The sequence below is a fragment of the Camelus ferus genome, chromosome 13, assembly GCF_009834535.1.
Source record: "Camelus ferus isolate YT-003-E chromosome 13, BCGSAC_Cfer_1.0, whole genome shotgun sequence".
NCBI lineage: Eukaryota > Metazoa > Chordata > Mammalia > Artiodactyla > Camelidae > Camelus > Camelus ferus.
Genome location: NC_045708.1, coordinates 3,510,877 through 3,957,775, shown reverse-complemented (window position 1 = coordinate 3,957,775; position 446,899 = coordinate 3,510,877). Strand labels below are relative to the sequence as shown.

The window sequence follows — 446,899 nt, the reverse complement described above, 5'->3', positions numbered from 1 at the left end:
TGCTCCCTCATGAGACGTGTAGCTGCACTTGGGCTGGCTCTTGGGGTCTGCTGGAGGGGCCCTCCCCTAACCCACCCAGCAGCATGTGTACCCTGAGGCTTGTGAGGCAAGACCCGATGGTGTTGAAATTCCCACTTGTAGGGTCACCCTTAGAGAAACCTTCCTGACATCACCAGAGGAGTTCTATAGAGTTCTTACCACCCAAGATCTTGTGCAGGACTTTACCCAGGCTCCTGCAATGTCAGAAGCAGACAAAGGTGGCAGGTTTCACTTGGTAGATGGCAACGTCTCTTGGTAATTCACTGATCTGGTCCCTGAGAAACGTATTATGATGAGATGGAGGTTTAAATCCTGGAAAGAAGGGCATTTTGCCACCATCACCTTGACCTTCATTGACAAGAATGGAGAGACCGAGCTGTGCATGAAAGTCTGAGGCATCCCTGCTCCTGAGGAAGAGAGGACGTGGAGGGGCTGGAGCGGTGCTGCTTTGAAAGCATCAAACAGACCTTTGGCTATGGTGCACGTTTATTTTAGGGCCAGCAGCGGGGGCTACAGCCTGCCCAACACTTCAGGCCAGCCCTCTCCTGACTGGGGTTTGTGACTTTCAGGATCGCACCATCCTAACCACTAACTTGGGGCTGGGGCCCCTTCCCTTCATGTATACCTTGGGTTTGTGCATGTTTTCTGCTGGGTGGGAACAGAGGGTGCTTTCTCTTTTATGAGGACAGAAAGCTAAAATGGCTTATCTTGAAGGCCCCTCGCCTGTGCCTCCTCCATGAAAAAAATCCCTGCAAGTCATGTCCTCCACTCCTGAGGCGGCTCTACCTGGTCCTGGACACCGTCCTCTGTCACATGGTTTTGTCATTTTGGGGGCCCAGTCAGGGTGATGAACTGCTGCTATGGCCTTGGGCAAGGCAGAAGAGGCATCCCTGAGCCCCACCCACTGCCAGTCTGGACATCTCCCTAATAGTCACATGTGAGTACCCAACTTTGCTGACTATCTTTTCGGACTCCTTTCAGGCTGCCACTCAAACTCAGGCTGAGATCCAGGCCTTCCCTGTCCTTTCTGGGCTGGGCTGGGTCCACCGAGTCCTGCCCAGCAGCTGGAGAGAACCCACGCCAGCAGAAGGTTGGAAGCCCTATTGCTTACCAGGCACTATGCCAAGCTCCACCTGCATATTCAATCCCACAGGGATGCTATGAGAGAGGTACAACACTATTCCCATTTTACAGCTGGGGAAACTGAGATACAGGGAAGTGTTCTTTTGTTGTTGTTTGTTGTTTGGTTTTGTTTTTTAATGTATCTTGCCTGAGGTAACACAAATAAAAAGGGGCAAAGCCCAGGGGCTGATGCTCACAGGGGCTGACACTGTTCTTCTTCCCTCTGCACCTGAAGTTCCCTCTGCCCAGGGCACCCCAATATCTCCCACTCTCCAGATGTCAGCTTAGGGACTCCCTCCCCCTAAGGCTTCCTCTCATCCCTCTGCTGGAATCAGGCCATCTGCCCATTTCAGTTGTGTCGAAAGCACCTGTTCAGACCTCTCCCCCCACTCAAGGGCAGGGACCCAGGTGGGGTGTGTTCCCACTGTACCCTGAGTAGCCCCAGCTTCTCTAAAGCCTACACCCCCACACCCTGTCCACTCAGTTGCCTTAGCTAATTTCCCTTGGTTATAAATGACTCCTTCCTCCAGGTTACCAGCAAAACCCCCAGAATCCTTTGGTTGAAGGGAACAACAATGGGAGAATGGAGGAGATATTTAAAATCTGGGGTAACTGGCGCTGAAAATGGAATTTGCTCCCTTGCCCTCCAGTCTTCAAACGGTGGTCCACAGGCATGGGTGGGGGAGGATGTTCTAGGAAGAAGCTTCCTCCCCAGATGCTTCCCCCAGGAGCTAATGTCAGGGTCTCTCAGCAAGCATGCAGACATTGGTACAGGTGGGCTGTGGGCACAGAGCTGGAGGAGCCAGTGTGTGTGGCGAGGGGTAGCATTGGGGGGACATGTGGAGTATCAGTGAGTGATCCACGAAGTCCTTTTTTGCAGCCCCTAAAGAATAATTAATTACCTTGTAGAGGGCTGTCCATAGGTACTCTGAGCTCAATGATTTGAGGAAACAGTGGCTCAGGCATCCCCAGGCCCTGCTCCACCAAATGTGTTTAATGACTTATTCTCATGATTAGGATTGTTGTAGGGGTTAATGAAGGTGAGGACCAAACTATGCTTGGTATCTAGCGCGTTCTCCATAAATGGTGGCCAGACAGATATCGGTGGTGAGTGCCCCCCTTGCCGGGCTGCTCCGAGCCCCTTCCTGACAGGCACGCTGGTCTTCTCAGGCCCAGCTCAGGGAGCACGCGGCCGGGGAACTTAAGGCGAGCGGCGAGGGTGGGGAGCGGAGATGGGGTTTGTGCGACATGGGGCGGGGCCCCGTCCAGCACCCAGGACAGCGCCGATTGGCTCCGCCCAGTGGTTCCTCCTCCAGGCCGGGCTAGGTGGGTGCAGCCTGTCATCGGTCCGTGGGTCCGCCCGGCAGTCCGCCCTGCGAGCCATCAGGCTGGCCGTTGCTTGGCCAGCCGGTTGAGGGAGGGCAGCCCCGAGCAGATGGACGGGGGACGCCCAGCCAGTTTGCTGCAGCAACGGCCACGCGGCGTGGAGGCGGGCGCGGAGGCGGGCCCGAAGGGCCGCTGGGGCCTGAGGAGGGCAGCGAAGAACCGGCACCCAGGACCGCCCCTCCCCGCCTGTCACGTGGGCTCCGACTGCCTGGCGAGTGGGAACCGGAGCTGGAGCCAGTGAAATGCAAATGGGCTCCGAGGGCTCCTGGGTTGCCTCCTCTTCCCTGGACCTCAGTTTCCCCATTCAAAACCGAGGACCGAGGAACCTAACTCGGCGAGGTCCGGAGCATTCTATGGAGCGATCGGGGGGCCCTAGTCTTGCCTGGACAGTTTCCAGCGGTTAGGCCGGAGCAAGTTGAGACCTCTTTCTGGGCCTCTGTTTCCCCTTCAGCCCCGCAGAACAACTGGTGGGGCGAGTCCCTACTAGAAAACGGAATGGCACTTCCCTGAGGCCTGGACCTTGGGGGTCCTGCCGCTGCTGGGTCCCTCTCACAGTCCTAGGTCGGGGCATAGAGGAGGTACTGATCCCGAATAAGGGAAGAAGGGCGGCATTGGACCAGGAGGGACCGCTGCCTGAGCGAGGCAAGACGTGGCCCCACCCGCGCCCCTCCTGCATGCGGGGTCAGGGCAGCAATGGTTTTGATGGCGCCTACACACACCCTTGCAAGTGCTCAGGTAGGGGGGACCCTGGGTCCGCGACCCTGCTGCAGATGGGACGCGACGGCCTAGACCGGGATCCCAGGGGCTCCGTCATTCCCCCTCCCACCTCCATCCCGCACAGGGACAAAGGCGGGAGGTGGGACCCATAGGCGGCTTGACTCCACGGGGCGGGGCGGGGCGGGGCGGTCGCCGCTGCTTCCTTAAAGCCTGGCCTCGGGCGTGGCACGCACACCACTGGTGACCGCTAGGGCCCCGCAACAGACCACCCTCCCGGCCTGGGTCTCTGCTCGGTGTCCGGCGGGGCACAGATCTCCCACGGGCGGGCCCTGCAGCGCTGCCACTTTCCCGCCGAGCATGGGGCTGCCTCGGAGGGCAAGGGACCCGGCAAAGCTGCGCAAGGTAGGAGCCGAGGACTGGTAATGGGGGGCAAAGAGGTCGGGGCAGGGGCCTGGACTTCGACCCGAGTAACCTGGACCCTCGCTCCCTCCTGCAGAGACTGAAGCCGCTTCTGGAGAAGCGCCCCCGCGCGCACATCAACGCGAGCCTGAGCCAGCTCAAGGGGCTCATCCTGCCGCTCCTGGGCAGGGAGGTGAGTGCCGGGCGCACTGGGCGGGGGTGGGGGTATCCAGGGGCTCCGAGCAAAAAGGCATGACGGGCCGAGATGTCCGTGAGCGAGGAGCCAACGAGGGTACTCTGAGCGGCGCCCAAGTCTGAGCCCGGGTGGGACAGGCTCGGAGGAGCCGACCTCTCCCGGGCCACCACGCGCCCAGCACTCAGCTCCTGGCAAGAGCGCGGTGCTCACGGCGGCCTGCCAGAGGTCTGTCTTGTCTGTCCGTCTCTCTGTCCCTCTCCTGCCTGGCCGGGCGCAGAGCTCTCACTCAAAGCTGGAGAAGGCGGACATCCTGGAAATGACCGTGCGCTTCCTGCAGGAGCTGCCTGCGTCCTCCTGCCCGATGGCAGCGCCAAGTGAGTGCCCCGGCCCCACCCTACCGCCGCCTGGCTCCGCGCCCTGCACGTCACCCCGCACCTCATGCCACTCTCCGTCCCGCAGCGCCCTGCGATAGCTACCGAGAGGGCTACCAAGCCTGCCTGGCGCGCCTGGCACGCGTGCTACTCGCCTGCCGCGTCCTGGAGCCCGCCGTGAGCACTCGCCTGCTGGAGCACCTGCGCCAGAGGGCGGCAGCAGCCACCCCCGACGGCGTTTCCGCGGGGGACTCCTGCGGCCCGCCCGCGCGCTCTTCGCCTCCCGCGCCCGCGCCTGCACCCTTACCGCCTGCGCCTCCCTGCGGCTCTGGCCTCTGGCGGCCCTGGTAGCCCCCTGGCCGATCCACGGACCCTGCTGACTGCGAGGGACCTGGAGTGCTGGAGAGACTGAGGAAGCTCTGGGTGGCGACTGCGGTTCCCATCACGAAGGAGCAGCCTGGTACCTACAATCAGGCCAGAGCCCGATTTTGGTGATCCATGTGGCAGACTGAAATCCATGGGGGCTCAGGAAAGAAGGGGAGAGACCCAGCCTCAGCTCCACCTTGGGGACGTCTGGACTGGAGGTAAAGGGGCAGGTGGCTGCAGGGGGAGTAAGACACCCCCATCCCAAGTTGGTGGAAGAACTCCAGAGACAGCTGCCCAGGCAGCCGACACACCTGCCCCGGCGCTGGCAGCAGCCAAAGGGCTGGGCCAGGAGCTTGCCTGAGCCAGGTGCAGCCATCTGGCCACTGCTCTCCCAGCCCTGCTTGGGCCTGCCTCCTCACCAGCTCAGCCTGGGAACCTCTGGACATACAGCAGCAGTGGCCTGAGGGACCCTGTGGGCTGGGGAGCCTTGACCTCCACTCCTGGGCTCTCCCGCCTACAGCTTCTAATTGAAAGGACAGGATGCAGCCAGGGCTCTGTGTCCCTGGGGGCAGGGGCTTCCTTAGGTAGTCTTGGGAAGGATTTATTTCCCCAAACAGTAAGTTAACACCTGTGTACCACACACCAGGCCAGGTGGTGTTGGGATGTGAGGAAGGGGTTGGACAAGAATGAGGGTGCCCTGTGGCCTCAAGGAGGCTTGAAGCCTTGAAGGGCCGGGGCCAGCCCAGAGCTGGTGCCAATGTGAGGTGAGCAGGGCCTGTGTCCTGGAGCAGCAGAAAGTCATGGGATGACAGCAGGTTAGAGAGGAATCACCTTTCCTTGTTTCCACTTTCAAACTGCTCTCTGTTACTGTCAGGACAGGTTCCTGGAAGCAACTTGTTCTGAAGTTGTTTCTTTCTTACCCACGGAAGCCAGAAAGCCTTTGAGGACTCAGGGAGGGGCCTGCAGAACCCAGCAGTGGGGGCCCAAGAGAAGGCGGAGTGCCTGGGCTCCCCCCCACAGTTGTGTTCCCACCATCTCTTGGGGATACTCTGAGCACTTGTGGGAGGTTGTGGGGGTCCTCTCCCCAGTCCCCAGTCCAATAGCCTGTGCGAGGGACCAGGCCACTGGGGCCGCAACGACAGAGCTGATAGGGGTGGAGAGGGGGTGTCACTAAATTGAACTATGCTACATAAACCCATGATGACCTAGGAGCTGATTCACATGGCAGGAGGTGGGGAAGCTGTGCGCCTGACTGAAGAAGTCAATGTTAGGACAACAGGGTGAGCCCCCAGTGAGGTGTGCTGTCCTACTGCCTGTCTGGGTCCAGTTGGCTGGACTGTAAGCTCCTGGAGGGCAGGGCTCGGGCTGAGTGTACCTCTTTGTCTCCCGAGGAATTTGGCACGTGGGGGTGCTCAATAAAGATCGTGAGCTAATGAGCGGGTGACGTGCTTGTCCACACTCTACTCAACCCTGACAGCTTCGCTTTTGCCTCAACTCCTTCCCCCAGATCCCCATTATCACTGGGGATAGCGTCCCCCCAGCACCTGTGCTCCCCAGAACAAGTGTGGAGGAGGGTGTGGAGAGCAGGGAGGGCAGTTCCTGGGAGTGCAAACCTGCTCTCCTGAGCTGCGAGGAGCGGGTGAAGGATGCGCAGGTAACCCATAAGCCCATGCCCAGCAAGTGAGTTCAAGTTTCCTCCTTGGGTCAAGGACTCCCATCGGGCACCCACTGGGCAGGCTCCTTCTCTCCATAAATAAGAATTTTCCATATGAGTTTAAACTCTGTAAGAACTGGCCAATCAGAGGCCCCTCTCCTCCTTCCAGCCACATCAGCCACTTCTTGCTTTCTGAGCCCCAGCTGGGTCCCCAGCCATGTGATTCTCATTGACCTGAACCCAATCAAGCCAGAATACAAACAGTCAGGGAGCTGGGCGTGGAGGTAGGCCAGTGACTCACAGGGTCAGGCATTCTGGGGAGCCGGGCCCTGCCAAGGAATTGAGACATGCCTTCGTGGGTGAGGTTCTGGGCCCAAGGTGAAAAGCCAGTTTCCCAGCAGGGATGTGTGAGAGCTGCCTAGAAGGCATTGCCTAGCTGGTACTCCGAGTGGGGCTTGTGAAACAGAGATGCCAGCAACCTTCCTCCACAGGGCAGAATGGGCTTTTTCTCTGTGGGAGGGAGGCTACCTCACTTTGGGGCATTTAATGATCCTTAACAAGGCTCACACAGTGCCCAGTGGACAGCCCTTGCAAAGGTCCCGTGATGAGTCTAACTCTGTCTGGTTATCATGCTTGGCTGGAGGTAAGGCTCCTGTGTCTCATAAACCAGTCTGTGAAATGGTCCAGTGACCCAAGGACAACCAGAGCACTGAGATGCCTGGGAGACTCAGGCTGGGGCCAAGCCCCCCTCTGTCCCCCGGCACTAGTTAATTTGGAGAACTTGTTTCCACGAGTGAGAATAAAGAGTTTGCCAAGGAGGACTCCTCTAATAAATATTTACAAGTTGCTCTGCCTGAGAAGCCCACTCTCAGGATGAGTCTTCCACTGGTTTACTTGGAACAAGATCAGAATTAACGTAGCCTGCGGGGACGCCTGGAAAAATCTGCAGCTCTGCAGAACTCTCCCCACCATGCTTTGAGGTGACCACTCTGGGGACAGTGGTGGCATAAAGGGGGCCTTCCCCATCGTGTGCAGGGAGCCCCCTCCTTCTCAAAACATCAACAGACAGCCATACTTACTTTTTTAAAACACCCCAGTTTGCTATAGCCAGTCCAGAGAACTAAGGCCCCCAGTATTGTTATTTCCCTTGGTTTTACTTCTTGCCTGGCACCCTTCCCAGTGTGGCTGAATCTCTAGGGTGCTGAGCGTGTGCCTGTGTGCGTGCGTGTGTCTCTGTGCAGCCAGAGTGGCCGCCCTGCAGAGAGCTGCCCGGGCATGTGACGATGGGGAGAAGGCAGCCACCCACCGAGGATTCCCAGTGAGCAACTAGTTTCACTCTGAGTTTTGAGAGGCCCTGGCAAAGCCTCAGGCATTTAAAGCAGCTATAATAAAAACTCTGTATGGTTTCAGGAGCGTGAGAAATGCACTAGAGGGCATGCCCTCTGTGCACTCGTGGTCTCTTGTCACCCAATGTCCACTGGGGGGCAGTAGGGAGCAAGGATCAGAGGCTTGTCCTTGGATGCCACTTTATGAGGGACAGGTTCCCTGGTCTAGGGGTGGAGGAAGGAGATTTCTAGCTGAATATGTGCCCACTGCTGTTCTGTTGTGGAGGAAGGGCTGGAGAGCCACCTGTCTTGGTGCTCAGTGTATTTAAAAACCTTGGGAAGCACAAAATTCTTAAAGAACAAAGAATCATCCTGGACCTCAGAAATCAGAGGCAGGTTTTATGGGGAGTACATTTTGAGGTCTTCTGCAAGAAAACTAAAATAAAATGATGAATACCGACTTAGGGTAAAGGAGAATATATATTCAGAATGAAAAACAAGTCACTTTGAACTAGTGGTGCCTGCAGAGTGATGTCCCATCCCTTTTGGTTTCTCCTTAAGCAATTTACCAACACACTTCCACAGAAGTGCTTCCTGGTGAGAACCCTGGCCTCCCCTCTGCTCCTCGAACCTTCCACTACTCTGTCCTTGCTTGTGGGCAGATTTAAGCATAAGCCTCATCAGCCTCAAGGTGAATCCATCTCTGCCCAGAGTGGACTTGGTCCCCTGCAGTGATAGTAACAAGACAAATGCCTTCCGTTAGCTCCCTCCATTTGTTTCAGGCTCTGTATTACAAGGTGTAGATTTACACAAGCATTTACAGCATACACAGCATTTTTTTCTCCCTTCACACCTCACTGGGAAGCTAGTGAAATGCAGATTTCCAGGTCCCACCTCCAGGGGTTCTGTTTCCCTTTGTCTGAGTCAATAGCCTCATACTGTATACCTGAGGCCAGGTTAATCTGCTCAAGTAGAGAGGTCATATCTGAGTATGGGACTGCCAGGGGCTGTGCTGGGGGAATGGGGAGTTAGCTTGCAGTGGGTACAGAGTTCCCATTTTGCAAAATAAGAAGAGTTCTCGAGATGGATGGTGGTCATGGTTGCACAACAATGTGAATGTTCTAAATGCCACTGAACTGCACGCTTAAAAATCGTTGAGATGGTAAAGTTTTATGTATTTTACCACCAAACAATAAAGAGATACCGTGCCTGGAACTGGGGCTACCACTTGGCTGAGTCTGTGGTAGGCTGTCCTCCGAGATCCATCTGGTTTTCACAGGAACCAGACTGATAAGTTAAATGAAGCTGTAATGCATCCTTCACCCACTCTTTTTTTGGGGGGGTAGGTAATTAGGTTTATTTACTTATTTTTTGATGGAGGTACTGGGGATTGAGCTCACGACCTGTGTATGCGAAGCACGTGCTCTACCACTTGAGCTATATTCTACCTCGCCGAGTGCCTCTATTTAAAAAAAAGAAATAAAGAATGACATGGGAAGTATTCAATTAAGAGACACAGATTTTCCCACTATGCTTTCACTCATTTTTTTCGTATCTGTTTTATCTACCTTTGTCTTCTCTTTAATTCCAGCTTAAAAACATATTGTACTGAGTTTTTCATTTTCCCAACCTCATTAATACGACCTTGTCGTGTTAGGCTCAGCTACAGAAAGCTGTAGGGTCCTATAATGTGGATGGAGCAGTGCAAATAAAACTCAAATGTGGTGGGGGAGAGGGTATAGCTCAGTGGCAGAGTGCATGCCCAGCATGCACGAGGTCCCGAGTTCAGTACATCCACCAAAAGTAATATATAGATAAACCTAATTACCTCCTCGGAAAAACATTTCTTTAAATTAAAACTCAAGTGGAAAACCCTCACAGATTCTCACCATTCTATATTCTTATAATTCACATGTGGCAATACTGTTTTCCTGTAGGTCAGGTGCAATTATCTAAACTTTAGGAAATTGCCGATTTCAAGTTTTACACTTGACCTACCCCATGACGGTGAGTCTCAGAATTAACGTGGGGGCTGTGCCAAACATGAAGTCTCTGGATTCCAATTACGCACTGGGGGACTAGAGAAATGACCACGGTGTCCACACACTCAGTGGACCCATTGTGAGCCAGAAAGGGCCAAGAATCCACTTGTAACCTGGCCTCCACCATGTCCCCACTCTAAGAGGGACACGTGATGACACTTGGGAGCTCCGAGGATCAATGTGAACTCAGATCCTACATCCAATGGCCCTGGAAGTGTCCGCACACTCACCTCCCCTGGGGTACAGTTATACAAGCAAGTGCCATACGTTTCTTATGGGGACGACTCGGGGGAAGCTTCACTACAGACCTTTGCTCCCAGTTGCAGGGTCCGGAACCAGCCTTCCTTCAGTAGGTTCTGGATCCAAAAACTGTCTCAGGTCTGGAAGGCCGGCAAGGGATCGTTACTTTCTATCAGGGCCAGTGCCGCAGTCTCTGATGATCCATCCTTTCACTGTTTATTTGTTTCCTTTAATCATACAGACTGAGCAGTGCCCTTGTTGGCTGGCCGTCTATTTTGCCCCTCGGGAGACCAGGTTCTCTTCATTGTCTCCATAACTCTCTGTGGGTCAGGTCTCCCTGGCTGCCACCCTGTCTTGGCCACTTATTACAATAATTCTGATCTCTTGGCTTCTGACAGTTAAGTGCTGTCACCAGGCCTCTGCTGTTTGGAATCCGTCATCCAGGGACGACGGGGATCCCGGCCCTGTGATGGCGTCTCGGACTGCTGACCGCCGCTTTGCTTCTTAGTGATGCTGGTGCACCTGCACCCTTTCCATCCTATTAGTTTGCTGAATGGTTTATCCTTAGAGAAGCCTGCGCATCGGGCTTTCCCCCAGCTTTATGTAGTACGTCCAGTGTAGCAGGGCCCCTTCTCTGAGCCTTTCAAGCACAGTTGGTCTCACTCGTTCAGGCCATTGTCTCCTGCAGGCTACTGGGAACCATCTTAGCAGCATGATCACACCATCTCAACACCAGGGCGATAAATCCCGTATCCTGGGATGGGGCTTCCAGAGCAATACATCTCCCTTACTCAACCCTTTTCCACTCGCTTTGACTCAGCACCCTCGAATCCAGTCCCAAGTGTTCTCTCTAGAACCTGCAGCTCCTTTAGGGTCTGGTCCCTGTCCTCTGTTATCAGGCCCAACATTCCCCAGCTGGGTTATGTCATAACTTAACTCTAATTACTAGCCTAGTGTCTGGGAGCAGAGGGACACAGAGCCTGAGAGGTTCATGTTGGCCTGCAGTGGTGCGGCCAGTTTACTTTCTATCCAGTTTCTACCTCACTCACATTTCTTTACCTCCTGATATATCTCACTGTTTAGGGCATCTCTTTCCACTAATACACCAGGGGTGGTGGGTTGGGTAGTATCCTCCTAAACATTCAAACCGACCTAGAGCCTCAAAATGTGGCCTTATTTGGGAACAGGGTCTTTGCAGATGTAATTAAGTGAAGATGAGGTCACACTGGATTAGGGTGGGCCCTAAATCTGATGACTGGTGTCCTCATAAGAAGAGGAGAGGACACAAAGGGACGCGGAGAGAAGATGGTCACAGGGAGATGGAGGCAGAGATTGGAGTGATGCAGCCACAAGCCAGAGACCACGGGGGGCCACCAGAAACTGGAAGAAGCAAGGAAGGATCCTTCCCTAGAGCCTCCAGAGGGAGGACGGCCCTGCTGACACCTTGACTTAGGGCTTTTAGCCTCAGAGCTGTGAGAGGGTAAGTTTTCATTGTTTGAAGCCACCCAGTTAGCAGCACTTTGTTCTGGCAGCCCTAGGAGACGAATATTCTTGGTATACCAGTTAACTGTTGCCAAAAGACATTTAAAAATCAACTTTATGGAGGAGAGGGTATAACTCAGTGGCAGAGTGTGTGCTTAGCATGCAGGAAGTCCTGGGTTCAATCCCCAGTAACTCTTCCAAGTATAAGTAAGAGTAAGAATGAAAAAGGTAAATGACATTTTGATATAATTATCAAATAATTTTTATCCATGGACTCCCCTGAAAAGGTCTCAGGGACTTCCAGGGGTCCACAGAGCACATGCTAGAAACTGTTGATGTAGTACAGTTATCGTTAAGAAAACAAAATGTGAAGACGGTATGGAATCATGAAAAAATGCAACTGAAAAGAGGGCAGGAACAGAAGAAAAAAAGAGCAAAGGACAAGGGGAAGAAATAGAAAAACAAGCTGCAAATGAAAGCTTTAAACCCAAGCATGTAAATGGTCTAAGTGCTCCAAGTCAAAGGCAGATTGTCAGACTACATAAAAATGCAAGCCCCTGCTACAATATGCAGCTTTCTGAGAAATGCATTTTAAACATAGACAGAAGATTGTGATAGTTAATTTTATGTGTCATCTGGACTGGCTGCATGGTGCCCAAATTAAACATTGATTCTGGGTGTGTCTGTGAGGGTGTTTCCCAGGGAGATGAGCGTTCGCATCTGTGGACTCAGTGAAGTAGACCGCCCTCCCCAGGGCGTGTGGGCACTGTCATCCAGTCCATTGAAGCCTGGATAGAATAAAGGAGGAGGAAGGAGAAAATTGCCCTTTATTCTGCCTCACTGCTGGCGCCAAGACATCCCGTCTCATCATCTCTGACCCTTGGACTGGGATTTACACAACTGGCTCCCCCAGTTCTCAGGCTTTTGGACTTTGACTAAATCATGCTACTGGCCATGCTGGTTGGTATTTCAGATTGCAGACGGCAGATTGTGGGACTCCTCAGCCTTCATAATCATCATGTAAGCCAATTCCTCATAGTCTCATCATAAATCTCTTTCTGTCTCCTTCCCTACCTACCTACCTATCTATCTATACCTCCTACTGGTTCTATTTGTTTGAAGAACACTGACTAATATAAAGATATACCATATTAACATTAATCAAAAGACAGCTGAGAAGCCACATTAATATCAGGCAAGATAGATTCCAGAACATGAAATATTAGCGGTAAAGTGAGCCATCTCACAATGATAAAAGAGTTACTTCATTGAGAAGACATAAAAATTCTAACTACATATGGGCTTAGTAACAAAGCTTCAAAATACACAAGCAAAAACTGAGAACTGAAAGAAATAGGCAATGCCACTATGACAGTTAGGGATTTCAACACTCTTGTCAGAGTAATTGATAAAACAAGTAGAAAGAAAATCAATAAGATTATAGAAGACTTGAACAATACTGTCAACAACCTTGACCTAAGTGACTCTTATAGAGCCACCCAATCACCCCTCTCACCCAATACCTGCAGCCACTAAGACAGAACATAGCTAGGCTTTCAAATAAGTCTCAATATATTTAAAGGGCAGGAAATTATACACAGTATTGTCTTTGATTACAGCAAAATTAAATTAAAAATCAATGACAAATGGGGGAAGGGTGTAGCTCAAGTGGTAGCGTGCATGCTTAGCATGCATGAGGTCTTGGGTTCAATCCCCAGTACCTCCACTGAAAAACAAAATAAATAAGTAAACCTAATTACCTCCCCCCTGAAAAAAAATCAGTGACAAAGGTATCCAGAAAATCCCCAGATACTTGGAAATTAAACAACAGATTGATAATATCAGAACATGGCAAGGATACCTTCTTTCACAGGGATTAAACATTGTACTAGAGGTTTTAGCTGGGGCAATAAGGCAAGAAAAAGATATGACTATAAAGAACACTTGCAACTTGATAATCAGACAAATAGCCCCATTTTAAGAATACAAAATTTTGAACAGGCACTTCATAAAGGAATATATACACAAGGCCAGCAAGTGTAACCAAGCAGGACCCTATTGTCCCCATTGGGGACCATCTGATATCTGTAATGGTGTTTGTAACTGCTTAACTATATAATAGTTTAAAGGGGTTTTTTCATGCTCTTGCTGATTAGGGTTGGGCTGGAGAGGAGGAAGGTTTGGGTGGTCTGTCTAGCCCCCTCATGATGCTCTGTGCAGGGATCATACTCAGTGCCTTGCTTCTGCCCCCAGTGCCCTGCTCCTGACCCCAGTACCATCCTCTTGAAGCTAGTGCCCTCCTCTTGACCCCTTGTGGTTCCCTTGTATCCTGTTGTTGGAGTGTAGGTCTCAGCCTGCAGCAGGAGGTCCCAGACCTCAGCCTGCTTAAAAGGCTAAAAGCATTTATCAACCTGACCTTAAACTGCACAAGTTTTTTCTAGAGCTCTTTTCCACAGAGCCCCTTCCTATGCATCCTTTGTTCTAGGCATGAGAATATTAAGAGAATCCCAAAGCTGGAGGTGAATTTCATACCCAGCAGAGGGAAGGGGACCACTTCTTCTGCAAAAAGAAGAGCAACTTTGCAAAAATTTGTTACCCTGTATGTAATCTCTATGGAAACTAACCCCACCCCCTGAACTCTGGAACTTTTACCATAAAACCCCCTGCCTTTTCTTCCCCAGAGGCTCACAGTCTTAAGGGCTTTAGCCCACTGTGACTGCCTTTACTTGGCAAAGAAATAAAGCTACCTCTTCTACTTTATCTAAAACTCTGTCCTGGAGCCTCAATTTGGCAAACAGGGTACAGAGGCTGTGTTTTGGCAACATAAGTACATGAAAAGATACTCAACACTATTAGTTATCACAGAAATGCAAATTAAGGCCACAATGAAACATTACTGCACATCCACTAGAATGCCAGAAATTAAAAAGTCAATTAAGCACTTAGAATTTTAAAACAACAAATTAGACTAGACTAAAATCCTAGAACTTCTGTCCATCATATGATACCATCAAGGGAGCAAAAATGCAACACACATTAGGGAGAAGGTATGTGCAATACAAACACCTGACAAAAGACTAATATCTAGAATATATGAAGAACTCTATTTCTTGTTGATCGTAACTCAATTAGAAAAAGGCAGAAAACATGACAGAAAAACGGGCAAAAGATCTGAACAGGCACTTCACCAAAAATGATAATCAAATGGCAATGAGGGTCAATTTTACTAGTTGTCAGAAAAATGAAATTTAAAACCACAATGAGATATCACCAAACATTCATTAGAATGGCTCCAGTAGAAAAGACATATAATACCAGATATTGCTGATAATATGGAACAACTGGAACTCTCATATCTGGTGACTGGAGTGTCCATTGGCACATCCACTTAGGAAAACTCTTCACCGTATTTACTAGAGCTCAGCATAAACAAGTTTTCTGACCCAGCTGTTCTACTCAAAGGTGTGGACCCATCAGAAATGCATATATACAGTCACCAAAGCCTGTGCACAGGTGTTCATAATGACACTCGTCACATGAGACCACAGGAAACACCATAAACGCCCAGCAAGGATGAAACACTTAACACAAAGGTGGTACATGGAATACTAGCCACACATGTAAAAGTACGTACCATAGGGATTCCCTTTACATAAAGTTAATAAGCAAGTAACACTAATCTCTGGTGCTAGAGGTTGGATGGTGGACTTTTAGTGTGGAGCTCTTCTGGCAACAGTTATGTTTCTTACTTCGGGAGTGTGAAAACCAATAAAAGGAAACCTCACTAAAATGGAGTCAGAAGGCCAGACGGGGACTTCTCAGGCAGTACCACTCAACATCAATTACAGGAAGAATTGTCAATTATGGACCCCGACAGAAGAACCATCAGCAGGAAAGAATCATCAATTACAGGCTCCTACAAGACATCAGCTACCCCAGCAACTCAGCCAATGAGACACCAGCATCACCCCACGCTGTTAAGTGTTATTCAATGGACTTTCATTCAAAGCACCCCCTCCCAACCTCCTCCTATTTTCTCCATAAAATAAGATTTTGCTTTTTTGTTTGTTGGACTTCCCTACAGCTTTTGTTCTGGCTGGCTTGTCCTGAATTGCAAGTCTCTGCTATTCCTGAATAAACCCATTTTTACTGGTAAAAATAACTGTTTTATTTTTAAGGTCAGCAGGAGCTAGTTATATAGGTTTGTTCAGTTTATGAAAATTTGTCAAAAGTACACCTAAAATATGTGCATACTTTGGTACGCCATTTTTGCTTTGAGAAAAAGTTTTAACATACAAGACTAATATGTGTCGTTTTTCTGTTTTTCTCCAGCTACGTTCAGCTGCACAGTTGCAGGCATGGAATAGGGGATAAATTGGAATTAACCAGGGCTGTGAACTCGTCAAGCAAGAAGTACAAGGAAGCCAGAGAGGGATCAGGGGGTTGAGGGTTTGTGCACAGGAAGGTTAGAATAACTGGCCCAGGTGAAGAAGGGAGGCAAGCACGCACTGGTTGGGGTTGAGGCCATGGAGGAGATGGCTGGGCTGGTGGAGTGAAGGTGTGGCGGAGCTGAAGGATGGGTGGAGCTGCGTAGTGGAGGGATGAGGAGGAAGATGGTGGTGGTAGTCAGAGAGACGGAGTCTGAGACTGAGATTTTGGAGAAGCTGTCCTTGCTGGCGATGTTAAGGTCAAGGTGAGATCTTGGGAACACACAGCTGAGACAGAGTGGAGGGAAGTCGAGACTGTTGCAAGAGAAGCCGGGCAGTGGGAAGATTGAAATCACTGTGCTACATGGGGAGCAGGCTCAGAGAAAGGGACCGCATTCTGGGAGAAATTCGAGGCTACAACCTCTTTGGGACTGGAAGGCTGCAACAAGGAAAGATAACGGATGGTGTATTCTGAGCACATGAGAGTCCAAGGAAAATGGTCTAGTAACAATGAGGAGCGAGGACACCACTTTTGAGAAACTCTGGGTTAAAAATGTAAAGACCCCTCATATTAGTACAAGGGAATACGCCACAGCGGCAAACATACACTGACTGCTGCCGCACGTAGCAATTACTGCTCCCCTGATGTTGTAGCCAGTTACTGATTGCCTTTACGCAGGAGGAGTGCCAGCACCTGTGAGCAGGGGGCAGGAGGGAGACTTCTGGAGGGCTGGAGACATTGTCCGTCTTGATCTAGGGGGTGGTCTTCACGGGTGTGTTTATTTTACCATAATGAATTGAGCTGTACCATTATAATTTGTGCACCTTTCTGCATGTATGCTTTACTTATAACTACGTAGTTGGTTCCTGTACTGTGTGGTATCAAGGTATGACGGTGGTGCCCAGTACACAGCCTGGTACATACGAGATGCTCCATGAATATTTGTTGGGTGCATGAGAATAATAATCATTAATTAGTTATAATGTCAACTACCATTTATTAACCCCTCCCAAGTGCCAGGCACTTTCCTCAATGATTTATATGTAACTCATTTAATCCTCATGAAAACTGTGATATAGATATATATTTTCATAAGTTTTCTATATAAAAACTCTATGACATATATATTTTTTTTCCACCAAGGTAATAAATGCCGTTTATAAATTCTTTGAATTTACATAGTGATTCAATATATTAATATCTTGTGAACTTCAAAAAACCAAACACATGTACAGTAGTATTATAAATGAAGGGGAGGGGAGGATATAGCTCAGTGGCAGAGTGTGCGCTTAGCAGGCATGAGGTCCTGGGTTCAGTCTCCAGTCCCTCTTGTAAATAAATGAGTAAATAAACCTAATTACCTCCCACCTCAAAAATTTAAAAAAATAATAAAGGAGAAGGAAACCTTACAACTGTGAGAACACACAAGTGTTCCCATTAGGTAGTATTGAGCTAGACAAACTTTTGTTATCTGTCACCTGAAATGGCTCACAACTATGGAATGCCCATTGTGACAAACGTGTCAGCACAGAGTGTTCCCTACATTCCTTATATACACTATTATTACCCTCATTTTGTAGATGAGGAAACTAAAATACATAGAGGTCAGGACACTTATCCAAGGACACACAGCCAGCAAGGGGGGGGTACCTGGAGGTGGGTTCACATTGAGGGGCTCCAGATCCCTCCATCTTTTTTTTTTTTAATTTATTTTTTATTTTTTGTGGGGGGAGGTGATTAGGTTTACTTACTTTTTTAGAGCAGGTGCTGGGGATTGAACCCAGGACGTTGTACATGCTAAGCACGTGCTCTGCCACTTGAGCTATACCCTCCCCACCAGATCCCTCCATCTTAACCTCTTCACCAAACTTCACCTCCCTGTTATTGGTTATGAACCCCCTTCAGGACATTCCCACTGATATCAAATCCAACTTGTGTTACTTTAACTGCTGGGAAAATAAGAGTTCTGCTTCCTGGACATTTAGATGAGCATTTAGTCACCTGGACATTTAGATTTGGGGCTTTCACCCAAATCTCTGTCCAGGCATCAGCTTGGTGGCAAAGCCGTCTTTCTCTGGGGAGCCTGCAGAGAACGGGATCACTTTTAGGCTTCAGCCTCTGCCGGGGTGGGGCTGGCTGCCTGGCAGGAGTGCCCCTCTGAGGGTTCCTCAGAACTCACACATCCGTGTGGAGCTCAATTTAAGCATCTCTAGCAAATAAGAGCCCTTTGGCTCTTTAAACAGCAGTTACTTGATGCATGAAATCAATGTCATTTTTCTCCGGGCTCTTCAGAAACATATAAGTATACCCCAGTTTTTTATTATCATGTGTCAGAAAAAACAGAACTACCTTGATTCTGCGTGGCTCTTGTTGTAATCAAGAGGTTCCTGATATAAATTTTGAGCAAGGGAAAGTTTATTCTGGTTTTAGCAAGATCTCAGCGCTGGTGGAGCCCAGGCTAGGGCCTGGCTAGCCAAGAGTGGAGGTTTAGAAATTCACTCAGCCCCTAGGTGGGGCCACCGAGCTTCCGACTCGGAGCTCAAGCGCCTGGCCAGCCTCCTGCAAGGGACGCGGACCTCTCATGAGCCAAACTCATTCTGGAGATCTCCTCTCAAAGACCCATTAATGTGCAGGCGCTGGGCATGGCTATAATTCTAGATTTAAAACCTGACCTACTTAAAGTCGAAGAGATGATTTCTAAACGCTTCATTTGGTAAATGAACCTACGCCTGTCCTAAACTTGTGGGTGTTTTTCTTCTCTGTATAATGACCCATTTGTTCTAGGCTTGCCCTCTTGATTATGTGTCCTGCTTTCATATGGTTTGTTGATTAGTTTTAGGTTTCCTCCAAGAGTTCATTCTGGGATCAGAGCCCCAGGGCTTGATTTTAAAAGCTGTGAGGAGCAGGGTTCAAATGAGCTCACGGGGTCTGTTCTCTAAGCAGCCTCTGCGCTTCCCTCGAGCTTGTCCTGCCGTGTGAACCCAGGGCTGCACTTCCGTGTCTAGGTGTATCCTGCCGACAACATGAAGGTCTTGTCCACTCAGCTCCAGTGGACCAGAGGCACAGTCATGAAGTGTCCAGCATCTTTTAAGAGGAAAAACACAAGTCTTTAGTAAAACAGCTAAATATCATCAACAGTAAATAGATGAGCTGTGTGAGCAGCGGGCCCAGGTCCCTCTCTCCTGTCTGATGCCCAGGAGGACGGAGGTCGGGGGGCCTGGAGAATCCCGCAGTGTCCCGCTCCAGCACGAATGAACCCCAGCTTGAACTAGTGGGAGTCTCCTTCCTGGACCCCAGTGAGAGTGTTCCGGCCACTAGCCTTTTCTCCGTAGCTTTACCACTTACTCATGGTTTTCTAACAGAGTTATTTATTTATTTATTCTTAGCAAATTTATTTTGTTTAGGTTTTTTTGGGAGGTGGGAATTAGGTTTATTTCATTTTTTAAAAATGGAGATGATAGGAATCGAACCTAGGACCTTGTTCATGTGAGGCTTGAGCTATACTCTCCCCCCTGTTCTTAACTGATTCAACTGATACAGCATCACCAACTACAGCCACCATGTTATACAATAGGTCCTCAGACCTTATTCCTCTTATAGCTGAAAATTTTTACCCTTTTACCAGCCTCTCCCTATTTCCCCCAATTCCCAGCCCTGGCAGCCACTTTCCTACTCTGTTTTGATGAGTCTGACTTTTTTTTAGCATTGCACATATAAGTAATACCATGCAGTATTTGTCTTTCTCTGTCTGGATTATCTCATTTAGCATAGTGCCCTCAAGGTCCATCCACGCTGACCCAAACGGCAGGATTTCCTTCTTTTTCGTGGCTGAACAATACGCATATACCCATCTCATGTTTTCCTGATCATTCGGGAAATGGACCTGGGTTGTTGGACACTTGGGTTGTTTCCACATCTCGGCTATTGTAAATAATGCTGCAATGAACATGAACGTGCAGATATCTCTTTTGAGTGAATGGTTTCGTTTTCTTTGGATATATACCCAGAAGTGGGACTGCGGGATCAAATGGTAATTTATTTTTTTAAGACATATATTTGAACTTTTCTTTTTTAAATGTTGTTGTTGTTGTTGGGGGAAGGTAATTAGGTTTATCTCTTTATTTTTAGAGGAGGCACTGGGGATTTAACCCAGGACCTCATGCATGCTAAGCATGTGCTCTACCACTTGAACTATACCCTCCCCCCAGTTCTATTTTTAATTTACTGGTATTACTGTTTTCCTTAGTGACTGTACCCACTTACATTCCCACCAACAGTGTGAAGGGTTCCCTTTCTCTACGTCCTGGCCAACACTTGTTACCTCTTATCTTTTTGATAAGCGCCTAACTAGAGTGTTAGACCTGTGCATGCATGGGTTAATACGGCATATATCCTTTTTGATCTTCCTGCTGTTCCTCCCCATTGTGAATCTCCCTTCTGTGTGTAAGTGAAGGTTACTGTTTTCATGGCCATTTGTTATTCCACTGATGAGTACTACAGCTTACTGAGCCAGTCGACTGTGGATGGGCATTTTCGACTAGTTTGGGGTTATCACAAACAGCGTTGCTATGAATCCTCTTTGAAATGTATGTGAGTGGATTCCTGCTCAGTATATAGGGTATAAACCTAGTAGTGGATTTGCTGGGTCAAAGGTACAACTATTTTCAACCTACGTAATTATTTTCTGTTATTTTCCAAAGAGGTTGTACCAATTTATATTCCACCATCAGTGTATAAGAATTCCTGTTGCTTTGTATCTATTACTCCATATTGACATAAAAAATAATAAAATAGATGAGTGGATAGATGCTAACAGTACGAAAATATATAAATGAAAAGTGAAGGCCTTAACCCTTAGTCTTTTTCCTCAAAGGTTACCAGTGTCAACAGTTTCTTAAATATCTTCCCATAAAATTTTGAATAGATTATTTAAATAATGTATTGAACTTCTTATGACAAATTTGTGGGCAATACGTCTAGTCCAAAGAAAGGCTGTGCAAATTGAATATCTGCTGCTGTTGGTAAACCTCTCTTGACCCAATCATTTGTATAATATTTATTGAGCACTTACTGTGTGCTAGGCACTCTTCTGGGAGCTTGGGATATAGCAATGAACAAAACAGTAAAAAAATTCCTGCCCTCGTGGAAAATACATATTAGTTGGGGGATACATACTAAATCCATGAGTAAAATATATGTTAAGTGGTGGGTGCAAAGGAGAAAAAGAAGGCAGTGAGGAGGACAGGGAGTGTGGAGGAATTGTAATTTTAGGTAGGGTGGCCAGGGAAGGCCTTATTTAGGAGATACTAAAGACTTGAGAACTTGAGGGGTGAGCCCCGTGATGCCTGAGGGAAGAGAGGTCTGGGTGAATCCAAGGGCTATGAAAGAGGTTAGATGGTGGCCACTAAGTGAGCAAGGGGTAGAGATGAGGCCAGATGTCCAGAGGTAAGCGTGGGCAGATTCTTGAATGCCACAGGGAGGAGTGATCACACTCTAGACTTATTCGGAATGTGAAGCCGGCAAGATTTGCTGATGGGTTGGATGTAGGGTGTAAGAGAAATAGGGGAGTCTAGAGTGACTCCTAGATCGTTAGTATGAGCAATTGGAAGGAAGGGACTGTAATTTATCAAGATGGGGACGACTGCAAGAGGAGCAAGTTCTGGGGGAGTGTGAGATGCCTACTGTGCAGCGGGAGTGAGGCGTGGCCTGGGCAAGGGGACAGGTGAGGCTGAAAATTTAGGAGAGAAGTCTGGGCTGGAGATATGTGGTAGTTGTTTTCTTTTTAATTTAATTAATCAATTAATTATTTTGTGGGGGAAGGAAATTAGGTTTATTTATTATTTTTAGCAGAGGTACCCAGGATTGAACTCTGGAGCTAGGCACATACTCCACCATTTATACCCTTCTCCCCTGTGGTGGTTGTTGAATAGATGAGTTTTAAAGCAACGAAACAGGATGAGACCTCAAGTCCAAGCACTGCTTGCTGGAGGGTTCTCTGAAGTCCTGGGAGAAAGTAGGTGAGGGGGACAGGCAGAGCAGGCTAAGCAGAGTGGCCAAAAAGTAGGCACATGCGGCAATGAGTAAGCGTTTCAAGAAGAGAGAGATCACATCTGCTCAATGTTGTTGAGAAGTCAAGTAAGATGACTTCTGACAACAAATTATTGGATTTTGTAACTTGGAAGGAATTAGTGACCTTGAAAAATTGAGCAGCAGAGACAAAAGCCAGAAGGGAATGGGTTCCAAAGAGAATGGGAGGTGGGAAGAGGGGAGAGGCTGTTTGCATAAACAGCTCTGTTGAGATGTTTTGCTGAAATAGAGGGATAGAAATGGCCCAGTAGCTTGAGAAGAAAGTAGAAAAAGAAACTAAAGTGGGAGGGTAAGAGATCATGAGAGATAAGTGTAAATCCACTGGCACTATTGCAAAAATAACTCATGATGTAAGAAACTGGGCTCTTCCATCACTCTCCTTGGAAACAGGGCAACATCATAAACAACTGGCAATCATATACAACTGGTTAGTTCTGGAGCACCATTTTCAAGTTCTCAAGTCTTTAGTATCTCCTTCTAAATAAGGCCTTCCTTGGCCATCCTATCTAAAATTACAGTTCCTCCACAGTAACACCTGGCTGAGCTGTTATCTCTCCTGGCTTCTTCTTCCACTGGAGATGTCACACGGATGTTGACTGATTGCTGTCTTGGGCCAATGGGTAGCCACACCCTTTCCCAAAGGTACAAATGTTGCTCCAGGTCACTTTTTCTCCCCGCCCTCTGACAAAGGACCTGGCTATTTAATTCTGAACCACTCAGCCCATTCCCCAGGCTAGGAATTTAGTCCAGTATGTGGTCAGAGCCAGAGTTTTTGTGTCTTGGATTTGTCTCTCAGTCAGATTTTGAGCTTCTTTAACAGAATGCCTCCAACTCTCACAGTGATGCACCCACCTCTGCAAGTAGGGCAGGGCCAAGATAAACCCTCTTCCTATTGCACCCATGGTCTAGGAAGGGCTATCGAGAGAGACAGAATGTTTGAGCAGGGAAGGTGAGCACACAGAGGAAGAAAGGCCCTAACTTATTAACTTGCTACAGCCCTTACATTCATTACTTCATTTAATCTTCCCAAAGTTCAGGAAGGTGACTATTATTACACCCATTTAACAGAAAAGGAAACTGCCTTGCTTAAGGCTCCCAAACTGGTTATTACTCCTGGGTCCCAAGATATCAAATCCATCCATTTCAGGGCCCATACTGGGAAGAGGTGGTGGTTAAAGAGGCTTGCTGATCCTAGGTACTCGTCTCAATTTAATTCATTAATTCACACTAGAAAACGAAATTTTTAGTGTAATAATGTTGAACTCATACAGAGACATGATCTGATTTATTCCCTCTATTCCTGGGACTTACAGGCAGGTGGTGGGCTGCCTCCCTGGTCTAGTGTGGCAGGAGTGCCCAGGATGAGGCACATTTCCTTTAGAGCTGTTTCAAGTGAGTGGGTTTTCTAGTTGTACCGGAGAGCTTGTGTTCTGTGGGTTTTATTTTTAAAAACTTGACTACTTTTCAAACTGAAAAAAAAAAAAATCTGCCCACAGAAGCAATAAAGTGTTCATTGTAAAAAAAAAATCGGGAAAAAGTCAAATCTCACATGGAGTAAAAAGCTCTCTGAAATTCCAGCACATAAATGTGAGCACCTTTTCCTTCTTTTTTTGGGTGGATTTTGTGACCCTGATTGGGCCTGGACTCTACTACAGGGCACACGGTGTGACAGAACAGATCAGAATCTTTAGGGCTCCTTACTGTGGGATGCGCACCCCCAGGCAAACGCTCAAGCTCTCGGGAAGAATTTCTGGAATAACCCCGAGGAGGTTTGCCGCTGGCGGTGTATACGGATCCCAGTTCCTTGCTTCTCTCCAGCAGCTGCGTGCTGCTGTAGAGGCACTCGCTGTGGCCTAACGGTTCCTGGCTCCTGGCTCCGGGTTTTGTGCACCCACGTGCCTCCCAGCTCGGCCATGAATGCTCCTTCACAGGAAGCTGACTCCAATTTCCTCTCAGGGCCGAAGAGAGTAAGGGGAGAGCCGGACGCGGCTTCCCGCGAGCCTTTACGCCCGCACAGGCCGCAGGGCCTCCGCGCTCGCCCTTGCCGCCTCGTGGGCGCGCCCCTGGATCCCCGAGCTGCCGGGCTGGGGCACGCCCTACACAAACACGAGCCGCACGGGGCGAGACTGACCCTCGCGGCCCCCTAGCCCCGCGCCGGCACCGCCCAACCGCCGCCGAACCTTCTGGAAGCGGCGCCGCGGCACGGCCCTGCAGCCACCAGAACCGGACGCCGGAGGAAACGGCGGCGGGCGGGGGGCGGGGCGACGGCAGGCGCGAGGGGCGGGGCATCTCAGGAGGCCGCGTTCAATTCGCCGCCGGCGCGCAGGCCCCGCCTCTCAGGCTCCATGGCTCCACCTCCCCCCTCCCCCTCCATGGCGCCGCCCGGGCTCATTCATTCCGCGCCGGGCCTGATAGACACCTGCGCTCTCCCTCTGCCGCCCGCAGCCGTCACCGCTGCCGCCGCCACGGCCAGCATGTCGAGCCCCGCCGCTGAGACCCCGTCCGCCATCCAGATCTGCCGGTAAGAGGGGCGCGCGGCAGGCGGGGAGCCAGAACTCCGGGTCGCCGCCCTGGCCTGGCCGACCCCCACCGGCCCCGCACCCTCCCCTCCCCAGTCCCCGCCCCCGCCGGGTCGGTCACCCACGGGCCCCGCCCGCCACGGCCGGGATGCGCCTCGGTGCCGCAGAGCCAGCATCTTCCCCGCGCACCGCCCCGCCGGCCTCCGGCGCATCTTCCGGGCGGCGCCGCGGTCACGCAGGCCGTTTGCCGGAGAAAGCGGCGAGGCGCCCTTCCCCGGGCGGGGGGTCCCCCCGCGCCCCGCCCAGCTCCGCCCGCCCAGTGCCCGAGCGCGCCGGAGCCCCACCCAGGTCCAATGAGCCCCCTAATTCGGAGTCGTTATCCGGTGGTGCGAGCCCAACCGGATCCCCCGACCTGTGCAGCGCAAGTAACCCGCTCGCTTGGCGGCGTCCGGAGCCCGTTGAGCCCATCCGTGGGTGCCCGAGTGGGCAGGGGCTGCGGATATACAGTCCCTTCAGTGCATTGCCTCGGTTTGGGGTGGGGGGCGACTGTTAACAGGAAGAATAGGAAGTACCCTTGCCCTGTAACAGTTCACTGCTAAGAAGAGAGAACGGTCCATTAAGCCTGGAAGCACCTTACACAATGGGGGCAAAGGGTCATTGTCAGGGGACCACTCCTGCCTTCACTCCACCTGCACCGGTAGATAGAGGGCCCCGAGAACGCGGGAGATCGCGAACTGGCTCATTTCCGAATGGAGCGGGAGGGCAGCCTCAAGGTTACCCTCCCTTCCCTCAGACAGAACGGAAGCAGGCACGGAGGTATTTGAGCCTGAGCTAAGGAAGGGCGCACAGACGCTGGGGCCTGCAACAGGGCCTGTGCTGCTCCGAGCACCGCCAAGAGTGAGAGCTGCTTCCTGTTCCTCAAAGTTGGAGGTTGGGCATTACACTGACCTTGTAACCAGGTCGGTTTCCTGTGGGTGTTGCCATCTCCTTGGAAGAGGCAAAGACTGGGCATACAGTAAGCGCTGCATCAAAGGGGTGCCCTGAGCCCACCCCACTTCTGACCAAGTCAAAGCCCTTCCCTGCTCTCAAGGTCAGTGTTGACTTCCCCAGGGAGAGGAAATCTTTGGAGGAGCCTTGCGCCATTGGTTTGTTACTGGATTTACAGTGGGCCGCACCCACTGTAAGTTCCCCTGGGAAAAATAATAGAAGTAACTGATTTGGGGAGACAGACGGGTCTGGAATCAGGCCCTTGGATCAGGCTCTTCCTCATGTTGGCCAAGTGACCTTGGGGGTCATCTTTTGTCGAGGGCTTGTAACATCTCTCATCTCACTTGGTTTGCCCAGCATCTCTGGGAGGGAGGATGGCAAAGATTGCACCACTTTTGCTGTGGAAGAGGAAATCGAGGTCCTGGGAGATCCAGCCACAAGAGCCAGAGGGCCAGCTCCTGACAGGTCTTCTGTCTCCAGATCCACGTTCTTTCCACTGTGCTTCTCCCAAAAGAAGATACTGATTTCATTCGACTTGTGGAAGGCTGGGATTTTATTTTACTTCATCAGGATGATGAATAGCCAGTCTATACATGTTATCTTTTTAAAAACCAGCTTCTGACAGTTGATAGATCATTGGATAACCTTAAACACTTCCACAAATGTGCATGTGTGCTTTTTCTTATCTGTGATGCTTGCTTACTGGGCTGCCTCTAGCATACTCACAACTGCATATTGTCTCTGAAGGGCCTGAGGACACGTGGGCAGGATACTTGGCTTAGGTGAGCCTCAAGTTCCCAACGCAGCTGCCAAAGGGAGTGGGGGAGGCTGTGATGAGGCCCGTGGTCACAAAAGGCTCAGCCCAGAGAAACCCAGGACACTGGAGAATGGACATACCAGAGTGGGGAGCCCTTTAAGGACATCTGAGCTGACACCTCATGTTGAAAGAGGAGCCCTCTGGCCTAGGGCAGCCAGGCCCATGAATTTAACAAGTTTCACCAGAGCCTCCAAGGAGTGAAATGCCTTGAGGGAGGGACACTGACCTGGAAAATTCAGTTCCTACCTGGGGTTCACAGTCTAGCAGGGAGAAGATGCCAAAACTCCACCATCCTGGATAACTAAGAGTGGTCATGTGCTCTCGGTTTGGAAGGAGATGTTGAAGGGATGAGGGCTCCGAAGGCTGGGGAGGGCAGTGGTTAGATTCAGCTCTGCAGCCTCAGGCGTGGGTGTGAGTTTGGCCTCTGAATTGGAGATGATAACAGTGCCACTTCAGGATGGCTGTGAGGATTAAAACCTTGGGCACAGTGCTGGGCAGTTGTAAACATGAGCTCACAGAGGATTGGGTTATCTCTGAGAGCCCGAACTTTGGAATCCAGGCCACCTTGCTGTGCTGTCTCCACCTCCTTTTGATCCAGTCCTATAGATGCAGGCTCTGGGACAGCTTTAAAAGTCTCAGAAGAGCATTTTCCTTTGGTTTATTTTGAATAATATTAATTAACATTTCGTTAATGAATTACTTTTTTGCCTGTTGGACTCAAGAGTTCTAGAATGTCAGACCCAGAATGACCCCTAGAAGCCCTTGGCCCAGCTCCATCATTTTACAAGCAGGGGAAAAAGAGCCAGAGATTAAAGACTTGGCCATGGCCTTGGACCTTGCAGGCCGAGGTAGCGAATGCAGCTGCTGGATGTTCCCTGTTGGTTGTTCCAATGGCTGTGGTTTTCCCACAGCTCAAGCTCAGGTTTACATCCGGTTGTGAGGTTCCATAATGGCATCGGTGGGGGGTCCTGAGAGTTGCTCGAAATGAAGTCGAAGGACATGCCACGTACCAGGTTGTTGGAGAGTACGCCGTCCACTAGAACTTTCCGCAGTGATGGAGTTGCCCCGTGCCTGCACTGCCCAGCATGCTAGGCACTAGCCACATGTGGCTACTGCATGCCTGAGCTGTGGCCAGATGCAGAGGAACTGAATTTTTAATTGCATTCATTTTAATTTATTTAATTGTGAATGTGATGGTCTCCTGTGGCTGGTGGCAACCTTATGGGATAGTGCAGTACGCAGAGGAATGTAAAAAACAGAAATCCTGATGGGCCCTGAGGGGCAGGGTTTCCTACAGGGAGCTCTCTGGGGACTGTAGGCAGCTCTCAAACAGCAGAGCTAATGGAGGGACCTTGGTGTGGACTTGATCCGGGAGATAATCTGAAATCCTTTATTTGTAGGTAGGCATGTGAGGTCTCCAAGGTTTTCTTTCCTGGGCCTTGCTTTTAGATGTAAATCTGCTAGGAAGCGTCTTGAGGTCCGGGATTGCTTTGTTCACTGCTGTACCATGAATGCCTAGCAAAGTGCCTGGTAGATACCTCAATAAAGATTAGTGGAGTGGACCTGGACTTTAGTACATGCCCGCCTCGTCTTAATTGCTTTCTACTCTGTTACACTTTGAAGATAGTGCATTTTTGTTTTTACAAATTGAATGTTTGTGGCAACTTTACTTTGTCAGGTGATGGTTAGCATCTTTTAGCAATAGAGTTTTGTTAAAGTTTTTTTAAAAATTGAAGTATAGATATATATTGGCTATACTTCCCATGATGTAGTTGTAAAGTGTTTTTTAAATTAAGGTATGTGCATTTTTTTCAGACATAATGCTGTTGCACATTTAATAGTGTAAACATGACTTTGCACTGGGAAGTCAAAATATTCATGTGACTTGCTTTATTGCAATATTTGCTTTATTAGAACAAAACCCGCAATATCTTTGAGCTATGCCTATATGGAATTCTTTCTCTTTGGTGCTTTGTCTTTGAGTTTACAGTGGAATTAATAAAAACATAGAATCTGAGTTACTGCGGGGTGGGTATAGCTCAGTGGTAGAGTGCATGCCTAGCATGCATGACATCCTGGGTTCAATCCCCAGTACCTCCATTAAATCAGCCAATCAATTAATCAATCAAATTACCCCCCCACTCCCCCTCAAAACCCCCCAAAACAAAAGAATTAAAAAAAAAAGAAGAAGAAGAATCAGAGTTACAGAAACCCTCAATCAGCTGTACTTCAATTGAAAAGCAAACAACCAATCAGCCAACCCATTTAAAATATGGGCGGAAGAACTGAGCAGACATTTTTCCAAAAGAGGAAATGCAGTTGGCCAACAGGAACAGGGAAAGTTGCTCAGCATCACTCATACCAGGGAAATGCAGATCAAAATCACAATGAGACACCACCTCACCTGTCAGAGTGGCCATCCTCAAAAAGAACACAAATAACAAATGTTGCCAAGGCTGTGGCAAAAAGGGAGCCCTTGTGCACTATTGGTGGGAATGTAAATTGGTGCAGCCACTGCGGAAAACATGGAGGTTTCTCAAAAACCTAAAAATAGAATCACCACATGGCCCAGCAATTCCACTCCTGAGCATACATCAGAGAAAAACAAAAAACATTAATTCAAAAAGACACATACATCCCCGCTATTAACAGCAACGTTTTTTATAATTGCCAAGATATGGAAGCATCCTAAGTGCACATCAATGGATGAATGGATAAAAAAGATGTAGCATATATATGCAGTGGAACGCAACTCACCCATAAAAAAGAAGGATATTTTGCTATTTGCGGCCCTTCATTCACTTTTTTCAGGTCAAAAACCAGAATTTTATAACTGGCACAAGCATTTCCATTGCGTCAAAAACAACCAAATGCCTAGAAATAAACTTAATCAAGGATGTTACCTATACTCTGAAAACGGAAAAACACTGATGAAGGAAATCGGAGATGATACAAGATACCTTGTGCTCTTGGACTGGAAGAATCAGCATTATCAAAATGGCCACACTACCCGAAGCAATCCGCACATCCAGTGCAACCCCTGTCAAAATACCCACAGCATCCTTCACAGAACTAGAACAAACCATTCCAAAATTTACATGGAACCATAAAACACCCCGAACTGCCAAAGCAATCTTTTGTAGGTCGTTTTTTTTTTCTTCTTTCATCTTTTTGTTCTCTTTTCTTATGGTTTGACGACTAGAGAAGTTGCTTTAGCATTTGTTGTAAAGCTGGTTTGGTGTTGCTGAATTCTTTTAGCTTTTGTTTATCTGTGAAGTTTCTGTTTTCTCCATCGAATCTGAATGAGAGCCTTGCTGGATGTCTAGTTTTTTTTTTTTTTAAGGCAAGCTAATTATATTGTAGTTATACTTTTTAAAAAACAACCTTATTGAAAAAACAATAAAAATAAAAACAACCTTATTGAGGTATAATGTACATATCATAAAATGCACCTGTTTTTAATGTATAGTTCACTGATTTGACAAATGTGAACATTTGTGTAATGACCACGATAATTGTGACATAGAACATTTCATCACCCCAAGACGTTCGTTCCTGCACCTGTGCGGTCAGTTTCCTTCCAGCTCCAGCCCCTGGCAAACAGATCTGCTTTATATCATTATAGTTTCACCTTTCCTTGAATTTCTCATAGATGGAGCCATATACTCAGCACAGCGATCCTGAGTTTCACTCATGTTTGTGTGTGTGTGTGTGTGTGTGTGTGTGTGTGTGTGTGTGAGAGAGATTCTTTCCTTGCAGTTAACCAGTGGTTTTTGTTACATGCATGGTTGGTTTATCTCCTCATCAGAGTGGACATCTGAATTCTTAACAGCTTTGGGCAATTATGAAAACAGTTCACAAATGCAGATTTCAAAACATTTAAGACATTGTGGAGGAAACCCGAACACTCGCTTGATATTTAATGATTTAAGGGAAGCTCCCTCCTACTTGCTTGGTGGGATGCTGCCTGATTCGTGGATTGTTGAATAAAGACAATTAGAAAAAAATATATTAAGGAATTTATCTTATATTTATATTTTAGATATCTTTGTATTTTATTAATATTTAGGTGAATTGTTTTGTGGTTCTGTTTTTAAACGGAGTCTTTCTTTTCGAGGGAACATTTACGGATGCCAGGATGTGCCCTCAAATTTGTTTCCAACTCACCTGGAGTCGGTGAGTGGGTAGAGCAGAAGGGAGCCAGAGCCTGTTTGGTGGGGACTTGGAGACTCATTTCCTTCTCCTCCCTGCTCTGGTAGGCGTTTCCCAGATAAAGAATAAAAAGGAAAACAGTCTCCTGAGTCCTGCCTCTGCATCTTGGCAGGGGGCGGGGGCAGGTCGGGGCCCAGAAATCTGCGTCTTCCTCAGCGTTCCGCTGGGAACCTGAGAGCTACGGTCTGACGTGGGGCTGGCAACCCTCCAGCAGCCTTCCGCTGTGTGCTTGCGTCTCATTTCCTCAGCTGCCCTGCTGTCCCAGGACCCTTGTGCTAGTTGGCAGTCTCCCAGCCCTCCTGACACCTGCAGTGCAGAGGCCCCTCCAGCCCTGGTGGGGCTGATTCTGGTCCGGCCTGATTGGTGGTCTGGGTGGGTGTTGCTCCAGTCCCACCCCGCCCCTGGCTGCACCAGTTCCTGCCTCCATCCCTCATTTGCTTATGAAAGAGCCAGGGTGGGTGACTTCAGGCTGAGTGGTGAATTCCTGGCACGATGGGGCCAGCGGGAGACTGCTGGCTGATGAGAGGAGGGGCGGTCCCTGAGGGAGGCCCCCAGGAGTTGGAGATTCGCTGCGTTCCTGGGCAGACGGGAGGGCCCAGAGGAGACGGACGGAGAGGAGGCTGCTAAGCCCCGTGCCAGTAACCGGCCTGGCCAGCTTGCTGCAGGATGAGGCTGCTCGCATGGGCTCTCCGCCTCTGTGAGCTCAGTGGGCAGGGTGCTCCCGGAAGGCCAGTCAGTGCCCGGGTGTGTCTGGGGCTCAGGATCTCCAAGGGGCCAAGGGAGAGATGCTGGGCTTCCATCCGGGCTGTTGGCACCAGGTCTGATCTGCCATCTCATCCCTGTGTCGCTACAAGGTAGGAGGAGGACGAGACGCCTCGGGGCTCCGTGCCCTTGGCGTCCAGCCTGGGAGGCCTTGTGACGCAAGACTTCTTGGAAATGAATTGGAGTGGGCAGTGGGTACCGGGTGTTTGTGAGCCTCGTATTTTGTTGGATTGAGCGTGCCCACCTCTGTGTTCGTCCTTGGTAGAGAGCTGGCATGTTCTTCCCCCAGGGACCCCCACTCAGCTTTGTGAAGGTGGTGGGCTTTGGGAGCTTGAGGCAAGCATGGAGATCAGTTCACCCTGCATGCCAGCTGCCTGGCTGGCAGGTCACCCCCGGCAGGTCGTGGGTGTCTGCGCTCCCCTGGGCGGGGGAGGGTGAGCTGTGATTTTTGGACTTGCAGGCTTGTGCTGGTGTGATTGGCTAATCCTCAGCCACACAGTGAGCTTTACAGAACCCTTGTTCAGTGGGCGGGTGCCCAGGCTTTTGTACCAGCTTTGTTGAGCTGTACTTCACATCCCATTCATTCACCCACTAAAGTGTACATTTTAGGGGGTTTATATGTTCAGAGTTGTGTGGCATCACCACTGTCAGTTTAGAACATTTCCACGACCTCAAAAAGAAACCCCTGTGCTCTTCAGCCATTTCTACCCCTTCCTCCTAATCCGTTTTCTTTCTCTATAAAGCTGCTGATTCTGGATGTGACAGCCATGCAATGCGGTCTTTGTGTCTGGCTTCTTTCCCTCAGCATCGTGTTTTCAAGGTTCTTCCTTGCTGTCACGCATGTTGGTGCCTCTGTCACGACAGTCTGCCGTGTGGATGCGTACCACTGGTTTATCTGGCCATCAGTTCACGTTTCAGTGTGTCTACCTTTTTGGCTATTAAGCTCAATGTTACTATGAACATCCCTGCACAAGTGTTTGTGTGTTCGTATAAAAAAAATTTTTTTTATTGAAGTGTAGTTGATTTACAATGTTAGTTTCAGGTGTACAGCAAATCGATTCAGTTATACACATACATACGTATATATTTATTTCCAGATTCTTTTCTGTCATATGTTATTCCATATGAAATAATTGAATACAGCCCCCTGTGCTATACAGTAGGTCCTTTGCTGTTTGTCTATTTTATGTACAGTAGCATGAGCTCCAAACCTCTCAAATTTCCTGAGTGGTAGAGAGTGTCTTCTGTTCTCCTGACAGCTGCTAAAACCTTTGGAAAAACCTGGGCTAGAGTGTTTTTTATATGCTAAAGGAGATGAAGGTGCCTGGGGAATCTGAGATAGCTTCAGGGTGGGGAATGACCCAGGCATGATTAGAGGGTTGTAACTTTCAGCCCTACCCCAGACCTGAGGTGTGGTTTATCTCCTAAACTCAGCATAGGGCCGAGAGCTTCTCAGAACCTCAGGTGCCTAGGGGAAGGTGAGTCCCCTGATGCTGGGAAGGCCAGGCCAGTGTTCTCACTGGGCATGTGCCCTAAGGCCCACCATGGGGTCTGGGAGGAGCAGCTTACAATTCCCGCCCCCATGGAATTTGTCCCGTGGGTCCCCGAAGGGCTCCCACTGTGTGTGCTTTGCTGTCACCCAAGGAACGGGGGCTGAAAAATGTGGGAGTGGGTATCTGGTCCCCCCACCCCAGTCCTGGCCTGTCCTGGCACACCCTGGCCACTGGCAGGGGGCATGCTGGAGGTGGTCGCTGCCCCTCTATCCCTGTACCAAGTCCAGGCTTTGAATTCCAGCCTCTTCCTGAGCCAGCTAAGTATTTCATGACCTTTTGGACTTGGCAGGTGGCAACCTTAGCCTTGTAACTGATCAGGACGAGCAGGGGCGAGTGGCCATCATTTTCAGTTTCTTTGCTGTTCTGGTGCTGCATTCATTCAGGTATAACTGTGGTACTGTGATTCACAATAAGAAATATGTATTTGATCTTCATCCCTGTTTCTGGCACAGTCTAATTAAAACTCTTGGAATTTCCTAAGTGATGAGAGTGATAAAGGTGTCTTAATATTCATAATGCACCCTTTTCAACCAAGTTTATGTTAATGAGGTGACTTTTAGAAAGTACTCAAGGATCGGGGCTCGTGGCCAGGGGAACCAAGCATGTGACTGTTGGTTTAGAAGTTTCCATCCCAGCCCCCTGACCTCCGGGGAGGGGGTGGTGGAGATTGAATCAATGATTTAATCAACAACTAGTAATTTGATCTATTGTGTTTATGTCATGGAGCCTCCATAAAAACCCAAAAGGATGAGGTTCAGAGGGGTTGTGGGTTGGGAAGCCCATGGAGGTTCAGGGCATGGAAACTTCCTGCCCCTCCCACATGCCTCCACCCTGCCTGTCTCTTCATCTGGCTGTTGATTCATAACCTTTAATATCCTTTGTGAGTAAATGGGTTTCCTGAGTTCTGTGAGCCACCAAATTAGCTAATCAAACCCCCTGTAGCTGGTGGGTCAGAAGCACTGGTCAGAAGCACCTGGACTTGTGCCTGGCGTCTGAAGCTGGGGGCGGGGGTCAGTCTTGGGGACGGAGCCCTGGACCTGCGGAGTCTCATGCAGTCTCCATGTGGAGAGTCAGAATTGAGTTGATTTGTAGGGTGCCCAGCTGATACCAGAGAACCGCTTGGTGGTGGGGACAGCGCCCCACAACCTCCCACATTGTAATCTGTGACCAGAACTTTAGGCTTCTGTTTGGAACTCAGATCTTTTTTTTTTTTTTTAAAAACTGGGAAAATAACTTAATTTCATTTGGGTGGGTGGGCAGAGATCAAGTCTCAGAACTTCTGGAGCTGCTTTTTGCTCCCCGTGACAGTGTTGCCGATCTGGACACTGAGCCCTGAAGCAGGGGGACAGGTGCACGGGTGTTGCAACTCAGAGCTTTAGCAGCTAAGTTGGTTTTGCTGCTCTTTGGTGTCTCAAGAAACTGGACCTGAGTTGACTGCTGTTCTGTGCTTCCTTTAATGGCAGGCTGGTCCCACCTTGTTGTATAAGCAAGGCTCTTACCAGCCCCAAGCTTGCCTAAGTGGCCCGTGTCATCAGAAACATAGCAGTGGTTTTGTTTCAGCCACACCAATGATGGTGTTTTTGACTTGATTTTGTTTTTAGTTGCTTCCATGAACCTAAGTTTTTACACTTATTTTTATATAGTTAATAGAGTATAGAAGAGAATTAATTTAAGGACACCTTTAGGTAGTTTTATAGGAAGTTGCCAGGCCGCCTTCCAAAGTGGCTGCCGCTGCGCTCCCACGGCAGGGGGTGAGAGTCCCCGCCGCCCCGCGTCCTCGGCAGTGCTGGTGTCTTCGTGGTCGGGGTCTCGGCCGGCCGTTTGGGTGGGGGCGCGGGGGCTCTCACTGTTTGGGCGTGCAGCCCCCTAGCGACGTGGCGCTGAGCGTCTTCCATCTGTGCGCCTCCTTCCACGAGGTGTGTGCTCAGATCTTCTGCTCATTTTCACACTGGGCTATTGGTTACTGGACACAAGTCCTTTATCAGGTGTGAGTTCTGTAAATGTTTGCTCCTAGTCTATGGTTGTCTCCCTTCTCTCAGCAGTGTCTCACTAGGTCCTTCAGTGGGCCCGATCCAGGAGCTCGGTCTACCCGCCTTCTCCTAGGCCACGGGAGCCTAGGAGACAGCGTAGGGCGTCACAGCTTTGGGCAACTCACAGCTCTGCATCGACCCTCCAGGTTACAGGGGAAGGAACAGACCCACTGGGGCAGAGGCCGACCTGGGGGCACATGGTAGTGTGGCAGAGCCACCGCTCGAGCCCAGATCACAGCCCCGGGCCAGCTCACCCTTGGCATTTCCGTGCTGCCTCTCGGGGGGGGCATGTCCCAGCAGGGTCTGCAGGGGATGCCTGGCAGGATGGGCTGTTTGGTGCCCAGGATGTTGGGTGGGGCCAGGGTGCTCAAGGCTGAGAGAGTCACTCTTGCTTTCTTCTTGGCTCCTTCGGGGTCAAGTCCAGATTCTCTCCACCGGCTGCCAGGGCCAGTGTCTTCAGGGGCATCCTCCTCAGCACTCAAGGAAGTCTGAGAGCCCCTTCACGCTGAGATACAGTGTGGCCATGTGGCCCACTGGCCAGTATCCTCAGTTACTCCGGAGAAGTCCTCGGAGCCTGCTCTTCTGCCCTCAGGGCTTCAGTGCCAGTCCTGTGGGCTGAGAGGGGCCTGGATCAGTACCTTGGTGGGGCCTGATGTACTGAGCCAGGCTTTTAGTGAGGCCATACCTGGAGCTCCTGGGGCAGTCTGGCCACCTTCCTCCCGCCTTCTCAGGGCTATGGCCATGGAGCTGCCAGCTGAGACGCTCTTGGAGAAATGGGTAGAGTTCCACTAAACCCTCCTAGAGTCGGTGACTAAGTAGAATCCCAAGGCATTTGCCACTAACATGTGATTCTCTACTCGGCAACTGTGGGGTGGGTGTGAGGGGTATTTATTTATATTATTGAGGTATAATTTCTATAACTGCACATATTCAAAGTGAGTAATTCAATAACATTTGACACATGGATGCACCTTTCCCCAGATCTGAAAGATGCCACTGTAATCAAGGTAATGAGCACATCCATAGTCTTAAGAGTTCCTTCTGGTCTTGGTGACCCCTCCCTCCTCCTCCCCTCCCCAGGCAGCTGCTGATCCACTGTTGCCATAGATGAGTTTGCATCTTCTAGAATTGTACAGAAATGGATGCACACAGTAGGAGCCCTCTCCTCTTTCACTCAATATGATCATTTTGAGATTCATCCATGCTGTTGTGAGTATCGGCGTTCCACTCCTTTTATTGCCAAGTAGCGTTCCGTTGCACGGCCATACACGGTTTGTCCGTCTGTTCATCTGTGGATGGGCATTTGGGTTGTTTCCAGTGTTTGGCTGTTCCAGGGAGCACTGCTGCGAGCATTCGTCTGCAAGTCTCTGTGGGGACATATGCTTTCGTTGGTATATATGGGTTAGTACTCGGAGGACGTCAGGTGGTATGTTAGGTGTAGGTTCAACTGTTTAACAAGATCACAGCGAAAAAAATGTGACAATGAATATATGTATGTTCATATATAACTGAAAAATGGTGCTCTGCACTGGAATTTAACACAACATCGTAAATGTTTACAACATTGTAAAATGACTATAACTCAATCAAAAATATTAAAAAAGAGTTTAGGAAACTGCCTGACTGCCTTCCTAGGTGCTTGTGCCAGCGCGCCTCTCTGGCGGCTGCGCTGGGGAGCTCCTTTCCCTCCACGCCCAAGGCAGCTCTCAGTACAGTCAGTCTTCTCAGTTCTAGCCGTCTCAGGTGTGCAGAGGATCTCATTCTGGATTTACTTTGCAGTTTCCTAATGTCTAACAACATTGAGCATCTTTTCATACATATATATGCCACTGACATAACTTGTTTGGTGACATGTCTGTTCAAGTCTGTTGCCCATTTAAAAAAATTGGGTCTTAGGTTTTCTTATCATTGAGAGTTCTTGAGTCATCCAGGTATAAGTCTCTGCCCCTCCCAGCTTCCTTGGGCTGGGGGAGGTGGGCTTCTGTGGGAGGAAGGTGGCCTCCACTTCTAAGGAAAGTGATTGAGAGCCCCCCTTGCTCTCTCTCTCCTGGGTGCCCTCCCGTCAGTTGGGCGGATCGATCCTTTGAGCTCTGGTGCCCGCCTCTCTCACTTCTTGCCTCTCCCCTTGCTGCTGGTCCTTGCTGACTCAGGTGTAGCCCTGGCTTCCTGGGCAGGTGTGGGGCACATGGAGGGAAGAGGTCCTGCCTTCTCTTGATCTTTTTCAGTTTCCAGATGACTTTGGAATCTGAAAAACATAGTAGCTATTTCCCCGCAAAGTATACCAAACACAGCCTCCTGCACGTTCGGAGGATGTTCCCAGCCTCCTGGCTAGTTCTGCTTTGTTCACTGAGTAGAGAAGCCTTGCAGCTGTAGGCCCCTGTGTCTAGCTGTGTGTGATTTTCTTTGGGCTTAATTATGGGAGCCCTTTCCTGGATGAGAGTGAGCGATCTGAGGGCTCGCGGCCACACTGTGAGCTCAGGAGCTGGGAGGGGTGGGCCTGTTTCCCACAGCTTTGGACATCTAGTTGTTTCGTTTTTTTGAACAGCTTTGTTGTGATATGATTCACTTACTATAAAGTTCACTTGCTCTTTTGGAGTGTGCATGGTTGTGCAGCCACCCCAACTGTCTAGTTCCGGGGCATTTTCATCACCAAGAAATAAAGCCCGTGCCCATGAGCAGTCGCTCCCCGCCCCCTCCCCTGCCCCAGCAATCACCAGTCTACCTTCTCTATGGGTTTGCCTCTTCTGAATAGTCTATACAAATGGAATCATACACTGTGTGGTCTTTTGTGTGTCTGGCTTCTTTCAGCATCATGTTTTCAGGATTCATCCACGTTTCCATGTTTCAGTACTTCATTCCTTTTCATGGTTAAATGGCCCGTTGCATGGATGGACCACATTTTATTTATCCATCCATGCACGGTGGACGGCTGGGTTGTTCCTACCTTTTGGCTCTTATGAATCATGTTGTGAACCCTTCCAGACATTTGGTTTTATAATTTTAAAAATTCTATTCATTTGTTTGTTTGGGGGGAAGGATTAGGTTTGTTTGTTTGTTTGTTTATTCATTTATAATGGAGGTACTGGGGATTGAACCCAGGACCTTGTGCATGCTAGGAACACACTCTACCACTGAGCTATTCCCTGCCCCCTTGGTTTTATCATTTAAAACGGTTCTTAGTTAATTTACTAGATGGAAAATAGCCCCCCATGGTTGTTTAGCTCCCAAATTGTTTACTCATAAGGCTGAACTATCTGACAACAAGTGATTCCTCTTTGGGGAAAGGCCTGTTACTGGCTGGAGCCGGCGTTGGAGGAGGCCTGGCACAGTCCTGACTGGTTTGATTGAGCTGCAGGCAGAGTTTCAGGTAGTCAGCTTTGTGTCATCTCTTGCAGATTCTGCACTCCCCGCATTCTGTTTTTCTCTAATTTTTATTTTTCACTCTTAAGTTCCATCGGTTTAGGTTGTGACTCTGTATCCAGGTTTTGGGTAATTGATCCTGCTTGTCATTTAGTGGATCCTTCCCCAGAGCTGAAAGATGTCTTCCCTCTAAGCATGCTTCATTTCGGTCTTCACTTCTGTGGCTAGTTTGTTTAAAAGCATTTCTCAGCCATGGACTTTTGGTTCATTTTTCTGCGTCTTCTGACCTGCTTTCAGCATCGTATGGTGTGTAAATCCTCGCCCCTCCGTTGGTTGACTTATTGTATAGAAAATTTTATCCGGGTGCAGGTTGATTTCAGTGTTCTCCATTTGCTTCACTGACGACTGTTTCATCTTTAAGCCCATCTTGTAGTGTTGTAATGCGATCTCTGTAACTCAGAAAGAACCTGGTGGGGCACACTGGTTCTCTTGTGTGTATGACAGTGATTCTGGTCAGGTTCACTGTGGCACCCGGTTGGGCTCGGGATGGAAAGGACAGTCAGCTGGTCTTCACAGTGTGCCTCTCCCTCTGGCCTGCCCGCCTTCCTGGGGCAGCAGCGCTGGTGCCCTCTGGTTCTGACTGACGTGGGCCTGGGGCAAGCTTCCTCACCCCACTTCCTGCTTTCCTCACAGGCAGAAGCTGGGGCTTGAACCGGGTAATTTCCAACATCTCTGTCTACTCCAATTTCTTGTGATTTTAAGGGATTTGGAAAGGTCACAGAAAATGCAGCTCTGGGAGTGATGGGGTGCTTCTTGGGGAGCTGCCCCCTATCTGGGGAGAGTGCTGTGCCCAGCATGCCAAGCAGAGAGAGAAGCCTGGGTTGCTTAGAGAGGCAGCGATGCCTGTATGTGGGGACTGGGCCAAGTCCAAAGGGCGCAGCTTCAGGGCCGAGGACCCCTCTCTGAGTCCCATTTGTGGCTTCGGGAGGGACCGGTGGAGATTCCAGAGAACATGCTTTTGCTCCGGCGAGGTGTGCCCCTGAAGGTCTTCAGGAAGGGCGCTGATGAGGCCTGTCTTAGGGAAAAGGCCAAGCTGTGAGTTGGGAGCTGTGAGAAAACTGTGGGATGCTGGGGTAAGGGTGTCTGGGGGAGACCCTGGTCTGTGTGCCTGGGTGAGAGGACCTGAGACTTCCAGACACGTGGCTCTTGGATGCTTGGTGGCTGGAGTGGGTGTCCCGTGGCCTTGGAGCCTCTTCTCTGACCTGAAGGTGAGCGATGGACTTGGGTCAGGCCCAGCATGGGCCTTCTTGGGGGCACCCAGAACCCACTATGGTGGTCTGCGTCCTAGGTGGTCTGTGGAAGCAGCACGTTGGCCTCTTGGTCTGGGAGAGGGGAGCGAGCCCAGGTTTCTCTGGGCAGGGAGGGCAGGAGGAGGGGCTGGCTGCTGGCCGGTGTATCCAGGTCCTAAGCATCCCGCTGACCTGAGGGGACCCAGGGCCCTGGGGCAGGTAGGGGAGCCTCTGTCCGCTCTGCCTCTCCCAGGCTCCTCACTGTCCTGTTTGACAATCCCCAGCTCTCTGCCCTGTGCCTGGCACGGGGCACAGCAGTGAGCAGACGGCCCGGCCTGCCCTGCAGGAATAGTCTGTGGGGCCACTGGCAGAAATGCTGTGGGAGCAGCCAAAGGGCTGAGGGAGAGCTGCCGCCCTGGCCAGGACCCCGGCAGGCTGTGTGGATGGGGGAGGCTTAGGGAAGGTTCTCGGCCCAGGCTCAGCCCTGACTTCCCCTGCAGGTGGACGTTCTGGGTGTGCCCGCTGGGCCCCTCCCTCCGCTGCCCGGCTCTAGGCCCTGAGCAGAGCCGAGCGCCGCCTTGCTTGAGCTGCCAGTAGAAGGGGCCTGGTGGATGGGGCGGCAGGATCCTGGGACCGCGGCCCTGCATTGGGGTGGCGCTGGGGCTCGGCCATATCACGGCACGTCCAGCCTCCGTTCCCGGGGCCAGGGCCATCTCACCTGCACCAGGGCCACCCAGATGGTTGGCCTTCCTCCCCCAGACCTAGTGGTGGGGAGAAGGTAGACCTGTGGGTCCTCCCTGGGGAAGGGGAGGCCTGAGGGCACCCGGCGGCTGTCCTGGCCACCTTCACACCTGAGAGGTGGGGAGGAAGGTCTGGCGGTGGTGGGGGCAGGGGTGCCGGCTGGAGGAGAGCTGAGGCTGGTGGAGCCGGCTGCACCCGCTACCTGTTCCCTTCCAATGGTTCTCCAGCCCCTGCCTCTCGGGGGTGGGGGCGGGGGCTGGTCTGGGAGACAGGTTTCAGATGCCAGCTCCTCGGAGCTGGGTGCAGGGCTCTGCTTCTGGCAGGGACTCTCACTGTGAGGCTCACTCGCTGTGGCTCATGACCTCTCTGGCGCCTGGTTTTCAGGAAGCTCTGGGTCAAGGGCTGGGCTGGCTTTTGTCGAGAGCCCGGAGCCGCCTGGGATGGGCTGTTGCCCCCCTACCCCGCTGGTCTCCTGGGGGCTGCTCAGAGATGGCACCTGTGCCTTCTTGGTCTCATGGCACTGTAGTAGAAGGTCTCAAAGATCTTCTCCACTGTTGTTATATACAAAACGAAGTTTCTATGACAACTGGCTTTTGGTAGACTTGTCAGATTGGTGAAGTGGCCCCTTCCTGGTTAGACTGGGTAGCTGAGGAAGCCAGTGTGCGCCTCACCAGCCCAGGCGTTGGGACGGTCTTTGTGGTGGGGGAGGACTGGTGACTCGGCTGCAGCTACGCCCTGGCCCTCTGGCTCTCTCTGGACCTGGGACATCCCAGCCAACATGGCTTCTCAGCTGAGCAGGTAGCACCCATCCTGGGACCCCCATGTGGGGGCCACTGCGGCGGATGGTCTGTCTGGTGACACTCTGAAGGGGTCAGATGGTAGAGGGGTCTCAGCCTGTGTGTCCAGCAGGCTGGCTGGCCTCACGTGGCCAGGGACACCCATGCCTGGCCCAGTTCTTGCTGACCTTGGACGTTAGGTGATTAACTGAAGCTGGGGCAGAAGTGACTACCTGGGCTCCCAGCAGGGACAGATCATGGGTGCCTGGAAGAGCCAGGCAGCTGGGCTTTGCGCTCTCCTGCCTGTGGGTTTTCTGCAGTTGGGTCGAGCTCTGCTCAGCTTCCTGTCTGCTCAGCTCAGGGTGCTCTGGGTTCCTGGGATCAGCGCAGCTGGTCGGCGGTCTTCTGCGCCGGCTCCTTCCCCTGCCCTGATTTGGGGCCTGGGAGGGGCCCAGGGACTTTTTCCTGGCCTAGCTTCTCTACTCTGCCTCATCTGAGGGATGTGGTAGGGTCTTTGGGGGTTAAAGGAATTTTGCTAGAATCTTCTTAAGCAGCAAGTTGGAGAGAATGAGCAGTGCATCTTGGGCTTCTGTTGGGCAGAGTCCCCCATAGACAGGTGGGGTATGTGCCTGACCCTGGCCTTCAAGGCCCCACGGGCGAGGCTGCCCAGTGTGAACTGGTCCCCCAGCCCACATAGTCCTCCCGGCCTGTGCCTGCCCCAGGCCAGCCCGCAGCTCCTTTCTCACCAGGGGTGGCAGCCCCTGCTCCTCCTCTTCCCTCCCTGACCTGCCTTCAGGCTCCTGCCTCTGCGATGCTCCTGCCAGGGCACCGCCTTGATTGCCACCTGCAGCTCCTAGGGAAGTGGTGGCGTCTGTTGGAAATCCACTTCCTGACCTGACGTTGCCTATCTGGTTTGAGCCCAGTTCAGAAGGAACAGATCCAAGGAGCTTCTGGCACAATCTATGAAGCGTCCTTAGAGCTGTCTGTCCTGCAGGGCCCACCTGGTCCCTGGCTGGTTCTGCCTTAAGTCCCCAAAGGGACTTAATCAGTGCTGGAAACCTGGCTGTGCTTGGCGCTGCCACTTTCTACTTGAGATATTTCTGCTTTCACTGTTGGGTGAAAGAAACAGCCCCCCCAGTTACCATGGAACTCACGCAGCAGTGTTTTAAATTTAGCACTGACATTTTCGTGTCCAAGTCAGAGATGCTGGCCTCATGCAGGGGGCGGGGGAGGGGGAGGGGAGCAGGCACAGGTCAGCCCCCTCTGGAGCTTCCACCAAGGCTGTGGGGGTGGAGGTGCTGGCCTGGGCTGGCAGGGTGCAGGAAGCAGGGACTGAGCTGGGTGCAGGCCGTGGGGCTCACCCTTGCCACCTAACTGCTGCTTTCTGGGGGTGGAGCTGGGGCCCCCTGGGCAAGGGCTGCAGGGGCACAGCCTGTCTGAGTCTCCTGGGGTCACTGTAACAAATGGCCACAAACTAGATATCTTAAAACAACGGAAGGGCATGTTTTCACAGTCTAGAGGCCGGAAGCCCCAAACCTAGGAGCCTCAGGGCTACGCTGCCTCTGAAGGCTCCAGGGGAGGGTCCTTCCTTGTCCCTTCCAGTCTGGGGACTGCTGGCAGTTCCTGTGTTTCTTGGTTTGTAGAAAATCACTCCCATCTCTGCCTCCATTGTCATGTGGCCTCTCCCCTGTGTGTGTACAAATTTCCCTCTTCCTCTAAGGACATGGGTCATTGGAATAAGGCCCTATTACCCTATTAACCTCAACGTAACTTGATTACATTTCCAAAGACCCTGTTTCCAAATAAGGACACATTCATAGGTCCTGGGGGTCAGGGGTTGAACTGATCTTTTTGGGGGACAGTTCAACCCAGTACAAAGGCTCTGTTTGGCACCTGCACTGGCTCGGCTTTGGGGGTACCCTGAAGAGCGGAGGGACAGGCCCGGTCCTCAGGGCACCCAGAACACAGTGGGGAACAGGGATGGCTCCTCCAGCCTCCCAGGTGGTCCTTTGCCCGTCCTCTCTGTTCCTGGCATGGCATCTCCCTCTCTGTTCCCCTGCCTCTCTTCTGCCCCGGTCAGGGCACAGTGTTGCCCAGCAGAGAGGGTGGGCTGGGGACCAGGTGCCAGCCAGGCTGGAGGATGGTGGCCCTGACGTGGTGAGTTCAGGGAAGGCCGTGCTGAGGACCCATGTTCAAGCTGTGCTTAGAAGAAATTTTAAAGACTATTGATTTATTTGTGCAGGTTGACATGGCCTTCAATTCAAAAGGCACGGAGGCATCTCAGTGAAGTTTCCCTCCCACTCCAGCCACCAGCTCCCTTCTCCTGGGCAGTGGAAGCCTCCGGGTTCCCGTATCTCCCCCTAGCTGGTCTGCCTTGGGCCTGCAGGGGTAGCCACCTGGTGCCCATCATCCTGCGCTTTGCTGTTTTTCATCTAACAGGGCATCTTGGAGAACATTGACCCTCTTGCTCAGGCTGTGCACCCTTGGGTTGTGTGGGTGTAATTTGCCCAGGACCCTGGGGCGGTGCGATGTTGATGGTGCGGGGTCCCTGGGGACCCCCAATGTTGCAGGGTCACTCCAGACCTGCCTCAGGCCCCAGGCGCTGTGCCCTGTTCTCCCGTCTCAAAGGCTGCCTCCTTATCGGTCCCTTCTTCAGTGCCCCGCCGGATGTAAGCACTTCCTCCCTGTCCTGGGGCCCTCTGTCTGCCCTTCTCTCCCCAGCCCTGGCCCTGCATCACTCTCGGCCACTCTGGCATGTACAGCCCCGCTTTACAGTCAGAGAAAGCGAAGCCCACAGAAGTAAATCAGGCTTCCCCGGAGGCAGGCTCTGGTACTCCTAGGAAAGGCTGCGTGGTGTTTCGGTCCTCACTTGTCTGCATCCACCCTCAGCCCCTGCCCCATCAGAGCATCCCCTACCTGTGCCCATGGGAGCACCAGCCTGCATGCAGAAATACAAAGGAAAGAGTTTGATACAGTAGTTTTGTTATTTGAATTGGCTACCTCTTAACTCAAACTTCAAAAAAATAGTACAAGCTCGAATTTTTAAAACTCAAAACATTCTTTTTAATTTTATTTTTTCAGTTTTTTTGATGTGTGATTGACATACGACATTGTATTGGCTTCAGGTGTGCAGCATGTTGATTTGATATATGTGTGTATTGTGAAATGATGTGAAACAGTAAGTTTCATGAACATCCATTACCTTACATAGTTACAATTTTTTTTCTTGTGATGAGAACTTTGGTTTTTATCTGATGAGAACTTTTAAGGTCTACTCTTTTTGCAACTTTCAAATATATAATATACCATTGTTAACTTTAGTAACCACGCTGTACATTACATTGCATCCCCATGATTTATTTATTTTGTAACTGGAAGTTTGTACCTTTTGTCCCCTTCACCCATTTCAAACCCCACCCCCCACCCTCTGCACTTCGGGAACCACCAGTCTGTTTTCTGTATCTAAGAGTTTGGGCTTTTTAGATTCCACATATAAGTGAGATGATCTAGTGTTTGCCTTTCTCTGTCTGACTTATTTAGCATAATGCCTTCAGAGTCGATCCATGTTGTTGCAAATGGCAGTACTTCCTTCTCTTTTCTGGCTGAATTATATATATATATAGTACGTATATATGTGTGTGTTTGTATGTAGACCACATCTTCTTTATCCACTCATCCGTCAGTGGTTGTTTCTGCCTTGGCTGCTGTAAATAGTGCTGCAGTGAACATGGGGGTACAGATATCTCTTCAGCGTAGTGATTTCGTTTCCTTCGAATAAATACCTAGAAGTGAGATTGCTGGATCGTGTGGTAGTTCCAGTCTTAATTTTTTGAGGACTCTTCATGCTGGTTTCCACATCGGCTGTACCAATCTACGTTCTCACCGACCGTGCCTGAGGGCTCCCTTTCCCTCACTTCCTCGCCCACACTTGTTGTTTCTTGTCTCTTCGATAATAACCATCCTGGCAGGTGTGAGGCCGTATATCCTCGCGGTTTAGGTTTGCGTTTCCCTGATGGCTGGTAATGTTGAGCATTTTCCCGTGTACCTGTTAGCCATCGGTATGTCTTGTTTGTAAGAATGTCTGTTCAGATCCTCTGCCCATTTTAAAATTGGATTGTTTGGGGTTTTTTGCTATTGAGTTGGATGAGTTTTTTATGCACGTTGGATATTAACCCTTTATCAGTTATGTGACTTACAAATGTTTTCTCCCATTCAGTGGGTTATCTTTTCGTTCTCCTGATGGTTTCCTTAGGTGTGTAAAAGCTTTTTAGTTTGATGAGGTCCCACTTGTTTATTTTTGCCTCTGCCACCTTTCTTTTTGATGTCAAATCCAAAAAATCATCACTAAGGCCAATGTCAGGGAGCTTACGCCATGTTTTCTCCTAGGAATTTTATGGCTTTGGGTCTTATGTTTGAGTTGATTAAAAATATTTTAAATGAACTTTTGAGAAGCCAAGTGAAACTTCTTTGCTATGCTCTAGGGGTTCCTCTGGCCACTGCTGGGGGGACTGTGGCCCCCTGAGCCAGTGATGTGTGTGAGAAGCAGGGGGCCTGAATGCCCCCCAGGATGGAGGGGTGACGTTTGGGGATGGGCAGCAGGTACAGACAGCTGTCAGTCACCCCAGAATGTCAGTGCTCATTTGCTCCAGAAAATGGCATCTTAAGGCTCTTTCTTGGAGCTTCCAACCTTGCTGCCGTCAGTTGGCTGACTGCTTACAGCAGAGGGAGGACCTGCTGGTGACCATTCACTTCCCCGTGTGTGCCAGGCATGGCGGCCGGCTTGTCAGCTGCATCACCTTGTGGGGCTCAGTCTTCCCACAGTCAGATGCCGTGGAGCTGTTGTGCCTGTTCTGCAGACAAGGAAGTGGGGCAATGCGTGTTTGGGCAGCTGGCTCAGGTCGCCCAGCTAGTGGACTGGGAGCCAGGAAACACCTGAGACTGACCGGCTTAGCCCTCGAGCCTGAAAGGAGCCAGGCCTGGAGGGAGTGGAGCTCTGTGGCCCAGAGCTGGCCACGGGCTGAACAGGCCAGATGGGCCCAGGTGATGCTCGGCTCCCAGGACCTGCTCACGAGCTCACGCCTGGCCGCAGTCTCCAGGCCTGAGGCTGGGGCAGGCAGATTTTGTCAGCCAGACGGGTGTCTGGGAAAGTGCCAGACTCGGCTGGGGTTGCCCGGGGTAGGAATACAAAGCCGGTTTGTTGGGATTCCAGGGATTTCATAGAGCTTCCCCGGTGCCACGGCAAGGGTGTGGTTTTTCCTCTTGGGGAGCTGGGGTGGCATTTCAGCCCTTCCTGACCTTGGAGAGCTCCCAGGGAGTCAGCCCTGCCGGGTGCCCTCTCGGAATACAGGGGCAGGCGGCAAGCGGGCATTCACCTGCTGACCGAGGTCTCAAAGCAGTAACTCGTTTCCAGTTCTCAGAACATCCATGGCCTCATGAGGCCAGCTCCTCTAGGACTCCTGATGGAGGTGGTGATCCTGGGAATTCGTCCATTTTCCAAGGGGTGACAGCCTGGCTCCTTGTGCCGGTTCATCTGTTCTGGCTGTGGGTGGTCCTGGGAGCCAGGGGCGGGGTGGGGGGCAAGCGCATTGGGCATCTCACAACCAGGCTGCCTTGTTGCCACTCTCACGACCTTGCGGAAGGTCCCTGTCATCACCCCTTCCCGGCCAGGTTGGGGGGTGGTTCTCCCACTGGCGGGCTGGGTGCCTGCAGCCCCAGGGCGGGGAGGTCTGCCTCTCTGCCCTCCTTCTTTCTGTGGCCCTGTGGCCCCTTGTCTGGCCTGTGGGATCAGCACCCCACCCTGAGCAGACAGGCGGGAAGCTCTTTGTCCTTTGTGAGCCACCGAGCCCTTTGGAGGAGCTTCTCCCCCCGGCTGCCACTGTTATGAGCGCTGTCCTTGCTGAGACTTTAGCCTGCGGCTTCTCTCTCCTCACCTAGGATCATGCGACCAGACGACGCCAACGTGGCCGGCAACGTCCACGGAGGAACCATCCTGAAGATGATCGAGGAGGCGGGGGCCATCATCAGCACCCGGCACTGTAACAGCCAGAACGGGGTGAGCATCCTGAGACCCTTCCCCTAGCCTGGCCGGGGCCACGTGGAAGATTCCGGGCTCCAGCAGCGCACACCACTGATGGGTCAGGAAAGGAGTTTGGATGGAGCCCAGGCCTAGAGCCTTTCCCTCCCTTGTCCTTGGGCCCTGGGGGCTTCTGGAGGCTCCAACCCAATCAGCCCTGGACAAGGGACCCCCTTGGATTGACACTTGGTTTGGGGGTCAGCGAGGAGGGGTGAGGACCTCCAGAAAATGAGCTGAGAGCCAGCTGACAGCTGCCTTTTCAGCCCTCCCCCTTTGTTCCGGAAGAGTCTTGGCTGCCCCACTCCCGCGAGGGCCCCACCCTAACGAAGCCTGTGTGGCTGGCTGGTGGCAGACCGCCTGGGCCCAGTGTCCGTGGGCAAGTCTGGTGGCTTCCTGGTGGTGGGGCCCAGCAGGTGCCCCTATGATGGTGCATGCTCTCTGCCCACTGCCAAGACAGGGCCAGGCTTGTGGTTTTAGGACTTCAGGGCAGCCTGGGGCCCCAGCCCCGTGGGATCCGACATTCTCTGAGAAGCCCCCCCCCCAGGTGCTGTTGGAAGGGGTCTGTCTCATGCTGTGGCTGCCAGCTTGGTTCAGGCACAGAAGGAAAGCCTGCGGCCTCTGGGTGCCTGTGGGCCTCTGCTAGCCACCTGCTGGGTCACTATCGTCTGGGCTGAGAGAAGGGAGATTCCACATCAGCGTAGACTCTGTGTGCACGTGTGTATGCGTAAGAATGAGCCAAACCGGTGTGTGTGTGTTGGGGGGGGGGTGGACCTGGGCCTGCGGGGCCCAGGAGGAATGGGAATGGGTTGGGCTCTAGAAGTGTGAATTTATTTGGTGCCCTTGAAGTTCCGGGGCAAGTTTGGCCACATTCAGAGAGCGCCCTCTGGTGGCCATGATGAAGATGGCCCTGAGCCCAAGGGGCTGGGGCTGGGGCTGGGGTGGGGGCCCAGCCCCTGATAGACCCTCCCAGAGAGAGGCAAGTGAGGGTCTAAGGCAGGCCTAGCAAAAGAGGCTGGACATTGGGAAGAAAAAGCCCTCTGACTGGGGAGTGAGGGGGAGAGGCTTGGGAAGCCACGTGGGTGCTGGTGCCCTAGGTAACCCCGGGGTTTAGTACCCACCTAGCTAGGGATTTGCAAAGCTTTGACGTATTTGGCCTGTGTACTCCTCATGACACCCCTTAGAGCTAGAGGTGCTTTTTATTACCCCCACAGCACGCAGGAGGAAACTGAGGCACAGAGAGGTAGAATACTTGCCCGAGGCCATGTGGGGAGACAGGTGGGTGGTCAGGGCGTCGGACCTGTTCTTTGAGCCCCAGCTCCTCCTCATTCTTTCCCCAGAGTGAGCCTGGGATGCAGGTTTGACATGTTGGCTGGAAGATGTCTCTGGGCTGGTGGTCCCAGGATAGGGATCTGGAATCCCAGTCTCAGGAGGGTGGGTGTGAGCCCCAGACAGCTCCAGGGGGCTGATGCTGGCCTCTGCGTGGCTTTTCTGGGGCTCTGGGCGGGGCAGAGGGCACCCCCATCCACACACCCTTGATGGTCTCATCCAGTCTGTGGCTTTAGTACCACAGCATAGCCCCGAGTTTCCATCTCCAGCTGAGGCCTCTTGGCTGACTCCACCTGGACACTCAATCAGCCCCTCAACCTGGATGGGCCCAAAAGACACTCGGGACTTGCTCCCAGGCTGCTTCTCCCACGGTCTCCCTCTGCTCAGCAAATGACCCCTGCAGCCTCCAGTTACTCAGGCTCAAAACCTGGAGCCTCCGTTCACCCCTCCTCTTCCTCTCACACCTGTGGATATTGGCTTCCAGTCCTGTTGGCTTCACCTCCTGGATAGTTCCAGATCTGAGCACTGCACACCAGCTTCACTGCTGAGCTGCTGTCAATTCCTGCCTGAATTGCCTAAACAGCTTTCTAGCAGGCCTCCCTGCCCGTCCCATCCCCCTGGTCTGCTCTCCAGCAGCAGCCAGAGACCCATTCAGTATGAAGTCAGGGCACACTACTCTGCGCCAGTGGCTCCTACTCCCTGCCCGCAACACGCTCTCTGGCCACACAGACATTCCTGCCACAGGACCTTTGCACTGGCCCTTCCCCCTGCCTGGGCTGCTCTTCCCCCAGAGATGTACTTGGCTCTCCCCTCCTTCCAGTCTCTGTGCCAGTACCATCCCTGGCCTTCCCTGAGGACCAGCTCCCTCACCGCTCCCAGCTCTTGTCCATAGCACTGTTGCTCCTGGCACGCTGCCATTTTGCTCACTTATTTTTGGGCTGCTTCCCCCACTAGAGTGTAAGCCCTGCTGGGGCAGGTACTTTTGCATGTTGCTTCCCCACTGGATGCTCAGGATTTGGACCAAGGCCTGGACGCACTGGCCTCCCATTAACCATCTGCTGGTTGTTGGAAGTACATGTCTGGAGTGGTCGTCTATGGAGATCCCCTGTTGAATGCGCACTTACGATGTGCCAGTGGCCACATTGTGTACTTGACCTTCCTTATCTGGGGAATCTTCTTAACCCCACTTCGCAGGTGAGGAAACAGAGGCCTGCAATAGTCATGTGGGCTTCCCAAAGTTTACAGAGCTGCATTCTCTGAGCTGGCATCAGCTGAGGAGCCCTGGGTCGGTGCAGGGGCAGGCGCAACTCAAATAATAAGAGTTGCAAGAGTTAACCCTTTCTGGACCCTGATCCCTATGTTTCTGTGAGAGAGGGATGGCCCCCTGCTCCTCTCCACATACCATCCCCTGAATCCTGGTGGCAGTCGCAGGCAGGCAGTCTGTGTTTTGTAAAGAGACAAGGTCAAGGGCTAGTAAGTGGCAGAGCTGAGATCTGAGCCCAGAGCTCAAACCTGTTCTCCCTGGCTCTGCTTCTGAAGCTGCTGTCCTGGCTTCAAGCCCTGGGGCTCCTCAGGAGCCCAGGCCCTGGTTTTCCAGTCACCTGCACCCAGTGTGATGCGGGCCACCCTTGGGAACGTGGCAGCGGATGCTTCTTGGGGTTGATGCTAATCAGAACCCTCATGGCTGCTTCCTGAGTAGGGCTCCTACTTTAAGCCCCGAGGCAGGGAGTTATGGGCACATCTGAGGCCCTGGGAGCCAGAGATGCCCACAGCTCAGAGATCCTCATGCTGAGTGCAAAACATTTGTTATTCTGTGTTTGGAATTTCTGGGTCACACGAGTCTTTATGGAATGCCTGGGGTGGGCTAGGTCTCAGGAAACAGCAGCTAATAGTCAACTTGGAGCCGCCTGAGTCCTGGCCTGTGCTGTGTGCTCCCCAGCTGGGTGTATCGAATCTCCAGCTTCTCTTGGGGTTGCCCTCCCCTCCCCTCTGCCTGGGGTGCCCACACCCCCCACACCTCCTGCCTGACACCTCATCATTCAGGTGTCAGCCCCCTCATCTGAAGTTGACCCACACCCCACACTGCCCTCCTCAGAGCACCTACCACCCTGTGTACTTACTGATCATCTGTTTCCCCCAGCCAGAACCCAGGCCAGGGGCAGGCACCAGGCGCAGTGCCTGGCTCCACAAATACTGCAAATGAAGAGATGCCTTTGTAGCCATAAAAAGGTTAGGGTCCATCTAAGGCTCAGATGGGTAAAGACACGAGAAACAAGCAGCATTTCCATTTTAAAATATTAATGTATAGGAGTATCACCTGTGTGCAGCCATATCCATGCCATAATTTAACCACTCTTCCACAAAAACAGCTGGTTTAATTCTGCTTTGGGTCTTGCAAGCAGAGCTTGGAGAATTCCAGAAGCCGCCCAGAGGCTGGCCCCTCTTTCTTGCCAGGCTTATTTAGCACTTGCCTTTCCGGCTTTTGGCCAGTGGGTGGCACTGTAGCCACGCAGATTTACTTAGCTTCAATGGGTGACATGTCTGTGTGGGGCTGGGGGACAAGCCCCTACAAATCAGGGTGGGGAAGCCACATGCTACGCTTGCCTACTTGGCCCTAGAACCTCTCCGTCACCCTGATCTGCCTTGCTAAGACCTGACCCTGGGACATTTATAGGACCGGAAACCATAAGAGGACCCCCATGTGTCTGAGAATTGCTGGGGAAGGGGTGGAGATGGAGGCCCCCTGGTATCCCTCCAGAGAGGCAGGTGCTGTGGGTTTGGGGTGGGCCAGGGAGTTTGCATGTTTGCCAGGTATTAGGTGAGCCCTTGCTCAGGCGGGAGGGCCACGTTGGTGCCACAGGTGGCAGCAGGTATGCCAGGGCTCAGACTGACAGTCACCTGTAAGCTGAGTATCTCCAACCCTTGCAGAAAGGTGCTGTGAGAGTCAGCTGGGAGGGCAAAGACAGGCGCTGGTACAGGGCCCCACCTCCTCCTCCCCACTCCCCACCCAGCCCAGGGGCAGCCCCATGCTGCCCAGTGTCCTAGAAAGGCCGACAGGTTTCCGGCAGAAAGTCATAAAAGTGCTGGCTGCTCTGTGGGGCAATGAAGACTTGCAGTCCCATGGCTCAAACAGAGGCTCTTTGGTGTCATTCAGTTCACATAGATGACAAGGAAGCCAAGTTCAAAATATATGAAGAACTCATACAACTCAACAACAACAAAATAAACAACCCGATTAAAAAATGGGCAGAGGCCCCAAATAGACATTTTCCCCAGGAAGGCCTACAGCTGGCCGACAGGCACGAGAAAAGATGCCAGCTCCCCTACCTGTTAGGGAGATGCAAGTGAAAGCACAGCGAGGTACCACCTCGCGCCTGCCAGGGTGGCTGCTGCGGGAGAGACAGCAAATAATAGTGCAGGGAGGCTGTGGAGAAAGGGGCCCCTCCTACGCTGCTGGTGGGAATGGAAACTGGTGCAGCCACCATGGAAAACAGCTGGGAGGTTCCTCAAAACATTAAAAGTAGAACTACCATATAGTCCAACGGCTCCACTGCTGAGTATTTATCCAAAGAAAATGGAAGCACTAATTCAGGGTGGTAGCTGCACTCCCATGTTCACGGCAGCATTATTTACAATGAAACAACCTCAGTGTCTATTGATGGATGAATGGATAAACTGTGGTACACACACACACACACACACCCCCCAGAATATTACTCAGACATAAAAATAAGGTGAAATCCTGCCATTCGTGACAACATGGGTGGACCCTGAGGGTGTGATGCTAACTGAAACAAGTCAGGTGGAGAAAGACAAACACTTCACGCTTTCACTCATAGATGGAGTATAAAACACACACACACAAACAACACAATCCAAAAATGGGCAAAAGACCTAAACGAGCAGTTCTCCCATGAAGACATACAAATGACCAATAGGCACGTGAAAAAATGCTTAATATCACTAATTATCAGAGAAATGCAGATCAAACTACAGTGAGGTATCACCTCACACCAGTCATAATGGCCATCTTTCAAAAGTCCACGAATGATAAGTGCTGGAGAGGCTGTGGAGAAAAGGGAGCCCTCCTACACTGCTGGTGGGAATGTAGTTTGGTGCAGCCATAATGGAAAACAGTAATGGAGATTCCTCAAAAAACTAAAAACAGACTTACCATGTGACCCAGCAATCCCACTCCTGGGCATATATCTGGAGGGAACTCTAATTTGAAAAGATATATGCACCCCAATGTTCATAGCAGTACTATTTACAATAGCCAAGATGTGGGAGCAACCTAAATGTCCATCAACAGATGACTGGATAAAGAAGTTGTGGTATATTTATACAATGGGATACTAAGCCAGAAAAAAGAATAAAACAATGTCATTTGCAGCAACATGCATGGACCTGGAGATTGTCATTCTAAGTGAAGTCAGAAAGAAAGAAAAATACCATATGATATCACTCATATGTGGAATCTTTTAAAAAAAAGGCACAAATGAACTTATTTACAAAACAGAAACAGACTCACAGACATAGTAAACATACTTACGGTTACCATGAGGGAAAGGGGGTGGGAAGGGATAAATTGGGAGTTCAAGATTTGCAGATACTAACTACTGTATATAAGATAAACAACAAGTTTATCCTGTATATCCTTGTAGTAACCTATAATGAAAAAGAACATGAAAACAAGTATGTATGTACACATATGACTGAAACATGATGCTGTACACCAGAAATTGACACATAGTAAGGTGACTATATTTCAATCAAAAAAAAAAAAAAAAAAAGAACAAACCAAAGACAAACACATAGATACAGAGAACAGAGAGGTTACCAGAGGGGAAGGGGAGGAGGAGGATGGGGGCAAAATGGGTAAAGGGATTCACTGGTGACAGTTGGAAACTAGGTTTTTAGTGGTGAGCATGCTGTAGGACAACTAAAAATGTAACATTGTACATGTGAAACTTCCATGATGTTATAAATCAGTGTTACCTCAATACAAACTGAAAAAAAAAAAAAGCTGGCTTTCAGTGTGGGGGCAGGGAGGCAGGGAGGCCACACCACACACTCTGCCCTGTTGAGAAGCGCTTTGGGAACACACTCCCGTCCACCCGGGAGACAGTCCCCAGCACTGAAAACGATTTAAGTAAAAGGATACTCATTACAGGGTTATTTGTAATAAGAAACAGTCAGGGTTGTTGCAGATCTAACAACAGAAGAATGTTCTCTCTGACCATTGAACAATATTTTTGCAATGGAGTACCCTGAAACAATCGTAGACAGTGTCGAGAAAAAGAATGAGGATCCGCTCACAGTCACAGAGAGCGAGTCCCCAAGGGGGCCCGGCTGGACCCCACGTGCGTCTGTGCCAACTGGCTGCGTCCATCACATTACCAAGGGGTTCCGGTGGCCCCAGGACACGGGATGAGCGGCTGTCCTGGGGCCGACTACTCTTGTTTGGTTTGAATTTTGAATCATGAGAATGAGTTGCCTATTTGAAGGGTAAATCAAATTAAAATGAAAGAACTGTGGTTGCTAAGAGCTTGTCATAAACTGGCAGGTTATTTTTCCTCTTTAGTGAAAAGGTTGTGAAAGTGTACATTTAGCTTTTGCACAACTACGTGAGACTGTATATGACAACTCTATATGTCTGACTGACAACTATAAACGACTAAAACTGCAAAGCAAGGAGCCAGGCAGACAAGTGAACCAGTAAAACCCCCATCCTTACGGGAAAAAGCCTGGAAAGAAAGATCCCAAAATAGGAACCGTGGTTATCTTTGGATGGGGGAGTGATTTTCCCTCCTCTGTCTATTTCTCTGTGCTTCCCAAATTTTCCATAATGAGTATGTATGCTTTTTTTCACTTTTCATTATGCAAGTAGTATCTTTCAGAAAAGAGAACAAGGTCGCTTGGAGCCCCACCACACAGAGACTCGCCTGTGTGGGGTGCTTTGTGGCATTGCCATCGGGCAGCCCTCTGTCTCCTGGTTTTGCATTTAGGGATGTGTGGTGGCCATAGCTTGTGTTACTTGAACAGTGGGAGAGAAGCAAGGGCCGCTTTGGGGGCGCGTGTTCAGGGTGGGCCCCGTGGGCCGGCTGACCCGTCTCCGGTCTCTGCAGGAGCGCTGCGTGGCCGCCCTGGCCCGGGTGGAGCGCACCGACTTCCTGTCACCCATGTGCATCGGCGAGGTGGCGCACGTCAGCGCCGAGATCACCTACACCTCCAAGCACTCTGTGGAGGTCCAGGTCAACGTGATGTCCGAAAACATCCTCACAGGTAACTTCCCCTCGCAGCTCACATCTGCTGAGAGCTGACTGCTCCTGGGCAGTCCTGACGCTGCCTGTGGGTGACCTCCCTCGGTTCCCACCTCTGCCTGTGAGCAGGGACTTCTGGCTTCCCCGTTTTGCTGATGGGGAAATGGGGGCACAGGTGTGTTAGCCAACAAGCCCAAGATCACACGCCCAGTGTGCAACCACTGCCCTCCCTGCCTTCCGGGGGCCCGGAGGCCAGCAGGTCTGGGCAGAGCGGTAGGAGCTGGCTGCGAGGGCACGTGCCACACTCTGGCCCCCCTGCTGTCCCCTGTCCCCCGCCTTGCCCTCCCCTGCCCAGTGGAGCTGCTGGCCCTTGGTGCACCTCTGCTCCCTGGGCCCCACAAACCAGGCCTAGGCTGGCGCTCACTGGGCGAACCTTTGACTCTGGTTTGATCTGAATATTCCCTTCCTCCAAGTGGTAACCATGGAAACCCCTCTTCTTCCTCCCACTGGGCGCTGCAGGGGAGTGTCGCTCCTGTTCACACTGGCTGCTTTTTATAACCGGGCTGCTGATGGGGGAGGCAGGCCCCTTGGTCCCCTCGCTGCCCACCTCCTCGTCCCAGGCCGCCCGTTGAACCCCCTCCCCCAGAGGAGAGTCCATGCTGGTTCTAGAGGAGGAGCTGCCTGGGTCCTTGCACCTCCTCCCGATGCCCCCTCCTCGGCGGTGGCTGCCACAGAAGGCTGTGCTCAGAGATCTTTAAGGGGCTCCGTCCGGGCTTCTCCCCACCACAGGCCGGAAGCACAGTTATTCATCTGGAATATTTGGCAACTGCAGCAGGCCCGACCACGCACAGTGGATGACTCAGCTGAGCCACGGCCAGGTGCGGGGGGGGGCAGTCAGTGGGCTTGTGCCCCGTGTCCTGCGTCCGTGGCCCGCACCCTGTATCCGGCAGGCAGCTCTGGCATCAAAGGGGCATTGGAAGCTGCTCTCAGGCTGGGGCACAGAAAGAGGTGCCCAGGGCCCTGACTTCCCACCCTGGTGCTGGCAGCCCGCCGGGAGAAGGCCCAGTGCAGGGTGGGCCCTGCCATCCCCCCTCCACCTGTGGTGTGCCCCACCTGGGTGCCCAGCCCTCCTGTCCTGGGCTGTGCTGCGGGGTGAGGCTCTCTGCTTCACTTGAGCTTCACGCTTAGCTGCTGAGCGCGCCTGCAGCAGCCATGTTTTCTCATCATGATTTTTCCAGTATCCGGGAGCCCGGGACCTCAAAAATGGAGCTGGGGTCTGCTTTGTAGATTCCTGGCGTCCAAGCCCCCTTTCTGGCGTGTCTGAGGCCACAGCCCGGGAGGAACCCCCATGGACAGCGGCATCGCACTATGTGCGAGTGCGGACAAGAGGCCGGGGGGACGGGGACCTCCCGGGCATCAAAGTGGAGCTCACTTCCTCTGTGTTGCAGGGATCCCTGGGGTCCTGCTCCTCCCTCGAGAGGTGGTTCTCAAGGGGACGTTTTTGGCTGTCTCAGTCGGGCTGAGCTGCTGCCGTCCTGGCGGAAGCTATGGTGCTCAGGCGGGCCCCTCAGATTGACGGGCCCAGGTGTGTGCAGGGCGGGGCTGAGGAGCCCCGCCCTGGACCTCCGACTTCTCCCTTCCCCGCAGCTCCCGCTGGCTCATAACAGACATGGCGTCCATAATTGATGAGTGAATGAATCAGGGAGATTTGGGCCTCTGCGCTGAGAGCAGGTGCCAGCAGAGGGCTGGGTCTAGAATGACATGCCCCAGCCCCGTTCTGCAGGGTCCCTCCCATGGCAGAGCAGGGGTGGGCAGGAGGCAGGTGAGAGGGCCTCGTGGGCAGGACCCCTGCTGTCAGGGTGCTTCCCCCGCCCCCCTGAGTGTCCACCCTGGCCCTGAAGGATGGGCATCAGAGCCTAAACTGCCCCGAGCAGCGAGGAGCACTGCCCCGCCGTTCCCCCTCCTGGGACAGCGGGGGCGGGCCTTGCGCACGTGCGAGGACAGAGGCTCAGAGAAGGCAAGGGATGTCCCACACTGCCCAGCCTTTTGAGATGGAGGAGGCCTGAGGTCGAGGGAGAAGACAGGCTTTACCACGAGATGGGAGCAGCAAGACTTGGAGCCCTGAGGGCTGGGGCTTTTCTGCCCGTCTTGGTCACCTTGCCCTGGAGCCCCTGCTGGATGGCCGGGTGCCCCATCTTTCTTACTCATCTGGGTCTTCCTCTCGGGGTCCCAGCGTCATGTCTGCATCTCCCTTGTCCTCTCTGTCTTTCTGTGTTGGGATCTGTGTGAGCTTCTCCTATTCTGGGACCCTGGGTCTTGAGGCCCTCCTGTCTTGATGTGTCTCTGCCCACCTGTCCACTAGGATGTGAGCCCCTAGAAGGCAGGGTGTGTGGCCTCCTGGTCTATTCAGTCTCCAGGAGCAGGCCTGGCCAGCAGGCCCTCGGTGAACACTGGCTGGGCCGGCAGGTGGACTGTGACAGGTGGGGAGTCTGGGCTGGGCAGACAAACAGGTGACAGGGTGGAGCCCCGGGCTGCTCCTGAGGTGTCTGCATGTCTCTCGACCCCAGGAAGCAGGGCCCCTGTTCTGTGCGTCCACCTCTATCAGGGCCGCGCCACCTTTGTGATGCAGCCAGGCAAGCACACGCCCAGGCGGAATGAATGAGCAAACCTTTGAAAAGGTTTGCTCATTCATTCCGGCAACTGTCAAAATATTAAGCTAACTAGGATGTGATTGCCGCGAATCACTCCAGAAAATAGCTGGGAGCTCTTAAAATTTCAGAATAGATGTTTTTAGTCCTGCAGTGCCTTTTGATGGTTTTATTAAATGATAAAGAAAGTACAGTTAATGTGTTTTGCCTCATTGGCTCCACGGTGTTCATTTAGGTCTGGAGGAGGGCCACTCAGGGTTCCCATGGAAACCAGCCTGTCAGGCCAGCTCTAGCTGAGTCAAACAGGAAATCTTTATTCCCAAAAGCAGGTTGTCAGAGTCACTCTCAGTCAAAGTGCAGTGAAGAGATTTTTCCGTATTATCTGCCTGTGGTCCTGATGGTGCCGTCGTGGCCGGGCCGGGCGGAGGACGTTCCGGCCTGAGGAGCTGCCTGGGCACCAAGGGCCTCGCCCTCTTTCTAAGTGACCAGCTGGGGCTTGGCTTGGTCCTTGAGGCTGCGTTTAGGGCAGGAAACGGAAGCCCAGGTATGCTTCGGGAAGGCAGGTCAGGAAGAACCAGTAGGAAATGAGTTCTGGGGGCACTTCAGGGAGAGCTGCTCCCCGCTGCTCCACTTCCTCTCTCTGTCCCCCAATTCTGCCACTCTCCTCTGCATTGGGGATCTTCCATGTTGAAGAGGCAGCTTTTAAAAGGCACTCTTGCAAATGCTTCCCTGAAATCACTGGGACCTGGGAGACCCAGGTCTGTACTTAAAATGGCACCGAGTCACTCTGTGAGCCTAGGCTCCTCCTGTGCAAATGAGGGGTGTGGACCACGTGATCTCTGCGCTCTTGTGGCCCGTGATTTTCAGCCCAGACAGGCCCCCCACCCTGGCAGCCCCACTCTGCCCTGAGGCTGGGCTCAGTGCCCCAAAGCAGGTTCTGTTTTCTGTCATTATCCCAGAGTAGAAGTCAGCAATCCACAGCTCTTTCTCAGCCCTCCGCTCAGAAGCTTCTGGATGGGAGCCCTGAGCCACCAGCAGCAAATGTGTCTGGTGTGGCGCCTCACACCTGGAAGAGGGGGCGCTCGGGAAGTGCCAGGAGGCAGGAGCAGCGCTGAGCTGCCCCTTCCCTGGCTGCCTGGGTGGGCTCTGCCTCCAAACCCTCAGCTTCACCTCCATGAACTGCTCCCTGTCCAGCTGGAGCTTTTGGCGGCGTTTAGACAGGTGGACAGATCTGCCAGAGGACGCTCCCTTTCTGAGCGTCAGGACGTCAAGTTCCTCAGCAGAGCCTTCTCAAATTTGGGTGAAATTCGTCGCAGGGATCTCTTGGTGGAGACTGCGCCCAGCCTGGCTTTGTCCCACTCTTCCCAGGGAGGGGGCCGAGGCCTGCCTGCCCCTCCCCACAGTCTTCCCTCTCTCCCTCTGGAGATTCCTTGGAGGCCTGCCTGGAGTCGGTGCCCTCAAGATGTAGGCTTTCCATATTAGAAAGTGCTAGAAAGCCAACAGGCCCAGGAACCCCAGGCTTAAACCACATGACCTGAACCCTTTCCAGCAGCCTCTGGTGGGGGTGCAGCATGCTGGGGTGGGGACTCCCCACGCTGGGGGGCCCACTCCTCTCCCCACTCTGCTCACACTTGCACCTCGCGGCTGAAGAAGGCCTTGGAGGTGGGGGCCAGAGGTGGTGTTTCAGCTCCCCCTGCCCTGTGCCTGACATGCCCTGCTGGCTCTCAGGCCATCACTCATGGGTTCTTCTTCTCTGAAGGTACCAAAAAGCTGACCAATAAGGCCACCCTATGGTACGTGCCCCTGTCGCTGAAGAATGTGGACAAGGTCCTGGAGGTGCCTCCGGTCGTGGTAAGGAGACCTCTCCCCCTTCTCGCCACGTCGGGCTGGGGAGGGGGCAGGGGGCCGGCAGTGGTGGTGGGGCATCCGAGGAGAGCAGCATCACACTGGGCCACCAGCAGGAAGCGCTGGTTGGAGGGGGGCGCATCCCTTCTAGGATCACTCAGTGCAGGTGTAATTCATGCTGGGAATGTGAGCGCAGGCTGGCCTGGGCCCGTGGACACCCCTCCCGGAAGACTCTGGCCAGAGGAAAGGCGGGTGACAGGACTGTGCCGGGTGACCAGTCCTGGGAGAGCCAGGACCTCCAGGCTGCCCGCCCACCTTGGCCCCTGAGGACATTTGTTTCAGCCCCTTCTCTCTCCCCCTGCTGGCACCCCCTCCATCCTTGGTTTCTCTCATTCCAGTTTTGCTGTGGACAGACACATCTCTGCGTGGGAAGATTTCATTGTGTTCACGCCCAGCAGCCCCGCTGTGGGCCGGCTCGGGGGTGGGGGCAGGCTTTTGGAGAGCGAACATTAGGCTGAGAGAGGGATTTAGTTCCTTCCCTGATAGCTCCTCCTCCTGTAACTGCCCGTCCCTGGATGTTCAAGGACACACGGGATCGTCTGTCCTTGGAGGCCTGCTGCGCTGCTCCCACCTTCGAGGGACAGCAGTTCTCGGAGGGACCTGTGCCACGGCTGCGGCAGTGTCTGCCCTGCGGGGAGCATCTTCCTTCGGCCAGACGCACATAGAATACGTTGCTAAGAATAGTAAGACTGGGGACCGGACAGTTAGGAACTGGTACCCGCTCTGTTTGCTTACAAAGCACATGGAGTATCGCCTCCCGTCCTCCTCCTCAGCTCACAGGGACTCCCAGGGACAGGCCCTTCCCTCCTGTGGGAGTCTGGCTCCGTCTCCCACCTGGGCGCCTTCCTGTGGCCCTGGGCCACCTGGGGCAGTGGGGACTTCCTGCGACTGGCTTCCTGCCCTCTCCCTGTGCCAGCTCAGCGTCTGACCGGGCACCCTGCCTGTGCCCCTGCGGAGACAGGAGTCAAGGCCCAGGTGGGGCTTTTCCCAGTGGGGTGGCTGGCTGCTGGGCCATTTAGTCTGTAGACTTTTAACAAAATATCTTGGTGATGGGAGCTCTATCCACATTGAATGGGAAGGGTGCTTAGACCTTGCATCAGGTGGGTGGTCCATCATTTGGTACCGTGGGAGCAGGGTGGTAGTGCCGACAGCCAGTGTCGGGGCCACCTGTCCCTCCACAGGTGAGGAGAGCAGCGGGCTCTCAGGGCCAGGGTGTGGAGCCTATGGGTCCCACGTTTCCCACCTATTTGAGTTCCCTGGGGCTGCCATGACAGTCTGGGGTGCTTAAAACGACAGAGTTTGTTCTCTCCCAAATCTAGAGGCCAGAAGTCTGAAGTCAAGTTGTCGGCAGGGCTGTGCTCCTTCTGGAGGCTATGGGAGGGTCCTTCCTGCCTTGTCCAGCTCCTGGTGGCTGCAGGGGTTCCTTGGCTGTGGCTGCATCTCCAGCCTCCCCCTCTGTTGTCACCTGGCTTTCCTTCAGTGTATGCGTGCGTGTGTGTGCGTGCCTGTGTGTGCATGCGGTGTGTGTGCGCGCGTGTCTGCGCGTGCGTGTCTGTGCGTGCGTGCATGTGTGTCTTAACTCATTTCACCTGCACAGGCCCTAGTTCTTAAAAAGGCCACGTTCCGGTTCCAGGTGGACAGGAATTTTGACAGGACACTGTTCAACCCAGAACACTGCCCTTTAGTCCAGCCCACCCACCACCTCTCTCTCTCCCCTCGACCCCCTCCATCTCTCCCTTCCTCTTTGTCTCTCTCTGTCTCTCCCCTGCCACCCCCTCTTCTCTGCTGGAGAGATGGAAGTTGCATCATTTTCAACAGCACTAACTCAGGGGTTTTAAGACGCAAGAAGCAGGAGTCTGGAGCATGGTGATTGTTCTCTTTAGAAATTACAAGTGTACTCACTCCCAGTTTCATCCTTCCCACTAAGCACTCGGTGTTAAATTAGCCACATCATATGTAAATACTCAGACACGATTATTGAGCTGATTAACTTTTCAGATGCTACAAAATTTAGAACTCTCCAGCAAGCCATGTCTCCAGTTCCAGCACCACATGATACATCTTGAGTGGTTGATGCTGGAGGAAGATTCCTGGGCCAAACACATTAGCTTGTGCTTCCTCCTGGCCCCCTGGGGCCCATGTGCTGAGAGCTGGTGGGGTTTTAGCCAGTGGGGGAGGGGCAGGCGGCCGCAGGCTCCGTGGTCCCTGTTTCCCTGTCCCCACCTCCCCGCAGGGACGGGGAAGCTCTCCCCATCACCCCTCTGTCCCCTGCTCTCCCTCCTCCATCCCGGAGGGGCTCCCAGTAGCTTTCCCATTCCTTTCATGTAGCTGGGTTTGATAAGACATAAATATCAACTTTGCCCCCATTAGGGGGAAGTGTTGGAGGCGTTCCGCCCGGCGGAAGGAGAGCTCTGGATGGAAGCAGCCACACGGCTCCCAGCTGCAGCCGTTGCTCACGTTTATTTGCGCCTCCTTCTCCCCACACATGCTAAGCCTTCAGCCGATTTGACGTGTAGGTCTGCTGTCAGGCCCCAGGGGCATTCTTACTCATGTGCTCGGCCGCCGGCATCCAGCCTGCCCTTCACAGATGGCTGTCATTTATTTAAGAACATGTATGTCTCTATGTGTGTGTCTTACATGTCTCTCACATGTGACACACGTGTTTATCACACGCATCGCTCGTACACATACGTAGGTATCACACACAGAACACACATCTCCCCACCCTGCTGCCACACGAACGAATGTGCATGGGTTGAGCATGTGTGTGCATCTCCCTGGAGGAAGCCCAGCTGCCCCCCCTCAGTGTCACGCAGTGAGGACTTTGCCACTTTGCTCCACCTTTTCCCCCAAGGAACTGGGACCTCAGTGGCCCCGTGGTGGAAAAAGAGACCCTGCGGTGGCTGGAGGGCAGCTGCAGCCTCCGAGAGGCGAGGTGGCCTTTGGAGAGTGGATGCTGGTTTTGTTCAGTGTCTGAACATGAGTTTGCATCAAGAGGCTCGCGCAGACTGCTGCTGAGCTGCCTCTGCTTCAGATCAGCGGGTTTTGATGAGGCCTCCGGGTGAGAGCTGGGTGCCAGCCCATCATTAGAATGCTCTAGTAATGCTGTCCCCAGACTTAAAGCCAGCAGGAAGCGTTTGTGAGGAGGCTGCATTTTTCTTCCTCCTCGTGGCCCGTGTTGGGACCAGGGCCTCCATCAGTCCCCGCGTGACTGCAGAGGCCTCATGGGTGTGCTGGACGTGAGGGTTTATTAGACCGGGGAGGTTGGCCCCTTTTTAGAAAATGTCTTTAAAAGGCATTTCTTGAGGACACGTAGGTCATCCTTCAGTTATACTAGAAAGGCCCAGCACAAGCTCTGCTCTCAGAGTCCTGGCTCTGCACAGCAAGCATAAGGAAGTTTATTTATGGAGGAAGAGGCTCAGTTGTCCACTGCGACTTAAACACTCAGCACACTTTGTTTCTTTTGAGCAAACCACCCAGCTGCCTTTAGAGATGAGTTCTCAAGCCCCAGATAATGGTAATTAAGCCACGGAATGTATCCAGACCTGTACAGTTTTGGAGCAGAGCCATGAATAGGACAAACAAGACATTTAAAACCATCTTTTGCGAGAAGGTCTGAAATTGCAGGGGCAAGCGGAACACGCGGGGCCCTGGGCCCAGTGGCTTCTCTGTGGGCTCAGCCAGAGCTGCTGGGGGAGTGAGTGAAAGGGCAGAGGGCAGAGCTCATCCAGAGAGTGGCCAGCAGTGGTCAGCACGGAGGGCCAAGGCACCGGGGAAGTGGACCCTGCCCAGGGCCTCTCTGACGGCTCCCGGGGTGGGGTGTTGCCCCTACTGGGTCCTTGTCCCCTCGGAAAGTCCCCGTTTTGTGCCAAGTTTTCGTGTTCATTTTTAACTTCTTGGGTCAGAACCCCTGTGATCCATTAGGAGAGCTTTAGGGGGGCTGTCGTAGGTTTGGTGAACATTCCTTACAAATGTGCAGCCTGTTTGACTGGCCGGGAGTCAGCAGAGCGAGGCTGCCCAGTGTTGGGGACACTCAGGGCCTGCTTGCGCCTCACCCCGTCTGCAGGAGACTGGGCCCCTCTGGGGCTCCCTGAGCCTGCAGATCTGTGTCTGGGGAGGGACTGGGAAAGAATGGGGTAGCTGTAAAATGCTAAGTGGCTGAGATTGTTGGATGATATTACTTTAATAGCGGAGAACTGGTAGGATCCACCGCATGGATTGTGGTAGGTGGCACCGTGAGAGGAGGAAACTCTGTTACGTGTAAACTTTGAGTACAGCCTGGCAGAACTTTGATGTACATGTGGGCGTAAAAATGATTCTAGGGAGGTTGTAAACCTAACACGTGATCCAGCTTCTCTTGAGTGGGGAGGACTGCGTGGTATTTATTTATATGAAATGTAATTATCAGAGAAAGAAGAGCAGCCCCGTGCAGAGGGGCAGGGCCGCGGGACCGGCGCCTGACCTCTGCCTGTGCCCCCGCAGTACTCCCGGCAGGAGCAGGAGGAGGAGGGCCGCAAGCGCTACGAGGCCCAGAAGCTGGAGCGCATGGAGACCAAGTGGAGGAATGGGGACATCGTCCAGCCCGCCCTGAACCCAGGTAGGGCTGGGGCGGGGGCCGGGGCCGGCTCTGTCGGCAGATGTGCGGCCACTTCGCGAGTGTCCTCTCCTGGGGGCCGGTGTGCCCCGGGCGCCGTGCCCTGTGCCCTGCCCCGCACCGTGCAGCCCAGTAGCTCGGCCACCAGGAGGCCCGGGGCGTCTGCTCCATGGAGTGCCGGCCGGAGACCCCGTGCGGGGAGGGACTCCGCACGCCTGGGCATGGAGAATTTGCTCTCTCTTGTCTGTCCCAAGTTCGCCCAGAAGTGCGCATATGATGGGATTTCCAGCTCATAAAAAGACACAAACGGCTGCAGCTGTTCCCACAGCATTCTCCCCCTGCCCGCCGCCCAGACGTGGCCTCGGTAAATAGACCCTGAGCCCCGGCTGCGGGTGCCTGGCTCCCTGGGGGGCTGCTTCCTTCCAGCCTTCACCCTTGGGGCTGCAGGTCCAGGCTGGTAAGGCTTTAACAGGAGCCCTGGGCCCTGGATGTGGGTGTCGTCCACGTCTAAATAGGACAGGGAGGTATTCCCGCCGGAGTCCCTAACAGAACTCTCCCTGCGGGGGCTCGGCGGCCTCTGTTCCCGCCGGGCTTCCTGGCAACGTGCCTCGCCCTCCTCTGCACACAGTGACCACATCTAATCGTGTGGAGAGCGAGCTGTGTGCCCTTTGCCTCTCCTGTGGGGCGTCCGTGTTCCATGCGGGTCACACAGCGACAGCTCGGAGGCCCTGCACGCTGGTGCTGCCCGCCTGCCTTCCTGGCTGCAGCCCACATTTGGCATTGGCGTGGGGGACTGGTGAAGCCCTGCAGGTGTGCAGATTAGGGCAGGACTTTCTGTCCTGGGTCTATCGTTCGGCCGGTGCACTAGATTTCTCAGGCAGCATCTGTCCGTGTGTGTAGGAGTCTGCAGATCTTGTGGTCATAACTTCCCCCTCAACACCTTCCCCCTCCCCTCCGTTCCCCCTTCATGGCCCACAGTGAAGGCCAGTGAGCTGCTAGGTTGGTGTCTTCACTGTTCTTGTCATGTCTGCTTTCCAACAGACACCAAAACAAACAACGAGAAAACTACTTGTGGGTATAAATGGAATATTGCTGCTTTAATGAGACCTGAGGTAGTGGCATCTTTTAAAAATGAAAGGTGTGGGTAACCCACAGGGCAGGCTGGGGGTCCTGTGATGACCAAGTTTATCCAGGCCCTGGGGCACATCCCACTCCCCTTGGTGGGACAGGGGGCAGACAGCGACCTCAGGCCCAGGCTCTGCTCTTGGGAGGGCAGGCGAGCAGGCAGGTCAGGCAGAGGCATGGAGGCCTGCAGGGGGACGCAGGGGAGCGGAGACAGCTCGAGAAAGGCATGGACTCGGGGCTGGGGGCGTTCCCTGGAGAGAGAGGCTGAATTGGGTTGACAGAGGACCCCGCAAGAGGACAGGTCCGTGCCACAATCCCTGGACCCTGTGACTGTGACCTTATTCACAGAAAGGGCCTTTGCAGATGTAATGAAGTTAAGGATCTCATCCTGCGTGACCCAGGCGGGCCCCAAATCCAATGACCAGTATCCTTGTAAGAGACAGAAGGGGAGAGACGGTGTCAGCCTGGAAGCGGCAAGGAGGGCTGGGAAGAGGCTCTGGCCAGCATCAGGGGTTGGACCCACCCGCCCCTCCTTGAAGGGTGGCTGGCGAGGGCTTGGGGTGGAAGCTGGGGCCCAAGACTGAGTCTCAGACTTTGAGAACCGTGAGGCTAATCCCAGTTTATTCCTTTGACTGACTGTCTGAGAAACTGAAATTACCCAGGGTTTTCGATCAGTTTAAATTCCTTCACTCATGCGATTATTTTGTTTGCCATCCTCTATTTGCTTGTAAATCTGATACAGATATTTTTCAGAATCTGTTATTGTCCAACGATGCTAATGAAAGATGGCATTCTGAATCTCAAGATTTCGTGATAGGTTTTTACAAGCTTTTACTTTCTGCTTTTCCAGCCCTAACAGAAGTGCGTCTTTCTCGGATAGTTAGATCAGGGCCTGACTTTTAGCCACTTCTTTAGGAAGTCGTATATCCATTCTGCGGTCCTTTTGAACACTGGGGTGTGTGCTTGTCACTGTGGCCTTCTAACAGTCGTGCCCTTTCCTGTGGGAAGACCCCCCCCCCCGTCCTGGGGTGAGGCTGCCCTGGCCCAAACTTGCCACCCCCACCCACGAGTCCCCCTGGACCTGCCTCTCTCCGTCACTTTTAAAACCAGAACCAGATTTCAGCCTCTGCAGCTGTTGCCTAGCAACCCCACCAGGGGCTGACCTCATCTTTCAGGTGTCTTTTCAGAGAGTCTGGCAGCTCTTTAAAGCCCAGTTTTTCTTATTGTTGTCTCCATCTGACAAGACAAAATACAGTTACCTCGAACTCTTCAATCCATGGCCAGTAGTTGTCCAGCCTTAACTGCATAGGGACTATTTGGCATAGGGCTGAACCATCTGTTTTGGGGGCTATCAGGTTTATGACAAAATCAGCCCAGCCTCATTCCTGGCCTTTGGGTTTGAAACAGCGTTCACCTTGAAGTCTGGTCCCTACTGCCAGGACAACCAGAGTCTTGGCAATTCAGACCCACCCCTAGTTCCTGGGCTGGGCCTGGGCTCTGCCTCCCAGAGGTCAGCTAGCGCCCAGCCACCTCCACAGGCCGATCAGCTCCGAGCCGTCCACAGGGTGCTGCCTGTCCAGGGGCTCGCCCTGGGTAGGAGAGCCTTATCCCCAGGCTCTGGCCAGCAGATCCTGTTCTGGGGAGGGAGCAGGAGGAGGAATGTATGTTCTGGAGGCCACTGCTGGGCTAGCACCTGGGCTCCGGCCCATGGGGACTTAGCCCTTCTGTGCTGCAGTTTCCTTGGCTGGAAACACAGGAGAGTTCTGTATCTGTCTAGGACAGTGTTGAGTGTCTCGTCTGTTGCTGCCCCGGGGACCTAACTCAACATCTCTACATCATTTTGAAGCTGCAGGTTCAAAGCTTAGGCACTCTTAACAGTCAAGGTCACGGTAACTGCTTAAACCCTATAATCCTGGTGCCTAACTCAGTAGAGGTTAATTTCCTGTAAAGTCCTAATGGGGGACCTCCTCCAGAAGGCAGGGGCTCAGGGATTCAGGCTCTTTGGTCTTGTCGCACTGCATCTTTCGTAGGTAGCTCTTGGGGTCACCCTGGGAGGGAAGGGCCGGGAAGCTCGCCCATCAGCATGAGACGCTTCTCCTCATGCCCCTGTGGCTGGAAAGCAGCCTCGCCGTGGAGGCTGGGAAGTGTGGTCCAGTCATGCGCGGAGGAGGGTCGGGAGACTGGCTGCCCGGTCCTGCCTTCCAGTCACACCTCACCCTCAAGGACAATGACCTGAGAACCTATCCAGTCCCCGTGTGTGATCATGGATCACGGGTAACCCCCAGATCTCTGAGCCTTGACCTTGTACTTCAAAGCTCCCTTTCACATTTCCCGTTGGTTCCTCTAAGAAACAGGACGTGGAGAACAGGGGAGAGGCCCTTGAGGATGACCAAGGACAGGAGGTGCCTGGTCAGGGACAGTGAAGCCAACAGACAGTCTACCCCACAGAGGCCTGTGAGCTGCAGTTCTCGGCCAGGGGTGTTGGGTTTGCGGCTGTATTTTTTTCCATCAGAATTTTGGTGTTTTCACTTGTTCAGAGCTCATCAGTGCAAGTTCTAAGAACACTAAATCGTCAGTCGTGGCTTAATTGAAATTTTAAACGTAACTGCCCGACAGTGGCGGCCTCTCTCTGGCTGGGTTGTTATAGTTATTTCAGGCGGCTTGTCATTTGAATAAGTAGCTGTTTGACATGACAGAGATTTTGCTGTGCTGTTTCCATTGTTAGAAATGAAAAAAAAAATTCTTTTATCATTGTCCAGACGCGAGCCTCTTAGCTGGTCAGAGCAGTTCCTGAGAGTGGGCCAAATTTGAGGCTTTTCATTTCCATTCATGCTGTAAAATGGTTACTTTGATGTCTTTTATGAGCGGAAGACAAAGCAGAGAAAGCAACGTGGCTCTCGGGGCCTTTTTGTTCTCGGCCCGTAGGCTTTGCAGAGAGAGGCCTGAGGGGGCAGTCCTTTGAGATGAGGGGGGTCGTGGGCTGGGCAGCACTGCCCTGGGTTTCTGTGATGGTTGTGACGGCAGAGGGACATTGCTGGCGTCCTCTGTGTCTCCGTGGGCTGTGCCCCCCACCCAGTCTCCCCAGGGAACCGCTGAGGCTGCAGTGGGTGTGGCCCTTGGTGCACCCTGACCTGCAGGGACTGTTAACTGCACCTCCCTGGGTTCCAGGGGTGTCTTTTCCACTTGGAGTGAAATTAGGAACCAGACAGGGCAGAGTCCTGGAGGCCTTCTTGGGGCCCCCTTCTCATCCTGTGCAGCGTATCTGGTGACATTCCCCTGAGGCCCATTGTGGTCTCAGTGATTCAGGCCGTTGTGGATGCCCCTGGACCCAGGAGGCAGCTGGGAGAGGAAGCATCTCCTCCCTCAGTCACCTGCGCTGACCGCAGTCCCAGGGGACACCAGGAGACCCTGGAGCTCCTCTCCCGGAGCCTTTGGTGTCACCTGAGTGCCCCCACCCAGAGTCATCTGTGTCATCTGTTGATTGGTTTTGGGTAGCGCCCTTGTGCACCAGCTCCAAGGGGCCCATACCAGGCCTGCTAGGCCCACATCTGGATGGCAGAGTCCCCAGAATGTGGCCTCTCGGGGGGGAATTCTCCACTCCGCTGCTGCCCACCAGCCCCTGATGCCATGAGGGGCTGCTGGCACGAGGGTGCTTGTGTCAGAGCCCGAGGCAGAAGTGGGGACCTCCCAGGGCAGCCGGTGCGTGCCCCTGCTGGTCACACGCGGGGAGTCTGGGAAGCAGGTGGAGGGAGCAAGCCAGTCACCAGAATCCCCAGAGATGGGAACTGACTGTGGGTGAAAATGGGAGCGCCCCCCTCTCCCCTGAGTGGGAGCCACTTCTTCACTCCCGACACAGCCAAGGGCCCTTACAGCCGGGAGCATCTCAAGATGCCCGAAGAGTGGTTCTCCGCTCCCCCTCCTTCCTGCGGGGCCTCTCAGAGCAAATGTCCCTTCACATACGAGCTCGAAAGTTGAGTCTGCTTCTCCCTGAGCTGTGAGGCTCGAGAACAAACAGATGTCTGGAGTGTGGAAGTAAATCCTTAAGGCCCCAGCTCTCCTGAACTCCAGTTTTCCAGCATTTTGACCCCGTCAGGCAACCACCCCGTTTGAGAACTCACGTGGAAGAGTGCCAACAACATCTTGGAGGCAACAGCTGATGCCCAGGAGACCCAGGCCCCGCCTGGGGGGGAGCCCCCACACGCCGCCAGCTCTTGGCTGCTGAGCAATGTCACTTCTTGCAGATTTTCTGTCTACAGACAAACATAGGAAGGACCTTTCTTCACCTGCAGTGTGTCCTGGTCATTCAGGGGCCCCCCGGGCTGGCCAGCTCTGCAGCTTAATCTTGATGGAGCAGGAGGGGTCACCCTTTCTGAGCACCAGTTGTCCGGGCAGGAAGCACAGGGACGTCATCCCTGCCTGGAAGGCTTTGCACAGCAGTGGGGTCCGCTTAGGAGACCCTACGCTGGCATTACTCGCACCTGTTAGAGGAGTCAGTGTCGAGGGATCGCGTCAGCTTTCTGGAGACAGGGCTTAATTTCATCTTTTTTAAAATAAGTGCAGCCTCATACAGATATTTCAGCAGACGAGTGGGTGAGGGAGGTCCCCAGGGACCTGGCACTCTGGGAAGATGAATGGGGCACACGAGAGGGCTGGCCTGGAGGGAGGGGAAATGCCAGCAGACCTTTCGGTGCTGTGTCTCCTGGGCCGAGACAGGACTGAGGGCTGGCAGGAGTCCCAGAATGGGGTCCGGGGTAGGGCCTGGGTGCCACATCTGCGATGTCTCTGTCAGGTTCTGAGTCTCCACCTACCATGGTGTGTAATGAAGTAGAAATATAAGCTTTTGAGTGATTGCATAATAAATTGCTAAAATATTGTCAGCACCTGTTTACAAAATTGGGAATGAAAGTCAGATGGGTGAGTGTATCCTATGACCCCAGGGAGTTACATGCAAGCCTGGGGGCTTATGGCCAGGAGGTGTGCAGTGGCTGCTTGTGGGGCAGGGTGTCGCTGGGGACACGGGTGTCCCCAGGGAGAAATGTCATGACCTACTAACAGAGTGACTGATTAATCCTCGAAAGCCTTCCCCCTCGTAGACTGGAGCATTTTGAGACCACTGTTTTCCTTAGAGAAATCCCATCCGAGGTGATGGCAGTCGGATGCCTTTGGTGACCGCGCAGAACATCATCGGGACAGCACTGTCGGACCCTGCAATCCCAAGGTCTAATCTCTCTCCTTTGCAATTCCAGAGCCGAACACGGTCAGCTACAGCCAGTCCAGCCTGATCCACCTGGTGGGGCCTTCCGACTGCACCCTGCACGGCTTTGTGCACGGAGGTAAGAATAAGTGACTCGCTTTCCTCATCCTGTTCGCTGGTTCCTTGTGAATCCCCCAGGAAGCCGGGCTGCCGTCTGACCCAGTTGAGGCTCTTGTGTTTAATGAAATAGAAATTTAAACTTTTAAGAGGCTGCATAATAAATTAGCAAAACCCTGTCGGCGCCTGTTTTTAAAATTGGAAATGAAAGTCAGATGGATGACTGTCCTCACGGAGGGTCACACGCGACCCTGGGAGCCCGTGGCTACGAGGTGTTTAGCGGCTGCCCGTGGGTCGGGGCAGAGCCTTTTGGGGACAGTGAAGTCACCAGGGAGTAATAGTGTGACCCACTACAAAAGTGGTTAATTAAACATGTTTTCGCCCCTGGTGTTTGCATGTATTCCTTCCTTCCTTGCACCTCAGACAGCACAGGCCTCTGAGTTCCCAGCTTGGGAACCACGGCTGGGACACAAGGGGACTTAGCTCCAGGTTCACAGAGGGACACTTTCTACTTTAATGGTGTGTAGTTACTTTTCTGTGATTTAGGAAGAGTATAGGTAGCACATCAAACCCATAATTTAATGGATATTATCATCTCAGTTGAGGTTAAAGTTAACTTTAAAAAACAAGTCGATTTAAAGGAAAACATAAGGGGGAAAGTCGTTAAGTGGTATAGGTGATGGCAGAGTTGTGATGGTGGTGTGTGGGTGGTGGGAGTTTGGGCACCACTCCTCTGGGTGTCCCGAGCAGTTCATCATTCCCCAGGCATGACAAGACACTTGCACAATGCTATTCATTTGCATTCTTCATTTATTTCCAATTGCCTGGAATGCCAAGCTCTCATTTCTTCTCCATTCAGTAAACTCCTATTCATCCTTCAAAACCCAGCTCAATTGGTACCACTCTGTGCGAGATTACATTCATACTTCTATCGGGGGGATGCTTCAGGAGCAGGGCTCAATCTTATTCTTTGTGTGGGCTCCGGGGTTTCACATAGTCAATGAGGTGCTTTGTAGAAGTTTGTCCTGTGAACAAGAGGTGCAGGTCAGGCTCAGATTCCAAAGCTTGGGATAATGGGCCCTGGGCTTGTCAGAATCAGAGAATGGGCCTCGATTTGAGATATACTTTTGAAGTTTGTTTCTTTTTTTAGCTAATCCTCTTTAGTGTATTTCTTTTCTCAATTTCATGATTGCTTCCCTCTTTCGACTAAATGCTGGCCCTTAGATCTGATTAACTTAGTCCCACCTGGAGGAAGCTTTCTTTATAATAGACAGCACTTTCCAGGCCCCTGAATGCTGTGACAGTCAGAGCATCTTTCTACTCTGAGAGCAGCCTTGGCCTCACACGCTGGCTTGTTCTTCACCAGCCCTTGGCTCCCTCAGGGAAGTGGAGGGCAGCTCCTTCTTGGGGGCCTACCCATCCGAAGGCTGGGTTTCTGTAACTGCTGAGAAGTGTCTTTGAGCCTCACCGAGCTTCATTCTACCTGAAATTTGCAGAACTCTGTGCTAGAATTTTTGCTTGCTTAGTCTAAATGTTGGAAGTTCACTAACTGACATTTTCATCATCGCTGTCTTCTTGGTAAAAAGTCTACACTTCTAAGTTCGGTCTTGTTTCCTCACATGCTAAGGGGCGTCAGTGAAACACAGGGAGTGGGAGAATTATTGGAACCCCTGAAAACCTACAGCGTGTCGTGTTCATTTACGGAGCCTGCGTGGCTGCATTCGAAACAGGCATGTTTTTTAATGCGTGTTAAAGAAGTGTTCACGATGGCTTTACGATATTTAGTGCCTGTTTTCATCAGGGCTTTGTGCCCATGATTTAAAAAATCATGCCTAATAACTTTACCAAACCTAATCATCTCTTGTAGTGCTAGTAACTCGCCAGGTGCGAAGGAACAAAATAAACACCGTGCTGAAGACACTGAGAACTGTGGTTTTATCATATTTTCCTGTAGAGAGAATATGTCGGCAAGAGTGGTAGCTAAGTCATTTGCACGAAAGTCTTCTCTGAACTGTAATTCAGCAGGTGCCGGTCTCGGGAGAAAGTGGTGAACTGAGGTGGATGCTAGTTTGGCTTTCACTCAGTAATTCTACACCGTGTATGTGTCTTTGAAAAACTGTTCCCCCGTCTTATTTTCTGTGATTTTCTCACCTTGGGTAATCTTCATCTTGAGGACTAGCTCCTGTCTGCCACTTAAAACACACACACCCACCACAGATCTTGGCAACGCTGAGCTGGTGACAGGTGCACTGGGACGGGTTGGAAATCACAGGTGGAATCCAGGACTCCCTCTCCCGGCCGCATGGACAGAGCCTGCGGTAATTCACTGAGGGAACAGAAAAGATGCAGGCAGTGAAGAGGAACCAGAGGACGCCGTTCGATGCGTAGGCAGAGGAGCCGGCCGCCTCTCCGCGGTTCTGAGTTTAAGGGCTGCCGAGCAGGAACGCTGGCCTGGCTTTTGGCTTCGCCTTCCCTGAGCCTGAGTGCATCCGTGTGCAGCCGTCTCTTTCTCCCCCCGGGCAGTCCTGGGATCTCAGCCCAAAAAAGATCAAGTCCCACCTGCTCACCCCTCCCCCACCTCCCCCATTGCAGGTGGCGCCGCTGAAAGGGGTGAACCCCTCCGGTTATCTGTGGGGGTGTTGAGGCTCTTCTTGCAGTCTCGTCTGGACACCTATCCCTGATAAAAACACTCGGTCAGAGTAGGAATTGACTGCACTTCTCGAATGTGATAAAAGCCCTAAAGTCAGCATCTTACTCCAAGGGGCGCTGAGAGCATCTTCCCCTGAGGGCAGGGATGAGGCAGGGGCACCCACGTCTCCCTGCTAATTAACATTGGTTTGGAGATTTTAGCCACTGCAGTAAAACAGGAGGGAAAAAATAAAGACACAGGAAGGAGGGAGGACATAGCTCAGTAGTAGAGCGCATGCTTAGCATGCTATGAGGTCCTGGGTTCAATCCCCAGTGCCTCCATTAAAATAAATAAATTTACCCAGTTACCTCCCCCCACTAAATAAATAAATAAAAATTTTGAAACACTAAAATGTAAAATAAAGGCACAGAAATTGGCAGAAAAGAAGTAAAGCTACCTGTCTTTGCAGATGGCTCAGTGAACCCCAGAGATTGCATGATAAAAATAACTCAGATAATTAAAAATTCAGTAAGGTAGCAGCATATAAAATGAACAATAATTTTACAAAAGCTTGCCTGAAATAGAAAAGTCGCTTTTCATTGTTTGTGTTTTCAGGTATGTTTGTTTCCTAATGTGTGTTTTGAGTCGAATTTTAACTTGATCACGAAGCATGACTTTTGTGGTTCAGTAAAAAGGTGGGGTTGGTTCTGTGTCTGTGCCTTTGATTCATCTTCGTCAAGGTCTTGCTCCCTCCTTCCTTGTTAGCCCCTGAGATGCTCTTTGCTCTGATTCCTTTCCTCTGGGGCTCTCCTTGCCTGGCCCTCTGCTTTTTCTGTGTGGGTTTCCCAGCCTGAGAGGGGGCGTTGCTGCTCCCGGAGTCGAGGACCGCTGTGGCCAGCCCTTGGGTGAGGGTGGACCCCAGGGAGTCTCCAGTGTGAATTTCTCACTTCTGAACTTTCAGCTGCCGTGGATTTTTCTTTGGCACATTTAAATTTTTTTAATTAATTATTTTAAGCCAAAGTATTCTGTGGAAATGGTCCAAAATGGCTTTTGAGAAACCCAGCTACCTCTTGTCCTTCCTCACTCCCCCATCCCCCTCCCAGCAGCTCTGGCTGCTGCTTCTGGTGCGTGACTCAGTGCCCTGGATAGATCCGTCCCCCCACGTGCACGGCATTCAGTGCTGGGCTGAGTAGGGCACCACGACTCATCGCTGGTGTCACTCGCTGTTGCCCTGTGCTCCACTCCCTTTGAATATTCTTTGAAGTCCCTGCCCCTCTCCAGCAGCTCTAGGAAGTTTTGCCTGGCAGACAGTTGTGGGCCAGTGTTTCCCCGGAGACATCCACTCTCCACCCCACCCCTCCGGATTGGAGCGCTTTTCTGCGCCTGTTCTCACGTGCTCTCCTGGGACATCCTTTGCTTCTCACCTCAGTTGGTTGTCTTGATCCACGGGTCTTCGACTTTCCTCTTTGCTAATTTTGGTGGAAAGCATCCTTCAGTGGCTTCCGGCAAGAGGTCATGTGTGAACCAGATGAAGGTTCAGCTGCTGTGATGAAGGCCCCAGACAGTGGCTTCAATAAGAGACTAGTATTGTGTCCTGGGTAATGACGCAGTTGTGGAGATCAGGGCTGATCTGGCTGCTCCGTGGTGCGGGGGACCCAGGCTCCATCTGCCCTGCCATCCCTGCCACTTTGTGTGGCACACGCGGCCTCATCACTTGCCTCAGTGTCCCAGCCCAGAGGACGGCAGAGGGCACACCCAGGAAACCGCCTCCCCTTGTGCTCTCATCCTGTGGCCAGTCTGCTGGCGGGGCAAGTCCAGCTGGGCAGATGTGTCTGTTACACTAGAGTGACCACAAAAGAAGAGAACTAATGTTTTGGGGGCGCAATAGTCATTTTTCTGAACTTCACACATGAAAACGTTTCCTGTCTGAGAATGGCACTGCTGAGGATCTTCCAGCGTCTGGAAGAAATCAGGGAGTGGAGATTCTCTCCCCCCGCCCTCTGGCCGCGCCTCTGGCTGTGGTCACTGCTCATTCGAGCCTCTGGCCCCAGGGGCCGATCTTCCCTGATCTTCCATTACTGAACATGCTTTTCTGAATAACAGGTTGTTTGGTCTGCAGTTTCTGGGACTTTCTCACATGTTCTGTCACCGCCCCCCCTTCCACTGCTTAATGCTCCGGCGAACCAGCTCTCTCTCCAGAGCCTCTGCTCCAGATTGCTGGGCCCCACCCCCAGTGCTCTGAGCACGCCAAGTGTCTGTAGGTCTGGGAGGGGCCTGAGAACCTGCATTTCTGCCAGGTGTCTGTGTCTCTCTGTCACAGGGTTCCTTCCTCTGCTGCTGTCTCTTTGTTCCTCCTTTTGTGCTGGCCCTTCATTTGGGCTTTGGCCTCTTCTCATGCACATTGGGCACCACTGCCCCTGCCGTCCCTGGAGGCCCCCACACTCGCCGAATCCACGGTCCTCTGCACTGTGGCGGCATCCGAGCGGCCTGGCGGAGACACCAGCGCCTGGTGTCTGCGTGTTGACATGCTCCCCACAGGTCCTCCCCACACGAGGGGAGCATGCCTGGGGGGTCTCCTGACTCTCGATGGCTCCTCCCACCGCACCCCTTCTCCCCCCTCCCCTCCCCCCTCTCTCCTTCTCTTCTCCCCGTGACTCCCCCGGCCCCGCGGCCCTTGTGACCTCCTCCTCCTGGCAACAGGCTTTTTATACCCCATTCCAGTGCCTCCCCAGTGGCCCGAGGGCATCTTCATTGGGCTACTGGCCCCGGGACCTGCCTTCTCTTGGTTTCCCCACTTGCCCGTTCTCCTGACTCCTGAAGCCGTTGTGTGAACGGCGCCCCCGGCACTGTGTACTACAGCCGCCCTCACAGAACCTTCCTGGGCCGAACACCTTCCTCTCCTTTAAGGGGTCCTGGGAGGAGAATTAACTGACATAACACAGGGAGAGCAGCCAGCATGTGGGAAGTACTTAATAAGTTAGCTGTTGTTGTAGTTTCAATTGCATTTAGTTTATTAGTTTTATTTACAGATGCAGAGAGAGAAAATGTTCTGCTCCACGGAGAACACATGCTTTTGTCTCATATCCAGTGGGGACTTTGTGAAATATGATTGTGCATGTGACCACAAAGAGCATTTTAATTGTTAATTCCCCGTCGTGGGACCCATTAACCCGAAGTGTCCGTAAGGAGAACTTAACCACCTAGAAGTTAGGAACCACTCCTCCAGATAACTCCTGGTCAAAGGAGGAGCGAAGGCTGGTCTTAGAGATTAGCTAGAAAATAATGAAAGGGGAAGTGCTTCTTATCAAAGCCAGGGGTGCGGCTGAAGGCGTTCTCAGAGAAAAAGCAGGGAGCTTGGAGCTTGTGACACTTAGGAAAGTTCACAACACCCAAGCGCTGGAACTGGGAGAAGAGTAACAAACTCCCCACAGGAAGGAGGAGGAAGGAGGAAGGAGGAGGACTTGGGCGGCAGCAGGCCTGAGCACCCCTGTCCTCAGGCCCCAGGCCCCTGCTCTCCGTACTGTCCCCACCCTGGTCCCCCGCTCTGACCACGGAGCCTGTCCACCCACCCCCGCCTTGGTTGCCAAGTCCTGGGGCCCCCACCTCTAGGGTCTCCCCTCCCTGATCCGCCCCTCACAGCCGGCTCGGTCTCGGCCAAGCACAGCTCTGCCCGTGGCTCTCACGGTTCTCAAACCACGGGCCCCTGCTCCCTCCGGGGCTCACAGCCCCCTGCGCTCGCCCTGCGACGCTCCCTCAGCATGCCTCTTGCTTGCCCGCCTTGGACTCTCTCTTCTTCATCCACGTCCTCCCACCTCCGCCCGTTCCTGCCTGCCCACCGCGAATCTCCTCCTGCTGCTTCCTGAGCCCCTGCCTCCCAGGGGAAGCCACGACACATGTCTCGACTGCTCCTCTCTCTGCCTCTTGTGCTGGTTGTGGTCTCTGGCGCTGGTTTCCGGGAGACCCCCGTCTTTCTTATCCTTCCTCGCCTCTCTCCCATGGTGCTCTGCAGAGCACCTTGTGCCGAGAAGGAACTTGGTGAATGTCCATCAAGTGAACGAAAGAAGTCTTTTGGAAAGGTGGTCTGAGTTGACACCACCAGGTGGCTGTGTCCTGAGCCCTTGGCAGCTTTTTCTCTGTTAGAATCATGGGCACATGGCTCCGGTGTTCTCAGATCAAGCTGCCAGGTTGGGCCCAGGTTGGTGGGCAGGGCACTTTCCCACTCTGCCCCGCACCTCACAGGGCCCCGTGGTGGCCACGCTCCTGCAGGGGAGCCCACATCTCTCTGCCTGACCCGCCCTGGCACTGACCGGCACTCTCTGCTCGGTGCCTCAGGGAGTGTCTGCACGCCGTCCATCCCATCCCTCCGTCTGGTCCCTCTCGTCGTCCTCTCTGGACCCTGCCCTAGACACCTGCCTCCAGGCAAGGTCATCTCTGACCCGCCTTTGCCAAAGCCAGTGGGCAGGTCTGGCGTCACAGTTCATCAGCCCCCTCACCCCCACCCCACGCCTCACTCCCTGCTCCCCAAGGCCCATGGCCCCCCCCCAATCCCTGTGCTATCCTGCCTTCCTTCCTTTCCCTCCCTGCAGTAGGTGTCTGGGGCCCCGTCCTTGTCCCCTGCACTCCCTCCCCCCCGTGACTCATCTGTCTCACGCCAGCCTAGGCTGGTGGTTCGGTGTTTATAGCCCCAGCTGCACCCCTGCCTCGGACGCCAGCTGCTTCTCCAGGACGGGTCCTGGGACGGCTGATGGGGCTCTCCGATCAATGTCAGACACGGAGCTCCCTTGTTCTTCCCAGCCTCCCTGCTCCCCAGCCCCATGGTGGCGGCCAGGCCATCATTCTGGTTGTCCAGCTGGAATTCCTGCGGTCATCGGTGGCTTGGCCCTCTGTTAAAGGCTCTCCATCTCATCTGTCAGCCAGTCCTTTGGGCTCTTCCTTCAAAACATCAGGATCTGAGTTCTCACCGCCTCTGGGTCTATGAGTTACCACAGAAATGGCCTCTTATTTGGTCTCTGAGGTCGCTGAAGGCAGATCAGGCCTGGCCTGCTCAGACCCCACGGTGGCTCCTGTCTGAGCCCAAACAGAAGCCCAGGCTTTTTGTTTGTGCCATTTCTTCCCTCCAAGGCCTCCAGATTCCCAGGACACGGGGTGGGTTGGGGTTGGGGGACATGGCAGGGCCCACTTCCACCTGCTCTTCCCTCTGCCTGGATTGTGGTCCCCAAACAACAGCATAGCTGCCCCTCTGTCCTCAGGTCTCTGGAGAAAAGGAAAAGGGCCTTTTCTGACCACTTCTGTAAAATAGCCCCCATCCCGACCTGCTCACTGCCACTCCTGGATGGATGCTTCTGTGTCTCCCAGCACCCCAGGACAGAGGCTCACGGGCTGGGGCACTGTTCCGAAGGCTCCCAGCCGCATGCCTGCCCTGAGAGCAGGGCCTCTCACAGAGCAGACCCGCCACATGCTGGGGGAAGGGACTGGAGAGTGAAGATGGTCCCTGTGTGGGAAAAGGGCCACAGAGCCGATGGGGGCCACAGTGGGCCAGCCCCACCCAGAAGAGGTGGCTGTGCATGCACCTGGTGTGGGAACCCGTGGTGACGGCTCCCTGACTCAGTGAGCACCTGGTGAGCCCCTCCTGTGTGCCGGCCCTTTGTGGGGCCCTAGGACATGGTCACTGCCCCGCCCGAGACATCCGGAGGCGACCCTTCTCCTACAGCACGTCCTCCACACGGATGTGCAGCAGCTGGCCTGGGATCCCGAGGCCAGGGGACCACACAGGACCTGAAGGAAGAGGCAGGGGCAGACAGGGCAGGCCCGGGGGGGGGGGGGGACAGGGACAGGTGACACACGGGCGGGACGAGGTGCGGGGTGCTGCCTCCCACCCAGACGCCCTTGTCGGCTCGGTTTCCGTGGGGCGGTGGCACCTGTAGGAGGGGTTGATTTCACTGAAACCTGCAGAATAAGTCACAGGTGCTCCTCTCCAGTTTTGAGATCTCATTTACGTGGAGCCCCTGCTGCGTGGTGGGTGGGGTGTCAAGCCCTCGGCTGAGGGGAAGCAGGGAGACGAGGGAGGCGTGTTCCCCCCTTTGGAGGATCTTCGGTCTCGGGGTCAAAGGCGAGTGGGTGAAGGCGGTTTGGGACCAGTTCATCGTGAGGCTGAGAGGTGCGTCAGGAGATGACCCCATTCCTTCCAGTTCTCACTTTCTAAGAATCTCTGTTTCTGAAAACACACTCTCTGCAGCTAAGGCTCCAAAGAGTGGCTTCCTGTCCATCCGGACGGCAGGGCAGGAGCTGCGGTCTGGTTACAATCCTGGAACCCCAGGCACTGTGAACTGTCCAGAACCTCAGCCCCTCCTGCCCGTCCTCGGCTGGCTGTGCAGTCCTGCCTCCCTGGTCCAGACCCTGCTGACACCTGTCCCAGGACTGGTTTCCTCCTGCCAACATGGTCCTCTCAGCAGCTCCTCCAGCTGGGGGCAGGTGTGGATCTGGGTCCCTCTTCTTCCTGAAATGCAAAGCATTTTGCTTGAGAAAGCCGGCCAGCCACACAGCAGGAGAGCATCCTTTTCCATCCTTTTCCGTGTTGCTGCTTTGCTTTCGGTGCCACAGTAATCAGCTGTCGCTTCTTCTTTGGCCGGATCATTAGGGGCACACGTGGCAGATGTCCCCTAGCAGTGTCCTTCCTGTTCAGCATCAGAACTTAGAATTCGGTGGGGAGGGTGTAGCTCGGTGGTAGAGTGTGTGCCTAGCAAGCGCAAGGTCCTGGGTTCTAATCCCCAGCACCTCCATTAAAAATAAGTAAATAAATAAAAATCCAATTACCTCCCCCAAAATAAAAAAAGATAATAAATTAAAAAAACTTTTTTTTAAAGAACATAGAATTCTTCAATATTAGCCTTCATCCCTGACCGCTGCCTGCTGTGTCTACGGTCACTGAGTCTATGGCGAAGAAACCGCGTGGTTCCTAGGGTGGCTCTGGACCTTGCCTTGCGTGAGCTTGTTGAGGCCGCAGCCTCCCGCTAGGAGTGGGCAGTGGGGACGGGGCTTGTGCGTGACCGCTGTCACCCTTTGCCTGCTCTCCGCGGCATTTGGGACAGGAGTCACCTGCCCTAGTTTCTCTGTTGCCTGTTCAAAACAAGGGAGGCACTGATTCTCAAACAGCAGGAAGCAAATATAACTGTGACCTTCTCGAGTTCCCTGGTAGAGGCTGTGAGGAATGGAGCAGGGCCTGGCAGCCCCTTGAAGCTAGAAACCCAGCATCTCTATACGCTGTGCATTAATTGCCAAAAATAATCTTTATTAGCTACCTTAATTAATATCCCTCTGTCCCTGGTCCTGGCCCACAGAGACGCCCACAGGTGTGTTTGGAACCTGGAGGAAGAAGCCAGGCTGTCTAGGGAGGCTGTCGCTCAACTGGCTCCTAGAATAACTTCCTTTGTAATTTCCAAAGGGTGGGCTAGTTAAAATAAGATGAACTTACTATCATTTTCTTAATATAGGAGGCTGGCACCCACACTCCGTCAGTTGGGATTAAATATAGAAATGGGGGCATCTCAAATCGCCACCCACAGTGCAGTCAGAGGCACCAGGCTCTGAGCCGCTAGCGGCTGCTTTGGCTTTGCAGCAAGTGTGACCCAGTCAGCCAAGCGGGCCTGGGAAATAAAATTAAGCCTCTATTTTTAAGCCAGTCAACATGTTGTCAATACTTAAAAAAAAAAAAAAAACCTGTAAGCAGTTAAATGTTAGGTTCAGAAATATCTTTGGTCCCCGATGTTTATGTGTTCGTGGCCAAGCAAGCCTTTTCTTTTTCTTTCCCATAATTCCTGGAATGAGTGCAGTATCCAAGGACAGCAGATCCTACAATTTTGCTGTCATCTTTTAAATGGCGAATCTTGGGTAGAAAGGACAGCTCACGACAGACTGTAATTTGCCAAAGTTATCTGCCCATCGTGGTGGCACCCACTGTATCTAAATGGGGAGGAATTGCTGAGGTTTTCCAGTAGGAACCAAGAAAGAGGCATTTTTGAGGAGACTTGGATACTTGATGTTTTTAATGGGAGTGTGAAAACGTAAAGGGGGGCCGTTGGCCCCCAGTGGCAGCGCTGCGGCAAGCGCGGGGGCCGCTGGACGAGGCGAGGGGGAGGGCCAGTTACCAGCCAGGCAGCTGGGTTTCTGGTTGGTTTTGTGCGTGAGCAAAATTTAGTTTTCTCAGTGGACACGCTGATTGTAGTGTATTGGCGTCTACAGTCATACATACAAGGGTATATTATGGTAACAGTCTTTGTAAACGTGTGTAATGGGATGAGAGCATGTGGGTTTTTGTTGTCTTGTTTCTGCAAGGGACCATTTTCTCTGAGCAACAGAGCAGGGGGACCTCAGATGGGACCCACGCGGCCGTGGGGCCAGGGCTGCCCCTCGCCGGGACGAGGAAGGAGAGGGCTCCGTAGTCAGCGCCTCCTTAAACAGGCAGCCCTCCTGCTGAGCCTCACCTCACTGTGCTTTGCAGATACTGCATTTTTTTTTTCACTAACTGAAGGTTTGTGTTAACCCTGCATCAAACAGGTCTGTCGGCGCCATTTTTCCAACAGCATTTGCTCCCTTTGTGTCTCTGTGTCACATTTTGGTAATTCTCACAATATTTCAAACTTTTTCGTTATTTCTGTTTTTGTTAGGATGGTGGGCTTTGATGTTACTGTTGCAAAAAGATTACGACTCACTGAAGGCTCAGATGATGGTTAGCATATTTTAGCTATAAATTATTTTTGATTAAGGTATTGTTGACAGAAATAATCAAAAAACAATCAATACTAAGAACAGGAAAGGGTTTTTTATTTGAGACACACTGAGGACTAGCCCGGAAGCCCGCTTCCCAGCTGACTCCGAGGTGTGGCTCTAGAGAAGCATGGCTTCCAGCCCAGTTTTCTGTCTGGTCAGAACAAAGAAACGTCAAAGTTTCCCCCAAAAAAGAACAGACCAGCAGGTACACAGAGAGTCAGTACGGCCTTGGCACTGGGAAGGGAGTCCCATCACCCAGGGAGGACCGGCATGGGCGTCCCAGGAAGCGGGGAGTTTAATCTTTGTTTTTAACACGGGTGTTCTTTACTCCTGGTCAGTGTGCCCTTTCTTTAATAATTAAAGCAGATGTATAATGTATGTTCGATAGGCCACAAACAGGCTATTTTAGTTAACGTAAAACTCACGTTAACTCATGTGTAAGCCAGAATGACTTCTCTCTATCTCGATGTGGGAAAGCTTCTTTTATCAGTGTGTGCATTGCTTTTTTATTCATGATGCTATTGCACACTTAGTAGTCAGCACTGCAGTGTAAACGTAGCTTTAGTACACACTGGGAAACCAAAACGTCCGTTTGCCCCACTTCATTTGTTTTACCATTTTTTATTGATTTGTAATCATTTTACAATGTTGTGTCAAATTCCAGTGTAGAGCACAATTTTTTAGTTATACATGAACATACATATATTCATTGTCAACAGTTTTTTCGCTGTGAGCTACCGCAAGGTCTTGTATGTCTTTCCCTGTGCTACACAGTATAATCTTGTTTATCTATTCTACGTTTTGAAATCCCAGTCTGTCCCTTCCCGCCTCCCACCCCCTTGGCAACCACAAGTTTGTATTCTATGTCTATGAGTCTGTTTCTGGTTTGTATTTATGTTTTGTTTGTTTGTTTGCCCCACTTCATTTCTGTATTCACTTTATTGCAATGGTTTGGAACCGAACTCACGGTATCTCCAAGGCGCCTGTAATCTTGGTTTTACGAGATCAGTTCCCTTTCCTCTAAGTAGCCGCCAGAGTGCACTTTGCACGCAGGGCCCCAGAGGACCCGGTTATGCGTCACGCTTCTCCGCAGTGACACTGGAGGGTGCGTTTGTGAGAACAGGCTGCCGGGAGCTGCAGGCGGGGGTCTCTGCCTCCAGCTCTGACCCCGCGGCTTCCCTCGCACCCAGCCCTGAGGGGCCCAGAGCCCTGCCTGTGCAAGGCCAAACCCTTGAATTTCGCACAAGTCTAAGTTCTTTGCCCCAGAACATTTTTCTGTGTAATGAGCCCTAAAATCTACCTTGCTGTCACTGTCCACTGACCCCACCGTGGACCCCCTGGGAGGTAGAGATCACAAAAGTGGGCAGAGATGGTCCAGGTGAGAGCCTTCTGGAGCTCAGGCCCTGCCCTTTCCCCCAGATCCTCCCCTGCGAGCAGACCTGTCCCGCCATGCTGGGGTTCCTCTTCATCCTGGTCACCGGCTGCCCGTGTCCCAGCACCTGGGACCAATTTGGGCTATAATCTTTTTTCCCAAGTCTATATAATTTATTTAATGCACCTTCACAATAATACACTTTTTCTTTCCCATTTTAGAAGATGGTTATCAATTACTTAAGGAAATTATTTGAATACGTATTTTTTCCTCTCTCTCTCTCATATTTTTCCTTTTACTCCCCTCTGTGCTGTGGATTAGCATGGTCTGAAGTCAGGGAGCGAGGTTCCACCAGCTCCGTCTTCTTTCCCAGGAGCGCCTTGGCTCTTTGGTGCATAATGTGGTGGTAGACTTGCACGGCGGGGTCATGCCTGCCCCGCTGGCCTGGGCACTAGGAGCTCATGGACTCAGCCCGCGGGTTGTCAGTGTAACACCCGTGTTTCCTATAGGATCTGTGGCTAATCATGGTTCTCCCCCGGGAGGGGACTGTCTCTTCAAGTGTGAGAGAGCAAGATGATCTTGAACATTGACTGTGTTACCAGACAAGTCACCCACAGCACACCTGGCTCTGGGTTCCTGTGGACTCGATAACGTGCTTCTCCTGACCCCGCCTGGGACTGCCTGTGATTCTTAACCCGAACAGGGGCCCAGGGACTCGCTGTTAGAGCTGCTTCCTTGGGTTGGTTCAATGTTCGTTTGTTCATTGATTGACTTGGCAATCCTTCCGCAGTGCTGTTGGTCAGGTTTAGAATGGTCAGGGCCGCAGGGACAGTAAGGCACTTCCCCACCCTGTGCCAGCTTCCATGGCCCGTGATGTGCTGGTCTGGGGTGCCGCAGCGCAGCTGGCGGGGCAGCTGGCATCAGGAGCTCAGCCAGCTGCTCACGTGTCCCCCATCCCATCTACCCTGGGCTCGGAGCCCATCCCGGCCGGCACACGCTTTGGATCCTGCAGTATTTTTAGTAACAGCAAAGTCCCTTGTGGAACCTCTACCAGCATTTTGGATAAATGGGCCAAAACTCCGGTTTGAAGGAGCTGATTGTGACTTCTGTTTATTCTTCCATTCTTAACAGTGTCTGCTTTTCTGGACAAGGGGTTAATTGTAGGTACTTTCTGTATTCTAAGCAGCAGTTCCAGTAGAAACTTTCCCTTCCTTTCCAACCTCCAGATCCTCCCCCTCCCCCTCCCCCCGGTGGCCTGGGAGCTCTGGGTCTGTGACCTTCCACCCCTGCACACACTAATTTTACTGCCACCCCCACCTCTCATCGTGATCTCAAGCTCTCTCCCACTATCCAGAGTCTCAGTATCTTGGGATCTGGATCTGGTGCCCTGTGGTTGTGGGCTGGTCCCCACTCTACCCCGAGTGAGTGAGCCTTGGACACGTGCCTGTCTGTGCCTCCACTTCCTGCTTTGTAAAACGGAGACAATAACGCCCACCCCCAACCCTTGCCCCAGGCTGCTGTCCAGGGAGAGTCAGCACTCGTCTATCCATCCATTCATTCATTCATTTATTCGTTCTGCACTCAATATTTGCTAAGAGCCCCAGTGCCACGGAGCAGGCCCTGGGGGCCATCGCTGAACAGCAGATGGTGGCCTTCCGGCCCGAGGGGCTCTGAGCCGCATGCTGGCACTGTGCCTGCGCCCGGACCTAGCAGACACCGCTGTGCTCTGCTCCCACCCTCATCGGTGCTCTGTTCCCGTCTCCTGCGCCAGGCTGCATTTTTCTCTCAAAACATCCTGCCTATCTGTCTCATTTGTTCTCAGAAGGACCCTGATGTGGCTGGGTTTGTCGTGTCTCCACGTAAAACAGGACAGCCTCAGATAACAACATTCTGCCGTTAACTTCTAATATCCTCTGTTAAAATGCCCTCAACCGCCCGCTCCCCCCGCCCCACGATTTCCACTAGAATCCTGTCTGTTCGTCACCCTCGCTTCGACTGTTTCTAGACTCTGGACTGGCCTTTCCTTAACGTGAATGACCGTCACTGCAGCAGTGTTTCACGACAGACGTGCCCGTCTCCACCTGGCATCAGAGACGGAACGGGCTGTGTGGATCACTTACGTGCCGGGACGAAGTCCCTGGGAAATGCCTGCTGGACTCCAAGCACCAGCTCGCTCTGACTCCACTTGCAAGTGGGGCCCCGCGTCCAGCTGCTCTAACAGCTCGATTTTTTCTGAGGCAGCTCAACCTAGGAAAACTCGTTCTGTGGGCTCTCTCACTCCCTCTACGAAACTTAAACACACGCATGTGCGCACACGTACAGCCAGATGCAGACACGCACGTGCACACGCATGCACACCCCGCAGCCATGACCTCACTGGCGGGTGGTCTGTGGGCCTTGGACTCCACCTTTGTCACCTGAGGAGGTGTGTGTGGGTCTCTCCGTGTTTCCTGCTGTTCTGAGACCTCTCCTGTCTCTTTCTTTTTCTGTGTATCCTCTAAATGACAGATCTCTACTCAGAGCCCTGAATTAAGTCAGGGTTGGGTTTATCAGACCCGTATGAGACGTCCCTGGTCTCAGAGCTGTAGCTGCCGTCGCTCAGAGGACCCGGGGCTCCTCCTGCTTGTTGCTCACCGTCACCTGCATGTCGCTGCTGTTGCCCCTCCTACTTTGCAGATGCAGAACTCCGGGCTCAGAGAGATCTGCCCAGTCAGGGTCTCCAGCCAGGCGGGGGTGGGGGCACTCATGCCCAGGCATCCCACTCCGGAGTCTAAGCTCTGAACCACTGTTGGGGGTCGGGGGTTGGGGGTTGGGGTGTGATTAATTCAGAGGCCAGGACGTCCCTCCACCTGGATGACCCGGATGCTGCTTTGTGTTCTGACCTCCTTGGTGGGGCCAGGGCGAGGGACTTGGCTGCCAACCTGCACCTGTCCCACCTTCATTGAGGGTCCTCGCTTCGGACAGAAAGGCCAGGAGGGACTTATGCTGGGCTTAGGCAGGGCTGCCCGCGTCCAGCTCCAGTACGACTTAAATGACCCAACAGAGACTCCTCGCAAAGTCAGGTGTGACTCCTTGTCTCAGACCTTGGGCGCCCAGCCACTTGAAGCCAGAGGCTCCCTAACTGGCCGGGCTCCCGGAGCCCCAGCACCCAGGGACATCACCTGGCACCCGTGGTTCTGTTTTCTGCCAAAGAGCTGTTCCCCAGCACCTCATTTGCACTCTCTCTTTGGAACTGGACCTTGTGTGACTTTGAGCGTCATTGTTAATTTGAAAAATGGGGATGCTGATACCTTCCTGCGTGGACTGAGCAGAATGACGCAGTGTCTTTCAAGGTGGCAGGTACCAGCTAACTCACACGCCTCTGCCCCCTCGTCACCGGCTTTATTGCCATCATTCAGCAGATTCCTGGGTAAGAAAAGTCATGGTAATAAAAGCATAATTTTAAAGTCAAGAACCCTAATTTTAAAAAATCATCCTTTTTATTATGGAAATGCTCAAATATACACAGAAGTAGAGAGAAGAGTGTACCAAACCCCGAGGTGCCCCCATCCAGACAGGGGCCTGCCCGTCTCCCACACTCCTCTTAGTGCCTGAAGTTCTCTGGGCTGGTACAGAAGGGGCTTCTGTTCTGTATTTTTAGTTATAGTGTGTTTTGTCTCCCCTACACAGTAAAGAAAGTTTGAATTAATCACTGATGTTTAAAAATTGGCAGATTCCTCATAAACATGTAGGTTCCAGGCTTCTCTTGAACTGTCATTGGTCTGGTGGTGCTGGGCCCTAGTTCCTGGGTGGGTGGGTGGGGCAAGTAGGAGGGGCCGAGCAGCTTCCGTCCTGTGGATGGGCCCCCCGCCAGCCCTCCTCACTGTCTGACACCACTGCCTGGCCCTGCCGGCTTTTGAGTCTACAAGCCCTAACTTCAGCATGACTCCCTGGAGCCTGCTTTTATGAGTGGGTGGAGTCGACTTTCTGCCTCTCTCTGGATTTTTAGAAATCGTTCTGTGTCCTGGGGTGAACATATATAACTTTCTAAGATTTCTGATGGTAACTAGGTGGATCAATATCACTATAGGTCCAAAATGGTTGAATATTGGCAGTTTCATGTAGTTGGACCTAATAAAAGATATGGTTTAAGTTTTAAAAATGAAATAAGAAGTGTAGTACCGTGTTGTGCTGGCGGGGCAGGAATTGGGGGGAGGCGGGGTGGCAGCGGGTGTGCTGTCCTGGTCTCATTGAGTCAGGGAGCTCGAGCTGAAGAAGAGGGCTGCAGCCGGAGGTTTGGACACCCTGGCCCTGCAGTGCCCTTCCAGTGAGGCCACTTTTCTAGTTTTGTTTGTTTCCTTATATAACAGCGTTGTTGAGATGTAATTCACATACCATACAACTCACCCCTTCCAAGTCAGTGACTTCCAGTGTCTTCACAGAGTTACACAACCATTGCCACAGTCAATTTCAGAACATTTTCATCACCCCAAAGGGAAACCTCTTATCCCCATTAGCAGTCATTCCCCATTTCTCCCAGATCACCTACCCCTGGGCGGTCACTCGCCTGCTCCCTGGCCCTGTGGGCTTGCCTGTTCTGGATAGTTCATGTATCCAGGATCCTGCAGTACGTGGTCCTTTGTGTCTGACTCTCACTCAGCAGTGTTTTCAGGGCTCGTCCATGGTGTAGCTGTGTCAGAACTTCGTTCCTACGAATAACGTTCCGATGTATTGATGGATGTTCCCCCTTTCCTTTGTCCTTTCGGCAGTGGGTGTGCAGGGTTGTTTCCACTTTGGGGCTGTCGTGAGATGTGTGTGCACATTTTTGTGTGAATGTGGGTTTTTCTTTCTCTTGGGTGTATACCTGCGAGTGGAATTGCTGGGTCATGCAGCTACTCTGTTTAGCCTCTTGAGAAACTGCAAACTGTTTCCAAAGCAGCTGCACCATTTCCCTCCCACCAGCTGTGTAGAGGGTTCTGATTTCTCCACATTCTCACCAGCACTTGTCATCCAGCTTTCTTTTCGGCCCTCCCAGCGGATGGGGTAGCAAAATGTTCCTGGCAGGATAGAATACCTGCAGAAGTTGGGGAAAGGGTTGTCGCTTTGTTGGTGGCCTAGAGCCTCAGCATGGTTATTGTCCCCCGAGGAAGCCAGGTGTTCAGCCTGAGCTTCGACCTGCCCCCATCCTGCACCTGCCCCAGCGCCAGCCACAGCCCTGCTGCTGGGGACTGGGGACGTTGTTTCTGATGACTTATTTCCAGGCCACACAGTTGGCCCCACTTCCCAGTGTCTAACCTGCCATGTGCCTTCCTCTGTGCAGGTGTCACCATGAAGCTCATGGACGAGGTGGCCGGGATCGTGGCTGCCCGTCACTGCAAGACCAACATAGTCACAGCTTCTGTGGACGCCATTAACTTTCACGACAAGATCAGAAAAGGTAACGGACCCCCGCCAGCCGAGAGGGGCTGCTTGGCTGCTTGGGCCCTTTGCAGTCTGCTTTTGGCTCACCCTGCATAGTCTCTGCCCATTTGCCAGACAAACATTGAACTCTGCTTTAGGTGATGCACCTGTGGAGTTACAGTTTGCTGATTTCTCAGTCTGGTAGAATCTATGACTTAGATGTGATTGGGGCCTTTATCCCACCAAAGAGCAGTGTAAACTCATCCTCTTAACTCGCCCCACGCTCGGAACCCTGCATATCACCTCCCTGGGGGAGTAGGTCCCCCGTGATGTATGCAGCAGTGGGGTCAGAGCAGACACCCCGGGCTCTCTCTGCGGCCAGCCTGCCTGCGCTCCCAGGGCAGCAGTGGTGCTGGGGGCTTTCCGGACACAGAAATCCAGTCCCAGCCTCACCCAGAAATGGTTCCCCTGCTCGGTCACATGAATGCTCATCTGAAGATGCTGTGGCTGTCCCTTCCCACACGTGATTCCTGTCTGTGTTGTGTCTCCTGAGATGAGGCCGTGCGCCCCTGGGAAGTAGTGCTTCACTGTGGGGTCAGGGGGTCCCGGCCGAGAGGGCCTGTGCTGGTTCTGAAGAAGCCTCACCCGGAAGGCAGTCGTTGGAAAAAGCTATCCGTCAGGTCAGCCCCCAGGCATGGGAAGGGACACGGGAGGAGGAAGGCAGGCTGACACTTTGCTGTGGGTCTCTAGAGCACCACAGAGCCATCAGACCCTCTGAGGCCCAGGCCTGGTCCAGCTGAGGCCCGGCCCGGCCGCGTGCTCTCTCCCGAGAACTGAGAAGGACATCCTGAAATTGGGGGGCGGAGGGGTGCCTCCCCTTGATAGCATATTGAGAGCAAGTCAGTCTCACCCACATTGGATTGGGGGTGCTTTCAGCGGAAGGGAAGGGTGGTCTGCAGCACTGTTCTTGTCTGCTTTGCAGAATCCCTTCTCACCCAGTAGGCGTTTGCCATGGACACAGACCACAGTGCTGTTTTAGAATTTGCCCACAAGTATGTCTTGTCTGTCTTGGCCCATCCTCCGTGGGCCTTGGGCTGTGAGTGGCGGCGGGGCAAGCGTCTGGGAAGGGAAGGGCCCTGCTGTGCCAGGTTCTCTCTTTCTGGAACCGCTCCCTGGGCAAATTACTGTGATCACAGCTTCATTGTCAAACACGACTTCAAAACCCACAGTGGCAAATGCACTTACATTCCATGCAACTTGCTCTGTCCAGTGTCTCCCAAGTGCCCCTCAAGAATTGCCAACTAAGAAAAGACGCAGACTTCCCTAGACAAGCAGCCAGCCCCCCGCAGCGCCAGCCTCGCCAGCAAAGGTGCTCTGCGGCCAAGGGGGGCCCAGGGGATGAGGGTTGGCCTTGGTTAGGAAGGAGGAGCCGCTGAAGGGGCCCCGGCTCTTCATCCTCAGTCCCTCGTGTGTCCTCCCAAGGGAGAAGGTGAGGAGGTGCGTGGTCAGTTCCTGATCAGTAGGAACTGCTGTTTTGACGGAAGACCGCGAGCCCTGGTCAGAGCAGAGTGCTTTCTCCAGGGCAGGCTGAGCGGCATGGAAGCTGGGGGGGCATCGTGGACACAGAGGATAATTTTCTTTTCTAAGAGGGTCCTCTTATTCCAAAACACAGAGAAAGGGAGCTTCGTTTTCACAAGCTGTAATTTCTGGTAGGACGGTCCACTGTGGATGGAGTGAGAGGGAGAGGTGGGCGGCAGGCTGGCCCCTCGGTGGCGTCTCAGCCTCGGCCTTGGCCCTGTGCTGCCCAGGGCCCCAGAGCTGGGCTCCCGGCCTGGGGAGCTCTGGTGGGCAGAGAGCTCAGGTCACGTCTTGTTTTGTGTATGAAGAACGGGCCACACCAAAGTAACAGTTACGGAGTCTGGCCTATTTCTGTGCCATGTCCTCGGGGCCGTTAGACACTGTCACACCTTATTTGTTGTTTTCCCGAGGAATGTCCCCGTGTGAAGTAGCTGGCTCCTGCTCCCCTCTCCCCGCCCCGGTCACTGCCACCCTGGCTGTGCTACCTCAGAAACGGGGTTGTCCCGTGTCGTCCTCGATGCCAGGGGACCGGGGGGGGGGGCCCTGCAGGCACTACCGCTTCCCACGGCCCCTGTTCTGGGGACATGCAGGGTGCGGCCGGCGGAGCCTGGGTGACCCCGCCGGCTCTCGATTCTTGGCAGCGAGCAAGGGGAGTGTGTCAGGCTCTTGGTGACGGAGTGGGATTGACATTCCCGGTTCTTCCGCTTTGATTTCCTGATGCGGATGTGCTGAGATGGCTGCGAGCCCGCGGGGCTGTCCGGGGCGTGGCCTGGTTGTTGCCGCGGTCCCCAGCCCGGCGCCGCCTCCTCTGGCCTCGCGGTTCCACTCCCACGTGAGGGGGCCGAGAGGACCCAACCCACAGCCACCCCTTGGGTGAGGCGGCCTGGCTGCACCTGGGACTCCCGATGGGAGCAAAGCCCCACCTGCTCAGGGGCTTAACGCAGCAGTGCGTATCCTCCCGCGTTCTGGAGGCCGGGCGTCCAAGATCGCTCCCTCCAGGGACTCCGGGGAAGGGTCCTTCCTCACCCCCGTTTCTGGTGGCCCTGGGCGTTCCTTGGTTTGAGGCTGCCTCCCTCCAGTACCTCCTTCATCTCCCTTCACAGGGCCTCCGCCCCTCTCTCTTCTCCCTCTGTGATTCATAGGATGGTTGTGGGAGGATTTAGGCCCACTAGGATAATGGACTTACCTTTGCAGGAAGGTGGGGGGTGGGGGCTGGCAACTCACTGCAGATAATTTCTCTCCTCATTTCCTCTCCTGCAAAACCTTGGGTGGATACAGTCTCTTCTGTGCCCCAAACTGCCCTTTTCCCTTCCTACTGCCCACATGGATGTGGGTCCTTCCCTGGTGAGAGCCAGCGGTCGGCTCAGCGCCAGCCCAGCGGAGTGGCTCTGAGGGGTCCAGAAAGGAGGGGCCCCTATTCTGAGTAGGGCAGTTGCACAGCCAGATGGGGAGCAGCCCTGGGACCCAACCTGAGAGCAGCTCCACTGAGCAAAATCGAGGGGCCCCGTGCTCCCCGGCACTGGGCACCTAAGAGGGACCAATGGCTTTTCCTCCAGATGGCAGAACGAGGAGCAGGGACGTGGATGTTTAGTGATGGCAGGAAAGCTCAGGACGTGGACCAAGGGGTTGCCCTTCTCTTGTTGGGCATAGAGTTAACTTCCTCCTAAGTTGAGTGTAAAACTTAATCAGCATAAGGACTGTTTTTAAAGTAATCTTATTTTTATGGAAAAGGTGCCAGCAGGTGGTCCTGGGCACACGAAGGTGACTGAGCAGGTGGGCTCCCTGGGTCCGTGGCCACCACGCAGCAGCTGTCCACGGCCAGCACCCGGCCTTAGCGGGCAGTGCCCACACCTTCTTGTTGGGGAAATGCCTGAACGTCACCCTGGCCGTATCCCATCTCTCAGACACACAGCCCGGGGTGTTCCCTCCCTCCCACCACCCATGAGCAGCATCCTCCTGGGAGGGGTGCCCCCAGCCCTAAGTCTGATGTGACAGTGGGGAAAAGCCCAGACGTTACATTGTGTCGCCAGGGACACATGCTGTCTGTATGAGTTTCTGATCGATGCTGTAACGAATTATCACAAACTAGTGGCTTAAAATAACAAAACTCATTCCCTTACCGTTCTGGAGGCCAGCGTCTGAAAGAGGTCCGCAGGCTGTGCTTCCTGGAAGCTCTAGGGAGAATCTGTTTCCTTGCCTTTTCCAGCTTCTAGAAGCTGCGTGTGTTTCTTGATTTGTGGCCCCTTCCTGCAACCTCTGCTTCTGTCACCCCTTCTCCTTCTTACTCTGACCTCTTGCCTCCTTTTTTTAAATTTTTGTTTCTAGGCATTTATTTTTTTTAAATTTATTTTACAATATCATTTTTTTTAATACAAGTATAGTTGGTGTACAATATTATATGTTACAGGTATACAATATAGTGATTCACAAATTTTTACAGGTTATTCTCCATTTATAGTTATTATAAAATATTGGCTGTATTCCCCACGTTGTACAGTACATCCTTGTGGCTTATTTTATACCTTATAGTTTGTAGCTCTTAATCCTCCCCCCCCCCCATCTTGCCCCTTCCCCGTCCCTCTCCCTACTGGTAATCACTCATTCCGTCTCTATATCTGAGTCTGTTTCTTTTCTGTTATATTCTCTAGTTTGTTGTATTTTTTTCTTAGATTCCACATGTAAGTGATATCTTACAGTATTTGTCTTTCTCTAACTTATTACACTCAGCATAATGCCCTCCAAGTCCGTCCATGCTGTGCGCCAGAAACTAACACAACATTTTAAATCAACTGTACTTAAGTTAAAAAGCAAACAACCAATCAGCCAACCCATTTAAAATATGAGCAGAAGAACTGAGCAGACATTTTTCCAAAACAGGAAATGCAGTTGGCCAACAGGAACAGGGAAAGTTGCTCAGCATCACTCATACCAGGGAAATGCAGATCAAAATCACAATGAGACACCACCTCACCTGTCAGAGTGGCCATCCTCAAAAAGCCTCCGGCCTCCTTATAAGGACACTTGAGATGGCACGGAGCCGTCCGGATAACCTGGGGCCATCTGCCCATCTCTAGGTCTTTAACTTAATCCCATGTGCAGAGTCCCTTTTCCATGTGAAGTGAGATACTCGCAGGTTCCCTGGATTAGGGTGTGGGCATCTTGGGGGCCATTAGGATACCCACCTTTGGTGTCTTAGCAGATAGAGTGACTCTCGGACTTCCTCAGTTGAGCATATTTCATTAGAAGAGCAGCTGGAGTGGAGAGGAAGCCAGGCCTTTGGGTTGACCAGCTTCTGCAGACGTCAGGCAGGAAATTCGGCCCCTGGGGTACCTCCTTACTCAGGAGAGCACTCCTGTGTACGCTACCAACCAAATGCCAGGCCCAGCTGTGACCTCACCTGTCACTCGGGAGGGTGTCCGTCAGGAAGCCATGCCTGCAGCTTTGTAGCATGAAAACTTAGCCCAGGAGGTCAGAAAACAACTTTGAATTTCAGCCATGAAGGGTGTGTGCTGAGAGGCGGGGCTCGCTGCACCCTCACATGTAACACAGGGGGCTTCCTGGGCGGGCTGGCCACAGGTGCAGTCACGTCTCAGTGTCAGCTCCTGCACCACTGCTAACATCCCAGGTCCCAGGGAGGAAGGGCAGGTTTGTTACCGTGTTCTTCGCCAGCTGAAGAGATGGGACACCCTTGCCGACAGTCGCCCGCGTTATTCCTTTAGTCAGCATCAGAAGCGGCTTCCTGCCCTGTGTAAACGTGCCTGCTGCAGAGAAAGGAAAACGAGGGGAGTGATTTGTTTCAAATGTCACTTCTTATTACCTTTTCACCCCCTCAAGACACTGCAGAGGGTCTGCGGACACACTGCCCCCTCGGGTTTGAGATGCCCTTCCCCAGAACGCTGTTACAGAAGGGCGCTCAGACCCCACCAGAAATGACCGTCCTGGGCTTCTGTCCACATGACATGGTCAGTGTGTGGAAGTGACCTCCCCAAGGGATGGTCACTCCTGCACCCATTTGCAGATGAAGAAACCAAGGCACAGCAGGTTCCTGGCTTACTCCTTTCCTGGTGGCTGAGCCACGTTCAAACCCAGGCCTGTGGGACCCCAAAGCCCATGGAACCCAGAGCTCCTCATCAGGGCACGGTAACCTGAGGGAACTGCAGTCTCCTGGGGGTTGCTTCAGGCCCTGAGAGCCTGCCTCCCATGGAGACACTTGAGGGGGCTGTCTGTGTCAGGGTTTTTCACCTGTGCCTGCTTCAGAGGCTCGGAGGAGAACTGAGCGGTCCCCTCCTGGCCTCCTTTCCTGGGCCCAGAGTGGCCCCAACACCCCGCCCCTGTCCGAGGCAGCACATGGTGCCCAGCGGGACATGGGCAGATCACACCACTTTTAAATAAACTAGCCATGCTCCGGGTGGATTCGGACGTGTGACCTAGTAGAAAAGGCCCCAGGCAGTGTCTCAGTGCTCTGGCTGCTCAGCCAGGCTGAGCGCATCTCCACTGCCCCCCAACGGAGCGGCCCTGCGCGCATGGCAGGTCATGCTTGCTCTGGCAGTTTCTGAGACAAAGTGAACTGCAACCAAGTTAGACCCGAGTCGGGGTTGTCCCCCTACTCAGACGGGCCCCCACAGTGTCCCAGGCCGAGGTTGAGGCTGGCCCAGCACGCAGGAGGTGAGCCGCCCTTCCCGTGACCCTGCCCCCGTGCCCAGGGGAGAGTGGAAGGAGCGTGGTTTCGGGGCCTCGCGGGGCCGCTCGGGCCGAGGGTGACCACGGTGCGAGTTGAGGCCAAGCGTCTGCTGGAGGGCCCCCATCCGGCTGGGGTTGGCCGTGGCCTGCTGTCCACACTTGGGCCACATCCCCACTGGTTCAGGGGTGGTAGGACTGCCAGACTGGGAGGGGGACGAGCATCATCAAACAGACAAGCTAACAAGCCCACAGGTACCTGGAGCTGGACGCCCTGAAGGAGAGGAGGGAGCCCTGTTCTAGAAAGAGCCACGGGGGCGCCTGAGCTGCCGTGCAGAGGGCGGACCAGGCACGGCACTGGGAGCAAGAGGCAGCGTGGCGGTCTGTGGAGCGGATGTGTTTGCACCCATGAAGCTGAGACCCATCACTGGTAACCCCCCACCACTGTGGACCGGCCGCTCCGGGCCCTCGGGTCCAGTGGCTGGAGGGAAGGGAGGAGGGAATAGGGGCGAGCCTTCCTGACATCCTGGAGCTGACAGACAGTGGACATGGCTGGGGCTGCCCTGAGGCGCCCCTGACCACCCCTCCCTCGGCAACTGACCACAGACCCCAGGGTCGCGAGGGGTGGACTTCCCGAGCCAAGGGCCGGGGGAGGGGAGGTCCTGAGCCCGGGAGGGGCCTCCGCAGCACTGGGGTCTCTCCTTGTCAGTTTCAAATTAGGTCCCAGCCCCTCCGTTACCGAGTCCGGTTTCCAGCTTTCAAGCACCTCCCTGTGGCTGGCCAGCCAGTGGTAGCTAAAGCCCGTGGCTTGTGAGGATAACGATGTTGCCGTCCCTGAAGGGTGACGAGACTGGCGCTTTGACTGTAATAGAAGTTTTCCCGACTTTTAGGAAGCAATCGTTGTGCCTTGTACTGTGAGTGCCACTTGGGGCAGCGTTTTCTTCTGTGTCTAATGCTCGCTGTTAACATACTTCGTTGTTTGAAGTCGTTTTTTGCTTTTGTTTGGTGTGGCAGGTAACTAGGTTTCTATTTACTTATTTTGACTGGAAGTACTGAGGGCTGAACCCAAGACCTTGTGCATGCTAGGCACACAGTCTACCGCTCCCCCTGAAATCATTTTTAATTGGAATTTTCTTTGGATTTCTACCCAAAATGAGACGTGATCACCATGCGTTTGCCGTGGTGGTTGGTAGGGGACTTATGTGGGGGACAAGGCAAGGATGTGTTTCTGTTTGTTCTTCAAAACAAACGGTGGGCAATGAAAGGCCCCAAATTCACTGCTCCCGCATCCCTGCCCCTGGCTGGGGAGTTCTTGGGGTTTCCTCCCTCTTGAGGGAGGGGCTTGTCCTGCTTCTCAGCCTGTGACCCCAGTATCTCTGTCTGGTTGTAGGTGAGGGGACACTGGCTGGCACTGGGGGCGGCCTGATCGGGACAGGCAGGGGCGCCGGAGACCCTCAGGGACGACCACCTTCCCTTCCCACTCTCTCACTGGAAACGGCCCATAGGGGCCACGTGAGGGCCCTTCCCAGGGTGGGACCCGGCACTTTGCATGTTGCTGACCCCGTGGCCTTTCTTCCCCCCAGCAGTGGCTGCGTCTGACCTGGAGAGCCCCCTGTAAGTACGGAGTGAACGCGGCACGGAGTGTGCTGGTGCTTTATAACACGAGTAACCGCCGCCGCTTCCAGCCTGCCCACACGCTCACCCCTAACAGTCCCGTGCTGCCTCGATGTGTCTGTCTAACTGGGTCTCCACACGTGCTTTGTGGGGCCTGTCTCCACTGGGGTTCCTGGGTGTTAAAAGCTCCCTGCAGCCAGCCCTGGTTCTGGGGAGCATTTCCCAGTGTCCTGCGTAGGACTTGGGCAGGAAATCTCCTTGAGCCCGAGTGCTGGTGGTGGTGGGGCTGTTCTGAGCCCCCGAGGGAAGCCCCAAAGGATTAGTGCTGCCTCAGGGTCCAAAATCACACCGTGGGTGATGGTAATGATGGTACCCGGTGCCCCCCGCCCCCAGGCTGGAGCCAGCGGCAACTGGCTCATTTCATGTTAGCCCCGTAGTTACCCTGTGAGGCAACCCTGTCTGTTTACAGGAGAGAAACCGAGCTCCACGAGATTAAGTCCAGGGAAGAGGGTGCCGAGGACGGTGTGGGGGGCATGACTGGGAAGGTGGGGAGCACCTAGCAACTGTGACCTCCTCCTCCTCCTCCAGAGGAGACACTCCCAAGGTGCAGCCACCGGGATATATACTTGGGACCCCAGGGGTGTGCAGAGAGGTCGGGCTGGGGTCCTAAGTATAGGAGTGTTGTGGGAACGCCTGTCAACCTACAGGGAAGAAAGTGCTGGTGTGGGAAGGTGGGGAGCACCTGGCGGCTCTGACCAAGGACAGGGCATGTCGTGGGAAGGCAGGTGTCCGAAGCTCAGAGGAGAGGCTGGTCTGGTGGGCAAGACTGACAGGGAGGAGGGGACCCTGACGGGACAGACGCGGTCCTACCTGGACGGAAGGGCAGGGGGACGAGGGCTGAAGTGCAGACTCCAGGGGGGACTTCCGACCGCGGTAAGCGCGGCAGTTGGGCCTGACCCTGTGTGTGATGCCGTCAGCCCAGCATCGGGAACACCGGAGCCAGGGGGTTGGGGTGGGGCGGGGGCCGGTGAAGGAGGGTTCTTCAGTGGTGCTCAGAGTACAGAGAACGTGGCGGGGCAGCCTCGTGGCTCCAGGGGCACCAGTAAGGCCGCCGCGTGCACAGTGCAGTGGCAGATTTGTCCTGAGCCTGCAGAGGGGGCTGGCCCCCAGGGCAGGAGTGACTGGAGGCACCCGTCCACAGACGCTGCCACTCCTGGGGGTAGAGACCCATGCTTAGAGGGGATGGGTGGGTCTTGATGGCGGCTGCCAAGATCCCTTCAGCTCCAAATGTTTATGTAAACGACGAAAGGAAACCCTGCTCACTGGAAAGGTAATCCGTCAGGGGCTACTAGTTAGGCAGTGCGATGTTTTGTTGTTTTAATGTCCTAGCAGTTAGCAGAAAGGTCTGTGCTGTCTAACCAGGTGTCTTTTAGTGTCCCCAGTACCGCTGATGTCTGCGCCCCTCCCCGCCAGCCTGGCCACCCTGGGCCGGAGGCTCCCTGACCCGCTGTCTGTGCTCTGCAGGCTATGTCATCACCATCTCTGGGCGCATGACCTTCACGAGCAATAAGTCCATGGAGATCGAGGTCTTAGTGGATGCCGACCCCGTGGTGGACAACTCCCAGAAGCGCTACCGGGCCGCCAGTGCCTTCTTCACCTACGTGTCCCTGAGCCAGGAGGGCAAGTCTCTGCCTGTGCCCCAGCTCGTGGTGAGTGGCCCGTGTGTCCCTGGGAGCAGCCGCCCTCCCCTGCTGGGCTGGCCCCTTGGTGCTCGCTGGGCTCCCAGGAGAAACCAAGTTACATGAGTCCATTCTGGACACCGGGTACAAATGCTAAAGTAGGGGTGGGGCCCTCCCAGGGGCGAGCTCTCTAGGAGCCCTTGGCCCAAGTGTCCTGCATGATGGGAACCAAACCAGACCCCGGTACCTCGGGGCTGGGAGTCTGGGCCTCATGGCCTTTCGCTGCCCCAACCCCCTGGGGCTGGGCTCTGCCCTGGGTGTGCAGGCGGGCAGCTGCCGTCGTGAGCAGAGCTGGGGGTCTCTGGCCCAGGCACGGGTCCAGGAGGGTCACAGCCACCAGCAAGCTTTGCTCAGCCGTGGTCCCAGGCCCCACAACTCCAGAGGCTGCTGCTGGGGCTGTCGGCGGGCAGGCTCACTAGCGTTTTCTTAGCTGGGTGAGCAGAAGGTTGGCTTCACTGACCTGTGACGCTTTCCCTCCCTCTTGCCCCCGCCCCCCACCCCAGCCCACATCTCAGCTCTCGACACCCGCAGGCCCCCCATGCTCAAGGCCACAATCCCAGAAACTTTCTGGGCTCCTGCCCCCTCATGCCCACCCCTGCCCAGTCCTGGCAGCACCACCTCTCTCCCAGCCCAGGTCGCTGATGGCACCTAGGGCCACCACAGCCTCCTCCCTGGTCCCTCCCTCCCTCTCACACTCACACACACTCCATTCTTCACAGCACCTGGCTGATCTCGTTCTCAGCTCTTAAGATCTTGTCACTTCCTTGCTGAAACTTTGGGTCCTGGTGCATTTAGAATAAAATCCGTACCTAAGACTCATGACTTGAGGCTGCGTGTGCCCCACCCCAGCCCACCTCTGCCCACCGCAGCCTGCTCCCTGCCCTGCCTGGAGCCACCTGCTGCCCCCGCACAGGCTCCTGGCTACCTGTGGGGCTAAGTCCCCTCACCCCCGTGTGAGCCCAGTGTCATCTCCTTGGAGGAGTCTCCTTGACCTCCCATCCAGAGTGTCCTGGTCACAGTCTGGCCTCACCCCTCCCTTCTGTAAAACACCATTCCCCCGACTGAGGGGCGCTGGTCAGTTGCCGCCTGCCCCTCCCCCACTGGACTGAGCTTCACAGAGTGTGGAACATGTGCTCCTAATGGGTCACTGGGGCCTGGGACAGTCCTGGCACTTAGTGGGTGCGCTCTGGAAGATGTGTGAATCCTACTGTGCGCCAGGCCTGCCCTTGAGCATGAAGCCAAGTTGGGGAGGAGAGACAGGCGGTGTGGGCGCTCGGAGGAGCAGGGGGAGCGCGCTGCGCCCGAGGCCTTCCACCTGGGGCAGGGCGTGAAGTGGTGCCAGGGCGGGGGCAGGAGCCCCCAGGAAGGCCAGTGGGGCCGGGAGCCGCGCTGGGAGGTTCCAGGAGCTGGAATCCCAACAACTTGGCAAGTGCCAGCCATGCAGGAGCCTGAGGGCAGCAGGGGTCAAGGCCGGGCGTGGAAGGGGGGCGGGGTGGGGGCTGGGGTGAGGCACTCGTAATTGTGTATTGAATGAACGCATGAATGATGGGTCCAGATTCCCCTCGAGGCTGGTGAGCCTCACAAACTCCCCAGCAGTGCCAGTCAGGGTCACTGTCCCACCTGGCATGTGTCCTCATGCCCAGCGTCTCTGAGTCCTCTGCCTGCTTCTCTCAGCCAACCTCATCCCAGCCCTGAGGGCCGGGCTCCCCTGCTCGCTACTCTGTTACACAGGTGAGGACCCCCTCGGACCAGCCAGGCTGAGGCATTTGGGGAAGGTCACGCAGCTGGTCCAGGGGAGCCCGGGTTTGCACACTTTCTGTTGCCGGGTGTGGAGAGAGCCTCCGTTCAGGCTGCTCCTGGTTTCCTCTTGAGCCAGACCCTGCATCTGTTACTGGGGGCAGCTCTTCTGGGACCAGGAAGAAACCAGAACCCTGGGCTATAGTCAGGGTGAGGGCGTGAGGGGCAGAGAAGCCTGGGCGGTGAGGGTCCCGAGCGCCTGGCACTTTTGTGTAAGCGGCTGGCAAGTGACTCGGGCTCCTGCCAGTCTGAACCCTGCTTCCAGAAGTGCCTCGCGGGGCCCCAGCTGCCCCCACAGCGTCTGCTCCCCGCGCAGATCTGCGCCTCCCGGAGAAGCGTGTGTACGGAAAACCTCTGTACCAAGTAAACAGGTTGCATGTAAGGTCTCACTTCCTCACACAGCCCAGGCACAGGGCTCCCGCTTGCTTCTTCCTGTGCCCGAGGATGGCCGCCTGCCTGGCCAACCCTGGCCTGCCCGTCACCAGTCCCTTCTTGGTAGCTGCAGAGGCGCCTCCTTTCTGGGGCCTCAGTCCCGTGGGGGCGGCACCTGGCTCTGGTGCGGAAGCCATCCCACCTCGCCAAGGCTGCCGTGGCGGCAAGGCCCAGGGGAGCCTCAGCTGCCCTGAGGGTCCTCCCTGTCCCTCCCCCACTCTCCACACACCTTCCCACTCGCTCTTTGCTGCATTGGGTCCTACCCCGGGGCTCCAGTGAGTCAGGTGGCAGGTCATGATCCTCCTCTGGACATTGGCAGGGGCTGCACAGAGGAGGGTTGGGGAACCTGGCCTTGGAGGATCAGGGTGCCACCATGTGAAGGAAGGAAGGAAGAGCCAGGGTGGGCGCCATCCTCAGGCAGGCACCGCACTTCCGACGTGCCTGTCACCGCCGCCCCCCGCTGCCATACGAACCCTGGCCCTGCCACCTGGTGACCAGGCCTGTTGGTGTGGGGGTCCCATCAGCCTCGGCCTCTCCCTCCCGATGTCTCCAGCCCCACAGCCCCCAGCCTCGGGTCTGTCGTGAGAGTTCCTGGGCCCAGTGCCGCCTCCCTGGGGCCCACCTCCCCCTTGCTCCTGCCCCCATCTCTCACTCCAGTCCCAGGCAGGGGCCCCTCCCCTCCGACAACACTCCTGACGGAGCCCCCCTGGGCCTGCCACACCTGAGCGTGAGGACCGGGACGCTCGTCCTGCCGCACCCCCCCCCCCCACCGCTGCCAGGCACCTCGGCAGGATGGCTTCCGCCCCCTCAGTGATGCACGTCCGTGCCCCTGATCTCTGCAGACGGACCTCACCTTCTCTGACCTTGACCTTCACAACCATGTGTCTCTGGGTCTTGGACTGCTTATTCTCAGAACCCTTCCTGCCCATCTTGGCCCCAGTTGCAGGCTTGCCCTCGTTTTCTCCCAGACCCTTGTCCCATCTCTCTCCATATGGCCAGTGTCCCTCGGGGACACCAGTCAGCGTGACTGCTCCCAGCATCTCCATCCTGGATACTGAGTTCCCACCACACACACACGAATCCTTGACCTCTCTCCTCCCCACCTCCCGCCCTCCCTGGCCTCCAGCCTCTAGCAGGGTGGCCAGATCCAAGGACCATCTCCCTCTTTATCTCACTGGCCTCTCCCTGGCTTTGGTACAACTTGCTGAGCCTCGGTGAAGCCTGTGTTCCCTCTGCAAGGGACTCCAGTGTCCAGACAGCCACGCTGGGGTCCTCTGAGCATAAGGCTCTGATGGACCCTGACCTGTATCCTTCCCTTCCTGGGAGGCTGGGCCCAGGCCCGGTGCCTCATCTGTTTACTCCCACATCAACTGCCCCCTCTGCTTCTCTCCACAGGGTCTTAGCAGGCATTTCAAACACATATTATTCTGAATTAAACTTGTAGTCTCCAGCCACCCCCCAACCCCCGCAAAAATCCCACTCCTCCTGGTGTATTTCCTCTCCTGGTGAGTCTGGGAACCCAGCTGGCTCCTCTCTCCTGCTCAGCCCCGCGCTGCACGCCCGCCTCCCTTCCTGCTGCCCTCGCTCTGATGCTACGCTGTGTCCGGGCAGGTTTGTTAGAACAGGATTCTCCCTCTCCTGCCTAAACTGCTTAGCGGCTCCTTGATGGCACAGGGTCCAGCCAAGCAGGCCGCCTCTGTTCCTCAAATCCCAAACTCAGTGCTGCCATAGGGCCTTTGCACTTGCCATTCCTCTGCCTGGACACCTTCCCTCAGATTGTCGAGCCATCTCCTTCCACTGTTTCCCAGATGTTTCCTCTTTGATGGCCTTCTCTCACCTCTCTAGACAAAGCCTTACCACCCAGTGGCTCTTTCCTATTGCCATGCTGGCTTTTGGCACTCGGCACCATCTGAGATTGCCCAGCGAGCATGCACGTCTGTTTAGTGTTTGTCCCTGGACCCAGGGTGTGACCCCAGGATGCCTGGTGCAGAAAATGTCGTGAGTGATTTACACGCTTGCCCGCTGCTCCAGCCACATCTCTCTACCCTGCTGGACAGCTGGAGGGATAAAGGCATGAAGACCCCATGCCGCCCTCCCCTTGCCTGGGACAGGCTCACACCAGGGAACAGGCGTCACTGCCTGGTTCTAGTCGATGCCCTGACTGTACTAGTTGTGTGACCTCGGGCACATATTTCCTGTGCGCCTCAGTTTCCTCATCTGTACAATGGTGCCGGTTCTAGTATGTGACCCAGAGGGTGGGTGAAGATTCCACAAGCTCGTTTATATCAATGGCTCCATAATGGCCTGCTGCTGCTCACTGTTCTTGCCCAGAGTCCTCCTCGCTAGAGCCCCCGCCCTGCTAGAAGGAGAGAGACTGAGAACCAATAGGGACAACAGAGGATGTTAGATGGTGGCAAATGCTGTGAAGGAAAAAGCAGGAGGCGGGAGGTCAGCACGTGCTGAGAGCAGTTGCAGCTGAAATAGATTCCTTCCAGAGAGGGCCACAGTCAAGTCGGGCCAAGTTGGTGGGAGAGAGAGGAGAGGAACCGGGAACTCAGAGGGCTAGGGGCCGAGTTGGCCACTTGTTCCAGGAGAGGAGGGGCAGTGACACCCCCGAGGCCACCCAGCAGCTAGAGGGCAGGCCTGGCCCCGAGACCCAGGACTGTCCGGGTGGCTGAGGGAGGTTGGGGCCTGCAGGACTTCCCAGATGCTCATAAGGCCCAGGATGGCCGAGGAGTTGGGACCATCTTTACTTTGGAAAGGCTCCTACAGAGTAAATGCAAGTGGACAGGGTGTTCCGGCAAGGTGTGCGGTACAGCCTTGGCTTGATCGAAGGCCCCCTCCGCCCTGCATACACCCCAGGACTCAGCCCTCTGGGGAGCCCCGTGCTGCAGCCCTGCTGGAGGCTCCGCAGTCTGTGGGCACGGGGAGGAGGGCCTGGCGCTCCAGGGTCCAGGCTCCCGTAGAGAGCAGCCTGTGGTCGAGGAGCCCTTTGTGGGGGAGCCCGAGACTGTCTGAGAGCTGGGAGGCAGTCTGGGGGCCGGGCCGGTCTGTGTACCCGGGAGGCTGCTGGTGCCCTTTCCAGAAACCTCGGCCCTGGGGCTGGGGGTATCGGTACAGAAGGAGCTGGCAGGGGTGGTGGAGAGTCACCTGCTGGAATGAAGGGGATGGTGACTGAATTCCCAGATTTGAAGGGCCAGTGGTTGGTGACTGGCCACATCTTCTGCCGGCTGGCTTCACGTCAATCCAGGCTATTTCTTGCTAATTTAAGATGGTCTTTACACTTCACTGAGGTGCCCTGGGGGCCACCGACGTGAATGAAAACAGCCTCGGCGGGGAGAGGGGTTGACTCCCCAGAGAGGGTTTTCAGCTCAGCCTGGCCCCCGCGACACACACAGGAAACACCAAAGGGCAGTGTCGTCCGCCTCTCTGCCCGCGTGTGCTCCGAGAGGCCTGGGTGCGTGGCCCGCCGTGGGGGCTCAGCCCTGCCCAACCCCACTGTCAGCACTTCATCCTCTAGTCTATTTTTAGCTCCCATCCTCAGGGCCTGGCTGACACCGAAGGCAGCGTGGCTGTTTGGAGTTTTTCTTGATGAATATTTTATGCTGGGGAAGGCCTGCTGCACCGCGTCCGGCAGCTGCCGGCACTTTCCAGGCTAATTATTAGAGGAGGCAAGGGCAGGGCATGGAATCTGCAGGCCCAGGCCCGGCCGGCCGGCCTGCCCCCCTCTAAAGGCCTCCCTGAGACTGTGCGCTCTGGCCTCGGGGCTGGGGGACAGGCCCGCACCGCTGACCAGAGCTGGAGAGGTCCCCGTGCCGAGGGACATGGAGACCGTCAAGCTGGCTCCCTGGGACCCGGCTCCAGTTTGGCCCCAGCACCTCCTGGGGCGGCTTCTGCAGCCCGGGTGTGGGAGGCCCATTCAGCCTCCAGACTCTTGAGAGCCAGACGGGCTCTGCGTTGAAGTGGGAGCAAGCCAGTCCTAGGCGCAAGGTCGGCCTCCTTTCCTGGTTCAGACACGGGTGCTGCAGTCGCCGAGGGCCTGGAAGACCCACGTGAGGCCAGAGTGGCCGGCGTTTGGTGAGAGGAAGGTGGGGGGAGGTCGTGTTGCCCTCAACAAGGGAAAAGCCTGGAACCATCCCAGGCACTTGGTCGATGTGGGTTTGGAGAGAGCACTTCCACTCAGCTGCTCCCGGGGGTCATTTGGGAAAATAACGTTTTTCCCAGGAAGCTAAGTGGAACAGTCTTTGCGAAGCGGGTTTCCATGGCTCCCAGAAAGCCCACATCCTGGAGCGAGCCTGTGACACGGGGGTCTTGGCCGCTGCTTGTAGCCCCTCACCTCCTGGTTCACCAGGGACAGCTGGCACTCAGGGGACAGGGGCCTCTATCCCAGGGCCTCCATCGTCAGACCCTGAAATGATAAGCTGGGACTAACGCAGGAGGCAGTGAGGAAATTGGGGAGGCAGCCATCCTTCCCTCTCCTTTAGATCGAGGCTCCCTCATGGCCCGTGGGGTTCCACCAAGTGAAATGTGTGCTTCTGCACTTCATTGGCTATAAAGTGCTTCCACTGGGAACATCACCACATCTGGAATTCAGGGCACCCTCGGGGGCCAGTCTCCTGAGCACGCACTCCTGAGGCCCGGGTGCCCGCTGAGGCCACTCCCTGTCTCCTGGGAGGGGCCAGTGGAGTGAGTGTCCTGGGTGCCCACAGGGACAACAGTCTGGCCCCTGGGGAGCTGAGTGTTCTCTGGGTGTCAGGACGGATTGTCCACACCCACAGACAGGCCACTGTGACGGAGATGGGAAGTGGCTCATCCAAAGTCAGATGCCGACTCTGGTCTGAGGATCTAGAGCAGATGGAGCCCCTTGGCCATGGCCAGCACCTTCCTGTCTCTGAGTCTCAGTTTCCCCACAGTTGTTCTCTGCGGTCTCTCTCTGGGCTGTCTCTGTGATCCAACCCGAGGGCTCCTCGCTCCTTTGCACTGAAGAGGAAGCACACGGGCCAGGCTTCCAGCAGCGGTCAGCTCCTCGCTCCCTGGGACTTAAGCCTGGAGATGAGGGGCTGTGGGTCCTCCCAAGGGTTGGTTCCTTGAGACGAAGCATCAGCAGGACCACCTCCCCCGATCATGGCCAAGCCTGCTCTTCACAGCCCAACGTGGCATACTTCCCACCCCCGGGATAAAGGGAAGAGGGTCCCCATGCGGAGCTTGTGGGCTGGGGCCCCAGGCAGCCCCATGACTTGGGGAGACGCCTCTGTCCCAGACACTCATGTGCTGGAATGATTTGCAGTTGCTCCCTAATTTAAGAAACGCAGGTGTACTGGGGACCGGTGGGACTGATACGTACGTTCCTGGAGCACCTGGGAGACACATCACTGAGGGAAGCTGTGCCCTCCTGCTCCCCCTTCCTGCTGCCAGTCCACAGGAGTGTGTCAGGGACTAGAACATTCAGGAAGCTTCGGGACCCAGTGTTCTGCTCTCTCCTTTGGCTTTGGATGCTTAGCAGGGAGTCATAATAGAAAAATGCCAGAATCTTGAAGTTGTTCCTGTCCCCTGAATGGGTGGTGTTTGGAACTTCTAGTGGTCTGTGGGTCCCACCTGCCCGGGAACCAGGGCTGTGGGTCCCACAGGGGGCGTGGACGAGAGGGTGCGGCCTCCCACAAGCCCGGCTCTCCCCTCCATTCTGCCGTGAGCCCAGACTCGTCCTCTGACCAACTTAACCTGTCCAGTGAGCACATGTATTTTGGTGACCCACTGTCCCTGACGGCCCTGGTCTGGCCTCTTGGCTGAAATGGCAGTGCTCTGGAGAACACTCAGTCCACGTTCAACAGCCAGCTCTCCAAAAGGGGCCCAACGCACAGGACTCACTTTTCCTCCTTAAAATGCCCGCAGATTCTGTGCATGGAGTACCAGCTTCTTGGTGCTTGGGCACTGTGTCTCCAAATCCAGGTGACCCCAAGCTGTTTTGATTTCTATAGGATGTGAAAACCTGAGGCAGGCTCTTGGCACTGTTAGGCCTGACCCCACACAGTGCCGGGAACACGGCTGCAGGAGGAGAGGCCCATGGGCAGAGGGCCCAGCCGGAGCTGGGACATTCCAGACCCCGTGGCCACCTTGGAAGGTGAATTCAGGCTGGGGAGAGACGTGTGAAAGTTGTTGGGTCCAGACAGGGGTCAGGGCCACAGGACCCAAGAAGATCTTCCCTCAGGGTGGGTCGTGCCTGGCGTGTCCTGGGGCAGAACACAGGACCAACCCAGCATGTACGAACGATGGCTTCTCGGCAGCCTCGTGCTTTCTCTGTGAGGTGGAGTGGAGCCCCCTGGCAAAGGCTTTCCAAGGCCAGGGACACTTCTGAACCCTGTACTCCAAGTTGCAAGGAAGAAGCAGACCCCGGACCCCCCACAGTGGTAGGAAGGCTGCAGAGGGCCTCCCCACACCCTGGCGCATGCATAGGTTCAAGCACAGTGTGCGGCACTGCCAACAGGAGAGGAGCTGCTTCACCCAGGGGTTGATCCACCCCTAGGAGTGCTGGACACCCCGGTCATGCCTCTGTTGTCACTGCAGGACCCTGGCGAGCCCCTCGGTGGTCTGAACCTTCTGGAGTCAGTCGAAGACAGATGATGCCTGAACGTGTGTCCATCGGTATTGAATCTTTAACACAGAGACCACATCAATGTGGAATTAAGCTTTCTTGCTTTGACCTTCATTGGTTTGCCATTCAGTCATTCAGCAAATGCTTCCTGAGTCCCTCCTGTGTCCCAGGCATGTGCTGGCCTCCGCCAGAGGGCAGGAAGGGCTCTGACACAGAGCAGGTACACGCAGGGCCAGAGGCTCACCAGGAGAATGCAGCCCCTGGCCTGGGCCCAGCCGTGGGAAGGGTTCAGCAAAAGGCAGTCAGGGTCCTGGGAATTGTTGTCTGGTGGGGATGCTATGTCAGCATTCCAGGTACAGGAGCCAGTGCTGCGAGTGGGGCCCTGGGGAGGGGCTACCAAGGCCCCGGGAGAGGACCGGGTCCTGACTCCTCTTTCCTATCAGGGACCGCCACCCTTCACTGCCCTTCCCCAGGCTGCGCCCCAGCTCCCTGCCCCTTCCGCAGCCTCCTATCAGCCCTGATACAGGGTAATTTCATGACTGCACACCAGGGCAGTTATCCTGGGGGCTGAGCTGGTGCTGTGGGGAGAGGGGAGCCCCTGGCACGGGTGTTTATGGCTCTGCATGGGGGACTCATTATTGGACACTTCTGGCCCCGAGCTCTGGAGGCTGCTGTGGGGAGACTGTGCGGGTACCCTGCAGGAGTTTGGTAGCCCCAGCCTGCAGCCACTGGGAGCTGGGCCCACAGGGAGCAGCTGCCCAGCTGCCTAGCCCAGCCCTACCGAGGTCGAGGTCTGTGGTTTGAGCTGCACTTGGGGGACACAGCTGCTTGTGGGGCTGATGGGTCCTGGACACCGAGCTTGTCCTTGCCTAGCCACGCACAGGGCCCCTCACCACACCATGCTGAGTGGCCCTAGTAATCAGAAGATGCCTTAATTGCCTGTGTGATGGTCCCAGGATCCCTCTCGGCTCCTGTTATGAAGACCGGAGAGGCTGCGCAGCATGGCTTCCTAATTAAGAAGGTCCGTGTCCCTCAGGCTCTCAGGAAGTTGTTACATCACCGCTGGAAACACTCCTCGCACCAAACTTTCATTAATTACAAAAAGGACAAGCTCTTGATTTTACTGAAGGTGGAACTTAGTCACTCACCCTCCCTGCCAAGTTCCAAATATGTGTTCTCGAAGCAGAGAAAATGCAAAATGGAAAACATTTGGTTCGCACTGTTAGGCTCTGGAAGCCACAGGCTTCCCCTGCAGTGGAAGGGAGCCCAGAAGACAGCACTGGCAGAAGCGCAAGAGGAGGAAGGGGAAGGCGCATCCGAGGCCCCGCAGCCCGCGGGCGGGAGCCAGGGGGCGCCCTGAGCACAGAGGGGCAGGGTCCCCGGGGCTGAGTGGGAGGTTCCAAAGGCCCAGCTGCCTTAAGATGACCCCCAGGGCAGTGGCTGTGGATCAGCAGCCAGGAGCGCACTTGGTCCCTGAGGCCGTGTGTGACAAAGGGAGTAGTTCGCTAGTGTGCGTGCACACACTCACACACACACAGTGTAACTGCCATGCACGGGGGCCCGCTGGCACTGGCACTGAGGGAAACACTTCACGTTACCTCCTGGTGGGAGGACCTGGCCCTGGGAAGGTAGGCTGCATCCCTGAGGCCACACAGCCAGGTCCCTGTGACCCTGTGTTCCTTGCCACCCCTCCACTGTCCCTCCCACCAGGCAGGTGTCTCTTGGGAAACCTGGGATCACCACTGCCCGCAGGCCCCTTTGCCTTCACCTCTCCTTTTCCGTAGCCACCGGGAGCCCACCCAGCCGTGCTGTCAGGAGCCCTCCTCCCTGCCGACAGCTCCAGGCACTTGGAGGAAAATGCAGTTTCCCACAGAGGAGCTTTGTGCTCCCCCCTCACCCCCAACCCTCCATTAGAAACAGCAACAGCCAACAACTTATGTATTTATTTACTTTGCCGGATGGAGGGAGACGGGCTGCGAGGAGGCGGCAGCTGGGCCGTGGGTGGGGTTGTGTGCGGGGAGCCATCTGTCTCGTTCTGTCAGCTCCGTGCCCAGCAGGGAAGTGGTGGCCCCTCTTAGTCACTTGGCTAGGAGGGCTGTTTATTGGAGCTTGCAGCCCTGGGGAGGCTGAATGCCCGCCAGTCAGCAGGGCAGGGACCTTGTTTCCATGGGGAGCAGATGCAGCCCTGCTCACCTCTGGTTCTGTCTCCTCCAGCGAGGGGAGGGGGGCAGCCAGGGCCTCAATGTATGAACTCCTGCCCTGACTGGGCACCTTGCAGGGCAAGCAGGTGAGGAAGGCCATCAGCACTGAGCACTGCTCCCAGGGCTGGCCGGGCTCCACAGAGCCTGGAACAGGCAGCCCCGGCCGCCATCCCCAGAGACCAGCAGAGACACAAGCCCTCTGCTGGCTTCCTCCTCCCAGGCCTCACAAAGGCCTCAGCCTTGCCCTCCAGCCGGCCAGCTGCCTTCACATCCGTCACCAGGCGGCATCAGCTCTGTCTGAGGGCAGATCCTGGCTGATGAGCTGACTGCAGAATATTAAACGTCGGAGACTCAGCACAGCAGCCATGAGGCCCAGTGCTGGGCACCAGCTTCTCCCTCACTGAGCAGACGCTCGGCTTTGTTGTGGTTTGTACCTGAGCCTCAGCCTCTGCCCCTCCTCAGGTCGCGCGTTGACTGATCTAGTCAGGGAGGCATTCAGAGTCCTTGGCACGCGCGTTCTGGAACATACATGGCCTGTTGGCTGCTGAGGGGTGGGAAGCTGCTGTCCTCTGGGGTAACTGTTGGAGGGCTGGGCCCTTTACAGCTGCACATCAGGGCCAGTGGGACGAGGGGAGGGCAGCGAGGGGCACGACCCCGCAAGTGGACGCCTGGCTCACCGCCCCAGACCCGGCCTGCTGAGGACCCAGCACTACCTCCCCTGGCTCCCAGGTGCCGGCGCTCCCATGCGGACACTCCCCCCTTCCCCCCCCCCCCCCCGCCCTCCAGTCCCAAAGTTTATGACCAAGAGAGAGGACTCCTCGTGAGTGTGGGGGGAAAGCACGGGGGAGGTGGCCCCAGTGTCTGACTCCCCCGAAGTGGGGCAGAAGGGCCGGCATTCTTGTCTATGTCTGGGGGTTCTGCAGGACGCTCGGGCAGCCATGAGGTCCCGCCGGCTGCTCACAGGCAGACAGGAAGGCGCGTGCTTGTCTGCTCTTCTCCGCTGGCAGGACGCGCCTGGCTCCAAAGCTGGAGCAGAGGCTGCGCCGGGAATGCACCCCTGCCCCTGGGCTTGTCCCCTCCTGGTCCTTTGTGCCTGGGGATGGGAGGAGGGGCCGAATTTCCTATAGCCGCATCTACTCTCTCCTGTCTTGTTGGTTTTTCTTTTTTCACTTAATTATAGAAAATATAAGCAAAAGTAAAGAAAAGAAAGAACCCTATGTATTACCAACATGGGGCCAGTCTTGGTCATCTGCCTGTCCCCACCCAGGCTCTCCGGAAGCAAATCTCAGAAATCACATCATCGCCTCCAGGTATTTCAGTGTGTGTCTCCGAGAGACAAGGGCGCGCTATCCTTTGTCGTTGGCTTATTTGTGGTTGGACTGGACTCTGGCCAGCGGGCCCTGGGCTGCGGGTGCCCTGCAGAGACCCCGCTGCAGGACCTGCGGCCCCGGACTCACGCTTATGCCAAGGCCTCCCAAGCCGAGAGTTAGGACGGACCCAGACAGCCACGCAGGTCACTCCCACCCCAGTGACAGGCCCACTGCCAGCTCACATGGGCCACCGTGTTGAGGCCTTCAGTTGGGGACGTGCCCACACGTGGGTGCTCCCCCTGCCCCTCACCGCCATGTGACAGGGCGTCTGGCCCTCGAGACTGCCTTGCTCCTGTCTCCTTTGTCTTTGGTCCAGGCCATTGTCACTTTCTGGTGCTGCGTCGCCTGCCTGTGTTCGGCGTGTCGGCCACTAGCCGATCGGCACCTGAGGCAGGGTCCCCACACCTGGCGCCGCAGTGGGGGCGGTGCCTGGTTTAATTCAGTGAGCGGTCTCCTCTGCCTGCTGCCCCTCCTGGGCCCAATGTGGGCGGGGGCACTGCCGTGCTTACCCTTCCCCTTGACTTTCTGGAAACTCAGAGAGCACTCGCGCTTCTGCGGTGGTTGTGACAGTCACGCTCCCTACAGTTCCCCCATTTCACACGTACAATCCAGTGGGTTTGAGTGTATTCACGGAGGCATGCAGCCACCACCACAGTCAACTTTAGGACATTTCCAAAAGACTCAGGGCACCGCTTAGCTGTCACCCCTCCCCAGCCCCGGCCACCCCTGCTCTGCTCTCTGTTGAGCTGCCTGTTCTGGACGATCCAAGTAACGGGACTCCCACATGGGGAGGGCCTTTGTGCCTGGCTTCTTTCTCTCTCCCTTGGTCCTTAATGACTGGTCTTGAACGGGGACAGCTAGGAGGACTTCTGTCCTCACAGCAACCCTGGGGGGTAGATATTGGCCCATTTCACAGAGTAGGAATGTAGGTGAGTTGTGGGGCCCATGACTGGGAAGTGGTGAAGCCAGATTCAAGCCAGACTGATTCAACCCTAGAGGGGAGGCTGCGCTGGTTTCAGGGCAGATCGAAGAGGCCGCTCTGGGAAGGACATGCAGGGTGCTGGAGGTCCCAAGATCGGGCAAAACTTGGCCAGTGTGGGTCCAGGCATCTTCCAGGGCTGTCAGCTGGCTTTGAGGGCACACGCCACAAGCTGACCGCAGGAGAGTGTGGGCAGAGCTTCCTGTCGGCCCCAAGATGGGAGTGGGGTTCCTGAGGAAAAGGAGTCCCTGGCCAAATCAGCATGGGACAGCCCAGGTTAAACACCATTAACTAGGTTTATTTTACTGCAAGATTGTCAGAACCTCAGTCTGTGTGCATCATGTATTGGGAGGGGCCAATTAGCATGCAGGTTTCCAAACCTGTTTGGCCACAGACCATCAGGAAGCCTTCATTTCCCTTTTGGAGTTGGGGAAACAGAGGCCTAGGGAGGCAAGAGTCCACAGAGCTTTAGCTCCTGCTGCAGGTTTGCCCACAGTGGTGTTAACACAAATGAAACAGTGATGTGTGCCCTCGAGGTAAGGAACCCAAGTGCGTGACGTGGGTGGTCCCCAGGCTCCAGATGGCCGGACAGAGAGGTGGATGCAGAGGGTGGGGCTGCTCCCCTGGCATCTCCCCAGCCCAGCAGCCCTTCCTCAGCCCTAATGCCAGTGTTCCCCCCATCCAGGCCATGGCCTCACGTGGGCCACTCCTGCCTGACAACGGCTCCTGAGCTCTTGCCAGCAGCTCCAAGGGCCATTCGCCACCCTCCCTGTGTCCCCTCCCTAATCCCTGGAGCCCCGAGAGCACTTGGCTGGGGACCCAGGCACTAGGGGACTCGGTTCCTCTTCCGAATCCCACATCTGCTTTCCAAGAACACGGACGGGCTGGAGAAACAGGAAGGCCCCTCACGTGGGGCAGAGCCTGGCTCCGGTGGGCCCTGCAGAGGGCCTGGGAGCGGTCCCCTCTCGGACCTGCTGCCTTGCCCAGGCCACGCTCACACTCTCTTGCTCTCGAGAAATGTTGTTCTTTCTACGTCTCTTGCCTTTCTTCCCCCTGCTCACCCCCCGAGATAGAAGCTCCACCAGCTAGAAGGAGGGCCTGCTCTGGAACACCATGCTGAGGGTTTTGAAAGCTGAGAGGAACCTTGGAAAGTGGTCCAGCTCCCCCCACTTCTCCAGCTCTCCTCTCAGCCAACCCTACCAGGCCCCGACTCCCCGTGTCCCAGCTCTGGGACCCCATAGGCACTGCCCCGATGGGGTCCTCTGCGGATCAGGCAGGAAGCCCAGCTGCAGCCCCTCCTCCCCCTGAGGAAGGGCCAGCCACGAGATTTGAGCTGCACACAAATGGAAGCCGCAGGTCTCCCCAGCTGTGCCAAGCAAGGTCCATGGGGTGGGGGAGAGCCTCCACTGTCTAGCCTGGTGGCCTTGACCTTGTGTTCTTGGCCGGTTGGCTGTCCCCCATTTGAAACAGGGATGGAGATGGAGAAGGGGCAGGGGCCTTCTACTCAAAGTGCTCCCCAGGCTGGCAACACCTTATCACCTGGCTAGAAATGGGTCTTAGCCCCTGACCCCCAGGCCTCCTGGGTCAGAATCTGCATTCACAAGCTCCCCAAGTGATTCGTGTGTACATAAACCCTGCAGAAGCCCTGATCTAGCACATTCTGCCTGGGCGCCCGCAGAAGCCTTTGGCTGGGCCCTGCAGGATGTGGCCTTGTCTTTGTGGGGTGCCTTCAGCACCGGGACTGGGCCTTGAGGGGTCTTGCCCCCATAGAACCACCTGCTGAGATGGAGAACATTTCATTTTCCCTGGGCTGTTTCAGGTCAAACTGCATAGCCTCAAATTTCGTTTTTCAAAAAGGCAGCCAGATGAAACCAGGGCAGGCCTTCAGTAGAGTGTCTTGGAAAAGCCACCGTTTTCCACGTGTGCCCCAAGACTCCAGCAGTAACCCAAGCCACTGTCTCCCTAAGGCGCACGACCCTAGTTCTTTAAACACCCCAATGTTTCATTGGTTCCAAGCCGTGAGGTTTTGACAGTTTGCACCTGGTGACATTTAGAGACCAACTTCTGAGAAGGCTGCGGGGGGGCGGGTGTTTGCTAGAACCTGACATTCTGTCTTCTGGTTGGTTGTTCTCTTTTGCCAATACACTGTCTGTAAAACACTTGGGCCTAAAAATAGCTGCGGGGTTTGGTGTCATTGTGGATGAAGGGCAACTGCCCCATTTCTTTGGCTTTCACACACCCTCAAAGTGTCACAAGGAAATGTCGTCCCAGAGGACTTAGCACAACTCTTTAAGTCCGAATGCCTGGCCCGGGCGCTGAAGGAGAACTTTGCGGTGGGACAGACGGTGGCCTTGGGAAGTGACCGCCTGATGCTGCTGCAGTCATTTCTTCCCCGGGCCACCACTTAGAGGCCAGGCCAGGCCACTCTCGAGAGTGAAGGGTGGGGGACACTATTCACCATCACGCCAGGTCGGCAGGCACGAACCAGGACCGTTCTGGGCGAGACCCGGCCGTGGGCCAAATCCCTCTGCTCGCTTGGCTCTGCCCCGAGTGTGGGAACCAGGCTTCTTAACTTGCTGAGAGGAAGGAAGCAGCGGAGAAGGGTGAGGAGGGCTCCAGGGCCACTTCCTAGGCTTCTGTGCTGTCCAGGGCTCGCCGCCCACAAAGTGGTTACTGCTGCACCTGGTACAGTGAAGTGGCCTCCTCGAGGTCACACAGTCAGCGCGGTATCTGTCCCCGCTTCCCTTCAGGGCAGAGGCCATGAGCGGGGAGCAGGGCAAACCTGGGGCCCCCTTTTCCTTCCCCTGTTCGGCTCTGCTTCAGGCCTCCCCTCCTGTATTTCATTATCAACTGCCTTTTCAGCTGAAGTTCATGACCAGAGAAGCACTGGGCTTAGAATTCTGCCTGCCGCGGAGGGTGACGTGGGTGCCCATGAAGCATCCTACAGGGAGGGATGCTGTCTGGAAGATGGGGCCTGGGGCAGGGTTCTCTGTGTCCTGGGGCAGTGCCCAGGCCCAGCCCACAGTCCCAGCGTCTCTAACCTGCCTGTTTCTCTGTGTGTGGCCCACAGCCCGAGACTGAGGACGAGAAGAAGCGCTTTGAAGAAGGCAAAGGGCGGTACCTGCAAATGAAGGCGAAAAGGCAGGGCCAGGCGGAGCCACAGGCCTAGACAGCCTCTCCTGCCGCCAGAGCCTGGAGCAGCCCCCAGCGTCTGATCGTTTAGAAGTTCCCCCTTGGCCAAAAACCCAGTTCACGTTGACAGCTGGTGTCGTGTGAAGTGTTTGTCTTGCAGTGTTAACCTGTACTCTCTCCTGAAAACCTGTACACCAAAGCTTTATTTATATCATTCCAGTGTAAATGCTACAGTGTTGTCCCGATGCCCCAAGGCATTCCCTGGAAACCCTAGGGAACTACCTGGGTGCACTGTCAGGTATGTGAAGAATCCAGCATCACTAATAAAGCTACTGTTTGGCTGGACCTTGGTCCTGGGTGGTTTGTCTTGGGGGAACTGCTCCCTACCCAGGCCTGGGATGGGGCTAGGGCCCCCCCCCCACCTTCCTAGGGGCCACCCTCCCACCCCTGCCCCTCGGGGTGCCTGTACCTGCGTGCACCCAGAACCCCAGGCACCACAGCACCCACTTGTGTTGGCCCCTTCTCCCCATCCCAGCCCCAAACCCCCGCCGGTGCCCTGGTCCCATATCCTGGCCCCATGTCCTGGCTCTGAGGCCCCACCCAGTGCCCCACGTGCCATCTGGCTGGTGCAGGATGCTGGCTCAGAGCCTGCGTGGCCTTCCTGTGGTGGGGAGCTGGAGCGCTTGTGAGGACTCAGGGAGTGAGGGGCAGAGAGCTGAACTTACCTGGCCCGGAGCACAGCCTGGTGCGTGAGAAAACCCTGCCCCGGGCCCAGCCTCTTCTCAGTAGAGGCCTTGGCCCTTGGGAGCAAGAGGCAGGGATTCTGTTGGACGAAGCCTTCCCAGCTGGTGTCAGGGCCTCTGTGCCTGACCTGGGAGCCCCAGCCACTTGGGCAGGGGGTTATTGGGAAGGCTTGTGGGGTAGGGGGCTGACGGGCTGTGTGTGCATGTGGTCCTGCAGCCTCAGGGCAGATAAGCTGCCAAGGCAGGGGCCAGCTCCCCACACCCACCCATGGTTGAGACCTCTCCACCAAGCACTCCCAGTGGTAACGCCTGGGAGACTCGGGTTCATCTCCGAAGCCTGGAGATGAGACTGGTCGCCAACAGCTGCAGCTGCACACAGGCTCCCTCGGGCCCAAGAGAGAACTCAGCTCCAGATGTGCAGAAACACCCGCCAAGACCTTCAGAATCCATCTTGGGCCCCAGTCCCGGCTGACGGGGTTATTTCCTGCCTGGGAGCCAGGGGAGGGAACACGCTCACCACAGGAGGCCACAGCAACCCTACCCTGTCCCTTGGCCCCCTGGAGGCTGCCTCAGCCTCCCCAGCTCCACCCATACCCTGTGCCAACTTACTGAAGGTAGAGTGGTGCCCTGGGGGAGTGATGGGGAGGCCTGCCCTGCAGGGCAAGCAGAGCGCCCAGCCCAGGCCAGCCAAACCTTGATCTGAGAAACCAGAGTTGGCCACGCAAGCCCCAAAGTGCATGAGCCCCGAGGTTCCCCAAGGCAGCCATCAAAAGCTCATCTCCCACCTGCTCCCCAGAGCCAGCAAAGCCAGAGGCAGGGGCACTAGTACAGGCGGCAGTGGTGAGCAGGGTTGGCGGAGATGCACTTGGGGCCACAGGCGTGGGGCAGGCTGCCCTCTGCCCTCCCTGGGTGGGAGGCTGGCCCAAGGCTCTGGCTGGCTGGATTGCCTGTTTGCCTTAGAAATGCCACACCTGACCACCAGCTGCCCTGTGCCAGCCTCCCACTGCTGGTGGCCTATTTATAACCAGGGCCACCTGGGCAGGAGCTAGCCTGTCCACAGAGGGCTCACTAGGGGCCCTGACCACCCAGAAGCCACACATGGGGAGTTCATGGCCGGGGCTCCCCATTCAGCAGCCTCATTTCATTATGGAGCCTTTACACCTTCACTTTTGCCTCAAGTCTTGACCCTAAGGCTTACTCTGGGTCTCCTAAAAGCTGTTTCTGCGGTGCGGGGATGGTGTGGGTGAGTGCAGGAGCCAGGCTACGGAGTGTGCGGGCAGCACTGGCTGCCTTTGGTTGAGTCTGGTCCTGGGCAGGAGCCCCCGTTCCTCTGACATAGGGCCACCCACTCATGGATGCTTCCCAGACACACATCAGGACAGTGCCGTGCTGGGCAGCCCAGAGTGACTCCAGAGGCCTTTTGTCTAGGGTGTGTGTGGTCACTGGCTCCCTAGAAGAGACAGGCAGGATCTTCTGCTTGGATGGAAGGCCAAGATGCCAGCGGCCACTCTCGTGACTTGGGTCTCCAGAGACCCACATCAAGGGGACTAGTAGGTTTCCCTACCTAGCCTATAGGTGACAGCCTGTGCCCCTCTAAGAGTGCTCAGTGGAGGGGGAACGCCTGAGGGAGGGAAGAGAGAGGGTGGGGGCATCAGTTTGCAGGTGGTCGTGGTTTCAGCTTCACAGATAACATTTCTGAGCCCAAGGTGGGGAGGGGCAACCACCCGGCAGCCCAGTGGTCCATTCACTTGATTCCCTCAGTGGACCCTCAAGGTCCGAGAGCAAGTCTGAATCTTTAGCTGGCCCAACCTCACCACTCCCTGCCCGGGCCCCCACCCCCGGACGACTCCCCAGTTCCTAGAAGCCGCTAGTCCTCAGGCTCTCCTGTCCTCTCCACGCCCAGCCCCTATTGTTCACCTTAGATGTGGCTTCCTTCGAGAAGGCCTCCCTGAGCCCCCAGTCCGTGGCCCTAGGTTCCCACTGTCCATTCCTGTCCCAGGCCCCCTCGGCCTAGGTCTTCCCCAGGAGGCTCGCCGGCGGCGTCTGGAGTGTGGACAGACCCAAGTCGGCAGCGAGACGGAAGCCTAGTCCATGCGTGGAAGGAGGCGCTGCCCCCGCAGGGGGCTTCGGCTAGGCGGCGCGAGAAGGGAGGGATCGCCTACGCGGGTGCGAGAGAGACAGCGGACTGACAGGCGCAAGGACAGACAGACAGACAGACGCGGCGGGCCTCGCCTCCGAGGGGTGGGGGCAGGGGCGGGGCGGTCCGAGGGGCGGTGCGGAGGCGCCCGCGGAGGCATGCGCCCTGCTCCGCCCCCCGCCCCCGGCCGCTGAGCGCAGCCAGCCGAGCGGCGGGAGCCGAGCGCCGCGGCGGCAGCGGCGCGAGGGAGGGCCTGCGGGGCCGAGCCGAGCCGAGAGGGACGCGCCGGCCACGGGCGCCCGCCACCAGGATGCCCCGGCCCGCGGGCCGCTCCGCCGCCGGCCACCCCCGCGGCCCCCGGCAGCCCGCGCTCGGCTCCGGTGCGCGGGAGCTGCAGCCGGAGCCGGAGGCGGGAGCAGCGAGCTGGAGCCCCGGGCTCCCCAATGCAGGGTGAGCGCCGCCGCCCTGGCCCGATGGCGGCCGGACAGGAGGACCCCGGGCAGGGGACCCCGAGCGGGAGGACTCGGCGGGGAGCTACTGTCCGCGGTGGGTCGGTCACAGGGTCTGTCCTTTGGCCGCGGGCACCGCTTAGGGTTGCGTATCCCCCCAACTTGGAGACCTTCGGGTAACTTCCCCGCGGTCGGCCCCTTCTTCTGGGCCTGACAGCGCCGCCCCCAGGGACTTTGCTTGCAGGAGGCGAGGATGGCGGGTCTGGAGGTCCCAGGCCCACCCCTGCCCAGCGTAACTTGAGGGGCGTCCGGGACCGCAGTCCCGTCAGCTTCCGCTCCCGGCCGTCGCTTGGACGCGCCCTCGGGGCTGGGCAGGTCTGGGGGCCCCACTATGTGGGACCAGTAGGCAGGGGCGCGCCGGGTCTGGCGGAGGATTAGAGGACGGAGGAACCGGGACCGCGGGGGTGGGGGGCGGGCGTGGCGGGCAGGGGGCGTGGCGGGGATGTGGAGACTCCGCGCTGGGAGCTCCGCCCTGGGCGGCGGCCGAGCCGGGCCCTGCGGGACCGATGGACAGCAGCGCGGGCGGAGAGCAGCCTGGGGGCGGCAGCCAGAGCCCGGGAATCCTTTCAAGTTCTGGGTTCTCTTTGTTGCGCAATAGAGCCCTGGGGCCATGCGGCCTCATTGGCCCGGGGCCGTGACGTCACGCCTGAGTCCCGCCCGCAGACCCTGCGGAGGGAGTCTTCTGGGTCCGGTGGGTTCCAGGCGTGTCACACCAGCAGCCTGCCCTGCCATGTACTGGGGGGAGAGGGAGGGAAGGGAGGGTGTCTGGGATCCAAGGGGAGGAGGAAGTTCCGCCTGAAATGCTGCGGGGACTCCTTGAGTGTGATTCGGGGAAAACTTCCCAGCAGGGGGCGGCAACACCCTGCTTGCCCGGGTTCTGGCCCCTGGTGTACCCTGCTCCCTGTGAAGAATGAACAGGTGTGTGATCAGTGGGTCACTGATCACCAGCCTGGAGGAAGGAGGACCCTTTGTTCCCACCTCACTCTGCATTTGGAGACTTGCTATCCACCAGTGACATGCCTCCCCCATGCCGGGACCACCAGCTCATGAATCCACCAACCCAGCTCTCATACCTCCTCCCGGTGTTCCTCTGGGCTCTGAACCTCAGTGTCCCCATGTACAGTGTGGGAACAGCAGGACCTGTCCTGCATGGGTAGGAGGCTCAGAAAGACAACCTCAGCTTGTGGAACCAAAAACCAAAAAGCCTAGTTTCCAAGCATTTTTATGTTTGAGAGGCCAGGATTTTGATGTCAGGTAAGCGGAGTTCAGATCCTGGCTCAGGTGCACAATAGCTTTGGCAAATTGTTTTACCTCTGCTTAACCATCTTTGAAATGGGAATGATGACAGTCCTTCAGAGAAGACCACTGGGGATCTAACTGAGAGGAGTGTGCCTCTTTGAAGGAGGATGCTTCCTGCCTCCACCCGTAGGGCACATTCTCCTCTCTGCAGACCTAGCGCCTTTAGATACAGGGAGACAATGTTAGGCTAGACTTCGGCTAGACTTGGGGAAGAACTGGCACCATGAGAGGGTGAGCCAGTGGCTGTACCAGTGAGCAACAGGTGGGCAGGGTGGACTGGACTGGGCCCAGGGTCACAGGTGTCAGACAGCCTGCTTGGGCATCTGAGGGAAGACCTCCCAATCTGGCAGGAAGAAACAGAAGCCGTCCCCCCAGGTGCATGCTGAATCCAGTTTCTATGTGATAAAGATCACTGGCGTCTGCAGCCTCTGGCCCACAGCAGCACACACACACTGCCTGCCCTGGACCCCTAGTAGGCTGCCAGGCACCCCACCTGGCTAGAGGCAGCCCTGTGGTGGCCTCCTCACCCTCAAAGCTGAGCTGTCCCAGGTTCTGGTTGGGGTGACTCTGCATCTGCCTGCAGGTCTGAGGCTCACACACACCTCCAAGCTGAGGGTCTTGGCCCTTAAGAGACAGCCTAGCTTGGTGAGCAGGGAGGCCTTTAGAACAGATATCTGTGTGGCAGGCATTTATTGAGCACTTACTGTATGCCCGGCCCCATTCTAAGCACTACCCCTGGCATAACTTACTGGCTACCCACACGCTTACAGATGAGGAAACTGAGGCCCCGCTGAGTCACGTAACTGGCTGGGGGTTAGCGATGGAGTCTAACAGCTCTTTTTCCGACACCAGTAGTCTCTGCATGCTGAGCTCAAGGAGGTTTGCTGGACACCGGAATGGCTGGTGGAGGGTCCAGTGGGGCCACCTCACCCCCACTGTGGGTCTGAGGTTGGGAGGGGGAGCCACTCTGTAAGCAGAAACCCACGTTTGGGAAGGAAGTTCCCTGGCCCTAGAAGTCCCCCACCCTCCCTAAAAGGCCCTTTTGGGCACTGGTGTGGTAAAGAATAGACTCTTCCTCTGGGTTAGGGGTCTGGGCCGGCCCACGGGAGGGGCACAGAGATGGAAGAGACACATCCTCAGAGGTCCTTTGGTGTCCACGGGGGTCAGGCCACAGGCCAAAGGAACTCTAGACAAGACAAGCAGGGGTGCCTGGCAGCAGGCCCCTGGGGGATCAGTGGCTGTGTGTGGTACACTAGATGTGCCCGTGTGTTGAGGGCAAGAGAATTGCAACCAGTGAGTTGAAACAGGCTGGTGGGTGAGAAGGGCCAGTGTAGGCCAGATACACAGCAGGTCTGCACTTAGCCTTATACTTCTCTGCACTGCCTGCTCCAGGCTGAGGCCAGAGGGCCTACTGTGGATGGCTTCCCATCAGAGGGACCAGCCAGTGCTCTGCACAGGGAGGTGCTTCGCTGGGAAGGAGGACTCACTGTCTGGCCCACTGGCAGATAGAGCAGCCCCCCAACATGCACCTCCTGCCTAGCATCCTGTGCCCCTGGTTCATAGCCACAGGCTGTCCTGGGGGTGAGTTCTGGTCTCTGGGCCATCTACAGTCCCACACTGCCCAAGGCATCCAGAGCACCCACTGTGTGTGAGACCTGGCCTGCCACAGACTTTAGGATGTGGCATCTGTCCACCCCAGCCTCCCCTGGAGGAGGCACCATTGTCCCTGTTTCAGAGGAAGACATGGATGCCGGGACTTTTCTGGGCCACACGGCTAGGATGCTGGAGTTTAGTGTGAAGCCCAGCCGGGGGTAGCACCAGGGCCTGTCCGGGGTGCCCAGCCAGGGAGGCCTGCTGGGGGCTGAGCCGGGTGAAGCAGGCTGTCCCTTTCCAGGGTGAGCAGGAAAGCAGCCATCAGATCACCCCTTCTTCACAGAGGAGGTTTAGGGGGCTCATCCTCCAGGCATGTGCTCCAAAATTTCTCCAGATGAAGTGGGATAAAGTAAGGTGAGGGGCCCCAGCGTGCACTGGCGGAGCCTTGTGTGGGCCTTAGGGGCGTGTGGGAGGTTTGATGGTGAGAGGGCTGGTTCTGGGACAGGGCACAGTGCCTATCTAGGCCCAGCCTGGCTGCTTCGCTGAAGATGTGGGTGGCCTGGAAGGGAGCCTAGATGCCATACCTTGACCAGGAGTGGGTGGAAGTGAGGGAGTGTATGCTCATTGAGCACCTCTGTATACGTCCCTCGGGAGCTGGGGATGTAGGCAAGAGGTCCCAGAGAGTGGAGAGGAGGGCAAAGCAGCCCAGCCCAAGCCAGGACCAGGGAAGTAATGGTGAACTGGGGGACCCCCTCTGTCTCCCACTCCTGGGAGCCCCAAAAGCTCCAATGCCACAGCCAGGGGAGAGTCACTGAGAGCTCTGTGGCTTCCCCCCACCGCAGATGCCAAGTGGTCCCTGGTGTCCCCGGGCTACCACGTGTGAGGGCTGCTGCTCTGAGCCGAGGCCTGGCTTAAGGAGGATGTCCCAGCCGCCCGCCAGCTCCCATCTGCACCATGAGTGATGAGCGGCGGCTGCCTGGCAGTGCGGTGGGCTGGCTGGCATGTGGAGGCCTCTCCCTGCTGGCCAACGCCTGGGGCATCCTCAGCGTGGGTGCCAAGCAGAAGAAGTGGAAGCCTCTGGAGTTCCTGCTGTGCATGCTCGCAGCCACCCACATGCTCAACGTGGCTGTGCCCATCGCCACCTACGCGGTGGTGCAGCTGCGGCGCCAGCGCCCCGACTACGAATGGAACGAGGGCCTCTGCAAGGTCTTTGTCTCCACCTTCTACACCCTCACCCTGGCCACCTGCTTCTCTGTCACCTCCCTCTCCTACCACCGCATGTGGATGGTCCGCTGGCCCGTCAACTACCGGTGAGCTCTCGGGCATGTGCATGTGTGCACCTGAATGGTGTCCTTAGAGAGGGGGACACATGGGCGTGAACATGGAGACCACCTGGTGCACCTGGGTGCACAGATGTCCTCGGTGTGGGGTGCCACACCTGTGCAGCACAGGGGGCTGCAGGGGCATGCTCATGTAGGTGTGTGTGGGTGTCTAGTGTCCAGTGTCCAGTACAGAAGTGCTGGCGAGAGGGACATGTGACAATGTGCTTACTGGAGGGCTGAAGGAGAGACCCCAGGAGTGACGTGAGGTCCCTCTGTCTTGCCCATGCCAGGCTGAGCAATGCCAAGAAGCAGGCGGTGCACACGGTCATGGGCATCTGGATGGTGTCCTTCATCCTGTCGGCCCTGCCGGCCGTCGGCTGGCATGACACAAGCGAGCGCTTCTACACCCACGGCTGCCGCTTCATCGTGGCTGAGATTGGCCTGGGCTTCGGCGTCTGCTTCCTGCTGCTGGTGGGCGGCAGTGTGGCCATGGGCGTGGTCTGCACGGCCATCGCCCTCTTCCAGACACTGGCTGTGCAGGTGGGGCGCCGAGCTGACCGCCGCGCCTTCACTGTGCCCACCATCGTGGTGGAGGATGCACAGGGCAAGCGCCGTTCCTCCATTGACGGCTCCGAGCCCGCCAAAACCTCGCTGCAGATCACCGGTCTGGTGGCCACCATCGTCGTCATCTATGACTGCCTCATGGGCTTCCCCGTGCTGGTGGGTGAGCCGTGGGGTAGCAGGGGCCTGTCAGGGGGCGTGGGTTCCGGGATAGTCCAGGGCTGGGCCCACTCCAAGCATTAGGTGGCTGAATCCTCACACCCAGTCCCTTCAGGGGTATCACCATTTTACAGATTCGGAAACTGAAGTCCAGAGAGGTAAAATGACCTGCCTAAAGTCAGGCAGCTGGGGTGGGATTTGAACCCACATCGGGTGGCTGCAGAGACCTGGGTCTTTCTGTCACACTGCAGAGGACTCTCCTCTTGTGACCTGAGTGAGGCCCATTTGATGCAGAGGGTGTGGAAGGTGGGGTAACACGCCACAGGCTTCCTGGTGGGTCCAGACCCAGGATGGACAGAGAGCGGTTTGGTGTGGCAGAATCAGCTTTGGTCCTGAGTCAGGAGGCCGAGCAGTTCTTGACTGCTGGGAGTTGGACTCGATCCCAGGGGCTGAGGAAGGCCAAGGTGAGGGCTGGTCTGAAGAAGGCCCCGCCAGCAAGGGTCCACGGTGCACTGGGACTGCATGGGGTCCTGCCTGTGAGGCTGTGCCCCTGTGTGAGAGGCTAGCCCGAGAATGGCGTCTGGACTCAGTAGCCAAGCCCTCCCACCCATATAGGGCTCCAGCCCAGCCCCTGAAGGGTCTGGAGCTGGACAGGCAGAGTCTAGAGGCAAGGACCAGATGGAGGCTTCATCCCAGCAGCTGGGCAGGGAGTCACTGCAGGACCTGAGCTCCAGAAGGCGACAGGTGAGGTGGCAGCCTCATAGTCAGGGTGCAGCTCCTGGCTACCTGCTGCCCCACCCTCAGGGGGCCCAGTACCCCGCCCCCCATCCCTTTGCTGATAGAGAGAAGGTGCACATGTGAAAACTGCAGAGCCAGGCAGGAACAGCAGTGGGGGAAGGGCAGGGAAGAGGTGCCATCTGCGGAGCCCGCTCCACACTGCCAGCCTGGTAGTGTCTGTAGTCCTTACCTCACCCTGTGGGGTGTTCTTGGTCCATTTCACAGATGGGGAAACTGAGTCCCAGAGACGTTGAGCACCTTTCTGAGGGTCACACAGCTCACATGGAAAAACCAACATGATGTCTGCATTGTGCCCACGCCTGCTTTGATAGGGAACAGTTAAATGTCACTCAGCGTGGGGGAAGGAACTCTCCTGGGGGCAGACGAATGAGGGGTTCCTGGGCAGGGACCCAAGGGCCACCTGGATGGACCCTCTGATCCTCAGAAACTGCTTTGATTTCTGCCCCCCCGCCCCAGGGTCTGAGGCCTAGACCCGGAGAGTAGGGTCAGGGCCTAGGAGGCCACTAGCTATGGAGCAGTGGGAGTGGTGGAAGCATCCCTGAACTGGGAGGCTTGAGACCTGGCTCTCAAAAAGGGGGTGGTGATGTAACCCATGCCCCACCTCCTTGGACAGTCTCGGGGGTGAAATGTGGGAGGGCATGCCCAGTGCGGCCTGGTACACTGTGAAGGGCAGTGCACATATGGGGCTGTGACTGCTCATCTTGGCAGCCAGCAGCCGTCAGCGGGCAGGGACTTCGACCCTCACACTCCAGCCCTTTCCTGCCCAAGAGCCCAGAGTTCTGTCTGTCACCTCCTCCTCCACCCGCAGCAAGTGGACAGTCAGCTCTGCCACACAAATGGGAGGACTGAGGCTGGAAGGGGAAGCCGGGGGATGGGGGTCCTGCCAGGTGCCAGGCCGCGCCCTGTGCCCACAGGTGGTGAGCTTCAGCAGTCTTCGGGCAGATGCCTCGGCACCCTGGATGGCGCTGTGTGTGCTGTGGTGCTCGGTGACCCAGGCCCTGCTGCTGCCCATCTTCCTCTGGGCCTGCGACCGCTACCGCGCTGACCTCAAGGCTGTCTGGGAGAAGTGTATGGCCCTCATGGCCAACAATGAGGACTCGGATGAGGGTGAGGATGGCCTGAGAATGGTCCCCAGGGAGAGTGGAGCCTGGGTGAGGTCACTGGGGTCAGCAGGATAACAGCCATCAGATCCCCTGTGTTACCCCAAAGGTGCCTGAACCCCTAAGGGACCCAAGCTTGGTGTCCCACGGGGCATTCTTCTGTCTGGCCTGGCCACCCCAGGGTTCTGGTTAATCAGATGTTCTGGTTAACAGAGTAGCTGTGGACTCTATTACAGACTGAATGTGTTCCACCAAGTTTCCGACTTTAGGTGTCCCAGTAATCTGGCCTGGGGCTTCTGAGACCCAGGTCCTGTCTCCTGCCTGTAACAGTGTTACCCCTGGCTGAGCCCTTGCCACATTCAGGCAGTGTCAGCTTCTTGTGTCTGTTTAGTTCCTGCCCCAACAGAGGAGGAAACTGGCTCAGTGTGTGACCTCCCCAGTCCCTCAACTAAAAGGTGGCAGAGTGAAGATTTGAACAGAAGACCCCACCCTTCTTTCCTGCTAACCAGCCCCCACCCTGTGTGTGCCTCCAGGGGTCCCTGGGACTCCTGGCCCCCAAGTTTCCATGGCCCTAAGAGTCTACCCTACCCTGCAGAGACCAGCCTGGAAGGTGGCACTCCCCCAGACCTAGTGTCGGAGCGCTCCCTCGACTACAGCTATGGGGGTGACTTTGTGGCCCTGGACAGGATGGCCAAGTATGAGCACTCTGACCTGGAGGGAGGCCTGCCCCAGTTCTACCCTCTGCGGCCCTTGCAGGAGGACAAGATGCAGTACCTGCAGGTAGGGACAGGGCTGGGCCGGAGACACAGAGTGTGCTGGTGGGAGGTACCCTGACCTCTCCAAGGTCTCCCCTTTCTGAGCCCATCTCATGCTTGCCACAGCTCCAGGGCCTGGCTGTCACCCTCCAGAGACAGGCTGGCCTCGGGTCACAGAGCCTAGCAGGTGGACCCATGGGAGGCACCCCAGCCCCGGTGCCCGTGTTGCCTTGTGCTCTGGGAGGGTGTGCCATCTGGTGCCTGTGCTACTTCCTTGGGGCTCAGCTCCCCTATTCAAGGGGTCATCTCCCCAACCGACTCAAGTTACGGATGACAACAGTGAGCCTGCAGGGATTGTCACTTGCCCCACCCAGATCTCACAGCTCCAAACCAGGCAGCCCTGTCCGCTGTGGGGAGGCAGAGGTCCCCTTTTTTCCAGGAGGGCAGCCCAGGGTAACCTCGTGGTCCTGACAGGTCCCGCCCACGCGACGTTTCTCCCACGACGACGCGGACGTGTGGGCTGCGGTCCAGTTGCCCGCGTTCCTGCCACGCTGGGGCTCCGGCGAGGACCTGGCCGCCCTGGTGCTGCCCGGCGGGCCCGACCGGCGCCGCGGCAGCCTGCTGGCCTTCGCGGAGGACGCGCCCCCCTTCCGCCCGCGCCGTCGCTCGGCAGAGAGCCTACTGTCGCTCCGCCCCCCGGCTCTGGACGACGGCCCGCGCCGCACCCCCACTTCGCCCCCCGGCAGCCCGCGCCGCCGTGCCGGTCCCGGCGCCCGCTGCGCCTCGGCCTCGCTGCTGCCGGACGCCTTCGCGCTGACGGCCTTCGAGCGGGAGCCGCAGACCCTGCGCCGCCCGCCCGCCCCACCAGGGCCCTTCCCAGCCCGCGCCGCTGCCCCAGACGGCGCCCAGTCCGGCGGGGACGCGGCGCCCCCTGGCGGTGGTGGCATGCAACGGAGCCCCGGGCCTCACCCGGCCGCGCATGCGCACGCAGAGACCCTGCGGACCGGCCTGAGTGCGTCGTGGGGCGAGCCCGGGGGCTTGCGCGCAGCGGGCGGCGGCGGCGGCGGCGGCGGCGGCAGCACCAGCAGCTTCTTGAGCTCTCCCTCCGAGTCGTCGGGCTACGTCACACTGCACTCGGACTCGCTGGGCTCGGCGTCCTAGGGCTTGCCTGTTCCTCCCTAGATCGCCAGGCTGGCCGGACCGCCCGCGGGGCCAAAGCACCAAAGATGCCACCCTGGCCCGGCCCGTGCCCTGGGCAGGCTGCGCTGAGCCCGCCAAAGGCGCCCAGGCGTGCCAGCCCTCCTAAGGCGACAGGGCAACGGCTCTCTGCCAGCCCTGGGAAGTGGCCGTTGCCTAGAGGGACGACAGCTGCCCTGGACGACCACACTGGGCACGGACCAGCCGCTGGGCAGGGCATTCCGGAGCAGAGTGAGGCTGGGGCTTGGGGAAAGGCGGGCTCTGCACGGGGCAGCTGGGCTGGGAGTGGGGTGTGGGGAGCCCAGGGACAGGGCTACCACTGGATGGAACAAAAGCCCAGCCCTGCAGAAGCCACCAGATTGCACCCACCTTTCCACTCTGCACTGTAGTTGTCACACCTCAGGGGGTGGGGTACGTAGGGTCTCTAAGCACAGGGGTCTTCAGAGCCCCAACCAAGTTCTCTGAGCAGGTCTCCCGGCTGACCTGTTCTGCCTCGGTTTACCCATCCATGATGAGCAGGTGACCATGTTAACTCTCAGGACTGAACAAGTCTCCTAGTCTGTGTGCCCTAGCCACTGCGTGGACAGGGAATGAGAGAGAGTCTCGGGCTCTTCATGGGTCCTTTGTAGGGGCCAGTCTTCAGTGTGTGGCCCCCAAGCCTGAGGCCTCCCACGCTTAGTGTCCCTGGCCCCCTTGGGAACTCTCCCCACCCCCAGCTAAAGCACAACACTCCTGCACCATCACCGTTGGCACCACACCCACCGTGACCACTATTAGTGTCCCCACCCTCATCACTGCCTTCATTGCCTATGCCCACCATGTCAGCCACCTCTGTGACTCCCACCATGAAGATCGTGGGTACATGGTGGAGAGGATTGAAGCAAAGGGGAAGTGGGCTTCCTTTTCTTGGTGCCCATCCCCAACCTGTACAGGTCTGGCCAGAAGGGATCTTGGCTTAGAGGCCTCTCAGATTCTGAGTTTAGGGCCCAGTACCTGGTGAGCACCTTCCTCCACCCTGGGGCAGGGCTCCTCGTTGCTCTCCATCCTGGGCAGACCTTTGGCAGGCCTGAGCTTGGCCATGGGCCTAGGGAGGGCCTGCTGGGTCTTCCATGGAGAAAACCCTAGATTCAGGCTAAGGAGAAGCGCAGGAACAGCTGTGACCTTGAGCTGGATGGACGAGTGAATGCAAAGGCTGTCGACTGTCTCATCCTGTTTCCTGCCTCCATGCAGTGGCCTCTACACATGGAGACCTGGAATGGGTTCCAGGGTCGGCAAGGAGCTGGCCTACACCCTCTTCCCTCCTGCTCTGCAATCTGGAATTGCAGCACTGCCTCTGTGCCTCAGGTGGCCAAGCCTGGCTCCTCACCTTCCAGACAGTTTCCCAGCTCCAGAGAAGCCTCTGGGAGTGGGGAGGATGGGGGGGGGGGGCTGCCCAGCTCTGTCTCAGCTTCAGAGTCCCCTTCAGTCTGGTTGTGGGGTACCTTGCGGAGGATGAACTGGCCACAGGGGAGTAAGGCAGGGCTCCAATCCAGCCTCAGCCGTAGGAGGCCTATCTCGCCAATGCTGCTGTGCCTTCAAGGACCGACATGTCACGTGGGGGCAGAGGTCACCAGTTAGCCACTGCCCCCCTGCATCAGGCTGGCCAATATGTCACCTTGGGTTTTCACTCTGTATATTTCATATCCAATGGCAATACTTGCAGGGAGGCCTGGTCCCCTGAAGTCCCTCCAGTCCTGGTTTTTACAGAATTAAAAAGGAGGGAGGACTCCATGTGGGGGACCCTGTAGCCTGGATCTCCCTCACTTTGTCCAGCCTCCAGGCCTGTTTGCTGTCTTGGTAAGCAGCTTGACCCTGGGTTCATGGGGGGAGGGAGCTCTGTCTTCATACCACCACCCAGCCCAGAGCCAGGGATCCGTTTGTAGTTTTTTTGTCAACTGAGCATTTCTCTTCTGTACAGAATCCAATAAAAACTTCCTATGATTTGCACCAGGTAATCCCAGGCTAGTTTCATGGAAACACCTCTCTAGAGCCTAACAGCACGCTGTCCAGCTACCCCCATACATATCTCCTTCTGGGTTCTGAATGACTCCTCCATGCGCCCTTCCTTTGGGTCTGATTTGCTCCCTTTTCTACGCAAATCCTGCGACCCCACCCAGCGTGTGAGACAGGCTTGGAGCACTGGCAGGATGGGGTGGTGGGATGGGCTCTACAGCCCTAGAGGAAGGAGACGACCTATGGGTTCCCTAGCCCCTGTGAGATTGATTCTGGAGGTGAGAAGGGCAGAGCAGTTGCAGCCGGGCCTCGCGGCGGGAGTGGCGGACCCGTAGTGCAGGGTGACCCGCCCACCCACTGGAGCTGAAATTTGGAGGGCGCGCCCTGGGTCCGCGCTGCAAGGTCGCCACCTGGTGGCCGGAAGGAGGATTAGTGCCGGGAAGCTGAGACCTGGGACCTCCGCTGGGGGGACCCGCTCCCCAGCGTGGTAGAGCCCGCTGGGTTGGGTAGGGGAGCAGGGCTTTCCTCTCCCCGGGGTACGACTGGGACGAGTTTAGCACACGGCAAGGTAGGGGCAGCCCAAAACGAGAAATGTTTCATATGAAGTTGATATTTGTAGTTCAGAAAGATTTACCTAAGCTGGCATTATGAGAGAAATGAGAACTTTCGTGGCATCTTTATACCCATTTCACAAGTTCGCACTCTTTATTCTTAACTTCAAGCTGGAAGAGGAGGTGCTGGGATCTCTTCGTGGGCTCAGAGCAGGATTCCTGTCCTCGACCCCCAGGCTGCCCCTTGCAGGCCGAGACTCCGAGACCCTCAAGTTAGACTCCGAGCAATGACCTCATTTTCTGACGAATAAACCCTCGCAGAGCGCACCAAGAGCTGTCAAGGGTGGTGGGCTCCCTGGGGACCCCAAAGTTCAGGAGGCGGAGACTGCGGGGCCGGGGAAGGGACCGGGCTGCCTGAGGCCGGGCTACGGGCCGGGGGCCTTTTCCGAGGGGAAAGGAGTGAGCTCTCCCTTGAGAGGAGCTGGGGGTTGCTCTAGCAAATCTCAAGCTGGTAGACGGTTCGCGGGCTTCCCACCAGGAGCCGCGCAGGGCGGGGCGTCGGGCGGCCAGGGCGGTGGGCGGAGCATCTCACTGGGCGGGGCTGGAACGCTGAGCTGGCCTCAGGGCAGCAGCGCTAGGGAGGGGGTTTCAGAGAGGGGTTGGATTCGGAGCGCGCGCCAGCGGGTGGGCCGCACAGCGTGCAGAGGGGGTGGGGATCCGTGGAAGCCGAGGGGTGGGCTGGGGGTCCCTCGCCGGCGGGGCGGGGCCTGGGGCGCTTTGTGCCGGTGGGAACAGGGCGTCCCAGGACGGCTGAATGGGCTGGGGCGGGGCAGTAATTCTCCTCGCTGCGAGGGGTCCGGTCTGCGCCGCTGCCGACGGCGACCTTCCCACCGCGCCGCGGCCGCGGGGCGGGGGCGGGCTGCCCTCCAGGGGCCCTGGGAAAGGAGCGCAGCCCGGGACACCCCCTCCCCGCCCCACTAGAGGCTGGGAGGAGAAAGTGGGTCCAGCCTAAGTGGGTAGGGCTGGGGCGGGGGTGGGTTATGTCTAGACGAATAGAACCCGGTGCAACTGTGGCTTCGTGTATTTCCCCGAGTTCGCGGATACGCGGCACGCTCCAGGCCACCCCGTCCCAGGAACAGAGCCGATGACTAGGGTTCTGGCGTTCAAAACAGTCTCTGCGTTCCCAGGCCAGACGAGGGCCCCCTTGAGTCCCAGGCTGCGCCTAGGCCTCACCAGGGCCGCCACAAGCGCAGCCCCGGCCCCGGGCTGTCGGCGAAGCGACGAGACGCCGACTGCGGCGCTGGGACGCTGGTGGACGGGCTGGGAAGACCTCCAGAGAAGAGAAGCCGGGGTGGCGGCGACCGCGAGCCGCCGGCGGCGGGAACAGGGACCCAAACCGCGGAGGCGCAGGGGCCTCGCCTGGCTGGCGCCTCAGGGCGGGAGCTGGCGCTGTCCATGGTGCTGCCACCCGCGCGCTCGTGCACCAGGGGGCAGCGCAGGCCGCCGCCGCCGCCGCCGCCCTCCTCTCCGCGCCGCAAAAGCTGGCTAACGCCGGGCAGACAGCCGCGGAAGCCCGACGGGTACTCGGCTCCGCTGGGGACCGGCCAGAGCCCTAGGGGGAGGGGAGCGGACAAAAGAAATGTGGAAAGGAGGGGAGAACAGGGGAGAGGAGGAAGAAAGAAGACATGTAAAGAGGAGAGAGAAAAAGGGAGGGGAGAAGTGTGCAGCGGAGGGGAGGGAAGAAAAGGGAAGGGAGGCAACTCGAAAATCCCCTCGGAGTCCAGACCTTCGCCCACACGATTACAACTTCACAGCCAGCCAGGCCTTTGCTGCCTCTCCACTTAGAGAGATCGGGGGCCCTTCTTCACTTAGTTGCCCACTGCCCTGAGCTTTCCTCTCCATTCATCCCTCCTTCATCTGGCTTCGTAGAATGCATGGCTCTGATCCCACAAATTCCCACACATACATACACACTCGCTCCTCGCCCCACCCCCAGGCACCCCCGGTCTACCTTGCACCGAGTTCTGAAGGCTTTTCATGTACTTGACGCTGAGCTCCAGTATATCTGCCTTCTCCAACTTGCGTTTCCGGATCTACAGATCCGTGGAAAAGGCTTATAGCACAGCAGCCCAGGTTCCAGGAGATGAGGTTGGGGATCGTATCACCGCCTACCTCCACCACATCCCCGTGTCTCACCTGGTGCGAATAGTGTTTCTCTAACAACGATTTGAGTTGCTCCAGAGACACATTAATGCGCGCCCGTCGCTTCTTCTCCATCAGCGGCTTGGAGATCTGTGAATGAGTGGCAGTAAGAGAGTTGGGTCTCAGCCCTCTTGCCCTCTGCCCCCCACCGCCACCCCCGCATCCCTCGGGGCCCCAGACCTTGCGGAAGTTGCCAGCGGGGCCGCCAGAGCTGCCCTGGGTCTCGAGCTCAGTGCCCATGTTGTCGTAACTGAGCCAGCCAGAGGCGGTGCTGCCTTTATAGGGCCCTCGTTTACATATCAATGAGGCACTCCTGGACTTGCGGAGCCCCACGGGGGAGGGGATGGGAGGGGGACAGACAGGGAAGTTCCTCACCTCTCTCTGCTGACACCCTCCCTTAGCCCAGGCTTCGCCTCCAGGACCCCTTCTCCCTCTCAAGGGACCCGTTGTACCCTTTCTCAGTCTGTCTTTTATCCCTCTCACCCCATCACTTCCTGAGTCTGGGAGTCCCTCCCATGCCCATCCCCTCCATGCCCTGCCCCATCCAGTCTCCCTAGGTTCTGGGCCCCACCACCAGGCCCAGTGGGGGAGGTCCATGAGCCCAGCTGGCTGCAAGCCCCAATAATGACTATGACTGAGCACCGGGCCTTCTCAGGCCTGATGAAGATACGGAGGCCAGGAGCACCCGCCAACGAGGCCTTTCTGGGGGCTTCACGCTCTGGCCTCGCTGGCAACGCTGCATTAGTCGCCCTAATGTCGGGACAATGCAGCGATTTTCTGCCTGTGGCCACTCAAAGCCGGGCGCAGGCCAGGCCCGCGGGGGCCACGCAGCAACATGTGTCCCATTAAAGCGTGCAGCCCGCCCGCAGGGCCACAGACAGCCTCCTTCTGGCTGGGGGCTCAGGACCGGGAGCAATCCTGCACCAGGGTGCAGTCTGGCTCAGGTGCCCGCTGGCCTCGCTAGGACCCATCCGAAGCTGGGGGCAAGCTACAGGCAGCCTCAGGGCAGGGCAGTCAGAATGGCCTCCCCCACTTCTATTCCTGAGTTTCCAGGCTGGACTGGACAATTCAAGCTCTGAGGACCCTTCTCCCCACCAGGGTAGGCATGGGAGTTTATTCCCCTCACTCCTGCCCCTTGGCCTTCTCTGGGTCCCTACCAATGGGAGGTGGAATGCATCTGGGCAGAACACCATTCTGCACATTTGGAGGTCCAGAATGCCAACCCCCTTTCATTATTCAGGCTGTGGCAGGAGACCCAAGGAGCTCAGAGGAGGCACATGCCCCAGGATGGGCTAGGCCCTATGGTAGGACTCCAGGGCAGTGCCGGCTTGGGCTTCAGGAGGATGGACTCCAGTAGCTGTGAGGGATGGGAAGACTGGCGTCCAGGGGAGTCCCTGGGTTCAAACCTACCCATCTCCCTTTACTGGGTTCTCTTGGCTTCAGTATCTTGAACATGTAGGCCCCTATTGCTGCTTGTGAGAGAGATGGGGAAACTATGGATCCAGAAGTTCGGCAGTGGAGCCCTGGTCCCGAGGAATGAACAAATTGGCCTTTGCAGGGCCTCAGTGTGAGGGGGAGGGAAATCGCTGGGCCCTTGTGGGCCACTCCAGCTCCCTGGAGCCGAGGCATCCTCTTCCCCACCCGCCCCCGCTCGGGGTATTGATGGGCCCTGCCCAGTAGCGACGTTCCCAGGAGCCAAGCAGCGTGGAGAATCGCGCCCCGCCCTCCTTTCAGACGGAGACTTAAGCGACAGCGGCTCCGAACAGTTCTTCCGCCCCGGCCTAAGGGCCGGCCGGCCAGATCCCGGCTGGCCCCGACCTGGTGCGGGCGGTGAAGCTGCGGCTGTATTGCGGGCGCTGGCACGCGCCGGGCAGCTTTGAAGCGCCGGGGCTGGCCTGGCCCAGTGGCTTCCGCGCGCTCGCTCCAGCTTGGGGCGGTGGAGGCGCGGTACAAAGGAGCCGCAGGGCAAGCGGGAGGCGCGACCGGGTACAAAGGGGGCAGCCGAGTGTTAAGGGCATTGTGCCGGCCCCACAAAGCCGCTCCCGCGCCCGCCCCCTCGGGGCCAAACTCCGGGCGCCCCGCCGCGCGCGGGCTTCCAGCTGCTGCACATCTGCACAGAGGATGGGCGCGCGCCTCGCTCTGGCAGTTCCTCTCACTCCCGCCCCCGCTCTCGAGTCTTGCGGGCAGCCGGGCAATTTGTCCTCTAATTATGATCCCTCCCCATAAACCGGCGCCCGCGCCTTTCAACTCCAGGGTATTAGCAAACCAATGGCCCTAGGCGCAGCTCTCGCGGCCCCGCAGCGGGGGGGCCGGGCCGGCCCCCTCTCCAGAGTTAGGGCCGCAATAAAGGGGCCCACGAGCCGTCGCCGTCTGCACCCTGGCACCTGCAGCTCCTAGTGCCTCCACTCCTCTCCAGCCCTTGCCCTGAGATCCCGGCTACACTGGGTGGGGCTGCTCACGTGGGTGGCTTAGTGTTTCTTAAGCAGTGGAAAATTGACCGCAAAATGAGCTAATTCGCAATGTTCTGCTTTGGCTGCCGGAGGCGAGGCCGGCCCTGGCGCCTCGGGCGGAATTCGCAGCCATCAAGCTCCGCCCCCACCCGCTCGAAGGGCCTCCGCCTCTGCTGCTCCCCACCCCCACCCCGGCACTGCCCGCTGCTCCCCCTCCTGCCTCGGCACATCCTCGGCTGGAGTCTCCCCGCCTAGGCCTATCGCCCCCCCTTTCCCGGGCTCCCTGCTGTGCCCCCCACCCCCGTCCCCCAGTCCTCGCACGGCTCATTCACCGCAAACAGCCCCCTTGGCCCGTTCCTTGCCTTAAGTTGGCTGAGGGTCGCAAGGGACTCAAGGCTGAAAGGGATCTCCGTGCAAATTCCGTCTCACCTTTTTCTTGTGCTCAGAAACCGCTTCCTCCCCACCCCACGCCTACCCTACCCCCGCCACCCCTTACCCCCAATTCGGGCTCCATCTTCTGGGCAGCCAGTTCCCCCGCTAAGTCAAAGGCAGAGTTTTGCGTTTGGCAAGTTCATTGGGAAAGCTAGATGAGTCTTCATCGAGCTCCTTCTCGGAGACCCAGGCTGGGGCCCCCGGGCCCACTCCCTCCCCTAATCCGTTGGCAAGTTTTGCGCCTGGGCGTCCTACACACACTGAGGCAGGCCGGGCTCCGAGGACGCATGCTGAGGCAGGGGGAGGCGTTTTCCGAGGTGGGGAGTGGGCAGCGGGTTCTCGTCGTCCTCTGAGAGCCAGCGGGACGCGGTGCTCTCCGCCTGCCGACAAGGGCATGAACCAACTTAGAAACGGGGCTTATGCAAGTCAGGATGTAGGCCACAGACTCCCTTTCCATCTTTAGCCTCTGGGATTCCCAGGGGGCTTGGAAAGGAGCACAAGTCCAGGCAGAGCGTTGGGGGGACAGAGGCTGCCCTCTGTTCATTCGGAATAATTCCTTCTATAACTCAGGAGAGCTCTGGCGACTACTCAAAACCCATTGCTTTCTCACGCTGGGGAATTTAAGGTCAAAAGTTACCTGTGCCTTTGTCTTCCCTTCCTCCATTTAGTTTTCTTGACTTTGGCAAAAGAAAGAACGTTCCAGATGCAGCCTCTCAGCCCTGGGTGGGAACCCCTTCCTTCCCGCACCCCAGACATTTAAAGCTACACTAACTGTTAAGTGCTTCAAAGGCCACTGCCAGTGCAGTGACTGGAGGGAGAAATGTGTGTCCCCCTGCACAGATGCATTTCCAAATGGAATGAAGTGATCACTCCGTGTAATTAACTATTGGGACACAGCAAAAGCACTGAAATGACTCAGCCAATTGTCTCCAGATGGGGCTGGAGAGGCAGTGATTGTTTAACTCTCTTTAGCTGTGTTAGGACTCCGAATAGCCCGGCAGCCAAGGGCCCTCCAGGGGACAAAGCCTGGGACTCCTGTGAGTGCATCAACACTGAACCGGGCTGGCCCAGCACAGAGAAAGTGAATTCCGGGAGACCCTCATTGTCCCAGCCTTTTGTGCTTCTCCCCAGCTGGCTCTAATCTTTAAATATTTACCCGGCCCCTTTGTGCACATATGACTTACGCACTTCAGGCTGATGTGCTCATAAATTATGCGTCATTTACCAGACTAGAGAGGGGGGCTCTCATGCCTGGAGCTGGGAATGGCCGGGGCGCGGGGGGGGGGGAACTTCTGGAGGACTAGAGCAAGCTGCAGCCACACTGGGCAGGTACCTCCTAGCCTCCACGTGGGAAGTGGACGGGGCAGAGGCCTGTGAGTGACAAGGAGTCCCAGGAGGGCGCTCTAACAATGCCCAACTGGAGGCCCACCTGCAGGGAGGAGGGAGAGGCAGAGTTCCTGAACTGTTTCCTATTTGGGGTCAGGCTAGGACAGGGGCAGACTGTTCATCCCGGAAGCTGGTGTGCGTTGAGGTGCTTGGTTAATACTCCAGCCTTACACCTGCCTCCCACTTGCTCTGAGCATCCCGCCTTCCTACATTTCCTCTTGCTCAGTAAAGCAACCCTGTCCCAGAAAAGGGAGCCTAATTTCATCTCAGCCTGCAGTTTAACTTGGAAAAGTTAACATGGTTCTGAGGGCTCTTAAACAGGTGGGATCCCCGCTTGGGCCCAGGATGGAAAGCCACCTCAGCTGGTGGGTGGATGGCTGGATGGGGGCAGGGAGGCCCTAGAGAGGGATCTTCCTGCATGAGAAAGGGACCCCTTTGTGCTTGCCTCACAGCTCCTAGAACAAAACACATTCAAATGCTTATTTAGAGGGGAGGGGGGTACAAAAAAGAAGACAAGCAAGGCATCCCCAGGCTGAGTTATTTTGCTTTCTTTCTTTCTTTTTTGGTGTAGGTTTGTTGTTCCTTTAGCCTGGGGGATGACAAGCTAGGGTGACACTGGAGAACTGGTGCAGAGTGGATTTGTTTGATCAGATTGCTTTCCTCTCTGGTGGGAAAGCAGGTCTCTGTGTTTGTCTTTCAGTCTGTGTGAAGTACTGTTTCTCTGTGCGCCTGTCCGGATCTCTGTGTGACTTTGTTCCTCTGGGTCTATGCCAGTACATGCACACTTTTGCCTACTTGCCTTCCTCCTCCGTCACTGCTCTGTGAACCCTGGGGCCTGACAGACTCAGCAACTCCAGCGACTTCTAAAAATTCCCCTTCCCTCTGGTCTGGCCCTACCTGGGCGGGGGTTGCCTCTCCTTTTTTCTCCCTCCTCCAAGATGGTACTGACGGAGAGGTATGGTCTAAGAAGACTTGATGGGCAGAGGAGAGAGGGCTGCTCCTGCCCGCCAGTCTGGATTACATGTTACTCTGTGCCCCTCCCCCAGAACAGGGACTGTCCCTGTGGGGTAAATCAGGACCATAAGTCAACATGGAGAGTAGAGGCCAATGGCCAGAAAAGGAGCTTCCTGGGAGCAGCCCTCTGCCCTGGAACCAGACTCACTCCCAGGAGTGAAGATGCAGCGAGCACCCTCTAGTGGCCCTAAGGTGTTCTGGCGATGAGGGAGAGGTCCTGAGTGGGGCAGATGGTAGAAACTGGGGGGCAGTAGCAGGAAGCCCTGGCTCTCAGCCCCCGGAAACAGTCCAGGCCTTCCTTCCCACATGCCACTGCAACTGGGTGACTTTGGACTTTAAAACATTAAATCTCCTTTCAGCTCCCATTAACCAAGTTTGCTCAAAAGTTTTCTGAGCACCATTTAAATGTGATGCTGGCCTTGCACAACATCATCAGTACGAGCCTGTGAAATCAGGGTCCCCATTTTATAGGACGGAGAGACCCATAGAGTTGATTTGCCCAGGTCACAAAGCTGCTGAGGCAGGCTCTCTCCATTCTTCCCTGAACTCAACTGTCCAGACAGCAGGCCTCCTGCCAGGTCCTGCAGGGACAGAGGAGGGTAGGGTGGCCAGGGGCTCATATGCAGGGCTGGGCTGACGGCAGCTCACAGCCCACCTGACCTTACCGCTCTCTGACCCACCACTCTGGGTTCCAGCCTCCCTCAGGGCCTGTCCCCTATTCAGCTTCAGGCATGCTTCCTTCTGCCTCTGTGTCTGCAAACTCGATGCCCTCCCTCCCTGTGGACGCCCTTGCTCTCATTTCCAGTGGCAAGCAGGTTGCCAGTCCCTGAGGGCCCCAACTCCTAGCTCCAGCGTTTCTTCCATGCAGACTCCTAACCCTCCCATCCAAGTCCTCTCCCTGGGACCCTCTCATTCCTCTCTATCCCTACTTGGCTCCTGCCTCCCTCCCACCTTGTTACAGTTTATTTTAGTCACCTGCTTACTTGCCTTCCTCCTCCCTCATTCCTCTGTGAGCACCTGGTAGTGGAAGCATTTACTGCTTTTAAAAAGTAAGAAACAGTGTCTAAGGATAACATACATATATGATGTAAATATCATATAAAGGTAATATATATTGATTGTGGACCATATGGAAAATACAAACGCATATAAAGAACACAATAAAAGCCACCCAGAGTCCTGACACCTAAAGATTATCACTGTGAAATAATTTTGGCTTCTATTTCATTTTCCCAGGCTCACACATATACTTTTGTTTTTCCCAAGTGAAGTCAGGATCCCCCTGTAAAGTTTTGATTTCTGCCTTTTAGCATTTCCACCGTAGGCCAACATTCTCCCTCAACACGAACTGCAGTGGGTGGTCATCTCGCTGCGTGGGGCCCAGTGCTGCGATTTCAGGCTGCCCCAAGGGCAGTGTCCCCGCCGCCCGGGCACCCAGCGAGCACTCCGAAACCCTGCGGGGGGCGGGCAGTCCCTGCGCAAGGACCCCGCGGGGCGAAGTCGGGTGGAGGTGGCTCGCCCACCCGAGTCCGAGAGCCAAAAGGTGTCAGTTTCCGGGAGGACCGCACGGGGCCGACGAGGGCGGGGTCCCTTCAGATTTCACCGGACAGGGACATTCTGGAGTTTGGGCCGACTCCTGACAGACGCCGGCGGCGACTTCTCGGCCCAGGACCCAGGCGCCCCGCGGCCCCGCCCGCCACCTGCCGCTCGCCGCTAGCCGCTCGGACTGGGTCAGTTGTCCCTTGGGGACGGCAGGGCGGGGCCGCGGGGGCGGGGCGCTCCCGCCAAATTCGGGCCCCAACCCAGCCGCGCGGCGGTATCGCGAGAGCTCGCGGGCGGCGCGCAGGTCCGGGCGGCTGCCCTTCCCGGCCGGCGTCGGCGGCGCAGTGCGCAGGCGCGGCGGGCGGGTTTCCCCGGGCTACAGCCGGCGCCAGCGCCCGCTCGTCCGCCGCCCTGCGCCATGGCGGGCTGCGCGGCGCGGGCTCCGCCGGGCTCCGAGGCGCGCCTCAGCCTCGCCACCTTCCTGCTGGGCGCCTCGGTGCTCGCGCTGCCGCTGCTCACGCGCGCCGGCCTGCAGGGCCGCACCGGGCTGGCGCTCTACGTGGCCGGGCTCAACGCGCTGCTGCTGCTGCTCTACCGGCCGCCGCGCTACCAGGTTCGGGCCAGGCCAGGCCGGCGCGAGGACCGGGGCGGGGGTCAGGGCGAGGGTCGGCGGGCCGGGCGCGGCGAGTGGGCACTGTCTCCCGGGGGTCGAGGTCTGGGTCGGCCGAGAGCCCGGCCCGCGAGAGGGGCTGCCTCCCCCGGCCGTGTTCTTGAGCAGCCTCAAGTTCAGGTGGCAGGAGGAACCCCTCCTCTCCAGTTTGGGGGGGCGTGGGGCCCCTCTACCTGGAAGAGTGGGTGGGAAACTGCAGTTGGTGCGATTCAGCATGTGCGGCTGATGCGCTTGGGGCGGGTAGTGAGCGGGCCCACGAGTTCTTTTATGTAATTTAAGGTGTGGAGAACTACCTGCTGTCAAGTCTGAGGTCAAAGGCCCTCGCAGTTACGTGCAGGGGGCTGGGCGCAGAATCCCGGGTGCCCCGACCCGATTCGCTGCGTGGACTTGAGAGAATCCGGCCAATAAGCTAGGTTTACGCAGTTTTCCCACAGCCCAGAATAACAATAATCATAAGTAATGGTAGCTGCAACTTATGTAGCGCTTAGTCTTAAGTGTTTTACGTGGGTAATCCTCCGAGGCGGGTACTGTTGGCCACCCCCGTTGTGTAGATGGAGAAACCGATGTCCAGAGAGGTTAAGTAACTTCCTAAGGCCACAGAGCCAGAGAGGGGCGGGCTTGGGGTTGGAACCTGGGCAGCCCTGCTTCACCCTGTTAACCTCTGAGCAAATTGGCTCCGTACTTGCCAGTGGCCTGCTTATCCCAGGAAGTGGGATGTGTGCTCTGAGAACAGCCAGGTGACTGAGCTTCCTTTGGGTCTGTTTCAGATAGCCATCCGAGCCTGTTTCCTTGGCTTTGTGTTTGGCTGTGGAGTGCTGCTAAGTTTTAGCCAGTCTTCTTGGAATCACTTTGGCTGGTAAGGAGTGCTTTGGAAATGATAGTTTTGAGGTGAGGGTGGGTGGATCAGAGGGTCAGGAGTGATGTTTCTGCACCCCTGGCTGGCTGGCTGGCTGGCTGGCTGGCTGGGGGCTATTGAGGGTTCTAAGGAAATGAGATCTCTAGCGTCCACCTAGATTCCCACATCTCAGACCTCGACAGCTTGTGCCCATTGGTTCCTTCTGCTGCAGGTGGAAACAGGTCTCCCTGGCACCCTCCCCATAGGCGCTCTGCAGCTGCAGCCCATTGAGTAATGTGACCAGCCCTTCCCAGAAGAGGGTGCAGGTCCTCAGTGACAGGAAGGGGCAAGGCTCTGGCTCGTCTTCAACAGGCCTTTTCCGTTTCTATTAGGTCACATCTAGTGCATCCCCCACGGCCAGTGTAGGATTTTTCCCTACACTATGATTTCAGTCCCTTGAGCCTTCTAGTCCCTGACCTGGATATGAACCAGTGGCTTCAAGGTAAAAAGCTTTATCTCCTATTATCAGTACTCTGAGCCATCTAATCCTTCTTTGCCGGAATTATTTCAGTTTTTTGAATTTTTGTATTTGACATACATCACTACTTTATTTTGATATTTCCCTCTTTCATGTTTTCCTGTGTGTAGTGTCATTTTTTTTTAAAAAAGGCTGAAGGCCCATAATGCCTTCCTAGCCTATGTTTTTTGGGTTTTTTGTTTTTTTTTTTTTGTTTTTTTTCCCCCCTCCTGTGACATGCAAAAACGTGGTCCCTTTAAAACCCCACTTTCTGCAATCTCAAGGAGTGATGGATGCTACATGTGGGTGCCTGATGTCCACTCTCAGACAGGTGACAACAGGACCTCATCATAGAATTCAGGGGAAGTTCAGACCAAATCTGTGCTTTGACTTCTGGTTCCCTTGCCCCAGCTTACCTCTCTTCCTTTTTTGTTTAAATAGGTACATGTGCTCCCTGTCACTGTTCCACTATTCTGAATACTTAGTCACGGCAGTCAACAATCCCAAGAGTCTGTCCTTGGATTCCTTTCTCCTGAATCACAGTCTGGAGTATACAGTAGCTGCCCTTTCTTCTTGGATAGAGTTCACACTCGAAAATATCTTTTGGCCAGGTCAGTGTGCCCTACTTTCCCTTCTGGCGGGGGGACAGGTGGCTCCCACGGGGTGCCTGAGGACAGTGACGTGGGTGCACGTCTCAGGTCTAATCTCCCAAGTGACTTTCCCCAGACCTCTGTCCTCACTAAGCTCTTTATAAAGGCCAGGCTCTGCTTGTGAATTCGGCTTCTGGATTTTGAATGGAGGACACGTTGACCTTTCGCTTTAAGCCCTGAACCATCTAACATGAAGCCCCAACTTTTGGTAAAACTAATCCCAGTTTTATAGTCAGGAGATTTGGATCTATTCATTTTCTGTGTTCTTGTGAAGATTTCATTAGCAAAAAACCACTGCATCTGGAACCCACCCTCACACCGAACTTTCCACAGCAAGTTAAAGAAAGTGTATGTAGTTCCCAGGATTTGGTAAAGGGCTAAGGCAGGAAACGCTGGCTCCTCCTCTGCCTCACTTAGCTGACCTTGTCCCCAAAGGCAGGGTGGGAGCGTGTGGCAGGGCGGATGTGGACTGAGCCCATCAGCTCTTTGCCACGAGGCTCTGACTGCGCTTTGGGAGCTTCAAAGTACATGGGTGGACAGCGCAACTTAGGGGAGTGTGTTTTGCTTATAGTTAATTTTAATGTGGTAACAAGTGCTGACTGCCCACTAGCATGTTTTCTAGTGTTCCTGTATTTGGGAAAATTGGTTCATTTTAAGCATCCAAAGGGGGAACTCAACAATCTGGGGTCTTCACTTCCCATTTGTCACCTCATCTCCCTGGCAGAACTGAAGCAGATAACCTGGCTCAGCGCCACGGGGCTGCTGATGGTGGTCTTTGGAGAATGTCTGAGGAAGGCAGCGATGTTTACAGCTGGTTCCAATTTCAACCACGTGGTGCAGAATGAAAAATCAGAAACCCACACTCTGGTGACCCGTGGAGTATACGCTTGGTTCCGGCATCCTTCCTACGTTGGGTGGTTTTACTGGAGCATCGGAACCCAGGTACAGTATCAGATGCAATACTGGCCTCGTTTAAAGTTCTTTAAAATGTATTTTCAATTGACGTATAATTCCCATACCATTTCCAAGTGTACACTTCAGTGGGTTTCAGTGCATTTACAAAGTTGTTGGTCCTCTTAAAGAGGTACAAGTGTTCCCTGCCATGTTTCCAGTGATAAAGCCAAAAGAACTGATTTAGTTCTTAACTTCCTTTTTTTGCTGTATACTTAAGATCTGGGAGTCCTAAACTTGCGAACACTTGGTGAGTCTGGGTGCAGTCACTCCATCTGTCGTGCAGGGTGAGGGCCCTCTGCCACTCCCTAGGCGGCTTAGCTGGTTTTCATTAGAAGCTGCTGTTGATGAGGTCAAGGTCATGTGTCAGGCTGAACGTGAGTGAAGGAGGCTTGTTCTGTCTCAGACTGCAGATCGAGCTGTGTTTCTTGACAACTGTCTCTGGAGTCTGTTCTCTTAGTCCTAGAAGGTCTTGGCCAGAGGATGTGGAGAGAGCTTAGAAGACTCATCACTTGTTTGGGAAAATCCATTCTGGGCCCCCAGGCATCCCACTGAAGTGCATGGTGCATGGGGACGCTCTGGTGACCCCAGTGGTATGGTAGGGGCAGGTTACTACACAGCATTTATTTTGAAACTTGCATTTTTGAAACTTAAGACTCCCGTATTGGCAGTCACATTCCCTGGGAACAAACTGATTGCAGTTGAATCATGTAATTCGCCGTAAATGCTAACTAATAAACTCAGCGCTCTAGGAATAAAGAGTTTTTCATACCTCTTGGACCATAGATCTTTTTACACCATGACCCAGCACACACGTTTGTATAAAAACGGAACAGATCTTTCCTGGAACAGACATTTACCCTTACTGTGTACACAGCACTCTATTTTCTATCTTACTGTTATTTGTAAAGCTGTTTATGATGCACTGAATTGATTCCATGGCTCCATAACAGGTTGTGGCCTGAGATTGGGAAAGCCCGCTACAGGGCACGCTGGAAACTGCCCGTGTCTGCCGGCCGTGACGGCTCAGGCTCTGGGGTCACTGGCCGGGCCCGTCCTGGCTCTGACACTCACCGATTGGCCTCCCTTCCCTCATGAGTTCAGTGGGGACAGCGGTGCTCCCACAGGCTTGTTCTGGGGGTTGAATGGCTTGGTGGTGGTCGTGATGAGCTTGGCGTGTGTTGGGAACACAATAGGCGCTCAGTAAACTGGTGAGAATGAGAAGGAGGGGCATGTGCCTGGCCCTCTTGGCGGAATCACCCACCTGGGGAAGACATGCGTCCCGAAAGGGTCCACCGGAGTTGGGGGGTTGTGGTCAGTGGGCTCCCTGAGCTGCGCAGAGGAAGTGGGCCAAGGAGCTGCTTGCCCAGGTTCCAAAGCCAGGCTGGGGAGATGTGGTTTAGGCCTTGGTGGAGCAGGGGCGCAGGCTGATGAAAGAAGTGGTTTGGGCAGCTCAGCGGGGTAGCAGTGTGTGAGTACAGGGGAGCCTGTGGGGGCCGGGCAGCTGTGGGGTTGGAGGGAGCGCGTCAGGGTGTGTGTGGCCAGGACAGGAAGGAATGTGCTGGGAGCCCCTCGGGAAGGCGGTGGTGCGTGGAATTGGGGATTCACACATTGAGGTGGGGGAGGAGTTGCTGTCACCCCTACCTGAGGGTTGAAATCCAAGAGGTTGATCTTTCTTTTTAATGTTTAGGTATCAGGTAAGAAGAACAACAGAAAAGCATATGGAAAAAAAAGAAATGGTGACGAGTGTTTAGTTCTGTTGTGAAAGTGATGATGTGATTTCGGTTAGTGGCGCCCTGGCCCTGGCGCTCAGAGGTAGCATTTGGAGAGTCTGTCAGGCACTTTCCTGGAAGTCCGCTGTGCGTGTGGGAGAGCCACAGAGGCTGCTAAAGTTCACGGAATCGAATCACACTGACCTGGACCCGCTAACCTCGTGTTCCTCCAACAGGTCATGCTGTGTAACCCCATCTGCGGTGTGAGCTACGCTCTGACCGTGTGGCGATTCTTCCGCGACCGGACAGAAGAGGAGGAAATCTCACTGATTCACTTTTTTGGAGAGGAGTACCTGGAGTATAAGAAGCGAGTGCCCACGGGCCTGCCTTTTATAAAGGGGGTCAAGGTGGAGCTATGACATGCCGGGGGCGGTCCGGGCGGGGCCGAGGGGCCCCCGACTCTGCGCGGCCTGGACAGAACTGCCTCCTGTCGGCCACTCTGCAGAGTAGATTTTCTTAATCATTTTCTATGTCACCAGTTACTGTTCTGGAATTTCACTCAAGACCAAGTGGTCAGAAGGCCTTAGGACCAAAGGACCCCCTCCCCCGTCCCCACCACCCTGGAGCAGCCTGTTCTCGGGCTGAATCAAGGCAGGACGGAGACGAGAGAGACGGACGAGGAGGAAATAGCAGCAATACTCAGCAGCGCCCTCCGGACGTGCCCGGGCTGAGCCCAGGCCGCGCTCCACCCCGCAAGGCCCGCCGTGCTAACTTGTGACCAGGCATCAGTGCTTCTTAGCGTTAGAGACACATTCAGAATCCTTACTTTAACCGAAAAACACAAACAGCACAGCTTTAACCTCCTTTCTCTCCTTAAGTGCATGAGCATCTATACGATTTTAAAGACACTTCCTTACAAGGCACTTTGGCTCTTCATAGATCCCATCGTATTTACAGATCTATTTTTTTAAAATAGCAGTATGAACTCAAAGGGGACTTGGTTGGCGTGTGAGCCCCACCTTTTAAAGTTTGGCAGAAAGGCAGCGTGGATGCCCCCAGATGACTCGACCGAGGCTGCGCGTTACCAGGGCCCCCCAGGCCAGGGGTCTCCCGTGGCGTCTCTGGGGCCCTGGCTCCTGCTCTCCACTAGGAGGGGGCTGTCCCCAGTGACAGGCATGTCACAGATGTGTCATTTCTTCTTCATCCAAGAAATGCCTCCTGGACGCCTGCTCTGTGCCGGGCCCTGTTAACGTGGAGAAGTGCTGCTCTCTGTCTGCCTGGGGTTTCTTCTTATGTTACCATGGCTTATGTTTTTGCGTTTCAACTTAAACCTATTAACCATTGATTTCTCTGTTCTGTTCTCAAAATGCCATCGTCCCTAATGCCGTTTCAAACCGTCTTTCCCAGAGGGGCTTGAGTATATACACAACCACAAAATTCAAGCAAGTCAACTCATGAGAAAAATAGAGATGTAGTCAGTACTTTGTCAGGTTCGGGGAGAGTGGTTGGCTTTGCACGTCAGACGTGTAAGCTTTAAGACCCTTGTTGGATTCTGGACCAGAGAGGAACTTGGTGTCAGCGTGAAGCCCTTCCGTGCTGTCGTGCCGCAGTGGCCCCCGTGGGGCATGACTCTGAGGCGGTGTCAGCCCCAGGCTGTCACGCGGTCCTGCCACACCGCGCCACATGGCTTTCCAGGAGCCACTAAACCTTTCTGTGCCTAGACCCCCTGCTCTGTCGAAGGGGGTCAGTACCACCTACCTCACAGGGGTGTCGTAAAGACTTAGAAGAACAATGTCAAGCATTTTTAATACTGAAGTGAGAGATGGCAGAAATGAAACCGGTACTGCATGAGTCACACAAAAAAAGGACAGCACGTGATTCGCTGTACCAGACACTGGAAATGTGTGTTCAAAAAAGCATTTTACCAACTCGGACTATTACTCATTTCTAGATTTCATGGCCTAATTAATTTTTTCATTATTATATATACCAAAGAGGTTTACGGGTTCGTTGGTGACTGGTATGGCCCCTGCTGGTGTGAGGACTAGACAGACTTGACCCTCGACCCTCTCTGGGGTCTTATGGGCAGACTGGCCTGGGTGGCTGCTGGAGCCTTGGCGGCTGGTTCCTCGTCCTCATATGTCAGCATGCACTTCCTCTGTCTGGGGACTCGAGTCAGTTCTAAACTTGTTCTCCAGACTGTGTAGCGAAGTGAACTCCACGTAGGATTGCAAAACGGAGAGGGTATGCCTTGGGTTTAGGCGACTGTCCCCAGCTCTTTGAGGGGAAGTTCTGTCTCACTACATCCAGCAGGATTGGACCCAGCGTTCATGACCACTGAGGGCCACGAGGTCCTCTCTTTACCAGGTGGAGAGCAGCTGGTGGCGCCTCCGGCGTTGTGGACAGTGAGATAGAAGGTGTTGGTCTGTGTCCCTCCTCCCCCAGCCACGCAGGCCCTCGCGCTGGCAGTGAGACCCGTGCACCACTTGCACTTGACGTGACTTTAAAGAGTGGCTCCAGAGCCTGGTTTGTCACCCGGGGGGAGGTCAGCACTGACTTAGTTGGATAACACATGAACTACTTTGGGGCAGGATTTGGCAAGTGGTTGACTCTCATCTAGCACTGAGATCTTCGCAGTATTTTTAACTTGATAAATTTAGCAGTGACAGTGCACGCGGCTGAGAATCAGGTTAATGAGGTACTGGCTTTTTGGGTATTTCCGAAAGCTTTTTTTGGGTAGAGGCTGCATCGCCAGTTCCCTCAAATTAAAAAACTGTCAAGAGAGTTCTTTTTCCATTGCAGGTTTTACAGCGGAGATTCTGAGATGGAAAATAGGCACTGAACAGAACAAAGCAACTTTGAAGCAGCATAAAATGAAGCATCTTATGAGGATTTGTAGGCTGGGGCTGAGAATGGCAGTTTATGGTTTATGGAAGAGGTCGTGGGGCCAGCCTGGCAGAAAGCAGGAGGCGGCAAGACCCCACCACCACTTCATGGCCATAAACTGTTTCTTAAGCCTTAAAAGTAAACTCTGTTCTTCCTTCCATTTATTCAGCTCTCTGGGTGATAGACACGATAGCAGGGGTGTCCCTCAGCCAAGGGGTTTTGCTAATAGATTCGGTTCGGTCGGGCCCGGGCACGGCTCCTTTTGGTCGCAGTCCCTCCGTAATGGGTACAGTGTGCCACTGTCCCTTCTCTGCACTTTCTTCCTGCCTTAGATAGTTGTGCTTTCGCACCGCGTCTGCTCCTGTAGTGACTTGGCGAGGTCAGGCGACCCCGGCCTGTCCAGCGTGGTGGGAGAGGCTGGCTGCCTGCGCCCTGCTGTGAAAGCTTGATGCCGCATCCTGGGCCCCGAAGACCGGCCAGTCAGGTGTGGCGGCAAGCGCTCGCTCCCAAGGACCTGTCCCGTAGTTAGGAGAGTAACTTAACAGAGTAATTATTCTACTCTTTACATGCAGAAATGTTTATTTAAATACTGGATTTTCTTTGACAGATACTGATTATTTCCGATTCTTAAATAAAACTGTACTTGATTTCACTATGAACAACAGTGTGGTTGTGGGGGATTTGGAAACCCTAGGATCTTGCTGCTTCTGGCTAAGAAACGTCCCGAACCTACAGCATAAAACCAGATGTGTTTTGCCTACTTGATTCTGTTCTGAACTCCTACCTGTAACCAGTTTGTCATGCAAGTTCCTCCTGCCCCCTGGGCCACCGTGGGAGGTTTGTGATGCCTTGGAACCGGAGCGTCAGGGCTCTGATGTGACAGGTGTAGAGATACTGATGTAACTGAGGTACCAGCGTATTGACCTGTGGGCCTACCTGGCTTGTAGAAGCCATCCGCTGCTGGAACCACTGAATCCAGCCGATACCTGCTCAAAATGTGACTATCTGGGCATCATTTTGCCTCTGAAACTTTACAGTTTAGGTCATGGAGGTTAATTTTTTTGTTGTTAAGCATTTTAAGTTCCACTTGATAAAAAGGGTGCTTGGGTAGGGATGGAAAACTACTTGAGCAAAGTTGCTGGTGAATTGTGCTTTAATCTTAATAAAGGGCGAACAGCAGGAGAGCGATTGGGGTCAGGAAAGGTAGCAGAGAAGCCGTGATGGTGGCTGCCTCCTGCCACGCAGGCCGCAGGCCACCAGGTGCTATTGCTTTGCTTCATGAGCTCAGCTGGAGCAAAGGTTTCTCCCTTTTGCTGAGTCAGCGCTCAGATTACTGGGTGGAACTTTCCAGCAGCTCCCGGTTAACAGCAGGGCTGTGATGCTGGAAGAACTGGATTCCTCTGAGACAGAGCAGCTGCTGCACAGTGGGACAGTCTCCTTGTCTAAATTTCAGACAAGTGCACCCCAACGGAAGCTTGAGGGGCCCAGCCCGCAGATGCCAGGGAGATGCAGGGTGAACGAGGGGCCTCGGGCTGGGTGTTCACACGTTTAACATTTTCCAGATGGACTGGGAGGGACACTGTCCCAAGTAACCATCATGAGGAGCACGACTTTGAGCAACTTGAAGTCTAGACTAAGCCAAAGAATCTGAAATTATGACCTGGCCAAGTTTCTGGGGTTTACTGCTGATACATAAGTACACCTTAAAAAAAAAAAAAAAAACCGATGGGAACCACCTTTCCTTCACTTTCCCAGCCTTTGTAAAATGCCCGACCCGCAGGGACCAGTCCCAGTTGCTAGGCTGGGCGCTCTCTCCGCGTGGGGACGTCACCCCCGTTTTTCGGTTTGGGTCTATGAGAATCTTTGTTTTTCAGTGAAGGCTCATCTGTGAGGCTGCTCAGAGCCCGGCTGTTCCCTTTAGGCTCTGAGGTCTTCTCTCTCTTTTCCAAGACAGTTACTGGATCGTTCCTAAAGAAACAAACTTAACGTGAGTTTCTGTCTGCTCCCCCCACCTCGCTGCATCCCAGTGCTGAAGTCCACTCGGGCAAGGGCTTTCAGAATGGCCAGCCCTTCTGGAAGGCACCAGTAGATGACCATATCTTCTGAACCAGAACTACATCGTCTCCTAAAGTATTATCTCATTTCTTAAAAAAAATTTTTGGTGGGGGTTTATTTATTTTTAGAGGAGGTACTGGGGATTGAACCCAGGACCTCGTGCATGCTAAGCATGTGCTCTACCGCTTGAGCTATACCCTCCCCCCTCTGATGGTTTTCAGTTGCCAAAGTAGCAGCAGTTTGGTCTCTTAGCTCATGGTGACAGTGCTTTGAATCGACCCTCCCTTGAAGCATCTGGGCTAAAAGAGGTGCCTGGGAGGGTGGGACAAGTTTCTGCTCTGTCACCAACCACGCTGTGGCTCTCGATGGCTGCAGACCTCCCCGCGCCCCTAGGCTCTCCTAGCTGCGCCTTTCTACAACTCTGTTCTCCAGCCCGTGACTAACACTTTACTGAGAGTGCAACACTGAAAGGTGAGCCTGTGACGGGGACAGGTCTGTTACCGCACGTTCTTCTCTCCCCCTGGCAAGTGTTTTGGCAAACGCTGTGGCTCCAGTCAATAGTAACGCTCTCACAAAATAAATAACTCTCAGTCACTTTTTCTCATGTAAGGGGGTTTGAGTGACGCGGGGTGACAGCCTGCGTGCTCAGTGGCGTGAGCGGGGTGGCCGGCAGACACAGCCACCCCAAGTTATAAAATGTGGGTCAGGTCTGTCAGCCACATCTGTCATCTACCAGGTCACATATTTGAAGGCACTGTGTAGATTAAGAGCCCCTCCGACCCCGTGTTTTACAAACTGGGGCCCTGCTGAGGCTGCAGAGCTGGGCTGTCTTTGTCGTCGTGTGTGTCCCTGAGATGAAGTTGTTTGCTGTGGGAAGACTTGCTCCACCTGGCCTGGGTCTCGCCATTCACGCCGTCGTCATACGTGTTTTGCAGGTGGTCCGACTGTTCATCCACGGGTGCCTGAAACCTGGGCGAGAGACGGCAGTTACTGGGAACCAGGGTGGCAGGAGAGGTGGCCCGCCGCGTGCCCCTAAGCTCACTGCACAGCCTTGTGCTAACACTCAAGGGCCCGCCTCGAGCTCTGGGCCTCAAATATTTGCTGAGGGCCAGGGCCATGGCAGTGGACGGGGGAGGCCAGGCCCTGGTCCCGCAGAAGCTGCGTTCCAGTCGGGGAGACACGCCAAGGCTGGGAAGGACGCATGGTGGAGCCGGACGGTGACAGCGAGCGAGGCCTCCTTTCACCAGGGTGGTCTTGGGAGGCCTGCCTGTTGACATGCAAGCTGCGGCCTGAGTGACGAGCGTCCGTGGAAGCACCTGGAGCAAGAACCCTTCCTGCAGGGGCTGGGAGCAGAGCAAGCCCAGCTCCTCCGGGGACTGAGAGGCCGTGGGGGCCGGGGCGTGGGGGGGTCCCGGAAAGGCTATCGGGGCCCAGCACAATAGGCTTTAGAAAGACCACTGGCCGTGTGATGTGCTGGAGGGGCCGGGGCTGGGGCTGACGACAGTGGCTTGGATTGGGGGCTGCAGTGGAGACAAAGCAGGTGGATGAGACAGTGGAGCCAGCGGGATCTGGGGACGGGTTGGAAGAGGGGTGAGGAAAGGAATCCAGATGTCTCCCTGGCTTTTTCCAGGAGCATCTGGGTGACTGTGGTGCATTTACTGAGATGAAGCAGGAGGACCATGTTCCAGGGGAGGAAATTGAGTCCTGGGGCCATTGTAGGATTTGAGGTGCCCGTCTAAGCAGAGACCCCCCCCCCCCAGGAAGGGACACTTGGATATGAGTCTGGAGCTTGGGCGGGTCCGTACTGGGGACAGGGACTGGGGGTCGTCTGCACCACCACAGGGGTTTTAAAGCCAGGAGACCGGGTGAAGCCCCCGAAGGAGAGGGTGCAGAGGGAGGAGTATGCCTGGGGCTGAGCCCTGGGGAAGACTGACATCTAGGCCTTGAGCCAAGGAGGCAGAGCCAAGCCAAAGGGGCTAAAGGAACAGCTGGGGGGGCAGGAGGGAAACGGAGTGTGGAGTGTCTCTGAAGCAAGAGCAGAGCACTGTGAAGGTGATGGATGGTCTAGGCTCCTCAGTGCTGCTCTTCTGAGGCCAAGGGATGGAAAGGTCACTGATGAGTGGATTCTTGGTGGGCGGGGGGCGTGGCCAGCAGTGGGAGGGGAGGAAGCAGAGGGCAACCCCAGACACCTAGGAAGTGGTGCCAGGAAGAGGGCTGGAGGCAGCCTTCCTGCTCACCCCAAACCTCCAGGAGCTTGGCTCCAGCCCAAGTGCCTTTCCAGTTACTGAAACTGACCACAGATGCCATTTCCCCACAGAGATGTGACTCCCCCAGGTGTTGCCCCTTGTGGGCGGACAGGAGCACACTACTGGAAGCCAGCTGCTCACAAAGCAGAGCACACAGAAGGGAAAGGGCGCAAATGATAAGGGCATGGCTTAGTCTGGGCACACAGGACGTCACCTCCACCCAGAGGCCCTCCAGGATAATCACCATCCCAAATGCTAACATGAGAGGTTAGTTCTGCTTGGTTTTGAGGTTTTATAAATGGAATCACACAGTATCTAGAGTAAACTGCTTTGAATGTCAGCTTGGGAGGAAACAGCGTAACTAGTCCTGGATAGACAAAGATTGATCAGAATTTGTGCAGAAGGTATGAGGAGTGGAACTTCTCAGTGTGACATGTTAAAATAGTCACTTAAAAGGAGGTTTGACAGTTTTGGATTAATGTGGCAATTGTACACACACACACACACACCCTAATTTTCCTTCTTCCCCAAACTCACTAAAACTAGTAAAGGGACCAAAATGAGGGGGTAAAAGAAAAGCCTCTCCAGGTTGAGGGCAGGAAAGTCTAACACCAAAATTTTGGAGGCTGGAGAGCATGTGGACAAGTGGTCACTGAGTTAGCAGACCCGGGAAGCCTGAATTCAAAGTGCACAGAGCAAGCTGAGACCAATTCCCACCAGAATCCTCAGGGGGCTCAGGAATGGGCAGCCCCGTTGCCTCTGCGGGACTGAGTGGGACTGAAATAGGACGATGAAGGTCAAGATCCCTGCTTCTGAACATGCTGGCCCACACCCCTCAGAAGTCTGCAGCGTTAGTCTCTGGGAGGGTACAGCACACAGGTGAGAACCAGAAAACCAGGTGTGCGTACAGATGCTCCAGATGGTGACCTTCCAGGAAGGAAACCGGGAAGAGATCTAAAACTGACATTGAGGCATTGAAGAAAAAAAAAAAGAAAAGAAAAGAAAAGCAAAACAAAAAACCCTGACCACGCAGATCCCTTACACTGAAACACCACCCATGGGCTCAGAGCGTCCATCCCGCCCTACTCCACCCCAACCCCACCCCAACCCCAACTCCTAACATGAGCACATAATCAAAGATTTCCTGACCATCTGAGAAAAGCCTTTAACGTGGAAGATAGAAACCTAAACAAACAAAACGTAACTTGGAGGAAATAGACTTCAGGGAGAAGGAAACTTAAAGAAATAAAAGCAGAGGCGGTTGCGGACATAGCTCAGTGGTAGACCGCGTGCTTAGCATGCACGAGGTCCTGGGTTCAATCCCCAGCGCCTCCATTAAAAAAACAAAACAAAACACCACCACTAGGGTGGGGGGGAGAAAGCAGACACCTATCAGCCCCCGAGGGGCGACCAGGAAACAACAAGACGCTGTGTAACAAGAAGAGGGTACAAAAATGCCTATAGTTTAAAATGTTTAAAAGAGCTCTTGGAAGTTTTCTTCAAAAATGAAGAAATGAATAGAAGAGTTAGAAGATAAGTGAGGAAATCTCCCAGAAAGAACAGCAAAGAGATGGAAAACAGGCCTGAAAGGGGAGGGTAAGTCAGAGGGCCAGCTCAGGGAGGCCCATGTCCAATAAGAATTCCACAAGTGGAGAAAATCAACTGACCAGTTCAAAAAGAAATACGCCCAACATGAAGGACATGAATTTCCAGATTGAAAGGACGCGCCAGTACCCAGTGGATAGAACTAGACCCTCACCAATGTGAAGCTTCAGGACACTGGGAGCAGAAAAGATCCCACAAGCTTCTACGGAGAATTAGTAGGTCGCAGTGCAAGGATTAAGAATCGGAGTGCCTTCAAACTTCTCAAGGAAGAGAAGCATCTCCAATCAAGAATTTCCATCTGGAATTCAATGTGCAGCGAAACATTGTGAAGTCAAGTGTGAAGGCAGAATAAAGATACTGCAGACGTGTGCTATTCAGAACAAGTCCCTCCTTTCTCAAGGGCTGCTTGGGGGATGGGCTCTACCAAGCCGTGAGAGAGGAAACGCGGATGGAGGAATCAGATCTCTGCCCAGAGCCAGGCAAGTGGAGTCCCCTGGAGGGTGGCGGAGGGAGAGCGCAGGCTGACCACTGTGCGCCGGCCCTCCAGGGCAACCAGCCCACCCTGGGGCCCAGTGACTTGAGAGACAGCACATTGAGGACCTGCCACCAAAAAACCTCTGCCACTGTAGCACCTTTCAGTGCCCAAGTGTGGTGCTGAGAGCCTGGTCGAGGTTCCTGTCTAGACTCAGTTTAACTGTGTACTGAGGAAGTTCTCTTTCCTCTGTGTCCTGCTGTCTGGATCCGCTGAGGACCCTCATTGCACCCCCAAGGTGTAGAGAGGGGGGCCATTGTGAGCCCAGAAGTGGGAACTCAGAGCAGCCCACTCATTCTGTATTTTTGCAGATGGCCAGCACCTGCTCTGCCCAGGTGCCCTGTTTAAACGTTCACAACCCGGCCCACGGACTTCCCTGAGTGGGGCTCTTCCAAATGTGTGGCGCTTTCGCCACACACATTTGGAAGTGTCCTGGCTCCCTTGGAACACCCCCTGGTCTCACCTGGGCTCCAGCCGCTCCTTCACCTTGGCAATGGAGCGGACGTAGGGTGTGATCTGCTTGGTGATGGTGGTCAGGTAGGCATTCTCCTGTTTCAGCTGGAGAAGGTCACGGAGCTGGGCTGTGGGGGCCACGGCCAGAGAGTTAGGTCTTGTTGGCCTCAGATGCTTGCTCTCAAGCCTCAAACCATTTAGATATCCTAACTGTTTCAGTGGTGACCTCTAAGTAAGGAGTGAGAGGAGACTTGTGAAGGCATCCTACTTACTGAATCCTGAGGAGATGTATAATTTTGGGGTCAGTTAGCAGCTGTGAGGCAAAGGCAAGGGCTAAGGGGAAGAGCATGGGGGTTCATAGCTGGTTAATGGGTAACTGACTTCCTGCCCCTGAAAGCATGTGGTTTAGCTCCAGGGCTGCGGTGCACCCAGCATCAGCTGCCTGGGACCTTCATAAATCTCCTGCTCATTAGCCACCCGCTGGTAGGATTCCTCCCAAATCTGAAAGAGAAAGTGAGTCGGACATGGCATGTGACTGTGAGTTGGAATTTCCACTGGTGGCATTTCTGTCCTCTAGCTACTCAGAGCCATCAGGCACCTGCAGCCAGTTCCCATGGTTCCAAGTGGCAAAACCCAGGTTCCAGAGCCTGCCACACGAGGGCCTCATAGGGCACCAGGCCAAGGTCCTCCCCACTCCCGTTCCTGTCTTGGGGTAGCCCATGTATATGCTGACAAATGGGGTGCAGGGAAGGGAGGTGCCTCGGGAGGGGCTACCTCCTGGAAGACGACTCTCATCCCCTCCACAGACGCGTACTCCGTGGTGATCTGGGCGTCCACCTGCAAGGACTTGTGCAGAATGTCGCCCATGATCTCGGCCTTGATGAGCGAGTGGTGCTTGGTGAGGTCCCGGTGCAACTCCTGGACCTGGTCCTTCAGGTTCTGCATCTCCACCTGCAGGCGCTGGGGGGAGAGACGGCATGAGTGTCTGTTCCCCGCAGGCTGTGTGCATGGCAGGGGCGACAGCAGAGGGATGGCTTCCAGGCCACGTGGCCAAGACTAGATTTGGCCAGTGTACCTTAGGGAGAAGGGGAGGAGCCTTTCCCAGCCCTCAAGTTCTGACATCCTCACCCGGTAGGAGTCCTCATAGTGGCGGCAGTGCTCCGTGAAGGGTGAATCATCACCCTCTGCCAGCAGCACCTTGGTATTGATGGACCGGTGCAGCGTGGGCTTTTGGACCGGTGACCCCAACATCTTTCCCACTGGGGAAGGACAGCTGGGCCCCAGCATTACCTTGGGGCCCGAGCCCCCTGCTAGCCTAGGGAGAGAACCAGAATGGATATAGATGTTGGGGGAGGGGTGTCCACAGTGTCATTCCTTCTCCTAGCCTCCCAGTGCATTCTCAGCCCTCTCACCCCAGGCTGCAAACCAGAACCATGCAGGAGCTCTGAAAAAACCTGATGCAAGACCACACCCAAGGCCAGTGACATCAGAAGGATATTTTAAAACATCCTGAGAGTGATGCTGATGTGCAGAAAAGAATCCATCCTTAGGGCTGGTCCCCAGCAGACAGTATGTTCACTAACATACCCTGGACCTTGGAAATTTGGCCTGCCGTGCAGTCTCCCTTGCCTGGGGCCCTGGGGTCCTTGGCACACACATCTTAGGCATTTCTCCTAATTCCTCCTGGGTCTCTGGCTCTCCAGACTGGAGCCCGGAAGTCAGACCCCCTGAAGCTTCTGGCCACCCAGGTCCCACCTTAAGCTACCCCTTCCTTTCAGGGAGGAAAGGAGCTAAGACTGCGGCAGCGTTTGGGGGCAGCCCTCAAGTCCTCCTGTCCACCCCTGACCCAAGTCCGCACCAGTTCTACCAGGGGTTTCCGATCTGGGGGGGCCCCAAAGACTACTTCCTGGCTAGGCAGACTCGCCTTTCTGCCCTGACGATGTCGGTGGCACCCAGACACGACGCGGGGAGCTCGGAGAGCTGGGAAGGGTGATGTGCGGTGGCCCCTGACCCAACCGGGACCTTGTGCCCGCCCCCTCCTCCCGGGTCCCGGTGCCTGGAAGGGCGCCCCGCGGCTCACATGCTGGTGCCACCCCCAGCACCCGCCGCCCAGCGTGGCCCCGGCAGCAGCAGCGGCTCCAGGCAGCGTGCGAACTCGTTGCGGTGGTCGCTGGTGATCTGGGAGGTGGGACAAGGTCCTGAGGCAGCTCCATACCCCCCGGGCCCCCGGCCTGCCCCCGCCCACCCAGCGGCACCGCCTGTGCACCTTGCTGCTCTGTGCCGGCCTCAGGCGATGTGGCCGTGTGACGATGCCCTGCAGTCTCTCCATCAGCTCCTGCGGCCGGTTCGAGGGAGGGCGCTCAGGTGGGTGGGGGGTGGGGGTGACCCACCTCAGTGAGGAGGGTGGCCCCGAGGGCAAGTCTGTCTTTGGGACTTTCCCTGCTGTCCATTGGCAGCTCCAATCCTCCCTGGGATTGGCCCGGATGCCCACATCAATCCCATTCCCAAATCTTCAGGAAAGGTTGGGGGGTCTGGACTCCAGTAGACACTCAGCACTTCGGGGGAGGAGACCTATATTCCCTTCCAGGCTTTGCTGTCCATTTAAAAGGGACTCAGCTGACCCCTGAATGGTTTGTAGATGACAGCGTGGAGGAGGGGAAGGTAAGCCCAGAGAACCCCGGTCCAGCCTCCAGGCAGGGGTTTCGGGTGTGCAGGGTAGGTTCCTGGTGGGTAGAGGGGGGTCACTCGCAGGAGCTGGTGGCACTCACATAGCCCAGGTCCAGGAACTCAGCCTTGTTGGCCAAACTGAGGAAGGAAGAGCAGATGACCAGGTGAACCTGCAAGAGGGACACTGCTCAGTGCCTGGCCGGGCTGGGGTGCCCAGCCCGCACCCCCGGCTCCCCTTACCTGCAGGGTGGGCAGCAGAGTGGCTAAATGGGAGAGCTGCTCCTTGAAGGCCTTGTCCTTTTCTTCATACTGGCTGGTGGAGGGGCAGGCAGCCTCATCTCCAAGGTGAGGGCTGCCCACCCCTACCTGGGATGGGGGTGCCTCAGAACTGGGTGGTTTCAGCTCCCCACCAGCTTTGTGCAGCATTCCCTGTAACCCCTTCCCTGAGCCCTGAGCCCCCCTGCCCTCCTCACCGGTGTCACCTGGATGTCTTGCTCCCCAGGGTAGGGCAGGCCCAGGCCCAGGCCCAGGCTGTGAGATAGGTGTCTGGAGGCCAAGGGGCAGGGGGTGGAGACCCCACCACCACTCACCTCTGCACAGCTTGAAGCAGCAGCGCTTTCCTCTCTGCCAGTTTGTCCTGGGAGGGACAGTCTGCCACTGACTGCCACCTCCCACGGCTCTCCCACTCCCCTGGGCCCCAGCCACACAGCTGGCTAGGCTGGTCATCTCTCCAGCCTACCAGCTCTGCTGCCTCCTTCTAGCATCCCACTGCCTGAGAGCCCTGGGGCCCTCCCTTTACTGTCACCCCCGAAGGACGTCTTCCTGACCACCTTTCACCATCAGCCTGGGGCAGGGCCTTGCTCCCCTTCTAGAACTCTCCTGGCACCTGAGATGAAGTAGCTCCTGGAAGGAGCTCAATGCTTGCTGACCTGCACTGGAAACTCCACAAGGGCGCCTTGTGGGGCCTGCGCTGTGTCCTGGGCACCGGGTCATGTTTGATAAGGATGCTCAGCCTATGGCCGTCCTGCCCCCCTGCCCCTCACCTGCATACTGCCGAAGAGGGCGTGGATGGCGGCCTCCTCATCGGCTGCGCTGCGTCGCACCTCCTCCACCATCGCCTGCAGCAGCGCGATGGCCTCCCGCGTGGCGGTCTGCAGGGCCTTCACTGCCTGGGAACAGGGCGGCCTCAGTCTCGTGGGCGTGCGTTCCCAACCCCAGCCCCGGCGCCAGGCACCCCGCGCTCACCAGCACCGCCTGCTGCAGCCGCTCGCAGCCCTGCACATACGCCGACTCGAGATCCACGCAGTGGGCCCGGCTCTCCCTGCGGGGAGCCCGCGGGTGAGCCCCGCTCCGGGCCGCCCTCCAGCCCCCCCACCTCCCGCGCCCTCTCCCCACCTCTGCATGTCCCGGAAGCAGCGGATGCACAGCAGCGACTTCTTGTCGGTGGAGAACATGATGTAGGGTTCGGCATGCAGCGCTGCGGCGGAGGCGGCAGTGATGGCTCCGGACGGTGCCGCCCCCATCCCCACTCGCGGCCCCGGCGCCGGTCCCTACGCGGCCCGCCGCACTCACTGCACTTCTGGAGCACGTCGCGGCTGCGCTGGCCCAAGGCCACGATGTCGTGGCGCGAGAACATGCGTGCCCGGTGCGTCTCGTCGCGGCAGCGCGCGCACAGCGGCTGCCCGCAGGTGTTGCAGAAGTACGTGGTCTCCGCGTCCTGCGCACAGAGCTCGGGCTCAGCCCGCCCATGGACTGGGAACCTGAGCCCGATCACAGCCCGCGAGGGAACTGCAGCCTCCACACGTCGTTGCGCGAATCAGTTGCAGCCTGGGGCAGGCTCGCGGCCAACTGCAGCCCTTTCATGGGATTCCGACGCGCAGCGCCCTAATATACCCCTTTGACAGATGGGAATACCGCTGCCCAGAGACTAGGTAAGCAGGTCCAGTAAAAGGCAGGTACCCAAAACGGGCATGGGGAGGGGGTTATATGAGGTTGTGGGGAGGGCAGACACTGCATTTGGAAAACATTTAACCTACAACAAAACCGTGTGTGTGTCTGTGTGTGTGAAGACCTTTCAAACTTCCCTTGGTACCTTCAATAGGAGCCAAATGGCTGTGCTCACTCCAGCCATATGGTCGGCACTTGGCTGGGAGGAGAATAGGAGTGACGGTGTGCAGGTGCCCTTCCCCAGGGCTGAGAGTCCAGGGCATTGACTCCAGCAACGGCTAAGAAAGTACAGACATCACCCCACAACTCTTTCCTTTGGCACTCAAGCCATTTCCTTCCCACGCTCTCTCTACCTTCAGCCCCTCACCTCCTGCTGGTTGTCTGTACTTCTGGGTAACACATATCCTAGAATTTGCCCAGTACACCCCAAACTTTTGCTCCTGCAGGGACATCCTTCTGGATTTGGAATACCCCATTCAGCCTTCACAGGCTGGAGAGAGTCCTGCGTGTCCTTCACAGTCCAGCCTGAAGCCTGATCTCTGCTCCCTGGTCTTTCAGGATCACCCATCCCCAGCAGCACACTGTCTTCACTTCCCCTTGGGCTGCAGATAGCTGTGCACAGCTACCCAGGTAGCAGTGGACCCTGGAGAGCTGGCCCAGGTCTGTGCACTGGACTGCCCTTCCTGTTCCAATTTACAACTCCACCCTGAGTTGGGGACCAGTAAGCTCCCCCTAAACTGAAATGGTCTTAATCTCTGCAACTATCTGGCTGTTGGCTCAAGTCAGTTGTTTTCGACCTCAGTCTCCACGCCAGTAAAACGGGCCCACATTCTGGATACAGGGTGGCTGAGAGAAGTGCTGGAGAATCCACTGATGGATAACCCTCTGAGGACATGTTGGCAACACTCCAAGCATCAGGACTGTGCAACCTGGCACTCTCCGCTCCCCAGCCCACCCCCAGGCACCCCTGCCTGCTTGCCGCACTCCAGGTCACAGTTGGCACAGCGCACCACCTCCAGGCCATCTCCTGAGCTGTCCACCAGGAACTGCAGCAGCCGATCCACTGGAGGGAGCCCGCTGGGGCCCTTCACCACCGTCTGGTATCTGCGGAGAAGCTTCAGCCAAGATCCAGATGCCCCTTCCCCAAGGCACCCTACCACTTCCTGCCCCATACATTCCAGGCTGGAACTGAAAATAGGACTGAGAGGTGGGGTGCCTGCAGGCCTGACATCTATAAATATCTCAGCCACTGCTCACTCTGACCCTGTCCCTCTCCAGTCCTGGGGAAATCCTGGGACGGGGTTGGCAACCCAGGGTGCCAAAGGCAAAAGCCTCCCCTTCAACTCCTTCTCACTGCATTGGGCAAATTTAGGGCCACCCTGGGTAACCTGAGCCAACATAACATGCTTATGTTGACCTAAGACTTCAGGACCCCCAGGTGAGTTACTGATTGAGAGTGTTCTGAAGCTGTGCTGAGATTCCCATATTCCAGTAGCACTGGGTGGACAGGGCATGCCTTGTAGTCCGTCCTTGTCCCCTGACTTTCTGTGGGATGCCTTGGGCGATAACCCCAGGTCTCAGTTATCCTGATCTGTAAAATGGGTGGGAGGCTTCACGTTCTCCGTTGGAGAAGTACCAGCTGGGTGCAGACCTCTCCTAGCCTTCTCCACCAGGAGTCAGAGCCTTGCCCTTCCTGCACGTAGGTCCCTGCTCAGGTAGAGCCAGTTTCCCCTCCTCGGGGCCTTGGAGGCACTCACTGGCACAGCGGGCAGGAGAGGTGGCCATCAGCGGCGCGGCCGCGCAGGCAGCCGGCGCAGAAGTGGTGGAAGCAGTCCAGCAGGCACGGGCGCTCGTACTGCGCGTGGCACAGCGGGCACACAAGCGGGTGGCCGCTTGCCGCGTCCAGCGCGCTCGGGCCCTCCAGGGGAGCGAAGATAGCTCCGGACATCTTCGGGGACAGCGCAGGAAGGTGGCGGGGCGCCCTTGGTGCGGGAGTCTGTCCGCGGAGACCGCGCGAGCTCCCGCCGCCTGTCTGCCCCGTCCCTGGCTCCCTCCTACCTCTCCCGATGGACCCCACCCGGCGTCCAACGGTCGTGGAGCTGGAAGCAGCTGGGGCCCGGGGCCGGCGGCTGGAGCGCCGGGCGCAGGGGGAGTGCGCCGGGAGGCGTGCGGGCGCCCTGTGCTGGCCCTCCTCGCCTCTCCCGGGGGGTGCCCTGGAAGGTCAGGCCGCAGGCCGGCAGTGCTTCCTATCCAACGCCCAGCCGCCCCCTGCCTGCCTCTCCTCTCCCACCTCCCCTCACTCCCACCCCAGGAATTCTGCTCCCGGTGTCCTCTGGGTGACCTGCAGGCGACACTCCTTCCGTGCTGGGTGCACCGTTACTCGGGCGCGGTGCTCCTGTCCACCTTTCCCAGGCTGGCGGCCACCGGTCACGGTCGCGGCCCTCCAAACCTCGCCCAGAGGAGGAGAAGCGGGAACCCGCGGATGGAAAGGACGGCTCCTGGCGAGGGTGCGAGGTTCCGACTGGACCCCGCCCGGGATGACAGAGTCTGGAACCTGGAGCCGCGGGAACGCCGCGCAGAGCGGGGCCCGAGGACCCTGGCTGCGGGCTCCTCGAGGGTGCACGGTCCCCCTGGCTAGACCGGCTCTGTCCCGTCGGACTCGGGGGGGGGACAGGAGTGGTTTCGCGCGGCCTCATTTCCTAGACGGCCAGTTGAGGGCGCCAGAGAGCAACAGCCGCCCCTCCCTCCCCTCCCGCAGACACCCGTGTTTGGGAGATCCCGTGAGAGCGCTTGGAATCCCAGGGCTGCCTTTGGCTGCCTGGCGGGACTCTCGGCCAAGTTCCTGACCTCTTAGAGCCTCAGAGCCGGGTTAAACAGGGCGGCCTCCCGTTGATGAGGTGAGACTTCAATGAGGTGAAATGAACGTCCTCAGCTTCCAAATAATTAAGACCCCACCCCCATCATCAGCCAGTTCTCCCCGAAGAGGTAGGTTTGGGCAGGAGAGTGAGAGAGGAAGCTCTGAGCCTCTCCTGCCGGCCCCCCTCTGCCTTTCTTGGCCCGGAAGGTACTTGTTTCACCGAGTGTCATTTTCTCCAGGGTCCCCGCCTTTTCTGCACACGTCATCGTGAGCTCTGCGAAGGGGCCCCTGTCTCTGACCCTCTTGAAATCAGTCAAGCCCAGAGCCTGACCCACAAAAGGCGCTCAATAAAATCTTACTAATAGGTAAAAAAAAAAAAAAAATAGGAGATAATATTCCAGTTAGGTTTTGAAGGATGAGTAGAAGTTTGCCAGGGGGAAGAAAGGAAGTGAATTCTAGGCAGGAGCTACTTATTCCTTTAAGGGTCCTCCTTAGACCTGGTTCCATTTGTTCTCCAAGTCATAATAACGATGGTCAATGTTTATGGGCCAAGATACTAGTCAAAGCTCTTTTACTTGTATTTTCTCATCTAATCCTGACAACCTTACAAAGTAGAAAATGTTACCCTAGTAGGAGGTAGAGCTGGTATACAGAACTGGATGGGTTCTTTATAAATAAATGATGCATTATTTTCCTCTGGAGGTGGCTGTTTGTTCCTGACACTTGGGCTTCTTTAGCCCATCCGTTCCGGTTTTCATCAATTTGAGTAATAGTTACTGAGCATCTGCCGTGGGCCCTGCACAGAGAAGGGAACACATCAGCCAAGTACACAAATAAACAAGTCCAATAATGACAGCCTGTGTTAAATGCTCCAAAGGAAAGAAGTGAGATGATGTGATGGAGGGTAGCTGGGAGGGGGTGGAGCTGAGGACACACTAGGTAACCATGGGCAGAGCCTCTGGAGGATAAGAAGAAATCAGAACCAAGAAAAGCCAGGAAGGGTTCAAAGCTGAGGGAACAGCAAGTACAAGGTCCCAGCAGTTGGAATATATTTAGAGGAAAGTAAAGACCAATGTGGGTGGAGATGAAGGGACTCAGGGTGGGGGTGAGGCTGAGGATGGAGTGGGTAAGGGCGGAGAGGGGACAGTGAGGGCGAGGGCTGTGGGTTTGAGTGTAGGGAGGAGGGTGCGAGGTGAGAGTGGTGTTGTGGAGGTGATGGTGCTCAGCTTGACACTCTAGACTAGAGACTGCAGGAGTCCAGGGAAGGGTGAGGCTGCACACACAGACTGGGGAGGTCGTGTTTAAGGGCATGAGTCCAGGGCATGCAAAAGGTCAAGTGCAGATAAAGGTGAGAGGAGCTCTGTGCCCTGTGGCTCTTTCTTGAGCCCAGGGAGGAGGAAGGAGCAGCAAGGAGACACAGAAGGAGCAGCCAGGGAGGTGGGAGGAGACCTGTGGCTTCCTATGCTAACAGAAGCCTGAGGTGCTGGGGGCTCCCTGGGAAGAAGGGTCATCAAGGAGGCGGGAGTGACCTGTGGCTTCCGATGCTAACAGAAGCAGGAAGAGGAGGAGCGAGACCCGCCCCCAGTGCTTACCAGGGGGATGTCACCAGTGACCTCGATGGGACTAGGGCTTCAACTATGAATTTGGGGGACACAAACTTTGAGTCCATAGTAAAGAGAGAAAGGGGGTGGTAATTGACAGGAAACGTTGGGAGTTGAGAGATTGCTTTTTCTGTTTTAAGATGGGAGATTTTCTCAATCTTTTTTTGGGGGATGGGGAGATAATTAGGTTTTTATTTATTTATTAATTCAAAGGAGGTACTGAGGATTGAACCCAGACCTCGTGCATGCTAAGCACGCGCTCTACCACTGAACTATACCCTCCCCGCTAAGATGGGAGATTTTAAAAAATGGTTACATGCTGATGGAGAAAATCCAGAAGAAAGGATACATAGATGATTTCATGGGGTGGGGGGCAAGGACTGTTGGAGTGATGTCCTCAAGTAGACCGAAGTATGCGAGATGAATGCCCTTATGTCAGGGTTGACCTCAGGTGGGGGCAAGGACCCATTTTCCATAGTAACAGGAGGGAAGGCTGAGTTGGGTAAAGATGTTGCTCGACGCTTAGATGTGAAGGTGGGAGTGTCTGAAAATTCTCTTTGGATTACTTCTATGTTTTCAAAAAAAAGAGTAATGGAAGTCATCAGCTAAGAGGGAGGTTTTGGGGCAAGGGGCTGGCAATCTGATCAGAGGTGGGAAATAGTCATGTAGAGGATTGTCAGGAAGCCCCAAGGCTTGGTCAGAGTTAGGAGACGTATCTGTCGGGGGAACGCACACTAAAGATTGTTAACTAGGTGCAAGACTTGTATCCTAGGTGACTTGAGGGGTGAAATAAGAACCGTAGCTACTGCAGGCAGGAAGCTGCTGCCACTACTAGGTTGGTTTTATTAAAATGTAGAAGCTTGAAGGAGGGGGCCCAGGAAACTGATATCTTGTGGAGGAGGTGTTGCTCAGCTGGGGCTCGTGTCTCTGGGGAGAAGAAAAAGAGGCTGGTTCTACAAGTGTTGGAATAACTGCAGACTGGATTCAATGGCTGTTTCTGGAATGTTGCAAGTGGTACTACCAGGATAAAGACTCAGGAGTAGGTGACAGCAACAGAGCAGGAACAAGCAGAAAGGAAACAAAGAAGTCTCTTCCTTCTCCAGTCTTCCCTCTGAGCCCATTGAAAGGGACCCAGGCAGGGGCAGCTGGCAAAGCAGAAATGTGGTTTGTAGTCAAGAATAGCAGGGTGGGCTTGCAGCTTGGTCAGCTGGCAGAGTAACCCTGAGGGTAAACCTACACCAGTCAGCATTGTTTTCTTCCACCATGATAAGCCAGGATTGGGCTTCTACTAGGAGAATACGTGGCAGCCAGGTAAAGAGAGTAGAGGGTGTGTGTAACTGCGTGATTACAACTCAGGACCCTGGAATGGAAATGCTAAGGACACGAGGGGGTGAGAGTGAGTGAAAGTGATCCAGTCCATGGACTATAGGTCTGGGGATGAAGGACCTTACCACTCAACTTCGGTCCATGGGCCAGCAGAAGCAGCAGCATCTCCTGGGAGCTTTTGAGAAATGCAGAATCTCCAGCCACTGAGACCCACTGAATTGGAATCTGCATTTTAACGAGAGTCCCAAGTGATTCCTGGGATGCCAGTTTGAGAAGGGCTGGCAGAAGAGATTTTGGAACTGGGAAACTATTCGGCATGAACAGGAAAGCTAGGAGGTGGTGATTGGAGGGTAGGCGGCTTGAACTTGAGGTTGTGAAGAGTGTATCTGCAGCAAAGAGGGCTAGAGCACCTGGGCACCAGCTTTCTGGTTGGGCTCTTTGGATAGAAAGAAGCCAAGTGCGCTCGGGCATTAAGACCCAGGGGCCAGAAGGGCCTCACTTCCCCAAATTAGCAGGTTCAACTCCCATCCCACTAGCTGGAAACTTATGTTTTATTGAGTTTCCTTATTTATTTTTTCTTTCTAAGACTTTCAAATGTAGAGAGAACCCCTTTATTTTTCTTTGGGCTCGTCCATTCTGGCTCCCCCCCTCCGATCATTCACAGTGGGACAGGCCACCCGGCCTCCTTCCTCCCCCTGGAATCCTCTGGGCGGGTGAGAGGGCGGGTTTTGCATTCAGGCAAAATAATCGCTTCGCGAGCGTACAGAACAGGGCGAAATGGTGGAGACCGAGGGGGCGTGGCAGAGCGATTGGTACGGTCTGAGCCGGGCGTGCTCTGCGCGCTGCGGGCTCTTTGCGTCTGCGTAGTTCACTCACCTCCCTTTCTGCCTCCGCTGCCGCCATGGCGCCTGTGGTTAGTATGACTCCGCGTGAGGCCTCGGCTCTGCGAGAGGCACGTGGGCCTCGCCGGCCGGGCCCCTACCTGGCTCGCGCTGGACGGCGCTGTGCAGCGTCCTGCTGGGGCCGGGCTAGCAGGCCGGCCTGCCGGAGAGGGCCCGGGAAGCTGCTGGGCCCCGCATGATGTGGGCGGAGAAGGCCGCGGCCCGAGGCCCGAGAGGGAGACCGGGGGGCTCTCGGAGGCCGCGGCTTGGGCTCGAGCCCCTGCCTGCGGCTCTCGGGGAGCTGGGGCTCCGAGGCTGCAGCCTGGACTGGTCAGCGGCCCTTGGAGCCCGGCGGGCGTGAGGCAGCCAAGGCCTGGGCCCAGTTACCTGGGCGGAGGGCGGGTGAAGAGGGGACCTGCCACCCTCGGCGACCGCGCATCCGGAAAGCCTACGACCGGGATTCCGGGACCAGAGGAAAGGTCCACGGAAGCTGGCCTGGCCGGCCTGTTTTCAGAGAGAGGCTCGGGTTTGAGGGCCCTGTAGTGTCTCCGGAGGAAGTTAGATCTTCAGGGCGCAGCTCTCCAGACCCTTTTTGGTGTGGGACGAGGGCCCAGTTCATTCTCTCTCAGCCAGGCTAGGACTGTGTTGTGCGGCGTCCTCATGTCACTCTGGCTGCGGGTTGCTCTCCTTCCACGTTACGTGGAGAAAGTTTTCTTGTCCTCTGTTGTTGGGACACCGCTGTTAAAATTTTCGGCTCACCTCTTTCTGTCTGGGTGGGCTTTTAAGGCTTCTAGGCGTTTGTATGGTTTTGGTTTAAAACCACGATGGGCGGTTTTGAGCCCATCGCGGGCAGGTCTTTTACTTGCTGATTGTGTATTTCCGGGGCTAGATCTTAAAGCAGCCCTTTTGATCTTTACTAAGAAGAAATGTGTTTAAGAAGAAAAAAATGAGTGATTTTTTAGGAAGCTAAATGCTTGAAAAGTCGATGAAATTAATACGAGTTTTAGGTGAGCTTCTTTTTTGAACATGAAAGGAGGTATAAGATGTGTTCTTGGAAAGGTCTTTTTAGATTCTGAAAGGCTTTTTAAGTTGCAGATAACAGGTAAGTTGGTTGTACCAATGCTTTTTTTTTTAAAATGGTGTTGGAGTTTGTAGAGTGACAAGATTAATATAAGCTGCTTTGTGAGTAAAGGAACCAGAATCTTGTAGGATGTGCGCAGACTGATTTTAAAGTGCTAATTCATGGATTAAACCAGTCAAAAGGCTGACAGTGGTGTTGTAATTAGAATCTAAGTTTTAGCTTTACCCTGGTCTCAGCTAGGGTAGATGTGTTGCTAAGATGTGCAGTTCTTGTCGTTGTTCTGAGAAGGCAGGTGAGACAGGATTAAGGGAGAATTGCTTAGCGATCAGGACCCTAGTCTGGAGAGTTAGGATAAGGGTCGACTTCAGATTAAAATTGTTTTAGGTTTGCAAGGCAGTTGTGTGCTGTGCCCTAATCCTGGAATAAAACAAATGAGTATTTCTTGAAACTTCATTTTGGAAGTTCTAGGGCAAATAAAAAGAAATGTTTGTGTTATTGTAGGTCATAAGCTAACAGACCTTCATGCCCAGAGAGATTGGGGAGGCTGGAAAATGTCAATGGGTCAGGAGTGCTGGAATGACTTCCCCTTCAAAAGGGCATGACCCCCGGCCCTGAGCTTGAGTGTCATCCCTCCTCCACCCCAGGGTAGAGCATGGCTCTTGGCGCCCTCACAAGGCAGCACACTTGCTTGACTTTTGCATTTGTGTGCACTTTCACAACTAGTATTTTTGCTTCTGTTAATTTTGGGTTTTTTTTTTTTTTTGGACTAGTTATGCCTTCATCTCTGTTATCATTTGTATACTCTCTTAGAAAAAGCTTGTGGCGAAGGGGGGCAAAAAAAAGAAGCAGGTTCTGAAGTTTACCCTGGACTGCACCCACCCTGTAGAAGATGGAATCATGGATGCTGCCAACTTTGTAAGTTACACCCTTGATGCCACTCGGGACCATAATGAACCATTTGAGATCCTGCTGAGAAAACCTCCATACTGGAGCACGTTTCTGTTTTCGGGCTCAGGCTCCTCTGCAGTTCTGGCTCTACTGTTTGACCCTGGAGCTTGGTCTAGTTCTTGGTTTCTAAACCTTGCTGTCTCTGAGTGTGTAGCAGTTGTGGGGAGTAAATGAGATGGGCTCCAGCATGCCCGTGTCAGAGAACTACCTCCTTTTCCTCTTCTCCTTTAGTTTCCAAAAATGATTTTACGTAAACGTTACCAGGAAACAGGCAAACTTCCTTGGATCCTGCATCTCCTTTGCACTTGGGTGTGTTTAAGCATAAACTGTGGGGCCTAAGCTCAGGGACAGGGGGCTGCCTCTGCCCTGGCTTTGGGACCTTGGACAGGTGGCAGCATCTCCTCAAGCTTTCTGTTTTATTAAGCATCAGAGCCTCAGTGTTCCTGTGAAAAGATCCTGCTTGCTGATATATTGTAATTGGAGCTTGGTTCTTTTCAGACCTTGCTCTGTACCGGTTTTTTTGCCCTCTTACTGGCCCCATTCCTCCATATGCCTTTATTTCACATAAATCTAGAAAAATTAACTTCATTGCCACCCTTTGACTCTGCAACTTGGTTTTGGCATTTTACTCTTTTCCTCTCCAGTAGCCAAGCTTGGGGAATTGAGGCTTGCTGTGAAGAAGCCTACGTTTATATTTTCTCTTCAGTCTCCAGAAGGTCAGCTACGCTAAGATAACATCATTACAGCAAGAATAGTTTTCAAATAAAAAAGGCGAAAAGCTCAGCCCACAGCCCCTGCTTACAGAGTGTGGAGCTGGAGTGGCCTGTGGCTCACTGCCCTGGGGTCGATGCCTTTTTGGGTCCCTGTCCTGCGGGAAGTCCCTCGGTCGGTTCCTTAGTTCCTTCTCTATCCACTGACTTCTTGCTTTTCTCTGTGGCCTCTTGTCCCTCCTAGCCCTTGTGGCTCCTTCCAGTTTGTGTCTGGGGTGGCGCTGTTCTGGCGTTGTTTCCTCCCTTCCAACATACTCACTGGGGGTGTGGCTGTCTTCCTCCTAGATGCCTCCTTAGGGTAGAAAACACGAGCCGTTTATGAATCTAAGATGCAAAAGTCAAGGTTTCTGACCTGATCCCTCTTTACCCCATCATCAGTTAAAATACTGTTGTGGAGTTTTTAACTAGAGGATTGTAGGAGTTTGGAGCTGAAAGGGAGTTCATATCTCAATAGTGAGAAAACCACAGAGCCCTCCTTTTCAGACAAAGACCCCTGAATCCCATGCAGGTGAATGACTGGCCCAGGCTTCAACTGAGGTTTGCCGAGAGCCCACCTCTGGGCTTCTGGGCCACTGCCCCTTCTGTTTGGTGACGGTGCACACGGCCCCTCACCAGATCTGTAAATGTTTTGGTTGCTGTATGGTTTTGTCCCTTCTGCGGCGTTGAAGACATACTTTCTCTCATCACACAGAGGCCAGTACTCCATACTCCTTAGGTCCAGAATTGCCTGCAGCTTTGGTTGCCTGTATCTTGTAAGCGTGGGCCCGGGTTCCCTGTCTGCTCTTCACCCTTGGCCCACGAGTCAGAGCCTCCACATAGCAGAGGCTCCCTTGGCTGTGTTTGGAGGCAGCCAGGTATGTTCATGCTGGGATGTTTTCATGCCACAGGTGTAAACAGCTGGCTAGCACCGTTTTCTAATTGCTGTTCCTAGATTTCAGACCTTTTGCTGATAGCTAAAGATTTGCTCTTTTTTTTTTTTTTTGACTAAACATTTAAAGAACTACATTTGCTAGAGTTAGGAGTTTAAAAAAATAAAATGTTCTGCTGCTGAGATGGGTGAACTGGTCACCTCACTAATTGGTCAATTTGACGATTTCTACAGGAGCAGTTTCTACAGGAGAGAATCAAAGTGAATGGAAAAGCTGGGAATCTCGGTGGAGGAGTTGTAACAATCGAGAGAAGCAAAAGCAAGATTACTGTAACTTCCGAGGTGCCTTTTTCCAAAAGGTATGGCAAAGAGATGAGTGTTACTTGCCTGAATCCCAGCACTGATTCCCACCCTCACCCCCGCCAGAAATGTTGCTCCCCGTAATTTGCTTTGTGGTTGTGCCTGTTAACTTCTGGGACAGTGTCCAGTGCAAGGAGGTGGTGAGTGAATGAATAAATGGTATTATGGTAGTTAAAAGTAATCAACTTTTGATAGTTTTTACATGTTGTTTTTCACAGGCTACAATATTTCAAGCAGTAAAGATGCTAAAACATGCTTAGACTACTCTTAAAAGTGAAGATACTGCTTCCTTTGCCTCTAGATCACATTGGGGAGCTTTCATTTTTAAATCTATGTATTTTTTCCCTGTAAATGCTACTGTAATTAGATGAGGAATCTGAAATCTCAGTTTAGGCTGAAGCCACTCCGTTTAATTCCTGTGGGCCCATTTTTTTCCCTATGTCAGAGATACCAGTTCATTGCTCTGCTGTGTTCGTTGTGTTTTTTGTTTTGAGGATGGGGTTAAAGCACTTCAAGTCTGTAAAGAATTGGACATGTTTAAATCTAGCTCCTAGCCCAGAGCCTGGCATATTCTTAGGAGCTTTTAATCAGACTGAACCAGGTAGTGGGAAATTTGAAGTTGTGCTGGATAAGTTGGCTATAGTTAAGTCTTGGCTTTTATTTTTGACTAAGTCAGTCGAGGGATGACTTTAAAGCTGAATGAGCTATTCCTGTCCTGCTGGCTGAGTTTGAAGGCAGTTTGATGGAATGGGAGTTGGGGCAGCTGCAGGGCCCCCGGGGCGCCCCGCCGGGCGTCCGCGGAGCCGGCGGGAGGAATCTAGCTTTTCTTTGACCTGTTTCCAGTTTTCCCAACCTGGTGTAAGAATGTCTCCTAAACACCCATCTTCCTTCAGTTTTCACATATTTTCTGTGCTTTGCCCAGGAGAGAAGGGAAGGAGCTCATCCGTTAGAGCTTTATTTTTGAAACATTCAAGGAGTCCCTGAGCCAGAACGGTTTCTTGCCGCTGACTGCTGCGCTTTTCCCCTAGCTCCCCCCACACTCTGTTGCCTCGCTTTTGAATTAACCGCCTCATCGGAATACAGTATAGGAGAAATAATAAATTAAAAAATAATAATACTTTTTAGATGAAATGACCAAATTATTTTCATGTAGGGAAAAGCGTGTAGAACTGAACCGAGATCTTTACATCTTTGTGAAGATTGTTTTGTTGGTGTAAATTTCTTGGACGTGTTTAGTCTGTTGATTTGTTAACATGAGTCTTGCTAACGTGCCAGTTTGCCACGCATCTCATTTAGTCCTTGTACCAGTTTGAAGAGATGGTAAGTATCAGGAGCCCTGATTTATAGAGGGAGAAACTGAGGTCTGGAAAGGTTAACTTGCCCAGCAGTGGGTTTGCTTGGCCTTCTATTCCCTCTTAATGGCTTTGGGAAGGTCCCAGAATAGATGAACTTAGGGCCTCATAAGCAAATGGGTGGGAGAAGAAACAGGATTGCAGGCTTTACGTTGAGCACAGGAGCCCTTCGTGGCTGGTACATGAGCAGTTTTCTGACAGCAGCGGGCTGTGGGGACTGGCTCGCACCCAGGCTTAGGCAGCAAGTGGCAGATGGAGAAGGAAAGCCAAGTGCTCTCACTGCAGAGCTGGAGCCAGGGCAGGTGCGAGAGGGGCGCTGGGGGTGAGCTCCCATGGCAGGAGTGAGTTTGTGTGACGCAGCCCTAAGCAGTGGTCCCAGTAGCCTGAACCACCTAAAAGGGAGGTTGGAATTAATGAGGTGACATGTGGGAAGTACTTGGAACTCGTTGGAAATCCAGCGATTTCTCAATAAAAGGTATTAAGATTGTGTGCTTAATTGTCAAGTTACTGCCTCGATCTCTTTCTCTGGTGGTCACTAAAAACTGTTTTATAGGTTATGGCTGTTTAATGCACAGCGATTACACCTTCTTATCTGTTCTCATTTTTCTGGTCAGTTCAGATGAAATGTGGCTGATGTTTATTCTGATCAGAGCACTGGCTGGGCATATTTGCCTTATCTTTGCCATTTTTGAACGATGGGAAGACGCCTTGGATGGGAAGACACCTTGAATTGTAGTGATTTTGAATGGGGGTTTCAGAAAAGTTAAAAGTGTTTCAGAACGTAAGGTGGTCTTGTGTCCAGTGGAGTTCTGAAGTGTTCTTTCTCTGCAGGTATCTGAAATATCTCACCAAAAAGTATTTGAAGAAGAATAACCTGCGTGATTGGTTGCGTGTAGTTGCTAACAGCAAAGAGAGTTACGAATTGCGTTACTTCCAGATTAATCAAGATGAAGAAGAGGAGGAAGATGAGGATTAAAACAATTATCTGGAATATTTTGTATGAATTATTGAATAAAACTTAGGAACCAAAATGGTGGTTTTCCTTGTATCTCTGCAGTGTGGACTGAACAGAAAATCAGAAAGCATAGCAAGAGGGCTTCACTTGGGCTGCCACTCACTCACTTGTAATTAGACTTTTTTTTCTACTTGAAGATTTCAATTCTTGTGGTAGTAATGCCAAAAATAGATGGGTAAGACTCCTTCGAGGGAACTGACTGCTATTTGACATTGAGCATGTGGATGAGGATGCGGAGATGTCAGTTCAGTTAGTCACTATTTTACACCAAAAAGGGTGAGTCAGTTTCATCCGGTACTTTTCTCAAAGATTCAGGAATGCAAACATGGAAACTCCTCATTCACTGAAAGCAGAACCAGTGACTTGTTTCCGAGTTCTCTTCCTTTGGGAAAATGGCAGTCAATAAAATGCAGGGTTCTGGGGCGTTTGTCTTGATCTTGTGGTTACAAATTACTTTTTTCTGTTTTGCAATTACTCTTGATGCACACAATTACTATGTATGTTAATCCTTTTTCTTCCTGTAGGCGTGTGGTCCTCTGGCGTTGCTGTGTGTTCTTCTACCCCTCAGGAAAGGGTCCCAAGACCAATTGTAAAAACCCCAGGTTTTCAATTAAGTAGAAGTCTATGAAATAGGAATTTGTAAACAATCATTGTTTCTGCAATTCTTTGCGCCAAACTGTCACTTTGACCCCCAGCAGGGGGAGCTGGAGATGCAGAACTTCCCGGGGTGGGCATCTGAGGCGCCCCAGGATCGGGATTGGAAATCTTTATGCCCCAGCTCTGGAGTCTTTCCACAGGGGCAGGTGTGAAGAGAGGAGATTGGGAGACAGTTCGTGCTGAAGAGGCAGAAGCGCTGAGATGCCCTGGGAGTAGTTGCTCCTGTGCCATTTAGGCCTTGGCTGGGCTTGGTGTCAAAACTCATTCTACAAACTGGCATTAAGCAGGACTGAACTGAAAGGGGTGTTCCTGTGAGATACTGGGGGTTCTGTTGCTATGTGTGCCGAGGCTAGAGATGTGTGAAGGGTTATTAACGAGGTTGTAAAGATCTAATTGTTGCTGACAGAAAATCAAGAGACATTGAAAAGAGACCCTGATGCCTTATGGTGCCCTTCTGAAAATTCTGCAGAAATGTCTATTGTCTCAAGACAACGGTGTGTCAAATTCATGGTTTTCAAGAGCTTGCCTGCAGCTCATTTCCATCTGAGATTCTTGTGCTCTTGCTAGTTGCTTAGCTGGAAGTTAAACGTACCTGGGCTCCAATGTAACATTTGGTGCTCCTTGGATTGAATTTAACATGTTGAGGCTTTGCAATTTCATTTGTGGTAAAGGCTCTAGCATTTTCTATTTCTATGCAAATTTCTTGAAGCAGAATTGTTTGCATGTTTCTCTGCCTTCAGAGAAGGCAGAGTTTCTTTCAAATTTAACTGAGGCATCAGTTGCTCTTTGGTGCTCTCCCTTACCATGATTAACTTTGTTAGCAAGTTTGTGACTTGGGTTTGCAAATTCTACTGTTTGTTTATTGATGTACCCTTGTAGTAATTCTTAGTTTAGTTGTTAAAAAAAAAAATTAACTCTGGGCTGAAATTAGCATATAAGTTTTTTTTTCCAATACACCCAGATTTTAAAACTTGTAATAAAATGGAAACTCATTGGTTTTTTCTATGCCTTTTTGAACTCTTGTAATTGAGTTTTGATCACATTTTATATTAAAGTGGCTAACACATGGCTACTATTGTGCAAGGCTTTTTTTTTTTTAAGGATTGGCATGTTAATCTGTTTAGCAGCAAAAATTTGGTGGTTTGTCCTCACTGATTAATGGCTGTACGAACAATGACCTTGGACTTCAATTAAGTCTGACAAGAACACGAGTCTTATTCCCATTTTCTTACCTTAGTTCTGCTGCTGAGCCTCAGTGAGAGTCTGGGGTGACCGTAACAGACTCTCCATGTAGAATTTCTTCAGACCAGAGCCTAGAGAGTAACTTGGCAAACAAATGACTTGTTCTGCCGGGGGACGTGCAGTGTGAACTTGAACTATGTTGCCCCCGTTATAACAGCTGTGTCTGAGCCACACTTTAGCCCAATTTCCTTTTCACTGTCTTGCTCTCTCCTGCCTCATGACTCACCTGCCTGATCAAGGCACAGGAACAGATTGGGTTGTGGAGAGTTTCAAGCTGAGATTTAAGTTCATGGAAGTAGTGAAATGGGAAGTGAGTACAGATTTGTTCTCAGCTGACTCCCACCTCCAACACCACCTCACCCTTGCTGTGATCAACACCATCTCTCACCTACAGGCTTCATTTTGTTGTTTCCCTTTCAAAAGCCTCAGCCACCCCTTCTGTGGCTCTTCAGTGGTGAAGGTGCGCTTTTCTGAGTAGCGCCCTCGTGGCGCTCGGGAAGAGAGCTGCGTGTTGAAATAGAGCAGTCCTAGCTGGCCAGTGCCGAGTGCAGATGTTCAGAAACATGGGTATGTCGCAAACCAGGGAAGCAGGAGGCTTTGATCATACCAACTGTGTTTTAAGACAATTGGTCAGAATTACAGAATGTTTTGGAGTACTGAGACATCAGCCTTTTTAGGGGTCACTTGATATCCTGGATGGTGAGCCAGACCCCAGTATGGTGATAACGGTCCCCTGGTCAGTCACTGATGCCCTTGGGAGCCTGGGAGCTGGCTTTGGCAGCCTGTTCTCATCTCTCTCTCGTTGCCTGGCCCTGCCTGTGACTTAGCCCCAGCTTCTCAAGGCGGTAAACCAAACCCTGTGCCGGCCCCTCATGAGGGGGGCCCACCCCCTAAGTGGGACCCTGACAAGAGACAACTACAGATTTGGCACTACCAAGGGGGACAGGCCTCTGGTAACCGTGGACAGAGACAAAGTATTGTTTAAAGTTTTGATTTGGAATTGTCACTGAGGTATGGTTAGAGGCTCTGATCAGCACATACGAGAATCTTGTCCCCTGAAACTACGATCATGACAACAGGCTTGTTCCTGGAACTGCAGAGTTTATTGAATGTTCACCTTTTTAGGGTAGTGCTTTTAACATCAGTCGTTTTTTGGTCCATTGTTATTAAAATGCACATTTAATAGTTGAATCAGAACTCCCCTCTAAATATTACTGGAGCTTTCCAGTCAGAAGCCCAATTGTTTCTGCCACTCCAGATTTGTTTTGCTCTGTTCTTGGTCATTAAGTAACATTACCCGGCTGCGTCCCTCACGAGAACATGGAAGAACAAGGGCAGAGAGAGGATTATGAGTGATGAACATCTCGACTCTAATTTGTTGCCAAATTAAGCAGTTGGAACAGTTCTTCCTTGAATGAAGTCTTGACTCTCAACCTCATCTTGGGAACTGGAGCCAAGGTTCATGGTGCATGGGTGTGTGTGTGTGTAGGGGGTCTTCCCGGTGATGGGAAACACTGTAGGTCAAAATTCCTCTAAAGTGGGACAGGGAAGCTGTGAGTGTCCTGACCTCATCCCATCCGGGGGTGGTTGGGGGCAAGGCTGGTGACTAAGGGGATGGGCAGTTTGGGGGCGCTTAGGGTTCTTTCCTGGATGGTTTACATTCAGGAAGACAGGTGGTCTGGAAAGAGGAAGGCAGTCTTGCCAGGGCAAAGGCAGGCCTGCCAAAGCATTGGTGGCTGGGGCTCCCCCAGTAAGACGCCCAGGAGGTGAAATACAGCCTCAGACCAGGAGGAGCCCTTGCTTTCTTAGCCGCCTCCCGACCAGCTGCTTTTCCCTTTGCCCTTGCAGGCCGCCTGCCCAGAGCAGATTCAGCATCTCTCTTGGTGTGGCTTAAAACTGATCCAGGAGACGAAGGGATTCCCAGCACCCTGCACTTTATCCAGGAGGCTGGACACTCCTGCCCTCGCCGGGGAATGAATGAAGAGGAGTTTTGGTTTGGGGCTTGCTTTTAATTGATTAGGTCAGAAGGGCTAGGAAAAATGTGCCACACATCTTTGAGCTTTCTCCAGGCCATCCATCGCCTTCAGGTCACTGCTTGGACTCACTGTGGATTGGGTTGTGGCCACCTCTCCAAGAGGTCTTGCACTGGGGGTCCTTGTCAAGCACCCACAACTCCCCTGGTTCCTCAAGGAAAGGAAGAGCCCTCCTGGTGATGCCAGTGGCACGGGTACTGGTGAATGCCCACCTGGATGGAGCAGGTGCTCAGCCAAGACCAGAGGGGTGGGAACTAGAGAGGAGACCTCCCGGCTGCTTTGGACTTCCCAAGTCAGGTGGAGCCTGTGGGATCCCGGCGACGACTGGGTGTCCAGTGGGTACCCCTAAACGTGTCTGACCCCAGGCAGTGCAGTGAGGGTGCTCTCTCTACTGGCTCTTCTAGGGTTAGGCTGCCAGCCGCCCTGCCCACCACTGAAACTTTTGCGTTTCTAGAGTAGCTTTAAGGCTTGCTGCAGCAGAGACTGGAGGCGCTCATTTAAAATTCCAGTCTTGCTCCCAAGGGCTTTGGCCTCCATCTTCACCTTTAACAACCGAGGGCTGGTGGCGCGGCTCTTTCCCGCTCCGCGACAGGTGTCGCTTCTGAGCGAGAGTTTTGGGCACAGAGAACGAAGATCCGTATCACCCCCGGGGGCCTGGATGTGTTTATAAAGGGGGCCCCGCCGGGAGGGGCGTTTTGGAAGAGGGCACGTGGGCAGTGGGAGCGGGGTGCGATGAGGTGAGGGCGGAGCCAGTCCGCACGGATTTTCCTGAAGGAATCTGACTCGCTCTCTACAGAGCGACCCTTCCCCAAGTAGGGAACGCACTTTTCTTCTAATCCTCTTTTGGAAACGGGGTTAGAAGCATGTTGCGGCTGGAGCCGGTGCGGGGCGACGAGGGTCTTGGTGCGTGTGAGTGGAGTGCTGGGACTCGCTGCCCGCTGCCCCGGAGACCCCGCCTCTGCTCACTTGGGGACCCGGGGGCCTAGGGCCTTCCCGGGCTGGGGAGGCGGCAGCAGCGGGCAGTGTGCGGGGTGCGCGGGCCGGGGTTCCCCTGCCTTCGGCTGGGCCCGGCCCGCCCAAGTCCCAGCAGCCCGCTTGGCCGTCGGGTCCCCGGGCGCGCGGGAGCCTCGACGGCTCCCCCTGCCGGAACGCCCTGTCCTCACCCCGCACCCGGAGGCTCAGGACTAGTCCCCCCAACTTGTTCTCCGCTGTTAACTAGTCGCGCTGCCGGAACGATGGGATGGGGTTGCCACAGCAACCAGACTGGACGTCACAATCCGGGCATGTGTGCCGCCCCCCCTCGCCGTGCCGCCGGCGCTGCCGCCGCCACCTCGGCCGGCTGCGGGACTCCGGCTGCGGGGCGCGGTGGGCGGACCAGCCCGGGCTTTGCGGGGAGCAAGGCGACGGCGGCCAAGAGGAAGGGGGTCGAGACGGGGGGGTGGAGGTTTGGGGGGGTGGGGGGACAGGCGGCCGCCATCTTCTCGCCGAGGCCGCCTCGCCCGCCGCGCGCGCCTGTCCGGCAGCGCACGGGTTAAGGCTGGCACCGCGCCCGGCGGGAGGGGGGGGCGCCCACCTCCCCTCCCCCCCGCGCCGGGCATGCGGGGCCCGCTGGGCACTGAGGAGGAGCTGCCGCGGCTGTTCGCCGACGAGATGGAGAACGAGGACGAGATGTCAGGTGAGCGGGGCGCTGGCTGCGCCCTGGGCCAGGGCGGCGAGGGGCGCGGAGAACCGCGGGCCCCCGGAGCCGGACCTCGCGGGCGGCGCTGGCGGCGCGCGGGAGGAGGCGCGGGGCTGCGGGCTGCGCTCCCGCCCTGCTGCCGCCGCGCGGCCAAGGGCGCGGGGCTGGGCGAGCGCTGGGGCGCGGCGCGCGGCGCGCGGGCCGCCAAGGGCGGGCGCCATCGGGGCCACCCGGGCCGCGGCGCGGGCGGAGGACGGCGGGGGGCCTGCGCCGGGCGCCCGAAGCGAGGAGGGGGTGCGGCGCCGCGAGGGTCAGCCCGCGTGCCCTTGAAGGGGGCGGAATCGCTTTCGGTTGATGATGCCGCGCATCCCGCGCTCTCGCCCCGCGCCGCGAACCCCTGGCATTGCGGGGGCTGGCGGGACCTCATACCCGGCCCCAGCCTATCCGCCCCAGGGTGGGCTGGGTGCGGCCCGGAGCCGGGCGAGGACCGGACGTGCTAGGGGACCCGGCGAGCGCCCTGGCTGGGGTGGCTTCCCTCCAGGCTCACGAGGGCTCCAGGCTGAGGCGCGCGGGCTCGGACTCCCGCTCCCCTTCCCCGGCCGCTGGGTGCCGTGACTGCCAAACACTTTGCCTGGGCCGCCGGCGTCGTCCTGGCGCGCCCTAGCGCCGGCCGGCGTCTCCAGCCCACGGTCGCCCGGGTAGTGGCGTTCCCAGCCCACCCTGCTTTGGCTCCAGGCCTGACTCCCAGGGCCACCGCCCCTGCCCTTCCATACGTCTCAGAATTCAGCATAAACAGGGCTTGTGCGTCAGGGGTAACCTCGCAGGATCGTTCTTTAGTTAACTGCTCACCGTTTGTTTGGGACAGTTCACCTCCTGGCGCAGCTGGGCAGGGCCTCACCCTGTCAACCAGCCGTCCTCCTTCCCTTCCGGGGGGCTCTGCTACTTCTCAGCTTCCCCTCGCCAAGTCAGTGGCCCCTCCTGGGCTCCTGAGAGACTTGTGGGAGGGGCAGGAGCCCTCCCTGACCCTGGAGTGTGCTGCCTGGCCCCAGGAGTCCCTTCCAGGGAGGGGAGAATATTCCACAGATTGGCACCTCAGTTTCTGTGCGCAGGAGGTGAGAAGGGGAGGGCCTGGGGGCGGCAGCTCGGGCTGCTCAGCCTCTTCCTAGTTAGGGGATTCCCACCAGGTGGCCACGCCCACTGGGGGGGTCCTCCCTCACTCTCAACTTGTTTGCTTGCTTTAATCACTGTGGCTGGGGCCTTATCGTGCCTTTCAGACAGTTTGGCCAAGTTTGCAAAGCGCCTGCTGGGGTGAAGGAAGTGGGGGTGAGGTGGCTCCACGTGAGCGGTGTTGCTTGGATAATAGTTGACTGTTACATCCTGGAGTCCAGGGAATTAAGCCCATTTCCCAGAAGGGAACATAGAGACCCAGCACAGGCACTGAAATCCATGGCTGTTTTCTACCCAGGAAGCTCGCTCCGTGGTAAGCTGCTCACTGGCTTCCTCAGTATGTGGCTCCCAGTGGTGCTCAGGGCGTGGCCCTTTGTAGCCCTGATGGGGGCAGTGGACGGCTGGACATGAATTAACAGGCTTATTTCTGGGACTTCACCCAACCCCCTGATCGGTTGCCCTATCCCTCTTTCCCACACACTCTGGCTCAACCTGGCTGTGTCAGGGCTCGGAGGGTGGGGAGGGGAGGAGGTCAGGGAAGGTGCCCTCAGGCTGGCGGGCACCCAAGTCACTCTGTTTGGGCCAGAGGGGTTGGGCTTTGGTCAAGGTCGCCTGCCCACCACCTTTTCTCCCTCCTGCTTTCTCCTGTTGCCCCAGGGCAGGGCTTGGGAGTGGGATTGTCCCCAGGGCCTCTAGGAATGTCCCCAAAGCCCTGCAGAGCAGAGCCTGCACCCTGTCCTTCAGAGGACCAGGTGCTCCACATCCAGAGCATGTCCTGAGCCTTCCTGAGCTCCCGGCTCCTCTCTGTTTCCCTGGTACAAGCCACAGTCCCTTCTGGCTGGTCCGCTCCAGAGCCTCCTAACCAGTCCTCACTGATCACCCCACCAGCAGCCAGGGTCACCTTTAGAAACACAAATCAGGCACAAACCCCCACAGCTTGGCTCAGCTGCAAAGCCCCTATTCTCGTTCACCCTCACCTTCTTGTTCACACACTGTCCTCCTTGCTTCTGGAATCGGCCAAGCTCCATCCTGCACCGAGCGCTGGCTGTGACCTCTGCTAGACCTGCTCTTTCCTTGGTGCGCAACTGCCTCCTTCCTGCTGGTTAGGTCCCAGCTCAAATGTCACCACAGGGAGGCCCTCCTGGCTCAAGTGTGGCCCCTCCCCGGTCATTCTCAGGCCCATTTTAATGCTTTATTTTCTTGGCAGCGCTGCCTACTCCCTGGAATATTGTCATCAGCTGACTTCTGTGTCCATGGGCTCTCCCCTTGGGTGTGACTCCCTTGACCACCTGCTGCGCCTGGCGCCTGGCACTGTGGGTGCTACAGAGAGGGTTGTGGTCTCCGTGTCTGAGGGCTGGGAGTCCCTGGGTCACCCTGGCTTCTGGACGTGATGACAGCCTCGCCCAGGCCTCATGTCTCCCCTGAAGCGCTGGCTGGTCGCCGGCCCCCCGAGTCCTCCACGCGGCCTCTCTGCAGCCCTCAGCCTGAGCTCCTGGCTGGGGCCCGCAGGGACCTAGAGCCAGCAGGTCCCACATGTGGCCATTTGGGGGCAGAGGAGCCAGTGTGCTGGGAGCTGTCACACTGAGTTTCACATCTCCTGCAGGGGACTCACTACATGTCAAATCTCCTCTTGTCACTCTGCCTGGGTTCTCTTTTGGCACCCAGGTTTGGCCTGGCCAGCTCTGTGCTGCTGAGGCAGGTGGGCGAGCCCACTCCGAGGAGGCAGGCAAAGTAGGTGCCTGCCTGTCGGGCTCATGGACCCCAGCTGCCAGATTCTCCTGGGGATTCAAAGAGAGGGCTCAAGAGTTGGGGGGCCCTGCCTCTCCTGCTTGTTTGCGGTCTGACCTGGGCCAGCTCCCCAGTCCCTCTGCCTCAGTGTCCCACTTCTAGAATGGGGCTGCAACACCAGCTACCTCATAGAGGGTTATTATGAGGACTGGTGAGATGGTGCATGTGGAACTTTTAGGTCACAGTGCCCAGCACATAATAGGGGCCCAATAAAGTGTGGCTTATAATTAGCACCATCCAAGGGGGGCAGTTGGCCTGCCTTCCCCAAGGAAATGCTTCCAAGACTTGCCCCCTCATCCAGTAAGCTGGTTGGCCTGGGAGAGGCTGGAGTGGGGGCGGGAGGAGAGGGGCTCTGTGTCCTAGGCCTTTTCCTCAGAAATCCCTGCCTGGTAGGCCCAGCCCTTCTTCCACACATACAATCAGAGGAGTGGGTTTCCTAGAGCTGGTGAGCCCAGCTTCTCTCCTGGCCGGGCAATATGACCACTCAGGCCCTTGGCTGGCCTGTGCCCTGATAGCCCATAGGACAGGCCCCAGCCGTGACAGCATCTAAGCTTCTTTGGGCCCAGGGACCAGGAGGGAGAGAGCCATGATTCCCAAATGTCTGTGCTGTTTTTGCCTGCCTCCCCCCCCCCCCCACGTTGGGGTGATGTGGGTTTGGGCCATCTCAGGGAGCCTGATAATGCTTAATCCTTTTTACTGGGAGGAGGGAGGTAAAGTGACCAGTGGCTTGGCCTGTGGGAGATTCCCCTCATTCTGTATTGATCTATCATTTCATTGATTCATTCAGTCACCCACCCACTTGTTAATCCTCCCATCCATGCATCTACCCTCCCACTCAAACATCTACCCATCCAACCACAAAACCAACCAACTAAACATCCACCCACCACCAAGTGACCAGCCATCCTACCCACTCCCCAAACATCCGTCCACTCATCCATCCATTCATTCATCCTACCCAGTCTCCATCCATCCATCCATCCATTCATCCATCCATCCATCCATCCATTCATCCATGCATCTGTCTACCCATCTATCCATCCATCTCTCCATCCTACCCAGGCTCCATCCATGCACCCATCCATTTATCTGTCCAGTCCATCCATCCATTCATCTACCTGTCTATCCATCCATTCATCCATCCACCCAATATAGATTTCTTGCTTATCTTTACTGAGCCAAGTACTGAACACAGTACGTGGTGTCTAACTTTCTGGGGTCTTTGCAGAGAAAGCTTTTGTGACTTTCTGCCTTAGCTCTTTGGCTCTGTCCTTATTTCCCTGCTTCTGTCCTTCTTCTTACTCTGTCCCCATGTCTATCCCTTTGTCAGTCTGTCTTTCCTGAGTCCTTACTTTTCTTTCCTCCTCCTCCCTGCCAGTGCTGTGGGTCCCCATCCTTCTCCTCCCTCACTCTTCCCGGGCCCCAGTCCCTTAGAGTAAAAGCATCACCTATTCTGCTACGCCCCCCGCCCTGGCCTGCCTGCCCACGGTGCTCAGGACTTTGATGAGATGCCAGTGAGGTGATATCTGGGTTTTGTTAAATGTCATAAATAAATTATTAATCCTCTCTTGGGTGGGAGTCCTGCTTCCCCTCCCCCTCGACCATTATCAGTAGAGGCCTGTGGTGTCGGAGGCATTCCAAGGACTGATGGGAACCTTAGTCTTGGGGCACCCCTCCCTAGGGTGGCCCTGAGAAGCTCTGGCCCAGCAATGCCTGAACCAGAGACACCCCCCCCCCCCACTCCTTCAGCCTCCAGCATCCTAACCCTCCTGGGGCCCTGGGCTGAGCACTGTCATTGTCATGCACTTAAACTGCATCTCAGTTTCTAACTCATCACCCTGTGAGGAAGGCAGTTCTAGGCCCATTTTAAGGCTGAATAAATGGGCTCAGTCAGGGAGGGATTGGGGGCCACTCTGCCAGGAGGGGTGGTGGCTTGAAGCCTGTGCTCCCTTGTCCCTCCTCCTGGCCACCAGATGGTCTTGTTCCCTGCTTGCGGGAAGCGAAGGAGCCCCTGTCCCTGGGCTCTGGAGAGGATGGAGGACATTCAGCTGGGTCCCCACAGCTGGCAGATTTGCTCACTGGACCCTGGTGATGGGGCTCTTGATCCGACTCCTGGCTTGGCCTCCCCAAATCCTTCAGCCACCCCAAATCAGATGACCTGACTTTTCCTTTCACAATCAGGTGCTTTTCTTTTGCTCTGATTACTTTGTGGTTGCTAAGCTCCCTGGGGGGCTGCATTCTTGCCCAGGCCCCACTGGGCTCTGCTGCTTGCCCTCCCCAGAGGACAAGGACAGGAGGTGGGCAGAGCATCATTTGTAGGGTGAGCATGTGGACTTCCAGGAGACTAGCCCTGATCTCCCTACCACCCCCACCAAAGGACCTCAGGTGACCTTCCAGACCAAGGGCTGGCCTGAGTCACCTCAGTGTCCCCAGGGCATGCCTGAGCTTGGCACATGGACCATGCTGTTTCAGTGCTTGTTCAGTAAATATGGGGAAAGTCTGAATTCTGGGAGGGCCCTCTGCCTGGAAGGAGGGACTGGCACAGGGACCACATGTGGTGGTGGGAGCCACCCGCCAGAGTTCCATTCTGGCTCTGCCACCTGCTGGCTGTGAAACTGAGATGTGGGCCAGTGATGAGATCCTCCGAGCCTCAGTTTCCTCATCTGCAAATGGGGGTAATAACAGTACCGTCTCCTGGGGTTGCTGTGTGGTGTAGATGAATTAATGTAGATTGGCTTATGCTACCAGCTCCCAGCCTGGCGCAGGTGGTGTGAAGGCACTTCTGCTGCTGTAAGGTGTTTTCCTAAGAAGGGTCCACTCCTCTTGCCTGGGCTGTGGCCTGCAGTGCAGCCTGCGGGTTCTGAGGGCTAAGCTAAGTGTGCAGGGAGCTGGGGAGGGGCGAGCTCAGGGAAAACCAGCGGAAGGTACCTCCCTTTACTGACTCCTGTCTGTCCCCCTGCCTGTCTCTGAAGCCACCTCCCCCACTTTCTCCCTGGGCGGTTCCAACCTGGGAGCTCAGGAGAGAGGAGACAGAACAGGTCTAATGGGTCCTAATTATAGCCCGTCTGGGATTGATGGAGCCTTGGGCCCTGGAGGGGCAGGGCTGGTGTGGGAGGGCACTTCCAGCCAGGCCAGGACCTGGCAGGACAAGGAGTCTCGAGGCCACGCCTCCTTGGGACCCCAGTGCCCGAGCCTCCCACCTTACCACAGGCTGTGCGCCCTGAGGAGGGGGCACAGTCCCGGGAAGGGTTGCTTGGATGTGAGTTCCCAGGCCTGGTTTTGGAAAAAATCCAGGGCCCGTTGCAGGGAGGGAGGAGGGGGCAGGGCTGAGGTGAAGCCCAGGTGAACAGGAGTCATGGGGGCCTGGGGAGCAGTGCCACAGAAGGTCTGCCAGGGTGTTCTCAGGGCTGCCGGAAGCTCTGTGCAGGGGAGGGAGGGCCTGTCAGAGATGGAGTGGGCAGGGTGGGCTCCCTGGCACTGTGCGCCAGCCCTGGAACTTTCCTGGAGGAGGGATTGGACCAGGCAGCTGGCCCTGGGCCGTCAGGCCTTCTGGGAGTGGAGGAGCGGGTCTGTCCGAGGGCAGGGGGCCCGAGGCCTCATCCTCTGCGGCCTGTTCTGGATGTGGGTTAGAGGTGGAGGGCGCCCCGCCTCCTTCCCAGGCACAGCCCACGGGAGACTGCAGGCTTCCTTCTAGAACCTCCCGTAGCCACCTGTTCACCCCCTTGTCTGTTCCGCTGGCCAGTCAGTCAGTCTGTGACCATGTGCTGGGCTGGCCTTCCCAGCCTGGGAGACCGCCCTGCTGAGGGGACAGGGGACGTGGGGAAGTGGCAGGAGGCAGGAGGGAGAGGCCCCCCCCGCCCGATTGCATCAGCTGAGCCTGTTACATAACGGTGCTGGGCATTGCCAGGGTGCGGGGGTGGCTCTGCCCAGGCGGTCTCTTTGCGGCTCGGGGGGAGGTGGAGGCGGGTGGGGAAGTGGGCAGGCGTGGACTGGCACCAGATCCCTAGCATGGCTCCTTGCCAACCATGTCATTGTCCCCCCCTCCCTGAGCTCTCCACTTCAGCATGACTCTGGGGGGGGCGTCCCTATGCTCCTTTTCAGCTGGCCTCCAAATCCTTGCTCCTCCTGTGTCAAGGCTTGGGGGGCAGGACGGGGTCAGCTTCTGCTGCCTCAGCCTGGCTCCACCTGAGGTCTGCCCAAGTTAAACCCAGCTTTGCGCCCACCCTCACTGCCTGTCCCCCAAGGCCAGGGCAGCTGTGCCCTCCACCTGGTCCTGTCCTCAGCAGCGCCCTCCCTGCCAGTCAGGACCACTGAGCTGGCTTCCCGGGGTGACTAGCATTCAGGCCACCCTCAGGTCACCTCTTCCAGGGCAGCTGCCTGACCCTGCCCGGAGGAGGCCTCTCCCCACATCTGTTTGCCTGGCAGGATGTGAAGGGGGCTGGGACTTGGCCTTGCTCTCTCCGCCCTGGGGACTCTTGGGGGCAGGGGTCCCAGGACCTGGTGTGGACCCATATGGAGGGTGGGAGGGCAGATGTTGGAGTGTCCAGGGTGCATGTCCGTATCCAAGTGTCTGTGGTCTGACACGTTCAGCAGTCAGGGTGTTTTACTGTGAGAGGCTTCCTGGTGGGGCTGGGGACACTCTGCCCATTTCCCAGGTGGAAGTCACCTGGGTGGCCCTGGCACTCCTCGCCCTCCTCAGGGCTCCCCCGGGGGGCAGCCCCACAAGGAGGTCCTGTTCCAGGGAGACCCCAGCTGAGTGAGACCCCGTCATGTCCCCCCACCCCGTGGCGCTTCTCTCTGCTCCTCCCCCACCCCGCACGTGGGCAGTGAGGGTGGGGGGTGGAGCACAAGCCGCCAGCGTAGGGTCCTGGCTTTCTCGTGAGCCCCTTTTGTGGACTCTTTGGAGGTTCGGCTGATTCCTTCTGGAAGCTTCCTTCGTCCCAGGAGGACAGATGTAGCTCTGCTCTGGGTGATTTGTTCTTGTGGTGTCTTCTTGCTGCTGTTTGCCCCCAAGAGAACCCTCTCGCTTTCCTCTGTGGCCAGGTCTGGTGCCCGGGGCCTCAGGGCTGGTGCCCTCTCTCATTCCTGACTTCTTGGGTGGGCGTTAGACTGCTGCCACCTGTTCCCTTTGGGGGGCGGTGCCGGCTGCAGCTTCAGCGATATCCCGCCCCACACCCGCCCTGCTCCCCCTTGGCCTTTCAGGTTCCTGAAGGGGCGAGGAATTCAGGAAAAAGGGGGCAGCTTCTAGAATACCCACATCTCTCTGTGGAATGTCACATTGTCCCAAGCGCCCAGCTGGAGCGTGTGTGGCATCCTGCTGTTCGTGTGTGTCTGGGTGTGTGTGACGGGAGTGACCTGTGCGGGTGCATGTGTGGGATCGGGGCGGGAGAGGCAGCGTGGTCTTCATGTTCCCATTAAGGGGGCCCTGGCGTCCTCCATGCTGGTCTCTCCTGCAAACCCCCCGGGCAGTTGCTTCGCAGGGCCACTAGGGTGCTCCAGGGGGCTGTGGTCTGGACGTCCCTGTCGTCCTGCACTCACAAGCTGTCTCCTGGCCACACTGTGCGCCTCTGAAAGGCAGAGATGGGCCCCGACCCCTCCCTGGGGCCAGCTGGAGATGACTTTGGCTCCATGGGGCTGGTTAGAGCCATGTCAATAAGACCTCTTAATTAGTCATTCACTTTTGCTTCAGTTTCCCGAGCACTGCTGTAGCAGGGTAGGTGGTTATTGTCCCATTTCACAGACGAGAGGGGGAGAGGCCCAGAGAGGTAGGGTGATGTAACATAGCCCACAGGAGCTCGGGCTCCACTAAGTAGGTCTGGGGATGGCTTTGAGGGGTTGGGAGGGGGCTGGGGCAGAGGAACTAGTGGGAGGGAGAAGGGGTGGGGGGCCGGGGACAGTGGAGTGGCCATGACCTGGCATGGTAGACTGGCAGAGGAGCTGGCTGTCCCAGCGGGGTCCCGCCTCTCACTCCGTCCCTGGGGGTCTCCCTGCTGTGCTGTCCCTGTCGCTCCCTGGAGTAACCCCCCCGCTGACTCCTCCAGAAGAAGAAGATGGTGGCCTTGAAGCCTTCGACGACTTTTTCCCTGAAGAGCCCGTGAGCCTTCCCAAGAAGAAGAAGCCCAAGAAGCTCAAGGAGAACAGACCCAAAGGGAAGAGGAGGAAGAAAGAGGTGAGTGGGGCCGTGGCCGCGGGGAGGTCTCGGCTGCCCCCGCCCCCGGGCCTGCGGAGAAAGCCCCAGGCTACCGGGCTACCGGAACCTTCAGCGGCGGGGCGGGCTTGTCCCGAGAGCTGAGCCTGAGTGAGGAGCGCCGGGACCAGTGTCTGGGCTGGGCCACGGACACCTGCCTAGTGTCCTGTCTTCTTGAGCAGGGTGTTCCAGGGCACCTCTTCCCCCCCCCCCCCACCGGTGGCCACCCTGGGCTGTGACGCACGGGGTCCCCGGCGCTCGCCCCCCCTTCCCCGAGGGGCCCTCCTTCCCGCTTGTTCTGCGTCCGCTGCCTCTGTGCTCTCGGCAGCACGGGCGCCGCTTGCTGCTTTCTCCCCGCCTGCTTCCCGGCAGGCATCTATCTCCAGCTTGCTGCTTCCAACCTGTTGTGAGTTGGAATCCTGATGAAAATGATGGAAGTGGGAGAAGGTGAGGAGGCCCCAGTGAGGGCCGGGCGCTCCTCTAACTCTCGTGAGGATTTTCAGAACGTTTTCCCGTGGATTCACTTTATCCTCAGCATCAGCTGTGGGAATCGGCGGGGCAGGATGGTGGCCACCGCCCGGCTGAGGGGGAGACTGGGGCTGGCTCGCAGCTTAAAGCCCTCGCACTTCTGGAGGGACGGGGATGGGGTCTCATCACCACGTGAGAGCTGCCACCTCTCCTGGGCATCACACGATCCTCCAGGTGGCCTTTTGAGGAGGTGATGGCCTGTGCCCTGCTTTACAAATGAGGCTCAGAGATGAACTTGCCCAGGGTCACAGCCACATAGCTGAGATCTGGCCCCAGGGCTGTCTAGCCGCACCCCCAGGCCTGGTCCTCCCTGGCCCTCTTGCTCCGAGGGGGAGCGCTGTCAGATCTCTGGCTTTCCCAGTGTGTGTGTGTGTGTGTGTGTGTGTGTGTGTGTGCGCGCGCGCGCAGCCCTCAGGGAGAATGTCCCAGGCTGAGGGCACAGGTCCCTGCTGGAATGTTCTGATGTGGTCGCAAAGGCCACTGTGGGCCTCTGGCTTTTCCCCTGCACGGCTTTGTGCAGAGGAGGCTGTGGGATGACTTAGCTTTGGAGGGTCCCTGAGGGTGCTGCAGGGGTGGGAGGGAGGAGACCCCTGAGGGTGGAGGGCCTGTGATGGCGGGTGAACGAGAAGGGGCAGAATTTCTTCCCAGAATCTCCGGAGCCACTGCCTGTACCTGAGCCTCACTTCTGTGTCTGCAGTAAAGGGGTCATCACCTGTCCACCTCACCTGCTTGTTTGGGGGAAAATCAGATGTGGACCAATAGGGCACCTTCATGTGAGGTGCCACAGGGGATGGTCAGAGGTCCTTGGGGGCATCCAGGGTGTCGGCCTGCATGTGTCTGGAGGGCAGGGCCTGCCCTGGACTGTGCCCTGGGTTCCCGCAGTGGTCAGCCCGGGGCTAGCCTTTCGGAAGCAGGGTGTCAGCCCCTGCCCCCTCCGGCCAGGACCGCCCAGCAGCCTGCTGTGCTCTCTGGTGAGGGTGGGCCCAGCATGTCTCATCTGGACCGCCCCTGGCCCCCGTGCCCCCACGCCGCTGTCCAGGCTCCCGGCCAGAGCAGCCCTGAGCCGCTTCCTGCCCACCTGCAGCCACGCCAGTCCGTTCTTCTCCTCCAGTGCGTGCAGACTGCCCTTTCTTCCCCGGGAGGACCCTGAGCTTCCTCCAAGCCCACTGCTGCCCCTGTCCGATGCCACCCTCCATCTCTGCTGCCCCTCAGCTTTGTCCTTACTGCCTGGGCTCCCAGGCAGCATCGTTTCAGGATGTCTGGGTGTGTCCTCTCCCAGGATGCCCACCCCTAACCATGGGGCTGGCATGTGGGCTGCACGTGGGAAAGTTTGTGAACTGAAGCTTCCTGTCCCCATTATCCAGGTGAGGAAGTGGAGGCAGGAGAGGGGAGCAGGGGGACCCGTGCCTAGAGGCTCCCCCACTGAGGGACATGCTGTGGCCCAGCTCCCCTGCCATAGGGAGGGGACCCTGAATTCCCGCGGCGGCTCCCTCCACCCCTGCCAGCACCTTGGCCCGCAGGTCTGTCCTTGTCTGAGGCAGAGGGTAGATGGCTCGGGACTGGCAGGGCCCTGGATTGCAGAGGTCGACTTCCTGGTCAAAGCTGTGAAATCTTGTACTATCTTGGCCCCTGCTCTCGCCCCTCAGACCCGAGGCTCTGTGGATGTTGGGTGGAGGTAGATTCTAGAGGCCTGGGGCTGAGTGACGAGGCCAGGGCTTCCTGCACAAGTGCCCCCTCCCCAGCTTCTCAGTGCTTTCTCTCCTGCTGCTTCTGTCACAGGAACTGGGGGGAGGCTAGGCCACGGTGGGCAGTTCCATCTGGTCCTGGGTCTTGGGCCTTAGGCTGGGTCTGCCCAGTCCCCCAGTGCTGAGGAAGGGCCACTGGGGTGCCCCTCCTCCTTCCTTGCCAGCCCCCCGCGGGGCTGGGCTTTCTCCTGCCCTCCTGGGTACAGGTAATAGCTGGACCCTCCCCCTGCCCTGGTCAGGATGGAGGCTGGTGGTGGGCAGTGTCTGGACAGCAGTGAGGCAGGGGGCTGGGTGGGGGGAGTTTGGCAAGGGGCGGTGTGGGGGCCAGCGGCCTCCGAGGTCTGGAGGGCTGGTGCTTGCCTCCCAGTTGCTGAGATCGCCCGGGTCTTTTCTCCGTCTCCTTCCTCGGGCCTTACCTGAACGCACGGTTTTGTTTTTGTCTCTGGGCCTGCGCTCACTGCCGTGGCCTGAGTGTGGCCTCTCTGTCTTACGCATCTCTTGCCACCTCTTCCTCTGTCTGCCTTGCCCTCCATCTCGCTCCATTTCTTCTCCCACCACTCATTTCCTCCCTCCCTCCCTTTTGTCCATTCTCTCCACTCTCCCTCCCTCCCTCCCTCCCTCCCTCCCTCCCTCACCCTCTCTCCTTCCTCTCTCTACCCAGATGCAATTCTGAGATGCAATTCCGGATCTCAAAAGGGGTGGAGGCCGGGGGAGGGGAATGACCAGAGGGCTGCAGATGACTAGACAGTACCAGACAGGCCCCTTGGTGGCCCTTGCACCATTGCTGCCCCCTCCCCTGTGCTGGTTTAGCAGCTGTCAGATCTCAGAGGGTCTGGAGCACAAGACAGCCAGGGCACAGGAGCCCGGCTGCCGTGTGCCCACCGCCCATCCGCTGCCAGTGGATCCCGGTCTTCAGGACGTGGGAAGGAGAATGTCACCCCTTTGCTACCCTCCATCTCCGACCGGGTAGCCCCAACTCAAGGCCATGGGTGGAGGGAGCAGCGGGCCTCGGCTGGGACCCAATAGCAGCAGGGATTTTTGGGCGGTGGGTTGGGGGTGGGGAGGGTGCGGGGACAGGCGGCAAGTCCTGAATTCTGATTTATGTGAAATAGCTGGGCTTTGGCCGGAACCTGAGCATATGTAGATGAAGCTCCTTGTCAGACCCAGTGCAGGAGGGAGAGATGATTTCAACCTGTACTGCAGCGGTTACCATAGCAACCAATTATTCAGTGCTAAATTATAACTGTTTATAACACTCGTGAATGGGAAGGCTCATATTTCATTCTTTCTTTTTCCCTCTCAATCTTGAAGGATCCCAAATTGAGAATGACCAACTCTCCAAGTCTTTTTGAGTTTAAATGCCTCCTTTTTGGAGAGATGTGGTGTGTGTTGAGCGCTGCGCACAGAGGGAAGGGAGAGGGGAGTGGGAGACCTGGATCAAAGGACATCTGCAGAGCTGGGGTGAGGAAAGGCAGGCGTGGGATGCCCACTCGGGGCTCCCAGGGTCTGCGCGGTGGCATGCGGTGCCCTCCCTGGGTCGGAGGCTCCGGGCAGAGCCCCTCTTGCCCACCGCCAGCTCCTTGCACAGCCAGCCTGGGTGTTGTGTTTAAGGCAGCTTTGCAGAAGGATTCTGTTGGGACTCCTACTTCACTTGGATTCTTCTGCTCTCAGGTGCAGCCCCTGTAGTCAGGCCTGGGGCTGCTGCAGCCCAAAGGACAGTGTCAAGGTCACAGCCCAGATAGGTCCTGACGTTCAGAGCCCACAGTGTGGCTCAAGGCTGAGGTTGGTTCAGGGCTTTATTAGGGCGGTTTTGCTCTGTGCCCATGTCTCCCCTGTGAATGTGGCTCTGCGCCCCCCTCGTAAGTTTTGAGACACCGAACGGCTGGTCTGCTCCTGGTTCAGTCTTTCCTCTCCATCTTGCCACTGGCTGACCTGCGTCCCTCCAGGTCCTGCTGATGGGTCACTCCTCTCTGAGGTGTTTTCAGAACCACTTGCTGCCCTTCTGCTCACCCTCTTCTCTGCAAGGGAAGATTTTGGAAAAACAAAACACACAAAAAAGGAGGCCCTGATCTAGATATGTCTAAACAGCTGGGTGCAGAGAGATGCTGTGGATATAGACGATACCAGCGGGAAGCCAATTTCCAAAGACCTGTCCTGGGCAGGAGGGCTTGGATGTGGTCGGATGCGGGTGGGAGTGGGTCAGGGGGTGTGAGCTTCATTTGTGGAGGGCCCAGAGGGGATGGGGGAGTGGGCGAGGAGTTGGAGAACTGGGGAATCGGAGTCTTGGGCCGGGCTTTCCCCAGTGCAAGGAGGAGTCTCTCCCTTCCCTGAAGTGAGGGGTGGCTGTCCTTGCCATCCCCCAGTGGGCGACTGGGGTGCCAATGAGTGGCAGACGTGCCCTGCTGCGGTTCCAGCTCTTTCCTCGAGAAGGAACTTTGCCCTCCTGCCCTCCTACTTAGTCCCAGCGTGGTTGCTGTGGGGGCAACCCGTCAATGCCTAGCTTGGAGCCTTCTGCCAGCGCCCCCCCCCCACAGGGTGCACACACAGACAGGGGGTGTTTGCTGGAGGTGCCTTACCCCCTCCCTCCTCCCCTCCCTCGCTCCAGCTCCCTCTGGGCCCTGCATTTGGAGCTGTGCTGGCCACTCCTCACGTCTCCTGTGTGGCAGTGCCTGCTTGCTGGTAGATACTAAGGGCAACTCCCTGTCGGGTGTGGCCACCGCAGCCGCTTCCTCCTGTTGGCATCATATTGCCCGTCTGCACTATATTGTTGCCCAGCTGCAGGCACTGTCCAGGCAGTTGGCTTTAGTCCAGTCCCAGTTGGCAGAAACGAAGGGGATGAAGCTGGTTGTGTCCTCCAGTTTGTGGTCCTGGCTGCATCTTTTGCTTCCAAGCACAGTGGAAGGCATCATGGATACTTGGGACTCTCCCATTTCAAAATACTGGGCCGTATCTTATACGATATCCCTTGTTCCTCTGACCACCTTTTGTGGCATCCCCATTTCACAGATGAGGAGGCTGAGGTCAGGGTGCTGCAGTTACGTGCCCAATTCTCAGGCTAGGAAGGGTCAGAGCTCTGAGGCAGTCTCTGTCTTGCAGTCTCCCCAGGGAGCCCCAGCACCCCTGCATGGGTCGTTCTGCCTCCTCCCTGATCTGGTTTGTGTGGTCCCGGGGACAGCTGAGGGCAAGCCCCATGCCCCCTCCCTTGGCCCGTCCCACAGCCTCTGTCCGCGGTGCTGAAGTGTGTGGCAGCCTCCTCCTCCCATCCTTACCTTTGCTGGGGTGTGGGCTGGGATAGAGCCTGTCTCTCAGGTCTCCCGAAGGGTAGTCTTTCCAAGCTGGCCGAATTCTATACCCTCGGGAGAAATGGGCGTCCCTGGCTGACCCCTGCCTCCCCAAAGAACTGAGGCAGAGCTGGGAGCTGTGGCCACCAGCCCTGGGAACAGGAGTACCTGCGCGGCTGTCCTGCCCTGGGCAGGATCTGGCAGCAGCCAGGACCAGCACTGCCCCTGGGGCCTGGCGTGGCCGAGTCAGTATTCCGGGAAACACTCGGGTTCCGGAAAGGCCCAGAGGCCCTGCTGCCTGCCAACCGCCAGCCAGCACACTGACTCAGCAGCTTAATGGGCATAAAAGGTTTGGGAGCAGGGAGCTGGCTGTGAGGAGAGTGAGCTGAGTGTGCGGGGGACTCGGGAGTGGAGGGACTCCATGGGTGGGTCCTTTGCAGCTGCATCTCAAGGAGAGCCTCCTTCCTGGGAAGAGACTGTCAACTCTTCAGGGCGGCTGGGAAGGGTGGAAAGCCGGCTGGGAGCCCCCCAGGGTTATCCAGACAGACCCCCTGCCCTTGCCGCCCTCCTCCTCTCTGCTCCCACCCGCCCCCTCCCTTCCCTTCTCCCTCCTCCCCTCCTTCCTCTCCTTCCTCCCTCTCCATCTCCCTCATTGCTCTTTCTGGAGCTCATCCTTCATCTCTCCAGTTCTCTCTTCATCTCTTCCATGCTCACCTTGAAGACAGTAAACAGCCAGCATGAAGATGCCAAGTGTCATCTTCATTGGCGCATCAGTGCCTGGTCTCTCCAGCAGACCCAGGCCCGGAGGGGCTGGGAGGGGCTAGAAGGGCTTTGTCAGACCACTTGCATCTGGAAAAGCCTCGAATACCCAGCTTTCTCTGAGGGGCAGTGCCTTTCTGGTGGCGATGCTCTGTCTGTAAACATCCTTATCTCCATATAAATGGGCCATTTTCTGCCTGTACGGAGGGGAAACTAAATCAAGGAAGCCAAGCTTGAGAGCTGCCTAAATTACCTTGTCTCATATGGAGACGAAGCGGCCAGGGTGGGGGCGATGGGGAAGGTGGGCTTGTGCTTTAGCCGCTTCCGGAGAGCGCACAGGCAGATAAAACTGGGATGTGCGCTTCCTGTTAATTATAGGTTCCACTTGACACATGCGATTCCATAGGATGCATACGTAACCAGAGAGGTGAGGAACTGGGAGCTAGATCCAGGCAGGAGCCTGGCCTGCAGTTTGTTCTTTGGCTCCGGGCATTACATCGTCTGCCTTGAGCTCCTGGGTCCAAGTGCCATCCATTGACTCTCGTTAAAATCCCAAAGTCCATAGAAACCTGAAATGGAGCCTGGAGCCTCACCCCAGGGCCATTCAAGCAGGTCGCGCTGAGCTTGCCCGGTGGGGAAGTCTGACTTCACTCGAGGCCTTGGCTCCCCTGCACAGCACCATTTGTCACTGACCAGTCCTCGGGGGTGAGACCCCTGGCCTGAGCTGGCTCAGGGCAGCCCCTCTGGCTGGGCATGGTGATCTGGTGGGTGTGAATGATCCAGGAAGCCTGAGCTGCTGACCAGCTTTGCCAGGAGGCCACTTTGGGGCAGTACTGTGGCCCAGGACTCTGCATTTTCTCTGGGCCCCTGTTGTCCTCACTGTCCCCCTTTCTCTTCCAGGGGAGCAACGATGAGCTGTCGGAAAATGAAGAGGACCTGGAGGAGAAGTCGGAGAGTGAGGGCAGTGACTACTCCCCAAATAAAAAGAAAAAGAAAAAACTCAAGGACAAGAAGGAGAAAAAAGCCAAGCGTAAAAAGAAGGATGAGGAGGAGGAAGAGAATGAGGACGGATGCCTCAAGGTGAGACTGAGGCCTGGCTGGGGTGGACACCTGCTTGGATGGGCTGAGCCTCCCGCTGTCAACCGGCTGCCTTTGGCCCCAGGAGCCCCCTAGTGAACAGGGCCGGAGCATCCTCTCCCACGAGTAGCTGTCGGGGCAGATGGGTCTGTGGGTGTGAGTGCACGTGCGTGTGCACACACATGGTGGCTGGACGCAAGCGGGTGAGAAATGCTGTAGCCGCAAGTCTGGGAGGCACACTTGAAATTGACGGATGACGTTTAGGAGTTTGGAGAGGAAGTCGGGCGGCCTCTCGCTAATGCATTATCCGCTGTCTTGCCCCGTTGAGCGCGCAGCTGTTTCTGAGGAGAGTGATGGTCTGAGCTCGAGTTTCGTGTCAGGAACCTCTTGCTTGGAGCAATTTGGGAAAATAAAACAAATGGGAGCTTTTGCCAAGAAGAAGCGGCTGGACAGCTCTGCTGATAGTGAAGAGGGGACTTTGTTAACACGTGTTCTGAAACTGCGCCCGCATGGGCATCTGAGAGTGTCCCAGTGAGCGTGACTCAGGGAAGCTGTGGTGATGCAGCTCTCCCCTCTTCCCTGGGAATGTGGGGAGCGATGTGCATGAGTCAAGGCCCCTGGACTCGCCAGGCCCCACTGTGGGGGCTCCTCGGGGAGGGAAAGGGGCTGAGGGTAAGGCTGGCAGACGGGCTCTGGGTCAGGCAGGGGCAGATGACAGCACGTCACCCAGGAGTCTCCCGCTTCCTCAGTTCTTTCACGTGGCTCCCAAGCTCAGTCTGGGCTGGCCGTGGATTTAAAGATAAGGTAATTAAAGATGCTAATACAGTGGCTGTTGGGCGAGGCAGAGGTGGTGGTGTCAATGACTGCAGTTAGGCAGTGCCTGTGGTGTCTGACACACAGAGGGAGCACTTTAGTTGGTAGGTGCGTTATGAGTCATCTGTGACTGATAATAGCTGAGGGCCTGGCTGCTCTGAGAGGTGAACTTACGGGAGTGATTCAGGGTTATCCTGTAACGATGTCATCACTTGCTCTCTGGCTGCCCTGCTTCCTAGTGGGACTGAGCCTGATTGCCTCCAGGAATGGCCGCGGGTTGGCGGCGGGTCAGCCAGAGGAGGGGTCCCACATGGGAACATTTCTGAACTGTCACAGAGAACAGGAGGCCCAGAAGCAGGTCCCTTGGGGCCGAGGGAGGCTGCGTGTTCCACCCGGGGGGCCCTCCATTCGTTGCTGGAGCAGACATCTCAGCTCTGAGGGGCTTAGGCAGTAAAAGGGATTTGTTGGGTCAGCGCCCCTGAGAGTTGAGAGGCAAGGGGACTTCCAGCTAGTGAGACCCAGTGGTGTCATCCACAGCCATTTTTTTGCCTCCGTGGAGTCAGGCCAGGCATCCTCGTGGCCGAGAATGTGTGTAGCAGCAGCTCAGGGCTTCCTGGAGACCCACGGCCCCCTCCAGCCGAAGGGAGAGCTGGCCTGTGACCCAGGGGTGCCCTTGTCTGGGCTGGGTTAAGTCACATGCCCACCTGGACTGTGGCCTGGGAGTACTGTGTGCTGATTGGTGGGATGGATCAGTGGGTGGGGCTGGGGCAGCTCTGGGCTCCCTCGAACAAGTGGGAAATCGGGGTGAGGGCCCTGTTCCGAGCACTTGTGCTAACACTGTCCCTCCTGTGAGGGAGGTGCTGTTACCCCCATTTTACAGATAGGGAAACTGAGGCCCACTCTGTTCCCAGCCAACCCGGGTCTGCCCGGTGACCTGACACCCGAGCTGGCTGTTTTGAGAGTTCACTGTGTGCCCTTTGGGAACTCACACGCCTCTCTGGGCCTCAGCCCCCCATGCGGAAAGGGCAGCAGTAGCTGAGGGACCTTCTCGGGGCTCTACCCCTAACTGGACTGCTGTCCCTGTGCCCCTGTCCTGGCCCCAGAACCCAAAGTGGCCTGTCCTTTCACGAGGTCCCTATGTGACTGTACCAGGTGACATCCTGGGGCAGCCTGATTCCTCCCAGCATGCCCAGGCAGCCCCTTAGCCCTGCTGCCTCCCCAGGGGCAGCTGCCCTCCTAAAACCCATCTTCAGGCTGCTGCTTTGTCCTGATGCTCAGGTTCCCTTGGAGAGCGAGCCCTGTTCTTGCTCCTGCTCTGGGCATGCACATGGCTTCCCCTAGGCACTCAGCCCCGCCCCTCCTTGTGCGCTGGCATCTGAGGCATTTCCACTGATCAAGGGGCTGGCAGCTGGGGTGCTCTAGGATGTTTTCAGGGTTGGGGAGAAGTGCTTGCAATCCCTCCGCTTTTCCGAGGCCTCCTGAGTGGGGCCCCAGGGGTGGGGGTGCAGGTTAGAAGGATCCCCACTTCTGATTCCACCTCTGCCTCTTGTGTCCGTAGGAGCCCAAGTCCTCGGGGCAGCTCATGGCCGAGTGGGGCCTGGATGACGTGGACTACCTGTTCTCAGAGGCCGACTACCACACGCTGACCAACTACAAGGCCTTCAGCCAGTTTCTCAGGTGGGCCTTGGGGCTGCTATGGAGACTGCCCTTGAGGCTTGACTCCCCAAGGGGCACCAAGTAGAGGGGCAGAGGAGCAGAGCCCTGGGCTTCTGGAGTAGGGTGGGCGGTCAGGCTGACACTGACCCTGGGCAGAGCCCATGGGAGGGTCAAGACCCTTCCATTTTAGCAGATGGTCCCGCCTTCTCTTGCTGGCCCTACGTGAGGTCAGTCCTGGGGGTCTTAAGCCCCCATGGCTGCTCTCAGCTCTTGAAGAAATGGGACCAGACACCCAGGGGCCATCTGTAGTCCCCACCCTCTGGCCCCTCAGGCCTTATGGGGTCTGGAAACCCAGTTAGAAGATCACATAAGAGAGAATCAGGAGCATTCGGGGTGGCCCTGTGTCTCTCTTTGTCCTCTTCCCTGCCCCTCCTTTCCGCCCAGTTTTCCCAGTTTGCCATGTATCCCGGGTGTGGGAGAAGAAGAGTTGGGGTCACATGGGAGTCTCCTCCCCTCCACGGTGCTGCCCTCACCCTCCCGCCTCTCCCCCCACTCAGGCCACTCATCGCCAAGAAGAACCCAAAGATCCCCATGTCCAAAATGATGACTGTCCTGGGCGCCAAGTGGCGGGAATTCAGTGCCAACAACCCCTTCAAGGGCAGCTCGGCTGCGGCGGCTGCGGCGGCAGTGGCAGCGGCCGTAGAGACGGTCACTGTCGCGCCTCCGCTGGCCGTCAGCCCCCAGCAGGCACCCCAGCCTGTGCCGATCCGCAAGGCCAAAACCAAGGAGGGCAAGGGTAAGGCTGTGGATGGGCACCCAGTCCCGCTAGCAGAGCCCCCCCCCCCCCCCGCAGCCTGGGGCGGCTGGGGCAGCCTGGCTGGCCTTTATCAGGGACCCAGTGCCGTGGTTGGCCTTGGACCCACACACCCTTTCTCAGCTGTGTTGCGGCATCTGTCCTGCCTTCCTTTGGGGCTAGTGGGGAAGTGGAGGACGTGCTGTGCTCAGAGCTTTGGGAGGTTTCCTGGCCGTGCAGGAAGGGACAAGGGTGACCCATGCTGCTGGGAGTTGGGGCTTTTGAGTTGGAGGCTGCACCATTCCCAGGGAGAAGGGGTCCCAGGGTGACCCACTGATCCCTCTCGTCTGAGCATCTGGCCCTTGGGGTAATGGGTGTGGTCAGGGCCAGCATCCCAGGGAGGCCTGGAAGGAGTTCCAGGTACAGAATCTGACTCCGTGGGGGCGTCTGGTTGGGAGGATAGGGACAAGAGGCTCTCTGTGACTTGAAGTTCTAGGGGAGGGAACTTCTTTCCCTGGGTGGAGGGTTTCTGGCCCCCCTGGGGGTAGGGAGACTGATCTCCCCAGGGCTCTGAATGGTGGGGTTGCCCACAGGTCACCTTCCTGGGTGCCCTGATCTGGGTTTTGATGGGGGGAAGAGAGGACTCTGGGGATCCCTTGTTTCCGCCCCAAGGAGCTTTGGTTTCTAGGATGATGGGCCCCTCTGCTGGGTCCCTGCAGGGGCCGGGTGGGTGAGTGACTTGGGCTTTGGAGCCTGCCCCTGCTCCACTCCCTCACGTCCTCCCAGCCCGCCTTCGTTCTCATTTCCTCTCGGGCTCCAGCCGCTGAGCAGTCGATTCCCTGGGCTGCCTATTCAGAACCTGAAAAATTGAAATAGATTTTCTGTGGCGCCACTGAAGTTACAACTGGGCTCCCTGTCCCTTCTCTCTGTGTGCAGTGTGGGTGGCGAAGGGCCCGGGGCGAGGCCACCTGCCTCCAGGCCCCCTCCTTCCCTGCTCAGCCTGGCGGGAGAGGCTGCTGGGGGGGGTCATTGCTCTCCAGGTGGCTAATTGTCCTGTGGCCAGCTCCGTTAAAAACAGACTCAGCCCTGCTGGCCTCCTGGGAGCTGGAGTTCCCTGGGGGAAATTGGCAGAGGTGGGGGTGGTCTTGAGTAGTGCCAGCACGGCCTGGGGACAATCTGGGGGCTGGCAGCTGCAGAAAGGGCTTCCTGCCCTAGCACATCCCTCCAGGACCCAGGGATGGACTGCAGGTGGGTGGGTGTGCCCTTGGTGGCCCTGGGGACCCCTAGCTCTACTGGGGACAGCTCTTTTCTGGGGACAGGGATGGGACAGGGCTGTTCCCAAGATGGCCAGTGTGGAAGAGGGACAGTGCAATGGCCAGAGCAGCGACGGGGCCAGGGTTATTCTGCAGCTCCCTCTCTACTTGCTGTGTACCTTTAAGGACGGATGTCACCTCTCTGAGCCTCAGTGTCCTCTACCAAGTTCCCTGTGAGGCTGAATGACAGGGTGGCGGTGAGTGAGCTAGCCGCGGTGTGCACTGGTTATTCCACCCTTGCTTTCCAGGACCCGGGGTGAGGAAGAAGATCAAAGCCTCCAAGGATGCAAAGAAAAAGGGCAAAGGGAGAAAGGTGGCCGGGCTCAAGTTCCGCTTTGGAGGGGTCAGCAGCAAGAGGAAGAAAGGCTCCTCGGTGAGAGTGCATGTGCGTGTGTGTGTGTGTGTGTGTGGAGCATGCGTGCCCTGCAAGCAGGCTGTCAGTTCATTCCCCTGTACCATCCTGGGGGTGGGTCCTGCTCCCCCTCCCCTGCTCTTATCTGTTTATTTATTTATTTTAATGGAGGTGCTGGGATTGAGCCCAGGACCTCGTGCATGCTAAGCCCATGCTCTACCACTGAGCCATAACCTCCCCCCGCCCGTCCCTACTCTCTCTTCCCATTCTTCGTGCAGGCCTGCTAGGCCTGTTTCCCCACTTGACTGGTGAGGGGTTCAGCCTGGGTCCTTCTGAGAGCCCCTGTAGCTGGGACTCCGGGTGGGTTGCTCTCCTGCCCACCCTGCTGAGCCGGGGGCTCAGTCCTGGCTCCCTCTGCCCCAGCTGCCTCTCCATCTGGTCAGCAGGTGGGAGAGTCCTGATGGGGCCTGGGTGCCCAGGTCTGCTGGGAGGGTGGGCCCCAGGAAGGTGGCATGTGGACAGGATCAGTCTGGGCTAGAGCCCTGCCCCTCCCTTGCCCTTCCAGGACCAGCTCTGGCGTCAGGTTTAGACTGACCCTAAGTCCATGTCTGAGCCTTTGGGCCCCCTTTCTCCGGGGGTAGGGGCATTCACCCTGCCCTCCAGCCCCACAGGGCACCTGGCACCTGTTTTCCTCACCTGCCCAGGCTTGCAAAGGGGCAGAGATGGAAGTCATCTTTGACCCTTGGTAGAGGCAAGTGACAGGTCTCAAATTTAGCTTCTGTGGAGGGGAGCACGGAGCAGCAAGTGTGGTCCAGCCTGGGCCTGGTGGCCCAGCTCAGGTTGAGTTTTGAGCACATGCTGATGTGCTAGGCCCTCTGCTCCACCATAGTGGGCCCTGCTCTGGAGCTACTCACAGTCTGGAAGGAGTTTGGGCACGTGCACGAGGAGAGAGCCAACGACAGGCAGATGGGGCAGGCCCGACCTGGCACACAGGCTGTGCATCAGGTCCAGTTAAGGAGAGATCTGAGAAGGCTCCTTGGGGGAGGTGTCCTTAGGGCTTCCCTTTGAGGGGTGTGTAGGAGTTTGGCAGGGTGGCGGGCAGGGCCTGGGAGAGGTGTGGAGGTGGAGTTATGAGGTGGGGAGTGTATGAGGGCTGGAGAGCAGGGCTTGGGGAGGGTGGTAGACATCAGGCTGGACCGGTGGGCTGGGCTTTTGGGTTTTCTAGCTGGGTGGAGAGAGGAGATGAACCACAGACAGCACGGTGCCTCCGGAGCTTCCACTGTGCCCCTCCCGAATCCACCCCCTGCCTAGGCCTGTGACACCCTCTAGAGGAGCCCCCAGGGCCGGCTCTGGGCTCACAGGGCCCTCCCCTGCCCCTGCAGAGCGAGGAGGATGAGCACGAGGAGTCGGACTTTGACAGCGCCAGCATCCACAGCGCCTCCGTGCGCTCCGAGTGTTCCGCTGCCCTGGGGAAGAAGAGCAAGAGGAGGCGCAAGAAGAAGAGAAGTAGGACGTCCTGTCCACAGGGTTCCCAGGGCCATCACGGTGGATGTGGGGGTGCAGACCCCCCTCTGGGAAGCAGGGAAAGGCATCCTCAGGCCTCAGCCAGGCAGTCTCCCTGGGCTTCCTCAACCACCCTGGTCTCTACAGTCAGGAGAAGGGAGGTCCTGTCCCAGGGAGTCTCCATACATTAGGGACCTATGATGTGAGCCACCCCAGGGCATTTGCACTAGCAGAGGGAGCTCTGAGGAAGGAATTGCTTCTTAACCTCATCCACCCTCTACCCATCTGTCCCCTCTCCCCCATCCCCTTTCCCATCCTCCCTCCGTTCAGTCCTCCTTTCCTCCCTCCCTCCCCTTTATGCATCCATCCATTCACCTTTCTATCCACCCACCCAGCTTTTTTCTTTCCTTCCCCCCCTCCATTCCTTCCTTCTTTCTTTTTATCTGTCTTCTATGCAGCTCTTCATCCTTTTACTCCCTCCATCATTCTGTTCACCACATCTGTCTTTCCACCACCCATTCATCCAACATCCATTAAGTGCCTAGTGTGAGCCATTGCAGCCTGGGGTGGAGACTGATTGTGCATTGGGAGTGGGGACAAGGCCCTCCATGTCTGCCTCTGCCCCCTCCCCAGTCGATGATGGTGATGGCTACGAGACGGACCACCAGGACTACTGCGAGGTGTGCCAGCAGGGTGGGGAGATCATCCTGTGTGACACCTGCCCAAGGGCCTACCACCTCGTCTGCCTGGACCCAGAGCTGGAGAAAGCTCCCGAGGGCAAGTGGAGTTGTCCCCACTGTGTAAGCCCTTGGCAGAGGCGGGGGGAGAGTGGGGAGGAGGTTTTGTCTGTGCCTGGATTCCGGACCCCAGCGCGGAACGTGGGGAGGTGGGAGAGGGAGGGAGGAATTCGCATCCTGGTGGAGGGGCGTCCAGGCCCAGGGTGCCTCCACCTGGACGTCTCCTTCCAGGAGAAGGAGGGGATCCAGTGGGAGCCGAAGGACGACGACGACGACGAGGAGGAGGGCGGCTGCGAGGAGGAGGAGGACGACCACATGGAGTTCTGCCGCGTGTGCAAGGACGGCGGCGAGCTGCTCTGCTGCGACGCCTGCCCCTCCTCCTATCACCTGCACTGCCTCAACCCGCCGCTGCCCGAGATCCCAAACGGTGAATGGCTCTGCCCGCGCTGTACTGTGAGTGTTACGCCCGCCCGCGCCGAACGCCCCGCCCCCGGAAAGGCCCCGCCCTCCACGACCAGGCCCCTCCCCCGGCAAAGCCCTGCGCACAAAGGCCCCACACACTGAGGCCCCGCCCCAGCGAGCCCTGTGCACCAAGGCCCCGCCTCCGCGGCCTAGGCCACGCCCGCCACAACCCCGGCCGGTGCTGCTCCAGGCCCCACCCACCAAGGTCCTGCTTCTGCTGGACAGCGGCCCGTCTATCAAGGCCTCGACTCGCCCCCGCCGTCCAGGCCTCGCCCATCCAGGCGTCTCCTCGTCCAGGCCCCGCTCCGCAGGCCAATAGCTCAGTCCCAAGCCCGGTCGCATCCACGCCGAGTCCCGCCTCTCCCTGGCCCTCTAGGCTTCTCAGTCCCCTTCAGGCTCAGCCGCCAAGAGAAGAGAGGCTGTGGTGATAATCCGGCCACCACCCAGCACAGCCACTGTTTACTGGGCGTCCGTCTAATGCTTCCTGAGTTTTCAAGTACCAGGCCTTTTGTTATTCCTATTTTGAGATGAGAAAACTGAGGCTCAGGGAGGTCAAGTGACTTGCCCAAGGCCATACAAGGCTGAACCGTCCACTCAGACCCACCCAGGACCTGGCTCTCGTCCCAGGGCTGGTGGTGAGGAGAGGGTAGGAGGCCTCTGGGGCTGGAGCCTCAGTTTCTGCAGGGAGAGGAGAGGCCTCCCCCCAGGCACCACAGGCATTTGAACACCTCTATGCTCTGAGTTGTCCCTAGCCCACCCCCAGTGCTGAATCCCCCACCCCGTGGAGCCTGGGCTGTGCTGTGCCAGCCCGAAGTTACCCCATGTGCATCTGGTCTTCCGTTGTGCGTGTGCAGGTGTGTGTGCATGCGTGTGTGTGCAGACCCAAGTTGCCTCATCTCCTGCGTGCACAGCTGGGGCAGGCTTCTGAGGACAGTGTGGTGTCTTGGAGTCACTGTGGTGCTGTCTGACTTGGGGAGCAGTGCAGCCTGTTGTAGGGAGCCTCGGGGTGGGGCCCTGCAGCTAAGCCCTGAATCCGGGACCTTCCTTTGTCCACAGTGTCCCCCACTGAAGGGCAAAGTCCAGCGGATCCTGCATTGGAGGTGGACAGAGCCGCCGGCCCCCTTCATGGTGGGGCTGCCCGGGCCCGATGTGGAGCCTGGTGTTCCTCCACCCAAGGCCCTGGAGGGCATCCCAGAGAGGGAGTTCTTTGTCAAGTGGGCTGGGCTCTCCTACTGGCACTGCTCCTGGGTGAAGGAGCTGCAGGTGAGGCGCCCAGGCGAGTGTGGCCGTGCTAAGGCTCAGGACCTAAAACGCGCCGGCCAGCTCCCTGAGCCAGGGGCGTTGCTGGGAGCTGGAAAGGAGGGAGGCTGAAGGCGAGGACTGTCCTGCCTGGGAGCCAGGCTAGGGGCCGGGGGAGCTGGGCTGGGGGACATGGTGTCCGGCCGCCCCCGCCTCCCGTAACCTCTGCCCCTCCACGAGCAGCTGGAGCTCTACCACACGGTGATGTATCGCAACTACCAAAGAAAGAACGACATGGACGAGCCGCCCCCCTTTGACTACGGCTCTGGCGACGAAGATGGCAAGAGCGAGAAGAGGAAGAACAAGGACCCGCTCTACGCCAAGATGGAGGAGCGCTTCTACCGCTACGGCATCAAGCCCGAGTGGATGATGATCCACCGCATCCTGAACCACAGGTGTGCCGCGGACCTGGCCCCCAGCCTCGCTGGAGTGGTCTGCGTGGTGGGTTGGGAACCCTGTGGTCCTGGGCTTCTGCGGAAGTCAGTGCTTGATACCTGCGGTCGCACCCTGGAGACCACGGTGCGCCTGCGGTGCGGGGGCCTGCACACCTTTGCTCTTCCTTTATAACGCGGCTCGCACCACTGTGCGCCATCTACCCCAGGAGGTGGCGTTTCACCCCCACTTCCGTGTCTATGGACACCAGCAAGGTTAAGTCACTTGCCCAAAGTCACACAGCCGAGAGGCAGTGGAGCAGGGATTGGAACCCATGCTTTTCTGATGGCAGGACTTGCTTTCTTGGCCACTGTTCCAAACTCCAGTGCCCCTGTGACAACTCTTTGTTGAGCAGTCTGAAATTCCCCAGATGCCAATGTTCAGAGCCTCTGCAGAGGTCAAACCAAGAGACCAAGGCAGGAGGCCCATGAACGCTGAGTGTGGGTTTGGTTTGGTGGGAGGTGGGAGCTCTCGCTGATTCCCCAGCCGTAACCCTAACCCTTTACCTTTATTAAATTTCATGTCCAAAATCTAAGTGAACAACACTGTAAACTGACTATACTTCAATAAAAAATAAAACAATGTCAAACAAATAAAGTAAAATAAATGATAACTTAGCTATCAATAAAATACTTTATTTGACATTAAGAACAATGTATATTAAATGACTTGTGAAAATGTCCCTGACTATCATTAAGCTGGATGTGTTATAAACCTGCATAGTGTTTCTATAAAATATATATATATATATAATTGATATATTAAATATTTGGCTAAAAGGAAAAAAAACAGACGTAAATGGCACCTTTTCTCCCTGCCTTCAAAAAGCAGGGCAGGTGAATTTCCTCCAAATTTATTACCTGAATGAAGTCTGGATAACAACCAATCATCTATTTAAAAAGAAATCCATCAGTTTCCATGATGACCAGGAGTGGTCTTCCTCTCTGTGGTCTCCAGGCTAGCCACCGTCACTGCCGTGTAGGGGAGCCATGGCCCCCCCTGCTCCTCAGTGCTGCCCTGGCTTGGTTGCCTAGTCAACTCGGGTTGGGTGGGAGGCCCTAGGACCCTCCCGGGAGCTGTATTCAAGCTACAGTGTAAGGTGCTTTTCTGAAGGACCCCCTCTGTGCTTCTGGCTCAGCCATCAGGTCCCCGTGTGTCTGGGGGTCTTTGGGAATTGCATAGGAATTGCGTTCTTCTCTACTTTGCGGAGATGGGCCCCAGACCGGGATGGGCACTGGTCCAGTCCTTGGGAATTTTTTTTTTCTTTTGATGGAGGTACTGGGGATTGAACCCAGGACCTCGTGCATGCTAAGCATGAACTTTATCACAGAGCTATACCCACCCCTCTGCTTGGGAGTTTGTAAGCAAGAAAACAAAGGTCTATGGTCAGTGGAAACCTTTCTGACTTGGAGATGGAGAATTCTGGGGAACTCTCCAGGACAGAATGGGATTCGCTGCTCCAGAGGACGGAGAGGACACTGGCTCTTTGCTACTCCGTTAGCATGGCCCCCCAGATGTCTCTCTCCGCTCTGCCTCTCACCCCGTGCCCTCCTCCCTCCCTCCCACTCACTGTGTGGCCTCGGCCGAGCCACCTCACCTGTCTGGAGTCAATGCCCTGGTGCCACCCTTCTGGCTGGGGTTCCCCGGGGACCGTGGGAGTGAGAGGCTCTGCATCCTGTGAGGTGCCCTCTTTGGACTCTTGCTTCGGCCACTGCCCGAGTGACCCCCCCTTTTGTTTACTGTGTTGCAGCTTCGACAAAAAGGGGGACGTGCATTACCTGATCAAGTGGAAAGACCTGCCCTATGACCAGTGCACCTGGGAGATTGACGACATTGACATCCCCTGCTACGACAACCTGAAGCAGGCCTACTGGGGCCACAGGTGGGCTGTGTGGAGCCGCTGGGGGGGGGGGGTCCCGCCTCGGTGCCTCTGCCCTGGCCCGTCATCCCCCCTCACTCTTTCCCAGGGAGCTGATGCTGGGAGAGGATGCCAGGCTGCCCAAGAGGCTAATCAAGAAGGGCAGGAAACTGAAGGACGATAAGCAGGAGAAGCCCCCGGACACGCCCATTGTGGACGTGAGTGGGGAGGGGCCCCTGGATGGGGTTGCCAGGGCCGCCACCCAGGCTCCAGGGGACTCTGCCTTGGAGCACTGCCCGTCCACTCAGGCCAGGCACCTGGGGGGTGAGGGTGACAGGACCCAGCCCCTCTTGGCAGCAGTCCCCAGCCTCATGCAGAGGGGCAACTCCCAGAGGACAGAGCGATCTGAAGGATGGCTTACCAGTGCACCAACTGGGGAGCAAATAGTCTCTGCTCAGCGTGGCTCACGAAATTGCATTACTTTAGATGAGCTAATTCCAAGTATTTAAATCGGAAAGTGTCTCTTACTTCAGAACGCAACAGCTAATGTGCAAATCACGCACCATTCTTACCTGTTTAGGGGGAGGAGACCCACAGCCTGCCCCGGGAGCTTTGAGCCTGTCAGGGAGTGGAAGGTTGACTTGTATTCATTTAGCCAACCTCTCTGGGGTTTCTGCTAGCACCCGGCCCTGGGCCCTGGCCCCCTGTTTCATGAGGTGCTTATCTTCCAAGGGCCCATGGCAGGTACGCACAGAAACGGGGGTTCACCTTAGGACTGCGGGTTGCCAGGGAAAGGTGAATGGGTCTGAAACATCAGGAGGACTTCATGGGGGAGGTGGCCTTGTGCTGGAGAGTGAAAGAGGCAAAGAGGGTGATGTTGGGCATTAAGCACCCTGGCATCATCAAAGGTTGGCTAAGTGCCCCCTGTGTCCTGGGCACTATATGGAACTCAGAGAAAGCAGGAGTGAACAGGATCAGCAATTGTGACCACAAGCTGGGCTCAGAATCAGAGTCCAGCAAAGGAAACTGCCCTCATAGGAGAATACATGTGTCCTCATGGGAAGACACGATGGGAACACCTAAGCCAGGCTGGGCGTCGGGGAGGACTTCCTGGATGAAGAGGCATTTCCCCTGAGACCTCAAAGATGAATAAGCTGGGGATGAGAGGAGTGGGAAGAAGATTCCAGGCAGAAAGAATTGTGTGTGCAGAGGCCTGGGGGGCGGCCCCTAGGGGCCCAGGATCTGGGGTGTGTCTGAACCTCTGCCTCCCTTGCAGCCCACGGTCAAGTTTGACAAACAGCCGTGGTACATCGACTCCACGGGTGGCACGCTGCACCCCTACCAGCTGGAGGGCCTTAATTGGCTGCGCTTCTCCTGGGCCCAGGGCACTGACACCATCCTGGCCGACGAGATGGGCCTGGGCAAGACGGTGCAGACCATCGTCTTCCTCTACTCGCTGTACAAGGAGGTTCGTGGGCCGCGGTGGGTGGCTGGGGAGGGGTGGCCCGTGCTGGCTGTGGGCCGGCAGCCTCCCCGCATCCGCCTCCCTCCCCAGGGGCACTCCAAGGGGCCCTACCTGGTCAGCGCGCCCCTGTCCACCATCATCAACTGGGAGCGTGAGTTTGAGATGTGGGCACCCGACTTCTATGTGGTCACCTACACGGGGGACAAGGAGAGCCGCTCCGTGATCCGGGAGAACGAGTTTTCCTTTGAGGACAACGCCATTCGGAGTGGGAAGAAGGTGTTCCGCATGAAGGTGAGCACCCTTCTCCCCGGGGGACCCCGGAGAGGTGCCTGGTCGGCCCGGGGGCGCAGGGGCCCTGCAGTGCATCCGGGGGGGTCTCCCCTAGGGCTCCGGTGGACGCAGTGGCTGGCGAAGGGCAGAGCTACCCACTGTGTTGGTGTCCTGGGGCTGCTGCAGCAGAAGACCACACACAGGGGTGCTGAAAACAGCCACAAAAACGTACTCTCTCACGGCTCTGGAGGCCAGGAGTCCGGGACCCCCTGTCAGCAGGGTCCTGCTCCCCCTGAGGCTCTGGGGGTGGCTCCTTCCCGCCTCTTCCAGCATCTGGTGGTGGCAGGTGCTCCTTGGCCATCCTTTTCCTGCAGCTGCATCATTTCAATTTCTGCCTGTCTTGTGACACAGCCAGCTCCCCTATGTGTCTGTATCTCCTTTTCTTATAAAGACACTCCTCTCTTCTCAACTAATTACACCTGCAAAGACCCTAGCTCCAAAAAAGGTCACATCCTGAGGTTTTGGGTGGACGTGGATTTTGGACGCTTCAACCCAGTCCACCAGCTGTGTGACCTCTGGCAAGGCACTTCACCTTTCTGTGCTTCAGGTTCTTCTCAGCCAAGTGGTGATGACAGACCCACTCCAGAGCTGTGGAGGGTCGAATGGATGAGTAAGCACTAGGCAGGGCCTCTTGGACTTCCCTGTGCCCCCAGGCCACCCGGGGTCTTGCTGAAGGGCAGGTTCTGATCCAGCAGCTCTGGGATGGGGCCTGAGAGTCTGCATTCCTGACAAAGTCCGAGGTGGTGAGCGCTCTGCGGGTCCTCGGGCTGCACTCTGAGAAGCAAGGACTGGAAGCACTCAGTGCTTGCTACGCCTGGCACGTGCTAGGCCCGCAGGAAATCTCGGCGCTCACCTCGCTGCAGTACTGGGGGCTGCCAATCATCCCCCAGGCTCCCCAGGGTGCCTTCCCACAGCTTTCTCCATCGTCTCAGAACGATGCTCAGTCACTGTTTGTGGAATGAGGGAATGGCTCAGTGATCCCGGAGGTCACTCTGCAGACGGCTGGGCCTGTGGGCCGGTTGGTCACAGAAACAACACCCCCGGACACGCTGGGGTACCGTGACCGGCTGGCCACTCCACTGACTCAGCTTTTTGATTTATTTTGTTTTTTTAAATTGTGGTAAAATACATTTAACTTACAATTTTGCATCATAATCATTTTACATGCACAGTTTAGGGACATCAAATACAGTCACACTGTTGTGCCCCCAGCACCACCAACCATCTCCAGGACTTTCATCCTGTAAGACTGAAACTCTGTGCCCGTTAAACACTATGGGGTCACACAGTATTTGTCCCTTTGTGTCCTGGCTCACTTCACTCGGCATAACGTCCCCAAGGTTCATCCATGTTGTAGCATGTGTCAGGATTTTTCTTTTTTTACCCCCCACCTCTATTTATTTTTAATTAATATTTTCTTTTTTTAAATATGCTTTCTTCTTTTTTCTCAATGAAGGTACTGGGGACTGAACCCAGGACCTTGTGTATAGTGTCTTTTTTTTTTTCTTTTAATGGAGGTACTGAGGATTGAACCCAGGACCTTACACATGCTAAGCATGTGCTCTACCACTGAGCTATACCCTCTCCATAGGATTTCTTTCCTTTTTAAGGAAACTTGGGTGTTTCTACCTTTTGGCTCTTGTGAATGATGCTACGAACATGGGTGTGCAAATATTCATTCCTGCTTTCACTTCTTTGGGGTCTCTACCGAGATGTGGGATTGCTGGACCATGTGGTAATTCTATGTGTGATTTTTTGAGGAACAGACTTAGCTCTTTTAATTCTCACAGCACTCCTCCCATAGACAGTATTGCTCCCATTTTACAGGTGAGGAGACTGAGGCCTGGGGAGGTTAATTAACTTGACCAGGTCTAGCTCGAAAGGGCAGGGCAGGGTGCAAACCTGGGTGCTGCCGACGGGCCCCCCCGCCCCTCTCTGCCCCCTTCCCGCCTCTCGGGTGCGGTGCTCTGGGCTGCAGCTGACCCCTCCGCTCAGCGGCCCAAGTCTCCCTCTCAGTCCCTGGGCTCTCTGGGGGCTCCTGTCCACCCTCCTCCTCGCGCCTTTATTTCTGGAGACAGTGATCTGCTCTCCTCCCAGCTCTCCTCCCAAAGGCTCCCCTTTCCCTCCAGAAAGAAGTGCAGATCAAATTCCACGTCCTCCTCACCTCCTATGAGCTCATCACCATCGACCAGGCCATCCTGGGCTCCATCGAGTGGGCCTGCCTGGTGGTGGACGAGGCCCACCGGCTCAAGAACAACCAGTCCAAGGTAGGTGGCGCTGCCTGCTGGGCCCCGGAGCTGCCTTGGGGGGCCGGCTGCCCCATGCCCCCTGACGGGCCCCCTCCTCCCCCAAAGTTCTTCAGGGTCTTGAACAGCTACAAGATTGATTACAAGCTTCTGCTGACGGGAACCCCCCTTCAGAACAACCTGGAGGAGCTGTTCCACCTCCTCAACTTCCTGACTCCAGAGAGGTTCAAGTGAGTTAGGAGGCGGGCTGGGGGCGGCTAGGGGAGACGTGGCAGTGCCCCTCCGGGCCCTGGGACTGCTCGCTGGGCCTCGGTTTCCTCATCAGCAAAACGGGAGGGTTAACAGTGCCTGCCTCCAGCGACCTGTGCGCGAGTCAGGAAATGTCAGCTGCTGCTAATGCTGCAGTTTTCCCTTGGCTCTGCCCCGGCAGACCCCGGGGGTCCTCCTGGGCCCCTGCCCCCACGCCTCTGGCTCACTCCTTTCCCTCCCCAAAGATCTAAGTGCCCACCTGGGCCACAGTGAAGGGGGTGCTGGAGATGAGGGTGAAGATGGATCCCTGGCCTCCTGGTCTCCACTGCCCCCCACATTTTCCTGCTCAGAAAGGGGGCTCAGGGTGGAGAGTGCTGCTTTTGGAATCAGGAGATGTAGATTAGAGGGCAGACTGGACTGGATAACCTTGGGCACCTGCCAGCCTCAGCTTCCTTACCTGTAATATGGATGAGAGTCCTAAGGACCTCATGCTAGCACGGCGTTGAGAACAGGAAGGTATCCTCTGTGGCTGGGACTGCTGTGATGTTTGGGGGTGATACAGGCTTAGACAGAGACTGGGCACCTAGAGCAGGACCAGGGCCTCCTGGCCCACTAGCCAGCTGGCCTGTCCTGTGACCCTCTGGCTGGCCTGCTCCCTCACCCCAACCCTGGCTCCCTCTGTAAAGGGCCTTGACCTGCTCCACACTCTCATTCCATCTCTTTCTTGCAGCAACCTGGAGGGCTTCCTGGAGGAGTTTGCTGACATCTCCAAGGAAGACCAGATCAAGAAACTGCATGATCTGCTGGGGCCGCACATGCTGCGGCGGCTCAAGGCCGACGTCTTCAAGAACATGCCGGCCAAGACCGAGCTGATCGTCCGTGTGGAACTGAGCCAAATGCAGAAGTGAGTGGGGCTCAGCCTGCCAGGGGCCCCTGGGCTTGTCTTCGCCCCGGAGGGCCTGACCTGGCCCGCCTTCCTGGGCCACTCGAGGCCTCAACTCACCTTTTGCACCTGCTTCCTTCTTGGGGCCTCTTCTTATTTCAGTGAGCTGGGTTGGGGCTGCCTGAGTTCGTGTGCTGTCCCCCAGTAACTTGCTGGGCGATGCCAGGCCTGGGGCCTCACCTCTCCGGGCTCCCCTTGGTCCCTCTGTGACTGGGTGCTTGGCCCCCAGCCCCCAGCCTCCATGCAGAGCAGAGTGCCCTCTGGGAGGCGGGTGTGGCCCGGTGTGGCCAGCCCTCCTCCCCTCCTTCCTCTGCTCAGGAAGTACTACAAGTTCATCCTCACGCGGAACTTCGAGGCGCTCAACTCCAAGGGGGGCGGGAACCAGGTGTCGCTGCTCAACATCATGATGGACCTGAAGAAGTGTTGCAACCACCCCTACCTCTTCCCCGTGGCCGCTGTGGTAGGTCCCCGTGGCTGCCGCTGTGGCCACCATAATAGGTGCCCTTGACCACCATGGTGAGTGCCTGAGACAGTGGTCGGTGCTCGTGGCTGCTGTGGTGGGTCATCTGTGGCCTTTGTGGCAAGTGTCCTTGGTCGCCATGTGCCCCTGGCTGCTGTGGCAGGTGCTCAGAACCTCAGCCTCCAATCTTCCCTGAGTATGAGAACTTGGAGGTGATACATACAGGTCCCCATTGTGCCAGAAGTTTCTGAAAACCTACTTCCATCCACCAGTTGGGGAGGCCCTCTCCTTCCATTGTCCCCTCCTTGTGACCATAAAGTAATGGGTCACCCCAGGGTCCCCTCCAGCCTCAGCATCAGGGGACCGTAGGCTAGGATTCTGAGGACTGATCTGGCCCCACTCCATCACTCAGGGAGTCAGGAGGCCTGGGTGGGGCCCCCAAGTGATTCAAATGTGAGATTGGACCCTCGATCAGACACCTAGCTCCAGCCCTGTGGTGTCGGGACAGTCAGTGGTCCTCTCAGAGCCTCAGATTTTTCCTCTACAAAATGTGGCCAATGACAGCATCTACCTGAAAGGGTGAGGATCAGACGAGAAAGTCCACATAAGATGCCCTCAGCTATTCTGTTTCTAATTTAAATCCTCCACAGTTTATACCTTCCCCTCCCCAACCCCTAAACAGAAAGACCACCGCATTGTTAGGTGAGAAGGCTGTGCTGTGGGCGACCCAGACTCGAGGCAACCCCAGGCCACTCTCATAACTCTGGCCCGGCAGACGCTGGGCTGACGTTCTGCCAAGCTGGGGTTCTGGGTTGACCTTGCCTGGATGGCCCTGCAGTGACTGCAGAGGCCAGGCCAGATTCCTGCTGGGAAGGTGGGCTTGGCTTAAGACTGTGTCATCCGTCCATCCATTGATGTCTGTGGTCCTGGTGGAGTACCAGCAGGGGGAGACAGAGGGCGGGGCCAGCAAGTCCGAGCCATGCTCCCAGTGGGGAGAGTCCGTGTGACCCTGGGCCTGTCCGTCCCTGCGGAGCCTGGCCTGACCAGGCCTTGGGCTTGGTACTTAGCCCATTGCTGGGCTGCTGTCCAACCCCCAGGACCTCTTTGGCGCAGAGCCAGAGGAGAGAGGCCCCCCCCCCAATGCCCCACCTTCTGGTGTGACTACAGGAGGCCCCCGTCCTGCCCAATGGCTCCTATGATGGCAGCTCGCTTGTCAAGTCTTCAGGGAAGCTCATGCTGCTGCAGAAGATGCTCAAGAAACTGCGGGATGAAGGACATCGTGTGCTTATCTTCTCGCAGGTAAGCTGCCCCCAGGTGGCTGGCTGGCTCTGCCTCCCCAGCCCACCTCCCACCTGCAGAAGGCGTCCCATTCCTGCCAGCTGAGGGCACAGCCTGCTGGCAGCCTTCAGGGCCTGATACTGTCCCCACGTGGGTTGCATGTGAAATGTCTCTCCTCTGGACCTTGGCATGACGCAGCCAAGGGGTGCTGGCTGGGTGCCAAGTTCAAGGCACTCAGGGCACATTGGTGGGGGGGACACTGGTCCTCCCCACCACCTGCCTCTTCTGGCCTGCTCCTCCTGGAGCTTCCTGTCCAGGCTGGGATGACAGCTCTCGCCCCTCACCCCTGCAGCCTGGCTTCTCATGAAGGTGGGGCCCTGGGGTTGGTTTGGGAGGAGCCCTGTGGTGGGGGCAACTCGGGAAGGGGGGGCCCTCTCTCTAGCTGGATCCTGAAGTTGCACTTACAGCATCGCCTTTTGGGCGGTCAGAGGCAGGACTGTCCAGCCTCAGAGGTCCGTTCCTTCGTCCTTTTGCATCTGTCATACATCAGGCTCTGTGCTGGGCACAGGGGGTCCAGCTCCTGTCCTCAAGACATTCACAGTCTAGTGTGGGAGACGGAAGTAGAGACAGTTATCCAGTCCCCAGGTCATCTCTGTGATGGGGGTCAGTGTGGTCCTAGGGGCCTGGTGTGAGCAGTGCTCCCCAATGATAGGACTGCACCAGGCCCGTTGCTCAAAAGCGGAGACTAGGATGTGGCTCCTCTGTGTCCAAGAGTCAGCAGGTAACCACTGCTACTGCCTGCAGTCCCTGATCCCACCCTGGGCCTGCAGCAGGCTGGGGAATCTGGGGGCAGCTGACCAAGCCTGTGACAGGGGGCTGGCCTGGAGACTGGGATCCACAATCCCCCAGCGCCCTGCCAACGTGAGACATGGTTCTGGGCTGAGGCCTCAAGGGAGCACGTAGAAGGAACTGCACAACTTCTAGAAGTGTCCACAGAGAGAGTGACGGAGACAGAGCCCTGCCATCCCAAATAAGCCCACAAACCCCAATTCAAAACTCATGACAACATTCGGTGAGACATCCCACAAGACAGGAAGTGAAGCCAATTGATAAGGATAATAGAATAGCCCGAAAAAGACTTCAAAGAAACAGGTTTCAGATCCTCAAAATTACTAGAGTAACACTCATAAATCAAGATTAAATCAATTAAGCATAAACAGCAAAAAATGAAACAAGACTAACTGGATAGGAAAAGGATCTGCATGAAATCGAAACAAAACATTCCAACCGATTGGATAAACTCTCAACACTGTTGAAGAGAGCCTTGATGAATGGGAGCCTGGCACTGAGGAATTTCCCCAGAATGCAGCACAGAGAGACAAAGATAAAAATGAGAAATTGCATGGAGGATGCCGTGAGAGGCTCCGGTCATTCTTTAATAGGAGTTGCAGAAGAAGAGACAGAGAAAACAGAAGAAGCCAGACCTAATGAGAGTTTGCAGACCTGGAGAAAGACATGAGATCCCAGGTCTGAAGGGCACTCTGAAGTACCAAGCAAGATACATATAAATAAAGGAACCCCTAGGCACATCGTAGGGAAAACCACACTTCAGACCTAGTACCAACAAAGGACTGACTGAATTCAGACTGTCCTCAGACTTCATACTGGCACCAATAGGTGGCAGAAGACAGCTGCAGAATCTTCAATATACTACAGGAAAGTGGCGACTGATCATTTCATACGCAGCTAAACTGTCTCTCAAGAATGATTAGGGGAGGATTATGGGAGCTAAGCAGGGACTGCCTTTCCCTTTTCATAGGGAAGAGGGAAGTCAGGGAAGGCATACTCGAGAGGTGCCGTCTGAGTTCCTGGCAGTACGGGGGTGGGAAGCGGGTCCAGGTAATTGGGGATAGTTGGAGGGTGCGAAGGACGCATTGGGGAATGAAGCCCAGATGGACTGGGCACCTGCAACGCCAGGGTGAGGGTTTGGGACTTCATTCGGTGAGGTGAGAGCGGGGAGGCACATGCTCAGAGCTGGGTTTGGGGCAGATGGCTGTGGGGCTGCTGTGGGGATGGAGTGGCTCCAGGGGTTGAGGTTGGAGGCCACATTCTTGTTCAGAGAGCCCCGCATCAGGTCTGCCTGGGTCCCACCTGTCTCCCCACTCAGTGGGCTGCTCTGTCCTCCCTCAACTGTTGTGGGGTCCCTGGCCACGGCCCCATGGGGTTCCTCGCTCTGCAGCAGCCCCTCAGACTTACCATGTCCCCTGCAGATGACCAAGATGCTGGACCTCCTGGAGGACTTCCTGGAGTATGAGGGCTACAAGTATGAGCGGATTGACGGCGGCATCACTGGGGGCCTCCGGCAAGAGGCGATTGACAGATTCAACGGTACCCTCACCTGACTCGAGAGTCCTTGACTGGGACCCCTGTCTGCCTCTCCTCCCGGGCCAGGATCTTAGCCAGACCACCCAGCTTAGGGTCAAATTAGCTGCTCCTCAAATGGCTGAACAGAGCAGACCAGTCCTTAGGTCCTGATGGCTGCCTCTTAGTTTTAAATGGTAAAAGGAATTCATTCCATGGGGATGCCAGGATGCGAGGGGCCAGTGGATGACCCCTGATCAGAACTGAGAAACAGACAAGGAGGAAGGCAGTGAGGGTGCGGACGGACTGTGGGCTTCTGATACTGACACCAGTTAACCTCTAGTTACAGGCAGGGCTGGACAGGACCTGTCCAGTAAAACAGGCTGCGGTGAGGGACAGCTGAGCAGCGCTCCCTGTGGGCTTCTCAGAGGAAGGAGAGGGGAAGGGGCAGGGCCGTGCCTGCCCAGACTCCCAGTGCTCACTGCTCCTCGCCTGGGAAGGAGCCGTGAGGGTGGGGAGGCCAGGAGCTGGCGCTGTAGTGGAGGAAACGGCTGCAGGGAGAAGGGGGCAGCTGAACCAGTGCCTCCTCAGTGGCAGGTCTGCAGCAAGTAGTGATGAGCTCTGCTTCCCTGGGGCCTCCCACCCTCGGAGCAGGGCTGAGGCCTCACAGCCCGAATGCCCAAGGCAGCACTTCCTCTTGCCCACTCGTGTCGGAGGGGAAGCGGGCGCAGTCTCAGGGTCTGGCCCTGGCGCCCCCACGTGGATGTGGGACGGGCTGCAGCATCGGGGACCTGGTGGCAGCTCTAGTGGGTGCCGTGCTCAGTCCCTGGCCACTTAGTGAAGGGCTCCAACGGGCCTGAGACCCGCTGTCTCGTGACAGTGGGGGCTGTGCAGAGGGGTGGCCCAGGCCCTGGAGCTGTGACCCGGACTGTTCCTTGGCTGCCCTGACAGCATCCTGGGCCGGGGGAGCCAGGAGGGCGTGAGCCCGTATGTGCAGGCTGTTTGCTGTTTCTTCTTTGCCCTTCTGGGCTTTGAAAATTGATTCCTTCTCATTCTGCCGCCCTCCTGTTAGTTAAGGGCTCAGAGCACAGTTAGGGGTTACGTGGGGCTCAGGTGGGCTGCTCTGTCCCCACCTGGAGCCCCAGGCCTCCTCTGGCTTCCCTCGGCACAGCTGTGGTGTTGTTGTCTATGACGGGGTACAGTTCCTGCCCCTCTTTCCCTCTGGTCTCCCCTCCCGCCTTCCTGTTTGCCAGCCCCCTGGCCCCACCTCCACTCCCTGGGTGCGCCCCTCCCTCATCCCCTGGCACCTGCCTCTCTTCCTCAGCCCCGGGGGCCCAGCAGTTCTGCTTCCTCCTCTCGACCCGGGCAGGTGGCCTGGGCATCAACCTGGCCACGGCAGACACGGTCATCATCTATGACTCGGACTGGAACCCCCACAATGACATCCAGGTGTGTGGCCCTGACACCAGAGCCCTCTCAGAGGGCCCCTGGCTGCCCCTGGTTCTGTGGGCTTTCCTTCCCTCCCTCCTGAGAGTTGAGCCCCTCCAGCGACCTCCTTGTATAAAAGAGGAGGCAGCCCAGGGAGGGCAGGGGGCGCGTCCAAGAACACACACCCGTCTGTGTGAGCCATGAGCCCTGGTCTGTCCCATCACCCTTAGGATCAAGGCCATGGAGGGAGGCAGGACAGGGGAGTCCTGGGCCCAGAGGGGGCCGCTTTGGGAGGAACAGGGGACTAGAGTGAGGGGACAAGGCCTCTTGGAGGCAGGGAGGGGACAAGGCCTCTTGGAGGAGGGGGCAAATGGGGCTGGTGAGGAAGGATGGGAGGGTTGAGGGCTAGGGACTGTGGCAGCAGAAGCACACTCTGCTGTCCCCTGGCCACTCCCTCTTGGGGCGGGGCTGGACACTCACATGTTGAACACTTCGACTCTTGGGGGTTCACACACAATCTCATGTCTTGTGCACAAGTGTGTGCACCTGTGCACAGTCACCCACGCAGATCTGATCACAGCCTAGGTCACATCACTCAGACATCTAAAGCAGAGACCCAGGCCTGTCCCCATATCACACCCTGTCCTCGCAGGTGGCCGTGCATCTCCAACAGGTGGGCTCATAGTCCCACTGGTGGTCACTCCCAGGGAGGTGCGGACCTCACCTCCGCATGACCACTCTGCATGACCAGAGCCCTGTGTGACTTCACTGCATCAAGTACCCTGGCCACACTGCCCCTCACACACACACCCCTGCACACCTGCAGTCACGCCGAGTTCCACCTGCACAGGCTCCCAGGCCCACATGAGACTATGCGCACACGATCAGGATGTGAGCACAGCTGCCCTGGTGCATGCAGCTCTCCACGTGCAGTCCGCAGCCGTTCCACGCTGCAGGTGCTCAGGAGCACCTGTGTGTTCTCCCCGCATCCACCCGGTGCATGGCCCTGAGCCCCAAGCTGGGTTGAGCCATGGGTGCTAAGTTGCACGTCACCCCCAGGCCTTCAGCCGCGCCCACCGCATCGGGCAGAACAAGAAGGTGATGATCTACCGCTTTGTGACGCGGGCCTCGGTGGAGGAGCGCATCACGCAGGTGGCCAAGCGCAAGATGATGCTCACCCATCTGGTGGTGCGGCCTGGCTTGGGCTCCAAGTCGGGCTCCATGACCAAGCAGGAGCTGGACGACATCCTCAAGTTTGGCACGGAGGAGCTCTTCAAGGACGACGTGGAAGGTGGGCGCCCAGGGTGCTGGGACGTGGGAGTGGGGGTGCCCTGCTGGAGACACACCCATCCCAGTGCCTTCCCCAGCACGCAGCCTCTCCCTCCTCTGTCCCCGCCCCTCCTGGCCAGGATGGGCAGGGGCAGGGTGGCATCTCTGGGTGCTGCCCCTGAGCCCTGCAGCCACTCCGCCTCTGTCCCACAGGCATGATGTCTCAGGGCCAGCGGCCTGCCACGCCCATCCCTGATGTCCCATCCTCCAAAGGGGGAGCCCTGGCCGCTAGTGCGAAGAAAAAGCATGGCAGCACCCCTCCAGGTAGGGGCCTACCCTGCCCAACACCCCGCCAGGTAGGGGCCAGCCCCACCCAGCACCGTACCAGGCAGGGGCCAGCCCTGCTCAGCCCCTGCTCCTCCTGCACCCCAGACCTCTGCTCGCAGAGGAGGAGGTTCCCCCAAGCTGTTTTGTTAGGCTCCCCTGCCTGCCCCCACCTGTCTCTCTCTTGGGTTCCTGTGGACTGCAGCTGGGTTGGCAGTGGGGCCGTTTCAGTGCAGCTTCCCCTGGTCACCGCGCTCCTCTGCTGCAACCCCCGGCGGCCACTGGGAGTCTCCTTCCTCTGGGGGCCCCACGGCTGGACCTGGGCATCCTGTTGGTCCTCCAACTCTGCACCCTGTCTGCCTCCAGGTGACAACAAGGACGTGGAGGACAGCAGTGTGATCCACTATGACGATGCGGCCATCTCTAAGCTACTGGACCGGAACCAGGATGCCACGGACGACACGGAGCTGCAGAACATGAATGAATACCTGAGCTCCTTCAAGGTGGCGCAGTATGTGGTGCGCGAAGAGGACGGTGTGGTAAGCCCCGCCCCTCCGCGGCCCCGCCCTCCGCGGCCCCGCCCTCGCCCCCTGAGCGGCTTCTCCATCTGCACCCTGAAGCCCCAGTTATCCCAGGAGGCCGGCTCCTGGGTCTCTCCTGAGTGGCCCCTTCACTCACCCCTCAACTTCCAGCACCCTCCACACAGACCCTGGGTGCTAATTTTTCTTCCATGTGCCAGTTTTCCTTCTGAAACCGGGAGCCTCCTGAGGACGGGATTGGGGCTTATTCAGTTCTGTATCCCAGCGCCTGGCAGGAGGCCAGGAAATACTTGCAGAGTGAAATGAATGAATGGATGAATGAATGAATGAATTACCAGGACGGGAGCACGAAGAGGAAGCCCAGCTGGGGCTGGGGTGATCAGGGAAGGCTTCCTGGAGTAGGCGGGCTTTCCGATTCATCCTTGAGCCCCTAGAGGGTGAGATGTGGTAGAGACGGCGAGGCCTCCAGGGGACAGAGTTGCTGGCCATGGCCCTCCCCACATGCTGCGAGTGGTCCCACCCTCACCAAGCCCGTGGCGCCTGTGCCCCCAGGAGGAGGTGGAGCGGGAGGTCATCAAGCAGGAGGAGAACGTGGACCCCGACTACTGGGAGAAGCTGCTCCGGCACCACTACGAGCAGCAGCAGGAGGACCTGGCCCGGAGCCTGGGCAAGGGCAAGCGTGTCCGCAAGCAGGTCAACTACAACGATGCCTCCCAGGAGGACCAGGGTGCGTGTCTGGTGGGCAGGGTCCCGACAGACGGGGAGGGTGCCCCTGCCACAAGAAGTCCCGGGGGCTGGAGAGCAAGCACCGTGCTGGATTGTCCTGAGCTGGGAGGCTGTGGGGAGGGCTTCTTGGAGAAAGGGGGCTCGGGGGCATGTGTGGGGTGTTGGCTGTTTGCGGGAGCAAGATGGGTAGTGGTCCAGTGACTTCTAGTGGTGAGACTTTAGGCAAGCCTCAGTTTGTCCATCTGTAAAACAGGGGCAATGATGGAAAAGCATGTTCGGGTACAGTGTAGTTTGTTGGGGTTGTGAAGTGTGTTCCCTAGAAGTCCATGGTCTGGTTTCGTTGGCACTGTTACTGGGCTGGGGTGTAAGGCGTGGGTGTGGCCCTGGGTGTCGGGGGCTGCTTGCACAGCTCACTCTGTGCTCCTCTGCCTGACCCCCCACAGAATGGCAGGATGAGCTGTCAGACAACCAGTCCGAATATTCCATTGGCTCCGAGGATGAGGATGAGGACTTTGAGGAAAGGCCAGAAGGGCAGAGTGAGTCTCAGTGCTGGGGTGGAGTGACCCTGGGCTGGGGCCAGCTGTGTGTCGGGGAGCTGATGGCCAGCCCAGGGGCCCCCTGGGGGCATCAGGACAAGCATCCGGACAAGCATCCATCCTTTGGAGTGGCCCCTGAAGGGTCCTGCTGTCCTGGGGCGAGTTGGTGGATGGGGTGTGTCCGGACACCCTGGGACCTGCTGAGGGCTTGTGGTGGGGCTGCTCCCCCAGGTGGACGGCGACAATCCAGGAGACAGCTGAAAAGCTGACAGGGACAAGCCCCTGCCCCCTCTTCTTGCCCGGGTTGGCGGTAACATTGAGGTGGGGCCTGCTTGCACCCCCGCTTTCCCAATTTACCTCATCCCCTCTCAGAACAGAATTCACCCCAGCTGCCACCCCTGGGGTGTGGAGGAGGGACGGGAGAGCTGGGGGCTATGCTGGGTCATACGCCAAGTAGAGGGGGAGCTGGGACATACCCCGGGTCTGGGCTCTGCCTTTTGGGTCCGGCCCGGGCTGGAGGCCCCCACCTCAGTGCCCCTACCTGCCTCCTCCCCTGCCGGTGCCTTTCTCCCTCATCTCTGAATTCCCTGCTCCCCCTCGCCGCTCCCCACCCGGCCCAGGTGCTGGGCTTCAACGCCAGGCAGCGGAAGGCCTTTCTGAACGCCATCATGCGCTGGGGCATGCCCCCTCAGGACGCCTTCAACTCCCACTGGCTGGTGCGGGACCTTCGCGGAAAGAGCGAGAAGGAATTTAGGTAAAGGGGCTGAGGTGGTGGCCCAGGGTGTGGCCGCCCACCCCGGCATGGGCCGTCTTCAGCTGGGCGAGCCAGCACAGTGGGCAGCGTCTCCACCAGGCGGAGGGCACCTGGACAACTCACCGCCGTGGGGTGTTCGGGCAGCTGGGGGCCGGGCCGGGGCGGGGCTTGTTTGCAGAAGATGCTTACCAGCCTCCTCTGCCAGAGCAGCTGGTTTAATGGCAGCGAGAAGGATCTGGGTTGTCCTGAGTGAGAGAGAGCTGGCCCAGGAGGTTCCCCTGCCTGGGAGGCACCCTGTATCCTTCCCTGGGGCCTGACCCAGCAGGCCTGGTTGGGAGGCAGGTGCGATGGGTGAGGATTCCAACCAGGGGGTCCCCCAGGGGTCCTGCCAGCCCTCTCAGAGGGTCCTGTCAGCCCCCCACTCCCTGAGCCCCAGTCCCCCCCACCCCAGAGCCTATGTGTCCCTCTTCATGCGGCACCTGTGTGAGCCGGGGGCTGACGGCGCCGAGACCTTCGCGGACGGCGTGCCCCGCGAGGGCCTCTCCAGGCAGCACGTACTCACGCGCATCGGGGTCATGTCACTAGTTAGGAAGAAGGTGGGTGAGTAAGCCTTTCCCGAGCCTTTCCTGGCGGCCGCCCATGGCCCTGGTGTGTCCCTGGGGGTCAGAAGGCAGAGGGCAAGTGCCTGGCTTGGGGTCACACAGCTGCCCAGGGTCTGAATCAGGCTAAGGGACTGACCCAGAATGCCTCTCTGGGTGGGGGTGTGGGGGGCCTAGAGGCCAGGATCGCAGGTGGAGACTAGGGTGGGGGTCGGACCTGGCATGGGGTTGATGGTCAGAAGTGCATTTGGCTTGGCCAGCCTCTGGTGGATGGGGCAGCCACCCCAAGCCTGGGATGCCCCCAGTCCCATCGGCTGCCCTGAGGCCCTTAGCTCTGAGCTGTGACCACCTCCCCCACCCTTCCCTCCCACCTGCCCCAGGTTCAGGAGTTTGAGCACGTCAACGGGAAGTACAGCACCCCGGATTTGATCCCCGAGGGCCCCGAGGGCAAGAAGCCAGGCGAGGTTATCTCCTCGGATCCCAACACACCCGTGCCCGCCAGCCCTGCCCACCTTCTGCCTGCCCCGCTGGGCCTGCCAGGTCTGGGCTCCGACCAGCAGGGGAGGGCACCTGGGTCATGGGAGGTGGTGAGGCCCCAGGAGACCCCACAAAGCATGGCCTCCCTCCCCCCGAAGCTTCTGCCCGCAGAAGCGTCGCTCCCCTGAGTTTTTCTTTTTAATGACAGTTTGAGATGTAATTCACACAACCGTAACATTCAGCGTTTAAAAGTGTGTTGTCCGATGGTTTCTAGTGCAACCATTGCCTCTAATTCCAGCAAGTTTTCATCACCCCCACCCCCAAAACGTACTCATTAGCCGCGACTCCCCATTCCCTCTCCCTGTTCTCCAGCCCCTCCCGGCAACCACCCATCTACTTTCTGTCTCTGTGGGTTTGCCTGTTCAGTGTTCAGGATATTTCATGCAAATGAAATTACACACTATGTGGCCTTTCGTGTCTGGCTTCTTTCACTAGCATAGTGTCTTCAAGGTCCATCCGCGTTGCAGCGCAAATCAGCCCTCGGGTCCTCTTTGGGGCTGAGCGATAGCCCATTGTTTGGCTTCAGCTCGTTTTGTGTACGCGTTCGTCAGCTGATGGATTTGGGGTTGTTTCTACCTTCAGTTGTTGTGAATAGTATTTTGAGTAGCATTGCTGGGAACATTTGTGTTCGAGGGAAAACATGTGTTTTCATTTCTCTGGGGCGTGTGGCTGGGAGTGGGATCGCTGGGTCACGTGAGATGACATTTTGGGGAACTGCCAAACTTTCACAGCGACCACACCGTTTTACATTCCTACCAGCCACATATGAGGCTCCGACTTCCCCACATCTTCCTCGGCACTTATCTGACTTTTTGCTCACAGCCATCCTAGTGACTGATTTTGACTTACATCTCTGATGGCTGAAGGCGCTGAGAGTCTTTTCATATGCTTCCGGGCCGTTTGCGCCTCTTTGGGGAGATGTCTTCTCCGTTGCTTTGCCCTTCCTTATGGGGCGTTTGTCTCCTAGTGTCTTTTTGGCGATTCGTGTATTTATCTGGGCAAAGTGTCTTCTTCCCTCAGCTGGGCCCTGCACGCCTGGGGCATCCTGCCTATCCCAGGTGACAGGCTGACAGGTGACAGAATGAGAACATGCTGTTCCTGGACACAAGTGTGCCCTCTGGAGGTGGACAAGCCTAGTTTACTTCCTGGCCCCATGTGACCTTGGGCAAGTCACTTACCTCGTGCGCTCTGTTTTCTTATCCGTGATGTGGAGTGGGGTAGTGACCACCTCCCTATTCACAGCATGTGGGGCAATGCTAAGAACTGACTCAGGGTGGAGGAGGCATACAGCCAGTCTGCTGGCCTGAAAGCCAGAACCACATCCAGCCGTCCAGGGTCCCAGTCCGGGCCTTCACCCACCTCACCTCCCTGCTTCCGGATGGGCTCACCTGGCTCACCGGGCCTTCTCCTGGAGGCGCCTGGTTCAGAAGGAGCCCTCCTCTCCCCTCTGATACCCCATTTTCTGCCCTTCTCCCCCTCCCCACCTGAGCCCACCTGGTCTCACCCCTTTCCTTTGGTCTTTCAGACAAAATGGAAGCCCAGCTGGGCTACATGGATGAGAAGGAGCTGGGGGTGCAGAAGCCTGAAGAAGTCCCCAGACATCCAGGTACAGGAAGACGCTGGTGTTTGGGCCTCTGCGGGTGTTGGGTGGGATTTGGGTTTGGGGGCCTTCTCAGGCCTTGGCCAAGCGGCCAGGCCCCCTGGCTCTGAGTTGGAGCCTCTGGGTCTAGGAAGCAGGTTAGGAACAAGCAGGGGGAGCCGGGAGAGTGGGCTCCTAGCCCAGTGCCTGTTCCCTGCATCCACTCCTGCTGAGACCCCAGGCCCCGCAGCTCTCGAGTCTGTCCTCCCCAGGCCCTGCCAACCGCCCTGGACAGAGTGGAGGGCGAGGACAAGCATGAGAGCTCTGATGGAAAGGAGAGGGCCCGAGAGGAGCGACTGGAGGAGACGGAGAAGGCCCAGCCCTCCCCGGAGCAGCTGCCGAAAGGTGCGGGTTTCCCCCCTGATTTGGTCTCTGGCCTCAGTTGCCCTGGGTCAGAGAAGGGTGGCCAGGCTGTGTGCTACTCTGTCTGTCCTTGGCTGGGTGGTGGGCTGCCCCAGGGTGAGGGGAGCACCAGGGGCTTTACCTTTTCCTACTGTACAGTTCAGGATTTCCTTTTTATTAGTGGTTTCTGAGTCAATTGCGTTGTGTTCTGAACACACGAGCCTGTATGATATTGTTTCTATATGATATTGTTGAAATCTGCTTCCTGGCTTAATGTGGTCAGATTTTGTAAATGGTCACATGTGCTTGAAAAGAATGTCTATTCTTTCGTTGCTGGGTGTCAGGTTCTAAATATATGCATTAGATCATTATGATGTTTAGATTTTTTATATCCTTACTCATTTTTGGTTTCCCTTGATCAGTCAGGTCTGAGAGACTTGTGTTAAAATCTCTCGCTGTGATTGTGGATTAATGTCTCTCCTTGCAAGGCCGGATTCTGCTTCATATAGTTTGGAACTGGGTTGTTAGGTGCATATTGGTTCAGGTTTTTTGTCATCTTCTGGAGAAGTGTCCCCTCTAATTATTATGTAATGGCCTCCTTATCCCTTCTGATACTTTCTGCTTTAAAGTTTATTTAGGCTGATTTGGATCAAGCTTACTTTTGTTTAGTATGTACTTGGTGTATCTTTTTCTATCCCTTTACTTAAAAATGTAAATAAAAGTTTTATTGTGATATAATCCCACATACTAGACAGTTCAAGCATTTGAAGTGTACCGCCCAGTAGTTTTTAGTACGTTCACAAGGTTGTACAACCATCAGCACAATTAATTTTAGAACATTTTCATCATTCCCAAAAGAAGCCCTGTCCATTAACAGTCACTATCAATTTTCTCCTCCCCCGCGCCCCTGGCAGCCACTCATCCACTGTCTGTCTCTGTGGAGTTGCCTGCTCTGGGCATTTCATATAAATGGAATCGTAAAATATATGCCTTTTTGTATGCAACTTCTTTCACTGAGCATAGTGTTTTCAGGGTTCGTCTATATTGTAGCAGGTATGGGAACATCCTTCCTTTTTGCTCAGTAACATTCTCCTGTGCGGACAGACCACATTTTATTTACCCATTCATCAATTGGTGGACCTCTGGGTTACTGCTTTTTGGCTATTGTGAATAAGGCTGCTGCGAACATTTGTGTGCAGGTATTAGTGTGGCGTAGGTTTCAATTCTCTGAGTAGATACCTAGGAGTGGAATTGTTGGGTTGTATGATGACTCTATGGTTAACACTTTGAGGAACTGCCAGGTTCTTTTCTACAGTGGCTGCACCATTTTACATTCCTACTAGCATTGTATGAGGGTTCCAGTTTCCTTACATCCTTGTCAACACTTGTTATTATCTGTCCTTTTGATTTTAGCTATCCTAGTGGGTGATAAGTAGTATCTCAAATGGCTTTGATTTGTATTTCCCTTTTGCATAAAAGTGTTGAGTATCTTTTCATGTGCTTATTGGCCATTTGTGTATCTTTGTTGGAGAAACTGTCTTTTCAGATCCTTTGCCCATTTTTTAATTGGGTTATTTGTCTTTTTATTGTTGAGTTATATGAGTTTTTTATAGATACATGTTCCGTATCAGATATGATTTGCAAGTGTTTCCTTCCTTTCCTTTCCTTTTACTCTGTGTAATTATGTTTTAGGTGTGCATCGTGTAAACAGTATATGGTGGGATTTGTTGTTTTAAATGTAATCATAGAATCTCTACCTTTTAGCTAGCAAGTTTAATCTCTTTACATTTATTGTAATAGCTAGGTGTTTAGATGAATCTCTGTTCTTGTTTTGTGCTTTCTATTCCCCTTGCCTTTTTTTTCTTTTTTCCCCCTTGATATCTCTTGGATTGATCAGTTTTTCTTTTTATTTCCCGCCTCCACCCCAAACTCCTTTGGATAGTTGACAGTCAGTTCTATTTTGTACTCTCACATTTGCAACATGTTGCCTTCTGAATGCTATAAGGGCTGTAGGCAACTTTAGCTGTGACCCACTCCCTTTTCATCTTCCACGTGCTGTTGCTTATTTCTGAATCTTTAATCCCTTTTATGATCTTACATTCTTAGCAGTTTTGCGTTTGTTCATTATTGTTCACTGTCCTTCTTCCCAAAGTAGACCCTTTTATTGTTGCTTTCAGCAGATTTCTGTGGATGGCAAATTCTCTCATCATGTGTTATTTTTCCTTTACATCTTACTGTATTTTTCTTGAATAATAGTTAGCAAAATTCGAGGTGGGGTTTTCCCCCAGCACTTTGAAGATGTTATTCCTTTTGTATTCTGGCTTTCATTGTGCTGAGAAGGCTGCTCTCAGGGTAATTGTTGCTCCTTTGTAGGAAACCTACCTTTTTTAATCTTTCCTAACTTGGAAAGACCATTTTTAAGATGTTCTGTCTTTGGTCATGTGTGGTTTCACTACAATGAAGTTTTTATTTATCCTGCTTGCGACTGACTGTCATTCTTAAAGTTGAGTCTTGTGTCTTTTATTGATTATGGGCAAATTCTTAGTCACTCCCTTTTTGAACGCTATCTTGGCTCCCATTATGTTTATTTTCTCCTGGAATTCCTATTACCCATCGATTCATTCATTCCTCCAGCGTATGTATATTGAAGGCTTGCTGGGGGCTGTCCTAGGCACCACTGGGGACACACACAGTGAACCAACAGCCAAAGCCCCCCCCTTGGAATTTGCATTCCCCTGGGGGACACGAGTGATCAGTGATAAACACGAGTAGGTCTTGCTCAACCACAGACTTCAGATGCAACGAAGAAAAGAAAGTGGGTACAAGGCTAGTGAAAGATGAGGGCAGACGTGTCTTTCGCGTCTTTTACTTTTTTGTTTCCTGTCTCTCTGCAAGGCTTTTTGAGTCATCTTCAGACCTAGCTCCAGTTTCTACTTTGTTTATACAGCTGTTTTTAACTTATCCATCTATATTATTGTCTCTGGTTGCAAAACAAATTATTACAAATTTAGCAGCATGGAACAACACTCTTGTGTTAGCTCATTGTTCCATGGGTTGAAAGTCTGGCGTAGGGTGGCTGGGTTCTCTGCCAAGGGACTTGCAAGACTCAAGGCAAGGCATTGGCTGGGCTGAGTTCTTGTCTGGAGGCTTGTGGGGAAATCTGCTTCCAAGCTCATTCTTGTTGGCCAACTTCAGCTCCTTGGGGTTGGAGGACTGAGGCCCCTTGTCCTGTCTGGCTCTCAGCTGGGGGCCGTTCTTAGCACCTAGAAGCTGCCCACGTTTCTTGCCATGGGACCTACTCCATCTTCAAGCCAGCAGTGGTGCAGCGAATCCCCTCATGCATTGAATCTCTGATGTCTTTTTCTTTTTTAAAACCTCTGCTTTTAAGGGGCTGGTGTGATGAATTCAGGCCCACCTAGATAATCTCCCTCTTTTAAGATCACCTGAGTCTCATCACATGACCTGCTTACTGCAGTAGAATCCACCACATTCACAGTCCCGGAGACTCTGTGCAAGGCTGGTACTCCAAGGCCAGGAAGTCTCGGAGGACATCACAGAAATCTGCAATGAAAATGTCTAAAATGTTAGTGATTGTGTATTTCATTCTTGAAGTTTTATCTAGCTTTTTCTAAGTTCCTTAAAAAAATTTTTTTTTGATGTGTATTTTCCTGTGAATTCTCTTCCTTCCTTTCTCTCTGGCCAATGGATATTGTTTTCTGAGCTTTGGGTGGGTGCATCTGCGTCAGGGACTGTGTTGTCCCTGGGAACCCCCATCACCCGGGTAACAGGGATGCCTCCCCACCGTTATTTCCAGAAGCCCAGGGCCCAGTGGTCTCACTAGCGGTCTGGCTGGTCTAGGACCAGTCTCCTTGGCACAATTCAGACTCCACAGCCTGCACACCCTTGTGTTGGGTTTGGCCCTTCACTGGAGACTTTCTGCCCCCAGGTTCCGTGTGGGAGCCAGGCAGGCTGGCCATGAGCTGGTGGATGGAACTTTCTTTTGCAGAGAGCATGGTGGTTGGAGCATGTTGGTTTAATTCCAGTTCATTTGGGTTCTTTGCATCTTTGGGGCTTGTGGCCTCATCCTTTCTGTCTGGGTGTTGAGACACAGCTGGAGCCCACTGGTGTCTGCTCATCCCCTGCCCAGGCCCCTGGCATATGTGTCTTGACCTTTTAATTTTCCTTCATTTATGGCACCTGATTTCCTTTTCTTCTGGTAAGCACACCCATGTGGTTTGTATGTATGTATGTATGTATGTATTTAATTGAAGTATAGTCAGTTACAATGTGTCAATTTCTGGTGCGCAGCATAATGTTTCAGTCATACACATGCAAACGTATATTCCTTTTCATGTCCTTTTGTATTATATGTTATAAGATATTGAGTATAGTTCTCTGTGCTGTGCAGTATAAACTTGTTTATCTATGTGTTTTTTTAAAATTGAAATATAGTTAATTACTATATGTCAATTTCTGGTGTGCAGCTTAATGTTTCAGTCGTACATGTATGTATATATATATTCTTTTTCTATTTTTCATTATAGATTACAGCAAGATACTGACTATAGTTCCCTATGCTGTACTATAGTAGAAACTTGTTTATATGTGTGTGTGTGTGTGTGTGTGTGTGTGTGTGTCTTTTTTAATGTGATCGGTTTTGCCTGACGTTTCTGGGTGTTTGTAAGAGGGGTTTGTGTTAATGAAGGCTGGACACGTGGCGGGAACGTTGAGTCCTCTGGTTATCGCTGGTCCTCTGGAAGGATTTGGGGACTGTGCCTTGAGGTGTTTGGGAGGAGGGTGCTGCTGGGTAGGGTGGGTGGGGAGAGGTCCCGCTCCTGCCCCGCCTTCCCAGAAGACCTCCTTGACGGTGCCTGCCTGTCCATTGGACTCCTAAGATGATGGGTAAGATCCCATGTGTGGCTAAAGCACCATGGGGAAAGCCGCCAGCCCGGAGCCCCCTCTGCCCTTCCAGACCCCTCTCCACTCTATGAATGTCCTTTGTCTTGCAGAAGAAGTGCTTTTGGAGAAGGAGAAAATTCTGGACAAGCTGGAGCTAAGCTTGATTCACAGCAGAGGAGATGGCAATGATTTCAGACCAGGTCTGGGGCTATTGCGTGTCTTCTGTCCTGTGTCCCTTAGCCACTTGAGGGAGCCGTCCGGATCCTTTAGGCCTCCTGTGGCCTCCTGAGCACTGTTCCCTGGGCCCATGGCCCTGACTGGAGCTGATGATGGGGAGCTGGGACTCGCCAACCCATCAGGGGACAGACCCCCACCTCCTCTCTCCTGACCCCTCCCATGGCCCCGGCCACAACCAGGAGAAAGCAGGGCTGGTCAGAGAGTTTGTCCTGGAGCCTTTGGGGTTCATCTGGAAGCCTGTGTGCCTCTAAGTACTGGTCTGTTCTGGAACAGTCGTCCTCAGACCGAAGCCCTAAGGCAGCACTGCCAACCTTGAGCACAAGCTGCCTTCTCTCAGTGCGCTTCCCCCTGTTCCCAGGTGGTCCTGACTTGCTGGGGGAGGAGCAGCCCTCCCTGCTCAGCACGGAGAGAGGGGGCTGCTGGTTTTTCTGTTTAAAATCCCTTGGGAGCAGTGAGCCCCTGGCGACGGGGAGATGTGTTTCCTGCTTGCCTTTGGGTCCCCAGTGCTTGGTGGAGAGAGGCCCCTGGGCAGTGCCTTTTAGATGGATGAATGAACATGGGTCTGTCCTCCCACAGATGACACTAAAGTGGAGGAGAAGGAGCCCATTGAAACACAGCAAAATGGTGACAAAGAGGAAGATGAGGAGGGGAAGAAGGAGGACAGGAGTGGGAAGTTCAAATTCATGTTCAACATTGCAGACGGGGGCTTCACAGGTATTGGTGTGGGGCCGTGGACTGAGAGCTCTGTGTGGCATAGGCTTCCTGACTGTGGGTCCCAGGAGTCTGGGCCAATGGCTATTTTATACTAATGTGTGAATGGTTGACATAAATCCAAACCTTTCATAGTGGTACTGAACACTGAATCTCTAAGGGTGGGGAGATGGTAGGCGGTGGGGGAGGCTTTCCTAGGCCCGCCTCCATGATGGGCTCGGGGGCACCTCATTCTGCTTCCCTTGGCCGGCTTCCCAGAGCTACACACACTGTGGCAGAACGAGGAACGTGCCGCTGTGTCCTCGGGAAAAATCTACGACATCTGGCACCGGCGCCATGACTACTGGCTGCTGGCGGGCATCGTAACGTATCCTTGGCCAAAGCAGGCTGGGCAGGGCTCTGGGCTGTTCCCCTGTGGATCTCAGGGAGGGGTGTGGGGCATGTAGGGTGAGGAGCCAGGAGCCTGGTGCTCTGGACCAGATGCCAAGGTCCCTTTCCTGGTGATGATGGTGGTGACAATGACCGTGACCATAACAGTAACTTGTCCCTTTACACTCAGTACTCACTTCATCTTCTCAGCAGCCTTCCAAGAGGGTCACTTCTGTGATCTCTATTGTACAGAGAGGCCAAGTGACTTCCCCAGGGACACACAGCCCACCCGTCTGACCCCACAATGAGTGCTCCGTTATAACTCCTACGTGATGCAGACCTCACCCCCTCCCCGTAATGACAACTAAGAGGATTCACCATGTGGGAGGGCTTTCATTCATTCATTCAATTTCCAGTTGCCAGCTTTACTGATCACCTACCCTGTGCTAGGCATGGAGGATGCAGCCATGAACGAAACAGCCCCAAATCCCTTCCACCTGGAGCTCACGTCCTACTGGGTGTAGCTGGTGAACAACATAAATTAGCAAGGTGTGGGGTTCATTGAACACGATAAAGGCTGGGGAGGGGCAAAGGGAGCTTTGGGAGTGGGTTGCATTTAATGTGGGAAGGTCAGAGGAGGCGATATTTGAGTACAGACCTCCCAGAGCTAGAAGAAGGCCACACAGCTACCGGGGAGTGCACCCCAGCAAAGCTGGCCTTCATGGCAGCCTTGAGGGCGGCTGGTTATTATAACGAGAAGCGGGGTGTTGTCGATCCGGGATCAATTGGCAGGCCTTTCCTGTAAGAGGCCAGGGAGGGGATATTTCAGGCTTGGCAGAGGACTCCTCCACCCTGCCACAGTAGCAGAAGTAGCCACAAGACGTACACCAACAATTGTGGTCATGTTCCAATAAAACTTTATTTACAAAAACAAATTGTGGGCTGGACTTGACCTGTGGGCCGTAGTCGACTAATCCTCGTTGTGGAGATTTAGATGTTTGGAGCCAGCCTGCCTGGATTTAGATCTGGCTCTGCCCCTGGCTAACTGTGGGACCTTGGACAAGATCACTTTGTTGCATTTGTTTAGTTTCTGAAGCCTCCAGGGGAGACCCCTTCCTCAGCATCCCTTGGCTGGCTGCTGCATCGTTTCAGTCTCTGCCTCCATTGTCACGTGGCCTTCTTCCCTGGGGGTCTATTGTCTGTGTCTAAATTTCCTCTTCTCATAAGGACATCAGTCCCTGGGTTAGTGGCCACTCCACCTCAGTATGGCCCTTTCTTAATCTGATTACATCTCCAGATACCCTATTTCCAAACAGGGTCACGGCACAGCTGCTGGGGGTGAGGATGTTTCCAGCATCTGGATTTTAGGGGTGAAGCCTCAGTGCCATGTCTGGGCCCCTGAGGGCACCTGTCAGTGTCCAGTGATTGTCATGTCACCTCATCCACATGCTCATCTTGCAGCCAAGGTTAATGACTGTCCTGAGAGCACAAAGCCAGGGCACCAGACCCCAGGCTGGTCCCCCGCCCCCACCCCACAGTCAGGTTTGCCCTTAACGGCGCCCCACCCAGGCACGGCTATGCCCGCTGGCAGGACATCCAGAACGACCCGAGATACATGATCCTCAACGAGCCCTTCAAGTCTGAGATCCACAAGGGCAACTACCTGGAGATGAAGAACAAGTTCCTGGCCCGCAGGTTCAAGGTCAGTCCTCAAGTTCAAGGTCAGTCCTCAGGCTCAAGGTCAGTCCTCAGCAGGGCCGGAGGCTGGGAGAGGGGGACTGCAAGAGGACAGGTTACAGGAGGGCCTGGGGCAAAAGGAGCAGCAACCCCCTCCCTGTATATCTGGATGTGGGCCAGGCTGTCCGTGGAGGGGAGTCATTTAGTCAGTCAACTAACAGGTGCTGAGTCCTTGCTCTGGACCAGGCCCCGCTGGGCGAGCATCCCTGCCCTGGCTGATGGGTGCAGAGAACCCAGCTTGGAGAGGGCTCTAAGGATGGACAGCTGGGTGGGAGTATGTCCTTCTTCCCTCCTTTCTGCCAGAGCCCTGGCCTGTGGGGGAGGCTGCGGGAGGAGCGGGCCAGGCCCGTGTGCCATCCCTCTCTTCTCCGCCTGCAGCTGCTGGAGCAGGCACTGGTCATTGAGGAGCAGCTCCGGAGGGCCGCGTACCTCAACATGACCCAGGACCCTAACCACCCCGCCATGGCCCTCAACGCCCGCCTGGCCGAGGTGGAGTGCCTTGCCGAGAGCCACCAGCACCTGTCCAAGGAGTCTCTCGCTGGGAACAAGCCCGCCAACGCCGTCCTGCACAAGGGTGAGCGAGCACGCTCCCCGAAGGCCCCAGCCCGCCTTCCTCCTGCCTGGGGATCCCTGGCCGTAGATGGGGTCGTGGCGCTAGGGACAGGACACCAGCCCAGAGGGCACAGCCTCCTCGCCAGGTGGACCATCCAGGCCCTGCTCTTTCTTACCTGTGGGGAAAGTGAGGCCCTGGCTCCTCAGGCCTGTTTCTGAAGGTCTGCTCTGGGCCGGCCCTGGGTAGGGGGTTAGTGACAGAGAAGGCTCTTCAGTTGTAAAAGCTTGTTTATTGAGCCTGACAATGTGCATTATTATTTTTTAATTGTTTTTATTTTTTTGAGGGGGGAGGTAATGAGGTTTACTCATTTATTTATTTTTAGAGGAGGTACTGGGGGTTGAACCCAGGACCTTGTGCATGCTAAGCCTGGGTTCTACCACTGAGGTATGCCCTCCCCCGACAATGGGCTTTAAACACTTTCTCTCTTTAATCCTTGTAATATCTTTAAGTAGTGAGGTTTCTCATCCCATTTCATTTTTTAAGTGAATTTATTAATTCTTTTTTCCTCATTTCTTTCTTTTTAAAATTTTTTTGGGAGGAGAAGGTAATTAGGTTTATTTATTTATTTATTTATTTATTTATTTAATGGAGGGACTGGGGCTTGAACCCAGGACCTCGTGCCTGCTAAGAACACGCTCTACCACTGAGCTACACCCTCCCTGCCCTTGTCCCCCTTTAAAGATGGGGACATTGATGCTCAGGGAGGTGAAGTAATTCATTCCCCAAGGTCTCTGGGGATTCAGGCTTTTGACCCTTGTGCACCAAACCTTGAGGACGTTTTCAGGCTGGGTAGGGGGAGGGGGCGAACCAAGGCCAAGTTCACTCGGAAGTCCCTGGACTCTCTGGCCCCTGCTGTCTGGGAGATGTTTCCTGAGGCAGCTCTGCCTGTGAGCGTGGACCCTCCCTGGGAGCCAGGAGTCTGGCCAAGGGCTGGCAGGGAAGCCCAGTGTGGGCTCAGAGTTTCTGGCTCCCGCCTGTGCAGCCCACGGGCGGGAGAGATGCTCTTGTGGCAGGTGACTCATCCCTGATTTGCTGGCCCCGAGGGCCGGATGAAGGGCGCCCCCTGGTGTCCGCCTCCCGGGGTGCAGTAACACAGTAACACACCCTTGTAAGTAAGCACCAGCCTAGGTGCTGCGTCCCAGCTCCCCTGTGCCGCCTCCCTCCCCAGTCCTGAACCAGCTGGAGGAGCTGCTGAGTGACATGAAAGCGGACGTGACACGCCTGCCCTCCATGCTGTCCCGCATCCCCCCGGTGGCCGCCCGCCTCCAGATGTCCGAGCGCAGCATCTTGAGCCGCCTGACCAACCGAGCCGGCGACCCCACCATCCAGCAGGTCAGGCTCAGCCTGCGCCCTGGGCCCCAGCACCCCACACACATCCTGGGCGCCCCCGGGTTGGGGATGGGGTCGGGTGCGGGACTTTGACTTTTAAACCTGAGTCCTTGCCTCCAGGGCGCTTTCGGCTCCTCCCAGATGTACAACAACAACTTTGGGCCCAACTTCCGGGGCCCTGGACCGGGAGGGATTGTCAACTACAACCAGATGCCCCTGGGGCCCTATGTGACCGGTAGGTGCCCGTCTGCTTCCGGGCAGCATGTGCAGGGGCGCCCGCGGGGCCCCGGCCTGCCCCGCCCCCCGGGTAAGCCGAGCTTTCTGTCTTTGTGGCAGATATCTAGCCGTCCCCGAGACTTCCCTCTGGTGCAGCGCTCGTTTCCTGCAGAGGTAAGGCCGCTCGTCCCCTCTCCAGCTTGGCCAGTCAGGCCTGGCCAGAGTTGACCCTGGTCCCTGCGCTGGGTTCCTGGCCCTGAGCCTCAGGGTCTCCACTGCCTCCTGGGGCTCGGAGGGCCTCGCCCCTCTGCCCTGGGGACCATCTCAGGGCCAGTGTGTCTCCCCTGGGGGCTGGGGAGGCAGGACATGGTAGGGTAGGTGCACGTGGGTGTGCTCCTGTGTGTACACGTGTGCGTGTGTGTCGGTGTGCACGTGTGTCCATGGCAGTGAGTCAGGGACCGATGCCCCCAGGCCGGAACCCTGCCTCCTTGTTCTGCCTGTGGTTTCCTGCTGGGCGCTGGGTGCCCCGGCACATCACTTTCGTCTCCCCCTGTGCTCCTGCCCAGGACCAGGAGGGTGGCTCAGGGTGTGTGGGTTAAGTGTTATTGGCTAGGAGAGGGGCTTTTTCCAGAGAAACCACCAGTCCACTGTGACCTCCTGCACTTGGCCGACAGCCCCAACCAGGCTGTCTGTCCCTGTCAGAACCGCTGCTTCAGGGTGGGGGCGGTCTCTAGACTGACCGCTCTTCATGGGGCTGCTTCCTAGGGCCTCCCCGGGACTCTGGGTGGGGCCGCTGGCCCGTTGCTCGCTGCTGGGAGGTCCCGGCTAGGGGGCCCCTCTGGTCACAGTTGGCTGTGCCAGGTAGCGGTGGGCGCTCCAGGGTGTCGGGGCGCCCCCCACGGGGACCTGAGCGCCTGTGATCTGTCTCTTGCAGCCACGCCTGCCGGGCCCCCCACCTGACCCCCACAGGAGAGAAAAGCTGCCGCCTTTCTAGAGCCACACCACTCGAGGACAGAAAGGGAAACCGAGTCATGCCACCACATGGGGACGGGGCCCAGCCTGGCAGGGTCTGAGCCCAGAAGTGCCACCTGCTTCTAATCCAAGTGTCCCATACAGTGTCACCCCCACACCACCCCGGGACGCCCCTTGGCCACCTCTGCCAGAACGACTTCCTAGAGGAGATGCCATTTCTTTGTACATCTTTTGCACTTTCCTATTGAAGACTTGAACACGTTTATCTTGATAAAAGTTGAGTGATGTGTGGAGGCGTCTCACCCACAGCACTTACGTCTCTCTCGGCCGACGGGCTCCAGATGGGAAGGGAAGCTCCTGGAAACGCTGCTGCTGCCCCGTGGACTCGGCCTGCCCTGGGTGCCCCCGCCCACCCCGTCCCGTCTGCCTGCGTGGGGCCCCGAGTGCCAGGTGGGTCGGGACCGGGGGACGGCTGCCTGGCCTGGGGAAGAGGCCCGGCCGACGTCCAGGTCAGGCCAGGCCGCCTGCCCACCCACTTCCTGCAAGGCTGAGGCCGCCAGGTGCGCACTCTCTCCTTCGGGGGCGGCTCGGCTCTGTCAGCAGGTGTCTGTCCCTGGCCCTGTCACAGGTCTTAGACTCTGTCATCGCCAGCAGAGAGCCTGTGGCCCCTGCCCTGCATGGCAGGTCGCAGCATGTGATCCTGGGAGGGGAGGAAGGGCCTGCACATGTTAGCCGAGGGGCTGCTGGAGCCTTTGTCTCAGGCCACTGCGGGAAGGGGCTTGCCCTCTGCCAGGGTGTGGCTAGCGTCCTAGCAGGGAGTGTCACAGCAGCGCTGAGTGGCCCAGGAGCCCTTGGCCCTGCCCTGTGCCCTGGGAGGCCCGTCATACCCATGTCCAGGCACACACCCCCGTCAGCCTCCTGGCTGGAGGTGCAGAGAACCCAGGCCATGCCTGGGGCCTGGGCTTATCCCTGTCCTCCTGTCCCTGGAGAGGACACCCCCTGGAGAGGCCTCGATCTGGGCTCTTGCCGCCTGGGGCAGGGCCACCCCTGCCGTCTCTGTGTTCTTGGATGGCTTAGGGAGAGCTCTGCTTGGAGGCAGGGGCCTAGACCTGATGGCCTCTCCAGTCTTCCTTCCAGCCTGAGCGCCCTCAGCTTCCTGCCTTGTTTCCTGCCAGGAACGCCCTGTTGGAATCCTGACCCTCTGCTACCCAGCTGGTGGTATCCCGCGATGGCCCCGGTTAGGGGGAAAGGAGGAATGGGCCAGGCCTGAGGCCCAACCTCAGCCGGGAAGGGATTTCCGAGCCTGGAGCAGGGGCCTTCCTGGGGTGGTGCCCTGGGGGCAGAATCCTGTCTGAGTGAGAGACAAGCTGGGCCTGGGAGTGGGGTCGCCAGAAGGGGCTCCATTCAGCTCCCTGGCCAGGACTGGGGCCAGGATTTGGGGATATCTTGAGGACACAGGCCCTCCCAGAGCCCAGATGTCCTTATCTGTAAATGGATCTCCCTGAACCCCTGGAGGGCTGGACCCCTAAGGCCCTTCCATCTCCAGGCTGCCTGACCCTGGCACTGCGGGTGGGAGGAGTTGGGGGCAGCCTGGAAGTGGCACACAGGTGTCCGGGGCACACGTGTGGCAGTGGCTGACCTTGCCCTCCAGGATGGGTGGGGTCATTCCTGTCCCCTGTGATTTGTCCGGTGCCATGTGCACATGCGTGGTCCTCCGATCAGTGCCTCCCTGCAAAGGCTCTCAGCTCAGGTCGGGCAGGGTGACCGCCACGACCCACGACCCCCCGACCCGGGTCCTGTGACGCTCCCCTCCCAGACAGGCTGCCAGCCCTGTGTTTGGCCTCGTGAGGAACGCGGTGGCAGGTCCTGAGTGTCAGGTTGGGAGGCACCTGGTATAGGACCAGGGTCTGCGTCTCCACTGCCCAAATTCCAAGGGCAGTGGTCCCTCCCCTGCCAGCCCTTGCTCCCCCAGAAGCTTCCCTCTGTCCCTCCACCTCTGCTCCTCCCCAGGCCTCACCAGGCTGCCCTTTGTCCTTCTCCTCTGCTAGCTGGAGCCGGACACCCACGGACAGCCTGACCCTGGCACTGCCTGGTCCAGGAAGGCTCAGCTCTCCATGACCAGCACCTGGGAGGCCTGGGAGGGGAACTGCGGACAGCTGGGGAGTGGGTTTCCAGTTGACTGGTTTTGGAGAGGAAAAAGGATCTTAAGAATGTTTTCTTCTTGGTTTATCCATTATCTCCTGCCACAAGTTGCAGCGGCTGTAGGGGAGTGGGGCGTCTACTGCCTTCGGCATCTTCGGGCTGGGTTAGGATTTGCCGCTGGTGGAAGGAGGGTCAGGGTCGTCCCATGCAAGTGGAGCCTGAAAGTGCCAGCCGGCATTTTTGTTTCCAGCCCCCTTATTATTTAGACCAGTGCTGAGTAGGCTTTCTGTTGAACCATCTTTGGGCCATAGTCTCAGAAAGCATCACCTGCCAGGCTCCCAGGTGACCAGGCCAGTTAGGGTTGGACCGACTGTGTCCAGTGCGGGGGGGCCCTCCTTACACGCCTGCCACGGAAGCATATCTTGAGACCGCCCCCCCCCCCCCCCCGGTGAGGAGACCCTTCCTGCAAGCCACCTTCAGAAGCTCCTTTGTTTTCTGCAAGTTATGACTATGGTCCTGTCCTGCTGGTACCCGTGACTGGTGTGGGCACCTGCCCTCCTGCTTGTTGGGGGTCCCTTCCCAGGGTCCTCTGGGGACTCCCTGGCCCAGGTCGAGGGCTGGCAAGAGTCTTACCCCAGGGACATCCGTAAGCCCTTGCTCCCAGGTGTTGAATTCCAGGGATGCTGAGGGCCTGTCATGTAGGAGGATGGGCTCAGGGACCTCTGGAGGGTGTCCAGAGCAGGGTGGCAGGGAGGAGCCAGGGTGGGAGGTGGGGGCTGAGGTCTTGGCCTGGCCACGGCCTAGGGTCCCTCCTCCACACCTGCATCTGTCCTGTGCTGACCACCGTCCCTGTCCAGGAAGCTGGCTCCCCACCCCATTTTATATTCTGGAAGTTTACAGGTTGTGGTGCATCAGCCCAAAGTCATTGGCTTGTGTTTTTGGATTTTTTTCTTAGTTTTCAGATTTTTTTTAAACAAAGTATTTTTTTAGATGCGATAACCCAGAAAGGGCCCGTTGGGTGTGTGTGTGTCCTGAACCCCTGATCTTGAGATGGGAGCCCGAGCCTCCCATGGCTCCTTTGCACTGGCGCATGGGCGGATGAGGGAGCAGACCCCCCACCCAGGCTGGCATCTGGCCCAGCTGAGAGGGGCCGGCCCCTTGCCTGACACAGCCCCAGGCTAGCGAAGGGCCAGGGGTACTTGGGCAAGTTTGGAGGGTCCCAGCCGGGGACCTGGAGTGGAGGCTGAGCCCCTGGGAGTGGTGGCCTGTCCGGTCCTCAGGAGGACGTGTGGGAAGCTCGACAGACTGTAACTGACACAGTTCCCTTGACTTTGTACTCTGTGTGTATGTCTTGGTTTTCTGTGTTTTAATAAATCCTTTGGGAAAGGATTGAATCAGAGTGTTTTCCCAGCTTCTCTCTGATCTGGGATAGGGGTGGGGGCTGGGCCTGGGGAAGCATGTGTGGGGGATAGGGTGTCACCTGAAGCCACCTCCCACCTGAGGAGACTCAGCCCCATGAGGCTGAGGGGCTTGCTGGGAAGGGGGGCACCCCAAGATGGGGTGTTCAGGGGTGGTGCCTGCCCCTCCCACCTGCACTCTGAAACACAGACACCATTGCTCAGAGGAACACTGAGCCCCCAGAGACAGCCCGCAGGCCACCCTGGACCCCAGCCTCTCTGTCCCCAGAGGACACACATAGAATATGTGTTGGGAGTGGCCGGGGGTGGGGGCATGGGAGAGATGGGGGGGTCTCAGTCCCCAATCTTTGCCTCTCCCCCAGGGCCCATTTCTCCCAACCTCCCCTTCGCCCCAGGCTTGGGATTCGGGGCCCCCATTTGGTGGCCTCTGCAGGTGGCAGCCTCCCCTTCCCCACACAGCCCTTGGCCCAGCCCTGACCCCAAGCACCAAGCGACCTGCCAAGGAGAGAAGCAGAGAGGAGCAGACCCCAACGGGCTAGGGTTTATTTTGTCATTCCATAAATACGGCGCTGTGTCTCCGCTGAGTGTCATTTGGAAGCGCGAGGCGTATAGCATCTCTGCCTACGTAGGGGATGCAGTTAGCTGAGGAACCAGTCATTAAAAAAAAGGGGGGAGAGAAAAAGTAGCATGTTATTTACATGACTGGAGAGAGCAGAAGACAGAGCAAGCCCTTCTGTTGTCCTCCAGACCTCGAATTTGTCAGATTTGGGATGAGAGATGTTGGGGGCTTCAGGAGTCATTGGTAAGGAAGACTGGTCCCGGGCCTCCCTCCTGTGTGGGGCACGCCCAGATGACACCTGGGGGCAAACTGCTTCAAGGGGAGGGTGAGGGCCTGGCTGGCAGGTGCCTGGGGCTTCTGGGGTGACCAGGTGGGGTGAAGCTGGCTGTCCTCAAGCCCACGCTGCCCTCCAGGGCCTGCCTCTGCCCAACTCTTCTTTTTCCTAGGCTCTTACTTCCCCTCCACCCCTTCCCTACTCCAGCCCCCTCCTAAGTCAGGGGACTGACCCTCCCTCAGGGAGCAGAGCCCCAGCTCCCTGCAAGGGGGTGTTGAGGAAAACAGGACACCTCAGAACCAGGCTGTGGCCAGGAAGCTGCTCGGGTCCTGGTGCTGGGCATCTTGGCCTTGGCAGAGCTCGACGCTGGGGGCCCTTGTCTCCTTCTGTCTGGGAAAAATGCAGCCAGCAGGGGCTTGGCCTTCCCGGGTGTGGCTCATGGGGTCGGGGGGCGGCAGCCCTGACCTCGGGCCCGATTGCAAGCCCTTGTCCCTCTTCCAACAGTGGGTGGACGAGGCGGGCAGCAGTGGGGAGGGGACCCAGCTGCTCTCTCCAGTGAGGGGCGGGTGGTCTGGCCCCTGAGCATGGCCCAGAGCACCTGGTCCTCACCTGGCGGGCCTGGGATGAAAGTCGCCCTGTTGCAGCGTCCTGTCCTCAGAGCTAAACCCCCCACTCGCTTGATGGCTGGAGTAGCCGCAGGCTGGGGGCTCTGTTGGGATAGGCTTGTCCCCTCCTTACACCTACAGGGTAAAACTTGCAGGAGACTTGGTGAGGAAGACCCAAGGGCCTGGTCTAAGAAGAAGCTTCTAGACTCCGGGGGCAGCACAAAGGCCAGAAGTGCAGGCACGTGCCCCCGGCCGCCCTTGTGGCTTTCTCAGAGCTGGTTCCTCAGGCCTCGGCTGAGCCGGGGCTGGGCGGGGAGGACCCCCTCCGAAGGGCAAAGCAGGACGGGTGTGTCTGCCCAGCGGTGGGCGTGCGGGTGCGGGGCTGCCCCTGCACAGTGGGCTGGTGCGCCTGTAGAGCCCGGCTCCGGTCCCTACACAGCCAGCAACGGCTGGGGTGCCGCTCAGGACCGAGGGGGCTGGGCCTCCGGGCTGCGGCCCCCTCCCCTCCTCTCTCCCTGCAGCTCCAGGCCAGCTGCAAAGAGGCTGATGGTTCTGAATGTCCTGCCCTCCCTCCCTGTCCCCAACTTGTTCCAGGCTGGGGGCCGTGGGTGAAATGACCCACCCCAGCCACCCCTCCCTCTTTGTGGGGTCGGGAGATGTCCTGGGGGTAACACTACTGCCCGTCTACCTTGGTAACAAGCCCTGAGCACCCAAGACAGGGCACCTCACCCCACCTGGTCTGAGGCCTTGCAGAGGACACTGCTCTGGGGAGAGGCTCCCAGGGTCTTTTCCTAGGCGGTGGGGGCTGCTGCTGTGTGTGCAGGTCTCCCAGTCCCCGGGCATGGGACACAAAATTCCAGGGACCCTCCCTGACTGAATGGGTCTAAGTGTGTTCTGTCTGCAGAACTCAAGGCCCTCACCCTGGGCAGGGCAGGGCAGAGGCCGGCCATCCCGGGTGTGGTCAGCAGTCACAGCCCAGCTAAGCACGCATGACCTCCTTCAGGGGTGAGGACGGGGGGCAGCAGACGGAGCACCTGGCGGGGAGGCAGGTGGAGCTCTGGGGGTCCCTGGGCTGGAGCTCAATCCTCAGGCCCCACTCGAGTGCTCCGGGCACTCTGGGCGTTGGGGCTCAACAATTGAGTGCAAGAAGGAAGAAGTGGGGCGATGAGCTTGAAATCAGACCCCCAAGCTTTTTGTGGGTCCCAAACGGAGTGAATCCCCCTGGATCCCTGCCCCTGCCAGCAAGGGTGGGGGTGGGGGTCAAAGGACAGCTCAGGAGGCCCCTCAGAGACCTACTGGGGCAGGTGGCGGTGGAGGAGGGGATGGGGGAGGAATCTGAGGTCAGGCCCGCTGGAAACGACCTGGAGCCCTTGGCAGGAGGGAGGTTGAAGGAGACCCCAGTGGGAGGCCCGCCCCCAAGTCCAGAGCCCAGCCGAGGGGCAATGGGAAGAGCCAGTTTCCTCTTCCCCTCCCTGACACCAGGTGGGGTTCTCGGCAGAGGCGAGGCCCCAGCTGGTCTCGCCCTGGCCTGGACCCGAGTTTCCGAGACGCGGTGTGGCTGGGCGATAACGAGGTGGTTTCTTCGTGGAGGGTGAGCAGAGGCGGCGGGCTTGGGTAGGACCGCTCCAACGCCCTGGAATCAAGGCCGACGCCCTGGAATCAAGGCCGACGCCCCGGCACGCATCCGGCATCGGTCCTGCGAAGCAGTGGGTGGCGGGTGGCAGCGACGTTTGAGATCTTTTCCCGATGACGTCTTGGTGTGTTGTTGTGTTTTTGATGCAAACCACACTCTTGATTTGGCTTCAAAATAGCTTAAGCGGGCGAACAGAGACTAGAAGGGAAACGGAAACTGTCCAGGTGAATGGCCGCACGCCTTAGGATCTGTAGTCCTTTTTGCTGTAGGGTTTATTGCCCAAAATACTATCAATCTCATGGATGATGGAAGACGACAGTTTGGGAAGGACCTGTGTGCAAAGATGAGAGATAATCAAAATCCACCACCGGCACTGGCCTGGCCTGTGGGCCAGGTCGGGGTGTACTGGGGCAGGACCCTCTGGGGCCTTCCCGGGACAGACCCCTCCACCCATGTCTGTAGGAAAACTTCAGCCAAAGAATAAATTTAATTGGAGAGGTGAGAACATTCAAAAACAAAGAAAAGCAGTCAAACAGGACAAAATAATAATAGTTTAGCCATGCAGCAAAGTCAAGGACCTTTAGTTCCTCTTCAAAGGCTGTAGATAATATTCTGAGCCATGTCCTTTCAGCTGGTTTGCAGACACCGAGCCCCCTACCAGGTGGAAGAAGTTAACTACATGATGACCCAACTGTAGCCACGACATAAGCTGCTCCATTGTGCACAATTCCAAGAACTGGCCTCAGGGAAATGAGAACAAACCCTGGAACTGATGATTAACTGTACTTAAAACAATCCAGATGATGCTGGCCAGACCCCGCGGGGCCAATTTCAAGAAGACCGTCAGAACCACCTGCGCTGCTCTGCACGTAGGCCCCCGCCTTCGCCTACACACCCCTGAAACTGCCCTTTAAAAATTCTTGCCCCTGATGGACAACAGGGAGTTGGTTCTTTGGGACATGAGTCCACCTTCTCCCCAGGACTGCTGGCTTCCTCAATAAAGCTGTCTTCTCTTGTACCCAACACTTGTCTCTCTGTAGTGGATTCTTGAGTGAGGAACAGGCAAACCTGAGCTCGGTAACAGGGGGACAGTCTTCCAGCCGTCTGCTGGCCCCAGCCCATTCCACCTTCATTGAATGTGGTTCCAGTGAAGCAGGTGGGGGCCATGCTGCTTCTGTATTCCAGAAGGTTTGGGGCAGAGGGAAGCCTTCCCTGGTCTGCACTTCGCCCCTCAAAGGGAAGGACAGCAGCAGCATCAAGTGCAGATTCCAGGACCAGAATGCCTGATGCCCACACCCCCAGACTGCTTTTTCCAGCCCTCTTGACCTCAGCTGACAGCAGCACCACCTTTCTAGGTGACAAATCCCAGGGGCCATCTGACCCGCTCTCCAGTCCACCCTGTCAGCCAGTCCTGTGGTTCTGCCTTCCAAAACGTCCAGGATCCAAGCAGTTCTCCACCTGTACCTCACCCACCCCTCGCCCCCCAACTGTCACCACTTCCCAGCGGATCTCTCTGCTTCCCCCCCTGCTCCCCGAAGTCCTTCCTCTGCTCAGCAGCCAGACAGAGAGAGACGGAGTCATTTAAAATCTAAGTCAGAGCCTGCCCTCCTCTGCTCAGAACCTCTCCACGGCTCCCACCTCACTCAACCACTCAACTATCACCGAAGTGCCCCAGGGATCTGCCCCCAAGCCGAGCTCATCTCCTGCCCCTCTGATCCGGACCCCCTGCATTCATGCCCCCCCTTGTGCCTTTGCCTTAGCCTGGAACATTCTTCCCCCAAGTAGCTGCATGGCTCACTCCTCCTCTTTCAAGCCCTTGCTCACATGTCACCATTTCAACAAGCCTACCCCGCAGCTGCCTTCCACCAGGGTCCAAGGCTCCCCTCTCCCTGCCCTCCACTGACACCCTGACTTTGCTCTAGGTTTCTTTTTCCAGAGTGCCCGTCACCCTCCGACACATGTGCTAATCTTATTTCTTGCATTTAGTGTTTACTGTCTGTTTCAGCTGGAAAGCCAGCTCTTCAAAAGCAGGGTCTTCGGTGACTCACTGACACAGCCCAGGCACCTAGAACAGTGCCTGGCATGTAGTAGGTGCTCAGTAAGTGCGTGCTGGACAGCTGACTGGCTGGGACCCTGAGCTCTGCCCAGGGCCCGGGAGGCTGGTGCCTGGTGGCCCCCACTCACCTGTATTGCTCCAATGTTCTCCATTAGCTGGTCTGCGCTGGAAGCACCCAGGAGCACGGAGCTGACCCCCTCGTTCCTCAGGCACCAGGCTAGGGGGCAGCAAGACCAGAGGTGAGGGAGACCCACCCACGGCAGGGCCCTCTCTGGCTCTGCCCTGCCCCTGACTGGACCAGAGAGACTCAGCTTCGTGGTCTTGGGGCTGAAAGTGTCCAGGAGGGGCCTGCTGGGTGGGGACTCTGTCCAAAGTGGGGCTGGAGTGGGTGATGGGGGAATCCTGGTACCCACTGCCCCTGGTGGAGAGATGGCCAAGTGCTCAGGGACCCTCCCCCTCCTCTCCGCATGAATGTGGGAGCCCATTACCCACAGCTGGCTGATGGAGGGGGTGGCCCAGACACTCGAGGACTCCCAACATCTCCCCTGGGACATGGGTCCCCACTCTGCTCCCCAGCCCTGTTACCGATGGCCAGCTGGGGGAGGGTGCAGCCCAGGCGCTCGGCGATGGCCTGCAGCTCCTTCAGCTTGGCCTGTTGGCGCCGGCCCTCTTCACTCAGGATCTTGTCCTTTAGCCACTGGTAGCCCTGGTTGTGGGATGGGCGAGAGCACAGCCCACAGGTGAGGGCAGGTCACCTGGATCTCTGCACGCAGGTGGCTGATGATCTGTGCTAGGGCAGCACCCCCGACCCCAGCCTAACCACGTCCCACCACCCACTGTGGGCCAGGCCCGGGCACCTGGAAGGATAGAAGCCTGTGGTCTTCGGGGGAGCTGAGGCTGGGTCCCTGAGACAGGACAAGGAGGTGGACAAGCCAACCTTCCATCTCCCAGGAGGCCGGGCAGCCAGGGAGGTGTTGCCCATAGCAAGGCCAGGGAGTCCCCAGGGAAGCGTGCTGTGGGTTGGGGAGGAGAAGCTGGGGTAGGCCATCCTGCCCTCGAACTTGGGGCTGGGGCCCCAGTGTTGGCTCTGTCCTGGGCCTGGGAAGGCCTTTCTCTGCCTGCTCCTTGTCCCCCAAACCCTGCAGTCTGCAGACCCTCTTGAGTCCCCACTCCTGAGGTGCGTGTGTGTGGGGGGACTAGTCCCAGGGAATAATCTCTGAGTGACACTGAAGAAACTCTGCAGCTCTCAGGCCAGTGATGGGCCAGAGACAGTATGGTGGGGTTGTCCACAGGGGGCGGCATCCCAAACGGCACACCTGGACCCAGCCCAGGTTGTGCCCGTCGAACCTGGGTGGAGGGCAGGGGGGCGGAGGAGTGGGGTTTCTTCACCTGTGGGGTGTCCCACAGGTGGGGAGCCTTTCTAGACGCAGGGTCAGGCCAGCTGGGAGCTGGGGCTTCAAGCTCCCAGGCCAAGAACCCTGGCCGACAGTGGCTCGGGGAAGCCCTGCTCCCCACCAAGGCATCTGCCCCGAAGCCCCCTCCCTCCAAACTGCCTGTTCCCTCCTGCCCTCATCCTCCCCTCCCCCTCCCCCCGCTGCCCGCCGCTCCTTTACCTTCAAGGAGGCTCTGGAGTAGGGTGGGATGCCACTGTCGTACTTTCCAGAAACGATGCCGCAGGCTAGAGGGGACCAGGTCATGGCGCCCACTCCTGGGAGAGGAAAGCCAAGCGAGGTCAAGTCCAGGGCCCGAGGAAGGGGCTGCACAGAGCGGGCAGGGCGGGGCAGGGCAGAGGAAGGGGTAGAGAGGCCGTGCGTGGGGAGACTGGGGGTGCGTGGGGAGACTGGGGACGGCGCAGAGGGTGGTGGGGGTGGGCCGGGGGAGGTGGGTAGCGAGAGAGAAGAGGAGAGGGGCGGAGCTAGGGGCGGGGCCGGGGCGCGGGGAGGGCGGGGCCGGGGCGGGGAAGCCCACCTATCTTGTGGAAGAGCTCGGGCAGCTGCACCTCCACCTTCTCGCGCTGGAACATGTGGTACTCTGCCTGCTCACAGATGGGCGGGATCAGGTTGAACTGCCGGGCCACGGAATAGGCCTCCTGTGGGAGCAAAGACGGGCACGGATGGTCCCTGCCCGTCCGCGGGTCTGGGGGACCTCCCGGGCAGCAGGGAGAAGACACAAGGGCCACCCCAGGAAACGGCCTGGCCGGCCTGCCCCTCCCCCCTCCTCACAGCTTTCCTGGGAGCCTTCTGGGCCCCCGCTCTCCGTGAATCAGGACAAGCGGGTGAGTTGTGGGACCCCAACGCTGAAGGGATTTGGGGGGAAAGCACAACTCAGTGGTGAGGCTTGGGTTCTGGCACTTACTGGCCGGGCAGGCTTGGGCAAGGGGCTCACCCCCCTGTGCCTCGGTTTCCCATCTGTCATGATGGTCAAAAGAACCAACGGTGTTAACAGCCCTCAAGACAGTGTCTGCCTGCAGCTGTTACTGCTTTTATCAAGATTGTCACTCCAGGGCCTGGACCCAGGATGATGGCAGTGGCAGAAAACGCTGGGTCAGGAGGGGAGAGTGGGTGGCATCAGCCTACTTCTGGGACTTGGAGCTCAAGGCCTCCAACTGCAGACCGTATGGGCGTGAGCCAGGGCTGATGACAGCCTCCCGGGAAAGCCCATCTGCCAGCCCGAGAAGGAGGCCCTTTCCTCTTTAGTTTGAGACTCAGCTTCCCCATCTGTAAAGTGGGGATGAGATACTGACACCTCGGTGAGCGCTGTGCTGGCTCCCGGCAGCTTCAGAAAAATACCAGTGATCCTTAATGCCACGCATGCCAAAGGCTGATTTGTTACCACAGGCTTTTAGAGTTATGTTTAATTTGAAATGAAAATCCTGCTTAATTTTTTTTCTTCTTTATGAACCAGAAATCCGGGACTCACTGGCATCCCTCCCAGGGATGCCAGGATTTGGGAAGTTCTGGAAGGTGGGGCACGGGTAGGGCTGAGGCCAGGAGGAGGTCTGGAGGCCGGAGTGAGGGGCTCAGCCTGAGAGCTGGTCCTGGGGAGACTCGGTCTTCATCCACAGAGTGGGGCCGGGAGCTCAGCCTGAGGGCACACACTGAGGTCACACGCACGCCAAGGTCACTGTACCATAATCTCCATGGAGCTCCAGCGCGATGTGCCCCAGTACATGGCCATCCCCTGGTTGATGACGTGGGTCATGGCGCGCACGGTCTCTGTCATGAGAGAAGGGGAAACCGCAGGTGGGGGGGCGGCTAGTGGCGCGGGGCCCGGCCTGGGGACAGTCTGCAAATACAGGCGGGCGCCAGGAGGAGGGAAAGGGTGCTGCCAAGAAGGCTTGCAAGCAGTGTACTTCCTGGCTCCGGAGTCGGGGGTGGCAGGGGTTTTCGGGGACAACGGGAAAAAGTGAGCTGCAGTCCGAGAACTGGGTCTTGAAAACAATGTCCCCAGTTACAGGTCTTCCTGAATCTTTGCAAAGCGGAGTTACGGATGGACGGAGACATTCCTATGTCAGATTAGAGGGATGGAGGAGAGGGGACATCAAAGAATGGGGCTCCAGACTGTGGAATGGGGGGTGGTTCTTTAGTCCAGGGAAGAATCAGGACCCCGATCCCCTTAGGGAGAACCAGGTAAACGGATTAACGTTGTGATCAGATTGATAGTCGGCAACAGGACGTAAACACAGTTTTTGCTCATTTCTAGTTTCCTACTTCGGGCTCTTCTGGAGTCTAGCTGGGATCTGGAGAACTGAATGGAGAGCTGATGACAGCGTCTGTCGGGACAAAGCCCAGGGTGTGGGGCCCCGGGTGGTCCCAGAGGGCGGGGGCTGCAGGGTGGAGTGCCCTCATATCCAGGACAGCCTGAAGTAGAAGTGGAAAGCCCCGTCTGGACCCCACTGCGGCTTCTCAGACCAGCCCTGTATCCTGCAAGGGATCTTCTCCACATCTACACTGAGATCGCTGCTTCCTCATACTCAAATTTCAAGAAAAAAACCCCAAAAAACCTGCCAGTTATAACTGACCCCCTAGGCTGGTTCAGCCCCATGGGGATATTGTGTTTTTTTCACATGGAACTTGGCTTCAAATTTTAAAACCTCAAATGTCTCTTAGCTTGGCAGGGTGACGGCCTACCCATCAGATTTCTCACACGTCCCATAAGGTGCTTGCCAGTTTGACTGCCCGAGGCTACAGTTCGGTTGAACAAGTGTTTCTAAAAACAAACTTCGCCCCATGGAAAGTCCTCATCTCCCCTGAAGTGGCCACTGACACGGGGGAGCTGAGGTCCCTGAAAATGGCAGGAGAGAAGGAGGATGCGGGGCGGTTCCGAGAACTCCGCCTGGGAATGGCCCAGGCCATGGGAACCCTGGCAGAGAGCAGCACCTCTGTTTTGGGGTGTTCCCTCCCACCCTCCCTGGGTCCCTGTGCCTCTCTGGCTGAGGCCCCCTCTTTCAGTAGAAAGATAAGGTGGGTGGGGCTTCCAGGGTGGTGGTCTTGGTGGCCTCACCCAGGACCCCTGAAAAATCACATCTCAGCTTCCAGGCCTGTGGCCACGCCCTACTTTTTTCTTCCTTCCAAGGTCAGGGACTGGGCTCCTCTCTGCGCATCCCAGGGAGTGGGGCTGGCAGGGAAGCCCCCCACCCCTGCTTCCTCCCCTACCAGGGCCCCCACTTTAACTGCCAACACCACTCGCAGGGAAGGGGAGCAGCGCCTGGTTGGAAGGTGGAGGGTCCCAGGAAGGAATCTGCCCACATATGCACCCTGAGCCCAGGCTCCCAGCCTGGGTGTCCTCATTGGGTTCTTCAGAAACACTCTTGGGGGAGCCTGTGACCATGCAGAGTAACTGCCCAGTTCTTTTCAGCCAAGGCTTAGGGCCACGTGCCGGAAGGGGAAGCAGGGGACACCCCCGCACGCCAGCCTGGCTCCCTGCGCACAGCTCTCTCCTGACGCCCCTTCCATGCAAAGAGGGGAGTCCAGCGGGAGCCTGGGGACCACGGCCGACAGGGCAGGAGCCTGTGAGAGCCTGCAGCTGGTCTGAGAGGGAAGGGGGTCCTGGGCGAGCCTTCTGGGCTCCTTGAGGGTCCCGGGCAGCGGCAGGCTGGGCACGGAGCCCACACACAGGAGCACCTTCCCTGTGCTTCTGTGCAAGCCTGATGTCAGTGGCCCCAGAAACGGACAATTAGGGACAGCTGTCCTTCACCTCAATATTTAATGCAGTTGAACAGAAGAAGGAGGACCAAATCCTTCCAGCTGCTGCCAAAACCCATGGCATCTCCTGCCATGTCACAAATAATACATAGGAAGGGTCAGGTGGCAGTGCCAATTGGCAGACAGGAGCCCTTCGGTCGTGGAACACAGCCCATTTCCCAGGGAGACCAAGGCCTGCCCTTGGTGGGAGGTGGTCCCAGGGTCCTTAGTTTGGGGTGGGGCTGAGACTGCTGCATGGCCAGAGGCTGCCCCAGGTCTAGGGGTCTCAGAGTTTCCCCAGCTCAGGTAGGGAATCTTCAAGGAGGAAGATGATTGCATTTCAATGGAGAGCGTAGGCTCCTTGGCAAGGGGTGAGAGGGACGGGGCGGGGAGGGGGCCCAGGCCTCCTGGGGACTGGGGCGGCTTGTGACTGGTGTTTTTGCTTTTGGTTAAGGCTGGGGCTTAGCCAGTGTGGACTGTGGAGAAGATAAAACCTGTTCCCCAGTGATCTGGAGTCCTTGATATGATCGCTCCTGTGGGATCCTGGTCTCCCCTGCCCTCTCCCAGACCATCCGGGGTCAAGGTTTCAGGCGCTGATCACAGCATCTCCAAATCAAGAGGGGGCCCCTGGCAGACAGAGGCCCCCAAGGATCACGCACGGATCATGGCAATGCAAGGCGGGGCAGGAACGGGGTGGGGTGCATGCATGGGGGCGTGGGAGGGATGAGGTGACAGCGTGGCCTGGGGGCAGCGGGGCTGCATGCCCCTTTGCTTTTCTTCACTTGCAAGATGTTCCCATAGGGCACTTATTTCTCCCCTGTGCATTTTATGGAGAAGTTTGTCATGGGGGTGGGGGAAGAGAGTCGTGTAAATAAAAGCACTGTCTCATAAAATGCAGCTCGGACACAGAGGTCAATACTGTGTACCTTCTATGATGAATGTCCTTGACTTGGAGGAACTAAATGGATCCCCTGGTGATAAAAGAAAGATTGAAAGAGACCAGAGTTCACAGCTGTGGGAACGCTGAGGGGCGCAGTCCATCACGGGGTGCGGGGATGGAGGCTCAAATCACTTTTCATAGAATAGTTGTACAAAGCACCCGCCCAGGCACACACACACTCACATGCATATATATATACACACACGCTCAGGTACATGGTGTACATATATAGAAGCAAATGAAGAAAAAGTAACTTGAACACAACTTAATTTTCCAAGTCCCTGGAGCAGCAAAGCACAAATGAGAAGATGCCGGAAGCAGGAAGTTGGAGGAGATGGGAGGGGCTGAGGTCACAGGAGTCAGAATAAATAAGCCCCCGAGAAACCAAAACCGCTTTCCAAAGCACCGCACTTGTTTTCCCCCTTCTCTAAGTAACAGCTTATTCCCCAGAGCAAAAAGCCCCTAAAACCTCCTAGTAGAACGTGGAACTGATTTAAAGAATTGAAAAAGACGCAGCAGTTGCGAACAGTCATCATACGGTGACTTCGTTGGGGTAACACTGCCAGCGATTCCAACCCCGGGGTCGGGGGGTGGGGTGGGGGAGGCGGACCCAGAGCAAGGAGGGCACTCAGCCTGGAGGTGCCAGGGCACACTGGGTGGGGAAGGTCAGACCAGAGGCTGAGCTCAGGCCCGCCCCTGCCCACCCCCACCTCCACCGGGAAGGCCTCCCACACCCCACCACCTCCCCACCCCTGCCCCGTAGCCAGCAGAGCCCCAGGCGCAGAGCCATCTGTCCTTTGGAATAGCGATGCCCAGCCCTCCGGTGCTTCTGGAGAGAACATACCTTCCATGGGAGTGTTGGGGTCCGGGCGGTTGGCAAACACCACGTCCACGTACTCCAACTGCAGCCGCTCCAGGGAGGCTTTCAGACCTGGGGGAGGCGTCGAGAGGGACCGTGACTATCTTCACAGACACTCCTGGTCCTCACCTACGTGTGCGGCTCAGGGAGCAAGAGACGAAAGACACGAACTGGGAGCTGTGGAAGGCAGGGCACACGTGGGCAGGTGCCACCGAGGTCGAGAAAAGCCACGATAGAAGAGGGGGCACAGCCCGAAGGGGGCGGGTGAGGTCCACAGGCCCAGTGTCCTGTGACTGAAGGGAGGAGACCCCTCCTTGAGCGGCCCCCGTGGTTACTGGGAGGGCTGGGCCATCGGACAGGGAAGAGAGCCGCATTTATCATCTGCGGCTCCAAAGGCCGGCGGCACCCGAAACGCACAGGTGCTTGGCATCGGCTCAGAGCAGAGCGGCAGAGCCGAGTGCTGGGGCGGGGGGCGGGCGGGGTGTGCAGCAAGGCCTCCTAATCGTGTGATTTTTAATGGAGGGACCATCACCTTGACAAAAATGAATGTGCGGAGAAAGGCATAGAGAAAATAAAAATTAGGATAAGCGAGACTTCCTAGGCCCCGCCCCAGCGCTCCTGTGTGCCAAGGCCCAGGCTGCCTCCCCCACGCACCCTGGCCTGGTCCTTCTGGATTCCCAGTGACCCCGAGGCGGGCACTCGGACCACGCCCATCCTACAGATGCTGCCACAGAGGCCTGGGGACGTGATGTCCGCTGCTCAAGGTCACCCTGTGGGCACGGGGCCCAGCGTGGATTGAAACCCAGATCTGTCTGTGTCTTCCTGGAGACAACACTGCCCACCCCAGAGCAACACGGGCCCGCCACCCACACCCCTGCCCCCTCCCTCATGCCACGTAGGGCTGGGTGTGTCCCCAGGCTCGGAGGCCCGTATCACTGGTGGGGCGGGACGCTGCGCTGTCTTCACTTTCCCGGCCCCGGGAGGATGCCGTGGGTGTAGGGGGCCCTGTGGAGCCAGAGCTCCCTCACCTTCTATTATGTGCTTCCTGGAAAGGCCTCTCTCGGTCTCCGCTCTGAAAAACAGGCGACCACGTGCGTGATGTTGCAAGTGGTGTGGGGGAAGGTGTTTACGACGCAACGTTAGGTGAAAAAAGTAGGTCAGTGCCTGCTGCGTGCGGTCTGATTCCGCTTTGCAGGTAAACCACCAGGCTCCGCACATTTGCTCACGAAGAAGCCCTGGCGGAGCTGAGCCGCTCCCCTGGCCGTCCTGGGGGCTGGGGGTGGCAGTGGCGGAGGGAGGTTTCTGTTTTTCTATTTGCCTTTTTGCTTGGCTTGGGTTTTTTTTTTTAATTAAAAATTAATAGTGGGGAGGGGAGGGTATAGCTCAAGCGGTAGAGCACATGCTTAGCATGCACAGGGTCCTGGGTTCAATCCCCAGTACCTCCTCTAAAAATAAACAAACCTAATTACCTCCCCTCCCTGCTAAAGTAAAATAATTAAATAATACAATAATAAATAAATAAAATATTTTTAAAAAATGAGTCGGGGATGGGGGAGGGATAGCCCAGTGGTAGAGTGTGTGTCTATCATGCATGAGGTCCTGGGTTCAATCCCCAGTCCCTCCATTAAAATAAATAAGTAAATAAATAAATCTAATTACCCCCGCCAAATGAATCATATTTATAATTCCTATGAGGCTGATTTTGTCCAGCCCCACAGAGAACATGGGGCCAGACCCCTGGAGGACGGCAGGGGTGGTCTGCAGCCCAGGGAAGAGTGGAGTGATTTGGACAGTTCATGAATTTTCTGTTCTTCAGAATTTTTAGGATGTTACCTTTGTAATAAGAAAAAAAAAAAAAAACCCACAAAGGTAAAAACAATTAAACAAGGTTTGAATAAAAGGCAACTCAGTCAAAGCTGCTTTTCTGGAACCCGACATCCCCTGATATGGAAGGGTCTGAGTCAGGGCAGACGGCCGCACAAACGCCAGCCCCCGCCACCCCCAAGCCCGGCCACGTCCAGCACCAGGCACAGGGAACTGCACCGCCCAGGTTCTGCCCTCTAGGAGGCTCCTGAGGCCGGCGAGTCCAGGACAGACCCCGTGCTCCCTGTTTGTCCAGGAGGACTACCCCTCCCCACCCCCAGGGGCCTCCTGAATCAGGGGTCTCCGCAGACCTGACCCCCAGCCCAGGGCATCGCCTGCAGGCTGCACCTACTTTCCTCCCCAGAAGATCTTGGTGGTGATGACGAGGCTGGAGCGTCTGGAAGGGAAGAGATGAGGCATTACTGGCTGTGACCCTGGGGTTCTCCATTCCCAACCCTCCTCACTGACCTCAGCTCTCACACAGGGGTCCCGAAAGCCTTCTCACCTGGGAGCATGGGGTGTGAGAGGGGGCACTTCCCCTTTCGATGTTTGGGGGGTGCCCAGCCAAGGGTCCTGGGGCTCCCCATCCAGCTGGGACAACCCACAGACGTAACTAAGTAACTATGTGGATGCAACTAACTAACCGTTAGCTGTAAATTGGGCAGGGGGGCTGGACCGAGATGAAGTCTAGCCTGACCAGAGTCTGGAGCCCAGAGGAGGGGGGACGCGGCTCAGGGAATAGAAGGCCTCCGCGCTGTGGACTCTGAGGGGGTCAACAGGGGGCTGGCAGGTGGATGGAGGGCTCTGGTGAGGATGGAGGGAGGTAAGGGGGCCACACAGTCTGGCTCTTCCCCTACAGGCCAACACAGTGTTTCAGAAAAACCGTGTGTGGGACAGCCTTGGGGGACCGCCTGGGGCCACTGAGTAGGGGAGAGGTCGGGTGGGGAAGACCAGGGAGGCAGGCATGGTGATGCCCATGGGAGTATGGGCTCGGGAGGCGGAAAGCCCTAGGGATGGTCTCGGGTCTCCTGCTGCAAATCCGCAAGAGGCAATACCGATAGCTGGGACTGTCCTGGAGGGACAGGTGTGCGGGGGTAACGGTGGCCCCTCCTGGCCAACATTTGCCCATGACCATTCCCAAGGGAGGGGTGACAATGTCCCCTGTGGTTGTGCTTTCCTCCCGTGGGAGGTGGGGGGAGGACTGCTCAGGAAACAGCTACTCAAAGCCAGGAGCTCTGGCAGCTGCTTGTGTCACCCCCGGGCAGGTGGGATGAGCTCCTTGTGTGTTCACTTAAGACATGATCAGGGGACTGGCTAACAGTGCGGTTTTCTTTAATTACAGAGTGTGGAGGGATATATTTTGGGATCAGTTAGAACTGAGAAGAAATAACCTGGGTGGGGCAAGAGGAGGGGTTTCTATCATCCAGGCCTGGGGGTTGGGGGGGATTCTCTGAGTGGGGTGCACTAGGGGAGGGCCAGCCTTATAACTACTTCTGACGTGGCCGCAAATGAAGACACACAGGCCACGAGGGCCCCCTAGTGCAGGCAAGTGCTCAGCCTGGCCTGAGCCCAGGAGGGCAGAAACTGCCTGACACCAGATGTGAAGCTAACAGCTCCCGGGGTGAGGGAGGAGGCCCCCCACGGCTCCCACGGCCCAGGCCTTGGCTCCCTGGTTGGGGGGACATCCACGGTGCAAACACTGGTCCCCCTTTACCAGAGGAAGCGTAGGGCTACCTCCATCCTGGGACATTCTCCCTTTTCCAGCAAGAAGAACTCTGGAACTGCCAGGCTGGCTGCTCAGGGAGCTGAGGCCCACCCTGGGCGCTCCTCTGGAACTCAGGAAGGAAGAGCCTCGTACCCCAAGCCAGTGCTTCCCCCGGGGCGGCCTGGACACCTCACCTGGGACCCCGCGGCGGTCTGCCTCTCCCCTCCCACCAGCCTTCTCCAGGCTCTTTCCTGTGCGTGCGCCCTGGGGACGGACCCCAGAGAGAGCAGATTGATTACCTCCACCCCTTCTTCTTGATGATGTTTCCTAAGACCACTTCCGCCCTGCATAAAAGACAGAGACAGAGAATTCCATCACCACAGCGAACAGAAACACCAAACCTCGCCCCACCGTGATGACAGGCCACAGTCCCCTCTGTGAAAATGCCATTGGGGCCAGGGAGCCGGGCTGTTAATGCCCATCTAGGCTCAGGCAACCCATCTCAGAGCGAGGAGAGCGCCTGGGAGCGGCCGTGGTACTCCCCCGTGGAGGGGGCTGTGGGCAGGAGCCCCGGCAGGTGCCCTCAGCAGCGCCGCTCCAGCGACTGCAGACAGGGAAGGAGCCCATGTCCCACTCGGCAAGGCCAGCAGCATCCCGTTTCCCTGGCCCGCTGGAAGCTCACTGGGGAGAATGCTTAGTGTCGTTACATGGGCGTTTTCAGATAGTTTGTTTTTTAAAAGGTAAATTATCAATCAAGTGCATCCTCTGTGGTCAGAGACAATCAACATGCACTCAGGGCTGAATTTCCAGCAGGGTGTGTGTGTGTGTGTGTGTACATGTGTGTGCGGGTGTGTGTCCCTTTTATATCTTGCTTTTGAACAACAGGCAGACAGATGCCATGCTGACCGCTGTCTGTTCTGCTTGGCGTCACTCTGGGCCCGGCACCAAACTCGGGCCAGCTGGGGTCACATGTGGACTCTTCCAGCCTCGCTTGGTGCTGCAGCACCGGATTAACTTTTCAGAGCTTTCTGCTTGTAGCAAAATGTTTCTGAGCAAAAACAACAGACGGAGAACGATCCCTACCCAGCGCTACGCCGCAACTGTAACAGCGCCTGAGTCATCCACTCAGAAATAATGGGCTCTCATTTGCAAGCTGTTTAGCATACATTCTGAATGCTCTTCATTTACTGTCAAGATGCACAGAAACTCACTCAGCCCTGGGCCTCTTCCCCAATATTTCTGGGTCTGTCGTTTTGGGGGGCAAAAGATCAGGACCCAGGGTTACAGGAGCTGTCGACCATGACTTCACCAAAGCCTGTTGCTTTTGGTAGAAATTCTCATGACTGTGTTTGGTAAGGCTGGCATCTGTCCGGGGTGGCGGGGGGGGGGGGGCACAGAAATCCTGCAGCTCTCTGGAAAGTGCCCAAATTAGCATCAGCATGAGAAGCAGGGGACCTCAGTAAGATATGCACTTGGCACTCTGGTTAGCAAGAGGGACTCAGTGTGCCGACCCTGGCATGCCAGCCCTGGGGGGCTGAGTAAGCAGGGGACGTGAACACAGTGACACCGTGAAGACAGTGACACCGTGAAGACAGTGACACAGGCTGCCGTGACAGGGCCTGCACACAGGAGCTGGGCCATCTGGAGCTGGAGGGGGCCACACGGAGCTGCACGCTCCCGTGGGCAGGGAAACCAACACAGGCGCGGGGCCAGGGAACAGGCTGGGGCACTCGGGACGGGGGACGCCTCGGGGCTTGGGCTTTTCCACCTCTGACCTGTTGGCTTAGCTCATCTGCCGGGAAGCATTTTACTCCGATGGAAAGTGGCTGCCAGTTTGGAGGGCTGGGGAGGGGGCTGTGGCTGCTGATGGGGCTGGAGGAGATTTGGGGGTCCCAGGGGAAGCCCTTGGGGCTGTCATAGCCTCAGACCCTGGGCCAAGACTGGAGCAAAGACCCAGCTGGGGGGGCGAGAGTCTCGGCGCTCCGGGCCCCACTTTGGGCTCCAGGTAATAACCCAGAGTCGGCCAGGCAGGTGCTGGCCCCCCGGCCACAATGCACAGCAGGCGGGCTGAGGAGCCCGGCTGATGAGAACTTGGCTCGCCCCAGGCAGGAGGGGGCTGGACGGAGGACCGCCAGAGCGCCAACAAATGATTTCACAAACAAAGGCTGACTTTGGAAAACCGACGCAGGAGAGTGGATGATTTGATTACAGTCAGTCTTTAAAACTGAAGCCAGCAGCCTTGGCTGAAGAGGGCTTTTACATAATTGAGTAGGAAGGTTCACTGCCAAGACGGGAAGGCCTTCCTGCAGCGCGCAGCTTAGCTCACCAGACCCCGTTCTCCCCAGCGCCGAGCCGCCCTGCGTTCCCTGCAGCCCTAATTGCACCATTAACACGCGAGAACGGCAGGTGTGCGGGGCTGGCTGCGGGTCACAGGTGCGGCAGGCGAGCCAGGCCACGGCCTCATCACAGCTCTTGCCCAGCCAGCATCTCTGGCGCCAGAGGGACTGTGGTCATCTCGCTGCTCGGACATTCGGAGTTTAGCAAGTGACCAGTGTCCAAGTGCTCTGTGATTCTGGCCCCGTGAAAACAACGCCTCCTCAAGCTGCTTCGAGTTTAGAAAACCAGGCAGAGTGGGAGGTGGGAGCGTTCTTGGGACTCGGGGACACAGGCGCATCAGAGGCCCTGGCTCTTCCCAGGGACACTGTGCCTGGAATGCTTCCCCCCCCCCCCCCGAGAAAAGGCACGTACTTGCCCGCCGCGTAGACCTCGGCTGTGTCGAAGAGGTTGATGCCATTGTCGTAGGCCAAGGTCATTAGCTGCTCGGCCATCTGAAACGAGAAAAGCTGGGCTGCTCAAGGCGGCACCGTCCTACCCGCGCAGACAGCCCGTGAACAGAGAAACAGCCTCTGGACCGTGACGTCCTTGTGAGCAGGGATCCCACCTGCTGGGTCACCGCAGGGCTTGGCACCTGAACTGGGTCTGATCACGTCCCCCAACTTCACGCCCACCCAGAACCTCAGAACGGGGCCTTATCTGGCAGCGGGGCTTTTGCAGCTGTGACCAGCTAAGACGAGACCATACCCTGAATCCAGTATGTGCGGTGTCCTCGTGAGAACACACGCAGACACACAGGGAAGAGGCCGTGTGAAGGTGCAGGCGGAGACTGGGGTAGAGAGCCCGCAATCCGAGGCCTGCCAGCAACCAGCAGCTGGGGGACAGGGCTGGAACCGGCCTCCTCCAGAGCCCCAGAGGCGGCGCGGCCCTGCGGACTCCTGGATGCTGGACGTCTGGCCTCCAGCACCGTGGAAGAATGAGCATCTGCTGCTTCAAGCCACTCAGTTTGTGGGACTCTTAGGGCCATCCTGGGAAATACACAGCCTGCAGCAGGAGCGCAGCAGATCTTGGCAGAAGAAGTACTTTTTAAAAACCACAGCTGGAATGTGCCTGGGACGCCGAGTCCTGCCGAACACTCCCCAGCAGCCGCGTGACAGTGACGTGATCATTATTGTTTGCAGATGGAGAAGCTGCCGTCCTCAGCTAGCACCCAGCTCCGAGGTGGCCATCGCCCTGCAGGAGGGCACTGCTGAGGAACAGCGGCTGGCAGCTGGGACAAGGGTCCGAGGAAGGCCGCCTGCAACTGACAGCCCTCCCCTGCCCAGGATGCCTGGAGAAGGACCCCTGGGCTCTGCTGTGCTCTGGCAGTGCGGGTGTCCTGGGAGTTACAGATGCAGACGCCCCCGCTGGCCACTTCTCGAAGCTCAGCTCACAGCACCAAGCCTCCCTCCCCTGCCAGCCCAGGGAGGGGCGGATAACACTAAACCCTCAAACACCGAAGCAGGGAAAGTCTGCCAGGTGCGGCTTCTGGGAGCTTCTCCCTACACCAAACTCAGATGCCCCCCTGGCCAGGCAGGTACGGAGAGGCAGGCTGGGGCCTGGTGGGGGTCAGTTGGGTGGAGGGGGCTCAATCACTGCCGAGGGGAAGGTGGCTGGGTGTGACCCAAACCCTTTATTTTTTCAAGAGAAGCCAGAAATCCAGGATATTGGTGGTGGTGGTGGTGGCGGTGGGGATCTGATTTTCAAATGTTGGCAATGAACCCCAAAGATTTCAGACACTTAAGATGGCCAAAGCTACCCCCACCAGTCAGCTGCTGTCATCCGGGTCGGAGAGCTCATGGCTGGTGAGGCCACTGGCGGAGGAATTTTCTGGATCCACTGGCGGGGCTGGCTGGTTCTTCTCCTTTGGGTGGCTCAAGTGTAACGAGGTCTCCAGTGCGTCCATGCACCTCCCGGGAGCCCTCCTCCTCGTCCTCATCCTCCTCCTCGTCCTCTACGCAACTCTCAACACCTCGGGGCTCCTTCTTGGTTACCCTTGTCTGCATTCTGATTTTTCCAGGATGGGTCCCACCAGCTCTGCCTGGAAAGGCACTGTGTGCTGGGCCCCGAAGTTTACACAGATGGCTAGGCGTGCATGCTGCCTCCTGGGAGGTTCTGAGGCTCAGGGCCAGGACTTTCACCTTCCTGTTCCCAACACGCACGTCCTCTCACCCCGTCGTGCGCACGGGGAGCCCACCACACTCTAGCTGTTCTTCTGCGCTTGGCTTTTTCACTTATTATATACCCTGGAAATCAACCCATGTCAGTTCATGATTTTCTTATGTTCCTTCTTCAAAAATTTTTTTATTTAAAAAATTATAAAATTGGGATAAAATAGACGTAACATAAAATTTACCATTTTAACCTTTTTAAGCGTGCATGTCAATGGCATTGAGTAGAGTTGCACTGTTGTGCAACCATCACCACCGTCCATCTCCAGAACTTTTTCATCTTCCTAAACAGAAACTTGGCCCCCATTAAACACTCACTCCCACCCCCACCCCAGCCCCTGGCGTCCACCATCTACTTTCAGCCTCCATGATTCTGACTCCTCTAAGAACTCACATGAGTGGAATGATAGTCTTTGTCCTTCTGTGACTGGCTTACTTATTTCACCCAGCACGATGACCTCAAGCTTCATCTGTGTTGCAGCTTGTGTCAGGATTTACGGGACTGGGTTTTGAAGGGTGGCTAGGAGTTTGTCAGGCAGGCAGGCGGAGGGTGGGTGGAGAAGGGGGCGTTGCAGGCAGCAGGGGTGGTGTGTGCCAGGAGGGCAGCCTGCCCCACCTGCTGCACCTGCGGTCTTGCCCACCCTGTGCTCAGGTCAAACACCTGGGTGTCCTCCACTTAGCTTCCTCTCCATCCAGCATCGAAAACTTCAGCCAATCCTATCGACTCCCCGCTTGGAAACAGATCCAGAATCTGACCGCTCCTGCCTACCTCCAACGGCACTCATCTGCTCCAAACTGGAGCATCCCTCAGCCGAGTGGAGCAGCCCCCCGACTCTCTCTGCCTCTGTCCGTGCCCCCCTCTGCCCCCACCCCCACTAGGCAAAGTGTAGACCACAGGTCAGAGCATCAGCCTCAAAAGCGCGTAGTCCCAGCCCCGCTGCGGACCTGCCATATCAGAATCTGCGTTTTACGCAGATCTCCAGGGGATTCACACACACATTACGTTTGAGACGCGCCCCACCCATCCGTCCCCCACTAGTCATCCTCAGTGCAGCAGCCACACTGAGCCTTCCAAGAGCTGACTCAGGGCAACTTTGCTCTTTGCTGAAGTCCTCCTGTGGCTTCCAGGCCATGAATGGTCAAAGCCGGAGTTCCCGCCAGATCTGCTCCCTCATCTCTGGCCCCATCTCTGGACACTTACCCACATGGCCTCACAGGTGGGCACTCGGCTGTCCCCTTGAGCTGGAATGCTCTTTCTCTAGGTCACTCCCTCCCTTCTGCCTTCCCTGATTGTCCTCTGTAAACCGGGAACCAGGACCCCAGCCCTTCTTTATCTGCTTTCCTGTTCTCTGCGCTGGACCAAATGATGGCTCCCGAGAGATACCAGGTCCCGGAGCCTGTGAATATTATCTTAGCTAGAAAAGGGGGCTTTGCAGCTGCGATTGAATTAAGGGAGATGGTCCTGGATGATCTCAGAGGGCCCTAAATGCCACGGAGGCGGTGGGAAGTCTGACACAGGAGAGGAAACGGGGATGTGAGCACAGACACAGAGGCTGGGGCAGTGTGGCCACAAGCCCAGGACGCCAGGCAGCCACCTGAAGCTGGAAGAGGCAGGAAGGACCCTCCCCTAGAGCCTGCCTGGGGAGCGTGACCCGGCTGACACCTTCACGTCAGCCCAGTGACTCTGACTTGGGACTTCTGGCCTCGGGAACTGTGAGAGAGTACATTTCTGTTGTTCTGATCCACGCAGAGGGTGGTCACTGGGTAGAGCAGCCACAGGAGCGGAACGCAGTCTCCTTTGTGCGTATAACCCTGGGGGATGGGATGTGCTTAGGATGTCCCCCTCTTCGGAGGGAGCAGCCCGAGGGCAGGGACTTGGCACTTGGCAGGTGCTCCCTCACCAGGAGCAGAAAGGAGAGAGAAAAAAGTGAGCAGGGCCCTAATCACACCCCGGACAGAGCTTGGATGGCGGATGGCCGTGGACAGAGAGATAGTGAGGGAATCAGAATTTTCAGGGCTGTGCTGTCTGACATTTGAACTGCTATGATTTTGGTGTAATTCCTCTTCTAGGTTTTTCTCCGTGAATATATGCTTCTCCCCTACAGCACGGCAACCCTGACGCAGAGACGGCTGCGTCTGCTATTTTCCCCGTGCTCCTGCATCACGGTCCTGTCCCCGTGTCGGTCATCAAAACATGACTTCCAAAGGCTTGTGCTCCGTGGGTGCATCCCCCACTTTGTGTAATGGAGCCTCTGTTTGGTGACTTTTCAGTTATTTCCAGTGTCAGAGCCCCAGAATCCGGAGGCAGAAGGAACCTCGGAAGACGTGTGGGCCCCCTCCCTGTCACCCTCACCTGGGGGACAGAGAATCAATCCACCCTGCCCCAGCAGGGGTCCCCAGAGCTCAGGGGTGGCCGCGGGGTTGGAGGCAGGAGTCCAGCTGGGGTCTCGAGGCTCCGCTTCCTTGGAATGGGGTAATAATAACACCTCTCCCCCTGGGTTGATAGAGGATGGAGAGCCATAATGAATGTGAAGTTCTCAGCCACTGTTACTAAATTTTTATCGCCCATGCTGTCGGGAAGGAACAAATGCCCCGAGGGGGCGCTTTCTACCTGAGCAGCTGTGTGAGGTCACAGAAAGGGCTCTGAACTGCAGTCTGGAAACTTGACTCCGACCAGGGCAGCCCCGATCCTTGGCCACGTGATCTGAGGTTTCTGAACATGGTCTGCTACCTGTGTCCTGGCCCAGCCCACAGAAGCCTCCCTCCCTGCGACGACAGCCCCACAGATGCTCACAGACACTGCTGCGACTCCACGGGAGGGCGGACCTTCTCTGTAAAAGGCCAGAGAGTGAACATTTCAGGCTTTGTAAGCCAGATGGTCTCCGGAAAGCAGCCTCTAACACTATGCAGACGAACTGGCGTGGCTGCCTGCCAATAAAGCTTTATTGACAAACACGGGCTGCAGAATTCATAGAGGCAGAGAGCAGAGGTTGCCAGGGCCTAGGGGGCTATTGTTTAATGGGTACGGAGTTTTAGTTTAAGGTGATGAAAAATTCTGGAACTAGACAGTGGTGATGGTTGCCCAGCCAAGTTAAGGTAAAGGGAATGCACTTACTGCCATTGAACTGTCCATGTGCAAATGGTTATCATGGTAAATTTTATGTTATGCTGATTTTGACCACGAGAAAAATGGTTAAAATGGCAAATTTTATGTTTCACATATTTAAGAAGAAAGAAAGAAAGAAAGAAAAACAAAACAGGCTGGGGACCGGATTTGGCCCCCAGGCCATTACTTACTGGCATTCTCAGAGTCCTACCATGGGACGCCCCTTTGCCACGGTAAATCCACCAGTTTCCTGTTTCTGTGTCTCCTCGGCATCTGGGCACGGTGTCCTGCACCCAGGAGGCAACTCTAAAAACTGGACTCTGATTCTGGGTTCCTTCGCATGCCCAATGCCTTCTGTTGGACGTGAACTTAGCAAGGAACATGGTGTTCCAGGTGGGGCCCCCCATCTGGGGTGCCTGGTGGGCCTGTGGCTGCTCTGGGTTTGGGCAGCACACGTGTTCCTCTGTGGTCCAGGACAGACCTTGGGGCACCAACCCCGCTGGCTCAAACCCAGCAGGCAGCCCGCTGTGGGAGAAAATCCGGGCATTTTTCCTCTGAACTGTGGCAAGGTGGGCCCCTCAGACTGATGTATTGATTTTGGGGACACTAACTGTAGGATTTAATAGGAAAATTCTGCTTGCTCCTTCACTCGGATCATTTTTGCCTGCCAGGACCTTTTAGAACCCCGAATCTGTCATCTGTTGTATTCGCTGTCCTCTCAGCTTTGTGTCATCTGGAAATGACTTCTAATATCTTCACATATGTCACCAGGTCCCTGATGGGGACATGGCAGAGGCCAGAGCCAACCTCGGCTGCCACGGGATCATTAATCAATACTCTGGGTGAGATGGATCTGCTGGTGGAAAAGTCACCTAATTGGATGGTTACCTTCCGGCCACTTCTCTATCTTTCCCACAAGGACATCACACACAGTGCCATTTGAAAATGATGTCACTTCCTCCACAGAATTCTTCCACATCGAAAGGGAAACAGGCGAGTCAGACACGACTTATTTGGGGGTAAACCATGTGGGCTTCAGGGCTCCAACCTTCTAGGTGCTTGGAACCAATCTGGTGGCTGAAGGTGCAACAGTTCCCTGCATCTTAAAAATCCCGACTTTACGCGGAGACAGCCCAGACCCAGAACCTCGAAGCCAGGCAAACAGCTCTATAACAGCTGCTGCCATGAAAAGAAAAAGGAACAAGAACACAAATAAAATGCATCTAGATTTTGATGGGAGCAAAGCTTTCCCTTCGAAAAGTAAGTGGGCAGTCACAGCCACGAGGTCTCACGTGAACTCACGCACTAATTTTTAAACACAACCTTTCCAATGGGAAGCGGCCCTGAAGACCGCTTCTTGCGCAGGTGTTCCGAGCTCTCTGAGCAAACGCCACTGTCCTGACTTCCAAGATATTCACTCCCTGCCCCAACGCGCGCACCAGCCTGGGAGTCACTGTCCCCTCCGGGACAGAAGCCGGCTGGGCGGCATCCCGGTTGTGAAGACAGAAACCCCAGACGCGGCACCCGGGTAACCATGGCTACGGGCATGCGCAGTTAGGAGCTCGGCGAACGTCCGTCTACTCCGTCTTCTGCGCGCAGCAGAACCGCAGAACCTGTGTCCTGAACGACCTCAACAGACATTTATTGAAGTTTCAATTTCACGTGGGTGTCCCCTCTAGGAGCGGCAAGGAACTGCATCGAGCTTTATGATTTGGGAGAGGTGCACTCCCTGAATCTTCCTGGCTAACTGGACCAGACGTTATTATGCAGATGAAGGACCGGAGTTTCTGGGACTTTAAGGGACTTGTTGAAGCCCCCAGGCACTCAGCTGCGAGGTGTTGGCACCAATGCCGAGGCGCACCCTTTCTGGTGTCCCGCGGGGCCAGGGCGCCCTGGAGACACAGAAGGAGGGGAGCCAGGGCGCCTGCCGGGAGTGCAGACCACCTGGTGCATTTCCTGGACTTTAGCACATGCCTGGGCGTGGGCAGCCCTCCCTAGGGCCTGGGGAACAAGGGAGCCCCATCTTACCTCGTCGGTGATCTGGCCTCCAAAGGTCACCCATGTCCCTGGAAGGAAACACACAGGTTCAAGTCAGAGAACTGCCCCGGGGAGCCCGGTTCTCCTCCAGGGGTGCTTGGACCTCAGGCTGCAGGGAGCCTGCTCCGTGTGAGTGTGTGCTTGGCACGTGTGGACACCTGGCCTTCAGGGCAAGTCTCCCTTTCTTGAGGCCACCAAACCAAGGGAACAATAAGTGCCTGGAGCAGGCAGCTGACTGCAAGGCTTTGAAATGTTTGCTGGGGCTCAAGCTGACGCAGGGCCTATTCCAGGGACATGCCGCCGGCAGCGGGACCAGGGCCATCTCCCTGAAGATGCGCAGGTCTGACAGCCATGTCCTCGCGCTTGCTGGGAGGGGTGTGTGTGTGTGCGCGCGCATGCGTGCATGGACTGGAGGGACAGCTTGTTCTGGGAGCAGAGCACGTATCTGGCAAAAGGAGAAAAAAGGCAAAATCCGACTGCTCTTCACAAGGGACTCCGCCACGTAAGGAAAGAAGGTGTGGGCACATGGGGGCAGGTACTTCCCTGATCTTTGGGTGCTGGACAGGGGGCTATGTGTGCAGAGGCCCTGGTACTCCCCACCCCAACTAAGGCTGCATCTCTGTCTCCCTCCCTCTCCTAGGACCCTTCCCAACTGCCTCCTGGTAACCACGGCAACTGAGTCCCCCAATCCTGGCTCTGGGTGCAGCTCCCTTCCTGCACCCCCAGGGGTGGCCCCTTCAGCCTTCCCACTGCCCCTGCTTCCTTGGGTGCTGCTGGAACCAGAAGCCCCCACACTCACCGAGCCCCAGGCAGGAGACCCGCAGGCCTGACTTGCCCAGGTTCCTAGAAAACAAACATGGTGTGAGTTCTCAGCGGCCAGGGCAGGCCCCACCGTTCCCACTGCCCAGCCCTCCGAACCCCACCTCCCAGCCTCTTTCTGGGGCTCTGGTGGCAAGGGGTCCTTTGAAGAAAGGCCTGCTGATTGCCCATCCCTGGGGTAAAGGGTCAATTCTCCCCCTCTGCAGACCGGGGCATGGCCGTCCTGGTGGGAAAGGCCGTGCTGTGACCACAGCAGGGCCCCCGAGAGCCACCTTGGAGAGAAAACATGGAATGGGCCCTGTCTTGTTTCATGGGCTGACGCGAGACTGACTCAGGCCTTGGGGTACCCGCCACGGGCATCCTCGTGTAAACAGCTTCTCTTTCTGCTTCTTCAGAGCGTCACGTTGGCGGTTCTGTGTATTTTCACTCCCTCTCTCTGAGGAGTGGAGGAGAAATTAGTCCCACGTCGCCTGGGCCCCTCGGCCCTCGGCCTCTGCAGCAGGACGAGGGGGGAGGAGAGCTCCGCCGAGGGCCCAGTGCCCACAGCAGGCCTGACTCCCAGCCAGGAGAGGGCAGGAGGGCAAGAGACAGACACCCTGGCAGCACACGTCCTGCTCGGGGCCAGTGGACGCAGCTGCACGGGCTGCCCGGGGCTCCACCGCAGGCCTGCCGAGGCGCCTGCCAGATGGGGCACGTCCCGGGGTCCACGTGAATGAGCTGTGGGCTGTCCGTAATGTCCTTAGGGGTCACGGAGGGCGGTGGCGCCTGGCTGAGGACTGGGATGCCCATCCATCCTGCACAGACTGGCTGGGGCCTGTCCTTAAGGGCCCTGTCACCGACCCCCTGACAGCTCTGTGGGGCAGCACCTCCCTTTTCCTGATAGGCCCACTTTATAGACGAGCACACTGGGCTTGCCCCGGGGCAGAGGAGCTGGGAGTCCACGCAGACAGTCAGCCCCGAGAACACACCCCCACCACGGGGGCACGCCCTCCCCATGGGGGTGTCGACGGGTTGCAGGGTAGGAGCCCACTTCCCTGGGAGGTCCTGCTGCCCGCACCCCAGTCCTGGGCCCAGCCCGGGGTGCGACGCTCTCTGGGGCAGTGGGGAGCCAGAGAGTGGGGGCAGGGGGAGATGCAGTGGGTGAGCCCCAGCCTCCCACCCCGAGGCCCCCTGGCGCTTCCCTGGGGCCACCCCACTTCTAACTTCAGTGGATGCTGTGTCCAGTTTCCCTCACTCACCTGGCTCCCCTGGGAAGCAGGTGTGGGGCTGAGCCTGACCTGCCGCCCCCTGACATGAGTCCACTCTGAACATCTACAGCCTCGGTCTCCCTGGGTACAAGACCCCTGGCCCCGCCCACATCACAGGTGGTTGGTGGTGGGGGGTGGGTATAATAAACTTGTAAGTAGTTTGATAACAGTTTGTCACCAAATTTAAGGCAGTCCTAAACGGCCTGGCTTTCTTGTCAAATTTCCCATTAAACCCAGCCCAGCTGCCAACCCACTGCTCCTACAGGGTACGTTGGGAGTTTTCCCTCAGTGAGGACATAATAGCAGCTGGCTTCTGTTTCGGGGAGGGGAGTGGCTATGGCAGAGGTTCTGAAGCTGGAGTTCAAATCCTGGTTCGACCTTCCTGGCCATACGCCTGCCCCTGGACGTGTCATGTAACCGCGCATGCCTTGGTGTGCTCATCTGCAGAATGGGCTTGCGATGCTGCCTCTCATGGGGCTGCCGTGAGGATGAACTGAGATAACACCTGTGCCTGGGACAGAGGGTCAGAGAACACTGCCTCTGCATGAGTCTCATTTCCAAGAGAGACAGCACAGAACAAGGGACGGCAGCCTTTTTCCTTATATGAGAAATGACAAAGGACAAATCAAATAGATTTTAAATGTTACTGGGTTAAAAAAGGAATTGAAGTTTCCCCTTGTTCATTTCCCACTACAATCAGTGAAATAATCTATCGGTGTCCTCGGCATTGCCTGCGTATTACAACCCAGAGCAACTTGGGTTTGTGATTGTCAGAGACAGGCACAATTTGCAACTGTGTAAGGTGATAGATATTAACTAAACTTATTGTGGTGATCATTTTGCAATAGGTGAATGTATCAAATCATTCTGCTGTAGCTTACACTTAGTACATTACGTGTTAACTCTATCTCAAAAAAAAAAAAAGCTGGGAATAATGCTTAGACTATTCTTGATTTAACCTCAGATTTCCTATGAAATATTTAAAATATAATATGTACAAAATTCAAGGGCTTAGTCAAACACAGTCTTTAAAAGGTTTCTTAATCAAATCCTAACAGACATAAAGGGAGAAATGGTTGGGAACACAATAATAGTTGGAGACTTCAACACCCCACTAACATCAATGGGCCGATCTTCCAGACAGAAAATCAATGATGCAACAGAGGTCCTAAAGGACATAACAAAAGTTTTCTTACATAGTTTCAATCATGCTTGGATTGCTGTTGCTTGCTAAGTAGAAAGTAAACTTGTGTTTTGTTGTGTATAAAGAAATTGGAATTAAAAAGGAATTGAAGAGGGGTGGAGGGTACAGCTCAGTGGTAGAGGGCCTGTTTAGCAGGCACGAGGTCCTGGGTTCAATCCCCAGTCCCTCCATTAAAATAAATAAGTAAATAAATAAACCTAATGACTTCCCCCCAAAAGCCAAAAACAACAACAACAAAAAGGAATGAAAGAAACAAAAGCGTAAGGGCACCACCTACAGCCCCCGCATCCGGCCGGGTCTTCCTAGCAATTTAGGTGACGTTCTCACGCTGGCTAGAAAGCGCCTCCGGTGAGAGATTAGACATTGCTTATAGGCGGTCTGGTAACGGAGCAGAGAGGGCTGAAGGCTCTAATCAGTGGTCTTAACCATCTGGGGTCACAGACCCCTTGAAGAAACCCCTTCCCTGCAAATGGGCACAGACATGAAAACCTTCAGGCCCTTGTTTGCGACATCGAGGCGTTCGAAGACCTGGGCATCTGGTCTAGATAAATCCAGGTGCCAGAAGTGCGGGAAGGGGGGCTGGGCTCCTGCCTCTGCAAAACCACCCCTCCGAGTGACGGTGGGGAGCAGTGTCCTGGCCAGGCTCTGTCGATGGCCAAGGTTTAGGTATGTCCTCTTGCAACTTGCCTTCATCGGTGTAAAACCAAGTGCCTGAACGTGCTCAGGGGATGAGCGGCTATAGTGTCAGACAGGTGAGGACCCAGGACCGGGGCTGAGCCCACCTGAGTCTGTGGCCTAAGAGAAGCGACACCCCTCGCCCCCCCAGACGGGGCGATGAGTCGCCTCGGACCCGGGGTTGAGCTGCAGCTCCACCCACCGCCCACAGGAATAACTGAACAAAACTAGGACACCGCGCGATGCCGCAATTACCCCGCTCAAGCTGTTCCCCTGTTAACATGATGGTATTAGTTCTGCCATCCGCTGCCAGGCCTCGGGAGAAGGAACGAGAAGGGACAGGGTATCTCCGGGCTGGAAGCTTTATAAAAACAGCAGCTCGGTAGGGGTGGAGGGAGCTCAACAGATTACAGCCTCATGTGGACGGGGCTGGTGACACGCTGCCGCTCGAAACTTTCAACACTCGAAAGTCGTTTCCTATAGTTTTTTCTCCCCTAATTAAAACTCGACCTCCTGATAAAATCATTGGCTAAATCTCTAAACCCAAATAATGTTAGTCTTCGTTAATTTGCCTCATGTCCTTCCTGTGCTCTGGACAAATGGCTCATGAGGGCTCAAGGATTCAGCCTGTGTGGGGAGAAAACACAGACGCCCATCAGGCGGCCGCGGGACACTCCGCCCCCTAAATGCTGTGCGGCAGACTCCCGGTGACGACAGAGCCTCTAAAAACAGCCGCTCAGGGCCTTCAACTTCAGCCATCTGGGCAGAGGACAGAAGTCTGATCAGGTGATGGACAGCAACGTGGCCTCGATGAGCTGGTTTGACGAACGGGGGAGCCAGGGTGTTTTTGGGTCAGCTGCCACCCTGCGGGGTGGTTACCTGTTCACAGACCTGCCCCGCCCCCAGACTCCAGGCTCCCTAAGGACGGGCTGGGGCTTCCAGGTCTCTCCCATCAGATTAGAGCTACAGCTGCAAGGTCCCTGGGGGTGCTTGTTGGTATAACTTGCGGGTGAGGAGCCCAGGCCTGGGGCCAGACCCTCAGGACCGAATGCTGGCCCCTCTCCTTACTCACAGGGCTTGGCGTCCGCTCTTCCCCGCACTGAGCACCTCTTGGGCCCTCTGGCAAGAATGTACATCCTGGTGCTGGCCACACACCTTTAGTGCCACTGTGACAAGCCAGCTTCTCAAGGAAGCGGTTAGGGTTGGGAGTGGGTCTGGATCAGGTCCTTGTAGCCCCCGCCTGCATGCACCCTGGTTGTGGCCCTAGGACAGTCATTACAGAGTCACCTTCTGAGACAGGTGCCCGTAGGCAGGTACCTTGTGCTCAGCAAGGGTGTCCAGTGGTTCGGATTCTGGCCACTAAGAGACTACGTATCCTACAGGGGTATGAACCCACCTTCCTCCCCACTGGGCCAAGAAAACCTCTCCGGGCCCTGCCATGTGTAAGGACAGGTGGGGGTCCCCCAATTCGGAAGGGCTGGGGCTGAGATCTGAACCCACATCCTCAGACTGCAAATCCTCTAGCCCAGAGAGCACCTGTCTTCACTGCCTGTCTTGCCTTCCCTGCCTCCAGCGTGTGCCACACACACACACATGCACGTGCCTGCGGACACCAGATGCACACACACAGATGCAGGCAGTAATCTTAAGCACTCGGGCTCTCTGACATCTAATCCTCAACGGATCCTAGGACCTTAGGAGGAAAGTCATGTTCATAGCCACATTTCACATTCACATAGTGCTTTGTATTTTTAGAAATGGTCTCACTTGCATTAACTCCTTTGATGATCCTAGGATCAACTTAAAAGTCCCAGCAGGACACATGAATCTAAACTAAAAAATATATTCTGGTGACTCTTACCTTTTGATTTCCACTTAACAAAAGACATAAACCACTAGAGCTTCTAGAATAGAGAATTCTGTTCTGGACTGCCCTCCCTGGACTCAGAGGATGGGACCAAGAGCCTTGTACCCCAGAGGTCCGGAAAAGAACGTGAGATGTTCCCTCAGGGACCTGGGGAAGGAAGGGATGTGGGTGGAGATGCAAAAGGACTGAGTTATTCCAGAATTTGACTCAAGGAGGCCTGGGACTTATGACACGGTTCCTTCACGTGACGTCCAACCTCCGGGCATTGGTTTTGGGGAGGTTTAAGCTACACGGCTCGGTTATTAGGACCTATTCTCTCAATACTTCTTAAATTGGCACCAACACCAGCTAGAAACCCAGACATTCTCCTCAAATACAACCAGACTCTTCTGTGTTTTTTTCTGAGACTGGTGGCCCGTGTGACTTGAGCCACTGACAGCAGAGCTGGGAACCAGGGACCGAACTTCGCTTTTCCAGCTTATGCTCTGGTTTGTTGTAAGAACTCACTTCCCTTCCCCCAAGAACGTCATTCACGAGGCATTTAAGGCACCAGGTACGGATAAACTCACGAGTAAGAAAGGCCAGACCTCCAGCCAGTGACCACAGCCCTGCTCCAGGGACCTTTTTGTATGAAGCCAGCTTCCTTTTCCGCCCTGGTGCACCCACCAGGCATCTGAGCAAGGCCCTGGGCGGGCTAAGGGGGAGTGCAGGGAACAGCAGGAAGGCCCCAGGCCCCCGACACTGGTGCTTTGCCCTCTCTCTACATATAAGTCATGGCGAGAGCGCCCAGAGCAGGTGGAGAACTGAGCCCAAGCAGAGGGACACATCGCAGCCTGGACTGAGCCATCAGCAGGAAGGTCTCCAGACGCTGCTCTGTGCCCTGTGGGGAGTTAGTCTCGCCTGCAGAGGAACCCAGGCCTGAGGCTGGGCTCAGGTCAGGGAGGGAAGATTAATTCCATCACAGGATCACCCAGTACCTTGACTATCAAACTGACATTTGTCACGGTGGCTTGGGTGCAAAGACATCAGAACACCTGCGGGCAGCTTCTGGGGCCTGTGTACCCAGGGGGAGGGCAGGGGGCCTATGGCCAGTGGCCTCGGAGCCCCAGGAAGAGGGGGCATCACATGGTGTCTGATGGTGGGGGGGGGCGTTCTGCCATAGTTACCACCGCCCCCACCAAAGGAAAGGAAACAAATGCGTAGGAGAGAAAAGGCATCGTACCCCTGCGGTTGGGAGGAAACGGGGGTCTGACGCGGAGCCCCGACTTTATTCCTCACCCGGTCTGCCAAGCTCTCCCGGACGCGGTGGGGAGGGCAGCCCGCACCCCGCACAGCCGCCCCGCGCCGCCTACCTATGCGTCATCCCCGGCTGCTTCACGCTGGCGTCGCCCGTGCTCGGGAGGCTCTGCACCGACAGCTGTCCCAGGCTCCGGGCCACCATGGCCACCGCGCGGAAGCGGCCGCGGGTGCCCAGGCTGGGGCTGCTGGACGCCGGCCGGCCCAGCCGCTCCTCCGGGCCCCGGGCCTTGAGGCCGTGCTCCGAGCACACGAAGGACACCTGCATGCCACCGGCGCTCAGCTCCGGGCTGCGCCTTGCCTCCTTCTGGGCCCCCGGGTCATTGGAGGCCCTTCGCCGCCGGGACAAGACTTTCTCCCAGAATGTGAAGCAGCGCCAGGCGGTGCTTCAGGGGTGAAGATTCCCGAAGGCACCAACGTAGAAAGAGCCTGTGCTGTCTCCAAGGGAGGGAGTCAAATTTCCAGAAACGGGCGAGAAAAGAGCTCATCAGACAGAACTCAGAAATCCAGGGGTGGTGCTGGGGGTGCCGTTTCCTCTCCCTTCTCACATCTTTCTCGTCTCTGTGGGTCCTTCCTCTGCCCCACCCCGGGCTGGCTCTGCCCGCCCAAGCCCCTAGCCCAGCCGTGTCTGTGTCCGGCAGGGCTGGGCTGCCAGTAACTCGCGACCAATGAACGGCACTGTGGTCCTCTGGCAGCGGGAGGAGGCGGAGGGAGTGCGCCTCCCATCACGGTGGCAGCCTGGGGGTTCAGGGAGCAGCTGCTTCTCCAGGCCTCCCTGAGCCTCTCGGAGGGGGCCCAGCGTCCACCTCCTGGCTCTGCACACCGTGGCTGCTGGGACTCCCACCAAGTCAACGAGGGCACCGGTGAGAGGTTCGGGAGGTGCAGGAGGCGGCTGGCGACTCATTATTAATGAAGCGGATGCACTAGCTGCCCGCCCTGGCCGATCCCCGGGGGGCCTGCACGGTGCTCCAGGCTGACCGCCGCTCAGCCAGGACGGGGATGGGCTGGCTCTGCAGCCGGGTGGATTGCTGAGTGTGCAGGCAGCTGGCCCCCGCCAGCTCTGTCCCGTCGCGGTTCCACCAGGGCTTGGCACCAGGAGAAGCCAAACCACCAGAAATTCAGACGAGAAAGGACTGCTCTGTCTAGATGATAATGACACAGGTGACCTGAGAAAGGAGCCCACAGGTCAAGGGACCAGAGACCTGAGAAGCTCCCGCACTCTGCACAGTATTTAGCTCAAAGCAGACACTCATAAATACTTCTGGGGTGAATGAATGAATGAATGAATGAACGAATGAAGACCCTGCCCCCTGCCCCTGCTTTACCCCGTCCTCCTTCCCAGCACTCATGGGATCTGGATGAAGCCGACACCGGAGCTCTCCTCCTGGAACAAAGCTCATGAGGTTTCCTGAAACCCAGAGAGATGTCCCTGTGGCTGGAGGGGCTGGCTTTGCCCTCTGACCCTGAGCGTGCCACTGTCATCCTGCAGGGTGAACCCTGGCCAAAACTGCCCTTTGGGTCCTTTCTTGCCCTGCAGGAGGAGCTGAGAAAGAGTGCTGGATGGGAGGTAGGCGGTCAGAGTCTAGCTCAGGCTCTACTGTTAATTTGCTGTGTGATCACAGGCAGGTGTCCTGCCCTCTCTGGGCCTCCACTGACAGACTGAGATGGCTGGCGTGAAGACTACTCTGTCCCTCCCTACTTGGCCTTGCAGGAACCTTCCATGCCTGCTGGCTGTCCACCCTGTGCTCTGACAGGACCCAGAAAAGAATCCATCAAGAGATGTTCACAGAGGATGGAAGCTGAACTTGCTCTCAGCTCTGGCTCTGCCTTTTTGACACAGAAATTAAGAATAAAACCTTGTTCTGGTACCAGCCTCCCTGCTCCTGAGCTGGGCAGCCTCTGGCAAGTAACCCCTTCTCCAAGCTTCAGTGTTCTTGGGTCCAATGCAGGTCTCAAAGGCCTGGTCAGATCACAACTGCAAAGCACTCACACTGGGGTCTGGTTCTTGGGAAAAACTCACAAGTGGTGTGTACTCCCGCGGTCCCCGGCAGAAAGGACTGGCTTCGCAGCAGTGGAGTCAGGATAGACCGCTGTGTGAGGTTCTCCCCTACCCCAACCTGTAAGGACACCCCTGCTGTCCCCTCCATGGGCACAAGCCTGACTTGGCAGCAGGAACCACCCCCCGAGGGTAGGACTGGGACCTGAGGACAGAGGGTCTGAGGGGGCAGAGTTGGTGCCTTTGCCAAGGTGGCCCCGGCAGGTCACAGATGCCATCTATGGAGGCCAGTGGGGGCCTGTCAGGACCCACAGGTCAGCCCTGCCTTCCTCTTCCACCTGCCCATGTGAGCCTCAAGCCCAGCTGGCCTGGGTTCCTGAGCTCAGGGCAGGCTGGGGCCCTCCCCAAGCTCCCTGAGTTGGGAGAGGGATGGGAAGGAGGAAAGGCAGCCTGCAGTGCTGGCCCCTCCACCAGCTGGACCCCGCACTCAAAGACAGTGGGCCCAGGCTCACAGGAAGCCCACAGGCCTGCCCAAGAGGCTGCGTGTGGCAACGACTGTGCCTTTAGCTCCTCCCCAGGCTCACGCAGCTCATAATCCAGGGCAGGGATGTACAACACCTGACCAGGATGCTAAAGGAGTCTGCTGCTGCTGCAGAGTCCTAGGCCCCAACCACACCTACTGAATCAGCAGCTCTGGGGCTGGGGCTGGGAAGCTGTATTTTCATCAAGAGATCTGAGTGGTGCTATGCATTGGCCTACAGTATGTGGACACCCCCTGCTTCATTCTCCTTTATACATTCCTCTGTGCTCTGGCAAACTGTCGTATCCCCAAAGGGCTGGTATCTTACTATTCTTCAGGGGTTGTTCTCAGATGGTGTGCTTCAAACAGCACGGAGTTAAGTGAGATCCACAAAGACTTAGTCACTAGAGTGTGTAAAATGTCACCTGCCTTACCCACCAACCCAGCAATTCCACTCCTAGGTATGTGCCCAGAGAACTGAAAACATACACCCACACAAACACTTGAACACAAATGTCCACAGCAGCGTGATTCACAACAGCCAAAGAGTGGGTGGAATCCAAACGTCCATCAACTGACTGGATAAACAAAATGTGGTCTGTCCATACAGCAGAAGGTCACTCAGCCTTACAGAGGCATGGAGTACTGACACATGCTACAACATGGATGATCCTTGAAAACATCATGTGAAGAAAAAACATGCCACAAAAGGCCACATATTGTATGACTCCATTCATATGAAATGTTCAGGATAGTCAAATTCATAGAGACAGACAGTAGATTAGTGGTTGCCAGGGGCTGCGGGGAGTGGGGAATCGAGGAGTGATTGCTAATGTGGGTATAGGATTTCTTTTGGGGTGATGAAAATGCTCTAAAATTGGTGATTTTTGCACAACAATATATATACTAAAACCATTAAGTTGTATGCATTAAATGGGTGTATGATATATGATTTATATCTCAATAAAACTGTCACCCCTCCCTGCCAAAAGGTCAACTACCTCAAAAGCTTCTGGGCCTTTACTCTTACTGTTTCCTGTGGGAATGCCCTTTCCGTTTCTCTGCCTTTAATCTCTTTGTCACCCTCTGACATCTGCTCAGATAGGACATACAGTATAAAGCAGCATCTGTAACCTCTCCTTCCTCCAAAATGCGCTGCCGACCTCGCCCTCCCCAGTGATACCAGGGGGCGGGGAACCACTGCTGGTTCCCTCAGCAGGAAGCCCCCCTCCCAGGCTTCGGCATCAGGTAAACCTTCACTCTCGCAGGACTCCTGTGCAGGGTCCGGTGGTAGAGTCCCAGCCCTGCTCCATTCCATTTCACATGTCTTAGGGATGATGGGGAAGAACACTTGACCTCAGGACTGGCCCGGGGAATCCAGGCCAAACGTGTGCTGGACCCAGCAGAGAACTGCCCAGTGGAGAAGTTGGGCAGGTGAGTTTTCAAAGGCTGGCCAGAGTGTGACTTCCCACTTGCCCCAAACAGGGGTCAAATTCATCTAACAGTCTTTGAAAGTCGCAAGAATTAGACAAGAGTGGCGCGGAAAGCTAAAAGCTTATGACCTTGACCTGAACTTGCCACAATTTAATGTCACTCCAAAAATGTCTCTCCTTTTTTTTTTTTTAATATTTTTTTGCGGGGAGAAATTAGATTTATTTGTTATTTTTTTAAAAATGGAGGTATTGGGGATTGAACCCAGGACCTTATGCATGCTAAGTATATACTTGACCACCGAGCTATACCCTCCCCCTAAGGTGTCTCTCCTTTCAAACGCATTTCAGTGGAGAAGAGGGTGAACCCCAGACACGTGATGGTGGACTTGAAATGGGTTTTGGGCAGAAGCATTGAGGATGGGTGTTTGATTTCGATCCACAACAGATTTTGGGTTCTTTTTCTGCCTCTCCAGTAACTGCTGCTGTTTAAACAAAGTGGCTGGTTCCTGCTGTGATTCATCAGAGGGGCAGCCACCCCAGTGAAGGCTCTGCTGTGTCCACAGAATGCCACCAAGGAGAGCTTCCGGGACAGAAGCTTCCAGCTTGGCACCTGGGATCCATGCCCCATCTGTCCTGGGGCGGGTAGGGAGACAGGAAAGCCAAGGCCCAACCACATCCTTCCCCCAAGATGGTGACAGGCTCACAGCAGGAGGAGTCAGACACCTTCCCTGCACAGAACGAGGCCCGAGGAGTCCTCAAGACCTAGAGCAGAAGTTTTAAGGTTGGCTTTAAAAAGCACAGACTGAGCAGGGAGAGTACAGCTCAGTGGTAGAGTGGTTGCCTAGTGTGCACAAGGTCCTGGGTTCAATTCCCTAGTACTTGTATTAAAAATAAATTCATAAACCTAATTACCACTACCCCCCAGTTAAAGAAAGAAATAAAAGCACAGACTGTAGCAGCAACTCAGGAGTGAGAGCGAGCCTCGGCTGTGCCCTGTGGAGGCCCTGGTGCCTCCCGTATATCAGTAAGTCTGCCCCAACAGTGCTGAAATGGAGCATGGTTTGTACCTAACGGTGACTTCCTGCCCAAGGTGGGGGGGGGGCAGCTGCTAAAGGGTTGGGGGGGCCACCCTGATGGAGCAGTGGGATGGGAGGTCCTTGGCCCCTGAGGTTTCTAAGAGCAAAAGGTGGCAGACTGGTGGTCTTCCTGGAGGAGGTGTCATCTGGTAGGTAAGAGACTAAGACCCCTCGAGGGCCGATGCTCTGGCTGTGCTTCCTTCGGGAGCTCACACGCAGCGCTACTTGCCCCACCCTAAAAGGGAAGAAAGGGAGTCAGCCGTGAATTGGCCCCTCCTGTTTCTTAGCTGCTGCCGAGTACCCAGCGATCGCACCCAGCGCTAAGTGCTTCTTAGACCTTCTCATGTGTACCTCTCATCCGCATTTGAGGCATCATAACAATGTGGCCACAGCGAACACTCACACAGCCCTTCGCCGGGTCCCGGCCACCTTGCCGAGCGCCTGGCCAGCAGCTGAGTCCCCACCACGACCTCCAGGTGGACCCTGCGAAGCTCCCGCTCACACTTGGGGAAACCGAGGCACAGAGAGGTCAAGGAAGGAAGGCTAATGCTGGATCCGCCCTCATTTTACAGCGGAGGCGGCGGAGTTGGGGGGCTGCCCCTCCCACATGGAGCTCCTGCTCTCGGACCGTCAGCTTAAGGGGCGAGGACGCTGGACGGTCCTGGGGGACTGAGCTGGGCTGACCCTGCCTTTCCAGGTAGACCACAAAGAGTCAGTCAGCTAGGGCTCCCGTCCTTGCCCGTAAAAGGAACCTCCTGGGGGCAGACTCCCCAAGTCTCTGAGCAGGGGCCTGGGGATCGGCATTGCTGGCAGATGTGCCCCTGATTCCCGTGGGCAGGCTGGCTCTGAAACACTGAGCCGTGTCGCGCGTTGGTTACAAAGCGATTCGCCTGCGGTCATGTTAGGATCGCTGTAGCTCCTCCTATTCCCAACACCAGGGAGGGAGGGGCTGCAGAGGGATGGATGGCTGCCTCCCGGCCCGGGACCACTGCCGGGCCCCAGCACAGTGGCCGCTGCAGCAGAAGCAGTCCCAGCACCGATGCAGGCCATGGGCAGCTGACCGCATGGTCCTCGCCCAGCCCTCCATGGAAACCCGCAAGAGACCTCACGCCTGCCGGCTGGCTTCCTCCCACCCCTGACCGTGGCGTGGCAGCTCTTCCAGAGCGACTGGCCCGTCTTATCCCCTCCCTCCTTCTTCCCTTGCCTTCCTTCACGTCTGCTTGCTGTCCACACAGAGCATGCGCTGTCTCTCCAAGTGCAACTGTTTGCACCCAGGAGATTCCAACACCAGTCTTCTTCTCCTGCCAGGAGGCAAGCCTGGAGCTTTCAGTTCCTTTCCTGTCTTATTTAGTCCTTGGAACAATTCTGTGAGGAAGTGACTATTGCCTTTGCTTTCCAGATGGGCACACGGAGATGTGAGGAGGCCACGTGACTTGTCCAAGTTCACACGGGTACCAGGAGGGAGCCAGGATTCCTCGCAGGACACTCAGGGATGTCCCTGCAGGCTCGGGAGTTGAGTCAGCCCGTGGCAACTGTTGTGGGGCGAAATGTGCCCCCCAAAAGTACATGTTCAAGTCCTAACTCTTGGTACCTGTGAATATGACCCTAGTTGAAAATAGGGTCTTTGTAGATGTGGTCATGTTAAGATGAGGTTGTACTAAATCAGGGTGAGCCCTAAATCCAATGACTCGTGTATTTTTAAGGAGGGGGAGATTTGGAGCCTGACAGATACACACAGAGCGAAAACACTCATGGGCGGACGGAGGCAGAGATGAAGGGACGCGTCTACAAGCAAAGAAAGCCAGGGAAGGCTCTTTCCCCAGGGCCTTCAGAGGAAGCGTGGCCCTGCCCACCTCTAGCTTTTGGACTTCTCAGCTCCAGACCGTCAGAGAATAAACAGCTGTTGTTTTGAGCCACGTTTGTGTGCTGTGTTAGGGCAGCCCCAGGACCCTGATGCAGGACCTGCCTCGAGGGGGACCTGCCCCCTGCTGGGCCGCCCGGACTGCTCCACCCGCCGTCCCTCTCTGGACTCTGCTCTTCCTCCTGCCTCTCTGCCTGCTGCAGAGCCCGCCTTTCCCCCCGTCCCTGCAGACACCCCTGGGTTCCCAGCTCTTCCAGGAAGTCTTCCCTGACTGGCCCAGCTGGAAGTGACTTCCTGTGATAAGTGAGCAACTGGATCGTTCGATCGATGAACTTGACCACAAATCAAATACTTGCCACCAAGGGTCGCTGCCCAGGCCTCCCCGCCCTCCGTGTCTGGGCTGCACTGGGGAGGCTCAGACACAACGTCCAGTCCTGCGGCCAAGGAAGCAGCAGGAAGGAGACACGCTTACAGGGGGATATTCCGGGAAGTGGGTTAAGACCAAGAGCACCCAGTACTTAGAAAGGCTCAGAACGTTCCAGGCGCTGGGAATGGACAAAGGCCCTGCTCTCAGTGGGGTGCAGACTGGCAAAAACAACGTAAGAGAGACGGGGGTGGGGTGTGAGGACAGGGGGCAGAACAGTGGGCTTGAGAATGACTCGCGGGGCATTTATTAAACTGGGTGGTGGGGAAGGCATCTCTGAGGGCAAAGATGTGGTGACGGGAGGGAGCAGCCGTGGGAAAATCCAGAGGATGCCCCCTCCAGGCAGAGGGAGCAGAATGTGCGAGGTCCCTGAGGAGGCCGTGAGCTTGTCTGAGATATGGAAGGGAGGAAAGGAGGAAGGGGTACCCTGAGTGAGAGGGAGTGGAGTACAAGCTGAAATCAGAGGCAGCGAGGCCTGGTGGGGGTTTGGGTTCATTCCTGGTGCCGTGGGCAGCAGAGGAGGAGCACAACCCAGCGAGGTCCGGTGTCCGGCTGGCACCGTGTGGGCCTCCGGACGGCCTGTGGCCCCAGCTGCCGCCCGGCTCAGGCCACATCTCAGGACCCTCCATCACTGCAGCCAGGTGGACGTGGGGAGGGGGAGCTCACACAGGGACTGTGCAGATTTAAAAATTCAGTGCAATTTTTTAAAATAGCAAGAGTTGAGGATAGTTTAAAAAAAATGGAAGAAGGTGACAAGAAAGCGCTTCCCCCCAGCTGCAGGCTCCATTCAGCTGATAAAGCGTCCGGGCCGGTGGCGTGGCTGTCGCCCTGCGCCGCCGAGCAGCACTTATCTGGAGACAGTATCTTTTTTACATTAATATTTAAGACCGGGTTTAACTGAGCCCTGGCCAGGCTGCTGCCGGGAGCAGTAACCGAGAAACGGCGTTTGTCTGGGGTCTGTACTGACAGGTGCTGGTGGCCCCGGAGGCCCCCTTCCCACTCAGCCCAAGGCCCCTGGGTGCAGCGAGATGAGACAAGGGCCGCGCGGCTGTGACAATCTCCGGCCCACCCAGCGCTCACGGCTGCAGTGGCTTCCTGGTCTACACTGCTCTCTGGGAAGCGAGTTTTCCCAGGGTGTCTCGGCCCCACAGTTAGTCCAGCGAGTGTCAGATGCCTCACACACCTTTTCTTGGGGTGTCAGGCAAATAAGAGACTCGTCCCAGGACCCCGTCCCCCGGCTCTGTCAGTGTCCTGGGGCTGCCGTAGCGAAGTTCCATAAACTGGGGGGCTTCAAGCAACAGAATCTGACCCTCTCACAGCTCCCGAGGCCAGGAGTCTGAGATCCGGGTGTCTGCAGGGCTGGGCCCCCCGGAAGTGTGCAGGGGAGGCTCCATCCTGGCCTCTGCCAGCTTCGCATGACTGCGCTTCCTTGGCTTGCGGCCACGTCACTCCAGCTCTGCCCCCACCGTCACAAGGCCTCTTTCCTGGGTGACTTCACCAGCCTTCTTCTCAGGACACCAGTCACTGGATCCATGGCCCACCTACCCCAGGAGGAGAGCATCTTAACTGACCGCATCAGCACAGGCCCTGTTTCCAAACAGCGTCACATCTAGGGCTCTGGGTGGGCTTGGAATCTGGGGGGACACGATTTGCCCCAGCGCACCCTCCATCACAAATGGTGTTCACACCAGGGGCAGGGGCTGGGGTCCTCCCGGGGGAAGGCAGGCTCCGGCCCCCCGCCTCTTCCCTGCTGCTCTCGCCTGCGGCACTCTGGCCCAGCCCCTGGGCCTTCTCTCCTCCCCTCGAACGTGCCTCTGCCCCCTTGGACTGGAAGGCTCTTCCCCGCGTCTTCAAGAGGTCCTCCTCTCAGAGGCTGGGGGTCTCAGCTGCCCCTTGCCTCCCTTACTTGCTTAGGCATTTACTTGCCTTTTCTCTGGCACCCCCCACCAGGATGTAACGTCCTAGAGGGTGGGGACCCTGTCTGTCCTGTTCTTGTGACATCTGGCATGCTGACTGCCGGGAGCCATGTAGACCCTTAGTTAAGCATTTGCTGGATTAATGAAAAGTCTCAGTGACTAGAAAAGAAAAGAAAAAAGGCAGAGCCTCGTCTCCCTCTTGAGAAATTTTCATCAGAACCAGGGGGTCCTTGGGGTCCTACGAGCCTGACCTTTTGTCCTTCCTTACACCTGCACTGAGAATGCAAAGCCTTCAGAATTCTGCCATCTAATGGACTCAGGGCAGAAGTGCATTGTGTCTTCAAATGACAACCCCCGGCTCCAAAAATCACCCCGAAGGCCCAAACACATGTCCGCAGGAGAAAGTATGTCTGCTGCCCGGAGAACAGCCATATAACCCCCGAGGCCTGCATGAGATGGAGGCCAAATCCAGCACAGGACAGCCCCTTCAGTCTTGAAATTGAGATAAACCAGTAACTTCTGGTTATTGCATAAACTTGTGGTTTATTTGAAATTCAAATTTAACTGGGTGTTCTGTATTTTTATTTGCCAAATCTGGCAACTGTACCCAGACTGGGTGGGGAGGGTCCCTTCTGGTTCTGTCCAGGGCTTGTTTCCGGGAGGCATGGGAATAAAGCTGTATGTACGTAGTTTATAAACTCACGCGCCAGCTCTGGGGCTTTCTGGCCACTTTCCGAGGTTTCCAGGGGAGAAAGCGGGCCAGCCAGAGGGAGCACTGCCTCAGATGCTGGTTTCAATGACTAGCGAGCGAAACACAATGTCCTTCTGAGGCTCCAAGAGAGCTCAGCCCTATGAGCACATCACCCGAGAACACACAGACACCTAACCCACAGCCTCCGCCCAGCACGGCTACAAGTGCAGCCGCAGTTCAGAGAACACCTGCTGACATCCACGCCGCCCACGGATAGCCCAGTTCAAGCACATCTTGGCCTCCTGAACCCGACAGGGTTCCTGGTACTGGGGTGAAATTGTCATTTGAGATGATGAATTGAAGTATTTCCACTAATGCGTGTTTAGTCAACCTCTAATAATTTTTAAATTAATTAACTGATTAATTAATTTTAAAATCGAAGTCTAGTCGGTTTACAATACTGTGTTACTTTCTGGTATACAGCACAGTGATTTACATATAATATACATATTCCTTTTCATATTCTTTTTCATTCTAGGCTCTTACAAGATACTGACTACACTTCCCTGTGCTACACAGTAGGGCCTTGCTGTTTACTTTATATGTAGTAGTTAGTAACCCCTAATAATTAATGTGTCCCAATCATGTCACAAGAAGACAAATGAAACAGTATGTTTACCTGCTGCAAACTTTTCCCAAGAAACCACATTCGTCTCTCATGGAGAATATATCAAACGTAGCAGGGTTTACCTTGGAGGAGGGGGCTAGGCAGATTTTCATCTTCCTCTTTTATACATTCCTATATGGTTAGCAATTCTTTTTTTTTTCCTCCAAAAAAGAAAAAACTTTACTAAAATCCAGGGGGATGGTTGGCAATTCTTAAATATAAAAGAATGTGCCCCGGGATGGGGTTGGGTGGAGCTCAGTGGTAGAGCACATACTTAGCAGGCAAGAGGTCCTGGGTTCAAGGTCAATCACCAGAACCTCCATTTAAAAAAAGAAGAAGAAGAAGCAGCAGCAAATGCGTCCGCTATCTACAAGCAAAAGAACTGGACCCTTCTTAACGCCATATGGAAAAACTCACTCAAGATTGATCAAGGACCTAAACGTAAGACCCAAACGATCAAGACTTTACCCCAACATACAGTGAAGTCGTTACCGCGTTTCTGGGCTGCCTCCCTCTCACAGCGCTGGCCTGGCCTCCTGCCCTGTCCAGTGTGCTCCCTGCCCCAGCCCGGCCCTTACCGGTACTTCATGCCGGTGCGCTGGGCGGTGCAGCCGTCCAGGGAGAGGCCGTGCATGCGGAGGAAGCTCTCCATGTTCCTGGCCTGCGCGGCCACCCGCACCTCCCGCAGCCGCTGCAGCTCCAGCGTGTCGGTCTGGCGGACGGGGTGCAGGGCCCAGTCCGAGTGACACCTGCTGCTCACGCTCCGCAGGCTCTCGCTGTACGTCATGGACAACATGGTACCACCCGACCTGGGAGCGGCCGCTGTCCGGACGGGAAACGCCAAGTGGCGAGGGGTTAGAGAGCATCCCGCTACCCCCAGCGCCCAGGCTGGCCGCTGGCCCAGGACAGGGGCGGCTGCAGAGACACGCCCTCCAACCAGAGCGGCCAAGGGTCTTGGTGCCTGGGGACGGATCCCGGCCCCTGGATGCCAACACCTCTTGGTATGAGATTCCTCATCCTCAAACTGCGCTGGCCGGGAACTCTGGCTAAGCCACCCTCCTCTGGCCCCGACAAAGCACAGGCGAAGCTGCATTCCAGGCGGGAGAACTCAAACGTGCTCCAAACAAAAACAGAGGCATGAGGACATGCAGAAAGCCCGGCCCCCAGAGCTGAAGGCACAACTCCATGGTGCCCTCTGGAGGTGTTCTAGGGTTAAGCCAGGCCCAGGACCATCCCTGGAAAGCACTACACGTGCACCTGTTGCTGAAGCAAACTCTGCTGTGATTTTCCCAGGAAGGCACCTCAGCCCCAGGAAGGCCCTGTTGGCTTGTTCACAGCCTCGTACAAGGAGATGCTATCCACACACACATTCTCTGCTTGTAGGAAGTGCCTTTGCACCAGCACAATGTTTTGGGCTCCATGCTTAAATGAATTATGTCACAATCCATGAACTTCTGCAATAGAAACACAGAGCCAATGCATTTAGGGAGGAGTGAGAAAGGGGGAGGGAACAGGTCTGGCGTGGAGAGGGGAACTTCAAAGCTTAAATGTTAGGAGCCATCACTAAATCATCATCTGAAACGATGTCTCTCAAAAATGAACGACATGAATGCACGCCATTAGGGAAACCAGTTACGTAAATGATAATCCACCCACAGCATGGCAGTCTGTGCGGCCTTCAAGAGGGAGGGGTCTCTGCACGGTGAGTCCTAAGCGAGAGTGTTAAGAAAGGAAAGGCGAGGGGAAGAAGTGTGTGCGCAGAGTGCTGCCTGATGTCACTTTGCACACACGTGAGTGGCCCTCACGGCTGTGCGACCACATCCTGCAGGAGCCACAAGGACGCAGGGGGCGGAGCTGGTTTACAATCCCGGGACTCCCTCTGCACCTGACCTGGGCCCTCTGCCCTAGCCCGGATGCCTGCATGGTGGCCCCAGCGTTGTTACTGTCACTGAGGGGAGAGTCACCATGGGTGTCAGCTGCAGAGTGGGATCCTGGAGCCCAGTGCCGTCCCCACCTCTGCCCCAAGGGCGAACAAGGCCGATGGCCCCTGGGAAGGGCTGGGAGGGCTGTCCTGGGGCCGAGGTGGCGGCAGAGTCCCTGGGGGTGGGGGCGGCACTGGGTCCACCCTGGCCAGCCAGTCCTCAGGTGAGCTCTCCACCCCCATCCCCCAGGTCAGACCCCCCTCTCCACGGCAGGTATCATCACCTGATGTGCCACTGTCTTCGCTAGTCACCTCGCTTGCTGCATTTGACCCCCTTCAAGATCAGGTCCAGGAGGACGCGGACTCTTCTGTCCACATTCACTGCCGCACGCTCAGCGCCCGAAGCAGTCACTGGGCGTTGTCCTGCCGCACCCGCAGCCCCCGGCCCCGCCCGCAGCCCCCGGCCAGCCGCGCCCGCAGCCCCTGGTGGGGGCCAGCCTGGCTCCCTGACTCAGGCCAGGGCCCTCTGCTGGCTGCGCTCTCCTGGCGGGGTGGGGGGCTCCTGGGTCAGGACTTGCATCACCGTGGCTCAGACCCACAGGGAGGGGGCCTGCAGGACCCAGACCCTCTGGACTAAGGTCTCTGACGGATGCTAAGCAGGCAGGGATGGCCCTGGCGCGAAAATCCGCACCTCCCGGGAGAATCACTCTGGGGGCCGCAGTGCGGCCCCAGGCTCCGGGGCTGTGTGTGTGGTGGGTGCGATCTAGGAAGTGGCACCATGGAAGCCCACAGTTAGCAGCACCTGCTCCCCGCCTCCGCCCCTCCAGGTGCCCACTGCCCGTCAGGCTGCTGCTGCAAAGGCGTCTGCGTGGCCCGAGGCCAGCCCCGCCGGGGGCAAAAGCAGGCCTGTCCTGGCTTCCCTGGGGGGTCTACGTTCAGGAGCTCTTCCCTAAAAGCAAGACCCTCCTCAGACACGCACGTTCCTAGTCAGGCCCAGCCAGGCCACAATCAATAGCTATTAGCTTTCAAGACATTACCCGCAAAAAGCAGTCCCTGTCTGGTGTGGCTCTGGAAATCTAGCCGCGGCCCCGGGGCTGGGATGACAGGGTGGCTGAGTGCCCAGGTTCTGGACCGGGGCGGCCCTGTCTGTCACTCACTCAGTGTGACCCAGGCAGGCACCTGGAATGCTCTAAGCCTCACTCTCCACGTCTGCGGATTGGGGTGAGCAGAGGTCTACTGTACAGGGTGCCTTGGGCTACACGGGACCAGCCTGGACAACTGGTCAGGGTTGGCATAACGGGAGTGTGTCGCGTGCGGGAGGCGGCCGCCAATGACGTGTGGAATGTGGCATCAGTTAGGATAAGTGGTGGGGGGACAAATTACACAGAACAGGGTGGAAGGGAGACAGGCCGGCAGGCGGGGGCCTCTCCAGAGGGCACAGGTAAGCACAGGCCTGAGTGATTCGGGAGAGTGGTGCAGGTCCCAGACGTCACTAGAAAATGTTGAACAGCATGAAATGGGGACGTTAACCATCCTGAGGTGACGGGTGCCAGTGGGTGCAGCCAGGATTTGGAGAGCGCCTGTCTGTGGGGTCTGGGGTCTCCCCTACCGGTGAGCTTCTCTTACCATGCACCTTAGAGTGGCCTGGGGAGGGGCCTGTGGGAGATGCAGGGCCACCTGCTGCACTGAGGGAGCCCAGAACCTCCTGCTGGGTGTGAATGTCCCCAGGGTGCAGGGCAGGCTCGGGACAGGGGACTTGCAGGAGGACAAGTGGGTTGTGGGCGGGCATGGTGGCCCCAGGCCTGGCGTGGAGGGTGAGGACCCAGCGCCCATGAGGGGGTCTGTGGCCAGAGGGCCGAGCACAGTGAAGGAGCTGGGAAATGTCCCTTCCCCAGGTCCTCGAGGGAGGCAAGACCCCACCGAGGAGGAAGGACACTGAGGGCCAGAGGGCCTCTGATGGTCACCAGTGCTGCCTGGTGGGAGAGGCAGAGTGATAAGCTGGCTTCCTCCGCAGGCGAGCAGAGCTGGGTCCGTGGATGCGGGGCCCTAGGAAGGTGCCCTTTGTTGGGGCTCCTGCCTCGGTCCCGTGGCTTCTCAGAGCTCACAGGCACAGTGACCCCGACCTCTCCCTCCTCCTTCACATCCTGGCCAACCCCCTCGGCCACCCCATCTCAGGAAAAAGCAGTCCTCCTTAATAGCCATCACCTACAGCTTCTCCCCTGTGCTGGGGTCTGCCTTTTGCAAATCTATTCCTGTGGACGGGGGCCTGGGGAATTCACGTAAACGAACACGGTGACATGGAAAAACGGAAGGAAGACATTAACCTCATTAAGTCAATGGGAATTGCGACCTCCCTGAAGAGCCCTGCCGCCTGGAATTTCTGAACCAAGATCTGTTTACTGAAAGCCACCAACGCACGAAACGTGGGATCTGGAAGGAACCCTGGAGGCCTGGAAGCAGGAGAGCAGAGAGAAAGCGGCCCGTTTCGGAGCGCGGCTCTAGGACACACGGCGTCGCGGCAGGGCAAACGCAAAACCATTTTTGCCAGAGAACCATCAGCCAACCAAGGCCCCAAGAAGCAGCCCCCAGCTCCCTCAGGCCTGTGTTTCCAGAGAGACCTTGCAGACAGCACCCAGCCTCCTGCTGTCGTGCCTGGGGAAACTCACCAAGGCTGGGGCTTAGGGGGGAGCCCAGGTCTCCCCGGATGGGACAGCGGCGGGCTGGGAGGCAAGCACGCTCAAGCAGCAGACACTCCGCCCCACCTTCCTTCGGCTGTCCTCTCACTGTTACCTAGGGCTGGCTGCTTTTTGAGGTTTTCTGCTTTGAAAAAATATGGAGGGTCTAATTTCAGACCAGCCAAACGCACCCCCCAAATACCGTTCCCAGGATGCCTGTCCCCCACAGCATCCCCCCCAGGAAGGTGGCCGCCCCTTGCCTCCTGGAGCCAAAGGGGCCACTCACCTGCTTTGCTGGCGTCTGCTGCTTAAAAGGGGCACAGTCTAGTTTGTTAGGGCTCACCAGGCATCTAAGGATCTGGTGCAGCCGCTTTTTCATTAGGGAGTGTCACTGCGCAACGTCAGACGCGATTGTTGAATGAGAAGTCCCACAAGGGTCGGGTTGGGAGGCAGCGAGTCCATTAGTCCTATTAGGGCGTCTGCATCTCAGCGCAAGTGGCTGAATTATTGACGAGTGTGCCTCTTCCCCTAAAAGCCCGGGATGTGTGGTTCTGTGGCACAGCCTGGAGAGGCAGGCTCCTGCATGCTGGCCGGGAGGGGGCACCGGCGGGGGTCCCGCCATCCTCTGCCTTGAGGCTGTGCTTCTCGTTATTGGACCCAGGGTGGCAGCTCTGCCCCACTTTGCTGCTGTCTGCGGCCGGGGAGCCTGGGGTCGCACGGCACGTGACCACCACCCACAGTGAAGGGGCCGGGGGCTGGCAAGACGCCCCCTCAGTGCACGCACCCAGACGCCCCTCCCCCCTTCCACGGGGCTGCGCCCCAGATGCTATATCCTAACGCTGGTGCCTAGGAACGGCCGGAACGTTCCCGGAGCGTGCTATTTGGACACTGCACTGCCTCTCTCTCCAGGTGGGAGCACAGGGACCCTTGCTCATACTCCTGACCCGGGGTTTGGAAACCACTTTGAAGCTGAGCCCTGGGGTAAGGCGATGTGGAGACCCTGTCCCAGGTTCACGACTGCAGGAGCACTGTGTGTCCTCCTGGGACCCCCCTGAAGTCTCAGCATAACATTACCTTCTAGGTAGAAAATCTTGCCAGGGCCCGTGGGATTTTGGATGGAGTCTGAGCTGTTTACACCACAACAAACCTGCAAACAGCTGGCTGCAAGGGGCGGGGGTGGGGGTCACTTCCCCAGATCGGCAGTAGAAAGTAAATGAAAAGTGAGGCTGGGGAGGACACGGAGCCGGAGGGAGCTGGCAATGGGTTATGATCTGGAAAGTCCTCAGTCGTGGACTTGGATGGCCTTTCTTCAAGGCTGAAGCCCACTGTCAGTTCCGTGGCCTCCATGTCATGTGTCACCCGCTGGCTGGAGGTGGCTGTCGTGGGCCTCACTGTTGGGTGTCAGTCATCAGCTTGACATGCTCGGAGTGACAAACATCGCCCTTCCCTGGGGACACTGTTCCCCTCCGTCAGCACACTGTCCCCTCCCAGACACTGGGCCCCATGGACGTGCCGTCTGACTCTCTGTTCTCATGTCCCCTTCACCCCCTCTTCCCAGGGTTCCTGTGGTTCTCCATCTTCCCTGGTCTCCCACATCCAGCCTCTCCATCCCCCGTCTCACTCCCTGCACCTGGCTTCCTTCCTACAGCAGAGCCCTGCCCCCTGCCCTGCTCTGACACCATTGATGACACCTGAGCCCACCGGATACAGTACAAGCTCCTTTGCTTGGCATTCCTGGCTCCCCCACCAGACCCCCCACCTGCCTCTGCAGTCTGGCCTCCTGTCACTCTCCAACCTGCTTTGTCCCTGATGTCCCCGACGGTGTCACCACCACTCCCTGTCCTCCATGCACTTCTGCAAGCTGTGGCTCTGACTGTTGCATCTACTGGAATGTTCTTCCCAGTGTCTGTGCTGAATTCTGCCCAGCTTGCAAGGTCCAGCTCAAAGGCCCTGTGCCACCTCCTCTGTGAAGCCCTCCCGGCTCTCGGCTGGCTGTGACCACTCCCTCCTCGGAACCCCAACAGCTCTGGGACTCTCCAAGGCATGTTTTGCCTCCTAGATACTGTCAGAGTTATTTGGGCTCAGATTGCAGTGCTGTTGCCAGTCCTTTACCCTCCTCTGGATCACGTAACTGTGGTTCCTCCCATGGGTCGGGGGGAGTATATTTCCCCTTTGACCTTGGGCTTGGTCGTGAGACTTGCTTTGGCCAAAAGAATGATGGGAATTGATCGTGCTGGTTCTAACCGTCAGCCTTCAGAGACATCATGTTTCTGCTTTTCCCCTGTCACTTCTGCCCCGGGAAGAAGGCCTAGGGTAGCTCCTAGTTAGGAATGATGGTCAGGCGGTGAACACCTGTACCCAAACTGCAGCTCAGAGACAAACCGAGCTGAGCCCAGCCTCGGTGAACTGACTCTAGCCAACCTGCTGACATATAAACAAGGAATAAATACTTACTGTTGTCTGCCCTTGAGTTTGGGGGTCTTTGTTATGCAGCAGCATGTGTAACAGCTGACAGGTACAGAGTCCTACCTCCCTTACCCGTCTGTGAGCTGCTCCTTTGCCCTGTTGGAGGAGGGGTGCCACACGGCTGGCTGACTTAAATAACCATCCAACAGCTATGTGTGTGCCTGGGTGACATGGACGCCCCACTGGCAGTGGCACTCATGACACTGAACAAAGACCCTTCCTCCTTAGAGGTCATCATCAGAAGTCCCACAAGAGATGCCCGAGTGTCTGTGTGAAGTAACCACACTGGCGATCCAGAGGGCAGGACGGCCAGAGCCTGTGGCATCGAACGTGGAGATGAGAGGCCGAGAGGGAGGTCTTCAGATCTGGGGATTCAGTTCTCCAACAGAGCCTGTCCTAGAGCCAAGAAGGCCTCACCCAGACAGGATGCTCACTGGGAAGGTCCCCAGAGGGTGGACAGTAGGGTGCACCCCTGGGGTCCCGGGGCCAGCAAGGGGCATGAGCACTCTCCCTTCAAACCACTCATGCGGCACCTGCTTGGGCCAGGCCCTCCCAGCCGGTGGGTCCAGGCCTGGGGTTTTTCCGCCTGCTTGTCTCTCCCCTGTCCTTTCCTGCCGGGGGTGACGCAGGCCCAGGACCTCTGAGGATGCAGTCCAAGGTCATGTTTGGTTTCACGGGTCAAATACTTCTGGACAGACAGCACACATTCATCAACATACTGTGCCATCCATCCGTCCACCCCCAACAAACACATCGTATACATGTATACACACATACATCATACATACACACATTATGTGTACACACGCATGCACACACAGACCTACGTATATGATGAGAAACATTTCATCCAATAAAAGCATTTGTGAGTCCAAGTTCAGACCTCCGTATTTCAAGCAAGATCTTTTCTAGCAAAAATTTCACCAGAATCAGAGATCTGGTCATCTCTTTAGAGTGCTCTGTAAGGAGGGAGACCTCGTGGGAGGCACTGACGCCATGGTAAAATTAGCCTGAGGACCCAGGCCCACGGTCCTGTTCAGAAGTGCCAAGGCCAGGGGAAGGAAAGAGTCACATGGAAATCCAGTGCCAACCCCAGCTCCCAGGGCCTGAACGAGGTTCCTGGTGCATCGGCGATAACTGCCCCGCGGCTCTGTCACCGCTACAGGTATACGACGCTGGGGAGCCGGTTCTGCACAGACAGCCCTCCCAGGCCTGGAGGCCGACCCACACCATGGACAACAGGGCCCTGCCCTCAAGAGCCACACCGAGTCCCCAGCCCCAAGGCTGGCGGAGCCGCCCCGTGGGGTCTGTAAACCTGACCTTCTCCTGACAGGAGAAAATGGCAAAGTACATTCCTAGAGTCAGAGACTGCCAAGAAGTATGTGTATTTGTGGCGCACCCACCCCGACTCTGCAGGTTGAAGAGGCTGTGTGGACAGCGGAAGGGCACCCCCCCAGGGCTTTGCTGATGGACGTGCCTCTGGCTGGACCGCAAGCCTGGGCCACTTGACCCCACGTCCCTCTGGTGACGGCCTTTCACCAACAGGGAAATGCATCAGAAAGACAGCAGTGAGTCTGCCCAGACCCTGGCCCAGGTCCCATGGGAGCCGCACACCCAGAGAGCTCCGTAGGCTACAAGTCAACTCAACTCAACTCTGAGGAAGAGAGGAGAGTGCTGGGCTGGGCGTGTCATCTTTTCCTCCGATCCCCTAAGCCGCACACACCTGGGGCAACAGGACAGCACCCAGCTGGCTGCCCGAGGAGTGGGGTCTCAAAGGCCAGCAGGCGAGAGCTGAGCTCAAACCACAGGGATCCTGGACGGAGCGCCCGGAAGACCAGCCCCAAGCCCCGCCGCTGTCAGGATGCTACGTGACGCCGCGCTGGGGCACCGAGAGGGAACAGAGCCCAGGTCTCCTGGGAGGATTTGCAGTTGCAGCACTGCCGACCCCGCCGGGGCGGCCCTCCCACGCGCTCCCCTGCTTGCGTGTTTTAGGGAAAACAGAAGGCTCGTTACCTGTAAAACTGGAGCTGTCTTTTGGGGCTCCCATACCGAGTACTGCGGACAGCAATGGAGGGGAGAGAAGGAGACAGAGAGAGAAGAGAGAAGCCACAGTTGGCATTAACCACGGGGAGGCGCCGACCGGGAAGCATCCGCGACTCCCGCAGCCCCGGCCCCGCCCACTCCGCTCTGGGATGCGCCCGGGCGCCCAGCGCTCGGCGGCAGCGCCACCCAGTGGCACAGGGAAGCACGGGGTCCTCTGTGTCTGGCCTCCCTCCCACACGAGCCGGGAAGTGAAGACGAGACGTAAGCCTCCGGGTGACTGTCCATTCGCGTTTTAGTGCAACAAGCTTTAAGACAACAGTTGAAAACCCTCTGACCAAGGAGTGCAACACTCTGGCAAGCCTGCATGTGACCAGGGTTTTTTTTTTTAGGACTTTGATGTAGGAGGGGTACCCTGTTCCCTGTGGTCTCCACGGGCACTTGCTCTGGCTCAGGCCCGGCAAGTTATCTGAAGGTCTGTTGCTCAAGGACGGATGGACCTCCGCGGTTCTGCTCGCACCCTGTCTTCCGTGACACTGGTGCAATCGGGCTCCATGCTCCGTCCACAGAGCCAGCAGCTCTCCCCTCCCCACGCCCCGCCTATGGTTCAGCCTGGGCTATTTTCCAAACAGAAAGACCCAGGGCTGGATCTGGAAGTGGGCATCACAGAGAGGAGGTCAAGGATGCCCCGTGAGCACCGGCCGCCCCACCCTCCCCGGGCTCTGCACAGGCCTGTCAGGCTTTGAGCCTTGCTCAGGGAGTTGGGGATGCTGGTGGGACCTCAGGGACTACAGGAGCTGCGATGTGCAGGACGCGAGAATCTAGGAAGGGCCCCCCTCCCTCTCGGGCCTCTGTTACCTTCAGTGGAACATTTCAGAAGAGTAAGGGACAAGGCAGGAGTCTAATCCTGGCTCCATCCCACCCGGAAAACCTTGTTTTTTTGTTTCCCACTGAAACGCTGGCCCGTGTGCACCCCTCAGCCCTGCCAGCCTCATCGGTCCTTCCCTCTGGGTCCCGGGGAGGAGACTGGCCTGGGGGCCCTCCTCAGAGGCAGCACGGACCCTGGGAGGGCCTGGGGGGCTGGTGCGGGCCTCACCTGTAGATCATGCCGGGGGAGCCCGTCTGTCGCAGGGAGAGCCGAGCTGGGGAGCCAGTGGTGGATTCCGGATACATGGGGCCGGCCTCACTCGTCCAGACCCGGGTGCTTGATCACGGAGGGAAGATTCTGGAGGGAAAGCAAAGCAGGAGGGGAGGTGGTTAAAAAAGACCAACCAGGTTCAGCCAGGATGCTCTGGGGTCCTGAAGGCCCCGTTCCCTGGGCATCTGTACGTCCCTCGTCAGACAGACACACAGACAGACCCACTGGGGACCGGATGAGGCTGATGATCCGGTGCAATGACCCTCTGAAGGATTTCCACCCCATCCTCCATCCTCCCACCCGCCCCTCCCCGACTGCTTTCCTGAGGTTCTAAGAGCCCTTTCCCATCGCCCAAACTATGCAGAAATGGTGGTGCCAGGGGGAGTCTGTGGCCCTGGGACTCTGAGTTGTCCTCCCCATCCCAGGGTGGCATCATTGTCACCCATGGTTGTCTCTAGTGCCTCACCCTCCCTGACCTCGATGGCAGCCCGGTCCCTCTGCTCAGGGTTAAGGAAGGCAGCTTGTCAGAGGCCCCATGGCCCCCCGGTCTTGGGACTCACGCCCTCGTGCAATGTACCCCCCTCCCCTTGAGTGTACACTGGCCCCAGTGACCTGCTCCAAACCCACAGGGTATGGCACAGGTGGTGGGATGTCACTTCCGTGATTAGGTGACATACACCGTGCCTTCTGTGTTGCTGGCAGACTCTCCCTTGCTGGCTCTGACGAAGCAGGCTGCCCCATGTGACAAGGACCTGAGGGTGGCCTCTGGCCAACAGACAGCAACTGAGGCCCTCCGTCTGACAGCTCACAAAGAGTGAATCCCTCAGGCAGCCACGGGAGCTCGGAAGCACATCCCTCCCCAGCCCAGCCTTCGGATAAGAGCCCAGCCCCGGACCACAGCCCGATGGCAGCATCAACACTCAGAACATTCTGCTTTCTCCCTACCCCACACTAATACCTGGATGGCCCGGACAAGGCCACGGCGCCCACCTGAGCACACGCCGCGCTGCCGTGCGGCCCTTCAAGGGCATCCCGCAGCTGGACGCTTGCCCACCTTTCCTTCCTTCTTTCTGGAGCAGTGCCGTCTGCACACAAGCATCCTCCCATCTTCAAAACAAAAAGCACGGTCCCCTGGACCCACTTCCTTCTCCATTCTTGTCCTATTGCTCTCCTTCTGTTCACAGGAAAGTTCCTCAGAGGAGTTGTCCTTTCTTGTCTGCAGTCCCCCTCCCTTCTGCCCTTGGCCCTCTGAGGAAGCTACTCTCGCCAAGGTCGCTGTGACCTCCCTGTTGCCGAGCCTGCTGGTGTCCCTCGTTCGGGGTGGACGGTGGGGCTGTGCAGCTTCCTGGCCCCGGGACCCCACGCTGCCCGGCTGAACTGCTGCCTCCCCGGCTGCTGCCCCTCTGTCTCCTGGGCTGTGTGTGGCTCCGCTCTCTGGTCTCTGGCTCTGGTTTCTGCCCAGGCTCGGGTCTTGAACCTCTCTTCTTTTCTGTCCACACAAAGTTCCTCAGATTTCCGCCAGTCTTCTGGCTCTGACGTCCGTCACTATGCTGCAGACCCCACAGTTACATATCCAGCCCCTGGGTCTCCCTGGACTGCAGACTCGTTTATCCAACTGTCCGCCTGGCATCTCTATGAGGATGTGGAACAAGTGGTTCTAACACCGAGCTTCTGACTGCTCCCACCCCAGCCCTTTTCTTCCTACAGCCTCCCCGTCATCCTAGCATCTTCGGAAACATCCAGACCCCCAAGCTTCCGGAGGAGACCTCCACCCCCTCCTCCCCGGCCCGTGCTGCTACCTTCTCTCTCACGGTCCCCACAACAGCTTTCGATGGGTCTCCTGGTCCCCACCCTGACTCCACACACTCTGCCTTACAGGAGTCAGAGTGAGCCTTCTAGAATATAAAGCAGGCCACGCTGTTACTTTGCTCAGACCTTCCAGTGGTTTCCCATTCTATCCGGAGTGGAAGCCCAAATCTCAACAGCAGCCTCAGCCCCGGCCCGCCTGCCCCAGGACCTCTCGACCTCATCCCTGCCGGCCCCTTTGCTCAGTCTGCCCCAGATACACTGGCTCCGTGGGGTCCCCTGAACCCAGCAGGCACTCCAAGCCCAGGGCTTTTGCACCCACTCTTCCTTCTGCCCAGTCTCTGCCCCCGATCCACCCGAGGGACCCCTGACCTTCTCCTCCTACTACGAGGGGCGCACTCACAGAGTCTTCTCTGCACACCTTATCTCAGGTCACAGACCTGTCCTGCCTGCACTCCCCTGGCCCCTTCCCTGCCTCATGTCCTGCTGGCACTTGTCACCTTCTAACACATCTTATATTTCACCTGCTGTCTCATGTATGACCCCAAGATGCCAGCTGCGTGAGCGCAGGGAGTTCTGTCTGTTGTGTTCACGGCTGTGTCTGGCACACCCATGCTGGGGGAGGGCCTGGGGCTCTGCACGCACCTGGGAGTCTTCTCTGCAGGTGCAATGCCCGCTCTGTCCACAGGGGGTGCTCAGGGCAGCCCCAGGGGCAGGGACGACCCTTGCCACTGGCCACACTTAGGGAGGTGTCCTCAGGGAGACCACCTGCCCCCCTCCTTACCCCTAGCCTGGACTCTGGAAGGTCAGGCTCCCGCAGGGCCAGTGGCCAGCTCCCCACTTCACAGCCACCCAGGCACTGGCCACACTGTGATGCCCACTTCACAAGGAAAAGACCCGCAGGCCGCAGCGGTGCCTCTGTCTCCTTCCTCCTGGGGGGCCGGCACCTGTGCCACCTCATGGCAGAGAGGGTTGGAGGGTTGGCGAGGTTTCCCCACGCTCCCTGCTTTGCATTCAGGACGCAGTCCGGGGCACAGCTGACCTGCCCAGAGCCCAGCTCCCTGCTCTGCAGCTGCCACTGTCCAATCAGGAGCTACTGCGTCCGCCCAGCGGCCAATCCCCAAGGAGCTGACATCCCAATGGGGATGCTGCGAATCCCAGGCTGCGCTGGGCTCCCGCACCGCGCCTCCGAGGGCGGCAGGCAGGGCTGCCCCCGGCTCCCTCCCTGGGACAGTTCAGAAACCATTTGACAACACACCCGGTTCAGGAGGGGCAGGAGGGGCGCCTGGCCGCTGAGAAGGTGTGGCTCGGGGTCCAGGCTGGGAGCCCGAAGGCTGGGTCCCTCCTGTCTCCTGCACGCCCACCTGATCTGTGTGTGACCTTGAGCAAACCAGCATGGTTTACACTTGGGGACACTGCAGCAGGGAGCACTGACAAGGAGCAAAGAGAAGTAAGGCAGGAGTGCGCTCTGAGCCCGAGAGGAAAGGTGCCGAGTTGACCCCAGCTCTCACCCTTTGCGGGCTGAGCTGAGTGACGGCAGGGGACCTTAAAGGTCAGGAGGGTCCATCTACGGTCATTGTCTTTTCCCCAACTAATGATTTTGAAAATTTAAACATCGGAAAAGTTGTAAAAAACCAGAATAGCAACAAGCACCTACATACCCTTCCTCCCTTTCACGGACAGTCTCCATTTGTCTCATCCGCACTCAGTGCCTCCCCCTCCCCGCCCCTCCGCTCTTTTTCTCTCTCCCCTTCCCTCCTCATCCCTCCCTCTCACACGCACTTTTTTTCTGAACCATTTGAGAGTTATGATCTCATGCACTTCACCCACCCCTTAAGCTGCAGCGAGCATCTTCTGAGAATAGAAACTCTTACATGACCACAATACCAGGATCCCACCTCAGAGAATTAATTCAATACTGCCTGCTACATCGCGTGTATTAACAATTTCCCAGTTATTCTCAAAATACATTCTATAGCTCAAAAAAACCTCAGGATCCACTCAGGGGTCACAAATGACGTTGGTTATTTGCCTCTGGCCTCCAATCCAGCACCCCCACCACTGAGGGTTTTTTTTTTTTTTTTTTCAAGCTCAGGCCCATAGTCCTGCAGCCTGTCCCACAGTTCCAGGTTTGTCTGATTGCACCTCTGGTGAGGTGTGTCCTGCATCCAACCGGGGTGCATGTGTGCGTCGGTCCATCACTGGCAAAGCCAGGTTCTGACCCTTGGTTGAGGTGGCTTCTGCCTGGCACAGCGCACTCATCCCTTTAGAATTAACCACTAATTGCGGGGAGGGCACTTCGAGGCCCTGTGGGAATCCAGTTCCCTGAAACCCCTCCCTGGGGGTGTTTTCTCAGCTTCAGTTTTCCCAGAAAGGCCAGGATGTGGCCAGGCAGGGCTCTGAGTGCCGAGGCAGGTGAGAAGGCACGAGGCCGAGTTTAAGCAGGAAGAAAACACAGAAGTGGGTCCCCGGAGGCCTTAGGCTGTAGCAGGGCTGCGGCCCCGGCCAGGCCTCGAGTGCAGACTCTCTCAGGGACTGACTGAAGACCCCACAGGGCCTCCGTGTGACTCTGGGGCCTGGGATTGGCCGTGAGCCTTTGGGCTGACAGTCTTCTGGACAAGGGGACCCATGATGTGACTTTAAACACAGACAAGCTCATTTATACACACAGAGGGAAAGCACCAGAATAAACTGCATGGGCCGTGCCGGAGAAGGCCGGGCTGACCAAGGTGAGGCGCCTCTGACCGGGACACACGAGCTCTCTCTCTCTCTGAGCCTCAGTTTTCTTACTTGCAAAATGGGGGCCTAGCCTACATGAACCTCAATTTCTCTGTTGGAGCTCAGCATATATGATACGTTATTCTGGGGGTTAACATGCCCGGGGGCCTTCGCTTCGGAGCTGTGAGGGGAGCTCTGTCTCTGTCTCTCTCTGACTCCTTCAGCCTCAGCATTAAAGATGGAATCCGTAGTTTCTCCGAGTTGATGAGAGCTACCTGCAAGAGATGGGAAGAATTCAGTGCATCTGGGAGGGAGAAGAAAAGGAATTTGCAGCTGCAAGCCAAGAAGCCACAAAGAAAGGTCTGACAGAGCCCCCGAGTCTGGAGACATAAAATAACACAAGGTGCACTGTGATGGGGGACCACCTGTTCTGGTTACTCCGATGCTCTGGCTGATGAGGGGCGTCTGACTGGCGTAGAGGGAGGGTTATGAGGGATACAGGAGGTTGAATCGGCGCCCATTCCTCTCTCCTCCGGTACCCACGTCCTTTGCTGAGTTCCTTTGCTGCTTCCCCCCAACACGCATGTGAACATCACACACACACACACACACACACACACACACACACACACACACACACTTGGGCCAATGGAGAGTGAGCAGAATGACCATGTGCCAGCTCCAGCCTCAGCCACAGGAGACTTGCCCTGGAGCCTCTGTCGTCATCATGGACGAACCTGCCCCAACCCCTACTCCCTCGGCTGGTCCAGAGAGGTTGATCTGCACGGTAAGAGCCACTCGGCCTCAGCCGGGCATCGCCAGCTGCCCTGCGACGTGCAGCCAGCAGACCCACGACGCGTGCTCAACGAACCTCCCTGCAGCCAGCCGCCAGGACCGTCACACGGAAGGTGAATGGAGCTTCAACCGTAACTTTAGCACTGCTGGGAGCACGTTCTGCTCTGCTCTAATACTCAGGGTCTCTCTTATTACATTAAATTATAGCTCTGGTGGGTGGCTGGGAGCTACTTCCAGTTACTGGTAAAACGATGCCACGGCTGTCTCTCTACCAGTAGCTTCTGGAGCACAAAACTTGGTTCATGGGAACCTTCCGGGGAGGGAGATTTCTCCACCTGAGGTTAGCCCTTCGAGCACTGGAGAGGGTAGCTGCTTCTAAATTGACATCTTGCCAGAGCCTACGATACGTTTCCATCTTCTTCTAGGGCTGGGCTGATGACACAGTTCTACCCTCTTTGGGTGACTCCCAGGAGATCATTCTAGGTGTTGGGGAGGGGCTGAGGCCCGGTCGAGGTTCAGATCTGGCTCTTGGTTTGAGTCCTAACCCTGCCATTTCTTGGTGTATCATCTTGGGCAAATCTCTCAACCTTCCCAAGTGTCAGTTTCTCCATCTGTGAAATGGGATGGTAACAGGAGTTGGGGAGGAGCTGATGTGCTAACTGTTGGGGGTGCACAGTGAGGGCCATGGGGGCTGGGATCTGCCTGTGCCTGGCCCTGGTGGAGGGAAGGTGCTGCCCAGGGCCTGGGAGCTCCTCAGAGAGTCCCGACCACAGCTCCTTCCTGAACGTGTGCCCAAAGCGATGAAGTCACTTCTGCACAGATGCGTCCCTCCCAGGCAGCGGTCCTACCTTCCAGAAAATCACTTTTCAGGGCCCTCAGACCCGCTCCAACATCTGCTTTCCCTCGCTGCCTCTCTGCCTTGCTCTCATCTTCTCATCGTTTCCACTCTCCCAGAAAAAGGCTCTTTGCTTAGAGATGTGACCTGCCACTCACAGGTCCGCCTCGGGGCCATGTGGGCCCTCTGGGGCGGCATCCTAATTCTGGGTCATCCTGGAAGCCCAAAGGCTCCAGAAGGCTTGGCCCTAGTTCGCTGAGGTCTTAAGAATGATAACACTTACGAGTTTCCTATTGCCACGTGACCAGGGTTAGCGTGGTTTACAATAACAAACGTCTCTCACACTGCTTTGGGAGTCAGGAACCCGGGATGGGTGGTGCTGGCTCATGATGCCAGCTGGGGCGGCAGTCTTGTCTAAAGGCCCCTGTTTCTAGACATCTCCTGCACGTGGCTGTGGGCAGGGGGCCTCAGCTCCACGCCCCCTGGATCCCTCAAGCCAAGGCAGCTGGCGTCCCCCAGAGAGAGACACTGCAATGTCTTTCATGACTGAGCCTCAGAAATTGTGTCTATTGGTCACAAAGACTGACCCTAACATGATGGAAGGCGTGAGGACCGGGAGGCAGGGCCACTGGAGGCCACCTTGGAGGTCTCAGCCTTGACACCCATGAGGGACTATTCCTCGCAGCTGCTCCATTCCCATTTCCCCTGAGATGTGGGGATACGGCTCCACCAGGGCAGGGGGCTTCGTCTCTGCTGCTCACTGATGTGTCCCAGAGCAGTGCTGGGCACGCAGTGGGTGCTCAGAGAACGGAGACCAAGGGACCGGGGAGAAGAGGCTCGTGGCATACAGGTGCGGCGGGTACGTGATGGCTGTCGGGTGTCTTCCCAGAAGCCTTGGGGCTCAGGGCTGCAGCTTGAACTATGCCCCCCTGTATGTTGCTTCTTAAAGCCTGGAAACCCTTCTACCAAAGCCCTGCAGTGCTGCTCTGACTGTACACGAACAAAACCACCGCCCTTTCTGGGGCCAAAGCCTGCAGGAGCTTTGGCGGCCACAGTGCGTCTCAGGAAGAGACAGGAAGAGGTATAACCGCTCGAAACCACACAGATCCGGAAGGGTGTTTGTGCAACATCCCCTTCCTCTCTCCCAGCGGCCGGGCGCCCCAAGACGGGAGCTGACTCCTCTCCCACGAGCAAGGCGGGCGGCTGAGTGAGTGCGGCTGAACCTGAGAGCGTCCGGGGAGCAGGCAGAGAGGCCTGGAAGGGCCTGAGGTCAACCGCCCAGCTTCCAAACAGCACCATCTGGACGGTGCTCAGATTCAGGGGGAGCTGGGTGGGGGGAGAACGGCGCCGTGGTTACCTGGTGCCGGGACCCCTGCTCTTTGCCAACAAGAACCTCTGTCTCTCCTCCAAGCTCCCAAGTCCGGAGTGGAACCAAGCGGCCCCAAGCGGCCCCAGGCGGCCCCAGGCGGCACGGTGACCCCCCCGAACTTGACACTGAACAGCATGGACCTCACGTGGTCAGACGGCAATGGAAGCGTCTGGACCAGCCATGGAGGCCACGGGCGAGATCGCCTGTTCACACACTTATCAACGCCGCATTAACAGCCCCTTATAAAGATCGCAGACGGAACGTTTCCGTCTTTTCAAAACAACATTCAAATGCCTGTTCCCTGATTACAAACAAGTCCACCAGCACAGAGCCCAGGCTGGACTCCTGCAGGGAGAGCCCCTGCTCAATCTAATTAACGCCACAGTGCAAAAAAAAAGGTCACAGCCCCCAAATCCCAGCTCTCCCAAAGTGACGCTGGAAGGCCTTTGCCCTTGGACAGCCCCCCAGATCCACACCCACTTCCCCTGCACCTGCTGGGTGGGCGCCTCCTGACCAAGGGGACGCCTCGCTGGGGCTCCTGGCTATGCCCGGGCTGCGCACAGGGATGGCAGGGGGTCTGTCGGGGTCAGCAGCCAAAGGCCCCGAGCCTTGGGCTCAGCCACCCTCCCTCCCCAGCCTGGCCTCTCCCGGTGCTGTCCGGATCCTGGTGACCACAGGTGGAAGGATGTGGTCACCTGGCACCAGGGAACAGAAGAGAAGCCTCAGTGCTTTATAGACCTTGTGAGCTGCAGTGGGTCAGGGCAAGATGTGGGAGACAGAAGCCCACGTGTGCTCCAGAATCTCCATAGCCATCCTGGGGAGCCCAGGCCACCCTTTAGTTGTTCATTCAGCAAGCGTATCACAGCCCTCCTGCCGCACCCCGGGGCACTCACAGCCTCCTCCCCGTCAGCCACCCTGGCCTCCCGCAGTGGCCACACCCTGTACCAGTATCCTGCTTGGGGCCCAGAGTGGAGAAGAGACTGAGGTGGGGGAGGGAGGAGACAGCATGAAGACTCCGGGCTTTTCTGGGCCAGAAAGCCCCCTGGGCACCAGGGGGCTAACCCCACCCTCCTCTCCCTCGTGGCCACCAAGGGGGCCCTTCCAGACAGACTCACAGAGTAGGGAAGCACTTCAAGGGGTCCTCTGGCCACCCTCCCCCTTGCCCTGCAGGAGAGAGGAGGGGTGGGGCGCCTTTCGTTTTGTTTTTAACGCAGAGACCCTCACCCCTTCCGCCTCTGAAACTACTGTCTGCTTGGAGATGGAGACCCCAAGGCGGGGAGCTCCCAGGAGCCGCAGATGGGCCGGAGCCTCTCCCGGAGTTTGCAGGGACCCATCCGCAGCTGCCCGCCTCTCCCAGGGCTGGACAGAGGTGGCCTGCTGAGCTCTTGATCTCTGGATGGCTCCTTGCCCCAGGGATGAAAGCAGAAGCCAGCAGCCCCGGAGGCAGGGCCCTGCCCGACACCTCCTCCGGGTGCCAGCCTGCTGCACCCCACCCTCCGGCCAAGCACGCCCCGGGCGGCGGGAGGCTGGCCCGGGCCCTCCCAGGGAGGACGCCGGCCGCGCTCTGCAGAGCCGCTGTGACAGGCGGCCACGTGGGCTCTGCCTGGGTCCACAAGGGCAGCTCCTGCCCTGGCTGCGGCCAGTGCTGTTGGGGAGCAGGGCCCAGGGGGCTGCTGGCCTGATTAACCCTGGACGTTGGGGGAGCTCCCGAGCCAGAGCCCAGGGGGCTGCCTTCCCCTCAAGCACAAAGCCCATCTGGGGGCACAGGGTCCCTGAAGCCCCCTGGGTACCTGTTCCTGGGTCAGAACTGCCAGAGACAAGACCATCTTGGTGTGTACAAGGCAGGGAGGTGAAAGCCACAGGCCAACCAGGAAGCTGGTGGCAGAGAGAGACAGAGCGCAGGGTGCTTGGCAGGCGAGGTCCTGGAGAGGCGGGGTGTGGCCTCTTGTCCCAGGCGCGCCCGAGGAGGGCCCCAGACACCCTGACCTTCCCGCTGGCAGGGCAGCAGCCACGTGGGGCAGGGAGGAAGGGAGCCCCGTCCTTGGGGTGGGGGCCAGAGGCACAGCTACCTGTGAGTCCTGGGGTGTTCAAGAGTTCCTGCTGATTGGCGCCAGCTCTGTTCCAGATCTGGGCTACACGCCTTTCACCCACGTCCCCTCATCTGACCGCCCCCGCAGCCTGGGGGGGTTACTGCCGTTCCCCTACTGCAGAGGTGACGACACTGAGGGTCAGAGGTCAGCCCATGGCTAGGATTCACACCCAGGGCTGGGCCGACTCCAGAGCTGTGCTCTGAGCTGGGCACCGCCAGGACTGCCCCCGCACCGCACTGGTGAGCCCGGGCAGGGCTCTGCCTCGCTCAGGTCCCTTCCCCGGTCTCAACGCGGTGCCAGGCGCAGCAGGTGCAAGCAGTCGGTGTTGGGGGAGGATGGGTAAGGGGACCCCGCTCCGTGGGGAGGTCTTCTCTGCCCTCTAGCCTGTCCCTGCTCTGCCCTTCCTCCCTGGGGAGGCCCCTCACCTGGAGGAGAGTGAGGCAAAGGGAGGGCTTGGATGGAAATTTCCATCTGTGCTGAGTCTCCAGCCCGAGCAGCGGCCCACCTCCCTTGCCCACTGGTTCCGGGCAGTGGGGTGGGCCCCCCTCTTCCCTGGGGTGGACACGGGGCTTTGAAGCCTCGGCCAGGAGTCAGCTGCTATGGATCCTTGGCGGGATTAAGACACAGACTGGACAATGGGGAAAAGAAGGAGGACAGAGGAGGGAGAATTAAACAGTTTGCTGTGCTCAGAAGAGAGCAGGTGTTGGGAGGTGAGCAGGAGGGAGGGGAGAGGAGGAGGAGGAAGGGGGCAAAGGGACAGTGGAAGAAAAGGGAGATCCTGGAGGGGGATGGGGAGGAGAGCCCCCCTGGGCTGCGCCCAGCCCTCCCTGCCTTTAACCCTCAAAGGAGAGGGCACTTCACAGACAGGGGACCAGGGCCTGGGAACACTCAATGCTACCCGCTGGCCACCTGGGCCATCAGAGGCGGAGATGAGACAGGACCAGGCGCGTCTGGCTCCAGACTGGGGCTCTTTCCTCTCCTGGCCTGGGGCCCTACTCGGGCCTGACTCAGGACAGGTACCCTCTACAGCCTGCCAGCCACTCAGACCCTGTGGGTCCTCGGACACAGACTTAATCCACTGCTCTCTCAGATCTCCGGGCAGCAGGCACAAGTCCAACATTTCGAACCGACGCCTGCAACCTCGCCGGCTCATGTGCAGTGGCAGCCACAGCGCGCCGCACATCACACTGCAGCGTCACCCCGGCCACTAACAGTACATCGTGTGTCTTCGAGCGCTTGCCAACTCTTTAAGGACGTTCCTTTGGACCTGGAGGGCCAGCGACTGCTAAATGCTGGGCTGCGAAGTTGGGGATACATTTAGTCCAGGAGCTGCTCCTCTTCTGAGTGGATGCGTCTGAGCCGTAGATTTAAGCCAGATCAATAAAGGTGGCAGACAGAGCTGCTGAGTTGCCCGATAGCCACCCCACTGGGCCCCATTTCCTGAATTACCTTCCAGCTAGCGTGGCCTGGGACGGTCTATCAGCAGATTCCTGGCGGGTGGGGCTTCCAGAAAATTTTGCTTTCCTGATGGAAAGGGGCAGAATCTTCTGGAATAGTCTTCTTCATAGAGGAGGCGGCCATTCAAGTCCTGCCTCCATTTCAGCAGGAGCGAGGCAAGGTGTGTGGGGGGGCATGTCTCAGGCTGGATGGGGGGCAGGAGGCGGCATCTTAAAGGCTCACGTGGGGTGACCTGCAGTAACTAGTCTTGTACTGTCCCCTTGGCTTGACCACAGAATAAGACTGTAGGCCAGGTGGTCCTGAGACCAGCAAAAGTACCCTGTTAAGTGGGGACCTCACAGTGGTTCTGGCTATTTCTGCAATTTAAGGAGCAAGTACTGAATAGATCTGCCTTGATGTGACCCACTTGGCTGGGACCCTGGGTGGCGGGGCGCGTCCCAGTGTGCAGCCAGAGAACTGGGTTCACACACGCTAGACGCGCCCCGTGTGAGGAGCAGAGAGCGGGTCCAGGCTCTGGAAACACACGACTCCCTCTGCGAAGCCCCCAGGTTGGTGGGTCTCGTACACCGGCACCCAGGGGGAGCAGACTCCTCTCCGCCTCCTCGCCCCGCGGGGACAACTGCCATGATAACAAAAGGGCTCTTTTTATGCTGATTTGAAACAGGAGTCCTTGTTAATTCTTCCTCACAGGGCCCACTTCCGTTCTCTCCGAGCTAAGAATCGTTTTCACGTTTTTAAGGGATTGGAAGAAAAACAAAAGAAGTATAGTTTATGGGACATGACAGTTACATAAAATTCAAATTCCAGCGTCCATAAATAAAGTTTCATGGGCACAAAGCCGCGCTCACTTTCTGTCGGGCTGCCATCAGATGCCACAGACGCGAGGGTTTCAATAACAGACATTTTTTTGCCGAGTTCGGGGGGCTGGCAGTCCAAGGTCCAGGTGCTGGCAGAGTCAGCGTCTGGTGAGGCCTCTCTTCCTGGTGGAGGACGGCCACCTCCTCCCTGTGTCCTCACCCAGCAGAGAGCCAGCGTGCTCTGGTCTCTCCCTGTTCTTCCAAAGGGCCAAATTGTCAAGGGGCCCCGCCCTCCTGACCTCATCTGAGCCCAGTCATCTCCCAAAGACCCTGGCTCCAAACACTGTCCTACTGGGGATTAGGGCTTTGACATTATGAATTTCGGGGACACACACATTCAGGCCATAACACTTACTCATGAATTGTCCACGGCTGCTTTCAGGCCACGAGGCAGAGCTGGAAGTTGGGACAGAGAGTGCGCTGCCTGCGAGGCTGCACTGTTTACTTTCTGGTCCTTTGCAGAGAAGGTTTACAAAGCCCTGTGGTAGGGCAATACTGCCTCCATTACTGGGGCCTCCAGAAGGCTGCGCCTGCCTCCTAGAGCAGGGAGGCCCTCAGGCATCCTTTGCACCAAATTATTTATTTATCTAGTAAAAAAAAAATAGTAATTTGCATTGATCTTCCCTATATCAATCTCAGTGCTCAGAATTCATTTTTTTAAGTTTTTTTTTTTTTTTTAAGCCACAAGCCTCTCCTCCTGGACCCCGTCCCTGCCCCCATGCGGCCACACCTGTTTTCTGGGCCCGAGCCTAGGACTCCACCTCTCTCAGCCCGGGGCTTCAGTTAAGCGAGGCCACCGCATGAAGCTCGCAGCCTGCGCGCCAAGCACGCTCTTGGTTTCTGTTATTCTGTTCACCTCTTGCGCTCAGGTGTAGCTTGGGTGGTTTGGTGACTTTCAGGCCAACTCTGGGATTCTGTTGAGAGCTGTCATCATACGAGATCATAACCCCCTCTCTGGGGACTGGACACCAATCCAGTTTAATAACTGATCCCCAGAAGCAGACCCATTTCAAAGGCGGCGTGACTGGTAGCATCTCGTCATCCCTGTTCAAAGCCGTGCTAGGGGGGTGGGGGTGGGGAGGCAAATGCAGGAGGTGCACCTGCGGACGCTGATGCTTGGAGGGGCCACACATCATAGTCTGGGGGGACTCGCTCTGTTGGGGTGCGCTCAGCACCGCGTCCTGCAGTCCCCACCCCGGCCACGTCCCGGGTGGGAGGCCTCCCGGAGGCTTCACAGAGATGCAAACCTTCACGGCTGAAAAGCTCCCTGTGTTTCCTTCCTGGGAGATGCCTCCCTGGTGACACGTTATGCAAATTTTCCAAGTGTTCAAGACAGGCCACCTGGAAGAGCCTAACCAAGTTCAGGACTTGGCTCCAGGGTCTGTTGAAAGGACCCCCTCCCTCTGACGGGGGTGGACGTGCTGCACGGCTCCAGGTTGGAAAGGGCATCACCATGACTCATGGAGGCCGAGAATGGGGGGAGGACCCCAAGGACGTGGCAGGGAAGGGGATGCCCCAAGCGAGGTCCTTCTCTGCCCTGCCCAGCGGGGTTCCACCTGTGCCTCCCCCTCAGGTATCTGGGGAACAGAGCAGGGAAGATGGCCAGCAGGCAGGCCCTGGGGGCTCTGACAGCTGTGGCTGTTAACCTGTGGTCGGGGAGGGTCTGAGGTTAATCGTGTGACTTGGATGCGCCTGCTCGAAAGATGTTACTTGCACAAGAGCAATCTAGTTATGGCAGATCTTTTTCCCCCCTGAAAACATCCCTAAAGACTCAAACCAACATCAGCACACGAAAACCCCACCACACAAAAAGCACCCAAAACGACCCCAACCATCGCTCGCCGTCTTCTGGTGGCTAGGATACCTCCCTAGGATGCTTGAGCAGATGCTGAAAGACACCCATGGTGGGGATGGCAAACCTGTGCAGCAAAGGGCCGGAGGGTCACCATTTTGGGCTTTGTAAGTCCCTGGCCCAGCTGTTCGCCTCTGCCGTGCGAAGCAGCCAGAGACAATACGTGAATGAAAGGGGGTGGCCGTGTTCCAACAAAACTTCATTTACAAGAACAGGTGGTGGGCTGGATTGGCCCTCAGGCCATAGCTTGCAGAACTGTGACCTGCGACCTTAAAGAAAGAGAGGTGGCATCCACCGAAATGAAATTATGAAGTGAGGGTCCTCTGATGTCCGCAGCCCTCGCAGCTCTGCTCTGCCCTGCCCTCTTGTGGGGGGACCCCTCAGGTCCAAGATGACCCCACGCTGCCCGAGCCCCCGACCCCGCTGCTCAGTGGGGTCGCCGGGGAGGAGGGGGGAAGGCGTGCCCTGAGTCCCCATTAATCTGCTTTTACTTTGCTAGTAATTCTGATTTATCATCTGACCGCAGGCCTGATTAATCTTTTCCGAGTAAACATGTAAAGCCACCCTCTCGGCCGCTCTCTGCGACGCGGCTCGCTGGGGACAGCTGGCCACGGACGCAGGCTGCTGCCTCTGATGCTGGACTATTTTTGGTTACTCTTTTTGCCTCATTTATTTTTGACTTGAGTTGCTCATACAGACTGTTATGTTCTCTTCCCTGCTCCCGCACTGAGATGAAATGAGTGTAGTATTTTTAAACCCCGTTTGTGTCGCCTCATGATTGGGGCAGCACCTGGAGAGTGCTGTCCGCGGTGGGGCCACCTGTCCTTGCCCTCTGGCCCACAGCCCTGCCTCACTCTCCTGGTGACCCGTCCAGTCCTGGGGAAAGACTGTGTCCTGCCCTGAAGCTGGGCTTTGAATGGCCGGGGGCCCAGGACATCCGAGGGGTGGAGGAGGCACCAGACGCCCACCTAAGCAGCATCCTGGGCCTCATCGCCGGGTGGGCACTAGTCGAAGGAGCGCAGTGCATGCGAGGCGCTGGGATAAAGGCGCTCCCGTGCACTCACCCACCTAGTCTCCACCCCCTCCACCCTGTGAGGTTGGCTCGATTTATTATCAACCACTGATGACGGCTTGGGAAACTGAGGCTCAGAGAGGTTAACAAGGCCTGTCCACGGCCACCTGTGGCCCTGGGAGCCCCTCCTCTGGCAGAGAAGGAGCAGTCAATGGCTTCCTCCCGAGAGGGGCCGGGGGTCTTGTCAGGAGACCAGCAATGATCTGGGTGTGAGCTGGGGAGGCCCGGGCCGGGGTGGACCGGTGGCTGCTGGAGTCGAGAGGTCGAGACCAAAGGGCCAGCTGGCCGGTGGGTGTGGGGTGTTAGAGGAAGATGGGGGTGCAGGGTGACCCCAGGTTTCTGGAGAAGAGCTGCTGGCTCCTGAGATGGGGGGCCTGGTGGGTGCAGCAGGTTGGGGGAATCCCGGAGCTGGGCAGTGGCTGCATCCAGTCCCAGGGGCCCCTGGGACACCCAGGTTGGGGCTGGTGTCCTCGGGGCTCTCCCTGAGTTCCCACCTGTCCCTGGTTGGAGCTGTCTCCTCTCTCCTGCCACACAGACTTTATAGGTGCCGTCCCTCCGCCTGGGGTGCTCTTCCTTTGCGTCCCTGCTCAGATGTCACCCCTCCAGAGAGGCTGTCCTGGAGAGCCCTGTCCAAAGTGTCCCGTCCATCACATCAGCACATGCATTTCCTGCAGAGCTGGTACCCCAGCCTGCGGTGACATCACCTGGCCGCCCCTCAACCAGACGGTGAGCCCTAGAGGGCAGCCACTGGGTTGGTCTCACGCCCTGTGGAATCCCTCGTGCGGGGACAGGGTGTCTGCTGAGCGTGTGGAGGCTTGTCACGCCCAGTCTGCACAGGCGCGTTTCCTCTAATTACACCGACTTCAGGGTGGGGCTGAGTCAAGCAGAGCAGTGGGAGGGGAGCGAGCAGGAGGTCGTTCCAGCTGCTCCTCCCTGGGGAGACAGGTTGTCCTGCAGCCTCAGCACCTCCTTCAAGGGGTTTCCTGGTGGGAGAGTGCAGCCCTCACAGGCCCATGTTGGGATCTCAGGCTATGGCTGGACTCAACAGTCTCAACCAGGTCTGGAGTCCCTGACCAGGACGATCTGGGTTCACGAAGCATGCACAGAGCCGGGCATCTCATGGGCACGCATGCACGGGTATACAGACACGTGTATATGCGTGGGCGCACACACACACGTTCACACACCACCTCCACCACCTCCACCACCTGCACCACCTCCACCTCCACCACCTGCACCACCTCCACCACCTCCACCTGTACCACCTCCACCACCTGTACCACCTCCACCACCTCCATCACCTGCACCACCTCCACCTCCACCACCTGCATCACCTCCACCTCCATCACCTGCACCACCTCCACCTCCACCACCTGCATCACCTCCACCTCCATCACCTGCACCACCTCCACCTCCACCACCTGCACCTCCATCACCTGCACCACCTCCACCACCTGCACCACCACCACCTCCATCACCTGCACCACCTCCATCACCTGCACCACCTCCACCTCCACCACCTGCACCACCTCCACCACCTCTATCATCTCCACAGCCTCCACTTTTATCACATCTACCACCTTCGCCCCAGGCTGGCTCCATTTCCTCCAAGCACCCCTGCTTTGGAATCTTCCCCCCGAATGATCCTCTGAGCTTCAGCTCTCACCTCCATACCCAGGAGCCCCGTGGCTGCACCTTCTGCCCACCCTTCTGGCATGAGCTCCAGGTTCAGACTCTTGGCTCCTGTTGGCTCCATCCACTTGGGTATCCCCAGAACATTCCAGAACTTTCTTGCCCATCTCCACTGCTGGCCTTGGCTCATCCACTTATCACCAGGCCCTGCCTTTCTCTAAAGCCCTCAGTGGCTGCTCAGGGCCCAAGCACTTTGGCTTGGTCTGCAAAGCTATTCGCAGCTGGCCCTGTTGGCTTTTCCAGCCTGCTCCCTCTTCCCCGGGCCCCCTGCATACCTGACTTCTGGAACACCCGCCTGCCTCTTTTCCCACACACCTGCAGAGCCCCTCCCCTTGTTCCTGCTGTTCCTTGGGGTGGGGGCCACTGTGTCTCCCCACCTGCTGGGGAGTTCACCAGCCTCGGGGGGCCACAGCAGTGGCTGCTTCCCAGGCCCCACACTACTTGCAGTGGTTATCCGGGGTGGGTGGTCGCAACAGTGGGGAGGGGGTTGGCACTTTCCATTTCTAATACCTCTACCATCCGCCTCTTCTAAATGACCTGCCTAAAGTCACGCAGCTCTCAGAAGCAAAGAGCTGAGCATGTCCGTCTGAAGCCAACACTCTTCATTACTTTTCCCCAGACTTCCACGACGCTTTCTGGGGATGAACGCTCCCTCCCGCTTTCTGGTTTAAATCTTTGACACTCAAAAACCAGCCCAGACTCAGAGGAGGGGGCGTGCAGATCAGAGGGGTGCGGGTCAGGGGGCTGCACACACTGTGAGATTCGGGTGGGGCTGTACTGCAGGACAGAGCTGTGATGCAGCTGCAGCGGCAGTGTGAGTACCTGGCTGGGGGCTCAGACTGGACCTCCACGTCCCACTCTGAGCCCGGGGCCGGCAGGAGGGGGAGGGGGACCCGAGCACACGCTCCTCTGCCCCCTGCAGCGGTAAGAGGACAGTGGTCCTGGTTTTCCCCACTCCCCAGAGGGCACCCACAAGAAGGGAGACAGGGAAGGGCTGCATCCCCTCTCGGGCTGAGGTCCTCCTCACCGAGCCGAGGTGGGAAGAAAACACGGAGTTTGGGGGATGGGGGGGAACAAGCACGCCTCGCCTGTGATCACAGGCTCACAGGCAGCTGTGATTCCCGGGATGATTCAAAGCCTGACTCAGCAGCTGACGCGGGAGGGAGCAGAGGCGGCCCCAGCTCTCGGTGGAGGTGGGGAGCGGCTGCAAGCTGCTTCCCTTGGCCTGGGCAGAGGGTGGGTTCTAACTGCTGCTACCGCAGGATGGGAGCAGGAGGAGAGGCCAGCATCCCGGTGCTTCCCAGACAGGCAGCCCCAGAGACAGCCTCTCCAGTCCAAGTGGACACGCTGGCACCCTCTTGTGCCACCAGCAGCCCCTGGACACCGAGCCCTCCCCCAGGGCGGGCGGGGTCTCTTCCTCTGTGGAGCCCTGGGCAACTCACACCCTGGGGGCCCCCAAGTGGGGATCTGCAGTCAGGGCTTGGGGGATGGTGGACGTTCCCGTCTCATCTGCTGAGATGAGTTTCCGTGGTAAAAATGGGGGGGCTGGTCGTGGTCTGTGGGGACAGGGGCCACCTACTTCTGGCCAGATCTGTGCAGGGACCTCTGTTCACCATGTCAGCATAAGGCTGACTGTCCACGGCCGACCCCCGCGTGATTTCACATCCTCTGGTGCTGAATACCTGCATGTTAGGCGGATTTCAATGGTGAGCCTTAGAAGTTGGGGACAGACCCTGGAATCAGGAGGAGGCTGTTCCCAGATACGCATCTGATGGATCTAAGATCCCTAAAGGCTGGAGCACAAACCCACCCCTCCCGGGGGAGGCACAGGCTGGCATCCTGAAAAGCGGGTTTATCTGAGCGCCTGCCATCTGCCCTCAATGGGGCATGCTGCCCTGTGTCACCCTCTCCCCTTGTCACGTCAGCTGAGCCCCTCTGAGAGGTGGGCCTGGGCTTCATGCAGTGTCCTCAGACTGCGGGGCCCACCTAAGAATGCCGGCAGGGGTGGCCAGGGAGACCCCATACTGGATCCCACTCCTCATCGCAGGCCCTGGCTCCGGGTGGAACTGCTGGCTTTCTAGCGAGGGAATCCAGCGCAACACAGCCGGACCTCAGGTCTGCACGGCACCCTCCTGCAAGCTCACCCCTTAGCCAGGAACGCCTGACGTGCAGTCCCTGCCAAGCGGGAGGCATCAGCAGGCCAGAAAAAGCCACAGGAGTTTCTGGGGGGGGGCCCTGGGGATGGTGGGGGAATCAATGGCAGAAACCCACTGGAGAGGGTCAAGGGGTGCCCCCCCAAAACATGTCAAAATCCCGATCCCCGGGACCTGTGAGCATGACTTTCTGTGGCAATTACGCAGGCGTAACTAAGGTAAGCATCCTGGATTCGGGGGCCCCTAAATCCTACGGCAGGTCTCCTTATAAGAGGAGGAGACACAGGCGCAGAAAAGGAGACGTGGTGATGGAGACAGAGACTGGGGCGGTGTGTCCAACAAACTGAGGAACATCAGGGATTGCCGGCAACAGTGGACCCCGAGAAAGGCCTGGGACAGACTCTCCTGCAGAGCCTCCAAAGGGAAGCCACCCTGCAGACACCCTGATTTTAGACTTCAAACCTCCAGAGCCATGAGAGAATAAACACGGCTATTTTGAGGCCCCCCCACTTGTGGTCATTTGTTCCGGCACATTTTCAACCGTCTAACCTAGCAGGTTGTATGGGACGCAGAGGGAAGGTCCTTCTCTTGGGGGAAGGCACCCTTCGCTGGGGGCCTGCGTCCCGGGCCCTGGCTCATCTCCACACCTTGGGGGGAGCGGAGGTTCTGCAGGGAAATTTCTGCAGTCCTCCCTTGTATTAGCATCTGTGAACAGGCTCCCAGGGCCCTCCTGGCTCTCCAGGGGATCGTAAGAATAAATAACAAGCGGTTTCAAAGAGGATTACGGTGCTGGCACCACGTGACCGAGGCATGGAAGATGAATATCTTGCATGTGCAGCGCTACGCTAGCACTTTGAAAGCCAGCTTTACTCTGCCACATCCATTAAAGGCTCTGCTGAATTAAAAGATATGCAAAAGAAAGCCATCAGGCACTGCGCTTTGGCAATCGGATAATTCACAGAAAAAAAAAGAGTTTTAAAATGAAAATATTCATTGCCAGAGAGGCTGTGAAGAAGCTACTCCGGGGAGACGTTGCTGCTTCGGGGGGTACGTGGCACAATCTTTTGGGAAAGTAATTGGGTAATAGTAGGAAATAAAGGTGCACAGCCTGGGATCCAGAAATCCTACTTAACTAAATGCATCCTAGCTGTGCAAGAGAGGAAAGAGACTTAGATGGACACCAACGTCCAGGACAGACTTATCCGGGAGAGTGAAAAGAAGCGAAATCCCCGAGGAGATAATGTTTCAGTGAATTAAGGGAAAACAATAGGATGGAACCCGCTCACTCGCCGTGAGGGCTCCCTGTATGGGAAAGCGCTTGGGCAGTAACCTGAGCAGGGGAAGCCGGCAGGAGATGGGGGAGGGAGGTCCCACCTCTGGTCCACGCTCTTCCTGCCTCAGACTTGGGGACCCCCTTCTGGTGGGAGGCTCTGTGTGCCGGAGGCAGGGGAGGAAAGACTCCAGTGGGGGCCCGGGGAGTCCCCCGCAAGGCTCTGCCAGCAACGAGCTAGGGCTGGGCTGGGCCTTCATGTGGTTCCCCTCATCAGGCAGCCCGGTGACCCTGGCCCTGGGGCGAGGCCAAGGGTGAGCATCTGCCCCGTTAATGAGGTGATCTGGGGCGTAGGGTCCTCTGATGGCTGTATGACCCAAGGTAAAGCATACAGCCTGCTTTCATCCGTGGCTGGAGGATTGAGAGTAAGTGCCTGTGAGGTTTGAGCAAGAGATTAACAGAGCAGATCCGTGACAGATGGCAGCTGATCACCATCAGCATCAGCGTCATCACTGACGCCATCACTACCATCACCATCATCATGACCATCATCACCACCATCATGTTACCACCAGCATCAGCATCACTGTCATCACTGACGCCATCACGACCATCACCATCATCACCACCATCATGTTACCACCAGCATCAGCATCACTGTCATCACTGACGCCATCACGACCATCACCATCATCACCACCATGACCACCATCCCCATCTCCACCAGCATCAGCATCACCACCAGCGTCAGCATCCCCATGTTCCAACATCAAGCGAGCTGCCTGACTCCTTCCTACAGTGGGGAAAGGCTTTCAGCTGTCCAGCCTCCCCCAGAAGGCCCCCAGCTCCCCTGGAAACCTGCTCACAGGGCCGTGGCTTTCCCTGCCTGCCGCCTGGGACCACTCAATCTGGATGCCCCGGGGTGGTTTCTGTTTAGAAGGAATTATCTCTGCATAATTAAGTGGCTCTGCTATAAACACAGGAGCAGCATCCTGGCTGCTGGGCACTGAGCATGTGGTCTGTTTGGGGCGGCTGCGGGGCTGCAGGACACAGCCCATCCGTCCAGACGCCAGGCGGCTGGGAGCCTGTGGCCATCAGCCTATGATGCCAGCCCCTGGACTACAGCTGCCTTAGCACACAGGACCCGAGCACCTGGCTTTGTCATGCCCTCAGCTGCAGGGGTGCGTTCCCGCCAATTGCCACCTCCAGCTGTGTGCCAGGCCCCAGAGGCTGCAGCTGCTCTGCCCTCCCTAGGGCGTGGCCTGTCGTTCGGGGAGTGGCAGGATTGTGCCCTGGTGGGTAAGAGACTTTGGGGAGGGTCCGTTGGTGGGATGAACAGCCTGGGGTGGATGGAGTAAGGGAGCCCACGGTGGGGACGGCCAGTGCCTACCCCCAGGGAGCCTAAGCTTGGTCTCATGGCCAAAGCTCACTGGGTGGCTGGGGCCTGGCAGGGCAGCTCCTCCAAACCGGGCCTCTGGAGGTTCCAGGTGTGGATGAGTGGACAGGAGGGGAGGTGGGAGAGCAGTCCTGGCCGAGGGCAGTGCCAAGGCCGCCACTGTGACTTCATTCCTGGAGGGAAGTCTCAGAAAGGACGGATGAAGCCTTATCGGGGTTGCAGCATCGCCTCTCTGCAGCTCCGAGCCCCGGACATCAGTGCCACGAGGGAACAGGAGGTGAGGGCAGCTGTCCGAATGCTTGCGAGGCGCTGGCTCATAGGACCGTGGGCACTTGGAAGTCTGGGAAATCGGCCTGAGTCAGGCGAGTGGTCCTCTGGCCTGAAGGGAGGGCGACAGCCCTGGAGGTCTGATCTCAAGCCAGCAATATTCACTGATGTACAAGGAAACAGGGTGCCTCCCCAGAGGACCAGGCACGGGCTGTCTGGGTTAGGATGGGGGGCCTGGAGCACCTCGAAAGAGGTCTGATGCACGGAGGAGGTCCTAGGGGGGACTCGGTGCAAGGTTTGGCTTCTGCCCAGAGGGTTCCCTTCTCCCACCGTCCTGAGTCAGGTGCAGCCAGCTCCGCAGAGGGTGGCTCCGATGGGGGGGACGGACCCCCCACCACATGTGCTGTTTCCTGCCCTGTTCTGCCTTCTGGGAAAGTGCGTTGTGCCTGATCTTCGCTGAGAGCCTACTTCTGCCAGGTGCCTGCCCTGGGGTGGAGCTGGGGGTACAGAGGTGACAGGACAGGCACATCCCATCCCCGGGAGCACACAGCCTAGGAGGGACCAGACCTTGGGAGCAATGAGTAACCTGGATCAGAGAGCCCTACAGGATGCTGGCAGAGGGTGGTCCAGGAGTGAACACAGGCTGGCGGTCAGAGAGCTGCATGGGGACCTCACTCTGACAACAAGTATGAGGCCTCCCCGAGCCTCAGTTTCCCTCTCCCTGAAACTAGGAGGATGCGCTACATGGTGCCAAAGAGCTGGAAGGGACTTTCCTGAGGACCACTGGCTGGAGGAGCCCAGGGACCCCAGCTCTGCAAGAATGAATTAAATAAAGCCCCATCACAGATCACGTGCCCACTCGCTTGGGGGCTGCTTAGAGACCAGGGTTCTGCCTGTGCCGGGGAACAAGGGTCCTCTTGCCCCCTCAAGGGACTGGGGAAGGGTCTCTGGCCTGTGCCCCCTCCCCCTGGCCCGGGGTCCCTTTGCTTGCAGAGCTTTGGGTGACTGCTTGGAGCTGCACCTGCCACCCTCTCTCCTGCTGCTCACAAAGGCTGCTACCCAGGGACCCACGTGGCTGTACCGTGGGACCCAGCCAGGCCCTCGGCACCCATACAGCCCAGCAGGTGCTTGGGAGCCTCCAGCAGTGCCCCATGGTTACCATGGTTACCATGCTGCAGGAGGGTGGGCAGAAACCCTCTCCTCCACATCCCTCCCAGTGGTACCCCAACGGGCTTGGCCAGAACCTCCCAGCCCTGGGCAAGGCAGGGAGCGAGGGCCCAGTGGAACACAGGCTCTGTGTGTGTGTGTGTGTGGGGGGCGCTGTGGCCACCATGGTAGCTGGAGCAGCTCAGGGGTCCCAAGGGAACCACGGGCTTGGGGCAAGGCTGGGCACCTCGAGGGACCTTGTCAGCTTCCTGTCTTCCATTCTGGATAAGGCAGGGAGCATCTTCTAAAGGTGAACAGCCCCCAAGATCTTTCTCCCGTAGGCCGGTGTCCCTCTCCGGAGGTCCCCCCAGTATCCAATGCTGTCTCTGCACCTTTGTGCCCAGCTCTCCCTGCCCAGAAGGCTGCCCTGTCCTTTCCCCTCTGCCACCCAGCTCAATGCCACACGGGCTTCAGGCCTGGTTCCAGCCTCGCCCCCTCCTTTCCTGACCCCGTGGGATGCACACTGCCCTGCTGTGGCTGCTGGGCCAGCAGCCACTTCTGCTGTGGCCTGAGGGGCATCCCAGTGCCCTGGACCCCATATCCCCTCCCTCGCAGACCACGGGGCCCAGGGGCAGTGGCCTTGTCTACCGCCTGCTTCTTGGATCAGTGAAAGACTAGGCGATATTGAGCACTGGCCGCACCTGCACAAAGCCAAGGTCAAGAGTAGGGTCTCTCCTACCAGCAACCACAGTCCCTTGAGTTGCAACATGGGGCCCAGGGTGGCCGACGTGTCTCATCTGAACATCCTTTACTTAGGATGTGGGTCCACATTTATCCCATAGAGCTGCCCCGTGTGCCGTCAGTGGCCTTTCCTAAACCTGTCCTCCAGGACGAAGCGGAGGCACCCCAGGAGCCTGACGCGCCCTGGCTGGGACCCTCGGCTCTTCTTCAACTGTTGGGCATGAGCAGGGAGGTGTCCCCTGCTCCTGGGAAGTCAACGTGCACCTGTGTCCCCGCAGAAGGGTGGTGATGTTTAGTTGGGATTTGCAATTCCTACTCTGGACATCCTGTGTTCTTGGAAGAGCAAAGGGACAGAGATGGCTCTGTCCTCCAGGGCTGGGTGACAAAAAACGCCTCCTCAGTGAGAGGCAAAGGCACTCCCCCAGGGGTCAGGGGAGCCGCTGAGCAGAGGCAGGAGACTAACAAAAGAGGGGAGGGGAGACACAGCAGGATCAGTTCCTGCATGACAGGCGGAGGAGTGCCACTCCCACCACATGGCCCTGGACGAGCGCCTGGATGGTCAGCATTCCAACCACACCTCCTTCGGTGGGTGGGTGGTACTGGGACACCACCACCAACAGCATACCCCACCCATGTCAGGATAAAAGCTCGACGTGGGATTCAGAACTAAAAAAAGGGTAGCAGGTTGCTCAGTAGAATGAGGGCTTCTGATGCACTGGGGCGTTGCCGGAGCCCCGGGCAGCTCACTCGCCAGTTTCCAACAATCAGATCAAGACATATTTCCTTGCGCATCACTTTAAAGAGAAGCGGAAACAGTAAAGTTCGGTAAACTGGAAGAGCTGGGGAATGTTTCTCGAAGTACAGCCTCGAAACCCTGGGCCAGTGGCTGGTGAGAGAGCCCAATGAGCTGTACCAGGACCCAGGGGACTGTTTTTGGGCACTGCTGCCTGTGACCCCGATGTGTGCCCCATGGCCCAGGACTGCTGGGCACCTCCAGGGCCACTGGAGCACCCTGTTCTAACCCTCTTTGGTCGCACTATACAAGAGCCATCAGTGATGCTGGCAGGATGAACCCTGACCCCGTAGTTCAGAGTCCCCAGAAGTGCCCCGATTCGGGCAGGAACCAGAATCATGCACCGTGGAAACAGCCTTTTATAAAAGACCGTGCTAAGAGGATGCTGTGGATAGACTCGGTTAACCAGAAAAGCGCCTTTTCTTCCCGCCAACCTGCCAGCCCCTTGAGCACGCACCCTTCTCTCACCCTCCTTCCTTCCACCGTCGGATTGCTCCAGAGCCCCAGAGGCAGCAGAGAGCAAAGGTCAGGAGAGGCAGCTCTTCCCCATTTGTGCCCTGTGACCTTCAGTGCCTGTTTCTGCGCCAGTAAAACAGGGACAATGGCAGCTACTTGCCCAAGGCCAAGGCCGAGTGAAGGAGCTGACGGAAAACGGCCTGGACGTGGCATGTGCACCTGTTACGGGGGCAGCTCCACTGTCCCCTCGCAGCAGAGCCTGCCGCCCCGGCAGTGTGGGGCCCACCCGATGCAGCGGACACCAGCCCCCAACCCATCCTCTGTCTCCCTCTCCTCCTGGGCACCGAGATTGCCCAGGGTTTCCTCCTGTCTGTCTTGACCCTCATCTTCCCTCTCAAATCCTGCACTCATGGCCACTCCCTGGGCTCTGTCTTCTGCCCTCTTTACTCTCGGCCCCTCCTCCTGGGTGACCATGTCCACTGTCAGGACTGTGACTGGTGGGAGGTTGGCCATCACCTCTGGTCTAAAGCCAATTTGAACCCCAGGGCTCCCCCCTCACTGCCTGCAGCAACTGGCCGAGGCCCAGACCTTGGACCCAATGAGGCAGGGGCCAGTGTGGTGCCTGCCCGGGCAGCCCGAGTGGACCCAGCGATGAGAGGCTGGGGGTCCTGGGATCCTCCCACAGCCTGTTGTCCCCCATCTCCACGGCAGCTTCGCTGCGATGCCCTCCTAGTCACTCTGTTCATCCTCCTGAGATATGTTCAAGGGACATGGGGTCTCCTCGTCATCACACACGGTCCTGACCCCACGCCCCAGACACGTCTGCCTCCTCCATCCTGGCATGGACGTGTCACTGCCTGGCTCCAAAGCCCCCAGGGGTCCAACGGCTGGTCTCCTCGAGCCCGGTTCTTGCCCACACTCAACGACTCCCACCTTCACGTCCCCCCTGTGCTCCCCCTGGGCCTCGGCCACTGTCCAACCACCCCATTCTCCCTCTGGGGCCTGGCCTGTGCAGGGCCCTCTCTCGGGCAGTCCTTTCCCAGCTCTGCTGTCACAACCCTGACTCCTTTCAAGGTCCAGGCCAAACGTCAACCACATCTGCCCCCGATTTCTCCTCCATCAGCAGAGCCTTCCCTGACCGTTCCTGGTCTATGGTTACTGCATCCCTTTTCTGGCCCCTAGAGAGGGAGGTAGATGGGCTTGGCTCTTGGCCCTTCAAACATCTGCTGCAAAGGGGTTCCCCATCGGTGGTATTTACAGCTTTTAAACAGTGCTAAATTCTAGTTTACTTTTCAATGCATGGATTCATCAGAGTTTCCCTGTCCACAGATCCTAGTTATTTCCGAGTCTCCTCCGTCTGGAAGGAGCAGGAAGGGCACTCTTTCCACAGAGCCCCTGCCACACGGAGCACTCAGGAAGGCAAGGTGCCCAGGCAGAATTCTAGATCCTTCTGCCCTGGGGCTTCCTTTGACAGCTGGTGGACATCAGGCTGGACTTTGCTCTGAAAGACTAAAGCTGCTGAGGGGTGGAATGAAAACGTGCTGCACTGTGGAGGGTGGGCGAGCCCGGAGCGAGGCTCTGCAGCCCCCGGGCACCTGCGGACTGCTGCACTGGCGGGCGGGCGGGCGGGCGGGCAGGCAGGCGTGCAGACGGATGCCCGGTGGGCTCGTGCGCCCGGCCCTCCAGGTGGCCTGGGGTAGGGAGGACGGGCGAGGAAGGTCCCTCTGCTCACAGGAAGGCCATGCAACAGGCTGTCCCGGCCATCTCCCTCCCTCCACGAAAGCCAGGCTCTCCCAGGCTGTCCCCCTTTCTGGGGACCCCCGTGTGGGCTCATGGAATGACTCACAAGGGGGCCTGAGTCACTAAGAGTGATCTTTCCTGGGAGCCACCTGGGCTCCAGGTAGGGCCAAGGTTAGGGCTCAGCCTGTGCCTGGACGCAGAGGGTGAGCATCCTGTGCCAGGGGCTGTCTTTACAACTACTTGTGTTGCCTCACGTCACCAATGCTGAGAAAAGGGGAAGCAGGAACGGAGTGGAGCGGCTGGGAGGGTGAGAGCCAGACACTCAGGCAGCCAGTACTTTACTGGGGGCCACTGCCAGCGACAGTCGGCCCCGCGGACAAGACTCGTTATCTCCGTGACCCAAGAAGTGCTCGCTTGCTGGGGAGACCAGCCCAGCGATGAACGGTGTGCTGGCTCGTTGTGAGCCCAGCACAGGGATCTGAGAAGGAGAAACACTTGGCTTTCAGTCGTTGAGCTGGAAGACGGATCTCAGCCATTTAGCAGCTGGGGCTCAAGATCAAGATCAAGCTGGGTGGGGAGAGCCCCCAAACAGGGCTCAAGACCTTGGTGGAGAAAACGCCCCTAGCTGGGTCTGCAGCACGGGCGTGACGCTGAGGGAGCTGTCCCCACCCACTTCCGCTTTTCTCTTTCCCCAGTGCTATGGTACCTGCACCCTGCGTGGCGTGGAGACAGCCAGTTCTCCAAGTGCCTGTGTGCTGGGCTGACAGAGGAGACGGGCCACCTGGAAGGAGGAAGTTCAAGGAAGGTGGTGCCGGGGATGTGGGCGGAACAGGTGTTACGATGAGGGACACATACAACCTTGCAGGCACCAGGTCTCCAGGGCTAACCACCTGGCCACACCGTGGAGCAGGGGGTGATCTCCAGAGACCCCATCCTACAGGATATGAGCTGGAAAGTGTGCGGGAACAGGGCACCCTCAGGCTGGGGATGGCCGTGCCCAGTGCGCATCCTGGGTGTACAGGGGGAGGAAGGCTGGCCCTGTCTGAGTCCCATGGGTTGTGGCAAAGGGTAAGGAGACCCAGCCGCTGTTTGTGTCTGTGGGCAGGGAGACTCCTGGGGAGGCCCCTGGCCAAAGGGAACCCTCAAGCCCTCCCTACCCCCCGGCATGGACCGGGTGACAAGGCAGGTGATGTCCCTGCCTGGCCCCATGTGCGTTCTCTCCTGGGGAGGCCACGTCCCCATCTCCTCTTCCCTGGCTGAGCCAAAGACCATGTCTCCCCACAGTTGCCCCAAAGAAAGGAGGAACCTGCAGTGAGTCAGGGGGCTGGGCAGGCTGGGCTTGCTATCGGTGAGAAGGGTGGTTTCCACATCCCTTGGGAGCTGGGATTGAACCCTGACCCTCCTGCACGTTGGAGCAGACGCAGCTGCTGGGGAAGGATTTCCAGCACTTGCTGATGTGCTGGAACTTGGTGGGACGGGCAAGGAGCCTGCCTCTGGGTCCTGGTGCAGTGGGAACAGAATCCAGAGAGGACCAGAAGGCCTGATCAGTCTTGCCACCGCTCTGTGCCTGTTTCCCCTCCAGGCTAACAGCCTCCCTTGAGGGGGTGTTTCGGGTTATTTACAAGGATTCATGGGGAAGCAAGGTCAAAGCGCAGAGTCCCTTCTTCCCTTTCATCTCATCCAGCGGCTTGGCCCCTTGCCATCAATTTGATGACATCTTTGGAACCACAGGGCCTTGCTCTGGGGGCCTGCCAAGCTGGGCGGGATGGTGTCACCAAGAATCCTTGGTGGTTAGTGGTATCACCTACTCCTAACAGCCCCAGTGACTCAGATGCACCCAGGGTGCTGGTTCCCTCCACGAACGTCAGCACGACCTCACAGGTGCCTCCCAAAGGGTGGATGGAGCTGGTGTTTGGACATTCATGGGTCCATGGGGTGTTGGTTGACTCCAAGGGGCAGAACTAAAGAAGGCTGGCGGGAGGTAGGGACCTGGCCAGGCTCTGCCCCACCTCTGACCTTGGAGAAGTTTTGGCCTTTGGGCTTCCGTTGACTCCTCCGAAGGGGAAGACGCCCAAGACCCTGACTGCTCCGGCATGCTTGCCTCTGGGAGGTGGGACCCCTGGCTGCCAGGAGGTGGATGGAGGGCTGTGTGGGGTCCCTGGCTCTGGACACCTTCTGAGACGGACCTCCCCAAGTGCTGCCTGAAGTGGCCACTGTTCTGTCTTTTATTCTGAGATCCCAAGGAGCTGCTCTGGCTCTGGGGCCTTGGGTGATGCGAAGGCCATTGGGAATTTAGTCAAGGACTAAACGCACGCTCCTTCCAGCCCGAGTCCCGGGAAACCAGACCTGCTCCCCCAGGCTCTAGTGGCAGAGGCGGCATTCCCCTGCCACACCTGGCGCTGCCCAGTTGCCATGGGCCTGGCACCAACAAACAGGCAAGTTGAGAGGAGGCCCCCTCCCTGCAAGCCTTTACCGGAAACTGCCGAGCCCAAACTTGTGCCGCTCACTTCCTCCTGAATCACTGGGGCTTTAGAGGATCATTGAAAAAGGAAAGAGAGCCAGCCCCGTGGTGTGCCGCCTCTCAATATGCCCCACCCCAGAGCTCGCTCACCTCCCAACCCCCGGCGCCTCGGCCTGTGACCCTCACCAGACAAGAAGCGGGGTCCGTTCTGCCACACCTCCTGTGTGCAACCGCTTTCCTGACCACTCGCTCCTGTCCAGGCTCCACGTCCAGACCCAAAATGGTTTTCAGCACAAGACCGGGTTACATACTATTTCCGACCCCCTCCACCCACCACGGCCTGGCTCAGTCCCCGGGTGCTGAGCAGTGCCCATGGGGTTTCTCAACTGGCGCAGAGAGGCCCAGAGAGCTGGACCCCGGTCTTGTAAGGGAAGCCTCCAGCAGGCTGCTTTCGAGGCAGGAAAGCCCTGCAGTCCAAACACACTTACTGTCATTGTGGCTGGGTGTGGGCTTGGCGAGCGTTCCCAATGGACAGGACCTGGGCAGCCGGTGCCCTCTGGCCACCCGCCCCCCCACCCCCCGCCCCGGGACAGCACAGAGGCACGAGCCCAGGAACTGCACACGAGCCGGGGCTCTGCAGGTGGATGTAGGTGCCAAGCAACAATCAGGAGGGCGATGCCACTCTCTACACGCAGGTCCCCAAACCCTGCAACGTGGGGCCCGAATGCGCTTTCCTTAGCAGAGCAGGAGCTTGCTCTTGGCATTGGAAGGCGGATGGCGTTTTTGAGGGGGAGGAGAAGTTGCAGAGAAAGAAGAAATCCTGAAACGACAGACAGTGGGACAGCTGTGGCCTGAACTTGGTGTTCTCGCTCCTTGGATGTGGATGTATTAATTTCCATAAATGCTAACAGCCTATTTCCCCAAGAGCTATTACTTATGTCATCTCCCCTTGGATGTGTTTCAACGCAGGGCAGACAAGTGGAGGAGAGGAAAAGGCAGCCCCCACTGGTGGGTTCCCCGCTCCCCAACCCCGTCCCCACCAGGCAGCTCAGGACAGTTCCCTAAGGTGGACCCTGCTAACTGCAGGGTCAAGAGCCCCTGCCTTCAGCCCCACAAGCAGGTCCCTATCATGCCAGGAGGCAAAGAAAGTTACCAACCCCAAAAATGCTGAATCACAAAGTGAGGCTGAGCAGGAAAGTGGGGGTGGGGTGGGGAGGGAGATGGTGGCCAGGGAGGAAGGCCGGAAAGGGTGCTAAGGGGCTTCCCGCCTGGAGCCCCCCAGGACCCTCCAGACAAAGTGTAGACCCCAAAGGAGCCCCCTAGGACAAAAGCCAGGAGGAGCAGAGCCAGGGTAGGCTGCCTGGGTGGGAGGGTGGGAAGGTGGGCAGGTACATTGGCTGCTGCTACTGCAGCAGTAAGCGGTGCAGCAGCTGGGTCTCTGTGTCCTGTGTCCTGCGTCCTGCGGGAGTAGCAGCAGGTAGGGGAGGTAGGGAGCCAAGAGATGCTGAAATGGGGTAGGGGCATAGCAACCGGGGCGGGGTTGTGGGGGGTGTGTAGGTAGCCAGATGAACTGGTGCAGGAAGGCAGCGCCAAGGTCCTGGGCAGCAGAGCAAGGTGGAGAGAAGGCGCCCACGGTGAGAGAGTAGGGACTGGGAGCAGAATGGGTGGGAAGATGGGGCCAGGGACCTGGAAGGAGAGGCGCGATGAGCCTTTGGGAGAAGCAAGGAAGAGAGATGGGGAGAATGGAGACCAGGAGCGCTCCGATGGGGCTGCGCAAAGGCCGGGAGAGGGGATGGAAAGGGGGATGGGGACTGGGGCAGGCGAGGCTGCGGGAAGAGGAGGGGGCAGAGCCAGGACCAGGGGAAGGATGAAGTTTGGGGCAGGGGTCGGGGATGGGAGCTAAAAGGTCGGGCAGGTTGGCAGATAGGGCAGGCAAGCGAGGACTGGATGGGGGAAGGGAGATGATGGAGAAGGAGGTGAGCCGGTGGAGAGGAGGTGAGGACGGAGGCGGGCGCGGGGACGCGCTGGGGAAGAGGCGCTGGAGAGCCAGCGCGGGCCTCGCGGGTGCCCGCCGCCGCTCTCCCGGCACACCGCCGTGAACTGCGCGGACGGCCGGGGTCTCCCTCTGCACTCACCTGGGGGCTCCAGCTCCGGATCCTCTGCCCCGCTCCGGATCTTCCTTCCCGCCCTGCCCCTGCGACTTTAGCGCCCCCGAATCCCGCTCGCTCGACCAGGTTCCGCCCGCAGCATCTTCACCTCGTGGGACGCCCGGGGCCACGCCTCTGCCTGCTTCTCGTTGGCTCATCTTCACGCCAGTCACGCGCCTATTGGCTGAGGGATGGCCGGCCATGCAAATCAGGACGGGCCCGCCGCCGCGCCGATTGGCCAGCGCTCGTGGAGCGGAGCCCCTGGGCTTGGGCTCCGATTGGTCCCACGGCTCTGTGACGACGATGACGGGGCGGGTTCTTCCCCTTCCGAGGCTCCTCCGGCGGGTGGTAGCTGACCCGGCGCCCCTCGGCCGGTCCTCGGCCCGCAAGGCCTGCGGTTCGTGTGGGCACCGGCCGGCGGCCGGGCCTCTGGATCCATCGGTGGGGGCACTTCCTGGAAAACGTGGGGCTCCGCGGCCGGGGCGGGCGCGGCAGCGGCAGGCGCGTCTCCTAGGTAACGCTGCCCGCCGCGGGCGGAACCACGTTGGCTGGCGCCGGTGGGGGAGGTTGGACGCGGCCTGGAGGCGCGGGGGCCGGTGAGCGGGCCGGGGCCTCTGGCCGGGGGTGGGGTGCTCCGTGCGTCGCTCCCCGGGGCCCGGTGCCTGCGGGGCGCGGCGGCCGGGCGGGGCGCGAGGCTGTGCCCGAGTCCGTCGCACCTCCCCTCCTCTCCGCCTTGACGCTTGGTGCGGCCCGGGCCGCCGGTACCTTAGGGTGTCAGGGGCTCCTTGAGGCTCGACCTCCGCACTCTGCCCGGTGACGTGCATCCCACTGCAGCCCTCCAGCTCAAGGCGAGCGCAGTGCGGCCGTCATGGGCTTTGGGGTGTTGGCCCTCCAGGATTCCCGACTTTTCCCGGGCTGGTCCCCTGCTGAAGGCCCCTGCTTTGCCTATCCTTGCTGGGTGCCTGTCCCCTGCTGGCCCTGCCGACGCCAACCAACGCCGCCGCCCAGTGCAGATCTGGAGACTCCGTGGCCCTCGTAGGAGGTCCTGTCCAGAAGGCCCTGCCTGTCTACGGCCTCCCCTCCGCTGCCCAGCCCGCTGACCTGACCGGGTCCGAGCTCTCCCCCTGGGCCTTTCGCGAGGCCAGATTGCTCGCTATCCTGCTTGCTTCTTCAGACCCAGAGGCCCCGCCTTTGCAGGTCTCTTCCATGTCTGTCTCAGTAGAAGAGAGCTGCGTTCTCAGACCTGTCCTGCCTTCAGTGTTGCAGTGTGTCATTTTGGTTGAAGTATACGAAGGAGGTCTGGCCTCATAAGCTTGTGTAGTTAGAAAGGTGTACTTAGATGATTGTGAATAGCTCCCCCCCCCCCCGCCAAGTTCCAGCCCAGGTCTCCATCACCGCTCACTGCACTGTCCACTCTCTGTGGTTTTCCTAGGTCACAACCATGTCATTGGTGTGCTGACTTGTATCCTGTCTTTCTGCCTCCCTCCAGGTTCTTTCCACGAGTGCAGGGAGCTTGTCTGCTGTGTTCTCCAGGACGCTTTCTCCAGGGCCTGGCACATGGTAGGTACTAAAAGAATATCCTTTGAATGAGGAATTCCAGACAGTGCTTAATTAGACCTGCACTTACTCTCAAAAAAGCTGCCCGAAGCTTTCAGGTCTCAGACATTCCTGATCCTGTTTACCTCCGGGAAGGAAGCTCCTCTGTGCCTGGACAGCTCCTTGCAGCTCCTCCTCCTCCTCCCTTCCCTTGGTGAACCCCTGCTTGTGAGGCTTCAGCTCAGCTCAGCTCTTCAGCACCAGGGTTCCCTCCGGCAACTTCCTCTACCCGCCAAAAAAAGGGAGACTGGGTTAGGCTTGTCTTGTGTGTGCTGCTCACGCTTGTCCCCTTGTCTTTGTCCCACTGGACACTTAGATTCTTGAAGATGGGGCATCTGACAGTCTGCTTCACTGGTGTGGGTACTGGAACAGAACAGGTGCTTGGGAGACCTTTGTTTCCTATTTGGTCTGCAGAAGAAAAGACCGCAGGGAAACTTTACGGTAGATGAGTAGATGGGAAACAGACGCCCAGAAGGCAAGAGACTTTCCAGAAGTCAGAGAGGAGGGCGAGGATCAGCCCGGGGTTGCCCGACCAGGGCTCTCACTTTGCTCTGGGGGCTCTTCCCCTTGGCCTGTCCTGGTCTTGGTGGACAGAGGAGCAGGCGTGGTTACAATGGCTCTGAGGTTCATAGGACTGGCTGTTTGACTTCCGACTGGCTGTTTAGCCTCTGAGTCTCAGTTTTCTCATCTATAAGATGGGGATAAAGATGGTACTTATCTTACAGAGTTGTTGGAATAATGAATATGAGAATGTTTGTGAGTGCCTGGCTTGCAGCAGGGCCTTGCTAAAAGCTGGTGCGTTCTCTTTTGTTTCCCCCTTTCCCTTTTTCTTGGGCTCAAAGCACGGGACCCTCTGAATTTTCTCTTTTGTTTATCTAGCCCCAGAGGCCCCTCTGCCCTTCCTCCACAGCCTTCTTAACTCCACAGCATAACTGAATGAGTTCCTTAGTCTTTAAAAAGGTTTTCACTGAGGACTGGGTCCTGCCCTTGTAGAGCTCAGTCTTGTGGGCCAGCAGTGACCCTGTAGCCTGGTGGGGTGTGGTGACTTCTGTGAGGGGACCCCGTGTGGGGGATGGAAGTGCTCACCCGAGTAGGTGGCATTTGGTCTGACCCCTCGAGGAAGAGTAGGAATTGTCCAAGGGTGTGTGTGTGTCGGGGGGACAGAGAGTACCATGTCTGGGAGAAATGGAAGCCAGGGCAATGTGGAGTGGACAGGGATGAGGGCCAGGTGCAAGCCGTTATGGGGGGTTCAGGGAAGGGGAGAGGAGCCTGTGTCTCAGGTGTCATCTCTCCCTCCATCACTCACTCCGACAGGTGCTACCTGCCTCCGTCTGCCTAGCTCAGCGCTTGGTCTTGGGGTAGCCTGCCTTTTGTCCCAGATCATCCTGCTGCTGCAGCCCGGGGCTGTCCCCTGCCTGGTGGACTGGAGCAGCAGCCACCTGTTGAGGGCGATATTGGGTCCCGCGGTCTCCCTGGGAAGTGGGAGGAGGTACCGGCTCGGGAATCTGGGGCAGGTGAACAGTGTCTGGTGGGACCTATGGAGGAGGCGCAGTCCCCGGGCTAAGAGAAACTGCGGGGCAGGGTGCCAGTGCTTCCCCGGTGCTCCCCAGGCAGGAAGGGCCTCGCTGTAGAGACACCCACTCAGGCTGTCAGAACACTCACTTTGTGCGAATAAACCTCCCAATTTTATAACTAATGTCAGTGAGAAAACAATGTTTATCTGGGGAAAAAAAACCTTTGGGAATCAAGTTTATCGAAACTTCAATTTTGTGATAGAATTTACTGAGTTCTGATGGCGAGCCTGGTACCGAGGCCACAGAACAATGGGTTCCGTTCTGCAAGCAGTTGTCCAGAGAGCAGAGCAGCACAGGACAGGTGGCAAGTGCCGTCAGACCTCTTCTGCTTAGAGATCGTGAACACCTGTATGAGGTCCTGTGGCTTCTGTAACGATTACCACCAATGGGGTGGCTTAAAACAACACACATTTATCTTCTTTCAGTTGGAGGTCAGAAGTCTGAAATCAGTTTCCATGGGCTAATGTCAAGGTGTGGGCAGGGCTGCGCTCCTTCTGGAGGCCCTGGGGGAATCTGTTTCTTTGCTTTCTCCAGCTTCCAGGGCACCTGCACTCCTTGGCTTCCTCCATCTTCACATCTCTCTCTGCTTCTGTCTTTACCTGGCCTGTTCTCTGAGCCCTCTGGTTTCTCTCTCTGAGAAGGACCCTTGTGGGCACATCAGGCCCCCTCTCCCCAGCTCAGTGTCTTTAACTTGATCATACCCACAAAGTCCCTCTGGCCGCGTGAGTCACATGTTCATAGGTTCCAGGGACCAGGGTGAGGATGTCTTTGGGGGCCGTTATTCAGCCGCCACAGAAAGCGTCCACCGGCCTAGCTCAGCTCTAATGGGCCTGGGGGGTGGGGCTGGAGGGCTGGCTTCTGCTGGCGGGACCGCCCTCCCCTCCCCACATCTCCACAGCCTCCCCTGGGCTGGCCTCAACCGCAGGCTCTCCTGGGGTGGCAGGATGGCCCCTGGGGCTCCAGGTCAGCCTGGGCAGCTCCCAGTCTTGGGGGAGAGACAGCCTTTCCAGAGGGCACTGCGGCTGGAGTCCCAGGGCTGGCAGGTTCATCGTTGAGACTGTGGCTGACACCCTCTGGCCAAAGTTGTGAGCAGCCCTCCCGCACGTGGAATAGGGGAGGGTCAGTCCACGAAACAAGGGGTATCGAGATGAAAATAACCTACAAAGGAAAAAATAAACCCAAACAAACCAGTGTGTGTGCCTTACTATTCTTCTGGTAGCAGTCTGGACCTGGACGCCGTGGGGCGTGCCCGCCCACAGTGGGTGCGGGGTGGGGCCTGCACTGCAGTGGGGGGGTTGCCAGTGTTGAGGGATGGCGGAGAGCACCTCGGGGGAGCCAGTCACGTCTGTGCCTTGCAGGGCTCCCCTGTGTACCAGCACGGCCCGTGAGCGTGGAGTGTGGGTTGGCTGCCCCAAGACCCGCATTTGGGTCCTTTCAGAACAACCCTTCTCACACTTTTTAGTATCACACTCCTTTGTTCTGAAAAATGATTAAGGACTCCAAATAACTTTTTAAAACGAAAGTGATATCTACCAGTATTTATTGTTGAGTGATGTCAGCAACGTTATTAATTCACTTAAAAACAGTAGACCTGTTATAGGTGACCATAAAAATGTATTTTTCCATTGAAACCAACTATGCTTTCCAAAACGAAAACATTAGCAAGGAGAGTGGGGTGGTTTTGCATGTTTGTGAATCCTTTTAACGTCAGCCGGGGACCGCTTGGTCTGGTCCAGCCTTCTCTGTTTAATCTGTTGTGATCTGTCATTTCAGTTGAAGTATTTGAAGGAAATCCAGCCTCGCCCCAATAAGGGAGGAGGCCCTTAGAGAGAGGGCTGTGGCTGTCCTGCTGTGGCGCTGCACCCGCACTCCACAGGTGGTCCTTTCTCTAGGCGGAGTTTGACACCCTGTCCCTGAGGCTCCTCTCTCTGCTGCGTTAACCCTCCAATCTGTCTCGCACGGTGGGTGGATGTCTTACCCACGCCGATGTTACACCATCATGCTTGCTTGCTCTGAGCACGCTGGCACTGAGTTAGGCAGATTTTCCAAGTACTGACACGTTTAATCATACACTTTCAGAAGATCACTCTCATCACCATCACTACCCGTCTCATCAGGAGAGTCTTTCAGAGGTACGAGGCTGTCAGGCTCACAGTGGAGGGTACAGATTCTCCCACTTCTCAGTTTTGCCCGAAAGCTCCATTTTTATAACGTGTCTTCCTTGAAGCGAAGGCTCAGTTTGTTCAGGTTTGAGTGATGGTCTACAAAGTAGCGAAATCTGAACCACCACGGTGGGTCTCGGCGGTCCTGTTAGTAAGAATGGTGTTGCCGAGTGACAGAAGTTCACCTGCAACCCGTGATCCCGCCCAGCTTGCCCAGTGATTGTCCGTCGCTGGGCAGCAGGAATGTCCTCTATGTCTTCCTGGTTTCATCACAGAGTGTTAGAAGCACGTGTACTCAGGGTCATGGCAGGATGAAATCCGTAGTCTTGTCAGCTTCCCCTGGGACGTTCTTGTGTCTTAGGGGTGGGGAGTTAGTTAGGTTTATGTGTTTTTTAATGGAGATTCTCAGGATTGAATGCAGGACCTCGTCATGTTAAGCACGTGCTCTGCCACTGAGCTGCACCCTCCTCCCCGAAGCACGTTCTTAAGCGCAGCCACTGTAACTTGGGCCAAGTGGTGACCCTCCCCATGGTGGCTGGTGGGGTTTGGCGCTGTTGCCTCGGGTTGTGTTGAGGCCTGGCAGCTGCACCCACTGTTGCCTTGGTGCCCTCAGCACAGGTGCCAGCGCAGTGACCAAGGCGAGTGACACCTGGAGGTAATGGAAATAGCTTAGACCCTGCGGGGCCCTTGACCACCTTGGGGAGCCTCCAGGTTTGGGGGCCACATTAAGAACTGCTGTTCTGGGAGGCCAAACCCACTGCCTTTCCCCCTCGCTTGCCACTTTAGCATCATGCAGAATTCAGCCCCTCATCAAGGCCGAGAGCCGAGATTCTGTGTCACCTGGAGAGTCTTGCGAAGGCTCAGATTCCTGTCTGCTGGAAGGCAGACAGCATCCTTACTGACCCCGGTCAGCGAGACACCTGAACACGCCAACCTGTCCCTGCCTGGCGTCGGCAGTAAGACTGCGTGTAGCTCAACTGTCCTGGTGCTGGACTTGAGGGTCCCCTGAGACAGGGCTCTCGTGATGACATCTGGACCCACGGGCCTTGCTCTTCCTCTGCCTGCCTTTCTGTGTGTGGCTCAAGGTGGCTCCTGTGGTGGCCCTGGCAGCTTCGGGCTGATGACCTCTCTGCTCCAAAGATCACAGAAGAGAGCATTTCCTTCTCTTAACAGAACCAACAGAAGCTCTGATATTCACATCTCATGGCCCTGATAGGGACATGCTCACAGGTCCCCCTCAGACAGCCTGTGTTCCCAGGGCCTGGTGGCTGCTCAGAGCATATGCTCAGCCCTAAACCAGTCACCGAGGCCAGGATAGTCAAGTTCTGGCTTGGTTCCTGGGAGGAGGGGCAGAGGGATGCCCAGGAGCAAGATGGGCACATTTTCCGGGGAAGGCGGCGTGGGTGCCTCTGCTGCACGGGGGGTTGGAGGTGGGATTGCAGAGCGTGGGCTGCAGGGATGGCGGCTCCCCTGGGATCCGTGGAAGGTGGGAAATGTGCAGAATTGTCCTAAGCACTGCAGCCCTCACAACTTTCTAATTTATTTGAACACGAATGGTGCAGGTTACCCTAGAGGCCCCCGTGACCCTCAGACCGGCAGCATGAATGACTGGCACAGGATTTTTGACCAGAACCTGCTGGTCCCTCCCCACACACAGAGAGCACGCCAGCCCCCAAAGGAATCGACGGCGTTCCAGTGTGTCCTGAAGTGGCTCGACGGCCCGCTAATTAAGCAGGTAAAGAACTTCACTAATTTATCATCAAACGCACATTGTCACCGCTCTCTGCCGAGATGGTATTGATTTTCACTTATTTATCTGAGTCTTAACTGTACCCATTACCTTGGGCATCGGCAGTGTTCGGGGGCAAAGAGGCCCATCAGCAAAGAGGATGCATGATTCAGCGACTCAGTCAGCACTTTTGACACTGGGTCAAGGCTTCTTTTTGGAGCAATTGAAAAACCCAGGTAATTTGATTTCCTGGGTTAGTTCCTAGCCAGGCTGTTTGCAAGAGGTGGCCTGCTTTCAGCCTGGCATTTCTAACAGCAGCGCCGTGCTCTGGGCACCCTGGAAGATGTACCTGGGAGGTCCCACCGCCTTTTGCACACTCGGGCCCTTGCTCTGTGGCCCTGCCCCCATCTGTGCCCGTGAGCTGCGGGAGAGGCGGGTGCTTCTGTGCCTCCGCGGAACACACACGTGATTGGGTTGCCCTGGTGAGGCCCGGTGTCCTGGGCGGGAGGGGCGGTGCATGGGAAAGATCAGGCCTGCCGGTGGGAGCGCGTGGCTTAGACGGTCTGGCTGGGCAAGGCTGCGCCTTCTGTGCAGCTGGCAGAGCGGTTCCCCACGCGTCAGAGTTGTCGGAGCGCTGGGTCTGTGGATATTACTGCTATTAATCTCTCACATCCTGCATCACTCCTTCCAGACCCTTGGACTGAGCACCTGCTGTGTGCTTGCCGCCCTCATAGGTGCCGTGGTGACCACTGCTTTTCCAGCTTTACTTCTGAGCATTTGTGTTAGTTCACTCCATCCTCACAACAGCCCTGTGAAGTAGGTACTGCTGTTACCCCCACTTTACAGAAGAGGAAGCAGCCTGAGAGAGAGGGTGTCACTTGCCCAGGGCGACACAGCTCCAGCCGCCCGGCTGGGACCCCAGCCCTGGTAGACCAGCTCCGGCCGTCCCTGCTTCCCAGGAGCTCACAGGATAGTGGACAGCGGTTTCCTCTAGCCTAGGAACTTCACAAAGGAAATTTTATTTATTTCCCCGATTTACTTTATTAATTTATTTTAATTTATTTTTGAAAAGGTAATTCTCATAGTTCAAAATTCACCCAGGGCACATAGGGAAAGTGTATTGTCCCGTGGAGTCCTTAAGACACCCAGTGTCCCACTCTAGAAACAGCCGGTGTTAACCTGGTTTCTCTACAACTTTCCAGAAATTCTAAGCAAATACAACAAATAAAAATACTTGTATGTATTTTTCCTTGTTTTAAATAAATGGTTGCTTATCTCTATATTCTGTTCTATGCCTTTAAAAATATATTCTTACCAATATGTCTTATAGATTGTTCATGTCATTCCACAAGGAACTTCTTATTCTTTCTTAAGATGGCATGGCTTTCCCTGTTTGGATGACCCGTCATCCATTTGTCAGGCCCTTAGTGACGACCATTCGGACTGTCTCCAGGTGTTTGCTTTTACAGACACTGCCACCGTGGATAACTTCACTGACGTCATTTTAAAAAATGTACACGTATGTCTGTAGAATGATTCCTACAGGTGGTTTTCCTGATCTAGAGACATTCATTAGAAGCTATCATTTAATACCCAATTATAGGTTGTTTATAAAAAAAATCACTTTAAACATAAAGATGTAAAGTGTAAGTCTTCAAACCATCTGTATGAAAGTAAAAGGACAGAAAAAAGATACACTGTGTAAACACTAAGCATAAGAAAGCTTTGTGGCTATACTAATATCAGATGAAACAGATTTCAAAATGAGGCGTATTACCAGAGATAAAGGGACACTTCATAAAGACAGCGGTATACAGGAAGGCATGACTGTCCTAAAGGGGAACGTATCTATGTCAGGAGCCCCCAGAGCACCCCAGGTTTGATGGTTCACTGGGAGGACTTTACATGACTCAGCGTACAGTCATTCTCAAAGGAAAGATTTGTTTCAGTGAAAAAACACACAGTAAGACCAGCCAGGGGAGAGGCTGATGGGGATGGGGGTGGCGAGGGGACAGTGTGAGCATCCGGAGTCCTCTGCCCCTGGAGCCGCGCAGCACACACGTCGTCCCCCAGCAGTGGGCTGAGATGGCACAGGTGAAATGCTGAGTCAGAGACTCGGCGCCACCAGGCTCTCAGAACCCCAGGGACTTCTGGGGATTGGCCGCTCGGCACCCTCTGCCCAGCACACACCGAGATTCCAGAGCCCCACGAGAAAAGCAGGCGTTCAGCACAAACTACTCCGTACGCACAGTCTGGGCCCCGCGAGCCACTCTTACCAGTTAGGGTGGCGGGGAGTCTGCGCTCCCAGACTCCAGCCAGGGGCCAGCCTTGCGAGCCGGCCGTTCAGAGCGTCACCGGCCTGCCGTGATAATGCTTCTGTGCGGAGAACCCGGTAGCGTGGCTTCCAGATACGCAAAGCAAGGTGTGTAGAACTAAAGGCAGCCACGTTTAGATGCAGCTTCATAATCGGAGACTTTTAACTCTCCTTTCTCAATAATTGATAGAGCAAACAGAGCAAAAATAATCATAAAGATGTGGGAGATCTGAACACCACCATCAGCCACCTTGACTGGTCATCTCTAAAACACTACACCCAACAAATAAAATACACATTCTTCTCAAGTGCATGTGAAACAGTCACTGAGATAGACCGTATGCTGGGCCATCAAAATAAGTCTCAAATTTAAAAGCATTGAAATTCAAAGAGTATGTTTACTGACTAATGTTATTAAAGTAGAAGTCAGTAACAATAAGATGCCTAGAAAATCCCCGAATAGTAGGAAACTAAGTAACACGCTGCTGACTAACGCCTGGGCAAAGAAGAATTCAGAGAGAAATTAGCAGATAATCTGCACTGAGCAACGTAAGGGCGTGTGAACATCTGTGGGTGCAGTTCACGCAGTCCTTTCAGGGGAGCTTGCGGCAGTTACGCGACTGCGTTAGAGAAGAGGCAAGTTACTGGCAGGCCTCATTTTATTGTGCTGTATACTTCATTGCGCTTTGCAGATACTGTGTTGTTTTACAAGCTGGAGATTTGTGATAACCCCGCGTGGAGCAAGTCTGTCGGCACCACTTTTCCAGCAGCATTGGCTCACTTTGTGCCTCTGTGTCACATTTTGGTAATTCTTGCGATATTTCAGACTTTTCATTTTATTTGTTGTGGGGATCTGTGATCGGTGACCTAGACGCTACTGCCATGACTTGTTGGAGGCTCAGGTGGTGGTTGGCATTTTTAGCAGTAAAGTATTTTTTTTTTTTAACATTTTTTATTGATTTATAATCATTTTACAATGTTGTGTCAAATTCCAGTGTTCAGCACAATTTTTCAGTCATACATGGACATATACACACTCATTGTCACATTTTTTTCTCTGTGAGTTATCATAACATTTTGTGTATATTTGCCTGTGCTATACAGTGTTATCTATTCTAGTTTTGAAATCCCAGTCTATCCCTTCCCACCCTCCACCCCCCCTGGTAACCACAAGTCTGTATTCTCTGTCTGTGAGTCTATTTCTGTCCTGTATTTACGCTTTGTTTTTGTTTGTTTGTTTGTTTTTGTTTTTGTTTTTTAGATTCCACATATGAGCGATCTCATATGGTATTTTTCTTTCTCTTTCTGTCTTACTTCACTTAGAATGACATTCTCCAGGAGCATCCATGTTGCTGCAAATGGCATTATGTTGTCAGGTTTTTATGGCTGAGTAGTATTCCATTGTATAAAGCAGTAAAGTATTTTTAAATTAAGATATGTACACTTTTTTTAGACGTATTGCTATTACACACTTAATAGACTACAGTGTAGTGTAAACATAATTTCATATGCATTGGGAAACCGAAAAATTTGTGTGACTCACTTTATTGCGATAATCACTTTATTGTGGTGGCCTGGAACCAAACCTTCAGTGTGTCCAGGGTGTGACTGCATAAAATCAACAAACTCTCCTTCCTCTCTAAGAATCTAGATAAAAGGAACAAATTAAACTCAAAGGAATTAGAAGGAAATAGTGAATATATGGGCAGAAACCAAGAAAGGGCAAATAATAGAATCAGTAAAGCTAGAAGTTGGTTCTTTGTAAAGATAAATAATATTAATAAAACACTGGCAAGACTGATCACGAGAAGAGAGAAAAAAAACACAGATCACCAACGTTAGGAAGGAAGGAAGGAAGGAGCGTCTGCATGTCCTACAGACATTTAAAAGGTAATCAAGGGATAGTATGAACGACTTATGTGCCAATAAATATAACTTAGAAGAAATGGACAAGTTTCTTGAAAAGCACAACTTAACCAAAAGTGAGAGGAGAAGAAATAGAAAATCTAAATAGCTCTATATTTAGTAAAGAAATTGAATGCATAACTAAAAGCTTCCAGACTTGGGTGACTTCATTCTTGAGTTTAATAAACTATTAAAGGAAGAAATAATACCAATTCTAAACAAACTTTCAGAAAATAGAGGAGGACAGACTGCTTCCCAGGTGTTTCTTTGAGATCATAGCTCTGACACCCCAGCCAGGCAAGGTACTACAAGGAGAGTACAGACTGGTAACGCATGAACGTTAACACAAAAGTCCTTAAAATATTGGGACATGGGATACATCCAGCAACATACATAAAGGATAGAACGTCACGGTGGGCTTTATCGCAGGAAGGCAAAGTTGGTTTTACGTAGAAAAGTCAGCCAGTAACATTTAAAAGGTCAAGCAGGGAAAATGGTAAAAGTGCGGATAGTCTTATTACAAACTTGGCCAGTTTTTGTTGTTTGAAGAGTTGATAGCTTTAGATGGTAGCAAACTCCGTGTGTCAGGTGTTGGCCCCATATATTCCATGCTTACTTTGAACTCAAGGCACTTTGTCATTTTGGCATATTTTTCTTACTGTTCATTTGCCTTTTTTCTTTAGTTTAATTTAACCATGAACGCAGATTACATTACTTCAGGATGGCTATTTCAATTCAATGTGGCATTTTGGGGGCACATGTTGTATGTTTGGAACTGTGCCGGGGACACAGAATGGCCACCCTGTACTCTGTCTTCATGGCGCTCTTGGTCCAGTGCAGGGAGATGGACCTAGAAACTTACTGAGTAGAATTGGGTACAAAGTAAAGACAGGCAGAGGGGGTGGCGAGGGGGTGGAGTTCTGGGAAGAAGTTAAGCCAGTAGGAGAGATTTGGGAGCCACGGGGCCTGGCTGGTGATTACCGCCCCAGAAGTGTGGTGAGGAGAAGGGGGAGTTGGGGGGCGACGGTGGTGCCCCGGGCAGTACCAGCAGTGGAGGGGGCCTGGGGCCAGGCCCCGGGGGAGGTGCGCACACCGAGCACCTCCACATGCAAGGTCTCGTCCCAGCCCCTAAGCGCAGAGCGGGAGGTGAATAGTCACAATCTAGCCGGGATAACAGAACACCGGCATGTAGACAGGCCACTGGATGAACATGGTTGGGGGAGCAAGCAGGGTCTGAGGACGGGGCCTGGATGGCAGTGGTCTGGAGAGGCCTCCCTCCCTCGTCAGGGCCTGATGGAAGCAGAGGGAGAGAGGAGGTGGGGGGGGGGTGCTCTGGAGCCAGGGGAGTGGGGAGGCCCTGCAACACGATGCTTGGAACTGGGCTTGGATTCCCACGCCCCTCAGCCTGCACACACACCACCTTCCTCCCGGCTGGAGACAGGCCATGATTTCACCAGGGATGTGGGCTTTGCCTTCTGGACCCCGGAAGGCCTGGGCGAAGGGAGGCAGTGGTCAGCCTCTCCTTCCTGCTTCTCTGTCCCTCACATTCCACGTCCAGCCCATTGCCGAGGTTGCCCTGCAGTTCCTGCCAGACATCCCGAGTGCACACGCAGCTCACCCCCACCTGCAGCAGCCTCCTCGCGGCCTCCTGCCCACGCTCCTGTCCCCAGGGGTAGCTGGACTGCTTTTCTTTCCCCCCAGCTTTATTGAGGTATAACTGACAAATAAAGGGGCAGAGACTTGAAGTGCACAGTGTGATGACTTGGTACCCACATGCGCTGTGGAAGGATCCGCCCATCGCATTGTTAGCACATCCGCCGGCTCCCATTAGAGTGAAGTTCCTCGAATCCTGAGTCAGGTGATGTCATTTCTGCTCAGATTCTTCCCCTGGCTTCTCACCTTGTTCGGAGTGGAAGCCCAGCTTCAAATCATGCCCTACGGGGCCTGCCTCGGCGGCTCCTGCCCCGTCCTGCTCCCCTCCCGCCGCTGCTGCGGTCATATGGGCGTTCTGTTTTAGGATGTACCTGGGATTTTGTTTTTATTCGGGTGTGGTGGGGCCAACAACACAGGGGACGATTGTCGTTGCAAAGAAAAGATAGTTTCTGACTCGTGTCTCCCGAGGAGCGGGCGCACCATGCCACGCAGGACCGCTCGGGGAAGCAGCGGGGTTGGTCAGGAGGCCGCGGGATGAGGGGAGAGCTCAGGGTGAGAGCCTTGCTGGTTGTTCTCGTGGGAAGGGATGGGGAGGCAGGGTCAGCAGATGAGCATGTTTAGGATTGGCCAGTTGGAGTGATTTCAGGGCCTTTGGGGTGCAGGGTCTGCAGGGAGTTGCCCGGTTCTGGCCCTGGACTTGCCGGGGCAGGAGAGTACTGTCCCCCTGCATGTGAGGGCCAGATGGAGGGAGCTGTGGGGTGGGACTCTGGATCGGTTCTGGAAGGCAGGTCATTCCCTCTCCCTGGGAGTCAGCTGGCCCTGGGAGGGGCCGTCTCTTCCCCTTCAGGGAGGCCCCAGGTGACAGGGCACGAGGAACACAGAAAGTAAGGAAAACCAGCAATGTAGTTAAATATGGTTGGGATACCTCCTCGCTGGTCCCTGAGCACCGGGCTCTCTTCACCCGGAGCCTTGGATTGGCTCCTCCTTCCGCCTGGTTCACTCTCCCCAGATACACTTGGGTTCCCGCCCTCCCCGGCCTTCTCAGCAAAACCGTCATCTTCCATCGGCCTCCCCTGGCCGTGCTGGTCAAGCAGCTGACCCGCCCACCGCCCCGCCCCCCTGCCCAGTTTTATTGTTCTTCACGTGAACCCAGAGGACGGGGATTTAGTCCCTTTTGTTGCCTGTTGTGTCTCTAGTGCCTAGAACAGTGCCTGGCATGGAGCAGATCCACAGAACAGGTGCTTCAGTAATGTTAGGTGACTGCACGAAAGGGAAACAGAAGTCCTGGCCCCAGGGGCGGACGGTAAGAGCTACCGCTTTTCCAGCTGCACCAGCAGCAAAAGCACCCGAGGCCCAGCAGAGCCTCGCTGCAGGTGGTGCCGCTCTGGGAAGAGGGCTTGTCTTTTTAGCCTCTGGTGCCTCCTCTGTCTTTGTGGCCAGGACTTCTTGGTTCTCAAAGATCTGCTTTTCTTTTGCTAATACCACCCCACAATCATTCTGGCAAGTTGAAGAATTAGAGTTTGTGGTTATGTCAGGAAGGACTCGCTTGGTTGTAAATGATTGAAAAAAAAAAAAAACCCATGCGTGTTCATAGCAGCACTAATATACAATAGCCAAGACATGGAAGCAACCTAAATGTGCCATCGACAGATGACTGGAGAAAAGCTGTGGGATATATATACAATGGAATACTACTCAGCCATAAAAAAGAATAAAATAATGCCACTTGCGGCAACATGGATGAACCTGGAGATCATCATTCTAAGTGAAGTAAGCCAGAAAGAGAAGGAAGAGTACCATATGATATCACTTATATGTGGAGTCTAAAAAAGAAGAAAGAGAACATTAATGAACTCATCTACAAAACAGAAACAGACTCACAGTCATAGTAAACAATCTTTTACCAAGGGAAAGAGGGTGGGAAGAGATAAATTTGGGAGTTTGAGATTTGCAAATGTTAACCACTATATATAAAAAAAGATTAAAAAACAAATGTCTGTGTTAACACAGGGAACTATATTCAATATCTTGTAATAACCTTTAATAAGAAAGAATATGAAAATGAATATATGTATATACATGCATGACTGGGACATTATGCTGTACACCAGAAATTGATACTTATAACTGACTATATTTCTATTAAAAAAAAAAACGCATGCAGAATAACTTAAGCTAGAGGTAATCTGTTAACTTGCATAAGGACACACCCATAGTTAGCGTAAGCTTCAGGTGTGGCTTGATTCAGCATCTCACATGGTGTCAGCTGGACTTTTGCTTTCTTGGCTCCACATGACGTCATGTGCATCCATCTCTGTAGATCTAGCCTCTTGTGTCTCATTGGCTCTGGGTGAGTCTTAAGCCTGTGTCCAGGCCCAGGGACTTCAGTCTCTGACTGGCCAGGGGAGGGCTCTGCACTTTGACTCAGAACCTCTCCAGGACCACGAGCCTTGGGAGAGAAGTAGTTCCCTGGAAGGAATGGTGCCTGAACTGGGGGATGGATGCTGCGTGGCCCGGTTCTACCAGGACGGTCAGTCAGCACCCATGGGGAGGCTGGCAACCTTGAGAACCCTTCATCCCTTCTGTCTCCTAGGGTGTGCTGGAGGTGCTGTCTGAGGTGGGGTGCCACCTGCGCGTGTCTCTCTTCGACGTCACCTACCGACACTTCTTCGGGAGGACATGGAAGACTGCGGTGAGGCCCGCGGAGCCGCTCTCCAGGCAGCCGCCCAGAATCGTCTTCAACGAGGTGGGCCATGGCGGCAGGTGGGCGGGCAGGGTGGTCTGTGGCGGAAAGCGGTTGCGGGGCGCCCGGGTGTGCAGGGTACCGCAGACCTGGGGGCACCGCTGGTGCATCCCAGACCCCAGGAATGCCCCTGAGCAGCAGAGGGCACCTTGCGCAAGGTGGGGCGGGGGTGGGGAGACCCTGTGGGGTCTTGTTATCTTCACAGACCTTGCAGTCTTGGAACAAAGTTAGGGAATCATTGATCTCATCTGATTCCCCCGCTTTTCCTCCCCCTCCCCTTTCTGTGGGGGCGACACACCAAGACAGGTGACAGAGCAGTTGCAGGTGTGATAAGTTCTTGGAAGGGACCGGTAGCTGCTGCCCCGGAGAAGACGGGGTTCCCTGGGAAGGGGTCTTCCTGTGCTGCCGGGTGGGGCCTCTGCGAGCTGACGTGGGAGCTGGACCTACCGGATGAGAAGAAACCAGCCTCGTGCAGAGCTGCCCCGCGTGTGCTGGGCGTGAAGTGGGTGAAGGCGGCCGTATGCGGGCTTGGCCAGGTGGCTGGGCATGGGCCTTTGTCTGGACACTGGGGTCTCCTTCCAGAGCTGCAGAGGGTCCCAGAGGCCTTCTGTCCGGCTGCTGCTTCAGAGCTGAACCCGGTGGGTGGGGCTTCTGCGTGCAGGGGGTCCTGCAGTTGACAGTCACGGGTCCATGCTGTGCTGATTTCATCTTTCTCGTGTGTGTGGAGCCCGGTATGTGACAGCACAGTGAATAATGGAGGTGGTGGTGGTGGCCCTTGCCATCCTAGGGCACATCACCCTCTGTGACCACAGACCAAACCAGCTGCCCTTTTCTGCTGGGGACCGTCCTGGTCCTGTGGTAAAGCCGCCGGCCTGGCTGAGCCCTGCTGCCCCTTGCTTGGCCGTCCCTCGAGTTAGGACGGTGTCTCTTGGGTGCACTGGTTCTGACCGGTGCCCTTGCTTAACGTGGCAGGAGAGGGAGGTGATGCCCCCAGGGGTCGGGAGAATGAAACAGCCGTGGTGACGGGTGTCCTGGGGACTCAGAATGTGCCTGCTGTTCGGGTGGTCACGCAGCTTGTGCGATGCCCTGGAGAAGTCTCACGCCCGAGAGAGAGGTCGAGGGTTGTAAACTGCGGATGTGAGTGACTGCGGGCAGCTGCTTCCAGCGAGGTCTCAGCTCTGGCGGTTGGTCGCCTTCGTGCTATTGTCGCGGTTCAGCAGGAGCCCCGGGGGCCCCGAGGTTGCCGAGAACGTGGCCCCGGCTCAGCCTCCGGGCCTCTGGGGCGGCCTCTGGGGCCAGGCTGTTGGGATTTCCTCCCTCTCATGTGTACGGCCAGGCCCAGGGAAGCCCGCTGTGTCCCCGCCACGCTGCCCTAGGGTCGGTATTGTTATTTCCCCTCTTGAAAGAGCAGTCCAGCAGGTCAGGAGGAGGGACCGCCTTGACCGCCGGGACTGTTCTCTGGCCGCGTGTCCCCGGGCCCTGCAGCTTCCGGTGGGAAGGGCCGCGGGGTCGGGGGACAGTTGTGCTCTGAAACTGGCACAAGAATGCTCTGCCGTCACCGGGGTTCTGAGATGAGTCCTCCCTCCCTGTCCTTCCCCTTAGCTTCCCTTGTAGCAGCCTCAGTCACAGCCTCGACAGGCCACACGGAGGGCCTGCCGTCTACCCTGACCAGCCGGTGACAGAGAGCTGTGATGGAGCCCCGCAGAGCAGAAGTCGCGCTGTAAGAAACAGCCTCCTTCTCGGCTTGTCCAGGGTTTAGCATTTGTCCCTGAGAGGGCTTCTCAGATGTCCGTGTGTCCTGGGAGTGCTTTCAGCTCACAGTTCAGGCCTGATTTGGTCCAGTGTCCTGAACTGGGGGAGCCTGGGCCACTCTTGCTGTTTGTCTACTGCTAAGCTGGGCGTGGGGACGGGGGCAGTGGGTTAGTGAGAACCACAGTCCTTAACGGTCTCAGAGTTACTGAAGTGGATAATGCAGCAAGGCAGTGTGGGGTGCACAGAGCATCTTTGCAAGTCACGGAATTGCTCAGGGAAGCCATGGTTCTCCAGCTGCTATGCCCAAGGTGAGCAGCAGGGGCCACTGGTGCCCCAGGAATGGTCCTGTCCGTCCTGATGAGCCATTTGATGGCATCCTCCATGCCCAGCACTTTCCTCTCATCCCTGAAGATCAGAGTTTAGTTAAAGAGATTTCCCCTTCGCTGAGTGTGTGTGCGTGTGTACACACATCCACGTATGTACATGTTCACGTGCACACGTGTGGCTGGTGTGGAGCGTTTGCAAGGTGGCCTTTGAGGAACAGGAGGTCTGGTTATGGGGTCACATCCTGCAAGCAAATGCCCTGCCACCACCCCTGGGGGGAATAGAGAGAAATACAATTTGCTGTTTTTAGAGATGATTCTGAAATCTGCTGAAGATCTTTTTCTGATTTTACTATGTGTTCTGATTTGCCTGTGTTTTTCTGGTTGTACCAGTCAGGTTAGGGGTGATCTGCTTGGAGGTCGCGGGCTGCCAGTAGCAGGGGACCGTCTCTGGAGCCAGGGTGGCTGTCCCCCCAATGTGTGGGTTAATGAACCCACCTCATGGGCTCCGGGCTTTTACCAAGTTGTCTTAATACGCGGCCCTGAAAGAAGATGCTGTCTTGTTACTTTGCAAACAGGATCCTGAGGAAAGACTTTGGAGAGAGGAGTCTTGCCTTGAGTCTGAGCTGGGCTTTCCTTCTGTGAATGCTGACCTCCTCCCACTGGGTCCCAGCCTCCTGGCTCTGCCCGGCAGAGCCCAGGGGACCAGCTCCCAGGCCGCTCAGCTCTGAGCTCAGAATTCTGTGCTCTCCTTCCAGACCGTCCTCGATGGAGCGGAATCGCCCTTCACTTGCGCCGAGGTGGCTGATAATTCATTCAGCCTCTCAGAAGGTATTGTTAAAAATAACCTGGGAGGCCAGAGTACCATTCAGTCCCTACATCTTCTCTCTGAGATGGACATAATTCTCCCTAAATCCGCTCCATAACCAACCATGCTCAGCCTTTCAGTGACAGCCTCATTTTTCCTCCTTTATTTATTTTATGTGAGTGACTGGGCAGGAATCCTAGTGGGTCTTCACAGACAGCCGATACCCAGACCAGGGGATTATTCCTCCCGGAGCCCCTCTCAGCCCCGGGTGTGGCTGAAGCGGCAGGTGAATCACTGCCCTGCGAGACCCAGGAGAGGGGGCGGCTTCCGCGTCCATTGCTGACGCTGCGAGAAACCGGCTCCTGACGGCTCACCGTCGTGAGAGGAGGTGCTTCTTCCTTGGAGCGGATGCTGGCAGGCGTGTTGGGGTGACTGACATCCCCGAGAAACCCCAGAGGGGTGCTTGAAGGCGCCTCTCCCTCTCCGGACGCCTCTCCTGGGTGGGGTGGTGGGGCTTTGATGTGAGATGGAGAAGGGCCAAGTCCTGCCCCATCGCCTACTCCTGGGGGAGTCTTACACTGGTTGTTTAAACTCTTTTCCCCCATTGACAAGCTGCTTATTGAATTTTGCATCAGCCATGACGGCCTTTGCCTCGTCCCGGTGGATCAGGGCTCCTCAGCCTCGGCTCTGCTGACAGGTTGAGTCGAGTCATTCTCCTGGGGGGAGGGCTGTCTCCACTGCTGGGCCGTTTTCCTGTGGATGACGGTGGGCCCCGCCCCGGATGAGAGGAAGCTTCTGACTTGGAATGAGAGATCAGACGTCTCTCAGAACAGAGTTTTGCTTGGCTGAGCTCACGGTGCCGGGAGCACCCAGTCTCGTGCACAGGAGGCCGTTCTGAACCGCGAGAGGGCGGCTGAGCTGGCGGATAGAGGCTGCAGGAAGGATCTGTGATTTATTTGCCTCCCTGCAGATATTCCACTAAAGGTTTATTGAAAAAAAGTGGTTTGGAAAGGTGCTAGTTTAATTTCTGCTCCTCTCTGCTCTGGCCTGTCCTCCGCCCGGGGCAGAAGAGCCGCATGTGACCTGGGGCGGGTCAAGCGGCAGGGCAGCCTGGGACCCGTGGCCGCAGCCCCTCCAGGAAGGCGCATCACCAGAGGCCCAATTTCCAGTCTGTCGTGTGGGTGAAAAATGGAATCTTGGCCCCGAGGCAAAATGGTGACTGTGTTTTTGAAGATGAAGGCATTAAGACAGGAGCATTTCTGTGATTTATTAATCTGTTTATCCTGTCAGGGAGGGAACTCGTCAAGGGCAGATGAGTGAGACGTGAGGGGCGGGGGCGGAGTGAGAGCTCCCCTCTTCTGGCTCCATCAGCCTCCTCTCGCAGGTAATTGGATGCGCTTGACGGGGACCTTTAATCACGCACGACGGCGGCGGGCGCTTCGGGCTTCCTCTCCGGGCGTCGTCCTGCGCGGCTCCCTGAGACGTCCTCACGCCGGGGGGCAGGTTTGCAGTGTTGCTTGATGGCGGATGGGATGTCTGGCCAAGCCCATGGGAAGGCGCCGAGGCCCCAGGTGAGCCGGGCTGGCCCGACGTGGCTCGCCTGGGGACTGTCCCGGCGAGGCGCCCAGAGGGTCAGAGCTGCAGACTTGGCACCGTTCATCCCAGGAGGCACTTACTTCCACCGAGCCCTCGGGCTGCTCGGACCTGAGCAGGGTTTGCCTTTGGTACCTGCCTAGTCTAGCCTTTCCCTTTGAACTTCGAACTTCCTGAGGGCTGGACCACGTTTTCCAGGTTCCCCAGAAGTCTCTTTTTTTTTTTTTTAATGGAGGTACTGGGTATTGAACCCAGGATCTCGTGCACACAGAGCATGTGCTCTACCGCTGCGCTGTATCCACCCTCACCCCTTAGAAACCCATTGGCACGCGCTGTGCCCACACTGGAGAGTCTACAGTGACGTTTGCAAAAGCACCCGTCCTCGGCCGTCAGTGACGACAGGGTGACACCCTCGGACTTTTGAGGCCACCCTCCTGTCAAAGCTGGAGTCCCTGGAGGCAGACCAGGGTGGGCCCTGTTGTTGGTTTGGTCTCAGAATGGTTGTTTTCAGTGGTGAACGAAAGGGAGGGGCAGCAACCACGAATTCATTCTTGGGACTCACCAGAGGGGCTGGTCCGCCGCCTCCAGGCAGAGCATTTCAAGGTGCCCCCTGAGCTGGACGGTTATTGATGCTTTGCATCAGAGCTTAAAATACTTGTTTCACTGCTGAAAGGAAGAGTGGGCAGTGTTCCTAAACCTGACGGGCACAGGTGTCACCATGAGGGGTGGGATAATGACAAACTTGACTTTTCAGCGGGGCTTTTTAACACGGTTCTCGGGGCTTGGAAACAGAAACATAATTCTCTCTTGATCCAACCACCTGTCAGCTGTAAGTGGTCATTATTTCATCATTTTGCAATAAAAGATAATAGAATAACGATTTATATCTTATGGCTGATGTTTTAATGTGTCTCTCTGTTATCCCGGGCTGACAGTCTGTGATCACAGTAAACGTTTTCTCGGTGACTCCACGGTAATGACTCGTTAATGGGGGATTATCCCGAGTTTAAATCACGTTGCTGCAGCCCGGCCTGGCCCCGCCGTCCCTCCCTCAGCCTTGTCGGGGGGTGGGCTTTGGGCTCAGCTGGTGACCCTGCGCCTGGGCTTTGCCCCTGCAGGGATGCCGGGTTCCGGGGACCACTCAAGTCCAGAGCCTCAGCTCAGTGCTGTGCTGGGGTCCCCGTAGGTTCACAAACCCAGTGAGCGGCTCTGTTTCTGCATCTGTGACGTTTGCTAGTTTTAGAAAACAGCAACCGTGTTGGATTTCATGAGATCGGAGCCAGCAGCAGAGGGAAGGTGCTCCTTCTCCACGCGGGGGCGCACGTCTTGGGATGGGGGCTGGATTGGACTCGCCCGTGGTATCTTTCTCACTCCCCTCTCCCTGGTGAGAGTGAGGGCTGCCCTTTCTTTCTTTCTTTTTTTTAAAAAAAATTATTTACTTATTTATTGTATTGAAGTCTGGTCGTTTACAATGTTGTGTCAATTTCTGGTGTGCAGCAGTGTTTCAATCATGCGTGTACACATGTACATCCACTTTCTTGTTCTTTTTCATTGTAAGTTACTTGTACTACACAGTGTAAACTTGTTGTTTACCTTTTTTATATATAGTAGTGCGTATCTGCAATTCTCAAACTCCCAATTTATCCCTTCCCACCCCTTTCCCCCCTTGGTAACTGTAAGTTTGTTTTCCATGCCCGTGAGTCTAGTTCTGTTTTGTAAATAAGTTCGTTTTGTCTTTTTTTTTAGATTCCACATATGAGTAATATCATATGGTATTTTTCTCTTTCTGGCTTACTTCACTCAGTATGACTATATCTCTAGGTCCATCCATGTTGCTGCAAATGGCGTTATTTCATTCTTTTTAATGGCTGAGTAGTATTCCATTGTATACATATACCACAACTTCTTTATCCAGTCACCTGTCAATGGACATTTAGGTTGTTTCCGTGTCTTGGCTATTGTGAATAGTGCTGCTGTGAACATTGATATGTGTATCTTTTCGAATTAAAGTTCCCTCTAGATATATGCCCAGGAGTGGGATTGCTGGGTCATATGTTAAATCTAGTTTTAGTCTTTTGAGGAATCTCCATCCCATTTTCCATAATGGCTGCACCAAACTACATTGAGGGCTGCCCTTTGCACGAATGGAGAGGCTGCAAATGGGAAACCTTTTAGAGCAATTTGAGTATCATCTCCTTGGCTTGGGTCCCCCCCCCCCCAAATCTTGTAATAAATAATCTCAAGACAGTTTTTGCCATAAAAAGATGTTAGTTGGGCTCTGAACTGAGGATAATTACATGGCACCTCAAGACATCTAAGGATCCTGCGTAGTTGAAACAAAATTAGTTCAGACGCAGCCTCCCCGAGTTTCCATATGAAACAGGGATCGGTCAGTACTGGCAAGTTGTGATTGAAGCTTGACAGTGGGTGTCACGTAGAGCGGGTGTGCAGCTGCGTGTGTGCAGGGGGCTAGTTCCGTCTTTGGGCTTGTGGTCCTGCAGGGGACTGGAGTGGGGTATATGGCTGCCCTGGTCCCTTCTCCTCCAGAGCTCTGGCGCCTGTTGGCGTGTTTTGTGGGTAGAAAGTTCCCAGAGGACGAGCAGATAGTCTGACGTCCTGGGTGCCGGGTGCTCTGGGGTGAGGAGCTGGGGCATACTGGTCAATTCTTTGCGCCTCCCTCCTTGCTGGGGCCCGGAAGGGCTGCTGTTCCCCGCGGGCATGTTCACAGCATTGATACGCCTGTCGAGGGTGAGGAGGGAGTCCCCTGCGTTCCTGCCTGTGTTGCCTCCTCTGCAGGCTGCGAACACTCAGCCGGTCATCTGGCTTCTGATTTCTCTTCTGCAGCCCTTGTATTTTCACACGCCCTTAAACCACCCCAACATCGTTGCTGTGGTAGAAGTGGTCACCGAAGGCAGGAGACGGGATGGGACCCTCCAGACTTTTTCATGTGGCTTTGGAATTCTTCGAATCTTCAGCACCAAGCCGGAATCTCCGACCTCTGCTGCCCAGGACAGACGGTAGCTGCCTTGTTTTCTCCGTCGTGGGGTTTTCCGGCGTCTTCCCTGTGGTGGTGGAACTGCTCTTCCTCGCTGGTCCGTAGCAGAAGGCCCTGAATGTGTCAAGTTATGATGCTGTGTGTTCATTACAGCACGCTGGGGGGTAGCTCTGCTTCGACTTGTAACTGAGTTTGCCGCTTCTGGTGATGCCAAGCCACCATTCTCTAGGCGGGAGGGGACTGGCTTTGGCGGGGGTGGGTGGGCGTTTAATGTGAGATGGAGAAGGGCCAAGTCCTGGGGGGTCTTAGGCGGTTCTTTAAATCCTTGAGTGTGAGTTCATCGTCTGACGAGAGGACAAGGGTGCCCAGCCCCTAAGGGTCCACAAGCGTCCGCAGTAGGTTCCCCAGTCGGGCGCCCCGTGAGCAGTAGGTGTCCTCCCTGCGAACCCTGCGGGGGTGTCTGCTGGGTGCTGGGCTCTGTCGTGTGAGGAGCCGGCCGTGCCCAGGTGGGTAGGATGCTGTGTGGTCATTTCAGCCACGACGGCATTTGCCCTGTCCCGGTGACCAGGGCTTCTCAACCTCGGCTCTGCTGACACCTGGGGCTGGTAAGCCCTTGCTGCGGGGCTGTCCTGTGCAGTGTGGGGTGCCTTGCAGCGCCCCTCCCTCTGCCCATTAGATGCCAGTAGCCCCCTTCCTGCCCAGCGGTGACAGCCAGAAACATCTCCAGACTATAACAAATGTCCCGAGGCGGGCAGAGTCATCCCTGGTTGAGAACCACCGCTCGAGATACACAACTGTGGAGACGCCTCAAACATACTTTTCCTGGGACATTTCAGAGCATCACCGGTTCCCCCAGTGTTGATTCCTAGCGCCGGGGTTCTCGGGCTGCACTGGGGGCTGCTGTCTGTGTGGCGCTCTCCTCAGCTGTCTCTGTTTCTGCAGGAGGGTCGAGAAAGCCCTAGGAGGTGTGGTGCTTGGGCCCCCGTGTGCTTTCCTTCCGAGAAGCATCGCGGATGCTTGGTGGCTCAGCGCGCGAGGCAGACGCCCGTCTTGTTTTGCAGGTTGAGACTATATCACGGCAGCCCCAGAGCCCTCCTGCACCCGCTTCTCCAGGACCCCATCGAACGTAAGAGACAGGCCGGGCCGGGCCCGGGTCCCCTCCCCGCCTCCCGCCCCGCACTGTCCTCTGCAGCCCCTGCCTGTCTTATAACTCCCCCAGGGATGGGCCATCACCAGCTTGGCTATGTTGTCAATAGATTGGGGGAATGTGTATCAGGGGCTTGGACTGTTGACCTGATTTAAAGACTGAAACACTAGCCCAGGAGGAGGGTGTGGCTTTGAGAGGACGGCCCGTGGGAGACAGGTGTTTGCTGTCCATCACCAGTCCCTGGCTGTCACCAGACGCCTTTGAAGTCCATGGGTCATCTCCAACACGGCAAGGCTGTCCAGTGCTGCCTGACAGGAGGGACGTTCTGCAGGAGCACCTGCCACGAGCGGCCCCGCGGCCGAGTGGCCTGCCTAGGGCAGACAGGGAGCGGCCGCGGTGCTGCTGGGATGTCTCCCCCAAGCAGCCCTGGTGCCGGCTGGGAGGGACGTGGGCCCCCTCCGGCTGCTGGCCTCCCTGGGAAGCTACCGGGCAGGAGGGGTTCACAGGCCATCTCAGAGGCCCAGCGTGGGGCCCTGGGCTGGCCCTGGGGGACGGGGTGGGGGCAGGCAGTGGAGGCAGGTCTATTTGGGGGGTGACTTTCTGTCCCTTTGAGGTGTCTCCCAGGTTCCGTGGTGGAACTTTGTGTCTGCCACCCAGCCGGCCTTACCAGTTCAGGCCTACCCCACCCCTTCCACTCCCTGCTGACTTGGGTGAAAATCTCATGATAGAGGATCAATCAGCCAGAAACTTAAATGTTTTTTAATGAGGGCACTGGGGACTGAACCCAGGACCTCGTGCATGCTAAGCATGCGCTCTACCACCCACCCCCTGCAGAAACTTAATTTTATTGATAAAGACTGGCTTTTAGATTATTTCTCAGTTGAATGTAATTATTAATTTGTCAGCGTTTCCCCTCCGGAAGCATCCTGGAGTCAGCACCTTCTGAACAGCATGCGCAGCCGCACATGGTCCTCGGTTCTGGGAGCTGGTGGGGGGTGTGCGGGGCCGTGGGCATGTGAAGGGGGCCTGAGGAGGAACTGCCCTGAGGACCTTGGCTTATCTTCTCAAGGGACATTTCCAAAAATTTAGGGGCATTTTTCTTGAGTGGGTAATGCTGCCACGCGGTTCAGAACTCAGAAAGTGCTGCATGGAGGAAAAGGCTCGGAGCGAGGGCAGTCCCCTCAGCGCACCGCAGGGGCACACTGAGTTCTTTTCTTACGAAATCACACGGTATGCCTCAGGAGGTGGGGAGGCCCCTGTCAGAGCAAGAAATCAAGCGCAGCAAGGTGGGCCATCTGGTGGGAGTGTGCTGCGGGCGTGTCTGCGGTCCTGTGGGGCTGGGAGTACCCCTTCCTGCGCTGGCCTCTGTGATGCCCTTCACTCTGCCTCCCCGAGTGCTGTGTCTGAGCGCCTCCCTTCCTCTGGGACGCGGTCCCTCCTCCCACCTCCCCCAGCACGTCCTCTGAAACCTTCCTTGGGGTCCGGATCCCGTTCTCCTGAGTATCGTGGGTGTCGGCGTGCCACGGGGAAGAGCAGCCCCTCCTGGAGGACAGGGCTCTGTCTGCGTGGCTGCTGTCTGCCTTCCCCCCGCCCCCGGCCCATAGCCTCGTCCTGCTCGTTGTGGGGCCTGATGGAAGCAGGGCTGAGACTGGAAGGGAGGCAGCCTCCGGTCCAGCATGCCTTCTGGGTCCCTCGGAACCCGGGAGCAGGCGTTGCCTGGCCCTCACTGCTGTGGGGGAGGAGGTCAGCGGGAGAGATTTTCTCACGTTGGCGTGAAAACAGGTGTCTCTTTCGCTGCAAGTTTACCAAGAGAGTTGTTAGGGATGGATTCTTTTCCTCTTTGGCTGAACTAACAGAGAAACTCCCTGGTCTCCCCAGAAAAAGGCTTTTCTTTTCCGTGGGGTTTCTGTGTGGGGTGCCCAGTTTCTGGTCTGGTTTGACCAAAGGTGCCTTGGTTCCAGCTGAGACAGAGAAGGCGAGAAGGTTTTTTCTCCCCCAGAAAACAGGCACATGACCCTCATCGAGAACTGCAGCCTGCAGTACACGCTGAGGCCGCACCCCGCCCTGGAACCCGTGTTCCACCTGCTCCCTGAGAACCTGCTGGCGTCTGGGCTGCAGCCGATACCCGGGCTCCTTCCTGCCCACGGAGAAGCCGGTAAGGGCCGCTCTGTTTCTGTCCGCTGGGTGAGGGTCTGTCAGTTCCCGGTCAGACCTTGCAGGAATTGGGTTGTGCACTGGCCAGGCATCCCCAGCGAACGGCCTGGTGGTAGTTGTAGGGGAGGTGGGGGAGGTGGGGTAGGTGGAGGGGGAACAGGAGAAGGACAGAGAGGAGGAGGGAGGGGGAGGGAGATGGGGAGGGAGAGGGGAGGGGGAGGGGGAGGGGAGGGGAAGCATGGCGACAGTGCTGTCTCTGCCTCACATCCCTCCAGTCAGCTCTGTCTTCCTCCTCGGGAAGTGCTTCCATAGGGCCGCCGTTCGTGTCTGACGACCGTGCCAGGAAGACCTCTGTTGCTGGACCTTGTCTTTACTGGACCCGGATCAGTGCCTTGATTATTGCTATTTTTTAATTGGGGTAAAATAGACATAACATAAAGTGTATGATTTTAACCTGTTTTACAGCGTGCAGTTCATTGGCATTAAGGATGTTCACCATCCGTCTGCAGAACGTTTTCATCTTCCCGAGCTGAAACGCTGTCCCCATTAAACACCATACCCCATTCTCCCCTCCCCCAGCCCCCGGCCCCCACCCTTCTCCACTCTGTCCCTGTGAAGGGACTCTCTAGGGACCTCGCAGAGGTGGAATCCTACAGTTTTGGTCCTTTTGTGACTGGTCTGTTTCACTCGGCGTGATGTCCTCAAGCTTCCTCTGTGCTGCTGCCCGAGTTGGAATGTCCTCCTTTGGAGGGCGGAGTGGTGCCCCAGGGTGCGGATGGACTGCACTGCCTGTCCGTGGACACTCAGGGCCGTTCTGCCTTTCCTACTGTGCGTGAAGCTGCTCGCTCTGTTGGAGCTGAAACTCAGGTGCAAGGCTCAGGGCTGTGTCCTGGTGTGCTTTAGAAGTCGGTTCTCCTGGTGAGTGTGTGCTAACCCTTCCCAGCCACGTGAGCGCTGCTGGGGGTCGCTCTGCTCTTGGGTCCTGCTGACTGGGCCTCACCTCTCAGCCTTGTGCTCTTCCTGGGCACTGTTAGGGGCTTTTCGTCTGGCCGTCTGGAAGAGTGCAGAAGGGAGCACGCCGGCCTTCCCCACCTGGCGCTGCTGGGCCCTCTTGTCTTGATGGGCTGGCTCCCTGCTCCCGTCCAGGTGTGAGCAGCTGGGGAGGAAAGCTTTGAGGTGCTGAGTGTTTGGTTCAGAACAGAAACCCTCAGGACCGAGAAGAGAAGGCAGATGCTCAGCCCCAGGCGGAGTGTGGTTGTCTCGGTAATGATGTCCCTGGGTGTTCCGGGCCAGCTGGGGCGCAGACCTTGTTATCTGAGTTCAAGAATTCCTGGGCCGGTGGTTGTCACCATCACAAGGTCACTGTTTCTCCAGTGTCTCAGAAAGAGACGATGATACACGGGAAGTGATAAATTAACTGTGAACAGGAGCAATTCCCAGGGGTCCCAGGATTAGATCTGCCCTGGGCCTCTGAGCTCTAAGTCCCCAGTGTCCTGTGTAGGGGGTGTTATGCCTCTGTAACGTGCCTGTGTTCTCCCAAGAGGAAGGAGGAGGCAGAGTCACGAGGAGGCAGAGAGAGAGCCTCATGGTTTTGCTGTTGGGACTGATGAAGAGAATGTGCAGGCCTGAGTCCAGATCTGAGCCCCCGCCCACTGGTCAGGGAGGCCCTGTGGGTACCGCTCCAATTGCGTGGCTATTAGGAGCCTAGATGCGCCTGCATGGAAGTCAGCTTCTGTGGCTCTCTCCCACCTGGGTTTCTGGGTATTTAAACAGAATGTTCTTGGGGCCTGAATGTGTCCATCACTTTGTGACTTGCCAGTGGGAGTCAGCAGAACTGCACATAAAACATTACAGTACACACGCGTGGCTCGGACCTGCTTCTGCGTCCCTCCTGGAGGTGAGGGAGACGCCCAGGCGCCCAGACAGGCCCTGTTTTGTTCTGTGTCTCACGTCGGACGGGGATGTCTGGGGGTCGCGTTACAGAGAGGAGTTCTGAGTTAAAGGAGCACGATTTCGGGTCCTGGTCCTGAAGTTTGTGTTTTCAGAAGTGGCCGGTCGCTGGGACACTTAAGGGATGCGGTGGTGCCAAAGGACAGTTTACATTGTTGCTGTTTAAAGACAAAGGACCAGAGACTGGCAGGAGGGGTGGGTGGAGGGCACTCCCTTCCCACCGGCAGGAGCCCGGGAGATGCGCTCGCTCTTCAAGGGGAGAAGGGAGCACACGCAGCCTCCCTGCAATTCCCGAGACCACCCGGGGGCCCGCGGATATGTGGGGGCCACGCTGGCGGCTGCACGGCCTCGCAGGCACCGAGCCCGCTTCCCGACAGTGGTCATTGTCTCCGTTATAAATTCTGCCCAGGATCTTACAGGCTGTTGTGACTCACTCTTGAAAGAGAGTTTCATTGCTGGATTATGTTTTCTAGCCCTGACGGCCCCGGCGGGGACTGGTGCTGGCTTCGGGGTGGGAGTCACGGGTCTGACTTGAGGAGGGTTTGGTTTTATTTCAGTGCCTGTTGGGGTGTGGACGTTTGTTCACTTGTAAATGCCACAGTGTGGGAGGAGTGAGCTGTTTTCAATTCAGGCGCTGACTGAGGTCATTGCAGGTTCACAACGCGGTCTTAACAAGCAGTGGGGCAGCGCGGTCCAGGGACCCCCTCCCTGTCTCCCCCAAACTGGGCGCATCACAGCCGGGACCCTGACGGCGACCCAGCCTGGGGTCTCCTGTCCATCTCCCCACTTTGATTCGCACTCATTGCGTGAGGATTGAATTTTTAAGTCATTTTCAAGCTGAGAATGACTGGGCAGTTTTTCCTTGAGCAGCTTCTTGGACAAGGCCACAGTTTAAAATGACACACTCTTTATTCAATAAATACAGGAAAACTAAAAGTTTTCCCTTCCAGCCTCACTCCCCAGAGAAAACCAGTGCTAACAGCTTGTGTATAGCTTTTATATACTCGTTGATTCATTAATTCGTTTGTTGTTGTTTGTTGTTGTAGAGCGGATGCCGTGAGCCCCGGGGCTCCTGGTGCAGAGTCGGTCCATCTCCCGGGACGAGTGTGGGCGAGGGCAGACCGCAGGTCTAACCATGGGCACCCCAGGCAGGAGCAGGGGTTTTAGAGTAAATGTGGACCAGCTCAAGGTCACAGCCATTCCTGCCTAAGTTGCTCCCAAATCACGTTTTCATTCTGCCGCCGTTGCAGTCTTCTTGTCTTGTGAGGTGCCCTCTGGTGCTTGAGCTATCTCAGCTGGAGATCTGTGTCCCAGGAGGCTAGCGGCTGGCGTGACCTCCTCGGGCATCTGGGGCTACTTCCAGGCGCTTCCCTGAAGGATGTCCCTGGGAAGGGGTTCTTGCTTGTTAAAAGCGCCAGCAACGCCCGTTTTCTCTGCAGCACATCTGTGGGAGTCTCAGAAGAGAACGGATCACTGTGAAGGGGTCCGTCTTCCCGCAGGGGCAGTGCCGTTGTTGGCAACTGCATCTCCACCCAGAGACTTGGCAACAGTCAGTGGAAGCAGGACCCAGTTGCAGAGCACAAGGGACGAGAGTCCTCCACCCTGGGAGGTCAGCGCTGCTGGGGCAGCTGGTGTCCTGGCCACTGATGCTGGTCGGCTGAATGAATGAATAAATGAATGAATGAATGACAATTTCAGGTGGTCAAACTGCTCAGTGGGTGAAGCTGGATGTTTGGGGAAGAGCCCTGAGGCCGGCGGTGGTGAGGGCCGGCTCCGCTCCCGGCCCCGTGTGACCCGGGGGTCTCCTGACCTGTCCAGGCCTCTGCCATTGCTGTCTCCTCTGTAAACTGCGGACATTAGCAGGATCTGCCCGAGAGACGAGTTTGGGGAGCAAATGGGATGGGTGGGTAAAGCACAGCCCCGGGAACACAGGAGGAGCCCAGCCACGTGAGCTGCTGTGCCTCCGTCGGGAAGGTTCTGCCTTAAGTTGAGCCGAGGAGGCTCCTCTGACCCGGGGACCCGGTGGCTGCCCTCCGCCGCGGAGCGTCCAGGAGGTCTGATCCGTCTCCTGTTGGAGGGCGCGTAGGGACATTCATTTCCCGTTTGTGCTTTTGTAGCAAACAGGACTTGACGTTAGGGAAGGTGAGCGGGTAACTGGGCAGGGGAGTCCGTTCGGGGTCCGGTGTTTTTGCTGCTCAGCTCAGGAGTCAGGGGAGAGGGCGCCGGACGCAGCCAGTGTGTTCTCCCCAGTGTGCTCCGTGGGCATGCCCCTGGGCTGCTCTCTGGCCCGGGGACGAGCGGGTGGGCTGTCCTGGGGGGCCCAGCTCCCCGGGCTGTGATGGAAGCCTGGTCGGTGTGGGAGCAGGGTGAGGTGGTCCTGATGGCGTCAAGGCTGCGTGTGGGGTGGGGGAGGAGCTGAGGGGGGTCTCACTAGGGGTACAGGGAGCCTGCCCCTCCCCCCGCCCCCGTGACTGCCCGTAGAGACCTGGACCGCTTGACTTTGACCACCTGTTCTGGCCAACAGTGTACCCGTGACCCAGAGCAGAGGGATTACTTGGTAACCAGCAAATGAGCCCATCTGGGCTTTAAAGCAGTGAGCACGTGCCAGGGACGGGGCGTGCGGCTCAGGGTCCCGGAAAAAGGCAGAGGTCGTGTGTCGAAAACACCGAAATCCCTCAGGGAGATGTGTCCCTGTTTGCCCTGTGTTGCAGACACACGAATTAACTTGCAGAATAAAAAGTACTGGAGTCTGCAAAAGTGAGGGGATGACAAGCACCCTTTCTGGCCCCCCAGCCCGCTTCCCTCTCCTCCCCCTGCACACTCTGCTCGCTCTCGGGCCGGCGTCTGGGGCTCCTCGGGGTCTCTGAGGCCTTCTGCCCGTGTTCCCTGATACCCTGCGGGAACCGTCTGGGGCCTCGGGCTTCCTGCCTCTGTGGTGGGGGAGGCGGACCCCTCAGCCTTGCCCACCTGTCCCTCTCCCCGTCTCTCCGCGGGAGGCTCCCAGTTCCGCGTGTGCTTTAGACGCTCGCTTGACCCTTTCAAGGAAGGTTGCATTTTCCATATTTCTGCACTTTAAAAAATCTGTGGTAAAATAGACATACCCTAAAATGGGCTGTTCCACCTGTTTTTAAGCCTGCATTTCCGTAGGGTTGAGCACACGCACGTCATTGTGGGACCCTCCAACTCCAGAACGTTCTCATCCTGCAGAACGAAACTCTGAACCTTAAATGCTGACCCCCAGGCCCCCCGCCCCCAGCCGCCTCCATTCCACTCTCTGTCTCTGAATTTGAGGACCTCAGGTACCTCGGGTAAATGGAATCGTACAGTGCTTGTCTTTTTGTGGCTGGCCCGTCTCACTCAGCATGAAGTCCTCGGAGTTTATCCACGTTGTAACAGCTGCCAGAATTTCCTTCCTTTCTTGAGGTTGGATGATGCGCTGTTGTGTGGTTGGACCGCATTTTGTTCCCCTGCTCATCTGTCGGTGGACACTGGTTGTTCCCACCTTCTGGCTTCTGTGAGTCATGATACTTGCGCTTTTAATTGGTTCCGATTCAGCAACTGACCTGTTTTAGACACTTAAAAAGTATGACAGGAGTACATAAACTTTCTCAGAGGTATCAAACCTAATGCATATTTGTGATGGGAAGATATAGAAAACTATGAAGAAGGAAATAAACAATCCGTGATTACTATCTGCAGATACACACGTATGCATGTAAATGCGTATATTGTAGATAAAAATTGTCGCCAAATGGACTAATACACAGTGTTGTATGTTGTCCTTTCCACCTGCAATATCATGACTATTTTTCGATCATTAAATTATCTTTGACGATATGATTTTTGTTCTCATTTTGAATGAACAGTGGATTAACTTTCTCCTCCTCTTGCACAGTTGGTGGCTTCTTATTTTTGTCTGTTGTGAATAACGTTCTAGTGAGTATTCTTGCCCTGAAAGCGCCACTTCCATGGTGGATTGTTCCACTAAATAGGTTCAAAGGTGGCATCACGGGGACAGAAGGTAGGCAGGGATATTTTTAAGACTCCTGATACTTACAGAGGTGAAGAGGAGATTGCCTCTTAGCTGTGCTGATGTGTAAGCTTCCAGCAGGACAGTGTGCTTTTCACTGTAGTTTCATCAGCACTGAGTCTTACGTCAGTTGAATGTTTTTTTTAAACTTTGGAATTGGCTTTTAAAATCTAAGACCGCGTACCTGAATATTTAAATAGTCATAAAAATTTAGAAAGAGACAGAGAGGACCAGATCCAGAAAGATGACGATGATGGGGATGCAGGAGGCAGAACCCTGGGGGCTGTGTCTGCAGGGAAGCCGCTGGCCTTGCCCTTTTCCGCCTGTGTCGGCCTTTGCTCCAGAGCCTGTGGAGAAGGCCTCTCCAAACAGACGAGACTCTGCCCTCTCACGGCCGAGTCTCCACGCACCTGCTCGGTGCAGGCGCTGGGCTCGATGCCGGGGGTCGTTGTCCCTTTCTGTCCCCATGGAGCGCTCAGCCGGGCGCATGTCTGCAGGGGCGGGACCTTCCTCTCGGGGCGCCAGCCCGGCCGGTGTTTCTGCTCATCACTGGGCCATGTGCATGCGAATTCCTGCACGCTTCCAGATGGTTCAGGGCAAACGTGGAGCAGGGACAGCTGACACCGTGGGCTGTGCTCTTGCTGGAGAAGCTGAGTGTTGGGACCAGCTGTCCCTCCGTGTCTGGCAGCCCGTGTGCTCTGGGTGGTAAGGTCTGCTCCTGGAGCAGGTTTGGGGTAGAATATGGACCCGGAACCGAATTTGCACTTGTCTGATGAGTTTCGCGTCTGGGTCTGAACTGAACTGGGCTCTGTTTGAGAGTTCTGTCTGGGCAATGCCCGTGGCCCGGACCTGGGGGGATGAGAGGACCCTTGGGTGGCTGTTTCCGCGGGTCCTCCATCTCTGCCTCTCGTTGTCCAGGGGACGCCCTCCGAAAGCCTCGCCTTCAGAAGCCTCTCACGTGGTACCTGGACGACTTGTTCTTCACGCTCTACCCCTCCCTCGAGAAGTTCGAAGAGGAGCTCCTGGAGCTGCTGATCGGCGACCACTGCCGGGAGGTACAGTCTCGGGTCGGGGCCCCTCGTCTGAGCCGCGGAGGTGCCCGCGGCCGGCAGAGCTGGGGACGCTGCCGGCCTCCTGAGCCGCCGAGGTGGGCGGTGCAGCCGCTGTGACGCCCTTGGTCCTGCCTTTTCCTCTTTGCGGCTCAACAGGGACACTCGAGCCACTGTCTTAACCTTGATGCTGACGGAGTTGCTGTTATCCCGAGACATTAACCAACGTCAGCTTCGACGCAACTTAGTCAGTCCTCACTTCAGCGTGAATTAACCTCCCAGTAGCGTAGGGAAACCGTAAAGTAATGTGCATTTACAAAGGACATTTTCAGGGTGTCTGTGGTCTTTAACCTGCGCTTCTGAGGACGGTGCCCATCCTGGTGGCCTGTGAAGTCCGCAGGTTATTAATTACACACACACTCCCACGAGCGAGACAGACTTGGAGGTGTTCTCCGTCCGTTCTTGAAAATGCAGCTCCGTGTGACGGGGCCTCATGTGGAGCAGACTCCGAGCAGAGGGGCGCAGGGCAGCAGAGCACGCTTCCTTCCTGCTCGGGGGCTGCTGCCGGAGGCCGGAGGTGTTTAAGAGCGTCGCTGTTGAATTTTATATGTTCCCATAAAAGTCACTTTACTGTGTTTTTACTGTCTTTGTACGTCTGGTCCTGTCCAGCGGGCGGAGACTTGCTTGTCTCCATCCTTTTCTTTTCATTACTCAAAGACTAATGGGCTGAATTGAGGTTCGTTCAGCATGATTAATGGGCCATGAAGAAAATGTGAAAATTCAGGGATCATCTTGCAACAATCACATAATTTAATCAACAGTAATGGCCTGGAGGAGTATCCTTGCTCATTTGTTAGGGCGTCTGTGCATTTTTTTTGGTAAGATGAAACACTTTAATATCCAGTGCCCACTTTGGGGCAGATTCCATTTTTATTGGTTTATGACTTACTGCCTAAGTATGCTTCCTCTTCCTGTGGCCCCTTCCGCCCCACGTCTCCAGTGTCCGAGTTGGGGGAGGGCAGAGGCATTGCAGCTTGCCGGCTTCAGCCCCCAGGTGCTTCTGTCACAGCCTGCCCTTGACTCTGGGGGTACCGGGCTCCTGCACCTTGACGCCCCAGGTCCTGCCGGAGGAGCCCCTGGTTGCTAGCTTGCTGCGTGTTGAGACTTATAGCTCAACCCTGGAAACCTAGAGCAGGAGTTGGGTGATTCAGGCGTCTAAGGGGCGTGTCACCCTGCAGGGTCGTGCTGGTGAGAGGACCCCGGGCTACCTGAAAACACCCGAGGGCCGGCCGTTCTGATCGGACTGTGCCCTCTAGGCTCCACCTGCGCGGGCCTTACTCTGCGCTGCGTGCTCTCCCCAGGCGGACGGCCCGCTGGACGGCAGTGCCCTGGAGATCCTGGAGCGGCGCCTGCGCGTGGGCGTGCACAACGGGCTGGGCTTCGTGCAGAGGCCGCAGGTCCTGGTGCTGGTGCCCGAGATGGAGGTGGCCTTGACGCGCTCTGCCAGCTTCAGCCGCAAAGTGGGCTCTTCTTCGAAGGCCAGGTATTTATTTTTGCCAGCGTCCCAAGTCCCAGCCCATGTGGAGCCCGGAGGTGTGGGTGGGCACCTACCTGGGGTCACAGTGGAAGGAGGTTGTTCTTTTTTTTTTTCTTCAGTTTTCAGTTTTATTAGGTAGAACTGTTACAATTTGACTGCACATATGGAATATATTGTATGTAAATACATATACATGATGTACTGCACATATTTAAAAATTTGCATATGCGTACTGTTCATTTTTCTAAGAACGTTTAGAGCTTTAGCTTTTTAAACTTACGTAGTTATCAAAGGAATAAAGCCAACCACAAAACAAGAATTAATTCAAAAAGATACATACACCCCACTATTAACAGCAACATTCTTTATATTGCCAAGCATCCTAAGTGCACGTCAATAGACGAATGGATAAAGCAGATGCAGCAGAGATGTGTAATGGAACACAACTCACCCGTAAGAAAGAAGGGTATTTTGCCACTTGCGGCTGAAGGAGGTGGTTCTTGCACGTGAGGCGTGCGCTCACCCCCTGGGTCCTTCCCGGTGCCTCTGCTCCGTTAGGAGCAGGCCTCAGTGTTGTGAGCTTGGGACGGTCCCCTTTTCGTGCTGACAGTTTGGCCTTGGCATGACTGGTGCCTCCAGCTGTGGAGACACGCTTTCCTCCAGATGTGCCCTGTGATCTGTTTCTCATGACGGAGAACCGGGGGCAGGAAGGTCTGTCACTCTGTCCGGTCCTGTGCTTCTCACAGCAGAATCAGAGACATCTCCCCGGGGCACCAGAGGCCGGCCCTGGAGGAGGGGGAGCCTCCAGGAGACTTCCATCCTCCAGACACGAATGCTGGCACTTTGGGAGGGAGTTGATTGTAGCATCTAAAAAAGGCTCTGCCTGGGGAATTACCTTGGGGGCCAGGCACACAGAAGAGGTGGGTGGCGTTGCTCTGGAGGGGACTCACTGCACCAGCAGTGCCTGGTGCCCCGGTCCCTGAGCGGATGAGCTGGGCGGCGGGAGCCACCGCCTGACCTGCCCCTTCCCTGTGTTCTTGGCCCAGCTCCGGGAACCAGGCTCTGGTTTTGAGAAGCCGCCTCCGACTCCCAGAGATGGTCCGTCACCCCGCGTTCACCATCGTCTTCCAGCTGGAGTACGCGTTTAACAGCCCGGCGGGAGCGGACGGCAACGTGAGGCCCTCGGGTTGTTTCGGGTCCCTCCTGGCGTGGGCTCCGCACAGTCGCCATTGACATTTTTTCCCTTAAATAAGCTGTGCAGTCATTATTAGCAGCCCGGATAACGAGCGTGGAGTATGGTTGTAGGAAACACTTCCTAGCGATAGCTTTGCTGTGATTGTTTCCCCTCTTGACGGTGAGAGTGCGTTCTGCTGGCTGATGGGATAAATAGTTCAGGGGGCGTTGTGCATCCTAATGGCATTTATTCATAGTTATCAAATCAATATGTATTTTGAAAGATGAGGCCATTTGAATGTATTTTTCAAATGATAATAAGCACAGTAAAGCTTGAATCCGCACAAGAGGTGAATGTTTCCTGCAGTGGACTCTGGGTCTGTACCACAGCCGAGCGTGAGCGCTCACAGGATTCAGCCGTAGGAAGCGTAATAAAGAGGCGTCATGTACATTGTTGATCCAGGTTCTCTGGAAAACCAAAACATGCTACTCTCGAGATTCCATTTTTTTGTCTGAAAAAGCAGGTATCAATATAACAAGTAAATTAAAAATTAAAAAGTAGGGGGAGAGGATAGCTCAGTGGTGGAGCGTGTGTTTAGCATGCACGAGGTCCTGGGTTCAATCCCCAGCACCTCCACTAAAAAATAAAATAAAATAAATAAAGAAATAAACCCAAGTACCGCCCCCCCAAAGTAAAAATTTTAAAAAGGCCAAGACACCCTCCGTGGTGGTCAGTCTGCCTGCGTCACTGTGCAGCTGACAGAGGAGTGGAGGACCAAGAGCCGCCTTGGGGGGCCTTTGGAGGGAGAATGGGGTGCCGGGCAGTGATCTCCTGTGCCAGCGTGGCTGACCTCCGCAATGCCCGCACCTCAGGGCGTGTGACTCAGAGTCCCCATCAGGTGAGCGTCTCGGGGCAGGGACGCTGGTCAGCGCCGAGCACACGGTCAGCGTGGTTCTGCTGAAGCTGGCGTGCCCAGCTCTGCTTTTCTTTCTTTGTTACCAGGACTTTCGGCTAAAATGCTGATACACTTTTGGGTGGGATTTAAGCAGGAGGGATGGGGCTTCTGGGGCTGGCGGCCACCTTGAGGGGGATGTTAATGGGCTCGGGGGCAGCCTCAGCCCTGGGGAGGGCTGACACAGAGGGAGCCAGTGAAGGAGCTGTGTGGGGGCTCCATGTCACTCTCTACTTCTTTATGTTATGTCCCCTCCAGGATGGTAATTACAATTTGCTTGTTTTTTTTAATTGTTCTTTTTTTTAAAATTTATTTTTTCTACCTTTTTTGGGGGGGAGGTAATTAGGTTTATTTGTTTTTGTTTTTTAGTGGAGGTGCTGGGGATTGAACCCAGGACTCTGTGTGTGCTAGGCATGCACTCTACCACTGAGCTATACCCTCCCCACTAATTTGATCTTTATGCTGAAACGACTATGTCTAACATGACACAGTTATTACTGAACTCTTTTTTAAAAACATTTGTTTTACTAAATTTGGGAATTTTGGGGGGGGAATACTTACTTACTTACTGGGGATTGAACCCAGGACCTCATGCATGCTAAACAAACACTCTGCCACCAAGCTATACCCTCCCCCCGGTTTTGTAAGTCTTCACTGAAATGCTTCAGCACCGGCAGGTGGGTCCCGTGCCTTGCTGCTCTGTGGAGCTCTTGGAGTGTGGCTGTGTAATAGCTCATCAGTTCTTTCTGATGTGGGGTTTATCTTAACACGGAATATTGGATTCCATTTTACCGTCATCAAGTGTACTTTCCTCAGCGTAATCTGGAAAGGAAATGTTCCGGGGCAAGAAGTGATTTTCCCCGCAAATTACTTGCCCCGTGGAACAGTGAAAATGGGTTAAGCATTCCTGGGGTGAACCCTGAATCAGGCACTCCCATCGCGGACAGGTCGCGTGGAGGTGAGAACAATGCTGGTGGTGCCGCGTGGGCCCTCTTCCCTCCCCTGGGAGCGTCCCCGGAGTTGGGAGGGGACGAGGCCCCAGGGGGTTTTTCTTTGTCTCCATCAGTTCAAGGTCCGGGCTCAGCCCTGGGAAGGGTGGGTTGCTGCCGCCCCTCTCGCCCCCCTCATAGACCATTACTGACAATTTACCTGCAAATTCCTCTCTCCCTTCTCGTTCCTTTAAAAACCTCTCTGATGGACGTTCTGGGCATAAACAGAGATGGTAAAGTGCACCCTGTGTAACTTCAGCAGTCGTCCACCTCATGGACTGTTCTGTTTTGTCCACACCCTCTCGCACAACCCATTTTGACTTATTTTGAAGCAAATTCCAGTCCTAATTGCGTCTTCTTTGTTACTGCACTTTTCAGCTCAGGATTTCTTTTGAGGCTTTCTGTCTCTTTATTGGTATTTCCATCTTGTTCACCCGTAGTTTTCTTGACTTTCTCCACATCTTCCTTTAGTTCTTTGAGCGTCTTTAAGACCTTAGTTTTAAGGTCTTTGTCCAGCACACCCGCCCTTAGTGGCTTTCAGGGCCAGTTGCTGTTGACTGCGGTTTTCTTTTGAATGGGCCGCTCTCTTCTGTTTCTCTGCGTGTCTTGTGATTTTGTTGTTCAGCACTGATGTCTCTGGGCGGATTAGCAGCCAGAGGTGTAAACTTAACCACGTTGACCACAAGTTACCGTCCAGTTCTTGCCCTGTCCCCAGAGTTCCAAAATAATCACATCAGACGGTCCTGCCCGTGCAGGTGTCGTCCGGGAGGGGCTCCTGGCGCCTCCCGCTCTGCCGTCCTCCCAGAGCCCCTCCTGACTTTTGGAAGGAGGCTGTTCTTCGTCTCCATCACTTCTTTGTTTAGCTCAGTTCTGCCCGGTTCCAGGTCTCATCCACTGCGGGCCTTCAAACCAGCTGCGGTCTGGTTTTGGCCCAGGAGTTGAAGGTGCGCTGAGCCTCACATCTCCGACTCCGGTGCCTCAGTTGGTGTTTCCCGCAGCGAAGCAGCTCCCCTTTGATTCAGTGATGTGAGCCCCAGCACGCCGCCCGGCGGTGCCTCGCGTCGCCCTGTCGGTGCTGGTTCCTTGGGGAGAAGGAGGAAACGGCTTCCCCTCCAGGCCCAGGCCGTGGCTGTGGCTCCTTCTGCTCTGTAGACGCACGGGTCTCTGGTTAAACACGGAGCTGGGTTCCTCTTCTGTTTCTTCTAGAGGCACGACTGGGGACAGTGGGCTGCCACAGGCAAAGGCGCTTCTGTAACTGTCCCCTCCTTGTAAACCTTGTCAGGTTTTCACTTTGGGAACCAGCTGAAGATTTATTCCCGAGGGTGGTTCCTGACCCCGCCTCGGGGAGTGGTCTGGAGGACTCCCCCTCCCGGTTACTAGTTTGGTGACTGCCCGGCACGTTGGTCCGTGGTCCTGTGTTCGGCAGCGCCCTTCCTTCCCTCTTGCGGTGCGTCCTCTGTAGTCTCGCTTCTCGCTCCAGCAGCGTGCCCCCTTGTGGGCCCCTGACCTCCTGTGGAATCAGAATGACGCGGATGCCTCCCACGCGGGGAGCGAGGCGGGGAGTCATCCTGGGCGCGGGGAGCGGGAACCTGCGCGGTGCTGAGCTGTCTTTGTGTGCACATACACGCCTCTGTAGGTGTCAGTGGAGACTGACGGTTACTGGGAACAGAAACTGGGTTCAGTCCAGCTGAACAGAAGGTGGCTCTGCTGGCTCTTCCATCTGGCAAGTCGAGGAGGGGTCTGGTCCCCAGGATGTCAGGGGCTCAGGTGATAGTTTTGTTCTTGAAGCGAAGCTTACCTGTGGTGACCTAGACGGACGTCTGCTAACTGCGTGAGTCCTGATTAATGGGTCACCGTGTCACCGCCACTGCAGTACAGATGCAGAACCAGATCCAGAAGTCCCCTCCTGTCCCCTCCAGTCCATTCCCACCCCCTATTGGCAACTGCTGGTGGGGTTTTTATCTTTAGAAACTTCCTTAATTTCCAGTGACTGCTTAAGAAATGACCACAAATTGGATGGATCAGGACGACAGACCTCTGGAGGCCAGAGATCTGAAGCCAGGCTCCCTGGGCTGGAGACAAGGTGGGGGCAGGGCCGTGCCCCTTCTGGAGGCTGTAGGGGAGGCTCCTTCCTGCCTCTTCCAGCTCCTGGGGCTGCGCGGTCCTTGGCTGTGGCCGCATCCCCGTGCCCCCAGTCTTCAAGGCCGGCATCGTCACATCTCTTCTGCTCCATCCTGGCCGCGCCTGCTCCTCTGTCTGTCTCCAGCCCCCTCTGCCTTCCGCCTGTAAGGACACTCGGGATTGTTCAGGGCTCATACAGATGGTCCGGGAGGGTCTTTCCTGCCCACGATCCTCTGCTGAATCCCATCTGAGAAGACCCCTTTACCTGATAAAGTCATACTTGGCAAGTTCTGGGGACCAGGACCTGGTGTCTCTGGGGGCCGTCGCTCAGCCCACTGCAGCTGCAGGTCGGTTCTGCCTGTTTCTGCACTCACCTGCGTGGAGTAGCGCAGACCACGTGCGGGCGCCTGCATCGCTCTCGTCCAGCGGAGCGATGTGCACGTTCGCGCCTGTGGTCGTTCGTTTTATTGCTGAGTTTTCTGTCCTGTGCCTGTTTCTTCACTTTCCTGGGGGTGGGCCTTTCCAGTTTGTGAGTGAAGCACTCCCGGGCAGGCCCTTTTGTGGACGTGTGTTTTCTCTCTCTGGGAGACGCCATGGAACAGGGCTGCTGGGTCTCTGCACAGATAGGCACGTGCTTTCTCGGGATGCCGGCTTGTCCAGAGCGGCGGCACCGGCTCGGCTGCGAGCCTGCTGTCCCCGCGTGCTCACCGCGCCTGGCTTTGCTGGTGGGTTACCGTTGGCCGCTCTCAGGGCTGTGGCTGCGGCTCTCATGTGCGTCTCCCGGGTGCCCAGTGCTGCCGCGCTCCTGTCCGGGGCTTGCTGGCCGCTGCTAGCCTGCCCTGCCGTGTGGCCGCCGCCTCGCTGGGGTGTCTATCTTCTCCTGGGCGTGGGTGGGAGTTTCTTTCATGTATTTTGGATCTAAGTCCTTTGTGGGATGGGTGGACTATGCCTGTTTTTCAGTTTCTGGCTTGCCTTTTCGTTTTCTTAGCATTGGTTTTTGTTTAAAAAAAGGCAGAGTAGGACTTTATTTCTTTAAAAACTTGCAGACAAGTTGCAGAAACAGAAAGAACCCCGGTCGAGTCTTGGTCCAGATTCACTCACTGTTGACATTTGCCCCATTTGCTTCGTTTGCATTTACTTCCTCACGTTTCTGCCCCCCTCCCTCCCTGCGCGTGTGTGTGGGGGTGTGTGTGTGTGGGTGTGTGTGTAGACTCACACACGTGTTTTTTCTGAACCATTTGAGAGTAAATTGCAGACACCACGCTCACGTGCCTCTGTGTGTGTTTCTCAGTAACAGGGTCCCCTGTGAAAGCACCGTGAGGGGCCGCCTCAGGTCACTCAGCATCGGGTCCGTGCCCCCCTCTCCCCGCCGTGTTCCAGTTCTGCCCGTCTGTCCCGCCGTGTCCTCTGCACTCCTGTCCAGTCCAGGACCCAGTGCAGGATCACACGGCATCAGTTCCAGGGTCACACCCGGAACAGTTCCACAGCCTTTCTTCGTTTTTAATGATTATATTTTTTTATACCGTAGTCTCTCTTCTTTAAAAAGTGTTTTAGAAAAACAACAAAAAACAGATTTTAAACAATTTAAAAATGAAAAAAACAAACAAAAAAAGTGTTTTAGAAAGAAAGTTCCTATTTAGGATTCGTCCATGTTTCCTCCTGGTGGGGTCAGTTTGTACATCCCCGCCGGAACGCCGGGAGTGAGGCATGTCCCCAGGGTCTCACGGGGGCTGTGGTGCCCCTCTGTGCCTCACTGGCCTGGTTAATTTTGATCCTCTGGTCAGGTGCCGTGTGATGTCTCCACTGTCGAGTTCCCGTTTTCCTCCTTGCAACTAATCGGCAAACTGTGGGGAGCTCCTCACCCCAGGGTCCCCCTAGATCGGCGTCCGTGGCTGCCGCCCCCGTCGGAGTGGAGATTTCCAGCTCCAGCCCTCCCTCCACCACTGCCTCCTGTCCAGGACCCTCCCTTCTCCCCCGCGGGTGGGCGGGTGGACTGATTCGGCCACTGAGTCCGTGCTGATGTGGGTGTTTTTAAAATTTCCGCCCCTACTCAGGCTGGTGTTCAGATTGCCCCGTGTGTAGCCAGAGTCCCTTCAGGCTGTGTCCTCGTGATGTCCTCCCCCGCGGCGTCCTCCCCCGTGTTTTGTCTTCTGAGCATTTCCTTACTTTCTGGCTCGGGAGGCTCCAGCCCTGGGGTCAGCTGCGTCTGTGAGGAGCTGTGGTGTCCCACCCCTTCCTTTTTCTAAAACTCTTTTTATTTTAGGAAAGGTTAGACTTACAGAAAAGCTGTGCAGATAGTGCGGAGAGATCCCATGGACCGCCCCAGGCTCCCTGCCGTTAGCGTCGTTGGTATGCATGTCTCCTGTTGTGCTGTTACCACCCGAAGTCCAGACGGGTCGAATCCCCTCACCTGATGTCCTTGTCTGCCCCGGGACCCCATCCAGGACCCCGGCGCGGGCTCCTCTGGACTGTGACAGTTTCTCAGACCTCCTTGGCTTTGATGAGCCCTGGTTCTCTGTAAAGGGGGACGTGTTAGAGTCTGGGTCTGGGCGCTGGGACTGGCTTTGTTTCTATGCCCCCTCAGTGGACAGCACTGGGACACTTCACACGTGGAAACGCACATGCACGTACGTGCGCACATGTTGGGACACGTGCGCTCACAGTCCTTACACACACACGCACGCATGGACACACATCTGGGCCGCGTGCACGGCTCGGGAACCGGGTTGTTGCTGAGCCCCATCCACCCGGCAGGGCTCCCTGGGTCTCACCTCCGCGTCCGCACCTCTCCTTCCACGGGGAACCCTGGCTTCCAGCACCATCAGCACAAGCCACTCGGATGCCCAGTCCTAGGACACATCTACAGTAATGTCAGACTGGCTTCATCCGTGCCGCTATGAAAAACAGACCTACTGCAAAGGGTTCAGGGTGCGTTCGCTGCCGGCACCGAGGGGCGTGGCCAGAGAGGGGTCCTGGGTCTCTCGGCTTCGCCCCTCCTGTTGGTCGGGCTGTTCATTTGAACACAAGTCGGGCCCTTCTGTCCCTGTTTGCTTTCAGTTTTGTAGCTATTTCCCCACCCATCCTTACTGATTTCATTTCATTTCCTTTTTTTAATATACAGAACACAAATACGGTTTTAAAAGTCAAAGCTCCGCCAAAAAGTGACCTGAGAGAAGCGTGCTGGTGGGAGCCGGCTCTGCTGCTCCGGGCCCCTCCCTCCTGGGTTGCTTTTTGCAAAGATAGCAGGTGTGTGGTGTTGTCTCTGCTCCGCTTTGTACACAGAGGGAGCAGACTTGTGCACGTGCGGCCTCGCACTTTGCTTTTCTCACGGCGCCAGCACAGCCTGGCCGTCCCCGGCATCCACGGAGCGCCCCTCACTCCTTTCTCCAGCTGCACGTGCTCCACCGTGGGCTGCAGTTTAGTCCCTTGGGTACTTGGATGGTTTCCAGCATCCTGCAGCTGTGCGTGATGCTGAGGCGGGTGGTCTTGTGCGCGTGCACTTCCGTGCTGTGGGAGGCGTGTCTTCAGGGCGAGTTCCCGGGAGTGGGCTTGCTGGATCGGAGGGTAGACGTGTGCATTGTTATGTTAGACGCTGTCCAGGTTCTCCAGAGGGGTTGCTTGGTGCCCTGCACTCACTGGTGGTGTTTGGGGGACCTCTTTCCCCACAGGCCCCCCTGTGGTTGCCTCGTCAAGGGTTTGAACTCTGCTGATCCGACGGGTGGGTAGTGGTGTCACAGGGGTGTGATTTACATTTCTCTGACCATCAGTGAGGCTGAATGTGTTCTCATGTGTGTGACGAGTCTACTCATGTCTTTTGTCCATTTTTTGGGAGCGTCCTTGCACCTGCTCATCGGATGTTCAGAGTTCGTTGTACACAGAGGGCACTCTCTCTCTTTATCTGAGACATGACTGCAGGGTCCCCTCCCGGTTTGTCCTTTGTCTTTTTGTGCGCCTTGTCCCTGGCTTTTCTGGACCAGACATCTTAGTCATCTTAGTCTGCTCTTTGTAACAGAATGCCGTATACTGAGTGACTTAAACAGCAAACAGCAGACGTCTGCCCCCTGCGGCTCTGGGGGTGGAGGCCCAGGTTGCCTGTGCAGACCGCACCGCCCGGAGGTTGTGCTGGGAGAATGTGTGCTGATAGCCCCGCACTGTGTACCCTCGTGTGCTCTTCACTGCTTCCCAGGGCCTCTGGTCACTGACGCACAGCGCCGCCACTCGTGTTTCACTAACAGGTCTGGGTGGGTGTTGGCCAGGTGCAGAGTGCTCACAGACCTGCAGGGAGATCCTGCGGGGAGAGGAGGAGTCACACGGGTGGCGCTGGGGCCTGGTTAGGCTGGCGGGGTCTCAGGACAGGATGCTGGCTTCCCTGCCCTCCTGAGCCACTGATGCGATGCCGCGTGCCCCTCCTGTGACGGTTCCTTCTCTCGCAAGAGGGACTGACTGTCCCCGGCCTTGCTGCGCTGCTCTGTAGTGGGATTTTACCAGGAAAGCCCTGTTGATTTCCCCCCACTCACGTGGGCTTTGTGATGACTCCTGACCGATGTGCTTTTTAATATGTTTTTTGGCCGGGGGTGGTGATTAGATTTACTTGTTGATTTATGTTTGGAGGCGGTCCTGGGGTTTGAACCCAGGACCTTGTGTGTGCTAAGCGTGCGCTCTGCCACTGAGCTACACCCTCCCTGCCGTGACTGACGTGCTTTGTTTCTGTTCTAGGCGGCCTTGGCCACCTCCTTGTCCAACCTGGCGTGTATGCACACGGTCCGCTGGGCGGTCTGGAGCCCCGCGCTGGAGGCCAGCTCTGGGAGGGCGATGCTACCTCTGCAGGGTGGGGTCCGGCCCAGCCCCTCACACTGTCTGGTCTATAAGGTGCCCCCTGCCAGCATGAGCTCCGAAGAGGTAAATTGATAGATACTCCGTAAGTATGATTGTTTTTTAGGACCTTCTAGCAAGTTCACGCGTGTTCAAAACCAGAAGCTCACAGATTTGCAGATGTTTCATGAGCACTATTTTTTCATGTCATGTATTTGCCTTTGAAAAACAAGTGTGTTCGGTGGGGAGGGTGTAGCTCAGTGGTAGAGCGCATGCTTAGCATTCACGAGGTCCTGGGTTCAGTCCCCACGACCTCCATTAAAAAAAACCAAACCTAATTATCCACCCAAACCACCCCTCTCAAAACCAAAAAAATAGGTGTGTTCGCTGAGACATGGTCGCCTGTGGACTTACCAAGGCTGATTTTTCTGGGGTCTTATGATGCCTCTGCTTACATGTCAGCCTCTCAAGGTGACCCGCGGGGCCTGTGACTCTTACTTGTACACACGGTACCACGAGACCCACTTCTGTGCTGTGTGTCTTTTTAAAAAGCCCTCTGGGGGGAAGTGGGCTTAGCTCAGCATGCATGAGGTCCCGGGTTCAATTTCTAGTATCTCCATTGGAAAAAAAGCTAAAAAATAAAATAAGTTAAAAAAAAAAGCCCTCTGGAACGGTGTGGTGCCCCGGGGGGAGGCCGCACCTCGTGTGCACAGGTGCTGGGGTGGGGCTGGGTGGTCGGTGTCGAGCCCGGGCTGGTCTTTGCGGCTCATCACTCGCGCCTGCTGGACCTCGACTCTGTCTTGCTGTGTCCAGAGGGGAAGGACCAAAGCAGGGTTTAAAAAAAAAACCCCATTTTTGAAATGAAGCTTTCTCTGAAGCCCAGTATAAAAAGTTAATAAAAGTGGGGCAGGGCCACTGGAAGTGTGTGTGTGAGGCGTCTCCCCCGGCCTCCCCTGGCCCATTGGTGGCCTTGCCAGGCAGGTAGCAGTGATCCCTGGCTGCCACAGACACCGTGCCGATGTCCCAAGTCCTTCCTGACGCCGATGTGTCCTGGCAGGACTTCTGCCGGGCACGTTGTTGATGCCCTGCTCACCTTCCTGAATCGTGCCCGTCCTGTCTCAGCAGTGCGACTGGGAGCCTTTTAGCACTCGACTGTCCCATTTTTCTTAGGTAAAGGGACCATGCCTGCTGCTTCAGTGTGTCACCTGGGTGCTGACGCTAGTGGCAGATGTTATTTCCAGTGTCATTATTTATGATTTGGATTATGCTTAGGGGACCTGAAGAAAGGGGCAGCTGATGGTGCAGCTTCTCTTATTATGAGGAATGGCCCTCATTAGGGGACCGCACTCTGCTGCCTTCCTACGTGGTCTGGTTGGAGCCCTTATTATAAACTCGCCATTGGAAATCCTGAAACCATGGCTGTTCTCTCTCTTCCTCTCTCTATATGTGAATAAATACTTATTCTGTTTAAGGTTAGTCTTCTCAGGCCACTACGTCTCCTTCACTCTTTAAGTGTGTCAGCTGTATTGGAGCAAAGGTGTTGTGAAGGTCTGACTGTCTTAAGGACAAATAGATCACATACCACCATTCTTTCAAGGGATATCACTTCTAATCAAGGTTTCCCAAACTCAGCGCTCTCAGTGCTTTGGGCCAGATGATCCCCTGCTGTGGGGTCTGTCCCGGGCGTTGGAGGGTGTCCAGCACCCCTGGCCTCTGCTCACCAGATGCCACCAGCAGCCCCCTGACTCTGACAGCCTGCGTGTGTGCAGACACTGCTGAATGTGTTCTTCTCAGGGCAGAACCACCCCCGGGTGAGGTCCATGACTCTCAGCAGATTTAATTACCTAAAATCACCCACCACCACTGGCCGCAAACTTGATTCAGTGTCCTGCTCTCTAAAAGCACTCCTGGATCTTCCTGTGTGCCCTGCCTCGCACAGCAGTGCTGGCATCGCCAAGTCAGAGGGGTGGACACCGAGGTGAGCCTAGTCTCTGCCCGTGTCCCAGTCACTTTCTTTGTCTCATTCATTCAGTGAATTTTTATTGAGCACCAGTATCTACTTTAGGAAAAGTCTAATCCCAGGGAACTTAAAGTCGAGTGGGCATGACGGACATTAATCAAAGGGAAAAAAATACATATTATCAACACCCCATAAATTTTTGCTAAGAAAATTTGAGGGTTTATGTTACATGGTGATTATATCTGTGTCATTTACTATGAAAGTAAGCAGTATATTATAATTATATATTTTTTCCTAAACAACTGTAGTCTTCCCTTGAGCAAATAATTCACTTAAAAAATAAGTATCTCCAGAGGCAGCCACTTTCCATTCTTAGCTGTGACATGTGGCATTTACTTTGTTTTCTAAATATTATGCTTCTACTGCTATTTCTTAGTTTATCAATTTTGGAAATTTTATACTGACTTGTAGTCGTGATAGCTGAGAACTTTAGCTCTTTTGTACAGTGCTGCACTTAAAGGGAATCCCACTCTGTCCCCGCCAAGCCTGGCCTTGGATTCAGGCGCTGTCACCAGAGGTGTGCAGCAGCATGGGGTCCGGCCAGAGGATTGGAGAGGGAGCCCCAGGAAACTGGAAAGATCTGAGGCGGCCTGGGGAGGGAGGGGCTTGGAAAGCACCCCGTCAAGTTGTTCAGGAAATGCGGAGGTGACCCCCAGCGTCACGTGCCTGAATCTGACCCCGAATGGCGTATCACAGACTTGGAGAACTGGACGACGGGTGGAGCGCCGCCCAGTCCCAGAGCTGCCCGCCGGGCGGACCACGTGCAGGGGGGCTCCGAGTAGCACTCACAGACTTTGAAGGGGGAACTGGTGTTGAAACCACAGCCCAAGGAGGCTGCTTGGAAACGGACTGGAACCCAACTGGGTTGATTCCTGACTAAACAAAAATAGTAACATTCTCCGTAGGATTTAAATGAGACTCAGAGTCTTGTACTGTGTTATTCAGAGTGTCCATGATACAGTCTAAACTTAATTGACAGACGAAGAACCAGGAAAATCTCAACGTAAGGGAAAAGACACCCAGCAGACAGCAACGCTGAGACGACACGAGTGTCGGAGTGATGAGATGAAGACTCTCAAGCAGGCCCTGTGAAGATGCTCTGGTAAATCAGAGCAAACCCTCTTGAAACAAATGGAAAGACACAAAGTCTCAGCAAAGAGACAGAAGGAAATTTTAGAACTGAAAAATAAAATTGCCAAAATAAAATATTCACTAGATGGGCTCAATAGCGGAGTGCAGATGACAGAAGAAACAGTCTGTGAACTTGAAGAAACGTCACTAGAGTTTATCCAGCCTGAACCACAGAGAGAAAAATGATTGCGAGATAATGCACGAACCCCTGTGCTGTCAGAGTCCCAGCAGAAGAGAAATAATGCAGTGAAAAAAAAATTTGAAGAAATAATGGCTGAAAACTTCTCAAATTTGGTGAAAGACTTAAACCTACAGACTGAAGAGGTTCAGTGGACCTGGAGATAAATGCAAAGAAATCCACGCGGAGACCCAGCCTAATCGCACTGCTGAAAAGTAAAGACAGAGCCTTAAAGGCGGCCGTAGAAGAGTGGTGCAGAGCTTACAAAGACACGATCATTTGCATGCTTGTGGGCTTCTCAGCAGGAACCACAGAGGCCGAAGGGAGACAGAGCAACACTCGAAAAGCAGTAACGGAAAGACCCCAAAATCGAGAGTTCTGAATCCAGCAAAAGCCCTGCGGGAATGAGGGTGGAATAAAGACATTCCCAGATGAACGAGAACTAAGAGAATTCATTGGCAGCAGACATGCTCTAAGAGATAGTGAAGGAATTTCTTCAGACAGAAGAGAAATGATATCACACGGAAACTTGGCACAGCGGGAATGAAGAGAGAGCAACGGAAGCGATGAATACAGTACAGCATTCTCCTCCTTCTGGGTTCTTTAAAACATATTTGATGGTTGGAGCGAAAATTACAACACTGTCTGGGTTTTTAAGGATCCTTAAGCTTTGTGGGTGTAATAGGTAAGACAACTATAATGTGAAGGGGGAGGGTAAAGAGACCTGCACGGTGATCAGGTTTCCACAGCCACCTGATGTAATAAAGCACAGATTTTGAGTAGATTGTGAAAAGCTAAATATTTACCTTGTAAACACAAGAACAATTGCTAAAAATAAGACTGTAAAGAAACTCAATAGACAAAGTGGAATAATTCAAAATAAGGCAGGAAAAGGGAAACAGGAATGAAAAACAGAAGGAGCACATTATAAAATGATAGTCCTGGATCCAAACACGCCAATAATTACGTGAAATGCAAATGGTCTGAGCACACCAACTTCAGGACAGAAATTGCCAGGTGGCATAAAAATCCAGGGTCCAACTATATGCTGTCCACCAGGAACTCACTTCAAGTATAATGATGTAGTAAGTTAAAACAGAAGGATGGAAAAATACGCAGACACGAATCAAAAGAAAACCGAAGTAGCTATATTAATACCAGACAAAGCAGACTTTGGAGCAAAGGAAATTTCTAGGAATTGAGAGAGGTGTTCATATGATAAAAGAGTCAATTCACCAAAAGGACTTGCAATCCTAAAAGTGTGTGCATTTAACATAGAGTTTCAAAATGCAAAAAACTAATAGAATGGAAAGAAGAAATAGACACATTCACAGTTACAGTTGGAGATTTCAACACTCCTCTTGGAGTAAACGATAAACATGTCGATGGAAAATCACCAATGATACAGAAGACCTGGACAGGGTCATCAGGCAGCTGGAGCTGAATGGCCTTTGCAGAGCACTCCCCCAGCACAGCAGGACACGCGTTCTTCTCAGGTGCACACAGAACATTCACCAAAGTAGATGATTTTGTGCATGATTTTTTACACAGAAAATCTCAAGGAATCTACCAGAAACTCTTACAATAAACAAAGGAGTTTAGGGAGGTTGGAGGATATAACAGGGGGTCAAGATAGAAAAATCAATTGTATTTCTATATACTAACAAAGTATATACAGTTGGAAAGCAAAAATCTGAAGAATAGCATTATTTACAAAGCTGTCCTCTCAGGTGCGGGATCTGTGTGCTGAAAACTGAAAAACATTCCTTTTGCTGAATGTCATTCTCACTGGTAACTCAAAGGTGAGTCAGAGGAGACCTAAATAAACGGAGAGACAGCATTTTTATGAATCGGAAGACTCAACATAATAAAGATAAAAATTCTCCTCAAATTGATCTTTAGATCTAATGCAGTTTCAATCATAATTCTTGCATGACTTTGTTTTTTGGTAGATACAGACAAGCTGATTCTAAACTTTATGTAGACAAGCAAAGGAATTAGAAAAGTCAAAATAGTTTCGAGAAGAACAATTAGGTTGGAGCGATCTTACCACACAATTTAAAGTTACGGTAGTCGACAAAAGTGCTGTTGGTAAAGGAGCCGGCACGAACGTTCACGGAACAGAATAGAGCGCCCAGAAGTAAGTCACAGTCTTAGCCGTTCCCTGTAAAATTAAGTATGCACCTACCATATGACCTTGCAGTCCTTCTCGTGGAGAGATGACACTTAGAGAAATGAATTATGTTCACACAGAAATATGTTCACCAATGTTCTTAGCAGCTCTATTTATAACCAGTCAAGCTGGAAACAGCTCAAATGTTCCTGAATGAGTGAATGGATAAGCCCACGCGATGCTGCTCGGCAATAAGGAGGAACGGGCTGTCGATACACACTGTGGCTTGGATGGATCTCATCAGCATCACGGGAAGGCAGAGGAGCCGGTCTCAAAAGTTATACACCATGTGACCCCACTTAGGTGCCAGGAGACAGAGGTGGGAGCAGCTCAGTGGGGGCGGGCTGGGGTGCAAAGAGACAGCATGAGAGAGTGTTTTGGGTGGTGGGGCTGTTTTATACCCCAATTGTGGTGGTGGTCACGTGTGTTAAAACTCAAAGAACTGTACATCAGAATAAGAAGAGGCAACGTAACATAGGTTGATGAAGGAATGCATTCAGAACTGGGGTAGTGTTGTGATTTCTGCTCGCCTGAGGGTCTTCCTGTGATGGTGGTCTCCTGGGATTCTGACCCACAGTGATTGTTTTAGGGCCGGGGGAACTGTTCCTGGTCGAGTTGTTCCAGCGAAGGGTGCATGACTGTCATTGCTCTGCTTGTGGTCAGTAGGTGAAGCAGGTGGAATCGGGGACAGTCCAGTTCCAGTACTCGCTGAGCCCCGAAGGACAGCCAGGCACGCCCACAGGGCACACCAGTGGCCCCAAGCCAGAGCGCCAGTCCTCCAGGAAGCCACCCACGTCCCCTTCAAGTAAGTATGTGCAGGGAGCTGCCTCCTCCTCCAAGAGCACGGCATGACTCCCTCTATTCCTGAGATACTTATTCTGTACGATAACATTTATCAGATGGTTGGCACAAATTGCTTTCATTTGGATCAGCTGGTTGATTTCCAGCTTAACCGTGGGGTGTAGAATCTGACAGTGATGGAGCGTGGCCCAGCCCTCTGTCACCTGTGCTCCAGCCACAGGTGAGCTCTGTCACTTGCAGCTCCCTGACCAAGGGCCTTGAGAGGTCTGTTGGTGACGCTTAAAAGGGCACTTCCTGTGGGTGTCCTGCAGACTCGGGGCTCAAGAGTGGGAGGCTGGCCAAGAGTCACAGACGGCCAGCTTTATCTTGCACTGTGAATGTAGTTGTGAGTTTGTTGTTTTTAAAAAGTTGTTTCCACTCCCCTGGAGCCCTGTCCGAGAGTGGGAGGCCACGGCCTCAGGGTGAGGCTTTCTGAAAGGGACAGAGGGCTCCCGGCAGAGTGACGCCTGTCCCGCGGGCGGTGGCGTGCCCACTTGTGTGAGTGCAGCTGTGAGCTTCATGGTGGCTGGCCCGGCACCTGCTGCTGAGGCCGGTACCTCATCTGATGGGTGCTGCTGGGTGTCCAGGGAGGGCTGGCCAGAGTCTTGGGCGCAGGTCCTCGGTTCCGGTGCAAAAGCCAGTGAGTCTGTCGTCTGGGAGTGATTTGTTATGAGGTGAGACTCTAGCTTTTAGAGACTGGTCTCCTTGACTTTAATTTCGCAATTGGCGGAAGTAGCACACTTGTTTCTCTGGCCTAGCACTTGATGTGCTGGCCTCCATCGTCATAGTCTTCCAGGATTTTCTGAGATACCTGAAACATTCAGGCACCAAAACGTAATAGCTGACTGCTCCGGGACAAACCACACCGTTAAGTCTTTTCCTCCTTTCCAGAAAGGCAGCACGTGTGGTGGGCGCCCTTCCCGGTGCTGAGTGCTGTGCTTCCCCGCTTGCTCTCGGGACTGCTGTTCACCCCAGTGTGTGCGCTGACCGTGGCATCTTACTTAAGTGGTGCTGAAATGGACAGCACCCTTGTTCTTGAGAAATTGCCAGGATGGCTGCTGGAATCCTTTGCAGCGGTGGGTGGTAGGCATGTATTTTCCGCCAGAGCAGTTGAGAATAAATTTCCAATTTTATTTGATAAAGTTGAATGCATTGGAAGCATAGATTACATAGTTAGGTGAGGGCGTGAGGGCGGGGGACGTGGACCAGGGATGTCACTGGGCTCGTGGCCGGAGCTCTGGGACCTGCTGCCTAGGACAAGCTCGCTTCAGGCACCTGTGAAAGGAGTCAGCAGTGCAAACCTAAGGGTCTCTGCGGGGCTCAGAGGTGCGGAGTGTTCACACAGCGCCCGGCGCACAGCACGGCTGTGACACGTGGCAGCTGCCAGGTATTATTTATTTACTTATTCATTTATTTATAAAAAATTGAAGCATAGTTGATTTACAGTGTTTCAGGTGTACAGCAAAGTGATACACATATATATTATTTTTTCATATTCTTTTCCATTGTAGATTATCATAAGGTTTTGAATATAGTTTCCTGTGCTATATAGTAGATTCTTGTGGTTTATCTGTTTTATGTATAGTAGTGTGTATCTGTTGATCCCAAACTCCTAATCTGTTCCTCCCCCACCTTTCCCCTTTGGTAACCATAGTTTGTTTTTCATGTCTGTGCATCTATTTCTATTTTGTAAGTAAGTTAATTTGCATCAGTTTTTAGATTCCACGTGTCAGTGGTATGATGTAATACTTGTCTTTCTCTATCTGATTTATTTCACTTAGTATGATTCTCCAGGTCCATCCATGTTGCTGTAAATGGCATTATTTTGTTTCTTATGGCCGAGTAATAGTCCATTATATATATGTATATATATCTCACGTCTTTTTATTCCAGTCATCTGTCAATGGACATTTATGTTGCTTCTGTGTCTTGGCTACTGTGAATAGTGCTGCTTTGATTATTGAAGTGATTGTATCCCTTTGAATTAGAGTTTTCTCTGAATATATGCCCAGGAGTGGGGTTGCTGGATCTTACGGTAAGTCTATTTTTACTTTTTTAAGGAGCCTCCATACTGTCCTTCTATAGTGGCTGCAGCAACCTACATTCCCACCAGCAGTGTAGGAGGGTTCCCTTTCTCCACACCCTTTCCTGCGTTTATTGCTTGTAGACTTTTTGACGATGGTCATTCTGACCTACCTCACTGTGATTTTGATTTGCGTTTCTCTAGTAATTAGCGATGTTGAGCATCTTTTCATGTGCCTGTTGGTCATCTGTGTGTCTTCTTTGGAGAAATATGTATTTAGGTCTTCTGCCCAGTTTTGGATTGGGTTCTTTGTTCTTTTTGATATTAAGCTGTGTGAGCTGTTTGTATATTCTGGAAAGTAAGCCTTGTCAGTCACATCAGTGATCTACTGAATCCTAGAGGGACCCTCTGCAAATATTTCCTCCCATTCTGTGGGCTGTCTTATGGTTTCCTTTGCTGTGCAAAAAGCCTTTAAGTTTAATTAGGTCTCATTTGTTTGCTTTTGGTCTTGTTTCCATGACTCTAGGAGACAAATCCAAATAAACATTGCTGCAATTTATGTCAAAGGGTGTCCTGCCTATGTTTTCCTCTAGGAATTTTATAGTATCCAGTCTTACATTTAGGTCTTTAATACATTTTGAGTTTACTTTTGTATATGGTGTTATAGAATGTTCTAATTTCATTCTTTTATGGGTTAGCTGTCCAGTTTTCCTACCACCGCTTATTGAAGAGACTGTCTTTTCTCCAGTGTATATTCTTGCCTCCTTTGTCATACATAAATTGACCATAAGTGTATGGGTTTATTTTTGGGCTTTCTGTCCTGTCCTATTGATCTATTTCTCTATTTTTTGTACCATACTATTTTGATTACTGTAACTTTATAGTATAAAGGAGCCAAGGAGCCTGATTCCTTCAGCTCTGTTCTTCTTTCTCAAGATTGTTTTGGCTATTCAGGGTCTTCTGTGTTTCCATTTTTTTGTCCTAGTTCTGTGAAAAATGCCTTTGGTAATTTGATAGGGATTGCACTGAGTCTGCAGATTGCCTTGAGTACTATGGTCATTTTAACAATATTGATTCTTCTAGTCCAGTGGGTTAGTTTTGATTGATTGATTTTTGTCCTAATTTGGATTATATTCATAATCCCTGCTTCTTTATAATCATAATTTTTGATAGATTGCAGATATTGTGAACTTTACCCCACCGGGTGCTGAGTATTTTTGTAGTTGATAAATACTCCTGAGCTTTGGAGTCAGTCTGGCTGCTCGGGGTCTTGCCCTTGAGATCTGTCAGAAGGACCAGACGGGCATTCAGTGTAGGGTGCAGTGTTCTCCCCTCTCGGTGCTCTGCCTGATGCCCCCTGAGTTATGAGGTTTACCAGCCTGCGGGAACGGCCTGTTTCTGACCTTGTGTGAGCACTGGGTCCTGGTTCCTCTGGTCTGGGGGGCGGGTTATTTCCCTGTCCTTGGGTGGTTTCCTGATCAGTGATCTGATGAATCCTAGAGGGACCCTCTGTACGGGGCTGGAGTCCTCTCTCTGCCCGCCCCTCCTGTCTGGTGCTCAGCCCTGCAGACTCCAGCTTCCTTGGCCCCCCGGGCTCTGAGCTTGGTCATCCAATCAGGAGCTGCTGTGTTCTGTCTGGGTTCCCTCCCCTGCACGTCCACCTTCAGAATCACTCAGCGTGGCGATCTGGGCCAATCAGAGGGCTTCCTTTTTTTTTTTTTTTTTTTAAATTTCTTCAATTTTTTAATTCTTTTTTTTGTTTTTAGTGGAGGTACTGGGGGTTGAACCCAGGACCTGCATGCAAGCTGAGCCCAGGCTCTACCACTGAGCTCTACCCTCCCCACTGAGGGCTTGCTTCTTCTGTTTTCTGTTCCCCAGGATCCTTTGCTGCCTGAATTCCAGTATCTTGAAAACTGCTGTTTTTTATATTTTGATAGTCTGAGAAAACTTTGTTTTGGATGGGAGGGTAAGTCTGGTCAGAAGCAGAAGTCTTTGCTGCTGTTAATGATTCCCAGGCCGTGGAAATCATCCACCCCAGGGCTGGTGGTCCCAGCTGCTTTGTGCGGAATGTGATTCCCCACCCGGGTCATCGTTTGCATGACTCTGAGTCCTGGCTCATGCCCTCTGCCTGGGAAGTGTCTCCACTGTGCACTGCATTTATTTTCTTTTAAAATATATCCTTTTTTATGTAAAAAATTACATATTCAAGAATGGCCAAGGCAATTTTGGAGAGGCTTCACCTGTCTTGATTTGCAGGGTTACCATAAAATTAGAGTGACCAGAACAACACGACAGGTACAGACATAGATAAATAAGTAACAGGACAAAATAAAAAGTGTGGTATATGACAAATTACAGATAAAGGGCATATTAATTTCCTATTATTGTGATAACAAATTACCATACACGTAGTTGCTTAAAATAGCATGAACTTACTATCAGAGTGTTCTGGAGGTCAGAAGTCCAAATTCTCACAGACTAAAGTCAAGGTCTCAGGGCTGTGTTCCTGCTGGAGGCTCTGGGGGAGGATCTGTTTCCTTGTCTTTTCCGGTTCCCAGAGGCCACCTGCATCTTTGGCCCCTTCCTCCGTCCTCTGGGGCAGCAGAGGTACATTTTAACTCTCCCGCCGCCCTGTAAGGACTGTTGTGATTGCATGGGGTCCACCCAGATCATCTGGGACAGTCTCCTCATCTCACGGTCAGCTGATTAGCTACCTTGGTTCCCTTGGCAGTGCAACACAGCATGTGTGCAGGGTCTGGGGATTAGGGTGTGGGCCTCTGGGGCTGGGGGCACGATTCTGCCTGCCAGTGGGGCAAGGGAGGGCCAGTCAATGAACAGTCCATGTGGAAAATATAAAATCAGATCCTTATTTCATGTTGTGTACAAAAATAAATTCTAGGTGGATTATAAAACAAAACTTTACAAGTATTGGTAAATTTTAGCATGAGAAGATTGGAAAGAAGAAAGATGTTAGAAAGAGCTGTTCTGAATCAATGAAGAATAATAAACAAGATAGAATAATGGGCAAAGGATATGAAGAGGGAGTTCACAGAGAAGAAACCGGAATACCTGGTAAACACATGAGAAAGTGCTCAGTTTCACTAGTGATTGGAGAAATGCAAATTAAAATGAGAAATGATTTCCTTCCCCTCATGTTGGGAAAACCTTGCTGTGTGACAGTACTCAGGTTAAGGAGGATTTGGGAGAAAAGCTCTCACCACGTAGAGAGGTTTGCAGTACGTGCGGCCACTTTGAGGAGCAGTTTTGTAATGTTTAGTTAATACCCTGTAAGTCAGAAATGCCATTTCTGGACACCTGTTGCAGAGGGGAAGTGGTTCATGTGACACGGGGACCTGGACGGGGATGCTCGCGACAACACTGCTTTTAGTGGCTGAAGCGTCGGAACCAGCTTGCCTGCGCCCCGGTCGGGGGATAGAGGGGAAAGCTGATTTATTTGGACAGCGGATGCTTGATTGCAGGTAAAATGCAGAGAATAGATCTCCCCACATTGTGGTGGGTAAACCTTCACAAGGAATGCTAAGTAGAGATGGACAGCTCAGCAGCCTGTAAGTGACTGGAAACTGTCACGTGTTGTTGGTGAGTGCAGACTTGCCAGCTGGATGACCTTAGACCAGTTGCTTAATGTGTCTGTCCCTCAGTTTCCCTAGCTGTCAAATGGGTGGCTTAAAGACCTAAGTATGCAAAACAAAACTTGAAGAGTCTTAGAAAAAAAATTGGAGACTATTTTTATGATCTTGGGGTTAGGAGGGCTTTCTTAAACAAGATAAGGCATAAACCAAAAGAGAAGATTGAGAAATGTGATTATGTTAAAATATAAAGCTTTAATGGACAGGGTGTGGAGAAAGGGGAGCCCTCCTACACTGTTGGTGGGAATGAAGTTTGGTGCAGCCACTAAGGAAAACAGTATGGAGGCTCCTTAAAAAACTAAAAATAGACTTACCATATGATCCAGCAGTCCCACTCCTGGGCACATATCTGGAGGGAACTCTAATTCGAAAAGGTACATGCACTCCAATGTTCACAGCAGCATTATTCACAATACCAAAATGTGGAAACAACCTAAATGTCCATCAACAGATGACTGGATAAAGAAGTTGTGATATCTTCATACAATGAAATAATGCCATTTGTTGCAACATGGATGGACCTGGGGATTGTCATTGTAAGTGAAGTAAGCTAGAAAGAGAAAGAAAAATACCATAAGCTATCACTTATTTGTTGAATCTAAAAAAAAAAAGAAGGAAACAAATGAACTTATTTACAAAACAGAAACAGATTCATAGACATAGAAAACAAACTTATGGTTACCGAGGGGAAGGGGGTGGGAAGGGATAAATTGGGAGTTCTAGATTTGCAGATACTAACTGCTATATATAAAATGGATAAACAACAAGCTTCTACTGTACAGCACAGGGAACTGTATTCAATATCTTGTAGTAACCTATAATGAAAAAGAATATGCAAATGAATATATGTATGTACACATATGACTGAAACACGATGCTGTGCACCAGAAACTGATGCAACAGTGTAAACTGACTATACGTCAATTAAAAAAACAAAAGAAAAAAAAAACAAAGCTTTTATATGAGACGACTCTAGAAACACATTCAAAAGACGAACCTCTGACTGGAAGACATCTGCAGTACATGAAGCCATTAAGCACGAATGGAAAGGAGATTAGAAAGAAGAAAGGTTATAGAAAGAGCTCCTCCAGGTCAATAAGAAGTCGTTAAACAACTGAAAAGAAAAATGGCCAAAGGTTATCAGGGGTCGTACAGGGGATTCGATGCCTAAGGGTCCGTCCAGGTGCTCGGGCTGCCTGGCCGGGCAGATGCTCCCCAGCTGCCGTCGGCTGTCATCAGCCTGGTCATCACCGAACCACTGCTGGTGTCATCCTTCTGCGTGACATGTGCTCATACCCCTTTGCACCACCCGCCCAGTTAAACGCAGGTCCAGAGTCTTACTGGAAGCAAGGCGACCAGCAGGTCAGGAGCAAAGGCAGTATCTGCACAGAGCAACTGTTGACCCCAGAGTCCCTGATGGGCACAGACCGGTGCCCGTGACACCATCCAGGGAAGCAGATTCCCACTGGGCTGGGGAAGGTCAGTGTTGGCCCTGCTGCTGCCACTTTATGCGAGCCATTCTGGAAGAGGTAGGTTTGCTCAGTGCCCCCCACTCCCCATATCCATTCAGCAAACTCACTGAGAGTCTGTGACGTGCCAGGTACACTTCTAGGCTCCTGTCCTCATGGGGCTTATGTTTTAAAAAGAGACAGTAAGTGAACACACTAGCCAGTGTTTTAGGTAGCAAAAGGAAAACCGTACCACTCTGGCCTTGGCTGCTGATAGGAAGCTGTGTGCACGTGGGGCGGGGAGCGTGTGGGGTTTTCTGCTCAATACTGCTGTGCGTATAACCTTGCTCTGAAAATAAAGTCTATCAAAGAGTAAGACAGAATAGCAGGTGGGGAACTTCACAGTCAGTGCCTGTCTTGATGTGATTAACTTGTGTTCAGGATTTATGTTTCTGTTTCCATATTTGAGGTCCACGTGCGGCCGAGGCCAGGAGACCTCAAGGCCAGACAGTAAATGTTTCAGGCTTTGTGGGCCAGACAATGTCTGTCGTAGTTGCTCCCCTCTGCTGGTGTGCAGTGAAAGCCACAGATGGCGTGTAAATGAACAGGCAGAGCTGTGTTCTGATAAAACTTTACTTATAAGCACTGATTGTGGGCCAGACTTGACCAGGGGGCCATGATTTGCAGCTCCTTTCTTTTTGCTTGTGTCTTTGAGCACGCTGCTTGTGTAAAATGAGTGCTTAGGGTTCTCTGGACACACAGAAACAGGGGGATACACATAGGGAAGAGGAAGAGGAAGAGGTTTATTACGAGAAACTGGACCGCACACTCAGGGGAGGCCGAGAAGCCCCATGACTACCGTTGGCAAAGCTGGAACCCAGGAGGGCTGGTGGGGTGGTGCAGTCCGCACCCAGAAGCCTGAGAACCAGTGGCGTCGGTGATGTAGATTTCACCTGGGTCTGAAGGTCTCAGAACGGGGGATCCCAGGGCAGGAGAGCGATGTCCCAGCTCTGTGGTCAGCCGAGGGGCCGAGGTGTTCCTTCCTCCACCTTTTTGTTTTGAGTAAACCCTCCACAGATTCCATGATGTGCACCCCCACCCCCACCCCCAACACGGGGAAGGGCAAAGGCTCTACTGAGTCACTGTTCGAGTGCCAATTTCACCTGGAAACACCTTTGCAGACACACCCAGGATAATGTGGAAGCAAGTATCTGGGTGCCCCATGAGCCCGTCAGGTTGGCACTTCAAATGTTAAGCATTTTTTCTGTGCTTTCGACTAGTTTAAACAAAAGGCAGGACCTGTCCCGTGAAGGTCTAGATGGAACTCAGCTGTAAAGCCTTCGGGAATCTGGTGCCTTTGAAGGGATGTTTTGACAACCGGTCAAGTTTCTGTTGGTGGTTACTGGTCTGCTTGGGTTTTCCAGCTCATCACGTGGGTACCTTTGGGGTACACACTCTAGAAAAATGGTCCGTTTGGTTGCATTCACAAAGATACTGGGATAAAACTGTACCTGATTTAAAAATTCTGATTTGCATTGTTAAATAACAGAACCCAACCGAGTAAAATTTAAAGCTCTGATTGGCTGTATTGAGCGAGGCGTGACTCGGGCCGCATCCCACCTTGCCAGGAGGAGGGCTCCTAGGAGCCGTGCAGAACGGAAGGCTCACAGGCAGAAGGGGTGGGGCTGCGGAGAGAGCGGGTTACCTGTCCTTCCTCTGGGAGGTGACGAGGGCCCGCGTGGCAGTGACCTCCCTGATGCCGACCGGGCAGCGCCAGCCTGGCCGCTGAGACCGCGTCCCGGGGGAAAGCTGGAGCTGCACTGGGTGGGCGGCTCAGCCCTGGCTTGGTGACGCTGACTGAGCACAGGTGACTCTGCACTGGGCCTGTCGTTTTTTTTGAACAGTATCTACGATTAGATCCCCCTTCTCGTTCCGAGTATTTTGGCGGGCCTCCTGTTCTGGGTCGGGCTGACGGGAGGCGTCTGCCTTTCATCACTCCCCACGAGGATTAGCTCTTGGTTCCCCTCGTTGGTTCCCCTGTCCTTTGTTTCTGAGTTTCTAATTGTATCTTTAATTTTCATGAACTTAACTAAAATTTAATTCTGTATGCTTTTATCAAGTCCGTCCTCTTAATTTTTAAAAAAAACCTTTTAAAAGTTGAATGCTTTGTGTTTTTCCCGTTTATCGGCTTCGTAATTGTCCCAGCTGAGGTTCTGCAGTTTTCTTCCAGGTCCAGTGCGGACCCTGCTTCGTACATTTTGAGCTGTAGGATTCTTGTTTCCTCACTTGTTGATTCCCATTTCTGTTGCCTTTTACCTAGAATTTAGAAGTGTTTTAAAATATTCCCACGTTAAAAAAATGTATACATACTAAACTTTTCTTGCCCTTTCAGAGGGAAACTCACCCTCATCTTTAGGACCCTGCTCCGCTGTCTGTCTGCTCCCTGGCACGGCCTCCCTCCCACGTCTCCCGCCCCTTTGGAAACCCCGCTGTTTATTTTGTATCGTTGTTTGTTTGCCGAGTGGCTTCCGTCTGCTGCTGCTCCTGGGGTGTCTTGGTCCAGCTCACTGTGGTAACAGATAGTTCCAAAATCTCCCCAGTTTAAAACAACAAGGTGTATTTCCTCCTCTCCCCCGACATCCTGGTGGGTTGGTAGTGGCCCTGCTCATCGTGATCCCAGCTGGCGCTTGTTATCTTGAGTCCTGCGGGTTCCCACGCCACAAAGAGTGAGGTCTGAAAAGGATCTGGTTCCAGCGGGTCAGTGCTCCGGCCCGGAAGTGACCCCGTCACTCCTCCCAGCTCCTGGGCTGGAGCCGGTGTGTGGCCCCTCCCAGCCGCAGGGCTGCGCCCGGAAGAGCCTCGGGGCGGATGCTTGTCCGATGCTAGAGACGATCCCAGGGGCATCTCCCGATCGGGGGGCCGAGCCCATGTCTCTCCCTGTGGCTCAGCAGAGTCCTGCCCCTCCTAAAGCCCTCAGCCCTGTGGGTAGAGAAATGGGTCCATCAGGCCTTTTCCGTACAAGGGGTAGAAACTCAACTCAAAGTAGCTTAAACAGAGAGGGAGCTGATGGGCTCACCGACAGAGAAGCCCTGGGGTGAGGCCGGGCTGCATCCTGGCACTTGGGTGATGTGGTGAGGACCCGGCGTGTCTGTCTGTCTGTCTGTCTCCCACTCCCCCCCACCCCCCGTCCGCTCACCCTCGAGCTCTCAGTGTTGACTGCCTTCCAGGGAGGGTGTCCCTGCGTGGCGGCTCCGGGAGCTGATCGGCTATCCCTGCGCTTAGAGCTTCTTTTACTCAGTCGTTCCAGTGGAAGTCCTGAGGGGGAGCCCCTCGCTCTGCGCAGTCACCTGCCTGTGCCCTGGATGCCTGTGATGGGGACAGGCTGGGACAGTCCGTCTTGGGTCACACACCCTCTCTCGGTGTGGGGTTGGGCCAGCCCACCGTGACCACAGGCTTGAGGACTGGGGGCTGGTTCCCCAAAGGGACACCATCGGTGCTGCTCTCGGAAGAGAGGGTGGTTCAGGCGGGCGAGACTGGCAGATGTCCCTCGATGACCCCTGTCCTTGGTCGTTCCCTGTCCTCGGCTGCTTCCACGGTGTAGTTGGATCCCAGCTCTGACCAGCTTTTCCTGCATTCCTTGATCTTTGAATGAGCAGAGATTGGTAGCTCCTGCCAGTGAGAACCCGGCCCGTGCTCTGGAGGCCCACTGTCTCCACTTCCAGACGGACTGCTGGGCACAGAGCAGGGTTTGGGGGGCAGGGGCCCCTCCTGGGGAGGGCTTCCCTACAGAGGTCACTCGCTTCGGGCTTGAGACGGGCTCTGTTGCCCACTGAGCTGCACCTCCTTCTGGGCGGCCGGGCCAGCTGGTGTCGTTCTCCCGTGCACGGGACTCCCTGAGCCGCAGCGTGGCTTGTCAGCGCGGAGCTGTTGGGGGCACATGGCCTTAGCTTTTTGTCGGAAGATTTACTGCGCGTCCTTGGCAGCCAGGGGCAGGTGTCTGGTGGCAGGTCAGGCGTTTGCTCTGGTGCAGCCGTGCGGTAGCAGCATCGGCTGTTCTTCTGCTCCTGTTTGGGGACCAGCGGATCTGCATGGATGGACCCCGATTCCATTTGGTTTATTTAATTTGGATTTATCGCTGCATTCATGCCACGTTAATGTGATCGCCTTCATCCTAGGTTCCAAGCATTTGAAAACATTGCCTCCCCAAGATCTAATATAGGAGACTTAAATATCCGCTGGTGGTTAACTTACGATGGAACTTTTCCTACTTCAATATTTTACCAACTTATATGGGTCCTTTGGAAATCTTAACGGTATGCGGCTGTCACTTTAAGTGAGGTGCTTTGGCTTTCTGTTATAAATTAGCCTTTTTATTTTTTTTCTGCAAAATTACAAGGGCACAAAGGTCCATCCATCAACCTCCATGAAAAGGCGGCGTGGGGCCACTAGAGGGCGCTCAGTCTTCAGTTTTCGGAACTTGGAATCTCCCTGACCCATATTTTGCTTTTGAATATTCTGGTGGTGTCAGAATTGTGGTGTGTTTGCTTAAAAAATGTGAAAACAGCCATGTAGAAGGGGTCACTGAAAATACGCAGTAGTTATGGTGTTTCCCAGAGTTGAACTGAGCCAGATACTTGACACGGTGGTGACCTTTTGTGCTGTGGACGCCGTGGGGCACGTCCTCCCCGACAGGCACTCCCGGGCCCTGGATCGTGTCCTCCTGGAAATCACGCAGCAGTAGGGAGGGCTAAACCTGTCGAGCAGGGGATGGGAGTTGAAGCACCAGGAACCCGAGGGCACGTTCTACAGAGCGCGTTGGTGAGAGGTTCAGAGTGACGGCTTCCAGGAGGGCGATGATGCTTCTGAGCCTGGTCCTTGAAGGTGACCCCATCCCCAGGGCTACGGGCACGTCACGCACTGCTCGCTCCTCTCGGGCCTGATTAACCGAGATGGGGCATGTCTGGGTCTCAGATTCCTTCAGCACAGAGACCCAAGCCCACTCCCTCGTCCAGCTGTCCCCTGACCTCTTCCTAGACTTTGCTCACCTCCCCCATTCCTGTGATCAAAGTCTGGGGGAGAATGCCTTTGTAAGCCCAGATAATCAGGAATAAGGGCTTTTCAACTGGGTTTGCCTTGTGAATTCTTAGTGTCTGGAGCACCATTAACTACAGAGTGAGCCTTTATATTTAAGGTCTGACAAAGAAGCTGTTTCCACGGTCTTTACTGAGATCGCGGCGATGGTGTCTTTCGCTGCGATGACCCCGTCCTCCCCTGCGCCTGTGGGGCCAGCTGGTTGGCCCCGTCCTGTAACATCCCTGGACTCCCACCTCCTGGTCTAAGGCCTGCACCCCACCCCCACCCCCCCCCGCCTTGTCCTGAGCTGCCCGGTTGCTAAGCAACAGCCGCCTCTCCCTTCAGCTCAGCACCGGCAGGTCTGTCTGCTGAGCTGAGCAGCGTTTTCCTCCGTGAACCCCCATCGTCAGGCTCTGCTGGCTTAGTCTCCTTTCCTGGGTTCAGCCAAGAGCGCGCTCTGGAAAGCGGCTTGCACGTGGGGTAAAGGGCTTCAGTGCTGCCTCCTATGCAGGGCCTGCTTCTGGTTGGTGGTCAGCAGGAGGGTGCCGATGGGGACCCCACTGGCATTCCCAGGGAAGACACTGGCCAGGCCTCTGCTCTCTCCAGCCTGAAGGGTGTCTTCAAGCCCACTGCCTGATCGCCATTTGTCTGGGTACTTACTTTGTGTCTTTCTGTGGCTAGAAGTGTTGACTTGAAAAGTAGCCCCTCTTGCCCCGGAGCGTGAGCTGTCTTCAGATCTGTGTGGTCCTGAACCCCCACCCCCTGCCACAGGGTGCAGCTGTGTGACCCAGCCCAGGTTTGGGGCAGACCACAAGCCCCCGCCTGGCCTTGTAGTCAAGGGTAGGGCATTTGGGCTTCTAGCAGCCGAAATGACGGAAGAGAGGACCAGACAATGGAGCTTCTGGTGATGGTGCTTTTCAGCGAGTGGAGGTTGATGAGGGGGTAATGGGGTGTCAGGGAAATGAACCTTCAGATAGTGGCAAAGCTGGCTGCACCTGGACACGTGGGGCTCGCCTTCTTCTCAAGCAATCAGCGTGGCCCTGTCCCCATCGCGGTGGGCTCAGGGAGCCTGGGGGCCGCTGACTCTGCTCCTCCCAAGGCTGAGGTGTCCCTGAGCTGCCCAGAGCACCTGGCAAAGCCGTCGTCTCTGAGTTCCTGCGCTCTTCTAATGCCCAGGTGACTTACCTGAACCAGAGCCCTGCGGTGCCACGGCCAGACAGACGCCGATGTTACTGCCGGCGGGGGAGAGGAGGGGCCCGGGGTGCAGTCAGCAGCTCCTGCCTGGACAGCCACGCTCGGTGCTGGGCCCCCTCGTGTCGTAGGTTCAGCCGGGAGCGTTGTCATGAAGACACGCCAGATAATGACCAGTAAACCAGGATTTCAGTTCTTTTAAGCTCCGCAGGTGACGCAGGAACACACGCTTACGTGTGTAAAGGGGGAAGCCCAGCCTCGCTGCTCCGGCTGCTCCGTGAGTTTCAGCGACTTCCCTGCGCGCCTTCGCCCACGCGCGGTTCTCTCTCTCTTTTCCTTTAATGCAGCCGGGCTTCGATTCGGCGGCTGGCTGGTGACTTGTTTCTCGCTCTGTAACTTGCCTCGGCAGCATCGCACGTCAGGACCCACCTGTCAGCCTCCCCCTTTTCGCTGGCTTCCGTGCTCTGCACACGGACCTGCCCGCTTTCATTTAAGGGCTCCATTTTCGGGGGCACGTGGGCCATTCTGATGGCTGTTTTCCGCGGTGCTGCCGTGGAGGCCCTTGTGCACGTGTCCCACACACACCGCCCACGTCACTGCACACTCGGCCTTTGCACACACATGAGTGGCCCCACGGCTTGGTCTTGCCCACCCTGGTTGCTCTCAGCCTGGTCCTGCTCTGTGGCAGAAGGCGGGCTTCCCAGTCAGACCCCCACACCCGCACTGTGGCTTTTGGGAGACTTGGACACGTCTGGAGGACACGGTGTCCCTGGGTGAGCCTGTTAGAACAGTTTGAGAAGCAACTTAACCAGTGGCCACCATGTGGCACATTAAAGCAAAAAGACTTGAAACCGAGTTATTTTATGGTTTCCATGTATTTTCTCTCAGCCCGTGCCTCCCTGGGCTGTGTGGATCCTGGGGTCACCAGCGGTTGTCATTTTAATCCGCTGCCAAAGCCTTTCCTGTGCTGTTGATTCTCTAGGAATATAAGATTGCCCACGTTGTGATGTAAAGAATTACCTTTAAAAACACAGCGCAGCACCCAGCTGAGACAACGTGGGGAAAATAAAAGAGCTTGTGGGCCGTTTCCAGGGGGCTTAGATGGTTTAACTCTCCGCAGCGTGAATTTCGACCTTCCTCGACTGGGGGACGGAGGCACGAGGGCCGGGCTCCGAGCACCAGCCTCTCTGAGCAGAGGAGAGCGGAGCTGTTTCCTGCAGTTTTCCCCTCGTTACCACAATCAGCCCGTGGAGTTTTCAGTCTCTGTTTTGGGTGGAACGGGGAGAATGCCGCGTCTGCCCTCCTGTTTCACCTTTCAGGCTGCTTCAGGGAGGAGGGCGGGGGCAGTGAGCGGCTGCACTGAGCCCTGAAGGTGTCTGGGGAGAAGCTCGTGGTTTCGTGGACAGCGGGCCCCGGCAGAGCCCTCGTCTGCGTTTTGCTTCCAGTGCGGTGACGTCTTTCCTGGGAGGCGAGGCTTGCTCGACGGTGTGCTGACTCCCTTTGAAGTGCGTTTGTTTCAGGACCCGAAGGCTCCTTGGGTTGCAGCGTTCCCGAGTTCTTTGGAACCACGTTAACTTGGCTGCTTCGAAAGGGGCTGGGTGGAGTGGCCCGGGTCAGGCGGGCAGCCCCCACCGTTGGCTGGAGGTGGCGAGGCTGGTGGGTGAAGGCATGAGAGATTCAGCGTGTCGGGGATGATCTTGAGGAGATGGGGGGCCCTGGGCCCCCCAGCCAGGCTGAGAGTCTGGGCGGTTTAGGGGACTCCTGCAGGGGAGCGGGCCCGGGATGGGGCGCGGGAGCAGCACAGGTCAGCACCAGCCTGGCCCTTCCCTGGGCCACCGCCTGGGGACCGTGCCTGGGGAGTCTGCTCCCTCCTCAGGCGGGGGCCTCGGGGCCTGCAGGAACCAGCCTGGCCTCAGCCAGGGCAAGGGGGCCCCGCAGAGGACTGGCCTCGACTCCTCTTGCCACTGACACACCCACACTAGCACCCCTGTAGCGAGTGGGACTCAGGAGACAGGCTGTGCTTGGGGCGTCAGCGGGGCCGTGAGTGATGGAGAACGCAGCCCTGCTGCGACGTCTGGCACGTGCACCTGCGTGGCTGCTGAGAAGTTTCTTATTTAACAAAACAGCAGGGGAGCCCCAGCCCAGGAAGCGCCAGCCTGGGTGGACGTCAGAGCTCGGCTCCCGGGAGGCCAGGGTGCATGAGTGAGTGAAAGGAGGACGAGCCCCAGGGTGAGCCCCCGAGGGCCTTCGGTGTCTGAAACTGTGTCTCACGGAGCTCACGGATGCAGGAGCAGGAGCAGGGAGAATGAGGCCGGGCAGAGTGCAGAGCGAGCCCAGGTTCCACCCCCAGGCGGTGACTCGGTCCACTTCGCATCATCCCCAAGTCTCCTCCAAGCACTGAGCGCGGCTCAGCTCTGAGCAACAGCGCCATTACCACCAGCCCCGACTGAGCCAGGCTCGGGTGCCCTCACCCCACCCAGGGTGACGGCCCCCTCCCTTCCCCATGTGCTTCCTCCCAGGTCCTCCAGCACCACCGCCCCAGGGGCTCGCCGCCCCGCAGGACTCGCCTGTGGGACCAGGGGTAAGTCCAGGCCCCAGGGGCCTGTTTCAGAACTCCAGAATCAATTGTTTAAAGGTTCTGGGGGCAGGAAAGTCCTCCTTGCATCTTTAAAAACAGCTGATGGCCTATTTTCTTTTGTGGGGCTGGGAAGGGTCCTGGAGAGCGAGAGGGGCGGGCCCGGCCGCGGAGGGGGAGGCGTCCTCAGCCCCTCCTGCCCGCGCGCTGGCCTCTGGTGGTTGTTGATTGTCTTCCAGTTGGCCGTCAAAGGTCTGTTTCAACACTTAAATGATGTGTTCTCCCTGCAATTATGTCTGATGGCTGAGAACCACTCAAGACTGCACGGCCTGGATTTTTCTTTCCCCCGAGATGCTGAGGGGTGGTCTTCACCCCCTCCCTCTGCTGGGGGGTGGTGTCTGGCAGTCACCAGCGCTCAGGGCAGTGAGGCTGAGGCTTCCCCGGGCACCAGCCAAGCCCGTATGCCGAGCACAGCCAACAGAGGCCCGGCGTGTTGACCGCCACCCGCTGGAGGACAGACGTCTCCCCCGGGTGCTGGCAGTGCGTGTGGCCCCCTCTCTGGAGTCCTGAGCTGGGTGTGGGGCTGCCCCTGGCTCTGGGCTGGCTCTGGCCGCGTGGGTTTGAAAGTCAGAGTTGGCTTGTCCTTCCCATGACTTTGCCAACATCGCCCTGGAAACTGACTTTCTAGAGAAGTTGAGTAATTGAGTACCAAAGGCCGTCCCCAGGAAGTGGCTTTCATGGGCACCAGGCGGCCTGGAAACCAGTCCAGAAGTGGATGTGGTCCTTGCCTGAAGACACGTTTGGCGACAGGCTCCCGAGCTCCCTGCTGCCTGTCCCAGCATCTTCCCTCAGTGGTTTCCATGTTGCCCCACGTGTTGAGGGACCACAGAAACAGCGCCTCCCACCCCGGAGGCAAGAGAGGCTCGCGACAGCTTGTGGGGCCTGAGGGGCCTGAACACGACCCTAGAGACCTTCTCTGCCCCTGAGATGCTGCCTGGCTGGGCCTCCCAGTGCTGCCCGAGCCCCTCACCCTTTCTTCCACACTTCTTCATGTGTTGGGTCCCTCTCTGGGCCAGCTGTCATCACTGACAGCAGATGTCCCATTTATAATGTGTACATTATAAATAGGGACCAGGATTTGAGAGATGGCTCTTCAGTAGAGTGGGGGTCCTCCATCTCTGCACACCAGCCTTTTACGGCAGCATTCGTTTTCCAGACATTTGTAACATTTATAGGAGGCTCGCCATGTGCTGGGTACTGAGCCAAGTCCTTTCTCATGGTAGTCCTGGAACTTAGGTGTTGTCAGCATCCCCATTTTACAGGTGAGGAGACCGAGGCAAAAAATGGTTAGGTGACTTGTCTGTAGTCATGTGACAGCCAAGTGGTAGAGTGGGGATCCCAGTGCCTGCGTCGGCTGCTGTCATGGTCATTGCCTCCACAGACAGGTTCACATCGTAGAAACACAGGTAGTTAAGTTGGAAGGGGTCCTGGAGATGCTCAGTTCAGGGATGGATGTGAAACCCAGAGAGGTTCAGAAACCAGCCGGCTTTGCAGCCCACGGGTGGCTGAGGACCCGGCTTCCCTGGCCATCTCGCCTTCCCCACCTTCTTTTCCTTGTTAATGATTTTTATTCAAACGTTACAGTCTGGGAGAGATCTCAGAGTTGCACGTCTCAATAATTAGAAGAGAAGAAATTAGGAAGGGTTTTGGATTCCAGTCACAACCAGATCTCAGACCTTGCTGCCTTTTGTGGCTACATCCAGGGTCCTCCTTCCTTCCGAAGGCTTTGTGCCAACGTGGGCGGGAGAGGCTTGTGAAGTTGTGAGTGCATTTTATCATCTGACCCAATCTTTTTTGCCTTCAGTTGTCACTCTCCCAGCTGGCGGCTTCCCCGCAGTCCCCGGCCCAGCGCCACTCACCCTCTTCCTGGCAGCCCCAGGGCCCCGCACGCTCCCTGGCCCAGCAGGTAGGTGTGTGCGCCCCACTCCCGTGCTGCCTCCTTCCCGGGCTTGGCTCCAGACTCCTGACTTGGGCTGAAGTCTCTGACTTGGCGAGCTGTGCTGGGCCTCGGCGAGGTGGCCGAGACCTTTGTGGGTTCCCTGGGGTGCGGGTGTAGGGGCAGGGCTGGGCAGCACCTCCTTCCCCAGCGCATGCTTGCCACCATTCCATCTTGGCGACCAAGGGGCCTGCGGTCTGGGAGCTTTTCCTGCCGCAGGGCTTGACTTAGGCTTTTGCTCAACCCGAGAAGACAAAGTTAAACTGCCTTCAGATCTCTGTACATCAGCGAAAAGGAAAGTTTCTCCGGGGATGGAAACAGAGGCCGATCCAAGCTGCCAGCTCCCCTCCAGGAGAGTTCGCGAAGCCCACCACCCTGATTCCAGGGGAGCCGAAGGGCCGAAATAGGCTTGTTTCCTTCCACTGACCTCAGGGGTTTCACACAGGGTTTGCTGGTTCCCCTGCAAACTGCATCTCCCATTTTGCCCTGGGGGTCTGTTGAGGAGAAACGGCTCTACTTAATTACTTACTAGAAAACACTCTCAGTGCCGTGAAGTGCCTTCTTCCAGAATGTATCTGGGGCTCACGTGTTTGTGAAGAGCCTGCCTCTCGTGTTGCTGGCCCGAGGCCTGTGCTCTTGCCTCGGGTCACGTGGTGTTCCTTCTGCACTGAGACGGGAAATTTGGGAAGCGAGCTTGAGAGAGAACATTCCAGATTCCAGGCAAGCTCTTCATGTAAATTGACGCCTCCTGCTTGGGAGGGAAATGCAAGGCGGAACGCGGGTGACCGCCTGGAGCGTTCGGGTGACGTGGGGACAGGGGAGCGCCTGCACACGAGCTGGGGGCTCGTCCCACAGGCTGTCTTGTGCCGTTGGAGGTGGTTTCATTTTTCTGTTCCACAGATGTGGCCGTGGCTTTGACATTAATTTGACTTCTCAGGCATCAGATGTCCCCCGTGCTACTGAGCTGTTCATAAAATTGATGATTCTTTCCTCACTGCTTTTTAAAAAAAATTTCTTCTCTTCTTTTTTTTTTAATTGAGGATGAGAGAAGTAATTAGGTTTGTTTGTTTGTTTGTTTATTTAAATAGAGGTACTGGGGACTGAACCCAGGACCTTGTGCATGCTAAGCACACACTCTACCACTGAGCTAAACTCCCCCGCTTGCTTCTTGACTCACATAAAATCCAAGATGCCCAGGTAAATCCTAATTTCAGAGAAACAACAGTTTTCAGCGTGTCCAGGACGCTGTGTGGGACGCCCTTGTGTTACCTGAGATCACAGTGCAGCTCAGCCGCCTGTGCGTTCGCTTGTCCAGGTGTCCTGGGTTTCATGCTGGGGTCCCCGGCGGCCTCACCTGGGCCCCATCTTGTTCGGCAGGAGTCCCCCTTGGAGGGCAGCATCTCTCACCTGGAAGCTGACCTGGGGCAGACGTCCTGGGCCCTGGGGATGCCCGCTGCTGACCAGCTGCGGGAGCTGCCGTTCGCGCCTGTGCACGCCCCGCCCGTCGTGGGGACCCAGGCCAGGAGGTGAGCAGCTGGCCGGGGGGCCCCAGGCGAGTGGTGTGCCGCTGAGGCCATCGGACTCTCTGAACAGCAGGCTTTCCCGCTTTCCCCAGAGAGGCGGATCCCGGATCCCATGTCCCGGATCCTGGTGCTGCCTCTCGGCCGGCCCTGTCCTGGAGGCTGGCTCAGGGGGTCTTCCTGTTCCAGCTCTGGGGGGAAGCTCTCGCGAGCATCCATGGTCCTGCTGCAGTCGGCCGGCTTTCCCGAGATTCTGGACGCTAATCAGCAACCAGCTGAGGCCGTGAATCCTGCGGATCCTGTGAAATTCAACCCTCAAAAGGAAGAATCAGACTGCCTACAAAGCAATGAAATCGTGCTACAGTTTCTTGCCTTTAGCAGGTGGATCCTTGACTATTTTGTCTGTTACTCTTTGCCTGGCTTTTGCGTTTCTTGTGTGGAGGAAGAACTTATGTGTGGTTCTGACCTGGCAGAACTCTGTGATCGGGTCACATTAGGTTAAGGAGTGCCGTCTGTCTTTATTTCTGTTTGGCTCGGACCCACCCGCAGCCATTTCCAAATGCTGTAAGACCTGCTTTGACGGTCTGCTGTGGTCCTTAATGAAAACAGGGACAGCGAGTTGGCCGGTCCCCGGGCACGGATGTAGCTCCGAGACCAGGTTTCTCCAGCCACGCCTGAACTGGGGGCAGGTCCGGCGGGCTCCCCGAGGTCACCGTAGGGATGCTGCTGTGTGCGTGCGTGGTGAGAGCCCGGGTTCTCTGCCTGGGTACTTGACTGACGCGGAGCTGTCGTTGGAGCCAGGGTGCCCCAGGACCGCCAGGCAGCGCCGTGGCCGAAGACCGTGTACTTCACCTTCCAGTTCTACCGCTTCCCGCCCGAGACCACGCCGCGGCTGCAGCTGGTGAAGCTGGAGGAGGCCGGGAGGACCAGCTCCGGCTCCCTGCCCCACATCCTCGTCCCAGTTCATAAGGACGGCTCCTTGGATACTGGTGAGTGCCCCTGCCCCTGGCAAACATGAAATCCAGTGCCGGGCTCTGTGAATTTTCTTATTTAAGAAAGATTGTGCAATGAATAATTTCAAGCATGTACAGAATCTGAGAGGATAGTACGATGAATCCGCACTTCTGCCTCTCAGCTCTGACGATGATCAGCAACACCCCCGCCCAGACCCCTCCCCAAACCGGGGCTCTCTGAAGCAAATCCCAGACAGCATACAATTTGGTCTATATTTTCTTGTATATATTTAAGAAACGAGAGCTTTTTAAAAAATTTTTATTTTTTATTGAAGTCTACTTGATTTACAATGTTAGTTTCAGGTGCACAGCAAAGTGATTCAGTTACACATATACATACATGTACATATTTTTTCAGATTCTTTTCCATTATGTGTTACTATAAGAAATCGAATATAGTTCTCTGTGCTCTACAGCAGGTCCTTGTTGTTTGTCTGTTTTATGTATAGTATTGTGTATCTGCTGCTAATCCCAAAGTTAAGGAGTCTTTTTTGGAAAACATAGACTCAGTAATATTACCCCACCTGAAATAATGACTGAATATCATCAAATATCTAGCCAACATTAACATTTCCCATCATAAATAATAAAAAAATACTGCCATAAAATCTTTTAATAGTTTATTCAATCGGGATATGTACGTATATGCAGGACTGGGACACTCTGCTGTACACCAGAAATTGACACATTGTAACTGACTAAACTTCAATTAAAAAAAAAAAAAAGAAACGGCATAGGATTGCTATATAACTTATGCACATCCTCCTGTAAAAGTAGTTTATTCAGTCCGGGTCTCAGGAAGGCCCGTACTTTGGTGTGATTCTGCAGCTCTTTCTAGCCGTAGTTGCCGTCACCATCCCATCTCTGCTGTTTTTGTTTTGCTTTATCTGTTGAAGTGGCCGCGTAGCTGGTGCCCTAGAGCTCCCCGCCACCTGCACTTAGGTTTTGTGTCCCAGCGCTGACGTTGGCGGTGTTCCTCGACCCCCGCTTTTTCCTGTAAATCGGGAGCTAGGTGCAGACGCATGAGCAGACACATGCTTTCTGTTTGGGGCAAGACTCCTCCGCAGCTGGTGGTGGGTCCCCTCTCTCTGCAGCCGCATGACACCTGCGGCTGCTCGTGCTCCATTGGGGGCCGTCAGGACCAGGGCTCCTGAACTGATGGCTTCATTCGAGGTTGCACAGCGGTGACGTCTCACTCCCAGAGCACATCTTCGTCTGTTGGCTGGAATGCTTCCTTCAAGGGGAACTTCCCCTCTTCAGCTCTGTGGTTACCTTGACACACAGTTCACACAGGGAAGGCAGAGTAATGCTTGATTCTACTAATTTTCAAAATAATGAGACAGTTCCCAGCATTCTTCACGGGTGGGGCCAGTGACTTTTTTTTCCAGGTATCACTATAAATGGACGGATTTAAATTCTAGTGGAGTGAAACATACGACATACGTCGATGTTTTTGGTGGCCCTCTGCCCTGTGTTGGGTCAGTCACGTGGCTGGTAAGGGACGGAGCTGGGATCCGAACCCGTGCTGCCTCCTGAGTAGAAAGTAACAGGTGGAGAACAAGACGTATTAAAATACCAAATGAGAGTAGTTTAACATCATGAACATCGGGCACAAGTGACAGCAGGCAAGTGCGGTGCCAGGATCAGGAAGCCTGCTGGGTCATAACCGGGAAAGTAAATTGCTGGGAAAACCCGATTCTGAGTCTGTGAACTTCTAAAAACACAGCCTCCAGTCACGAGGAACAAAGTGCTGGGCTTTACGGGGAGAAACTGACAATCCTCTGAACACAGGAGAGTTTGACACCCTTCTGTCAGTACATTGATAGATCCAGCAGAAAGAAAGAATAGGATGTTGTGAAATACAATTTAAAAAGATCTTATAAAACCCATACAGCCACTTTAGAGAATACGCATTATTTCAAGCATACTTTGAAACTTATAAAAACTGATTATTCATATATATGTACATATTTTAGGCCCCCAAGCAGATATGGCTATTTACCAAGAGAACCTGTATCTACTAATTTTGCAGCATCCTCTGACCACAATACCTCGAGGTCAGAAGTCAGTCACTGCCTCCCCACAGAAGGCTCCAAACTGCTGGATTTTTTTGAATTTTAAAACATACTTCTAATTTTTCCCTAGGTCAATGAAGAAATCAATTTAGAGATGGCTATTTAGAAGTGAACGACAAAGTAATATTGCCTATCAAAACTAACAAGTAAAAATGGTAATGACCAGGAAATTCGCAGCTTTAAATGCTTATATTGGGAAAGAAGGAAGTCTATTTTAATATGCTGATCTAATTGTTCCACTCAGAGAGGTTTGGTGAAAAAAACAACAATGGGACAAACCCGATAAAAGTAGAAGGAAGGAAATTAAAAAGTGAGCGTACATGTTTAGAAAAGAAAGAAACAGAGTTAGCCGAGCTGTGGGGCGTGAGGGGTTGCAGGTACAACAAGGCTCTGTTCCCTTGTCCAAGGTCAGAACCAGGGGACAGAGTCCGAGCCGTGGTGGGAATGCAGTTAGTCCGAGGCCTGGGTGTGCTGGCGTGTACCCCCGCTGGGTGAGCCACAGGCCGAGGTCGGGCTGGACAGCCGCAGTTAGCCTCAGACCCTGCCGCCCCTGCTCACCTGTGCACCCCAGCATCCTCTCTTCCTGCCGACAAATCTGAAAAGAAGAGACGAGGGAGGAGTGAGCAGACCCACCGGCCCTGCGCTGCTTGCCCTGGAGAGGAGCACGTGCAGGGCAGAGGCGGGACAGGAGGCCCCTCTGCATGGAGGTGGGGCTGGGGAAGGGTGCTCTCCTGCGTCCTTCCTGGGTTTTGTTCTCTCAGCTCCCTGGCTTAACTATGGAGTTTATGGCCAGCCAGGGGTGTGGCCCTCCTTGGGGGAGGGGACCAGTCACCAGTGGGGAGGTTTCCCAGCCTTCCTGGGACCACTTCTCCTTTTCCACCTTTCCTTTGCTAATTAGTCCTCCGGCGATCAGTGGGGGACAGTTTATGTCCCCAGAAGGCTCTGAAATGGATCTGAATAATGTGTTGATTTCAAGGTTCCTCCGCACTCCTTGCTGCAAACTCATTCCCTTCTCGATTTCCCATCTAAATTCTATCCAGACGCTTTATCCAGTGTGGTTCATCAGAGGTTCTGCAATGAGGTTAAATGGTAGCATTAAGATAATGCAATAAAAAAGGCCAACCACTTAGAGCTGCCCCTGATTTGACTATAAACCCCTTTCCCTCGTGAATTGCCTGGAGAGAAATTAGTACAAAAATTAAATTTCCCTGCAAGTTGAAGTCCAAAGAAATTAAGCTTCAAAATCAAATCTTCTTGTCGTGGTGAATTAAAATTCAAAGTCCAGAATTCTTAAGTTAAAGTTAAAAAAAACCCCCATTCTTTGCAGTTTCTTACACGGCTGAGTCTCTGCCAAATGTACCTCTGACTGGGCAGATCTGGGCTTCCTTCAGCAGCTCAAACTTGGGGGGGGTCCTCTCTGCATGGGCCTAGTCCCTCAAGTCCCCAGAAAATACGTCTTTCATGGGCCTCGCTTAAGACATGTTTTCTTTTGTTGTTGAAATAGAGCATGCATACGTCAAAGTGCACCGTTCCATGAATTTAAAAAAATTAATAGATTTTACTTGGTAGAGAATTTTTAGATTTATAGAGAAATTCAGCAGGTAGTATAGAGGGTTCCCATACACCACTCGCCATGCCCCCTGAAGTTCCCCCACTAGTAGCCTCTTACACTGACGTGGTACATTTGTTGTAACTGATAAACCAATATTAAAACATTATTATTAACTAAAGCTCCTAGTTCACTCTAGGGTTTACTCTTGGTGGTGTGCGTTCTGTGGATTTTGACAAACTTAACAACATCACATACCCATTGTTATGGTATCATGCAGAGTAATTTCACTGCCCCGCATATCCCCTGTGCTCCACCCTGTCTGCTACTGACTTTTCTGCTGTCTCCGTAGTTTTGCCTTTTCTGGGATGCCATACAGTTGATGTAGTATATGCTTTTTCAGATTGGCTTCCTTCACTTAATAATACGCATTTAAGGTTCTTCCGTGTCCTTTTGTGGCTTGATGCTGCATTTATTTTTAGCACTGAATAATACTCTGTTGTCTGGATACACTTACTGAAGGGCGTCTTGATTGCTCCCAGTTCTTTGTCGTTCAGGACTTTGTGTGGACGTACATTTTCAACTCATTTGGGTAAATACCTAGGAGCCCAGTTGCTGGATCCCGTAGTAAAAGTAGGTTAAGTTTGGGGAGAAACTGCCCAACTGTCTTCCAAAGTGGCTGCAGTATGTTGCCTTCCCACCCTCGATGAAGGAACGTTCCTGTTGCTCCACATCCTCGCCAGCGTTTGGTGCTGTCAGTGGTCTGGATTTTGGCCGTTCGAGTAGGTGTGCAGTGGTGCCACATTGTTGTTTTAATTTACAGTTCCCTGATGACAGATGATACGGTGCATCTTTTCATCTGCTTACTTGCTGTCTGTGTATCTTCTTTGGTGACATGTCTGTTCAGATCTTTAGCCCCCTTTTAATTTGGGTTGTTTGTTTCCTTCTCGTTGTGTTTTAAGAGTTCTCTGTGTACTTTGGATACAAGTCTTTTATCGCATATATATTTTGTAACTGTTTTCTCCCAGCCCGTGGTTTATCTTTTTCATTCTCTTAATAGTATCTTTCACAGAGCAGAAGTTTCAAATTTTAATGACATCCAGCTTATCAATTATGTCTTTTATGAATCATGCTCTTGGTGGTGTATCTGTGAAGTCATTACCAAACCCGAGGTCGCCTCGCTTTTGTCTTACCTTACATTCTAGGAGTTTTATAGTTTTGCATTTTGCAATCAGATCTAAGGTCCATTTTGAGTTAATTTTTGTAAAAGGTATGATTTTTACAAAATTTTGCTCTTCTGAATTCTGTTGCTTTAGATCAGTTTTGCCTGTTTTTTGAACTTAAACAGGATCAGATTGTACATAGCCTTTTGAATCTAACTTATTTCACTCTTACGTCTGTGAGATTCATCCATGTTGCTGTATATAGCAGTAGTTTGTCCGTGACCTTGGCTGTATAGAAACCCATTGTCTGAATATTCCACAGTATTTATCCATTCTACGTGTGAATCATTTCCAGGTTTTGGCTCTTTTGAGTAATGCTGCTATGAACATGCTTTAAATTTTTTTTTTTTTAATTGTAGAATGATCACCACAACAAGTCTAGTTCACATCCATCACCAAACACAATTACACAATTTTTTTTCTTGTAAATGTGAACTTTTACCATCTGATTGATGTGAGCCGGATCTTAGTGAAGTTTTAATGTGCGTTTCCGTTATAATGAATGAAGTTGACATCTTTTGTCTTTTATCTGCAGACTTCTATTCACATCTTCTCCCATTTTTCTGTCAGATTTTTCTCTTCTGCCCTCTGGGGAACTTTATTTATTAGGGAGATTAACTGCTGCCTATGATGTAAGTTGCAAATATGTTTCCTGCTTTGTCCTTAGTCGTCTTGCTTTGCTTATGGTGGGCTCTGCTGTGACACATGTTGCTTTTGTGTAGTCCAGTGCAAAAGTCTCCCTGCTTCTGGATGCCCGCGTCCTGGATGCGAAGGCTTTCGTCTCCCCTCGCTCATAGAGGTTCGCACACGTTTTCTTCCAGGACTTGCAGCTTTCACTTGGTGCATTTAGATTTCTGACCTACGTGCAGTTTCTCCTGCTGTGCGATGGCCGATAGGAATCAGTTTATCTTTTTCCAAATGTTTATCCGTTTGACCCAGTACTGCTTATTAAAAAGTTCATCTTTTTCCCCAGTGACTTGAGAGCCACCCTTACCATATACCAAAATTTGTTTATTACTTGGGTTTATTTCTGCCTTTTCTTGTTCCTTCCATTAGACCAGAGGTTGGCAAATGGATTTCTGTTAAGGACCAGATCAAAAATATTTTAGATTTTCTGGGTCGCATATGAGCTCCCACTTCCTTCTTCTCCTTCTTTTTGTTTCTCACAGCCCTTAAAAAGGTAAAAGGCATCCTTGGCTCCCGGCTGGGTTGGCCTGAGTTGACCAGCTCTTCATCAGGGCTGTCTGTCTACACACAGAGAGGTCACACTGTGCCAGCAGTGGCCTGAAGCCTGTTCTTTCTGGAGGGCTCCTCGTGGGCATTCTTGCTGGTTTAATTTTCCACGCAGACTTGTTAGGCTGTTTTCTGGGGTTCTGGTGAGTTCATAGGTGAACATGGGGACCACTGCCCTCACCGGATGGGAGCTGACCTGCCCGGGAACAGGGATGTCCTTCCATCTGCTCATTTCTGCTTCCCTGTCTTCTGAAGACGCTGCAGTGTACACTCAAATGGATTTGGCTGTTTTCTTGGTTTTTGGATTTTTTTTTTAATTGAGGTATGTAGTCAGTCTACAATGTTGTGTCAATTTCTGGAGTAACAGCACCATGCTTCAGTCACACATACACACGTTTTCTCATTTTCTAATCAATTAAATTTTGCATTTATCTTTGTCATAACCTTCCTTCTGCTTTCTTTTTGGTATTCTCTATTGTTATTTCCCTGATTTGTTCGAGTTGCTTAATTCATTTATTTTAATCCTTTCATTCGTATGGATAAAAGCATTCAAAGCTATGAATTTTCCTTTGATTATTGCTTATGTTTTGGTGATTCTGGTAAGTAGTATTTTCATTGCTATTTTTCCAGAAAATCTGTTTCGATTGTGTTTTCCCTTTTGATAAAGAATTATTTAAGAGTAAGTAAGTTTGTTTTGAAAATTTTTTTCCAGTTTCAAGTTTGTTGCATTGTGATCAGAGAATATGGTTTGTAATATTTCTACCTTATGGAGCATATTTAGGCTTTCTTTGTGGTATAATACACGGTAAGTTTTTACTAACGTTCCAAATACACGTGAGAAGATGTATTCTCTGTTATTGAGGTACAATGTCACACGTGTACGTGTACTCTCTACCCTACGAATTAGCTGGTCTGGTCTTCAGAATCCTTATTTATTGTCCACTTGACCTGCCTTGCAAAGAAAGTGGCTATTTAGTCTCCAGTGGTGCTGTGTTTTCATCTGTTTCTTCTTGTGTCTCTGGATTTCTGCCTTGTTACTTGGTGTATGGATATTCGTAGCTGCTACACATTCATCGTGAGTTGTCGCCTGAAGTACTGTAAAGTGTTCAGCATCAGGGGAATTGTGGCTGCCTTCACAGAGCACGGGGTGTCATGAAGGAGAGGTGGAGACTGAGACGAGGGGTGGGAGGACCGTCCAGCTGGAGGAATAGCATCCATCAGGCCTGCACGTGGGAGTGGGGCTGGACTGCAGTGCAGTAAGGGTCCTGGCTGGGCTCGGGCATGGCCTTTGTGAAGGGGCGAAGGGGGTGAGCCCGGGAGCCTGAGTGGACCCGGAGGGAGGTGCCACTGTCCCTGGGAGTCTGTCTCAGTTGAGTCAGTGGTCAGTGGCATTGCCGATTTTTGAGTAGGATGAAGCTGATGCAAGTCCTTTTGTGGGTGCTTTGGCAGTGCCATGGGATGGGCTGCAGGGAGCTTGGACCTCAGGGAAGGCCACTGAGGAGCCGGCTGTCTGAACTGGACAGGAGTGAAGGGGTCCATGCCTACAGTGGGGAAGAATTAAGAGAGTCCATCATGAGGGGCCTGGGCCAGTGCCCAGACCAGGATGGCCCCCGTGTGCGCATGCACTCAGCCCACTGCCAGCTCTGGCTCAGTGGGTCCATCAGGGCAGGGACCCCGTCCATCCTGTTCTCCCACATGACCCCACACAGGGCCTGGCGTGTGGTGGGGGTGCAGAAACCATTTGCTGCATGTGCCTTAATGGTTGTATTGAGAGGACCAGGCAGCTGATGGGATGTGGTGATGTTGGGGTGGGAGGAGCCAGCTCGGCCAGGGCACGGGGAGGAGGTGGTGCCAGGGTAGCACTTCTGGTTGACGCCAGGAGACAGAGGGTCCAGGTGGGATGTGCTGCGTTCAGGCACAAGTGCAAGTCTGGGTGGAGAGCCCAGTGGTGGTGAGTCTGGGGGCCTGGGGGATGTTGGAGGTGGAGCGTGGAGGGCGCTAGGGAAGGGTGTCGGTAGGTGTCATTTGGGAGGTCGGTCGGCCCACAAAGTCCAGAGACGTTCTGCGTCCTGGAGCAGCAGTCTGACCAGCGTGGGGGTCGGTGCTGCACCCTCTCCCCCGCCGCCCCGGTGGGCCCAGCAGGCGGGCGCCGTGGTCAGTGCTGTGAGGTCCTCATTCCAGTCCCCACTGCGTCTTGAGGAGCCGGCCTCCGGGCTCGCGTCTTGAAGTGGCGTCATAACTCTGACTGATGCTACAGGCTGCGTAGTTCTCGGGACTGGGGCAGAGCGGCGGGTGTCCTTGGCTACCACTAGCCCTGTGACTTGGTTGGGACTACTTGAGATGTGACACTGGGGACTGGCCTGCATGGGGTCATTCCCAGCCCCTCCGTTGGCCTTTGTCATGACTGCTCGCTGCTCCTCCACCCTGCGAGGTGCTTCTGTGCACGCAGCTGGCCCTTGCTCCCTGTCCCCTGGGCCCTCGGGGGCCTCCTTCCACTCCTCCTCATCTCCTAGAGCTGCATCCGGTCCTGACCCACTTCACTGCTTCCACTGCAGACACTGTCCTGGGCTGCAGGAGAGTGGAGCGCGTGCTGTGCGGGCCCCCTCGGGGCCGCAGTGGCTTTAGGTGTGTGGGTGGGGTCTCAGCCTGGCCAGGGCCTAACCCAGGGTTAGGGTTCCGCACATCGGGGGCCATGTAAGTACTGTCACGTGGTTGACAGAAAGGGCGCAAGTGTTTTCGTGTTGTTTCCCCTGCATTGCTGCTCCTGCACCTTAACTAAGGTGATTTCAGTGATATTTTTGTCAGTTTGGTTTTCCTTCCATTTTTTTGAATTGAAGATTAGTCAGTTTATAATGTGTTAATTTCTAATAATGTACAGCATGGTAATTCAGTTATACATTCATAGATACATATTTTCCTTTTCATATTCTTTTTCAATTTTTACGATTTTTGTCAGTTTGGAATTAATAATGATGCCACTTCGAAAAAGTGAGGGCAGGATGGGGCCACAGTCTGGCTGCCATCTCTTAGTGAGAAGTGATACCAGGAGGGACCTCACATTAGGGGTGGGGGCTCTGGGGTCGCCTGAGCACCGTGTGCTAAGCTCGATCTCAGTTTGAGCTCTGCACGTGTGTGCATGTGTGTATGCGTGTGTACACGTGTGTATGTGTGCATTTGCATGTGTGTGCTTGTGTGTGCATGTGTGTATGTGCGCGTGTGTATGTGCGTGCATGTGTATGTGTGTGCATGTGTGTATCTGTGTGTGCGTGTGCCTGTGTGTGTATCTGTGTGTGTGTGTGTGTGTGTGTGTGTGTGTGTGTGAGAGAGAGAATATCCCATTTTTAACAGAAGACATAGTCTGCATTTCTCCCCAAATCCTCTGCGCCCGGAATCCTGCTCCCTGGCCGGCCCCATCGGGCATTTGTCCTTGACCAGCCTATACAGTGTCACAAGGATTTGGTGAAAACCATCCATCTTATTTAGGGAGGAAATTTATTGTGTATATTAGAAAGAAATGGAGTCTTCTGAACACGACTCTCCACTTTGTTAATTTGGATATTTTATACTATTTTGATTAATGTATTTATTAAGCTGTAGCTATGACAGAAGCAGAAATTAGTAATCATGGCCAGAGCAGAAAACTCCTCCAAGTGTAAAGATGATAAATGACTCCAATTACTTCTGGACACATGTGGGGCCTCTTTGAGCAGGGGCTCCTGGCTTTCAGCGGAAGTACCTGGTGGACCCCGGGTTCCTGAGGCCTGGAGAGCAGCGCTGGTTCGCCCGCTACCTGGCCCTGCACACCCTGCAGATCGACGTCTGGGACGGAGACGCCCTGCTCCTCGTCGGGTCTGCCGTCGTTCAGCTGAAGGTAGCGGCTGGTTCCCCGGGGGTCTGCTCTGGGAGGTCTGTCTGCCAGGCAGGGCTGGTCATTGCCCAGCACCGGGCATCGTCCAGGGGTCTGGCTTCTTTGTCCGCAAGTTAAAAGCACTGCCAAGCCCTCTCTTTTCCAAAAGGAAAAGATGTTCGCAGAGTCTTAACTCTGTAATGCTGGGCTCCATCAGTTCCTCCTGTAACCCAGCCTGCCAGGCAGTGTCACCGTCTGCTCCTTCCATGGGGAGAACATACGTTCCCTGCGAGCAGCTCCCGTCGGCCTTGTTACCTGAGGGCCTGGCTCGGCCCTCAGAGGCCCGCCTTCAGGGAGGGGACGGGGGCAGTGAGTGATGGGCTGTGAAAATGCCCCCTGACGCCTGTTCTCCAGAACCACGCACGTGTCGGTGTTATGTGGGTGCTGTGGACAAGTACTGCTGACCTACCAGGGTCTACACAGCTGGCGGCCCCTGACCCACTAAGGAGGGACCCGGTCTGGGCCTGTCCACCCCAGAGATGGGCAGCAGGACCACGTAGTGATGGAGTGATGGAGGGGGGGAAGTGCCAGAGTTCTGGAAGCTGGACCTTCCTCTGGCCCTTCCTCTGGCCCCATGCTGCCCTTTGTGTGTGACAGCCACTCCTCAAGGCGCCGGCGACCTTCCCAGGGCCGCACGGGAAGAGGGGTCCAGCCCTCCCTCCCCGAGGGCTTCACTTGCCCGTTGGCGCAAACAGAGGACTGAGGGGCTCAGCCTGATCGGCAGAGGAGCGCGTGGTCAGGAGGGTCTGCTGTGGCCCGGCTCTGACCTGGCCTGGCCGCCCCACCGCCCCTCCTCAGGCTCCGCTGCCTGCCTTCCAGCCACACTGAAGCCACTGCCCCCCGGGCCTGGCCTCTCGTGCCCCCAGCCTTCCCTGCCCTGAGGCACATCTCTGTCCTGAGGGGTCTGGCGGCGACCTCGGAGCGCCCACTGATGGGGAGGTGGGCTCACTCAGCCTCCCCGCCTTGTTCTGTGCTCGGGTCCTGTCCTCTCCCCACGGTGGGGAGGGGGGTGGTTTGTGGTGGCCGCCAGGCCCTCCTCTGCATCCCTGGGGTCTGCTCAGTGGGTGAGCCGGGTTGCACTTTACTGAAGAATTTGTGGAAAAGACCCGACGTCAAGGACTCAGGTTTTCAGAGGCAGATGGTCCCCGCCGCGGCCGCCCTGATCGTCCTTTCTCCTCTGCAGCATCTCCTCCGCCAAGGGCGGCCGGCTGTGCAGGTCTCGCATGAGCTGGAGGTCGTGGCCACTGAGTACGAGCAGGACGCTGTGGTGTTGAGCGGGGACGTGACCAGGTTCGGCAGCGTCAAGCCCATCGACGTCCACACGGTGGTGAAGGGCCGGCTGCACCTGACCTTGGCCAACGTGGGTAAGAGTCCTGGCCCCTTGGCTGTTGTGCCCCGGGCGGCTCCCCCTCTTCCTGTTTGGGGCGTGAGCCCCCTCAGGGCGGTGCTCACATCGGGGCCTCATCGCTCAGCAGGAATTCGGAAAAGCTCCCATTCGCTTGGCCCTGAGCACTGAGCCTGGTCTTGACCGTGGAGCCTGCCCTGCAGTGGTTTGCTGTTCCTGGTTTCTGATCGGGGTTTGGCATCACCAGCTGCCTCAGACTTGCCCACGCTTTGTTTCTTGATCCTCTCCATGGGGCGTCTCGTGACCATCCTCAAATAGATGACTGGTCCCTGGAGAGTTTCATCTGGAGTCTCAGCTCACAGAGCCGCCTCATCATGGAGGAGAGAGAAGAGAAATGCTCCCTAAATTCCGTGTGGCTTGGGATCAGAGGGCAGAGGCCCGCCCTTCTTTAAAGCCTGCACCCTGACCTTCCGTCAGGCGGTGTCCCCAGAGATGCTGGTCAGAGACCCCGAGGAAAGCCCTGATCCTCCTTCCTCGTGCCGGTGGGCAGGGTGTGGCGAGGATGGTCCTGCCCGGATACTCTGGAGGCTCGACTGAGGCCCCTGCCCGCACAGGGGATGTTAGGCCGGGCGTGCCTGCCGGTGCTGGCCTCAGGGCAGAGGGGCAGCATGCGCCGTCATGGGACTTGTGACAAGCCCACTCGGTTTCCGTGGAGGGGACTGTGGTGGGATTGGGGTTTTTCTGGGGAAAACAGAAAGCAAGATGAAACCAAGCCATCAGAGGTTTCCGGAGCCGTGTCTGTCTGGATGGGACTCAGATCTCTCTGTCGTTTTAGTGGGGAATTTTCCATCCCTTAAAACCCAGCCTGGTTTTAAAGCCTGGAGTCCTGTGGGCCACATCCACCCATGCCGACAGCTCGGGGGCAGGCGGAGCTGGGGCCGAGCAGCAGGAGGAGCGAACACACAGCTCATTAAGCCGGGCTTGAGGTTTCTGCTCGCTTGTTTACAAATGTAGGATCCAAGGCAGCCCCGAAGATAGACAATATGGAAATGGCAAAAGTCAATCAGGTTCTGGAGCAATAAACGAGTCACAAATGAGACGCAGACATGATTCAGAAGCTCACGCGGCCGAGGGAGTCTGTAGACACATCCTGCTTCCGAGGTTGTGCTGGATATTTTTATATTTAATTCACCGGCCCACAAATGTGCGGTGACTCCAGGTTTTAGAATCTTATCTTCAGGAGAAAGATTAGCTCCATTATATGTTATCTTAAATTGTCATTTTCATACTTTGCCTGCAAGAGAGAGATAAGTTCATGGGAAAGAGAGTCTGAGACACCCGGCCTGAGAGGCTCGGAGGCAAACGGGAAGGGGGATGCCGCGGGACAGACGCCGCGGGACAGACGCCGCGCGCAGCACGCGTGCACCAGCGCGCCCGCTCTGTCGTTCCCTTTGCACGCTTTGCATTTTTTGAAAAAAAAAAGAAGTGTCGTGGCTTTTATTTCTTTATAAAACTGGTTGTTCTGCACCAGGTAGCAGCCACAGGCCAGCAGATTGGGTGACAGCTGTGTGAGCCTCTGGGGGACAGAGGCAGGGTCAGCTTCTGCCTGGGCAGCGCCCCGGCCTCTGCATTCACCACCAGCTTCAAGCGGGAGACCTTGGATCGGGGCCCCGGGACACCCCAGGCCCCCTGTGACTTTCCTGGGAGGTGGGCTTGTGCTTGGCGGCTTCTTGGCTCTGGCGAGCTTCCTGGTGCTCTCGACGGCGGCGTCTGCGGCTGTCTTCCAGTGACCTTCAGTCAGCCAGAGGTCGCAAGAGCCGCATTCCTGTCTCTTATTGCTGTGATCCCAGTCGTGGTTCCCCTGGGAGCTCTGCTGTCCCTGTGTCGGCAGGTCTCCCGAGGGGCCTCCCTGGGGGGCAGGGCTCCACGGTCAAGTACCAGTGCTCTCAGGGTCGGAGGCGAACCTGGTGGTGTAGACTTTGGCAGATGACCTGGGTTGGGGCGGATGGTGGCACCGTGCTCTGCTCCCGCAGCCGAGTGTGGGATGGCTGCATGGCTGCGTCGGGAGCCCTGCAGCTTGGACAGCAATCTCTGCTCCGCAGCAGTGAGTCGGTCCCCAGCTGTGACCTCCTGTCCCACGGAAGGGGCAGAAAACCTCAGTGATGTCAGGTCACAGATTGTGCCCAGTGAGGCCCAGCACCTCCGCCCCTGTATGGTCCTTGAGCAGGTGTGCAGATGTGAATTCAGTGTATCTCGTTTACTGTCCCACCTTCTAAACAAACCAATGCCCCAAGTACAAACGCAGTAGGAGGACGTGGTAATGAAGCCCAGGACAGCCCTTGTCAGTGGGGAAGGTGACTGTGTGGTCCTGCTGATCCACATGCCGTGGGGACCACAGGTCCTTCCGAGAGCCAGAGCTTCAAGGATGCTGGTCACCTGCCCCCGTGAGCTGCAGTCTCCTTGGTTTTTCTGTGTCTCAGTGGAGCTACAACCAGGCTGACAATAGGCCAGCCTTAGTTCAGCCAGAGCCGGGGGGCCCCAGGCCTCCTGCCTGTGACTCAGGGAACCACTAGCTGCCGGATTAGGGTGGAGAGAGCTAGGGAAGGGGCCCCCCAGGACACTCTGGTGCCTCCTGTGATGTCTGCCTGTGACCGGCATGGCCGTGGGAAGGTTCACGAACAGTCGGTAAGCCGGCAAGTGTGAGAGTCTGTCTCGCCTAGAATTCCCTCCTGTTGGACTTCAGGGGCCGAGGCAGAACCTGAGATGTGAGAGCTTCCCCGTGGGAAGAGGGGTCGACACTAGCTTCCTCTCTTGGGGACCAGGTTCACAACCCCAGGATGATGAGCTGCTGTCGGGGGTCACAAGTAGGTCCCATGGAGACAGGAGGACTGTGTTTTGGCAAAAGGCTGGACAGCCCCAACCCCAGCCCCAGCGGCGGAGATGGAAGTTCCTGGGGAGAGTGCGGTGCCGCCCTGGGGGAGGGCACCTGCTGGTCCTCAGAGCGGAGGCGAGAGCAGGTGCTTGTTCTCAGGAAGCGGGGCCGGAGGGAGGGACGAGGGTGGCAAGTGTCAGTGTGGGCGGGGAGCTCTGGGCCTGAGGGTGAGTGGGGGGTCAGCGAGGAGAAGCGGGTCTCGCTGGGTGAGCGCAAGAGTGGAGCATCAAACCTTGTGAAACCCATGTTGAGGAGGCTGTTGGGATCAGCAGGAGAGGGGTGTGGTTCCAGATGGGGGCTGGCTCTGGAGTCCTGCCCCAGGCATAGGCCCGGGGACGCTTGTCTGGCCTGGGTGGGCGCAGGTGGCCCTCCCGCCCGAGCTGTGGGGCTGCTGCTGACTTGTGGTGGGAGGCAGACAGCTGCTGGGGGTAGAGAACGGGGACCTGGAGTGGGGAGAGCTGGAAGGAAAGCGGGTGTCTCCGCCGTCTCTCAGACGCAAAGCAGACTCAGCCCTGAGAGGGTCCGAGGGTGTGGATGGGCTGTTTGGAAGCCAGGGCTCTGCATCCGGGGCACTGACGCCTTTTGTCAGACTCTTTTCCGGTCTTAACGGCTCACGTGGGGAGGGGGGTGTCTGCACTCCAGGTCACTCGTGTGAGCAGAGAGTGAGAAGTCCCAGCTCACTGCCGCCGTCCAGGTCACGGGTCATCCCGAGCGACGGAGCCAGCGGCTTCCCGGGAGGCAGCCTCCTCACGTGCGGGGGCCCCAGACGTGAGTGGAGAGAGTGGGGGACCCTCGGGCCAGTGGTGGGCAGGGGGGTGGGGAGGAGCGAGGGGCGGAGGGCTGCGTGTGGCGGGGGGGCACACGCGGGAGCCCGCGCGGCGGGGCCCGCGCCCCCCTGGGCGGGCTGTCAGCATGCGGCTCGGTGCCCTGCAGGCCACGTCGCGTCACCGCGGTCGTCAAGCCCGGGGCTCGCCAGACGGGGCTCGCCAGACTGTGCTCTGCGGAAGCCGCCAGGGTTATTTTGTAGAGAACTACCGCCCTACGAGTGGCATTTGTTTTCGGGTCTCTGCTCACCTGCAGGGGAAGAGGAGAGGAAGGAAAGGTCGGGACAGACATGGACTGAGTTTTAAATGCTAACTCGAAACTCCCACGTTGGGACAAGGAGGAGCAAACTGTCAGGGAGCTTCGGGGAGGGAGCCCTGGGCTTGGCGGGAGTGTTTTCCTGGCCGCTTGAAGTGACCCACAGACCCGAGTGTAAAACACTTGCTGTTGGAATGAGGAGCGGAAGGTGCCCTTTAAGCAGCCTCCGGCAAACGCTGCAGGTCATCGTGTGTGAATCCAAATCTGCCACGATGGCCCTCAACTTTGTTGGCCTTGGACCTGTGCTCCAGGTGGGAATTCCAGAGCTGTGGGGGATCAGGGCCAGGAGGACTTTGGTTCCATCCTGGGGCCTCTGGGACCCCAGGAGTTCCCTGAAATTCTAGCTGAAGGTTTGTGGGTCCTCATACGTTCTCCCCGAGAGCGAGCCCCGTACACATTCAGATCCTCAGAGGGACTTGTGCTCTGTGGGTCAGGCAGGCTGCTAGTCTGTCCCAGACCAGCCTCCTCATTTTAACTTTGAGAAACCAAGGCAGGTGGCTTGGCGAGTTGTGTGGCTAAGGGTGGTGAACTGGGACTGGAACCTGGGTTTCCTGCTTTGGGGCCAGTGCCTCTTCTCCCCAGCCGGTCCCTCTGATGCAGGAAAACAGATGTGGGGCCTGAGTGTGGAGGTTGGGTATGAATGGCTATGCCCTGCCCCCCTTCCTGTCTCACCTCCGGCCACCATGGATGGAGAGTCGCTGGAGGACCGGGGCGTCCCCATCCTCCAGGAGCAGGCCTGAGAGTACTGATAAGACCCACAGCCCGGGGCCAGCAGGTCGGGGCCCCTCTGGGCAGTGCCGGGTTTGCTGTGAAGATTAAGAGCCTCTGGAGTCGTGGTCCTGGGTGAGGGTGTCGTGGGCTCTGGAGATCCCGAGAGCCTGACCTTTTCCCCCTAGAAGATCCCCTAGTAGGGTATTAATACGTTTGCGTCTAATGATCCAGGCAGAATTCCTTTATGTGAGAGGCTGGTGAAGGAGAGACACCGTGGAGAGCGGGTTGTGCAGGTTCCACCGGTATCAGCATCTTAGAGTCTATGAAAAGGCTGAGGCTTTCTGAGCTTCCTCGCTGAGTGAAGTGGCTCAGGGAGGCTCGGAGCCGTGGCTGCTCAAAGAGCGTGACGTCTGCCCTTTAATCTCTGGCCCTCTCTTTGCACCTTGCAGCAATGAAAAATGTGGCCCAGGCGCAGAAGCTGGCTGATGTGGACAGCGAGCTGGCCGCGATGCTCTTCACCCCGCCGCGGCAGGGGAGCCGGGGGCCCCAGGGCGCCGGCCGCGAGGGGGATGCCGTCCGCAGGCGCAAGCTGGAGCGCATGCGGGCCGTGCGCCTGCGGGAGTGCGGAGCCGAGCCGGGCCGCCGCAGGCCGGGTGCGCTGGTGAGGAGGGGTCCCCGGGGTCCCCATACAGCAGGGGCCCTGGGGACACTGGGAGAGCAACCCCATTCTCTGTCCCTCTTTCTTGCGGGCTCCTGCCAAATCCTAGTTACAGAATAGAGGAGGGCCGGACTTCTCAGCCAGCCAGGGAAGTTTTCAAGCCAGAGTTACTGGGGAGCGTTGAATAAAAGCCGATTCCTGGGCTCCATTCTTATTGGCCTGGGGTGGGAGGGTCCTTGGAGCTGAGGCTGTTAAGACAGCTCTGCAGGGACTCTGAGGGTTCCCTGGGTTTGGGGAGCAGAGCCAGGAACTTCTGTATCACGGTGGTCAGAGTGCTCATTCCGACCTGAAAAATTCCCACTTTTGACTAAATACCTAAATAAGACTGTATCATATTTTGCAACTAAGAAATGGGGGGACAGAATGATTGTACGTTATGAGTTTATGGAATAAAGCAGCCACGGGCCTTAAGATCTCTGCCTTTACAGTAAGGCCGGCGGGTGTCTGAATGGACGACGTCCTTCTCAGGGGCCAAGCGGGTGCCCACGGCCCAGTGGACACAGGCAGCGGTCACGGTCACCGTGCATGGCCCTCCCTCGGTGCTCACGGAGGTGGGGAGGGGCTCCTGCCCTCAGGTGTGAGGTGTAGTGGGGGAGGCAGAAATAAGCCAACAAGCAAAAGACTGTTCTGTCCATTGGAGGGGAGGGAGCAGAACGCAGCGGGTGGGGACATGAGAGAGGCCGGATGAGCGGTCCTCAGCGGAGGAGGGCAGTCCGGCTGGCTGTGAGGAGGCCTCCAAGGGAGGCTGGGGGTGCTGGGCTTGGGGCAGGCCTCCTCCCGGCCACGGTGCCCCCATTGGCGCTCCCTCCTCTGCAGCCTCTGGGGCTCAGTCAGCCATCCCCTGGGGGCACCAGCGGTCCCTGCCTCCGAGTGGCCGGGCCGGGCACACGACAAGGCCCCAGTCCCACAGCTGCCAGCGTTGTTGTTACATAAATCGTTACAATTAATTTAGCTGGTTTCCTTTTATTTGGCATGTTTTGATAGAGAAATCAGCAGCTCAGAACCCTCATTTTGAATACAGCAGCGAATCTGGAAGTAATTGGATTTCTAAATACAAGAAAATTTTCCACTAAATTGTAATGATTTCTGGGGTTCATAGCCCTGGAGAATTTTGAGGTGAGAGTATCTTGATTTATCAAATGTGTGGTAGCTTCTATTCCTTCTAGAGCTTTCTCAGCCTTGGGATGGGAATTCTATGAAGTCAGCGTGTTCTTTGGAAGAGAGCTGACAGGAGCCATGACCTGGCCGGCCCTTCACACGCATGCCGAGTGCCCGGAACCATATGACGTCTCGGGCACTGGGGTCATGCACGGGGCACAGGGTGGGGGACAGAGAACCGCTTGGGGCACAGCTTTCTCTCCCTGACAGTTAGACTGCAGGGTGGCTGGGGGTCTTGGGGCGTCTTGGGAGAGGTGCTGTGCCTCAGGGCCGGAGCACAGAGTGTGGGGCCAGATGCCACCGGTTTAATCTCTGTCCAATGCCCAGGACAGTGGCTGGCCCTCGGGACTGCCATCGGTCAGCCTCAGCCACTGTGCGCGGGGGAAGCCCCAGGCTGTGGGGTGACTTTGGTCTGAGTGTCCTCTCTGGGGACCTAAGGCCCAGGAAGAATGGCTGGAGGTTGTCTCCTTGTGCTGAGGGCGTGAGGGGCTGCAAGGGACAGCCAGCCCAGAGCTCTCTGCTCTGTGCTGCACAGGGTCCCCGGGGCCCTTGGCCTGGATTCTGGCCCAGCCATTCCACATGTGAGCGGGCGACACTGGTTCCCAGTTGGTGACCACTCAGTCTGTTCCCACAGTAACTGGACAGTTCCGAGTAGTGCCAGCCGCGGGCTCACTGGCTCAGGCGGTGTCACTAGGGCCTGGCCCGTCCTCTCCCCTTGTGCACCCCCTGCAGCGAATCCCACTCCAGACTCCCCTCGTCCGGGTCGTGCCAGGCAGCTGCGGGCGCCCCACGGGTGGCTCCTTTTCATCAGCCTTGCCTCCCGCCAAGGGCAGTGCGGGCACCTGGTGCCCGGGGCCGCGCTGTTCTGCCCATCGCTTTTTCTCGGCAGGCCTCCGGTAAACGGGGAGTGGCCGTCGCTGTGGCCTGCCTGGCGGTCAGTCCGACGGGCCGGTCTCATGTCCCTCTTCCTGTGGCCTCTCCCTTAGAGCGCTCGTCCTGGGGCTCTCACTGGTGGGCAGTGCAGATGGTGCCCCTCAACTCAGAAGTGGGTCAGAACAATGTCTCAATTCAAGGTTGAGAAGCCACCCTGCTCGTCTCTCACCCTGGATCACGGCTGGCCGTGGCGCCCAGCACGGCCGGTCACAGGCTCCGTTCCACTGAGCGTCCCTCATTGTAAAATGCTGCGTGGGGAGGCCTCATGTGAACACACCGCACCTCCATTTTCAGATCCCTAGGGAGAAACGAAAGGCCAGCTGTGGTCCCCTTCCTGGGGAAAGGCTAAAGTTATGGAAAAGTCAATACCGAAAGTAATTTAAGTCAGAAATCAAAATTGTTTTTTACTGAAGTCTAGTCAGTTTACAGCGTTGTGTCAATTTCTGGTGCCCAGCATCATGTTTCAGTCCTGCGTGTACAATCGTGTGTTTGTTCCCATGTTCTTTTTCATTGTAAGTTACTACAAGATTTTGAATCAGTTCCCTGTGCTGGACAGTAGGACCTTGCTGTTGATTTATTTTATATATAGTAGTTAGTATCTGCAAATCTCGAACTCCCCAGAAATCAACTTGGCCCCCACCTTCTGAGTTAAAGCCCGAAGGCATTCAGATGTCGAGGCCTCCTTGGCGTTCGGGCGCCCTCAGTGCCGGGCCCGGCGGCCTCCCCAGTGTGTGGGCGGCCCCTTCGAGGCCTTGGGCTTGCGAAGCGGCCTCTGATGGGCATCACTACTCAACACCAGGCAGCCGAGGAAACTAGGCCCACCTGCAGCCTCTAGACCCCCCGGGGAAGCCAGGCCCTCGTCAGCACGGGGCGTCTGAAGAACGGGGTGGATGAGGGACCCACGCTGAGCCCTGCCGAGGCAGCGCGCCTGAGGTCTGGACCCTGACCCACCTGGAGGGCAGTCAGGGCCGGACACAGCCCCTCCCGGGGCCTCTGCTCGCAGACGGGACTCCCACCACACAGGGGCCTGGCTGGTCAGCGAGTCACCTGTCTTCAGTTTGAGGCTGTTCTTTCCTCTTTTTTTTTTGGCCAGCCTCTGCTTTTAATTTCCCGCTGTTCCCAGGTTGGTGGTGGTTGTCTCTGGGGGGCATGCAGGGCAGGACCACTCCCCCTGCCATGGGTAGACCACTTGTGGGCAGAGAGAAGCCAGGAGTGCTGTAGACAGGCTGCCCGGTCCTCTGCCCTCTGGAGCTGGAGGCCGGCCGGTCCCACCCAACCCCTGTGTTGAGGAAGCGGGTGGTGGTGATTCCAGGAGAAATCTGGTGTTTGGGGCGGGGGTGCTGGTGGCTAGAAGAGAGCCCTGAGAAGCAGAGCGCCCCAGCCCTGTGACCCACCTCGGCCCCGTGTCCGCAGGCTCAGCAGAGCGTCCGCGCCCAGCACGCTCGAGACCTACAGGTCATCGCCGCCTACCGGGAGCGCACGAAGGCCGAGAGCATCGCCAGCGCGCTGAGCCAGGCCATCACCACACGGCACACCCTCCACGCCTCACTGGGCACTGCCGAGTTCTTCGAGTTTGTGCTCCGGAACCCCCACAACACGCAGCACACTGTGACCATCGAGATAGACAACCCTGAGCTCAGGTGGGAGGGCGACACCCGCTCTCCCCTCCCCCTGGGCCCCCAGCCCAGACCCTGAGCTCTGTCTGAAAGCTAAGCTGGCTTCACCCTTGCGGTTCTGGGGGCCAGCTCTGAGTGGGTGGGGGCGTCTCCCGTGGGGCCGACTGTCTCCCTCCCTCCAGCCTCATCCTGGACAGTCGGGAGTGGAGCTACTTCAAAGATGCAGCCGACCTGCACACGCCGTTGGAGGAAGACATGTTCCACCTGCAGGGCAGCCTCGCGCCCCAGCTCTTCCTGCGCCCCGGGGAGACCGCTCACATCCCCTTCAAGTACCAGACCTTCTCCGCAGGGCCGTCGGCCTCAGCACAGGTGGGGGAGCCAGTCTTCCAGTGCCCGGGGGCTCGTCAGGCCCCTGGGCGCCCTTTTGCCCTTTTGAGGTCGGTTCTGCAGGGTAATGCTCTTCACTTAGACGGGCATGAGGGGCTCAAAGGCTTCCGTGCAGGCTCTTTGGATGCACTTTCGGGACAAGAAGGCGTCAGGATGGTGGTGACGGTGTCATCCTCTGGCTTCAGGCAGAGCTGTGTCACCTGGTCCGGTCCTCCCCCCCCGGCTGACAGCAGCCTCTGCTGCCTCTCTGGGGTGGGGGGTGCTGGTTAGTAACACAGCTGCCCGGAGGGTCACTGTGAGACACGGGGGCCCACGCAGAAGGAAGTACCTGTCACCCTGAGACTCCATCTCATGGCTCTGACCCCCGGTGCTAACTGGTTTCTCACAGGCCTCTGCTGAGCTGAGATCTGAGGACACGGATGCCAGGCCGCCTCGGGAGTCCAGCATGATGGCCACCAGGCACGCCAAGGTAGGGAGCAGAAGACAGCAGACCCCCATCCGGGGATTCCGAGGTCCTCCAGTGCCACCCAGTGACGTGTGTCACGAGTCCCGTGGGGCTTGGCGCCACTGCCCTTCCCTGCATCTCTTGGAGGGAGGGGGCCTGGGCGGGGTCAGGGTGGGCAGGGCCCTTGGATGTGGACTTGACACGTCCTAGCAGGGCGGTGACAGCTTCAGCCAGACGCTGGTACGGCCTCCGGTGGTGGGGGGGATGTCTAGCATGGAAACGTCCACCGGCAACGTGCTGTCCTGCAGCCCTTGGGCACTGCGGGTGGGAGGCCAGGCCCCGGTGCCGGCTGCAGCTGGCACAGCCTGCGGCCACCGTGCTCAGTGAGACCGGCCTGTCCGACCCCGCGCCATGGCCTTCCCGTGCCGGGCAGCATCCGTGTGGTGTGCGGGGGTGTTGCTTCCGGGAAACAGAACTTCGTCCCCACTGCCACCCCAGGGGGTGGCATGTTCACAAGACACCCTTACCCGTCGCTTCCTGCCTGTAGGGTGTCCTTCGGGGAGCTTGGGACACTCGTTTTAGAGGAATTTCTTCTTCTTTTTATTTTTTTGGTAGACAAATACCTTTTGTAGTAGGTTGAAAGTAAAAACAACAGCTCTTCTGCCCCACTTCCTGCCCTGAGAACAGGTTTCCAGTCCCCCCCCCCGACTGAGGAGGTGGCTCCCAGCTGCAGCCCCGCCTTCCCGGGCCTCCCTGGGGTGGCTCCGTCACTGGGGAGTGTTCTCTGTGTTTTAGTTAAACGTGGAGCCATGGCTTTGCCTTTGTCTAAGGAATATGTCCGCTCTTTATTTAGGGCTGTCGGTTCAATCTGAGAGGTGAACACATTTTTTTCTCACGTAAATTTGAGTTTTGAAACAAGTCCCAGATATCTTGGCGAGTTTATTCGTAATGACTTCTGCATGTATCTAACGGCTCAGGGCTTCTCCAGCCCTGGCTACGCGGCATCGTCACTGCCCCCGGATTACCAACAAGTCCTCAGGGGCCTCGACGGTGCTTACTCCCCTCTTTGCAGCTGGTCTGTGAGGTCGGGGCCTGCTGCCCTCGGCGCGCTGTGCCTGGAGTCGCTGGGCGCGGACCGACCGTCCTGGGCCGACCGCTGCGTCACCCACGGAGGCCACGGTGGCTGGCTGTTCACGGTGGCATGAGGTGTCCACCTGAGGGCCCATGGCCCAGGCCCGTGACTCCGTCAGGGTGGAGAGTGGTGCAAGTCTCTTGCCTCATCCTCTTGTGCTTATTGGCTGTGATTCTTCTGTAAACAAGAACTTGCCCCCATCAGCAGTTTGGTTACCGTGAAATATGCTTTATACCGGAAAGGCAGGGTAAATTCTTTCCTTTTATTTATCAATTTTTAAAATAATGAATTATGCCCTAGCAACCTCCGAAGGTGGTCAGCTTTGTAGAGGCTCGTCTGAACTCGTGGCTCTGTGTCCGCTGCGTGCCGGGCGCCAGGACTGTCCCCCCTTTAGGTTTGCACCTGTGCCTTTTTTTTTTTAAACCTTTTTATTTTGAAATAATCTCAACTTAGAGAAAGTTCAAAGAATAACACAAGGAATTTCCTTGTATCATTTACCCCGATTTCCCAGTTGTTGACATTTGACTTCTGCCTTGTCATTTGGTGTCTGTATTTGTCCATGTTTTTTACTGAACAATTTGAGAATAAGCAATCAACAAAACGCCCCGTTGTGCCATGAGACTTAGAGCTTATGTGTCCTGCAGATAAGGAGACTCGGCTCCAAAACCACAGCAGGACCAGGAGAGTCAGGAAGCCTACACTGATGCAGGCCCGTCACAGACCCTCCTTAGATTTTACCAAATATCCCAGCCCCGGACCCCTTGCTCACCCAGGGTCACTCAGTGTCGAGGTCACTTTGCTGGTCCCTCCCCAGCTTTCCTAGCCTTTCGCGGCCCCGGGACTCTTGCACTATATAGGCTGCTTATCTGCTGACTGGCTCCCGGTCTGGGTTTGTCTGGTGTTTGCCCAGAAGCAGGTTCAGGTTGTACGTCCAGGGCAGGACGAGCCGGGCGTTTTGCTGCGTTCTTCTCAGAGCCTCTTACTGGGAGGGACCCGATGTTGATTTGTTCTGTTACCAATTATGTTAATTTGACCCTCTTATTTGGTTAAGTTGGTGTCTGCTGAGCGGCTGCTTCAGGGTAAAATTAATTAAGAAGTATTTTGTAGCTGCTAATTAGAAAGTAAGGGGTAAGTATTTTGTCGGGAGATGCTCAGACGATGTGAAGATCCTGCTCCTCATCTTAATTCTGCTGCTGGTCCCAGATCGGCTGCGAGTGCACGGCGGGGGCCTGCCGGTGCTCTCAGACTTCATCACCCCCCATGTTCTCAGTAAGGCAGCGCTTGCCTCCGTCCAGTCATTCATGCAGTTTACTTTTTACCATCATGGACCGAGAATTTCCGTTTTATTCTGTGGGTTGTACTTTGTTACTGTCTTTATTCGTTTCGCTGCTCACACTGTCCCTGACCCACCTGTGGCTTCTGCTCCATGCTGGCCCCTGTGACCTTTCGACGTCCTGCCATTCCGTGAGCACTTCCCTGGTGCTGACACACATGGTGTTCCAGAGTCATCCCGTGCCCTCCCTGCTCCATTTCTGGAATCAGCCATATATCTGAGGTTTCTCTCCATGGAGACTGCTGTTTAGAAACTCAGGTCTGGTGCTGGGGGTGCTCATTACCACTGGGGTGTCCTTGCTGCTGGTCCTTCTTCGAGGGGATCCACAAACAGACGCACACAGATTTCTGAATCCTCCTGTGTGTTGAAGACTCTGAATTCACACGGACGCCCCCAAACAACAGGCAGCGCCAGGTTTACTCTGCTCGCCTTTCCCCCCGTGTTTGTAATTCCTGAGTCTGTGCCCGCGAGGCCTGGCTCCCACTGTCTTCAGTATTTTTACTTACTTGCTCGGTTCCCTGGTGCATAACCAGCCCACTGACCACACTGGGCAGCTCCCTTTGGCCCTGGGGAGTTATGTCACCAACTTGAAATACAGCTGGATTTGTTCATTTCAGTTTGTTTTCAATATATAGACATCGTTAAAATTTTCATTTACTTTTTCCGTTAACTGAAAATATTTCCAGGAGTCCAAAATCAAGCTATGAAATGAAATATTTCGGAAAGCTCCTTCCGTGCCTGCCCCCCCCATCCTTACCCCCCGCCATCCTTACCCCGCACATCCTGCCCGCCGCATGCATGTGCGCGTGAGCGGGGCGTGACCGCAGGTCCTGAGCGTGTGCAGGTGGCCTGTCCTCGTTCACTCTCAGGCCAGGGCCCTCCACGTGTGGCGTCCGCTGCTTACCCAGCCAGTGCCCTGTTGATGGACTTCGGAGGCGTTTCTAGCCTTCTGCTGGCACAGATAGTGCCGCGGTGCGTAGCCTCACACACATAACGTTTCGCTGAGTCCCTCTCCGAAGGGGCTGGCCCACTTGGCACTATTGAACCACCTTAAAGCTCCTCCTGACCTGCACAAATGTTGTCGGCCCTTTGAGAACTTCTTAGCGTCGTAAATGCTGCAGAGAACAGAGACATTCTGGCCGTGTCTCCCAATTTTGTTTGCAAGTTCTCCAAAGGCAGGCTTGCTGCGTCATCTGTTTCTGTGGGTGTCGCTCCTGTGCTGGTCTAAGTTCTAGAAAAAGGTTCAGCCCGGTGGGCTTTCCCAGATCACAGGTTCTGTGGGTCTTGGGGCGTAGGGCTTTCCCAGGTGGTCACACCTCGACGCCACTCAATTTCCTGGACCGCTGGCCACTTGGATGGGGGGCTGGCCCCCTGGTCTTGTGTCTGGACCTTGTGGGGCTCTGGGACCCAGCAGGGAGCAGGCAGCCACGTCGCAGCCCCTGCGGCTTCCACTCTGGGGAGGGGGCTGAACGTGCCAAACACAGAAGGGTGAAGAGGACGGGGGGGGGGGTGTCTCAGGAGCGCAGACGGTCTGTGAGACTTCTTCCTTGAACTTGGTGATGGATTTTAATCAGGTGCACTGTAGAGGGAAAATGTTGCGTTTTGTAACTGCGGTGGGCGGGGTGCAGCTGGTGCGGCCCCCTCGACTGCTTCCTCCACACCCGCTGAGTAGCCCCTTGGGTTAGAGCTTCGGAGACTGAAACCACACAGCTGTTTAAGAGGACTCATTATGAAGCGTTGCTAACTAGACATAAGTCGTTAACCAGGTCAGTGGAAGAGTAAAATCAGAGCCCTGAGGGTTTCAAGGAGGTGGAGATGTGGGGATCAGCTGCCTGCCACCCCTAGTGCTGGGGACGGAAGGATGAAGCTGGAAATAAGACTTAGGTGCTCGGTGAGGGGGCGGGGGTGGGGGAGCTGAGCCGCGATGGGTCTGCGGTGGCTGGGACTGCGGTGATGAAAATGAACTGGATCTCTGTCCTGCTGCTGGATGTGGAGGCAGGAGGGCCCCCCTTCACCCCCGAGCCTGGATGCCCCCAGGGTCAGAGCTCCAGGAGCGGCTGCCGGAGCAGGAACATGGTGGGCAGGGTCCCAGCCTGAGAGGGGCAGGCGGGGCAGGCAGGGGCCGGTCCCTGCTCTGTGACGGGCACGACAGCTGAATAAACTGTTGGTCGCTGTAGAACTGCAGTCCCAGTGTGGCAGTGAATTTTGACAGGTGTCAGGGTGCAGGTGCCGGGGATGCGGGTGGGGTCGCGGGGCTTCCCTCCCAGCGGATGTGAGGCCCGGTGAGCGCACGCGAGGTGTGGAGACGCGTGCGGGACAGCAGGCTTTCAGGCGATGCTCCAAACCAACAGTGTTGCGTGGAGACCCAGAGCAGGGGCAGCGGCGAGAGAAACGGGGGTCACTGACCTCGCCTGTGCCTCCCACCTCATGGGGGTGGGCGGACCCCGCGGAGACCCCCGCCCCTGCCCATCGAGGGAGGTGCGGTGCACGCAGCTGCCCGCGAGCAGGGGCGGGTCCTGAGGCCGCGCCGCTCTCCCCGCAGGTCTGGTTCCGCGTGAGCAGCGGCAAGCCCATCGCCTGTGCTCTGCCTGACGGTGGAGCCCCGGCCGCATGTGGTGGACCAGGCCTTCCGCTTCTACCACCCGGAGCTCACCTTCCTGAAGAAGGCCATTCGCCTGCCGCCCTGGCGCGTGCTTCCAGGCAGGTCCCGCCCACCCCTGCGGCTGGTGGCTGGCAGCTTCGACAGGCGGAGAAGGCTTCTCCCTGAGGGTGACAAGTGGCATCCTTACATTGTCCGTGGTGCTTTTACTCCAGCAGCACGGGGCCCGGCTGTAAATTCTGCCCCTGCCCTGATTGTCCGACGTGGTGACCTTCTTCCCTCCTCTGGGATGACAGGGTGCCCTTGGCTGGCTGATTCCCTCCTGCCGAAATCCACAGCCCTGGGAAGAGGGGTGCCCAGGCTCGGGTGTCGGGCTGCGCCGCCCCCAGTCCTGGCCTGGAGAGCTCGCCGGGCTCCCCTGCGCCTGCTGACTCACTTATTTTCTACCTGATGCCCTTTAGTTTTGTTTATTCCTTAAAGTAAGTGCTGGGGATTGAACCCAGGACCTCGTGCATGCTAAGCACGTGCTCTACCACTGAGCTATTACCCACCACCCCCATCTGAGGCCCCTGTTACCTTGCTCCAGAGTACTTCGGTTTCCTTTTGGTCACTCCCTTTGGCTGAGTCCCTGAGGCGGTGGCTTGGAACGGACCAGCCAGGGTCCGTGCAGGCGTGGACTAGGGTCCGGCAGCAGTGTCTGTCCCCAGCAGGACTTCCTGAGCACCTGTTGTGGCCCGGGCTGTCAGGAAGAGGCATTTGTTCTGATGTTCCCTGCTGCAGGTGCTCCCGTAGGAATGCCTGGGGAGGAGCCCCCAGTCCACGTCCGATGTAGTGACCCGAACGTCATTTGTGAGACCCAGAACGTGGTAAGTTCTGTCGCCCTGACCCTGGGAAAATCCTTCCCCGCCAAGCCCCACCCGCTGCCTGCACCCCTGGCCTCCGGCAGTCTCTGCAGCTTAGGCTTTTGGTTAAGCGGTTTCTTTCTAAGATGCTCAAGGGCTGTTTGACGTCCCCCTGAGAGCTTTATGAATGAGTTTTCATTTTTTTCTGCTAGCAGATCAGTTCCTTGATTATCTGAATTTAAATTAAAAAAAGGCATGAAGCAAACTGAATAAAGTGAGTGGTAATTAAGGCACTTATTAATTGCCATTGTGTGAGGATAACGACCATAATTATATTATGACTGGTTGGGAAACCGGATAAAATCTCCTGCAGAATATAATTATTGAACTCTATGAGATCAAGAAGTTAATGATTTTCTCCTTTGCAGTGAAAAGAAATAGTGAATTCTGACTAGTATAGAAAATTAAAAACATGTTGCGGGGTGGGGTCCTGGTTCACACCTGCATTTGCATCATGTGGACTTGGGGGGCCGGGGTCAGAGCTGAGAGGCAGCCGCGTTCCTGTGATGCACCCCGCTGTCTGGCAGGGCCCCGGGGAGCCTCGGGACGTGTTCCTGAAGGTGGCCAGTGGTCCCAGCCCAGAGATCAAAGACTTCTTTGTCACCATTTACACGTAAGTACGGGGACCCTGTGGTCTGGAGGGGTGGGGAGAAGGTGAGGAGGCAGGCTGGGGACCGCTGGTGGCACTGAAAGTGCGCCAGTCACGTTTCTAAACTCGTGATGGGAGGCCTTGGGCGTTCGGCCAGGTGAGGTGAGATTCGGGGACTGCAGGGGCCTTGTGAGGGCGCCCTCTGCTCACCACGGCACCACCAGCCAGGAGAGACACTCCAGGCCGCTTCTGCCCTGAAACTGTGCAGGACGGCCCGGTAGCCCCTTGTCACACGCAGCGGGCTCCTCACCGAGGGGAGGGAGTCTGTGCAGCGGTCCTGCCCAGGCCCCCGGGACGGAGGAAAGGCAGCTTGATTTCCTTTGCAGCTCGAGGACTGACTGACTCCCTCCCCAGGGGAAATGGCCCCAGTTCCTTTCCCTTTCCCTGTTAAGTCCTGTCTCCCAGCCCTTGGACCTTTTAAAACCAGTGCAGGCCGAAGGGTTTCCTGCAGCCCCTCTGAGAACGGGGTCGGGTGGGGGAGGGCCATCTGCCTTGTGTGCCGATCTTGGCTGGGAGGCCAGGCCCAGCCTCTGCGTGCTCTGTGGTCGCTGCAGAGTGGAGTCCTCATGACGCCTGGGGGGCAAGCACTCCTGAATCCCATTTTATAGCAAAGAGTCGGCATCCTTCAGCACCAAGCTCAGGGCCGCGTGACCTCCCAGCCTGTGTTCTGGTCCACGCTGTGTGGCCCGCGGGCATGGTTTGGGATGAAGCTGGCCCAGGTGTGCACCTGCAGAAGCCCGAGTTGTCATTCATTCGGGGTCTGTGTGCGGGGTCAAAGCCACGCTGAGGCTGCAGCCCCACCTACAAGCCTCCGCTCGGAGGGAAGGTGGCTGCGGGAGGGACAGCAGCTGGCCCCCCAGTGCCTGCCCTCCGGGCAGCCTTCCCAGCCTCGTCCTGCCTCCTCTCACGCGGTGGGTGCACTCTCCTCGCCATGCCGTGAATGGCTTCTGTCCCGCGCAGGGACCGCTGGCTGGCGACGCCCGTCCAGACCTGGCAGGTGCATCTCCACTCCCTGCAGCGCGTGGACGTCTCCTGTGTCACAGGCCAGCGGACCCGCCTGTCCCTTGTCCTCCGGGGGACGCAGACGGTTAGGAAAGTGAAAGCTTTCAGCTCACACCCCCAGGAGCTGACGGTATGGCTTCCGGGGGCTGCTGGATCTCGTGGGTGTTCCTGGACCCCCCCATCCCCGCCCACCCGGGGAGAGGGGGGGGGCGCGGCCCCGCGGTTGGTCCTGAAGGCTTCGGCTGTCTTCATTCCAGTCGCCTTCAGTAGATGTCCCGTCGTGGGATGAGTGCCAGCTGCCCCAGAGGCCAGTGTTCAGAATTGCTGGCAGGTGCACATTAGTAGTGAGTCTGGAATTGGTGCAGCCGCAGTCACACGTCTGGATAATGAGGGCAGCGTGGACGCCCCGCCGGCAGGCCGGGGTTTAGAGCCGGGCTGGTTAAACTCCGTCTCTGCTGAGGCAGCTCCGGCATGCAGGGGTGGTCGCCACCTGGGAGGGGACTTGCCCCCCACAGGTGCTGCACAGATGGTGACCCGCTGTGGCGCTGGCGCTGGTGCCGGCAGCAGGTCGGGTCTGGCCTCAGATTGGGCCTCTCTGCTTCTGACCTCCCGGAGGTCCCTGCCCCCAGTGCAGGCGGTCACCCCTGAACAGCCAGCTCCCCTGGGATCCTCTCAGCCCCCTGGGGGTCTGCACAACTCGAGGGGCTGCCTCCTGACCTGCTTCTCTGCTGTTCTGTTTCTCCTGAAGACGGACCCCAAAGGTGTCTTCGTGCTGCCCCCTCGCGGGGTGCTGGACCTGCACGTGAGCCTGAGGCCCCACCGGGCGGGCAGCCGCTTCGTCCACCTCAACCTGGTCGACGTGGACTTCCACCAGCTGGTGGCCTCCTGGCTCGTGTGCCTCTCCTGCCGCCCGCCCCTCATCTCCAAGGTCTGACGTGAGAAGTGCGTGGGCCCCATGGTGGGGGTGGCATGTCCCCCGATTGTCCCCTGGCCGCGGGACCCAGGCCTGCCCCGACCCAGCAGGATATCTTCCTCCTGGCCTCTGGCTGGAGGTGGGGGTGCTGCTCCTGTCCTGTGTTCCCCCTCGGCCAGGAGCCTGGGGGGCTTGTCTGTTGTATCTACGGAGACCCCCAGCGTCTGGGGCCCCGCGCACAGAGTGAGCTCAGGAGGTGGCTGGGGAGGGAGCCCAGGGCCAACTCCTGCCCCACCTCACCCCCCGCAGGCCTTTGAGATCACGCTGGCGGCTGGGGAAGGGAAGGGCGCCAGCAAGCGCATCACCTACACCAACCCCTACCCCTTCCGGAGGACCTACCGCCTGCACAGTGACCACCCGGACCTGCTGCAGTTCAAGGAGGACGCTTTCCAGGTGCGGGGGCCATGCGTGGGTGGGGGGCCCGGGCGCCACTTCTCCCAGGACCTTGTCATGGGGGCCGCCAGTCAGCGCGTGTTCAGGGGTGCTGCTGCCACCAGTGGGTGTCACCAAGTCCTTGGGGGAGATAAGCCTGGGCTCCGTGAGGGGTGCTGGCAGCAGCCGGGGACTCGCCCTGCTGAACTGCTCTGCCTGGGCTCCGATCCCTCTCCTCGGCCCTGCTGGGGGCTGACCTTCCCCTGCGCCTTCACAACAGGGTTACCCAGACTGTCTGGAAATGAGGCTTTACCTGCCGGGCCTGTTTCAGGGGGAGCAGGTCAGCCTGTCCGTCAGCGGAGGGTGTTTGGCAAAATGACCCCGGAGGTGCGGGGAGAGAGGTCATGTCCAGGCTTTCTCAGCAACACTGGGAAGCTTAGCTCAGAACGTGTGTGCGTGTGTGCATGTGCCGGGAGCCTGCCAGCCCGGGGAGGCTGTCTGTCCGCGTGGAAGTTGCTGACAAGCTGGCAGGGGTGGATGCCAGGATCACGATGCTTCTCTCCAGGTTGGGGGAGGTGAGACCTACACCATCGGCCTGCGGTTTGCGCCTAGTCAGAGAGCCAGGGAGGAGGAGATCCTGATTTACATCAACGACCACGAAGACAAAAACGAGGAAACGTTCTGCGTGAAGGTCACCTACCAGTGACGGAGCTGCCGGGGCCAGCACGGCCCCACGCAGCCGCCCAGGGACTGGCTCCTGCCTGGGAACTCGGTGCCCGGGTGCTCCCCTCACATGACCCGCCCGGTGGCCCAGGAACTTGGAGGGAGGACGGCCCCCCCGCTGGGTGGTGAGGCCCAGCTCCAGTCAGGATGCTGCGGGTACCCGCTGTCTCTGCCTGATGATCTGCGTTCAGCAAGATGCATTTCGTGCATCATTTTAAGTGATAAAATTATGGGTTTTTTTTTTACTGCGTTTTATACAAACTATATTATTTGCTATGTAATATTTTATACTGGGGTTATTTCATATATTTTAAAGTTGTATGAAACACTAAACTTTTCCACGTTTTCCCTTTCGGCAACTTTCTCGAGTGTTTTCTGCTGTTGTCACCAATCTCAGAGGTTTTCTGTCTGTAGCACAAGCTTGGTTTTCCCTGGAGGACAACGTGGCTGAGGGACAGTTGGGTGGCCCGTGGCTTGTTGGCTTCTGGGAGAATCTGCCGGGTCCTGACCTGGGGGGAGGGCACCTCTGACCTCTGCTTCTGTCACACCTTCTCTGCTTCTGGTCCCCCTGCCTCCCTGTAAGGCCCTTATGACGATGTTGGGGCCCCAGGAAGATTCAGGGTAACAGTTCCGTCTCAAGACTCAATCTCCTTTACTGTGTGAGGTCACAGTCCCAGCGTCCAGGGATTTGGTCAGGCGGGGTTGGGGCAGGGAGGAGGGTGCACTATTCTGCCTGCCACCATCCCACTGGCCAGAACCTAGTCACGTGGCCACTCCTCGCTCCAAGGGGTCTTGGAAATGCTTGCTTTCTTTTGGGTGGTCGTGCGTCCAGGTGACTTTGGGGGATGGTATTACCATCGGGATGAGGGCAGGTTTTGGGGGCAGCCAGCAGCCTTCATCGTGGTGCCGCTGGTGGAGATGGTGAGGGTGGGTGGAGTGGAAGCATCCTGGAAGATGGAACTGACAGAGTAGGTGACCGATCATAACCAGGGAACAGAGCGTCACGACGTCTTGCAACCAGACTTGACTTTTAGTCTGCTGGAAGGACAGATGAGAAGGAAGCAGGGGAGCCTGAGCTCTGGCAACTGTGCTGGGCTGCCCCAGCTCTGGTGGGGAGAAGGCCACAGAGCCAAGCGAACACACAGATGGGAAACCCGACTCCCATGGAAGGAAGCCTGTTGGGGTGTGTTCTTTTGCCAGGTGAACCCAGGGGGGCTCCTGCGATGAGGAGCAACACCCAGGAAATGACCTGGCAGGCTCTTTGGAGAGACAGTCATCTAGGCGGCCCAGGATCAGATTGTAGGTAGGAGTGGGACCTCGGCTACCCCCAAGGAGCCGGACGTAGATCCCAGCCCTATCAGCAGGGTGAGGGACGGTACCCGGACTGGAAAAGAGCTGGCTCACGACACCCTGGGGAGGGGCCCCTGCAGCCCTGCCTCACCCCCGCTCACTGCTCACAGGTCTGCCCCGCCTGCACTAGGTGTGCGTCTGGAATGAGCATCGTGGAGGTTGGATTCCGGGGGTAAGAACTGCTTCAGGCATGTTTACGAGTCTCTACAACATGATAACCCACCAAAGTTCATCCTCTTCTGTTGTTCTGTTGCAGAAAAGTGTGTTACAGCTCAGTGTCACAGCTCAGTTGTGACAGCAACCTGGATCCGGGCGAGAGACCAAGCAGTACTCAGGGTTGGAGAACTCAGGTTTATTACGCCAGCGGGCCCAGAGGAGTTAACACTCCAAACTCTGGACCCCGTCTGTAGGTTTACACAGGCTTTTATAGGCTGCCAGTCTAGACTTTGTAACATTTTGCAACAACATATGCAAATAGGGTATAACAAAGGTGACTAATTACGAACAAGCTTTGTAGACATGGACCAATCAAGAGTGAGGGAAATGGACCAATCAGGAGTGATCAAAATGGACCAATCAGGAGTGAGCTCCATGTAAATGAAGCACTACAAACAGGCCAATCAGGAGTTAGCTCAGGACCAATAGAATCTTAGGGATAAGTTCCACTTTCCTAAAGTAAGCCGTTTCAGTTTAAAAAGCGAAATAATGCTTCAGGGCCTGGGAACCAAGTGGTGCTGGCAGGGAGGTAGTGGCCCTGCCGGGGGGTCCTGCCGTCTTTTTCATGGGGCTTCCCACCTCAGTTCGGATGCCTCGTGCTGTAAAGGGTGGCCTCTGAGTTCTGCACGCACACAGCGAGAGCTCAGCGTGTCCGTGCCCTGAGCCAGTCCAGGCACCAGCACGGCCGCCGACCTGGCCCCGCGTGGAGCGTGCTTTAGCAAGGAAGGCGGTTCTGGAGCCCAGCTACTTGCTGTCCTGGCTGCCGCTGGGTGGGAGGAGGAGGAGGGGGATGTGGGGAGGGGGTGCCCGATGCGGGGGTGTCATGGGATCCTTTCACCTTCATCTTCCATTTCCAGATGCTTCCAAGAGCTGGAAAATCAAGGGGCAGATCCATCAGGAGCTCATGTTGTCCACATGCAGGAGCTTCCTCACCCATCTAGTCTATAAACCAGGCTGGGGTGGGGGCCGTTCAGGACCTTCTGCTCCGGGTGCCCAGCTGAAGCAGGCCAGGCTGTCCAGACGGGACTCAGGCCACTGTCCCTGGCAAGCTGTGTCGAGGGACGGGCAGCAGCCCTGCCCTGGCTGGAGGTGGGGTGGAGGCGCCCCTCCTGGGTGTGCCTGGCTGGCCCGTGGGAGCAGGGGGAGGTGGGGCACACGAGGGAGCAGCATCCGCTGAGACGCTCGTTCACGGGCCTCACTGCCCGCATTAGTTCCTCCACCCATCCCTCCGACCTGGACCGTGCGCCCTCCTCCGTGCAGGAGGCGGGGACGTCGTGAAGCTGAGACAGACACCGTCCCTGCCCCAGGTCAGGAGGTGACCTCCGAGAGGGGCTCTGGCGATAAAAAGTAGGAACAGCCTAACAGGTCAGGCGGTGACAAAGTCTGTAAGAGGAAGAGCAGGAGACGGGCGTGGAGGAGGGTGCATTTTAGCAAGGAGGCGGGGGTCCCTGCCAAGGTGACTGAGCAGAGACTGGGTGAGAGGGAACAGTCAGGAATGGGGGTCAGGTCAGGGCTTGGGGCCTCGGGGACCACGGGCTGATTCTCGGGTGATGTGGGGGTGATGGGGCTGGGGTGGACAGGCGCCCAGCCTCAAGACCAGGACTGGGGGCCGAACTGGTGACCCGCCTTTCCCCTGTGACTACGGCCTTGGTGCTGCAGGGGCTGGTGAACCTGGGCCCAGTAGGGTGGGGCGGGAGTGCCGGGGGTTCCGTGCCTTTTTAAGTCAGAAGCAGGGATCTCCACCTAGACGATCTTCGTTTGCCCCTCCCTCCTGTCCCTGCCTCCAAGGCCCCTACCCCAGGGAACTGTGGCCTTCCCGTCACTCTGGGACACACAGCCCTCTCTTGGGCACAGGCAAGGATTTGAAGCCCCTCCAGAGGGTGAGAATCGGGTGCAAGTTGGGGGCTTGTGTTTGTCAAAACTGTATGCTATTCTGAGCATTTTCTTTTTTCCCCCTCCCTTTTTTTTCTTTCTCACAAAGAACAGATTTCTTTTATGATAAATTTTCAACGTGAACTAAAAGCTGTGGCTGTGATCTGGCCATCTCAGGGCCCTTCCGCAGGGACCCACACCCTGGGTCCCGTTCACTGTGCACTCTGGGGTGCAAAGGATGGGCCTTCTTCCTTTATGAACCCAAAGTGCTCTGAGCCGCCACCCTCGACTTGGACCAGCATTTTCATTTTCCTTCTGACTTCCTGGTTGTCAGGCCCCTGGTCCAGCTGGCATCTGCAGCTATGGTGGGTGATTTACATGAGAAAGCCGGGCCCAGCCGCCTGGATGGATCTCCGATAAGAGCCCGGAGCTGCTGCCGCCTGCTTCCCCCCACACAAAGATGCACCATCTTTCAAAGGGAACGTTATCATTTCCATCAAGGACATTTTTTAGAATTATTATTTTATTTCTTCCCTCCTGCCCCTCCCTCCTCCCATCCCGACTGAAAGGTACTTTTAACTAAATGGAGTCAAATGAAAGCCAGATTAGCTGCTTTGCCTTTCTGGTGTCTGATAATGATTTAATATGATGTTTGTCTCTCTTTGGAAATAAATGAAGGCACCTTTTAAAACGGTTGCCTCAGGTTCTGCGAGGTTGGGGAAATCAACTATTATGTTCCTGTAACAGCCTTTTTTCCTCCCAGTGTGGAGGGTCGGGTGTGCACCCCCTGACCCCCCACAATCTACATGTAGCAGTTGTGGTTTCATTTTCCAGGATGTGTGCTGAGAACTTTGCGAAGAAGGAGAGGAGGAGGGGCAGGGAGGGAAGCAGCCCGTGGCCTTGAGAAGTCATTCAAGGGGGTTTGTCTGGCGTGGCCTGAGCATGGTGGGGTCGCCCTGGTCCCTGGGGGACGCAGCCCTTGAGGCTGGTGGATGATGAATGTGGAGGCCCTTCCTGCTGGTGAAGGGAGACAGCTCATTTGCCCCTTTCCTTTCGCCCACTTCTGTCCCTCTCTGACCTTAAAAGAATCTTATTATAGGAATGAGATTGCTAAGCAATTGAACCTAACCGCTGACTTACACTCTCCTGAATGCATCCCATGCCTTGTCTAACCCGTTGATTCTTTTCCTAGATAAAAAGTAAGAATGAAGGCTTATGTAAAGAATGACCAGCTCTCTACACCCCACGCCCCCAACCCCGCAGCCCTTAGCCATCCTGCAGGCAGATTGTGGGGCAAGATAATGTCTGAAGAGAGAGTCAGCCGGTCTGCACGTGATGGAGAAGGATGCAGAGACCACCCTCCTGTCTCCGTGATTCACTGAGATTCATCTTCCCCTCTTTTCTCTTTTAAAACCATCACTGCTGATCAGAACTTCAGTGGTGGTCTCAGGACAGGAGTCTGCCTTCTCCCCCGCTTGCCAGCTTTTCTGATTAAAGCTCCTTTCCTTCCTACTGACACTTGCCTCTCAAATTACTGGCTTCTGAGCAACGGGCAGTCGAATCTGAGTCCAGTGGCACACGGACAGTCGAAACATTCGCTTTAGGACACATCCGGCAAAGGGCCCCCGTGGCTCTCCTGACCCCAGAGCCGAGCCAGGTCCGGGCTGGTCCGTGGGAGGCTGTGCAGAACCAGTGGGGCCTTCTCTTCATGTCGGGGCGGCCCACCTTGGGACAGCCAGCCGTGTGTCACCGGTGTCACCACACTTCTCCTCGCTTCTCCAGGGCTGCTAGGGAGGACTTGAGAGCCACGTGCAAGTCAGACAGTGGTCTGGGGGACCGTCACCCCACCTGTAGCAGGTTGAGTCGTGTCTCCACAAAATTCAGTTCAGACCACAACTTCAGAATGTGACCTAATTTGGGACCAGGGCCTTTGCAGATGTTGTTAAGGTGACGATCGAGAGGGAATCATTTGGATTGCCATCCTACCATCATACAGGATGGTAAGTCCAGTGAGCGTCCTTCTGGGAGACAGGAGAGGACACGCAGAGAAGCAGGTCACCTGGCGGTGGGGCGGAGACCGAGGTGAGGCGTGTGCTGACCAGGGGCCGCCGGGAGCCGCTGGAACCCGGAGCGGGGCTGGGACCCACTGTCCCCCAGAACCTGCGGAGGGCCGCAGCCTGCCCTCCCCTGGAGCTGGTCGTCCGGCCTCCAGGACTGCGGCTGGGGGGTGCATTTCTGTGGTATTGAGCCGCCAGCTTTGTGGTGACTTGTTAGGCCGCTCCAGGAGACTAACCGAAGGAGTCCGGGGGCCCACGCGGCCCCAGAGTCTTAAATATCCCTGAAACCAGCCAATCAAAATGTCCCGTCCTGGGGAGGGAAGGCCCAGTATAATCTAAAGAATGACCCATTGACAGGTGACCCTTGGCTGCGCGTGGACAAGCTGCCGGTGGCCGTCCTCGCGGGCAGAGTAGCTTCCTGTACCCCTCTGTCCGAGCCTCCGCCACCTGTCACCTCGCAGCAGCCGGACCTGCTCCGTGAATCAAGGCTCCAAGGAGTCAACCTGGAAGTAGTCACGCACCAAAGCGACGTGTTCCTGCGCAGGAGGCAGGGTCACCCAGACGGGGCTCTGACGACGTTTACGGGAAAAGAGTCAGAATAGCCCCCTGGTGCGCACGGCCCAGGGTGCAGGGGGGCAGGCCCGAGGCTGACGGCGCCCGGGGCTGAGCGGGGGCGAGGCCACCGCGGGGGGGCCGAGGCTGCCCGGCTCCACGAGGCCCAAAGGCCGGCACCCGGGCCGCAGTGTGATTGCCACCAACACCCGCCTGGGCCTCCCCTGGCTGCCACCCTCCGTGCCTGAGATGAAGGCAGGGGTCCTGTGGAGGCCGTGGGCGCTGAACTCTGCCCGGCTCCGCCGCCTTCTCCCTCCACAGCGGCTGGGGCGGGGGTGTGGGAGGGCCTGAGCCAGATGGGCCCAACCCCCGGCTTAGTCCTTTCTGTGGCTGCCCTAGGGGTGCCACCTCCTCCTGTGTGAGGTGGGGGGGTCCTCGGTCTCCTCTGTGAGGTGGGGTCTAGTAGCTTGTACCCCTTAGGATCTTGTGAAGATTGGACTCACGTGGGGGAGGAGCTGATGGCCACGCATGTCTAGTGTGGTGGCCACAGGACTGTTCCTAAGGATCACTGCTGTCCCCCGGATGGCTCTGACTGAGCAGTGTCCTTCCTCCTCAGCTGCAGGCTGGCCGTGGGTCCCCCTTGGCTGTGGCCGTGTCCCAGCAGGTGCTGCTCTCCCTGGCCCCACGCTCAGTCCACGGGGGTGGGGAGGGGACAGCTCCTCTCACCGTTGGCCGCCTCCCAGTCAGTCACCTGTTACATTTCGTTGAAATGTTTTTAGAAAAACGGATTTGAAATGTTTAGTCCTTTTAAAATGGAAGTATAAACTTTGACCCTTTTCATCCAGTTTCCCCTGTTAGTCTTGGACTCCAGCTCTGGCAGCTGGACGTTGGTGCTCAGAAGCGTGACCCTCTGTGTCTCGAGATACTGACACTCAGGACCTGCGCATTCCAGATCCCAGAGCACCCTGATCACACACCCAGGCAGGGGAAGGTGAACAGGTACTTTCACGTGTGTAGCTGTCCTCGTCCATGTCTGTCTCAGCTGCACAGCGCTGGGCAGGGCGTGTGGTTTCCTAGAAGGTCATGAGGACAGAAGGCACGCCGTGGGGCTGACTGACCCACACCCTGGCCTCGCAGCTCACTGGCCTCTGAGGCCCAGTCATTGCTTCCTCCCCACCTGTGCTAGTCGGCTGTCCTGACGAGCACCACCGACGGGGGCTTAAACAGCAGAAATCGATTCCCCCCCAGTCCTGTGGTTGGAAGTCTAAGTGAGATCAAGGGGTCGGCCGGGCTGGTTTCTCCTGAGGCCTCCCCCCTTGCCTTGCACACGGCCGTCTTCTCCCCGCGTCCTCGCGTGGCGCCCTCTGTGCGTGTCTGTGTCCTGATCTTCTTTTACAAGGACATGAGTCCTGTCAGGTTAGGACCCACCTATGACCTCATTTTACTTCATCGCCTCTTTAAGACCCCCATCTCCAAATACAGTCATGCTCTGAAGTCCTGGGGATCGGAGCTCAACAGACGAATCTGGGGGACACGGTTCAGCCCGTAACCGCAACTGCTGGCCGCCACACTCACGCTCTCCCCGCGCCTTCCCCTGGCCCTGTCTCACTCCCCCGCCATCACTGCCCCCGCTCCCTGAGCCCCACGGCACCACCTGCGCTCTGGTTGCCGTGGCTGCTCAGTGCAGCCCCTCTGCCTGCTCCCAGGCCGTGGAGCAGGGAGGCGGGATCTCAGCCACACGCTGAGTTTCTTCTTGGATCTGTGGCCCTGAATCTTAAAATGGCCACAGCCCAGCGGCCCTCCCGCAGCTCCCTGGCCTGGCTCTTCTCCGGGCTCCTGGGTGAGTGGCCCCCCAGCTCCCGCCCTCACTCAGCCGATAACTTCGCCTTGCTCTTCGGGGGGGAAGAGAAGCAGCTCGAGCGGAGCCTCCCTGCGGCCCCACGTCCACCTGCGGCCCAGCTGCGCCCCAGGCCCCTGCCTCACCCGCCTGCCGGGGGCCCGGTGTCCTCCGTCTCCCCTCCAGCTCCCACCCTCTCTGTCCCTCATACAGGAACTCTTGCCAGTGTCACCCATGGCCGGTGTCTCAAACCCCCGACTCACTGTGCTCTCTTCTGCTCCGTGGAGACCTTGTGTCCAAGCTTACCCACGGCCCCACGAAGCTGGAGTCACGGCCACTGTCGGTCCCCTTTGCTCTGGCTGCCTGGCACCACGGCTCCCCCGCCTGGTCCCCTGGAGTCAGGGAGGCCAAGCTCTCCTGCTTTGCCACCAGCCTCTGCCTCCTCCTCAGCCCGGCCTGACCCCGACGTGGGCCTTTGGCTGCGGCCTGTCCTCACTATTTGTCCCAGGGGCCGCCTCCTGCTCCGTGATTCTAAACAGCACGGCCACGTCTGTGACTCCGCACCCATGTCTTGGCCTTGACCTCCTCCCACGCCGCCTGGGGCTGCTGTGCTGAACCTGCTGCTGCTCTGTAGGTGGTCCCCAGACTCTGCTCGCCTGGGGTGGCCCCCGTTTCCCGCCAGAACGCCCACTCCCGTAGAGGGACTGTGATGGGAATTCAGGTGTTCCCAATTTTCCTATAAAGAAGTGTTACAATCAACAGCCTTGTACCTGGACTTTCCTGTTCTTATGTGAATGTTCAATAGGCCTGAACTACTGGGTGTCCTAAAAAAAGAAACATCTTTCTATTTTTAAAGTTATATGTGCACTTTGTAAAAATAGTCAAACAATACTGAAGGGTATAAAATCAAAATTAAAATGTTCTCTCCTCCACCCACAGAGACCAGCTACGCTTTCCAGAGGAAACTATTTCTCTTGGATCCTTCTATAAAACGTTTATGCATTTTAGTGCATAAATACGTATCTTTTTATTTGCACATGGGATAACGCTCTTTTTGCTCGCTTAGTTCTGTATCCTCGCCATCTTCCCGAAATGTAACCTACAGGTCGCACTGAGCCGTCTTAACTTACTTCTTGCCGATATCTTACTGCACATCTTTAAAGTTTTTGTTTTAAAATACACATTCAGATGAGGATATACATTTTAAAGGTGGCTTGAAGATTAATAATACAGTGAATACGCAGGAAACCGCCACCTCATGAAATGGTCTCTTTGAAAAAATTTCATTTTAAATCTCTAGGCTGATCTCAAGAACATAATTGGCTTTTGTGTATTGATTTGTAACTGGCGACACTGAAGAACCAGTTTATTAATCGCAATGCTTCAGCTCTGGGGTTTATTCGGGTGCCTGTGTGAACACTGTGTCATCTGTGGGCGTGACAGCCTTCTCCCTCCCTTCCAAGCCTCATCCCTGTCCTTCTCTTGCTTGTCCTGAAGCCTGGGCCAGGCTTTCTGTTAGGTCGGAATGAGGGTAGCACACATCCTTTGTTTTGTTCCTGATTTTAAAGATGGTGCTGTCCGTGTGTCGCCATCAGCATGAACTTGCATGACCACAGCGCCCTGTCTGAGCGACGCCTGGCAGAATCAGGACGCCCCGGAGGTCACACTGGAAACCACTTCTCTGCAGGGTTTTGGAATCGAGGAGCCGGGATAATGTTCCTTACACCTCTGCGGGCGGGGGCTGGCGCGTACTTCTCCACTAGGCGGTCTGGTTAAAGTTGAGACGGCAGCTTCGTGAGTCCTGATCAGATCAGGAGCGGGACTTGGGGCCCCATGCACAGCCCCCACCATGGTCAGCTTCACCCCCCAGGTTGGGCTTTTGTCTTCTCGTTTTGTTTGGGGGCTTTTTCATGTCACATCCGTATCTGTATGTTTATCTTACTTGTTTCACTCTCAAGTGTGACATGACCAATGTTTTTTGATAATAATGTGCTGGGATTTGCTAAAAAAGAGAAAAACAAGAAAAAACCTTTGGAGTTTGCCCTAGAATAAATGAAACTCTACTGCCCTTGCTTTTTTGGCTCTGGCTCCGTGGGCATGTCCCTGGGTCTCGCTGGTCCGGCCGTGGGTGGACGGTGGGCGAGATAATTTATACCCTCCCAGAGTGTTAGCCGTGCTCAGTTCCCTGCTCACACCACGGGCAAAATGAAGACCCTTAGCTTCTTGCTGGGCGTTTGGTCTGAGGTGGAATCAGCTCAGCGGGATGCAGATGGCCCGACGCAACAAGCCGAGATGGGTACTGAGAAATGGGCTCCCTGAGTCTTGCGGCCCAGTCCTCGGGGCCTGGCAGGAAGGTAGCGCAGGGTACGCACGCGGAGAGGGGTCTGCCCACCTGCTAAGCCCGTCTCTGCGGACGGTCTGGGAGAGCCTGCCTCACCCCTCGCGACTCGTACCTGCTGGAGTGGGAACGGAGAGGCCCCAAGGGAACTGCCGAATCAGCAGCATCGCACCCTCCGTGGTTGCCTTGGTGCTGCGTCCTGCTGTGGGGACCCTGGGACCACTCCACGGGGATCACCCCCAAACCCCTTCCTTTCTGAGGCTGGGCCACTTGCTGAGGCGCTCACCAAAGGAGGGATTGGTTTGGGTCAACGATTTAAAGAAAGGCCAGGTTTGGTTTCACTCCAGCTTATCACCCCTTCATGTATGTGAGTCCACGGAGCAATTATTTTGCATTGATTTATTTATTTTTTGGATCGATTTTTTAAAAGGAAGAAATGAGAGTTGTGTTTGTTTTCATATTTATTTTTTGGTGGGGGTGGGGAGGTAACTAGGTTTATTCATTTATTTTTAAATGGAGGGACTGGGGATTGAACCCAGGACCTCGTGCATGCTAAGCACGTGCTCTGCCACTGAGCCGTACCCTCCCCACAACCAGGGATTTTTTTTTTAATGAAAATTTTTTTAATAGTGAAGAGCTTGCGTGAGGAGCGTTATGCTCCGGGTTAACACGTCCTGACGGATGTGTATTTGCATCAAACCTGCAGGCTGGTCTTGAGCCCTCTAGTGCCCCTGGGACTCACTCCCGTGCAGTGGGAACTCCCAGTTCTCAGACTGGAGGAAGGTGGTGTGTCCAGCGGGGGAAGGGGAAGGAGCCCATGGACGGAGTGACTTCAGGCTGCGTCCACTATGGTCAGTGGGCTCCGTGGGCCAGTGGAGGACATGCCTGGTGACAGGGCACTGAGGATGACGATGCTGGGACACTAGCCTCCCAGCTCTGCCCCTAACCAGCCGCTCCAGGAGGGGGGAAGTGTTCCCCCCCCACCCCCACCCCCAGTCTGGTCAGCCTCGTGCAGGCCAGGAGGAGGACTGGATGGCGAGTTGGGGGTGTTTGCAGTAAAAGGCTGGCGGGGACTGAAACGGGATGTGCAGAGGGGCCGCCAGTGTCTGTCGTGGTCTTCCTCTTTCCTTTTTAACTTACAGCTGGGCGGCAGGAGGGCCAGGAGCCCGGACAGCCATGTGTGGGAGGAACATTCCAGAACGCTGGCTCAGCCTGCATGTCACTGCAATAATGGCACCACTCTGGGACTTGCCTCCCCCAAATAACAGTCCTAAAATTTCCTCCAAACTGTTGAGGGGGCTGGAAGGTGTCGGCAGCCTTGAGCAGGCTTTGTGGTGGGCATGATTCTGGAGGCATTGCCGGGCCGGCTCGCTCAGCAAGTCGGGGTCTGAGGGTCACAGATGCTTGTTCCCCAGACATCTCAGCTCCTTTTCAAGCTCGTTGAATGATTCGACCGGAGACTGAGCTTGACGGGGCTGGGGGGTCTCAGCTCCACGCAGCTAGGAGGCTCACATCAATCTCCAAGGTGCTGCCGGCCGGGCGCGCAGGCCCCGGCTCATAGGAGATGCTCAATTCATATTCCCCCAAGGCGTGCTGTGGGGACGAGGCCCCTGGCTTCCAGGTGTCATCTTGGCGGTGGTTGTGCTTGTTTGGGAAACTGCTTTTGTTTGATTTCCTTTGCAGCTCTCCCTCACCGACCCCTGCCCCACTTACTAAGTGACCCTCAAGGAGCAGAGCCAGGAGAGGCTGGGAGGCAGAGGCCACACAAGCAGCAGAGTGGAGGGTGTGGTCCCTGACTCCGTGGGCCTGCCGAGCTGCGTCGTGTTTGGTCCCCCAGGGCCCTGGGGATGGCAGGTGAGGGTGCTGAGGTCCACAGGTTGGCTGGCTTGTCCAAGGTCATGTGAGAAGAGGTGTTGGGACCCAAGTCAGGCGGGCCCCGCAGCCCATCGCGTGGGGTCCACACTTGGCGCTGATGTCTGGGGGAGCCCGCCCCTCCGGCTCCTCCCTGAAGCTGTCGGGAGCCTGGGTCAGGATCCTGCTGCAGACAGCTTTGAAGAGGCTGCTTAGTGCAGAGTGGGTTCCCACCCGTCACCCGCAATATCCTGTTGTGACAGAAACCTGGGAAAACAGAGACAAAAATCAATGAGGATTTGGAAACAGACACTGCTGGAAACAATATTTCTGGAAGCAGCAGGGCCTGGAAGGGATCGGAAGCCAGTGCCTCGAGGGAGGCCTGGGCCAGACGGGAGACAGGAGCCGCCCCTGGAAACTGCTCCCTGGCCCCTCTGGGCCCCCGCAGGGCTGGGGCTTCAGCCGCGATGGCCTGTCCTGGGGCAGGATGGCTGCTGCTGCAGGTGCTGGAGGCTGAGGCCTCCAGAGAGAGATGGAGGTGAGCTTCAGGAGGGTGGGCGGCGGGTGTGAGGATGATGGAGCGCCGTCTCAGCACGTGCCAGTCTCCCCAGGCACGTGGCCCTGCAGGCCAGCGAGGGAAAACCTGTGGCCCTACTGGGAGGCTGTGTCAGAGGGTTGGTTGGTTCATTTCTTCATTCACTCAGCAGCTGCGTCTCAGGGGCGGTCCGCGTGCCCGCTGACGTCCCACCCATCCCGGACGCACCTTCCATCTCCGTATCCCCGGCACAAGCGGGGTCACCACCTCCGTTACAGACCCCGAGGCCGGTGTGCTGCTGGCGGTGAGCCCGGGGCTCCCTGGGCGTCAGGCAGAGCCGGCCTTGGTCAGCCTGGGGGTGAGGTGGCCCCCAGGCACAGGTGCTCAGAAGCGGCCCCTGTGGGCGCGGATGGGGAAGGGGGTCTCCCTCTCCTGCTTCAGGTGTTGGCAGGAGCCTCCCCACTGCTCTTCCCTCCTGCTCCCCCAAAGCCCTCCCTGGGCTTGGGGAGATTTATGCCCCGCGGGGAGCAGTGTCACTGCTCTGTGCGGCGTATTAGGCTGACGAATGGGCACCCTGTCAGAGACCACGCTGGGTACCTCCCTTTTGCTTCAGTTGGTTGGAAACTGACAGGTAATATTTCTGAGATGAATCCTGTAAAGACTACAGCATATCGAGGGCCCTGCACAGAGTTTATTAAAGTAGATTAACTGAGTAATTTTCCTAGAATAATAATATTTCTTAAGGATTATGGATGAGCCCTGGTCTTTCCTCAGCTCCCGCGTGAGCCGGAGATGTCCAAGGGCGGGTCTGCGTCACCGTCTAAAGCTGCAGAGACAATTAGGTTTCCACGAGATGCACGGATCAGAGTTAGAGTGACAGCTCGGGAGTCACATGGAGACCAAATGCGATTGGAGACTGTAATTTGCAGGCACCCGCTCGCAGATGTAGTGAAGCTACCCCACGCACAGCAGTTAAGGAAGGGGCGCACGCCCAGGGCCGGGATGCCGGGGGCGGCGAAGCCTTGTCCTCCTGGGTCTTCGGATTTGTCAGCTTGGACGGGGGGCTGGCTTTGGCGAGGGGCTGCCCTGTGGGGGACTTCTGGCTGTCCTGGGTGGGAATCTGATTGGCTTTCTGCAGAGTGTGGGGGCTGGAGATGGGGAAGGATGCTGGGAGGGGCACTCTAACCCCAGGGGTCCCTTCCAGGTGGAGGGAGGAGCTGAGTGGGTCCCCAGCATCTGCAGGAAGCATTAATAATGGCAGGGGCGACTTTCTGGGCCCCATCCTTTGATGATGTGACCCTGGCCTGGAACAGCCCCATCTCTCCCAAGCCCAGGGATTGAAACCCAGGTCAGCAAGGGGCTAAGCCACCAGCTGGCCCCTGGCCTCTGAGAGCCTGTGATTCTGAGGTCCCTTCTTTGCAGGGAGAAAGTCAACCAGTCATTGTCACACCCAAGCTGGGGGTGTGATGGCGGTGATGATGGTGGCCTTCCCCATCCCAGACGGCCTTGTGGGCATGCGACCGTGTGGTCACATGGGGCCCTGTGCTCAGAAGGGCTCTTCACTTGGGTTAATACTCTGCCCTTGCTGTCTTGAAATTCTTAATAGTTTTTCAACACGGGCCCCCTGTTTTCACTTTGCTCAGGGCCCTGCAAACTTTGTAGCTGGTTCTGTTTCCCACTCCTCTGGGGTGGGGGTGAAGTTGGAGTTGGGGAGAGTTTGGGAGGAGCCCTGGGCCTGGGAAGCTCAGCCTGTCCCCACTGCCCTCTGGCTTGGGGACTTGCCAGCCTGCAGTGAGCCTGTGCTCTGGTTTGTTTGTCTCCTCCTGAGACAGGTAGGCAATTCTACCCACATCTGGCGTGAGCATTAGGAAGCTGAGCCATAGTCTGTGAACTCACCTTCATCAGTAGAAACCTGACATTAATTTCCATCAGCCTGATGTTCTCTTTATCTTGGTTGGTTCAGAGATGGTGGGAATAAGAGGGGTGTATCAGGCAGCTTCACACTATAATAATGCTGCAAAACAAACATCCGCCAAACTCAATTGCAACTACAACTACAACAGCAATGTTTCTTTTCTGCTCATGATTCTGGAGGCACCGAGGGCAAGTCCACCCACCAGGCACATTTGCTAAGTCAGCTCATGTCACACCTGCTCACATTCTGCTGGCCAGCGCCAGCCCCATCCCAAGCCCACAGTGTCTGGGGCTGCTTTGTGCACTGAGGGATGACTCTGGGGGCTGCAGAGCACATGGCAGAGGGCACGTGGTGGAGCCCTGCTCCAGGGAGGGGTGGAGTTACAACAGTAATCCGAGGCACCTCTGGGGTCTTGTGTGTGAGCCTCTCAAGTCCAAACATGAGAGTCAGGACTGGGTTTCTAGAATGTTTTAGAAAGATTCTTGAACCCCAAGGCCAGGTAAGTAGTGAAGGAACTCTTGGAAGATCCAGTTGTATGGGGATGCTGGTGGAGCCAGGCTTTAAGAACTCCTGCCACGGGGTCTTTGGTGGGGACCATGTGGCCTGCAATGCTGGTTTTGGCCAGGGCTGCTCCAGGGAAACTTCTGAGGTCCTCAAGGAGATGCTCACGGTGAGCATAGGGCCGTGGGAAGCTGAGCCAGGGCGGGCAAGGGTCTCCCTGGAGGAGCAAAGCCTGCTCTGAGCTTTAACGAGTGAGAATGGGTGGGGAGGGCTGGGCAGGAACGGGCTCCCAGGCAGGGCCATGGTGACTTAATTCCTTCTCTCAAGATTCATGGGGACATGGGGTGAGGCCCTAGGGATCCCGTGAGGAGAAACCGCGGGCCTCTGCCCTCCCCCAGGGGCTCTCCACCCAGCACAGCCACGTGCTGGGAAGCTGGATGTGTCCGAGCCTGGGAGCAGGAGGCCCAGGGCCCGCGGGGCAGGGTGTAAGGACCCCCACTCCACGGGCTGCAGTGAGGGCCGGAGGGAGTCAGGAGCAGGGAAAGTGGTTTCTCTGGGGGACTGAGCTGCCTTCTGGGTCCGGGCATCAGGGTTTGTTGCCTTCCCACAAAAGGTGAGGCCAACTTCACAGGCAGTTAAGGCTGCGCTCAGCCCGGGTGAGACATGTAAAGGGCTAAGGTGACGGCTTTGTTTGGGGGGCTTTTCATAAATACCCACGCCGGTTACTGAGCAACGGCACGGAGGCTGGAGTTACCACCTCTGCTAGCCGGGAGTCTGTGTGTCCAGGAAGGATGCCAAGCAACTCTCTCCCGAAGTACGTCTTCCCTGCAGCCACCCCTTCCCTGCAGCGCCTCCACGTGGGTCCTGGGGCCCGCAGTGCTTGCTCCCTGCAGAATCCAAGTGTCTGGTCGGCCAGGCCGCTCCCGGGGGCCTGATTCCGGCTGGAGGCACTCACCATTCATCCAGCCCTCAGCTCCGAATCCCCGAGGCAGCAGGCTCTCAGCTGCAGGGAGGGAATGACACTGGGAACGTGTTAGGAGGGACCAGCTTCGCCGCCTGTAGTCAGTCACTTCCTGGAGGCCTGGAGAGCAGGGGCCGTTTAGTCTCGGGGCTCCCCAGTCCTGCCTCGGGGGTGTGGTGGGCGGGGGGGCACTGCTCTGGTGGAGCTCACCAATGCTGGGGGCGAGGAGGGCACCGTCCAGGCAGGAAGACCCCTCTGCACTCAGGATCTCAGCCCGCACCCCCTTCCTGCCAGGCCCGGCACAGCTACGCCTGGAGCTGCCCTGAGGCCCGGGGACCGTGACCCCGAAGTCTAGCCCTGCCCCTCTGTGCAGGAGGCTCACCTGTTGTTGCGAGGAGCCCTCCCACCGGCCCAGGCCCTCCTGCCTCCCCTCCAGAACCCGTCTGCACAAGCTCGTTAGTCTGGCCTTATTTAGCCTTAGCTGAACTACGAACTTCGCCGGACCTCCACAGATGCGGCCGCTTAGAACGAGCAACCCTGACTGAAAAGCAGATAAACAAACGTGGTCCATCCATACAATGGAGAATTATTCAGCCATAAAAAAGGAACGGGGCACTGATACACTCTACAACAAGGGTGGACCTTGAGAACTTCATGCTGGTGAACGAAGCCAGGTGCCACATATTGTAATTATATTAAATATAAAATATCCAAAATTTATATTTACATTAAATATCCAAAATGAGTGAATTCATAGACACAGAAGGTAGACTAGTGTTGCCCGGGGCTGGGGGAATGGGGAGGGACTGTGTTGGGTACGGGGCTCCTTCTGGAGGGGGATGAAGTATTCCAGAATTAGTTAAAGGTGATGGTTGCGCAATATTGTGAGTGCACTAAAACCCACTAAACTGTACACTGTAAAGGGGTGAATTTTATGTATGTGAGTTACATCTCATTTAAAGAAAAAGAGCAACTTTGAGGCAGGGGAGTGGGTGGGGGGGTCCCAGCTGGCCTGTCTGTTCTCCAGAGAGAGGCCGGGACGCCGGGCCTGAGCCTCGTCAGCTCTGGCCTCGACTCGGCCACTCAGTCCCCACCAGTGTCTGCGTCTCTCATCCCCGCTCTTGGTTTTCACAGCATCCTAGCGAGGAAGGCAGATCTCTGCCCCGAGGACCAGCGTTTCTTCCCCTTACATCCTAAATGCAGTCACGTGACCTGGATCCAGCTGGGGCTGTCCCGTGCCCTTGGACGTGGGAGCGGGAGGGAGCAGGGTTGAGGGTAGAGATGCGTCCTCTCACCGGCCTGCCCCTTGTCTAATTCTATTTCCATTCAAGGTTCTGCTGGAGGTCACCTCTTCCAGGACGCTCTCCAGGATTCCTCCACTCAGCGCCACCCACCATTTTCTGGGCTTCAGAGGAGTCTGGGGTTTCCTTGCATGGGCTTCCTTCAGCCACCTCCTCCTCTGGGAGTCTGTCCTCCCTGCAGGCTTAGGGCTCCTTGAGGCATATCATAGAACCTGGAGGGAACTTGGAGGTTAATAAATCAAGCCCCTTCACAAAGCCACCTTAAACATGAAGAACCAGAGAGGCCAAGCAACTTCTCCAAGGTCACACAGGGAGCTATCCCTGGACTGGAGGGGGCGGTCACTCTGAAAGACACCATGAGTGTCTAACGGATGTGCGTGTGTGTGTGTGGGTGTGTGCAGGGATGCGCAGGTGTGTATGAACATGTGTGTGCATCATGCTTTATAGTCACTATGCCAATCACAGAACCCAGGGAGCAGGGGAAGCTGGTTTTACAGTCTCATAACCCTCGTCAGGGCGCCTCATGGGGGAGGCAGGTGGCCAGGGTGTGGGAAGAGCTGTGAGCTGCAGGAGACGCAGGTTTCTCACTGGGTCCTGCCCCTGATGTCCTGTGTGACCTAGCACGACAGAATGCAAGTCAAGGTGTGGAATGAGGCCTGTGTCGGGTGGGAGGGGACCCAGTCCTTGGCCTCCGGGGTCTCCTGAGATTTCCAGGAGGCTCTGATTCTGCAGGCTGGCCTTTCTGAGCCGTTTCTGGAGGTTTGGGGTGATGCTGTCCCTGGGTCTCGGTCGAGAGGCTGCTTTGCAGCGAGATGCTTTACAACACACACCCTTAGAGTTTTGGGGTCTGAATGGCCCAAGGGGGTCCTGGCTGGCCTCCCTCTGGCCATGGCCCCAGAGGAAAATTCAAGGAAGAGATTGTAAGGAAGTGGCCCCAGAGTCCTGGAGTGGCCCCACCTCCCTACACCCAGGCTGCACCCCCAGATCCACACCACCTGCAGAATCCAGGGACCAGGCAGCTGGACTGGGGGAAGACTGGGTGTCCCCTCGGTGTCGGCCTCGAGGCAGCCAGCACGATCTTCATTCTGCTCAGGCTGGCTGATGAAGTTGTCCCCAGTAATGTGCTCACACCCCTCCCTGCTTCCTGCTTGCCTGTCTTATTATTCTCCTACCATTTCCTCTGCATCAGGAGGAAAATTGGATTCTGGTGACGATCAAATGAATTCTGGTAGGATATCCACCCTCTCCCTCCCCCGGGGGCGGGGTGGGAGAGGAGAGACAGCTGGGCTCCCCCGGATGAAGTTCCCCCTACGGGCTGTCTGTCCCCAGTGCCTCTGCCCAGTGCTCGGGTCCCCTGATTTATGTCCCCCTGGCTGTGACCATTCCAGCTGCCCAGCATCCATCTCTGGTCCGCAGAGGGCAGGACAGGGCACCGAGGCACATGAGCGGCTTGAATCTAGCTTGCCTCTAGCTTGCCTCTGAAGTGTGGATTTTGGGGGGACACAAACATTCCATGTCTAGCATCCCCACTTCTTGGAGGGCTGGTGGATACCTCAGCAGGGAAGGCCCTCTGTGCTCCACCTGGGGTAGGGGGACCCGACGCCCTGAGCCTGTGCCGCGTGGTTTGGGCAGACAGCTCCTGGGAGATGCTGGAAGGGAGGAGGCGGGTGGAGGCTTGGCAGGCAGGGCTGGGGCAGAGCTGGCTCTGGGCTACCGCTGCCCTGGCGGGCTCTCTCCCCTTCCCCATACCTTGTCCGGTTGGCACCGGTGTAGACAAAGCCCGGGGGAGCTGCTTCCGATGCCAGTGGGCAGGTTGGGGGTGGTATGCAGGGTGGACAGTGCTGCCCACCGCCAGTTCAGGAAACTGACTGGTTTTCTGCGTGGCTTTAACCCTGGTGCTGGGAGGGTGTGGGGCCAGACTTGGCGCTCTGAACCCCAGGCAGGCTGCAGCCTGGGGGAAAATGAGACATCACACAAAGCTCAAAGTGCGGTGTCGGTGTCGCTTCCCCCGGGCCAAGCTCTCAGCGGGGTGTGTGCTCCAAGCCCGGCTTTCACTGGAACGGCATCTGATGCCTCCCGGCAGCAACGAGCCTGGGCAGCGGTGCAGCGTCAGGACTGTCTGCTGCCCAGCGGGAGCGGAGGGCTGGGGAGGCACTCCCCACCAGGGGGTGGAGGAGGGAGTGGGACAGACCCTCTGGGAAAGGGGGCTTAACAGGAGGCCCCCACAGCACATCAGGGCCTCCAGAGCCTCAGAGTGCTGGTGCAAACCGGACCGACAGCTCTGGGACCGGCACACGGGGAGATGCCCCGGGCCCCAACGTAGGCTTCGCTTTGGTGCATTTTTGGAAGGAGTCGGAGGACAGGAAGCAAAGGGGGTGCTGGGGATGAAACAGGCTCCAGGAAGGGGGCATTGGAGCCGACTGGAGGGGGGCTGGTGGCACGGGCTCCTCTACAGGGGAATGGCCAGCAGGAAGGATGAGCCGCGGGGAACCAGGGGCCAGGACGGTGGCCACCGTGTGGCTCTTTCTTTCTCGGCTCTACTTCTCACTTCCTGGTCACAGGCAGAGCCTGTCCTGAGAGGGGAGGAGGGGAGGCTACGGAAGAGTGAGGGCGGTGGGTCTGGGAGGGGGAGGCAGGGCTGCAGGAATAGGGAGGACCTGGGCCCCTGGGAACAGACCTGCGGCTCTGAGCTCCTTGACGCTCAGGCCCCTTCACTCTGACAGTGACAGCCAGGGAGCCTGAGAAGGGGACGAGGGTTTGCCAGCGTCTTCGGGGGACGACTGACATCCTCAGATGCTCCTGCGGCCTGGAGTCCGCCCCGGGCTGGAGAGGGAGCTGTGTCTGGGACACGGTGGGGGGACCCAGGGCAGAGCGACCTGCCAGGCTGCCTTTCCAGGCTGCGGATCCCCTCCCTCCCTGGGGAGCTCTGTCACCGTGGAAACCCTTCCGGCTTCTCCTGGCCAGGACTCTTGTGTCTGTCTCTTTGAGTGACGTCTTCCAGACGTTCAGGTGATTCCTGGCTGGCTGACATCCCCTGCCGCCTTCCTCCTCCTCCGTGCTCTCCTGTGTCACACCAGCCAGCTGTCCCTTCACAGCCTCTGAGCAGCAGGGCCACTGGGTTTCCGAGGAGACACGGAGCAGAGGTGCTCCCTGCCCCGGTGAGGAATCATGACCGGACACTTCCACCAACAGATGGCCAGGCGTGCGCTGCTGCAGCGTGGTTCCAGCGTGCCCCTGTCACCGCTCCGGGATCTGTCCTTTCCCAGAGCGCTCTCCTCCTGCGCCTTTTGGAAGCCGTACTCCCAGGGGGACTGTGTTCCCTTCATTCACCGAGGAGGTCTGAATGCGTCCTTGGTGCCAGGCGCCACTCCAGGCACTGGGTGTAGGGGATGCGGCTGACAGGAGCTGCTCCCCCCATGGAACCAGTGACCACCACATGCTCCCAGCCCTGGCGCCTCCCCACCTCCTCCTCCGCACCCCCAGCCCCATCCCTGAGCACCATCACCTGGAATTCGGGGAATCAGTGGGATTCCCAGCGGGTGGTGAGAAGCTACTGACGTCCAGAGTGGGGGATGACGGCGGCCCTGCCTTGCGCCCACTTCCCACCCGGGCTCCTCGTCATCCAGGAAAGCGTGTGCTGGCAGGTGGGGTGGGAGACTATCAACACCTCCTGTGGAAACAATGAGTAGCCACTGCGGTCTCAGTTTGTCTTTGGATTAATCGTGGACCACTCGGGCGCCTGGAGCCCCTGTAAGCACATTCTGCAGAATAATTCATCCTGAGCTGTGAGTCCCTGCCCAGTGGACATCCTGCAGGGACAGTGCCCCTGGGGTCCCAATCAAGAAATCAGAGTAACAAGATTGTTCATACTAAGACATGAGGGTGTGGGTGTGGGGAACCCAGGCACTCACTCATTCAACAAGTCTATCGGGTACCTACTGTGTGCCTTGAAGACCCACTGTGTGCTGCTGAGATGGGTGGACCATGGGCTGGCCTGGGCTCCAGCGCTGGGGAGAACTGGATCTGGTTCAACTTGGGGTGCTCCGCAGCGGCCCGTGAGCAGCCGGTGAGGCCGCAGGTCTTCCAGGGAGGCACCTCCAGTCTGGGGACTCTTGGAGGCCTGCCCGGAGGGAGCTGTCCGAAGGTCAAGGGCAGTCAACTGCCTTTTCTAACGTGGTCTCGCCAACGTTCTGAAACAACCTTACTGTCTAACATTGCACTCCAGTTCTGACGTTGTGTGCCCCATGGCTTAGAGCCTCAGCTCCACACACCGTCCCCTTTCAGGCGACAGTCCCAAGCCCAGGCCACCTGTACTTCTGACCAACCGCCTATAACTGGGGGGCCTGCGACCGCTCCTCGGGCTGGATAATCTGCTAGAAGGGCTCACAGGACTCAGGAAAGTGCTCCACTTAGGTTTACCAGTTCGTTATAAAGGATATGCTCAGGAACAGCCAAACGGAAGAGCTGCTGGGGCCAGGAGGGTGCGGGGCATGGAGCTCCTGTGCCGTGTCCCCGCACCCACCTTCCCAGCACCTTCAAGTGTTCACCAACCTGGAAACATCGTTCAGGGGTTTTTATGGAGATTCCATTGATTGAATCACTGGCCCTTGGTCATCGAACTCCCAGCTCCTCCCTCCCCTTCCCCAGAGGTCAGGGGGTGGAGCTAAAGTTCCCCTGGCCACCAGCCCCCATCCTGAAACTGCGAGGGGTCCACCAAGAGTCCCCTCTTCACCGTAAACTCAGGTAGGACTGAAGGGGGCACAAAATGCACAACAAATGATGCTCCCGCCACGCAGGAAATTCCAAACTAGAGCATGCCCTGTTAAGGTGGTCATGCTGCCATCCAGCGTCGCTGAGCTGTGAACTCTGGCTGTGCCTTTGTTGCGGCGTTCCTCTCAGGGTGGGCAGAGCCGGGCGAGGCCCCTAGGAGGCCCCAGACAGTGCTCCCTGGGGTGGAGATTCATCATTCCACGTGGCTATGCTCAGTGTTTCCGTGAGCCTGCCGCTGTGCTGGGTACCGCTTTCCTGTCATTGCTGCTTCTGAGGACCCAGGATTTTGTCATCATGTCATCTCAAAGCTGGTTCACCCAGGGTTCTTCCCTGCAAGAGCCTGTGTCAGGTGAGCTCAGGCCTGACAGGTGCCCTGATCCCCTTGGGGAGCCCCAGGGTGACCAAGAATGACCCTAGGGGACAACCTGAAGGCCAAGGTGGGAAGATGTTAACATCTTCCTTCTTTCAAGCGGTGCCTGCCCATGCGGATGCTCCCCACCCCCTACAGCCTCAGGGGAGCTCCCCTCTGTCC

The 446,899-nt window shown here is 55.9% G+C and overlaps 10 protein-coding genes, 2 long non-coding RNA genes and 1 other non-coding gene across 30 annotated transcripts; 9 read left to right on the top strand and 4 right to left on the bottom strand.

The window, feature by feature from the left end:
• The first annotated feature begins 3,301 nt into the window (after positions 1-3,301).
• On the top strand, positions 3,302-8,790 carry HES2 (hes family bHLH transcription factor 2). Of its 2 annotated transcripts, none has more exons than XM_032495069.1 (4): positions 3,302-3,666; positions 3,761-3,856; positions 4,197-4,233; positions 4,319-8,790. In XM_032495069.1, exons 1-4 carry the CDS (start codon positions 3,622-3,624, stop codon positions 4,579-4,581), a joined length of 441 nt encoding a protein of 146 aa, XP_032350960.1. In that variant the 5' UTR covers positions 3,302-3,621; the 3' UTR covers positions 4,582-8,790. The 2 variants fall into 2 exon arrangements, with proteins under 2 accessions (XP_032350960.1, XP_032350959.1); XM_032495068.1 differs by having other exon boundaries at positions 3,415-3,666; positions 4,137-4,233.
• Positions 8,791-24,168: 15,378 nt separating this feature from the next.
• On the top strand, positions 24,169-114,744 carry ACOT7 (acyl-CoA thioesterase 7). Of its 5 annotated transcripts, none has more exons than XM_032495064.1 (9): positions 24,169-24,375; positions 46,835-46,952; positions 54,428-54,584; positions 58,970-59,061; positions 63,598-63,712; positions 70,081-70,167; positions 88,212-88,328; positions 97,685-97,869; positions 114,338-114,744. In XM_032495064.1, the coding sequence occupies exons 1-9, from the start codon at positions 24,200-24,202 to the stop codon at positions 114,434-114,436; spliced, it is 1,146 nt and encodes a 381-aa protein (XP_032350955.1). In that variant the 5' UTR covers positions 24,169-24,199; the 3' UTR covers positions 114,437-114,744. The 5 variants fall into 5 exon arrangements, with proteins under 5 accessions (XP_032350955.1, XP_032350958.1, XP_032350957.1 ...); XM_032495067.1 differs by lacking the exons at positions 24,169-24,375; positions 114,338-114,744 and adding exons at positions 30,824-31,243; positions 96,133-96,160 and having other exon boundaries at positions 97,685-97,863; XM_032495066.1 differs by lacking the exons at positions 24,169-24,375; positions 114,338-114,744 and adding exons at positions 30,824-31,243; positions 96,130-96,160 and having other exon boundaries at positions 97,685-97,863.
• A 2,712-nt stretch (positions 114,745-117,456) lies between these two features.
• On the top strand, positions 117,457-128,566 carry GPR153 (G protein-coupled receptor 153). Of its 2 annotated transcripts, XM_032495063.1 has the most exons (6): positions 117,459-117,729; positions 121,523-121,990; positions 122,293-122,722; positions 124,435-124,627; positions 125,216-125,400; positions 125,850-126,681. In XM_032495063.1, exons 2-6 carry the CDS (start codon positions 121,635-121,637, stop codon positions 126,534-126,536), a joined length of 1,851 nt encoding a protein of 616 aa, XP_032350954.1. In that variant the 5' UTR covers positions 117,459-117,729; positions 121,523-121,634; the 3' UTR covers positions 126,537-126,681. The 2 variants fall into 2 exon arrangements, with proteins under 2 accessions (XP_032350953.1, XP_032350954.1); XM_032495062.1 differs by lacking the exon at positions 125,216-125,400 and having other exon boundaries at positions 117,457-117,729; positions 125,850-128,566.
• Positions 128,567-129,244: 678 nt separating this feature from the next.
• Positions 129,245-134,885, bottom strand: HES3 (hes family bHLH transcription factor 3). 4 transcript variants are annotated; one of them, XM_032495061.1, is made up of 5 exons: positions 134,837-134,853; positions 134,264-134,579; positions 131,312-131,407; positions 131,127-131,208; positions 129,245-130,727 (listed from the first exon to the last, which is right to left on the bottom strand). In XM_032495061.1, exons 2-5 carry the CDS (start codon positions 134,279-134,281, stop codon positions 130,345-130,347), a joined length of 579 nt encoding a protein of 192 aa, XP_032350952.1. In that variant the 5' UTR covers positions 134,282-134,579; positions 134,837-134,853; the 3' UTR covers positions 129,245-130,344. The 4 variants fall into 4 exon arrangements, with proteins under 4 accessions (XP_032350952.1, XP_032350951.1, XP_032350950.1 ...); XM_032495060.1 differs by lacking the exon at positions 134,264-134,579 and having other exon boundaries at positions 134,837-134,885; XM_032495059.1 differs by lacking the exon at positions 134,837-134,853 and having other exon boundaries at positions 134,459-134,579.
• Positions 134,886-138,469: 3,584 nt separating this feature from the next.
• Positions 138,470-152,608, top strand: ICMT (isoprenylcysteine carboxyl methyltransferase). 2 transcript variants are annotated; one of them, XM_032495056.1, is made up of 5 exons: positions 138,470-138,754; positions 139,579-139,667; positions 140,605-140,774; positions 141,538-141,755; positions 149,353-152,608. In XM_032495056.1, the coding sequence occupies exons 1-5, from the start codon at positions 138,560-138,562 to the stop codon at positions 149,689-149,691; spliced, it is 1,011 nt and encodes a 336-aa protein (XP_032350947.1). In that variant the 5' UTR covers positions 138,470-138,559; the 3' UTR covers positions 149,692-152,608. The 2 variants fall into 2 exon arrangements, with proteins under 2 accessions (XP_032350947.1, XP_032350948.1); XM_032495057.1 differs by lacking the exon at positions 149,353-152,608 and adding an exon at positions 143,713-147,021 and having other exon boundaries at positions 138,477-138,754.
• Positions 147,498-159,918, bottom strand: RNF207 (ring finger protein 207). Its single transcript, XM_032495055.1, has 17 exons — positions 159,625-159,918; positions 158,839-158,971; positions 157,493-157,637; positions 157,316-157,397; positions 157,166-157,241; positions 156,964-157,089; positions 156,511-156,557; positions 156,161-156,233; positions 156,022-156,090; positions 155,520-155,588; positions 155,334-155,431; positions 154,382-154,568; positions 154,028-154,213; positions 153,703-153,754; positions 153,264-153,381; positions 149,306-149,386; positions 147,498-148,330 (listed from the first exon to the last, which is right to left on the bottom strand). Exons 1-17 carry the CDS (start codon positions 159,813-159,815, stop codon positions 148,159-148,161), a joined length of 1,905 nt encoding a protein of 634 aa, XP_032350946.1. The 5' UTR covers positions 159,816-159,918; the 3' UTR covers positions 147,498-148,158.
• A 4,590-nt stretch (positions 159,919-164,508) lies between these two features.
• On the top strand, positions 164,509-170,942 carry RPL22 (ribosomal protein L22). The gene is made up of 4 exons (XM_006177862.3): positions 164,509-164,564; positions 166,424-166,528; positions 168,434-168,558; positions 170,743-170,942. Exons 1-4 carry the CDS (start codon positions 164,553-164,555, stop codon positions 170,885-170,887), a joined length of 387 nt encoding a protein of 128 aa, XP_006177924.1. The 5' UTR covers positions 164,509-164,552; the 3' UTR covers positions 170,888-170,942.
• A 5,383-nt stretch (positions 170,943-176,325) lies between these two features.
• Positions 176,326-234,093, top strand: CHD5 (chromodomain helicase DNA binding protein 5). Its single transcript, XM_032495044.1, is given in 44 exon segments — positions 176,326-176,533; positions 185,533-185,660; positions 192,892-193,071; positions 195,440-195,558; positions 196,095-196,333; positions 197,892-198,016; positions 199,378-199,501; positions 200,132-200,298; positions 200,467-200,688; positions 201,754-201,960; positions 202,180-202,391; positions 204,179-204,310; positions 204,396-204,504; positions 205,563-205,754; positions 205,842-206,042; positions 208,211-208,348; positions 208,436-208,557; positions 209,307-209,480; positions 209,838-209,979; positions 211,147-211,278; positions 213,528-213,645; positions 214,943-215,067; positions 216,106-216,337; positions 216,529-216,639; positions 217,006-217,178; positions 217,731-217,905; positions 218,348-218,440; positions 218,672-218,706; positions 218,708-218,761; positions 219,061-219,194; positions 219,646-219,790; positions 220,174-220,333; positions 221,856-221,914; positions 221,916-221,936; positions 222,182-222,314; positions 227,321-227,410; positions 228,024-228,161; positions 228,417-228,525; positions 230,097-230,229; positions 230,643-230,838; positions 232,046-232,209; positions 232,327-232,441; positions 232,543-232,596; positions 233,357-234,093. Coding segments are annotated over 43 exon segments (5,865 nt in total). The 5' UTR covers positions 176,326-176,454; the 3' UTR covers positions 232,551-232,596; positions 233,357-234,093.
• A 3,376-nt stretch (positions 234,094-237,469) lies between these two features.
• On the bottom strand, positions 237,470-321,491 carry KCNAB2 (potassium voltage-gated channel subfamily A regulatory beta subunit 2). Of its 8 annotated transcripts, none has more exons than XM_032495047.1 (16): positions 321,353-321,491; positions 290,209-290,337; positions 289,086-289,127; positions 263,118-263,161; positions 262,310-262,347; positions 255,380-255,459; positions 252,931-252,975; positions 251,279-251,323; positions 250,092-250,135; positions 249,049-249,135; positions 245,211-245,296; positions 244,050-244,170; positions 243,695-243,789; positions 242,667-242,787; positions 242,210-242,298; positions 237,470-240,356 (listed from the first exon to the last, which is right to left on the bottom strand). In XM_032495047.1, the coding sequence occupies exons 2-16, from the start codon at positions 290,283-290,285 to the stop codon at positions 240,267-240,269; spliced, it is 1,104 nt and encodes a 367-aa protein (XP_032350938.1). In that variant the 5' UTR covers positions 290,286-290,337; positions 321,353-321,491; the 3' UTR covers positions 237,470-240,266. The 8 variants fall into 8 exon arrangements, with proteins under 8 accessions (XP_032350938.1, XP_032350940.1, XP_032350939.1 ...); XM_032495049.1 differs by lacking the exon at positions 321,353-321,491 and adding an exon at positions 299,843-299,943; XM_032495048.1 differs by lacking the exon at positions 321,353-321,491 and adding an exon at positions 299,564-299,720.
• On the top strand, positions 250,616-250,687 carry TRNAD-AUC. The gene has a single exon. It is a non-coding gene; the product is annotated as a tRNA-Asp (tRNA).
• On the top strand, positions 256,318-265,652 carry LOC116668236. Its single transcript, XR_004325310.1, has 2 exons — positions 256,318-256,541; positions 259,246-265,652. It is a non-coding gene; the product is annotated as an uncharacterized LOC116668236 (long non-coding RNA).
• A 236-nt stretch (positions 321,492-321,727) lies between the features above and the next one.
• Positions 321,728-424,662, top strand: NPHP4 (nephrocystin 4). The gene is given in 32 exon segments (XM_032495045.1): positions 321,728-321,878; positions 322,854-322,924; positions 328,259-328,431; positions 336,891-337,043; positions 344,361-344,533; positions 345,573-345,637; positions 347,658-347,813; positions 354,711-354,847; positions 356,203-356,384; positions 357,425-357,551; positions 366,331-366,513; positions 372,595-372,733; positions 388,670-388,731; positions 390,590-390,691; positions 392,099-392,247; positions 392,431-392,622; positions 393,043-393,230; positions 403,045-403,205; positions 404,425-404,605; positions 408,161-408,286; positions 409,819-410,030; positions 413,592-413,818; positions 413,977-414,163; positions 414,570-414,650; positions 419,634-419,669; positions 419,671-419,791; positions 420,471-420,556; positions 421,120-421,205; positions 422,202-422,373; positions 422,992-423,171; positions 423,466-423,609; positions 424,154-424,662. Coding segments are annotated over 30 exon segments (4,284 nt in total). The 5' UTR covers positions 321,728-321,878; positions 322,854-322,924; positions 328,259-328,296; the 3' UTR covers positions 424,295-424,662.
• On the bottom strand, positions 327,744-344,353 carry LOC116668237. The gene is made up of 3 exons (XR_004325311.1): positions 344,114-344,353; positions 339,995-339,999; positions 327,744-327,753 (listed from the first exon to the last, which is right to left on the bottom strand). It is a non-coding gene; the product is annotated as an uncharacterized LOC116668237 (long non-coding RNA).
• Positions 424,663-446,899: the final 22,237 nt, after the last annotated feature.

Bases quoted from the DNA above. Each gene is read 5' to 3' on its own strand.
- HES2 (XM_032495068.1), top strand. From the start codon at position 3,622: ATGGGGCTGCCTCGGAGGGCAAGGGACCCGGCAAAGCTGCGCAAG. The intron at 3,667-3,760 runs GTAGGAGCCGAG...TCCCTCCTGCAG, and splicing joins ACCCGGCAAAGCTGCGCAAG to AGACTGAAGCCGCTTCTGGA. The intron at 3,857-4,136 runs GTGAGTGCCGGG...GGCCGGGCGCAG, and splicing joins TGCCGCTCCTGGGCAGGGAG to AGCTCTCACTCAAAGCTGGA.
- ACOT7 (XM_014553436.2), top strand. From the start codon at position 31,056: ATGAGGCTGCTCGCATGGGCTCTCCGCCTCTGTGAGCTCAGTGGGCAG. The intron at 59,062-63,597 runs GTAAGGAGACCT...GTGCCCCCGCAG, and splicing joins TGGAGGTGCCTCCGGTCGTG to TACTCCCGGCAGGAGCAGGA. The intron at 63,713-70,080 runs GTAGGGCTGGGG...TTGCAATTCCAG, and splicing joins CCAGCCCGCCCTGAACCCAG to AGCCGAACACGGTCAGCTAC.
- GPR153 (XM_032495062.1), top strand. From the start codon at position 121,635: ATGAGTGATGAGCGGCGGCTGCCTGGCAGTGCGGTGGGCTGGCTGGCA. The intron at 121,991-122,292 runs GTGAGCTCTCGG...TGCCCATGCCAG, and splicing joins CGCTGGCCCGTCAACTACCG to GCTGAGCAATGCCAAGAAGC. The intron at 122,723-124,434 runs GTGGGTGAGCCG...CTGTGCCCACAG, and splicing joins TCATGGGCTTCCCCGTGCTG to GTGGTGAGCTTCAGCAGTCT.
- HES3 (XM_032495058.1), bottom strand. From the start codon at position 131,557: ATGGGCACTGAGCTCGAGACCCAGGGCAGCTCTGGCGGCCCCGCTGGC. The intron at 131,408-131,497 runs GTCTGGGGCCCC...ACTCATTCACAG, and splicing joins CCGCTGGCAACTTCCGCAAG to ATCTCCAAGCCGCTGATGGA. The intron at 131,209-131,311 runs GTGAGACACGGG...ACGGATCTGTAG, and splicing joins AGAAACACTATTCGCACCAG to ATCCGGAAACGCAAGTTGGA.
- ICMT (XM_032495056.1), top strand. From the start codon at position 138,560: ATGGCGGGCTGCGCGGCGCGGGCTCCGCCGGGCTCCGAGGCGCGCCTC. The intron at 139,668-140,604 runs GTAAGGAGTGCT...TTGTTTAAATAG, and splicing joins TCTTGGAATCACTTTGGCTG to GTACATGTGCTCCCTGTCAC. The intron at 141,756-149,352 runs GTACAGTATCAG...CGTGTTTTGCAG, and splicing joins ACTGGAGCATCGGAACCCAG to GTGGTCCGACTGTTCATCCA.
- RNF207 (XM_032495055.1), bottom strand. From the start codon at position 159,815: ATGTCCGGAGCTATCTTCGCTCCCCTGGAGGGCCCGAGCGCGCTGGAC. The intron at 157,242-157,315 runs GTGGGGAGAGGG...GGCTCCCCGCAG, and splicing joins TGCTTCCGGGACATGCAGAG to GGAGAGCCGGGCCCACTGCG. The intron at 156,091-156,160 runs GTAAGGGGAGCC...TCCCTCTTGCAG, and splicing joins CTCTGCTGCCCACCCTGCAG to GTTCACCTGGTCATCTGCTC.
- RPL22 (XM_006177862.3), top strand. The intron at 166,529-168,433 runs GTAAGTTACACC...CGATTTCTACAG, and splicing joins TCATGGATGCTGCCAACTTT to GAGCAGTTTCTACAGGAGAG. The intron at 168,559-170,742 runs GTATGGCAAAGA...CTTTCTCTGCAG, and splicing joins GAGGTGCCTTTTTCCAAAAG to GTATCTGAAATATCTCACCA.
- KCNAB2 (XM_032495053.1), bottom strand. From the start codon at position 280,806: ATGTTGTCCATGACGTACAGCGAGAGCCTGCGGAGCGTGAGCAGCAGG. The intron at 242,788-243,694 runs GTAAAGGAGCGG...TCCCACAACCAG, and splicing joins ACTCCAGAGCCTCCTTGAAG to GGCTACCAGTGGCTAAAGGA. The intron at 242,299-242,666 runs GTAACAGGGCTG...GCTGCCCCCTAG, and splicing joins CCTCCCCCAGCTGGCCATCG to CCTGGTGCCTGAGGAACGAG.